The 519,741-nt window shown below is 41.4% G+C and overlaps 1 protein-coding gene across 1 annotated transcript; it reads right to left on the bottom strand.

Annotated features, from left to right (window-relative positions):
* Positions 1-36,421: 36,421 nt before the first annotated feature.
* negr1 (neuronal growth regulator 1) lies at positions 36,422-439,750 on the bottom strand. The gene is made up of 7 exons (XM_055641889.1): positions 437,729-439,750; positions 211,399-211,631; positions 167,302-167,427; positions 147,955-148,089; positions 81,949-82,069; positions 70,635-70,786; positions 36,422-41,017 (listed from the first exon to the last, which is right to left on the bottom strand). The coding sequence occupies exons 1-7, from the start codon at positions 437,902-437,904 to the stop codon at positions 40,914-40,916; spliced, it is 1,047 nt and encodes a 348-aa protein (XP_055497864.1). The 5' UTR covers positions 437,905-439,750; the 3' UTR covers positions 36,422-40,913.
* Between the last annotated feature and the right edge of the window lie 79,991 nt (positions 439,751-519,741).

Below are 519,741 nucleotides of genomic sequence, written 5' to 3'. Positions count from 1 at the left end.
ACAATTCCCACATATCAGATGTGGACATCCAATAACAATTGCTCCCAGTGCACCCTTGCCTAATGTGAGCTCTTGCCTCATTACATTGTTGTTATAATAATAACAACTTAATAACAGCTTATGTGGGGAGTTTTTATTTTCAGTTGTGTCAAGACGTTTATAATGGCCAAAACACAAAATTATAAAAAAAATCAGGTTGGAAACAAGTTGGGGTTTTGGTATAATTCCTCTTGTGGGTAATAACGCTGCTGATATTGATGTTTGCACATTAGAAATGGCCATTTCAGCACAGAAAGTTGACAAGGTCTGTTAAGCATAACTGCGTTCATAACTTGATGCTAGAGGAGCTCCAATTGGAAATCTTTCTTTCTCTCTGGTGAATAATCTTCCGATGATAAGCCAGGATTATAAGATGATAAGCCACATATTTCATTGGACGGGTTGTCATTTGTAGGGTTTGCTCAAAATCTATCTTTGCTGGCTTTATAGCTTGATTTTTAGTTGAAAGGTGTGTTTTTGAATCAAACCACCTCTAGATTCTAGTCTCTTTATATTCTCTACATTTTGTAGCTTGCAGCAAATATTTATCCTTTCACACAGGAGATTTACTTTATGAGTGGCAGTAGCCCTTGACAAATGGTTTATACATGGTAAAGCAGATTGCAACTCCCTGGTTAAACAACAGCTTTCCTAGCATGTTTGCGAATGTAGGATTAATTACTTGAAAATGTTCAGCTTTATTCCTTCAAGGTTTTGCTTGACATATTATTGCAGAGAATGTGTAAAGCTTGAGATTGACCATTTATCCTACATTGCTTCATATCAGATACATTTTCCCAATTAAAACATATTAAAAGTAACTCGCATCACTTCCCTATTGGACGACCCCTACCACCACGACCCATCTCATCTACACTCAGTTCGTGGCCTACATTGACTTTAGTACTTCCCAAAACACCATTCCTTTTACCTTAACAGTGAGTTTTAATACATTATTAAATGTATTAAAGGGCAGTATGAAGGGCATCACCTCTGAACCAGATCCGATTGTCTTCATCATTGGAACCTTTCACAATAAACTGCAATCAGGAACCCTAATTCGTCTATCCCCAATCAGCCCCCGTCTATCTAAATGCATACATATCCTATCCCTTGGAATCCTCTCCAGTAACATGCCCAATACAGATGTTAGACTCACTGGTCTACAGTTCTTATGCTTTTCATTACATCCCTTGCTAAATAGAGCTACAACGCCAGTTTTCTGGCACCTCACCCGCACCTAACAATGATTCATATATCTCAGCCAGGGTTCCTGCAATTTCTTCTCTAGCTACCCACAGTATCTAATATATCTGATCAGGCCCTGGAGATTTATCCACCTTCATACACCTTAGGGGATCTAGCACCTCCTCGACCGTAATATGGACTGTCCTCAAGACATGTCCATTAACTGTCCCAAGTTCACCAGCCTTCATCACTTTCTCCACAGTAAGAAGCCGAGAAGAAATAGTCATGGAGCACTGTTGCTCAATACGGACAAACACTTTGGTTTCTGAGGGGCCTTATGCCTAATCTAATTATCCTCTTTCTCTTAATGTACATAAAATCTCTTTAGATTTTCCTTAATATTGTTTGCCAGAACTATCTCCTGCCCCCTTTTTGCCTTTCTGATTTCCTTCTTAACTATGCTCCTCATTTCCAGGAACTCCTCCAGGGATACACTTGATCCTAGCTGGCTATACCTGGTCCAACAGCCCTCCAACATGCTTTGGGCCATGTCTAATCATTGTGCTGTGCTGAGTTAGATAAACTAATTTGGGTTAACATTGATTCTTTACATTTTTCCACAGTATCTCAAGTTCAAATTCAAGTTCAAGTTAGTTTATTGTCATGTGTCCCTGTATAGGACAATGAAATTCCTGCTTTGCTTCAGCACACAGAAAATAGTAGGCATTTACTACAAAACAGATCAGTGTGTCCATATACAATATAAATATATACACACATGAATAAATAAATCTTTGGACTAAAACACAAATAAATAGGGATATCAGGCAGGCACAAGATTGTATGAGATTCTGGTGTTCATAACATTGAATTAGCATTAACTTTCTGTCCTCATTTAAAGAATGGCCACTGGGAAGTTAGAGAGGGTCAGAAGGAAATTAGAGATAAAAAAATTAATCTCAGGCAAAAACGATGGTTACAAGTTACCCAGGGGCTGATACCATTGTGCTAATCTCACAAGGATACAGGTTTCAGAAGATTAATAAGAAAGTGGCTGGAATTACAGCAACAAATTGAACAGATTTTTTTTCTTTAATTCTGAATGAAATGAATGCACCTGGAAATTCCTACTATGAGAATTATATACTCAGTAAGTATGTGTCAAATCCAGGCCTGTGGTTGCCATCTGATGTTGAAGTGGGGAACGCATTCAATTCTTCGGTGGAGAGAGAGGTCATGGCATTTTTCTAAATTTTGGAGTATCTAACATTCCCACAATAGCCATGTGCCCACTAGGCCACTAGGGGCGCCGCATTGATGGCAGCCGCTGCTCTACAGTCTCTGTTTATCTGTCTTTTTTTTAATTTTTAGTCAGTTTTAAAAGTTTGTTTTGGAGATTTCTTTAGCTTTTCTATGTGGGGCAGGGGGGTAGGTTAAGGGGGAAACCGTTTCCCAGTCACTTCCTGGCGAGGACACGACTATTCTCCGAGTCGCGTCCTCGCCCCCCCTCCTCGCGGCCTACCACCTGGATTGGAGCGCCTTTCCTGCCGGGGACCCGGACCAGAGGTTCAGCAGTGGCGGCGCAGTGCTGGATACATCACAGAGCGGATGATCGCTTATCTGGATCGCCGTTGAAGCTCCGGAGTGTTGGGCCTGTTGCTTCAACATTGGAGCTGTGGTTCGTAGAGCTTCCAGCGCGGGCGGCGCTGATTTCAACATCGCGGAGTCCTGGGGCTCTTTGCTGAGGGCCGCCAGCATTGAATCTCCACCCAGCGGAGCCTGCGGACTTCGGGAGCGGCGGACTCCAGCAGGAGGTGGCTGATTCGGATGTCCAAGCCGCTGAGGATGTCCTCCAGTCCCGATGTCGTACTTCCATCACCCCGGCGAGCGGGCCCTGAACATCCGGCCGCCCGTAGCGGCGACAATGGGGGGTTCTGTAGCGCCCCGGCCACGGGAGGACAAGAGAGGAGGATGACCGAATTTTGGAACCTTCCCTCACAGTGGGAAACTTTGATCCCGCTGTGTGGGGATGTCTGTGTTAAAGACTATCGTGTTCCGTGCTCTTTATTATTCGTATGGCTGTATGGCGACCACACATTTCACTGTACGAATTGGTACATGACACAAATAAATGTATCTTGTATCTTGTACCTTGACCTTAATAAAATCTTTTGGACATTGATATACAAGGTAATGTATTATTCTTTGGGAAAGGAGAGAAATATAGTTTTATTTTATCAAAAATTATCATGGAACTGATGAATTGCAAAAGTTCCATTTGGGACATTCCTATTGTTGTGAGTTTTGCACTCGCAGGATCCAACAGCGAAGAAATAGAATGTGTTAGAGTTACCATGAGCAATTACCGGATTGTCCTTTATCTGAACTTGTAAGCTAAAGGATATGTTTTCAATTTGTAGTGGTCAGAATCAAGATTATAACATTAAAATCATGTGCACCTCATTGATTAGATAATACTGTGGTAATTTACTTTCCTTAGTGTAGCACTGATTTATAATGTATTTTTGGTTTAATTACTATTCTATGCTCTGTGTTAGTATGGCTCTAGAGGTTCTTGTAATAAAGAATTTCCAAGACATAATTAATGCTGTGACTACTGGGATGCATGTTTGACTGGTTTTGAGTAAAATGCTTTACTGATGGTTGAGTGGATAAATACAAGAAGTAAATGCAAGAAGTAGTGAGTCAAGTAGTAAGTTCAGATTAAGTCTGAAGAAGGGTTTCGACCCAAAATGTCACCTATCTCTTTTCTCTAGAGATAATGCCTGACCCACAGATTTACTCTTGTTGGCATTTTGTGTCCACCTTTAGTTTCAGATTTTCTCTTTTGAGTTTGTGCTAAGCCAGCAAGTGCAAATGAGTGTGAAACATTCCCGTTGTATTCTGGTTCAGAGGAGGAAAGAAAATCTGCTGATGTCTACCTGACTGCCAGGCAAAGACCAAGTGGGAAAGTACTTCAGTGGATATTGAGCGAGGAGAAGAATGGACTAGATGATGTATTTGACATTCTGCTCTCATGGAATTGGTGGCATTACGTTCATTCATTTGTGCTGATGGATTTTCTTTTTTGTACACAATTGATCTTATTTTAGCCAACACAAGACAGAAGAAAATAGAGGCAGGAGTAGGCCATCTGGTCCTCCCAGCTGCCCCACTATAAATACAATTATGGCTGATCTATTCTGGCCTCTATCCTACTCCTGTGCCAGAGACGTCTCCGAACCCTGACGTACCCGCTACATTCATTCTACGTGCTTACCACGAGTTTGATTTTTTTTTAAATTCGAGAGAGCACTTGAATGAACTCGTACAGTGGAACTGGGCCATTACTTTCATTGACTGATGAACAAGGATCCCCAGATCGCTTTGTACTTCCCCTTTTCCCAACCTGACATCATTTAGATAATAATTTTCCTTCCTGTTTTTGCTACCAAGGTGGATAACCTCACATTTATCCACATTAAACTGCATCTGCCTTGCATCTGCCCACTTACCCAACCGGTCCAAATCACCCTGCAGTCTCATAACATCCTCCTCATAGTTCACACTGCTACTCAGCTTTGTGTCATCTGCAAATTTGCTAATGTTACTTTGAATCCCTTCATCTAAATCATGAATATATATTGTGAATAGCTGCGGTCCCAGCACCGAACCTTGTGGTACCCCATTAGTCACTGCCTGCCATTCTGAAAGGGGCCCGTTAATCCTTACTCTTTGTTTCCTGTCTGCCAACTAATTTTCTATCCATGTCAGCACTCTACCCCAAATACCATGTGCCCTAATCTCCCCTATGTGGGACCTTATCAAATGCTTTCTGAAAGTCCAGGTACACTACATCCACTGGCTCTCCCTTGTCCATTTTCCAAGTTACATCCTCAAAAAATTCTAGAAGATTAGTCATTAGCTACTCTCCAATCCTCAGGAACTGATCCTGAATCTATAGAACATTGGAAAATGATTACCAATGGGTCCATGATTTATAGAGCCACTTCCTTAAGTATCCTGGGATCCAGAATATCAGACTCTGGGGATTTATCAGCCTTCAGTCCCATCAGTCTACCCAACACCATTTCCTGCCTAATGTAGATTTCCTTCAGTTAGAAACATAGAAAATAGGTGCAGGAGTAGGCTATTCGGCCCTTCGAGCCTGCACCGCCATTCAATATGATCATGGCTGATCATCCAACTCTGTATCCTGTTCATGCCTTCTCTCCATACCCCCTGATCCCTTTAGCCACAAGGGCAACATCTAACTCCCTCTTAAATATAGCCAATGAACTGGCCTCAACTACCTTCTGCGGCAGAGAATTCCAGAGATTCACTGTGCGAAAAAAGTTTTCCTCATCTCGGTCCTAAAAGATTTCCCCCTTATTCTTAAACTATAACCCCTTGTTCTGGAATTCCCCAACATCGGGAACAATCTTCCTGCATCTAGGCTGTCCAACCCCTTAAGAATTTTGTATGTTTCTATAAGATCCCCCCTCAATCTTCTAAATTCTAGCGAGTACAAACCGAGTCTATCCAGTCTTTCTTCATATGAAAGTCCTGACATCCCAGGAATCAGTCTGGTGAACCTTCTCTGTACTCCCTCTATGGCAAGAATGTCTTTCCTCAGATTAGGAGACCAAAACTGTACGCAATACTCCAGGTGTGGTCTCACCAAGACCCTGTTACAACTGCAGTAGAACCTCCCTGCTACTATACTCAAATCCTTTTGCTATGAATGCTAACATACCATTCGCCTTCTTCACTGCCTGCTGCACCTGCATGCCTACTTTTAATGACTGGTGTACCATGACACCCAGGTCTCGTTGCATCTCCCCCTTTCCTAATCGGCCACCATTCAGATAATAATCTACTTTCCTGTTTTTGCCACCAAAGTGGATAACCTCACATTTATCCACATTATACTGCATCTGCCATGCATTTGCCCACTCACCCAGCCTATCCAAGTCACCTTGCAGCCTCCTAGCATCCTCCTCACAGCTAACACTGCCCCCCAGCTTCGTGTCATCCGCAAACTTGGAGATGTTGCATTCAATTCCCTCGTCCAAATCATTTATATATATCATAAATAGCTGGGGTCCCAGAACTGAGCCTTGCGGTACCCCACTAGTCACTGCCTGCCATTGTGAAAAGGACCCGTTTACTCCTACTCTTTGCTTCCTGTTTGCCAGCCAGTTCTCTATCCACATCAATACTGAACCCCCAATACCATGTGCTTTAAGTTTGTATACTAATTTCTTATGTGGGACCTTGTCGAATGCCTTCTGAAAGTCCAGATACAACACATCCACTGGTTCTCCCTTATCCACTCTACTAGTTACATCCTCGAAAAATTCTATAAGATTCGTCAGACATGATTTACCTTTCATAAATCCATGCTGACTTTGTCCAATGATTTCACCACTTTCCAAATGTGCTGCTATCCCATCTTTAACAACTGATTCTAGCAGTTTCCCCACTACCGATGTTAGACTAACTGGTCTGTAATTCCCTGTTTTCTCTCTCCCTCCCTTTTTAAAAAGTGGGGTTACATTAGCTACCCTCCAATCCTCAGGAACTACTCCAGAATCTAAAGAGTTTTGAAAAATTATCACTAATGCATCCACTATTTCTGGGGCTACTCCTTAAGTACTCTGGGATGCAGCCTATCTGGCCCTGGGGATTTATCGGCCTTTAATCCATTCAATTTACCTAACACCACTTCCCGGCTAACCTGGATTTCACTCAGTTCCCCCATCTCATTTGACCCCCGGTCCCCTGCTATTTCTGGCAGATTATTTATGTCTTCCTTAGTGAAGACAGAACCAAAGTAGTTATTCCATTGGTCTGCCATGTCCTTGTTCCCCATGATCAATTCACCCGTTTCTGACTGCAAGGGACCTACATTTGTTTTAACTAATCTTTTTCTCTTCACATATCTATAAAAGCTTTTGCAGTCAGTTTTGATGTTCCCTGCCAGTTTTCTTTCATAATCTATTTTCCCTTTCCTAATTAAGCCCTTTGTCCTCCTCTGCTGGTCTCTGAATTTCTCCCAGTCCTCTGGTAAGCTGCTTTTTCTGACTAATTTGTACGCTTCATCTTTTGTTTTGATACTATCCCTGATTTCCCTTGTTATCCACGGATGCACTACCTTCCCTGATTTATTTTTTTGCCAAACTGGGATGAACAATTGTTGTAGTTCACCCATGCAGTCTTTAAATGCCTTCCATTGCATATCCACCGTCAACCCATTAAGAATCAATCGCCAGTCTATCTTGGCCAATTCACGTCTCATACCATCAAAGTTACCTTTACCAAAGCTACCAAGGGGCAAAGTTAAGTTCAGGATCCTTGTTTCTGAATTAACGATGTCACTCTCCATCCTAATGAAGAACTCAACCATGTTATGGTCACTCTTGCCCAAGGGGCCTCGCACAACAAGACTGCTAACTAACCCTTCCTCATTACTCAATACCCAGTCTAAAATAGCCTGCTCTCTCGTTGGTTCCTCTACATGTTGGTTTAGAAAACTATCCCGCATACATTCCAAGAAATCCTCTTCCTCAGCACCCTTGCCAATTTGATTCACCCAATCTATATGTAGATTGAAGTCACCCATTATAACTGTTTTACCTTTGTTGCACACATTTCTAATTTCCTGTTTGATGCCATCCCCAACTCCACTATTATTGTTAGGTGGCCTGTACACAACTCCCACTAGCGTTTTCTGTCCCTTAGTGTTTCGCAGCTCTACCCATATTGATTCCACATCCTCAAACCTAATGTCCTTCCTTTCCATTGCGTTAATCTGCTCTCTAACAAGCAACGCTACCCCACCTCCTTTCCCTTTCTGTCTATCCCTCCTGAATATTGAATATCCCTGGATGTTCAGCTCCCAGCCTTGGTCACCCTGGAGCCATGTCTCCGTGATCCCAACTATATCATAGTCATTAATAGCTATCTGCATATTCAACTCATCCACCTTATTACGAATGCTCCTTGCATTGGGACACAAAGCCTTCAGGCTTGTTTTTACAACACTTTTACCCCTTATACTATTATGCTGAAAAGTGGCCCTTTTTGATTTTTGCCCTGGATTTGCCGGCCTGCCACTTTTACTTTTCACCTTGCTACCTATTGCTTCCACCCTCATTTCACACCCCTCTGTCTCTACGCTCACACATTTAAGAAACCCTTTCCCTTTAACTCCATCCTCCACTATCCCATTCGACACCCCACCCCCCTTATTCAGTTTAAAACCACCCGTGTAGCAGTGGCAAACCTGCCTGCCAGAATGCTGTTCCCACACCTGTTAAGATGCAATCCGTCCCTTTTGTACAGTTCCCCCTTACCCCAAAACAGATCCCAGTGATCTAAGAATCTAAATCCCTGCCCCGTGCACCAGTTCCTCAGCCACACGTTCAGGTCCCGTATCTTCCTGTTCCTGCTCTAGCCAGCACGAGGAACTGGAAGCAAACCAGAGATAACAACCCTGGAGGTCCTGCTTTTCAGCATTTTTCCGAGCTCTCTAAAGTCATGCTGCAGAATATTCATCCCCTTCTTTCCGGCATCGTTTGTGCCGACATGCACTACCACTTCCGGATGTTCACCTTCGCCCTTGAGGATTTTCTGCACTCTGTCTGTGACATCCTGGATCCTGGCACCAGGAAGGCAGCACACCATCATCGCATCCCGTCTGTTGTCGCAGAAACCCCTGTCCGTACCTCTCACAATGGAGTCTCCCACTACAATGGCGTTGCCTGCCTTAGGCCTTTTTGGTTTTGGCTCAACAGCCCTATTCGCATCGCAAGCCAGTCCGCCGCTCAGTGTAAACATGTCTTCTGTCCCGACAGCTTCTAAGTGGGTGAACCAGTTCACAAGAGGTACAACACCCGGGGACGTTGGCATTCCATCACTCCAGATCCTCTGGCTAGTACATCAGGAAGATTGTTTGTTTCCTCCTTAGTGAAGACGGATCCAAAGTACCTGTTCAACTCATCTGCCATTTCCTCATTCCCCATAATAAATTCACCCTTTTCAGTCTTCAAGGGTCCAACTTTGGTCTTAACAATTTTTTTCCTCTTCACATACCTAATGATATTTTTACTATCCTCCTTTATATTCTTGGCTAGCTTACCTTCGTACCTCATCTTTTCTTCCTGTGTTGCCTTTTTAGTTATGTTCTGTTGCTCTTTAAATGTTACCCAATCGTCTGGCTTCCCGCTCATCTTTGCTATGTTGTACTTCTTCTCTGGTAGAAGGGAAGGAAAGTTTGTGTGAAGAAAGGGGAAGGATCAGACCAGAAACTAAAGATCCAGAAGTTCTTGCTGACTTACCGAGTCACACCTCAAGAAACCCAGTCACCCAGTGAACTGATGTTCAGATGAAAGATCCGCACTAAACATGACAGTCTGTGACCTGATCTAAGTAAATCTGTCCGAAGAAAGCAAGCTTCAATGAAACAGGCAGCAGTTCGAGGAAGCAAGGAACGAGTCTTTGAGGTGAATGATCATGTCATGGTCAAGAACTTCACATCAGGTTCTACTTGGCTTTACGGAATGATAGCAGAAGTCATCAGTGAAATCATGTACAACGTGAAGTTGAGTGAGGGAAGAGTTGTGCGTCGTCATGTAGATCAAATGAGAGCATACTTGCCAGAAGGTGACGAGCACACCGACTTCCAGCAAAGATAAGTGGTTCAACCAAGCGGGGAGCCACTGATAGTTCTGCCTACTCCAACCGCAGGTATACATTCTGAAGGAACTTCAGAGAGTGACGAGCCTTTCGTCCACAGTGATAACACAACATCACAACCTGAGCCTGATATCTCAGATAACATGCAAAACCCAACACTGACAGAGAGACGCATGTCTATTAGGACTAAAAGAACACCTAAAAGATTTGAGGATTTTGTTCTTTATGTGAAAACACATATAGTTCTTTATAAATAAAAACACATAAAGCAATGTGTCATTTATTTGGTTTGCCACACTATGTTTAAGGAAGATCGGTGTAATGTAAAAAAATCATGTGCCACGTTTACTTTATGCATGATTTTTACTGTTATGATGATCTAATTGTAAGATGACTTTCATAATACGACTTGGAGAATGGTGTATTATTCAATTATATTTTGTGTAAAAGATCATATACAGTGAAGATGAAATGCTGTTACCGGCCTCCAAGTTAAAGGGGAGGAGTGTTGTGTATGAGAATATGATTAGCATATTTGAATGTCTTGCGCAATTGTACACATGCGCAGGAAGACTCAAGATGGCAATTACAATACAACAAGCATGTTAATTACTAGTGTGTTCCGAGTTTTATTTTAAGTCTGTTTCCAGCACCAATACATAACAATTACCTTTCCGACATGACAATTTTAACTCTTGATTCAACTTGCACCCTATATCCTGGCTACTGTTTGGGGGCCTGCAGATATGACCCATTAGGGTCTTTTTACCCTTATAATTCCTCAGTTCTATCCATACTGACTCCACATCTCCTGTTTCAATGTCACCCTGTTTCAATGTGCGGTTCCCGGAGGTTGCAGGTGGTTGCCGGAGGTTGCAGGTAGTGAAAGCAGGTAGGGAGACTGACAAAATCCTCCGGGAACCTCCAGGAACCGCATGGAAACCTTGGGTGGGGCGCAAAGTCTCCAGAGGTTTCCGTTCAGGTTTCCTAAGTGGGACAGGGGCATAATTGAACTGGAGAGTCTCAACTATCAGACGAAATGGCAGATTTTACTGATGGTACCGGATCAAAACGACCCTGCAACTTACGCACAATGTTATCGACAATCTTGTGTTATCGACAATTCAGTGATTTTGATTGGCATTAATACATTTAAATCTGTCTCAATGGTTTTCTTTTGCATGTCATTTGCCTAATTTTCCGCATGATTAATTTCTCCAATTGGCTCCTGTATATGTGCGCTAGAAATCAATTCCATAAGAGTTATGGAGGCATCAGTTAAATGCAGAATACAGGTGTTTATTCAGGACTCCTCTGCATCATAAGAAGGTTTGTCTGTAATATTGCCGGCATTATGCACATTGCCACAATGTGTCACGATTCCGCAATTTAACCCCAGCGACGATGGTTGCAACCTATTAGCATAGCCACAGTTAATGTCAAGCTGGAAAATGATGTTGTTTTTAAAGGTCATAACATTTATTCAGCCACTGGTATTTTGTAATTATAGTACCAATCATTGTTGTTTTTCCTTCCTTAATGTACTGGTTCACTTGTGGAAACAGATGTACCAGTAGCTGTAAAACCTCATCAAAGTGACCATTCTTCATATATATATATATGTCTCAATTGTATGAATCAGGAAGTTATTCTCCAATATTATGGAAGTTATTTTCCCATATTATGGCCTCCCATATTATGGACCTGATTCAGCCCTGAACCAATATCCATAACATATAAAATGGGATTTCCCATCCCCTATTCCCGAGCAATAGAGTCATCTTTAGAACCATAACGCCCACCTCAGAAACTATCTCGAGGCCTTTGACACTGATATGGTAAGTGGACATTTGAAAACTGCAGAACTTTGCAGGTCAAAGACTTCCAGAATTTCAAATCAACTGATTTTTTGATGTTACTACATAATTTGACATTATTTCATAACAATGACAAAAGAATTTTAATGTACATGATTGGTACAATACAGCAGAACCAAAGTTATCACAGATTTCAATTACATTAGAAATTGTTGTAGACAGGAACATAATTGGCAATTTTTGTGAACAAAAATCCCGCTGAAGTTTTTTCTTTAACATAAAATATACAAAATCTTTTCACCAACATAATGTACAGAGTACAGCTTTCAAAGAGTACATTTCACAAAGAATGCACGGCACCAGTCATCTTAGAGCTTTAACCATACAAAAATATTCAATAGGAGCATGAAAAAAATGAATCTCACACAGTGCAATAGTGCTGCAACCTTATATGCATGAGGCCACAAGAATTCTACACTATGACATGCTTCTAATGTTGTGCACAATCAAATGTACCACTCTGTTGTAAGTTTCTACAGCACGCTCAGCTCATTCGCGTTTATGACTGGATTCACACTGGTGTCCCATTTTATTCAATGACAAAAGGCATATCACTCTGCACACATTCTATAAACTGCAATCTCAAAAACATTTAACTGCAAGTCTAAAATTCACTATACAACAAGAATTGCTGCAGTAACATTGCAAAACAGTGCAACCCTACACTTGTCAAAATTGATTCAAACTGTACATTAATAGGGCATTTTACATTTATCAACATCACTTTACATTAAAGCAATAATGAACTTCAAATAAATGTATTAATGGGATCTAAGGCAGAGCAGAATATAAGCTATTTGTGTTGGCATACTGGTATTCATAAGACAGCTGAATCCCATTTGCAGTCCACTCCTTCTTTACCTTTTATTTATAACAGATCTGCTGTTTTATTTGCCTTTGGGCCTATGTTTACAGCTTGCCCTGATATGGGGTGTTGATCACCCTTGCATGAATGCTGCTCCCTCTTGTTTTTATATACACCGGCAAAAGAAGATAAACAACCACTTTTAGGCAGCAGTGTTATCTCAGATTTCATACATCAAGCATCCCATTGAAATAGACCTATTATATAAAAACATTTTTAATCCTGCTTTTTTCCCCGTGAGGAAGTCTGTCTGCCGCTTGGCAACCACCCACTGAGGCATGACTTAAATCAGAATCCCACTGTGCAAGGAATTACAAGTACAGATGTGTGTATCCCTTCACTTCCTGGTGAGTGGTGAGCAAGAGAATGGTTGGAATTGAGGCTCTCCCCTAGTTAGCAACACTGCACTGGAGTTACTCTGTTTGCTCAACTCAAACTTACACTTGACACTTAAAGTGAACTTGATTCCCATAAAACACCATTGGAGTAAAACAACATTAAAAAGTAATAAACTGCACAACACCCCCCAAATTAATCTTTCCTATCATGACATCCAGAATTATGTATTGTGAAATGTTATTAATATGAAGATCAGTCCCCAATATAGTCATTGAACATCTTGCTATTCAAACATTACACTTCTTTGTCACTGAAATTTCCACAGATAAAATTAAGAGGGCTAAATAAGAATCAAATAGTACTGATCAAGTTTCAATATATCACAGTTTGACTAGTGTTTTCAGGTGATGTTTTGTTGGCCCTACTGCCTTGATAGTGAAACTGTGGTGAAACGAAAACTTGTACAACCATATTTGTTTTTCATATGAAATGGCTTGAATTTGTCACCAACAATTGCTTCCATCAACATCACAACTAGTCTAGCATCAGTTTATTTCATCCTGGTGTTTTACAGCTTGAAATTTTCTTTCCAAGTTTGAAGGAACAAAAAGCAATAATTCAATTGTACAGTATTTTTCATAGTTCTAATGGCACTATTTCTCATTCCCACTATTATGGCCTTTTGAAAGTTGGCAACAAAATGAATTCCAATCACTATTTCATTTCTACAACATCCTATGCCTTGATAGTGTGGTTGTCTTGGTTTTCATTGATTTAATAATAACGAATTAATAATCTAGTTCCGCAAATCAATCAAACAAGAAACTATTCATTTACAACAATACTAAACAGCATAAGAAGTAATGCATTAATCTGGTACACTGCAGATGTGTACCCATCAACACCTTTTTACAGACTACTGCTTGAATGAAATGCTCTATTTTATCTTGACTTACCGTTGTTGTGCTGCAATGTACTTCCATGCACCAGTAAGTTAAAACTTTGCAATGTGATCTTATTCATCGCAAGATCATAATTTTCTTTTGCTATCATTCTATTGCCTGATTTCCCAAGTGCACTGCAGTTATAATCTCATTTTGAGATGTAAAGCCCAAGTCTCACTCCATGTGATAGAGGCATAGAGTGATTTTCTTTCAGAATTATACAATGTGGTGATTGGTGATATATGCTACATACTTAGGGGAACCATTAAATAATAATTTATAGTTCTACATATTTGCACCTTTCCAGGATCCTACTTGAGGCCTGTTTCATCCCCATCTGTCATGCAAGCTGACTCTTTGTGTGAGTTTCCAGTTTAAATAGGATTCTTCACACATCGGTATAATAGACAGACTATTATTCATGGTTTCATGTTCACATGCATCTACTTTACAGCAGTGTCTGTAGATAGAAATTAAGACTGGAAACACTGGCTACTTTTACGGTATTTATCTACGGACAATGGACACAATTGTTTATCCTTATGTTTGCCTTGGATAAGACCAAATAATGTAGTGCAGACTCAAAGGTAGTGTACCTATTTCCACATCAAATGGCATATTTATCGTGCAAAATGACTGGGGAACTAATTTTTACTGAATACTTGAAAAATATGTCAGTCAATTAAACCATAAAACACCTTGAGATTTGATACCAGGCTTAGTCCCAATATGTTTTACATTTTAATGGATATATGTACATATTTAATAAATGTTGCTATGAAATAGAATAAATTATAATGATAGCATCTTTTAAAGAAGCGACAGATTATCCTCCATGCTTGCATTCATTAATAATGCTGTCTTCAGCCATTCCTTCATCATTGGTGAAATGCTTTGCATATATATAGTTATATTATCAGTGTAACGTGGTTTCAATTGTGCTCTCTTACACACTCCATTTATCAGATTGGCAGGTCTAAATACTGAAATTGTACTGTACTTTTCTTCATTCTAAAGATTTACAAAAACATCTTCTATATTATCTACTGTATAACATTTTTTTTCAGCTGCATACCCACATCCTGTACATCTTCCTATCTGACTCATGTAATACATGCTAGGTACAATGATCATTCCACAAGCAGTAATTCTGAAGTAGGAAATGCTAATATATTTGAGCAATAGATCTAAATCGTGATTACATCAGCATATGAGCTTTGTAGTTAGTTATCATTTTAGCCATAATTTATCTTGCAAGCAATTGCTGATGTGATATAGTCAGAGGAGAGGGTGGTAATGGGGATATGGGAGACTTTTTTTTTTGGTGGGGGGGGGGGGGGGGGGGAGGTGGAGTTGGATATTCATTGCAAAGTCTTTATTGTTCCTGAGTTAGTTGCTGTCGGTTTGTGTTAATTCACCATTTGCAAAGGGAGGAAGATGTGCATATATTTCCAAGTGTAATCTAATTTCAACTTTCTTGGCTAGAATCATGACCAACAATAGAAGATGTGGGGCTGTTGATGGGCAATCATCTCTCAAACCTTAGACATCACTTCGAGAGTACCTCGTTCTTGCCCTGGGAAGAATCACCATTCACATAATTGGAAAAACTATATAAAACTTATAACTAATCAAGTAGATTAAAGGTGTTGACTGTGTCTGTGTTGACTGATTCATCCCCTGATTTCCCAAAGCATTCCCATCAAAAACAAATCAGGAGGGTGATAGAACACTCCCTCTCATTTGAAAGAAATTCCAATGTGCAAAAAAAACTTGATTTCAACCAGGTCAAAGCAGCATAAGTGATTGACATGCTCCAACTAACAATCATGTGGGTGAACCTTTACCTTAAAGAGTGCAGAAGGTCAATGAGGCAACTTACCAGCATCTTATCAGTGGCAAGTAACATTATATGTTGGTCAAGTCATTGATACATCACATAAATTAATTAAAAGGAAGTTTTTTGTTGCAGCTCTGGGAATTTAGAGTGCAGAAACTGTAATTATTCACATGAATTAAATTAAGTTCAATCTACAGACTCAAAAAATAGTAGCTTAGCAGCACAGTGAGCAGACACTGAGGATCATTTTCTGGCAGAAATAAAAAGCTGGAGTAACTCAGTGGGTCAGGCAGCATCTCTGGAGAAAAGGAATAGGTGATGTTTTTGGTCGAGAACCTTCTTCAGACTGGTTATGTGTAGGTGGGCACAACTGGCGGTGATTGCCTGCATCTAATGCATGCATGAGTATAAATTGCCATTGCGCTCACCTCCAACTAATCAGTTCCATTACAGTCAATGGATGAGAATTTTCAGACTCTTGTACACCAGTCAGCCATTGCTCATGTACATGCGTAATAGGATTTAAAGATGTCAGATATACTGTATAATAAGATAAATATTTAAAAAATATACACGAATACCACAAATGCAAAGCAAATAGTGTATAAAATATTCATGGAATAGAAAATGTAAAATGTATTGGTAGCACTTACGTAGTGTATTTGCACAGACATCTTGTGTAGGATGCAGTTTAATCTGGCGTTTAGTTCATGTGTTCTTCTGTTCCCTCTCCTCAGTCTAATCTTCTTTCCCATTAGCCAATCCTCTGTACATGTCCCTTCTTCCATCCCTGCCTAATACTCTCTAAAGCTCTATACAAAAGATAGCTAGAACTGGGAAAACAGTAGCCTGGAAAACAAACTCCCATCGGGCTTCTAAACACACGCATTATCTAGTGTTCATACTGTCTGTAGGAACACGAGGAAAGTTGGGGAGCAGGAAAGGTGCAACTTTCCATAAATTCACCCTGAAATCCCCACGCCTGCAGTAATTTGCATAAATTACATGAATCCCGGGTCTAATTTGGTGAGTTTTCAGATATGAATATCATACAATGTAAATACTTGACCCTATGTTTAGCGCTGTCTGCTGGGACCTGTAAATAAACAATTATCACCAAGCAGCTTTCAAAGCAAAACACCGATGGAGGCAGTACTTCTTTCTTTGCACTCAATTAGCAGAATGCAGTGGATAATTATCTTGCACTGAAAATCGTTCAAAGTCTCATGAGCTCAATTCTAATTTTTTTTAAATGGGTGGGCGGAAAGGAGATTTGGAAGCATACACTGCTCACACCGTGGACATAATAAATTACTTTTATTCCATGGCTTGATCTAAATACTGGAACAGTTGGGGATTTAGTGATTGAGGAGGGAGTGGTTCACAGGGGAGGAGAAAGGAGAAAAAGACTACATATATCAGAGGCCTCCCACATTTTTTTTTGTTGGCTTCCGGGATGGCCCTGCCCCAGGAAAGGACTGGCATAATCTGCTCCAAGGAAGGCCTCAGTTTTGCATGAGTTACCTAGATGTACACTGGCTGCATAATGAAGGCAAAAGCTAAACGCATCGACGGGTAAGTAAAATTATTGTCTGCATTGGTGGTATACGTGTATGGACCAAGTACATGTCTCATTGGTTCATAGTGCATACATAAAGAAGGATGCCAGGTGTTCCGAATAGCTCTCCATCCTTGTGAATAATTCAGCGCAGCAGGTTCTAATTCATGCCACTGAGCTGCTAGTCGTATTTGGTGAGTAATTAGCATGATCTTTAATCAATTGTCGCTGTACTTAGAATAAAATCAAACTAGTTTCAAAGTCTAGGAGTACCAAGCACACATGTATTCAATCTTAAGAAACATTTGAAAATTCCAACATAACACCATGTTGGATGTAGGAAAAATAATCTACAGTGTCACAACCATGCTGGAGGGGGAAAACTACCAGATTGTTTATGCAACACGGCCACTGACTAAACTACAATTGCTTATTTCATTTTCTTCATCGGGGAGAAGCCACACAGTCACAATATACTTTGGTGCTGGAATCCCAAAGGATTAATGCTAACATTCTGTCAAAACTATTAAGTTCAGTTTACCATTGAACAGACACTATGGATTGCTTTTTGCAGACTCTTGGTGCGCAGTTATTTGGACAAAGTATGTCGGAAAGCTGAATGAAACAAATCTATGAAACATAGATCTGGCAGAATTAAAATATAGAGGTGGAATGAGTAACCCTGACATGAATCAAAAACTTATTCATCATCTTATACATACAGTCTAACAACTTTGAGTCCAACTTTCATATTGCTAACACTCCTTACATTAATTTCTAAATTTGAATATTGTGACATGACCAGCTAGAATAATTTTCCTTCACAAATAAAAGAATACCTCGATAAATAAATAATGTATACTGTATAATGGAGAAGATTGCAGTGGGTAGCTATGGGTAGACGATTGGGATGAAGGTTGGTATCTCCAAATATCAGAATGATTCTAACTGAAGGCAGGAGGAAATTCTAGAGTTTAGCAAAGCTCAAAAGCCTAAATAAAGTGGAAACATCACAGGGAGTTTTGTCTTTTCATAAATAGATGGCACTGAGAAGGTTACCCAAACTAATGCAATTTCAGATGAATAATATTCTGACTCTGACCCTGTACATGGCAGTGTGATCCCTGTAATTTCAGAGCAACTGCAAGTAACTAATAGTGAGCAAACAGTCATGAGTGAAGTGCGGATTTTCAAGTTTTCAATATTCCTGCCACATCAGCGGCTCGGAAATTGGCAGTTCTCAATATGATCAATAACTTCATGTTAGACTGAACATCGGGATACCCAAACCAGGTGGTGCAGGCCAGAAATGGGAGTGGAGACTGCGTGCCTCTGAAGAATGGTTGGACTTTGTAAGGATGGAGATGGAAATCTGGAAGATCCTGGTCCTGACGACACATCAGCAAATCTCCAAAGAAAGAGGCTTGATCTTGATCGTTGAGACATAAGGTTCATCTGTAAAGATTTAAGGCCTGTCTTCAATGGATGAATTCCTGACAAGAATTCATACGAGGACAGGCCCTTTAACTTGTATTTTTAACAGGCCTTCATCCAGACAATATGGCCTCCTTTTCCAATTGAGGGTCACATTCTTTTTCCATTTTCACACCAGTGATGGTAAAAATATCTTACATGCTATACAATATGGCTGCTGCATATTCCTCAGCATTCATGTACAGATGTGACCCTCTTACAAAGACCTGTGAATCAAATTTCACATTGCACATAGAAATTCTTATTTTCCACCTCAAACCAACCAATCACCTGTGCATATAAAGCATGACTAGCATAAAGCTATACAATTGATTTTTTAGGCAGAGAAAGGTGCAGCAAAAAAGAGGGATATACTGATTGTTGGATTCAGAAGTGACAACAGAATTGTGTCTTGGACAGCAAGCTTTTTTTTCATAATCACTGCTGGTAAGCAAGAAAAGTGTTCATACAGTCTCCGCAGTGGAGGAAATGATCTTCATTTTAATCCTCCAGCTAAATGTTAATCCAGGTGCAATGTGTTTGATATGGAATTAAATGCTTTAATCTCAGGAAACTATCAGCACTAAGCACTCTCTAAGCAGTTAGATATAGAGAAAGATTCCCATTGTGCCCTCTCATTAATCTGTCTGAGATTAAAGTCCAGAACAGCACTCTTCACGGCCCTCCTATGATTTCTCTGAGGGTTGGTTTTGCCAATAGCCTCAAGCCTAGGAACTTGTATGAGACTGTTCTAAGACACAGGGGCCTAGCAGGCAAAGGAGACTTTCATCCCATCAGTTGAATTTTAATCTGGACACTAGAAATGATATATCAGCCTTTTTCTATTTGGCAAGTAGCACAAATATAAACACAGACCAAAAATACCTGCAAAATACAAACTAGTGAAGCAAACATGCCCCTGCATAAATAAAAAAAATAAATGGCATTAAAGACTTTAACATGATTACCAACGATAAAGCAAAACACTTGACAAATTTGCAATTGAGAAGATTTATTGGTCCTATACATGCCATAGCTGTAAATCAGCCAGGTGTTACAGCTTTCTCCTACCTCATCAGGTTCTGTCTGATGAATGGATTCCTTCAAATGCTGATTAATCTGCTGTGCCTTTTTGGCAGAGTTTTTGGCTTTATTAGCAATCTTCGGCTTTTCATAACACTGTCACTGTACTGTGCCATGAAAAGTCGATGATTCACATCATACAACTATAAATTTCAAATGTGTTATTATCTGCAGAGAATAAAACTCAGCATGCTCACTTTGGACAGGTAATGTGGAGCACCATTATTCAGTTCAGCAACTGATGCCAAATGGTTCCAGTAGAAGAACTAGATCTCATCAAAGAACACGTTTATTTATTATTTCTAGAAGTTGATGTATTAATGTAATTACTAATCTGAAGAATATGATCAGATAAGCAGTGATTTTTTTTTTAGCAGTCATTAATGAGAGTTAATTCTGGATTTTTAATAATTGGAGGAAAAAGACAAAAAACAGATCTTGAAGAATCAGTGAAGCCGTCTTAAATTAGTATTTTTATAAAAATTGTCAATGGTTTTATCAGTTTCATATTATATCGCTGCTGTTATGGGAGCAGTTGTTGGGGTAGCTACTTGTGTTGCCAGGGCAGCTACACTGAATGATGTAGAAAGGAACTGCAGATGCTGGTTTAAACTGAAGATAGACAGAAAATGCTGGAGTAACTCAGCGGGACAGGCAGCAGCTCTGTAGAGAAGGAATGGGTGACTTTTCGAGTCAAGACTCTTCTTCAGAATGCTGTTGGTTGCAATAACCTGTGCAGCCAACAGCAATGAGGCATTGTATGGTAGATAGGCTCACTGCCTCAATCCATATCATGGCATAAACATTGCCATAATGGAAAGCTTGATTTCCTTCACGACATACAATTATTGTGCAAGATTTTAATTTGCATATTTTTAGGATTAATCAAACTGGCAAGGTAACCATGGAAAATAAATTTGGGGATTGTTTCCTAGAGCTACACCTTACAGAACAGGCCATTTAAAATGTTGTCAAGTGAAATGTTCCAGTTTGAGGGCGAATACCTTGTGTCCAAAACGTGTGTCCTCAACATTAAAAAGGGCAAACACAAAAGTATCAAGAAAAGTAATGCAGAATAACTGGGAAAGGCAAGTTCAGTGGATGAGCAGTGGCAGGAATTTCAGAATGCTCAGCAATGATTAGAAAAAGGGACTCAATGCGAAAGATGAACCATATGAAGTTAATAAAGATGGTCAAGAAAAATCTTAAATAAAAAATCAAGACAGACTGTTATTAAATAGAAAGAGAACATAAATGAGTGGAGTACAGAGGGTCTAGGTGCATTTCTCACACACCAGGTGGTCACACTGGCTTCAATAACCTTGACTACTTTACAATATTTATTTCATGGAACTGCCTGAGGTGCAAATACAAAGAAACCCTTAGTGAGGCAGACAGACAACAAAGAATAAAAGGCAGAGACAGTAGATAGAAGCGATCTGGAAGATGAAGTACTGCAGTGCTGTGGGGAAAGAGAGGGGAAAGGGCGGCTAACTGGACAGCTCTTTCAAAGAGCCGGCAGAGGCAGGATGGGCAAATGTGCTCTTTCTGCACTTTAGGATCCTTTAATTTTTGGCATTATAACTGGCATGTACAATTCCAATATCTGAGCACTTGTTTTACCTTACAAATTGAGATGCAAGCTTAAGGATGCCTGTAGGACATGCTGGGAGCATACACAGCCATTTTTCTCCCAAGGAGATGGTAAAAGCCCTAAAGAGCTGGAAAGCAAGTAGAAAAATAAGAAATAATAAAAATTGATTGCAGAAAGAGAAATAGCATTACTTGCAGGCATAGCAAGGGAATATCGTTGCAACAAAAGTTGGCTTTATGTCAAGGATAAAAGTAAGGCCTATACGGCCGGGCAAAAGATGACTGGTATCATTATTTTGCAAAGTAATTTAGTAAGGAAGCTCGACTGTGGAGCTGCTATTTATCTCGTGGAATCTGGGATTTATTTTTGTCAGTTCTTTTAACAAGTATTAAGATATTTGTCTGAAAGTTATGGATAGCTAAATGTGGTGTTGAATACAACCATCATAAAACTATCCTTATTATCAATCTGGTATCAAGAAAAACAATGTTGTTAATAAATTTTAATTAATTAGGATTCTTCGCCCTCAATAAATTCTCTCACTAAAATTTCTATTCAGTGATTTATTACTGAGTAATCTTACCGAGTGCTAACAAGATACCAAGTTTCACACATGGGCTCTGCAACACAGATTTATAGAAGACGCTGGTAGTCATTTATCATTTGACAGGGGCATTTCATAATATCGAGAGCCAAATGCTGGATACATTTCAAATCCAGTCCATCAATCTTATGCTAGTCAAGGGCAGCACAGTGGCGCAGCTGGTAGAGCTGCTGCCTAAAGGGGCTGTCCCACTGCGGCAACCTAATTGGCGAGTTTAGAAGAGTTTAGGAGAGTTTTTTTAAATGTCATGTTGAAGACCTCCTTCGACTATGTAGAAGACTGCAGTTGGACAGCCCCTTAACAGTGACAGAGACCCAGGTTCAATCCTGATCTCAAGTGCTGCCTGTATGAAGTTTGCATGTTCTCCCTGAGACTGCGTGGGTTTCCTCTGGGTGCTCCAGTTTCCTCCAACTTCCCAAAGATATGTGGGTTTGTAGATAAATTGGCCTCTGTAAATTGGCTCTGTAAATTGTCCCCTTGTGTGTAGGGAGTGAATAAGAATGTAGGATAACATAGAACAGGTGTGAATGGGTGATCGATGGTCAGCGTGGACTCAATGGGCCAAAGGTCCAAAGGTCATGTTTCCATGTGGTATCTCTAAGCTAATGTAAGAGTGGAGCATTTTGCATGTCCTCTTTCATTTAAATGGGCTGCTGAGCTTCATTAAAAGGGAAACAAAGTGTGTTTATTTAATTCTATTTTATTTTGATTAATATTAATATTTTAAGTAATGATAGTTAATTGCATTTTTAAATACATTTTGTTTTTCAGTATTTACTTTTAGATTTTAAAATTACATTCTTTCAACTGTTTCTAAATGCCTCTAATCATCGGAGATATTTGAAAATAATAAAATGGCCTTCAGGAAGCGCAAGGTCTGAGAAGTCAACAGGAGCAGTCTGTGGGTGGGGTCTCAGTCTGCACTGCAGGAAGCCTTGCTGCCATTCAGACAAGGATTGCAGCAGGGAGCTTCAGTGTCATTGGGAGCCTCAGTTACAAAGGGTTAGTGCAACCATGGGGGCTGGTGTGGATTGGGTCCAGAGCAATATACACTATCTAGAACAGTGATGCCTCTAGTAATAAAACCTGTACAATTAAGGTTTTAAGATCATAACTTCAATCGAAGTAAATTTCTCATCCGTAGTAGTTTATTATTGTCTGCACTTTAATCCTCAGAGGGGAGCCATTAGCCATTTAAAGTTCACATTGTGCCCTTCACCAACACACACTCTCTCTCTCTCCCTCTCTCTCTGACATTTAATATTTTAAATTAATATGCAGGCCAAAGCATAATCACATTTCATAACCAACTACAATTGGCAAATGTTGTTTCGTGAGCAGTGTTAACATAGGAATCATTTTGCTTCCTAATGTCAGCTGAAAATTACATGGCTTTTGTTTATATGTTGGCCTATTCAAAATTAAACAATTTGGAGTATATTTTTAAGGAGTTATTTCTTTCAAATATTTTGAGATTCTCTATCCCATTCTTGTGAATGAGCAGATAGACAATGTTAGTTTTCTATCTGATTTAGTTGATCTGGTATGAGATTTCCCAGGGTGTTACAAGTTAGGGTGGCACAACGGTAGAGTTGCTGCCTTGCAGCGCTGGAGACCCAGGTTCGAACCCAACTACGGGCACAGTCTGTATGGAGTTTGTATGTTCTCCCCATGATTGCGTGGGTTTTCTCCTAGATCTTTGGTTTCCTTCCACACTCCAAAGACGTACAGGTTTGTAGGTTAATTAGCTTGGTATAGGTGTCATTTGTCCTTAGTGCATGTAGGATAGTGTTAATGTGCGAGGATCGCTGGTCGGAGCAGTCTCGGTTGGCTGAAGAGCCTGTTTCCGCGCCGTATCTCCAAACTAAACTTAACTAAAGTTACTGGGAGGGTGAAGCCAATGACGAGGAACGAGTAGCAAGGCCAGTAGGAACGAGAGGGAACTGGGGTCTGGTCTAGTGCGCTCTCGTGGATGGCTGCAGGAGGCACCCCCAGGAAATAAAGGTGGACGGTCGAGGAGTGGGACATGGCATCCAAGGAAGGAGATGCTTGGAGGCCCGCAACAGACTGGAACTTGACTAGAACAGGCACCACTCATAAGAACTAGAGCATGGACTTTGAAAATTGTGCCAAAACATGACACCTCTTGCATGCAGGCTCAGTAGACTATTTCTGTAGCGTTGCTAATCTGTAAGGGGGGTATGACAATACTCTACTGGATTGCTTGTAAGATAAATGTAATCGTGTTAGCACTTCACACGTGTGACAATAAAAGCACCATTGAACCATATTAAATGCCTCCAAAAATGATGTTTTGTAACGTAGTTTTAAGAATAATACAATCTTGACAAGTGACTTTTGAAGAAATTTAAACACATTTGAAATTATTCTATTCTTTGCAGCTTAATTTGATATTGATAACATGTAATTTTTATATTTGTCCAAATAACCTGCCATCGATTACATCTGCTTGCAAAAGTTCTGAGGATTCGAATTGACCTTTGGTACCTAGAATTTATCACTCTTGGATGAGTTTTAACAACAGGTGCAGATATGCCTGAGCACAGGAACATTAGAAGTGAGTCCTTTGAGTCTGCTTTACAATTCAGTAAAATCCTGGCTGACCTGATGTTAGCTTCATATCCACTTTTATTCACTATTTTCTTTGCAATAATAGGCAATGTTCCATTTCTCTTCCTAATTATTTAATAGTCCTCCCTGCTAACTTCCTATCTTTCATGTAGGAGGACACACACGATTCCTTTATACTGCACCATTTTGTAGACTGTCACCATGTAAATAGTATTCCGCTTTTCTATTTTTCAAAATCTCACATGTCCTCACATTGCACACCAACTTTGTCAAATATTTGTGCACCTGTGTAACCTTTATGATATTATGATTTCAGCATTAACCAATTAACACTAGATTTATTTATGTTTCCATATAACTGCCCTGCATTAAATCATATATATGTTGCATGACTGGAATTACATGTAATTCAGATAGTATTGTAGTGGTAGTTTTTTTTGTACCGAACAGTCGTGAATTGGTTAGTGCTTTTTTTTTACTATAACCCAGCAGTTTTTAAGATTACCTTACTGGTACTAGCTCAAAAAATCATCAAATTCCATCTTACAACTTGGCATAGTGGCATTTGAATCCCCAATAAATGCAGCATTTCAAAAATAAACTCCAAAGAATTCAAAACCCTGGTCTTCCTGATCAGTATAGACCAGCAGTATAGATCGCTCTACTGAGACATAGAGACATAGACATAGAAAATAGGTGCAGGAGTAGGCCATTCGGCCCTTCGAGCCTGCACCGCCATTCAATATGATCATGGCTGATCATCCAACTCAGTATCCTGTACCTGTACCAACTGATCAGGACAAATTATTGGTGTGCTTCTGTTAAACTCTTCCAACTGTTACCTCCTGCAGGAAAACATTCCTAAGTTCACCAATATTGAAATATCTTTCCCACATAATGTTGTCTCTGACACTTGGTGAAATTGTTCTTTATTGTTTTTCAATTAACAATTGAAGAAATCGAACGAGAAGTAAGCTATTTCTCCCCGCGTATCTAATCCTCTATCTTGGTGCTATTTTTCTTCACTAACCCCATATACCCTGATTCCCTCAATATCTAAAAGACTTGGATATATTCAATAACTCTCTTGGATCAAGAATACCAAAGATTCATAATGGACCTGGTGAAGAAATGTGCATATTTAAATATCACCAGCAACTTGTCCTGGTCTAGCTATATCAAAACAATGGCCAAGAAAGTACACCAGTGCCTTAGAAGGCTGTGGAAGTTTGGCATGTCCCCAACGACTTTCACCAACTTCTACAGATGCACTGCAGAAATAATTTTATCGGGATACATCACAGCATAGTTTTGTAACATCTCCATGCAAGATCGCAAGAAATTGCAGAAAATTGAGGAAGCAGCTGAGACTATCACACAAACAAACCTCCCTTCCATTGACTCCATCTACGCTTCATGCTGCCTGGGCAAGGCTATCTGCATAATCAAAGATGTGATTCACCCCAGTCACCCCCTCTTCTCCCCACTCTCCAAGCAAGAGGTACAGAAGTTTGAAAATGCACACCTCCAGATTCATGGTAGACAAAAATGCTGGAGAAACTCAACGGGTGAGGCAGCATCTATGGAGCGAAGGAAATGGGCGATGTTTCGGGTCGAGACCCTTCAGATTCGTGGACAGTTTCTTCCCAGCTGTTATAAGGCAATTGAGCCATCGTATCAACAACTAGAGAATGGTCCTGAGCTATTATTAGCTCGATGGACACCCCAGACTATTTTTAATCGCTTTACTGTACTGATTGCACTAAACGTCATTCCCGTTATCATGTAACTGTACACAGTGGGCGGCTCAATTGTAATCATGTATAGTCTTTCCGCTGTCTGGTTAACACGCAAAAAAGCTTTTCATTGTACCTCTGCACACAGAACAATAAACTAAACCAGACCAAAAAAAGTGGCTTCTGTACAATCATAAATTCAATTCAAAATGTTTATATATTCTTTACAAAGTAACTGCAAGCTCATACTGCATCTTTCCCTTTGATCTAACTAATGTACTTGAGTTTGACAATTATATTTATGAACAGTAATATCTGATCTGACTGGATAGCATGCAAAACAAAGCTTTTCACTGTTCCTCGGTACACATCACTAATAGAACTAAATCTAAACCTAATCCTATGTTCCTGTGATGCTGTTGCAAGCAAAATTTTTCATTGTACCTGTACCTCACTGTACTTGTGCAAATGACAATTAAACATGAACTTTTATTGTGGAGATGAACAAGATCGCTATGTAATAAATTAAATGTTCACTCTTCTGGCAGACATAATTAACTTTGTGCATTGTATTTTATCAATCAGAATTAAAATTTCTGCAGATTCTGTTGGAAATTACATATCAGTTTTCCAGAAAGAAACCGATAAATTGCAAAAGGAGACATAAATCATAATTTATATAAATTACTAATCTTACACTATTTTCAGGTGGGATAATGCCTTAAAGTGATTGTATAGAACACTCAAAGTGTAAGTGTCTGAATTGTTGTTGCTTACTTTCAATATTGTCAACTGTAAAGTAGAAGTTCACCTAAACCTATTTATTTAAAGTATACTAATGAGTTTATCCTACAAATTAGTTTCAGTCGAACCATGGACAAACAGCCATTGTTTTTCCAACAATTACTGTTGTTGGGAAAATAATGAGATTTGATTTACTGCTACGTATGACTATCTCTGGTCTGTTACCCACAACCCAAACCAACTGAGACTGAAGAGACTGCCGTTGCTGGAATCTGGAACAGTTGGAGGAATTCTGCAGATCCAGCAGCATCTATGGAGAGAAAGGAAAGTGGTGCTGATGCAGGACCTCAACCCAAAACATCGACAACTTCCTTCTCCACACATATGCTCAACCTGGTGAATCCCTGCAGCAGCTTTTTTTTTTTGCCGCCATACCAACTTATTGTGACAAAGTATTGCGATAGTATGCACCAATCTTCTGAATCCATGTAGAGCAACTTTTGATAGCCAAAGAGGAACTTCTGTTAAATGTTATTCTGGTTACATGTCTCAGGATTGTTCAGGAATGTTCAGATAGCCACCAAATCAGATTCTATACTTTGTCACCAAGATATTATAGCAACATTTAGTGGAAGTGCATTGTCATTCAAAGTGTCTGATTACTTAATACACAGAAGACATTCCAGTTGAAATCCAATTTGGAACATTATTCTATTTCTCTTAAAGTTTTTATCATGTTAAAGTTTAATTTTCTCCCACACCACACTCAAATAAATAATGGTTAAAGAATGTTGAGACAAACAATGATATGAAATTATATTTGCATATATTTACTCAATGAAGAACGAGAATTAATTCTGAATTATACAACCTGATTAAGTTCAAATTCATAAGTGATGGGAGCAGAATTAGGCCATTCGGCACATCAAGTCTACTCCGTCACTCAATCATGGTTAATTGATCTCTCCCTCTTAATCTCATTCTCCTGCCTTCTCCCCATAACCCCTGACACCCAAAATAATCAAGAATTTATCTATCTCTGCCTTAATAAAAATATCCAAGGTAGACACAAAATGCTGGAGTAACTCTGCGGGTGAGGCAGCATCTATGGAAAGGAGGAATGGGCGACGTTTTGGGTCGAGACCCTTCTTCAGACTGATGTCAGGGGAGGGGGCGGAACAAAGATTGAATGTAGGTGGAGACAGTAGGGCTAGTGGGAGAACTGGAAAGGGGAAGGAGAGAGAAAAAGGAAGGACTATCTGAAGTTAGCGAAGTCAATGTTCATACCGCTGGGGTGTAAACTACCCAAGCAAAATATGAGGTGCTGTTCCTCCAATTTGTGCTGGGCCTCACTCTAACAATGGAGGAGGCTCAGGACAGAAAGGACAGATTGGGAATGGGAGAGAGAGTTGAAGTGCTGGGCCACCGGGAAATCAGATAGGTTAAGACGGACTGAGCGGAGGTGTTTAGCGAAACGATCGCCGAGCCTGCGCTTGGTCTCGCCGATGTAGAGAAGTTGACACCTGGAACAGCGGATATCGAAGATGAGGTTGGAGGAGGTGCAAGTGAACCTCTGCCTCACTTGAAAAGACTGTTTAGGTCCTTGGATAGAATCGAGTGGAGAGGTAAAAGGACAGGTGTTGCATTTCCTGCAGTTGCAGGGGAAAGTACCTGTGGAAGGGGTGGTTTGGCTGGGAAGAGACAAGTTGACCAGGGAGTTATGGAGGGAATGGTCTCTGCGGAAAGCAGGAAGGGGTGGAAATGGGAAAATTGGAGGTGGCGAACATTTTGGAGAATTATATGCTGTATACGATGTCTGATGGGGTGGAAGGTGAAGACAAGGGGGATGCTGTCCTTATTACGAATGTGGGGAGGGGCAGTAAGAGTAGAGCTACAGGAGATCGTGACCCTAGTGAGAGCCTCATCTATAATGGAAGAGGGGAACCCCCGTTTCCTAAAGAATGAGGATATCTCCGTGCCCTGTTATGGAACACCTCATCCTGGTCGCAGATGCGGCGTAGATGGAGGAATTGGAAGTAGGGGATAGAGTCTTTATAGGAAGCTTGGTGGGTAGAAGTGTACTCAAGATAGCTATGAGAGTCAATACGTTTGTAGTAGATGTCGCTAAATAGTCTGTCTCCTGTGATGGAGACGATGAGATCTAGAAACGGTAGGGACATGTCGGAGATGGTCCAAGTTAATTTGAGTGCAGGATGGAAATTAGTGGTGAAGTTGATGAAGTCAGTGAGTTCTGCATGGGTGCAGGAGGAGCACCAATGCAGCGGAGGTAGAGTTTGGGGATAGGGCCAGTGTACGCCTGGAACAGGAATTGTAAATATCCATTGGACTCCACAGCCCTCTAAGGAAAGATAAATAGGACTGATCGCACTTGCTGCGCCTCAAAATGAGAAGTGCATCTTTCACTATTTGCTTGGATCGCTTAGTGTTTTACTGGGATGATCTTTGAATTTCTAACATCTTGATTACTCCATTAGGATTAACAAGCCTCTCTGGAAAGAGACAGGATGACATAGAGGTGGTCAATTTCATCTTCGGTGACTGAAGTCTCTGACTACGCACAGTTCCCCCAACATTATCATGGATTTGTGGATGACACAAAGCTGGGTGACTGTGTGGGCTGCGAGGAGGATGTTATGAGGCTGCAGGATAATTTGGATAGGTTGGGTTAGTGGCAGATGCATGATAGATGCAGTATAATGTGGATAAATGTGAGGTTATCCACTTCGGTGGCAAGAACAAGATTATTATCTGAATGGTGTCAGATTAGGAAAAGGGGTGGTGCAACGAGACTTGGGTGTCCTTGTACATCAGTCACTAAAAGTAAGCATACAGATACAGCAGGCAGTGAAGAAAGCAAATAGCATTTTGACCTTCATAACGAGAGGATTTGAGTATTAGAGCAAGGAAGTCCTACTGCAGTTGTACAGTTGAGACTGCACCTGGAGTATTGTGTGCAGATTTGGTCTCCTAATTTGAGGAAGGACATTCTTGCTATTGAGGGAGTGCAGCATAGGTTCACCAGGTTAATTCCCGGGATGGCGGGACTGTCATATGATGAAAGAATGAATCAACTGGGCTTATATTCACTGGAATTTGGAAGGATGAGAGGATATCTTATAGAAACATGTAAAATTATTAAAGGATTGGATAGGCAAGATGCAGGGAAAATGTTCCTGATGTTGGGGGAGTTCAGAACCAGGGGTCACAGTTTAAGAATAAAAGGTAAGCCATTTAAGACTAAGATGAGGAAAATCTTTTTCACCCAAAGAGTTGTGAATCTGTGGAATTCTCTGCCACAGAAGGCAGTGGAGGCCAATTCACTGGATGTTTTCAAGAAAGAGTTAGATTTAGCTCACGGAATCAAGGGATATGAGGAGAAAGCAGGAACAGGGTACTGATTTTGGATGATCAGCCATGATCATATTGAGTGTCGGTGCTGGCTCAATGGGCCGAATGGTCTATTCCTGCACCTATTTTCTATGTTTCTATTAATGGGAAACATGCTGGAAAACGCAGCAGTTCAGGCAGTATCTGTGCAAGGAGAACAGAGCTAATGTTTCAGATTGACGACTCCTCTTCTCTGTTTTTTCACAGATGATAATCTGACCTGCTGTGCTTTTCCAACATTTCATGATTTTATTTCAGATTTCAAGTATCTACAGTTCTTTAATTTCCATTTGACATTCACTTCTTGAATAGTATTTATGGAGAGATAAATAGAGATTTTTCTTAATCCTTTTCCATGACCCCTCGATTACTTAGTTTGCACTTAGTTTGTCTGCTTTTTCTCCAGGTCATTGATAAAAATCCAAATCATCAAATTTCAGCAATTCAATAATATGGAGCAAGGTAGTGGGGCTGTGAAAGTGTTAGCTTCAGGCCCTCATAGAAACAAGGGAATTATAGAAAAAATTAAATCAATTTCCAAACTGCTGGAGAGAGGCTTCATATTCTTAATATTCTTATTGGCATACAAGCTACATCACGCAGTCATGACATGTGTTATTACCATTTATCATGGTTATTTTCAGCCCACATGGCTACAGCAAGAAAAGAGCTGCGGAAGCAGAATGTATGCAATCACTATTAACCATAATGAGAGAATATTTGTCAGATGAGCTGAGATATTCATTGGGATAGTGCAAAGGTGCTAGGAAATTATGGTACAATGTAAACATTGCCCAATTCATTTTCGACTATTTTCTCAAATAAATGTATTCAAATAATGGCACAGACCACTGATGAACTGTCAGAGTGGTGTGTTCCCAGCAAATTCTAGCCTATGATTTAGAACTAGGTGAAGATGCACAATTTGGAACTAGATTAAGGTATATCAATGGTGTAACTTGCCTGGTGAGGTAGTTGTATTTGCTGTTAAGATCCTAATGCTTTTTGTACATTCTTGAAAGTGAGTGACCTCAGATTGCCTGGTTATTGAGATCATCATAATTGACGTTGATACAGTATTCAGGCAATATGTTCACATTCACAGTGGAATCATTGAATAGTGGCCCACAGCAGAAACCTTGAGTATTTATCCTGCTTTAATCTTAGGATTTTGGACATTACTAGCAAGCTCACTGTTTATTACTACCTTCTTGAATTGCTGCAGTTGATAAGGTTCTCACAATGTTGAAAGGTAGGTGGGGATAGGATTTTAGAGTCATACAGCAAGGAAACAACTTATCCATGCCAACCAATATGCCCCATCGATGCAAGTCCCACATGCTTTCATCTGACTATTCCTCTAAGCATTCCTTATCCAAGTACCTATCCAATGTATCTTAAATATTGTTATCATACTTGACTCAGCTACCTCCTTTGGCAGCTCCTTCCTTATACCACCACCCTCTGTGTAAATAATTTGTCCTTCAAATTCCTATTAAATCTATGTTGGTCGGCATGGGCAAGTTGGACCAAGGGGCTTGTTCCCACGCTATATTACTCAATGATTCTATGACTTAATCCTATCCTCTGATCCCTGATTTACCTACTCTGTGTAAAACACTTTGTGCATTAAATCTATCTATTCCCCTCATGATTTTATATACCTCCATAAGATTACTCTTCAGCCTTCTGCACTGCAAGGAATAAAGTCATAGCCTGCTTAGCTTCTCCCTAAAGTTCAGGCCATTGAGTCCTGGCAACATCCTTGTGAATCTTCTCTGCACTCTTTCCAGCTTAATGACATTCTTTCTACAGTAGGATAACCAAAAGCTGAACACCAATACTCCAAATGCAGCCTCACCTATGCTACAACTGTAACATATCATCCCAACCAATATATTCAATACCCTAACTGATGAAGGCCAAAAGTCTTCTTGACCACCCTATCTACCTGATTAGTAGATTAGATAGTATCAGAGAACAATGTACCTGTACTCATAAATTCCTCTGCTTTACAGCACTCCCAAAGCCCTACCATTCACCATGAAGGTCCTGCCCTGGTTCACTTCCCAAAACACAACACCTTACAATTATCTGCATTAAACTCCATTAGGCATTCCATAACCCACTTGCCCAGCTGATCAAGATCCTGCTGTATTTTTTAATAACCATCTTCACTATCTACGATACGATTTAGTGTAATCTGCAAACTTACATTTACTTTGTACATTCCCCTCTAAATCATTGATATAAATCACAAACAGCAATGGGCCCAGCATCAATCTCTGAAGCACGCCACTAGTCACATGGCATCCTGTCCATGAAAACGACTTGCCACCATCACCTTTCACTGCTTCCTTCTATGAAGCCAATACACTATCCATATAGCTAGTTCTCCTTGGATCTCACACCATCTAACCTTCCAGAACTCCTACCATGCAAAACTTTATCAAGGCCTTTCTGAAGTTCAAGTGACAATTACAAATTTTGGCCTTCCGCAATAGATAATTGATAATTGCCCTGGTAACTACTTTGTTTATTTGTTTCACCTCAAATAAAGTATTCAAACACAGGGCCAGCATGCTCTTGAAGAAACAGCATTTCAGCTCATTTAAGTGACTAGAGGGGAGCAGGCGGTAAATGTACAGGCACGTTTCAATGCAATTATTAAACTCCTCTTTAGCCTGAGCTAATGACCAGTTTCTTCCATAGAGGCCTGAACTTTTGACGTGAATGACAACCAGTGACAAATCCTCATATGTTTCTCAAGATTTACTGCAAGTACAACATAAGAGCTAAATGATTTTGCTCAGTTGTTTTGTACATTAGGACTGCAGGATATTGTCATCAGTTTCAACTTGGGGCTGTAGAAGTACATTTTTATGCAAATACACATATGAATCATGCATGTCTATGACAGACGCACATCACGTAATTACTGTTGGACTGCAATATCACCTAGAGTCAGAGACATAGAAAGATACAGTGTTAAAACAGGCCTTTTGTATTAATGGGTCTACACTGTCCATCAGCCACTCTTTTTACTCTAATCCTACATTAATCCCATTTTTTAATTCTCACCACATGCTCTTGACTCGCCCCAGATTCTACTGTTCTACTACACCCTTGGGGCAAATCGCAGTTGCAAATTAACTTTTCAACCTGCATGACAGTGAGAGTTCATGCTATTAGTTACGTCAGGCCTACAGATTGTTAGAAGAGGGAATAAAAAATTCCACAAAAGTGACTCAGAGATTCCCCTGACAACAGAGCCATGCTATTAAGGTTTAAATAACACGGCCATTTATTTTTTTCATAATGAGACGATATGGGGAAACCATAATACTTCATTTCAAGATGAACACTAATCATTAAAGTCAACACATTTTGAATTTAACAATTGTTTGACAAAACAAGAATAAGTTTGATTTAATTTGCCTTCTACTAATCAGGTAGCTGCAAGATTTGGAAGACTAGTTCTGAATCATGCTGCAGCTGTACTCAATGCAATCCAATTCATTGAATTGGCCAATCATCTCTCAGTTGATAATCTGGCAATGATTTATAATATAAGCTGGAACCAATTGCATTCACAGCTTGAATTAATCAGAAAAAGAGTTATTCAATTCCCACAAACAAATTAACAGTAGGAACAGTTCTCATGAGACATTGTCTATTCTGACATTTAGCATGATAATACCTGATCTGATTGTAAGTTCACAACCATATTCTTTTTCAACCTGAGGTAGATAGATACTTGATGAGCAAGGGTTCAAAAGATTACCATGGTTAGTTACGAATAGAGGCAAATTCAAGCAACATCGGCATGACTTGACTTGATCTCATATCCACATACCTATGCAATTCCTTATCAAATATCCACCTTGGGTTTAAAAATATTCAAAACTTCTGCTTCCATCCCCTGTCGGGAAGAATTCCAAAGATTCTATTCAGAGAAAAAACTCATAATTTCTGAAATGAGCAACATCTTATTTTTAAATAGTGACCTCTATTTCTGAATTCCGAGAAGAAGAAACATTCTCTTCATATCTGCCTTGTTGAGACCTCTGGATCTTATTTGCTTCAACCAAGTTTTCATCTCACTATTCTAAATTCCAGCTCATAATGAGACTGGCCACTGAACCCTTCCTCCTCATAAGTCAACCTGACCATTCCTGATATGAATCTAACACACGTTTTCTGAACTGCTTACAATGTATTAATATCATTCCTTGAAAAAAGGAGATTTGTACTCAAAGACTAGAGGACATAGCTTTAAGATGAGAGGGGCAAATTTTACATAACATCTACAGGGCACCTGCACACGGTGAATTAACACCTACACAGAGGGTGATGGGTGCCTAGAATACACTGCCAGGGGTGGTGTTGGATGCAGATACGATAGTACCTTTTAATAGTCTATACTGAGGCACATGAATATGCAGGGAATGGATGGATATGGATCATATTCAGGTACTTGAAATTAGTTTATCTTGCCATCGTGTTTAGCACAGACACCAAAGTGCCTGTTCTTGTGCTGTACTGTTCTAGGTTTAATGCACTAAAGAACCTCTATACTTCTCTATTCAATTATCTTCACAATAAATAAGGTCATTCTGCTAGTTTTCCAAATTATTTGAGTATCTGCTTGCTAGCCTTTTATGAATCATATAACATGACACATTCGGCAATTGTTTACCATTTTGACAATATTCTTTTTCATTTAATATTCCATTTGCCAGATGTTTGCTAACTTAAAAGATATCTATGTCCATTTGTTACCTTATCAGCTTACCTTCTTGTATTTGTGTCATTGATGATTTTAGCAACCATATCGGTTGCGTTCAATGGAACTAACACATTATAAGGCTGAGAATTATATTCTGTGCTCTGTATCTTCCCTTTGCTCTACCTTTTGTACTTTGGTTCGGCTTGATTGTATTTATGTATAATATATCTGATCTGTTTTTGATGGCATACAAAACAAGCTTTTCACTGTATTTCGGTACACATGGCAATAATAAACCTAAACCAATCTTCGGTATTTGATACTCTTACACATGCTTCAGAAAATGTTCTCTAGTATCAGGATAATTTCTAGGAAGATGATGAATTATATACCTAGATATTCTGATCCACGCCAAAAGTTATGTGAGCCACTAAGTCTTTAATGCAGCCAATGGCAGTTCAGGTGTTGGCTCCTAATCGATTCAGTTCATGCTGTTGTAAAAATGCCAGCCACTGCTCTGCGTATAGGTCAGAACGGGGCTCAGCTGTGGCTAAGATGAGGTATGCTAAGATGAGGGGAGTCTTTGGTTGCACATGAGACTAACATTGCGATATTGTTATTGGTATTGGGTTAATACTGTCATGTGTACTGAGAGACTGTGAAAAATATACATGGTAATATTAATGGGGATTATATTAGGAGACTAACAATGTTTAGAAAGTAAGAAGGTGGGAGGGGTGTAACTGTTGGTCAGCTCATTGGAGGTCAGGGTCAGTGATTTAGGTGATTGCAGGGTCTTTGAATGGAAGTTTGAAGGGGATCGATACCTGGGATTTGGGCAATGCTGAGGTTAGATGCGAGATTGATATGGTGCGGAGATTGGGGGTCAAGTTTGCAGAAAAGTTATTAACTTACCTGGCAGGTATTCCACCTTAGGGTTCTATTGGGAAAACCATGTTGTGGGAATTATGTCATTCCATGTGATGTGATGTTGAAAGTACATAGGGGCCTGCAAGTGCCTTGCTGAATTTTTGTAAAGACAGAAAATTATTATTACCCAGCTTTAGTTAGGGGGGTGAGGGGGGGGGGGGGGGGGGGGGGGGGGGGGAAGCAGCACACTGAAGTTCCTGCCCTAAAGTCTTCCTGGGCTCTTTGGATCTCCAAGGCACTGAGACTGCATGCATTGGTATGATCTTTTTCATATTCCATTATGATTGGTCTAGCGTGTGAAATTTTGCCAGCTGGAGATGGGAATGACATCTCCTTCCCGCTGTGAACATGCCAGATCAAAGGAATCGTATACATGATAGATTCTGAATAACATTGCTCAAAGAAAATATTCTATTCAGTATATACTATTCAAGTTTTTTTTCCTTATTGAAACATGAACAAATTCAAATGCCTGTTCAATGCTAAAAGTAATAGTTCTGTAATAAAGTTTATGTTAATGAGTTATAAGAAAAGCAATTTTTCCAAAGCTTGTTATAGTTCTCACCATGATGAGGATCCTCAGCTAAATCATTCAGCAATAACATTGCTGATCTGCTTCTATATTAATATCCCATTCATTTCTTGCTTCTGTAAAAGGCACTAACTTTTAGGGCTACGTAATGTTGCTGTGTGATAGTATAAGATGGTTGAGGGCAGAATTTAGTACTAGAATTACAAAAAAAGGAAAAATTAAATCAGATGCCCACAATGAATCGCCCATCTTCCACTTATCACATATTAAGATACATCCACGAGTTGCAACATCACCTGCGCCATATTCTCCTTCCCTCAGTTGCCAGTTTCTACACACACTCTCACAGCATTAACAGGCTGGAGAGAACACCAAGCCTCCTCCACTGCCACAAGCGAATTGGAAGAACAGTTCCTCATAATCCATTTGGGTAGTTTACAACCCAACGGCATGAACGTTGAATTCTCCAATTTCAAGTAAATGCCCTTATTCCCCTTCCCCTTCATGTTGTCCCCCAATTTCCCCACTGGTGCACACATATTTCTGTCACTATCCCACCAGTCTATTCCTTTCTCCTCCTCCTTTCACATCTCCCAAACTCCCTACTCCCTCATATCTCCTTTATCTCTCCTCTTTTCTCTATTTTCTCTCTCCTTTTCCCCTTCGACCCATATCCTCCCCTTGGATCCTCCTCTTCCTTCCTTATCTGCACCCTTTTCTCTCCATTTTACCCATTGCCTTTATCACTATCTCCACCCATCTATCAATCACTCCCCTGGCCTTTTTCTACCAATCACTTGCCACACTTTTCCACACTCCTCCCTCTCTTGTCCTGCTTTCTCCCTCTACACCATCAGTCTGAAGATGGGTCCCGACACATAACATCATCTGGCTGTTTACCTCTACGGATGCTGCCTGATCCACTGAGTTCCTCCAGCATTTTGTTTCTTTTGCTCATGATTCCAACACCTGCAGTCTCTTGTGTCTTTGTAAAGTCCAAATATTTACTTGTTTTCATGATACCTCAAAGGCTTCAGCATCTTCAAGGCACATGGCAGGCATGTCATAGACGATTTCCCACTATTTTGAATAAGTGCAACTCCAATAACACTCCAGCAACACCACCACCAGCAGTTACCCTCTAGGTCATACACAATGCTGTGTTTAAAACATAGCACTGTTCATTCTTGGTCTCAGGTCTAAAACTTGGATAATATAACACAAGCATATTGTGGAAGGACCTGCATCAGGACTGTGCCACTTGCAAAGCTGGATCGCCCACTATCTTCTCAAGGTGAACGAGGGAAGTCAGTAATTCATCACCTTGCCAAATGTTACATACATCCCAATAATTGACAACAGTTTTTTTTATATTTCCCTGTCATAGCTTACATGAGCCCTGTATTAATACTGCATGGATTCAACATTTCAAATCCTTGTGACAATACTGAACATATGTTTAGAGTTTTTAATAGTTGCCATGTATGGAATAATTGAAGGTTTGTTTCTCCAAACAATAAATGTATTTGATAACTATACAACTTTATCATAGAGCAATTATAAATACTTTTATCATTTGCATCATTTCAGTTATTCAATAAAATAAGTGAACATAATCTTCTTGAAAAATATCTGTCATTAAAGATAAAATTACTAAACATATGACTCAGTGTTATCACTCCTTTTGCACCTGAGGTCACCATGATTGTAAATGTTTTACAGTTATTTGGCTTTAATTCCTCCACCACAAGTTTTGTAATGAAGTTTTTCCAAATGTTCATTTAAAAGTTCTGATCATGAAGTGAAGATTTAGTTTGGGCAATGAAGAACATATTTTTCATGGTGTCTCTTGCATCAAATGATACTGTCTGGTGAACTGGGGGTCACTGTATCACAACAAATGCCAAGGGAGCCAATTTAAACACACTTTAAGTATTTGAACAAAGACAGTTCCACATTAATACATTAAAATAATAATGGGGAAATATTTATAATGGTTCCCTCATTGAGCATTGCCTTTTTAATTTGCATTCATCATAACATTTTGGAATTACAAGTAGTTTTTGTTCTTCAATAAATGAATCATTTGATATTAACTGTTTCATGCTTTTTGGAATCAATTAATAGTTGATTAAAATGTTGTCTATTTCAGTGCAGAAAACATAATTGGAAAACAGATCCTTCCAAGGACACCATTAATGTTTAAGTTATGTCATGTATGTCATATAAGATTTGGCACAGATTATTTTCTTTGAAGCCCTGAAACCTGGATTAATAGCTTTGATTTGTTCCAACAAGATGTATAATACCTGGCAAATAATCGAATGGCAGAATTCTTCTTAACATATAATGACAAACTTTGATTGTTATGGTTTTGAGCACCAGAATGAGCTAGATTTATAAAATGGCAGTAATATTTGTTAACTTTCATATATGAATGCATGCGGATTTTATGTGCTGCAATTTCATCCACCACCTATAGATGTAAGTTGCAAAGACATGATTGGTATTGAAGCCACAAATTCAGTCGGCCAGGATGAATTAATTGCATTCTAAACTGGGATTATACAGAGATAAGTCTCAAATGCAAAGCAAGAAGGCAAAATTATTTAGTTTTATGCCATTTATTCTACAGTGAGATAAAAAACAGTAAATGGAGATTGATGATTTGGTTGGGATTTTCCATCTGATAGGAATTAGTTCTGATGGAGATTTCACCTGAAATGTTAATCCTCCCTTTCAATTGCTACTTATTTCCAAAACAATGTGTTATAATTTCATATTTATAACTTTTTCAAGTTTTTATGCTACCCCACATCCCAAAGACATGCTAACTGGTAGTTAATTGGCCACTGTAAATTATGCCACCTGTCCTCAGTTGGTAAGAGAATCAGATGGCATTTAATGGGTGCATGAAAGAAAATATGTTACAGAGAAGCAAGTAGTGGAATGGGATGGCTCTAACATGCAGCGTAGATGGGCCAAATGACTTACCTTTGTTCAGTGAGAAAATATAAAATATTCTAAAATCACAATGGGACTGGATAGAACAAAATTTCTTCAAACAACTTCAACATAAAGGGAAATATTTGAAGGTGAAGTCATGAAAGATGACTGACCTATCCCCATATTTACTGCACATTCCTTACAATGTAAAGTATCATTCAGCCCATCAACTCTTATGTTAGCTCTCCAGCCATTTCAATCAGTCCTATTCACCCACATACTTTTTCTGTAATCTCTTCTCTCTTTTATACCCAACAGTCCCCCTGGCCAACTTCAAGAGATTTATAGTACCCAGTTAATCCACCTGCATGTATGTGATGTGAGAGGAAACCGGAACATCCAAAGAAAACCCATTTAGTCCTAAGGAGAATGTGCACACAAACAGTACCGAAGGTCGGGATTGAACCCAGATCACAGAGGCACTAATAAACCATCCTCATTTTTTTTCTCATTTTTTCAGTTAAAGTATTTTTGACTGTATAACATTTTAGAAGGAATATGGAATTTGTTAAAGGGAATTTCAATTAATTTCTAAAAAATGCCCATTGATTAATTGAAATGGATGCCTATCTTTTTGCCAGTAAATTTTGGTGTAAAAATTGATTTTCCTAATTTATATGTTTGGACAGGCCCATTAAAATCTTGGAACTATACATACACAAGGCCAGTTTTCATTGAATGCCCATTTGTGTTATGATATTATTATGAATACTAAATCATACTAGAGGCTATAATATCTCATGCGTGCCATATATTTCTTGCATGTAACCAGCACCTTGAAGAGGAGGGGGTGGGGGCTAATAAAAATTGTGAAGCATTACAGCTTATATGTAAGATAATACAACATATGTTCTCAAAAAGTAACTTCACAGCCTACAAAGCTTGATCGAGGACAATGAGTTCAATGTCAGAACTTGATGACAACCTGAAAATAATATAATTTAGACATTTACATGATCAGTAATTGTAGGAAAGTTTCACATCCCTGTGTTTGCACTGCTGATTGATTCTCACACTTTTCCGTGAGTGAACTGTACCAGATTGATTCCAGTTCTCAGCACTTGGAAGCGACTCTTGAACATCTTCATGCTTTCTCACTCACGTTCATTGTGGCCGGTAAATTTCCCCTCTGCTAGTATGTGCTGCTGACCAGGCAGGATAGTGCCATCACGAGGTACCACCAGGATAAAATAACTTCAGCACCACCAGTGATTCCATATTGTTCTTTGGATGGCACTGTGAAAAATAAGATAAATCATCCTTTAATCCACATTTTCTTATCAAAAACAATCTAATGAAGTAAATAGGTTAAAAGGTACTGCTTCTTCACAGCAGATATTAGACTGCCAGTCATGTCAAGCTCAATGAATGAGACTAAAGATGTAATCAAATTGTGCTCTATTTTCACAGGAATACAGATCATAAATCAGCTACAGCTTTTCATTGCAAAATATGTAGTGACTTTTATGATAAACTAGACCAATGGCAGACCCGTTGGGTCTGCTCCCCCAACGCAGCCATTCCCTACCCGTAGCCGTTCCCTACCCGCAGCCCCCACGGGAGACGTGGCCCTCGAACTGAAGCCGTTCTTGAAAGGCCGAATTAAATGGCGTCTCGAGGTTGAAATGCGGGCGCCAGCAGCCGTTATGGTCGCTGGCCAGCAGGAGGCGACAAAATGAGTGAGTGGGGGGGAGAGAAGGATTTGATTAAAAACGTGTACTTAAAGGCGACGAAATGTAATGAGGAGCGGATACTTAGAAAGAAAAGCGAAATCTCCACCAAAATGGAAAAGACCTGGGAGATTGAGCGTCTGGATTCGGCGTGGCAGTGAATCAAAGGAAGAAAGTAAAAGGAATAGAATAGAATAGAATAGTTTCTTTATTGTCATTGTAACAGGAACCATGTACAACAAAATTTAAAAATGTCAGCCAGTCAGTGCACCATTCAAACATTTCTAAAAGCTAACGATACATACAAGATAAAATATTAAAAGATAAACAACTAAAATAAATATCATGAAAATAGCACGCATAAACACCCAACCCTCCATCCTTCTGTCGATTTCACAGTGTACCACAGTCCCTGTATCGCCCCTGCGTTCCTTGGCGGCTACATTTAGTGCTTTTATAGCAGTGGGGTAAAAACTGTTTTTTAGTCTGTTCGTCCTTGTCCTTGTAGATCTGTACCGTCTGCCTGACGGCAACAGTTCAAACAGGGAGTGTCCGGGGTGGGAAATGTCCTTTATAATACTCTGGGATTTTTTGATGCAGCGGGAACTGTGTAAGTCCTCCAAAGTAAGGAGAGGGCAGCCGACAATCCTGTGGGCGTTGTCAATGGCCCTCTGGAGCGCTTTCCTCTGAGCCGCTGTGCAGCTGGTGTACCACACGCATACACAGTATGTTAGTATGCTCTCAATGGAGCACCAATAAAAGGATCCATTCCGATTGGACATCTGCGAGCATCGGCCATTCCGATTGGACATCTGCAAGCATCGGCCGTTCCGATTGGACATCTGCGAGTATTGGGCATGAATCAAAAAGCAGAAAGGCAGCCTGTCGTCAGGCACAGAGTTTTATAGATAGATAGATAGGTAGATAGATAGATAGATAGATAGATAGATAGATAGATAGATAGATAGATAGATAGATAGATAGATAGATAGAATAGATAGATATAGATATATATATATATATATATATATATATATATAGATAGATATACCAACTGGGAATAAATGAATCTTACTTTGATAAAGGCAGTTCTGTGGAGATTCCCCCAAAGCACTCCACCCTGCCCCTGCACCCACCTCACTTCACCCACCTGCACTTAGATATGAGCCACATCCAGTGAATGCTGACTGTTTTTTCAGATTCAGTAATGACATTTATACATTTAGAAGATTTGTCATTTAGAGAATCAATAATTCCAAAATAATGCTCAAGGCTGGTAGGTGATATGTAGAACTAGATGGAGAGGAACTGATGGGCAGATGGAGGGGTATTGGAGAGGCAAAAAATGGAGAAGAAATCTAGGTGGATGGGTGGATGGGTGTGTGTGTGTGTGTGTGTGTGTGTGTGTGTGTGTGTGTGTGTGTGTGTGTGTGTGTGTGTGTGTGTGTGTGTGTGTGTGTGTGTGTGTGTGTGTGTGTGTGTGTGTGTGTGTGTGTGTAGTACACAGGGTATGATTACTTGAAATTGGAAAATGCAATGTTGATATTGCCTATATATCACCTGTAGATCAAACAGTATTTTATTATATCAGCAGTACTTTGTACATCACCCATCATCCTTATTCTCTCACCCTACCCATCTGGACTGCTATACACTGGCAACGTGGTGACTCTTTGTGCCTAGGTATGCAAAACAAAGCGTCTCTGTGACTTGTCACATATGACATTAAAAGTATCTCAATCTCCAGAGATGCTGCCTGACCTGCTGAGTTACTCCAGCATTTTGCGTCTACCTTTGATTTAAATCAGCATCTGCAGTTTTTGCTTACTCAATCTCAATCTTTTTCTTCTCCCTCGGTCGTGATACATGGATCTTTTGCTCAACAAATACTGCTGACCTGTTATGTTGACCAGCATTCTGTTTCTGCAAAGTTCCCACTCACGATAATTTTAGTATGAATTCTTCTCTACATATCTTAAATCTTCTAAATGTATGAATGTCACACCTAGAATTGACCATGGTTACTGAATCTGAATCTATATTACTAAAAGTAAGATCTTGACCGCTTTTGACTCACTGCAATGTGATTTCCAAGAAAACGCCGTCACTTACGGCCGTCATTTTTGGCCACCTCGCTCAGAGCCCTTCTCCGTCGGACTGGACCAAAGGATTTTTCCCATCGATGAAAAATCAGAGAGATATTAATGTATTAAAACATTTTGCCATTCTCTCTGCTGCCCCCGCTGGCGGCAGGGAGGAGGGACTATAAAACCCGGAAGTGTCGTGGCTCACTCAGTCTCTGCCAGACGGAGGAATCGAGAGAGTCACAGCTCTCTGAGCAGCGAATAACACTGAGCACACATCTACTCCACGGTGAGATCCCGGGATGTAGTTTGCCCAATTGGGTTGGCCTTTTAAAGGGCTTACAGTAAATGTGTTTTGTTGACTTGCAAAGTGTTTTTGTCCAATTGGCTTGGCTTTTAAAGGGCTTGCTTGAGACAGTTTTCGGATGGATAAAGCGTGAATAAACATTTTATTAGATCAGGACTTTAATTTCAAAATTGGCGCTCATTCTGTGATTTTTGCTTAGTTGCAAGATGGTGCCGATTACGTAATTTCCGGTTAGCGGCATGCTGGCACTTAGTGCGTAATTTCCGGTTTGTGGCAAGAAGTGAGAGGGTGACATCAAGATGCCACTGAGTGCAGGCGCAGGTGAATAATTCAAGAGAGTTGACTGCTCTGTCTATGGTGAGTGTGTTTGTTGGATGTTATTTAAAGCACGTCTTTGCTTCAGCACCAGCAGCCTCTACAGGAGGCTTTAAACATTCATTTTACACACTGTATATTCAACACATTCTGAAGTTACTTGGCATTTTAGTATTGGGCGAGTGTGTGTGAGTGAATGAGTCTGTGTGTGTGTGTGTGTGTGTGAGTGAATGTGTGTATGTGCGTGTGCATGTGTGTGTGTGTGTGTGAATGAGTCTGCGTGTGTGTGTGAATGAGACTGTGTGTGTGAGAATGTGTGTGTGTGTGTGTGTGAGTGAGTCTGTGTGTGAGTGAGTCTGTGTGTGAGTGAGTCTGTGTGTGTGTGTGTGCGCGCGTGCGTGTGTGTGTGTGAGGTGGAGGGTGTGTGTGATCAACAAATAACAAATAGTACGAACTAGCGCAACAGAAAGCTCCACCCCCCCCCCCACTGGCCAGCAATATTGGAATTGGTGGAGAGGTGGAATATTGTGTTGGGTGACCAGCCCTCCCGTGTGATGCTGGGACCCAACGGGGTCCCACTTAATCTAGTAACTTATAAAGCCTGACTAGGCTTGATTATGAGTACAGGTGGGTGAAGTGGGGTATTTGGAGGGGTAGGGTGGTGTGTTTGAGAGAAACTCCAGAGAACTGCCGATACCAAAGCAAGATTATTTTATTCCTATTAGATCATAAATGTTATTAAATGTTATTAAATGCTTTATAATGAAAATACATAGCTATGTCTTAACCTTTATGATACTCAAGCAGAATATGAGATGTTGTTTTTCCAATTAATTTTGGCCTCTCCGAAGTAATGCAAAAGGCAGAGGACAGATAGATTGGCATAGCAGTGAAAATGAGAGTTAAAGTGACACGAGAGTTAAAGTGACAGAAGCTCAAGATGGATGTTACAGATGGAGCCCAAATGTTCTGCAAAATGGTTGCCACAGAGGGGTGTTAACTAAATGGGTGGGTGATGAGGGATTGGGAAACCACAGAGCCATAAAGGGAGCTGTTCCTGTGGAAAGCAGAAAGGGAGGAGGAGGAAGATGTGACATGGTGGGATTGTGCTGGAGATGGCAGAAATGGTGAAGGATAATATGTTGGCTGTGGAGTCGGTAGGATGAAAGGTGAGGACAAAGTTAATTATATTTAACATCTGCCAGGGAAGGGTGGGATCAGGGCAAACGTGTGGCAAATGGAGGAAATGTGTGCGATGGCTCCATCAAATATGGCTGAAGGGAAGCCCATGCTTCTGGAAGAAGAGATATTCTTTGATCTGAACAATGGATCTGACACAAAACATTACCTATTCCTTTTCTCCAGTGATGCTTCCTGACCCACTGAGTTGCCGCAGCATTTTGTGTCTATCTTCAGTAGAAAGCAGCATCTGCAGTTATGTCCTACACAGCTAAATATGCTCATCTTGAGAGCAGATGCAGTGCAGTGCAATTGAAACTTTATGGAGGCAGGGTGGGAGGAGGCAAGGCCAGGCAGCTGTGGGAAATGGTGGGTTTATAAAGACGGCAGTGGCAAATCTGTCTCCTGACATGGAGAATGTACCTTTGATCTGTCTTTGACCCAGAATATTTGACCACATCAAATGTAATATATTCACTAGCATCTTGAACGAACAGACATGAAACAGAATAAATCAGTGATCAAACTACAGCACACTTTAACAGATTCAATAGTTATTCACTCAGCCAATAGTTAATTAAATTATTCAATTTAACTTATTTTATTTTACATAAAGTTGCAACAACCTCACTTACGCGTCAGACTGAATGGTTAATTTTAAAATTACGTAAAATATATATTTTTAAGATTGCGCAATATCAACTCATTATTAAATGGAACATATGAACGTCTAAATAATTGAATAATAACTCTTCAATAAGAGTTTTCTGAGGTTGTTATTTGAGATATTTAACAAAGCTAATACACAACGTTTGCTCCAATTGATAATGGTTTGGGACAAGGAAAATGCAATTTAATATTCGAAGGGATGCAAAAAGAAGTCAGGAAAAAGATGTTCACTCAAAGGCTAAAAAGCTTGTGGAACAAATCAAAAGGGCAGCTCTGATGTGGACTATGAATAAATGGATCTCACAGACGTGTAGATAGATAGATAGATAGATAGATAGATAGATAGATAGATAGATAGATCCTTTATTGTCATTCAGACCTTTCGGTCTGAACGAAATTACGTTGCCTGCAGTCATACACAGAATCAATAATAACAAAACATACAATAAACACAAATTAAACATCCACCACAGTGAGTTCACCAAGTACATCCTCACTGTGATGGAGGCAAAGTCTTAGTCTCCGTCTCTTCCCTCCTTGTTCTCCCTCTGCGCTGAGGCGATCGATCCAGGCCGAAGATGCCGCTCTCCAGTCCAGCGGACCTACGTGGTGATGTCGCCACCGCCGTAAGCCGGAATGCCGTCTGTGCTCCGAGACGGCCCGCCACAGCATCAGCTCCGGGCAGCCGCCCCAGCTCCAGGCCCCGCAGTCTCCACTCCGGGCCGCTGCCCCAGCTCCGGGTCCCGCAGTCTCCGCTCCGGGCCGCTGCCCCAGCTCCGGGTCCCGCCCCAGCTCCGGGCAGCTGCCCCAGCTCCAGGTCCCGCTGCCCCAGCTCCAGGTCCCGCAGTCTCCGCTCCGGGCCGCCGCCCCAGCTCCGGGCCGCCGCCCCAGCTCCCCGCAGCCGCCGCAGCTCCGGGTCCCACAGTCTCAGCTCCGAGCAGCCACCCCAGCTCCGGGTCCCGCAATCTCCGCTCCAGCTCCGGGGCCCGCAGTCTCCAGCTCCGGGCCGCTGCCCCAGCTCCGGGTCCCGCAGTCTCCGCTCCGGGCCGCTGCCCCAGCTCCAGCCGCCGCCGCCCCAGCTCCGGGCCGCCGCCCCAGCTCCAGGCCGCCGCCCCAGCTCCAGGCCGCCGCCCCAGCTCCGGGTCCCGCAGTCGCCATTCCAGGTCCCGCAGTCTACGCTCAGGGCCGCCGCCCAAGCTCCGGGCAGCCGCCCCAGCTCCAGGCCGCTGCCCCAGCTCCGGGTCCCACAGTCTCAGCTCCGAGCCCTCCGAGCAATAGCATCAGCTCCAGGCCGCCGCCGAAAGCCAGAACGCCGCACCAGCAAGTCGGGCCACCGCTGCCTTAGCCCCAAAGACGGCCAGCCTCTCGTTGGTGAGTCCTGGCTGGCTCTGCCTCCGGAGCCTCAGGGTCGGTCACAGGTTGGAGGCCGCCAGCTCCGCCATTAGGCCTCAGCACAGACGGAGGCAGAGAAGGGGGATACGACACGAAAAAGTCGCATTCCCCCGAAGGCAGAGACAGAGAGTATGTTTCACCCCCTCTAACACAACCCAGCAAACTAAAACTTAACCAAAACAAGACAAAAAAACCAACAGAAAAAAGTAAAGACAGACAGACTGCAGGCGAGCCGCAGCTGTTAACAGCGCCGCCACTTCCTTGATGTATGTGGGGAAAGGAATAAAGGTTGAAAGGAATATAGGGCGAGCCTGTCATGAGAGAATCATTTGAATCCAATTATATTTCTTGGATGATAGAAAGCCATTCATCACTAGCTGTTAAATATTGATGTGTTGCTAACATCCCACTTGCCAAAAGTAACCCAGAATAGATTGAGCTCACATTACTTATCAGGGTAATTCGAAGTACCAGACCAAACATTATCACTATTCATATATAAGTGATTTGCAACAGTATAGTCTAAACCATCTGAATGTTAATGGAAGGTATAAAAACATTAATTGTTGTTCATTTTTTTGAAGTTTTAAAGTATACACACCACTCAGAATCACAGGAAAACCCACAAAACTCTGTACAGAACCAATGTATATACAAAAATGCATTAGAATTGCACCAATGCTAAGACCTGATGACTATCCCTAAACCACTTAAGGTAGGCCGACATCAACATCTTGAACTGCTGGTAAGTTTTACGTTCTTAATTTATTCTTTTGAAGAAGCTATTAACTTTCCAGAACCTTGTTTGCTAAAGCAGTGAGTACTTGTAAAGTGAAGTACATGTATCTGCTGTGCAATGTGATGCTCAAGGGCAAAAAGGCCTTGAAATTCAGATGCGTAGTAGATTTGTCTTGAAGTGAAATGCGAATACAATAAATTTTAGGTCAAATTGCTACACTTAGGAAATTCAAGCAGGCACTTCTAGGTTGTGAATTACTCATTCAAAAGTTACACATTTCTACATCACATGCATACCTAATGACTTCTTTCCACACATATTATTGGGGAACTGATTTCAGATGATTGGCCAGTCATAGGTCACTCTCAGAAGAAACAGCTTTTAAGTATGCTGCTGTCTCAGCAACAGCACAACTTAAAATGCACCTCCTCAAAAATTCCCAGGCTGGTGCCAGGGATCTAAAGTAGATGATGTTCTTTTAATTGAAGTATTTATGCACCCTCTGTTGAGCTCTTAACCCATTTTCAGACCATCATACCAACAAATCACACATGATCCCCAGCCCACCTCCCCACCCAACATTTTCATAACCACACCCTGCGCAACCCTTCACTAACCTCCTGAACAACCCCATCACCGACTGTGGATAGCTCAATTACTCCAGGTCCTGATAACCAACTGCTTTTAATTCCTCTCGGCTCTGATCCAATCACTAGTTGAGTCTCAACCTCTGGTCACCTCCCCCCCTGACCATCATCATCCCAAAAAACAGTCCCAATGATCACTCAACTGGTATTTTGCATGCTCCATGCAGTATCTGGACTGTTTTAGGGCCTTTGAGTAATGTTAGATTGCTTGGAGTCATAGAGTCATTGAGAGATACGTGCTGGAAACAGACCCCACGGCCCACCAAAACTGTGCCAACCATCAATCACCCATTTACACTAATCCCAATTGTTTTATTGTGCAGCTGAATTTTCAGTGGAAAGCCCACAACCAAAACAGTTATTGGTGCCACAGGTAGCCATGGATTGACCTGCCTGTGCAGTTGCAGATGAGTTTCTCAGACAATGTACGGAACAAGGAAATAACATTCACCCCACTGTGTTATGTTCCCTTCAAAGATGATGGCTTAAGTACAATTACAGTTTCACCAATGGAGCACGGTGACCTTAAACACTCAAATAGTTTTTGCTGTTTGTTTCCTGATAATGGATTAAAATCTGTTCTTTAACAATTTGAGACATGGATTGCATCTCAGTCAAGATGTTACTGTTGAAATAAAGCAAAAACAATCCAAGCACTTCCAAGAAGAGGTGTTGGAAAATAAACCATAGAGGCCAATTATGCTTTAAATTCTACATCAGCTACATCTGCTAATTGGGCTTTGGGATATGGATCAAACAAGGGATATTTCTGGGGTGTGTTTCTTGAAACTGCACATGACGATCTATTTAGTTTTTGAGCCAGCAAATATCGAGCTTCAGTCTCGCTCCCTCCGTAACTCCCTGGTCAATTTGTCCCTTCTCACCCGTACCACCCACACTCCGGGCACATTCCCTTGCAACCGCAGGAAATGCTACACATGTCAGTTCACCTCCCCCCTTGACTCCATTCAAGGACCCAATCAGTTGTTCCAGGTGCGGCAGAGGTTCACCTGCACCTCCTCCAACCTCATCTATTGCATCAGCTGCTCTAGATGTCAGCTGCTCTACATCAGTGAGATCAAGCGTAGGCTTGGCGATCGCTTCGCCAATCACCTCCGCTCAGTTCGCAATAACCAACCTGATCTCCCGGTGGCTCAGCACTTCAACTCCCCCTCCCATTCTGAATCCGACCTTTCTGTCCTGGGCCTCCTCCATGGCCAGAGTGAGGACCACCGTAAATTGGAGGAGCAGCACCTCATATTTCGCTTGGGAAGTTTGCACCCCAGCGGTATGAACATTGACTTATCTAATTTCAGATGTCCCTACTTTTTCCTCCCCTTCTCAGCTCTCCCTCAGCCCACTGGCTCCACTTCTTCCTTTCTTCTTCCCGCCCCCTTCCCCACCCTCACATCAGTCTGAAGAAGGGTTTTGAACCGAAACATTGCCTATTTCCTTCGCTCCATAGATGCTGCCTCACCCGCTGTTTCTCCAGCATTTTTGTCTATCTTAGAGCTTCAGTCTGTCTTGGTTTCCATATAACAATAACCATATAACCATATAACAATTACAGCACGGAAACAGGCCATCACGACCCTTCTAGTCCGTGCCGAACACATAATCTCTCCTAGTCCCATATACCTGCGCTCAGACCATAACCCTCCATTCCCTTCCCATCCATATAACTATCCAATTTATTTTTAAATGATAAAAACGAACCTGCCTCCACCAACTTCACTGGAAGCTCATTCCACACAGCTACCACTCTCTGAGTAACGAAGTTCCCCCTCATGTTACCCCTAAACTTCAGTCCCTTAATTCTCATGTCATGTCCCCTTGTTTGAATCTTCCCTACTCTCAGTGGGAAAAGCTTTTCCACGTCAACTCTGTCTATCCCTCTCATCATTTTAAAAACCTCTATCAAGTCCCCCCTTAACCTTCTGCGCTCCAAAGAATAAAGCCCTAACTTGTTCAACCTTTCTCTGTAACTTAGTTGCTGAAACCCAGGCAACATTCTAGTAAATCTCCTCTGTACTCTCTCTATTTTGTTGACATCCTTCCTATAATTAGGCGACCAAAATTGTACACCATACTCCAGAATTGGCCTCACCAATGCCTTGTACAATTTTAACATTACATCCCAACTTCTATACTCAATGCTCTGATTTATAAAGGCCAGCACACCAAAAGCTTTCTTTACCACCCTATCTACATGAGATTCCACTTTCAGGGAACTGTGCACAGTTATTCCCAGATCCCTCTGTTCACCTACATTCTTCAATTCCCTACCATTTACCATGTACGTCCTATTTTGATTTGTCCTGCCAAGATGTAGCACCTCACACTTATCAGCATTAAACTCCATCTGCCATCTTTCAGCCCACTCTTCCAACTGGCATAAATCTCTCTGTAGACTTTGAAACTCTACTTCATTACCCGCAACCCCACCTATCTTAGTATCATCTGCATACTTACTAATCCAATTTACCACACCATCATCCAGATCATTAATGTACATGACAAACAACAGTGGACCCAACACAGATCCCTGTGGCACCCCACTTGTCACTGGGCTCCAACCTGACAAACAACCATCCACCATTACTCTCTGGCATCTTCCATTCAGCCACTGTTGAATCCATCTTGCTACTCCACCATTAATACCCAACCATTGAACCTTCTTAACCAACCTTCCATGAGGAACCTTGTCAAAGGCCTTACTGAAGTCCATATACACAACATCCACTGCTTTACCCTCATCAATTTCCCGAGTAACATCTTCAAAAAATTCAAGAAGATTAGTTAAACATGACCTTCCAGGCACAAATCCATGTTGACTGTTCCTAATCAGACCCTGTTTATCCAGATGCTTATATATATTATCTCTAAGTATTCTTTCCATTAATTTGCCCACCACTGACGTCAAACTAACAGGTCTATAATTGCTAGGTTTACTCTTAGAACCCTTTTTAAACAATGGAACAACATGCGCAGTACGCCAATCCTCGGGGACTATTCCCGTTTCTAATGACATTTGAAATATTTCTGTCATAGCCCCGGCTATTTCTACACTAACTTCCCTCAATGTCCTAGGGAATATCCTGTCAGGACCTGGAGACTTATCCACTTTTATATTTTTCAAAAGTGTCAGTACTTCTTTTACTTTGAACCTCATAGTATCCATAGCTACTCTACTTGTTTCCCTTACCTCACATAATTCAATATCCTTCTCCTTGGTGAATACCGAAGAAAAGAAACTGTTCAACATCTCCCCCATCTCTTTTGGCTCTGCAGATAGTTGTCCACTCTGACTCTCTAATGGACCAATTTTATCCCTCGTTATCCTTTTGCTATTAATATAGCGGTAGAAACCCTTCGGATTTACTTTTACCTTACTTGCCAAAGCAACCTCATATCTTCTTTTAGCGTTTCAAGAACTTTTACATTAAAAAAAATGTTATTGTGCAACATACCAATACTTCAATAGGAGAGATATCCGAGGAGCTATATTAAACAGGCATAAAACTTACATCTCTGAATATTTGTCTTAGTATTTAATTGAAATACAATAATTGCGTGTTCATTTAACAATTGCTACTTGTGCATAAATGCTACTTGTAAGTACTCTTGGAGTTTTGGATAAATTGAGCTTTTTAGTTGGGTGTGCAGGTCAGTACTCTGGACTAATTTACTAGCAAGGTGCAATGTGAATGTGGGTGTTCAAATGAAGTGATCATGAAGTGGGCACAGTGGCAAGCAGGCGCATAATTTGCAGATAACAGTGAGAATTATTTAGGTGACAAAGAGGATAATTAGGAAAAGGAACACATTGTAACCAAGCTTCAGAATTTCATTGACCTGTTTGAGTATGAAAATTTCATTCTTATTCGTTTTTAAATGCAGTGGCTAATTGAACCCTAAAAATAAATATCACTTCAAAAATTTAAATGAGGAATATCAAACCAAAAACAGTAAAAGGACAAAACTCAAATATAAATTTCTCATTTTCTTTCTCAGTTTATAGAATAAAAAGTATCAAAAGTATCTGACTAAATGCATGCGGGCATACTGACCTGTGGTTAAGGGAGGAATAGGATGACTAGTAAAACTAGTAGGTTCAATTAGTTCTACAAAAAGGGGAGAGGAAGAAAAACAGAAATGACATATATCTTTCTTCAGTTTCAGGAAAGATAATGAAGCAAACAGTTACTGACAGACAGATGATAACATACACACACACACACACCAGTTTTAGGTGGCATTTTAAAAGAAGTAGGGTCCTTAAAAGGGATACAAACATGAAATAAACTGCATGCAAAACCTGCGTGTCTAGATAGCTTGAATGTGCCCTTTGAACTGTATGAAAATCTGTATAAATGTGTATAAATGTAAGGGGGAATATGTTTAATATGAAAAAACATATTTCGGAAAAACTTCATTCAGGTTATGCAACTGCTTTATGCTGGTATGCTGTATCATCATTTACACATGGTGCTGTCACAATAGTCATCTAAGCAAATTCTTCACCCCGTAAACATATCCAAAACCTTTTCGAAATCGTAAAGTCGACCATCGTAGAGTCATATAGTCTTAAGGGCCTGTCACACTTTGGTGATTTTTAGGCGACTGCTGGATGCCGAAAAACAAGGTTCTCTGGACTCGCCCTACGACAATGTCTACGACAAGCTACCACCTAGTCGACGTCAAGCTACGACAAGCTACGTCAACCGGCGACACAATTCCTCGCGACTTGGAACGTCCACCAACGACCACACCTACGACAACCTACGACAACCTTCGACCACACAGGTGACAACCTACGACAACCGAAGTCAACTTATGTCCACCTGCGGCAAGATATGACAAGCTACGACCCTGTCGGCGACAACTGAAGACAATTCTGTCGCCGGTACCTGTTGATGGTTGACGTAGGATGACGTAGGTAGACAACGATGGAATTCACCGAAGTCAGCGCCCGGCGACAACCAACGTCACCTGCCGTCAACCTGGTGACAACCTACGACAGCACCTCCTACAGGAGAAGGCAGGCAACATCAGGCCCACTGTCGCCGAAGGGTTTTGAACATTTCAAAATCAGCGGCGACAAGAAAAAAGTTATGAGCACTTGAGGAGATAACTCATGACAATACAGGCATCACCCCGCGACCATGTAGCGACTGAATAAATCGCCTAAGTGGGACAGGCCCTTTACTGTGTGAAACAGGTCCCTCAGCCCAACTTGCTCACAACTATCAACGTCCCATCTCCACTAGTCCCTCTTAGGCCCCCTTCGGTCATGGCTGACCATGGGTGTCTCCAGGGTGCTATTCCCTATATGGAGGGTGCCTGTGCGTGACTTTGTTTAATGTGAGGAGACTGGTGCACAGACAACCACCCCACGGTCCTTAACAGATCTGGGTCAGGATCCAGTGGCATAGAGTCCAAGACGACTGGAGACCCTTTTCTACTGCAGCCTTCATTAGCCTTCCCTTCCGTTGTGACTCTCCACTAAGGTCAGCCATTGCCCTCCATTGCTCCATCGTTGAGATCTTGGTTGGATTGCGCTTTGTCAGTGACCTCCCCCTTGACCTTACCGCCATGGGTAGCCATGGGTAGCCCTACCAGGGGCATAGCTCCAGACGGCATCGCTCTCAGGATCTCAGGTCCACACCTGCCTGCATTTGGCTCATATCCCTCTGAACCTGTCCTATCCATGTATCTGACTAAATATTTCTTCAAAATTGTGATAGTACCTGCCTCAACTATCACTTCTGGCTGTTTGTCTCATACACCTACCACCCCTTGTGTGAAAACGTTTCCCCTCAGGTTCTTATTAAATCCTTTCCCCCTCGCCTTCAACCACATAAACTTCAACCTAATTCTTCAACTTATCATTAAACTTGAAAGCCAGCTTAGCTTTGGATGTATATGATAATCACATTTCATATTTTCTAAGGACAACAATAATGTGACTTTGAGATCTCTGCTGGTTGCTGAAACTGAGATTCTGAGAACAAGTAATATATTTCTTACCACGTAATTGTTGGATAACATAGAGGTCTTTAGAAAACAATATACGTGATGAAGTTATAGTATCACATCCAGGATTAAAAAAAAGTTCTACAATTTACACAGCCAGATTGTACCATATCAGATGGTATTGAGTTGTCCCAAATGATGATGAAGCAGAAGATAACTTTTGAAACAGGCTCTTCATCTGAAAATTAAAAATAAAAGCACAATCTTACTCAGCCTTGATAAAAGATAGCAGGGATTTAAGCTTTTGGTAGAACTTAGGTTTAAAAATGAGGAAATCTGTCCTGAAGAAACTAATTTTGTGGTGTTGATAGTGAATATATATTGGCAAGAAATGATTTGTTGAATTCATTGGTTCTCATTTTGTTAAGACAAAGAATGTTGTTTGAAGTCTGAATTTAATGTGCATCACAGGGGCAAGACATTTTGCTACACAATTACCATGGACAACTGTACACTTTGAACTTTTTTTGTAGTTTGCTACCTCCACCGAAGGATGACTGCACTTTATTTTTTAAATGTACCAACGACACATTTACTTCAAAATGAGCCACAAATTAAGTAACGTGAATATTAATGAAGAATATTATTAAAGTCACCATTCATTGACTAAACTCACTTATAAGTACTGGTGGGTGAAGTGATGTAGTTGGAGGAGTAGGATGGTGTGTATGGGAGAAGGGCCAGAGAACTGCCTATGCCAAAGCATATTTGGAGAGTGAAGTGAGAAGATGCTTGACAGAAGAGATGGATGCCCCAAATTAGCCATGATTAAAGAATATATAAGAATATATGAAGAAGGAGAAAATATCATTGTAGTAACATACAAGAGACAAATAAACAACACAATGCAGTGGTGAGATTTTCTAAAGGTGAGAAAAAATTGTGAACGTTAGAATAGCAAAAAAATTAGATCTCTCAGAAACCGGAGTATGCAGCTTTGTGCAGCAGATCCACTTACAGCTACTGATCATCCAATTTATATTTCAATGATATCTGCCTTGGAAAATCAGTCATTGCTGGGATTTATTATGAATTATTTCCACACACACCAAGCTGGTATTATAGATGTGGGAGAACAATCACCGATCAAATTGGTAACCAAATCCTAACTTGATATGAATGTTTCCTATAATGTATCATGGGAGAAGCAAATACACAGGAACAACTCAAACTAAAAATATTGAACAAATTCCCTGCAATATTCTGTAAATGTTCAATGAAACAAAAGCATATGATATAACACCTATCCATTCACTTAGCACCAGCATACACCCCCCTCAGGAGAAAAGCTCAACCCACCACCAGGACTGTTAAAACTTGGCCTGAAGGAGCTTCCTCACAGCTACAGGACTGCTTTGAAAGGACAAACTGGGACATTTTTGGAAATCAGGACTTGGAGGAGTACAGATCCACGGTACTCTTTTACATCCAGAACTGTGTTGACAACGTCACCGTCGACAAACTCATCCGGGTGCACCCCAACCAGAAGCCGTGGATGACAAAAGAGGTCCACACTCTCCTCAAGGACCGCAACACCGCCTTCAGGTCTGGCGACAGAGCCCTGTACAGCGCTGCTAGAGCCAACCTGAAGAAAGGCATCAGGGATGCCAAAGCGGCCCACAAGAGGAAGATAGAGGACCACTTTAACAACAACGATCCACGGCGGGTGTGGCAGGGCATCCAGCACATCACCAACTACAAGCCCAGCAACAGCACGACGGCCGATGGCGACGCCTCACTGGCAGAGGAGCTGAACTGCTTCTTTGCTCGCTTCGAGGCAGAACCAGGAGAGTTCGTCACCATTCTCCCACCAGCCCCTAACAACAACAACTACACCCTCACTGTGCAGGAGCATGAAGTGAGGCGGGTGCTCAGGGCGGTGAACCCGAGGAAGGCTGCCGGCCCGGATGGCGTGACAGGAAGGGTTCTGAAGGAATGTGCAGACCAGCTCTCCGAGGTCTTCACGAAAATCTTCAACCTGTCCCTGTCCAAATCCATCATCCCACCGTGCCTGAAGTTTGCCACAATCATCCCACTACCAAAAAAGCCTGTTATCAGCGGCCTTAGCGACTACCGACCGGTCGCTCTCACACCAGTCATCATGAAGTGTTTCGAGAGGCTGGTCCAGCAGCACATCAAAGCCAACCTCCCGCCCACCTTCGATCCACACCAGTTTGCCTACAGAGCAAATAGGTCCACTGAGGATGCCATCGCCACTGCTCTTCACACTGCACTGACCCACCTCGAACACTATGTGAGGATGCTTTTCATTGACTTTAGATTCCCCTTCAATACCATCATCTCCAGCAGACTGGTCACCAAACTCATGGATTTAGCACTCTCCCAACCCATCTGCCTCTGGATCAAGGACTTTCTGTCTAACCGCCCCCAGACCGTCAGACTGGGCCATCACCTCTCCACCCCCATCACACTCAGCACCGGCTCCCCACAGGGCTGTGTATTGAGCCCCCTCCTCTACGCCCTCTACACCCACGATTGTGCCCCCGCCCACTCCACCAACACCATCGTCAAGTTTGCGGACGACACGACTGTGGTTGGACGTATCTCAGGAGGAGAAGAGACAGCCTACAGGGAGGAAGTCCAAAGACTGGCAGCGTGGTGTTCAGACAACAACCTCATCCTAAACGCCACAAAAACAAAGGAAATTATCATAGACTTCCGTAAGAACAGTGCAGCCCCCAAACTCCTATTCATCAATGGGGACTGTGTGGAAAGGGTCTCAGACTTCAGATTCCTGGGCACACAAATTATGGAGGATCTCTCCTGGACTACAAACACCACCACAGCAGTCAAGACGGCCCAGCAGCGACTCTACTTTCTGAGGATCCTCAGGAAAAACAACCTGGAGGAGAAGGTGCTGGTGTCCTTCTACCGCTGCTCCATCGAGAGTGTGCTGGCGTACTGTATAACCATATGGTATGCCAGCTGCTCTGCAGCGGACAGGAGAGCCCTTCAAAGGGTCATCAACACCGCACAAAAAATCACTGGCTGCCCACTGCCTTTCCTGAAGGACATCTTCAGCTCTCGCTGCCTAGGCAGGGCAGCCAACATCCTGAAGGACCCTTCCCACCCTGGATACAACCTGTTCCACCTGCTGCCCTCTGGCAGATGGTACAGGTCTTTCAAAACTCGCACAAACAGACTCAGAGACAGCTTCTACCCCATAGCCATACGTGAACTTGACAATGCAAAATAAGAAATAACACTCACATTCAACTGAATGGTTCTACCTCAGCTGCTATTGTTATTTATCTGTAATTTTTTTTTATATGTATATATTTTTACCTTTCTTTTCTTATATATTTAAAATTGCTCTTGTGAATCGCACCGTGGGATTGACTTTTAAATTTTGTTGTACCATGTGCAATGACAATAAAGAGATTCATTCATTCATTCACATGTGTACAGTTGGTCTAATCCACTGATACCTAATGAATTATGTTGAGTTTCTCTTCTATATTTCCTTTGTACATGTTAATTCTGTCCAAATTAAAGACACCATAAAATGGAGGATCCCTGCACTTGTCAGAATTGCTTAACCCTGGTCAGCTGAAATTTACAGGCTTTGGATGGCGCCAGCCAGTCTAGGCTCAGACTGGTATGCAGGATGGTGAGCAGCCCAGTTGTTCGTCTAGTTTCTCCTAAATTGATAAAATGTATACCAATTTTGCAAACAAACACTAAATGCATCATTTCGATTGGATCGCTGCAGGGGAATTGTAAATAGTACAAATAATGTTGCGAGATGGTCATCCTGCTAATTGATGATTGGTCGAACTGTTGAGCCTTTGAGAAACTGTTTGAATCTCAGGGCACATATTTCAATGTTTGCTTTCTTCTAGAACTTTCTTTCAAATGCATTATATTAATCACTGTATTATTGGGTTAGGGAAATGTCTATCATATACTGTGTTAATCAATATCTGTTATTGGATTGAAAAGAGACCACCCCCATATGGTTCGGACCCTCAGGGTTCGGGGACCTATAAAAGGTAGCTCCCACAAGGTCCTGTGTCGATCTACTGGCAGAATGGTTGGGACTGCGTGACCTTTTGGAGTGTCTCTGCTTGCACGAGGCAAGGAGGACTTGGACAAGCAGATACAAGGATCGAACCCGCGGCGGTTAGGTATAGTAGTGGGGAACTGTTATTGTGTTTTTCCAAAATTAAGTTTAGATGCGCAAGTGCTTGACTCAGTATTTTATTGACTGAAACTAGACTGGGGGAAGCTTAGAACAAGCTATTTACATACTTGGCCTTCTATCTTTAATAACATAAACAATCTCCTAGAAATACTAGGGGACGAGCATCTAGTGGGAGGGAGGAACTGAAGGGAATTCACATTAGTCGGGAAATGGTGTTAGGTAAACTGTTGGGACTGAAGGCTGTTAAATCCCCAGGGCCTGATGGTTTGCATCCCAGAGTACTCAAGGAGGTGGCCCTAGAAATCATGGATGAATTGGTAATTATTTTCCAATTTTCTCTCGATTCTGGACTGGGGGGCAGCCAATGCAACCCAACTTTTGAAGAAAAGAGGGAGAGAGAAAACAGTGAATTATAGACCAGTTAGCCTAATCGGTAGTGGGGACGATTTTGTGTTGATTGTTAAAGATGTTATATCAGCGCATTTGGAAAGCAGTGACAGGATTGGACAAAGTCAGCACGGAGTTATGAAGGGGAAATCATGCTTGACTAATCTTCTGGAAATTTTTGATGATGTACCAAGTAGAATGGATAAGGGAGAGCCAGTGGATGTGGTGTATCTGGACTTTCAAAAAGTCTTTGACAAGGTCCCACACAAGAGATTAGTGTGCAAAATTAGAGCACATGGTATTGGCGGTAGGGTATTGACATGGATAGAGAACTGGTTGGCAGACAGAAAGAAAAGAATAGGAATTAACGGGTCCTTTTCAGAATGTTAGTCTGTGACTAGTGGGGTGCCGCAAAGCTCGGTGCTGGGACCCCTGTTATTTACAATATACATATTAATGATTTAAACGAGGGATTTAAATGTGACATCTCCAAGTTTGCGGATGACACAAAGCTAGGTGACAATGTGGGCTGCGAGGAGGATGCCATGAGGCTGCAGGTTGACTTGGATAGGTTGGGTGAGTGGACAGATGCATGGCAGATGCAGTATAACGTGGATAAATGTGAGGTTATCCACTTTGGTGGCAAGAACAGGAAGGCAAATTATTATCTGAATGGTGTCAGATTATGAAAAAGGGAGGTGCAACGAGACCTGGGTGTGCTTATACATCAGTCACTGAAAGGAAGCATGCAGGTATAACAAATGGCATGTTGACGTTCAATGCGAGAGGATTTAGATGTAGGTCCTACTGTTGTTGTACAGGGCTCTGGTGAGACTGGAGTATTGTGTGCAATTTTGATCTCCTAATTTGAGGAAGGACATTATTGCTATTAAGGGAGTGCAGCATAGGTTCACCAGGTTAATTCCCAGGATGTCGGGACTGACATATGATGAAAGAATGGGTCGACTGGGCTTGTATTCACTGGAATTTAGGGTGAGAGGGGATCTTATAGAAACATAAAATTCTTAAAGAATTGGACAGTCTCGATGCAGGGAAAATGGTCTGATGTTGAGGGAGTCCAGAACCAAGGGCCACAGTTTAAGAATAAGAGGTAGGCCATTTAGGACTGAGATAAGGAAAAACCTTTTCACCCAGAGAGTTGTGAATCTGTGGAATTATCTGCCACAGAAGGCAGTGGAGGCCAATTCTCTGGATGTTTTAAAGAGAGCGTAAGATTTAGCTCTTAGGGCTAAAGGAATCAGGGGATATAGGGAAAAGCTGATTTTAGATGATCAGACATGATCATATTGAATGGCGGTGTTAGCTCGAAGGATCAAATAGCCTACTCCTGCACCTATTTTTCTATATTTCTATGTTCTACAATGTTATTGCTTTGTAAAATATGGGCCTTTCATGGATGATAATATAATTTATCTTCCCTCATAAGATGGTGTAACCAAAGCTGTGGGCCATTTTTCATACAGTTCTTCCATTTAGAGTAATGGCTAGTTTTCCCACTATATTAATTTAAATCATATTTACTGTTTGTGATAGGAAGAAATAATCAACTATAGATCAGTGAGCCAAACATCTGTGGTTGGCAAATTACTGGAGAGGATTCTGAGGGATAAGATATAGATGCATTTGGATGGACAGGGGCTGATTAGCGGTAGTCAGCATGGTTTTGGAATTGGCGATTATTCCTTACAAATTTGAAGAATTTTTGAAGAAGTAACCAGGAAGGTTGATGAGGGTGCATTGTCTATACAAACTTCAGCAAGGCCTTTTGAGTGATAGAGTCATGGGAAACAGACCTTTTGGCCCAACCGTCCATGCTGACCAAGATGCCCCATCTACATTAGTGCCACCTGCCCACGTTGGGCCCATATCCCTCAAAATGGTTCCTATCCATGTATCTGTCCAAATATCTGTTAAATGCTAATATAGTACTGATACATTTCATAAGGTACTACCTGGTAGGCAGTGCTGGAAGGTTAGATCGCATGGGATCCAAGGAGATTAGCTAACTAGAAACAGAATTCGCTTCATGAATGGAAGCAAATGGTGATGATAATAGGTTGTTTTTCAGACTCGGTGATCGGCAATGGTCCATTGCTGTTTGTGGTTTATACCAATGATTTGGATGAGGAAGTACAAGGCATAATCAGTAAGTTTGCAGATGACACTAAAGTAGGTGGTTTTGTCGACAGTGAAGATGCTTATCAAAAATCACAGCAGGATCTTGATCAGCAGGGCAAGTGGGCTGAGGAATGGCTAATGAAATTAAATGCAGATAATTGTAAGGTGTTGAATTTTGGGAAGTGCAACCAGGGCACGACCTTCACAGTGAATGGTAAGTGTATGTTGAGTGTTGGAGAGCAGAGAGATCTCGTTGTACAGGTACATAATTATCTGGTAGACACAAAATGCTGGTGTAACTCAGCGGGTCAGGCAGCATCTCTGGAGAGAAGGAATGGGCGACATTTCAGGGCGAGACCCTTCTTCAGACTGATGTCAGGAGAGGGGGCAGGGCAAAGATAGAATGTAGTTGGAGACAGTAGTGGGAGAACTGGGAAGGAGGAGGGGAGGGAAAGAGAAAGTAAGGCCTTTCTGAAGTTAGAGAAGTCAATGTTCATACCGCTGGGATGTAAACTACCCAAGCAAAATATGAGGTGCTGTTCATTCAATTTGTGCTGGGCCTCACTCTGACAATGGAGGAGGCCCAAGACAGAAAACTCAGATTGGGAATAGAAAGGGGAGTTGAAGTGCTGAGCCACCAGGAAATCAGGTAGGTTAAGACAGACTGAGCGGCGGTGTTTAGCGAAACAATCGCCGAGCCTGCGCTTGGTCTTGCCGATGTAGAGAAGTTGTAGAGATGTAGACACCTGGAACAGCGGATACAGTAGATGAGGTTGGAGGAGGTGCAAATGAACTTCTGTCTCACCTGGAAAGACTGTTTGGGTCCTTGGATGGAGTCGAGGGGGGATGTAAAGGGACAGGTGTGGCATCTCCTGCGGTAGCAGGGGAAGGTACCTGGGGAGGGGGTGGTTTTGGTGGGAAGGGATGAGTTGACCAGGGAGTTTCGGAGGGAATGGTCTCTGTGGAAAGCAGAAAGGGGTGGAGATGGGAAGATGTGGCTAGTAGTGGGATCACGTCGGAGGTGCCGAAAATGTTGGAGAATTATATGCTAGAGGATAAGTAAATCATCATGGGGCCTAGTTGCACAGAAGATTCCTCAGTAACAGATGCAAAGGGGTAACAGAAATCAACTTATCAATGAAGTGATCTTGTATGTTTAAAGTGATCCACTGCCATCACTTAGGGGCGGCATGGTGGCGCAGCAGTAGAGTTGCTGCCTTACAGCGCAAGGCCCAGACTTGAACCTGACTACGGGTGCTGTTTGTACGGAGATTGTACGTTCTTCCCATGACCACATGGGCTGTCCCCGGGTGCTCCGGTTTCCTCCCACTCTCCACAGCCGCACAGGTTTGTAGTTTAATTGGCTTTAGTAAAAATTGTCTCTATTATGTTGGATAGCGTTAGTGTATGGGGATCGCTGGTTGCCACTGACTTGGTGGGCCGAAAAGCCTGTTTCCATTATGTATCTCTAAACTAAACTAAACTTGTTATTATACTTCCTCACTTTCAGACCGATAGTGATTGCTTTAATAAAATATGAGACACAAAGGGAGCAGTTGCCAAAGGCCCATCAAGCCTACTCTGTTATTCAATACAATTATGACATGGAATTCTCATATCCATTGATTCCCCAAAAATCTTTAAATCTTATCTGTGTTGTACCAATGATTGAGCATTCACTTACTCGTGGTTTAGAGAATTTAAATGATTCCAAACTATCTGAATAAAAGACTTTAACCATATCTTGGTCTTGAATAGGCAACCTCTTTTTTGAGATATTGCTTCCAATTTTTGGATCTCCACTGTAAATATGCAGCCTTTGAGCATTGATTCTATCAATGTCTTCTAGAATCTTGTATTTACTGATAAGGTCACCTGTGCCATCTCTGGTATTTCAGTATTTTTCTGGTATTACTATATTTTTCACACGGCTCCTTAATTGTTTTCCCTTAAATATTGAACCAAATCTCGTACAAAAATACTATTAATTCTGCTTTCACTACCTTTTCAGGTTTTGGAAAATGTAGAAAATCATTTTCTTTCTTGCTAATCAACTCTAATATGTGTAATTACCAACTCTCTTGCCATGGGGAATTTCTGAATATCTTTTCAGACTTTATTCAAGGGCCGTTTAGAAACTGAAACATAGAAACCTAGAATAATAGGTGCAGGAGTAGGTCATTCAGCCCATCGAGCCAGCACCGCCATTCAATATGATGGCTGATCATCTAAAAATCAGTATCCCGTTCCAGCTTTTTCCCCATATCCCGTGATTCCTTGTCAGTAGGTTTGTAGGTTTGTAGTAGATGTCAGTCAATAGTCTGTTTCCTGTGATGAAGACCTAGAATCTGTGATGTAAGATCTAGTAATGGTAGGGAGATGTCAGAGATAATCCAAGTGAATTTGAGTGCAGGATGGAAGTTAATGGAGAAGTAGCACCCTCCTGTACCCATGCATAACTCACTGACTTCATCAACTTCACCACTAATTTTCATCCTGCACTCAAATTCATTTGGACCATCTCTGACATCTCCCTACCATTTCTAGATCTCACATCACAGATTCTAGGTCTTCATCACAGGAAACAGACTATTGACTGACATCTACTATAAACCTACTGACTCCCATAGCTATCTTGACTACACCTCTTCCCACCGTGCTTCCTGTAAAGACTCTATCCTCTACTCCCGATTCCTCCGTCTTCGCTGCATCTGCGCCCAGGATAAGGTGTTCCATACCAGGGCATCGGAGATGTCCTCATTCTTTAGGAAACGGGGGTTCCTCTCTTCCATTATAGATGAGGCTCTCACTAGGGTCTCCTCGATATCCCATAGCTCCGCTCTTGATCCCCCTCCCCCCATTTGGTAACAAGGACAGTCCCCCTTGTCCTCACCTTCCACCCCATCAGCCGTCGCATATAGCATATAATCCTCCAACATTTTCGCCACCTCCAACGGGATCACACTACTGGCCACACCTTCCCACCTCCAACCCTTTTTGCTTTCCACAGAGACCATTCTCTCAGAATCTCCCTGGTCAACTCCTCCAATCTTATCTACTGTAGACCAAGCGCAAGCTCGGCGATTGTTTCGCTGAACATCTCCACTCAGTCCGTCTTAACCTACCTGATATCCCAGTGGCTCTGCATTTCAACTCCCCAAATCATTTGCAATCTGATCTTTCTGTCCTAGGCCTCCTCCATTGTAAGAGTTAGGCCCACTAGTCTTACTGTCTCTAACTACATTATATCTTTGTCCCGTCTCCTCCCCTGACATCAGTCTGAAGAAGGGTCTCCACCCGAAACGTCACCCATTCATTCTCTCCAGAGATGCTGCCTGACCTGCTGAGTTACTCCAGCATTTTGTGTCTACCTTTAAACCAGCATCTGCAATTCTTTCCTATACATAGTTCTCTGATTGTGGCATCACATGTAGATAGGCTGGTACATTGGCCTTCCTCAATCAGTGTATTGAATATAGAAGTTTGTACATTTTATTATAGTGTACAAGACATTGGTGAGGCCGCAATTTGAATACTTAGTTCAGTTTTGGTAACCCTGCTATAGGAAAGATGTCATAAGCTGGAAAGAGTGCTGAGATGAATTAAAAGGATGTTGCCAGGTCTCGTAAACAAACCCAACTTATCCAGCCTTCCCTCATAAGTTAAATATTCCATTCTAGGCAAAATCCTGGTGAATCTCCTGTGTCATATCCAAGGCAACCCATCTTTCTTATAAAGTAGAGACCTGAAGTGCACACAGTACTCCGTTTCGGGCCTAATAAAACATTTATGCAGTTGCATTATGACTACCGAACCCCTACACTTTATGCCCCAGTTTGTTGAAGGTCAGCCTTTATCTACCTTGCAAAATGCTTCACCGAGTATTTATTGGAATTAAATTCCACCTGCTACTTTTCCACCCAATTTACATGGTGATCAATATTATTCTGTAATCTAAGACCAAACTCCTCTACAAACTTACTAATCATACCTCCTACACCAACAACCAAGTCATTAAAGTATTTTAGAAAAATTACACGCACCAGCATTAATCCTTATAGTACACCAATTGAATAGAAAGATACAACATGGAAACAGGTCCTCCATCCCACTGAGTTCATGCTGATCATTCATCACCTATCATTCTCGCTATCACTGGGAAAATGTGCAAACTCCCAGGGTCAGGATTGAACCCGGTCTCTGGCGCTATGAGCCTGCAAATCTACCAGCTGTGCCACTGTGCTGTCACTGGTCACAGGCTTCCACCGTAACTCTTTGTTCCTTATTACCAAGCCAACCTTGGATCCAATTTACCACCTTGTCATGATCCTATGGCTCCAACCATTTGTACCAGTCTTCCATGTGGGACATTGTCAAATACCTTACTGAACTTACTGCAGCATTAGCTCTGTCCATGTTAATAGTTTGCTATATCTTCAAAAAGCTCAATTAGTCAGAGGGGATCTCCCACCATTAAAGCCGTGCGAGCTATGTTTGATCAATCCTGCCCTGCCTTTTCAAATGTAATTTCATTCTGATACTCAGACTTTTTTCCAATATTATCCCTACCAATTTTATTAGACACAGTCATGTGTTGTAATAAACATCTGAAAATTTTCATTAAAGAGCTGGACATAACCAGGAATGGTAGACTATTAGGGAACAGAGAGACCCTGATGTACGTCCATTGATTCCTCAATTATAATATCAAATTTTAAGGGAGAAGTATATTTTAATATAGTTCTCCTATTTTGCTCTTCTAATCTTTCCATTCGACCCTTCGAGCCAGCACCGCCATTCATTGTGATCATGGCTGGTCATCCACAATCAATAACCCGTGCCTGCCTTCTCCCCATACCCCTGGATTCCGCTAGCCCCTAGAGCTCTATCTAACTCTATTTTAAATTCTTCCAGTGAATTGGCCTCTACTGCCTTCTGTAGCAGAGAATTCCACAAATTCACAACCTTCTGGGTGAAAACGGTTTTTCTCATCTCAGTTTTAAATGGCCTCCTCTTTATTGACAGTATTGATCCTGGAAGCTCAGAGGCATTCCTGCAAACTGGCATACCTCAAACCAATCAATGTCAAATTTATTTTTAATAAAGTGCATTGGGATGGCTTGCCATATTAAAGGAGGTAATGAATAGAAGATTTGATATTATGTCTAATGTTATTATGGAAGGTGTAGGCATCATCAGGCCTCTGAACTTGCTGACCTTCTTGACGTTCCCCAATGATCACTCCATCACAAAGACATGGCAAAGCAGAGATTTGTTTTTGTACAGTATCTGAAATATCAATACTCTGCTATAAGGATTTGCATTATTTTATTCCAAGTACTCTGGGGAATAATCATTTATCATTGCCCAAGTTTTCAGTTAGCAAGCAGGGCAATGTTTTAGTTGTGCTGCTAACCAAAATCCTTAACTGCATTTTTCTTTGGTAAACCAATAAGAAGGAATATACTGCATATTCAAAGGCTGCAAATAGAAATGTAATCAGATTATTTCAGAGCCATATTCCTCCTTGACAATTGCAATTCTGCTTAAATTCATAAATGGTGTGACACAGATATTACTCTAGTTTTCTTTATTCACGAGCCTTCTTTCAAATGTCTAAAATGTGATTAGATTTATCATTTTACACATGGGAAAGATTAATAATCCTTCAGGCCCTAAACTATTTATTTTTGGTTTCAAATAATCCAAATGAAAATGGATATTTGATATCAATGCATGATATTTTAATTCTACATTTTTAAATGACTCCCTAGTCAGATTTTTGGATTCTCAGCCCTCTAATAATTTTGTTGTAAACTGATAAATACTTTTAGGATTAGCTGAGACTATCTTTTGGAAATCATAGTAAAATGGCAACTAATGATGAGCAAATGCAATCCATTAAGTGCCTCAAATGCATTGCCACAAATGCATTTACCCTGGTTTTAGTGTTGATCGGAATGCACTGACAAAGATTTAAATCTGGCATCACTTAACCACTGTCATGCTTTTAGTTTAGAGGTAGAACTTGAAACAGGCCCTTCGGTCCACCAAGTCTGCGCCACCCAGCAATCAGCAACATAGCTCTACCCTACACACTAGGGACAATTTACAGAAGGCAATTAACTTACAAACCTGCACATCTATGGAATGTGGGAGGAAACCGGAGCACCCGGAGAAAAACCACGCGGTCACAGGAAGAATGGACAAACTACATACCGACAGCACCCATAGTCATGATTGAACTTAGGTCTCTGGCGCTATAAGGCAGCAACTCTACCACTGTGCTGTCCCTAGTGTCTCTGGGCACTTGTTTTATTTCCAATGTGCAGTTAGCTGCAGCCCTTCATTTGGACTTTACGAAAAAAACGATTAAAAGGCTGTTTTCTGCATTATATCACTGAAAAATTAGAAAATGCATTGCTCATCTAAAAAATGTTTGCCAAGTAGATTTTCATGAAAATACTTCCTTCAAAATAACAAATTCTCATTTGACTATTTGACCTTGTAACTTTTGCATCTACTTTTGTCTGGTAACGTTTTTGTTTATGAATCAGTAAACTTTTAGTTGATTTTCATCATAATCATACAATAAAATCAAACCATATATAGATTTGAAGTTGGCAAAATTGAAAATAAACAAAATTGTGAAAATAAATGTAGATGGATGCTCTAAATAAAACATTATCTTTTACTGAATTCCTAATTTGCAGAGTTTAATGTACTTATTGAATAGCAACGTCTAATTCAAGGGCACTGTCAAAATTAAAATGGGGAACAAAGATAGAAATGAATATAAACTGCTTCAAAAACGGCAAGCATTGTTTCAGATTTCTACAATATGTGGAAGGAAACCAAAGATTCAAGGTTAAACAATGCACCATTTTTTTGATCATTGCAATCTTTTCAACTGACGTATCAAAAGATTAGAGCCTCAAATTCTAAAGAGCTCAGGTGGAAATTTGGTTTGGTGCAAATATTTCCATTTCTCCATTTCTCCACTCCTTCTGAATAATCCTAACGTACTATTCACCAATTTTTCACACTGCTTTTTCATGGAACAAAGTCTTTGCAGGGTTACCATTTTAAGTACTATTTTATGTTACTGTTTTACTGCAGGTCCTCCCCAGCTGACAAACACCTGACATATGTACAGCCCATAGACACGAGTGTTTGGGAGCCCGCTGAGTTGGACTTGCTGACTGCTGCAGGGCTGCAGGCGACAGTTCTTGACAGGAGCTGAACCTTTGCCACATCGAACGCTGGAAGAATATATTCTCGTTAACTCATTGGTGTTCATTTAGCAAATTCTATCTGGAGACATCTGGGATTTGACTTAGAAATCTGTTCTTATGATCTGGCACAGGGTGGAAACCGCATTTCCTTTGAGTGGGTCTCCAGTTGGAGATGAGGAGGAAAGTAAATTACTTTATATTATTTTTATTTTTTAAAGTTTATTGGTTTCATAATTATTTCCAATGATTACTATGATTTTAAAATGTTGAAAAAGAGTCATATGGCATGGAAACAGGCCCTTCGGCCCATCGGATCTGCACTGACCAGCAAACACTCATTTACATAAAGTTTACGTCATTCCTATTTTATTCTCCCCACATTCTTTATCAATTCCCTCCAGATTCAGCCATTTACCCAAGCACAATTGACAGTGGCCAATTAATCTATTAACCCATACATGTTTGTGATGTGAGAAGAAACCAGAGCATCTGGGTGAAACCCACATGTCACAGAGAGAGTGTGGCAAAGTTTACATAAACACAGAGGCATTCAGTGCAAATACTGGCCCTTCAAATGACAGATTCCTTGTCGATGATCAACCGTCGACTATTTGTTCAAGGCTTATATATAAATGATAATATCTAATAAATATATAATATCATGCCAATGTTGTGCAATGTTGAAATATATTTCCTGTGATAAAAGTGCAGTCATGACTATTTTGGCTCATGCACATTATTGTAAAAAATTATTATTGTATTTTTTTGAAACAAAAAAAATATTAGATTTCAGATAGGGTGTTGAGAGGTAGGGAAAGATTCCTAGATATTCCAGCAATCTCACATGCACATTGATGCTGCAACAACCCTTTGCACTTGAACTTTGAGCCATTGTCAAAACGGGTAGGTTAAATTAACGGGAAGGTAAGTAAAGCACTTCAGCTGAAAAGCTGCTATTGGAATCAGATTTTTTAAATGTAATGGAGACCCATGAAACCAGGCAGTGTGCGTTCCAGAAGATTCTAAAGAGATGAGGCAGAAATAAGGGATGGAACTACCATACACATGGAATGCAGCAATTGTATATCAAAGGAGAATATTAAGGTTTGCTGAAAATGGGCCTCTTTATTGGATGGTGTTTGTCTTTCCCTCTTCCATCTTTCAAATTCAACACTAATTATGTTACTGAAACTTGAAACTTAATGATGCCATTTGTGGGGAAGAACATTGAAAGTCTGTAAACATAAACACATTATTCTCCCAAGCAGCCTCTGAGCCGGAATATTGGATCCAGCAAACATTTTACAGCCACCTTAAAATTACTCAAATCTACACCAAGAATGGAAATTCCTTGACAAAGCAAACAATACATATTTCCAACACCTTACTAAGTTAACAAAAAATCCACGTAAGATGATCATCATTATTCTACATCCAATACAAAATAAAATCAGGAGATAAAATTAAATTAGGGTAATGTGGCTTAACGTAAATTTTTCTTTCTAGCTTTTTTGTTTCCTTTCTGTAATTGGTAACAATGGTGGGTCAAGATTCAATTTGTGTGGAATAGGAAACTAAGGGGATTCCTTACAACCACTGGCTCAGATAGCTATTTCTCATGTATTTGGAATATTATTGGTGAATATTCAATCGCAGGAAGCATTACAACTAATAGCATGTTTATACAAGGGTAGCATAAAATATTGTTGTTAAATTAATGGAATTAGATTGCTAGGACTTGACAATATATCATAATGTATTTTCATATATTTTTATATATGAACCAAAATTGTAAGTTTTAAAATACAGCTCTCTTAATCCATTTCACCATCACAGTATTCTTTTTGAAATACAGTATAACAAATGCAGGAATCTTTTACAAGACTTACTGTGTAGAAAATGACTGGCACTACTTGTCCCTAGTTTATTGGCAGCCACGCACGTGTAATTGCCATAATGATCCTCTGTAATGTTGGTAACAGTGAGGATAGATCTGGTGTTGAAGTTCTTGATATGAATCCCTTGCCTGCCGGAGGCCAACCTAATGGATTGACAAAAATATGTAAGATGATTAGAAAACAACGATCTTCATTGGGTGAAGGAAATCACTTTCTTTCTCTCCTAAACTGTACTGTGTGATACTGAATTAAATCCTCATTTCTGTAAACAAAAGTAGTTTTAACAGCGCAAGGGATAAGCAACATACAATGAGACAGACAAATTACACAAAAGAAATGGTGCAATTACAATTAGCAGCAAAAGTGAGGCAATTGCATTTACCTTTTCTGGAAATTCCATTGAAAACCACCAGCTATCACCTGCTCACTGTTCAAATACTTTCTGTTTCTGTGCCTGTTTGCTCAAAGGTGGAATTCTGAGACGGGCTGGAGGTCAGGTCCATCTGACTTCCCCGTCTGACACTGGACTCAGCAGAGCGTCTAGCAGTGGAGCACTAATGTACAGAGGAGAGAGGCAGATGCACTATCCAGACAATCACTGTAAGGTAGTCGATGGTCATTAATTTTCTCTGATTCTTTAATCAAAGGGTTTCACTCACCAATATTTGGCTGAAATCTTTATTTTCTTTAGCTCCATCACAACAATGGGGACAAGGTTAGATGGTTAGAGGATGGAATTGAGGATAATATGAAGAGTATCAGTTTGGTTTATTATTGTTACGTGTACCGAGGTCTAATGAAATGCTTTATTGTTGCATGCTATCCAGTCAATGAAAAGACCATACATGATTACAATCAAGCAATCGACAGTGTGCAGACACAGGATAAAGGACATAACATTTAGTGCAAGATAAAGTCTGTTTTACTTTGGAGTCACGTGAGTGACTACGTGAAGAAGACGTAGCGACCGTGTTGGGAGGAGCAGAGCCCCTCCAAGTGGTGGAGTGCAAAAAGCCTGAAGGTAAGTGGTTTCACTTTCGCTTTCAGGTTGCTTTCTCCCGGGAGACTTTGTGCTGTGTGCCAGACAAGTCTAGAATGGAGAAAGGGCGAAAAGGCAAAGGGAGGCATACCGCAGGTAAAACTCAAGAGGACCGCGGGTCTGAGAGTAGTGGGCGCCCGATTAAAGAGTCAGTGGCAGTAAAGCCAGCGACTGCAGAAACGGCAACCAAAAGTACCGTTACAGCACCTTTAGGGTGCAAGGCCAAAAGAAAAACTGATCGGCCAGTAGACTCGGAAGAGTCAGACCCGGAGGTTACCCCACGTCAGGAAGACATTATGTCTACTCAGGTCGCTAACCTGGAATTTCTCATGGGGAAAATGATTTGTCAGCACCCACTCCAGGAAGAGTACAGTCCGCATTGGCCTACAGGAGAGCCAGCGCAGGGAGTGCCTGGAAAAGGCCCGGCTCAGCGTTGGCCTACACGAGAGCCAGCACCAGCAGTGTCTGAGGAAAGACAATTTATGCGTTGGCCTATAGGAGAGCCAGCGCCAGCGGCACCTAAAAAAGGGCTGCCAATGCGTGGGCCTAGGGGAGAGCCCGCAAGGGGAGCACCTGCAAAAGGGTTTACTATGCGTAGGCCTATGGGAGAGCCAGTGCTAGAAACACCTGAAGCAGGGATACCAGATCAGTCCCACTATGAGGAAGAATTTCCAGGACAGCAAGATTCGGATGACGAATCATATGAGGACCAAAGCCCAGTAACAGAGCCCAGAATACCAGGTCTGGCCCAAAGATTCTCCGTTCCCAGACTGAAAGGGGAACCTTTGGCAGAGGAAATAGCAATGACAATAAATTACTTGCTCTCCCATCAGCTGGAGGAGCTGACTATGGATGAGACTGTCAAAAAATATGAAACCCCGCAGAATTGCGCACTGCTAGCAGTCCCAGCAGTAAATAATGTAATATGGGGCTATTTGGGCACGGCAGTACACGCACAAGAAATTAAATTACAGCGGGTGTTAAGATTGCTGGGGTCAAGTATTACGGCTTTTGCCAGAGACCTGGATGAAGAACACGTGACTGCGTCACAACAGGATGTTTTAGCACTCATGTGTAAAGCGCACTTTGAAATAAACTGTATTCGTAAAAGTGCTATAAGGCCTAACATACATCCTAAATTTAAGTCTGTAAACCAACTAATATTCAATTGTCTAATCTGCTTTTTGGAGAAAATCTAGCCAAAAGGGTGAAAGACCTGAATGAAGAAGCAAAAACCGTGGGAATGATAAAACCACCAGTGTTTGGCAGATCTGTTCAAAGGCAATTTCCCTACCGAAGGGCTGTGACTGGGGCCGGTCAAGGAACAAGTCGGTCGTACCCATATACACGTTATTGGCGGACTGTTCCTGGGACACATGGAGGTTACAGTGTTCCCACTAAGAGCAGAGGACAACGTTTGTCACCAGCAAACCCTGAGGTAAGTGGGTCTGATCCTGGAAGAGATATATTAAGTGTTTCACATTTGCAAATTGGGGGAAGGTTACAATTCTTCCTAAAAGAATGGCAAAAAATAACATCTGATGCATTTATACTGTGCCGTATTATGGGGGTTCAGAATTGAATTCTACCCATATTTGGATCCTCCTACTCAACATGTTTCAAGTTGGACACTTATTTTCTCAAAAGAAGAGAATATGGACATTGAGGCGGAACTTGAAATATTGTGTAGGAAAGGGGTCATTGAAAAGTCAGTTCACCAATTTGTGTCAAGCATTTTTCCTAGAGCAAAAAAAACGATGGTGGCTGTAGAATTATTCTCGATCTGACAAGTCTTAACCCTTTTGTACAGTATAAACATTTTAAAATTGAGACATTTGCCAATGCTATACAGCTAATTTTAAGAAAAAGCTATATGGCCAGCATAGATCTGCAAGATGCATATTACTCTGTGGCTGGGCATGGTAATGATCGAAAATACTTAAAGTTGAGCTGGATGAGCCAATTATGGCAGTTTAAAGCATTGCCTCAGCCCCTTTACAAAATTGTTAAAAACCAATCTTAGCATTGCTAAGAGCTCAGGTTCATTTGGTAATGGCTTATTTGGATGATATTTTAATTGTGGGTGACACTCAGGCTACAACAGAAGCATCGGTGTCAATAGTCAAGCTCACATTTGAGAGGCTGGGGTTTGTGATACATCCAGATAAATCCAAATTGTCACCAAGCACAGTAATTGATTACTTGGGTTTCACTATTAATTCAGAACACATTATAGTGACTTTGCCCAAGGATAAAAGGCTGCAGTTAATTGAGGGTTGTATCAAGCTCATTACACAACATCAACCATCAATTAGGCAAGTGGCAAGCTTGCTTGGCAAACTAATTGCTTCATTTCCAGCTGTGCAGTTTGGTTCACTGTACTATCAGCAACTGCAGCGAGCAAAGGTACAAGTATTGAGGAGACATTTAGGGCATTTTGATAAGCCCATGCAATTACCAGTAACAGCTATTACTGAAATATAATGGTGGATCAGGAGTGTCTCAAATGCTTCCAGGGAAATTCTGGTGGAAACACCTGCTATTATTCTGCAGACTGATGTAAGTGCTCTAGGTTGGGGTGCTACTGATACTATTTCCAGCTGTGGAGGTAGATGTAATGTGGAAGAAGTACCTTTGCTCCGAGCACATGGGATCAATTACCTAGAGCTGTTAGGTACATTTTATGGGCTTAAAGCTTATTGCTCTAATGTGCAAAACTTGCATGTGCAGGTTCAGATTGACAACACTACGGCTGTAGCGTATGTTAATCACATGGGTGGAATCAAGTCAGAATCTTGTGATAGATTGGCAAATGTTATCTGGAACTGGTGTATTAGCAGAAACATTTGGCTTTCGGCAATCTACCTACCAGGTAGATTCAACATAATAGCAGACACCAGGTCACGTAAATTCAATGACAATACAGAATAGATGTTAAATCGTGACAATTGTTGCACAATTTGGGGTGCCAGAAATTGACTTGTTTGCATCTAGACTTAACCACCAATTACCTAAATATGTTTCATGGGAACCAGATCCTGGTGCAGCAGCGGTGGATGCATTCTCGCTACATTGGGGTGGAATATTTTTGTATGCATTTCCTCCATTTTGTCTCATTGGTAGGTGTCTACAAAAGATCAAGCAGGACTCCGCTTCAGGAGTGTTGGTGGTACCAGATTGGCCTACACAACCATGGTACCCACTGGTTAAAAATGATCACAAAGTCTCTTATGGTTATTCCTAAACAAGAAAACCTACTTGTGCACCCTGTAACTGGTGATTCGCATCCTTTACATGATCGTATAGGTTTGTTGATTTGCAGGTTCTAAGGAGGCCATATCTCAGAAGAGGACTATCAGATCATATTGTGGATGTTATTGTAGCAGCCTGGAGGAATAGTACCCAAAAGCAGCACATTTCTTACATAAGAAAATGGGAGGTGTTTTGCTTAAGGCAGAATATTTCATACCACACTGCAAACATCCCAGATGTGTTAGAGTTTCTGTCAACTCTCTATTTTAATTTTAAATTAAGTTATAGTGTGATCAATACTGCAAGAAGTGCCCTCTCTGCATATTTATGGAGGGAGAACAATATCTTGTAGGATCACACCCTTTGGTCTGTAGGTTTATGAAGGGAATTTTCAATTCCAAGCCTCCTAGACCCAGGTATACATAAATCTGGAATGTGAGGGATGTGCTGATGTTACTTCGTCAATTGACTCCCATTTCAGCTCTGTCTTTGGCCAAGGTTACCATGAAGGTAGTTATGCTCATGGCACTAGTTTCAGCACATAGAGTGTAGAAATTACGAATAGATAGGACGGTAATAGCAGCAGATGTCATTACATTCTATGTCTATGATTTACTCAACCAGAGCAGACCTGGAGTCATGGGGTGTAAGTTGGTTTTTTCAGCATATCCTACGGACCCAAGACTATGTGTAGTGTCACAGTTAAGATGTTACATTGAAGCCACCAGGACCTAAAGAGGTGCCGAATCAGCATTCTTTATCAGCCATAAAAAAAACACATAAGAAAGTGTCAGTGCAGACTATCTCAAGGTGGCTGAAGCAGGTGCTGGTTGATGCAGGGATTGATACTGACAAATTTAAATCTCATTCCACCAGGGCGGCATCAACATCGGCAGCCCGGGATTTGGACGTCCCAATAGACCATATCCTCGCGGCCACAGGATGGACAAGTGAACGGATGTATCACAATTATTGCCATAAGGAGATTGCAGAACCTGGGGTATTTGGTGGTGCTGTTTTGGATTCAGTGTTAAGTTCCCTCTGGGATAAAGGGGAAATGTTTTGTTACGATAAATAAACCATTAACTGATTGCATCAATTTTATGGTTATATATTATTATGATTTTCACTCATTTAGGGTCAATCAATACAGTGAGATGAACGTGACTCTGAAGTAAAATAGTAAGATTATATGAGAACATACCAGTTTGAAGTTTGATCTTTATTTTATGAGGAGTTACGATGAGGGACTACGTGCCCCCCTCATAAACGTCAGCTGGAAGTTCTGGTTTCTCACTTATCTTACTATTATGCTTCGGTAATTATTATCTGTGATTTCACACCGCTGCTTTGAGGATTGACGCGTGTGCGCCTGGACGGGGTCTTCTTCACGTAGTCCCTCATCGTAACTCCTCATAAAATAAAGATCAAACTTCAAACTGGTAAGTTCTCGTTTAATATCACTATTAAAGATTGTTCAAATGTCTCCAATGAGGTAGGACCACATTCTAGCTGGTGAGAGGATGGTTCAGTTGCCTGATAATTGCTTAATACAGATGAGAACAAATATTTGTTTCTATCTACAGTATATCTATCTGATGATGATGATGATGATAGAGCTCCAAGAGGCCTTTTGGAATTTGAGACAGCCCCATATTTGTCTGGTTCAACCTGCTTTAAAATATTTCAGCTACACTTGCACTTCCACTGTCCAGGCAACAATTTAGGAAATTTCAGTTGGGGATGTTGTCAGTGTAAGTAAGGATGTGAGGCTAGATGGCACACATAGCCAAGGAATTAGGAATAGATGAAGTTGTACCATTTTCCCTTAGAAAACGGGGCAGCACAGTAGCACAGAGGTATTGGCTATCTGTGCAGTACTTGTACATTGTCCCTGTGACTTCAGGTTTATAGGCTTCTGTAAATTGCCCCAAGTGTCTAAGATGGGTTAACATGCGACTAATGTGTGGGTGATCGATGGTTGGCATGAACTCGCTGGGCCGAAGGGCCTGTTTCTGCACTGTATTACAAAAGTAAACTAAAGCCTGTGTAGTAGCGAGTGGCCTGTGCCTATATCTTTTAGTACTGGATGGAATAAAACTAGAGTTTATGAGATCTTGCTTGACCTCTGGATATCGTGAAACACTAAAAAAAAAGTGCTGTGTAATAACTTTTGTAAACTCTGGAGTCAGTATGAAACAGAGTCTTAGAAGTAGATTGTGATATTACCCTGATCATTCATCTTTAGGTATTGATTGATGGACAAATACTGGCCTGGAAACATATGGAAATTGCACAAACATTGGTAATAGAGCTGTAGAATGGTTGAGTGAAGAGTAACCAATTTAAAGTCTCAAACAAAATGCAATACTGTGATAGTAATAAAAAGAGAAATGGTTAGTGGAGCTTAGTAGATTGGGTATGAATTTTGGATAGAGAAGAAAATAATGTTTCAGATTGATGACTTTTTGTTCAACCTAAGCTATTAACTCTGTTTCTTTTTCCACTGACGTTGCCTAACTTGCATTATAGATCCAGCTTTTTCAATTCTTACTTTAGATTTCCATCATCTGCAGTTTTTGCTTCTCAATTTGTGTAACAATATTGTCAGCCTGATCCAATAACTTCATAATGAAAGATGTGAAAGCTCTCCCACTGTGCTACATTGATATCATGCATAGATATTATGAAGAATTGCATGGCTCAACAGGAACATTTAAGACGCTGCAAATTTATTGGATGTGTAATGCATTGAAGAAATATGGTGGGGGAACTGCAATGCAAAGAAAAAAGTACAGTCAAACAGATGGGAGTATTTCTCAACAAATTTAGTCATGATGCCCCAGACGACATCATGACTCCCCCCCTCCCCTGCACCCCAACACAACTGGCACCTATTTCTCCCCTCTCCCTCGCCTTCATTCCTTCTTCTTGCTTCACAATTTGCAAATCTCCAATCCATTTGTCACACACCTTTTTTTCATCTATGGCCCTTGTTCAAACATCTGTCCATTCAAAACCCCCCATCCCTGTATTCACCTATTAAGTGCCATGCTTTGTTCTGCCCCGCCTCTCCTCTAGCTTTCTTCCCTAAGCCCCCTCCCCCTCCATCCCCACAATCTGTCTGCAGAAGGGTCCCGACCCAAAACATCACATCCATGTACTCCAGGGATGCTGCCTGACCCACCGAGTTACTCTAGCATGTTGTGTCTTTTTCATGATCCTCTCCATATTTTCAAACCAACACCAATAATTTGTTGGATCTTCAGAGTAGAAATCCAGGCACCATCTCCAGAAATAATGGATGATGATTCAAGAATCAATGACATGAGTCAAACATGAAATGCATGGTTAAGTTTAAGCAAAGGCATACAAAAAATAAATTTAGAGTCTTTCTTTGAGAGAATGTGAAGATTCATTGTTTATTATAGGGTGGAAATAATAGTGGCAGGTTGTCTGTTTTCAGTCTCTGCTGAGAATCACCCCACTGCATTGAGAGTGGTGTATCAAAATGTATCAAAAAGATGAATCCATAAGGAAACAACACTTTGTTCAAATCGCTTGTCAGTTATGAGGAAGTATTGAATATGATTTCATATTTAAATACCTCGGAATATTTTTTCTACATTATATAAATCCCCCCAAAATTCTATCAAAAAGGAAGCATATGTAGTACAGTATCTTGATATGATATACAGTCAGGTGACAAGGGGAGATTGCTGGTGCTGGGAGAAAATTGTGTATTATGGGACAATTCACAGCAAGAAAACCATGAAAGGAATTGGTCCTGGTAGGGCTGTAAACCTCTGATTCTCCAACCAAACCCAACAATTACATCTGCTGAAACCTCATTCTACCCCCCCCCCCCCCCCCCCCCCCCCCCCCCCCCCCGATTGACATGCTTCATTTGGACCCCATTTGCAATTACATTTAAATAAAACCTCCTTTTGATCCTGACCATCAATGAGCACCTCTACGGCAAAAAAATCTGGAGCAAAAAAACAAAATGCTGGACGAACTCAACGGGTCAGATAACAACTGTGGAGCCTGAAGGACAGTTAACTTTTCTGGTTGAGACTGCATTAGGACTGAGCGTGAAGGGAGATAGCAGGATAAAGAGGTGAGATGGAGGGCGGAGACGGGGGCTAGAAGCTGATAGGTGGGAGATGATGGGCACATGGAGCCAAGTGGAGTAGAGAAAGTGGTGAAGTTGGAAGATGTTGCCTGGTGGGCGATAAATATAAAGAGATAAGGAGACATGAAAGAGTCAGATTTGGTAGGTGGGAGAGAGTGGTTGGAGTTAGAGGCAGAATCTGATAGATTTGGAAGATGATATGTGAACAATCAGTCTGAAGAAGGGTCTCGACCCGAAAAGTCACTCATTCCTCCTCTCCAGAGATGCTGCCTGTCCCGCTGAGTTACTCCAGCATTTTATGTCTACTGTGGAACCAGATATGGAAGGGATGATGGGCAAATGGAACTAGTTGGGGGAAGAAAACAAAATTGGGTGTCAGAGGGCTGGAGATGGTGGTGATGGAAAAAGGGGGCAGGTGAGAAAATTTGCGAGGATTAGAAGGTGAAAGAAAGAAGCATAGAGGGTGTGGGCTACCTAATGGCTGAAGACAGACAGTTTGGCAAGGGAATGGGACGTGGAGTTGAAATTGCATGCAACTGGAAGATTAAGGAAGGCCATTGCACTCTTCTCCACTGCCAAGTTGAGGCCAAATGTACACTAGAAGAACAACAACATCTTATAGATACTTACAAAATTCTTAAGGGGTTGGACAGGCTAGATGCAGGAAGATTGTTCCTGATGTTGGGGAAGTCCAGGACAAGGGGTCACAGCTTAAGGATAGAGGGGAAATCCTTTAAGACCGAGATGAGAAAAACATTTTTCACACAGAGAGTGGTGAATCTCTGGAACTCTCTACCACAGAAGGTAGTTGAGGCCAGTTCATTGGTTATATTTAAGAGGGAGTTAGATGTGGCCCTTGTGGCTAAGGGGATCAGGGGGGTGTGGAGAGAAGGCAGGTACGGGATACTGAGTTGGAAGATCAGCCAAGATCATATTGAATGGCGGTGCAGGCTCGAAGGGCCGAATGGCCTACTCCTGCACCTATTTTCTATGTATCTATGTAACATTATATTCTGCCTGAGTTGTCCACAATCTAAAGAAAAGAACGTTGAATTTTCAAATTTCAGGTTACCTGCACCCTCTGTGTGCCTTTCTCTGTCTTATTCATCCAGATTCCCTTCCTCTTTCTCCCCCAATGCTTTGTTACCCAGTTTTGTTTCCCTCCTCTAGCAGTTTATTTCTTGGCATCATGATTAAAATTGGCATATTTAAATCAGCTCCAAATGTGAAAGCCGACTGGGCCTCTGCAAACACCATTGGGAGAGGAGTGATGTTCCATTGATGGCTGCTTCAATCTGTCCAGGTAATGAAAGTCAATCTCAAATTACTTATTGCTTCTGCCAACACAACACCTCATTGTTATCTTATCACACTTTTAATATTCCAATGATTGTCCTGAGAACTGAGATAATTGCTTTGGTTGCCTATACCTGCACATCAAAGTGATGTATGATAATGTTAGTACCTAGAGTTCTGAGACGTAGGAACGATTCACACAAGCAATTTTAGACCGTTTGTCGGTTACATTATGCAGTTTACCATTATAATACATAATTATGGAACATAAATGATTATGAATCCAACCAGTTCATGGCAGACTGAGAGTCACTGCAGATATTGTCAGAAAGCAGAGGAATTATAAACATATAATCAAAAAGGAGGAATTCACTAAAGAAAATCATGGTTAAACTAAAACATACGATAAGGCAGACTACAGAAAAAGAGAAAATCGTCAGAAGATGGAAAAATAAATGCTGAAAATACAGTTATTCTCTAAATATCATACACATTCCACTCTTTTATTTTCATCTTGAGCCATGACTGATTAATTATCTTTCTCAATGACTTTGACAAATGTTTGACTCCCTAATCTATTTCAGTATTATTTTCTGTAATGGGACAAAACATGGTCATAGATAGGAGCTAATGAGAGGTGGTCACACTTAAGCTGCAGGCAGAGAATGGATGGGCGACCATGAGGAAAGGGAGCTGGTGGAGTTCAGGAATTCCATGTGGCCATACCCCCGCAAAACAGGAATACTCTTTAGGAATCTGTTAGGGTGGGTAACTGTTCAGGGGAGAGCAGCAGCAGTCAGGTCTGTGGCACTGGGCCTGGCTCTGAGGCACAGTGGTGTTGTGTGAAGACAGGCAAAATGATAGTGAAAGGAGACTCAATAGATAGGGGGGACAGGCAGAAGACTCTGGTACCAGGGTCCAGATGTCTTGGAGTGGCTGAAGAATATTGTCACAGGGGACGTTGAGCAGCCAGAGTCAATGTGCTCATAGGCACGAATGACACAGGTAGGAAAAGGGATGAGGTCCTGCAGAGTGAATATAGGGAGTTGGGCAAAAGGTTAAAATAGAGGATCTTGAGTGTGGTAATCTCTGGATTTTTACCAGTGCCGCTTGCTAGTGAGGGTAACAATAGGAGGATATGACAGATAAATGTACGGATTCATATTTTTGGACCATTGGGATCTCTTCTGGGTTACAGGTGACCTGTACAAGAGGGAAGGGGCTGTACCTGAATTGGAGAGGCACCAATATCCTTGCAGGGAGGTTTGCTAGTACTACTCGGTAGGGTTTAGACTAGAATAGCAGGGGGGCAGGGACCAAAGCAGTCAGCAAATGGAAAGGTTGATGAGAAAGTGACAAGTAAGTCTCAAAGGAAGGGAGAGGTTCAGGAACATGGGGATAATGAAGGGCTGAAGTGTGTTTACTTTAATGCAAGGAGTTTTCAAGTCCAAGATTAAGTTCATGTATCCTTTATTGTCATTCAGACTTAACGAAATTTCATGCCTTGCAGTCATAAGATAGAATTTGTGAGTAAAGCTGATAAGTTTGCGGCCTGGATCAACGTGATCCCAGTGTGAGCTTACCTCTTGTCTCCTTTGTACCATTCAAAAGCTGCCGCAGGAACTGCAAAAGCCTCACATCGCAATAGCCCAACTTTACCAAGAACCATCCCAGGACTCTTAATTTCCTTTATTGCTGGAGGGTCTAAAGCAGACAATGAAATATGTTAGTACACCAGTTATAAAAAGCATATAAAAAGCAAAAGCAGTCTGTACAGTTAGATTGATCATTTTTGCATCTGCATCTGTACATCATTCATGCCTGGTGACATGCAGTTAACATGTAAATCAGATGTTCATGCTTTCATGTAACATTCAGATAACCTTGCATCATATTGCTTCAAATACTACATTCTGCACAGGAAAAATTAAAAGCCATGTCTTTCCACAGTACTCTTCTAATGGTCCATATCCAGATTAGCCTTTGTCCAACGGTTCTTCCGAGGACCACAGGCCTGCTGGTGTCAGATGTGGATCTGTATTCATTCATTGCAATTTCCACTTTTTTAAACCTCTAGTCCAACAGCAGCATTTTTGACTGGACTTTATGCTGCTGTTGGAGAAGAGGTTATTCTTTTTATTGTTATCATGTATTTGTACACTGTGGATGGCTTGATTGTTATCATGTATAGTGTTTCCACTGACTGGATAGCATGCAACAAAAAACTTTTCACTGTACCTCCATACACATGACAATAAACTAAACTTGTAGCCAGCAAAGGTTATACCTCTGTACATGTAGCTGACCTACAGCTCGACTTATCACTGTGCCCAATGGTAGAGTACTGTGTTTACAAATCTGTTGTCTGCTGCTGCAAGTAAGAATGTAATTGTTCCGTTTTGGTACATAGTTTAGTTTAGTTTAGTTTTATTGTTACTTGTAGCGAGGTACAGTGAAAAGATTTTTGTTGCATGCTATACATGATTACAATTGAGCTGACTGCAGTGTACATATACATGATAAAAGGAATAACGTTTAATGCAAGATAATGTCCAGTAAAGTCCAATAAAAGCTGGTCCAAGGGTCTCCAATGAGGTAGATAGTAGCTCTAGTTGTTGATAGGATGGTTCAGTTGCCTGAAAACAGTTGGGAAGAAAATGTCCCTGAATCTGGAAGTATGCGTTTTCACACTTCGGTACCTCTTGCCTGATGGGAGAGGTGAGTAGAGGGAGTGTCAGGGGTGAGACTGATCCTTGATTATCCTGGTGATTATCCTGATCCTTGATTATCCTGGTGGTCTTGCTGAGGCAGCGTGAAGTATAAATGGAATCAATGGAATGGAGGTTGGATTGTGTGATGGTCTGGGCTGCATCCACAATTCTCGTCAATTTCTTGCGGTCTTGGATGGAGCTGTTCCCAAACCATGCGGTGATGCATCCTGATAAAATGCTTCTATGGCACACCTGGTGAAGTTGGTGAGAATTGTAGGGGCATGCCGAACATCCTAAAGCTGCTAAGGAAGTAGAGGCATTGGTGTGCTTTCTTGGCCATTGCTCGATATAGCTGGTCCAGGACAAGTTGCTGGTGATATTTACTTCAAGTAACTTGTAGCTTTCAACCATCTCAACTTCGGCACTTGTCCTTAAGTCGATACTGCATTTATCTTGCTGCCATTAAGAGAAAGGTTGTTATCTTGACACCAGATCACAAGGTTCTCAATTGGCTTCCTGTTCTCCATCTCGTCATTATTTGATATCCAACCAACTACAGTGGTGTCGTCTGTGAATTTGTAAATTGAGTTGGCTTTGAATTTTGCTGCGGGGTTTTCACAGGTAACTTCTCTCAAAGCTTACATACCATTTTCTTGAAAAAGGAAAAAGGCACTTGCAATTGATTGCAGCTTACTATATCCTCATGTCTTGCGCTTCATTTGGGGTTTTTTGGGGTGCAGTGACTGTTCTCAGAAATTATGCAGCCAAATTTTTGCAGCAAGATTTCATGACAGCAACTACACGAAAGGTCAGATTATTTTGATTGTACTAGGTGAGAAGTAAATATCAGAAATGACTACTTCCTTGAACAATACCCATTTGAACACAGTAGACAGGCCTTATATAATTATTTTCTGAAATACAACCCCTTTGATGATACAGCACTCCTTCAGCATTGAACGAGTCTGAGTTTGAGTTTTGTATGACATCCTGGAGTTTAACAGGAATTTCCAGGCACTGACAAATCTTTCATATCTTCCTGAATCAGCTGACTTAAGGGCCTGTCCCACTTGGGCGTCATTTGCGCGTCATTTACACGACAGGCCGGTGGTGACTGTCGCGCGAAAATCGTCTAGCAGTACAACAGTCGCGCGGCAAATGCTCTTGAGGACCCTGCTACTTTTGGGAGCCATTTGCAATGTCGTTCGTACTTAGCCCGAACTCCATGGCAAGGGATTTCCCAGTGAAAAATGTTCAAAACTACACGCGCTTTATACCCCGGTGGTCACGTGGTGAGGCGCTCAAATGATGTGCAAATGGCATGCCGACGACATATGGGCGGCGCATGGTTATGGACGTTGACGCACGGTGACGCATAATAAATCGGCATACGCAATGTTCGTGTGTCACCGTGCGTAACCATGCGCTACACGTATGCCGTCATTACGTCAGCGTGCGCAAGGGATACATCACGCAGGTGGCGCGCGAGGATTTTGAGCATTCCAAAATCCTGGGGCGCCGCGCGTTACCTCATGTCACTGCATATGCCACCATACCCCACCACTCGCCATCCGTGCGTCACAACATCCCAACCAATTTTTAGGATGTCCCGTAGATGACGCGCATATGACGCCCAAGTGGGACAGGCCCTTTAATGATTCATCTAATAATGCAGAATTCCATCAGGTCAGATAGTTTTGAATGTCAGAAACATTCAAAAGATAATGAGCAATTTTTAAAAATATGTACTCGTTGAGAACATAAGAAAATTAAAGGGACTTAAAACTTTTGACCAAACTGAAGGACTTAAAGGGTAATCTAAAAATACCAGCAACTTGTTCCCTTGGTTCCTATTCTGCACCACTGAAATCAATGGAGAAACTGAATGTGTGTCCAATCTAACCTGGCCCAGATTGAGTAGGTAGACTGCCCATGAAAAGTAGTGATGCATTTCACAACTCCCTGCTGAGGAATCTAATGTGGGGAAATGTTCCTGATAAACAGCTAACAGCAGATTTAGGAGCTCTTGGAGAATTCCAGTTTCCTTTTAGTTACACAAATATTGGGAGTTATGAGGTATAACTGCTAATATTATCCCTGCATTTTGAAAGGTTTTGGTTTGCTTTTCAACACACATTTTATATTGTTGTTTCTGCATGCATCATTTTCTGGTAATGTGGTTCTAAGGCAATCAAACTGAAATTAGTAATTCTTTTGAAGCTGAATATGGTATTCTGTTCCATGAAGATAACCTGAATTTGCCTCTTCTGCTTTATTAATGGGTGTTAGGAAAATGACTTCAACAGGCTTTAGATCTAATCTCCAAACAAACACATATTACAGTGAAGAAAATTTCAGATAAATGAACACAGATTGTTGCAATACTTAAGACAGAAGAAGCTACGTTTAAAGAAATCCACATAAATATTGAGTGCACTCCGAGCCATATAGCTTTCTAGTTATCATTGTGGAACTACTCAGTGCATTCAAATATATTTCCCTCAGTTAATTAGGTTGTTACTCTATGCTCCTTGCAATCTGTATTTTTGTCAGATCTATGTGCTAACAAATTGCTGATTTAGAGGCAGTGCTGCTTAACTATATTTAAATGGACTATAATTTTACACATTGGCTCCCTGGGCAGTGGTTAGTTATCCGTTGCATTTCTGCTGTTTAAGACTTTTTTGCTTTTTTCTTCAAAACCATCTTAGAGTTAATGTGCAATTTTACAGCTCCCGTTGGATTAGGACAACTTGACTAACGAGGTTTGGTGGCTCGCAAAACAACATTTGATTTTTTGATTTACTTTTTAAGTGAATTTTATTGGAATATTGTAGTAAGTACAGCAGACAATGAAAAGTAATAAAAATACATAAAATTCAATTTTAGCCAAGTATTCCACATGAGATCATAGCAATTAAGTAGGCATCTGGATGAATAAAAGATTAGCCAAATTTTAAAATAAATATCAAAGAGGCACATAAGCAATAGAAGTGGCATAACTGGATGAAAAATGCATTTGTTGGGAATTCTGGAAGGACTTTGGCATTTATATTGACAAAGACTGCAACTGTTGCAGTTTCCATAGACTTTGCTCTATGAAACGCCACGTGATCTTAATTGGATGATGCAAATATACTCAATTTGTCACAGATTTGTGATGGACTGAATTTTGTCAAAGCAGACCGAATCAGAGGTAACGGATCTTTGTGTACACAGATAAATAAACCAAATTACTCTGGAAAAAAATGTCTGTGCAAAGACTTCACCAGTTCTGATTCTGATACAGTTCTTTACTACAATATTCCAATAACATTCACAAACTAATACATTCCACCTAGGCCAAGAGGGGAAGAACTGGGTCTGATATCGGGCTTTCTTTGGACAACATGGCACCTTTTAGAGTTCTAAAATTGTGTCTGCAGAATGCCATGCACACCCCTGATATGAAGGATTTACTGCACATTCACTTAAGGTGCACTGGAAGTATGCAGAGCAGGACATTATACTGATTTAAGAGAGCTGAACATCATGCTAAGTGAGATGAAGGATGAAATGGTAATGATGCTATTTAATGGGTTTATTAACTACTTACTGGTTAGTTGCTTGTTTATTTGGTCAGGCTACTTCTACAATTTAAAGGAGCCTGGCAAATTAATCACAGGAAGGGTGGGGGTATATGGAACAAGTTTCCAGAGAAAGTAGTAGAGGTGTGCACAATTGTAATGTTTGAACGACATTGTTCAGGTTAATGATCGGAAAGGTATAGAGGGATAAGGTCCATTTGGGACTAGCTCTGGAAGGCATCTTGCTCTGTATGGATAAGTTGGGCCAAAGAGACTGTTTTGTGCGGTATAATGCTGTGAGAATATTATTTTGATTAGTGCTTACTTTAGTTGACTCATTGCCAAATGTCCACAGGGAGTAACATGGCTGAATATCTTTGTTGATTTCAAGACAATATCCACAAACCAGCTGCTCTCGCATAGGGGTGGCAACAATTTAAAGAGATCCAGATAAAAGGGAAAGAAGGGGCCGTGGTGGGGAGAAAGGGGATCTTAGCAAGATTACATATATACTTTAGGAATTCCGAGAGAAGTTTAATTTAGATATACAGCATGGAAATAAGCCCTTCAGCTCATTGAATCCATACACCAATCACTCATTTACTCTCTAGATACTAGGGGAACTTTCTGGAGGCCAATTAATCTACAAACCCGCACGTCTTTGGGATGTGGGGGGAAAGCAGAGAATCCAGCGGAAACCCATGCGGTCTCAAGGAAAACTTGAAAATTCCACACAAACAACGCCCAAGGTCAGGTCTAAACCTGGGACTCTGGCACTGTGAGGCAGCTGCTCCACCAGGAGAGGTTTGTCTCCTTTAACCCAAGTAAAAAAACAATGCTTGAGGCATTGTATCTTTACTATGGATGGTGCTATTGTAATTGAACAACTTCTGCAGCTATCACCCCAACATCAAAGCGGGGAAAGGATGACATTGCCAGTAACTGTAAAGGTACTCATAGCTATGAACATGTCTACATCCTTCCAGGCTACTAGATGTGTTTGCAATACCACCCAATTTGCAGTACTCCATTGCATTAATAATGTCCCTGAGCTCTCTAGTTATATATTAATTTAGTTTACTCTCCGAACAACAATAGGTGGAGTGAGAAAAAGACAGTGGTACAGGGTACCATTGTGTGCATGCATGTTGCTCTGTGGTTGGCTCAGGCCATCTCTACCATGTTCCTGAACAAAATGTCCCTGCTCCCTCAACCTGTAGATGGTGTGCAACCAAAGGAAGCAAATCAAGCAGGCTAACACAGTTCTTTACGATGAAAGCCATTATTGTAATATACCAGCTTCTGCCATAACCCTAACCTTAAAGAAGTGCTCGGATTGGCAGTGACAATAAAGGTTTTATCTGGATCTCTTTAAATTGTTGCCAGAGATATTGGCAATATTTCATCTTATCTGGCAGTTATAATGCCTTCATTGTGGCATAATGCCTTCATTATCTGGCAGTTATAATGCCTTCATTGTGGAGCAGTCCTCTGTAGTCTGTGACAAGGTCATTCACTGACTACATGCATTTCTTTCTGGTTTGATAACCACACCAATAATACGTTCATTACAGGATAAGTAGAAACAAGGAACTGCAGATGCTGGTTTACACCAAAGGAATAACTTGGTGGGTCAGGCCGCATCTCTGGAGAGCATGTATCCAGGAATTGTGTAACATCAAATAAATCTGATGGATCTGGCTACTGGGGTGCTAAAACAATGGTCCCATTGCATGCACTGGACTCCTATACAACTATGTTGAATGGACCTCAACGTTTATGGTGATGTGTTAGATTCTGCTCAACTTTGCCATCAAGAGGGAACAATCCTTTCCAACATTCAAGTCAAGTCAAGTCAAGTTTATTCAGATGAGAAGCTGAGAGATTGGAGTCTAAGGATGATGAGAACAGGCAAATTGCCTGGGATAAATATTAAGAACCAATTTTAATGCGTTATCAAATAACCTGAACCCTACATTTCATTCCTGATAGTCATCCTGAAAGCAGGTATAAGGTTTGCAGAAGAGACAAGGAACTGCAGATGCTGGTTTACAAAAAATGACACAAAATGTTGGAATTACTCAGCAGGTCAGGCAGCATCTCTGGAGAACATGAATAGGTGACGTTTTGGATTGGGACCCTTCACTTATCTTTGTTTTCTCTGGAATACCAAAGGTTGGGGAAGACATGAAAGCAGTATATAAAATTTTGAGAGGTATAGATAGGGTAAACAGTCAAAACCTTTTTACCCCTGGATAAAAATATAAAATACTAGAAGGCATAGCTTTAACGTGAGTGTGGCACAGTTTAAAGGAGATGTGCAGGACATGGTTTTTATTACACAGAGTGTGGCGAATGCCTGGAACATGCTGCTGGGGATTGCAAAGGAGGTATAAACAATAGTAGCATTTAAGAGACTTTTAGATTGGCATGGATATGCAGGGAATGGAGGGATATGGATTATATGCTGGAAGTTAAGAGTTGGTTCGTGGCACAACCATGTGGGCCGAAGGGCCTGTTCCTGTGCTGAACTGTTCTGCGTCCTATGTTTATCATTGACGCTGCCTGGAGAACATGGTATGAGTACTAATAATGTGTGGTAGAACAGATTACTGGGTTTTTGATGCAAAGGAAGCTCCTTTGAGCATTGATACACAGAATCATTGTGACAGAAGTGCAATTGACCCGAAACAATATTTCTGCTTCTCCCTGTATTGAACTTATCTGACCTGATGAATATGCCCAATATTTTTTGTTTTCATTTTTGACCAAGCAAATGTTTTGCAATGAAAAAAATATTTAAGAAGGAACTGCAGACGCTGGAAAATCGAAGGTAGACAAAAGTGCTGGAGAAACTCAGCGAGTGCGGCAGCATCTATGGAGCGAAGGAAATAGGCAACGTTTTGGGCCAAACCCTTCTTCAGACTGATGTAAGGGTGGGGCGGGAAGAAGAAAGGATGAGGAGGAGCCAGAGAGGTGAAGGAGAGCTGAGAAGGGGAGGAGACAGTGAGGGATCCCTTTCTACTGAAAGAACGTTGTTACTTGATCAGAAATAATGATGTTAATAGATGTTGTTTCCCCAGCCTATATAAAATCCTCGAAGTAAATGGATACTCCTCCATTTTGCCAGTCTCCTAGTTAAATAAGATTGTAAATAGCTTGTTCTAAGCTTCCCCCAGTCTAGTTTCAGTCAAAAATCACTGAGTCAAGCACTTGCGCATCTAAACTTTATTTTGACAAAACACAATTACAGTTCAACTACTGTACCTAACCACCGCGGGTTCAATCCTCGTATCTGCCTGATCAAGCCCTCTTGACCTCGCTCAAACAGAGACACTCCAGAAGGTCACGCAGTCCTAAGCGCTCTCCCAGAAGATCGAACAGGACCTCGTGGCAGCGGACTTTTATAGGTCCCCGGACCTCGAGAGGCCGAACCACATGGGGGTGGTCTGTTTACAGTCCAATTACAGATATCGATTAACCCTATATATGACAGACATTTCCCTAACCCAATAATACAGTGGCTAATACATTGTATTTGAAAGAAAGCTCCAGAAGGATGCAAACAAGAAAAAAACATTGAAACATGAGCCCTGAGATTCAAACATTTTCTCCAAAGCTCAACAGTTTGACCAATCATCAATTAACAGGATGACCGTCTCGCAACATTATTTATACTATTTACAGTACTTTTGCAGCGATCCACAAAATGATGCATTTAAGGTTTGTTTGCAAAACTGCTATACATGTTATCAATTTAAGAGAAACAGGGAGAACACCTGGACCCCTCACCATCCTGCATACCAGTCTGAGCCTAGACTGGCTGGCGGCAATCAAAGCCTGCAAAGTTCAGCTGACAAGGGTTAAGCAATTCTGACAAGTGCAGGGATCCTCCATTTTATGGTGTGTTTAATTTGGCCAATATTAAGAAGATGATGTGGTCCTTCAGCACGATCCCAGTAATTGCTTGACTAACATCCATGCCCTTATGTAGACGGATGCAGTCTTGTGGCCTTGTCACCATGGTAACAGTACTTGCCCCCAAGTCAAAGGTAACAATATTCAAGCTGTTCTGAATTGAGTGTAATCAACTCTGTGATTTTAAAATTGAACTGGATTAGAGTATTAGGTGTGGAGTATTTCACTGGGTTAATGCAGCAGAGTTAATGCCCAGGACTGAGGTTAGGACACTAAATCATTTTACTTGTATGTGGGAAGAATGAAAAATAATTTTGATCCTGAAGAATATACCACCTGCCTTCTGCAGGGTGATTGTAGAAAGTTGCCATGATGAAATGTTCCTTTCACTTTCTTTAGCAGCTGCACAGCATTAAAATCCTACAGGTTGTTGCTGTTTTCACTTTGGCAGTCCATGCCAGCACGTACTCCAAGGCTAACCAAAAACCGGGTCTCAGAACTCATTCAAAAGGAGTCAACCGTTCTGTATGTTTCTGATGGGCATGGTCACACAGGTTACCACCAAAGGGCAATTTCCAGCCACAGAATTACTGGTGATAACCCTCAGGTTTGTGAGTGATACCACTGTGGTGAACCAAATCATGAACAATAATAGGAAGGGTTACAAGAAGGAGATAGATAACTTCACAACATGGTGTCAGGACAACAACTTTTCCCTCAATGTCTGCAAGAAGAAGGACCCAGTTATTGACTTCAGAAAGTGTGGTGGAGTATATGCCCCGATCAGTATCAATGGTGCCGAAATGGAAATGATGGAAAGCTTCAAGTTCTTCGGCGTAAATATTGAAGCGCCAGCTAAGAAAACACACCTTCGTTTGGAGGAAATTCAGTCAGAGGAGGAATTAGAACAACACTTGAGAACCTTGAGTCAATGGACCAGGTATACACAGAAGCCCAGTATTAGCAGCAGAATGAATGCATCATCGCTCACACTGCCCATTCAGTCAAGCATTCCCTGCGCCACATGTGGCAGTGTCTGCATTCCTAAACATTGGCCTTGTCAGTTACCTCAGAATTGATAGAACTGGAATGGGATTGAGTCATCCTTGATCCTGAGGACCTGCCTAGGTACCTAGGTAGAGGTAGAGAGAGTGTAACGTAGGCAAATGTGATTTATTCACTTTGAAAGAAAATTGAAAAACAAAATAGAAACCAATTATTAAAATTAGTTTTCAGCTTCAGAAAGAAATGACATTGTGCCATTTCTTTCATAAGGCTGGATTTGAACAGTCTGGAGGTCTGGAGGTCATGGTCATAGGACAACAGAAGGAAACAAAACGGTCAATACGGGCTAAAAAGATGAAGTACGAAGGGAAGCTGGCCACGAATTTTGGCGGCAAAAACAAGGGTGAAGATTATTATCTCAATGGGGTTAGGTTAGGTAAGGGGGAGGTGCAGCGACACCTGGGCGTCCTTGTACACCGGTCACTGAAAGTTGGCTTACAGCTACAGCAGGCAGTGAAGAAAGCTAATGGAATGTTGGCCTTCATAACAAGAGGATTTCAGTTTAGGATTAAAGAGGTTCTTCTGTAGTTGTACAGGTGCACAACCTTTTATCCGAAAGCCTTGGGACCAGACACTTGTCGGATTTTGGACATTTTCGGATTTCAGAATGGAAGGTTTTTAGCGTAGATTAGGTAGGTAGCGCGGGTGGCTTGAAAAGTCTGGAGCGACTGCCTCCTCCCGGGTGACCGGGAGACTCATTGCATAAATGTTAGTCAGTTAGTTTGGAGGGATTTTATGTGGTGGTGGTGGAGTCGGGGTGAAGGGGGAAACTTTAATTCTTAGTCCCCTACCTGGTCGGCGACTCCCAACCTCGCGGAGCTGGGGGCTCCGTCCAGCCGCGGGCGGCGCCGGTTGGAGCTCCGACCCCGGCAACTCTACCCCTGGCTGCGAGGCGCTCAAAATCCAGCGCGGCCCGCGGCCGGACGTCCCAGCTCCGAGAATGTCGGGAGTCGGCGGCATCGCAGAGCTGGGAAACCAGCGGGGAGCGGGCAATGCCTTACCGGGTCGCCGTGCGGCAAGCTCCAGAGCGCTGTGGCCGCCGACACACAACATCGCGGAGCGTCGCTGGATTTGGAGCCGCGGAGCTGGGGGCTCCGTCCGGCCGCGGGCGGCGCCGGTTGGAGCTCCAACCCCGGCAACTCTACCCCTGGCTGCGCGGCTCCAAATCCAGCGACGCTCCGCGATGTTGTGTGTCGGCGGCCACAGCGCTCCAGAGCTTGCCGCACGGCGACCCGGTAAGGCATTGCTCGCTCCCCGCTGATTTCCCAGCACTGCGACGCTGCCGACTCCCGACATTCGCGGAGCTGGGGCGTCGGCCGCGGGCCGCGCTGGATTTGGAGCGCCTCGCAGCCAGGGGTAGAGTTGCCGGGGTCGGAGCTACAACCGCACCGCCCGCAGCCCCACCGGCCACAGCGCTGTGGAGCTTACTGCACGGCGACCCGGTAAGGCATTGACCGCTCCCCGCCTCTCCGACCAGGTAGGGGACTAAGAATTAAAGTTTACCCCTTCACCCCCCTTCACATAAAAGCCCTCCAAACTAACTGACTAACATTTAAGCAATGATTTACAGATGTTTAAGCGTCTCCCGGTCTCCGGGGAGGAGGCAGCCGCTACAGTAGTACAGACCTGGGTTGACCGTGGGTCGTTTTGGGTCAAGTTTGGCGCCAAACGCGAGCTTTGGTGCGCAGACGACATCTGGAAAAAATGGCCGGTTTTCGGAGCTTTTCGGTTTCTGGAACACCGGATAAAGGTTGTGCACCTGTATAGGGTTCTGGTGAGACCACATCTGGAGTATTGTGTACAGGTTGGTCTCCTAATTTGAGGAAGGACATCCTTGTGATTGAGGCAGTGCAGCGTAGGTTCACGAGATTGATCCCTGGGAGGCGGGACTGTCATATGAGGAAAGATTGAAAAGACTAGGCTTGTACTCACTGGAGTTTAGAAGGAGGGGGAATCTTATAGAAACATATAAAATTATAAAAGGACTGGACAAGCTAGATGCAGAAAAAATGTTCCCAATGTTGGGCGAGTCCAGAACCAGGGGCCACAGTCTTAGAATAAAGGAGATGTCATTTAAGACTGAGGTGAGAAAAAACTGTTTCACCCAGAGAGTTGTGAATTTATGGAATTCCCTGCCACAAAGGGCAGTGGAGGCCAAGTCACTGGATGGATTTAAGAGAGAGTTAGATAGAGCTCTAGGGGCTAGTGTAGTAAGGGATATGGGGAGAAGGCAGGCACGGGTTATTGATAGGGACGATCAGCCATGATCACAATGAATGGCGGTGCTGGCTCGAAGGGCCAAAGGCCTCCTCCTACACCTATTTTCTATGTTTCCATGTTTATTGTATGAGGCTTTGCTAAAATTACATGCAGTTCCTTCCTACAACTTTAGGCTGTGCACGCCTTACGCAAGAAGAAGTTCCTTCCTACATATATCAATACTGCAGTTTGGTTTCCTTAACAGATTCATTTGCAGGTGATGCAATAGTGGATTACCAGAATGATTCCTGGGAAGAGGTGAGAGAAGATCTTTTGATCCGCACAAGATTCTGAGGTAGCTTGATAAGTTAAATGCTAAGAGGCTGTTTCTCGTGGCTGGAGAGTCTAGAATTAAAGGATATACTTTCTGGATAAGGGATCATACATTTAAGGCTGAGTTCAAGAAGAAAATCAGTGGAAAGCAAATTAATAATTGTGGAATTATCTACAAAAGTGGATTTCTGGAAACTGAGATAATCTGGGGATAAAGTAGAAATGTTCTGAAACTGAAGATTCACCTGATTGAATGACGGATCAGGTTTGAATGGCTATGTCAAAATTTTATTCCTCTTTCTTATATTCTTACTGAAAGCATGCTCTTTTGCAATGATCTAATTTCCTCCCACATGGATAATGGATTTTGTAATCAGAAGTTGAAAGCCACTGACGGGTTTGATTGAAATGTAGGATGGAAAATGATGTTAAATTGGTGCTATTTTCATTGAACTGGGGTGGAGGGTGGGACCTGGGAATAAAAGTACTGTAAAGGATAAACTTCTCAGGCAGATGTGAAAATCATTTAACTGTCAGTTTCTAAAGATTTTTACATCTACAATAACTGGAATAAGGGTACATGTACAATGAAGAGTCTTTCTCTTGATTCACCATTCTGCCATTTGAAATAAAATGTTCAATACGGTTTTGCAATTCAGTATTTAGTGATGGAAATTGCAATTTTTCTGCAGTTGGTTTATCATGTGTTTGTCTAAGAGCAGTTTCCTCAGTCATTTCTCATTAATGCCATAATTCAGCATGACATCACATTTAATGGAATGTAATTTAGCCGGATTAATGTGCTCACAAATTACTGTTGACAGCATGAGCAGCTAAAAGCTTAACGCGTCTGAATGACAGTCCCAATCTATTGTATTAAAGTGTGGTAATTCGTTTATTTTATTTTAAACCTCCACAAACCTGAAGACCTAACTTGCTAAGTGTCTCCTGCATTTTTGGCTTTCTGTCAGTCTGCCAATATAGATAATTTCAGCATTCAGCATCAATCAAGCAAAAACTACGTCCAAGTTGTGTTTGTTAATAGTCATTAATCAGGACTGTCATCATATTGTGCATATGTACATCCAGCCTGGATCTCTTCCAGCTGGTCTGTAGAGGAACGAGTGGGTATCTGATGCCATATCTCGATTGAAACAAACATTGTGGATTCATCAAATTTCCAGAGAGTACTACACTTGTGCTGCAGTATGTGATGTAATCAAAGAATTACACCAGGATTTTGACAATCTTTCATGATCGCACAACTTCTTCAGTTAAAATCCAATGCTGATAAACATAGGACAGTACAGCCCAGGATCAGACTCTTCACCCTACTATATCTGAACCACCATGTTGCTAACCTAAGACATCTGCCCTTACACGGTCTATATCCCGCTATACCCTGTCTGTTCATGGGTCTGTCTAAATGCCTTGTAAACATTAGTATCATTCTGTTTCCACCAGTGAGGACTGTCTAAGCCACCTAACACACTTTATGCAAATAAACTCTCTCGCAAACATCCTTTTAACTTTCCCTTTCTCATCTTAAACTATGGCCTCTGATATTTGACATTTACACGCTATCTATACCTCATAGTTTAAAATACTATCAGGTCGCCTCTCAGCCTACAAAGCTCCAGAGAATGTTTATAATTTTGGAGGGGAATTACCCAGTATCTCTCTTCTTCATTGCAGAAGGAACTGGAAAAATTGTCGAACAATCAAGAAAAAGTATCATATTACTTAGAAAATTTACAGAGGCAGGCATTGGGTTACAGAGCTGTACAGCACGGAAATATGTCCTTTGGCCCAACGTCCATGGTGATCGTTGGCATGCCGACCAAGTTGGCTTATTGGGCATGTCCCATTTGCCTGCATTTTATCCATATCCTTCTAAACCCTTCTATATGTCCATATATCTGTCCACATAGAAACACAAAGAACTCCAGCAACTGGAGTACAACACAGCAGCTCATATTCTGCATGGGTAGCATATAACCTAATGATGTAAACATTGAATTCTCCAATTTTAGGTACATAACCTGTTAATAGTGGCTAAATTAAAGACACTATAAAATGGAGGATCCCTGCACTTGTCAGAATTGCTTAACCCTTGTCAGCCAAACCTTACAGGCTTTGATTGGCACCAGCCAGTCTAGGCTCAGACTGATATTCAGGATGGTAAGGGGTCCAGGTGTTCTCCCTGTTTCTCTTAAATTGATAACAGAGGGGGTCACAGAAAAAAAATCTCCAAGATCAAAGAAAATGGAGCAATCAACTGGATCCTAGAGAGCACAGGGGGAACTGGCAGGAAAATCAAGAGCCAAGGGGACAAATCTCCTTTTCTCAGAATAACCCATTTGATCAGGCAGATACGAGGATCGAACCCACGGTGGGATAGGTACAGTAGTTGAACTGTAATTGTGCTTTTGTTAAAATAAAGACTAGTTGTTCAAGTGCTTGATTCAGTGTTTTTACTGACACTAGACTGGGGGAAAGCTTAGAAACGAACAATTTACAAACCAAAATACAAACCTTCGGCTATCCTTAATTCGCACTTTTGGTCTTTACATCTTTGGCCTTTGTCATACCATCTTCTTACCAAAAAAAAACCCCTCTCACCAGTATCCACCAATCACTTGGCAGGCTTCACCCTCCCCCCACCTCTCTTCCAGCTTCCCCATTCCACCTCCTCCTCTGCCCTTCAGCCCCACCACAATCAGTCTGAAGAAGGGTCTTGACCCAAAATGTAACCTATCTCTGTTCTCCAGAGATGCTGCTTGATCCATTGAGTTATTCCTGGACTTTATGTCTTTATCTGTCCAAATACTCATTAACCTGAACATATGTGTTCAGACAATGAAGACAACTGTGGTTTAAATAAGAAGGTACACAAAAAAGCTGGAGAAACTCAGCGGGTGCAGCAGCATCTATGGAGCGAGGGAAATAGGCAACGTTTCGGGCCGAAACCCTTCTTCAGACTTCAGTGGTTTAAATAAGACAGGGAGAGGAAAATGAAATGGTGGCAGGAAATTGCAACAGCACTGACAACAGAACTGACACATAGTAACCTAGGACATGGAGAGTGCAACTTCTAACACAAAAGAACGTTTTCTAATTCAGGGCAGATTTTTATTAATGGCAATGACATTGCACCCTCATGCTGCTTTTTATTTATAGTTTGCACATTTCAGACTGTAAAGTTTATTTATGACAGAGGTGCATTCACGAATAAATGGTCTTTCCCCCCATACACCACGTTATTTATATTGCTACCTATACATACTGTCACTGAAAAGTTACAACTTCTGGAGAAATTCTGTAAGAGAAGTCATTGGAAATCTTGTCCAGATGACCATTTCAAAAGTCTGCACCTGTCGTGATCGAGAACTGAAGTGAAGTTATTCATTTGCATCCAAAGGCACGGTGGAGCATAGCAATCCAATTTCAAAGTTCCAGCCTCAGCTTTCCCCAGATGCTGTCCTGAACTACACATGTTTTATGTTCAGACAGGCAGATTCTCAGGTCAATATCAGAATTTTAGATTCATGAGGCTTTTTCATTTTAACCAATTTGCACACCTATATCTTGGCTCAGATGGACATATTCATTATCAGTTTACTAATGTTTAACGTTGCTGGAGTTACAGCTCCTAAGCATTGAAGCATTCTATGCCTACATATAACAAGACCCAGGCAACCATATAACCATATAACAATTACAGCACGGAAACAGGCCATCTCGGCCCTACAAGTCCATGCCGAACAAATTTTTTTTCCCCTTAGTCCCACCTGCCTGCACTCGTACCATAACCCTCCATTCCCTTCTCATCCATATGCCTATCCAATTTATTTTTAAATGATACCAATGAACCTGCCTCCACCACTTCCACTGGGAGCTTATTTCACACCGCCACCACTCTCTGCGTAAAGAAGTTCCCCCTCATATTACCCCTAAACTTTTGTCCCTTAATTCTGAAGTCATGTCCTCTTGTTTGAATCTTCCCTATTCTCAAAGGGAAAAGCTTGTCCACATCAACTCTGTCTATCCCTCTCGTCATTTTAAAGACCTCGATCAGGTCCCCCCTTAACCTTCTGCGCTCCAGAGAATAAAGACCTAACTTATTCAACCTATCTCTGTAACTTAGTTGTTGAAACCCAGGCAACATTCTAGTAAATCTCCTCTGTACTCTCTCTATTTTGTTGACATCCTTCCTATAATTGGGCGACCAAAATTGTACACCATACTCCAGATTTGGTCTCACCAATGCCTTGTACAATTTTAACATTACATCCCAGCTTCTATACTCAAAGGCCGGGATGGCCTGTTTCCGTGCTGTAATTGTTATATGGTTATATACATTTAGGTAAGGGCCAATAAACAACAAGCAGTATTGGCATCAGACAAACATCAGGTTCCACCATCTCCAACCAGAAAGTTTCTATGCACCCTTGACATTCAATGACATTATCAATACCACATTTGCCCCCATTTAGTGGGATATAGTTCACTTGTGGTTTTAATTATCATATTCTCTGCAGTACCATTATTCCACTGCACCCCATTGCCAGTCACCTGGTTTATAAGAATTACAACATGGAAATTAATAAATAAGGAACTGCAGGAGTGCTAGAATAACTTGGCAGGTCAGCCAGCATCTCTGGAGAACATAGCTTGCTGGCATTTTGGGTTGGGAGTTTTCTTCATACACTTCTCCAGAGATGCTGCCTTACCCACTGAGATGCTCCAGCACTTTATTGCCATAAAGGAAATTAACACAGTTTGCCTACCTCCGTCTTGCATAATATGAATGGAAAATTATTGCCAAATTAAAGATACCAGTCTCTATCAATTATCTACAATAGACCCGGACATGATGCAAGATAAATCCCAATGGTGTGCGGTGAATTATTGTTCCAAAATATCACTCTTTGCCACCAAGAATGCTAAACTCACTGTACATCAAATGGTTTTCAGATACAGCACCCAGAATATTATTTTTCTGCAAGAAATCAATATAATGTGCATACCAACCTCTACTGCCCTTTCAGTACTTTACAATGTGATAATTGCTTGACTATTATTATAATTATAAGCTACATGCTCTGGCTCTATTATTTTATTCTACAAACAATGGATATTATCTGTTTAAGAAGGAACTGCAGATGCTGGAAAATCGAAGGTACACAACAATGCTGGAGAAACTCAGCGGGTGCAGCAGCATCTATGGAGCGAAGGAGAGAGGCAACGTTTCGGGCCGAAACCCTTCTTCAAACTCATAGGGGGTGGGGGAAGGCAGGGAGAAGAAAGGAAAAAGGGAGGAGCCCGAGGGCTGAGGTCGGAAGGGGAGGAGACAGCAAGGGTTAACAGAATTGTGAGTTATCTGTTCTTTTAGAATTTAAAAAAAAACGAAAATATTATATTTTAACTATTTATTTTACCATTTGCGTCTTATAATCAAATCCTTTCAACTTCATTAACATTCTCATTTCCTTTAAAATGAATTGAAAAATCCCTATAAAACAATCTGAAAAGTGTTCTGTCTGCAGCCATTACAGCGATTCCCAGAGGCAGAGTTCTTCATATTCTCGGTATTGACCTATCAATCCATCTCAATTCAGACCACAAAGTTAATATCCTACAAAAAGCATGGGACTTTTTCATCATGGTTAGTTATATGTCCAATATTTTAAACATTAAAGGAAATCAAAACGTTTTAAATGAAAAAATCTGAGGAAACACTTAGGAGTTAATGATAAATTATGCGTGTAATTCTCAATGAGCTTCTTAAATATCTTGGAACCTCATTACACCTGAATTTGAGATAAGTGATATTTATAGTGGCAATTTTAGTCTGTAAAGGTAATTGAACAGCTTTATAGAACGTAATAAGTGGAGCAAATAAGAACATGGAAGAACTTGTAGTAATTTATGAGGACTTGGCAAAAACACTTCCAAAACCTGCATGTTGTCACACTGGTATTAAGCTCAAACCAATTTAAGGAGTAAGATTAATAGTAGTTTGGCTTTGTAAATGAAAGTACACAGATTTCACTAAACCATTTTCCAAGGTGTAATGAATTTAAAGCCTTCCCTATGATGTACCCAAATTGTTTATTATCGAATTGAAAATTGAATATGGACCATAGAGTGCAGAAAATTCACAGTAAATCTGGTGTTTATTGATGTCTATGTTTTCCTTTAAAAGCTGATCTGATATTGTTTCTTTATTTGCTCAGCACTTTATTTATACAAAATATGATAAAGTACTTTATTGCAACTTCCGAGCTATGATTAATTAGTTGCTTCAGATTTTTTTATCATGTTAGTTTTTTTTAAAACTGCTTTGTTACTTTTAAATTAAAGTACCATTTGTTTTTGTGTGATGTAGAGAAACAGGTTTATCCTCTTTATTTAGCATTGTTTTTAATCTATGATTTTATATTAAAGTTGGGGGCTTTTAGTTCAAGCTGGTCTACAACTTCCTCACAGCTGCATGTTATTCCCACCCATCCCATTTCCGGTTAAAATCACTTAAATTGTGGAAACTGCCTTTGCATTTACAGCCTCAGGACTTAGAAATGTTTAGAGGTGAGGAACTTGCTGATGTATTGGAAACTCCGCACTGCAACTTGATGGCAGGACATTATAACTGCAATCCAGCAATGGCTCATTATAATACAAATGAATCTCTTGTTATATATTAATTAATATAAATTAAATTATCTGACTGGAGAACTGAATATTTACAAAATGCAGAAACAAGGAACTGCAAATGCTGGTTTATACCAAAGAAAGAAGTGCTGGAGTAACTCAGCGGGTCAGGCAGCATCTCTGGCGATAAAGGATGGTGGCGTTTTGGGTCAGGTAGGGTCAGAAGAAGGGTCCTGACCAAAAATCTCACCCATTCTTTTTCTCCAGAGATGCTGCCTGACCCGCTGAGTTTAAAAGGAAAATCAGAATGGGGCTTCAGAGGGTTAAAGGAAGCTTTGGAAACAGGACCAGGTGCACAAGAAGCTGAACATTCATTTTTCCTGAGAGAGCGGATTATCTGGGTTTTACTGTCATGAGAATAGCTGGGGTCCAAACACTGATTCCTGTAGCACCTCATCAGTCACTGCCTGCCATCTGGAAAGAGACCCATTTATTTATGCTCTCCATTTTCTGTCTATCAATCAAGTTTCCAGAACACGCTTATAACCTCAATATAGTGTGTATTAATGTTACACACTAATCTTTTACGTGGGTCTTAGTGCTTCCACTGTCAAAAATGTTGCACCAGCATTATGTTAAAAATAGTTTGGAATATCAAGGATATGCTTTTGTTTCCTCTGATTTATGGTAGCATAGTGGTTAAGTTACTGGGAGACAATAAATACATAAAGTGACTGAGAGATAAATTATTGGGGAGACATGAATTTAAACCCCACAATATCAACGAGGAAATCACATTTTAATAATTATCTGCAGCTATAATTAGCTGTGATGATCAAGGGAGTACTGGGTCATTGGAAAAACTACCAGGTTCACCAATGTTCATCGGAAATGAAAATTTGCTCTGCTTGCCTCATTTAGTTTATATAACCAATCTCACAGCAATTCTGTTGACTCTTAACTGTCCCTAGAATGACTGAGCAACCAATTAGTTTAGTGACAATAAGGGGGATGGGTAATAAATGATGATTTTGCTTGTGACATCCACATCCCCTGAACAAGTAAAGAGAACTATGCCCTGTGGAACAAATTTTAATGCAGATCTGCATATCATATTGCACTAATCAATAAACCGCAGACACCAGACATCTGACATAAACAGAAAATGGTGGAAAGATTCAGCAGGACCGGCCAAATCTGTTGAAAGTAATCCGTGGTTGACATTTTCGATCAAAAACTATTCATCAGATCAGTTGAAGAAGGGTCACCAGCTCGAAATATTAATTTTGTTTCTATTTCCACAGATGTTGCTTGACCTGTTGAGTATTTTCAACATTTTCTGCTTTTATCAACACTAATATATTATATTAATATTATATTTGCAAGCACTATATTAGAACCCCCAAGTAGCCCCAACTAAATTCTCTAGCTTCCTGGAATGCAAAATTGTGATTCCTGACCTTCACAGTTAACTTGGAATTCTCCTGGACACAGCATTGTGTATGTTTGTTGCATCAGTCTGGAGACTGCCGGCTCCATCAAATTCAGTCCTGTTCTGAACATGTTTGGAGATAAATCTTGTAGAGATAAATTTCTCATCAGATTACTCTTTATCACACAATATTCCATTGGACAATTCGTCTTATTATATAAATAGTTTGGGATTTCAATGTTTACTTTAAAGATTTGAAAAAAAATTAATTGACTGTTCCAGGTCAAGCTTATGAAGTACTACAATATGTTTATGGGAAGACAATGTAATTAAGAGTGGACACATTGAGAATTAGCTAGTAACTTCCACTGTTTGAAAATGAAAGGTTATGTAAATTTCAGCTGCCCGTGCTGCTATCCCATCCTCATTCCCCCAATTTCCATGACATTTGGAACAGATGGATACAATCCTCAGGTAAGATTTACTAGAATGTTGCCTGGGTTTCAGCAGCTAAGTTATAGAGAAAGGTTGAACAAGTTAGGGCTTTATTCTTTGGAGCGCAGAAGGTTAAGGGGGGACTTGATAGAGGTCTTTAAAATGATGAGAGGGATAGACAGAGTTGACGTGGATAAGCTTTTCCCACTGAGAGTAGGGAAGATTCAAACAAAGGGACATGACTTGAGAATAAAGGGACAGAAGTTTAGGGGTAACATGAGGGGGAACTTCTTTACTCAGAGAGTGGTGGCTGTGTGGAATGAGCTTCCAGTGAAGGTGGTGGAGGCAGGTTTGTTTTTATCATTTAAAAATAAATTGGATAGTTATATGGACGGGAAAGGAATGGAGGGTTACGGTCTGAGCGCAGGTATATGGGACTAGGGGAGAATACGTGTTCGGCACGGACTAGAAGGGTCGAGATGGCCTGTTTCCATGCTGTAATTGTTATATGGTTATATGGAGATGGGGTGGGGATATTATAGTTGCCAATCCAGAGATCAGGCAAATTTTGACCCGGCAGAGACATAGCAAAAATGAGAGGAAGGACATAGTTGCATAATTATAGTATTTAAAAAAAGACAAATAATATTAGCGATTCTAATATAGTAAAGATATCATAAGAAGGCAGATTGGAAAGGAAAAGGTAAAGCTTATTGAGGCAAGAAATAAATTATTGGATCTGTTCTGGGAATTTCTCACAATGATGGTGCTTCACACCTGCATCACATTGGTATTATTGTGATTGTATCATTCGGTTTTTATATAACACTCCAATTTGGAAGCTTTCCTTCTGTTTCACAAAAACACTAAGCAAACTTAATCTCACCGTATTAGCATATCCGTCTGTTCCTTTCGTGTTCGTTTTCTAGGTCTGCACAAAACTTGAGAGTCTTCAATTTACAACAGAAGTATTTAATGCTTTACTCAATGCAGGCAGAAAGACAACTCAAAAATGGCTACACATCCACACACAGACAAACAGGAGAGAACTATATACTAAACATCTCCCTTTGTCCTGTGCAGCGCCACGTGCTGCACGGGAGGGGCAACGGGTCCTCCCACCCCACACAGTCCACCAAACATCACAGTTCCTTTCTTTCCCTCAAGTATTTAACTTGTTTCCTCTTAAATGCATCCATGCTTTTTACCTCAACCACTTTATGTGCATTGTAAATTCTTACATTCTTACATCCATGCTCAACTTCCTACCCATCTATACTAATATCATGCCCGCATTTTCACCATATCCTACTAGGCTTTACGCATTTATGTGTCTGTCTAAAAACCTCATAAACATTGTAATACTACCTGATTCCACCATATCCTTTGAGTGTACATTCCAGATATCAATCGCTCCGTGTAACCCTAAGCTCTATAAATCTCCTGCATCTCATGCTAAACTACATGAGATGCATAAAATATTCTCTTATTTCTGATACCCCAACCATTGCAAAAATTCTGATTGTCAAACCTGTATGTGATCTCATAATCCTATATGCTTCTCTCAATCCGCTCTCATCTCTCATCTCCTGGTCCAACAATCCCTTTATAAATTTAGAGTATCAGGGAATTCTTACAACAAAAGGATATTGTTCACACCACATGGATCCTTTGGTTCCATGCTGGGTTTTTTATAAAGCCTTCCAGTTAGTCATATTCTCTGTCCCATTCTGATATCCATGTGAATTGTTTCCTCTTCTGTGTCTATCCAATCTAATTTTGAAAGCCCTGATCCATCATCCCCCAGGCCACAGATTCCAAAGCATAATTAATCTTTGTAAAAAAGCTTTAGTTCCAATCTCCTGTATTTTTTCTATCACTTTGTTCTTCAAACAGCTGTTATGCCAACATAGCATGATCTTGTACACCCACTTAGATTTTTCGTTTTTGGAGATACTGCACAGTAATGGGCCCTTCGGCCCATGGAGTCTGCAAAGACCAGCACTATGCTACACACAGTAGGGACAATTTACATTCATACCAAGCCAATTACCTACAAACCTGCATGTCTTTGGATTGTGAGAGGAAACCGAAGATCTTGGAGAAATCCCATGCAGTCACGGGGAAAACGTACAAACTCCGTACAAACAGCACCACTGTTAAGGATTAAACACGGGTCTCTGGCGATTACAGCATTGTAAGGCAGCAACTCCACCACTGTGCCACCGTGCCACCCATTAAAATATATAAAATATATTAAATAGTTATTGGTTAAGACCACTGATAGCCATCGATAAATTTTACTCGGAGTCACGTGAGTGACTATGTGAAGAAGGCCCGTTCAGCCGCACGTGCTTTATTACGTCAGACAGATTCTCAATAGACTGCTTACAGCTTGGGTTTGTCATACCTATTTTTGTATGCATTCACAGTGCTGGAATGGTACCAAAAAAGCGGTACTTTGCTGCTTCAGGAGATGGGAAGCGCTCACGTTATATTTAAAATGGTACAGATTCTGAGTTATTGCAGTTCAGTTAAATGGTCTTTGACAATATTGAATTATAGGATCATTAACTGTGCCAAGGGGCTTTCCATCAGACTTACTGCAGCTAACGAGGGCCAAGTTGTTGGGTTCACCTCGGATATCGAGTTAGTAAAGGATATCTGTTACACGGGTTTCCCAGGACAATTACAATGCAGTATGGGAGATTGACATTGTGTAACACTATTTGAACCAGGGGGTTCCAGCTACATTCTTAGCTTTGATCGGACCTCATTAGGTAGTTATCCTCCTGGCGCTGGTTAGCGCAACAGGTAACTCGCTACGTTATTGTGACAGGAGAGGATGATTACATCTGCAAATATATGCATAGTATTTCATGCTATAATTAATTTAAGCAGAGCAGTAGGGGTGTCGGGTCTCAAAATAGCCCAAGACATACCCAGGGATTTCTTGTTATGTGGGGACACACATATACAACAATACGTCAAGGTCACCAAGAGCCTTTGAGACTCTGAGCTAACTATGATTGTTAATTACAAAAGACGTTATAAGAACCTATCTGCTCAGATCTGGCCAGGTGTTAAAACGGAGTTGAGGTATGCAGGAGTAGATACTGATTTGGATCTCGCTCCACCAGGGCTGCTATAACAGCAGCAGCAATGGTTAATTACGTTCCGCTGGACCACATCATAATGGATCATAACGGCTGTAGTGTGGTCAAACGAACAATATTTCAAACATGTTATAATAACCCGTTGCTAGACCAGAGGTATTCTCAATTTATTTTATGTTCTGTTATAGGTTCCATCCGGATGAGAGATGTGACTATTGTTATTGCTTATTTAACAGCATCAGCATGTTTAAATCTATGTCATGACTGTATGCATTATGAATGTTATTCCTCATTTTTGTCAATAAGGCAGTTGTGGTTGTGTAGACTTGTTTCTCACGGCATGAAATCACAGAGCTTTGAAATCTTCACGTAGTCACTCACGTGACTCCGAAGTAAAATAGTAAGATTAAACGAGAACTTACCAGTTTGAAGTTTGATCTTTATTTTATGAGGAGTTACGATGAGGGAATACGTGCCCTCCGCTCCCAGCCCTCGTTAAGCTCATCTGGTAGTTCTAGTCTTCTTTCATCTTACTATCATACTTCAGTCACTATTATTATCTGTGATTTCACACCGCTGCTTTGAAGATTGACGCACGTGCGGCTGAACGGGCCTTCTTCACGTATTCACTCATCGTAACTCCTCATAAAACAAAGATCAAACTTCTCGTTTAATCTTACTATTATACGTCAGTAGCCTTTGGTACTGTATACTTTCAGTACTTTATAAGGCTATTAATACAAGGATGTAAGTCCAATTGGATGAAACACAACTGATGTAGACTCTTGTAGTATCCAACAGAGAGATCAAAGGTCTATTGTTTGTCAATTCAGTTGGTACAAACCACATATACGCAGATCATATTATCTGATTAGGAGATTAAAAATTGTGGAAATTAGAGTTTGATTCAAAATGGAACTGATCAAATAAACATTGCTGAAATCGATGAAACCCAATTAAATCAGTACAAATGTAATCATCCTTTTATCACACCTTTTTACTGCCCCTTTATCCCATCTTCCCTCTTCCCCAGCCAACATGAAGGAGGTTTAGATCTCTATTGCTGGAATTGACAAATGAATAGTTACCATAAATGGGTACCTTTGTTTGTTTATGGTGACCAGGAATATGACTTCTGAAGATAGATACAATATGCTGGAGTAACTCAGTGGGTCAGGCAGCATGTCTGGAGAGAAGGAATGGGTGACATTTCAGGTCGAGACCCTTCTTCAGACTGAGAAGTCATTTGAGACTAACCCTCTCAGTTTGAAGAAGGGTCTCGACCCAAAATGTCACGCATTCCTTCTCTCCAGAAATGCTGCCTGTCCCGCTGAGTTACTCCAGCATTTTGTGTCTTTCTTCAGTGTAAACCAACAGTTGCCGTTCCTTCATACTCAATATGACTTCTGACCTACATTACCCGCCTTACCTGCACTAGGATAGCTTCATTGAAATAGGGATTACTTCAATGTACTGCCTCTGAGGTGCTGACAAAATACTGTAGTTTAATTAGGAAAGATGACAATTTTATTATGAAAGCAATTCAGTTTTTAACTGTATGGATTATATTAACTACCCAGTGCAGCAAAATCTGCCTGCTTATTTTTCACGTGGCTTATGGACTTTGAATAATCTGTTTCTGAATGAATAGGTGAGTGTCATTACTTCATTAAATTGATATAACTACAAATAAATTATACATGTTTGAATTTCAGAACACAAGGTTTGCTCATCTGAACTTTGCACCGTAGAGTTCAAATTTGAAGTATGGCATTTGTTTCAAATGAATGCGCCTATAATAGAAAAAAAAAGTGTTTGATTTAATATTCCTGTGCATGATTAGCTAACATATCATGAATGCTTCTTTTTGTGCGAGTCACTTTCTTTCAGGACTGGAGAAAAATATCAAACATCTACTTTAGACCAAAATGGAAAGAGTGTCAATTCTGATCACCCTCAGGGCTGTGTTGATTCTGCATATAACACTAATATTGTCTAATTGCTCAAATCTACGACTAATAAAATTACATAAATCATTGAGCAGAATTTAATACATGCATTAAATTAATCATCATGTGATGGTAAATACAGTTTTTGTTAAATTTCTTATTAAATATAAACACAACAATTCTGCCATTCTTTATTTTGGGTCAAATTCAGCCATTCTTTATTTTGGGTCATCCACAGTCATTTTAAAATGAGATTAGGGATTACACCTATGGCAGGAAACAATCTTTATTTATATCTCTACCACCTTTCGTTTCAGCCTTTTATGTATTATATATAGAAGAACTAGTTAGCATATGGGCATTATAAAATTTTATGGATGTGATTTCTTGTCTGGTCATACTCTATTTAGAGACGGGCAAAAGACAACAACATCTTTCATTAGCTGGTGGATGTACCTCCAGTATTCTCTGAAGAAAAACTAGTTTGGTTATTATTCCAAAATTGTAGGTGCCAGGTTTAAATTGTTTTCAACATGCCTAGAATGCAGATGTAGCTGGAAAGGTCAACATTTTATTAACTGTTCCCTATGGCATGTCAAAAAGATGGCTTTCTGAATAACTGCAACTGGTGTGGTGAAAGTACTTCCACATTATTCTGGATAAGGAATCCCAGGATTTTGATCCAACAAAATCTCAAGTAAACAACCAGTGGACAGTATGGACAGCATTTTGGAGGTGGCAAAGTTCCAATGTCTGCTGTTTTTGTCTTTCTTTATGGATCAAAACCTAAACCTAAGATATTAGGAGGTAATATTTTTGATTAAAAAGGATTTTACGTGTTGTTGCAATACATCATGTAACTTTTATATTTTGTGGTGCCAGATGTGGAAGGAGTAAATGGGTTTGCTCTTGCTGGAACTGAGCTGCCACAAGGAGTCATCATCAGTATTTTTGTCTAACCGGAATTGCTCGAACCATTTGGGCAGGACTTCTTGTTGGCCTTACACACTTTTTATAAACACTTGATTAGTGTGGGTGTCAGGGGTTATGGGTGAGAAGGCAGTAGTATGGGGTTATAAGGGAGAGATAGATCAGCCATGACTGAATAGAAGAATAGACTTGATTGGCTGAATGGCCTAATTCTGCTCCGATCACTTATAACCTTATGACTAAAATGATAATGGATAGGCCTAAGGTGGGATAAGGCATCTCCCTCCGAGATGCAGGGAGGCGTGTTCTGTACAGGCTCCTCCTCCACATCCTGCACTTCCTCGCCCTGGTCCACCATCCGGACACCAAGTGGCGGTCAGTGTTGCCTTCCGGTCGCAAGGGGGGTCCCTCTATGCAGGGATTCTCCCCCTCTACATTGGAGACCTGGGGTGGAGGGTATTGCACCGAGGCGTTCCCTGCAACCTGTTTCTCTCATAGTTCACAGATTTGCCAGCCGCCTGCCACTTTGCGGGCTGGAAGAGTGTGTACCACGTGTACATGGAGTGTGTGAGGCTACAGCCACTGTTCCAATACCTAAAGGGGCTGCTCCTTGCCTTCTGGCTGCACTTCTCACCCACCATCCTCATCTTTGGACAACCTGTGCGTAGGGGAGAGGGTACGGCTGAAGAGGTCCTGATAAGCTTGCTCCTGGGCCTGGCCAAGCTGGCCATCCGCGAGTCATGAGGCCAGACGGAAGAGGCCTCTGCCCGAGCCGGCTGCCTGCCCCTTTTCCGGAGTTACGTCAGCGCCCGGATGGTACTAGAAAGGGACTACGCGCTGTCCATGGGTACCCTGGGGGATTTCCGGGTTCGCTGGGCACGGCAGGGGGTTGAATGTATTCTGGACAAGGATTGTAATATAGTTGTTTAGTAGTTTACTTAGTATATTTGTTTGTCTTGTACTATGGTTGTGGGTTCTGCTTTGTGTTTTTTGTGTTGTAAATACTATTTTAATATCTGAATAAATATTTTTGATTTAAAAACAAAAAAAAGGTGGCATAAGGCAGAGACCCAACACCCAATACTTCCTCTGCAGGAAGAAATTGCTGATGCTGATTTACACCGAAGATAGACACAAAATGCTGGAGTAACTGAGTGGGTTTTCCCATTGATTTTCGGTACTTCATGAGTTGGAGTGGATCGATCTTGGGAAAGAGTCTAATCGAGATTATTAGAACAGAGTCTAGCAAGCACGGGGGAGTGGTTAGCACGCCTTTGGGTTAGGGGCCCATAAGACCAGGGTGGGGTTAGGGGCCCTGCTGAGGTTGGGTTAGACGCCTTTTCCTGGGTTAGAGGCCCAAAACTTTGGTCGTATTTGGCAGACTGCAGCTGCTTTAACGAGAGCCAAACACGCTTCATCGGGCAAGGAGTGGCCCAGGGTTAGACTTGGTATCCAATTTGGTGGCGTATTAAAATACAGGTCTTGCCGAGAGCGCGAATTGAAAAGGTGCGCTCTGAAAATTGGCATTGATAACCCACAGCGCGAAACATCTAGGCACTGGATCCTCAGTACCCAGCAGAGAGGAGTATCTGTGTGTAGGTATCTGAGTCTCTCCCTGAAGTGACGGACGAAGAGCCTCGAGAAGGTACTGGGCTTGGACGGACAGAATATAGTTTGGCCGGAATACCCCAGTCCGTTCAAGAATTCAACTGGGCAATTTTAGTTGATTCGAGAGCCCGCGTAGTAGAAAATATACACTCTTAAAATTAGGAGTTCGAATTCGAGTGTATATTTGCAAAGCCAAATTTTCAAATTCTGAATTTCAAATTGAAGGTCTACCAGTAAGGTGGAATTTGATTTCCTGTATATAGAACTTCGAAGTTGGTGCATGTCCGTGATTGATTCTGTATAGTGGCTGATCAACAGTGAATAGTAACCCTATGGTCGATTGTCGACTAGTACCTGATAGCGAAGAGTACCTGAGAGATGGGAACCTGCTTACTTGACGAAAAGTAATCTAAATAGCGAAGGGTACCCCCTAATTCTGTCGAACTTAGAGAGGAGGGATAGAGGTTCCCCCCTATAGAAGTCCAGTCTTAGCAGAGGGATAGTAACATTCGGGAGGAAAAGTAAACATTTAAGGAATAATATCCCTCAGCAAAGAGTAAACTAGGAAGGGGGAAAATCTTCGGTATCAGAGGGAGAGGTTCACTGCACAGTGGAACCTTATTTTGTAATTTAATTGACCATTGTTCCGAGAATGGGGAATGTCTCTGAGAAGGACCGATCAATCATATTGGCAAGCCCGATAAGGATAATTTGCAGGGAGCTTCCAAATGTAGCGGATAGACTGGGAGGATTATTGGGGAAATTAAATGCAATTTTGAAAGACAAACTTTGGCCGTTGGGGGGACTAAAGTCTTTAGTAGGAATAAACTATATAGACATGATCGTTAAAAAATATGGGAATAGTGAGGAAGGAAACCAGTTAATTGGGATGTGGAGAATATTCTTCACTAAAAGAAAAATAATGAAATAAATTGTTTTGCTATCCACCCTAAGATTGGCGGTTTGTAAATTGGGAATAGGAGAAAACGATAGAACTGATCCTTCTCAGCACATTTCAGAGCGGGGACAGGGAGAATTAGTAAGCCAACAGCAAGAGCTAGAGCCACATTATTCCTCACAGAACTCTCATGTTCCCAATTCGGAGAGACCGTGCGCAGCCTGCGAGCGGAGCACGAGGGAGGAGTCAGCGTTATCTTCAGCTCCTCCCCCTAAATTTAAATCTGAAATAGAGACATCGGGGAGAGATCCTCTATCTCCTATGATTGCACCACAGGTGGAGGACAGTAGGGGTAATCAAAGAGCTAGAAAGAAGACTCAATCGACATGGGTGCTGAAATTAATTAGGGATTCCAATAGCGAGAGGATGAAAGAATCCTTCTTGAGGCACCAGTATAAAACAAATAGCCTTTCAGGAAGTGAGATAGGGGGAGAATATGGATGGATTGATTCGGACATGGATAATATTATTATGTCAGAACAATTCACCATGGAAGGGGATTTTGTAAGGACTCCCCGTAGACAATGTGTTTGTAGGGAGTTGCCCGCATTAGGTAAAAATGTTTCCCAAACTATAGACAGTCAGACATCAAGGCAGCCTGGTTCACCGGCAGCCCGGACATTAGAGGTTCGAATAAAAGAAATAAGAACAGACGAGGATAAGGAGGAAGAAGACCTCAAGGCCTGGATAGGCCTCCCTTTCAAAGAACCGACCTTCCCTCGGTTTGGCTGGCGAGGATATAGAGCAATCCGGCCCAATCAGTGTTATATTTGTGGGGATTGGGACAATGGAGTTGGTCGTGTCCTATGAGAGAATATTATCAGGAAGGAAGGGGGCAGAGAAGGAGGCCACGGGGTCTCAGAAACCAATGGATCCCAACAGGGTACCAAGACTCTTGGGACCCCGAAGGTAGAGGACGAGGACACTGGCAGGGAGGTCAGGGGGCAGGGACATTCCAACAATCCAACTCATTTCGGTAGCCCTGACCTGCCAGTTAACAGCAACCATCTATTAAAATTAAAGGTGTCCTCACATGGCCTGAGAAACAGCACTATACATTAAAAAGAACACCAATCCTTCCAAGTAGGAGGAGATAAATAGAATCCGACTCTCAAAGAAACCCTCACAAAAAGGAAAAAGCACGACAGGGAAACATGGTAGCTATCATGAGAAGCAATGGCAACTAAGGAATGGAAATGGCACTAGGGAGAGAAGAAACAAACTTATTATGCAGGAGGAATGGGAGTGGGGAAAGAAGATATTGTATGAATGTGTTGCAGAGTTTGTGCCTGCAGGGCAGTATATCGATGAGAGACTATCTGAGAAGTTGGGCAAAAGAATGCACAGATCCCCCTTAAGAATGGGAAGAAGACAGCAAAAGATAATGCAGCTCCCCAGAAACAGGTGGCCAGCAGGAAGAACTGATACTGTCCGACCCCTTTAAAACATTTGGGAGGGCCAGCAGGCAGAGCAATATGCTCCTCAGTATCTCCACTCCCTAGTAACTGACACTACCATCAGAAAGGAAGAAGAAAAGGATCTACCCTAGTGCCCGACTTTAATATCAACTAGCTATTGGAGAAAGAAAAGGAAGGAGAATAAGACACTTTAATCATCTTTGAAAGAAATAACACCGACGATAACGACTTCTGGGACAAACCTCATTTTAAAGGACTGACTTCAAATAAAAAACATTCCTCTGTGGTTTGGAGTAAAGTACCTGAATTGTATCTAAATTATGGGTATTAGAAATAAAATTATAAATTTTGGATTCAGTCTTGAAATTGTATGGTGGAGGGACTTTAAAAAAATTGAGATTTGGAATAGACTTGTGGAATCTGGTTTAGGAATAATTGGAGTTTGATCATTAACTGATATTGTTATTATCTCATCCTCAGACAGGAAGACAAAAATGGAAAGGATTGTTCAAAGGGCATCAAGAAGGATGAAACGGGAAGATCTGGTAACACGGAATTACTCAGGGAATATGAGAGTTGGAATAAGAATTGAGATCAAAATTGGAATTAAAATTGAAAATTAAAATGGGAATTGAAATTGAAATTGGAGTGGAATTGGAAATGGTCAAAATAGGAACTAAGAGCAGCAGGATTTCCGTTTAAGAGACCAGACCAAGGAATTATTCAGTAGTTAAGAACTAGTACCAACGAGAACCCCTAGACAGAGAACGAAGCCAATGGCGTAAACGTGAGAACCCCTAGACAGAGAACAAGCCAATATAGTAAAGAGCTAACATAGCAGAGAATTAACATAGTAACAAGTTACCATAGTGAGGAGTGCATACATAAATAAGAAGGGGTACTGGAGGAAAAACTTGGTAAACTGTAGGGAGAAACTTGAATTGTATTGAGAATAGCAGACCCGATGCATATTTGCCCGATGGATTTGAATTGTTCAACCCTTGATGGTAAAGCAACTTCTATTATCAATATGGAAATAAATTGTCCCTGGATTTGGTATTTTTGATTGGATTTAGGATAAAATTGATAGCAATGGAAATTGATTGCTTAAATTTGAACAGCTGGGAATTCTACAGGAATTGGAATGGAATTGTATTATCAGCTACAATGCTGTGGAATGAGAAGGATGAAATGGGCATTGAAATTTGAAATAGTAAATTGAAGGCGGAGACTGAATTTGGTTAAATTGGAACAGTTGTCATAGTTTGCTTTAAATTAGAGTCATGCCTGAAGGGAAATCTGGACTGAACCCAGCTGTAATTTATATGATTACCCGTCATCAGATATACATAATATAACATTGTGTGAGTAAGAAGAAGGCTGATTATTGTTGATCCTAGAATAATAAAGAGTATATTAGGGAACAGAATAGGAATAGGAAATATAATAGGTTCAAATAAGTATAGTATTGCGAATGTGTTGGAAAGCATGAGTGCATGATGGTAACTTGCTATGTCCCAAGTTTAATTTCTAGGTTTTAGGTTCGACTGTGGAATGTGATGGAAGACTGGGCAGTAACACGGATGGAGGGCATTCACACCCACATAAACTCGGGAGGTGAAGACTCCTTAGATGTCCATGTTATGCCCATGAAAATGCGGGATGCTTGACAAGATTCTGGGAAGAAACATCATTGTCTTGTGATGCTGACAGATGGAAAATGCAAAGCACACTTATGTATATCTGGTTAGCTAACTGATCCATTTTAGTTATCATAAATGATGGATTGTCATATATTATTAAAAAAAGGAAGGAATGTGAATCCTGGCTAAATTGGAGAGGCTAGAACTTCCTTTCTTTGTTCTCCTTTGGTTGGAGGCCTTGAGCCTTCCATTGACGGAACGATCTTGGCTACCGTAAGCTGCGGTCGAGCCCTCAGCATTGGGGCAATCAAACTCCCGCATCAGGGGGGGTCTCAGTTCCCCCGCGCTGGGCTATCAGACCCCAGGTCGGGACTGGCCGAACCTTCTGCGACTTTAGAGCTTCACAACATCAGTCTCTACCCGAGACTGCGAGCTCCTCGATGGTGAAATCCGCAGGCATTGGAGAGTCGATCCCAGGTAAGTGATCACAGGCATCCAATGGTAAGTCCACAGCCCCACGGTGGGGCTCAAATTCAGTCTTGAGCAAGGCCGCCAGCTCCATTATGTTGGGCCACAGAGCGACCCACAGATACGATCCGGAAAACTATTGCATCTCCGGCAAGGTAAGAGATTGAAAAAAAGTTTCCCCTGAACCCCTCTCCCACCCCCCACATAAAACAAACTAGAGAATATTAACACAAACTTTTAAAAACACATTAAAAATATCATAAAAGACAAAAAGGCAGACAGACCATTAGCGAGGCTGCCATCACAAACGGCGCCACCCGGTGGATTTATCTTGATAGATGGAGTGCCATTCAAGTGCCGTGGATGGTGTCAAGTTCCTTGAATGGTGTAGGAGCAGCACACAAGCAGGGAAATGGAAAGTATCCCTTCATCGTCTCTATGTGCTCTTTTGATAGTGGGAAGACATTGTGGATATAACAAGCGACCTCATGTCCAGGCCCGTATGAAGCTTTTCAAAAAGGGGGGTGGCATGACAGGATTACAAAAAACTTAAAGTGAAATAATGTGCGCGCTGTACACATCACGAGCGTGAAGCGTGAAGTCCCTCGATGCCAGGGTCCAGGGCCCTTAAGCGGGCCCTGGAAGCTCAGGGGTTTTAGATGCTCTCTGATCCATTCTGAGCCTTGTTTTGGAGCATTTTTGCACCAAATTTATGATCAATATTTCAGAAATTAACAGGAATCTGAGGTAGCTTTTTCACACAAAGGGTGCTGGGTGTATGTAACGAGCTGCTAGAGGAGGTAGTTAAGGCTGGGACTATCCTAATGTTTAAGAGACATTTGGACACGTACATGGATAGGACAGATTTAGATGGATATAGGCCAAACGCGTGTGAGTGGGACGAGTTTAGATGGCACATGTCGGTCGGTGTGGGCAAGTTGGGCTGAAGGGCTGCAACATTCCATGCTGCAACATTCTATGACTAAAAAGTGAAGAAGAAAAATGCATGTAGATAAGTAGAGCAGATTTGAAAGAGGAGTGAAATGTAAAGGCAGAGAGAGGTTTATGGGTGGAAAGGAACATAGGAAAGGAGGGGGGAGAGTGGGCTTGGGCAGATGGGTGAAGGGAAAATAGTCACAGAGTGCTGGGGTAACTCAGTGGGTCAGGCAGCATCTGCGGAGAATATGAATAGGCGACGTTTCACAGAGTGCTGGAGTAACTCAGCGGGTCAGGCAGCATCTGTGGAGAATATGAATAGGCGACGTTTCACAGAGTGCTGGAGTAACTCAGTGAGTCAGGCAGCATCTGTGGAGAACATGGATAGGTGACATGTCACAGAGTGCTGGAGTAACTCAGTGGGTCAGGCAGCATCTCTGGAGAAAAGGTATAGATTATAGTTCGGGTCACGACCGTTCTTCAGTAATATTCATGATGCGCCAAGCATAGACATTCCTGAATGTTACCCAAACCATCGTGAGCTACTTTGTTACGGTGCTTGCCCTCAACTATAACATCTCTGCTGCCTTGGGTGATGCAGGACAGGACACAAGGTTTGGGACACGGTGTGAAGCTGTTGCCGTCTGTCCCAGCCTGGTAAAAACCTGAATGGAGTGGATTTGGAGAGGATGTTTCCACTAGTGGGAGAGTCTAGGACCAGTGGCCACAGCCTCAGAATTAAAAGACATTCCTTTAGGAAGGAGATGAGCAGGAATTTCTTAAGTCAGAGGGTGGTGAACTGTGGAATTCATTGCCACAGACAGCTGTGGAGGTCAAGTCAATGGACATTTTTCAGGAGGAGATTGATAGATTCTTGATTGATACGAGTGTCAGAGGTAATGGGGAGAAGGCAGGAGAATGGGTTTGAGAGGGAAAGATAGTCATAGAGTGATACAGTGTGGAAACAGGCACTTCGGCCCAGCAGGTCCCATCGGCACTAGTCCCACCTGATCACGTTTGATCCATATCCCTCCGAACCTGTCCTATCCATGTACCTGTCTAACTGTTTCTTAAATGTTGTGATAGTCCCTGCCTTCTCTGGCAGCTTGTTCCATACACCTGCCACCCTTTGTGTGAAAAACATACCCCACAGATTCCTATTAAATATTTTGCCCTTCACCTTTTATGTCCTCTGCTCCTCGATTCACTTACTCTGGGCAAAAGACTCAACCATATCTATTCAAATCATGATTTTATACACCTCTCTATTAGATCATCCCTCATCCTCCTGTGCTCCATGAAATGGAGTCCCAGCCTACTCAACCTCTCCCTATAGCTCTGGCCCTATAGTCCTGGCAACATCCTCATGAATCTTCACTGTACCTTTTCCAGTTTGATGACATCTTTCCTATAACATGGTGCCCAGAACTGAACACAATACTCTGAATGCGGCCTCATCAACTTCTTATGCAACTGCAACATGACCTCCCAACTTCTATACTCAGCCTGGCCCGCTGAGTTACTCCAGCACTCTGTGAAACGTCACAGAACAGGGCAAGATTAGCAAGTTTGCTGATGATACAGAAGTGAGTGGTTTTGCAGATAGTGCAGACGGTTGTGAAAGATTCCAGCAGGATCTGGATCAATTAGCCAGGTGGGCAGAGGAATGATTGATGTTTGCATGGTTCCTTGAAGGTTGTGTCGCAGGTATATCAGGTAGTCAAAAAGTATTTTGGCACTTTGGCCCTCATCAGTCAGAGTATTGAGTATAGAAGTTGAGAGGTCATGTTGCAGTTGTATAAGACGTTGGTGAGGCCACATTTAGAATATTGTGTTCAGTTCTGGGCACCATGTTATAGGAAAGATGTCAAACTGAAAAGAGTACAGAGATCCCCATCCTGGATCAGTCCAATCAGGGTTGTGTCATCCGCAAACTTGAGAAGCTTGGCAGAGGTGTCTGTGGAGGTGCAGTCATTGGGTGTGAAGTGGTGATTGGAGTGGGGTGGGTGTAGAAGGTCCAGCCTTTGCAGACTGAGGTCAGGCTGTGAGTGGGTGTGAAGTGTTGGTTAGGGTGGGAAAGGCTCCACTCTTTTCATACTGGAGTCTTGCCTGAAGTAGGTGTGAAGTAGGTCTGAAGTGGTGAATGGGAAGGAGAGGGTGCAGGGTCCATTCTTTGCAGACTGGGTCTGGCTGTGTTTGTTGGGGAAAGGGTACCGGGGTTACGTTTCTGATTTTCAAGCCTGCAGTAAAACTCATTCAGGTCGTTCGTCAGCTGACGATTGTCCAAAGAGCGGGGGGCTTTCCTCTTATAGCTGGTGATTTCTTGCAAGCCCTTCCAAACTGAAGAAGAGTCATTAGCAGAGAACTTGCTCCTCAACTTCTCAGAGTACCTTTCCTTGGCAGCTCTGATTCCTCTTCTCCGCTCTTTATTGATTAGGCTATCTATTAACTCTTTAACGATTAGGCTATCGTCTTGACGCATATTTGCCACCAGCCCCTCACCCCGATCTCAAAATGGAAATGTTACATCTGTATATAATGTGTATTTATGTCACAAACTATGGAATTCATATTTATCAGAATTATAATTATTAAGGAAAAGAAAGGAAAAGAATGCAGTTCCAATTGTTTGATATTATTTGATATTATTTAATATTATTCGTATGGAGGAGAAAATATAATAGCTCTAAAACCTACCATAATTTTGCAATCTCACTCAAGATAATCCCCCTTTCCCTCTCCCCTCCCCCATCTCTCTCTCTCCTCTCCCCTCCCCCCTCTCTCTCTCTCCCCCTCTCCCCCTCCCCCTCTCCCCTCTCACATTCCCCCCTCTTCCTTGCGGGGGTGGGTGAAGATGAAGGTGGCACGGGCCCAGTGTGGGTGGCGGGGGCCCAGCGGGGGTCAGCGAGGGTGGCGTGGACCCAGCGGGGGTGGCATGGACCCAGCGGAGGTCAGCGAGGGTGGCGTGGGCTCAGTGGGGGTGGCGTTGACTCAGCGGGGGTGGCATAGGTCCAGCAGGGGTGGCGGTCTGCGAGGGTGGCGTGGGCCCAGCGGGGGTCAGTGGGGGTGGTGTGGGGGGAAGATGGCTTGGGCCCCGGCGGCGGGGGGGAGGTGAGGGGAGCAGGCTCCGCGGCAGTGGCGTCTGGTGTTGGGGTTACAGCCGTTGGGTTCAGATTCAGCCACTCCCGACAGAGAACTGGCCGTTTCCAGTGGGGAAAAAAAGGGGGGTGTGGTCGCACCCAACGCAACCCCCTTCGGACGGCCATGATGTCAGACGCATCCCATGCAGATAGCAAACTCCCTGTAGGCAGATTATCTAAATCCATCTGCAGACTGCTACTATCTGAATGATGTCAGAAAGTGACATTTAACATAGGCCCAGGAGAGAGTATTTCAACAAATGTACAGGGTGAGGGACAGGATGGAACATAACTTTCACCACATGGGCAGCTGAAACATGGACATGTTCTGCATGAGTTAAGTAAGTCACTCCACGAACTCTCCACCTAAATGGTGAATTACCACCGAACATTTAGCACTAATTTGTTCTTTCTCATACTCTTGGCTTCTCACAATGATTACACAGTGTTCTTACTTCAGTGTGCCACTACCCCAAGTTTATGGGTTCTGTGGCCTAAGAGGAAGTACTTTCTGAGATGGAGTAATGCTTGACTGAATGGTGTGTTAAAAATATAAATCTCATGTTTATCTTTATTAAATATTTATTCATTGGGAAATGTAATATTATTTACGATTAACCAGAATTTATAATTTATAATGTGAAAGCAGAACATTTCTTTGGTCAAAAATGCCCCGGACACATCCTATCGTATCACAAATTTAAAAACTACAGCATTGGGATTTATTACTTTTTCTTTAATACCTGTACAATGATTGCTTTATGTACTCCTATAAAAGGGAAGGCACAAAGCGCGACTGTTTGGTTTCAGATATTGTAGAATGACAGCAACCTTGAATTTCTCTGGTGTTTGAAACTGGTGATTTGCCGTAACTAATTTCTGGACTGGTTTGTATTATATGGATATGTGGGAAATGCTTATGCTACAAAACAAAGACAGTGGCGACCTATGGGACAGGCTTGGCAGTCTTTGCAAGCTATCACAGAATGCCAGCACAATTCTGTTACAGCTTTCAGGGTGAGGCTGAGACTCTTCATCTATGGTTGCTTAAAACAGAGAGAACAATTGTAATAATTGAGAGTTTCTCATTTTCCATTGAATTGTTTTAATTCTTCATTAATTCAAAGTTCACCTTTTTCAATATTAGACATTCCATGTCAAAGCCATTGCTGTTGCTGATTAGTCTTAAATAATTAATTGAACTGTTAGCCTCGGCTTCTTGCAAATGTAAATACACAAAGCCACCTCCGCTTTACATTCTGATCACAGGTCCTCCACGAGTTATGCCGGGGTTCCATTCCTGTGAACGGTTCATAACCCGAACAGTCTGTAAGTCGGAAATAAGGCAGTAAACATTGGTCCCATATGGCAGAAGGTGCCTGCAGCCCCACAGCAGATGGCAAATAACTCCTGCTGATCTGCCAAATGCTCATTGGGATGCATGGGCTCTATGAAAGTTGGGCATTCATAAGCTGGTGAGGACTTGCATAGCAAAGCATCACTGAAATAAAAATCCTGCAAGCTCTTTTCTCCTCTGCAAAAATCCTCTGGCATTTTGATTTTCTATGAAGGAAATTCTTCTGCTATGTTACTTGCTTTTAAAATCGAAGGAAAAGATCATGCATTTTATATAATAATCCAATGGGTGCATCTTTTCAGTTCAGAGAATGTGAATAAAGCTAGAACATAAAGTTGACAAAGAAAAGAGAAAATATTGCCATGTGACCTTTTTCTGTAATGAAGGAATTTTGTATATGTTAATTAAACATGTCTTAATTGGTAATTAGAATCCAAAACAACACTTTGTAATTCAGGGAAAAGTCAATCAATGTTTTTTTAAAGGCCAAGGATGTGACATGTATACTGAAACCATATCACAAATTACTGCTTTGGCTATGTGTTAAAAATATGACAGAAATGTGTATTATTTTTATCCACAATCCAATCAAATGATAAATCTCACCACAGTGATACTGTCTGGGCAAGTTCTACTAACACCTCTCTAACATACTTGGAAAGACTATAATAAAAGTGCCGCTGATTAACTGCTGGATTTTTTCTCATCAGTACCTGCCAAACTTTCTGGAGTTACTCATGAAATTGTAAAGTGTGACTGCCTCCTCTAGCAGTTTCTCACATCACATTTGTGTTGTCATATGTCTAAATTTGCAATGCGACTACAGATTCCAAAACCAGTGCTCCTGGTTTCTTTTTACTTTATTTTCCTTCCTTCTAATATTTTACAACTTTGATAACTTCAAACTTGCTTTAATCAAGCCTTATAGATTTAAAATTAGCTCAAACCTAATTTGAATGTTGTTCTGCACAATGAGATTTAATTTGTTGCCTAGTTTTCCCAAAAATGATAACAAATATTATGCTGTATGTTTGTGAAGTTCAATGGTTCATTGATTCTTTTATTATCACGTGTACCAAAGTACAGTGACATTTTCTTTGCATACAGATCACATGCAGATCAGTAGGATTATTGCCTTACGTAAGTATAATCCCCAGTTAAGTATATGACGCATAGAAACAGCCCACTGCGTCCATATGCAAGAGTCGCCTGGCTCTGGTGCCATTTTCAAAGTCCCAGCTGCAGATGGGCATAAAGGCCCATTGCAGCCATCGGCAATATTCTATCTTGTCCCGCAAACTGTCATCCCTCTCCTCGCCTGCCGCCTTCAGCCTATGTGCCCCGGGATTACCTTCCGTAGCCAACCTTAGGACGCGGAAGGTTACACTCCCGATTCGTCTTACTGGCCCTTTGTCCAGCATTAGTCGCTGTGGCTGACTTCCTCCACCCTTCTCCCCAGTTTCTGGTCTTCAGGGGTGAGCAGAAGACAAGCCACAGACAAGACTCCCATTCCAGGTGGGGAGGGATCCTAGTTCCACGGCAGGTGTGCTAGGCTTGCTGCTTGCCGGGGTATGGCAGCGGCCCGCAGTGCTCCAGGAGCTTCTACTGCGTGCAGCCTTCTGGGAGTGAATGTAATCGAAAAACAACATATTTACTCAGTGACTATGTGCTAGAACACACGCACACACACAGGATACATTTCAATAAAGGAACCCCAGTGTTGCAAATTGCCAAATTGCAGAACTGTACAAAGTATAGAGCGATAGTGTGGAAACAGGCCCTTCAGCCCAACTTGCCCACACCGGCCAACAATGTCCCAGCTACACTAGTCCCACTTGCCTGCGCTTGGCCCATATCCCTCCAAACCTGTCCTATCCATGTATCTGTCTAACTGTTCCTTAAACGATGGGATAGTCCCAGCCTGTAGATTGGTCACTTCACTTACTAACCAATGTAGTGCTTTATTATTTGAAGCTCCACCTACTACACTGTTCATATTATCACAACCCAACTTGTGCTGGCAGTCCATGCTGCCACACAGTAGAAGCAACATACTGTAGTGTGATATATGTGCTTTTCAATAAATACTGTTGTACCATGTTCATGAGTATATCTGGATCATCCAACATGGTGTCAGATGTGGTTACAAACCCACTTCATGTTTACGTTTATCAGTTTTTATCTTATTCCCTGTATTTTACCCGTTTCATCCATCCACTCGTGTTGCCATGGCCAGCTCTCTTTGAAAGCCAGACCCTCTGATCTTTGACTTAGACATCGCCGAACACTGGCAGATTTTTGAGCGTAATTTCATCCATTACATCCGTGCTGCTCATTGCAACGTTACACCAGAACACCGTGCTAGTACACTCAACGTCGCTGGATCTGAAGCTATCAAGCGTGCAGAGCGTTTCGACTACGCGTCTGCAGTCCTAGATCACAACAACCAAATCATGGTACCTGCTGAAATTATTGATGATCCTGAGGTCTTACTCACTAAATTCAGGCGACCATGTGACCTTCGTGCCAACTCCATTCTTGAACGTACTGAGTTTTTTGCTCGAAAACAACAGCAAAATTACATTAATGATCTAAAAAGTATTGCTGCATGCTGCTGGTTTGGGAATCTATGTGATGAGCTCATCTGTGACAGACTTGTGGGTGGACTGCTTAGTGATAAAGTACGCGATGAATTGCTCCACGATACTGAACTGACCCTGTCCCGAGCAGAACATGCTTGTAGGATTGCTGAACTAACAGCTTCTCACACCAGGTCAGAGGGTCCCAGACCACATTCCTCATACAGTGTCGATGCTACAGACACCTCCAATTGTAACTGGCATTCGCAGCCCCACACACTATCTCAGCAACCTTCGAGATTTATTGGTCAGTGCCCTAACTGTGGCGGCTCCCACCCTCCAGGTTGCGAACTATACTTTGCTTTTGGAAAAATATGCCATTTTTGTGAGAAAATGAATCATTTCATGAAATGCTGCCATTCACGCATGGTTCCTTCGCTCCCAAGGCAGCCTGTGCACCTTTTAAAACATGAACTACTGATCACGAGTATCAGGAGGTGGAAGCGTTCCTACCTGTTCAGTTCCAAGAGCATGAAGATAACAGTCAAAACATACACTCCCTGGTTATTTCCACTAACAAACAACTTGACCCTGAAGTTCCTTTGCAAGTCAATAATGCCATTCAGGTTGCAAAGTCGGACACTGGTGCCAAAGGCAATGTCATGTCCTTATCCGAATTTAAACGGATCCGTAGTGCAGAACGTATTATAAACACTTCGGACACTTTGCTTGCCTACTGGGGAGGAGAGTTGCTCCCACTTGGAGAAACTGAACTGAACTGCCACCTGGAGTCACAAGCTCACAAACTGAAGTTTTTCATTGTCCATGGGAAAGCTGCAACTCTACTTGGCATTAACGAGTGCCAGGATCTAGGACTGATATCTTTTGGGCCCACTGTCCATCAAATATCTCCCGCTGAGGGCTCCACCCAGCAGATACTTTCGCAATACAAGGAACTATTTGATGACAAGCTTAGGAAGCTACCCATCAAATACAACATCACCACTGATTCAAATGTCTTACCTGTGGTTCGAGCACCACACCGCATTCCACATGCTATGCGCGACAGAGTATACAATGAGCTCCAGCGGATGGTGTCCCTGTGTATCATTGCCGCTGTCACCGACCCTTCCGACTGGGTTTCCACCATGGTGGTTGCAACAAAGAAAAACAAGGAAGAAATCTGCATCTGTATCAACCCCAGATACCTTAACACAGCAATCAAACTCGCGCACTACCCGATGCACACAGTAGAGGAAGTTGCTGCCCAGCGGGGCAGTGTCTCTGTGTTTTCCATTCTGGATGCCAAAAGTTCATTCTGGAAAATCCCGTTGGATCCCGACTCGTCCAATTTCACCACGTTCGGCACCCCCTTTGGCCGCTACAAATTTATGCGGATTGCTAGTGATGTATTCCAACGCACAATGGAACAATTATTTGCGGGGTATCTGTGCGCCATCATCGTTGATGATATTCTTGTTGCTGGATGCAACACGGCTGAACATGATGCCAACTTAAAAAAAGTACTTGACCGTACTAGACCGGAGTAAAGACATCCATCTCAAGCTCAACCCTCTGAAATGCAGATTTCATCTAAAAGAGGTCCACATGTTGGACACGTATTCACCAGTGATGGCTTCCGACCGGATCCATCCAAGACCTACCGTTGGATATGCCCACAATGCCCTCACCACCATGCTCAGTGCCCCACTTGCCAGTTTCACCGTGTTCATCCCCTTAGATACGGGGATTTCGTTTAAACCATCTGTACATCCCTGTATGGGCTATTAGCGTTTCAGGTACTGTATTGTTCAGTCATCACATAGTAATATGTTTATCCTTATAGATCACTTTTAGTTAGATGTGCTTCACTTTTATTTCTACAAGGAAAGATGTAGATTGGTTACTTCAGTTACTAACCAATGTAGTGCTTTATTATTAGAAGTTCCGCCTACTACACTGTTCATATTATCGCAACCCAACTTGTGCTGGCAGTCCATGCTGCTACACAGTAGAAGCAACATGCTGTGTTGTGATATATGTGCTTTTCAATAAATACTGTTGCACCATGTCCGTGAGTATGACTGGGCCATCTGACACAGCCTCAACTACCTCTTCTGGCAGCTTGTTCCATACACCCACCACTCTGATTCCTATTAAATCTTTTCCTCTTCTCTTTGAACCTATGTTATCTGGTCCTCGATTTCCCTACTTAGGGCAAGAGACTGTGCATCAACCAGATCTATTCCTCTCATGATTTTGTACACCTTTATAAGATCATCCCTCGACCTCTTGCGCTCCATGGAATAGAGAGCCAGCCTACCCAACCTCTCCCTATAGCACACACCCTCTAGTCATGGCAACATCCTCGTAAATATTTTCTGAACTCTTTCAAGCTTGACAATATCTTTCCTATAAAATGGTGCTCAGAACTGAACACAATATTCTAAATGCGGTCTCACCAACATCTTATACAATCATTGGAGATGTAACTTGGACAATTATTATTGCCTGTAGCATTCATGGAACCCAAGTCCATCTAGTGTTATTCTGCAATATTAAACAGCTTAAAGACACCAAAACGGAACATGGCTGACAAATAGCCCTGAAGCACTGTGGATAATAGACGTTACATTTGCACAAGAATGTTGTCCTCTGATCCTGTTAGACAGTTCTTCTGAACACAAAATTAAATATTAACCACTCTCCCATGGTAAATAGGTGCCTGGAACTCCTAAATTGTTAAATTTCAACAATTTGTAAATATAAGTTTACCTCAGCTTGGTTTATCATAGAGAATACAATATGAAATGATCAGCAGCACATCATCCAATCACTCCACTCCATTAATTTAATCCTTTGCAATCCCTCATATGACCGATTACCTATTGCACCCAATGCAAGGAGCAAAGAAAATTGTGTGAACTAAACAGCACATTGTATCTTCAGGGCCATAGGACTTTTATCTACGTACCTTGAAATAGATTGCATGCCATCATGTTTCTATTTACTATTTCATGAAAGATCTCTTGCAAAAACTAATTATGGAATCAAGTCTAGACAACCGAGTCTGGATTTTCTGGCTATTGTGATATATTAGGACATGAAGGAGTTCAAAATTGTGGCTTACTGTAGATAGCGATGCAATCTCCTTATATCAGCAAGACCAAGCGTAAACTTGACGGTCGTTTTGCCGAGCACTTGTACTCAGTCCTCCAACACCTACTGGATCTCTCGGTTGTTAACCATTTTAACTCCTCTTCCTATTCCCATACTGCCCTTTCGGTCCTGGGCCTCGGCCATTGCCAGAGTGAGGCCATATGCAAACTGGAGAAACTGCACCTCCTATTCTGATTAGGTAGCTTACAACCTAATGGTATGAACATTGAATTTTCCAATTTTAGGTAACAAACCAACAAACACACCCCCCTTTTCCATCCTCTCTTCCTTGTGCCCCACCTGGATGTGCATTTGTTTCTCCCACTATCCTGTTCTCCCTCCCTTTCTCTTCCCTCACCCTCCCCCCATCGCCTTCCTCTTGCTTCACATTTCACACCTTCATTCCTTATCTCCTGGCCTCACAGCCTTTTGTCTTTTCATCTTGGGCATTCTGCCAATTAATCCCATTGATCTGTATTCTTCTATCACTTGTCTAGCCTTGTCCTGGCCCCACCTATCTTCTGGCTTTCTCCCCCACTACATTCAGTCTGAAATGTTGCCTATTCATGTTCTCCAGAGATGCTGCCTGACACACTGAGTAACTCCAGCATTTTGGTTTTTTTAAAAACCAGAATGCTATCTGGGTTAGAGGGTGTTATCTATAAGGGGAGATTGAACAAACTGGATTGCTTCCAATGAAATGTTGGAGTTTGAGGGGATGCCTAATTGTATCATATGAAATTATGAGAAACATAGATGGAGTAGACAGTCCGAACCTTTTTTCCAGGGTGGAAATATCAACGTCTGAGCAGCACAGTGGCACAATTCATAGAGCTGCTGTCTCTCACTGCCAGACACCCGGGTTTGATCCTGAGCTCAGGTACTGTCTGTGAGGAGTTTGCACGTTCTCCCTGTGACCGTGTGAGTTTGTTCCAATTGCTCCAGTTTCCTTCCACATCCCAAAGACAGTTTCCTTCCACATCCCAAAAACTGTGAAGGTGACATAATGGGCAGCTTTAAAGGTATGGAAAATGCTGATGGACTAGACAGACTTGGATGCTAAAAAAAAGAATCTGAAACTATCTGGTGATAGACATCAAGACATCAAAAAGGGAAACTCTTTATCCAGAGAGTGATAAGAATGTGGAACTTTCATATACTTTATGCCACATGTAGAGTGTGGTATAAAGGCATTTATGAGGAAGGTAAAAAAACAGGTGAGGGGGGGAAGGGTGAGAGGGATTTGTATCTTCTTACACATGTTTTCAGCAGCAATATGTATAAATCAAGCTTGAATTTTGTAAGACACTGTATGGCATTATTGAGAGGATGATTATATTGAGGGTAGATCCACTGAATTTGTATCCAAGGCAGGATTGTTGATTTTGGTCTATTGTGTGTAATAGTTGGGCATTCACAGGCAGAGAAAGCTTTGATTCACCACCTATGCAGTAATCATGTCATTCATTTCCTTTCAGATCCTATTGGAGCTGTTCTTGTTCTTCAGGTTGTCATTGGGGTATTAAATACATTCCTTGTTACGCATGGTGTTTCCAAGTTTAATATTTTTTGTCACTGTTAAATTAAAATCACTAGTAGCGGGACCAGGAAAGGCTCCTTGAAACAGTCCAGCCAGTTGGGGCAATGAGATGTATGGATGGATAGGCAATGTACTTTATGGATAGGCAGTGTACTTTACTGATGGTATGGCCAATTACTCTATGTTTAGAGAATTAGATCCTGGTGGGATTAGACAAGGTTAGCTCAGATTTATGGGAGCGAAATAGTATTTTTCAAATCTACTGGAGTTTTTAGAGGATGCAACATAGATGAGTTAAGGAAGAACCAGTTGAAGTGGTGGGCTTGAGTTTTCAGAAGTCCACATAAGAAGTCAATCTGCCACATTAACGCATATGAGATTGGTGGGGGTTGGGGAAGGGTAATATGGAAACATGAAATGAAAGTTGGCAAGGAATAACTGCAGGAATATCAGTCAGAATACTGTATAGAAGTTGGGGGGCCATTTTGCAGTTGTAAAAGACATTGGGTGAGACCACATTTAGAGTATTGTGTTCAGTTTTGGGCACCAAGTAATAGGAAATATGTTGTCAAGCTGGAAATGGTGTGGAGAAAATTTATGAGGATGTTGCCAGGACTCAAGGGCCTGAGTTATAGAGAGAAGTTGAGCAGGCTAAGACTCTATTCCTTGGAGCGCAGGTGATCTTATAGAAGTGGAGAGGAATAGAAATTGTGAGAGGAATAGATCGGGTAAATGCAAAGAGTCCCTTGCTCAGAGTTGGGGAATCGAGAACCAGAGGACAAAGGTTTAAAGTGAGGGAGGAAAGATTTAAGAGGTGTGGGCAAGTTGGGCCAATGGGCCTGTTTCTACACTGTATAATGCTATGACTAGGAAGCCAGAGATCACCATGCCTCCTCCTTCGAAGACCAGAACTAAGCTGCCAGGTTAAGCCCAAAATCGCCAGCGTCATCACACATATGCTCTGATGGTGAGTGACAGTCTGCCCTGGACATTTTTACTACTGCAAATAAAATATATCCTGCAAGGTCACCCTACTGCGATGGTCAGTGTGGTCACTGCTGAACCTTGCACCACATTGACACCACAGTCCAGTTAGAAATTCACCATAAGCAAGCATGCAGGTTTAACATGCAGGTACATAAGGTACATTTATGTTGACCTTTACTGCACAAAATTTTGAGTATGGAATGCCTTACTGCAAGAATCCTATGACTTTGTCATACTTCACCTAGAGTATGGTGTGCAGTTTTAGTCTCATTACCTAGGAGAGGATGTATGTTCCATAGAAGGAGTGAAATGAAGGTTTACCATTCCTTTGATCATAAAACTGATGTATTACATGAGATTGTCAATTAGCTCTATATACATTAGAGTTTAGAAGAATGCGGGCCAATCTTTTTGAAATGTATTCTGGCAGTGCGAGGTAGGCCGAATGCATGAGGATGTTTTTCCTGATTGTGTGTCTAGAACCAGGGTTCAGTCTCATGATCATGCATTTAGGTCTGAGATAAGGAGAATTGTTTTTCTTTGGAGGAGGTTAAACTGGAATTCTCCACCGCATAAAGCAGTATAGGTAAAGTTACTGAATATATTAGGAAAGAGCCAAGCAGATTTCCAGGCATGAGTAAAGTATGGGGAAAGAGCAGGAATATGATATTGAGACGGAGGATTAGTAATAACTAGACCAAGTGGGGCACGTTGGGTCCCGTCCCCTCAATGCGCGGTTGTGGGGGGGGGGGGGGGCAAGATGGGGGGGTCGCAGCCTGTGGCATCACACGCACACACAACTAACCCCCCCCCACACACACACATTAACCCCCCCCCCCCCCCCCCACACACACATACACACACACATTACCCCCCCCCCCCCCCCCCCCCCCCCACACACAATAACCACCCCCCTTGATATTATATTAATATTATCCATTGGCTAACCCATCCCCACCCTATCCACTGACGCATAGCCTCCAAATCTCAGGTGCAAGGGGGGGGGGGGGGGGGGGGGGGGGGGTAGAGAGAGAGGACAGAGATAGAGGGCCAGAGACAGAGAGAGAGGGTGGGGAGAGAAGGGGGGAGGGGGAGGGAACGGGGGACAGGGTGGGAGGTGGAAAGGAGGGGGGAAGGGGTGGAGAGGGGAGAGGGGGGCAGGGCTGGAGGGGGGGGAGAGGGGGGAGGAGGGGGAGAGAGAGGGGGGGAGGGGGGAGCAGGGGGAGGGGAAGGGAGCAGAGGGGGAGAGACGGGGAAAGGGGGGGGGGGGGAGGGGGGAGGAGGGGAGGAGGAGGGGGGGGGGGGAGGAGGAGAGGAGGGGGGGGAGAGGGAGGGTGGGGGAGGGGAGAGGAGGGGGAGAGAGGAGGGGGGAGGAGGAGGGGCTTGGGAGAGGAGATGGGCGGAGACGAGGGAGGATGGAGAGGAGGAGGGGGGAGCAGAGGGGCTTGGGGGAGGGGCTTGGGGAGAGTAGGAGGAGGGAGGAGAGTAGATGGAGAGAGGAGATGGGGGAGAGGAGATGGGGGGAGATTAGGAGGAGGGAGAGGAGGAGGGGGGGAGCAGGGAGCTGCAGGGAGCGGGGGAGCAGTAGCCAGCGGGGAGGAGTGGGGAGTGGCGGGGGGCAGTGGGGAGGAGCCGGTGGGGCGGCGCGGGTAGCAGCGGGGGTAGGGGGGGGGGGGGGGGGGGGGGAGGGGGGGAGGGGGGCAACCAAAGGAGCGAGTTCGGTTCGGGGGAGGGGGTGTGACATCATTCATGCAGCAGACCCATTGTGATGTCGTCAGCGAGTCCATCTAGTTTATTTTCAATGTTTTATTGGATTTGTGAACATTTTCATAAATAACTCGAGAAATAAAGCATGAATTTTACAGATAAGGCGATTTTGGACTCCAGGAGGAAAATCTCTACCGGGATATGTAAAAACGTTACCGTTAGCGCGTCGTTTTTTCGAGAAGATGTGATTATGCACAAACAAATACCCACACAAATAAATACATCCACACACAAGATCAAACCTTTAAGTATATAATAGATAATAGATTGTACTGAATGGTTTAGCAGGTAGGAAGGCCAAATATCTATTCCTGGCTTCTATTTTGCTATATTTCTATGATAGAAAAATTGACTAGACACAAGTAGAGCATGAATTGGTATGGTATTTCTGTGATGTAAATCTTTGTGTTATGCCCTGATATTCTACATAATATATCATTGATCAAGTGCATTATTTAGCATGACATTTCTAGTTCCAGCAGCACAGAAATAGCCATGCTCCACATGGTACCGTCATTAAATTTAATTTACACAGAACCACACTAAACTCAATTTAAGTAAATAATGGAACCACGTATGAAGGCTCAGTATATTATTAATGAAAGCAAATGATATGAGCTATGAGCTGAATGTAGATTTAATAATATCAATACTATCCTTAATGCATCATTTTCCATTAATACTGCCCATCTCTTGCCCAGAGTAGGGGAATCAAGAACCAGAGGACATAGGTTTAAGATGAGGGGGGAAAAATTCAATAGGAACCTGAGGGGTAATTTTTTCACACTAAGGGTGGTGCGTGTATGGAACAAGTGGCTGGAGGAGGTAGTTGAGGCAGGTACTATCGCAATCTTTAAGAGACATTTAGGCAGGCACATGGATAGGACAGATTTAGAGTGATATGGGCCAAAAGCAGGTAGGTGAGACTAGTGTAGATGGGACATGTTGGCCGGTGTGGGCAAGTGGGCTGAAGGGCCTCTTTCCACGTCGTATGACTATAACTGCCTCTGTACCGAGTATATGGAAAAATGTGGATAGGTTCATAGCTCAGTTAGAAATTGGAAGGTACGACGTTATGAGCACCGCGGAGACGTAGCTAAAAGTGGATCGCAACTGGGAGCTGAATATCCAAGGTTACACATCCTATCAAAAAGACAGACAGTTGAGGAGAGGGGGTGGGGTAGCTCTGCTGGTAAGGAATGAAATTCAGTCCTTAGCAAGCGGTGACATTGGATCAGAACATGTAGAATCCTTGTGGGTAGAAAATCAGGTTGGTACTGGATCCCAAGAGTAGGAATTTGTAGAGCGCCAACAAGATGATTTCTTAGAGCAGCTTGTAGTGGAGGGAAAATGCATTTCTGGATTTGAGATTGTGTAACAAACCAGATTTGATTGGGGAAGAACGCCTAGGCCAGAGGTGGGGAACCTTTTCATGTTGGAAGGCCGCTGTAATCTAATAAGGCTGCACAGAAGAAACTTCAATTATAAAAAGGATTATTTTGTTGAATCTTATTTTACGCTTTGGTATTTTAAATACGTTTGTTTTAAAATAAAAATAAAAATAATAAAAGATGAACTTAAGGCTGCAGGTTCCCCACCCCTGGCCTAGGAGGTAGTGACCATAATATGATAACATTCAACCTTAAGTTTGAGAGGGTGAAGATGAAATTGGAAAGATCAGTATTACTATTGAGTAATGGTGATCACAGAAGCACGATAGAGGAGCTGGATAAAGCTGATTGGAAAGGAATCCAAGCAGGAATGCGGGGGAGCAGCAATTGCAGGCGTTTCTGGATATAATTCAGAAGAAAGAGGATCTTTTCATCCCAAAGCGGAAGAAAGATTAAGGGGAGAATGAGGTGACCGTGGGTGACAAGAGAAGTCAAAGACAGCATGCAATTAAAAGAGGGCATACAGTATAATATTGCAAAGCCTAGAGGATTTGGAAGCTTTTAAAATCCAACAGAAGGTAACTAAATATGATATAAGGGAGAAAGGATGAAATATGTAGGTAAATTAACCAATAATATAAAAAAGCTTAGCAAAAGTTTCTTCAGATATATAAAGAATAAAAGTGAGGCAAGAATGGACATTGGACTGTTGGAAAATTATGCTGGAGAAGTGATAATGGGGAGTAAAGAAATGGCAGATGAATTGAATACTTTTGTTGCATCAGTCTTCACTGTGGAAGACATCAGCAACGTGTCTGAAAATCCAAACAATCATGGAGGGGGCAGATGTTAGAGGAGTGGCTATTACTAACGAGAAAGTGCTTGGGAAGCTGAAAGGTTTGAAGGTGGATGTCACCTGGACAGATGGACTACACCCCAGGGTTCTGGAAGACCTTAGAGATTGTGGAGGCATTAGTGATAATCTTTCAAGAATCAATAGAGTCAGGAATTATCCCAGAAAATTTTAAAATTCCAAATGTTACTCCACTGTTCAAGAAGGGGGCGAAGGAATAGAAGGGAAACTATAGGCCTGTGTATCACCAGGGGCAGTGTACGATTGGCAGTCTCGCCAACAATCTGTCTGTTTTTTTGTCTTTATTTTGTTATTTTTAGCGTGTTTTAAAAGTTTGCGTAAATGTTCTCTGGTTTGTTTTATGTGGGGAAACTTTTTTTTTCAGTCTCTTGCCGGAGATGCAAATGATTTTCGGGTCATCTCTCCGGTTGTTATGTGGCCTAACATCATGGAGCTGGAGGCCTCCTTGGGACTGACTTTGAGCCCCATCGCAGGAACGTGGACTTACCATCGGGGCTGATCGCTCCAACCTGCGGCCTGCGGTTTTTACCATCAAGAGTTTGCAGTCTCGGGAGAGACCGAATCAGAAAGCTCCAACGACGCAGAGGTTCGACCAGCACCGACCCGCGGTTTGATCGCCGGCGCAGGGGAGCTGACATTCCCCCGATGCAGGAGCTGATCGCCCCGATCCAGAGGGCTCGACCGCTGGCTATGGTAGTCAAGATCATCCCGTCAGCGGAAGGCTTGAGGCCCACGACCACGGGAGAACAAAGAAGGGAAGAGTTTGAACTTTTTTTTGCCTTCCATCACAGTGAGGAATGTGGAGGAGTCACTGTGGTGGATGTTTATGTTAAAATGTATTTTGTGTGTTCTGTTGCTTTTTATTTGTATGACTGACTTGGCAAATGAAATTCCTCGCATGTTGCAAAACATACTTGGCTAATAAAGTATTATTGTATTGTATTGTATTGTATTAGTCTGACTTCAGTGGCTGGTATGATTTTAGAGTCCATTATAAAGGATGAAGTTTCTGAGTACTTAAAAGCACATGATAAAATATGCTTGTCAGTATGGTTTTGTGAAGGATAGATGCATTTTATGTGGGGGTGTAGTCTAATAAGGATAGAACATATCCTTATGGTCAAAATGTGAGCATGAACAGCTAAAATGGTCAAAAATAGCCAAATCATAGGGGTACAGATAGTAATGTTGAAATGGACCTCTGGGTATTGGGAAGAGAAGTTAAGAAAATTATGCATTGATTTTGGGGCTAGAGTTTTCATGGTGACCAAAATAAAATGTTCTGTCATCTGAAGGGTGTATCACACTCCTATGTATGTTAATTGCTCACATGAATGACTAGTTCTGTTTATCAGTTTCTTCTGTTTAGTTTGGTTTATCCCGAGATCTATCCTTATATACGTGCATGAGAATTGGTGCAACAACGGGACAATCATAGACAAACATTGTTCCCCTGACCTCGAGTACATGTCTGTAAGATGCCGGCCTTTTTTTCTACCGAGAGAACTAACAGTCGTGATTGTCACGGCTGTGTATATTCCACCTGACGCCAATGTAAACAAGGCACTCTCTCTCCTGCTGAACACCATTAACGAACAGCAGCGGGATCACCCCGAAGGTGTTCACATAATTGCAGGGGACTTTAATAAGGCCAACTTGAAGACTGTACTGCCGAAATTCTACCAACATGTCAAGTGTTCTACTAGAGGGGTGAACACGCTGGATCATGTCTACACCAATATCAAGCACGCGTATAGAGCCACCCCCCTCCCCCAACTCGCCCAGTCAGACCATCTCTCCCTCCTGCTCTCTCCAGCCTACACCCCCCTCAGGCGCAGTGCCAGGCCCACCATAAGATCTGTTACAACCTGGCCTGAAAATGCACTCTCCAATCTACAGGACTGCTTTACACAGACAAACTGGGACATATTCGAACACCAGGATCTGGAAAGTCTCACAGAATCGGTGCTGGACTATATCAAGTTCTGCATCGGAAATGTGACTGTAGACAAAAACATACGGGTCTTCCCAAACCAGAAACCCTGGATGTCCAGCCAGGTCCGCACACTCCTCAGAGCCCGCGATGCTGCCTTCAGGTCAGGTGACAGAGCTCAGTACAGGGCTGCTCGAGCCGATCTGAAAAGTGGTATTAAAAAAGCCAAGGCGGACCATAAGAGGAGCATAGAGTCCCACTTGTCCAGCAATAATACACGGGAGGTATGGCGGGGCATACAAGACATTACCAACTACAGAGGCTGTGCCACAAAGTCAGAAGACCTGAGTGCGCCGCTGGCAGAAAAGCTAAATTGCTTCTTCTCCCGCTTTGAAACATCACAACAGCAGCACTCACCTGCTACAGCCCTGTTTCCACCCTCACCTAGCTCCTGTACTACCCCACTCACTGTAACGGAGCACGATGTCAGACGGGTGCTCCTGGCAGTGAACCCCAAGAAGGCTACCGGCCCAGATGGAGTACCTGGTAAGGTGCTCAAAGCGTGCGCCCACCAGCTCACTGCCATCTTCACCAGAATTTTCAACCTCTCCCTGGCCCAGGCAGTTATTCCGTCCTGCCTAAAATCCGCCACAATCGTCCCTGTGCCGAAGAAGTCTACCATCACCAGCCTTAATGACTACCGTCCTGTGGCCCTCACTCCGGTAATCACAAAGTGCTTCGAGAGGTTGGTCCTCCAGCACATCAAGGACTATCTACCACCAGACCTCGACCCCCACCAATTCGCCTATCGCCAAAACAGATCCACAGAAGACGCCATCACCGTAGCTCTCCACTCTGTGCTGAGCCATCTGGAGCAGGGGCAGAGCTACGTCCGGATGATCTTTGTGGGTTATAGCTCAGCCTTTAATACAATCATTCCGGACATTCTCATTGGTAAACTGGTCACTCTCGGCCTCCCCACTGTCACATGTGCCTGGATAAAGGATTTCCTCACCAACCGGCCCCAGACTGTGAGACTCGGCCCCCACCTCTCCTCCACTCGCAGGTTGAGTACCGGTTCCCCACAGGGCTGTGTGCTAAGCCCCCTCTTATACTGTCTCTACACCTATGACTGTAGTCCGGCCCACAACAACAACCGCATCGTCAAATTTGCTGACGACACTACTGTGGTCGGACTTATTTCGAAGGGAGACGAGGCAGCCTACAGAGAGGAAGTCCTGAAGTTGACAACCTGGTGCTCAGAAAACAATCTGGCTCTGAACACCAGGAAAACAAAAGAGCTCATTGTCGACTTCAGGAGGCACAGCACCGACTTAGCCCCCCTACACATCAACGACGAGTGTGTGGAGATGGTCAACACCTTCCGGTTTCTCGGTGTCCATATCGCTGCCGACATCTCCTGGACGAACAAACAACACGACAGCGGTCATCAAGAAGGCTCAGCAGCGGCTGCACTTCCTGAGGGTCCTCAGGAAGCACAACCTGGAATCTAACCTGCTGCTGACCTTCTACCGCTCGTCCATCGAGAGCCTGCTGACATTCTGCATTACAGCATGATATGGCAGCTGCACCATGGCCGACAGAGAGAGGCTTCAGAGGGTAACCAGGACAGCGCAGAGGATCATTGGCTGCCCTCTTCCCTCCCTGATGGACATCTACACCTCCCGCTGCCTTAGCAGGGCAAAGAAGATCATCAAAGACAGCTCCCATCCTGCGTTTGGACTGTTCGACCTGCTGCCATCTGGAAGGCGCTATAGGTGCATCAAATCCAGGACAAACAGACTCAGGAATAGTTGCTTTCTGAGAATTATATCTACCATAAATTCAAATTCACACATGCACTGACTACACCGCCCAACACGGACTTCCATCTGTATATATGTATATATGATATATGTATATATGTCCCCCCCCCCCATCTCCCTTCTGTTTTTTTTTCTGTTTCTTGTTTGTTGTGCTAAATTGTATGTATGCACTGAGTACGAGCAGCTTTCAGTTTCACTGTACATGTATAGTGACAATAAATGGCATATCTATATCTATAAAACATTCTCAGATTCTGCCATATCCACGTGCAGCTAATTAGCACCCTGAAAACAGCTCGAACGAGGAGCCTGTTCACATTGCTGAACAAAGATGTTTATCACATGGTGAGTGTAGAAATAACCTTGGCAAGGGCTTGGCAGTGAATGTTACCCCCTCCTTATAATTTAAACACTGCCACAAGAAATGTAGTTAACGAGAGGTGTCATGATATTTACCAAACTAATTAGTCCTGGAACCACAGTATGCAGCTCAGAATTCAAGGCTTGTCGTCCAACTCGTCCATGTTAACTTAGCTACCTAACCAAGTTTATTCCACTTACCTGTGCCTGGCCAATATTCCTCCACACCTTTCCTATCCATGTACCTGTCTAAATGTTTTTAAAATGTCTTAATTGTACCCTCGACCACTTCCTCTGGCGGTTCATTCCAAAACAGCCTATCCAGCTTCTCTTTGTAACTCAAACCCTCCAGGCCCGATAACACCTTGTAAATATTTGTTTCATCTTTTCCAGCTTTTTGGACATCCTTGCTGTAGCAGGACGACCAGAGTTCTATGGAATTCTGTCCAAGAGATCCTGGAGGACAATGATAGATAAGTGCAGCCTAACGGCTGTTAAACACAGGGCCCAGGCTAAAGATAAGCACAGTTTGACCCAATAATAATTTTGTTAGAAGCCAACTTATGTTTTTAGTCAACAAGAAATATTTTGTCTTCTGATTAATGAGTTATTAATTTGTGAATCTGTGTGAAGAAAATCACAGAATGTAAACAGAATGCCAAATGTGGCCTTACCAATTACCAACGTGACATCCTGATTCCTTCACTCAATTCCTTGACCAATGAGCGCACGCATGCCAAATTATTTCTTCCCCGCCTTGTCTACCGTTGTGCCACTTTTGTGGAACTGTGCAGTTGAATCTGCTAGATCTATCTACAATATTCACCATGGTCCATGGCACAAATTAAAAGCTGCCAATTACGGTTTGTGGTATCCATCTGAGTAACTCTTATGAACATGAAACAGCAGGCTAAAATGTTCATCATAACCAGCCACCATTAACTAATTGAATAGCAGGTGCAATTCATTTTAACAGCGGCATCTCGAATTAGAAAGCCGAAATAATGCTGAAAACATTATTTTCTCTCACTCCCTTGTATTTTTAGCACTTGATGGCTTTTAATTTTTTTAAATCGCCATGCTGAAAATACTCAGTAGTTCCAGCAACACCTGTGGCGAGAGAAAGAGAGGGAATCAGATCTGTTCCTGTCTCCCTGCATGCTGCTCCTTTTGACTGTGGCTGAGCTGTGTACCCCAACATAGCTTTCTGGGAACTGAAGAAATAACTTCAGAACTTGGTGGCAAGGTATATCACTGAGAAACAGTGCGAGTCAAAGGGATTTAAAAAACATGGAAGGCTAAGAAGACTGAAATTGGGGTAAAACCAGTACAAACAAGTTTTTAATGTCTAGAGGGTCACAGTGATTGTCCATGGCCTAGTTAAAAGAAAAAGGACAGATCCTGGTGAAAAATAACAGTGTCTTTATGTCATTATTTATGTTGAAATCTTGAGCTTATTGATTGGAAAACTCCACTGTTTTCTTCACCAAATTCACAAATCAATAAATCATTAATCAAAAGAAAAAATATATTTGGTTAATTAAAAATATGTAGGCTTCTAACAAAGTGATTATTGGGTGAGACTGTGCACAGCTTAGCCTGGGCCCTGTGTCTGACTCCAATTAGGCTGCACTTACCTATTGTGTCCTGCAGGATATCTTGACCAGGATATCTCCGCACCATTGATCTTCCTCAGAGCAGAGTAGCTTGTAAAAAGCAGTCAGACTTCTACCAGCAAAAACTGAACCCTCCAAGGCCACAGGCCCTAATCTAGGACAGCTCTGATGGCCTTTAGAAGCACGCTGCAGTTGAAAGTGTGTTTCACTGAACCTTAGATAGACGCAAAAAGCTGGAATAACTTAACGGTACAGGCAGCATCTCTGGAGAGAAAGAATGGGTGACATTTCGGGTCGAGATCCTTCTTCAGACTTTAAATGCTTCAGATAATCAGAGGCAATTAAAAACGGTTCAAAGTGACTTAAATTTTAATAGCTATAGAATAACTATATTTAATAGAATAGTTTCAAAAATGATAACAAATAAAAAATATATTTTTACCTAAAATACATTAGATACAGCAAACTAATAAGATAAATATTAGGGGAAATGAGAAAAAATTAATAAAAACTATTCAAAAGCTATCAACGATGTGTAGGAAGGAACTGCAGATGCTAGTTTATATCATAGATAGATACAAAGTGCTGCAGTAACTCAAGGGGTCAGGCAACATCTCTGGAGAAAAAGGATGGGTGATGTTTTGGGTCGGAACTGAAGAAGGGTTCTGACCCGAAACGTCACACATCCTTTTTCTCCAGAGATGCTGCCTGACCCTCTGAGTTACTCCAGCACTTTGTGTCTATCTTCTATTCAAAAGCTATTCAGATAATCAAGGTTTCTGCTCGTTGGCAATGGTGATGGCATAAGAAGTAGAAGGCAGATGCCCATAGACCTCAGTAGGAGTCCAGTGGAGGGGCAGCGTTTTGTTACAGTTCCAGCAAAGTGATCATTCCCATCCCACTTTTATGTTCTAGTCATATATCCTCACAAAGTGCTGGAGTAACTCAGCGGGTCAGGCAGCATATCTAGAGAACATGGATAGATGCCGTTTTGGGCCAGGACCCATCAGACTGATTGTGGGAGGCTTTGATAGGCAGATGGTTGGACAAAGGCCAGAGATGGAAAGAGGGAAGGTGTGAGACAAAAGGATTGAAGAGTTGTGAATTGTGAAGCTAGAGGAAGCAATCCAGGCCTAAGTTCATTCGCCTTACCCGTGAAGCCTCTAGCTTTAAACCACCGATCCTTCCTTTCTCTCTACCGGATATTTGCCTGTCCTGCCTGCTCATCTTGTTTGTGAATACAGTATTTGCACAAAACCTCTCATCTACCTTATTTCTCCTCTGGGACTCTTCCCCCCCTAACAATCTAATTTAAACCCTCTCGCCTAGCACTAGGAAATTTCCCTCCCAGGATATTGGTTCCCCTCCAGTTCAGATGCAACCTGTCCCATTTGTATAGGTCACTTCTGCTGAAGAAGAGATTCCAATGATTGAAAAATCGGAATTCCTGCCCCTTGCACCAGCTCCCCAGCCACACATTTATCTGGCCTGATTTTCTATTCCTGCTCTCACTGGCACATGGCATTGGGAGCAATCCGAAGATTACAATCTTTGCTATCTAGCCTTTTAACCTCTCTCCTAACTTCCTGTATTCACTCCGCAGGACTTCAACCTTTGTTCTCCCTATGTTGTTGGTACTGATGTGCACAACAGCCTCTACCCGCCCACCATCCCCTTGATAATGTTCCACAGCCACTCTGAGACATCTGGAACCCTGGCACCAGGGAGACAACACACCATCCTGGAGTCCTATTTATGGCCACAGAATCTCCTGACCCTGTCCTGAAGAAATGTAAATGTTTGGCCAAAGCTAAGTTATTGAGAAATTATCTCGTGCCCTTAAATGCTGTATTACTACATATTAAAATTGTAATTTTCTTGTTCTTTAGCATGGGTGAAATGGCACTATTAAAAAGCAATAATCCCTGCATCATCCTCCGCTGGCAGCCAACTCTTGCCAATTTATATCAAAGACCAAAGGATTTAGATTCCAGTACCAATAAAATAACAAAAAGGAGTGGCATAAAACTCGGCTGACAAGCTCAGTTAGTTACAGACAATACAAGGATATTGAAAATGAAGAGAAAAGTTTGTGTAAAAAAATTATTAACCCAAATTAGTTTAACTTATCTCATGAATTTACTTCAAAAACTGTGGACAGAATACAGTTTGAGGTGAAGCATGTACATTACGGCAAAATCATCATGTTTGTTTGCATGTCGAATGCCTCCTTAACTACCTATCCAATTGTATTCTATTTTCATGGAGCTATGGACTTGCATCACTGAGGTCCCTTCCATTTACTCTATATGTCCTGTTCGTATTTGATGCCTCACAATGCACTTATTCACACTTGTCTGGATTGGACAACAGACCTTCATGGTCAGAACAAGATCCCTACACTTGCAACAACTGCGACAAGAAAATGGCGTCAAACTGTCGACACTGTATACTGTATTAGTGTATTACTCCTATTTGAACTATACTACATCTGAGAGGCTTACCTAATATGCATCTAAGTGCTTATGTATAGTGATACTTGTACTAAACTGTATACAAAAATAAATATAATGACAAATAAAGTACCATACCATACCATAAATTGGTCAGGATCTAATGGCAAACAGCACTGCGTTGCCTGATTAGTGTCCACAGCTCAGCTGTTTAATGTACTGTATATGAAACAAAAAAACTATTTTTGATCCGGTAGCAATTTCTCTGTTCATTTGTACTTCAACCTGTCTAGTGCACTGCATTTAATATTCCCAATTCAGTCTACTCTACTTTGGAGAAACCAAATGCAAATTGGGTCGATTGTGCATATATTTGGTTGCCTGCCATTTCTGGTTGCCTACCATTTTAATTCACCATCCCACTACCTCCCCGACCTTCCGGTCCATGACCTCCATCAGTGTTACCAGAGATGCAAGCTTGAGAAGTAACAGCTCATCTTCCTAATGGGCACATCGCAGTCTCCAGGATATTGAATTCTCCAACTTTAGGTAGCTCACTTTCTTTTTGCCTGCATCAAAATTGGCTGCTACTGTATGTCATTATTTTAGTTCAGTTTTCATTATTTGATTTGTCTGACCTGCAGGCCCATCCCACAGCATGGCTACCAACTATACTATTCAGATAAAAAAGCATATTTTACTTGCTATTATTTCATTAACATAACATCTCACCCCTTGTTCTCCCTAATAATTAGCCACCTTTTCAGCTACTTTCCCGCTAACGTCCTCGCCCCACCTATTTTTCCCAGTTTTTACAGAGTCTAGAAAATGAAATATTAAAACAGTTTCTATTTCAGATGCTGCTCAACTGGCTGAGTGTTTGCAGCATTCGTTGTCTTTTTTCATTTTCATTTATGACAGTAAATCCTCTATTCAGTGTAAATTCTTGGCTGCGCAGGTAAGATTAGATTGAAGCTGAAAATAACTGACATGTAGCATTATACAGAAAGGATTTACAGTATCAGGGATATGGGAAACTAACTTGGCTGTCCATTGATAGCACTGATAATATTTGCTTTTGATAACATGTACCCTTTGATTTTTCATGATATTTCTATTTCAGATTGGCCTGAAGGCAGATGTGGAGATGATCAAGGAAGGAAAATGTAGTTTGTCAGTCCTTGCTTTCTTAATGCCTTAAAATTAGCTTCTAGTATAGCCTGAAGCATTTATAGATGTAACATTCTAGATGCATAAATCATGCTTTCCCTGGAAAATATATTTGAAAGCTTTAAATGCAAGTGGAATCTCACATCCTATACAAAAATGGTTATCTTAATACATAATTATAAATACATTGTGTAACATTCTCTCAACATGAGTTGTAACATTTAACTTAAATACATGCTAAAAATACTTGTTAATTATGCAGTTGTAATTATCTATCATTTTCAGTATATGAGCTAAATATCATAAACCTAATTATGTTATTTTCTACTTTTATTCCTTCTGAAGGTTTTTCATTCTGTACCTCTGCTCTCATTCTGTCTCACATGTTTACTTCTTGCAGACGGAATATTTTCTCCTTCCTGTCATCTGTGTTGAAGTCAGAGTGATCGGATGTGACTTTCCCTCTCTAGATTGCTTCCAATGCTCTGTGGGCACATTTTGTATACTGCATTGATCCGGCTTCACTAATCCCCAGATTGTCAGAACTTCTGAATTGCCTTTGTAGTACAGTATGCAGGGCAAGCAGCTCAATCTGAGCATGATTTAGACAATCCAGTAACTCTGTCAACAACGTGCCCTGTAAGCATCAGACTTTTTCCCAAGGTTTGTCTAGTCTCATCCACTGCAACAGTATCATCTGACTTACTCTAAATTAATTCACCAGCGCAACCAATGCTTTTCACTTAATCTGCGGATCTTTGGAATGGCACAGTTGTCACCCTGATCTTCCAATGAACTCATTGTCTCATTCTGTTTAAAATGATCAGAGGCTCCCCCTCCAAAATACAAATATTTCCATGGCTCTGAAAATGCAAAATCACCCTTTAAACGATACCCTAAACTTAGACAGTTCAAAATGGGTTATCTTTCACTCTTTTGACTCTATTTCTATGACTTGGTTTGTACTTTGCAAGGTAAATATATATTTTTACCTATAGTGCCCTTCGCAGATATGTCAGCAATTATCAATTCCTAACCAAGCAACTCATTACCATTATAATATAATATTGACTTCTTGCCTTGCAGTGGGGGAAACATTTCTTTCATCTAGGCCAGTGCATTTGCAAGCATGAATCTTGGGTATTGTCATTGTTCAATGCTGCAATTCATTTGAGCACATTATCCGTAACTTAGTGTGAACTCGATTCATTTCATGTCTATAATTGCTGGTGCACTCTTTTGCCCATAACCATAATAAACAACTATCCCTACCAGCAACCCGATCATTTATCTCACCCACAATTTGGGAAGCCATTTATAAATGGACGACCAATGCCATTTACACTGTTTGTGTTTGAACTACTTCCAATACACATCTTCATCTGTAACAGTCTGACAGGTGCCACTATTGATATGCAAACTTATTAAATGGCATTGAATGCAGTATTGCTGTCTTCCAGGTGTTAAAAAAGTCTGTTCCTCAGATTTACCTCTACATAATCTGACACCACATGTGATTGGTACCTAATGTACCTCGTTTTATGCAAAACTACTTTACATTTTAAAATATCATCTCCATATTGGCAGCTACTCTGCTAGTCATTATGTCTAGTCAGTCAAATGGTTTGGTTGAATATTTTCATTTGCCAGCCTTCATGCCAAATGATCCTGCAACACCATGTAAAGAGGGCTGGAAATTGCACCTCTTTGCAGGTATTTTTGGTATTATTTTGATTGCTCCAAACATTTATTTTGGTCCTTTTTGGACAGGCCAAGATTGTAGTATTCAAAAATCTCAGAGGACTGGGTTAACCTTCCTTGAGGATTCCCACAATGTCCGTATGTGACCCTTCAATATAATCATGGATGAACTTTCCCTTCAAGCCACTGTCCTGCACTAATATATTATTTAAGTACCTTAATATCTAAAAATCTACAAATTGTTTGTAAAGACACTCTGTGGCCGAAGCTTCGACAGCCATCTTGGTAGAGAAGTTCATGGATTCACTCCTTTCTGGGTGAAGCGAATGGTCTAATTAGGGACCACAGCATGGCTTTGTCTGCGGTAAGTCATGTCCAGGTGGAAGGGTGTTATTTGGTTCGAGATCTGCAACATCTGCATGCCTGCCTCTTTGATTTGAGCCTGTGCTGCCTGAGTTTAGGTCCAGCCAGAGGAAATATCAACATCCACTCTGCTGGGTCTTACAAGAAGTTTGTACATTTCAATAAGGTCACCTTCATTTTACTAAATTTAAACAAGACTCAACTTGCTTAATCTATATAAGGAAGCCTTCATCCCCGGAAGTAGTTTTGTGAATTACAATTATAATATTCCCTACTTGAGAGACCCAGATCCATACTTAATATTCCTTATGTGTTTTCCTCCAGAGACCTATATAATCAGAAAAAATCTCTATTCTTGCATTCACTTACTTTTGCACTAAAGGTCAATGTACCATTTGCTTGCTGCATCTGCATGTTTACCTTCAGCGATTTGTGTGGAAGGATAACCAGGCTCATCTCAATATCAACAATTTTTAATGTTTAATGTTTCACCATTCAAAAAGTACTGGACCTTTCTACTTTTTTGACCAAAATTGTATGACATCATCTTTTTCCATGTTATATTCTATCTGTCGTAGACTTGCTTATTCGCTTAACCCCTCGATATCCCTCTGGTGCCTCAGTGCAAGCTCCTCATTAGCTAGAATTGTGTTATTGTCAGAATTGTAAGAACCATATACAGGTATACAATTTATTTTATTGAAGGTAGTCAATGCTCATCTAGCAATAGAGGTTTTTACAACTGTAACAAAGGCATTCCACATATTGCATCCAGTTCTGAAAGGTACTTGCAAATATAAACCAAGGTTAGAGAGCTGAGTGGTAATTGGCACCAAGCAAATGGAGTTCAGAGATGAAGGGAATTGGCAGAAAATGATAAAATGGAGAAGAAAAGGAAGGTGAAAGTGAGGGGCACATGCTTCAACGCTCCACGAACAATTGGCCATTGTGTCAAGGAGAAGACGTTTCTTATGGAAACAGAGAAAACATAGAAACATGGAAAATATGAGCAGGAGTATGCCTTTAATATTTTCAGCCAGTTCCCTAATCCATAATGGTCATGGCTAACCATACAAATTCAGCACCTTGTTTCAGATTTCTTCTAATATTCCTTGTGCCCCTCTAATAGTATTGACCTATTTTAAAATATATTTAATGACTTAGCTTCAACTACTTTCAGTGGTAGAGAGTTGCATAAGCTAACCATTCTCTGGAAGACGAGATTTGTCCTTATCTCAGTCTTAAATGATTTCCCTTTTATCCTAATGCCCCTGTCCCACTTAGGAAACCTGAACGGAAACCTCTGGAGACTTTGCGCCCCACCCAAGGTTTCCATGCGGTTCCCGGAGGTTTTTGTCAGTCTCCCTACCTGCTTCCACTAACTGCAACCTCCGGCAACCACCTGCAACCTCCGGGAACCGCACGGAAACCTTGGATGGGGCGCAAAGTCTCCAGAGGTTTCTGTTCAGGTTTCCTAGGTGGAACAGGGGCATTAGACTGTGACCTCAGTCCTAGACTCCCGAACCTCAGCTGCATCTAAACTGTCCAGTCCTGTTAGAATTGTGTAGGTTTCTATGATATCCTTCTTCTAAACTCTCATGAATATAAGCTTAATTGACCCAATCTTGCTGCATATTCATCTCAGGAATCAACCTGGTGAATTTTCACCAAACTGCGGTCGGTGGTCAATGAGAACGTGGAGGACCACCGCGAGGGGCAAGGGGAAGGACATTGGAGGACCCGGCATGGGGGGACTGCCATGAGGGAGGTGGGGGGGGGGGGGCGGCAATGGGCAATAGGAGAGAGGAGGGACAAATGACAATGGGGACCCAATGTGGGGGAACCGCTGCAAAGGGGGCAAAAGGAAAAGCTGGCATGCTTTGTAACTTTGTCAGTGCCGTAGATGGCTGCTTTTTGTATACATTGTGTATGAAAGCAAAGAATCTCACTGTGCCTAGTCACATGTGACAATAAAGTATTCCTATTCCTATTACTAAACTTTCCTTCCTCAGAAAAGGAGAGCAAATTTCCATCCAAGATGGAGTCTCACTAGTCACTGGAGTTACATTAAATCTTCTCCTATTCATTTAAACTTATCCTAAGTCTAAAGAATGTTGAACAATGCGCACCAATGCCTCCACTCCCTCAAGGGTTACTTTCTTAAGTATTCTCTAGAAAATGAGAGAAAGAGACAAGGAGGAAGGGAAGATTGATGGAGAGGATTGGTAAGGTATGGGGTTAATACAATAGTGAGATGATGTTGAACAACATGTTTGAAAATAAATGGAAACAGGACAAAAAATGGTAAGGGAGAAAAGATGGAGTTGACAAGAGAAACAAAAAGGAAAGGTAGAACAACTGTTGGATGAATACTGGAGAGTTTGGTAGTGAAATGTAAGGAAGGAGACTAGAGGTGTTATGGCTGCAGACAGAGGTGGACAAGCTGAGGGGCAAAAGGAAGAAAAGATTGAGTATAGAGAAAATGTTGAGAGAGGAATAAGGGGCAGAGGACCTGCTGTGGGAAAGGAAGGATATGGGAGAAGAAAGGAAAATAATTGACTACATCGAGAAGAGGAGTAACACCAGAAGGGAGGAGGGTAAGTTGGTGAAGGAGGGAGAAGTGGAGGAGTGGAGATGGAGAGGGCTATAAAAATAAACAATGGAGGAACAAAGTTAATAAAAAGAAATTGTTTTCAGTGGAAGACAGGCATGAGGGACTAATTATCTAACTCCTTGGTCTACAAATAGGTATCGGTGGCAGATGGGATAAAAAGGAAATATTCCAAATGGTTTAAGGGGCACTGATTTCCATGTTCACAAGCTAAACCATTCATGCATGAAAATAAAGTCCGTTTTTAAAATCCTCAGAACAGCTGGTTTTGTTCTCTAGGGCTGGAGACCAATCCTACCGTCTAAAATGATTAAAATCACAAGTCTTAAATGTGCAAGAATATTGCACCAGAGCTGTAACTGTGATGTAACATTTTCACAGTTGAAGCAAGGTTTTCATTTAATTAATATACCCTTAGCTTTTACACCTAAGCATCAAAAAGTTTCAAAGATATTTATCCTATGGACAGTATTGGTGCACTGGTAAAACCATGGACTTTTCTAGCAACTGCTGAAAGCCTCACCCATGCCTTTAAATACTTCCACACATGATTATTCCCTGGCATTTTTGATCTCCGACCTAATGTTCACCCTCTGCAACCTTAAGGTTATCCAAATCTTCACCACTCTCCAAGTCATCTTTATGTCACTCTCTTACATTTTAGGGAGACAAGGGAGTGCTATTGTTGGCATTTAAGGTGTCAACTAACAGTGACTACTTTTGGCATTTGATGGCGTCAACTAATGCATGGAAATTTGCACCATAGCAATTAACCAGCCTTCACATATAGCATTGTTAACATTGTAGATTGTGTCAAGGAGCTTCAAAGGACTATTTATTAAAATAAAACTGATGCCAAGCTATTTAAGGAGATAGTAGGACAAATTACTTTGGTTGAAAAGGGAAGTTTTGAGGAATATCTTGAAGGAAAGATATAGAAGCAGAGATTAAGAGACACATTTTTAAATTATGCATACAAAATTCATCTTTAATTGACTTGAATTGTTTCTGTTGAACACTGCAACACGGTTGCCATTGTCAATGCTCTCAAAATTGCACTGATGCAAAAACAATGGGTTTAATATAATTGTGCCTTCAGCTAATTCAAAGTTGAAAGGATTAAAACATGAAAGCAAAGGAAATATTTTTTTTCAAATTGCTACAAATCAGAATTAAATACAGAGATTCATTTCTGAACAATACATGGAAAATCCATAGCAGGCGAGTCTACATCTTAAAGAAATTAATGATCTGGATGCACCAGTTCCAGATTCCACTTTCAGATGAATGAGTTTCTATTTTTCAAGTGTCAATGTAAATGTTGATCATCTGCAAGCTTCCACTATATTCTGTTTTCAGTAAAAAAAACTCACATACAAAGTTTGACTTCCAAAGCAAAATGTATATTTTAAAAGCAACTTACAATTGACTGTAATGCGAACTGTTCGTGTATCTGCAATTGACACATCATTGTTTGCGAGACATTCATAGAAGCCAGCTTGGTTCCGAGTAATGCCATAAATCTCAAGGTATTCACCTTCACTGATAAAGTCTTTTGCTGAAATATAAAAACAATGTTAAAAGATTAAAATGCATTTGGCAATATAGTTCATAACATGTTAAATGCTTTGTGTGATGTATTTTGATAGTATCATTAGCATTTGCTCATGTCATGCATGTTATTGACCAAAGCCAGACTAGTGACCTTTTAAAAGGAAAAATACGTACTTTAATGTCACAGACAAGCTTGATATAAACATGATTCTGTGACTGTTCCTTGTACATATCTTTGAAACCTTGCACACAATGACTGGATCTCAACTATTTCTGCAATAGAGTTCAGTGACCCATCAACAACCTGGATTTATTCCACCTTTAGAAATGTTTACATCATTAAACTGAGATCAATGAAATGCACAGATAGCAAAACAGATTTTATTTTCCCTGGAATGCTATCATTATCTGGTTTTCTATAAACATATGGGATAATAGAAATATTTAAAAAAAGGGAGGGAGAGAGAAAACGGGGAATTACAGACCAGTTAGTCTAACATCGGTAGTGGGGAAAATGCTAGTCAGTTATTAAAGATGGGATAGCAGCACATTTGGAAAGTGGTGAAATCATTGGACAAAGTCAGCATGGATTCACGAAAGGTAAATCATGTCTGACGAATCTTATAGAATTTTTCGAGGATGTAACTAGTAGAGTGGATAGGGGAGAACCAGTGGATGTGTTATGTCTGGACTTCCAGAAGGCTTTCGACAAGGTCACACATAAGAGATTAGTATACAAACTTAAAGCACATGGTATTGGGGGTTCAGTATTGATGTGGATAGAGAACTGGCTGGCAGACAGGAAGCAAAGAGTAGGAGTAAACAGGTTCTTTTCAGAATGGCAGGCAGTGACTAGTGGGGTACCGCAAGGCTCAGTGCCGGGATCGCAGCTATTTACAATATATATTAATGATCTGGACAAGGGAATTGAATGCAACATCTCCAAGTTTGCGGATGAAACGAAGCTGGGGGGCAGTGTTTGCTGTGAAGAGGATGCTAGGAGGCTGCAAGGTGACTTGGATAGGTTTGATGAGTGGGCAAATGTATGGCAGATGCAGTATAATGTGGATAAATGTGAAGTTATCCACTTTGGTGGCATAAACAGGAAAGTAGACTTTTATCTAAATGGTGGCCGATTAGGAAATGGGGAGATGCAACGAGACCTGGGTGTCATGGTACACCAGTCATTGAAGGTAGGCATGCAGGTGCAGCAGGCAGTGAAGAAAGCGAATGGTATGTTAGCATTCATTGCAAAAGGATTTGAGTATAGGAGCAGGAAGGTTCTACTGCAGTTGCACAGGGTCTCGGTGAGACCAAACCTGGAATATTGCGTACAGTTTTGGTCTCCAAATCTGATGAAGGACATTATTGCCATAGAGGGAGTGCAGAGAAGGTTCACCAGACTGATTCCTGGGACGTCAGGACTTTCATATGAAGAAAGACTGGATAGACTCGGCTTGTACTCGCTAGAATTTAGAAGATTGAGGGGGGATCTTATAGAAACTTACAAAATTCTTAAGGGGTTGGACAAGCTAGATGCAGGAAGATTGTTCCCGATGTTGGGGAAGCCCAGAACAAGGGGTCACAGTTTAAGGATAAGGGGGAAGTCTTTTAGGACCGAGATGACAAAAACATTTTTCACACAGGGAATGGTGAATCTATGGAATTCTCTGCCACAGAGGTTAGTTGAGACCAGTTCATTGGATATATTTAAGAGGGAGTTAGATGTGACCCTTGTGGCTAAAGGGATCAGGGGGTATGGAGAGAAGGCAGGTACAAGATACTGAGTTGGATGATCAGCCATGATCATATTGAATGGCCGTGCAGGCTCGAAGGGCCGAATGGCCTACTCCTGCACCTATTTTCTATGTTTCTATGTTTCTATATTTAAAAAAATTCTTAAACCCCTGAATTAGTGTACAACATATAGCAAAGGGACTATTTTCTGGTTACTTTTTAAAATGCTTGAAATAAAACTGTAATTTAAAAAAAAGTTCCAAGCCAATCAATAATTTCTGCAAACTTATTTATCTGCTATGGGTACAAGAAAACCAATTAATCTGATGGCGATGGTTCCAGCCCTTAATTAAGTGATGGACACTGATATTCTTACATTGATGTCATGGCTACAAAAATAGAATGCACAGTTAAACTGTTTTCCTTTTCCATTATAGATCAGAACTTTAGGGCGCACACATTAATATTCTTTGACCAAGGGTCTCAACCTCAATGCCAGAAAATATTTATTTTTAGTCTTCAGTTTCTAGATTAAACCTGCAAAATATATGCTGGATGCACAGCGAGTCTTTTGCAGGAAAGTAAACAGGTAAATGATAAGGATGCTTCCATTAAGCAAATTTTGCCTGGAGGTTCGGTGCTGTTCAATCATGCCATACGATAACCATATTGAAAGATTAACATAAATGCTTAAAAATTAGTTAAAGCAGCAGATGGGGAAAGCCGCACAGAAACTCGGCCTCAGTGAAAATCAAAACACTGCAGATATAACCAATCTGAAATAAATATAGAGCATATACAGAACTCTGGGCAGCACAGCACTAGAGTTGTTGCCTTACAGAACTTGCAGCACCAGAGACCTGGGTTCGATCCCGACTACCGGGCTGCCTGTATGGAGTTTGTACGTTCTTCCCGTGACCGCGTGGGTTTTCTCAGAGATCTTCGGTTTCCTCCCACACTCCAAAGATGTACAGGTATGTAAGTTAATTGGCTTGGTGTATGTGTAAATTGTCCCTAGTGTGTGCAGGATTGTGTTAATGTGCAGGGATCACTGGTCGGTGCAGACTTGGTTGGATGAGGGGCCTCTTTCCGCACTGTATCTCTAAACTAAACTGAACTAAAATATGTGTAAATATAGAACTCAGCAAATCAGGAAGCAACAGCAGGAAGAGTTAACGGTTCAGATCAAAGATGCATTGGCAAGAAGAGAATATATGTTAGGATACCTGACTGACTGGTTGGGTGCTTCCAGCAATTTTATTTGAGAAACTCAGCATCAGCATCAATTGGAAGTAGTGAGTCCATTCTGTTTGTTGCTCCCCTACCTGGCTTGTCAGCACTTACCAGGAGCGGATACGCTAACCTCAACATGGTACGCAAAGTCTACATGACCTTTAACTGTAAAGGATGAGTCCCACCACAGAAATAGACTGGATTCACATCCCAAACCCACAAGCTGTCAGAAAAACCAAAGGGTGACACAGAGGTGCAACAGGTAGAGCTGATGCTTCACAGCGCCAGAGACCCTGGTTTGATCCTGACCTCGGGTGCTGTTTGTGTGAAGTTTGCATTTTCTCCCTGTGACTGTATGGATTTCCTCTGGGTGCTTTGGTTTCCTTCCACACCCCAAAGCTGTGTTTGTAAGTTAATTGGCCTCTGTAAAATTGACCCCAGTGTGTAGGGAGTGAATAAGAAAATAACATAGATTTAGGGTGAACGGGTCAGCAATGGCCAATATGGAATTGTTGGGCCCAAGGATTAGTTTCCATGCCGTATCTCTAAAAAAATGCAATTTTCTGAATGTCTTTGACATTTACTAAAATTCAAACGGTTTTGCAAAACAATGGTGCTACAATGATTAGAAAAATAGAAAGACACTTGAAATCAGTATAATATATTCAGGTTCACTGAATTAATTCATTAATGTGATTTGTTTTTTGACCCTCTAAACAGTTTCTCTCCATATTAATGATTAATCACCAATGTAATACCAACCATGAACAAATTAGTAGAAGATGCACTGGGAATCCATGAGAAATCCAATATGGGAGCAGTCAGAACAACAATAAGAAAGACTGAGCAAAGTTCAAGATTTCCATTTTCCACACAGAACTGCTGGCATTTCTCAATAACTTGGCTAATTGTACATTTCCCTCCAGCTGATTGTGCTGGGTCACTGTAATCTGATTGCTGATTAGATGCAAACTGGGGCTTCATTGTGTTAGCCCTAATTTTAATTCCTTCCTCCTCTTTGGCGGCTAGTTCTTCTGGAACAAATATGACTTGCTTTACTCCACTCCTTCGGGTTCTACAGATACCTTTGTGGAACCTGCACACACCAACCAACATGTCTCATCTACACTAGTCCCACCTACCTGCATTTGGCCCACATCCCTCTAAACCTATCCTATTCATGTCCCTGTCTAAATGTTTCTTAAACATTGCAATAGTACCTGCACTTGAGAAATGTTGGGCCACAGATTCGCAGGAGTCAGTGGGATGTTGCCATTTGTGCGGCACTTGGTAAACTCTTGCCTTTACGAAGTTTGGAATAAAGTATTAGGCCTCAGGTATTCAGACAATCTAGCCTGTCCAAAGAAGCAACTGTGACAGTTTTAACAATGGGGATTTTGGCTGGGAGAGACCATTTTTTATATCCCTTTTTGCCTGACCTGGCATGCTGACATAAAACCGATGCATCTTCAAATGATTTGGGAAACAGTGCATTAATCATTTCATTTTCAAAGGTGTTATTATTGAGTATCTCAATATCAATTTGATACGCTGTGCACTTCTGGGAAGGTTTGCTCTCAATACCCACCCCACATCCATAAATCTGCAGCTCAAAAAACATATGAAAAAAAAAAAAGAATTTCTCCCACCAACTCTCATTAGAGATTCTATTCTTTGCTAATGTTTGATTTGGTCCTAATATTACATCTGGAAGAAAAACTCCTGCCTTTACTACTCTTAATTCTCAAACTAACAACCATTACAGATTTTGGTGCAACAGGCATTTTCCATGGTTCACTTAAAGACTCATCATTTAGGCAATTTCTCTCATTGTGCTTAACACTGGAACTCAGCCAGATCTCTTGTGTTTTGCAGCAGGTTTTATTCAATGGGAATAATTAACATGACATGGGTTTGAAGTCAATTTTAAGTAGTTTTGTATGTTAATTGTTTTAAACAAGATAAAGCTTTATGTGATGGTAAACATTCCTTCATTTGCACTCTCTGAGCAAGTTAGAACCACGCATACATTAAGGTGAAAGTATTTTCTAATGTGAATCTAGTGACAAACAGAATAGGTACTCAACAAAAGTAACCAGGGTAGAAAATTATTTTGTGCCAAGTGAAAGAAAAAAATATAAGCAACATATATTAAAAGTTGCAGAGGGCAAATTCAAAATAAACATTCACTTAGTTATCATGGATATGATGTCTCAATATTTAAGCATGTTGAGGCATCCTTTATAAATGAAACAATTACGTGGTTCAGGCTAATAATCTGGGACACGATGTACTGACAAGTGGAGTAATGAGTACCCCTATTGAGCAGTCCAGCTGCCATAAACGTGTGCATTTGTCTGTTCTCTCTCCCTCAATCTAAACTACTAACTCTCCCACCTTGAGCATCTGCCCTACCTCACTCATTCCAAACTCCAGTCTGAATCTCCATTTTCTCTCTCTCACTCTAATATCCACCGATTCCCTATGAGTTTCCCATTCATATTCAGTTTCCTGTCCTCCTGTCCCTTTGAACTGGCTTGCCTCTTTCCTACCTCCTGTCTCCATATCTTCTGACCCCCTTTCTTCGCCCATTTGATCACTTGTCTACAACCCTGCACATTCCTTATCCTCTCCAATCTGATACCTTGCTTTCCAACAACTGACATCTCGTATCCACGCTCCAATCTACCAGAAAACAGGAAACAGATAGCAAGTAGTTCGCATCATAGAGAAAGCATCTCAGGACTATCTTCCATATGCCATTTATTGCACATGTACTTCTTTGGTGCAGCTCACTGGATGATGTTTGCGCTCCAACTAGAAGGATATTTCCTGTTGACAGCTACTCAATTCTCAGAGATAAATTCCATGATTTGAAACATTGTAAACAATCCTCATTTAGGGAATGGTGACAAAAAAGACACTATTAATGACCACAAAATGAATGACAAATCATAAACATTTTTCTCTAACTGAATAATAACTACATATAATAGCTCAACAGAGCAAATTACACTCTCAGCTCAAGAACATCACAAGAAATTTATCAATAACTTATAAGCAGTAAATAGACTATTTCATGTAAATAAGTATTTATAAGTACACCAATAAAACCGTGTGAACTATTGTTCCCACCTTAAATTGTGTAATAGCTAACAGTTATTTGTTCATGCAAACAAATCTTTTATTATATTGCTCAGTTATGGTAATTGTATAAGAACAGTCCTGTGATAAATTTGCATCTTATTTCTTCCGTGATACTTTTAAGAGTCAAGAGTGTTTAAACGTCATATGTACCAATAACAGATAACATATAATAAACAAATCAATAAATTAATAACCCCATTCATTTTTGTGAATATTATCCAGAGATAAGTAGATATATGTGGAGGGGAGTGGCAGATCAGCAAGAGGAAGGACAGGGATGAAAGTTGTTGACAAGGAGGAGGAGTATCTGAGGAATTGCTGGAAAGACTTGAAATGAAGAAGGGAAAAGAAACAGTGGTGGTAGAATGGCCAACTGTACTCCAGAAGCTAGGGAACTGACAAACTGCTTGACGGTGAGTTTTAATAACGGAATAATTTTTCCTCGTATTAAGAAACAAAAATCAAATAGAAACATATGTAAATTGGAATGGCAATCGCATTTCATCAAACTTTAGAAGTTGACAGAGAAAACAGATGCCTGCTGGAACTGGGCATCGTGCCATGGCATCACTGTTCCTGGGAGCCCAGCAGTGAATGGAGGGTTGGAATCTGGAAAGTGTTGAGGCTTGTCGACAATTGGAATATGTTAAGAGTGAGAAAGAGGAGAGTTTCACCGTTGTTGCAGGATGGGAAGAGTGATGTGGAGAGACAGCAAGCTGATGGGGAGCCCAGGAGACTATTATGGCAACAGCAAAGGTAGAGAGAAAGAGCAGGGAGACCGACAATATACTGGAAGGCAGTGATGGAAACTGGCAGCAAATGGTAGGGGCTGCGAGGTTGGGGGCTATAAATCATGGGTTCAAGGGTTGGGCTGGAATTATTGGGATTGGCCTTTGTATAGTGCAGAGGTAGATGGGGAGATTCCAATGATATAGGAAAGTATAGCAGGCCTCCCAGTTTTGCAATGCAGCGTAAAGACCATGTTAACAGCCAAGAAAAACATAGGCCACGTTCCTCTGCAATACTCAATAGGAACGTGGCACATGGAGTGATGTCACCCTGTGTATGCCAGACACAGAAGTTGCTTCAGTGGCACTAAGGTAAATGACGGCCAGAAGTGCATGATCAAATTTACCAAGTGACACAAAATAACGAGAAATTGGTCCTTATTGTATTTTACTGTGGAAAGACATATTCAATTCCATAACTATGAAAACACACTATATTGTGACCTTGAATTTTTATATAATAACTATTAACAAGGTCCGTTATTTGTGATGCAATAAACCTGGTATGAAGCTCCAATGTGTGGTGTTTGACTTTACTCCAGCAAAATAAACTGCAACTACTGGAAATTGCTAATTTTCAAAACATAAACAAAGGGACAACAACATCCTGTTGATTAAATTTATCCCATTGTCAATCTATCAAACCAATTAAAATTCACTCAAAATACTACGTACAATCAAAATAGTGTAATTTAATTATATGTTGTTTGATAGTTGCAATGGAAAAGATTGCACTACAAGATGGTTCTTAAATTGTTAAAACCTGAATTTCTGCCTAAACAATTGTATTACTTAACATGACTCAAAGTTCCAACGTGAAATGCATCTGCCCATTCCCTCTGCCCTGATCCGCAATGATCTCTGTCGATTCCCTCAGACCCGACCTGAAGCATAATCTGTCCATTCCCTACTCAGATGCTGCCAAACTCACAGAGTTCCTCCAGCACTTTGAATTTTGCTGTTACATATCAACATGTTGATCCATTTAAATGCGATAAGAGATCTAATAAATACATTTGGCATACTGGACTGAATAAAGTATTTTATACAATGTCTTATGTTCATAAGGTCATGTTATTGGAGCAGAATTAGGCAGTTCAGCCCATTGAATCTACTCTGCCATTCAATCATGGTTGATTTATCTTTCCTTCTCAACCCCATTCTCTTGTCAACCCCATTCTCTTGTCCCCATAACACCCTATGACACCCTTACAAATCAAGAAACTGTCAATCTCCGCTTTAAAAATACCCAATGACTTGGCCTCCACAGCTGTCTTTGGCAATGAATTCCACAGTCACCATACTCTGACTAAAATTCCTCATCAGCTCCTTTGATTCCTTTGATTATGAGAGTACCCTGTGAGCCTAGACTCTCCCTTTTGTGGAATCACCCTCTCCACATCCACTCTATCCAGGCCTACCACTATTCAGTAAGTATCAATGAGGTACCCACTCATCCTTCTAAATTCCAGTGAGTACAGGTCCAATGCCATCAAACTCTCATTATACAATAACCCAATCATCCCAGGATCATTCTTGTAAACCTCGTCTCCAAAGCCAGCACATTCTTTCTCAGATATGGTGCCCCAAAACTACTTACAATACCCCAAACGCGGTCTAACCATCTCCACATTACATCCCCGTTTTTACAATTCTAGTCATCTCGAAATAAATGCTAGCATTGCATTTCCCTTCCTTACAACCAACTCAACTTGCAAATTAACCTTTTGGGAATCCTGCACCAACACTCCCAAGTCCCCACATCTGATTCTTAAATCCTCTCCCAAATTGGAAAATAGTCTATGCCTTTATCCTACTCCCAATGTGCATGACTACACACTTTGTTCCACTGGCACTTTTCACACTCTCCCAGCCACTTGGTCTTCATACCACTAACAGCCCTTTCTACCCTATTGAAATTTGGAATCTATTTTTTCCTACAGCAGAGTTAACACAAAGCTCACTTCAACATGTTCTTACTTTTAAAGCACTTAAGGAGACAATGACTTGATGAGTTAATTTCCATAACATATTGGGCATATTTGGGAATTAATGTTGATACTTATTAATCATTTACCATTATAATATATTCTACAAAATAAAGTATTCCTGTCTGTGTGTTATACCAATGTTGTATTAATTATACAATGGTGATATTCAGTAAAATGAATACACCACTTCTTACCAATGAAGATGAAAGGCAAAATATTTTTCTTTGTTTAACATATCACAGCACTGTCTGCCAAAGAAGGCGAAGGATTACGAAAAGGCCACTGCTGGAGAATTAGTTTAGAGAGATATAGGTCTAATGCAGGTAACTGGGACTCATTTCGATGGGGCATCTAGGTTGGCATGGACAGGTTGAGCCGAAGGGCCTCTTTGCATGACAATGACCCAAAACATTGCAGCGTTGGTCATGCAAAAAATCATAGAAATGTGCATCTGTACATTTGTGAGAAAGATACAGGGAATGAAAGAACTGTATTAAGAGACATATCTGCATTTATTCACTGAGGTAACATATAAAATTATGGTTTTGGGGAGAGGTGCTGCAGTGAAATATTATTTCCATTGTATGTGAATCAGTAACAAGGGATAATAAATTTAGAATTAGAACACCAAGGAGAAAATCAAAGTAACTTTACTCACATAATGGCTTCTAAGATTACTAGATTAGCATTTAAAAAGGATAAAATATTGAAGTACTGAGGAAAAATGAGTTTAAGTGAAACAGTGCAAAGGTAATGTGCAGGGCTAGTAGTGATACAGACACATTGGACTGAATAGCCATTTGAGACAACAGTGTTGTAATTATATATTTAGAAATCATGATTAAAGTATTACACTGCATTCATCTAACATTATTTCTCAAGCATTATTTTGTTTTACTTTAACTTGGGTACATTATTTAGGTTTTTAATTCTTTAAGCTTAAGATCCAGTCAAAGGCAACTCTGAACAGCATTAAAACTCAGGAAATAATTTGCAGATTTTTTTCCTTCGAAATATAAGCCCATTTATCATGAAAACATTGACCTTTGCTTGGCCGGGTTCCTATGATCTCCCACATCAGAAGCCAATCTTTGCGTGGGAGCCCAGGCAGTAAGTATAACAGGCATTTTAATCATGAAGAGCACCAAAGCTGAACCTGATGTTGTTTTTGCCAATCTTCACAGCTGTCTAGTTTCTAGCAATCAAAACTGCTTCTTCCTCTCACTGCCTTAAGGAACAAATTGCTTGCTGCGCTCCAAATACCAAGGCACAGACATAAATGTATATCTGACCCCGTTTCAAAGGGCAAATTAAGTCTGCACATTTGTACAGATCACACATATATGCTCATCTCTAGCATACATAATGATGGATGGAGGAGAAGATAATTTCACTTGGCACCATCTTTTTATGCTCCTGCCAATCCTGTTCTAACTGTGGTTAGTTACAGTGCCCTCCATAATGTTTGGGATAAAGACCCATAATTTATGTATTTGCCTCTGTACTCCATGATTTGAGATTTGTAATAGAAAAAAAAAATCACATGTGGTTAAAGTGCACATTGTCAGATTTTATTAAAGGGTATTTTTTATACATTTTGGTTCACCATGTAGAAATCACTATTGTGTTTATACATAGTCCCCCCATTTCAGGGCACCATAATGTTTGGGACACATGGCTTCACGGGTGTTTGTAGTTGCACCAGTGTGTTTAAATGCCTCCTTAATGCAGGTATAAGAGAGTTCTCAGCAGCTAGTCTTTCCTCCATTCTTTCCATCACCTTTGGAAACTTTTATTGCTGTTTATCAACATGAGGTCCACAGTTGTGCCAATGACAGTCAAATAAGTCATTATGAGACTGAGAAACAAGAATACAACTGTTAGAGACATCAGCCAAACCTTAGGCTTACCAAAATCAACTGTTTGGGACATCATTAAGAAGAAAGAGAACACTGGTGACAGAAGAATTCCCTCTATAAAAAAGAAAAATCCCCAAACACCTGTCCGACAGATCAGAAACACTCTTCAGGGGTTAGGTGTGGATTTATCAAGGACCACTATCTGCAGAAGACTTAATGTACAGAAATACAGAGGCTGCACTGCAAGATGCAAACCACTGGTTTGCTGCAAACATAGGATGGCCAGGTTACAGTTTGCCAAGAAGTACTTAAAAGAGTTCTGGAAAAAGGTCTTGTGGACAGATGATTTGAAGATTAACATATCAGAGTGATGGCAAGAGCAAAGTATGGAGGAGAGAAAGAACTGGCCAAGATCTAAAGCATACCATCTCATCTGTGAAACACGGTGGTGGGGGTGTAATGGCCTTGGCATGTATGGCTGCTGAAGGTACTGGTTCACTTATCTTCATTGATGATACGACTGCTGATGGTAGTAGCATAATGAATTCTGAAGTGTATAGACACATCCTATCTGCTCAAGTTCAAACAAATGCCTCAAAACTCATTGGTGGCGGTTCATTCTACAGCAAGACAATGATCCCAAACATACTGCTAAAGCAACAAAGGAGTTTTTCAAAACAAAAAAATGGTAAATTCTTGAGCGGCCAAGTCAATCACCCGATCTGAACCCAATTGAGCATGCCTTTTATATGCTGAAGAGAAAACTGAAGGGGACTAGTCCCCAAAACAAGCATAAGCTAAAGATGGCTCTATACAGTACTGGCAGAGCATCAATAGAGAAGACACCCAGCACCTGGTGATGTCCATGAATCGCAAACTTCAAGCAGTCATTGCATGCAAAAGATATGCAACAAAATACTAAACATGACTACTTTCATTTACATGACATTGCTGTGTCCCAAACATTATGGTGCCCTGAAATGGGGGAAACTATGTATAAACACTGCTGTGATTTCTACATGGTGAAACCAAAATGTATAAAAATGGCAATGTGCACTTTAACCACGTGGTATTTTCTATTACAAATATCAAATTGTGGAGTACAGAGGCAAATAAATAAATGATGGAACTTTGTCCCAAACATTATGGAGGGCACTGTAATTCTGCAATCATTAGGATGAAGGATACAGGAATTGGAAGCTCAGCTCTGAGTCCTGGATTTGGTTAGATCAGAGTGATACATTCTAAAACTCCATTTATCTACTATTGTTCCACTTCCCTTGATACTCTTCCTTGGAATAAGTACAATGTCTGGCAGATCTAAACAGCTCGACCATGGGAAACAGAATCTGGCTATCCATGCTCCTCATGATTTTATATACCAATAATAATAATAAAAATATATCTTTATTGTCATTGTACACAAATAACGAGATTAAGATTGTGACCTCCGTATCGATGCTATAAAATAAATAAGGTAAAAGTACAAGTAGGTCCATGTACACTGAGGTTGAAAATCACAGTACCTGTCACAGAAAATCACAGTAGCTGCGTTGAGACACGTCAGTTGTGCCAGTTGATTATGGGGGCAAAGACAGATTATGGGGGGCGCTTAGTAGACTGATTCGGTGCAGTTGTAGCTCTAGGGAAAAAGCTATTTCTCAGTCTGGAGGTGCGGGCGTAAAAGGCCTTAAAACATCTGCCAGATGGAAGAAGTTCAAACAGACGGTGGCATGGGTGTGTGGCTCCTTACAGATGCTGATGGCTTTTCTGAGGCAGCGTGCGTTCAAGATGTCCTACTGGGCTGGGAGCTGCATCCCAATGATCTTCTGTGCTCTGGGGGACGTCCGCTGAAGAGCTCCCCTATCCGCAGCTGAGCAACTAAGATACCACACAGAGATGCAGTATGTTAGGATGCTCTCTGTGGTGCAGCGGTAGAAAGTCACCAGCATCTGTTGGGACAGATCAGCTTTTTTCAGCATCCTCAAGAAAAACAGCTGTTGCTGTGCTTTCTTGACCAGTGCAGTGGTGTTAATGGGCCATGTGAGGTCCTCAGAAAAGTGTGTGCCCAGAAACCTGAAGCTGGTTTCTGGGCACACCAGCTTCAGGTTTGTCATAATGTCACCTTCAGTCTGTTTTGCTCCAGGAAAAACAGATTCACTCTGTCCAATTGCTCCTAACTCAAGTTCTTCTTGTAACTCAAGTCCTCCAATCCAGGCTATATCCTTGTAAATATTTTTTGCTCCTTCTCTAGCTAAATCACTTCTTTCTTGTAATGTTGTGACCAACTACATTACAAATGCACACACTGCTCCATGAGTGGTCTAATTAATGTTTTGTACAACTTGAACATGACATCCCGACTCTCATAATCAATGCCTTGGCTAATGACGGTAACCTTGCTCTACGCTTTCATCACCATCCTATCTACTTGTGAGCATAGATCAGACTCATCTACAATGGTATTTTCAGCTTCGTGGATCACATCTCAGAATGAATAATGTGTAGGAAGGAACTGCAGATGCTGGTTTACACCGAGGATGGACATTATAAATACTGGTGTAATTCAGCAGGTTCGGCAATTAAAGTCTCGACCTAAAATGTCACATGATTCCTTTCTCTAGAGAAGCTCCCTGATCCACTGAGTTGCTCCAGCAATTTGTGTCTGTGTTCAGAATGAATAAGCTGATCTTGGATGAGATACAGTCAACTTATGTGATTAGCACTGTTGCTACAAGAGTTAAGTTGTACCGGGTTATACTCCTTTGAAAACAGAAGACTGAGGAGAAGTTGAAAGAATTCAACAGAGTAATCTAGAAACATTAATTCATAGGGAATCCAGTACAAGAAAGTATAATTTATAATTAAATTACAAAATTAAAGTTATGCTATTCAGAAGTGAAATCATACAAAGAGTAGTGAGGGTCTGAAATGACTGTCTCTAAAATTCTGTGGATGCTTTATCAATTGAAATGTCCAACAATGATACTGGTGATCTTTTTGTTCAGCTTAGGTATCAAGGGATATGGACCAAAGGCAAGTAAATGGAGTTAAGATACACATTAAACACAACCTAAGCAGGTTCATGGAGCTGAATGACCATACCTTGTTCATAAGCTCCGACAAATTATATAGCAAATTTATCCCAGTTTTAGAGACATTTACATTTCTTAGTATTTGAAAATACTACATAAATTAATACAACTGAAATTGGGGAAAAAATCATTTTGAATGGTTTAAAAACAATTTAGTGTTTAGTCTTACCTCCCATTTAGTAATGCCTCCCATTTAATGATTGGCTTTTCAAGTTAATATTATCAGCCACAATTGTAGTGAGCGGCAGAACAGGCACATTCCCCTGCTTTTAATGCTTCTGTTTCTATGCTCTAACCTGGTCACTGTTGGCAGGTAAGTAAACAAGTAGCTTCTTTTTAAGTTTTGGCATTTACAATTACATTTTCTCGAAAGGTGATCCGAGCTTAAACCCCTGTCTCACGGTGTGTGGCCACCCACGAGTGATTCCGAGTTTAAAACAAATCAAACTCATGGTAATCACGTAGAATTAACGTAACGGGAATGTCGGAACTCATAACGCTCGTACTCGGGAAACTTGTTAACTCGTGAAAATCTTTCAACATGATGAAAGATTTCCACGAGTCAAATTTATTCTTGAAGTAAACATTTTAAACGTTTAAACTCGTTGTAAGAACGTAATAGCCCGTGAGTTTACCGTGAGTTTATCGTAGTGACTCGTGAGTCTACCGTGGGCACTCTTTAACTCAGTGGGTCAGGCAGCATCTCTGGAGAGAAGGAATGGGTGATGGGATGACATTTCCAAAATTCTGCTGTGTCTTCGTGTTACTCCAGCACTGTGTGTTCGCTTTTTGTCAACCAGCATCTGCCCTTTCTTGTGTATGACATTATTCGTATCCGTGGCAGGTGATTGTCGCTCCCTTCAGTTTCCCAGGGGGGGAGGGGGGGGGGGGGGGGGGGGGGGGGGGGGGGGGGGGGGGGGGGAGATGCTGCCAAGTGACAATCTCAATTATCCTACTAGTTACGCTCTCTTTAAGGAATAATTTCTAAATAACCCGCCAATTTCTCTTCATTCGCTGTTATATCCGAGAACTGCTCCAGATGAACTCCTGGATTTGATTTTTTTTCCTCCAGGGGGTAAAAGAAAAAAACAAATGCTCTTAAAGCACCAGGGATGGGGTAGAGGCGTACGACCAATGAACGGGGCGATATTATCCAGAATTAGTAAAATAAAACAAAAATTGGAGTACTGAATAATGGCACAGATTTGAGAAGTGCAGGAAGGAACTGCATATGCTGGTTTAAAGCAAAGATAGGATCAAAAAGCTTGGGTAGCTCAGTGGGACAGGCAGCATCTCTGGAGAAAAGGAATGGGCGAGATTTCGGGTCGAGACCCTTCTTCAGACTGACCTAGCCCATTTCTCCTTATAGAGAGCGTAAATCGTTGGATAAATGAGATTGTCACTAGGCAGCATCCCCCCCTCCATCCCGACCCCCTGGGAAACTGAAGGGAGCGACAATCTACTGCCACGGATACAAATAATGTCATGTACAAGAAAGGGCAGATGCTGGTTGACAAAAAGTGAACACACAGTGCTGGAGTAACACAAAGACGCAGCAGAATTTTGGAAACGTAATCCCGTCACCCATTCCTTCTCTCCAGAGATGCTGCCTATCCCGCTGAGCTAAAGAGTACCCACGGTAGACTCACGAGTCACTACGGTAAACTCACGGGCTGCTTACATTCTTACAACGAGTTTAAAAGTTAAAAATGTTTACTTCAAGAGTAAATTTGACTTGTGGAAATCTTTCGTGGAAAGTTTCCCGAGTACCTGCCGTTAGCGTTACGAGTTCCGACGTTCCCGCGACGTTAATTCTACGTGATTACCACGAGTTTGATTTGTTTTAAACTCAGGATCACTCGTGGGTGGACTCGCACCGTGAGACAGGGCCATTAGAGATTAAAAAAATATTGTAGAAACCATATACAATTAGTTCAAAATGTTATCTGTTTAAAGTTAACAATATTAACAATAAGCTTTTGATCACTGTGACATGTCTTTACTTCATGCAGTGTCAGTGAAAGCATAATAAACTATAACCAAAATGCTTATGTGTTAGTGAAACATTTGTGTATCTCTAGGATCCCATCATGTCAGCTGTGAGTTGAATGCACTAATCTTTGTCTTGGCAAGATACCTTCACTCTGCATTTAAAATGTTCAAAGATTTGTTCCTCTTCAAAGCTTCTCAGATATATGTAGTCAAGAGTTAGCTAGCCTGGCCCAGTAGGACGTGGCAACATGAAAATTGATAGAAACAGAACAAATCAATAACATCAGCAGCATAAATGTGCTAAAAAAATGAAAGTTACTTTCACCCCTGGATACGAGAAGGAAACGAATAAACATTGACACAAAGATTGGAATCCAACCAGGAATAAAGGTGACGAATGAGTATGAAAATTTTAGGAAAAGCCATACTGTACTATCACAGTTCTTTCCAGTATTTCATAAGGACAGAATTGCAATGAACATTCTGGTGGTCAGAATATTGAGATGTGATGCGATTAATATTTTTATCTCCTCCCTATCCCTGCAGTAATTATTCTAAATGTCTTAATACAAGTAACCCCATGTCCTTGCAGAAAATAGAGAAAACATCCCTCTTCTTTGAGGCAGGAGTTTCAAATGGCATTAAGAAATTATCCACCACTTGGACAGTAAGAACAAGAATCTCAGGCTGCTGTTCATCAACTACAACTTAGTGTTCCTCGTCTACGAAGGAACTCCAGATGCTAGTTTACACCGAAGATGGACACAAAATGGTATAGTAACATTCCCTTATATACCTTCATTATCACCTCTTCCACAGCCAACAATGGGCCATTATGGGCTCTACCCTTCCTTGGTACAGGAAGGCTGTGGAGGCAGTCAATGGATATGTTTTAGGGCAGAGATAGATAGATTCTTGATTAGTACGGGTGCCAGGGGTTATGGGGAGAAGGCAGGAGGATGGGGTTAGGAGGAAGAGATAGATCAGCCATGATTGAATGGTGGAGTAGACTTGATGAGCCAAGTGGCTAAATTCTGCTCCTATCACTTAAGAACATATGAACCTCGTCATCTGTTGCCGGCCCTGCTTTGTTCCTGCCTTTTCTTCATTCCCCTGTCTTGGCAATAAAGTGGGCAATCATCTGGCATTGCAGCTTTTCATACCATTTGTTTTGCAGATTCTGTCACAGAAGTCATAAAATGTTGATTAGTATATCGCTCATAAGAAAATGTAATGTTTACATTTTTCAGAATATGGCCATTAATGGTGGTCAACATGAATTGATCATGATGCTGGTTGCAGGTTTGTGTGTGGGGGGGGGGTTTGTTGGATTGTGAGTAACTGGTTGTTAGATCTGTGAGTAACTGCTTTGCATTCTGCAGTGTGTACTAAACACTGCAGCCTTATGCACCGGTGGTGTAGGGTGTACATACTAGTGGTGGGAGCTAGGTCCTAATCAAGTACAGGTAGTTATTTTTGTTCTGGATGGTTAAATATAGACTTCTACAATATAGTTTGACTCCTCCCATTTCCTCCAAACACAAGGCGTAGCTATGGGCACACGCATGGGCCCCAGCTACGCCTGCCTCTTTGTCGGGTACGTTGAACAATCCTTGTTCAATACGTACCAGGGCCCCATCCCCGACCTCTACCTCCGTTACATTGACGACTGCTTTGGGGCCACCTCCTGCACCCACACCCAACTGACCGACTTCATCCACTTCACCACCAACTTCCATCCAGCACTCCAATACACCTGGACTATTTCCGACACTTCCCTACCATTCCTTGACCTCACCATCTCCATCGCAGGGGACAGACTTCTGACCGACATACACTACAAACCAACTGACTCACATGGCTATCTGGATTACACGTCTTCCCACCCTGCCCCCTGTAAAGACTCCATCCCCTACTCCCAATTCCTCTGCCTACGCCGCATCTGTTCCCAGGATGAGACGTTCCACACCAGGGCATCGGAAATGTCCTCGTTCTTCAAGGAACGGGGATTCCCCTCCGCCACCATAGATGAGGCTGGCACCAGGGTTTCATCCATACCCCGCAACACTGCTCTCTGTCCCCATCTCCGCACTCGCAACAAGGGCAGTCCCCCTAGTCCTCACCTTTCACCCCACCAGCCGGCAAATACAACACATAATCCTCCACCATTTCCGCCACCTCCAACGTGACTCCACCACTCGCCACATCTTCCCATCTCCCCCTATGTCTGCCTTCCGCAAAGACTGCTCCCTCCGCAACTCCCTTGTCAATTCTTCCCTTCACTCCCGTACTACCCCCTCCCTGGGCACTTTCCGTTGCAACCGCAAGAAATGCAACACCTGTCCCTTCACCTCCCCCCTCGACTCCATTCAAGGACCCAAGCAGTCGTTCCAGGTGCGACAAAGGTTCACCTGTATCTCCTCCAACCTCATCTACCGCATCCGCTGCTCTAGATGTCAGCTGATTTACATCGGGGAGACTAAGCGGAGGTTGGGCGATCATTTCGCCGAACACCTCCGCTCAGTCCGCAATAACCTACCTGAACTCCCGGTGGCTCAGCACTTCAACTCCCCCTCCCATTCCCAATCCGACCTCTCTGTCCTGGGTCTCCTCCATTGCCAGAATGAGCAACACCGGAAATTGGAGGAACAGCACCTCATATTCCGTCTGGGTTGCTTGCGTCCGGATGGCATGAATGTTGAATTCTCCCAATTTTGCTAGCCCTTGCTGTCTCCTCCCCTTCCTTAACCCTCGAGCTGTCTTCTCCCATCCCCCTGCCCTCGGGCTCCTCCTCCTCCCTTTTTCCTTCTTCTTCTCCCCCCATCAGTCTGAAGAAGGGTTTCAACCCAAAACGTTGCCTATTTCCTTCGCTGCACCCGCTGAGTTTCTCCAGCATTTTTGTGTACCTACAATATAGTTTGAAATGGTTTCAGTAATTCAAATCTCTGATGCAGATTTAAATCTAAAATTTAACAAAATCAGAAAAGTTGATCTCAGGAACAAAACTGTTTACATACTTGTAGAGGAAGAAGTAAAGAAAGCGACTTGAACTTTATTTCGCCTTCCATCACAGTGAGGAATGTGTAGGAGTCTCTGTGGTGGATGTTCATGTTAAAATGTGTTTTTTTGAGTGATATGTTGCTTTTAATTGTATGACTGACCTGGCCAATGAAATTCCCCGTATGTTGCAAAACATACTTGGCGAATAAAGTGTGATTCTGTTTTATTTACTTCTCTGTTAGCTTAGAAATTGATTCTTTTCTAAACCAGAATCTCTAGTTATGCCTCATCACATTTAGTGTTATGTGCTCAGTCAAAAGCAGAACATAATTAAAGGATACGTGTAACTGTGGGGTGCAGCATTTTCCTCTTACCTGATGGCGAAATATGCTTCCAAGTTATGGTGGGCTCAGGTTTTCCATTTGCCATACAAAAAAGAGTGACATTGCTGAATTCATTCACAACAGAGCTCGCAGAGATGTCAAAGATTTTTGGTGGAACTAAAAAGACAAAGAGAGAGAACAGAAAGCAATTACTTGGTTATATTAATATATATTTCCTTTAAATCACTGATTCACAACATCGGACATTGAAAGTAGTTGGTGACAACAATAGTATTCTCATAAGAGTAGAAGGATGCAAGTGATAAATGTTTTGTTTTTATCAGGATTCCCGCATTGTGAATATTGAATAACCTGCCCATTCATTTACAACCTACTGGAAACAAATTCTCAAACAAGCACAACAACATTATTCATACACAGCAAATAAAACAGACCACCGTAGATACACGAAATACATCTATGAAGAGAAAAATTGAATTAATGTTTTGGATCAAGCACCTTCCATCAGAAATTGGAACAGAGCTTCATTTGAATTTTGAGGCAAGGTCTTTCACCTGAAATGTTAATTTTGATTCACTATTTACAGATGACATACTAATAGTTCCATTATATGTTTGATTTTATTTCTAGCATTAGTGACAATTTAATCTGGGTATACGAAAACAAACATTGTGTGAAATTTTAACCCTATCCACCAGATGAAACTGAGTGTCATAGAGTCATACAGTGTGGAAACACGGCCCAACTCATCCATGCCAACTAAAATGCCTCGTCTGAGCTTGTCCCATTTGCCTGCATTTATACCTTTCCTATACAGATAGCTGTCCGAGTGTATTTTAAATGTTATTTTAGTACCTGCTCAACGGCTTCCTCTGGCACCTCATTTCACATACGCACCACCATTTGAGTGCAAAGGTTGCCCCTCAGGTTCCATTTAAATCTTTCCCCTCTCACCCAACCAATGTCCTCAGGTTCTTGATTCCCCTTCTCTGGGTAAAAGCGTCTATGCATTTACCCTATCTATTCCCCTCAGGTTTTTATACACCTCTAGAAGATCACCCTTCAGCCTCCTATGCTTCAAGAAATAAGGTTCTAGCCTGCCCAACCTCGTCTACGATACCATCTATTTTAGTATCATTTGCAAAGTTACAAAGGGCTCAGGCCCTCGAGTCCTGGCAACATCCTTGTAAATCTTCCCTGCACTCTTTCCAGCTCAATTACATCATTCTGACAGTAGGGACATCAACAACTGAACCCATTGCTCCAATAGACCGACCAGTCTGAAGAACGGTCTCCACCCGAAACATCACCCATTCCTTCTCTCCAGAGATGCTGCCTGCCCCTGAGTTACTCCAGCTTTTTTGTCTATCTTTGGTTTAAACCAGCATCTGCAGTTCCTTCTTACCCATTGCTCCAATACCAGCCATACCAAAACCTTGTAGAACTGTAACATAACATTCCAACTTCTGTACTCAACACCCGGACTGATGAAGGCCAATATACTGAAAGCCTTCTTTATAACCTTATCTACCCATGACACTAGTTTCATGGAACTGTGTACCTGTACATTTAGATTCCTCTGCCCTTAAACTCCACTAGTTATCCATCAAACCACATGTCCAGCTGATCAAGGTCATACTATAATTTTTGATAATCATCTTCTCTGTCTACGATACCATCTATTTTAGTATAATTTGCAAACTTACTAATCCAAATTGTTGATATTAACCACAAACACAATAGCCCTATCACCAATCCCTGAGGCCCAACCTGAGTCACAGGCCTCCAGTCCTGAAACCAACCTTCTACCAAGACCTTCTGCTTCCTTCCATGATCAATCTGTGTGCATTTGGCTAGCTCTCCCTGGATGCCAAACAATCTAATTTTCCAGAGCACCCTACCACGCAGAACCTTATCAAAGGCCATGTTGAACTCCATATAAACAAAAAGATAGTGCTGGAGTAACTCAATGTCAGGTAGCATCTATGAAGAACATGGATAGGTGACATTGCGTGTTGGGACCATTCTTCGGACTGATTGTGGGTGGGGGGGGGGGGGGGGGGGAGCAGGAATAGAGATGGGGGTAGGACAAAGCCAAGCAAGTGATAGGTGGATATAGGTTAGGGAGAAATGATTGTGCAGGTGAGTGGACACAAAGCTGGAGATGAACAGACAACAAAAAACTGTGAGATAAGGAGAGAAGTGGTGTGAGATTGGAAACCAGACATATAGGTGGATGGGGACATGAGGAAGGGTGGGGGGGGGGGGGGGGTGGAGAGGGTGGAGGGGAGTACACATGAAAGAGAGGGGGAGGGGGGAGGTAAGGAGAAAAAAAACAGTATCCAGTATACATGACCTCAAAGGGAATGGCCATAGGGGTTTTGTGCATTTTCTGCCTTCCCTTTCCCGGTGATCACCAATCTACTTTCTGTCTATACCCTAGGCATGGCCATCTCACTGCAAGTCCTATCATTGACATCCTCAGTCTCCCAGATGATCCCAAGGTCAACCAGCTGCTGTTCCAGTTCCCCAAAACAGTCTGTGTGGACCTGCAGCTTCTGCACCACCCATTGGCGTAGTGCTCAGGGACTCAGGAACTCACCCTGTCTTCCCACATCCTGCAGGAGGAGATCGCCACTGCCCTAGCTGCCATAGCTACTGCACTAAACAAAGGAAAACACATGAAAGAAAAACACAGGCCATACCTCTCAAGCCAAACCCTGCGCACTGCCTGACTAAAGGGCCTGTCCCACTTTCCCAAGTTACTAACGAATTCTCCCGAGTTTTCCTCTTGATTCAAACTCGGAGAATGTCGATAGCGAGTCCGTATGCCAGCCGTAGGTACGCGGGGCATCAGGTAAGTCGGGACTTTTTTTTCATCATGACAAGAAAGTCCACGAGTAAAGATATAGTTGGGAGGAGGAATTTGTAGATCACAAAAATCTTGATTTTTTTTTAAGGACCTTTCAACTCGGCAGAGGACTCGGGAAAGTGGGACAGCCCCTTAACTGAGTGTTTTTCTAGCATTTTCTATTTTTATTTGTTTTCTCACTTTTCCATATCTGATAACAGATCTTCCATCTGAAACATTAAATCCCTTTAACTTTCCATTAGATGCTGTCTGACCTGATGAATGTTTCCAGCATTATCTGTTTTTATTGTTATTTACCAGAGACCACAGAAATACCTTTCTTACCACTTTCCATTAAAAGACCCAGTAGCATGCTTATGAAAATTGCGGCACTAAACAGAAAGCTAACAGACATTAATGAAAAGCTATAACAGTTAAAATCACCCACAAGTGATAAAAGTGAATAATCAGTTGAATTGGAATCCACAATTAAAACTGTGTGAAGTTGCCAAATGAGGAACAGAAAGTATAAACTTATCTTTCACCAGACATTTAACTGTTTATCAATCAATTCACTTGAATATTTTATGATCAACACATTTTTTGTTCTTTGCAGATAGTGGATAATGGATATATGCCTTTTGGCCGACTGAGTTGATGCCAACCAGCGATCAACCCGTACACTGGCACTCTCCTACACATTCGGGACAATTTACAATTTACAAGCTAATTAACCTGCAAGCCTGTTCATTGTTGAAGTGTGGGAGGAAACCAGAGCACCTGGTGAAAACCCACTCGGTCACGGGCAGAACGTGCAAACTCCATTCAGACAGCACCCATAGTCAGGACCTAACCCAGGTCTCTGTTACTGTGTAACGCTGCAAATCTACCGCTGCACCACCCTTCTTCTTAAATCCCAGTTTCATTAATATTAGGCTTCCATTCAATATAATTTACGATAAATTAATGTGACAATGGGAACATAAGAACCATGTGTTCATGCATGTGTACACACTCACACAGCTTAATGATGCAGTTACTAAATTGCAATCAGGAGAGAGAAATCCAGCTAATATTTCTCAGCAAAATTTAAAATAATAAAGACAATTGTTGCAGCCTTATTACCAAAATAGGTTAAATCATAACTTCAACTCATGCACATTCAATCTTATATTCCTCCGAGTACATGCTACACCCACTTATCAGTAAAAAATGTTCCGAATTCACTTCTCCATTGTTATTACATTTTATTTTTTAAATGTCACTGTTAAATAATCAGGAATAAAAATCGGTAGACTTCTCACACCAGGCCAGCTTGGGTTAAAGAGCATCTAATATCTGGCATCAGTTTTAATGTAATGAGTTGCAAATTAATGCTGAATGTCACCAAGCATTTTTCAATACTTGACTCATGTAATCACTGCTTATATCAGAGTATATTAATTGCTGTGGCTGTATCAATAACACACACTGAAAAACTATCCTTAAATCTCATAGACAATAGACAATAGGTGCAGGAGTAGGCCATTCGGCCCTTCGAGCCAGCACCACCGTTCAATGTGATCATGGCTGATCATCCCCAATCAGTACCCCATTCCTACCTTCTCCCCATATTTCCTGACTCCGCTATCTTTAAGAGCCCTATCTTGAAAGTATCTGGAGAACCAGCCTCCACCGCCCTCTGACACAGATAATTCCACAGAATCACAACTCTCTGTGTGAAGAAGCTTTCAGCCAATTTTTCATCCAATTTGCTTAATACTTCAATAATCTAATGCATGATACCTTGTTAAAGGTTTTGTAAAAGTCTACATGCAACATACTGACTGCAATTCTCCATCCATAGAACTTTGCTAGACTCACAAAAAACAATCTACTTTTCATAAATGTTTAGCACAGCTTCTAGTTATTTTCTCTTTATCGTATTTGGTAATTTCATATTTTATTAAATGTTTCAAAATTGCCCTTACTAAAGATATTAAACTAGCTAATTAGCTAAACCAGCTTCATTTTACATAGAAAAATGTATACTACATGGTCTACACTCCAAATCCATGAAAGAGCATCAACTTAGCTCAAGCTTCAGGCTGATGATAATAGTGGTAGGGAAAAAAAATAAAAGGTGCTCATTCAACATTACAAATTTCGCACCAATCAGAAGTATTGCAGTGTGTTTTAACGATGAATTGTGCCAGTATCCAATGGAATGCTATTTAAACAATCCATCAAATGTTACATGCTGCTGAAATCAATGGGAAGTAATATTTGCTGTCTCTGGTATGGGGTATATCACTGACATTTCAACTGATCCCAACAATTTACTTAGACGTTAGTTCAGTAAATGTGTTTCGTTGCTTTGTTAACTATGTAGTATCATGGCTTCATGAAGTCTCGTATTCAGTTGTGTCAATTTCTATTGGGTGTCAGAGGAAAGATCTTATCAGAATGCCAGAACTCAGTATGGATTCTTACGTGGATTGATTTAGATGGTCATCACTTAATGGCAGTGGAAATTTAACTCACTTTAGTAATGGCATAGGAAGAGGAAAACATTTGATTTATCAATCTGTTATTTTCTGATCACATTTGTGCTTTGCATAAACAGATTGACAAACTCTTCAATGTTTGTACTGGTTAAGTAACTCACAGTTGCTTGCAGTGTTTTTAACCCTTATTATGTAATATAGAAGAGACAAGAAAAGACCTACATAGATGGACACAATATTTGGTTTAGATTATCTGCTCCCCCTTTTCAATTACAAGATTGCAATTTCTGAACGTTTCAAAGCTATGAGCACTGCTGTGTACAGACATATACACAGCTTCGAACTTTTTAGAAACGACAATCTATCAGTGATCTTGGAAAGTAAGGTTTGACAAAATGGATGGCATAATTGAAAAATAGTTCCTGTAAATAAACTACATTTTCAGGTTTTGCAAATATGTAAAATTGATAGATTAGTAGGTATGGAATGCTTCTCATTGTGAAATGGTACATTGCTGGCCTACAGAGCAACCCCTCTACGTGACGGCTATCGCCCAGCCGACTGTTGATTGGGGGCGCCGCCTCCTCACTACAGTTCCTGCCCTTCCAACCCTGCTGAATCCTTGGTTGCCTACACAATATGCAAATAAAAAGTGACTGAAATGTTTCTGTGAAATAAAAAGTGACTGAAATTGGCTATATTTAAGAGGGAGTTAGATGTGGCCCTTGTGGCTTAAGGGATCAGGCGGTATGGAGAGAAGGCAGGTACAGGATACTGAGTTGGATGATCAGCCATGATTATATTGAATGGCGGTGCAGGCTCGAAGGGCCAAATGGCCTACTCCTGCACTTATTTTCTATGTTTCTATGTTTCTATGTTTCACATGTAAATTTAAAATATGAAAGCAAATGATTTCAAAAACATAGGAAGGCCTATTAAGCATATAATTTATTTATTCACAGGTTTTGTTGAATTAACATACGCATTCTACGTAGAAACATAGAAACAGATCTTGTGTTTCTTTACCTTGTGACTCCTGCTCAAATATATTTTGTACATTTTACCAATTTTTAATTTTGCTGTACCCATGTATATTTGGTCCAAATTTTAATATAAAAAATCAACATATCAAATGCTGCACATAACTAACATCTGCAACAATAACTAAATGATAATTCGCACATGGACCATCAGGTTATATATTTAGTAACATCAATTACATTCAGGAGCACAATTTTAAAAACAAAACTGAATGGATGCTGTCGTTCTTTAACAAAGATGAGGACAGTACACAAACCTTATATTGAATGGCCAAAAATATTCTAAATTCATTAATTTGATTCTTGGAAGGGCAGGTTTTATCACATGAGGAAAGGTTAAATAAACTGGGTTTGTGTTCTCTTAAGTTTAGAAGAATGAGAGGTGTTCTAATTGAAAATTGACCAGGTGCATATGAAGTTGAGGATTCAAATAGCTATGCACACCAGCGGCAATTTAAAAGGGCCAATTAAGCTACAAACTCACATGACTTTATGCAAGTAATTTTATTTTTTTTTCTTCTAACTATGTTGGATCTACATAACCTTGATTGTACCCCTTCCCAGAGATGTATGTTACAAGATGGGCTATCAGATAACAATTTTGTGTTACCAATTTGGCTCCTGTTCTGGATTTATCCACAAACAGGAGCATCTGCCAATGCCCCTCATCTGCCAAAATTAGTCATGCTCTTCCCTACTTGCCAGCTATGACAAAGAACACCTTGGACATCTCATGCAGACTTTCCAACTAATATCACCTGTGTCAGTTGTCTTTCCTCAATCTTGCTGTCTATTGTGAAGGTTCTGAGGACATTCAGACAGTGAATCTGAAGGAAGTCCATCATGTCTCTGCAACCACAATGAGATGTAGAAATCTAAGATTCTGTTATAGATCTTAAAAGCTGAATCTGCCAGGTCACCATTCCACTGGAGTCCATAACTTAATGTCAAAAGGGGATTTGAGATCATTCTTTAAAAAATGTTTTGTTTTACTTAATGCCTTTAATTATTTTTGTGTTTTACATGTTTTGGTTGTCATTTTTAAGATTTTAAATATTATCTTTGCTTATACTCCAGCTTTACGGCATTTTAAATTTTACTACATTTTACTACATTGCAGGTTTGTTGGTTAATTGGCTTCTGTTATTTGTACTTAGAGTGTAGGAGAGAACTAGTGAATGAGGGGAGTTTTGGATGGCGCGGACTCCGTGGGCCAAAGGGGTCTGTTTCCCTGCTGTGTCTCTAAAACAAAACTAAACCTTTATAAAAGGACAGCATAGTGGTGTAGCAGTACAGTTGCTGCCTTACTGCATCAGAGGCCTGGGTTCAATCCTGACCATGAGGGCTAACTATATGGAATTTGTATATTTTCCCTGTGACCCTATGGGTTTTCTCCAGTTGCTCCAGTTTCATCCCACACTGCAAAGACATACAGATTTGTAACATTGTGCTAGTGTACAGGGTGATTGCTGGTGGGCCAAACGGCTTGTTTCCATGCTGTATCTCTAATTTCTAAAGTAAAATCTAAATGTAAAGTCATTTTAGATCTATAATAATCACTTTTAACTGTAAAAGTCAGCAAAGCTCTGCCTGTAGCTTAGAAAACTGTCAAAGCCTATCAGATGCATTCTGGTGGTGACTGCATGCCCCATCGACATCTGGGATCCAGCCATCAATCTCTGCGAGGTAGAGGACTATCATGATCAGCATCCATATCAGCATCCATTCCAGTTAAGTACTGGCATAGGTGAAACATGGGGTGTCACTCCATTGCTATGACCCGACGCATACAGAAGCATTAATGAAGATGGACAATTTAAATCAATCCCAAAAAGAGAAGAAGCTAGTCACAAAATGCTGGGGTAACTCAGCAGTACAGACAGCATCTCTGGAGGGAAGGAATGGGTGTCATTTCGCGTCGAGACCTATCCTTTGTGGAGTCCAGGTAGGAAAGGAATCGTTTGTTGAGGGCATGGATCTGGTGTCGAATGACGTGCAGAATAGAGGAAGATTGTTTAATGAAGGTCAAAACACACGCAGACAAGGACGCAGTGAGAAATCTGAATTCTTGATCATGGAAAGAACACTAAAGAAATAAGACAATGTTAACTCTTAGCAAAATCTCAGGTTGCAGTTGAGATTATTACGTGTAGCGGTACCCGGACGCGATGCCGACAGACAAGAGGCCGAAGCAAAGAAGCCGAAGCCAAAGAACCGAAAGAGTCTGAAGACGAAATGCCTAACTAACCGAAAGGATGGGATGCCTAAACGCCAACGAACAGAAAGGCTGCGCCACCTAAAAGCAAACTTACCGAATGGCTGCTCTGTCGAAACGCCACCTACCCGAACGGCGGCGGCGCCTACAGGCCAAAGGTCCGACTGCCGCTCAACAGAAAAGTACAATAACGAACATGACGTTGCCAGGGGGGGCTGGACTTGTCAGCGATTGGTCCAGACCCCCGCGTCCATCACATCACTGTGAAGACATGAACATTGTCCCAAACCTGCGCTCCACCCGACCCGCAGCCCGCGGAGGGTGGCCGTAGGAGAGTGGGGGCTATCCCGAGAAATGCACAACTTCGGCTGCTTTCAACTTGGTGCTTGGGTTCAGATTTCCCAGTCACCTATGGCTTGTGTGGGAAAATGAACCCCACGCTCCCTTCTCCCCTTCTCTCTCCCCTGTTCTCTCTCTCCCCCTTCTCTCTCCTCCTCTCTCTCTCCTCTTCTCTCTCTCCTCCGCTCTCTCCCCTCATCACTGTGATGTGATGGACGTGGGGGTCTTTCCGTTAGTTTTCATTTAGGCGTCCCATCCTTTCGGTTAGTAGGCGTTTCGTCTTCAGACTCTTTCGGTTCATTGGCGTTTCGGCCTCGTTTCTATTCGGTTCTTTGGCTTCGGCTTCTTTGCTTCGGCGTCTTGTCTGCCGGCGCCACGTCCACACATGACGTAGCGTTGCACATCCATGATTCAAAAGCAAAGGATAAAGAACCTGAGATGAAAGAAAGAAAGATGGGAATTTGTTGTCCCAGATATTAGCAGGTTAAGAGTGGCCTGATAGAAGTGTCTAGATTTACAAATGGTTTTTTGTAAGGAAAAGGCAATTAATTGTTTCTGCTGGCCAGTGAGATAGTGACAAGAGGGCACATTTATTCTCGGTACAAAAAGAAATGAAGATTTGGAAACATTTCTTTATGAAGTTTAAGCTGTATAATTCTCTTTTGGATGCAATTGTGGAAGCAGAGTCTTGTAATTATCTATAAAAGGAAGATAACTACTTGAGAGGATATTAAAGTGATAGTGTGAGCATGAGAATGAAATTAAACTAGGCATTCAGGCTGAAAGCATCTACTAGGTTTATTCACCACAGATGGTATAAGTGATTGGCCAGAAATATTCACCAAGATATGTTCAGCTTTGAGCAGGGGCCATCAAATAAATCATGCAGTGTGAGTGAGAAGAAGGAATTGTTCATGGAATTAACCGTAAATAATAGTGCATGCAGGCCAGTTTCAAAACCTAAAGCAAGCAATACAGTCCTTGTGTAAACCGAATAATCATTTGAATTAAACACCTTGCTGAAACCTCCTCCGAAATAAAGATCCAGCCATGAAGCCTATGTAAACCAGGAATTACTCCCCTTAAATAGGTTTCTTACTGCCATTTCTTTAACTAGGTTACCACTTTATTTCCAATTTCCTTCACACATCCTGGTGAAGTGCTGATTCCCTGTCAAAATCGATGATGCAATGATTTATTCTTTGTGCTAAATAATGTCAGATTGTAAAATAATTCCACAGTTGTATAAAAACAGCAAATACTGGAAATACCCAACAGACCAGTCACACCCATGGGGAGTGCACTGATGAAATATAATTGATCTGAACTGGGAACTCTTTCACCTTTGGGACAGGAGCCAAATGACTCACTGAGTATTTCCAGCATTTCTGCTTACATTTCAGATTTAAGATTTACCATCAGGGGCGCAGAACAATTGGCAGCCCCACCAACAGTCTGTTTGTTTTTTTGTCTTTTAAATGTTTTATGTTTGTGTAAATGTTCTCTGGTTTTATTTTTATGTGGGGTGAGGGTCGGGAGAAGGGGGGGTGGGAGGGGGAAACCTTTTTTTCAGTTTCTTACCTTGCTGGATTTGTAAAATATATACATGTGTTTAACAAACATATATAACATTACTTTGTTGGCTATTTTAACAGCCTTGTTACTTCACCTCAATAGGCCTATTTATAAAAGCTTCATTTATCAATTATTTAAAAATCTAATTAAAAAATACTGCATTAAAAATATTAGGTAGACAAAAATGTTGGCGAAACTCAGTGGGTGAGGCAGCATCTATGGAGCGAAGGAAATACACAATGTTTCGGGTCGAGACCCTTCTTCTGACTGATGGGGGGGTGGGGGGAGTGGGAAGAAGAACGGAAGTGGTGGAGACAGTGGGCTGCGGGAGAGCTGGGAAGGGGAAAGAAGGAGAAAGCAGGGATTGCATGAAATTGGAGAAGTCAATGTTTATATCGCTAGGGTGTAAACTACCCAAGTGAAATATGAGGTGCTGCTCCTCCAATTTACAGTGGGCCTCTCTCTGGCATTGGAAGAGGCCCATGACAGAAAGGTCTGATTTGGAATGTGAGGGGGAGTTGAAGTGCTGAGCCACCGGGAGATCAAGTTGGTTATTGCGAACTGAGTGGAGGTGTTGGGCGAAGCAATCGCCAAATCGACACTTGGTCTCACCGATGTAGAGCAGCTAACACCTAGAGCAGCGGATGCAATAGATGAGGTTGGAGGAGGTGCAGGTGAACCTCTGCCACGCCTGGAAAGACTGCTTGGGTCCTTGGATGGAGTCAAGTGGGGAGATAAAGTGACAAGTGTAACATTTCCTGTGGTTGCAAGGAAAAGTGCCAGGAAAGGGGGTGGCTTGGGTGGGATGAATTGACCATGAAGTTACAGATATTTAAAAATATTAATACAATTATAAATAAAATCCCAAAATGATCTTTGTTAATCTACTGTAGTACAAATCATGGACATTTTAAATGAGTGGGCTTCATTGATGCCACACATTCAACTCTTGTCCCTGTGACCATTCACGAAAACAGAGGAAACGAAGGAGGAGCAGTAACCAGACTGCAGATATTGTGGCAGCCTTCTACTGATCATCATTATTTAGATGAGTGTGAGGAATGATCTTAGTGGGTATACAATATGTATGAGGCCTGGTCCTTTTTGATACAAAAGAAAAAAGAGGAACATAGAGGCAACACCAGTGTGCTAGATCTGGTTTGAGCTTCCTTTCTTAGGACTTAAAATTATTCTTAGAGCCTTGTTGATCACATGGTCAATGGTTCTATGTCCGTACAGATGTACAGTGAAATTCTCTTTTACATACAGTTAGGTAAAGTATTGCCATACCTGGCATATGTACCATAGGGTGTGATTCCATGGATTTGCAATGGATTATACTCATAATCTTTATATAGTTTTGAGTCAATAAGAGATTTCCAAACGTAGGCCGTTATCAACAGCAGGTTTGGTTGCCAAAAGTCAAGTGAAGAAGTCGTATTCTACCACCCATTGTAGCCTGAAGTACTCACTCATCTTTACATTCCAAGCCACAATATATACTGGACTTTCAGGGAGCACTGACCAGCTGGTACCCCCCTGGCCACATTTTCCACACCCACATTGGTTAGAACTGCAGTTACCTGGAGTGGGTTTTGGTTTGTTTTTTATTGTCACAGTGAAAAGCTTGTGTTTGTGTGCTGTCCGATTAAACCGGATTCTAATCAGATGAATACAATCAAGAAAAACACAAGTACAACAAATAGAGCAAAGAGGAAAATACCAGAGTACAGAATATAGTTTCTCATCATCATCATGGAATACTTCCACAGAAAAAAAGTCTAATGCCGCAATGAGGTAAGTGGGAAAATTGGGATTGGGCTTATAGAAGGATTGTTCAGAAGTCTGATAACAGAGGGGAAGAAGCTATTCCCGGGTCTCCCTGTATGCACTTTCAAGTTGTGGTATCTTCTGCCCGATGGGAGTGGGGAGAAGAAGGAATGATGGGGGTGGGAAAGGTCCTTGATTATGTTGGCTGCTTTCCCTAGGCACCATGAAGTGTAGATGGAGTCAATGGTGGGGAATCTGGTCTGTGTGATGGGCTGGGCTGCATTCACAACTCTCAGCAATTTCTTGCAGTCTTTGAGCAGAGCTGTTCCCAAACCAAGCTGTGTTGCAACCTGACTTTGTTTTCTACAGTACATCTGTGGAAGTGGGTAAAGAGTAGTTGGAGACATGGTGCATTTCCTCAGTCTCTAATTTAGCAACAGCTTTGTCTCAAAATCCAGCCATAATTTGATTAATGAGGCATCACTGCACAAACAAATTATTTCACCACTAATTCAGTCATACTCTCAGTCAGAGGAGCTGTACAAGAGTTTAAATGTTCATGAATGCCTCTCAAGTTAACATTGAAACGATAATAAACATTTATCAAGGCATTAAAAGTAAAACACTATTTACATTTTAAATGTTAAAATGCTTATAAACACTGAAATACATAAAAGACAAATAATAGGTCTTAATTAATACTTAATTCAAGTATTAAATGTATAATTCAAATGTTTACTTAAATAATGAACAATGAACTGCAGAAAGGTTTACAGAAAAAGACAAAAAGTGCTGGAGTAACTCAACAGGACAGACAACATCTCTGGAGAACATCCATGTTCCAGCACTTAAAGTCTTAAAAAGGTTTATTGACTCCTTTAAAAAAAAACATTTTTCAAGAATATATTAGGAGAAAGTTCTCTAGTCATTGCTGCCAATTACAAATCATCCCAGGAGCACCACATCTGAAAATGTCCTTATAATTCATTTGTAATTGCAAAAGTGACCACTTATTGGTTAGACTGGCTTCAAATAGCAGCATTGAAGCAACATTTAGACTTGGATGTTGGGCTTCCCTATGGGGACGTTTGTTTTCTAAAGGAGAAAGGATCGGAACATATCGAGGAGCCAAGGCTGCCATTGCCTCTGCACTTCATGTGTCGGCACATGTTGATTTATTGTTTTATTGAGGTGATAATTGGTGAAGGCAATATTTATCCTCTGAGACTGTGAAATATTTGTTCATGCAATGCTGCTTGAATTGAATCCATTCCACAGGGTTATCACTATAAGGACCAGGGAGGTATTTTTACTTTCTTCCACCTAAGCAGTCAAGGATGCCTTGCCTCCACTCCAGTTCTGTCTGTTTTGATGTGACAGGCTGAGCCAATGTTGTAATCACTGGCTTTAACACCGACTTGTCACCAATGAAGAGATGGAGTGCATGAAGTAAACTGTGATCATGGCATCAATTTCTCCTTCAATGCCAGCAAAGTGAAAGACCTGGTCATTAACTTAGAATACACATACAGCTTGAGAAAATGTGAGGAGTCTAAACAGAAGTTGTTAAGGGTGAGAACAAGTTTCACCAGGCAAAGGGGACTGTTAATTTGGGGAAACTGTTTGGGTCTCTGTTCAAGAAAGAACCGAAGGGTCCCAAGGCCTTCCTGGTGGGGAATAGAGGTGTGAAGGGACTGGATGTCCATAGTAAATATAGGAACTAAAAGTTGTTGAAGTGATGAAGAGAGCTTAAGATGTTTTGGATATTGTCTGAAGGGACTGGACAAGGGAGACATGATAGAATGACATTTCAGGTTGGGGCACTTCTGTAAGATTGGAGTAGAGGGGAGATAGCTAGTAGAAAGAAAGGAGAGAAAAGTGTAGGGTAAGAGTTGGCAAGTTATAGGTTGTAAAGTCGTAGAGCTATATGACATGGAAATAGGCCCTTTGGCCCACTTTGCCCATGCTGACCAAGTTAACATTCTGGTTAAGTTCCATTTGCCTTCATTTCAATAATTCAATGTTGCTTTAATATCACATGTGCAAAGGGCAGTAAAATGATTTTCTTAGTCTAGTAGAGTATTGCCATACCTATTAGCAATTGTACAGAAATAGTCTACCGAGCCCACTTGCTAGAGGGGCCACATTTTGGCACCATTTTCCAAGTCCAGTCCATGCTCCAGTTTTTATGAGCAGTGCCCGGTTCAGGCAAGCCCAGGCTGCCGAGGGCCTCCAACCATCCCCTTCTTTGGTCGACCAGCAGACCTCCCCTCGCCCATCCACCTTTGTGCCTTGGGGGTGCCTCCCTTAGCTAACCTTGAAGGCGTAGTAGGCCAGACCCCGGTTCCCACTCCTCCCTTACAGGCCTCTATCCTCTCTCATCACATCCGTGTTTGTTGACATTACATCCGCTGGTGTTCGGGGGATGAGCAGTGGTGGCTCAGCGGGCTCCACTTCCAGGCTGCAATCCGCCGTGGGCTCCGAGCATGGCTGGCTTGATGGCTAGCTCCTGTAGACCATGGTCCGCTGGTCTTATGCTTGGCACCCAGTGGTCCACTGGGTGTTGCCTTCCACTGGCTCTCCAGCTTCCCCTCGATTTGGCCCATACCCCTCTCGACCCATCCTATCCATCTACCTATCAGAATGGTATCGACTTCTATAGTTTCCTTTGGTAACTCATTCCAGCTAAAACATACCCTCAGGTAGATCCAGCTAAGGAGGGGTTAATTGGCAGGTCTGGATGTCAAGTGTGGGAGAAAAGGATGGAGATAGTGAAGAAGTCTGGAGGTGATGTGGAAAAAATGAAGTTCTGCAGATGGTGAAATTTTAGTTTAGTTTAGAGAACCAACATGGAAACAGCCCCATCCATGCTGAACCACTGATCACCCGTTCACCTCGTTCTATTATCACACATTCTCATCCGCTCCTTACATAATAAAGCCAATTTTACAGAGGCCTATTAATCTTCAAACCTGCATGTCTTTGGGATGTGGGAGAAGATTAGAGCTCCTGGAGGAAACCCACGTGATCACAGGGAGAACGTGAAAACTCCACATAGGCAGTGTCTGATGTCAGGATCAAAGCCATTTTTTGATGCTGTGAGGTCGCAGCGTATCAGCTGCACCACTGTGCCATCCCTGACAAAAAAATTGAGAAGGAAGAAAAGTGTGGGCAGAAAGATAGAACCAAAGGGGAGATGAGAACAGGTGTGTGTGGGTGTGTGCATGTGTGTGTGTGTTGGTGGGGGGAGAAATAGGTGACCTAGTGGACGGATGGGTGGTTGATCAGAATAAGGAGGAGGAGGAGGAGGAGGAGGAGGAGGAAGGAACTGGGAGACGGGAGGTGGGGATAGTGGCAACAAAGATATGGATCAGAGGACTTGGGTAGATCAGGAGACAGAAAGCATGAAGGAGGGAAATGGGTCTTCCTGAAATAGGAGAAATCAATTTTAATGTCATTGGGCTGTAGGCTACCCAAGTGCAATATGAGGTGCTTTTCTTCCAATTTGCAAGGGACTCACTTGCAAGGTTCTCGGAGGATTTTGTCAGTCTCCCCACCTGCTTCCACTACCTGCAACCTCCGGAAACCACCTGCAACCTCCGGGAACCGCACGGAAACCTTAGGTGGGGCGCAAAGTCTCCAGAGGTTTCCGTTCAGGTTTCCTAAGTGGCACAGGGGCTTTAGATGCATGTAAGCCTCTGTTTTACCTGCAAGAACTGTTACAGTCCATGAATAGAGGTATGAGAGGAGGTGTTGAAAAATTTCAGCTAAGAATTTTTAAAAACGTCAAAAAATATTTTACCTAACATTAATCAATTATTTTGAATTATCGAATTTGTCACCTACGGCCGGGGCACTGAAACTCTGACCTGGCTGGAGCCAGCAGATCCCTTCCGATAGCTGACATCCGTGGCTGAATTTGCGGGGTGGTATTTCGCCCACCCCAAGGCAGTGACTTCTGTTAATCTGGTAAAACAGATAATACGGCAAGGCTCTGGAACCAAGGGTGCCGGAAAATCAATGGTGAACCTGTACTATAAATATAGATATGTGCTTTAGTTTTCAGTTAGCAAACATTTCCAAAAGTGCTTCTATCTCATGTAGTCATGCATTGCATTCCTCGCCTTATTAGAACAGTGCTCCATTCCACTTTCAGGAACGACATCATTGATGTGAAAATGTCATGCTTCTCATCCTGTGAAAAATATCTGATACTTCTTTGGTATTCAGTGTGAAAGATCAGAGGCGGTTTTGATTGCAAAGCCTTTTTTCTTTGGCTCCTTTTTTTTAAACTGCAACAGGCTCATAGTTATCAATTTGGAATTTTGCCCACATCTGCACTCATTCCCAGATCAAGTACATAATATTTTAAAGATAAATTCACTTTACTTAGAAACATTGCATCTTTCCCAAATGTTCTTCTACAGGTGCACAACCTTTTATCCGAAAGCCTTGGGACCAGACACTTTTCGTAATTCAGAATTTTTCGGCTTTCGGAATGGAAGATTTTTAGCGTAGATTTTAACGGCTGGCTCAGTGGTAGAGTGCTCGGCTCATATCCGCAAGGTCGCGAGTTTGCGCCTCGATCCCGGCAGTTACTCGATCGCGAGTTTGAGTCTTCAATGTAGTTTTTTCTTGCAGAATAGGAGAGAATAGGGAGGGTTAGGCTGGGATCATTCTCTGCGAGATAATCTTAGTGCGGGAGACAAGTGTAGGAGAAGTGTACTGACTGTGTGGGCAGAACTTTGGAAGTGATTGCCCACCATTCTCAAAAGCCGCTGTGTCTCCCTGTCCCTCCAACTCCAGAGGAATCCGCTCCCCGATGCGCCGCTACGGCGACAAGTGGCAGTTCGCCCACAGCCCGAGCTGCGCCCCCTCATCCGCAACCCGGGTTCCTCTGGAGTTGGAGTGGGGCTGGGCTAGAGTTGTTGCTGGCTGTGAGTCTCTGGGATATCCGTGCTTGCAGTGGGCCTGGGGGTCGATGTCCCGATGAGGGGGCGCAGCTCGGGCTGTGGGCGAACTGCCACTTATCGCTGTAGCGGCCCATCGGGGAGCGGCTTCTGGTGGTCCTGACGTCTCTCAGCTCCTGTCCAGGGGGATGGCCGGAGACGTCAGGCCCAACAGGAACCCGCTCCCCGATTCGCCGCTACAGCGACAAGTGGCACTTCGCCCACAGCCCGAGCTGCGCCCCCTCATCCGCAACCCGGGTTCCTCTGGAGTTGGAGCGGGGCTGGGCTAAAGTTGCTGCTGGCTGTGAGTCTCTGGGATCTCCGTGCTTGCAGTCGGTGTCCCGTTGGTCCTGACGTCTCCGGTCACCTCCTGGAATGGAGCTGAGACTGGGAACTGTACCGCCCTTGCCCCCTCCCTCTGCAACTGCAAACAACCCCACAGTTCCCAGTCTCAGCTCCTGTACAGGGGGTGGCCGGAGACGTCACAGCCCGAGCTGCGCCCCCTCATCCGCAACCTCAAGACCAAGACGCACCTTGCACACCATCAGCTTCGGTCCCTACGGGGAGCGTGTTCCTCTGGAATTGGAACGGGGCTGGGCTGCTGCTGGCTGTGGGTCTCTGGGATCTCCGTGCTTGCAGTGGGCCTGGGGGCCGGTGTCCCGTTGGTCCTGACGTCTCCGGTGACTGGCACTAGCTCCGACGTGAAGACAGTGCAAAACCCCCGCGCCGGTGCAATGGGCGGGGAGCTGGAGAGGGGAGGGAAGGGGTCACACACATGGCCTGGAAGCAGAGGGGTGTAGGTGGGGTGAAACTTAAGGGAGCGACAATTTGCTGCTGCCTGCCCGCTGAGTTAAAAAGTTCTCATGCAAGACTCACGATACACTGTGTATCGTGAGTCTACCGTGGGAACTTTTTAACTCAGCGGGCAGGCAGCAGCAGATTGTCAATTATTAACCCTCCCGTGCAATATACCCTCACCTTCTCTTTTATGAATGGGGATTTAGTTCCCCTTTCTTCGAGGACCGACCGGAGGTTCCGCTGTCACCTCTGCGGGCCGCCCTCGGTGAACGTTTTCAAGACCTTTCTTCAAGGACCGAAAAAATGTCGCTATTCGGAGGTTTTCGTTATTTGGAACTTCGGATAAAAGGTTGTGCACCTGTATCTGATATCTAGTAATATGAATTTCATAAAGGGAATCTTTCTTACATATTCAAGTAAATTGCATCTGTCTGTTCATAAAGGAGGATCCTAATCTGAAATACATTTTGGCCATTTCACTCCAGAGTTGCTGCCTGACCCACGAAGTTTCTCCAGCTGTTTGTTTTTGCTCAAGATTCCAGCATCTGCAGTCTCTTGGGTCTATTATCTATCTATCTTTTGCTTTGCTAACATTCCTTTTGTGTTGAACAATATGAATATGTGTTCTACAATCTTTATTACATCTACAGCTAAACCCTTGCCAATTTTCCTGCAGGACACATTATCCAAACTTAAGGTCTCTAGTTGAAGAGGACACACAGTTAACCTCATTCCCACTTTTTTAATTGTTGCCATGGAAACATAACATAGGCAAATCATTCACAATATCATCTATCTTCTATACCAGGGGAACCTTATCATGTTCGAATGCCGCATTTAGTTAGCTGAAATCTAATAAGGCCGCATCCAAGAAACTTCAATTATATACACTTCAAAATGTACATTGTTTTGTTAAAATAGCCCTCAAGACTTACTAATGTTTTAATTGTGGCTGTCAGTCGGGGGAGGATTATTTAGTTTAATCTTCTTTTACTCTTTGGTATTTTAAATACGTTCATTTTAAGATTAAAATAAAAATAATAAAAGACGAACAAAAACATATTAATAAAAATAAAAGGATTTGTTCTACAAAATTTGGATTCATTCAAAAGGCTGCACTGAATGGCATAGAAGGCCGTAGGTTCCCAACCCCTATTCTATACTATTACTAAAACTCTCATCTTGTCCGCTTCCGGTTTGCGTTTTTTTTAAATTTGCGCAAAAACGGTACCTATATCGCTAGGATTTTTTCGCCACCTTACTCACCGTTCTCCTTTGCTCCAAGTTTTGTTCCGATCGGTGGAATATTACTAAAGTTATGAAGGTTTAAAAAATCGTGAGATCAGCAGATTGGTCTTGTCGCCTGTCAGTCACTGTGAAGGTAACACCCCCTCCGGCACCCGCTGTTAATCACCGGGCGGCGCGAGGAGATTAAATCCCCGGAGGAGGGCTGAGTCCACAAGCCGTGATGCTCAAGGCAGCTGATTGAGTCCGCGAGCCATGCTTAGTGATTCTGTGAGCCGTGCGGAGAACGACCAGCGAAGTGGCCAGTGAAGCGACCAGCGCCCACTGTGTGTTCCCATCGCACCCACAACCCCTTTCCCTCTGGTCCCCCTCGCTGGCTCCTTCCCCCTTCCCCCGTAATACCGCACTCTCCATGATGGCTCTTCCCCCATCTTTTCTCCGACCTCTCTCCCCCCCCCCCCCCCCCATCCCCACATCCCTCCCCCCCCCCACACACCCTTCCCTTTACACACCCATCACAACCCACACACACACACCCGCCCACAACCCCTCCGCCCACAACCCCTCCCTCCCACACCCCCCCCCCCCCTCAACCCCACCACCCACATCCCTCCTCCTCCCCCCATCGCAAATCCCTCCAGCCTACATACACACTTCCTCTCCTACCCCACAATCCCCACCACACACCCCCCGTGGTGATTGGGACCCAACGGGTTTCACTTCGTCTAGTACTTCAATAAAACTAAAGCTGCCTGATGGAGGTGGAGTTCATGGTCTCACATAAGCTCACCTTCAAGATACTTGAGACAATCACATTTTTAAATGTTCTATATTTCAATTTTTTTTTTTTTGATGCTTGATCAGTACATTCCAAAATGTTACAATGTGGAAGATGAAACCAAACATATTAAAGGAACAAGATTCCTCAGACCATGATTTGTAAGATTCTATGATGACAACATAAAATCTGGAATTGAAATTGGTTGCAAATTCGGGAAAAGCATTGTTTTCCCAATGTTTTCATGGGATTATATAGGCTAATGTGGTCAAGACCATAATGGTGCACGATGAGTTGTTACTTTTGTATTTTATCTTTCCAAGTAGGCGGAAAGTAACCAGCTTAGTTTCCAGAAGAAATTTCTGGAAAAAAGGTCACTGCCCTGAAATGTAAATGTAATTTGCTCTCTTCTGTCTAACCTGCTCAATATTTGCCGCAGTATCTGTTTTTATTTCAGCTGAGTTTTAATCCTGTCCATAAATTCTTCTTTCCCTCCCACTTTCCTAAATTAAAGGGATAGTGTTATAGGCTCATTTTGTTGACAATAGAGAATAGGTAAGAAAAACAAGAACATGAAGGCAAACATTAATTTCAGGATTAATAAGGATAAATGCATGTTCATTCAAAAGAAGCGTGTTATTAATTAATGCTATCTTCCTATGACAACTTTTAAAGGGTAAATCCATTTTTAATGTTTGTATGTTGCAAGGTTTTGTGTACCTCATAATGGAAATAGATGGTCCAATATCTGTGAATGGAGAGATAATTATTAATTGTCTCTGCAGGCAATTATTTTAAAGGTCACTGGGGCATAGATTGTTGATATTAGTTACCAATTTTTAAATGCTATGCCAGCACTCTTTGTAATTGTTTTCCAAAATGACTTAAACTCCATGTGGAGTCAATTTTGCTTATGTTGCATAATGTGGAATATGCTTCTGCTGATAATTTTAACAAAATGAGGAAAGCTCATTTAAACTTTTTTTGGCAACTGTGCATTTATCAGGGAATGGCACACTACAAAAGCTTTCCCTATTGCTGGTATTTATGTTAATACGCATCAATAGTATTACTGTTAATCCTGGCCAGATTGGAGAGGCTAGGACTTTAAAATGGGGTAAAAGCGTCAGGGCTGGTGGGAGATTTGGTCAATTTGGAATTGCTCTCTGCAAAACTGGGACAAGCTGCGGAGTGGTGCCACTTTGTCTAGAGCCTAGATACAAGCTGCAGGAAAAGAATAAGAACATCTGCAGACCCTGTCAATCATGTGCAAACCAGACATAAATCTTGTAAATAATGTTGCAGAGTTCTACTTTGCCGAGTGTTGATTGGATGAGGTATTGAGCCTTGTTGGGGTTTCTTGCAGATCAGGGTAAATGTTGCTATGATTCCTTGAGAGGCCCTGTTTGAATACAATGTATTGAGCTGCTGTATTATTGGTTTAGGGAAATGTCTGTTATGTATGGGGTTAATCGATATCTGTAATTGGATCATAAAGAGACCACCCCCATGTGGTTCGGCCCCTCAAGGTCCCGGAATCTATAAAAGTCTGCTGCCACGAGGTCCCGCATCGATCTTCTGGGAGAGCGCTTAGGACTGTGTGACCTTCTGTAGTGTCTCTGTTTGAGCGAGGCCTAGAGGGCTTGAACAGACAGATACGACTGCGGTGGTTAGGTAATTGTGTTTTGTTAAATTAAAGATTAGTTGAGCAAGTGCTTGATTCAGTGGTTTTTGACTGCACCTAAACTGGGGGGAAGCTTAGAACGAGCAATTTACATTACATTATCAGATTACTCATCATTTTACAAATCAAAAGGGACCTACACAATAGATCCTAACTCTTCAATAGACTAGAATGATAGAAAGTTTCAGTACTTATTAGGAATAACCTGGCTCCCAGTTTTGCTATTCTGCCAAAGAGGCTTACTTTACATGAGGCATAACATTTGTAAACAGACATATTCAAATTAACTTGAATAGGCTATTGGTTATTAAAACTGCCCAGAGCTAGTTGCTTGTGGCATACCTGTACAAGCTTAAAGTTCTTAAAAGTGCCATAACTTCCTCTTAACATAAACAGTTTCAATGGTAGCAGATGTATGGGGATATATAGTTAACCTTACTATACTGAGATTGACATAGGGGCAGGAGTTAAGAGTACAGTAAAAGCTCAAATGAAAGAAGCTAATTGACAATTGGATTACAGGAACCCCAATTGGTCAATAATAGTATGTGGCACCAGTATTTATTGTCCAAACCTAATGGACTGAGCTGGAAAGCTTGTTATTTCAGAGCAATTGCAAACTGCATGAATGTGGGGAGATGTGTAAGTTAGATGCGGCAAACTTCCTTCCCTCAAGTATTATATAACCATGTAACAGTTACAGCATGGAAACAGGCCATCTCAGCCCTTCAAGTCCGTGCCGAACACTTATTTTCCCCTAGTCCCATCTATCTGCACTCAGACCATAACCCTCCATTCCTTTCCCATCCATATACCTATCCAATTTATTTTTAAATGATAAAATCGAACCTGCCTCCACCACTTCCACTGGAAGCTCATTCCACACAGCTACAACTCTCTGAGTAAAGAAGTTCCTTCTCATGTTACCCCTAAACTTCTGTCCCTTAATTCTCAAGTTAAATCTGTGAACTATATGGGTGCTTACAACAATCCAGTTGCCATGAATCCCATTTCCGAGGCCAGCTTTTTATTTCAAATGTATTTAATTGCTTGAATTTAAATTCCCTTGTTGCTATCCTGGGTTTAAAAAATCTCAGATAAAATGTCCTTGATATTGGAAAATAGTTCAGTAATCACTTGTAATCACTTTCCTACCATATACAGTATGGAAAGAAAAAAATATTCCATAATACAAACATATGTTAAGCCAGTTCCAAATATATTTTGGAAACTGGGAATTATTCCTAGCAGAAGAAAAAAGAACATTCAACACACTGTAATATCACTCCACTGCTTGTGTTAACACCTTTGATGAAATATTGAACAAATGATTTATTACACAAACTTCTTAATTTTTTGTTATTGCCAGAAATAATCTCTGAGTTGTCAAATATATGGCCATGGAACCTATCCTTTAATTCTTTCTTATTTTCTCCATCTCAATGTGCAGATTTTACTATCAATTCTCCTTTCATTCCAATCATGACAAGCAGGACTCGAACAGGAATTTCAAAGATGGATTTTTGTTTTCCTCCCCTTCATTAATGCAACACCAACATCAGTATCCTGTATCAAATTACTTAATAATTGCAATACAATCTTTAAACTTAAAATGATCACAAAAAGAACTTAAAATATTGTAAAAAAAATCAAATTTTATATTATATTATACAATAACCATATAATATAACAATTACAACACGGAAACAGGCCATCTCGACCCTTCTAGTCCATGCCGAACACATAATCTCCCCTAGTCCCATATACCTGCGCTCAGACCATAACCCTCCATTCCCTTCCCATCCATATAACTATCCAATTTATTTTTAAATGATAAAAACGAACCTGCCTCCACCACCTTCACTGGAAGCTCATTCCACACAGCTACCACTCTCTGAGTAAAGAAGTTCTCCCTCATGTTACCCCTAAACTTCAGTCCCTTAATTCTCATGTCATGCCCCCTTGTTTGAATCTTCCCTACTCTCAGTGGGAAAAGCTTTTCCACGTCAACTCTGTCTATCCCTCTCATCATTTTAAAAACCTCTATCGTCCCCCCTTAACCTTCTGCGCTCCAAAGAATAAAGCCCTAACTTGTTCAACCTTTCTCTGTAACTTAGTTGCTGAAACCCAGGCAACATTCTAGTAAATCTCCTCTGTACTCTCTCTATTTTGTTGACATCCTTCCTATAATTAGGCGACCAAAATTGTACACCATACTCCAGAATTGGCCTCACCAATGCCTTGTACAATTTTAACATTACATCCCAACTTCTATACTCAATGCTCTGATTTATAAAGGCCAGCACACCAAAAGCTTTCTTTACCACCCTATCTACATGAGATTCCACTTTCAGGGAACTGTGCACAATTATTCCCAGATCCCTCTGTTCACCTACATTCTTCAATTCCCTACCAATTACCATGTACGTCCTATTTTGATTTGTCCTGCCAAGATGTAGCACCTCACACTTATCAGCATTAAACTCCATCTGCCATCTTTCAGCCCACTCTTCCAACTGGCATAAATCTCTCTGTAGACTTTGAAACTCTACTTCATTACCCGCAACCCCACCTATCTTAGTATCATCTGCATACTTACTAATCCAATTTACCACACCATCATCCAGATCATTGATGTACATGACAAACAACAGTGGACCCAACACAGATCCCTGTGGCACCCCACTCGTCACTGGCCTCCAACCTGACAAACAACCATCCACCATTACTCTCTGGCATCTCCCATTCAGCCACTGTTGAATCCATCTTGCTACTCCACCATTAATACCCAACCATTGAACCTTCTTAACCAACCTTCCATGAGGAACCTTGTCAAAGGCCTTACTGAAGTCCATATACACAACATCCACTGCGTTACCCTCATCAATTTCCCGAGTAACATCTTCAAAAAATTCAAGAAGATTAGTTAAACATGACCTTCCAGGCACAAATCCATGTTGACTGTTCCTAATCAGACCCTGTTTATCCAGATGCTTATATATATTATCTCTAAGTATTCTATCCATTAAATTGCCCACCACTGACGTCAAACTAACAGGTCTATAATTGCTAGGTTTACTCTTAGACCCCTTTTTAAACAATGGAACAACATGCGCAGTACGCCAATCCTCCGGCACTATTCCCGTTTCTAATGACATTTGAAATATTTCTGCCATAGCCCCTGCTATTTCTACACTAACTTCCCTCAATGTCCTAGGGAATATCCTGTCCGGACCTGGAGACTTATCCACTTTTATATTTCTCAAAAGTGTCAGTACTTCCTCTTCTTTGATCCTCATAGTTTCCATAGCTACTCTACTTGTTTCCCTTACCTCACATAATTCAATATCCTTCTCCTTGGTGAATACCGAAGAAAAGAAACTGTTCAATATCTCCCCCATCTCTTTTGGCTCTGCAGATAGTTGTCCACTCTGACTCTCTAATGGACCAATTTTATCCCTCGTTATCCTTTTGCTATTAATATAGCGGTAGAAACCCTTCGGATTTACTTTTACCTTACTTGCCAAAGCAACCTCATATCTTCTTTTAGCTTTTCTAATTTCTTTCTTAAGATTCTTTTTACATTCTTTATACTCCTCAAGCACCTCATTTACTCCATGCTGCCTATAATTATTGTAGATCTCCCTCTTTTTCCGAACCAAGTGTCCAATTTCCCTTGAAAACCATGGCTCTTTACAATTTTTACGATTTCCTTTCAACCGAACAGGGACATAAAGTTTCTGTACTCTTAAAATTTCACCTTTAAATGTCCTCCATTTCTCTTCCACATCTTTCCCATAAAACAAACTGTCCCAATTTACTCCTTTTAAATCCTTTCGCATCTCCAGGTTTGTCTTGCCAGGTTTGTGTTTTTGTTGAAGGGAGAAAGTTGTTGGAAGTAGTTAGGGAGATATTGTACACGGCAGAATGCCACGGGTGTGGAGAGGAGGCTTCCTAGTAGATTTCAGAGATGAAAGACCAATTTTGTGGAGAGGCTGGAGAAAAGGGACGGATTGCATCTTAACAGGAGGGGGACCAGCATTCTGGCAGGCAGGTTTGCCACTACTACACAGGTGGTTTTAAACTGAATAAGGGGGGTGGGTGTCAAATGGGATAGTCGAGGATGGAGTTAAAGGGAAAGAGAGTAAAGGGATGGTAAATGACCCCAGAATTAACGCGAAAGGAAGCTCACAAAGGGATAGGAGAGTATGGCCAAGTGTAATAGGAATCAATGTGAAAGGTGAGATGCGTAAGGAATTAAAAGTATTGTATATGAATGCGCAAAGTATAGGAAGTAAAGTAGATGAGCTTGAGGCTCAGTTAGAGGTTGGTAGATATTGTGGGGATTACTGAGACGTGGCTGCAGGAGGATCGGGCCTGGGAACTTAATATTATTTAGAAAGGACAGGCAGGTGGGCAGAAGAGGTGGGTAGCTCTGCTGGTGAGGGGTGGAATTCAGTCCCTTGCAAGGGAAGACATAGGGTCTGACGAGATAGAGTCACTGTGGATTGGTTTGAGGAGTTGTAAAGACAAGAAGACACTAATCGGTGTTATTTACAGACCCCCAAATAGTAGCCTGGATGTAGGGTGCAAGTTACAGCAGGAGTTAAAACTGGCATGTAACAAAGGTAATGCCACTGTGGTGATGGGGGATTTCAATATGCAGGTAGACTGGGAAAATCAGGTTGGTTCAAGACCCCAAGAAAGAGAGTTTGTAGAGTGCCTCCGAGATGGATTCTTAGAGCAGCTTGTAATGGAGCCGACCAGAGAAAAGGCAATTCTGGATTTAGTGTTGTCCAATTAACCAGATATGATAAGAGAACTCGAGGTAAAGGAACTGCTTGGAGGTAGTGATCATAATATGATTAGTTTTAATCTGCAATTTGAGAAGGAGAACGTTAAATCGGTAGTGGCAGTGATGCAGTTGACAAAGGGGATTATGAAGACATGAGAGGGGAGCTAGCCAAAGTAGACTGGAAAGGGATCCTAGCAGGAATGATGGTGGAAAAGCAATGGCAGGATTCCGGGAGACGCAGGATCATTTCATTCCAAAAAGGATGAAAGAATCTAAGGGGAGTAGGAGGCAACCGTGGCTGACAAGAGAAGTTAGGGATAGAATAAAACTAAAAGAAAAGATGTATAACACAGCAAAGAGTAGCTGGAAGCCAGAGGATTGGGAAAATTTCATAGGACAACAGAAGGAAACAAAACGGGCAATACGGGCTGAAAATATGAAGTACGAGGGGAAGCTGGCCAGGAATATAAAGAAGGACAGTAAAAGCTTCAAGTTCAAGTTCAAGTGAGTTTATTGTCATGTCTCCCTGTATAGGACAATGACATTCTTGTTTTGCTTCAGCACACAGAACATAGTAGGCATTTACTACAAACCAGATAAGTGTGTCCATATACCATAATATAAATATATACACACATGAATAAATAAACTGATAAAGTGCAAATAACAGAAAATGGGTTATTAATTTTAGATATGTTAAGGGAAAAAGAGTAGCAAAGTCAAATGTGGGTCCCTTGAAGGCAGACACGGGTGAAATTATTATGGGCAACAAGGAAATGGCAGAAGAGTTGAATAGGTACTTCGGATCTGTCTTCACTAAGGAAGACACAAACAATCTCCCAGATGTACTGTAGAACAGCGGATCTAAGAGCGAAGAGGTACTGAAATAAATTTTCATTAGGCAAGAAATAGTATTGGGTAGGCTAATGGGACTGAAGGATGATAAATCCCCTCGGCCTGGAGGTCTGCATCCCAGGGTCCACAGGCAGGTGGCTCTAGAAATAGTGGACGCATTGGTGATCATTTTCCAATGTTCAATAGATTCAGGATCAGTTTCCTGTGGATTGGAGGATAGCTAATGGTATCCCACTTTTCAAGAAAGGAGCGAGAGAGAAAATGGGGAATTACAGACCAGTTTGCCTGACTTCGGTGGTGGGAAAGATGCTGGAGTCAATTATTAAAGAGGTAATAATGGGGCATTTGGATAGCAGTAAAAGGATTAGTCCAAGTCAACATGGATTTATGAAAGGAAAATCATGTTTGACTAATCTTCTGGAATTTTTTGAAGATGTGACAAGTAAAATGGATGCCAGTGGATGTAGTGTATCTAGACTTTCAGAAAGCATTTGATAAGGTCCCGCATGGGAGACTGGTGACTAAAATTAGAGCACATGGTATTGGGGGTAGTGTGTTGACATGGATAGAAAATTGGTTGGCAGACCAGAAGCAAAGAGTAGGAGTGAATGGGTCCTTTTCAGAATGGCAGGCAGTGGCCAGTGGAGCGCTGCAAGGCTCGGTGTTGGGGCCGCAACTGTTTACCATATATATTAATTAATTGGAAGAGGGAATTAGGAGTGGAGGATGTTAGGAGGTGGCAGGGTGACCTGGACAGGTTGAGTTAGTGGGCAGATGCGTGGCAGATGCAGTTCCCATGCCGCTGTGAGGACTTTCCCGACGCCGGAGCACCACCACCCGGCGAGAACAGCCAGGAACATCGGGCCTCCGTAGAGGCAACTGTGGAGGCCTCAATAGGCCCGACTATGGGTGAACTGCGGTTGGGGGCTGGACTTTGTGCCTTCCCTCATGGTGGGAGCCATTGTGGGGGGATGTTCTTTGTGTATAAGACTCTCATTGGTGTTATGTCTGTATTCTTTTGTGTACTGCAAAATGGCAAAAAGCATTTCACTTGATTACACCTCAGTGTATGTGAATGTGACTAATAAAAACCTTTGAATACTTTGTATAATATAGATTAATGTGAGGTTATCCACTTTGGTGGCAAAAAACAAGGGGGCAGATTATTATCTCAATGGGGTTGGGTTAGGTAAGGGGGAGGTGCAGCGAGACCTGGGTGTCCTTGTACACCGGTCACTGAAAGTTGGCGTGCAGGTACAGCAGTCAGTGAAGAAAGCTAATGGAATGTTGGCCTTCTTAACAAGAGGATTTCAGTATAGGAGTAAAGAGGTTCTTCTACAGTTGTATAGGGCTCTGGTGAGACCACATCTGGAGTATTGTGTACAGTTTTGGTCTCCTAATTTGAGGAAGGACATCCTTGTGATTGAGGCAGGGCAGCGTAGGTCCACGAGATTGATCCCTGGGATGGCGGGACTGTCATATGAGGAAAGATTGAAAAGACTAGGCTTGTATTCACTGGAGTTTAGAAGGATGAGGGGGGTTCTTATAGAAATATATAAAATTATAAAAGGACTGGACAAGCTAGATGCAGGAAAAATGTTCCCAATGTTGGGCGAGTCCAGAACCAGGGGCCACTGTCTTAGAATAAAGGGGAGGTCATTTAAGACTGAGGTGAGAAAAAACGTTTTCACCCAGAGAGTTGTGAATTTATGGAATTCCCTGCCAAAGAGGGCAGTGGAGGCCAAGTACTGGATGGATTTAAGAGAGAGTTCGATAAAGCTCTAGGGGCTAGTGGAGTCAAGGGATATGGGGATAAAGCAGGCACGGGTTATTGATTGGGGATGATCAGCAATGATCACAATTAATGGCGGTGCTGGCTCGAAGGGCCAAATGGCCTCCTCCTGTACATATTTTCTATGTTTTTTGTTTCTATGTTTCTAATCTGGGCTTGCAGAGGGTGAAAGAAGTCCTGAAAAATATATTCAAAATCAGATTGTTCTTTGAAACAGCAAATCAGAAAAAGAGCTGGAGACAAAATGAGGAGAACCTTCCTGAACCTAGAGTCATTTTCAGATTTGAAATCTACTTTTTGAGAGGATGATATGTTGAATAATTCATCCCTGTTTGGAGGTGATAAAGGTAATATACGGTGATGTATTCTTCGTACTCTTTCGGTTTATTGGCATTTCCGCCTCGTTTACATTTGGTTCTTTGCTTTGATTTCTTTGTTTCGGCTTCAGCGCCACGTCCGCACATGGTTATTCTACTATGTCTTCTGTCCACTGTCCAGACTCTCAGTTTTTGTTTTGCATATTAACCTGATATTTAAGGGTCATTGGGAAATTGGTTACACAATAGGTGCTAGATTTAAACATGCAACCAAGATTTTTCATCCTTTACTAATAAGTAATGAAAACTTGTATCGTTCTGGAGGGGAAGTGGGATCATTGAAGGGGAAGGTTGATTCCAGATCTTCTAAGTGTATCAATATTTGCAGTTCAACACAAATGTCTCCTCCGTTATAATTTTCTCACCATAACATCCAATCATCTTCACAATTATTCAATCAGGTCACTCTGTCCATTTTGTACTGGATTTACAAACACCTGCTTCTACATCAGTCTTCGCACGGTTCTGTTCCCTTCATAATGTTCCAACAGGCACACACAAGAACAAACATCAACTACTGCTGTAAGATTATCAACTCAGTGAAGTCATCCTCTCATCTGCCCAAAACAGCAAGAAGCTGTCCATGACCAAATACTGTCGTCCAGCACATTCCAGGATCCAAGATTGCACATGGAATAATGCACTGGGAACTGTGCAGCGGCCACAAAGATACTGTGGGGGGGGGGGAGTCACAGTTTATGGCTCCATCACAATTACATACTGAGGCTTTGGCATCTGTGTAGAAAAACCCTCAGGCTGTTTTTTCAAGGAATGCACATGAAAGGAAATGTGACATCACACTGAGGTACTCTGCATCCTGTAAGTAAAATGGATGACATGGCTCATGCTGAGAATCTGGATAAACAAATGTGGCATATTTGCATTTTAACAATCATTAATTATATTTTGGGGGAAAAAGGGCTGGTGTCTTAGTCTCCAGAAATGATTTGTTAATCTCTCATAAAACTCTTGTTAAAACTGTATTTCCTCATTTTCAAAAGTGTGTAAATATTTAAATGGTATAAAGGTTAAAATGAGACCGACTTTAGGCTCAATTCGCAGTGGGCAAGCCTAAACTCTGCCTTGATATGTGTCTATATTTAAATTCATCACTTAATAATTAATTTTGCAAGAGGCAAAGCCTGCATCCATTTTGTGGTGCAGGACTTCCAATGATTGGGTATAACTGTGGAAATAGCAAAATCACAGTTTCTTACCTTATTCTAAATTCAATTCATTTTGATTGCTTGGGAGCACATCTACTAACTTTTTTACAGACTGAACATAAGGCAGTAGCGATGGTTAAAACAATAAAAGGTCAGAATAATTAGTAGTCCCTTAATATTCCAAGATCCAAGAATAAAAGACCACAATAATTTATGTCACAACTAACCAACAGATGCACACATTCTCATCAGTATTCTTGATTAATTTTGCTAGATTCTGGGAACTTGATATTTGTATTGGCCCAAGCAAAAGTGTAACCTCACTACGAGGACATCATTTGGCAACCAGTTGTATTTTTGATGCAGATGTTGGATTGCAACATATTAATTTCAACATACTAATAAGTAAAACAAACCATATTGCTGCATAGTAACAGTCTGAAGAAGTAACTCAATCCAAAATGTCACCCTGTCTAAATTCATTTCAATACACCAGTTTGAAATTTTATTTAGGTAGCATCATAAGTCATCTTTCTGGCAATTACATAACAACATTTTACAATTTGTTTTCATGTATTTTGTAATGCAAACTTTTAAAATAATACTGTGCATGCATAAGACATTGAGTCCGTGCCAACTGACAGAACAATCCTATTACCACACTAATTTTCAATGTAACCTATTCCTCCACATTCCCATACTTGAATTTTGGATTCCCAATGTCAGCAGTGAGCATGCGATTATATATAAATATACTGATTCAGTCCTCATAAACTATGGTTGTGCTTGGATGAAACATGGCTTGAAGAATTATAATACCTCTGAAGTCCAAGTGATCTTACGAAAATGCTTTTGAGTGTAGCATTCATGAAAATAGGTCACAATTTCAAATTATCTGTGGCTCAGTTAGGAACACTCGGTCAGAAGATTATGGGTTCAAGGTGCATCGCAGAAACTTAAGCAAAAATATAGTCTGACATTCTATGCTGCACTGCCCGAGTGCCGTGAATGTGATGAGATGATAAAAGCAGGCTAGGACTGCTCTCTCAAGTAAAACAAAAAGTCCTGGGGCACTATGTTGAGAAGTTAGTTATTGCCTTTATTCCTCAAACACTCCAGAGAAACAGATCAGCTGCTCAATATATCAGCTGGTGGTATGAACAAATTGTTTGCCATGTTTCCCACATCATAACTGACCAAATTTCAAATGTAAATTTCAAATTTTAACTATAAAATGGGTTGAGAAATCATGAAAGGGAACTGAAGGATTATACTGTACCTTAAGTTCTTTCAAAATGTTATTGAAACCACTGTCACTTATTTTGAGAACCACGGTTGGTAGCCTTTTTCTAATGACCAACACTGCCCACCTAACACTACAAATTGTGAACAATGTTATTATCATTTAAAGAAAACATTGTTAATTGATTTATCATTCAGAAAATTGATTTTATTTTGCATAATAAATAAATTAATACATTGTTTTTTTTTGTGCTGCCTATTGATCGAAGCAGCAGCAGTGCACTTCATCAATAAAGCATGCTGCTTGAGCTTTTCCTGTTGTGGCAGATCCCAGGAGCATCAACAGGGAAGAGGGCATCCAAGTATGGCTCAGCCTTAAGCAGACAGTGTAGTTTGCCTTTACATGTCCGAGTCAGTGGATTGTGCAATGTAATTTCAATTGGAGAGAAATCTTAGATAGTGTAGATTGGTTATTGTGAATCAATCAGAGTAATGTACTACCACTAACTCCACCCTATTGAACACTTCATATTAACACTCACTTCCTATATTACGTAGTCGCACTAGTGGTAGAGTGGAACTAACATGTATTGTATTGTGCCATTATGACTGATGATTAAAGTTGACTTAAACACCAGACAGTGTCTGTACACTTATTTACATGGTGTCAGAAAGCTGGAAACTACCCACTGCATCCGTTTATCGGGTTTTATTTGTGTTTTACTGATTTGATCTTTTGCTCCAATGGCTCACTTGTGCCGAAAGCCAGCCCAACTAGTCTTTGATACAGACATAGGTGAGCGATGGAGGATCTTCGAGATCGACTACGAGCACTACATCAATATTGCCCATCGCAACGACCCAGATGAGGTCAAGGCATCTCTCTTGTTCAACCTGGCTGGACCAGAGGCTATGATTTGTGCGCAGACCTTCTAGTTTGCAGTGCCTGTACTCGACGTGAATGGCCAAATGCTGGTCCCAGCTGAGATGGCGTGCAACCCAAATGTGCTGCTATGAAAATTCCATGAGCTATGTGATATACCATCAAACCTCATTCTAGAAAGAACTACGTTTTTTGCACAACACCAGCTTCCAGATGAGCCTGTGGAATGTTTCATTTGTGATTTAAAGTATATGGCCCTGTGATGTCACTTTGGTGAGATAACCAATGAGTTAATATGAGATCAGTTCGTTAGCAGCATGTCTGATCGGAAGTTAAAAACAGAGCTACTACGAAATGCAGACCTCACTCTTGAACAGGCTGTGCACGCCTGCCGCATGTCAGAGGTCGTGGCCTCGCTGAGTGATCAGCTTGACACTCAGCCTGTTACTCAGAAACTTAATGTCAATCTGACCAGTTTCAGTAATCGCACCACGTTAACCGCTTCTAAAAGATCCATGAACGAGCCACCACAGAGGTGTGCAAACTGCAATTATTTCCATAATAAAGGTCGACAATTCTGTCCAGCAAACGGAAAACCTTGCAATTACTGCAAGAAACTTAACCACTTCGCTGCCTGCTGCCATTCTCGTGGGAACCGTAATGCGAAGTCAGAGTCTAATCTCCACCTGCTTCAACAAGACCCAACATTCTTTGACTCCCTTGAACAGTTTGAAGCCGCCCACGACACAGAGATAATTAGCTCGCAAGACAAATCTACCGTCCACACTCTCCTAAGCACATCTGGTAAGCTTCCGGACCCTTCTGTTACTGTTCACATTAATAACGTCTCTACAAGCTAAATTGGACACGGGGGCAAGCGTGAATATAATGTCCCTGAGAGTCTACAACAAGATAAGGAATAATGAGACCTTGGCTAAGGATTCTTCCACCTTGCACACCTACGGGGGATGGGTTCTGCACCTTCGGAAAAGCTGATTTCAAGTGTGTAGTGGACACTATCGCTAAAAATCTGATGTTTTAATGTTATGAAATCAAACTCTGAGGCTTTGTTAGGCATCCATGCATGCCAAGACCAGGGACTGGTTTTCTTTGGACGTGCTGTTCACAAGCTGTGCCTATCTGACAAACCAACACAAATCTATCAGGATTTGTTTGATGACAAACTGGGCAAACTGCCAACAACCTACAAGATCACTATTGACTGCAATTTGTGCCCCTCACCGCGTACCCCCTGCTATGCGTGACAGAATTCAAGCCGAACTTAGACATGGGGTCCATGGGGGTATTGGCTGAAATAAGTGAACCCACAGACTCGGTCTCTACCATGGTTGTTACAAAAAAGAACAAAGACGAGCTCTGTGTGTGCATTAACCCAAGGGACCTAAACACAGCTATTAAGAGACCACACTACCCGATGAGGAGCGTCGATGATGTTGCAGCCCAAATCAGTCGCGCAACAATGTTCTCAGTACTAGACGCCAAAAGCTCGTTTTGGCAGATTCCTCTGGACGACGCATCCTCAAAACTGACCACATTTGCCACACCATTCGGCAGATTCAGGTTCCTCAGGATGCCATTTGGAATTAACTCAGCCAGCGAAGTTTTCCAGAGAGCTATGAAACAGCTTGTTCATAGGTTACCCATGTGCCATCATCGTTGATGACATTCCAGTGTATGGTCGCGACCTAGCGGAGCAGGACTCAAGCTTAAAAATGATTCTAGACCAGGCACGCGAGATCAACCTAAAGTTTAACCCAAAGAAGTGCAAGTTCCGTGCCTCAGAGGTTACCTATGTCGGACATGTGTTCACCAGCGAAGGGTTAAAACCAGACCCCAAAAATACTGCAGCCATCAACGAACTGTCTGCTCCCACTGACGTGAACAGCCTTCAGCGTTTTCTGGGTATGTCAACTATCTGGGGAAGTTCATACCCAACCTCAGCGAACTAGTCTCGCCACTAAGACAACTCACTCACAAGGACACTGCCTGGGCCTGGTACCAGCAACACCAGCAGGTGTTTGACTCTTTAATACTGCAGCTGGCTAGCGCCCCCACCCTGACGTATTTTGACCTCTTGCGGCCGGTCACCATCACCTGCGACGCCTCGCGATATGGTCTAGGCGCAGCCTGCCTGCAAACAACAACCGACGGTACCGTTCTACCCGTATCTTACGCCTCTCGGACCATGACAGAAACTGAGCAGCGATATGCTCAGTTCGAAAAAGAGCTGCTAGCGGTCGTTTTTACATGTTCCAAGTTCAGAGACTTCATCTTCGAAAATGTTTCACAATTGAAACCGACCACCAACCCCTGGTCACCACCCTAAATAAGCGTATTCACGCAACTCCTGCACGATTGCAGCGCATGATGATGCAGCTCCAGCGCTTTGATTTCCAGATTGCCTACAAAAAGGGCAAGGATATGCTCATCGTCGACACTCTCTCTCGAGTGCCATGGGCATCCTGTGAACAACACCCCTTTCAGTGTGACGAGCTTGCTGTGCTTAAAGTCAATTTCATCCCAACGGAACGCTGCTCCGCCTTGCGGAGCACACATCTGCTGACAGAACGCTGCAGCTGCTCTCCTCCATTATCAAACGGGGCTGGCCTACGAAACGATCCAGCACACCACTAGAGGTACAGCCATTCTTCCTAGTTCGCGATGAACTGGTGATACAAGATGGGATCGTCGTCAAGAGCCTGCAAGAGGAATACAACAAAGACGTCCACAACAGCCACAACAGTACTGAGGCTACGCCCGCCCGTGCCCAAAGACTGTTTTGGCCAGGAATGGTCAAATACATACATGACAAAACAGCATCCTGCTCCACTTGCAACAGCTTGGCGCCCCACCAACAGAAACAGCCTCTCCTGCAACAACCTGCTCCAGCACTACCCTGGACTTACCTCGCTGCGAACATTTTTGAATGGCACGGCAAGCACTACCTAGTTCTAGTCATTCCAATTGGTTTGAACTTAATCTGCTGTCTACCATTACTTCTGAGGTGATACAAAAGCTTCAAAGACATTTTTCTGTATTTGGCGTACCGGTCAAACTGCAAACTGACAACGGAAGACAATTCACCAATCAAGCATTTAAGTACCTTGCGAGACAATGGAACTTTCAACATGTCACCAGCAGCCCCAAATACCCTCAATCCAACGGCCTCGCTGAGCGCGCTGTCTGAAGCGCAAAGCAGCTGATGGAACATTCACATCTTGCCAAATCCAATGCCTACCTAGATCTGTTAAACCCTAGAAACATCTCTAGGGATGGCGTCCTGGGCTCTCCCGCCCAGCGCCTGATGTCTTGCACGACGTGGCCCCAACTCCTCGTTGCGCAGCAACAGCTGAAACCACAGGTGCTCAAACCAGCTACGGTCCAGAAGCGCATTCAGGAAAAACATGATGTCCAGAAGCGCTCCTATGACAAGTCAAGCAAACTACTCAAACCATTGCTGCAAGGTCAAGTAGTTCGCCTACAGACGGCAGTTGGTCATACCCGACTGGGTTTTATAGAGGGATCAGCTAAGGAACCTCGTTCCTACATTGTCAACATCGACGATGCTCTGTACGGGCGCAGCTGTCAACATCTTCTGCCCGTGAACGAACCGCGACTTGCTCCTCCAGGTCCTCATGCCCCGCCGTTGATCTTCAAGGCCCCTGCTGCTGCTGTCCATCCCCGACCCCCTGACCCCAGCATGCACTCCCTGCGACATTTGGTTCCCTCACACCCCAGTACCGCTGGACCTGCATGCTCGCCACCCCGTTCATCTCCAGGTTCCCAGGCTGCGCTCTCATTCTCGGCTTCTCCACCACCCAGCCCTACTAACTATTCCAGAACGGAGGGGGAGGGGTTTGACCGCCGGACAGATACGGCGAGTATGTTCAACCGCATGTATTCTAACAACTGATTACCAACTCTTTCCTCTACGGGGAAGGATGTAGATTGGTTATTGCATGTGAACCAATCAGAGTAATGTACTACCACTAACTCCACCCTATTGAACACTTCATATTAACACGCACTTCCTATATTACGTAGTCGCACTAGTGGTAGAGTGGAACTAACATGTATTGTACTGTGCCATTATGACTGATGATTAAAGCTGACTTAAACACCAGACAGCGTCTGTACACTTGTTTACAGATAGCACAAAGCTGACACCATATGGTCCAAGAAGGGACAATATCTAGCCCATGTTTTGTACCACAGTGTAAATTACAGAGGAGTAAATGGAGAAGCCAATGTTTCCAGTAGATGCTTGTATCCTAGTTGGTAGAGGCTATGAATTTGTGCGTATAATGCTTTAACATGTAATTGGGTTGGTCCAACATAGATGCATTTGAGTATGACTTTCTTCAACATTTTAAAGTGTTAGATGCAGGAAATATGTTCCCGATGTCCCAAGTCCAGAACCAGGGGTCACAGTTTAAGAATATGTAATAGGCCATTTAGGACTGAGATGAGGAAAAAACTATTTCACCGAGAGAGTGAATCTGTGGAATTCTCTGCCACCGAAGGCAGTGGAGGCCAGTTCACTGGATGTTTTCAAGAGGTCTAACGGATCAAGGGATATAGGGAGAATGCAGGAACGGGGGTCGATGAGGGGGCGGGAGGCCTGGGTGCTACTATGTAGAAGCTACTGGGATGGAAATAAGACAAGCCCAAAGGGAATGCACAAGGGTCACTGTAGACTCATACTATTATACAGCACAAAAACAAACACTTTGGCCCACCACCATGTCAGCCACCAATTACCAAACTACAGTCATCTAATTTACCAGTACTCAGTCCAAAGCCTTCGACCACCAAACACTAATGACATGGTGTTTGAAGTGTTCATCTTAACTTTTTAATATTCCGATACAATAGAACTTTATTTATCCCAGGAGGGATACAAATTGATCTACCAACACAAAAAACACAAGATAGAACACAAGAAACATGAAACAGGAAATGTAAGTGATGAGCGGAACGGATTGGGGATGTGCAAAGATATGGGGGGGGGGGGGTGAACTTGGCCAAAAGCTATGAACTGTGGCCCATCAGAAAGGATACCAGGCATGGCCATGGTGAGTTGGTTAGCTGCTGGTGCATTATAAATTCCAATAATTCCATGATTGATTTAATGATCACTCTCAGCTAGTGGGCAGGTACACCAATGATTACAAAAGTGAATGAAATGTTGGTGTATATCTCTGGAGGTCTGAAGCGCAAGAGTCATGAATGAATTGCTGCATTAAGATAAGGCAAAAACATGGTTAAATGCTAACTGAATTCCTGGGTTTATTTCTGGGCACTACACCTGGGATGGCCGCTAAATATTACCCTTGCTAGCAGCACCCATTCCATGAAAAATGAATTTTAAAACATTGTCCGAACAAATCCCAACTTAAAGACTAACAGTCTTTCAAAAAGAGGAATACTTTATTTTTATCCATGCGGTCTAGCAAATAAAACAAATGTTTCTGCACTTATTGGCAATCACACATTTTATTCTTGATGCTCAAGATATTGATACAGATAAAGTATATTCAATTCAAACAGTAACATCATAAGTATTAGTAGGAGATGGATTGCACATTTGTCATTATATTGAAATGCCTTCTCACCCAATAAAATGCTATCATCCATTAAATATTTTATTTTTTTCAATATTTTCTCAAATTGCTGAACATATTTTCCTTCCATCATATTCTGATGTATTCATAGATAGTCTATAAATTTCCAAACTGCCAAAAATGCAAAGTATATGCTATAAACTATGTAAGTGTGTGGTGATATTTTTTGTTTAGTAGAATTCAAATGTCAATAAGAGAGACTGGCATCCCATTGAAAATCGCCGCCATCCAATGTTTAAATAACATATTCGTGTAGATTCCTCATGTTTGACAAACTTCCAACTAAAGTCAGTCTGGTAATTAATACATAATTTAGTGTTGGGTATATCTGAGCACTTAGATAGAGAGCTAGATCGGGTAGATGCACATTCTCTTGCCCAGAGTAAGCAAATGGAGGACTAGACGACATATGTTTCAGGTGAAGGGGAAATGTTGGGACATGTTGACAGGTGTGGACAAGTTAGGCTGACGGACCTGTTTCCACACACTATCAATCTTTGATTATAGAGGAAGGCCAATTGTTTTCTATGCAAATTAATACTGAGATTTGCTTGCTATCCGACATAGGAAAATCTTGGAATAGAAGAGCAGAATAGAAGGTGCAGAAAAATATGGTAACATTGGAATATCAATCAATAATCCCTGCTTGAATTGTTCTGAATGAATGTAGGTAGGAGGGCACTTCTGAGCAAGAAAAGGAAGTGAGAAGAATAGGTGCATTTGATTGCATTCTTTAAAAGAAACTCCAGGATGAAATTGACATCAAACTATCAGCACAAGAATACACAAAAGGAAAATCAAGTCCTCAAAAGCACATATGTAGCATCACATCCAAGAACAATTTTGGATTTTTCATGATTATATAAGCAACAGGAGGTTGATTTCTTGTCTGAAACTCAGTGGTAATGATAGGTATCTAACTATTATTCCTCCTCGTGTGTAGGAAAGAACTGCAGATGCTGGTATAAACTGTAGATGGACACAAAATGCTGGAGTAACTCAGCGGGACAAGCACCATCTCTGGAGAAAAGGAATCGTGACATTTCGGGTCGAAGAACGGCCTCGACCCAAAACGTCACCCATTCCTTCTCTCCAGCTAAGCTGTCTCGCTGTTACTCCAGCACTTTGTGTCTATTATTCCTCCTCAGTAGATTATCACTCAGATTCATTGCATTGTCTCTTACTCCAATTATTACCTTTTAAGAGCTCTAAAGTGTCGAACCACTTTTTTAAAATCATGATTCCTTTTCTTCTAAAATCTGTATGCTTTTAAACTCAAGCTTGGGGTCATGAAAATTGTCCTTGATTTTGATGATTTTCTTTTCAATTCTTTACAACTTGTAATGGCTTCAAAGAATCACAGAATTGTTACAACTCAGGAGGACATTTAGAGCCTCAAAGCCAGGCTAGTTTATTTAACTGCAACAGGTAGTCAGTCCTACCCCCTGATTCTGCCCCTGTACCACTGCAATGTTGTTTCATTCAAACAGCAAGCAAATTTATATCAAACTTACTTCACCTTCATGTAGCAGGCTATTTGTGTAAAAATATTTGTATTCCTGGCCCCTCTGCTTCTTAATCCAGCCATACTAAATCTATAATGTAGGAAAGAATTGCAGATGCTGGCATAAACTGTAAACACAAAATGCTGGAGTAACTCAGCGGGACAGGCCGCTTCTCTAGAGAGAAAGAATGGGCAAAGTTTCAGGTTGAGACCCTTCTTCAGATTGACCATTTGTCAGTAACTGAAAACTGATTATTTTCAATCAGTACGTTAAGAAGAGTTGTGACTTTGAACATTTTAATGAAATTATCTTTCAACTTTCCCTGCCCTAAGAAGTACGATCTCAATGTCTTCTTTGTATTTATATGACTGAAGGCTATATTCCCTAAAATATTCTGGGAAATCTTTATGCAATTTCTCTGACATACAGTGTAACATACAGTGCTTATAGAAAACTTCAGGAAGATGCAGAGGTGGGTACAATTACAAATTATAAAATTATTTGAAAACTTACATGGATAGAATAGGTTTAAAGAGATACTGGGCAAATGCAGACAAATGGGACTAGCTCAGATGGACATCTTGGACTGCATGAATGAGTTGGGCTGAATGGCCTGCTTCCACGATGAATAATTGAGGCTCTTCTTATAGCTTTAATGCCAATTCTGACATCAGAAAAGGTACTGAAATTTGGAATTCCATGCTTTAAAATAATAATTATTGTGGTTTGTTCTCCCTTAAAAAGCCTGATGCCTTCACAGATGGCAGCTGCTTTTCAAGATAGTCAGCTGCCATTGATTCACATGCTGACTCAAGGATGTGTTTTGAGAGGTCTGCCGGCTATGATGTACCAAAAAAAAATCCAGAGGGTGAATTTTTAAAGATAAAAGCAATGTTCTGAGGGCTCATTTTTATTCAAACATTGAAACAGAAAATAATGGAAATACTTGGCAAGCTGACAGTAACTAAGAGACAGAGGCATTGCTTCAGTTAACAAGAAATTCCATCTTTTCTGTTTATACTTCAGATTTTCAGCACCTGCAGCCTTTGAATTTTAGATTAACTCAAATTGATGACTGCAAATTTTGATTAATTGCAGTTTACTAATTTCTCTGCAACACACAGGCAACCTCCATGTTACAGAAATTCACAATACAAACAATTTTCTAGGAACGCAACCACTTCGTTCCCTGAAAAACTGGTGTTGCCCATACTCCTTGTTTGATTGTAAGTTATTTAATGAGGTCACATATTGTGATATCCGATTAAATTATTGTCATTGAGTAATTAAAACGTGCCCATAGGTTTATTGTGTTATTCCATGCACAAAGTGCAATGGGGAAATAAAACCCATCCCAGGAAACTGTAACACTAAGTATCAATGTCCCTGAGAACGTGTTTTAACATGAAATGAGTGAAATACTTTTTAACAGTTGCATAGTACCTTTGATGCAAACATCTATGAAAGAACAAGAACAAATAGTCTATTTTCTAAGCAAATGATCCTACTTGTAAATCCTAAGATCCCATGTTAATTCTGAGTCACAAATTCAGTCATTACAGAATATCAAATACATGATGGCAACAATTCAATCCCATACACTTGCTCTTTCCATATAGCCCTGATTATTTACCCATTATTCTCTAGAAAAGAAGTATGTTAGATAATATCTGTGTGAATGAATTGACTGTATTTGAAATACAGAAGGAGCAGGATTGATAGCTAATGACGATTCTCATACAATGAATATTTCCTGCATTAAAGCAAAAAAAATAGGATTAGTTCACACTGTGCCTAAAAGGTCACTGCTGTGCAAATGCAATAATAACTAAAAGAAAGATAAGGCAAACTGTTGCATAGTGGATTCATATGAAAGGTAACATCGATATCGGGTATCTAATTAGACACTTGCGCATCCACGCTTTTATAGAAACATAGGAAATAGGTGCAGGAGTAGGCCTTCGAGCCTGCACCGCCATTCAATATGACCATGGCTGATCATCCAACTCAGTATCCTGTACCTGCCTTCTCTCCATACCCCCTGATCCCTTTAGCCACAAGGGCAACATCTAACTCCCTCTTAAATATAGCCAATGAACTAGCCTCAACTACCTTCTGTGGCAGAGAATTCCACAGATTCACCACTGTGTGAAAAATAGTTTTCTCATCTCGGTTCTAAAAGACTTTCCCCTTATCCTTAAACTGTGACCCCTTGTTCTGGACTTCCCCAACATCGGGAACAATCTTCCTGCATCTAGCCTGTCCAACCCCTTAAGAATTTTGTAAGTTTCTATAAGATCCCCCCTCAATCTTCTAAATTATAGCGAGTACAAGCCAAGTTTATCCAGTCTTCCTTCATATGAAAGTCCTGCCATCCCAGGAATCAGTCTGGTGAATCTTCTCTCTACTCCCTCTATGGCAAGAATGTCTTTCCTCAGGTTAGGAGACCAAAACTGTACACAGTACGCCAGGTGTGGTCTCACCAAGGCCCTGTACAACTGCAGTAGAACCTCTCTGCTCCTATACTCAAATCCTTTTGCTATGAATGCCAACATACCATTTGCTTTCTTCACTGCTTGCTTCACCTGCATGCCTACTTTCAATGACTGGTGTACCATGACACCCAGGTCTCGTTGCATCTCCCCTTTTCCTAATCGGCCACCATTCAGATAATAGTCTACTTTCCTGTTTTTGCCACCAAAGTGGATAAGCTCACATTTATACACATTATACTGCATCTGCCATGCATTTGCCCACTCACCCAGCCTATCCAAGTCACCTTGCAGCCTCCTAGCATCCTCCTCACAGCTAACACTGCCCCCCAGCTTCGTGTCATCCGTAAACTTGGAGATGTTGCATTCAATTCCCTCATCCAAATCATTAATATATATTGTAAATAGCTGGGGTCCCAGCACTGAGCCTTGCGGTACCCCATCAGTCACTGCCTGCCATTCTGAAAAGGACCCGTTTACTCCTACTCTTTGCTTCCTGTCTGCCAGCCAGTTCTCTATCCACATCAATACTGAACCCCCAATACCATGTGCTTTAAGTTTGCATACTAATCTCTTATGTGGGACCTTGTCGAAAGCCTTCTGAAAGTCCAGATATAACACATCCACTGGTTCTCCCTTATCCACTCTACTAGTTACATCCTCGAAAAATTCTATAAGATTCGTCAGACATCATTTACCTTTCATAAATCCATGCTGATTTTGTCCAATGATTTCACCACTTTCCAAATGTACTGCTATCCCATCATTAATAACTGATTCTAGCATTTTCCCCACTACCGATGTTAGACTAACTGGTCTGTAATTCTCCTTTTTCTCTCTCCCTCCCTTTTTAAAAAGTGGGGTTACATTAGCTACCCTCCAATCCTTAAGAACTACTCCAGAATCTAAAGTGTTTTGAAAAATTATCACTAATGCATCCAGTATTTCTGAGTTATGCTGCTTTTGAGTTTAAACTTCAATCAAACCATATTTAAGTTGAGGTTCCTGTGCAGAATTGATCTAATTTGCAGTGCACATGCAGGTTTGCCTAAATAACAAATGTAACTACGTCAAAGTGCTATATAAATGTAAATTATTCTTTGTCCCACTGTATGCAATTTCTGATGTAATCCTTGAGCACCTTAATTGTTAGTTCAATGGAGCTCTTTAGGTTAATCCATTAAATTAACTGCTCATCTTGAATTCTATCCATACAGATGTGGTTCAGTTTTTAACTGTGCTGAATTATCTAATCTTACTGGAAGCAGTAAGCAATCAGAATGTTAATGCTGGCCGCAGTGCTAGGAAAGGAAAAGATTCCCCTGGGTCTGATCTTCTGAGCATTACCACATGACCATTGGTACAGATTTGAGTGAGGATGAAATAACCCTCAGTTATCTTTTATAGCATTTAAATTAAAGAAGGAAGACAATGTTCTTCCACTGGCACCAAAAGCCAATGGATTTTTATCTCAGAAATCAGCTTTAGAAAAGGGAAGAATATTGAGTAAATAAAGCATGTCCATAGGCAATTAACATTGCATATTTCTGAACTACCAAATGCTTAATATAATCCTTGGTCTTTCTGTGATTTTTGATGGATTCATGCTTTGTTGCATCCCTCACAATGTTTCCATGTTTCTTACCTTGCACTATCAAATGCATTTGCAAAGTCTTGGGATTATATTGGGTCTGGACTGAACAGGTGAATTGGCCATCATCAGTGACTTCAACCTTCTGAATCTGAAGACTATATTCTCGTTTAGTGCTTGACACGATTGAAACCCGCGGGTCCACGGACCATTTGTCGTTCCCCGCAAAGATGATGCTGGACCGGTTCAACCATGCTCCCTTCGAAGTACCATCTTCAAGATAGCATCTATAAATATTGAAAGAAATCAACATGTTTAATTTTCCATGAGTACAAATGAATTCATTTTGTTTTCCTTTTTAACAAATCTCACGCCTAATCTCAAGAGTCGGCTCACATTTGAGAGCTAGAACTACATTGTCAGCTCATCATCTCCAGGAACAATGTGGTAAGTTGCAGTGTAATGCTTCCTCCACTTCAACAGAATAACGTATTAATCATAATACAAGGTTTAACTGCTGTGACAAAGGCTGGCTATTGTCAGTTATCAGTATACTTTGGACAGTTTGGTCCGTTTGAGATAAGAAAACTCAATTTTCCATCAAAGCTTTTTAGCTTTAGTTTACTTTAGAGATACAGCACGGAAACAAACCCTTTGGCCCACCGAGTCCCTGCCGTCCAGCGATCACCCCATACACTACCACTATCCTACACACTAGGGACAACTTATAGGTTTTACCGACGCCAATTAACGTACAAACCTGCTTGTCTTTGAAGTGTGGAAGGAAACCAGAGCACCAGGAGAAAACCCACGTGGTCACAGGGTGAACGTATAAACTGCATACAGAGAGCACCCGTAGTCAAGAACAAACCCGGGTATCTGGTGCTGTAAGGTAGCAACTCTACTGCTGCCCCACTGTGCCACCCTAAATACTCTGCAGTTCTTTATCTTATTTGTATGATTTTGGGTTTAATTTCAATTTTGGGACTAATGCAAATAAATCCATTGTGAATAAGCTGATATTGATAAAATCACCAATTGTGTGAAAACAAGCTTTTCCCATTTAGTGGCAGCAATTTAGTCAATTCAATTAGATAGGAAGTAAAAACGAATTGATAATAACAACAATACGTCTCATGGCATTGAGTTTATCTGCCTGATATACTGAGCATGCTCTGCCAACACAATCTGCCATTCCTTCAGAGAAATGGGATGAAAACTAGGAAACCCTCATGATTTACGAGGACCTTTAGGGTATCATTTGCAATGTTACTTTCCACCACGATTAACATTTTTAGCCTATGACAGAACAAAGTGTATTTGAGCTTGTTTCCATATCATTAAAACAGGGAAATAATAGAGAAAACAAATTAAATTTCTGCAGTCTGAATGTTCTGTATAAAAAAGCTAATGTTTTGCTAAGATTGTGATTTTGAATTTTAAGAACAAATGCAATAGATGATAAAATGCCACGCAGAATTAGGAATGATTGTTCATGAGCTCCTGAAACCATGGAAAATTCTTACGTGGGAAGGCGGTCAGATAAGAATAGACAATCCAGAAAATATAGTTAATTAGTTTTGTGTAATTTATTTTTAGTGTACAAAGGAAACTGGACAAGATGTTTCCTTAAAATGCAGTTTAATTGGATAAGGTGTAGGATGGAAGAATGTGGAATAAATTGACCTAATGGAATACTCTCTTGTAACAGGATCCAGTCACCCAATTTCACAAAAGTTAATTATAACAGACAGATAATCAGAGTTCACAAATACACAATTTCCGCAGGAATGCATCCTGTGAATGTTGTTTCAAGCAGAGGACACTGGGACTGTGAATCAGCCCATATACACTTTCTTGTGTTTATCTTTGAAAAAAAGAAATAATCGTCCAAACATAAATGATGTTTAAATATATCCTAAAGCATTATATAATTTTTTTCTGTTCAATTTTGGATGAGAAAGAATGCTGGCTGGGATTCCAGTAACATTTATCACTCTTTTGAGTTCTTATGTGGTAATACTTTATTCCTCTACGCAAGGAGGGGAGATCTCAGTCTGAGATTTAAAGCAATGCAGCTCTTCATCAGCGTGACACAAAGTGCTAGTTTGTATTCTCCGCCATTCCTGTTTCTATAGGCTCCTGCTGAAGTCCTACTGGAACCTGCTGAGTGATGGTGCCATGAAATGCAACTGCATAATACTTAATTTCTCCAGCATTATTCAACTGAAAAAATTATTATTTTTCTGGTAGGAAACATGATTTATATCAAAGTTTTCCCCAACTCTGCCCTACTCAAGAGATTGATCAGTCTGGATATCTTCCATCTCCCACCTCCCCATCTAATGCATCAAATATTTCTCCCTCCTCACCTCCAAACCAAGGCGTTAGTTGGTCGTGATTCTTCCTAACACCGTTCGCTAACGTAGAGTATTGATTGGATTGAACTTTCCGATTTTCAGACCCAAGGCACCAATCTGTTCAATTCTCCAACATCCCCCTCCCTTACCAACCTAGTTTACCTGTCATTGATCAATTAAGATGACCCACTAACACCCCCCCTAAACAAAGTATAGGTCACGTTTACCCTACCCCGCCCATCCCAACCCTAATTATATAAAACCCTGAATAGGTCAAAGATAACCAGTTCTCACGATGAATCCCCTCCCTTGGTGCCTAGGAACATTTTCGTTAAATTATGGCAGAGGATAGACCTGTATTAAAATGATAATGTGCCTGCCTCAGTCTAGTCAATGCAATGGCACCTATCAATGAAAATATATTTTTGGCCCTTAACCTTCCAGGTTATTAACCGAAGTGGTCCGTTGGCAGTGGTATGTGGACAGAAATTCAGTCCTGACTCCATGATAATGTTGGACCATGTCACAGCTGATCCAAGTGGGTGGAGTCAGGACTGAAACAGGTATATCAACTAGAATAGGAGCTTGGAGGTTAGAACTGGCAGGAATTTCTGTCCTATTCCACTGCAACTCATTAAAAGGGTGATTGGTCCAAGCCTAACATAATTTTGGTGAGGATTGGTATGGACACCTCACATTCCTTCCAAGGTCAGTTAGTTTCTCACCTCAACCCTCATTGCTGGAAATTTCAAAGATCTCTGAAATCACCGCAGTTACCTTGGAAACTGAAGTTGAATCTGAGGATTTTCTTAGAACACAGTACAGTCTTTGGCCCCCTATATTTGTGCCGAACATGATACCAAGATGAACAAACCTCATCTGCCTGCACATGATCCATATCCTTCAATTCAGCCCCTGGATTTTCAGTGCTTGGATATTCAAATCATTTTGGAGCTTGAACATGCCCACATTTCTGATTCACAGCACATTAAACAGAAGCTTTCACTTTTGAAACCGTATAAAACAGGTCACATTAGGGAGGTTGCAAAAATGTTGGTTAATAGAGATGATAAATATATTTCTCATGGCATGAGAACCCCAAAGAACCAAGCCACCGGGGCAGGGCTTGTTAGAACATTTTACTTATAGATTTTGTTTAGCAGATGTGTAAGTAAGTCCACAGTTGGCATTGCCATCATGTGTGTGTTCAGACAATCATCCATCAGTTTGATGACTTACAAAGAGCTTTGTTGCTAAACTGATAATTTACTGAAACAGTGTTTCTGATGGCCAGCCTCACATGCCTGGAGTTACTCTTAGAAAGTCAGGTGCGCATTGTATTAGCCTTTAACTGCAATGTTCAATAAACACTGCTCATGCTCAAACTGTTAATAAATGTCACTGGCAAACTCATTTAGGGGCAAAGTTCAAAAATAAACTGATATTCTTTGACACATTGAATCTGATTTTTTTAGAAATCTTGATGGCAAAACTGGCAGTAATCGATATCATTGCAGTGCAAAATTAGCATCCACCTCTGATTTTACACATCCTTGGTTAAGTACAAAAAATGTGGAAATGGCTGTCAGTAATATACTGCTTCATCACACAATGCATTGCTCTAGTCATCACAGCCAGCTTTCATCCTGAGCACTGAAATTAAGAACATTTTGATATTTTATCCACTTTTCTCATTGAAAACATTGTTGCCAAGGTTAACATTGCAAATTAAGATACAACTAAGTTTTTAATGGTGTGCTAAGCAATCATTATTACCAATACTTTCTGACTGGAAATCATTTTTTTCTGGGCAGTTGAACTCACTCAGGATAATTCTTTCAAAATTCTGATTAAGTTAGATTGCTATTGTTTCCCAATCTTTATTTTGTTCTATATAAAATTTCTAAAAACAAACTTAAAAGTAGAGCGCTCCTATTTTTTAACTGAGAACTCTAAAATTACAGGCCGTTTTTTTCCTTCACATCAGTGCCAAGTGTTGTCACCTCACCAATGATGCCAACAAATGATGGCTGCCACAATTCAGACATTGGAAGAAATGATCACAGTCAAGTTAGTAAAACATTTCCCTGGGGCATTATTTGTGCTCCTCAAGATCCAACCACAAAGAAATCCTATAGTAATTTTATCTTTGAGAAATGTTATGAGTATAATGCACCAAAAGAATAAATAAATTTACTCACATACATTAAAATTGATGAAATGTTCTAAGTAAACACTGTCATTTGTAGAATAATTTTTCAATGGCTAAATGAAGGAGCTTAACCCTGCAAATTTCATGCTCTTTTTAAATAAATTCTGGAGGTCAATGTAATTTTATGTGTGTGCCATGTGTCATAATGCAGCCGTGAATTATACACACACATACTTTGACATATTCAATTACTGAATGCAATTTATTTCTGATTTTCGAGGAGAACTGCAGTCCATCAAAGAGAGGCACGGATTATATATAGAGCAGCTACAAGTGCTATAAATAATGCACTATTGATAACCACAAAAATGTCAGATCATTAACATCTTGCAGTTAACTAAAAAAAATTCCACTACAGGATGTTCTGTTTTTTTAAAATCCTGTGAACAAATTTGTACTGCCAGCCACAGTCAGCGTAGAGAGGAAGATGGAAGGAAAAACGCCGAATGGAGCAGTCACTGGCTGTAGCTGAAGAGAAAATATGCTGTCTGGGCTGCCATGAGGCTAACCATAACACACACACTCAGGTCTGATCACCCTGCGGTGGGCCTGCCTCGACTGAGGGTGTCTTGTGATAAAAGGCCGAAACACCCAGTGACGTTGAGGTACACAACTGAAGATGTGTCTGATTGGTAGCGAAATCACCGAGTGGTCATCCCCAAGAATACCAAATGTCAATTGTAGTGAAAAACCTTAGGGATTGTAACATCCAGTCCTACTAATCAATCAATTCAAAAGTATATCACAGACATACATGGACTGTAAAGAAAAAAGCCACAGGTCTGTGTTTATGGCCCTGGTTAATAACTGTAGATGTACCTGTGTAGGAATTTTTATTTCTATTTAAATTGTAAGATTTAAATTGTAATTCTCAAATAAAAGACGTTCAGATTGTGATAAAATATATACCCCACTAGATTAAACTACCTTTCCCTCTCTTTCAAATATTTACTGCTATGCGATGCACTTCATTTAGATTATTTTAGTTTTCTTGCATTAACAAGATCCAGGGGAATTGTCCAGACCATTCTTCTGCCCACTTATCATCACTGTGGATTGCTTTTGAATCCAAAACTTTATTGATCTTGTTCTGAACCCAGATCCCTTAATTAAGGCAGAATAAGGTGCATTTCAGCATCAATCTTATCTACAAAATGTATAGGATTCAATGTTTTCTATTCTGCTTCTTAGCTCAAGGGAAACCATTCTATTCCATTTTCTATGACAATCTTCGCACTCAGGACCCTACACTGCATCACTACAAAAACATGGATATCCTTCCTTTGATGCAGAGAACAAAACGTCACATAGTACTCCAGATATGGTTTCACCAAAACACTGTCAATAAAATGCTCCCAAATTAATGTGCCCTAATTTGGTGTAACATTTGATTTGACATTGCACCAAATTTCTTTGAAAATACATACTGAATGTACTAAATTGATTGGCACTCACTAATGTAACATGAATGTGATTAGTTGGAGTTGGGGAAGTTGTTTTAGAGAGAGAAGTAGATGCAAGGGAAGCCTAAGCTTTGCTTTTGTTGTTTTAAGAAGCTCACCTTTTCCAGATTGTCCTGAACCTATTAACAATATAAATCTTTTTTGGTTCTTCCTTTTTTCTGGTTCATTCTGCAATGTACCAAACTTGGAAAGGACATCACGAAGTGCTGGAGGAACTCAGCAATTCAGCCAGCTACTGGGGAGGGAATAAACAGGTGATGTTTCTGATCTGAAGATCCTGACCCAAAACATTGCCTGCCTATTCCCTCCCCAGATGCTGCCTGACCTACTGAGTCACTCCAGCACTTGAGTGTTTTGCTCAAAATTCTCTTTGCTGCAGTTTCTTGCTGGAAAGAAAACCATTTCCCTTCTCAGGCTGGAGTTAAAATAGCAGCCAAGCCCAAAGTAATTATCAAGACCCATCAGCTGCATGCACTGAAGGGCCTGTCCCACGAGCATGCGACTGCATGCGCCAAGCACGACCTAATGTGGTCGCTTGAGCCGTACAGCCTTGCGGGGCCGGTCCCACTTCAATTGCCAGAGCCGTATGGAGTTTTGTGCAGAGCTGGTGCCGACATCGAAAAACTGACACTGTTCAATAATTCCACGCGACAACGGCCTGCCGGCCCGCAGCCGCATCGAGGCCGTACGCAGCGTCATGACGGCGTACGCCTAGCGCGAACTTCCCGCGGACTTTCCTCGAACTTCACGTCAACTCGTACAGGATCACTCGACCTCCGTGCGGCCCCCGCTTCCGGTTTGGTCGCGCTTGCCGCATGCAGTCGCATGCTCATGGGACAGGCCCTTTAAGGACCTGCCAGTTTAGGGTGTGTCTGCTTGTCTCCTCCTTAAGGGGCTGTCCCACTGTGGAGACCTAATTGGCAAGTTTAGAAGAATTTAGGAGAGTTTGAAAAAATGTCATGTTGAAGACCTCCTTCGACTATGTAGAAGACCTCCTTAAACCTCTTTCGACTATGTTGAAGACTAGCTTCGACTTGCTTCGACTAGCTTCGGGATAATTGGACACCAAATAGTGAAGAGTGAAGACGAACTCCTTCGATCGCCTTTGACCTCCCTTCGACCTCCATTCGACTATGCTGAAGACTATCTACATTCAATTACTTTTGACTGCCCTCGGTTACCTACGAATAACATGCCGACCTACTACGACCTACTTCGACTAAACCTACGAGTAAAAAACGTATCCATTGACAACATGGCGACCTTTTTTTACTTGTGGGCATTTTTCAACATGTTGAAAAATACGCCACGACCTAGCTGAGGCCTCGAGTATGTGGGGACTGCTCTCGAGCATGTAGGAGAGCTACAAAGATCTCCTAGGACCTCGTGTCGACCGTGCTGTGAGTATGAGTCGAGGGCAAACTCGCCTCATGGCCCCACACAGCAGTAAATTGGTACGGTAAGTTAGTCCCAGGTGAGATAGGAGTTTACAGTCCTAATGACCACTGGGAAGAAACTCCTTCTCATCCTCTCTGTTTTCACAGCATGGCAAGGGAGGTGTTTGCCTGGGCGTAGCAGCTGGAACAGTCTGTTGCTGGGGTGGAAGGGGTCCCCCATAATATTACTGGCTCTGGATCTGCACCTCCTGATGTATAGTTCCTGCAGGGGGGCGAGTGTAGTTCCCATAGTGCGTTCGGCCGAACGCACTACTCTCTGCAGAGCCTTCTTGTCCTGGGCAGAGCAGTTCCAAAACCAGATTGTGATGTTTCCGGACAAGACGCTTTCCACAGCTGCTGAGTACAAGCACTGGAGAACATTCTGAATTTCATCAATTGCCTGAGGTGGTAAAGGCGCTGCCTTGCCTTACTCACCAGTGCAGCAGCGTGTGATGTCCATGTCAGATCCTCTGAGATGTGGACTCCCAGGTATTTAAAGCAGCTCACCCTATCCACAGTATCCCCATTTATCTTCAGTGGTGTGTAGGTCCTCGGATGTTGTGCCCTCCTATAGTCCACGATCAGCTCCTTAGTTTTTTTGATATTCAAGAGGAGGCTGTTGTCCTGACACCAGAGTGCCAGATCAGCCACCTCTTCCCGGTAGGCCTTCTCATTATTTTCAGTGATCAGGCCCACCACCACAGTGTCATCAGCAAACTTGATTATAGAGTTGGAGCTGAACCTAACCACACAGTCATGTGTACAGTAGGGGGCTGAGGATGCAACCCTGGGGGATAAAGAAGAGCAGGGATCACTGCTACCAGTAGACCATGCATTTTGCGCCAGATCTGAAACCATGATCTTGTAAACTCCTTTTCTGCAATTGCCAAAAAGCTGAGAGTGAACATGGTATATGAAGTAAGAGTAAGGTAAACAATAGTTCAATATTGCATGTATCTGAGATAATTTGCCATCAATTGTGAATTTGCTGATTTTGATCGAGAGTTGGTAAGGCAGATAACTGAATTTGATGAAGTAAAAGCAAAAGATATTGTGGGTGTAGAATCAGTGAAAAAAATAAACACCAGGGCAGGGCTGAGTACTTGAAACCACCAACAGATAAAATTGCTGGCATTAAATGAGATGAACAGACCCAAAACAATACTATTATTCTGATGGCAGCTACATTTACAAGCAAATTGTTCTGCCGAAGGAAAACATCTGTGAAAACCTTAACCACTTTTTTATTGTTTGCTCTATAAACCCAGTGCAGTAACTGTTGAATTCAATGGAAAGATGAACAACAACCCTTAAGATCTGAAGTTTTCTAGCACACTCATTTGACCATCAAGCCATGATTGGAATTGAACATATGATTCAAGATACGAGTTGATACAAGTGCAGCACTGTTATCAATATGATGAGAAACAAACTGTTAATAACCATCACAGTTGGTCACCTCTACCTCAGTGTTAATGCTGAGATATTCCCTTGCAATAAGTCATAGTCATAGGTTTATACAATACAGAAACAGGCCATTTGACCCAGCTTGCCTATGCGGAACAAATTGCCCTGTCCACACTAATCCCACCTGCATGCGTTTGGCCCATATCCCTTAAAACCTTTCCTGTCAATGTACCTATCCAAATGCCTATAAATGTTGTAGTTTCTGCCACATCTACTTCCTCTGGCAACTCATTCCATATACCCACCACCCTCAGAGTGGAAATAGCTGCTCCTCAGATTCTTATTAAATCGTTTCCCTCCCACCTTAAACTGATGTCCTCTGTTTCTTGATTCCTCTGCTCTGGATAAACAACTGTGCATCTACCCTATCTATTCCCCTCATGATTTTATACGTCATTATAAAATCATCCCTCATCCTCCTCGGCTCCAAGGAATACAGTTCTAGCCTGTCCAACCTCTCCCTATAGATCAGGCTGTAGCGGCACCGAACGTGGTGAATAAACATTTGCTTTATTCTGACATAATCGGTTCAAAATACATACACGTTTGGTCCTCTAACATATTGTCATTGCTGCTGCAGCTGAGCGAGGGTGTTGTCTCGAGCTCAGCTACCTGACAACTGGGTTGATCTCAAGGTGAGATATGCTTATGTAGCAGGACACTCCCCTTAACCCCATGACGCCACATGATAGTCCTCGTAGCCACTGACGAGGGTTCAACCGCAAGTGGTCTGACTATCAGCTGATGCCACAAGGCAGTCAAGTCCTAGCAACATCCTCGTAAATCTTCTCTGCACTCTATACTGCTTAACAACATATTTTCCATAAAAGGATGATCAAAACTGAACATAATAATCCAACGTAGACAAAAATGCTGGAGAAACTCAGCGGGTGAGGCAGCATCTATGGAGCAAAGGAAATGGGCAACATTTCAGGGTTGAGACCCTTGTTCAGACAATAATCCAACTGTGGCTTCACCTGCGTATTGTACTGCTTGAACCTAAAATCACAACTTCCATACTTAATACTCTGAATGATGAAGGCCAATGTGCTGAAAGCCTTCTTGACCACCTTATCCACCTGTGATGCCAGTTTCAAGAAATTATGAAATTTTACTTTGCTCTACAACACTCCCCGGAGTCCTGCCATTTACCGTGAAGGTCCTGCTCTTGTTATACTTCCCAAAATGCAACACCACACATTTATCTGCAATAAACTCCATTAACCATTCCTCTGCCCACTTGCCCAAATGAACAGGAACTTGCTATAACCAGTGATAACCATCTTTACCATCTATACCGTTCACTTCAGTGTAAACATTCTAATCATGATAGACATAAAATACTGAAGTAACTCAGTGTGACAGGCAGCATCTCTGGAGAGAAAATAGCTGGGAGGCAGGTAGTATAGAGAAAACTGGGACTCTGCTGAAGGATTTGGATAGGTTGGGGAGAGGGGGCAGAGAAGTGGCAGATTAATATAGTATAGCAAAGTGTGGAGTCGTGCATTGTGGTAGTAGGAATAAAGGCGTAGATTATTTTCTAAATGGGGAGACGATCCAAAAATCGGATGTGCAAAGGGAAATGGGAGTGCAGGATTCCCAAAAAGTTAATCGGTAAAAGTTAATCGCAAATTGAATCGGTAGTAAAGAAAGCAAATGCAATGCTACCATTCATTTCGAGAGGGATTGTATACAAAAACAGGGATTATTGCTGAGGCTATATAAAGCGTTGGTTAGGTCGCATTTAGAATATTGTGAGTAATTTTGGGCACGATATCTGAGGAAGAATGTGATTGCTCAGGAGTGGGTCCGTAGGCGGGTTCCAAGAAATGATCCAAGGAATGAGTAGGTATATGATGAGCATTTGATGGCACTGGGCCTGTACTTGCTGGATTTTAGAAGAATGAGGGGGGACCACATTGAAATGTACAGAATAGTGAAAGGCTTGGATAGAGTGGATGTGGAGAGGATGTTTCCACTAGTGGGAAAACCTAGGACTAGAGGTCATAGCCTCAGAATTAAAGGATGTTCTTTTAGGAATGAGATGAAGAGGAATTTCTTTAGTCAGAGGGTGGTGAATCTGTGGAATTCTTTGTCACAGAAGGCTGTGAATGCCATGTCAGTGGATATATTTAAGGCAGAGATAGATTCTTGCTTAGTACAGTTGTCAGAGGTTATGGGGAGAAGGCAGGAGAATATGGTTAGGAGGGAGAGATAGATCAACCATGATTAAATGGCAAAGTAGACTTGATGGACCGACCAAATGACCCTATACTGCTCCTATCACTTATGATCTTATGATTTTACTGTAGCCAACCAACTTACCAACTCACACATCTTAGGGATGTGGGGGAAACTGGAGGACCTGGGGGAAACCCATGCAGTCACAGGAAGAATGTGGCCAGCACACGGGGACAGCACCCGGGTCTCTGGCACTGTGAGGCAGCAGCTCTACCAGCTGCACCACTGTTCCACAAATTTGGAAGCCATTACATGTTGCTCAAAGCTTAAATGGAAATATTTTTTAATATATCATTTGAAAAATGTTTCCATGCCAGAAAGATGCATTAAGCTGAAAGCATGCAGTGGGCCAGCTAATGTTTTTTTAAATCTAAGATAGGTCCAAAGTACTGTGCATAAGATAACAGGCCCTGCATCTTTCACAACCATAAAGAGTTTTCATTATTTCAAGACGAGCAAGATGGGTAAGTTACTGATTGTGCATGTGGGGAATGGTGGGCAGATGCTCGTGTTGGGGAGCTGGTTAGTGGGTAGAACCATCCGGATTTCCTTTAGGACTTCATGTATGTTGATAGAGAATGACTCTGGGCAACACGGAGTATCCAGGATAGGGAGTGTTTGGGCAAAAATGGAGGAAACATCAGAAGACTGCACAACAAAAGGAACAAAAATTGATGTTTGTAAATGGAGCTACAAAATTATAGTTATGTTATCATTCCTGAATGTTATGTTTGTCTCACAGGATATGCAAAATAATTCAAATGTAAAATTCACCTGCACAAGTGGAAATGCAGGCTTACTTTATAAGGCTTTGAAGACACACCACTTTTAGGATCTAGGGAACATAATTCAAAAATCAACATTTTAAAATAGCTGTTTCTTTGCATGTAATATGATGCTTAGCTAAACCTAAGGGACATGGTAATGCCCTAAATGCTACCATGGCAAATTCTTATGCAAGGCTTACATTAATTATAAATGAAATCAGTGAATAAATGTCACAGAAAACTTAAAAAACACACATTTATATGACAGAAACAAAACAAAAACCCTTCAAAAATAACCAAGCACAATGAGACCTTGGAGGTAATACTGACAAGAACAGAAACTATTTGTGCATTATATCTTACAAACTGTTATTTTATCTTCAGCTACATGTTGACAGTAGACCCTTAAAAATCCTAATTAAATGAGAAACAGCTTATAAACATCAAAACAGCCACGATGAAACAGAACATACTTTACATTTATCTCTTGCATTATTGCAAATTATATTTGCAGCCAAATATCTCATCAATATGATACCATTCATCCCTTTTCATGTACTTTACCTATAATTTTTTTTTTAATGGTTATCTTGGTTATTAAATGTCATGGCCTATTCTACATTGATAGACATGTCTGTAATAGATTCTGTATTCTAAAATTTACCACATGAAAAAAATTCGATCAACCTTCCATTTAGAATAAACTGAACAGTTGTATCAGTTACCAATTGAAATAACCGTTCACAGTTTATCTCCTAAAATCTTTCCTTAATTGTTTGATTCTATTGCATTGATATTGCTATTTATTCTATTCAAGAGAGAGTTAGATTTAGCTCTTAGGGCCGAAGGAATCAGGGAATTTGGGTAAAAGCAGGAACGGGGTACTGATTTTCGATGATCAGCCATGATCATATTGAACGGCGAATGGCCTACTCCTGCACTATTTTTCTATGTTTCTATGCTTAACCTATAATCACACATAATCACACTGGCTTTTCATGCCCTCATAAGATTTCCCTCAACTCTATATCATTGCAATTTATGTTGTGTTTTTGGAGCTTCAGGATATTTTATGTAATGGGATGTCCAAACTGCAGCTGTGGTCCAATCAATACCTTGTATAGATTCATCATCATAGCTTTGTTTTTATATTTAATGCCCATAATCCCTTTATTTATAAAGACACAGATTTTTAAAATCCCTGTTTTTAAATTTCTGTGCCTTTAAATTCCTAGTTGTCGTCTCCTTTGCATTGGGAGACTTATCACTAATTAGCAGCACACCTCCACTGATCTCACAACTATGGCTATGCTTCGAGTCGTCACCTGTTACTATTACCCACTGTCCCACTCCAGCTCTGGAATTTGTCCTCTGTCTCATATGCAGCTCCATTGAAGCTCAAAATAAGCTGAAGGAACAGCCACCCAGCTTCTGATGAAGCGCATTACAGCTTAATACTGAATTCAACATCTTCAGACAAGGAATATGTACAATAGTTATTTTTTCCAATCTCCAACATCTACAATATTTCCCTTCTGCAATGTCATGCAATTATTGTGCTCTTCCTATTTACATTTCTCTAAACTGATCTTTTTCCTCTTGATTTATCCCAACATCAGCTTCTTTCACCTCACACTATCATGCTTTTTGTCATTTAATCATCCTAACCACTGACCCAATTACAAATTATTCTCTCCTCCACTTCACTCTTCTTTGCAATGTAGAACCTCTTTAATTATAATGTTTCTCAGTTATGATGAACGGTTATCAAACTATAAGAGAGTGGTGAATCTCTGGAATTTGAGGCCAGTTCATTGGCTTTATTTAAGAGGGAGTTAGATGTGGCTCCTTGTGGCTAAGGCGATCACGTGGTATGGAGAGAAGGCAGGTACAGGATGCTGAGTTGGATGATCAGCCATGATCATATTGAATGGCGGTGCAGGCTCGAAGGGCCGAATGGCCTACTCCTGTACCTATTTTCTATCTTTCTATGTCTCTATAACATGATTTCTGTTTCTCTTTCATGATACACCATTAAATTCTATTTTTCTATTTCAAATTTCCAGCATCTGCAATGTTTATTGTTTTGGGACCCTTGCATCTTTCTATTCCTCCACTGCAATTGTTCTTTTACTATTTCACTGTAACTTTCCAAAATGAATTTTTGACATGATAAAGTTTGAACTCCATTTTCATTTAAACTGTCCAACTAGCCAAGATCATTATTTGTAGGCATAGCACTCAAAGATTGGTCAAACCATTTTGGCATTAATACATCCACAACCAGTGAAGCTGGGAGGTGCACTGGTGATATATAGCAATGTCAGTGAAGCTGGGAGGTGCACTGGTGATATATAGCAATGGGTTTCATGAATGACTCAGGACTGCGGAAGGAGCCACACATATTCTTGAAGATGTTAGAAGAGCCCCAGGTTGAGCCCAACCCAATCTACATGGTACTGGGAACTCAACCCAATTTGTCTCGGTGCCACACCACACTATTTTTGTAGATTAATTGTGTATTACGCCTTGATTTAAGTGGGAGTAATTTCTATTGTCCTGTGCACTTATTCAAGGTACCTTGTGCTAATTCATGTAACGCATAAAATCAAAGGATATGGGGAAAATGCAGGAACAGAGTACTAATTTAGATGATCAGCCATGATCATATTGAATAGTAGTGCTGGCCCGAAGGGCCGAATGGCCTACTCCTGCACCTATTTTTCAATATATTTATGTTACTATTAAAGGCACAAAAAACCACAATGAAAAGTGAGTCACAAGTGGCTGACAAAGAGGATGTTTTAAATCAAAGGATGGAGCTTATAAAATTCCAGAAATAGGAATTTTGCCAATATCCCTGTGACAAAAATGCTGGAGAAACTAAGTGGGTGCGGCAGCATCTATGGAGCGAAGGAAATAGGCAACGTTTCGGGCCAAAACCCTTCTTCAGACTGATGCAGAGTGGGGGGGGGGGGAAGAAGAAAGGAAGAGGAGGAGCCAGAGGGCTGAGGGAGAGCTGAGAAGGGGAGGTGGCAGCAAGGGCAACCGGAAATTGGAGAAGTCAATGTTCAGGCCACTGGGATGCAGACTGCCCAAGCGGAATATGAGGAGCTGCTCTTCCAGTTTCCGGTGATGCTCACTCTGGCAATGGAGGAGGCCCAGGACAGAAAGGTCGGATTCCTGAGATAACATATGGACTCATTTAAAGCAATGGAGGAATTGTAAATTCCCAATTCCAACCAGTAGATGTAGATTTCCAAAAGATTCATGGATTTTGGAGAAGACTGAACCAGCGAGCAGCGGCACGAATAAATAAACGACTGACGGTGGCACCCGCGGTTTCGCCCCGATGGTGGAAATTTTCTTGTAATTTATACTATGTTAACAATTTAAAAATAACATTAATATTAACTTGTTAACATAGAAAACGTCATTGTAATCACGGTACAGCTAGAGAAAATAGCACGACCTTTTAGCAAAACGGCAAAAAGAGGCTGATTTAGGCACTCGATCGTGAAAAGGGCATTATTTTGGTGAAATCATTTAAAAAAAGGCACGAAAAGGCACTAATGGCATTAATGGCAAAATCCTGGCATTTTTCACAACGCTTGAAAACATCCAGTGCCAACCTTGACTTCTATCTTTAAAGGTGGTGGAGCAGTTGAAACCTCCAATTAACTGCCTGGTATGTCATTTTCTGGGCAATTGTTTGGATGTTTTGTTGGGAGAATGAGCAATGATATTCTTTTGTATGACAAAAAACTGTTGAGACTTCCATTTGATGCAAATGATCATTGCCAGGTCCAAATATAGCACAATACTAAGTTGCCTCTTAGCATTCCAAAACCAAGTGGTGACAGTCTTGATGGATTTGTGCATGAACTGCCTCTCTGAATTTCCTCAGGGGACAGAAATTCAGGTTGTTGATGAGGAGAAACCTCTGTATTAAGAGGGTTTTGAGTCACTGCCCAGAGGACTGTGAATGCAGTAGAGTTGCTGCATTACAGCGCCAGAGACCCAGGGTTGATCCTGAATACGGGTGCTGTCTGTACGGAGTTTGTACATTCTCACTGTGACCATATGGGTTTTCTCCGGGAGCTCCGGTTTCCTCGTACACTCCAAAGACGTACGGGTTTGTCGGCTAATTGAATTGTAAAATTGGTAAAATTTTGAATTGTCCCTAATGTGTGTAGGATAGTGCTAGTGTACCGGGGTCCGCTGGTCGGTGTGGACTCGGTGAGCCGAGAGATGTGTTTCCACGTTGTATCTCTAAACTCTAAGGTCTTGAAGCAGAAGAGAAACCATGATTGTTGTTGGTGAAGGAATAGGCCTGAGGAACCACTTGGCCCACTCACGCTTCTATTTATTTTATTTTTAAGAGGCAATCTTCAGAGAAAAATGAATAATGAACAGTGGTACTCCTTTGACATGTTTACATGCAGTTACTGTAGCTGCCTGATAGAAGAGCTCTAAAATTCCTTGCAGCCTTGTTATTGAGACCGAGCATGTAATCTAACTGGTAATCAGTCCTTTATCAATGTATCTATTGCTTCGCTCTTCAACTTCTTTATGATGCACTACAAATGGCCAAAAACGCCATATGCACGGTAAACTGGATAAAGGTAGCAGATAATCTTTGTAAAAATGTTTTTACTGAATCAGAACTTTTATTTAATTGAATATAAATATCCCTGTTCCCACCTCAGTAACATAACCATAATGCTCTGGTATCATAGTATCATTACCACCACTGCAAATCCACATCTAATATCTACTGTAAGAAGGTATTAGCTCAGATCTCCAAAAGGTTTAATAATAATAATAATAATAATAAATTTATTTATATAGCACATTTATAGTCAATTTTCATTGACCCCAAAGTGCTTTACAAAATTAAAAAATCAGTTCCATACAAAGCATAAAGATGGGTTAACAAAATAATAAAATGCATAAACAGGACACAACATGTAACATAAACATCCACCACAGCATTCATCACTGTGGTGGAAGGCACAAAAAATTTTGGCCGTCCTCCTCCATTTCTCTCCCCCCCCCCCCCCCCCGTGGACAAGGCCAGAGTCCAGAGTCCAGTCCAGGATCGGTCTTTCCTCACCGGAGACCGCGGCTTCAAGATTGTGTAGGCCGCAGGCCGGCGGTTGAGATTTAAAGTCCCCGCCGCAGCCAGAAGCACCGTAGATAGAATTTCTTGGATAGAATTTAAGTAGTATCATAAAAAGAGGAGAGGGATGTTGAGAGGCCAAGAACTTAGAATGTTGCTATTGCCGTTGAAAACATGTCCACCAAGAATGAAGCATTAAAAAGATATACATGGCTAGATTTGAAACAGTGATATCAGATGTTTGTAGGGATGGAAAATGATACAGAGAAAGAGAGCAGCAAAGTTGTGGAAGAATTTCAAAACAAGCATTAACTTTAAATCTGAAGCACTTATGGTCCAGAAGCAGTATAGGTCAGTGTGCATTTTGTACTGCATGAATACTACCTGGTATAAATTAGGAATTGACAGCAGAGTTTGGATCGGTTTGTTTATGCAAGCTTGAAGTTGGGATGCCAGTCAGAAGACCAAAAGCTTTCAAGTAACAAAGGCAGGGCTAAGGATTTGAGTAGATCAACTCTATTGTGATCTAGTGCCAGCATGCTTTATCACAGTTGCTGATGAATGGAATGGAAACCAGATGGACTAATAGAATACATAATCATTGTCCAGTACAATATTTGAAATCCAAGAAAGCAGGAATAAACAGACCTTTTTTGTTGCAAGCACTGACGAGTGGGGTGCCACAGCATCAATGGTTGGGCCACATCTATTCACCATACAGAGCAATAATTTGATTGAGGAAAAAAAAGTAAGTTTCCAGCTTTGCAAACAACACAAAGCTGGGAAGAGGATTGTGGGTAGAGAATTGTGAGATGAATGCAAAGAGGCTCTAATGCAATTTAGAAAGGTTGTGTTATCTTGCTAGTGCACGTGAGTTACTGTTTAATGTGAACAAATATAAAGTTATATATTTTGGTTTTAATTATTATCAGTATGGTAGTAAATTGTGAAAAGAGAAGGTCCAATGAGATCTAGGCGTTCTTGTACATCCGTTACTCAGAGAGGTGTTCAGGTGTTGCAAATATTAGGAAGGCAAATGGGATGTTGGTCATCAGTGCAAGAGGATATAAGTACAGGAGCCAGAATAACACATTGTAACTGGGATAGCAGGACCAGCTGCTGAGGAGATATTGCATCGATTTGGCCAACTGGCTCTGAAGTGTAGAAATGTGGGAGGAAATCTCATAGAAACCTGTAAGATTGGAAGAGAATAAGAAAGACTGGATTCCCAATGGCTGGAGAGTTGAGAGTCAGGGGTCACAACCATAAGATGGGGGGCATTTCTACACCAGCAGGTGGTAAATGTGTGGAATTGTTCATGAAACAAGGCAGCAAAGACCAAGATATGTACTGAAGAAGGAGCAGTACATATTTCTTACTGCCAAAGAAATCCAGGGCTATGGAGAGGGAGCAGGAACAGGGTATTAAAATAGACAGTCAGCATCTGTAGAGGATCATGCTGTATGTTATTCTTGCTCCTGTACTTGAAGGCTAAATGGCTTATCCCGATCCTATCTTCTATGTTTCCAAACCCTGCCATTTATAGAGATCAAGACATCAAATCTATTAAAGGAGGGGCAAAATATAATTTTTAATGCCAAAGGGGGAGAAAGGCAGGGTAGTGAAATGGATGATTAGCCATGATCATGCTGAATAATGGGGCAGTCGTGATGGGCCAAATGGCCTATTCCTGATCCTATCTTCCATGTTTCTAAACCCATTCATTTACTCTTCAAGTGTCTACCTTGGCTGTAAAACAAAGAATCTAGTGCTGTTTGCACTATTATTCAGAAAAGCTATTTAAATACCGAGTCAGGACATAAGTTTTCTGTTGAAAGTGGAATCAATTAGATGAATGTAAAGAAAATTATGAAAGTATACTAGTGTCAATGCCTAAGATGACAAAAAAGCAAACTCTCTCTTTACTATTATTTATGGACCACATTAAACTAAACATAATAGATTCATCTCAATTTATAGTCAGCAAGATTTCAGTGGAATGTGCATTTCATTAATACTTTCAGAGAATTAAATTAACTGTGCATGGATTCATTTGCTTTGTACTCTCATGCTATAAAATTGCTCAATACAAAGTGGGCCAATTAAATATTTGCAGCTTCATTTGTGGTGATTTTTATTCTTTGAACCCTGCACCAAACCTTTTTAAATTGCAGCTGGATGAAATGTGCACTTATCTCTGCTTAACAGGGCAATTATTGCAGTAATTAAAGTAGACATGGTAATATCAAATGCACTACAGTATGGATGCATTCCTAATCAGGATATTACAATGCATATTAGATCAATGCTGTCTCTTGTTAGTAATCTCTTATTTTGCCATTCTTTTATGCATACTTTTCTCTACAGCATTTGGGAACCAATATGATTTCACTTAGCATGCTTTGTAGAAATTCCTTTCTCTCTTTATTGTGCATTTCATTCTTGTCAAATATGTAATTATTTCAACAGAATCTTCACAATTTGAATTTCACTTTTGTAGCACCAAAGTATACTTCACTCTCCTCGCTAAATAGGGTTACTTGACCTAGTGCTTTGTAATTAAAACCTGAAATAATACAGTTTTATCCTTGTAATGTACTCTGTTATCATATTTCAGATGGAGTAATTGCTGGAGTATGACATTTTGCCTCAGATCCATTGAATGCATGAAATGGAGAATAAATGGGCTGGTTTTCTGCTCTTCATTACTCCCTGAAAGAATGAACGTGTTGGATAAAACATCACATGTGATATCTTCCGGTTGAATAACTTGCCGAAACTCTCTGGGTTAAACTGACTTGGATGAGGAGTTAAAGGGCTTGTGATGTTTTAAACCATGCCTTCAGGAAAGAACAAAAGAAAATAACACCGGTGGAAGTGAGAACTGAAAAAACCTCAGTCAACTCAGGTGTGTATTTCTCCGTTTTCACACAGAAAGTGGTGAATCTCTGGAATTCTCTCCCGCAGAAGGTAGTTGAGGCCAGTTCATTGGCTATATTTAAGAGGGAGTTAGATGTGGCCCTTGTGGCTAAAGGGATCAGGGGGTATGGAGAGAAGGCAGGTACAGGATACTGAGTTGGATGATCAGCTATGATCATATTTAATGGCGGTGGAGGCTCGAAGGGCCGAATGGCCTACTCCTGCACCTATTTTCTATGTTTCTATGTTTCCTTAGCTTCCCGAGATATTTATTTCTTCCAGTTGAATCAGTCCGATGCATGACAGCTTTAATACATTTCCCACTTCCACGCAGACAGGTTCTTGATGCAAACTGTGAGCTGTCTACTCTACAGACATACTGACGATTCTCGGTTCTATTCTGGATTTTGAAATCTTTCAAAGGATGTTTTTTAATGGGATCTCAGTAGGAAGCACGTTATTCTCTGCCCGTGAATTAAATTTTATACCTTCACTTCACTTATCATCTGCAGCAATGAATGAAAATATGAACGGCACTTGAAAGCAACTCGGGTCCATAGGAAACTGATAGATGAAGATTTATGTACTGATGAGATAAACCCGTCTGATTGAAAATTCTTTTTCAAGAATAAGATGCTTGCATAGTGGTTCCATTAGCATGTTTCTGAGCTATTGCGAATAGAGGTGGGATGAATTCATGTCTATGAATTATTAGCTATCTTCAAAAGATGATGTGCTACAATGAGCAAACTGGACCACCTTTTGCAAGCAAAGCTCCAGCCTTCAATTACCACCCACAGTCCTGCCACAACTGCAGTTATCTTGCGTGAACGTGGATGCCATCCACCTGCTGGAGTCCTGTAACATGGTTTTGTTAGGAGCTAGGTTCTGGGTGAGGAAGTCCAATCCTGAACCAGAGAGTGGAGGGATGTAAAAGAGGAGGGGGCATTGCACTATTACTCAAGATGACTATTGTTGCAATAATGAGTGAAACATGTCTTTGAAGGCTCCTCAAATGAAGGCTACGAATAAAGCTTACATTAAAACAAAGGACAATCATTTTGCTGGAATTACACGCCAGGTCTCCCAATAGTCAGAAATACACCGAGGCACAGATACATAGGCAAATCACAGAGAGATGTAATGATTTCAACTCCCCAATGTTTTAATCGGCGTCACCCAAGTTTGAAAAGATTAAATGAGGTGCAATTTTTAATTGCATCCTGGGGAGCATTTTGTGCCCTTGCTTAGAGAGTTTAACTAAGAATGTATCAATGCACTCAAGCAAGGGGGTGAAGTCTCAGTGTTTGAGTATTTTGGGAATAGTGAATATTATTCTGTTAGTTTGAAAGAAGTTAAGGGAAGGGAGAAGAGTAGTCAAACATTGTGTGTGAATCATGGGAAGTATGATTTTATTAAGGTCAGACAGGACCTGGCAAACATACATTTGGGGGTAGTTACTTGCAAGTAAATCTACTTTTGGGAAGTGGGAGTCTATTAAAAGTGAAAAAGTGATCCTTTAGGATTAACATGCAATATGAAGAGTAAGGATGGCATGTCCAGGAATCCTGGGTGTCACAGGATTTGGACATGAACAAAAGGTACGTACTGAGCACTGATAAAGGGGGGACCCTTCAGGAACATGAGAGTGTGGGGGATTGCAAAATCATTAGAAGGGTAAAAGTGGCCATGAAATATCAATGGTAGCAAGATTAAGGAAAATTGTGACATTTATTAGTAGGTTAAAAGCAAAATGGAGAGAGTGTGGCTTATTGTCGAGGAGCCATCTTGGGGAACGGCTGCTAACCAGCAGCCGTCCGTTTAATTCTTTTTTTTTTCAGTTTTTAGTTAGTTTTGTTCGTCGTTTTTTCGGAGAAATTGACTTCTTATTGTGGGGGGAAGGAGGTAACCTTACTTCTAGGTCCCTACCTGGTCGGTGAGGCAGCTTTTTCTCTGGGCTGCCCGTCGACCCGTCCTCGTGGCCTACCAGTGGGCTTGGAGCGCCGTTTCCCGGTGGGGACCGCCCAGCACCTCGGCTTCGGTGGCGGCACAGCACTGGAGCGCCATCGCGGAGCGGGCGATGCCTTGCCTGGGTCGCCGCACTGGAGCTCCGGTGAGCTGGACCGCCGAGAGAAACACCTCCGGGCGGCGGGTCTGCAGAGCGGAGCGGAGCGGGCGGCGCCGACATTAACATCGGGAGCCTGGGATTTCCAACTCGGTGCGTCCTTGTTGGCTTTGGAAGCCGACAATCCCCTGCTAGGAAGCGGCCGTTCCAGGTGGCCCAGCCGCTGTGAGGACTCTCCTGACGCCGGGGCAAGACCACCTGGCTAGAACGGCCAGGATCATCTGTGGGGGGATGATTTTTCTGTGTGTAAGGTACTTTCTTAGTCTGTGTCCAAGATGGCTGTCGGAAGAGAGAGTGGACGCTGGCGCGCTTTAGCTGCCGCTGCTCTCTCTTCACATTGTGTTTTTTTTGATTTTTTGATTTTGTGTCTTTGGAGCGATTTCTATCTTTAATTTGTGTATTGATGATGTCCTTATTATTTATTTTTCTCCGATATGTTTTTTTTCTCTTCTGTTTAATATTTGTAAGGTGACCTTGAGATTTGAAAGGCGCCCGAAAATAAAATGTATTATTATTATTATTATTATTATTATTATTATTATTATTATTATTATTATTATGATTATCAGAGAACAATGGTCATTTGCATGTAAATCCAAATTATGTGGGAAGGTCTTAAATTAATATGATTCAGCTGTATTTACCATGGAGAAGACATTGCAATTTGAGATTTCAGTGAGGGAAGAGCCATGGGGGTGAGGGGGGTATCATGGGGGAGGGGAGAGGGGCAGGAGCCAGTGAGGTGAACCAGATGGGAAGGGGATGCGGGGCGTTGCAAGGCGGTGCATTTTGGACTCACAGCGACCGCTCTCCTCCACTGGGATCGGACTCCCCGCTTTCCGTTTGGCGGCATCTCCGACATTGTGCCGGGCCGGGTCACTTCTCATTCCTCCGAAAATTGTGTCCGGTTGGAGACCTCCGCCGGCCATCCACTGCATCCCTCAGCTCCAGTAAAGACATGATGGTGTAGGAAGGGGCGGACTGTCCCGGGGAATGACAGGAGAAGTGACCAATCCGCGTGGCGCTGACTGGCAGGAGAGGAGATCAATTTGCGCACCAGCGGTTTTTACAATTCACTAACTTTTACAACATACCACCGATCGGAACGAAACTTGGTGCACACAGCACAGGAGAATGGTGAGTGAGCTGACGAAAAATGTAGCACTATCGCAAACCGTTTTTGCGCAAATAGAAAAACCGCGCAAATCAGAAAGCCAGAATTATTGTTAGATAGATAGATAGATAGATAGATAGATAGATAGATAGATAGATAGATAGATAGATAGATAGATAGATAGATAGATAGATAGATAGATAGATAGATAGAAGAAGGGTTTCGGCCCGAAACGTTGCCTATTTCCTTCGCTCCATAGATGCTGCTGCACCCGCTGAGTTTCTCCAGCTTTTTTGTGTACCTTAGATATAGATAGATAGATAGATAGATAGATAGATAGATAGATAGATAGATAGATAGATAGATAGATAGATAGATAGATAGATAGATAAATATAGGTGTTATTCAATTTCATTCTATAATAATTTACTTGCATTCTCAATTGTTGTGATACATTTTCTCAATCATTTTTATTTCTTTGAAGTAAATAGAAGCCTGCCGTCTGTAAAAAAAAAAAATTGTTACAATTATGAAAGCTAGTTTCTTCTAATGATGTACATGTTAACCAGTCTTATCAGTTAGGTGTTCTCCTATTTTGGATATTGAATCATTGGAAGTTTGAGGAAGCAATAATAATCAATTAGCTCTGGAGAGACTTGTCACTCTCGTTACTGCACATCCTGTTAACATTAGTTTCATGCAGTGCATAATGAATGATAAACTGTCTTCAATAAATTGTGCCTAATAAGCCTGTAGAACGTGAGAGCTACCTAATTATTGGTTGCTCTGATCATTTTCTCTCTCCTTAAAACACTATCATTTAGACTGTTATATTGTACTGTATCTATTCACATTGGCCAAGATCTGGCCTGAACCTTTAAAAGTGTAGATTGTTAATATATTATTTCTCGATAGTTCATCCAGATCATCCGCTTCTTCCATGATGGCATGACAGGAACAGTTCTGGTCAACGGCAAAACTTCTGCACCTTTCGACATCTCCAATGGAGTGGAGCAATGTTGCGTTCTGGCCCCTGTACTCTTCAACCTCTTCTTCGGCTGCGTCCTGAGTCACGCACTCCAGGACCTCTACCGTGATGTGTACCTGAAGTACTGTCAGGACAGATCTCTCTTTGACTTTCGACAACTGAACACCAAAACCACGACGCATGAGTGGCTCATTCTTGAAGCCCTTTTTGTGGATGACTGAGCCCCCGTGGCTCTCGAGGAGTCTGACCTCCAGTTCATTGTGACCAAATTTGTGGAAGCAGCACAGGCTTTTGGTCTCACAATCAGCCTCAGCAAAACGGAAGTCATCCACCATCCGGCTCCGGACTCTGCAGCACCGCCCCAAGTGTGCACATTGACAACACACAGCTGAAAGCAGTAGCCTCCTTCAAATACTTGGGAAGTGCAATATTATCTGATGGCTCCCTGGACAAAGAAATCTCAACGAGATTCAGCAAAGCCAGCCAAGCACTTGGATGACTGTGTACACGAGTGTTGAACCACCATAACATCAAGCTGTCAACTAAACTCAAAGTGTACAAAGCATTTGTGCTTTCCAGCCTGCTCTAAGGCTGTGAAACGTGGACCTTGTAATTTAGGTATGTTACAATACTTACCTTCAGCAGCGCTGCAATTCTGCCACTGGCTGTGTGCGCAATTTTGGCGCGTTTGAGGGGGGGGGGAGGGGGGGGGGGGGGGGGTTAAAACGCGGTTTTCTCCGACCTGGTCCTGGTTTATATTTTGTTGGAGTGCAAGCTTTTGCGGAAGAATCGTTCTGATGGCCGTTCTGTGTGTTTTTTTTTTTTAATTCGCCTGACAAGTTAATCGCTGGAGTGATTTTAAAATCAGCTTCTGAAGCCGTCAACGCCAACAACGGGGACGGATTATATGTAGGGGACAGGTAAAAGAAAGTAGTTTATTTTTATGTATAAAAGTGTTTCTTAAGATGCATTTAATTCACATTTTAAGTTGTGAAATGGTGATTTTTTTCCTCGTACGAACCGGCAGGGTTTTTGCTGCCGATATGGGGGACTAAAATACCGCAACGTTCCAATTGATCGCATTCCAGAAAAACCCACTCGCAAGCTATTAATTTACAGGTATTAAACATTAAATTCCTTTCATTTGGCCTATAAACCCATGACAATCAGATTTAAAAATTATGTTATATTGTGAATTCTTGTGTGAATGCTATTTGGACACTTAGGCTATTTAAAAATGTTAATCTATTCTTAAGAAATGGATAGATGTTTAGATCTAGTAATTGAATTTTATAATGAGCTACAATTAGGTAACTAACTAATTATATGCTTTAATTTCAAGTAATCTAAGTAAGATTGTTTCATATTTGTTTCAGAATGCTTCAATCTATAATAACTGAAAATTTCTTTCAGTTCTCTTAATTTTTAAGAAAGATGGGTTTTTGACTAATCTCGATCACAGCTTTTGTGTTAAGTCAATGAAAAAGCAATAGGGAACAAGATGCTGATTTCCGAGTATGAAAATGGGCATAACTTTTTTAATACTGAAGATATGAAAGTGAATTAGGTGTCATATTAAACTTCTTTTTATGTTTTATCTGATGGGATAAATTACAGACTTGATTTTTTTAATCTCAAAATTTTGTAACATTGCTACTTGTATCGCAATCACATCCGCCAACTTGGGAAATTCCATAAGTGCACGTTATGGTACATCATGGGCATTCGCTGGCAGGACAAAGTGCCCAACCTAGACGTATTGGACAGATCCAGCTTCACAAGCATCGAGACAATGATCATCAAAGCACAGCTCCGATGGACTGGGCATGCCATCAGAATGGATGAAACCCGCATGCCTCGATAGGTCTTCTACAGCGTGCTCTCTCAGGGACAAAGGAACCGTGGGCATCCCAGGAAGCCCCACACTGGGTCCTCCATTGTTCTTCCCCCCTCCCCACGGCGGTGAGGCTTCACCGCTGCTGAGGCTTCACTGATGCCGAGGCTTTGCTGGCACCGAGGCTTACCTCCACCGCCAAGGCTCCATTGGGTTTTTCACAGCCTCCTGGAAGGCCTGTGGGGGCGTTGGGCCTACCGGGCGGATTCTGGTCTGCGGCGCAGCTGTTCGGCGGGTGAAGTCAAGGGGGAGATAAAGCACCAAGTGTAGCATTTCCTGCAGTCAAGGACCATCTCCACTATTGTGGTCTTGCGCCCCATCAACTAGAACACGCTGGCACGCAGCGGTGCGAACAGCAGCCAGCAGCTTTGAGGAGCACCGCCTAGAGCGAGTTACCAAAGCCAGGGAGAGGAGGAAGCCTGCCGCACAGAACCCGCCCGCAATTACCTTCATCTGCCCCCACTGACCTCGAGTGTGCGGTCCATGAATTAGACTCGTGAGCCATGTCAGAACTCACCAGGAGACTGCACAACCTGCCATCAAAGGTACCGAAGGGCCACCACCATTTCTCGATAGCCCCTTTTGTAAGGAACCATGGGGGCAACAAGATGAGGTCTGGAGCTGAGCCTGGAGCCTAGTAAACCCAAACTGGGGCTTGGTGAGTAGTTAATTGGAAAATAAGCACGGCTTGATAGCATTGTGGGCAACATCTTCCATCACTGATGGCACACAGAACACTGATTGATTGAATATTAATTAGCTGGTTTGAAATGTTCCTTTCTGTATTCAAGATATATCTGGGTAATTTCTACATTGTCAGATAGATGCCAGTGTTTAAACTAGATGCAACTAGATTGTGAGCTTGTCTTCGGTACAACAGCTGGGTGTTGTTTGGTCTCGTGGTCTTCACAGCATCCATTGCTCTGTTGTTTCCTAATATGATATCAAATGAATTGAATTGGTTAAAGAATGCCTTTAATAACCTTAGAAAATTGAGATAGATCATCCACTTAACACTTCTGAATGTATCTGTCCATAAGTGTTTCATCCTTCTCTTTAACACTCACACGTCGAACCTCATGGTCATTAAGGATGGGAGTGTTCTTCTTCTTCCTCTCGTCATCCCTTTAATGGCCCACCACCATTCGCAACTAGATACGGCAGAGTTTTGACTTGATGTGTTGACTGTAGAATCGCTTTGCTATCTTTTGCATGTTGAGTATTTTTTTTTGTTTACCATGCACATAGTCCTAGTATGTTGTATCTTCTCCAGGCTGGAACCTCATATTTAGGGCATCCCTGGTAATGCTCCAGCATGGCTTTCTGCACTTCTCATTGAACCAGGGTTGATCCCTCAGCTTGAATGGTTAAAGTGACACATCATGGTGTTGCACATTGATGGGCCTCTACTGCTGGTGAACCACTGTGACTTGTGGATGCCCAGCTTTGGCCTGCCATAATTTATCTGTGACTATGCCAATTTAACATTACTGCAATAGCACACATTATGGAAAATATCCTTGATGTGAAGTAATAACTTTGTTTCTGTGAGGACTGCGTGCTCGCCATGTACTCTGATGTTGTCATGGGGAGATCTTCTGGAACAAGTTGATTGGTAGGGATGAGGTCAAGTTAATTTATCCTTCATGTTGCTGCTGTAGACCTATTTTAACAACTATGTTCTCCAGAACTTGGACAGATTGATTAGTGATTGGGTCGGTTTTGGTGCTAGACATGTTTACATGTTACATTCTGTGATATTGTTGTTTTCAGTGCTGTTCAATACGTATGAACACTGATTCATCAGTAAAGGGGGGATGCAGTTGGTAAAAAAGAAGATGTTTCCTTGCACCCATCACAACAAAATGAATGAAGAAAAAGTTCAGAAATATGCAATTTGCACCCTCAGACTGGAGAGTAGCAGATATGTCCCTGGTTCATTATAGAAGCTTCATGTCAGATATTAGAAATCTATCACAATTCATAATTCAAGGTAAATTAGTGAACATTTAGAAATGCACCGATGAAATAGTTAAAGAAAAATCACGTTTGACAAAAGCAATTCTTTTTTTGTAGAATTCATGGATTGGACAGATAATGGAGCTCAGTCAAAGTAATGCATATAAATTTTCAGGGAGCATTCAAACAGTATCTCAGAGAATTGTTATAAAGCTGCAGGCATGTGATATAAGAGAAGTACAGAAGCAATGATGGAATGTTAGTTCACAGAAAATAAGCACTCAAGGAATATGGATATTATTGGATTAGAGAATAACTGACGGAACAAAAATATTGTTTGATAGTTTGCACTTGGGGATAGGAAGCTCAATGTATGGATGGTGTAATGGATTGGATGACTGATGAAGAATTTATGAAATGGAGATTGGCTCTCAAGGAATTAGAAAATTAGATGCAATTTATTGTGTACATTTTCTACATCGAGACTAGGAGCTATGAAAGAACAAAGGTACTTAGATATCCATGCACATATCCTTAAACTTGGTTACATCTATATAATTTAAAGTCTCATCTTGACCACTTCTTGTCTACGCTGTATATTGATTTAAAAAAAAACCGCTACCATATGATTTTTGGCTATCTTACTCACAGTCCTCCTCCGCTGAAGCAGCCCCGAGGATTTTTCAGATCGATGAAAAATAAAAAAGTTATGAATGTTTAAAAAATCTTGTGATCAGCTGATTGGTCCTCTCGCCTGTCAATCACCATGATGAAGCTAATGCCCATTCCGGGGATGGGGCAGGACTATAAAACCCTGGATGCCTGGACGTGAGTAGCCACTCTGGAAGATCACGAGGGAGAGGCCACAACTGTGATTCTGCTGTGAGTCTACTGAACTGTGAGTCTACCCTTTATGTACTTTATGTACTTTATGTGGTTTATGTGGTTTATGTGGTTATGTGCTTTATGTGGTTATGTTGCTTGCAATAAATTATTTGTTTGCCAGCAATGTGCTTGCAATGAATGATGATTTGTTAACCCTTAGTGTGCTTGCAATAAATGCTTTGTTAGCCAGCAATGTGGTTGCAATGAATGATGATTTGTTAACCCTTAATGTGCTTGCAATAAATGATTTGTTAGCCAGTAATGTGCTTGCAATGAATGATGATTTCTTAACCCTTAATGTGCTTGCAATAAATGATTTGTTAGCCCTTAATGAAATGAAATGAGCTGTTTGGCCTGCCCTGTCCTTATAATTGAAATGGAAATGGAAATGAAATGTTGTTTGGCCTGCCCTGTGCTTTTGCTTTTGCTTTGCTTGACCTCACCTGAAATGAAAGCAAATGGATTGTATTGTTGGTTGGTCCCGCCTGCCCTGTGCTTTTGCTTTTGTTTTGCCTTTGCTTTGCTTGAGCTCACCTGAAATGAAAGCAAATGGATTGTATTGTTGGCTGGCCCCGCCTGCCCTGTGCTTTTGCTTTTGCTTTTGCTTTTGCTTTGCCTTTGTTTTGGTTGACCTCACCTGAAATGAAAGCAAATGAATTGTATTGTTGACTGGCCCCGCCGGCCCTGTGTTGGACTTGACTTGAAATGGATTGTTGGCCCTGCACTCACTGTGCTTGACTTGACTTGACCCACAACACCCATGGTAGCGCTCCAGACCCCCCACCCACCCCACTTGTCACCAATATTGGAATTGGTGGAGAAGTGGAATATTGCCCTCCCGTGTGAACCTGGGACCCAACAGGTCCCACTTAGTCTAGTAAAGTAATAAACATTGTGAATGAAAATAGCTTTGTTGGTAAGGAGTTAAAATAAAATAAAAAAATGGGTAAGCACTGTGTCATTTGGGCACTAATACTGAGGTTCTGTCTAATAAGGATTGGGCCTCAGGTAAGCAATGTTGACTTGAAAGAGATGAGTGCATATAGACTGACATAATACCTAATGGATTTGCAGAGGAACTATTTCTTCTGTCAGAACTGAGAATAAGTGTTTTCAATTTTAAAATTACACTCAACAATTATCTGAATCAACTCAATTTATGAACACAAAGATAAATACATTTTGTTGGGTAAGGATTGCCCAACGCATCACCGGTTCCTCGCTCCCCTCCATTGAGTCTGTCCAAAGCAAGCGTTGTCTGCGGAGGGCGCTCAGCATCGCCAAGGACTGCTCTCACCCCAACCATGGACTGTTTACCCTTCTACCATCCGGGAGGCGCTACAGGTCTCTCCGTTGCCGAACCAGCAGGTCGAGGAACAGTTTCTTCCTGGCGGCTGTCACTCTACTCAACAACGTACCTCGGTGACTGCCAATCGCCACCACCCCCGGACACTTATTATTATTTATTCAAATCATTTGCTATGTCGCTCTTCCAGGGAGATGCTAAATGCATTTTGTTGTCTCTGTACTGTACACTGACAATGACAATTAAAATTGAATCTGAATCTGAATCTGAAACATTACATAGGTTTAATATTGAACCAGCTATATTCACATGGAGGAGCTGAGAAGACTGCCTGTGGGGAAGAATGCCTCATTTGTGTGTTTCAATGCCCACCATTGAGAAATCTAGGATACCAATTGTTTAGTTTGATTCGGTAAAGTTCCCCTGATGAAAGGAGCAGAGTTAACTCTTCAGATCAATGCAAGATTCACAGATCCTGTCTGACATGTTGAGTATTTCCATTTCCTTTTGGTTTTCTATTATTGCACACGACAGCTATCATATCTAAATGGCTGTTCTTTAGCTCCTCTACCTCTTTATATTATGGTGTATTCCTTACTTAGCCATAAACAAATGTTCAATAAAAGGTAAAATTGAACCAATATTTAATCAATATTTTCAATAAAAGGTAATATTGAAAGAGAGCGAAGGTATGTGCCTAAGAGAGAGGACTAAAAATTCAATTACGTAGTTGTTTCCTGCATTTTGCACTTGAAAATCAATCGATTTGAATCTTGACATTCTGAAAATGTGACTATGCATTGGAGGTGTGGTGGGGTGGGGGGGGGGAGATTGCTGTGATCACATACACTGCTGGCACCCTTTAATTTCTGCGCTCTTTTCGCTCTTCCTCCTCATCCACCAAATCAGTGTACGCATGCACGCATACCTTGCATCTCAGGCATCCCTCCCACTAGTTTCTGGACCACTCCTCCCAACTCTCTCCATCAATGGTTTCAGTTTCTCAACCCCATTACCAAGGGCAAAAATATAGTGTGTCCTTTATTATATAGTGTGCTCTTTACTATATTTTAGTAAATATACTACATAAATAAATCAAAATAGAATTCAATCTCGATTAAATTTTCCAATGATATAAATAAAAGCTGACAAACCTAAGAAATGCCATTTGATCTTGAGAAATGTCAGAATTGAATATCACGGATTGATATTTGCTTGAATTAATTAAATGTGTGTTTATTACACCTAATTATGGTTCTGGGACATATGGTTCAAACTAAGTATATTTTAAATATGATATTAAACAGAGTGATTTTCAAGGACTGTGGTATAAATTAACCATTAACTACCACCTGTCTCAGTTTTCCTATATTTGCTTGGGATACCTCTGCAATGTAATTGGCTTGATGCAGCAGAAGGAATTTCTGATAAACGGGAATCTTCAAACTGAACTCACAGAGTAAAAAGGGATATTTTCTTCCAGCATTCTGTGCTTTGGACCATGGTGTTAAGTAGTTTCCTATTGATAACATACAGACTAAGCTGACAAGTGGCAAGTAGCATTGGTATTACACAAGTGCTAGGCAATGATCAGCCTGAACAGGAGATGTCTACCATCGAGATCTAATGGCAGTATCATCAAAATCCCACCATCAATATCATGGGGTTATCATTGCCAGAATCACAAGGGGTCAAATACACATTGTGGCCATTGGAGTAGGTCAGAAACTCAGTATTATGGAGCAATTGGCCAATGGTCAGATCGACCTTCCTGAGAGTGAGTCCGCAGAACTAGCATGAATGAAGTCCCTGGCCGTATACTCAGGACATCCGTGGAGCAGCTGGCAGGAGTATTCAAGGTCATTTAAATTTCTCCAAACTTCATTCTGAGGTTCCCGCCTGCTTTAAGATGACAACTATTATCCCTGTGGCAAAGAAAAGCAAGGTAGCACAATGACAACCATCCAGTGGCTTTGGCAATCACCATCATGAAGTGCTTCGAGATGCATACTAACCCCATGGGTAATATTGTAGATAGTTATCTACAAAGACGGTTATCATAGGTTACAGCAGGGTCTTGATCAGTTGGGTAAGTGGCAGAGGAATTGGTCATGGAGTTTAATGCAGATAAATGTGAGGTGTCGCATTTTGGGACGTCTAACCAGGGCAGGACCTTCACAGTAAATGGCAGGGCTCTGAGGAGTGTTGTAGAGCAGAGGGATCGAGGAGTGCAGGTACATATATCCTTGAAAGTGGCGTCATTGTTAGATAAGGTGATTCGGCAAAAGTAAGTTAATAATGCCTTATTTTGATGAAATTCAGCGCGCAAACGCGATAATTCCCGATATTTTGGACCTGTAAATCTCCATGGCAAATGTCTGCTAAGCACTTCCGCTGTTTTTCCACCTTCAGTTCCTTCTTGTAATTACCTTACTTTCTATCTTTTTTTTTGCCTGAAAATTTAGGTCGCTGTGCTTCACGGTCACCCCGATTAGCACAGAAAATTTCAGCTCAAATATCGGCCGTTTTCGTTGTTTTTAATGGGTGGGAAAGTGCGTGTTTTCCCATTCACTAACATGTACTGATGTATAACATGTACTCCAGTTGAGATTTTCGGTCACGTGGGTGCGGATCTACGCTCCAGTGACCTTTCATGAAATCACCCTATAGGTAAATCCGGCCCTGCTGGTATGATTTGTCTGAATACAGACAAAGTTTTTCACTGTACCGCAGTATGTGCAACAATAATAAACCTACACGGCTAACAGTTTTCTTTTCATCAGGATTATAAGAAATATATCAGGATTGTGATGGGATACCCAGTATATTTGCACAGATTAGTGCAGCTCCCGCCAATACCGATGAAGCCCATCACCAAAGTAGTCTGCTTGTTACGGCGGCAGGCGCGGGCACACCGCGACGCCCTGTGTCTCCCTTTCAAGGGAGATGCTAAAAATGCATTTCGTTGTCTCTGTACTGTACACTGACAATGACAATAAATTGAATCATTTCATTTCATTTCATTTCATTGCCACCATATCCAGCACATTAAACATGCAGTCCCACCACCACATGTCCACAGTATGTACCACAATAAACTGCACTGCAATTACCTAAACTACTCTAACACCTCCCAAGCCTGTCACCTCTTGCACCAAACGAACAAGTTAATGGGAATATCATGACCTGCATATGCATCTCTAGCTCACATAACATCTTGAACTATAATTATCTGTTTCTTCGTTATCATTGTGTCAGTATCCTGAAACTCCCTCCCCAACATCAATGTGGGTGTGTTTTCGCAAAGGTAATTGGAAAATGAATAAATAAAACTACTCACTTAACCTGTGATAAAATTGCATCCTAATCCTTCAGTGATTCAACAATTTCTGGTGCCAGTCAAATATGAGCATTGAGCTGAAATGCCTCTTACTCTCTCATAATCCAAAATGCAGAGGTGTTTAAGTGTGCTTAAATGATATCTATCTGCTGATATCAGTAGGGTACACCTTGTTGTACAAGTATCCACTAATTAGATATATTAGATTAGAATTACCTCTGTGGCACTCTCACTGGGAATAATTTACTTTGTCAACTGCACATTGGTCAAGTGGACAGCTGCTTCGTGAAAATAGCTCACAGCATTTTTGGTTTGTTGAATAATGATACAAAACCAAGGCTGTTGTGCAAAACTTTATTAAGCATTAGTTAAATCACAACAGCAGAACTGTGTTCAATTCTGGACAATAGATTTTGCAGAGGAAATTTACCTGAATGTTGCTGAGGAGGAGAGATTTCAGTGAAATGAACAGTGGAAAAGTGAAGTTGTGCTCCTTGGGCAAGAGAAGAGGATATAGGATAATGGTATTTAAAATGGTGTTTGATGAAATAACAAAAAAATGAGAGTAGGGCAGTGGATGTTGTCTACATGGACTTTAGTGAAACATTTGACAAAATCCCTCATGGTAGGCTGGTCCAGAAGATTAAGTCACATGGGTTCCATGATGAGTTTGTAAAATTGACACAAAATTGGCCTAGTAACAAAATTGGCTTGGCTTGGTCATAAACGACAAAGAATAGTATTGGAGGGGTGTTTTCTGACTGGATGGTACATAGCCAGTATTTTGATGCTTGTAGTAATGTTCTAGATGAGAGTGCAGGTGGCCCTCTATCAATGCATTTGTGAATGTGGACAGCAAAGAAGGTGGTTAAAGAACTCCGAAGGATACCGATCCGTTGGAGGTTTGGGCAGAGCTATGGAATATGGAAAAATATGTGAGGTATTGAATTGTGGGAGGCTTTTTACATTATTCAATAATTGGCAGAACCCTTTGAAGCATTGACATACAGAGGGTTTTGCGGTGCAAGACCATAATTTTCTGAAATGTGACCACACCATTGGATACAGTGGTAAAGAAGGCATACGGCATGCTTGCCTTCATTGCTCATGGCGTTGAGTGTGAAAGTTGGGAAGTTGTGTTGCAGCTATATAAGAATTTGGAGAGGCCAAGCTAGGGAGTATAACGTGCAGTTCTAATCACCACACTATTGGAAGGATGTGGAAGCCTTGGAAAAAGTGCAGAAGAGATTCACCAGGATGTTGCCTGGATCGGAAGGATTAACAATGAGGAGAGATTGGACAAATGTGGACTGTTCTCTCTGGAGCATTGGAGGCTGGGAGGTAACCAGATAAAAGTTTATAAAATTGTGCAAAGCACAGACGGGGTAATAGTCAGAGTCATTTTACCTGCGTTAAAATGTCAAATACTATGTGCACAGGTTTAAAATGAGAGGGGAATGGTTGAAAGAGATTTGCGAGGCAAATATTTTACACATGAGGAGTGGTGATGGCAACATTCAAGAGGCATTTAGGCAGGCACATGAACTGGCAAGGAATAGAGAGATACAGACTATGTGCAGTCAGATGGGATTAGTTAGTTTGTCATCATGGTCGGCACATACATCGTGGGCTGAAGGGCTTATTCGTGTGCTGTGCAGTTCTATATGTTTGTGACTTTCAAATTGAAATGATCAGAAATTGAAGATCAATGTTAGAGCAACATATTAGTCCAAATAGTGCAAATGCTGCACCAGGTCCATTTCTAGTATGCATCTTTTCATCGGAGCTGGAACCCTAGTATTATTCCAAAATGAGGATTGAGGTTACATTTCTAGGTAGAACGATTGCCACCTTTGAGTTTCTTTTTCGAAAGGTTCCACATCAATAACGAGACAATACCAACTGTCCTGGAGAAGCCTGTCAAAAGCCTCGGACGATGGTACACTGCATACCTCAAGGATGTAGAGCAGGTGGAATAACTCAGGCAGGATACAATCAGTGGCCTTAAGAAAATCAACAACACTGCTCTCCCAGGGAAGCTGAAGCTTTGGTGCCTTCAATTCGGTCTACTGCCCCGACTCATGAGGCCAATTACCATCTATGTGGTTACCTTATCCCATGTCAACCAGCTGGGGAGACTGGTGAACTCACAAGTGAGGAAGTGGCTTGAGCTACCGAGATGCCTCAGCAGCATAGGGCTCTATGGGAATGGAGCCCTCTCACTGCCAGTCTCAAGCCTGGTGGAGGAATACAAATGTGCCAAAGTGAGGCTGGACATGACACTAACAGAATCCCGGGACCTAATAGTAAGAGGTGTCGCTCCAACCCTAGCAACAGGGAAGAAATGGACTCCAGCAACAGTGGTACTGGACGCAAAATCAGCCCTCCGACACCGGGACATAGTGGGCCATGTCCAACAAGGCCGAGGGGGCTTTGGCCTGGGAGCAATGAAACCTACCTGGCAAAAGGCTACTCCAGCTGAATGTTGGCACCTGGTGGTGGTGGAGGAGATGCGCCACCAGGAAGAAGCAGCCAGGTGTGCCAAAGCCATATCCTAAGCCAAACAAGGTCGCTCAATGAGGTGGGATGGCGTTGAGAAGAGGAAGATCACATTGAGTGAGCTGTGGAACATGGAGTCAAATATGTTGAGCTTCATTATCAGCCACATATGACGTCCTTCCCTCTCCCACAAACCTAAATCTTTGGCTGGGAGAGGATCCAGCCTGGCCACTGTGTGCAGTTCCAGCAAACCTCAAGCACATCCTGGTCGGTTGTAAGACCAGCCTAACACAAGGCAGATACAACAGGCGACACAACCAGGTGCTGAGGTGTTTGGCAGTTGAACTTGAGTGCAAGTGAGTTACAACCAACGCCATGCCTATCAATGCCCAGACAACATTCCCGCAAATACCATCCTTCATCCGGGGAGGAGAGCAACAGAGGACTAACCCCTCGCCTCTGAACTCATGCAGTTATCCAGCCCAACATATATTTCAGGCAGATTTCAGGGTGAATGCCATCAATTATCCATTAATTATGTTTCGATATTAATCCCATTTTATTATTCCCCTATTCGCACAATTACTCAGATTCTAACAGTCACGCACGAGGGAGAATTTACAGTGGCCAATTAACCAACCGATCTGCATGTGTTTGAGGTGTGAAGAAAATGGAGTACTCAGAGCAAACGGAGTACTCAATCACGAGAACGTGCAAAGTTCACACAGACACATGCTTAGATTGTGTACAGATCTCCAGTGCTGTGAGTCAGCTGCTCTATCAGCTGTGCCACTGTACAGAGTGTAAGTACATGACCAACCCATAATGAGTAATAAATCCATCTTGTGTTTGTTATTCTCACCTGTAGAGATTTGTAATTTCATTGGTGATACCTTCTTTTTTTGTCTTCACTCTTCCCTGTCCTTTGTCCAACTCCTTGTCCACCACATACTGGGGTTGAGTTGGGATTGGAGATGTGTTGGATTAGAATTGAGATTGCTGGTAGAATTTAAGTTCACCATGCCCTTCTAATGTTACCAACAACTGCTGAGCAAAGATGTTAGTCTGTTAAGATGCCTGATTTTTAAGAAATCCACATCTATTTCCAAACATTGAGCTAAAAAATCCTTAATCTATAATAATCAATCCACAATTGCCTCCGAAAACCAAGTCACACTAATTGCTTAAAGCATTCTGTAGCCAAATCCATACTCGACCCAATGGCCAAGTAAATCTGGGCAATCACTGGTGAGGACTATTGAAACATAATATGACACCCATTAAAACTTGGTAGGTCTTCCATGCCCTTGGACACTTGGGGTGTATTGCCTGTTTCTGAGTTTGTGCGCATAACTTCCTCTCGCCCACTCAATTCGAGAAAATACATGACTACAGTCTCTGTGTGTTGCTCTCACTGCCTGTTGAATGTAACCAAGGCCAATCAATTGTTGCCTTGGTGAGTGCTCAAGAAGGCAAGAATTATGAGATCCTACTGCAAACTAGATGTCACATGCCAGGCATATATATTTGGAATGTTGGACGTACAGTAATTCACTGTGGGCAATGCACCATACATAGTTCCTGTGCAGGAGCGCTTAAGGGCCTGTCCCACTTTGCGATTTTTTTTTCGGCGACTGCGAAGCGTCAGTAGCTGACGCCCGTAAAACCGTCAAGTTGCACGCCATACACGCTGTCGTATGCGGTCATGCAGGTGATGCCCGGTTAGGGACCACAGATGAGCTGTAAAATATTCTTCCTTCAATGCATGGATATTAAACAATAATATATTAAAATTAATACAATAAAATCAATTGTGCAAATGTAAAGTTTGAGTCTTATCAGTTTTATTTATAGATGTATTGGTCCGCTTCCAGATCCAATCACTGTCTTTATAACTTTTCACAGGGATGGATTCAGTCAGTGTAGACGGAACTTCCCTCTCCCTTCCACCCCCCTCTTCCCCCTTCCCGCCCCATCCCTCCTTCTCCACCCCCTACCTTTCTCCGCTCTCCTCTCCCCCCCTTCTTCCCTTCTCCCTCTTCCTCCCTTCTCCCTTCACCCCATTCCACTTTTCTCCCCCTTCTCCACTCCCCTCACATCCTCTTCTCCCCCTCTCTCTCCCTTCTCCCATGCTCCAACCCCCCCCCCCCCCTTCCCTGACGCCCCCCATTTGTGGACCCAGCCTGCGACCAGTGATCCCTGCACACTATCCCACACACGATAGGGACAATTTATACAAACCTGTGCGCCTTTGGAGTGCGGGAGGAAACCCTAACCCTAGCCCGAACCACAGCCCTAGCCATAACCGTAACCCTAACCCTAACTCTAGGGTACACAAAAATGCTAACCCTGCAGCAGCACTCTAGAAACCCTTCTTCAGACTGAAGAAGGGTTTCAGCCCGAAACATTGCCTATTTCCTTCGCTCCATAGATGCTGCTGCACCCGCTGAATTTCTCCAGCATTTTTGTGTACCTTCGATTTTCCAGCATCTGCAGTTCCTTCTTAAACACCCTAACTCTAGGTTGATTGGCTTGGTATAAGTATAAATGGTCCCTAGCCCGTGTGGGATAGTGTGCGGGGGATCGGTGGTTGGTGCGAACTCGGTGGGCCGAAGGGCACTGTATCTCTGAACTAAATGTGACACATGGGCCCCAGGGGTTGGACTCGAACCCCCAATGTTCTGCCTGCTCCTCATGGGAACTAAACTGGTTGGTGGGGGAGGTGGTTCGAGAATGGGAGAAGGGAGGGAGAGGGGGAGAAGGAGATGTGACGAGAAGGGAAGGGGGGAGAGGTTAAGGGGGGGAGTGGAAAAGGAGGGATGGGGTGGGAGGGAGTGTAGGGGAGAGGGGAGTTTGGTCTATATTCACTGAATCCATCCCTGTGAAAAGTTATAGAGACGGTGATTGGATCTGGAAGCTGACCAATACGTCTATAAATAAAACTGAACGACTCCAACATCTTTTCATTTGCACAATTGATGTTATTGTATTAATTTTAATATATTAATGTTTAAAACCATGAAGGAAGAATATTTTACAGCCCATCTGTGGTCCCTAAGTCCAACCATAACCTTAACCGGGCGTCACCCACAAGACAGCATACATCAGCATGTGACAGGGCACAAGACATGATGAGACACCCAAATGTCGCCCCTGGATTTTGAACATTCCAAAATCTTGGGGGACAAGGAGACACCATGCGTCACCACGCATCACTGAACATCACTATATGCGTCACCATGTGTCACGCCCCGACCACGACGTGACAACCTCTTTCCAGGCTCTTGCCGAAAATGTTGCCCAAGTGGGACAGGCCCTTTACTCATAATCAGCAGCCATTGATATGGTAATGGTGGACTGGTTGCACTGGTGTGCTCATGGACAGAAAGGAGTCATTCACAAGGTGCAGCTAACACAACAAATTATTGATCAGCCTGCAATGCACCATTTTTCGAGATTTGAAAAAGCAAATGCTGCGAGACTTGTTTGCGAAGTTAACATAAGTTTTAGTCACAGATATCTTGGCAATTTGTTATTGACAAAATTGGTAACAGTGCTTGCTTCTCATGTACTTGGCACAGTCAACCCTTTCTAGAATGACTGTGAGTAGCAATTAGCCAGCAGCATTCATATTCATTGTCACTTTGCACTGGTGAATATTCCCTCATTATATCAGCTCCCTAACATTGCTATAGCAACAGCAGACAAAATTTAAAACGTATATTTCTACACTTTCTATCTTGAAAATTATTGTCCATTTACTTATCTATTCATTTCCAAAAGGTGTAAACATTTTGGGATTCTCCTAATGTGTTGTTTCTTTGAAACATATAAATGCTGGTGCCACTTTTCTTCACAGCATCCATCCTGCATTCATTTATTCCTAACCAATGTTGGAGAAAGCATCTGAGTTATGGAAGAAAATTGTTGAACAGATAGTTGTCAGGGAAGCCATCTAGATTATAGTGCCTATCTTCTTTCACTTAATGCTGTTTTCCCTTTGAAGATAACAAAGGATGTCTGATGCTACAACTCATAACCAGCAGTAAATCTTGAAACAGGCTGGCGGAGATGAATAATGGGTGCAAACGTGCATACTAACATTCACTGTATTGTCATAAATAAAGTTAGTAGCACATTATATTGAATAAAGCCAGTGTTATACATATCCACAATTGTTTCTGGCATATTTGAATACATTTTCATATTTTACAATAACTTAATATTGTAAAGTGTTCCAAGATGATTTTTAGAAGCAAAAAAAAGTCTTGAATATATAGAAAATTGTGGTGAGTACAATGCTCAATCAGGTTGGGCTGACACAGCGACACAGCTAGGAGCAATGTTCTCTCACAACTCCAGTATCCTGGGCGGATTCTGGCATGTCCTGTGTCAAATGCTCCATGACCGTGTGGGTTTTCTCTGGTTTCCACCCATATCCTGAAGATGCGCAGTTTGTTAAGTTAATTGGCCACTGGCAATTGCCCCTCGTATGAGAGTGACTGGTAGAACCTAGGAGAGGTGATACGAATGTGAGTTGAATTGTTTTTTCATTAGCGTAGATGTAAGCATGATGTTCAGCAAGGACTTGAAGGGAAATGGATGGAATGGAAAAGTAATGTGAAGGGCACCTAAAAACTCAGGTTCATCTTGAATGAAGGTAATCTGCAAAGTAGTCACCCAAGGTAGACAAAAATGCTGGAGAAACGCAGCGGGTGAGGCAGCATCTATGGAGCGAAGGAAATAGGCAACGTTTTGGGCCGAAGGGTTTCGGCCGGAAACGTTGCCTATTTCCTTCACTCCATAGATGCTGTCTCACCCGCTGAGTTTCTCCAGCATCTTAGTCTACCTTCAATTTTCCAGCATCTGTAGTTCCTTCTTAAACAAGTAGTCACCCAATCTGTGTTTGGTTTCTGCAATATGGAGGAGGCCACTTCATGAATATTGAATGCAATACACTCAACTGGAAGAAGTGTTTGGATCACTATACGACACAAGAATTAAGGTCAAGAAAGCGATCCTGTGATTTCTGCATTTGCATGGGTATAGTCTTTTCAGACTGGAGTCTTGGTTTAAGTATGTGTGAAGTGGTGAATGGGAGGTGTGGGTGTAGAGGGTCCAGTCTTTGCAGACTGAGGTCTGGTTGTGTTTGTTGGGGAGGGGGATCCAGGGTTACGTTTCTGCTTGTCAATCCTCTTTCAGGTCGTTGGTCAGCTGACGATTGTCCAAAGGGTGGGGGGGGGGGGGGGGGGGGGGGGGGGGGGGGGGCTTTCCTCTGGTAGCTAGTGATTTCTTGCAAGCCCTTCCAAACTGAAGAAGAGTCACTAGCTGAGAACTTGCTCATCAACTTCTCAGAGTACCTTTCCTTGGCAGCTCAGATTCCTTTTCTCAGCTTGTACTTGGCCTGCCTGTAGATGTCTGCATCCCCGCTGCTGTAGGCTTCCTCTTTAGACTGTCGGAGCTGTCTGATTTCTGCTGTAAACCAGGGCCTGTCATTGTTGAACCAGGTCCGGGTCTTAGTGGGAATGCAACTGTCCTCATAAAGGCTGACATGTGATGATACAGTGTCTATACTCAATGAGGCTTGCGGTTGCTTCCCTGAACACATTCCAATCCGTGCAGTCAAAGCAGGATTCTAGGTTCTCAATGCCCCCGCTTGTCCACCTTTTCATTGTTCTGACCACGGGCTTAGCAGATTTTAGTTTCTGCCTATAGGTCGGAATAAGGTGAACTAGACAATGATCAGAGAAACCCAGACCCACCTGGGGAACAGAGCGATATGCGTTCTTGATTGACGTGTAACAGTGGTCAAGTGATCTCTCCCTGCTGGTGGGGCAGGTAACCTGAACCTGTATTTTGGAAGGTCACAGCTGAGGTTGGCTTTGTTAAAGTCCCCCAAAACAATGACCATGGAGTCTGGGAAGTCACTCTCTACCCTTATTACCTGGTCAGAAGGGTTCTAGGTTGGGAGAGCAGAAGTTTGACATTGCCGTGATTTCGCTGCACCAGTCCTGGTTGGTATAGAAGCATATTCCACCGCCTCTTGATTACCCCACTGCCTCTACTTCGCGGTCCGCTCTGTGAAGTTGGAAGCCAGCCAGTTGCAGCGCGCTGTCCGGTGTCGCCTCACACAGCCAGGTCTCGGTGAAGCACAGGTCAGCGGCTCGAGAGAAGTCCTTGTTTGTCCGGCGCAGGAGTTGCAGTTTGTCCTCTTTGTAATTGAGAGAACATACGTTTGCTAGGAATATGCTCAGGAGTGGTGTGCATGATCCTCGTTGCCGGAGTCGGGTGAGTGCTCCAGAGCGCTTCCCACGGGTCCTCCTCCGTCTCAAGACCTTGAACGCAGCCACAGCCCCGCCGACGAGTATGTCCAAATAATCCAGCGAGTGAGAAGAATCCGGAATGATGTTTGGAGGTACTGTATGTCCGATGTTTATGAGTACCTCTCCCGTGAAAGTAATTGTAGAGTTTTCACTGATGACACAAACAAAACAGCAAGGAGCAGTACACCGTGGCAGCCATCGTCGGTGCCAGCAGCAGCTGCAATATGAATTATTGAAAGAAGATTTCTATAGAAATACTGCATTTCTGTGTGATATCATGTCAAAGCAAAATGACTTGAATGTTTCTTTGCAAGGTAAAACTAAGTCTATATGATATGTGACAAAAAATCCAAGCATTTCGAAAAAAGCTATCTTTTTTCAAAATTCTTCTTCTTCAAAATGAAATTTCGGATGAACATTTTCCATTAGTGAAGGTCATTGATGAGCAGGAGGATTCATGCGAATCATTTGAAGAAAATGCAGCTGTTATAGACATTAATTAAAGAATACAATGAAAGGTTCACTGACTTTGAGAATCATGACATCACACTTAAATTAGCAATCTCACCGAGTTGATGTCTCCAAGGCTCCTAAAGAACTACAGATGGAATTGATTGAGCTCTCAGAAGATGACATTTTAAAGTCCTTATTTGACGCTAAGAAAGATCCGATTGAAATATGGAAAAATGCAATAGAATACCCACGACTTCGGTAATATGCACGAAAAATGCTTTCTTGCTTTTCAACCACTTATTGCTGCAAATCTACATTTTCCTACCTAACCCAAATCAAGAGGCTCTTAAGGTCAAAAATGACGGATGCCCATCTAGAAGATCAGCTGAAACTGCGTACCTCCATGTTGCAAACAAATATTCAAATGCTTTCCCACAAAAAGCAGTCACAACAAAGTCATTAAAAGGTTATTTAACTTTAGAATTAACAAAATGTTTTCATTTTCTTGGTTAGTACAGAATAGTTAGAATTTTACAAAATAATGTACATTTTGAAGTATATCTAATTGAAGTTTCTTGGATGCGGCCTTATTAGATTACAGCTAACTTAATGCGGCATTCCAACATGAAAAGGTTCCCAACCCCGGTATAAATGGTGGCAAGGGGTGTGGTTGATGGATATGAAAGAGTGGACTATTGATTTGCAACAGGAACGGTTCCTTCAAAATGAAGTAGAAGGAATGAGATGCCTTGTGATGGAAATTACAATGGATGATTTGTTGAATGTAAAGGTTGGTGGCTTGGAGGGTGACGAAGGAACTCTATCTTTGTTCTGCCTGGGGAGAACAGAGGTGTAGGAAATAGATGAGCTATGGCCAGGGATCTGTTGATTGTGGCATGAGGAAGCAGGAAATCATTGTCACAGGAAGCTGTGTGGCAGGAAGTACAGGTGAGATAGCTGTGTGAATCTATGGGCTTGAAAATAATGTCTGTCACTAATCTATCCCCTGAGGCAAAGACAGAGAGAGAGTTCCAGAAAAAAGGGGAAGAATCAGAGATGAATCATGTGGGTGGAAATTGGCAGCAAAGGTAGTGGAATTTTTGTATTCTGTAAGATTACAGAAGAGTGCATCAATTCAGTTGCTATTATACTGGAAAACATTGAGGATGCAAGCATGGGGTACCCTGGAACAAGGACTGCACCAACTATTGGAGGCTTAAATCGGGCTCACACATGTTCTCTTATGTACATCTTTAATTTGGAAAAAATGAGTGGATTGAAAAGATTCTTCAATATAAGGAGTGTAGTCTGTTAAATGGGTATGTTACTTGCTGAGTACTGTTTAGTTTAGTTTAGAAATACAGTGTGACTATCTTTAAACTAAACAAGCTCTTCGGTCCACCGAGTCCATGCCGACCAGCAATCACCCATACACGAATTCCATTCTGCACACTAGGGACAATTTACAGAAGCCAATTAACCTACAAACATGCATATCTTTGGAGTGTGGCATGAAACCGGAGCACCTGGAGAAAACCAACGCAGTCACAGGAAGAATGTACAAAATACGTACAGACAGCATCTGTAGTTGGGGTCGAACCCGCATCTCTATCGTTGTAAGATGCAACTCTACAGCTGCGCCACTGTGCACACTGGTGGAACATCTATTCAATGGGAAGGGCTGTGTCTGTTCATTGGAAAGGGTTAGGACCTCATACCATCTTTGTGTGAGATGGAACTGCAGACAGATTGTATCTCCATGATAAAGTTGAGCCCGTTGTTCTAAAAACTATCAAAGAGAAGAAGCCGTAAAAGTTACTACAGGTGTAAGTGGAAAGGCACTAAACAAAGGGGAGAAATTTAGAATCAAGAATAGGAAGAAAAAAGTTCTGTCAGGCAAGAGCAGGCCATTACAGCGTGTCTGACTTTATAGTCCTATCTCTGCATCCGGTAAAGAGTTAGAAGCAGGTCATGTGTGGTTGGGATTTATAAGGCTGGCAGGTGTAGTGGAAAGATCTCATGTGGCAATAAGGCCAGAGCTTTATTTACCTGGTTAGTTACCATGTAGGCCTGGAACACTTTCATGCAGGTGAGAAAGCTGAGGTAGAAATCCAACACACCACACATGGCAATACTGATATACATCTAAACGTCGTTTCTCTATCACATGTAAAATAAGCAACAGAACAGGAGTAGCTTTGTTTGAGCATTGTCCAGTATTTAGAAGGCATCTTGATACAGCAATGCAAAACCATGACGTACAAGTGGGGAAATGCCAAGATGAGAAGAAAAACTGTAGCTTGAAAATAAATTGTAATCTGTAATTATAACCATATAACAATTACAGCACGGAAGCAGGCCATCTCGACCCTTCTAGTCTGTGCCGAACACGTATTCTCCCCTAGTCCGATACACCTGCGTCACTGACTATATTATCACTGACTATATAAAAGTTTACTGTTCCATTGCTCCTGAAATTTTGTTAAGCACCTTCCAAGATACCAGACTAAACTCCACAATGTCAATCTCCAAGACTAAAAAAAATTGAACAGCCACTGCAAGGTTGAACTTGAACAGCAACATATAAATAAAACAGCCCTAAATATGGATCATCAACAAAGCTTACTGCTTCTAGGTGCCTGAATAGGTTCCATTTCTTTTGTTATATTGGATTTCAGATTGTTATTAGTATCTTGGGATCACACACCATAATTCAGAATATTTTCTGAAACGCAATGGGCTTGCAAGAGATACATGAAAATAAATAGGTAGAATCAAACATGAACTTAATCATCTTCATTTTCACTTATATTTAGCATCAGCTCTTTTATATGCAGAAAAATATCTAAAAACTTAAAACACCAATGGGTAAACTCGCAGTAATGTTGCCACTTTTCTTGTGGAATCTGGATTAAATGTTGCTTCTGCACACCTTTTGCTATATGTACACTCATTGCACTCCTGATAGAAAAACATTTCTTCCTTAAAAAATGAAAACTCAAGACATGAAGAAAGGATAAGCGATAAGAAAGGAAAAGCAGAGAATAGGGGAATGGAGGAAAGATGATGAAGAAAGGACAGCCAGAGGTCAAGAAGAAGGGGAAGAGTGAGAAGCATGAAAGAAAATTGCATAGATATGGATGTTCTGTAATTTTATAGCATTTAATGTTCCACAATAAAATACACTTTATTGATACCTTTATTGAAAATGTAAATAGGCCCAACTTCATTGTTTAATGGTTGTGAGTGCCAGTACCTTACTGTGAAACAATCCTTCTCATTTCAGTTCAGCTCTACAAAATGTAGCTTATTTTAACCCTTGGACTTTCTTGGCAGTATTATTGTACAATCAGGCCTTTATTGGTGAGCGAAGCCCTGCTCGGGTATTATTCAAATATCTCACTTCCATACAGGCCACTGCTTGGGAGGCTGGTAATGAGGATTCTAGGCAAATGGGTTTCCTCCCTGGGCAAAGTCCATTTCTATTCCTAACTGCTCCCAACTTTCCAACCTTCACTACTTCAAGCAGTCCTGACCTGTCAAGGGGCTGCCGAGCCAAGGTCACACAAATCTAGGAAGCTATCTACACACAGGCATCAAAATTGACACTTCGGTGGGGGCGCTGCAAGCCGGCGCCCAGTCAGCAGCGTGTCCTTTTTTTTCTATTTTTTTTGTATGTTTTAATGTATGTTTTTAATGTTCCTCTCTGCGTTTTGTGTGGGGGGTGGTGTGGGGAGGGTGAGGGAGAAACCTCACGGAGAGGCGACTTTTTTCAGGTCGCCTCCCCTGTGGCCTAACATTGAGGATCGGCGCAGCCTTTCCCGGAGACGTGCCCAGGGCTTCAGCGGTGGGCGCAGCGTGGACTCTCAGCATGGAGCGGGCGAGTCCTCGCTGGGGCTAGCTGGAGGGGAGCGCTCTGTTTCACTGGCCCGCGGCAGCCTGAAGCCGCGGTCTGCAGCTGGCGCGGCGTCCGCAGCCTGGGATCTCATGTTGGGGACCCGGGGAGTAGAAGCTTCCACCGCCAGCCCGTGGCCAACTTCTACAGCGGGCGCGGTGGCGACTTACCATCAGGAGCGGGGTCCCTCGCCAGGGATCCCTGGAGGGGAGCTTCGACCGCCGGCCCTGCAGTCTGCGGTCCTTCTGGCTGCGGCGCAAACTTTAAATCTTCGACCGCCGGCCTGCGGCCTACACCAGCCTGAAGCCGCGGTCTCCGGTGGGGAAGAGCCGATTCTGGACTTACCTTGACTTTTACCTTGTCCTTTTACCATCTGGGCACCAGCAGCGATGGCTGCGGAGGGTTGAGGTCCCGACCACGGGAGAAAATGGAGGAGGACTGGCCAATTTTTGTGCCTTCCACCACAGTGATGAATGCTGTGGTGGATGTTTGTGTTAAATTTTTATTGTGTTTGTGTGTTCTTTATCATTGTACCGCTGCTGACAAATTCATTTCACTTGTGATAAATGTGACAAATAAACCGTATTGTATTGTTCTAACACGCATGAAGAATAGTTTTCACGTTATCTATGAAGCGAAGGAAAGTTTAGTAATATGAAGTAAAGACCACAAGATTTTCCTTCGCTCCATAGATGCTGCTGCACCCGCTGAGTTTCTCCAGCACTTTTGTCTACCTTCGATTTTCCAGCATCTGCAGTTCCATCTTAAGCAACTCTGTATATACAATTATCAAGTAGAGGATAGCAGGAATGGGAATGAAAGATAGATCACAGATGTGTGTGCTTACCACAAATGTTTTCTTATGGTGCTGGTAGTTTTGTAATCCCATCTGCCTTTCCCATGCCACATGGTTAATTGCTAATACATCATGTTGTAAAAAAATAGCTAACATTCTCCCAAACTGTGACCTTCATGGGTTTTTTAGCTTTTAGATATACAGTGTTTTAACAGGACCTTCGGAACACCGATTCCACGCCGACCATTGATCACATCACACGTACACTAGTTCTATGTTCTTCCACTTTTGCATCCAACACACTAGGGGCAATTTACAGGAGCCAATTAACCTACAAACCTGCAAGTCTTTGGAATGTGGTAGGAAACTGGAGCACCTGTAGAAAACCCACGTGATCACAGGGAGAACGTGCAAACTACACACTAACAGCACCGATAGTTAGGATCAAACTTGGGTCACTGGTGCTGCATCACTGTGCTGCCCCAGACCTCACAGTCTTTCACTTTCTGATCTTGAGAAAGACTCCCTAACCTAGCTCTGAAATATTTGCACGACAGTAGCATGGAGAATATCAGCCGGGGGACAATGGTTTGTGCAGATTGGATGCAGCCACTCCACTGTTGAAATGGTATCATTTGAGTCCGTTTTACATTCAAAATGTAGTTTGACACATGATAAATTCTGTTGAATATTTGGAATGTTGAAAGAATATCATTTAAAAAAAATGTGAAATGCATTCATACATTTTTAAGGCAATGTATATAAAAGTAGTTATTAACCAGATAACAATCCCAACATGTTTACAACATTTAGACAGCACTGTTGTGTGGCTCATAGAGCTGCTGTCTCACAGCTTCAGCGACACAGCTTCAACCCTGATCGTTAATGCTGTTTGTATTGTGATTATATATTCTCCCAGTGAATTTATGGGTTTCTTCCAGGTACTTCTGTCTCCTCCTACAATCCCATCATATGCAGGTTGGTAGGTTAATTGGCCATTGTAAATTGCCTCTAGTTTTCAGGTGAGTGGTAGTGGTAGAGGGAGTTGAAGAGTGGAGAATGGGAATAGCGTAGGATTAGTGTAATTGGATGCTTGATAGTTCACACAGATTCACTGATCTGAAGGGCATGTTACCGTGCCTTATGACTCTATGAATATGTCTCTATAATGCAACATGCCTGCATATATACCAGTACCATTGCCAAATGAGATAAAGAGATCTACAGTACACTTACAATATCATTGGAATAAATAATTAATTTCATGTTATTGTAAGTGTATCATTAAACCACTGATTTTTTTCAAAATCTTCAAAGCAGGGATACTAAATAACATGAAAGCAACTTGCTGGGTACATTTTTCAGGCCTAAGGCAATGTGATCAAATACTTCAGAAGCACACTTTTCTAGTAAAGTAGCATCTGAAATTCCTGCCGAGTCGCATTTAAATACCACAGGCATACACCATATGCTTGTGCGGGTGCACCATTGTTTGGTGTATTACAACCAACTAAATTCAGGTCCTCAGTGGTTTCACAGACACTGTTATTATCAGATGAGTAGGCCGAGGGGAAGAGCTGCATTTGATTGCCTAGATTCAATAGCTGGGGGAAAAAAAAACACATGGATGGTTCATTTGGTAATAACAACTTAAACTGCTCTGATTTGTTATGTTAGCATAATTATATAGCCAATAATGACACGGCATTTTTTTAACAGAGTCGCTAATAATGGGAGAAAACAGTTTGCAATCATTGAACCATTCAGCATGTAAGCTGGCCCTTTGGCCCAACTCGTTCATGTCAAACATGATGCCCCATTTAAGATAATCCCATTTAACAGCATCTGGCCCACATCCCTCTAAACCTTTTCTATCCATGCACCTGTCCAAATGTCTTTTAAATGTTGTTATAGTACCCGCCTCAACTATCTCCTTTGGCAGCTCGCTCCAAAAATCCACCACCCTCTGAGTGGAAAAAGTTGCACCTCGGGTTCCTATTAAATCTTTGCCTTCTTACCTTAAAGCTATAACCTCTGGTTCTTGATGCCCCTACCATGGGTAAACGACTCTGTGCATTCACCTTAACTATTCCCCTCATGCTTTTAAACACCTCTATAAGATCACCCCTTAGCCTCCTGTGTTCCAAGGAATAAAATCCTGCCCAATCATTCTCTATAGCTCAGGCCTTCGTGTCGAGGCAACATCATAAATCTTCTCTGCACTCTTTCCAGCTTAAAGTGCAGAGACAATTTAAGCTTTCCAGCTTATAGACATCATTCCTGTACAGTGTGACTAAAACTGAACACAACACTCCAAATTAGCCTTAATATTATTTCCATATTACAATTTGACATAAACAGCTGTATCTTATATGACTTAGGGCTATATGAAACCTATATGAGGAAATAACCCACATGGTAGTTCAGGAAACAGGATTAGTCTGTCTCTGATCTGCACATGAGACTAATACAGGAAATCAGTGTGCAGCGTCATATGATTCTTCTGTGCTCAGCATAGCAAAGAGATGCCACCAGAAAAGACACACAATATATTAATAGCCAGCGTTATTAAGGCATACTTTGTGAGCTGGAGGTACTGCATCTCATAGTCCACTTGGGTAGTTTACAACCTAATGGTATGAACATTGAATTCTCCAATTTTAGGTACCTTCCCTGACCACACTGCAACCATCATCCCCATCTCCCCCACCCCTCCAATTATTGCACCATTGTTTCATTCAGGAGCAGCAGTCCTCTGCATCTGGAAATGTATTGCTCAGGTTGTTTTATGTCCCTTTATGAGGCAGAAACGCGACAATGTCAGCTTTAGTGTGGTATTATGTTTGTAAACCCAACAGCACTGTTTATGAAACACACAATTGAGGATCTATATTGGTTTCGATGACTTTGACAAATTACTTTTGGGTGTCCCATTATTTTTTTTAGCACCATTAAGAAGTCGTAAATCAATTTCTATCCCCCAAAGCATCAATCATACAGAAACAGACATTTGAGAAAATACAAGTTTGAAGGAAAAAAAGGTTGGTTGTTGGAAGTGTGATCCTATCCATTTTAACTATTCGTATTTAGTTTAGTTTAGAGATGTTTAGTTTAGTTTGTGAAGGATGCAGGTAGGAAAGTGGAAACATCTATCAGAAGTTGAGTGATGAAGGAAGATTGAGAGCTGAACGGATACAAGATTAAATAGACACCAGATTTAACAATATGTGTACAAAAAGTTTTAAGGATGTGGAATCTAGTTTATTGATCCGCTAATTGCAATTGGGTCCTCAACTTTCTCATAGGTAGACCTCAATGAGCATGACAAAATGTGCAGGAAGGAACTGCAGGTGGTGGTTTACATCAAAGATAGACATAAAATGCTGGAGTAACTCAGCAGGACAGGCAGCATCTCTGGAGAGAAGAAATGGGTGATGTTTCAGGTCATGACCCTTCTTCAGACTAGAGTTAAGGGAAAGGGAAACGAGTGGTATAGATGGTGATGTCGATAGATATAGAAGAAATGAATGAAAGATATGCAAAAAGTAACAAAGATAAAGGAATCGGGCCATTATTAGCTATTTGCTAGGTCTTGACCCGAAACGTCACCTATTTCTTCTCTCCAGAGATGCTGCCTGTTCTGCTGAGTTACTCCAACATTTTGCGTCTATTCTCAATGAGCATGATTTGGCAATAACTCTTCCTTCTTAATGACCATTAGAACAGGAGTTCCTCTGGTCTACTCTCTTTATACCCAACTCCTCCATCTCTTTTACCTCCCCCTTGAACATGTCTGAAACATCAAAACGCCAGAACATTAAGCTGACAGTCATGTCACTCCCGCAACCAATTTTTTGTTATGGTCACAATATCATAGTCCCACGCATCAATCCAGTTCCAAATTCATCTGCTTTCATCTGAGTCCCTGCCTCAACTACTTCCTCTGGCAGCTCATTATATATACCAACCACACTTACTGTGAAAAGTTTCCCCTCAGATTGTTAATAAATCATTCCCACTTCACCTTAAACCTATGTCCTCTGGTTTCCCTACTCTGGGCAAAAGATTATGTGCATCTACCCAATCTATTCCTCTCATGATTTTATACATATCTATAAGATCATCCCTCATACTCCTGCACTCCAAGGAATAGTGTACCAGCCTGCCCAACCTCTCCCTATTGCTCAGACCCATAAATCTTCTCTGTACTATCTATCTATCTATCTATCTCTCTATCTCTCTATCTATCTCTGATCTTGTTATCTTCCGGTTTGCGTAGTTTTTCTATTTGCGCAAAATCGGTTCGGGATAGCGCTACAATTTTTTACCAGCTCACTCGATGTTCTCCTGTGCTGCGAGTGCAACAGTTTCATTTCGATTGGTAGCCAAAATGTAAAAGTTAGCGAGGTTTAAAAATCTTAAAAACCGCGTGTGTGCAGATCGATCTCCTGCCAGTCAGCGCCGCGCAGATTAGTCTCTTCTCCTGTCACTCCGCTGGATGGTCCACCCCTTCCTGCACAATTATTTCTTTACTGGAGCTGAGGGACGTTCTAGACGGCCGGCATAGGTCTCCAACCAGTCACAATTTTCGGAGGGACCAGAAGCGGCGCAGCCCAGCCCGGGCCAGCAGTCGGAGATGTCGCCGATGTCACCAAACGGAAAGCTGTGACTGATCCCGGCAGAGAACGACCAGCACCCGCTGTGAGTTCCCATCGTACCGCCAGCTCCAGCCCATTCCCCTCTGGTCCCCCTCCCCGTGATACCCCCTTCTTCTCCATGCCACTTCCCCGTCTTTTCTCTGAGCTCTCTCCCCCCCTGCCCACACATCCCTCTGCCCCCACAAACCCCCTCCACCCACACACACCCATCACCCCACAACCCCCCCCGGCCGCACCCCTCCCCCCACAACCTCCCCTGCCCACACAAACACACCCCCCCCTCCCACACCTCCCCTCGCCCACACTCCCCTCCCCCCACAACCCCCTCCCCACCCCCACACCACTCCCCTCCCACAACACCCCCCCTCCCCTCACAACCCCCACCCCCCCCCACCCCCATACCCCTCTCACCCACACCCTCCCCCCCCCACAACCTTAAATTTCTTAACCTTTTTTGGCACCAGTGCGCGCATAGGCAAACAAAATACTGTATGTGGCATGTACCTTTGTTAGGTTCCTAAACATGAGCTCAACAAATTGATATGTTATTTGTTGCCCTTTCATGACCTCCGGCAAAGCCCCAAACGACCCCCATATCGGGTCGTTGGTCTTAACCTCTACCTTCCCATCACTCCTTCCAATTACTGACCTACTACTCTGGTTTCCATCCCTCCTGCCACTCGTTTAAACTCTCACAAGAAACACTGTCAAACCTCTGTGCAAGTATACTGGTCCCACTATAGTTCACATGCAACACACCCCTTTTGTTAAGGTCACTACCCCTCCTCCCCAGATGAAATCTCAATGGTCTAAAAATCTGAATCCGTCTCCCCTGCACCAAATCCTGAGTCACACATTCATCTGTCCTATCTTCCTATTTCTACTCTCACTATCACCCTCATTGCTCCACTTACTTTGATTTTGCACCAATATGCACCCTTTTGCGCTATTCCAAAGGGTATCGACATAACCTAGTTTCGATGTTTCCACCCCATTTGAGAGCAGTTTAGTATCCAGATTTCCTGCACATTCAGTGCATTGATCCCTTCAGACATAATTTGTACAATAAATACAGAATGCTGTACCAGTTGATTAAGAAGTATTTATCAGCTGAAGAATTATGTATTATCCTACCTTAAATTCAGAAGCATAACAACAGCGGGATCAATTTTCAGATATTTTTCTGGAATTAGTATGGCAATGGTGATTTAAAAGTGGGCATAGAAACAGTACTACAAATGCTCCATTGTCAGTTTCATGTTCTAATATCAGTTCCACAGGCAACCAGGCTAAAAAGGCCCTATTCTAATATTGCATAAAATATTGCCATTGATCAATATGCCCTCTGAAATCATGATCACCAAATGTGAGCTATTAACAGACCTCAATTAATTGGAAAAATAAATAATAGCATTGGAATGAGACAACGTACATCGTTTTCAACAGCCAATTGCAATTTTCTGCACTACAAATCTCCCCTCAGAATTCCAGAAAGTTGCACAGATTTTAATTGGCTGCTATTATTCGTTATGGCAAATGTTTCTAAAAACTGTTCAGGGAATAAAAATACTGAATGTATTTTAACTTCCTGGTCTTGATAAAATGCTACTGAGATTACTTTTACTTGATTAGAACATCAATCCACTGAATTGGATGCCAGGAAGGTTCATTAAATTGGTGGAGAAAATGGTGTCAAAAAACTCCAATATCTTTGTAGAATCCAATGAATCATTCCTGCTCTTTCTGATCCCAGAAGAATTTAAGGGATAACATTTATAAGCTTCTCTTCACAGAGCACGAGCTTAACCTGGTAACTCTCAGGACTAATTAAATGAGCCTAATTTACTGGGATAATATCCATGAGTTGCTGATATCTGTGGCATAGTGTGCAACAATTGCAACTCTTTGAGCTAAGTAAGTGACGGAGCATCTAACTATAAAATGATGGGAAATCTTAAAAAAAACACAGGAACTTAACATTTACTTTCCCATCTGTCTCACAAAATTGCTTGTATCTGTATCACATTTATCATTTACCTCATTGCTGAAAGTCAGGATCGGTACTTCACAATATCAGAATACTTTTTAATGACTAGATTTATGCGGCTGCATTGCCATTCAGCTTTTCCCTGGTGAACAAAACAAAATTGTGGAGGTCTGGTTGTTGGCAGCAGATTGCTTTTAAATGTTCTTCTATTCAGATCTGTTATTTCTCTCTCTCACTCACTGCAGTCTTTTTTCTTTCTTTATTTCCGTTTGCTTTTAACTTGATTCTCACTTACCTTATTTTCGCCAGTATTCCATCATGTATCTTTCTCTACATATAAATCTCAGTGTTTATGGAGATGGTCTGTTGACACCATTGTTCACCATTGTCCCAGATTCCCTGTTGTTGCAATATGACCTGCCAACTTCTATACTCAATAGTCTAACTAATGAAGGCCAATATGACAAAAGTTTTTTTGACCATCCTATCTACTTGTGAAGCCACCTTCAAGGTTACTATGTACCTACACCTCTATGTGAAGGAAATGTCTGAATGTCTGAAGAAGGGTCTCGACCTGAAATGTCACCCATTCCTTCTCTCCAGAGATGCTGCTTGTCACGCTGTTACTCCAGCATTTTGAATCTATCTGCACCCCTAGATCCCTCTGCTCTACAATACTCCTCAGCAACCCCCACTTGCAGCAACTTGATGGACAAAATTACTGGGAGCTGAAAGAATTGGGAAAAAAATCCAATTTGCTCTGCCCCCTATGTGGTTTTTCATTCCAGAAGATTTCATGCCAGTGGTGCAGTTGGATGCCAGTTATGCAATCAGGACTTGGCACAAATTATACTTAAAAAGAATAACTGCTGAGGAAAACTGGTTAGTACAGATTCTCAGCAGCTTCAAGCAACTCTAGTGTGCAAGCAACTTGGGGATTTTAAATTCCCAGCCAATCTCCCTTAATAGTATTCTGTTTCATGATTTTGCCATATTTCTACAATTTACATTAATTTGTATTCCCATTAAGCTTTCCTTTTTCATTCACAGTTTACTGGAATCCCTTTAATGCTTACACCTTGTTCTATGGTCTAATTTGATTCTTTCTAACCTTGCCTGTCTTAATTAGGCGATTGTTCACTAAATATATATAAATGTAGGAAGGCATAACGCCTCTGGTACTCCTACTTTCACTGTTACAAAATTTAACAGACTGTGATTAAAGCTGGTGCCTGTACATAACTAAGATTCATATGGTTTCATTAAGATCACCAATGTTTTTCAATACCAATGAATATACACCCAGCCTGTTTTTTTTCATATAATCATCCCTTCATACTAGGAGCTAACCAAGTGAATCTTCTCTAAAATGCCTCACAAGCATTATATAATGAAATCAAGTCTGTAGCCAGAAAAAGCAGCCTACCAGAGGACTGGGAGAAATTCAGTCCAGCAGAGGAGGACAAAGGGCTTAATTAGGAAAGGGAAAATAGATTATGAAAGAAAACTGGCAGGGAACATGAAAACTGACTGCAAAAGTTTTTATAGACATGTGAAGAGAAAAAGATTAGTTAAAACAAATGTAGGTCCCTTGCAGTCAGAAACAGGTGAATTGATCATGGGGAACAAGGACATGGCAGACCAATTGAATAACTACTTTGGTTCTGTCTTCACTAAGGAAGACATAAATAATCTGCTGGAAATAGCAGGGGACCGGGGGTCAAATGAGATGGAGGAACTGAGTGAAATCCAGGTTAGACGGTAAGTGGTGTTAAGTAAATTGAATGGCCAATTGAAAGGCCAATAAATTCCCAGAGCCAGATAGGCTGCATCCCAGAGTACTTAAGGAAGTAGCCCCAGAAATAGTAGACTCTGTAGATTCTGGGGTAGTTCCTGAGGATTGGAGGGTAGCTAATGTAACCCTACTTTTTAAAAAGGGAGGGAGAGAAAACGGGGAATTACAGACCAGTTAGTCTAACATCGGTAGTGGGGAAACTGCCAGTCAATTATTAAAGATGGGATAGCAGCACTTTTGCAAAGTGGTGAAATCATTGGACAAAGTCAGCATGGATTCACAAAAGGTAAATCATGTCTGACGAATCTTATAGAATTTTTCGAGGATGTAACTAGTAGGGTGGATAAGGGAGAACCAGTGGATGTGTTATATCTGGACTTTCAGAAGGCTTTCGACAAGGTCCCACATAAGAGATTAGTATACAAACTTAAAGCACACGTTATTGGGGGTTCAGTATTGATGTGGATAGAGAACTAGCTGGCAGACAGGAAGCAAAGAGTAGGAGTAAACGGGTCCTTTTCAGAATGGCAGGCAGTGACTAGTGGGGTACCGCAAGGCTCAGTGCTGGGACCCCAGCTATTTACAATATATATTAATGAGTTGGACGAGGGAATTGAATGCAACATCTCCAAGTTTGCGGATGACACGAAGCTGGGGGGCAGTGTTAGCTGTGAGGAGGATGCTAGGAGGCTGCAAGGTGACTTGGATAGGCTGGGCGAGGGGGCAAATGCATGGCAGATGCAGTATAATGTGGATAAATGTGAGGTCATCCACTTTGGTGGCAAAAACAGGAAAGTAGACTATTATCTGAATAGTGGCCGATTAGGAAAAGGCGGGATGCAACGAGACCTCGGTGTCATGGTACACCAGTCATTGAAAGTAGGCATGCAGGTGCAGCAGGCAATGAAGAACGCGAATGGTATGTTAGCATTCATAGCAAAAGGACTTGAGTATAGGAGCAGGGAGGTTCTACTGCAGTTATACAGGGTCTTGGTGAGACCACACCTGGAGTATTGCGTACAGTTTTGGTCTCCTAATCTGAGGAAATACATTCTTGCCATAGAGGGAGTACAGAGAAGGTTCACCAGACTGATTCCTGGGATGTCAGGGCTTTCATATGAAGAAAGACTGGATAGACTTGGCTTGTACTCGCTAGTATTTAGAAGATTGAGGGGGGATCTTATAGAAACTTACAAAATTCTTAAGGGGTTGGACAGGCTAGATGCAGGAAGATTATTCCTGATGTTGGGGAAGTCTAGAACAAGGGGTCACAGTTTAAGGATAAGGGGGAAATCTTTTAGGACTGAGATGAGAAACACATTTTTCACACAGAGAGTAGTGAATCTCTGAAATTCTCTGCCACAGAAGGTAGTTGAGGCCAGTTCATTGGCTATATTTAAGAGGGAGTTAGATGTGGCCCTTGTGGCTAAATGTTTCAGGGGGTATGGAGAGAAGGCAGGTACAGGATACTGAGTTGGATAATCAGCCATGATCATATTGAATGGCGGTGCAGGCTCGAAGGGCCAAATGGCCTACTCCTGCACCTATTTTCTATTTTACTATGTTACACCTCACTTTAAATGTAGTCTCACAAACCACCTTATAGTTAGAGCAAGATTTTTGTTCTTTGGTACTCCATCCTGTTTGCAGTAGACGTCACCATAACATTTGCTTTCCTAATTACATTGCACCTTTTTTGTATACATAGATAATGACACCCCTCACACTCTCTCCTTCTCCATTGAAACAATATGGACCTTTCCATTCTTCTTACCAAAGTAGATAGCTTCTTAATTCCACGCATTTTATTTCATGTCATACTTTTTTAATCTATTTATAACTCTTACACTACCCTTTTGACTTCCTCATAATTAACTTCCCCATCTACCATTGTATAATTAACAAGCTTAGATTTTATCTTGTCTGAGACACCCCATGTAATATAACCTAAAATGAAAAGTCACTCCCTGCTGTGACTTTTATAAAAAGCTGATATAATGAATATACTCATTCTTTCCTCCCCTTTTCTTTTTTTTAATGGGTCCTCTATTCATGGTAGAATAGTTAGCTGAACTATTCTAGACTATTCCCATCAAATTTTTTTTTTTTGTCCCATGCTATTCATATTTCCGTCTTCATTCCGCTTTGACTACACAGAATAGTTCTCCTAAGAATTAGTTGCAACACCCTAACAAACATGGTTCTAAACACAAATCATACAGCACAGCTATTTCAGCCTGCCATCTGCAGCACGCAAAAGCAATTAAAAGATTATGCTGCAAAAGATGATCCCAACCTTTTATTTTTGTCATTTTCCATTTTCATAATTTATCAAAAATGAACATTTTAGTTATGTGCTTCAGTGAACTCCCTCATAATTTATGTCAGCGTGTGAAATGTGTGAAATGTGTCACTGCGCAAAATGTCACTGTGTGAAATAGTTTTCTTCAGCAAAATATATTCAGGTTGCTCTATTCTTTGTACATTTTGTGAAAATATGTTATTTTTTACCACATTAAAAATAGATGTTTAATGATGAAGGATCATTGATCTGAAATGGTAAATGATTCCCTCTCTTGACTTGCAGAGGATTTCTAGCATTTTCTGTTCTTATTTCAGATATTTAGCACTGGCAGGTTTTTGGTTTTGTGTTTCAACTTAATTCCATTTTCTGTTTCAACCATTTTGTTACAATGCAATTTGTCATTATATATTTAATTATACATTAGTAGCTGTAATTCTATGTAATCAACATTTGTTACAGGATTATTTCAGGAAAGAAAGGTTGTGGGTAGTTATTTCCAGTTTTATATGTTGAGTATCTCCTACAAGTATCTACAGACATCCCCAACTTACATAAGCGTTGCTTATCGTAAACTCTACCCAAGTCAGATTTTACGCGTCGGAATCGCTTTAAAACTAGATGGAAACATAGAACTGCAGATGCTGGTTAATACAGTCTGAAGAAGGGTCCCAACACAAAATGTCATCTATTCATGTTCTCCAGAGATGCAGTTAAATTACTCCAGCACTTTGTGTCATTTCACCTTAAAACTAGATGATGATGACACTGGGCCACACCAACGAGCCCTTCTTCGCCAGCTGCTGGACAGTCCAGTTCATGTGGCTGTTCTTGTGTCTCATGTTGTAGATCCTGGCCCAAAGCATTCTCTGCAGGCAGCCGCCACTGACAGGGTGCGCCCGGTCACTGTGATGTTCCCTCCCCTCTCACCAGCTACCACTTCTTCATGTTAACCGTTGCTTTGGTAACTCTGCCGCTCCCCCCTCCACTGTCGCTTTATGAAAGTTGTCGGCATCTCCGGGGGAGAAGGAGAAGAAGGATGAGGCAGCAGTGAGGGGGGGCGTGGCGTATAGTACAACGCGACTGGAGAAGGAGTTGGAGGTGGCGATGGAGGTAGGAGCAGCGGAGTGGACAAAGCGACGGACGACAGGAAGAAGTGGCAGGTGGTGAGAGGGGAAGGAGCCCCACAGTGACCGGGCGTGTCCTGCCGGTGGTGGTGGCCTGGAGCTACATCGTGAGCTGCAACAACAGATATGTCAATCGGACGTTGTGGCAGCTGATGAAGAAGGGCTTGTGAACAATGGTGCACCTTGTGGAAGATGAAGGGGTCGAGAGCCTTCTTCAGACTGAAGGAGTTTGACTGAAGGAGCCTGAAGAAGGGTCTCGACCTGAAACATCACCCATTCCTTCCCTCCAGAAATGTTGCCTGTCCTGCTGAATTACATTTCAAACATTTGAAAAAGCAAAACATCTAATCTCAGGAGAAATACACCTGCATTTTTTGTTAATCTTTGTAAGATATTTTAACCAATGCATAGCCATTTAAAAAATGGAATGGAAATCCAAGGGCTAGACCTTGATCTGGACCAAAAGGATACTGCCTTTAGGCCTGTGAAAGTAAGCTTACTAAGGATGGTGGGTATTGACCAGCAAAATATATTCTTAATTTTCATCTGAAATGAGAATTAGACTCTTTGCATCTTCTTCAGTTCCCTACTGGAATATTAATTTATCCTAATGGAAAGGCAGATCATCTACTAAATCCTTGTCACAAAATGGCTTCCTTACTCATGTAGGCTGCTGCAGGCAAAGTAATTCAGCACAACCCTGGATTTCCATCTCCCATATTGTAATAATACCGTACAACAAAATTGCAATGGAGCTGTAATGTGTGGTTGCTAAACCTCAAAGCTCACCCAGGAGATTACTGAAAGTGAACCGTAATATCCATTCATTGCCATGAGCAACCCAGAAGAAGAAGGATTATAAAAACAGTATTTTTCTTTGATTACTTTACCAAACCAATAATTTGACAAACAGTACAGAATTAACCAATCATGCACTAAAGGCTCTAATTTCTCAGGTTATTTTGCAAGGTCCAACACAGGGAAAATTAGGTAATTAATTTTATGAGTGTGAATGGTTAGAATCAAGATGTCAGGGATGAGACTTACAATCAAAAAGCAGTCCTGATTAATCCTTTACAAGAAACCTGCTTCAGATCTTAAGATTCTGGCTGAACACCGCAAGCAAAGTTGCCTGAAATTGTTGACACTTGACATATTAAATAGTGTCTGTGTGGCAAGCTAGGTCACTCTAACCTTAAGCATCAAGCTGGAGAGGTCAGATTATATTGATGAGGCTGAGTCATTCCAATTCACTGTTGACTAATTTACTGAAACATTAAATAAAGGGTCTTTACCAAGTTGTTTCCACTGCACAATTTCTCTCTCTCAGCAATACAAATCCATGACATGACACCAGTAAACATGGTTCAATTTTCATGTTAGGAGCCAAAATCTAGCAAAAGCTGATAGTGATACCAAATTCACCACTGCCTCTAATGTTCCACGATTGCCTTTAGCTGTATGAAGTTTGACACTTCTTGATGGATATTTGAAGCTCAAGATTTCAAACCTAGTGTAAAGTTCATTGTCCATCTTGCACCGCGCCCTTCCACCCCACATTCCCCCATCCCTGCATGCTTGAGAGACATGGATTAACAAAAGCAGACATTTATAAGCAATGGAAGTCGCGCAGTGGTGCAGCAGCAGTTGGTGCCTTACAGTGCCAGAGACCCATATTCGATCCTGACTACGGATGATGTCCGTATGGAGTTTATACATTCTCCATGTGACCACGTGGGTTTCCTCTAGGTGCTCTAGTTTCCTCCCACACTCCAATGATTTTCTCATTATGTTTTGCACTAATGTTTGTTTTTTTGCACAGAATTCCTATATAGTTCGTGTATAATTTATGTTTTAGTGTTTTGCCTGAGCCTGTGATGTTGCTGCAAGCCGGATTTTCATTGTACCTGTACTTCACCGTATTTGTGTATACATTGAATTCAACGAAGGTTTTCCCATCATTCTGCTTTTTTCAGCCAGATGACGACAGAAGCATAGAAACATAGAAAATAGATGCAGGAGTAGGCCATTCGGCCCTTCGAGCCTGCACCGCCATTCAATATGATCATGGCTGATCATCCAACTCAGTATCCCATACCTGCCTTCTCTCCATATCCCCTGATCCCTTTAGACACAAGGGCCACATCTAACTCCCTCTTAAATATAGTCAATGAACTGGCCTCAACTACCTTCTGTGGCAGAGAATTCTACAGATTCACCACTCTCTGTGTAAAAAAATGATTTTCTCATCTCGGTCCTAAAAGACTTCCCTCTTATCCTTAAACTGTGACCCCATTGTTCTGGACTTCCCCAACATCGGGAACAATCTTCCTGCATCTAGCCTGTCCAACCCCTTAAGAATTTTGTAAGTTTCCATAAGATCCCCCCTCAATCTTCTAAATTCTAGCATGTACAAGCCAAATCTATCCAGTCTTTCTTCATATGAAAGTCCTGCCATCCCAGGAATCAGTTTGGTGAACCTTCTCTGTACTCCCTCTAGGGCAAGAATGTATTTTGATGTTTCCTTTGAGATGTTATGTGATATTTTTCTCTTCCCACAATGAACTCTTGTGCCACTGTCATGTGGCCAAGTACTTTGCTACTGATTATTCATTTGCTCTGACTATAAATAGTATGTGGAAAGCAGCAGAATGTGTGATTCAATTTGCCCGTGCAGGATCTCAAATAGTAAACGAGAAAATGAAGTTTGCAAAATACTTGAAATTTCAGCTGTTTCTGCTACACTGTCTGAAATATTAAAATTTCATTTTAGTTTTAAAATTTCTCCCTGGTGTTGCCCATCCTGATCTTTTGTAGCTCCTACATTCTACTGAAATGGCTGTGTTATTCCAATTCCAATTGTATTTCATCCATCACTGACGCCCATGCTCAGTTGCACAGATCCGAATCTCTGAGATTCATTTCTTAAACCTATCAATTCCTCTTTTCTCCTCTAAAATGCCTTTTAGACTTATTTTTCTGATCAAACATTTTGTTGTCCTTCCTAATATTTTCACATGTAGTTTGGTGTTATGTTTTATTTTGATACGTCTCCTGCACAATAGCTTAAGGCCTGTGCAGTAACCTCTGGTTTGGAATCTCTGAATCAGAGATAATGCTTGCATGCATTATCTTAAGACTGCCTGGATTTTGAAGCCAAACTGTACCACAAACTAATTTGCTAATCGTAGCTCCAAATCGTTAAGTATCTGGAGCTGTCAATCAAATAGAATATGAAATTACAAAAGTTTGGAAAGATGAGATACATGGAATGGCTGATTACCATATCTAAAACTGTTGACTTCAGTCTTTAGTTTAGAAGGTTGTTATAAGCCTTGTCAGAAAATTAGTATTGCTGTTGGTTAATGAAGTGCTACTTGTCATATTTATTGGAACAATATAACGGTATTAATTGACCCATTATTCTCTACCTTGGTAATTCTTCCGCAGCCTTTTGGGAGAAAGAATTACCACTTTTGTGAACAATTCCTTTCTGACAATTCTCATAAATAGCCTAGCTCAAAAGTTAAAGATTCCATGCCCCCTGTTTCTCATTCTTAACCCTTCTACTATCTTCAAAACATAAGAGGAAATATTTCCTTTGTTGCTACGTAGCCAAATCCTTTAAAAATGCTAAACAGCCATTCCAATCAACCTCAATCTATTAATTTTAAGGCATGCTCATGGTGCAGAGGACCATGCCCCTTCTTCATTTCTTTTCTAATTATGTCTGCATCTTTGTTTTTTGCAGTCTTTTTATAATTTTTATTGCACTGCAAAATTTATGTGTAATTTATATATAATTAATGTTTTCATAAGCAGTAGAATTAGGCCATTCAGCCCATCGAGTCTACTCCGCTATTCAATAATGGCTGATCTCTGCCACCTAATCCCATTTTCCTGCCTTCTCCCCATAACCCTTGATACCTGTTCTAATCAAGAACCTGTCTATCTCTGCCTTAAAAGTATTCACTGACTTGCCCTCCACAGCCCTCTGTGGCAATGAGTTCCATAGATGAACTGCCCTCTGACTAAAGAAGTTCCCCACATCCTTTTTAAACGAGCGCCCTTTAATTCTGAGGCTATGACTGGTCCTAAATTCTCCCACCAGTGGAAACATCCTGTTAACATCCACTCTATCTATGGCTTTCATTATTCTGTAAGTTTCAATTTGGTCCCCCCCCCCCCCCCCCCCCCCCCCCCCCCCCCCCCCTTGTAAACCTCCTCTGGACCCTCTCCAGAGCCAGCACATCTTTCTTCTGATATTAATTGTATCTCTACTTCACCATATGTGTGCATATTATAAGATATGTGACTTGACTTGACTTGTCCTGTGTGTTGGGGACAAAAGGATTGGGCTCAGGTGAAACGCCTTGAAATCTTGGAATATAAGCCTGTCAGTGCTAATAAATGAAGGATCATTCTCCAAGTGATAAGTGAGTGACTGCCTGGCATCAATATCCCCCGACAAATGCCGTTAGCAAAAAAAGGAAGGATTTTTTTTGACAGATTCATAACTATGAATTCTTCAGAATAGATTATTTGATCTTGTTAACGAGTTGTTATGACTCAGGTCAGTGACGACAATGCATTTTAATTCTTCACAGCAATACAAAGGATGTCACACCAATTTTAACACTGTAGTAACTAGCTTAGTTCTAGTTGTAAATATCATGTCTTTCCCACTCTAGTGCTCTTCCATATGTCACTAGACCATAACATTTGAATATTGTACTATAGTAAACAAATATTTGCCAGCTGATTATGCAGAATGTTTGAAGGTGGACTTAGATTTATGTTACCTAATAGTAAATATTATGTGTAGGAAGGAACTGCAGATGCTGGTTTACACTAAATGCTGGTGTAACTTAGTGGGACAGGCAGCATCTCTGGAGAGAAGGAGTAGATGACATTTGAGGTTGAGGCCCATCTTCATATTATGTGCTTACAAAAATGATTCCATTCAACAAGTAAATTATCCCATGAAATAAGTAGGTAAAGCTTTATCTGACCACCTTTTTATGCTGTTTACATTGTAGCAGAATGCTTTGGAGACTTCATACATTAAAGTTTTGAATTATGACTTTTCCTAGGTTAGAAAATCAATATTGAGATTTTAAACAATTTAGGGTTATTTGATGAAATTAGGAAACCAGGCATCAAAATGAGCTGTGCTGAAAGATGCCTATTTGACAGTTGGTTTTAGCACAGCTTTAATAAGATCATAAGTGATAGGAGTAGAATTAGTCCATTCGGCCCATCGTCTAGTTCGCCATTTAATCATGGCTGACCCATCTCTTCCTCCTAACCCCATTCTCCTGCCTTCTCCCCATAACCTCTGACACCTGTACTAATCAAGAATCTAAAGAGTAGGATGATGTTGCACTTGAAGTCCAAAGCTGCTCACCCAGTTCTCCTATTCATCTCCCTGTAGTTGCTGGCATTATTCTGCCTGCAGCTATTCTCTCCCTACTTTTCCTTGAAGACCCAGGTAAGCAATTAGCAAAATGCTTAGAAACGTTCTGGTGGCGAAAGAATCCTATCAGCACATGGAGCTATTTAAAAAAAAAATTTAATTAGAAGTACAATAATGTGATACCTTGTAGATACCTAATATATATTGACATGTTACATTTTATGTACAACTTCTTATTTTTTTATTTTTTTATTAGCAGTAAAAGGAAGAAAAGAAAGAGAATAGTAGAAAAATAGAGAAGTGCGTGATATCGAACAGTGAGGTGAAGGAAGGAAGAAAAGAGAGAAAATAGAGAGAAAAAGAGGAGATAGAAAACAGGGGACTGAAGGAGAAATAACTATTTATTATTCTTGACCACCCTTCACCCGATCCTGAAACAGTTAATTTATACGGTTATGTTGCACCATATGCTTGTAAGAAGTCGATAAATGGAGACCAAATCATTAAGAATTGGTCTGCTTTGTCTATTAGGAGGAGTCGCATTTCTTCAAGATGTGAGGTTTCCGACGTTTGAAATCCACATTTTCAACGTTGGTATGGATGTATTTTTCCAAAATTTAAGTATGTTTTTTTGCCGCTATTAAACCATAATTAAGGAAAGATTTTTGAAACGTATTCAGTTTATTCCCATCTTCCATTGATCCGAATATAATCATTTCAATGTTAGGGTCAATTTTTATCTTAAATAATTTTGTAATTATTTTGCTCCAAAATGTATGAAGTTTTATGCAAGAGACAAAAGAGTGTGTTATAGTGGCGTTTTGAGATAGGCATTTGTCACAAATAGGGTAAGTATTTGGATAGAATTTATTCAATCTAGTTTTCGAGTAATATAATCTATGTAGAATTTTAAATTGAATTGTTATCTTACATTAATCAAACATTTATGTATATATATCAAATGTTTTTCCCATAATTCTTTCGGGATTTTTATCAGTAGTTCTCGTTCCCAATCTTCTCTAAGTGCCTCTGTCGATGGTAATTCTTGTACGAGCAACCCACAATTCCATTCTCCAGCTATTTTACCAGAGCCTTATTTGTTTTTCTTCAAGTAGTTTTAGTTTAGTTTACAGTTACAGCGCTTAAACAGGATCTTCGGCCCACCAAGTGTGCGCTGACCAACGATTCCTTTACACTAGCACCATCTTACACACCAGGGACGATTTACCTTTTTACTGAAGTCAAATTAACCCACAAACCTGTACGTCTTTGGAGTGTGGGTGGAAACTGGAGCACTTGGGGAAAACCCACACGATCATAGGGAGAACGTACAAACTCCATACAGACAGCACCCATAGTCAGGATCGAACCTGGGTCTCTGACTCTGAAAGGCAGTAACTCTACTCCTGTGCCACCGTGCTGTCCCAAGTCACATTGAATTTGTCTCAGATAGGGCAGCACGGTCGCGCAGTGATAGATCTACTGCCTTACAGTGCCAGAGACCTGGGTTCGATCCTGACTATGGGTGCTTGTCTGTATGGAGTTTGTATGTTCTCCTCCGCATGGGTTTCATCCGAGATCTTCGGTTTCCTTCCACACTCTAAAGGCGTACAGGTTTGTAGGTTCATCAGCTTGGTGTAAATGTAAAATTGTCCCTAGTGTGTGTAGGGTAGTGTTAATGTGCGGGGATCGCTGGTCGGTGCGGACTCGGTGGGCTGAAGGGCCAATTATTCCGCACTGTATCTCTAAACCGAACTACACTCAGGCAGTAAATTTGTAATCATTACTATTTGCTTATTAGAAGATTATTCTTCATTTCACCTTTGATTTTTTGCCAAATTTTAAATGCATCTCTTCCTTTCTGACTCTTCCACCAATGAAACAGTTTCTCCTTACTCATTTGGTCCAGGACCTTAATGATTTTTAACAGTTCTATCAAATCACCTCTACACCTAATCTGCCTCAAGGAGAACAGCCAGTTCACCAGTCTTTTCACATATTCCATCACTTTCATTGCATGATTAAAAGGATTAAAAGGCATGTAGATTGTAACAGTGGGAGACTTACAAATTTCCTTCGGGCTTATTGGTGCTGTCAGTCCAAATGTTGGCACATCATTTAGTTTATTTCCCATTAATGCTGAACTGACATCAAACCAAAATAATGTTTGCAGGAAAGGTTACATGTATTTCAAACAGGAAAATATAACAGTTCTACAAATTGCAGTACATTATACGCCCATGTTATATGTCAGAATTTTAATCCTAGATAGTCCGGCACAAAAGATTTCACATTCACATAGAGACAAGTAATTGATATACTTGTCCACATATCTGTGAAAGATAATGGAAGATTTAATGAGTAAGACTGCAGATTACTGCACATGAGAATGTTGTGCTCGATCCTCATCATGAGCACCAGTTTTAATTGCCCTGTTCCTGACAGCACTGACTGTACTTTCCGTAGGATCATAAGATCATAAGTGATCTTTTGGCCCATCAAGTCTATTCAATCATGGCTGATCTATCTCTCCCTCCTAACCCCATTCTCCTGCCTTCCCCCCCATAACATCTGACACCCGTACTAATCAAGAATCTATCTATCTCTTCCTTAAATATATCTACTGACTTTGCCTCCACAGCCTTCTATGGCAAAGAATTCCACAAAGAATTCCACAGATTCACCCAGGAAAGTTGGCCTTAGCCAGCAACAGCCATGCAAAACTTTTAATTTTTTAAAGGGGTGGTGGTTTAAAGCAGGAAATGTTGCTTGAAGCCATTCCTGATGAGCTGGATTTGCAGATAGATGATCAAACAAGGAGCAAGACCCTTTTACTCTGAAGCAGCTTATGGAATAGATGGAAAGAGAAATGTGCTCTATCCACTGCTGAGCACAAACTCCTTGAAGCATAGCATTAATCACCAGTGGCAGAAAGCCAAAGTGAAAGCCAATACCAGAGATCAAGACAGGAGGACCTCAATAAAATGGAGGAGGAAGTCTAATGATTCCATTTAAGTATATAAGTTACACGTTTGTTTATGTCCTGCAAATTGGACTATGAGTTCCAACAGCAATGCATATCAATCAATGCATATCACCCTAACAAGGTGCTCCTATCAGAACTCCTGTGTATCTTTCATTTCGCCCACACCATTACGGTAAGACTGACATCCAAATCACAGATTCCATACACTTTCATCTCTCCGACATTGTATGGAAACTCACCGACACATTTTTCCATCTCAAACATCATCAACAAGTGAAGCAATCCGGCACGGTGTCAAGCACGGTTCTACCACTTTACTCCCCCTGATGACAGAAGCCATAGCAACAAGCCACATTGAGACCAGAGGATGACATGGCCAAAAAGGCACAACAGAGGATGTACTTCCTGCGGCAGCTGAGGAAGCACAATCTGCCACAGGCAATGATGGTCCAATTCTACCCGGCCATCGTAGAGTCTGTCCTCACCTTCTCCATCATGGTCTGGTTGGCTCAGCCACCAAGCATGACACCTGGAGGTTGCAGCGAATTGTCCAATCAGCTGAGAAGATTATTGGCTGAAACCTTCCCTCCATTGATGAACTGTACACTGCAAGGGCCAGGAAGCGAGCGGGCAAGATCATCTCTGACCCCTCTCACCCTGGCCACAAACTCTTTGAATCACTTCCCTCTGGAAGGTGACTCTGGATTGTCAAAGCTGCCACAGTCAGACATAAAAACAGTTTTTATCCACTAGTAGTTGCTCTACTCAACAGCCAAAAATCTGTAGCCTCCCTTTGATCTGGTATTTTGTTGGTTCACATGCTTGATCAATGGTATTTTATCATTAATGTCTTATTATTATTAATGTTTAGTGTTTTCTGAGTCATTTGTAACTGTCACTGTATGTCATGTTGTTACTTGTGGGCGGAGCACCAAGGCAAATTCCTTGTATGTGAATACTTGGCCGATAAACTTACTTACTTACTTATCCTCCCTCTATCACCCAGTCTCTCCTCAATACACAATCTCTTCTGGTTCACAAGAAGCAGTTTCGGGCATGCAGCTCATACTAAACTAATTCTAGTCTCTTCGTCCAACAAAGCAAGTGGCTATAGAAAACAAACACTTTGTGAAAGCCGAAGAGTGATTTGTTGATTTTACTTTAGTTATCGGTTATTTGATTATTTTCTCCTGAGACACAGCACTTGACTTATGGGCCTGTCCCACTTAGGTGATTTTTCAGCAGACTGCCGGCGACTGTCAAGTTGCCGGCAGTCGCCTGAAAAACCAGCAACTGGAACGGCTACTGTCAGAGTGGAACACAAACACATCGCTTCCTTCACCAGCCCGTTATGCAGGCAAGGCGAGGACAGGGCTGTCTAAAATATTCACACGGTGCAAAGCCAAGGTAACACCGTGATGAACAGGAAGGTTGGGTTGTAATTAAGACGGCTAAAGCACAGTGTACGGTAAGTCCTTATAAGAAGGGGTAGGGGGTGGAGAGGGGGGAGAAGTAGTGGAGACAATTTTTTAAAAGCCAGGGATATGGCTATGAAGCTTCGCGGACATTTAACATTACCGGTCGGTTATCCTTGGTTCTGAAAACTACTGTTTACCTTTTTTCCCAATGAGCCAATGAAATTCACCGGTCAGCACTGGCTGCAAGCTCCGAGAACCTTTGACCTCCTGGCAACCCATTAGGACCTCCTACGGCACGAGAATTCTCGCTACTCTCCATGGCGGGTTCATTCTAGCCGCCGCTAATTTTTCTACATGTTGACAAATTCACCGCGACCATACTGAGGCCGCGACTAGTTCCCAGAATGCGAGAACTCCTCACGACCACGAAGGCGACTCCCCGGCAACCATCCGCGAACATGTGGCGACCTTGTGGCAACTGCATAGTCTCCTGCAGTCGCCTAAAAAGTTGCTTAAGTGGGACAGGCCCATTAGGGTGAAAAACAGCTACTTTCAGGATATCTAGCATTAACCAGCAGGTTGAGTTTTGAACTGATGAAGATCTCTAGATAAGGTGGATGAAATTAACTACTCTGCTCAAAAATGGGAATTCGGAAATTGTGATAAAGCCTTGTGCACATACTACTCACTGCTTTCTTTAAAGGTTTAAGACAGAAAGATGTCTGTGGCAAAGAAATTCAGATCCTGCACCTTGACTTCAAGTATGTTCTCTGCATTTCACAGATCAATGAGACCATCATGACGTCCAATATCCCATACCATCATGAAGTCCAATATCCCATTCCCACCCACTTCTGCTTTCTGTTTGAGAGACTGTTCCCTTTGTAGACTATTATCTATTATCTAAATGGTGGCCGATTGGGAAAAGGGGGAGATGCAGCGAGACCTGGGTGTCATGGTACACCAGTCATTGAATGTAGGCATGCAGGTGCAGCAGCAGGCAGTAAATAAAGCGAATGGTATGTTAGCTTACATTGCAAAAGGATTTGAGTATAGGAGCAGGGAGGTTCTACTGCAGTTGTACAGGGTCTTAGTGAGACCACACCTGGAGTATTGCGTACAGTTTTGGTCTCCAAATCTGAGGAAGGACATTATTGCCATAGAGGGAGTGCAGAGACGGTTCACCAGACTGATTCCTGGGATGTCAGGACTGTCTTATGAAGAAAGACTGGATAGACTTGGTTTATACTCTCTAGAATTTAGGAGAGTGAGAGGAGATCTTATAGAAACTTACAAAATTCTTAAGGGGTTGGACAGGCTAGATGCAGGAAGATTGTTCCCGATGTTGGGGAAGTCCAGGACAAGGGGTCACAGCTTAAGGATAAGGGGGGAATCCTTTAAAATCGAGATGAGAAGAACTTTTTTCACACAGAGAATGGTGAATCTCTGGAACTCTCTGCCACAGAGGGTAGTTGAGGCCAGTTCATTGGCTATATTTAAGAGGGAGTTAGATGTGGCCCTTGTGGCTAAGGGGATCAGGGGGTATGGAGAGAAGGCAGGTACGGGATACTGAGTTGGATGATCAGCCATGATCATATTGAATGGCGGTGCAGGCTCGAAGGGCCGAATGGCCTACTCCTGCACCTATTTTCTATGTTTCTATGTAACTCCCTGGTTAATTCAACCCTTCCTATCCAAACCACCTCCTCCCCAGGTACCTTCCCCTGCAACTGCAAGAGATGCACACTTGTCCCTATACCTCTTCCCTCGACTCTGTTCAGGGACCCTGACAGTCCTTTCAGGTGAGGCAGAAGTTCACTTGCACCTCTTCCAACTTCATCATCTATATCCGTTGTTCCAGGTGTGTGGACTCCTATACATTAGCGAGACCAAGCGCAGACTCAGCGATCATTTCACTGAACACCTCAGCCTACGTGATCTCCCAAACACTTTAACCCCCCCTTCCCATTCCGATACTGACCTCTCTGTGCTGGACCTCCATTGTCAGATTGAGGCCAAACGTAAATTGGAGGAACAGCAGCTCATATATTGCCTGGGCAGCTTACAACCCAGCATGTATACTGATTTCTCTAACTTCGTGACCCTTACATCCCCTCTCGCTCCGTCCCTCCCCCACCTTAGTCATCGTATTAGTTTTACTGTTGTTCTATTGGGTTCCACTGTCTGTATTAACTCGTTATCACCGATCTCACAGCCAACAATGAACCATTGTGGGCACCACATTTCCTTGATTACTGTTGCTTTTTGCCGATCTCCCATTTATTTGTCCTAATCTCTTATTTATATCTCTTATTCTATGTCTATATCTATTATTCCCCTTTCCCCTGACTCTCAGTCAGAAGAAGTCTCAACCCAAAATGTCACCTATTCCTTTTCACCAGAGATGCTGCCTGACTCACTGAGTTACTCCAATTTTCTTTAACTAATTAGTCGTCTCATTTTGCTAATTGTGCAAACCTGGTCAATAGAAGCTGGCAACATATTTGATTGCACAGCAATCGCAGATACACCCCAATTGATTGATTTTGGATACATCCTGACAATACAACAAGTACAATTTAAAAACATTTGTCCCTTTATAATAACTGTCTGCTTTAGTTTATGTACTATATTTACCATGTTAAAATGTATAAGAGACAGATTTCAGGAAATATGAAATAAAAGCAGAAAGAGGAATATATTAACATCCAAGAGAGTCCCGTCTGAAATACTGTATCTATATGCCTCCACAGATATTGCCTGAGCTGCTGAGTTCCTCCAGCAATGTTTTTTCTCACAATTCCAGCATCTGCACTCTTCTGTCTCCATTTCAGTACAATTTTGTTCAGATGTTTGACCAAATGTAAGCATTCACTCATCCTTGATTTTAAATTGTACATCCTTTTCCCATTCAGGAGTAGTATGCCAAATAGATCGGGCCTTTGGTGGTTGAGAAGTTGCACTGCATGTAGCTAGAAATGCAATAAGAATTCTAGCAGAATCCTATAACTGTTTATCAGTGACTAAAAACGATCTTATTTTTGTGCAGTCTGGTACATTCACAACACTTTCTATGGACTATCAGTAGAAGAAGAATGAGAGGCTAATGTGGACTTTAAAAAATGACCACCACACACACTGGAAATCTGATCTAAAAATAAAATATTCTGGACGTGTCCACCATGTTGATAAATTTCTAAAGTCTAAGGAGTGAATTGTTCTTGACTAAATGGAAAACACAATTGATCTGAGTAATGTGGCTGCCAATTTGCTATCACTTCTTTTGATCTCATGCCCTTGAAAATATCACTTCAATGTTTTGGACAGAAACATCGCAACAGACAATGCTCTGATTGTGGATTGAAGCTTATACTGTTCCAATGTAGCAATACTCTGCACTTCCAAGATACTTAGTTTAATTTGTAAATTATTAAGGTAATTCAGACTAGTCTCGATAGGGATCGCTGCCCCAGTGAGGCAGCCAAACTCAACCGTTTGAGTTGGCCAAACTGTGTTTGGTGGCACAGCAGTGTAGTGTTGGAGTTCCTGCCTTACAGCTTCAGAGACCAGTGTTTGATCCTGACTATGGGTGCTGTCTGCATGGAGTTTGTACGTTCTCCTTATGACTGCGTGGGCTTTCTCCGGGTGCTCCAGTTTCCTCCCACTCTCCAAAAATGTACAAGCTTCTAGGTTGATTGGCTTTGGTAAAATTATAAATTGCCCCTAGTATGTAGGATAGTGCTGGTGTACTGTGTGATCGCTGGTCGGTGCAATCTTCAAGGGCCTGTTTCCGTGCTGTATCTCCAAAGTAGAGTAAAGTAAAATCATTGTGGGTCAGGAGCACAGAGGTTTGTCCGGTTCTAATGGCTACAGTTCATTTGCATCCTTCTGCCGATTTCCTGACTGAGTTATTAAGCAATTACGACAACAAGTAGCTAACTTTGAGATATGGGTAATAAAGTAAGTCATAATTGATGGACAGCATGGGGCAAATTGAATCGTTGTTGGTGTTTCCAAAAGGGATTAGATTAAGAAGAGAGAAGCCTAGGAATGTACATCACAGCAGATTCACAAACAAATGTGAAGGTTACGTCATAAGATGCACTGTCTTTTACACCAAGATTTCAAGTTTATGACATTAGTGTATTGAACCCTTTAACAGTTGTTACTCAGAGTGAACTGAGTGCTTTCCCTTTTTCCATAAGTGTTGTTCATCTTTGTCTAACATCCTTCCTGAGTAACTAACCAACCCCTTTCCTTCTTCCCTGCCCCCCTTTCTTTACCCCCCTCCATTCTCTGTGCTCACCTGGACTCGCACCCATTGCTTCCCTTCCACCCACATTACCTCCTCTGGCCTCACAATTCGCAACCCTTATCATTACGTCTCAGGCCTTTGTTTTTCATTGATGTTTTTGGTCTATAACGGAATAAGATTTCTATTTGGGATCTGATTTAAATAGGTAAAGAAAGCCTTCCCCTGCTTGAAGCAGTTGAGCAGATTTCCCATTTTAATTGCTTGCCAATGTCCAATTTTAAAATTCCTTCTTAAGTGCTCGAATTCTACAATGGTCGGAAGAACAGAGAGAAAGCCTTTGGTTGATGACTTTGCCTTATAAGGTTTGGTGGCACTATTACTGTGTTGGAATTATAGAATAAAGAAGCAGGAAGCTTATTCTGAGTACAGGCCTTGTGCTGGTTTTGGAATCAGTCATTGTAACAAGAATTTTATCACATTCATTTGGATTTTTATGGAAAGCAGTCAGGGAAACAGATTGCTTCTTCAAGCCATCATCCTTATTCATCTGGTGCTCTTTATCTTTTCTGCACGGACACACAAACGGCTGCCCCTGTAATCCAGTCTGCAGCACCTGTCCACGATTACTAAATATGCGGACTGCAGAATAATCACTGCCATTGACTTTAACATTCAAACTGTCCAGGAATAGAATTTAACCTTTTTTTTTAAACAATATTAATGCATTTGTTTCAGAATTTTTAATCCCTAGTTGATCCCTCTCTTCATTCTGAGATTGTTTAGGATATCTGTGAATTGAACCCTTTAACAGTTGTTACTCAGTGTGAGCTTAATATTTTCCCTTTTTTCCAGAGGTGTTGTTCTTTTTATCTAATAAATTTTCTGTGGAACTAATCAAACCACCTCCCTTCTTCCTTTTTTCTTTACCGCCCTCTCTTCTCTGATTCCACGAACTCGCATCTATTTCTGCCCTACCCCTTGCCTTCCACCTACATTCCTACCTCTGGGTTCACAATTTTTAACTCTTTAATCCTTATCTTTTCATCTCTAGCCCTCCCCCCTTCACCTCCAGTCAAATGTAGTAATTTCACAAGATCAAAAAGTCAATGAGGTTCTGGAAAATACAAAGAGGAGGACAATGATACACAAGGAGATGGAGACGATATTGCCATAAATGATACGGTTGAAGATATACGAACACAGAAAGTAGAACTTAGAAAAGTAAAGGATCAGGTCTTTCGGCCCACAATGTCAGCTCAAGACTTGATGCCAAACTAAACAAATTTAATTTGAACGCACATCCAATATCACTTCCTTCCCTGCATATCCTATCCAAATGCCACTTAAACACCACTATCCTATCTGTTTCCACCCTACCCCTATCAGCGTGTTCCAGGCACCCAACACCCTCTGTGTAAAAAAAAAAACCTGCTCCACTCATCTCCTTTAAATTTTGCCTCTTTGAAGTTAAAGCAATGCCATCTAGTCTTTGACTTTTTCACCCTGTGGAAGAGATTCTGACCTGTCTACCCTACCTATGACTCTCCTAAATTTATATATTACTATTAGATCTTCCCTCAACCACCAATGCTCCAGAGGAAACTGAATACCAGGGTGACATGGTGGCACAGATGTAGAGTTGCTGCCTCACAGCACCACAGACCCAGGTTTGATCCTGACTACGGGTGCTGTCTGTACGGAGTTTGTACAATTCCCCCCAAGGCCACATGGGTTTTCTATGGATGCTCCAGCTTCCTTCCACACTCCAAAGACGTACAAGTTTGTAGGTTAATTGGTAAATTGCCCCTTGTCTGTAGGATAGTGCTAGTGCACGGGAATCACTGTTCGGTGCGGGCTCGGTGGGCTAAATATCTCGTTTCTGGCTGTATCTCTAAACTAAACTAAACTAAAAACAATTTTTTCAAGTTTTCCCATCCACTCCTTACAGCTAATAATCTCTAATCCAGGCAGCATGTCTAGATGAGACCCTCCCGTGGGTCTCCTTGATATCCTGCAGCTCCCCTCTTGCTCCCCCTCCCCCCCAGTCGCAACAGGGACAGAATCCCCCTGGTCCTCATCTTTCACCCCATCAGCCGTTGCATACAGCACATAATCCTCCAACATTTTCGCCAACTCCAACGAGGTCCAACCGCTAGCCACATCTTCCCATCTCCACTCGTTTCCACTTTCCGCAGAAACCCGTTCCCTCCGCAAATCCCTAGTTAACTCGTTCCTTCCCACCCAAACCACCCCCTCCCCAAGTACTATCCTCCCTCGACTCCGTCCAAAGCTCCTGATCATCTTTTCAGGTTAGGCTGAGGTTCACTTGCACCTCCTGCAACCTCATCTATTGTATCCGCTGTTCCAGGTGTTGACTCCTATATGTTGGCGAGACCAAACGCAGGCTCAGCAATCATTCCGCTGAACACCTCCGCTTAGTCTGCCTAAACCTACCTGATCTCCCGATTGCTAAACACTTTAATTCCCCTCCAATTCGCATACTGACCTTTCTGTCCTGGGCCTCCTCCATTGCCAGAGTGAGGCCCAGCGCAAATTGGAGGAACATCACCTCATAATTTGTTTGGGCAATTTACATCACTGCAGGATTAGAGATACAGCATGGAAATAGGCCCTTCGGCCCACAGACTCAGCACCAACCAGCGATCCCCGCACATTAACACTATCCTACACACACACTAGGGACAATTTACACTTATACAACTTACAAACCTGCACATCTTTGGAGTGTGGAAGGAGACCAAAGATCTCGTAGAAAACCCACGCGGTCACGTGGAGAACACACAAATTCCGTGCAGACAGCATCCGTAGTCGGAATCGAACCCGGGTCTCGGGCGCTGCAAGTGATGTAAGGCAGCAACTCTACTCCTGCGCCACAGTGCTGCCCTCAAAGAATAGCTACATGCAGCCTTTTGCATGAAAAGAATGACCCTCTCATCTTAAATCCTTGACGTCTAGTTTTAGACATCCCTGTCCTGAGGAAATGGCAACGCCTATTTCATTTCTTTTTTTTAATCATATTGTATTCTCCATTGTTCTATTAGATCCACGTTGGTTAGGCATTGAAAACAAAAGCTTTCCTGTGAATATTTCTCAGACATTCATTGGACCATAATCCTGAGACACGAGGAAGACTTTAGTGGGAATAAGATGTTTTACTGCCAGATTTCTTCCTTTGTATGTTTTAAAAATAAATTGTTTTTAAAGAATATGCATCACAAAAATCAGGATCCAACCAAGGATGGATGCAATCTCTACATAGCCATGCCATTCATTGGCAGCTGGGCTTCATATGTCTCCCATCTGACATCATATGGCGGCCTGTCACTTTACAAAGATGTAACAGATTTAAATTAGAATGAAAAATAATTCATTGGATTGGGAGCAATTTGTCCCAAATGTGTTTTTTCATATGGTACTATTCAATTCTCATATGAATGGAATTCAAGATCATCCTTAACACTGTCTCTATTAATTTGTAGCACGTGATTTCTTGACGTGACCGAAAATTCATAAAGTGGAAATGTTTGACCCTGTACAAAATCCAGAGTCATTCATTTCAGAGAAGGACATGAACAAACACTGATTTTAACTAATATACAAGTAAACATTATACATCTATATTATAGACAGATAGGGATGTGAAGTTTGATATTCTGAAAAAAGTATTTTTCCTCTCCTAGCTGTTGGCAGCAGTAACAACTGACCTTAACCAGGGACCAATATCACTCAACCTGTCAGTGTAAAATTTACATTCGACACACTGCCAGCTCCTTGTATACAGACTCTGAATTTTAATGGGACTCAGGTAAAGTGATAACATGATCGTATTACAATCTAACTAAAGCACTGCATGTGGGTAGTTGAATTACAAATCAGGTCCTGATAAAACTATCAGAACAAAATGCTGTGCTTCTGACTGAGAATGAAAGATGGGCTTAAACCATGCCATAAACAAAATCCAGGGTCCGGTTCAGATGAATACAGTTGATCACACATGCAAGTTGGTCAATTATAGTCAGAGTAAGGATAAGGCATAACTTGAGTGAGTCAGGAGAGGGAGAACTAAATAATTAACATAAATATATATTTTTAAATGTTCCACAAATAATATTGCAAACATTTTATATGTGTAGGGTTACGATAAGCATGGACAATTACTCAGATCGGATATAGACCTTGATTTGATCAGTCAGGCAATTCTATGATTTTTTTTTCAGGCCCCTATTAGTTACTTACATACATTCTGACAATTCTTCCACAGCAGTTTGAGGTTAGACTGCTGATTGGATTCAGATTGTTTTGCTTCCGATTGCTCAATGTGTTTTTATTCTCTTTTCCACAAGAGATATCTTTGCTTTGCTCCAGCTGAGCACATGGATTGGTGATGGATAAACTAGCATCTGACACCTCATATTTCACAGACAGGCCTTCCTGATAATCTGGGCAGGCAAAGTGTTGTAGCTGGTGGTGCTGCTGCCTCACAGCTCCAGCGACCCAGATCTGACGCTGGCCTCTGGTGCTGTTTGCCTGGAGCGATTACATTCTTACTGTGGGTTTCTCCTGGGTGTTCTGGGTTATTCCCACAGCCTAAAGATGTGTCTGTTAGTTGGTTAATTGGTCACTGCAAATTACCGATGAGGTAGGAGAATCAGAGGGGGAGTTGAATATAAAAATAAATTACAGGGAAATAATTGCCGGAATGGGATTGTACTGAGAAAGACATGGACTTGATGGGCTGAATGCCCTCATTCTATATCATCAGAAAATATGAAAAATAAGAGAAATAACTAAAGATCAATGAGGGAATGGACAAGGGTGAGCTTGACGACCTTATAATTTAAAAAAAATGGCAAAGAAGCAAACTTGAGGAACTCAGCAGGTCGGGTAGTGTTTGTTAAGGGAAGAAACAGATGATGTTTCAGTTTGGGACCATTCTTTGGACTGAGAGTAGTAATGGGGAGTAAGTTGGAAATGAGAGATAGGGGTAGGGCTAAGACTGAAAAGAGGTCAGTGGTTACAGGTGAAGAGGAGTGATTGTCAGATGGATGGAGTAATTGACAAAGGCTAGAGGTGAAAATAAGCCTTAGATATAGAGAGGAGAGGAGGAGTGAAATGTGAAGCTAGATGTAAGGATTAGCATTGCAAAATTAGGTGTGGGATTAGGGTGGAGAAGATTACGGCTAAAAGGGAAACATGGGATTTGGGAATGGGAGATGAGCATATGAAGAAGGGGAAAGAAAAAGGGTAACTAGATTGTCGGGCAAGGGTGGGGGAGTGAATGGGGGGGTTGGGTGCAGAGGACAGAGGGGTGGGAGGGATGGGTTTGGGACTCTCTTGTCATTTCTCAATGACAGCTCTCTATTTAGCATCGGAGGATTTTTTTTTATTTGCAGGTCAGACTATGATAAGGACACCTCCTATTGAACATCTTGGAATTCCCCATCAAATGCATTCAAGTGCCTCTGGTGCACCAAGTACCTCTCCAAAGTATATTCATCACTTCAACATGGAAGCATACTGACTCATCTGCTGAGGTAGGGCAGTGATTAATGATCAGCAGAAGGTATTCCTGCAATTGTTAGACCTGAAACCACAAACCTTATGATGATAAATAGATGGCTTGCATCAAAGGAAGACATGAGCCTTTTTAAACGCTGAAGAAATTGATAATTTTGATCCCTGCAGGCTATCTAATTTGGACTGTGAACAGAGGACAAGCAGATACAAGGATAAAATTAATGAGCTGAGATGGAGATTCCTTCTTCTCTGCATAGGAATGAATATGCAGGGCTGGACTCTGCTGAAACAATGAATTGTGATTTATATGTTGGATAAATAACTGGTTCAGAATAGTGCTATATCCTGTAAGGATCAGAGATCGTAGATAAATTATTATTTGGTTGATTTATTTAACGTGTGGAACATGATGGTCATTGAGTATTTGGGCTATAGAAATGTCATGCCATAGAACAGTACCAGATAGAAATGAAATGCAACTTCTACTGGCTCAGTTTCAAAGCTGAATAGAGAAGTTCCACCTGTTAATCTGACTGATATATCTCCACAACCAGTACCTAACAACAGACGATCTGCTAATTATAACATTTGTACAACCTTTATATGCATATACTTACAATCTGTTGCAATACAAAAAACACTTCAGAATGATTTTATTGATCCAAGTGCAACATGAAGAGAACTAATTTCACAAAGGTGGTCTCGCATTACAATTACATTTCAATTATTTTTTAAGGGGATGGGAGGACATTTGCCAACCTTTTCAATCCTTCGGTTAATTGTGATGAACCAAATGGCTTTTATACATTTCTTTTCTTTATGTATTGATATCACGAGAAAATAAGTGTGACTATTCTGTGAACCTTTCTAGAATGAAAGTTTGGGTTTAGTATATCATGATGATCGACAGAGATGTGGTGCCAGTTTCTATACCACACAACTCTATGACAGGGTCAGGAAGGTGCAATCTGCCCTCATAACAAACATCTTTCCATTGTGGTACCAACCATATTAATTTCAAAGTTTTATTGCAATATTCACTGAGACATGGTAGAAAGATGGGCAATATTCACAACTCAGTAACCCATCATGAAGCATTTTCAGGGGAAACAGAGGGAAATGTAAAATAGGAGATGGCATTGGACTGTGAATCAAGGAACGTACAGTAGGTGGCATGATCTATAAATTTGTGGATGATATGAAGATTGGTGGAGTTGTTGGCAGTGAGGAAGGTAAATTTACACTATAGAGTGATGTTGCTATGTTAGTGACTCCTGTGAGATAATGCATTATGGGAGTACATATGAGGCTATGGATGAAGAGAGAATGTAGAAGCTAGGTCTGGTTTCTCGACAGATAAAGAATCCTTATTTAACATCCTGTATGAAAGCTCACACCTTCAATAATGCAATATATTAGAGATTAGTGTATCATTTTATGTTGAGGTTTAAATGTATAATCTTTGAATTCAGACAATGCAGGCAAACTGCAAAAGGGTAGAACAAACTACTAGACATCTGGGGTAGATGAATAAAGAAGGTTAAATATCATCAAAGTAAAAGAGAGACTGCACAGCTTTCCTAATCACTGCTGCAAGAAGAGATCAGGCAGGTAATCATTTTATTGCAATCCAGAACAGATGGACAAGCTTTATTGCAATTTATTAAAAGTCAACAACATTTATAAAATGTTATCTCCAATTTTCAAGGGAAGCCAGTGGGATCCTAAATTTAAATCAGACGATAGCACAATGATCACAGTTACTGATAGGTCTTTCGTTTCTTTAGAATGAGCATTAGTGCCTGTGTTTTCTTTTGTTTAAAATTAAATGAAAAGTAGAATAATTTAGTAATGGATCAAATCCTTTTGGGCCAGGGGATTTCACAGTGATCCCTTGCAGAAATTAGTTTGCAAACTTCCATTCACAAATATCGGGTGCTGCTGTTTGCCAGGGGCTTGGTACAGATACCATGACTTTAGTGAATGAAAAGACTAACATTAAGACCAGTATTAACTTATGAAACTTAAGGACTGAGGAATAAAAATAGTCATGTCATAAGTAATAGGAGCAGAATGAAGCTGCTTGGCCCATCAGGTCTACTCTGCCATTCAATCGTGGCTTGATCTATCTCTTCCCCCTCACCCCATTCTCCTGCCTTCTCCCCATAACCCCTGACACCCTTACTAATCAAACATCTCTATCCCTGCCTGAAACAATCCATTGACTTGACCTCCACAGCCTTCTGTGGCAAAGAATTCCACAAAATCACCCCCCTCTGACTAAAGAAATTCCTCTTCATCTCCTTCCTAAAGGAACGTCTTCTAATTCTGAGCCTATGACCTCTAGTCCTAGACTCTCCCACTAGTGGAAACATCCTCTCCACATCCACTCTATCGAAGCCTTTCACTATTCAGTGAAGGAGAGGCAGTGAAGGAAAAATAAAAATAAAAAGATTGAAGTACAAAGAAAAATATAGCAAAGATTATTTTTAAATTGCATTTTAAATATCTTACATCAATTTACCAACTAGAGGTATGAGATTTCATGTAATTTTCTGGGTTGAAGAACTATTACATCAATAACTATCACACAGTTAAAGAGATTTATGAAAAATATATATGTATTTTAAATATTATCAGATAATAGTGAGGTTAATAGGGCATAGTTCTAATTTAACAAGGTTTTTAAATTGGCATGTGATCAAGGATAAGATTCTGGTTGTGTTAAAGACAGATTGCTGATCATTGAAGGGCAGTTGTGAAAGTTTGCAGTCCATGCTGTGGTTCTTAATCTCTTGAATTTGTTACCTGATGTAGGCATTAATATCGGCTTTCATTATTTTTGTGAGAACTCTCTACTGAGCACAAGAGTAGGACTGCTTGCAAATGTAGAATGCAAAATTTGAATAAAATCAAACACATTAATTTAGAATGGCACTTACTGATCTATAAAGAACAAGAAAATCCTGGCTTTGTAATATCCTATTCTTTACGAGTTCATGAAGCTTCAGTTACCGTAAGAAAAGAACTGCAGTGACCAATTTTAGTACCCTGGTCTAAAAAAGAATAAAAATATCTCGGCTTCCTGTTGACCTTAGGTGTAGACTCAGTGTTGCTCATCTACAATGCTCCTACCTGCTGGATTGCTGACTGATTAAAGATCTCACTGCATATATTGGGAACTTTATTGCCTTTTCAAGATGACAACATAACCAGCATCGATTTGAAAGGGACAAATGAGTGCTTTATGAGTGGCACAAAGCATTCTTCTGTACACACAGAAGGCATATATGAAAATTGAGCTATTGGGAATTCCATTTGTTGCTTTATAGGCATGTCCCACTTATGCAACTTTTTCGGCGACTACCGGCACCCATCGTAGGTCGTTGCAGGTCACCGAAAATATTCAACGTGTTGAAAACCCAGCGGCGACCAGAACAAGATACGACTCTTTGGGCGACTACTCACGACCATTCACCCCGCAACAGGGTTCACGACAGGGTTCACCCGGCGACATGTCCTCAGTCGCCCAAAGAGTCGTAGCGCCTGAAAAAAACGGCATCTGGAACGATGCCTGTCAGAGTGGGAACACACACACAAACACATCGATTCCTTCACCAGCCCGTTATGCAGGCAGGGGACAGGGCAAGCAGGGTGAGTGCTGTCTAAAAAATTCACACGGTGCAAAGCCAGGGTCATACAGACACACACTGAGATGAACAGGAAGGTTGGCGCTGTAATTAAGACGGCTAGCACAGTGTACGGTAAGTCCTTCAAAAGAGGGGGATAGAGGGGGGAGAAGGGGGAAGAAGGAGTGGAGACAACCTTTTAATAAGCCAGAGAAACATGGCTGTGAAGCTCGGCAGACATTTAACATTATCGGTCGGTTATCCTTGGTTCTGAAAGCTACTGCTTACTTTTTTTTCCCACTGAGCCAATGAAATTCACCGGTCAGCACTGGGTACAACCTACGAGAACCTTTGACATCCTGGCAACCCACGAAGACCTCCCGACAACCCACCTACGGCACAGGAATTCTCGCTACTCTCCATGGCGGCTTCATTCTAGTCGCCGCTAATTTTTCAACATGTTGAAAAATTTGCAGCTACCACCATGAGGCCGCGACTACTTCTCAGAGTGCGGGAACTCCTCGCGAGCATGAAGGCGACTTCTCGGCAACTACCCACGAACATGTGGCGACCATGTGGCGAATGCATAGTCTCCTGAAGTCGCCTAAAAATTTGCCTAAGTGGGACAGGGCCATTACTCCTGTGAATACCACAACTATAATGTAAGTGACTAGCATCTGGTACTCTCTATTTATAAACCCATATTCTTTTCCTTCATTGTTACAACCACCATAAGTAATGTTCACCAGCATTAATGTATTTTGGCATCACACTGCTTGCAGCCTATTGTGCATGAGACCACCATCATATCTGTCTCAGCTCTGCTGGATCATTGTGTTAAAGTGAAAATGACTTTCACCATCCGGAATTTCCCATAAACATTATATTTTGGTGTTAGGAAAAATATCACAGCATGTCAAGCAGCATCAGGTGCAGGGGCTCGACCCAAAATTACAACTTTTGGCTTCATAAATGCTGCTTGATCAGCTGAATTTTCCAGCATTCATTTTTTTTGTTCCAGATTCCAGCCTCCACAGACTCTTTTGACTTCATATCATAGGTTGGATCACTATCTGCAGAACTGGAAACAATGTACAGAAGTATAGAAAATAAGTCAGAAATTATGCTGTGCAATATCATCCTATGAATGTTTCCTGCCTCTATTAATTCATTTTTACTAATATAGGTTCAAATTCCAGTGTTTGTTTTAAGAGAACAGTATTTATCATAGTAATGACATTTTCTAAAATAATCTGTTCCATTTCAGATTCAAGATATTCTGTTGCTTATTAGCATTGGAAATATTAAATAGTACACACAGGTTTCATTAAAATGTCAAGTGGTCTGCATATCTAACACATCACAAATAGGCACCACTATTCAGGAAGTAATGAAATTATTCTTATTTAATAACTTCAAAATGAGTACATTTGAAGTGATCCTTTATCGTAAGCCATTCGTTATTTATTGGACAGTTTTCATAATGTCTGTACTGAAAAATGTAAAATAACCTTATGAATTTGCACGTCATTTGATTAAAGTGGCTTGTCACACCTTATTAGTCATGAATTTTGTTTACTGTGGCTTGAAGCAACTGGTATTAGCACAATATATCTGAGGAGATATTATATGATAACCTGAGTAACACAAATTATATCTTACATATCCATCAGCTACAAGGGAAGTACCTGAGGTCACTCTATTTATCACAATAAACTATTCATAAAGTTAGATGACATCATCGATGATTCCAGTTCCAATTCTACAATGTTTTGCATATATAGTTTTTGAAATTACCCGTTTTGAAAAACATAGCTAGTAATAAAATAATTCAGGATTATACGAACTTAATTTTATTTAAGTTGAAGTGAAAATGCAACTAGGAGCCGTAGGGAATTGATAGCATATTTATTTAACAAGCTGAGATGTGTGTTGTGTCTGATGGCATTAATTATTGGAATTATCTACACTTGATCAGATCTTGAGTCATTGTAAACACGATACAATAAAATTCAAATCCTAAGTTTGTAATGATAGCTGGCATGAAACAGAAAAAAATATTGTGACTTTTTGTAACCTATACTACACTTGATACTAAAAAAAAAACTTACCATTGATTCTTTCACTTGCATTATGCAAACCAATTTAGAAATCTCAACATGCAGGTTGAAATACTGCAATAACTTGTAACCTTACAGTAAAACTTATGTTTAAATAAAACCTATGTAAATATTTGATACAATTGCATGTTGTAGCTACATTCCTGGTAAAGGTGAAAGAGAAAATTTGGATCAGCCTGGGAAATTCTTCCTGCACAATTCATGCCTAATGCAGGTAAGATAATTTAGATGTTCAAATTACAAAATAAAAATTGAGAACAATTCTTAAAGATCAGAGTAACTGCTTCTCCACTGTATTTTGGTGCCTGGTGCAATCCATTCCAAAATCTCTTGAAATTAGAAAACATAAGAAATAGGAGCCAGCGTATACCTTATGGCACTTAATGGCTGCTCTATGTTTAATAAGATTACGACTAATTTAACCATTGGCTTTAATTGCACTTTTTTACATGTTCCCCTCTGAATTTCCAAAAATTCTATTTTCTCAGTCTTGAATATATTTAATAACTAGACCTACAGCATTTTCTAGAGTATTGAATTACAAAGATTCATACCCCTCAGAGAGAAATACATTTTTCCCCAGTTAGACAAAAGTGCTGGAGAAATAGGCAACGTTTTGGGCCGAAACCCTTCTTCAGTCTGAAGAAAGGGTTTTGGCCCGAAACGTTGCCTATTTCCTTCGCTCCATAGATGCTGCTGCACCTGCTGAGTTTCTCCAACACTTTTGTCTACCTTCGATTTTCCAGCATCTGCAGTTCCTTCTGATACAATTTTCCCCACTCAGTCTCAAATGGGAGACCATTTATCCTGAGACTCTTAGTTTACAATTGCACAGTTATGAACAGGGGATTGAGAGGAAAAGAGGAAATACTGTAACAGCCACTTGCTATAATAGTCTTTTTACTCAAACAGAAAAAAAGCAAAAAGGCTTCTTTTTTCTTGTTACTATACAGTATGTACAAAAACTTGAATTCATTAATCTTTGCAATGCAGGAAGGCTTATTTTCAAAAAATTGGCTTTGAAACATAATTGAATTAATATTTGTTTTTATTCTGCACCAGGTATAAGGTTATCCTTTGTGGCAGAAATTCAGCATTATGGTATTGGTTGCCCCACTCTCGTCTCATACTGGAATGATACTGGAATAAAAAGAACAATGGCATTGCTGCTTGGTTGAAAAACTATTTATTTGCTTGTGTCAGCAAGATGATTCGTAATTATATTTAATCTATTATATCTTTATTTTCACACATTGATTATGGTGCACCATGAAAATCTATTTGAAAACCTTTTCTGACACTAATCAGAATGGTCAGCAATGGGGTAGTCCTGTTGCAACCAAGAGACCAGATACACTGTGGAGATACCAAGTGGTCGACAATAATAGATTCACCAGCACCGCCATTCAATATGATCATGGCTGATCATTCCCAATCAGTACCCCGTTCCTGCCTTCTCCCCATATCCCCTGACTCTGCTATTTTTAAGAGCCCTATCTAGCTCTCTCTTGAATGCATCCAGAGAACCTGGCTCCACCACCCTCTGAGGCAGAGTATTCCACACTCACCACTCTCTGTGAGAAAAAGTGTTTTCTCGTCTCCGTTCTAAATGGCTTACTCCATAAGGGGGAAGTCTTTTAGGACCGAGATGAGAAGATCATTTTTTTACACAGAGAGTGGTGAATATCTGGAATTCTCTGCCACAGAAGGTAGTTGAGGCCAGTTCATTGGCTATATTTAAGAGGTGGCCTTTGTGGCTAAAGGGATCAGAGGGAATGGAGAGAAGGCAGGTACAGGATAATGAGGGATGATCAGCCATGATCATATTGAATGGCAGTGCAGGCTCGAAGGGCCGAATGGCCTACTCCTGCACCTATTTTCTATGTTTCTATTCTTAAACTGTGGCCCCTGGTTCTGGACTCCCCCAACATCGGGAACATGTTCCCTGGCTCTAGCGTGTCCAAACCCTTAACAATCTTATATGTTTCAATGAGATCCCCTCTCATTGAGACTCTAGTGAATCTCTGGAACTCTCTGCCACAGAGGGTAGTCGAGGCCAGTTCATTGGCTATATTTAAGAGGGAGTTAGATGTGGCCCTTGTGGCTAAGGGGATCAAAGGGTATGGAGAGAAGGTAGGTACGGGATACTGAGTTGGATGATCAGCCATGATCATATTGAATGGCGGTGCAGGCTCGAAGGGCCGAATGGCCTACTCCTGCACCTAATTTCTATGTTTCTATGTTTCTATGTAGAGTGTACAAGCCCAGCTGCTCCATTCTCTCAGCAGATGACAGTCCGGCCATCCCGGGAATTAACCTTGTAAACCTAAACTGCGCTCAACAGCAACAATGTCCTTCATCAAATTAGGGGACCAAAACTGCACACAATACTCCAGGTATGGAGCCAGTCAAGTTATGTACTTATTTACGGGAAGTTAGAAAAGAAATAGGATAGATACATGTTATGATGTGTACTGTGCACAAGTGTACTGTGGAGAGCATACGGACTGGTTCAAACCTCGATCGGTTACATTACGGAGCCTGAGAACCATTATCTCCAGGTCTGAGAACAGCCTCCTCCCATTAACCAACACATTCTTGAACCACCTTCAACAACACTAACCACAATCCTACTTAACCATCTCAAGCCAACTGGACTGAAAAGCTGCAGTAATTAGAATGTCATTGTTCCAGGTCATATCCTGTGAAAATGGTCAATAAACACTTGAATGTTGATTCTCATTCTTAATTTTGACTCTTAATTCGTATTCTATGCCCTCTGGCATCAGATTTCCCTGCCCTGTGAAAAGGTCTATGCACATCCACCTTATCTATGCACCTGATTTCATATACTTCTGCAAAGTCATCTTCAGCCTCCTACAATCCAGGATGAAAAGCAACAGCCTGTCCAGACTGTACTTAAAATTCAATCAGAACTGCACACAATATAACAAGTATGAACCACCAATGATTTGGGAGGGAGAGATGCCATCCATGCCTGTGCCAAGTGGGAATATCTGTGGCAGAAAGATCCCAGCATTCATAATCGCAGGGCAGGCTTCTGTCAAGGGGAAATTGACAGTTGCAATCATAAAGCTGGTCTCAGTCAATAATTGGAGAGCAGGAAAATGGTCCTACTAGGCAGGTATCAGACGTAGTCAAATATTGCAGAGCTGGTTTCAGCTTGGGGATAGTATGCAGAGGTGGATAGACACCAATGATGGAGGATGAGAATCGGGAGGGCACAAGGACCTTCCTTGTGGATCTGTGACAAAAAGCACACATTTCTACTTGCGTACAATGAGTGCAGGTGTCTTCTGCAGTCAGTTATTCATGCCTCCAGTATCATTCCAGTTAATGATTCCAAAGTAAAGCAACTTAAAATCAGTGAATTGACATATCCACTTAAGAACAATCCTGACAATAAAAAACAGTATCACATCATTTGACTGGCTCCATCCAATCTACCACTTGGTATCTCCACAGTGTATCTGGTCTCTCGGTTGCCACAGGACTCCCTCATTGCTGGACCATTCCGGTTAGTGTCAAAATAGGTTTTCAAATAGATTTTGAATTAAGACATGAGGTTATTAATTCATTCTTTGCCTTTTTTTTAAGATGCCTGCTTCATTACAATACAATATAATAATACTTTATTAGCCAAGTATGTTTTGCATCATACGAGGAATTTCATTTGCCAAGTCAGTCATACAAATAAAAAGCAACAGAACACACAAAATACATTTTAACATAAACGCCCACCACAGAAACTCCACATTCCTCACTCTGATGGAAGGCGAAAAAAAGTTCAATCTCTTCCTTCCTTTGTCCTCCAGTGGTCGGGGGCCTCGTGCCTCCCGTTGATGGGATGATCTTACTCCCATGGCTGGCGACGGGCCTCCTCGTCGGGGTGATCAGCTTCTGCATCGGGGGGTGGAATCTCAGCTCCCCCGTGCCGGGCAATCTGATCCCGGGTCAGGACTGCTCGAACGTCGTGTGGCTTCTGGAGCTTCCCAACTCGGTCTCTCCCGCGACTGTGAGCCCTTGATGGGAAAGTCCACAGGCCGCGGTTGGAGCGTCGTTGCCAGGCAAGTAATCGGCCCCGATGGTAAGTCTACGCCCTGCGGTGGGGCCCAAAGTCAGTTCCGATAAAAGAATAAAATAATTGTATTATGCTGGAATCTTTCATGTCTGGAGAACATCCCAATATTCTTCACTACCAAATTGTTGCGAAGGATTATAAACTCAAAATCAGGACTGAGAAAAGATAACATTGATTATTTAAAATGGTAGTGAATCCTTGGAATTTTCTATCTGTGTTTGTTGGAATGCCAATCAAGTCAAAGATCAATGGATTTTTGCAAATTAAATCAATGGATGGAGTTCAGGAAACTGATGCTGAGGTAAAAGATCAGCTATCTTATTGGAAAGTGTAGGTCGGTGGGGGCGCTGCGAGTTGCCTGCCCTGCCAGCAGCGTGTTCGTTATTTCGACTTTTTTTTGTTTCTGTGTATCTAAATGTTAGTTTCAGTGTCTCTCTTTGTGTGCCTGTGTGTGGGGGGTGGTGGGGGGAGGGGGGGAAGGGGGGAAGGGGGGAACCGCTTTCAGTCGCCTCCCCGATGGAGGGGCGACTTTTTCCATGTCACCTCCCTCGCGGCCTAACAGCATGGATTGGAGCAGCCTTTCCTGGAGTCACGCCCGGAGTTTCAGCAACGGGCGCTGCGTGGACATTTCCATCACGGAGCGGACGAACCCTTGCTGGGGTCGCCAGAGTGGAGTGTTTCAATCGCTGGCCTAGTGACTTTGGCATCATGGGGCTGTGGTCTGCGGAGCTTCTAGCCGCAGGCATGGCATGGACTTAGTCTAGTATATATATATATATATATATATATATAAGGCGGTTAGCCCTGTTTTAGATAATTCATCAACATAATTGCACAGTTTGTAAATTCCATCCATATGCATCAGGTTCCTTTTTAATGTACTATATAATAAACAGCTTCTCTGTTGCTCATTTGTAAATACCACACATTGATCACAAGCAATAATATTTTAGTGCTATTTTCAATGGTCATTTATAATGAACACCATGGCATTATTTGTTGTGGTTAGCTGTGAGTAAATAACATTTAAGCTCACCATGTTGGCAGCTTCCCACTGAATTTTCACAGGTACTTGGACAGTAATTTATGGCTCTTACTTAGATTACTGGCATAGTGTTTGAATATGTGCACTCGTATATGGACATGAGTATTCTATATCTACTTCTGTGAATTCCCAAAATGGAAGGAAATAAGCAACAGCAGAACAGCTCAGAAATAAACTTCCGTCACATTCTGTTGGAGTAGTGCCACCACGCTGTTGTATCTTCAACAAAAAAATCAAGACCATAATATTTAAGCAAGTGTTAGAAGCAGATTGAATTAATAGATCTGTGAAATGTTCTCAGCCAAAATATTCCAGGCACTAACAATGTGTTTCTACAGTTGGCAAGAACTTAGAGCACAAAACTGTCCATAATTTGATGCTAATTAGGACTACGGTGGCAGCCTCACTTGGAGATGATCGAAGGATGGTTGGAAAAGGAAATCTAAATGATGCATTCCAGTAAAGCTTTTGCATTTGTGTTTGATGCATGCTGTTTGCACAGTTTAAGGAACTCAATTCTCGCACCTATTTACCGTAATTACTTTGGATCTGCTGCATAATCATGCCTAGAGTAGGTGCCATTGTATACAATCAATCTATCATTTTAATATTTTAAATATCCTATCTGCGAACAAATCATGGAGACTGAATTTTAATCTGTTGTTATAACAACCAAATATTAGTAATGCAACCACTATTGTAAAATGATCTGTAAAAGATGCAGGTTGTGAGCTGAAAAGGCAAGAAGGAGCCTTATTCTAAAGTGTAACATTGTATTATCTGTATAAATTGAGGAAGAAAGTTAAAAAAACAAATGTGGCTTCCAAATTAATTTAGTATTGGGAAGGGGAAAGAGATACTACTTTGTGGCCCTAGCATTAGTTTCTATTAGATATGGGTAGGTGCCAGAAGACTAGTGGGTAGCTAATGTCATGGGTAGACACTAAATGCTGGAGTAACCCAGCGGGTCAGGCAGCATCTCTGGAGGGAAGAAATGGGTGACGTTTCGGGTCGAGACCCTTCTTCAGACTGAAGGAGGAATGGGTGAAGTTTCGGTCTCGACCCGAAATGTCATCCATTCCTTCTCTCCAGGGATGGTTATATGGTTATATGCTGCCTGACCTGCTGAGTTACTCCAGCATTTTGTGTCTATCTTCGATTTAAACCAGCATCTGCAGTTCTTCCCTACACAATTAATGTCATGCCTCTATTTAAGAAGGGATGCCAGGAAAAGCCTGGGAACTATAGACCAGTGAGCCCAACATCTGTAGTGGGCAAGTTACTGGACGGTATTTGGAGGGATAAGATATATACGTATTTGTACAGACAGGGGCTGACTAGAAATAGTCAACATGATTTTGTACGCAATACGTGTCTCATGAATGTGATTGAGTTTTTTGACGAAGGACTGAAAAAGATTGATGAGGCCCAAGCCATAGACGATGTCTATATTGACTTCAGCAAGGCATTTGATAACATTTTGCATGGTAGGCTGCATGGGATCCTGAGAGAGCTAGCCAACTGGATAGAGAATTGGCTTCATGAAAGAAAGCACAGGGTGATGCTGGAAGGCTATTTTTCAGACTGGAAGCCTGTGATTAGTGTTGTGCCCCAGGGATTGGTGCTGGGCCCATTGCAGTTTATGGTTTATATCAATGATTTGGATGAGAATGTAGAAAGCATGATTAATAAGTTTGCAGATGACACTAAACTGGATAATATCATAGATAGCAAAGGTGGTTATCAAAAATTATATCAGGATCGAGGTGTTGCAGTTTGGGAAGTCAAATCAGGACAGGACCTTCACAGTAAATTGCAGGGCTCTGGGGAGTGTTTCAGAGCAGAGGGATACAGGTGCCTGAAAGTGGCATTGCAGTAATAATAATAATAATAATAATAATAATAAACTTTATTACAGACTCAAGGTCCAGACAAGGGGCAACATTACATTAAAAAATGCATTGCATATTAAATATCATAAAATACAAATAAAATCTTAGTATATCACATAAAAACATCATAATTTATATATATTTTTAAACACAATACATAAGTTAAAAATCCAGATTAAAAGAATGATCAATGTCCTACAACGAGACAACGATAACCTAACAGTTAGATTGGGTCAAGAAAAACTTCGGGAAATTGGCCTTCATCAGTAAGGTTATTTTGTATAGAAGTTGGGATGTTATGTTCCAGTTGTACAAGATATTGATGAGGAGTACTTATTAGATAAAAATAATTTATTTTTATCTAAATAAGTGACTGGGAGTGAATTCACGTAAAAAATGTCAGTGTAAAAATGATATTGGAATTCAAACACGCCAGATACAAGATTATTTTCTGAAAGTTCTTAAAACTTGCAGTGAAGTATGTTTTGCATTTTTTTATGTGAGTCTTTTGATATAACTGTTGGTAAAGTAAATCAGCAGATTATTATTTCAGAAGAAGCAGACGATTTCAGCCATTGCGCACATTTATCTGATGTAAATCAGGAACTGAACTACAATTGTTCTGAGGAACAATTGATAATTCAGGCAGCCTATCCTGGCTTCACCTCAGCTTCTGTAAGTTATAGTGATTGACAACAGCAATGTTGGGAAATCACATACTTCTGGGTAAATTATGTCAACTGGTCAAATATAAACATGGTCTGTGCAAAAAATTGTGAAATTGGCCAAAATTATGTTGGAAACAACGCTGATATATCTTACATCCAGAAACATGCAGTACCCATGCTGGAGGTACATGTAGAGCTATTAACCATAGCATGCTTTGCTGCACTTAACACTGAACTGGTGGAAGTATTGTCTGAATTGAAGCTTTCTTTCTTTAGCCTGAAATATCTTCTGTACCTTTCCTCTAGATCCTGCATTTCAATTAAATATAATACACCAGAGGACTTCACAAATCAGCAGATGTGTTCCCTTGTTGTATGTAACATAGATTTTTATAAAAGTTCTCATATTTATGGGGATTCAGTTTGTGAGAAACTATATATCATTTTGTTTAAGTACGGACAGAAATTGGGAAGATTTTCAGTTTTGAAATGGTGGGGATGGTGTTGAGTGGTTCAGGTCATCTGATGGTCTTGATGAGAAAGTCAAGTGCTTGAACACAAAATAAAATTAAAATATTATAATGGTGTCCAACTTGCAATTTTCATTAAAAAAGGACATCTCAATGGAATAAATTCAACAACATTATGCCTTGGTACCAAGTCTTAGAGTCATAGAGTGATAAAGCTTAGAGTCATAGAGTGATACCTTCGGCTCAACTTGCCCACACCGGCCAACATGTCCCAGCTACACTGATCCTATCTGCCCACATTTAGTCCATATGCCTCCAAACCTGTCATATCCATGTACAGTTTAACATTCTTAACCATTGGGATAGACCCTACCTCAACTACACCCACCAACCCTTTGCATGAAAAAGTTACCCTTCAGATTCCTATTAAATTGTTTCCCCGTCACCTTAAACCTATGCCCACTGGTCCTCAATTCACCTATTCTGGGCAAGAGACTACCCAATCTATTCCTCTCATGATTTTATACACTTTTATAAGATCACCCTTCCTCTTCCTGCGCTCCAAGCAATAGAGTCCCAGCCTACTCAATGTCTCCATATAGCTCAGACCCTCTAGTCCTGGCAACATCCTTGTAAATCTTCTGTGTACCCTTTCCAGCTTGAAAATATCTTTCCTATAACATAGTGCCCAGAACTGAACAAAGTACTCTAAATGCAGCCTCTTGTTTGACAGAAATACAGGTTAGAGATTTGTGACAACATTCTAGAATTAATACTTTAACCTCCAATCCCTTTTAACAAGTTTTAGTGCTAGGAATGCAATCTCTGTGAATTTATGCTATAATTTGAATTTAGAAATGCTGCTAACATCCTCCTAACACTTTCTAGTAAAAGCCTAGTTCCACTTATTCAATCAACATATGTCAATGGCCAAGTTAATATATCATTAGTCGCCTAGCAAATAATTACTTTATCTTCCAAATGACTGAGATAATGTTACAGGAGATTTGCTGGTACACACGTATATCATGTGTGTAACAGAGAGTGAGAGAGAGAGTGAGGTTCACCACTGAGCTTATCCAAGTTCAAATACAAGCTGATGCCAAGATTTACACTCAATCCTGGAACGGAAACTCAATAATCTGTTGTCAGAACTAGGCCACCATCTGTACACAAAACCATCAGATCCTCTCTTACCATTTACATCTCTAAAACAAATATACTGACTGCGGAAGCTAACTATACTATAGGAAAACAAGGTCTTTATTTTACATAGTGAAGAAAAACAATCGCTGTGGAGTATCTTCCCTTCCTCCAAATAATCGTTAATTGAGAATAAGGCATTAAAAACACTGGAGCAGAATTTCTGCAGGGTTTCTTCCCACCAATTTTGCAGTAGCCACAGATAAATTAAATATTCACCCACTTGCCTGGTGAAATTCCTGTGAAAAATTTCCTTCACCGTAAGTTCACAGAATAATTTGATCACGCAACAACATTTGCCAATTCAAATGTCTAAGAGTGAATATGTAACTGTAGAATAGGCTCACACTTGCCTGTGTTAAAGATTTTCCAAAAAATATTAACTATTTGTTTCCTACTTCAATGATCAAAATTAAAATGCAGCATTGAACATAGTTAAAAATCCTATGAGCACCATAATATTGCTTGGCATAGGTCCTGATAATACATGCTGTAGGATTAAGTGTAAGACTGGAACTCTGGTGTGTGTGTGTGTGTGTGTGTGTGTGTGTGTGTGTGTGTGTGTGTGTGTGTGTGTGTGTGTGTGTGTGTGTGTGTGTGTGTGTGTGTGTGTGTGTGTGTGTGTGTGTGTGTGTGTGTGTGTGTGTGTGTGTGTGTGTGTGTGTGTGTGTGTGTGTGTGTGTGTGTGCGCGCGCGCGCGTGGTTTTACTCATGTTTGGATCTATGGATCATTGAATCATTGTATCCTAGTTCAAATTCGTTAATCAAACCTTTCCTCTTAAGGAAAAAAAGTCAGACGAATGCCAACTTGAGTTAGAGCTCCAGGAAGCTCAACCATGAATAGCAGACCTAGTTGGCAGCACAATTTACTATAAAGCTACTCGAGGCATAGCTCTGTGGAAGAAATCTTACCCCACCGCATGGTAAGAGCACCCTACATGAAGTTTTATGAAACTTCTTTGGATATAAGATTAAACCATAGTGTCATAGTGAACATAAGAAATCCTGTGGCATTATTAAGAAGATCAGAGAAATTAACCACAAGGCTCTGGCTATTGTTTATTTCTTGAATACCATGACAATAGAAATCTGATGCTGTTCAATAGATTAATGGGGTCAAGGAAAGAGTGTTCACATTGCAGTCCTGTTTCCACCAATCTTTCCCCCACCATGCATAAGAAGCACAAGAAGCAACAAGACAGACCCCATTGTATGCAGATGCCGAGAAGTGCGTTCAGCTCTGGCTGAACACCTTCTAATTGTGTGTGGACTCGATATGAAACATAATAGATTAATACTGTTCCTTTCTGTGTTATTCTTCTCTTGCATTTCCTCCATCAATGTTACAAACACTTTGAATGTTCTAGAATCTTGTGTAATTGTAAATCCTTCTGACTTTGAATGTAATGTCATCAGTGAAAGGCAGATCTTCTTATAGAATGCAATGGGGCCTGGGCCTGGACCTGCAGCCCTAATTCCATTTTAAATGGCTGGACAAGTGATTAGGCTGGTGAGAGTATGGAGTGAAAGCACAGGTACACCTGAATGGCATTCCAGAACACTTTCTCAATAAAAATGTATTATGCTTGATCACAAGTTATAGCCAGAGTGAATTTTTCTTAAAAGGCCTGCAAAAAATTAAATAAATAAACAATTAACCATTAAAATAGTAAGATTAAACGAGAAATTACCAGTTTGAAGTTTGATCTGTATTTTATGAGGAGTTACGACGAGGGATTACGTGAAGAAGCCCGCTCAGGGCGCAGGTGCGGCATGCTTCCAAGCAGCGGTGTGGAATCACAGACAGACACGTATTTGATGTAACATAGTAAAGAACAAAGAGACATCAGCTTATCGGTTTGATCCATGTAATGAGGGTGGGAGCGGAGGGCACGTAATCCCTCATCGTAACTCCTCATAAAATACAGATCAAACTTCAAACTGGTAAGTTCTCGTTTAATCTTACTATTTTACTTCGGAGTCACGTGAGTGACTTCGTGAAGATTTCAAAGCTCTGTGATTTCAAACCGTGTAACAGTTTTATACACTCACTACCGAAAGCTCTTGAGGAAGGAAGTGTTATTGTAATCAACCAATGAATCTGTTTTGAAAACAAAACGGTATTTATTAACAATAACAAAAGAAAAATAGCTCCCCCGGGCTTTAAATTAAACATTTGCAGTTTCTAAAATGCTGACTGCAAATATATCAGGTTCCACCAACGGCTTATTATAAAATGTTCGGAATGTGGCTTCCCGTGGCCATCCTGCTTTCTTGAGGATTAAGTCCACAGGCACATCCATTCTGGCCGCCGATGATGTGGATGCTGCCCTGGTGGAATGAGATTTAAATAGATTAATGTTAATTCCAGCAGCTTCCAAAACCTGTTTCAACCACCTTGAAATGGTTTGACTTGTTACCCTGCCATGTGGTTTCCTGTGGCTGACCCATAAGGCTCTCTCACTTCCTCTGATGTTATGGGTTGTGTCTATGTAAATATTTATGTGGGTCACCACACACAATCGTGGCTCTAGTGGGTATGCCCGGAATGCCACTAGCGTGTTGGATGTTCCTGGCCTGGACTGTTTTATCAGACCTTGAATAGTGAATGTGATCTGATCCGATGTAGTGTCCATGTTGTCCAGTCGAAGTTTATGTAAGGACTGGACCCTCTGTGCAGATACTAGCGCCATGAGCATGAGTGTTTTTAAAGTCAACTGCTCTAAGCTGAGAGATCTTGCTGGTGGTCTGTCCCGAAGGTATGTTAGTACAATACTGACATCCCAGATTTTTGTATATCTAGGGGTGGGGGGCTTGCTGTTAAATATGCCCCTCATCAGTTTTACCACCAGCGGATGGGCTCCCATGGCCTGATGTCCCGCAGGTTTGAGGTAATTTGAAAGAGCACTACGTGCCGTGTTGATGGCACTGTAGCTCAAATCTTCACGATGATGTAAATCTGCCAGGAATTCCAGAACATCCGCTACTGTGGCTGTTTTATAAGCAATCCCGGTTTTCTGGCAGTACGTTTCCCATTTTCTGATGCAGGTTAGGTACTGCCTCTTCGTGGATATCCGTAGGGATGCTGACATGGTGGCGATGGTTTGTTCCGATAGCCCCAGATCCAGGTAAGGTCGGTTTAAAATCTGCAACCCAGGAGATTCATATCTTTGTGGCATGGGTGGCTGATGCCTGATACTGGGTGAGTCAGTAACCCTGGATGACTGGGGAATACCATAGGTGTTTCCACCACCATGTCCTGGAGAATTGGGAACCATGGCTGTGTAGGCCAGTCGGGCACCACCAAAACTCCAGACGCTGAATCCGTCTGGATTTTTCGAAGCACCCGACTAATGAGGCAGAAGGGGGGAAAAGCATAAAACACAAACTTTCCCCAATCTAACGTAAAAGCGTCTACCGCTGCTGCCTCCGGATCTGGTTCCCACGCGACATAGACTGGTAGTTGGTGATTCAGTCTTGATGCAAATAAATCTATATCTGGCTTCCCATATTGCTTTACAATTTTAGCAAATATTTTAGGATTTAACATCCATTCGATGTTATCATTGAATTTCCGTGACCTGGTGTCCGCCACTATGTTTAGCTTACCTGGTAAATAGGTAGCTGAAAGCCAAATATGTCTTTCGACACACCATTGCCAAATCATATTAACCAATTTGTCGCATGATAAAGATTTGATGCCGCCCATATGGTTAATATAAGCCACCACCGTTGTATTATCTATTTCTAATCTAACATGCAAGTGACGCATATCAGACGCATATGCTTTCAAACCATAAAAGGCGCCCAACATTTCCAAAGTGTTAATGCCCAGTGTAGATAGTAATGAGGATTCTGAGTTAGTCCATCTACCACCTGTGCTGGATATGGAGTTAGTTGCTCCCCAGCCTTGAGCACTAGCATCGGTTTGGAGTACTAACGTAGGATTAGTGATAACTATAGGACTATAACCGTGCCAAATATATTGAATCCACCACTGTAGCTCTGCCATTGCTTCAGGGGGTATAGTCATGATCCGATCATAATGACCTCTGTGCCATTTTAATGCTATTATCTTTGCTCTTTGCAAATTTTGATAGTGCAAAGGTCCAAATTGGATAGCTGGAAATGCTGCTACCATTTTGCCAATTACTGCTGCCACTTGTCGAATAGTTGGCTTTCTCTTTATTTTTAAGTTTTCACATGATTGTGTTAATGCAATCATTTTTTCCCTTGGCATGGTAATCGTCATTTGGACTGAGTTAATTGTGAACCCCAAGTAGTCCATAATTGTGGATGGATTTAACTTGGATTTATCTGGATGTAAGACAAAGCCTAGAGTTTCTAGGAGCTGTTTTGTAGCTGATACTGCTGCTACAGCCAATTCCATAGTTTTCCCAACTATGAGGATGTCGTCCAAATATGCCATGACTATATGTTTTTGTTTCCTTAACATTGCCATGGCTGGCTTCAATATTTTAGTGAATAGTCTTGGAGCTGAAGTAAGCCCATTAGGCAGTGCTTTATACTGCCAAAGCTCCCCCATCCAGATAAATTTAAGATATCTGCTATAATCTTTATGTATCGGTACTAGATAGTAAGCATCTTTGAGATCGATGCTGGCCATATAGTATCCTTTGAAAATCAATTGTCTAGCAGTCGCAAATGTTTCCATTTTGAAATGTATATACTTAACAAACACATTCAAGGATGTTAAGTCAATGATGATGCGACATCCACCATCCTTTTTACATTTAGTAAATATGTTGGAAACAAATTCCAAGGGTTCATGAATAGTTTTTCCTATGACCCCTTTGTTTATAAGCCTTACCAGTTCAGCTTGTCCCTCCAGTTGTTGTTTGTTGGAGAGTACAAATGTCCTCTTAGGCATGTGTTGAACTGGCGGTATATTCGAAATAAACTCTATTTTATAACCTTGAATACTATTAAGTATATATTTATCATCTGTGATCCTCCCCCATGCTTTTTTAAATAAGTGTAACCTTCCCCCTGTTAGTAATTCACCCTTATTCACAATATGCGGGTAGGAACCAGATCCACCTACCTCCATGGTTATTGGCGGGGTTGAGGTTTTCTCTTTTTGGATGTTTTCTGTCGACGAGCTGGCGATGTTGGGGGGAGGCGCATTTTCCAGGGGGTCCGCTGCAGGCCCTGACCTAAAAAAGGTTTCTGGGGATAGTGCGGCCCCAAGCTTTGACCAGTCGCATATGGATGATGCCGACTGGTGGATGCAGTGGTGTGCTGCCGCCTTGGTGTTATGAAGAGCTTCGGTATAGGTGCTGGCGGTGTTGCCCTCATGAGGCTAAAGGTTTTTGAAGCCTCCTCCATTTCTTTCAGTTGTTTATTTAAGTCTTTTCCAAAAAGAAATGAGTCGGTCTCTACAGTGGGAGCTTTGCACAATCCTGCAAATTTAGGATTCAGTGCCGGCCTAATGTTATCTCTCCTGAGATTGTTCACCTCGTATTGCGTGGTGCACATGAGCGCCAAGACATCCTGTTGATGAGCTGTCATTTCTGTGGTCTCGACTCCCCGTGCGTATGCTGTTATCGCCGCCGTCAGGAGGCGCAGTACGCGCTGGAGTTTGACCTCCTGTGTGCGAATAGGTCCACCCACGTTACCCCATATCTGAGGGTTGAGGCTCTTGACCTTCAGGGCTTCACAGTTGTCCGGGGCGATGTGCTCGTCCAGCACTTGGGCGAGCACCTTTTCCTGCAATGGCTTGTTAGATAGATGATTTATACTTGCAGCCATTCTAGGCTGCAGTGGTGCTCCAACCCGTGGGGTAGCAACGAATCGGGTTACTACCCCTAGCAGCTCTTCCTGCACACCCTGCTCTTTGTCGGTACCTTCCGCCTGCCCCATATTCAGACCAGCCTGCTCCTGGTCACCGATGCTGACCTCCCAGTCCTGGTCCGAGGTCGCAAAGGGGGGTGCCGGACTCAGCACCATGGAGGGGGCGCCTGTCCTGTCTGACCGAGAGCGCTGCTGCTCCCGGTAGACCATCCCCTCCAGCAGCTGCATGATGCAGCTTAAGCGGCTGTCTCTCCCCTGCTTGGGGGTGGACACGTCCTCCTCCGACGAATCGGAATCGACCGGCCGGTTAGTTTTACGGGTGGCTTTCCCAGCCCGCCGTGTAGGCTCTGGCGTGACTGGGCCCGGCTCGGTCTGAGGAATCTCAAACCGCTGTTCCAGCGGTAGTGCCGCTGGCTGCTGCCCCGCTGGAATAGACTCCTCTGGCGGAGTTAAAGCTCGGGCAGCTCTGGTCGCGAGTTTCTTACGTTGGGACATGTTTTCCTGAAACAAAACCAACTCCTACTCGCTCCGTTCCCAACGCACCCTTCACTTACCTGAACGTGCGCTTTTAAAGTGCAGCTGGAGAGCCTGACTCCAGCTGCCGCCGCTGTTGCACTTGCTGGCGTAATGCCGCACCTGCGCCCTGAGCGGGCTTCTTCACGAAGTCACTCACGTGACTCCGAAGTAAAATTAAATAGATAATCATACCTATAAATATTTTGCCACAGGCACGTGCCGTGAGTAATTACTCAGGGTAGGCATCCCCAACCCCCTCCTTCTCAATGCTCCTGCCCTCCCCGCAACTTTACCCCTGGCCAGACTCCCCACAAGCTGTGAAAGGAACTCTCCCCCATGTCCTTTTACCGCAACTTCCCACTTTACAGCCGCATCCCATCAGCTGCTAGCAATGAGGGATAGACTTGGCTATCCCTCAGTGCAGCAACATAGTTTACATTTTTGTGCCTTATTTTTGGGTAAAAAATAGCGTCCATTGCCGGGAAATACGGTATTTAAAAACATAGAGCACCAAGAAATGTACTTACCACATTATTGGTACACAAACTCCATTCTTCTCTCTTTGTTTCCTAAGATACTCTTAAGATAATGACAATCCATGTTTGAAAAACCCGCCAAGAAACTTGCGCTGTGCATGTGCAGTAGGCTGCTACACTGCAGTACACATGTGCAGTACTGCAAAGGCAGAATTTCAGGTGTTTTCAGCTACCCTTGTCGTTAAGGCTTGAAGCAATGCTGACGGCACGTGGGCTGCACAGACGTTCGCGTGTTGCAGGGTGCTGCCGATGAAAGGCATGGAGAATTATGCCTACCTAAGATCTCTTATGTAGGCATAATTCTCCCATGCCTTTACAATTACTATTTATATTTAATAATTACCATTTTATAATTTTAGTCAGGGTGGGCAGTGCCTACCTTGCCTATCCTGACGGCACATGCCTGCTCTGCCAGTATGTTCATTATAATAATCAAGATATGAAACCATCGTGACAAAGGATGGTAATTGTGACAAAGGATGTTGGAACTAAAACATTAACAGATGTTGCCTGCCCTACAGTGAACTTCCAGCATTTCTTGTTTTTGTTTCAAATGTGTTGCATCTGCATTCTTTTGATTTTCAAGCAAGAATGCAAGCTTAGCAAACTGATATCTTCTGACAGCTTCAATCTAAGGCCAGGAGGATACTTCCTGAGTTCTGGAAATGTATCAACGAAGAATGGTAAAATCGATGGCTAAAGCTTATTCATAATTTAAGATGGATGAAGAACTGAGACTGCGCATTGAATGATAGCCATGATTGTCAGGTATTCCATGAGGGTTGGACTGATGGTGCTAACAAGTGATAGTGCCAACCATAATTGGCAAATTTGTCGCATAATGGTTGGCAAGTGGTTATTAAGGAATGGAACAAAATTCAGACATTGCCTTCTTTCAATTTGCAAACTGACCTTCATAACAATTAAAACAAATTGAAGATGAAATCTCATCAAGAATGCTAGACAAAACAAAATAACGAAACATACCAATAAAGAGATTTGGCTTCCATGTCGCCTTCTTTAAAGATAATTCAGAATGAATACACAAACAAAAACAGACAAAACCAGCCCAACATCTGGTTAGTTTTAAGGGCTTGGACAACGAACTTGCCCTCGGGAATATTTTTTAGACAATCCATCAGATATTTCCAAATATTGTGAGTGTTGTTATGCAATTTTAGGAATCCTGCTAGGTTCAACTGCATGTCCATTCATCTGCAGAAGAGATTTTGTCAGCTCCAATGTGATCAGCTGCTGTTGGATTGTGAGTCTGTCAGTGGAGACCAATAAAGACAGGGACTCTGGCATTTGAGTCAGGTATCAACTTAGTAATAAAGGCAGTGGGTGAACTACTTGTCTTTTCAGCTGAATAAATTACTTTTATATAATTTTATGAATCATCAGTTGGATCCTATGAAATGCCATTGATCTGCATTTGTTATAACTGATTGTTTCCAGATGAGAAATCCTTTAAATGTATACCTCAAACTCAAGAACTGAATCATACCAATCTATTTTTGAAATATGTTGCTGGAATATTTGATTTTAAACACTTGTAGATCTCATACAGGACTCAATATCTTCAACCTGCAACTCTGCAATGAATTTAAACTCAAAATTAAACAATATTAAAATAATTCCAATGCTGTTCATGTCAGATTTCTAAGATCTAAAGAAATATTTTCAATCTAACATGTATTACCATAATCATTTTTACTGGAATGATTGAGAATAGGGGTGAAATTAGATTTTAAATGTCATTTGATTTTCTGTAATTCTCCAGGGCTATTTCAAATAATTAATTTCTGTATGAGTTGATGAAAAAAAAAATCACACCTTCATTTTGCTTGATGTTTATTAACTATGCTCATGAACAATAGAAAAAGATACTGTCAAAGTGTGAAAATGTTGAGACTGAAAATGTATTTAATGCTTGACGGAAAATTATTTTATCAATGTAGTAGTGGAGTAAAAATGTTTGATATTAACAGACAGACAGTAATATAGTAAATTAGCAGATAAAATGTAATATGGTTCGCGGTGGAAAATATAAATAAAATAGAAGACTGACTGTAAACTCATACACCCATAAAAGCAATGGGTGGATTGTGATGGACGAGGCAACCTGTGAATGTTGAGCTGACTGTCTGTAATTGCCATCGCAGATTGCTCATGCCCCCATTTACCAGGGCCAGACACAGAGGATCTACACATAGCTTTCTGATCTGCAGCAACTTGCAATCCAGCGACATGATTTGGCAGGTGACTGAGTCTCAGATGGGAATATGCAGAAAGCCCTTGATGTGATTTGACAGCTGACAAACCTAGAACAGATCTTTAAAATGTATGTGATATTCAGAGACTTGTGGAAACCTACAATTTTGGCAAGGTCGTTAGTGACAAACAGCAATGGGCCTTGCACTGAACCCTGAGGCACACCACTAGTCACAGGCCTCCAGTCCGAAAAGCAACCTTCCATATTGCCCTCTGTTTCCTTCCACTAAGCCAATTTTCAATCCATTCAGCCATCTCTCCTTGGATCCCATGAGATCTAACCTTCCAGAGCAATCTACCATCTGGAACATTGTCAAATGCTTTGCTGAAATCCATACATAGCTCATATACCAACATTTTTGGTCACATCAATAAACTCAATCAGATTTGTGAGACGCAACCTCCCACATCCAAAACCATGCTGACTATCCCTAATCAGCCCTTGTCCATCTCAGTGTATGTATTTCCTATCACGGAATGGTACTATTCGGCACCGCTGTTTCACGCCTCCGTTTCGGCACCTCCGTTTTGGAGGGTTAGCGTTAGGGATAGGGTTAGGGTTAGCATTCAGGATTGCTTTCCGTGAGGGATGGCTGATGGGGGTTTTTAACATTTTAGAAAGTTCATCAAAATTTACTGACCTGCATTTCATTTAATATGTTTTCTATTCACACTACAGCATGCTCTTGAAGGAAAGGAAATAAGTTGAAAACTTAAAGCAGATCGTTTCCTTTGCAGCGCCGAAAAGTACCCGACCCAACCCTAACCCTAACCCTCCAAAACGGAGGCGCCGAAATGGAGGTGCCGAAACGGCGGCGCCGAAAAGTACCCGACCCTGTTCCTTAGTTCTCAAAACTCCTCCAGGGATATACTTGATCCCAGTTGCCTATACCTGTCCCATGCTTACTTCTTACTCTTGACCAAAGCCTCAATTTCCCTCATCATCCAGGTTTCCTTACATTTGCCTGCCTTGGCCTTCATTCTAACAAGGACATGCAGGCCCTGAAAGGATAATTATAGAGGGATATGGGCCAAATGCAGGCAGGTAGGACAAGTGTCGATGTTTAGTCGGGTGGGCAAGTTGGGCCAAAGCACCTGTTGCCACATTGTATGACTTTAAATGTTACCCGGATTCTCATTATCTTAATCCTTTGGCCCTCTATCTTTGTTCTAAACATTCATAAAAATTCCTACAAATTTAATCCCTGAAAGGCTCCTCCAATTAATTTCAAATTATTTATACTTCCCCCACTTTTCATTGCAGCGTTCCAATTCATTACCACTCACAGTGTAAGATGTAAAGATATTACATAGAAACAAAGAAACATAGAAAATTGTTGCAGGAGGAGGCCATTCGGCCCTTTGAGCCAGCACCGCCATTCATTGTGATCATGGCTGATTGTCCCCTATCAATAACCCGTGACTGACTTCTCCCCATATCCCTTGACTCCACTAGCCCCTAGAGCTCTATCTAACTCTCGCTTAAATCTATCCAGTGACTTGGCCTCCACTACCCTCAGTGGCAGGGAATTCCATAAAATCACAACTCTCTGGGTGAAAACATTTTTTCTCACCTCAGCCTTAAATGACCTCCCCTTTATTCTAAGACTGTGGCCCCTGGTTCTGGACTCGCCCAACATTGGGAATTTTTTTCCTGCATTTAACTTGTCCAGTCCTTATATAATTTTATATGTTTCTATAAGATAACCCCTCATCCTTCTAAACTCCAGTGAATACAAGCCTAGTCTTTTCAATCTTTCCTCATATGACAGTCCCGCCATCCCAGGGATCAATTTCATGAACGTGCGCTGCACTGCCTCAATCACAAGGATGTCCTTCCTCATATTAGGAGACCAAAACTTTACACAATACTCCAGATGTGGTCTCACCAGAGCCCTATACAACTGCAAAGAATCTCTTTACTCCTATACTGAAATCCTTTTGTTATGAAGGCCAACATTCCATTAGCTTTCTTCACTGCCTGCTGTACCTGTAAGCCAACTTTCAGTGACCGGTGTACGCCCAGGTCTTGTTGCACCTCCCCCTTACCGAACCTAACCCCATTGAGATAATAATCTGCCCTCTTGTTTTTGCCGCCAAAGTGGATAACCTCACATTTATCTATATTATACTGCATCTGCCACGCATCTGCCCACTCACTCAACCTGTCCCGGTCACCCTGCAACCCCCTAACATCCTCTTCACTGTTCACACTGCCATCCAGCTTTGTGTCATCCGCAAACTTGCTAGTGTTGCTCCTAATTCACTCTTCCAAAATCATTAATATATATGGCATGCCTGCCATTCTGAAAAGGACCCGTTCACTCCTACTCTTTGCTTCCTGTCTGCCAACCAATTTTCTATCCATGTCAACACCCCAATACCATGTGCTCTAATTTTAGTCACCAGTCTCCCGTGCGGCACCTTATCAAAAGCTTTCTGAAAGTCTAGATACACTACATCCACTGGCACCCCTTCATCCATTTTACTTGTCACAACCTCAAAAAATTCCAGAAGATTAGTCAAGCATGATTTCCCTTTCATAAATCCATGTTGACTTGGACTAATCCTTTTACTGCTATCCAAATGCTCTATTATTACCTCTTTAATAATTGACTCCAGCATCTTTCCCACCATCGAAGTCAGGCTAACCGGTCTGTAATTCCACGTTTACTCTCTCACTCCTTTCTTGAAAAGTGGGATAACATTAGCTATCCTCCAATCCACAGGAACTGATCCTGAATCTATTGAACATTGGACAATGATCACCAATGTGTCCACTATTTCTAGAGCCACCTCCCTGAGGCTCCTGGGATGCAGACCATCAGGTCCAGGGGATTTATCATCCCTCAGTCCCATTAGCCTACCCAATACTATTTCTCGCCTAATAAAAATTTAGTTCAGTTCCTCTACCCCCTTAGATCCTTTGTCCTCCAGTACATCTGGGAGATTGTTTGTGTCTTCCTTAGTGAAGACAGATCCGCAGTACCTGTTCAACTCTTCTGCCACTTCCTTGTTCCCCATAATAATAATTTCACCCACATTTGACTTTGCTACTCTTTTCCCCTTAACATATCTAAAGAAGCTTTTACTGTCCTTCTTTATATTCCTGGCCAGCTTCCCTTCGTACTTCATCTTTTGAGCCCGTATTGCCTGTTTTGTTTCCTTCTGTTGTCCTATGAAAGTTTCCCAATCCTCTCGCTTCCGGCTACTCTTTTCTGTGTTGTACATCTTTTCTTTTAGTTTTTTCACTTACTCTGTACTTGCTCCCCTTGATCTCAAACTTTTCTAGGCATCAGTTACATTTTTTTCCCCCTGATTATTGTTTCTGAGACATTACACTCTACTGATTATAAACTGACCATCCTATGGGTATTAGGACTACCCTTACAATTCCACTTGAACATGAACAACTTCCCAATCATCTGCCATCTCCCCGGTAACTTTTGGGAAGCTCTTTCATTTACTCTGTCCCCCATATCCTCAGTTGTTTGGGATGCATGCCATCTGATCCTTTCTAAGTATGGCCATAAATGGTTGACCTGAGGAAAAATACATAGATTTTTTCTATCTGACTACACAGGTTTTAACACTTTTCTCCGAAAAGAAACTTGCCATTGATCCTCCACATACTACATCAGTCATACTTGACTCACTACACCTTTGTGATAACCCTTCCTAGACTCAAAGTGACTGTGGAGAAGGTAAGATATTTGAATGGTCATATTCCTCACATGGCGAACTACTTTTCAACATGTAATGACATTACAGTAACATCCCTTCCACAGGATTATCTATTGAAGGGCAGATCTTTGAAGATATCTGTAAATCTACAGCTTCTACTTAAAGACTGTATTTATGAAGATCTTTAGCTTTACTCCAATATCAGATGAACCATGTTTATTGCTGTTAAAGTGATTGTTAACCTAAATATTAAGGCATCAAAATCTTTCAAGGTGCAGCAAAGGGACAGATGTAACTTCAGCAATTAACTAAAATTACCTACGACTACCTCGACTACCCATAACTACATGGCGACCCCACTACAACTGCACCTACGACTACAGGATTATCGATTTGCTCCATGGCGACCAATTTTTGCTCACAGAAAACTTTTCAACATGTTGAAAAATTTGCGGCGACCATACTGAGGCCGTGACTAGTTCCCAGAATGCGGGAACTCCTCGCTACCATGAAGGAGACTCACCAGGGACCACCAGCGAACATGTGGCGCAGAGTCTCCTGCACTCACCTAAAAAGTCGCATAAGTGGAACAGGCCCTTAAAGGTAAGAGGATATAGGATTGAAGAACATGCTTTTTTCGAATGAGTGAAAGGTGGTTAATATAATCTTGTGGCATCTCTTGACATTGCAAGAGCAAATCAATATGATTTAGAATTATAGTTTATTTACCCAGGAACTGACTCAGGAACGTAGGCTTTGCAAAGGATTTTGTCTTCACTAGTCTATCCATTTCAAATATTGATCGGTCTTTGTGTGATGGAAAAATTCTTGACAGTCAATTGTACATTTGCAGTGCCTTGTTTGAACTTGCATCGTTTGGCACTTGTTTGTTTTGAAATAACTTCAGACCATTTGAAATGTTGATTATGTTTCTTTAAAATATCTGTCATTTTTCTTCTTCTGAGGAACAGTGGTACAACGTTTGGAGTATTTCCTTTCAGCTCTGATACCAATGTGTTTTAAATTACTGTAACATGGGTTAAGATAGACCGAAGCAGAAGGTAGGAGATTATGGAGACAGTGAGCAGAGAGACCACCCATGTTTCTGAAAATGAGGGGCTGAATTTTAATATCTGAGCTGTCTGCTTGAACAAGCTTAGAATTTGGTTTTGGGTGTATAGCAAGTGCTGACATGATGCATCAAATTATCTCTTTCTGTCAACTGATTCTGGCAATTGAAGTCTAGATTATGAGTCCATACCTTTGTTTTATATACGTGGACCTGTGAGGCTGCAGAATTCAATGTTAGTCCTAAAGATAGAAACTATACCAACAGTAAAGTTGAAGATGGCAGGTAAAACTAAAGAACTTTGTTTGTGGGCAAGGTAAAGACGGTCATTTTCCAGTTCTCTGTATTTTAATACACAATTTCTAATAACTTCTATCATCTTAAGTTATTTGTTACTGATATAGATTACATTTTAAAGGGTACTATTCTTCTATCAGGACATGCACAACATTGACAACATTCTCACCCTTATATTGTTAATTTGGCTGTCCCTTAACCGTTCACCAAGCGAATGGAAACCATCTTTGTAATTCACCAAATCATTGCAGGTAATGATACAAATTTTATCCTTTATCATTTGTTTGTTTTGGGAATTGAAGTTCCACAGCAGCTAGAAATCTTAAGAAATATTCCTTAATTGCTTTTAAATAATTTCACAATGTTCAGAAAGTATAAATTGCGTACTTCTATGTTCTTCATCTGAATGTGACATATGCACTTTTACATATTTTATCTCAGAACCTCATCAGATCTAGTTGTTTTTGCTCAATCATTTGTCTGCACACAATAGTGTTTCATTTATAATAAAACCGGCAAGATATAACCATATAACCATATAACAATTACAGCATGGAAACAGGCCATCTCGGCCCTTCTAGTCCGTGCCGAACACGTATTCTCCCCTAGTCCCATCTACCTGCACTCAGACCATAACCCTCCATTCCTTTCCCATCCATATAACTATCCAATTTATTTTTAAATGATAAAATTGAACCTGCCTCCACCACCTTCACTGGAAGCTCATTCCACACAGCTACCACTCTCTGAGTAAAGAAGTTCCCCCTCATGTTACCCCTAAACCTCTGTCCCTTAATTCTCAAGTCATGTCCTCTTGTTTGAATCTTCCCTACTCTCAGTGGGAAAAGCTTATCCACGTCAACTCTGTCTATCCCTCTCATCATTTTAAAGACCTCTATCAACTCCCCCCTTAACCTTCTGCGCTCCAAAGAATAAAGACCTAACTTGTTCAACCTTTCTCTGTAACTTAGTTGCTGAAACCCAGGCAACATTCTAGTAATTCTCCTCTGTACTCTCTCTATTTTGTTGACATCCTTCCTATAATTAGGCGACCAAAATTGTACACTATACTCCAGAATTGACCTCACCAATGCCTTGTACAATTTTAACATTACATCCCAACTTCTATACTCAATGCTCTGATTTATAAAGGCCAGCACACCAAAAGCTTTCTTTACCACCCTATCTACATGAGATTCCACCTTCAGGGAACTGTGCACAGTTATTCCTAGATCCTTCTTTTCAACTGCATTCCTCAATTCCCTACCATTTACCATATACGTCCTATTTTGATTTGTTCTGCCAAGATGTAGCACCTCACACTTATCAGCATTAAATTCCATCTGCCATCTTTCAGCCCACTCTTCCAACTGGCCTAAATCTCTCTGTAGACTTTGAAAATCTACTTCATTATCCACAACACCACCTATCTTAGTATCATCTGCATACTTACTAATCCAATTTACCACACCATCATCCAGATCATTGATGTACATGACAAACAACAGTGGACCCAACACAGATCGCTGTGGCACCCCACGTGTCACTGGCCTCCAACCTGACAAACAGCCATCCACCATTACTCTCTGGCATCTCCCATTCAGCCACTGTTGAATCCATCTTGCTACTTCACCATTAATACCCAACAATTGAACCTTCTTAACCAACCTTCCATGAGGAACCTTGTCAAAGACATTACTGAAGTCCATATATACAACATCCACTGCTTTACCCTCATCAATTTTCCGAGTAACCTCTTCAAAAAATTCAAGAAGATTAGTCAAACATGACCTTCCAGGCACAAATCCATGTTGACTATTCCTAATCAGACCCTGTTTATCCAGATGCTTATATATATTATCTCTAAGTATCCTTTTCATTAATTTGCCCACCACTGACGTCAAACTAACAGGTCTATAATTGCTAGGTTTACTCTTAGAACCCTTTTTAAACAATGGAACAACATGCACAGTATGCCAATCCTCCGGCACTATTCCCGTTTCTAATGACATTTGAAATATTTCTCATAGCCCCTGCTATTTCTACACTAACTTCCCTCAATGTCCTAGGGAATATCCTGTCCGGACCTGGAGACTTATCCACTTTTATATTTTTCAAAAGTGTCAGTACTTCCTCTTCTTTGAATCTCATAGTTTCCATAGCTACTCTATTTGTTTCCCTTACCTCACATAATTCAATATCCTTCTCCTTGGTGAATACCAAAAAAAAGAAATTGTTCAATATCTCCCCCATCTCTTTTGGCTCTGCAGATAGCTGTCCACTCTGACTCTCTAATGTACCAATTTTATCCCTCATTATCCTTTTGCTATTAATATAGCTGTAGAAACCCTTTGGAAATGATTGAAATGTTCAATTGCTCAATGGACATTTGAGGTGAAAAAAATAATGAATAGACCGTATGTATGTTGGAAATGGAAATTAAGCAATATTAGCACTGACTGCATTTCTGTGTGGCTATGAAACTGTAAGTTTGTAATCAAATGTTTATTATGATTAATAAATACTTGAATAAATAATTGAACATAAATTAGGCACTTCCATGCCTGCCCTACTACTCAGAAGCATCGTGGATCATCTTTTATCTCATAGACACAAAATGCTGGAGTAACTCAGCAGGACAGGCAGTATCTGCATCCAGTTACTCCAGTACTTTGTGTGAATCTTCGGTTTAAATCAGCATCTACAGTTCTTTTCTCCACATCTTTTACCTCGTGGTCATTTTCCTGTACAAACTACATGTCCCTGTTTCTCTTAATATCTGAAAATATTTTTATCTTTGTCATGAACCTCGGAGTATCCCAAGTATAACCCGCCCTAAGCAGGGATACCAAATATTCACACAATATTCTGGATCGCTCCAGACCTCTATAGAATTGGAATTAGCCATTTGTACTCGAATCCTCTTGCAATTAAAGCCATTATACTATTTGTCTTCATAATTACTTGCCGCAAAGGCATGTTAACTTTTAATGATTTTTCTACAATTGGTTCAGGAGATATATAATTATTTGCTCAGAGGTATTGGATGCTCTATAGACGCTTCTAATTTACATTACAGGGCAAAATCTCATACATCAATTATGACAAATGTAAATAAATACCATTCATTTGCCATTGATAGTAAAATCCACTCCACAATGTCAATGGAATGACCCTCTATCATAATCTATGATTTAATTTATTTTTGTTTTATTTTGTTTAGTTATTCCATGTAATTCCCACTTCCTCCTAAACAGTAATTAAAAAAGGGAAATCAATTTAAGCATATTCACTCTTTCCGCTCTGATCCTTAACAGAAAGCAAGCAGGATTTTCTTCTTTACAATAATATACAAATGGTCTGCTAAACTTTTAACGATGAAAACCAAAATCAAAATGTGGCAAGAAGCATGATGAATGGTTTACTAAAATAATCACTATCTCTTTGCTTGGGACCCTGGGTTTAATTAATTGTCCCTGTGTGTTTGTAATTATAGTTTGATAAAATGTGGAAGTAATTGAACCAAGCTTGATACCAGTGATGAATGATCTTTGATTTCAGGGGTTGATTTCAATTTGTTTTGATAATATTGAAAATATTTATACTAAGACAGCATGAATTTATTTACAATTCTTTCAAATAATTCTGTAAACAAGGAAATACGAGGAACTGCAGATGCTGGTTTACAAAAGAAGGCACAAAGTGCAGGAGTAATTTGACGGGTCTGGCAGCATCTTTGGAGAACATGGATAGGTGACGTTTTGGGTCAAGGCCCTGGCTCTGACTTCTGTACACAAAGTGAATTAAGTAAAATTACACTCAACCCTACTGTCCAGTGAATTACTTTGAAGAAAGGGATTTCCATCTACTTTGAAGAAAGGGATTAAAGAGCATATTTCAAAAATCATTGATAAACCATTTTAAGTAATTTCTCTCCATCTTATTAATACTATGCACAAGCAATATCCCTCTATAGATCCCAAGAGGAATAGTGCCTATTAATGATCATTCTCTGCATGATTGTAGATCTGACTGTGTCACTTTATGTCCTGTCTGACAATTCTAAAGTTAGAAATTAATTTAATGTTGTGCATGTCTTACAGTCTTATATTGATTAGTAATGGAATCAAAGGGTACGGGATCCCAAAGGGTACGGGGCAAAGGCTAGAGAATGAGAAGAAAAAATAGATCAGCCATGATTTTAATGGCGGAGTAGACTGAATGGGCCAAATGGCCTAATCCTGCTCCTCTGTCTTATGGTCTTATGATGCATCAATTAGAGCGGCACAGTGGCATATCGGTAGAGTTGCTGCCTTACAGCGACAAAGACGCAGCTCAGATGACATCCTGACTATGGGTGCTGTCTGCACCGAGTTGGTATGTTCTCCCAGTGATCATGTGGGTTTTCTCCAGGTGCTCTGGATTCCTCCAACCCTCCAAAGACATGCAGGTTTGTAGATTAATTGGCATCAGTAAACTTGTAAATTGTCACTAGTGTGTAGACAATAGACAATAGGTGCAGGAGTAGGCCATTTGGCTCCTCGAGCCAGCACCACCATTCAATGTGATAATTGCTGACCATCCACAATCAGTACCCCATTCCTGCCTTCTCCCCATATCGCTTGACTCCGCTATCTTTAAGAGCTCTGTCTAGTTCTCTCTTGAAAGCATCCAGAGAATCGGCCTCCACCGACCTCTGAGGCAGAGAATTCCACACCTACAACTCTCTGTGTGAAAACGTTTTTCCTCATCTCCGTTCTAAATGGCTTACCCTTATTCTTAAACTATGGCCCCTGGTTCTGGACTCCCCCAACATCGGGAACATGTTTACTGCCTCTAGCGTGTCCAAATCCTCAATAATCTTATATGTTTCAATAAGATCCCCTCTCATCCTTCTAAATTCCAGAGTATACAAGCCCAGCTGCTCCATTCTATCAACATATGACAGTCCCGCCATCCCGGGAATTAACCTCTATAGCAAGAACGTCCTTCCTCAAATTGGGAGACCAAAACTGCACACAATACTCCAGGTGTGGTCTCACTTGGGCCCTGTACAACCGTCGAAGGCCCTCATTGCTCCTGTACTCAACTCTTCTTGTGCCATTTGCTTTTTTCACTGCCTGCCGTAGCTGCAGGCTTACTTTCATTGACTGATGAACAAGGACACCCAGATCCCGTTGTACTTCCCCTTTTCCCAACTTGACTCCATTTAGATAATAATCTGCCTTCCTGTTTTTGCCACCAAAGTGGATAACCTCACATTTATCCACATAGGATAGCGCTAGTGTACGTTGGTTGCTGGTCAGCGTGGATTCAGTGGGTTGAAGGGCCTATTTTTGCGCTGTATCTCAAAAGTCTAATTGGTGCTGCTTTCTAACACACAAGATAGCCTCTGGTGGTGTCCATGCATAGTTTACATGTTTTGTCCATGAATGTGTGGGCTTCTACTGGAGCTCTGGCTCAGTACATTATAGCACAATGGTTGTGCCGAACATGAAACCTAGTTAAACTGATCTCATCTGCCTGTACATGATCCATATCCCTCTATTCACTGCACTTCCATGTGCCTATGTGAAAGCCTTTTCAGCAACACTATCCTATCTGCCTCCAGCACCACCCCTGGCAATGCGTACTAGGCCCCCATCACTCTTTGTGTAAATAAACTTGCTCCGTACATTAAATGTTCCCCCTCACATCCTTTAGCTATGCCCTCTAGTGTTGGACATATAATGAAAATTATTGCTTAAGAAAAATCCTAAAATCACTTGTTTTATCATTGCCTATATATCTAAATTCTCCAATCACTGAAAACATTTCTGGAAATTAGTGAGATTAGATTTTGCCAGTTCAATTAGCTGTGAGTGCCTCTATGGGTGCATCATGAGGGTGAGATTGGATTACATGGTCAGTTTTGTCCTTATCGGATTTTGTAGTGCCTGATATGGCAGAGTTGTTTGTGAGAACATTTCAGAGGGTTGTGAGAGTCAATCCCATTGCTGTAGTTTTGAAGTCATGCATAGGACAGACTGCATATAGATAACAAATATCCTTCCATAAATAGTATTAGAACAGGGTAGGGCTTTACAAGACTGGCACTTTAATTAATGTTTCTAATGGCTACTTTATTTTCTCTAGAATAAGTGAACTTAAGTTTCCCTGTTGAGATGGTGCGATTCGAACATATACTGATGTCTGGTGGTCATTGGACCAGCAAAATGGAATCACTTGTCCAATAACATTACTGCTACACTTTGGAAATAAAATGTGATTTCAGCCATTGGACCGATTGATAGCAAGGATAAGTGCCCAAAATATTTTCATAGTCCTATAATTCTGCAAACAAGTTGGAGTTAAGTGCCATGTACAGGAAGTCCTTACTTCATTTCACTTAGCAGTTAAGTGTCTTTTGCACAAAATGCTGTAGCTATGAGATGTTAAACAGAGAGACATTCTCCAAGTGTTCCTGCAGGTCTGACTGACAATTTGAATAATTGGATGCTCATCATCAACTTTGACCTACTGGCCCACAGAGCTCATCTAGTGTTTGAGACTTTCCTTTTGCCCTCACGGCCTGCTTCTACCGAACTGGAAGGATAAGGCCATGAAAGCAGTAGGTCAAAGTTAGGAAGTATAGATGAGATCTGAGAAAGTTGGAATCTGGAATGCACTGCTTGAAAGTCTCTGGGTTTTCCACTCCCTGTCACAAGCTCTGAACCAGCTCTAACTAAACTCACAGGTGATATTAACTATGATGGTAAACTTGACATATCACTTTTTGACATATCTAGAAGCATTCCCCTCAAATATTTCTCCTCCTTGGTCCAGTTAAAGGAGCTAATCTCACTTCTTTGTCTTGAGTCAATGCCTCAATGCTAATTTTTAACTTTGAACAACAGTGAAGTTGGCTTAAAATATTCACCATATTAAGGGTGCTATGACTATAGTGAACACAATTTGTAGACTGATGTCTGCATCTACTTATGATGCTTGAAGTTTAACAATCCTAAAGTCTGCAGACCGCCAATGTGAGGGGAGGTTTGAGGAGTGACTGTTTCAGAAAAGAGAGGATTTTGAAATGACATTTATATTATTCAAGATTTGTTTTTGGGAGAATTGATGAAGTTAATTTGCAAAATATAGTTACCATGTCAGAGTTTATATATTTAAAGTTACTTATTTGGTTTATTTTGATTTTGCTGAGATTCCATTTTTAGCTAATTCATCAATAGGATGGGCTGCAACAAGAACTGCCAGAAATGAGCAAATGAAAACAAACCTTATTATCATCAATCAGATGATAATTTACATCGTGTAATATGAGTAGAATTAACCCTCAAGTGATCAGATTGGTCCATTACAAAACCTTGTAATAGGCTGTTGCTTTCCAAGCAAATTGACTTAATGAATTTTGTTCAATCCCTGTGAAATTGATTTTATTCAGAAGTTTTCATTCTGATGTATGAACTTACTGTGCTTTACAGGTAGAAAATTTGGTAAAACTTTTTTCAAGAATGGCTGCTCTGATGAAACTGAGTTAAATTTCAAATTTAGTCACAGCCATTACATTATAATAATATTCTTAATGCTAATCTAATTTAATTAAATGCACTAAAATCTTGTTATTAATCCCTGGGTCTGGCATTCCATAGCCCATCTATTGATCATGTACTGCACTCTGATAATCATATCTTATTGCAGAACCCTTCTTACAACCTGGCAGCAAAGAAAATACTGCAACTGAGTACTTCAACATTAATGCATGTAACTATAAAACATAACTTATGAGTTTACAAAGGTTCTTTGTATTTTGATTCAATTAGCCCATTTCATGGGATATGTATGTCACTTTGCAATGCAGTTAGCATAAAATGAAATTTAAATTTACACATACAAAATACAAAATGCAATTTGCCCATCAGAATATCCAATTCCAATTGCGTGAAATGGTGTGAAGTACCTCTAAAGCAAAGAATGAGACTGAAATTTCAAAATTTCCTCTATTTTCATTCATGGGCAGATGGAACTCGTTTAGAAGCACACTTGGTCGGCATGGATGAGTTGGGCCTGTTTCCATCTTGTATGACTCAGAGTAACACAGCAATGTGGTGTTACACTTACCCACACAAACCAAAGTAAGACTCTGACATCACTTAATTTTTTTATCCCAGTTGGTATATTAGTAGGATCTACCATTAGACTCTTTGTTACTATTGTTAATCTATCTCCAATAACATTGCAGAGAAAGGTCCTTCCCAGATTACGAATGACTGATTTATAGACCTGTATTTATATATATTATATTATATATAGACTTCCATAAATATTTGGTTAATTCAAACAAGAACCAGTATTCAAACCAAAACCTGTTTACATGTAAATTCACCACAGACACCAATGTCTCTTAAGAACACAGGCTGCCAGATTCACCTAAAGAGTTTACTGAACAGATTTGCCTTGGAAACTGACAAGACAATTGATACTTGATACTTGTGCAACAATACTCTATTAAACAATGTAACTAATACTCTAAGGCCATTAAGATCAGACATTGAGTGTGGGATATCCTGATTCTGTACTATTGGAACTAGGTAGGGAAAGGTAATAAGTAAATGATTATGTTCATTGCCTCTCACTTATACCCACATGATGAGATCAGCGAAGGCATTAAGTGGCCATCAACCATTCCCTGGATGAACACATTGCTAAAGACATACATGTAAACTTAATACACAGTTCAGGTCATGGCTTTTGCAGTCAGAACCCCTTGAACCAAACACCAGTATCGTAAACCCTTGTTATAACGGACCATATTGGGGGGAATGGTATCAATTATTGCCGATTGTCTGCTACAACTGATTGCAATATATGGCAATCTGTGTGTAGAGACCCAACAATAACATTTAGACTAAGCAAGCACTGACAGAGGTGCCTTTTTTCAGCTGAAACATAAAACCACCAACGCCTTACCTGCCCTAAGCTACAAAGCTCCAAGTTCTTGATAGAGCAATACAGGTGGTGGTGTTGGTTTTACCAGGTGTGGCCAAGGAAGCCACCATGGGTGGCATTGGAAGACATGCCTGGCGGTGAAGTTAAGTGGATTTGTCCACTATAAGTGAAATGTGTTACAAAGAAGTCTGTAAAAACGAGTGTTTACTGTGTTTGAATATTCAAAGGGATTCTGTTGGAATATGCTCCCTCTGTGAATTTGTAAGTCTGCAAAGTTATCTGTTCATACTCAAATGTTAAAGTTAAGTAAGTAATAACAATCATTGAAACTGTACCTAATCACTTCTTTTTATCTTTGTTTTTGAAAAGTATATAACCTCACTGCCCCAAAATCAGGAAAGCGAAAGACTAGGAGAGTGAAATAGATTCTCCAGAAGACCTGAAGACTTGTTCTGAATAAAAACCTTTTTCATCTACCAGCTTCAGTCTCAATAGCCTTACTCCCAGTCACAAAACCATTCATCGTGTTACTGTAGAGGTGTTGTTACCGTATTGAGTGATTTTTTTTGCATTTTCTGACAAAATCAATGTTTGGACATCTTTAAAAACGGAACCTGTTCTTAACCCAAGGTATTTGGGAGATAGCATACTTTGGCTTGATTTGTATCGCCCCAAGCAACTAATCATCTGCTGAATAAGACGAAGAGTGCTGGAGTAACTCAGTGGGTCAGGCGGCATTCTCAGGACCTTTCTTCAGACTAATCATTTGTTGCATTTGCTATTTTGTTTCATATACAAAGAACATTCAATCAATGTGGTGGGGACTGTCAGAAGCAAAGAAGCTCCTTGTATATTATTTCATAGTATAATTAATATCATGGTCTCTCATCATCCAAAAGTGAGGATGGATTACATGGCAGAATCAAATGAACACGGAGCATTGGCTTTAATCAAGTACATACAGAACTTGTTACTCAGATCAGTGATAATCATGATGCTTTGCGGCATAATTATATAATTTACTCACCTGGTTAGTCTCATAGTTCACTGCATCAAATGATTGCCACTGAATATGGAAATAACCCTTAAATGAAATAAATCACTTTAGTTTGTTTACACTAGACTGATTTTTAAAGAGCTAATTTAGTTAGTTCGTGGACAGTTAGATGTTTCTGAAATAAGTTTTGTTATAACTATCAGACCTACAGCATATGTCTTTAACATGTGCGTTTGGGGATAATAGACAAAGCAATCAACCTTGTTAAAAGGGGGAATTATTTTATATATTACATGGTCGCAGTGAAGAACAACAAAATAAAAATTAAAAATAAAACAAAAATTCTAAACTATATAGACCAATGGAAACTGTTTAAGAAACTTTAGGGTATTCAGCTGAATTGCCTTTGCATTGGTATTCTGTGTATTTGTATAGGATATACAGTATATATTTTGGTACATGTGTGACTAGCTAAAGTAAAATCATTAAAACAGTTAAACTGAAGATAATAATAACAAGTTATGTTTTGGTGGGCCAATACCATTGTTGGTTACTAGATATTGGGGGAGGAGGGGGGGGAGATGAGAGGGGGGGGGGGAGAGGGGGGAGAGGGGGGGGAGGAGAGGAGAGGGGGGGGAAGAGGGGGGGAGAGGAGAGGAGGGGGGAGAGGGGGGGGGGAGAGGAGGGGGGGGGGGGGGAGAGGGGAAAGTGTGGTAAGGGGAGGGAGAGGGGGATGGAGAGAGAGAGAGGGGAGGAGAGAGAGAGAGAGAGAGAGAGAGAGAGAGAGAGAGAGGGATAGGGAGAGAGAGAGAGGTGGGGAGAGAGAGAAACCCAAACCCCCCAAACAAAAATGCACTGCCTGCAAATGGTTATTTCAAACTAACCATATTTTATTTTCAAACCGCATTAAGGGTACTTACTCACAGGTGTGAAGAAATGTGTTCAGTGTCATTCAGAGCTCAGAGTGCCCTCCATGTTGCAGAGTGATTGAGGCACACCACTTGCAGAGACTGATTGAGGCACACCGCTTCCTGGTTTTATAGTCCCTCCCCCTCCCTCCAGCAGGGGCAGCAGAAAGAATGGGGAATTGTGTAAAAACATTAATATATCTGTCATTTTTCATTGACGGGAAAAATCCTCTGCCACATGCGGCGGGGGTGGGGGGGGGCTCTGAGCAAGGTGGCCAAAAATGATGGCCGTAGGTGGCGGCGTTCTCTCAGAAATCGCAGCACAGATGGCCAAAACCGGTCAAGAACAGACTTTTAGTAATATAGATTTGGACATATGTATGGATAGAAAGGGTTTAGAGGACTAAGGGCCAAATAAGACTTGCCCGGCATACCAACTCGGTCAACATGGACAAGGTGATCAGAAGGGCCTGTTCTATACTATATGGCTCTGTCTGTGGCCAACACAGCCCAATACTGCAACTCATGATGGGACAAATAAGCAAAAATACTAATCCATTACATCTTGGTCGGTCCAAGTTAAATTTGTGTTGACTTCTGAGCACCACTTCTCCAACAGGGCCTGTAACAAAAGCTAAATATTGTAAGAACTGAAAATCTGAAATAAAATCAGAAAGAGCTAGAAAGACTCAACAGGAGGGGTAGCATCTGCAAATAATGATTGGATCATAAGTTCCTAAGTAATAAGAGCAGAATTAGGCCATTTGGCCCAACAAGTCTATTCCCGCATTCAATTGTGGCCGATCTATCTTTCCCTCCTAGCCCCATTCTCCTGCCTTCTCCCCATAATTATGGACACCTATATTAATCAAAGTTGGATCGAAGTTTCAGGTTGATGATCATCCATTGGAACTGGGAAACATGTGAGATAAATAGGTGCCATGTTGCAAAAAAGACGAGGATAAGACAAAATGAAAGTTCTGTGATTGTGGGGGAAGTAAGGAAAGGTTAAAGGTCACAAAGGATGATATGGTAGGGTGAAAAGTGACAGAACAGATGATCAGTGCATTGTCCAATTTACCACCCCCGTCACTAAGCGTGTTTCTCTATTTGTCTTATTATCACATTTCTTTGCCTTGAATTATCATCTCTATATAACTAAAAGTCCTTGTTTGTGCCCACGATGTGCCCACGATGTGTCTCTGTGTCAATCTGGTTTTCCTATCTTCTTCCAAACGCTAGGTCACAGCCTTCCTATTTTCACACATCCTACTCACATTTTTCCCATAGTGGAAATAAACATCTTCCCGTCGCATTTCCACCTATATTTCCGAAGTTACAGCGTTTTTTAAAAATACCCAAAACTAAGTTTAAAAACGGAAAATCTTTCATACCTCTTCCAAAGTGACGTCATAATGCCCTGCAGGGATGGTGGGGGGCAGGCACCAGCTTCGAGTGACGTCAGGTGGAAGGCTGCATTTAAATAAGGGGGGTTTCACGGAAGGTCATAAGGTCAAAGGCCGTGACACACGGAGTCGCTCAAGCCTTCTGCAGTACCACACACGCAATACGTACGTTCTTACCTGGTGAAACCTGCCCACATCACTGTTGATCACAGGCAGAGAGAAGATACAAATGTTTTTTGTGACTGACTTGCAAAAGAGCAGCATGCCAGTGGATTGAGGGCAAGCCCACAACCGCCCGGGCTGGAGGGAGACTAAGCGCTATGAACCCGGGCACCAAGGAACACTCAGACACCGTAGCAGCCTCAGCTCCGGGCAGCGGACACACGGGGACGGGCCAAAACCCAGCAATATCCTCGTCAGCTGCAGCAGAGTTGAAGACAGTCTGGTCCCTCTGCCCACCCAGCGTTACTGACCACACTGCACCAGCACCGGACCCTGACCTCCACACCGGGGTGATTCATCCCCTCGACTCAGACCCCCACAATGGGGTGATTCACCGCCCCCCCATCCCGACCACCACATGGGATGATTCATTCCCCGATCCCAACCCCCACACGGGGTGAATCACCACCCCGACCCCCACATGGGGTGATTCACCCCCCCCTACCCCTGGCTACCGAACCCTGCATTATTTCATTGTGCCGAGGATCGGAGGGGGGGGTAGAGGAGAGGGGGGGGGGGGGAGGGGAGGAGGGGGGGGGAGGAGAGGGGGGAGGAGAGGAGGGAGGGAGAGGAGAGGGGGGGAAAGAGCGAGAAAGTGGTGAAATATTGAGTTGCATTGGGCGAACAGGTTGCATTGGGCGAACAGGTGAGTGATGGAATATTGCGTTGGGGGAGCAGACTTGGTCTAGCACTTGGTCTACTTCCATCTAGAATTTTGTTTTTCTGTCTTTTGTTCTCACACTTCTCTGTTTTATATTCTCCTCTCATTCATTTTGTTTCACTCTCCATGGAAACAGGCTCCTCAGCCCAACTTGTCCACACTGACCAACATTGCCCCATCTACACTAGTCCCACCTGCCCGCGATTGGCCCATATTGCACTAAACCTATTCTATATTCAGTACAGGGAGATGGACTCAAATTTAGAATTTTGAATCTTGAATGGGCTCAAGAATATCTTTGCAAATTTCCTGTTTTGGAAGTAGGAATCTTGGAAGACGGTATGCTGCTGTTAACTAATATATACAGTGTTTTATATAGTTTTAGCTGTGACCATTACAAAAGATACAAACAGATGTTCAACTAGTTATTCTGCTCTTATTCTGTTGGCAGTCAATCGTGAATGTTCAAAGTGGTTTACATTTTTTGAATGACACCCTCAATCTGAAAACAGACTATAAATAAACCCTTTTTGTACAATGAGGTTCACTGCATAAAATTACAAAAAAACTAAATTGAAGCTGACTGCCAATGTGTTATTTCAGATGACATGTATTCAATAATGTAGTTCTCCATTTTACATCATTCAGCATGCACAATCAATCGTCCTGCTACCAATTTGGGACATAAAAGTTCTGTTAATTCTTCTTGAATTGCAGATAACATTACTCTATGAAGTTACCAAAGGAGATTGCCCAGTGATTGTGCCAGGATATTGCAAAGCGTATTACTGTGATTATTTTTGATCTTCACAGATATGATAGGCTGAAAGCGTGACCCATAATGAGATAGTAGCAACCATTATTAAGCCAACAACTAGCGTGTGATACACTTGATGACACAGGAACCTGCAGAGGCTGTATTCTTGAGCAAAAAACAAAGTATGAGAGAAACCACTGAAGAAAGGCCCCGACACAAAATGCCGTCTGTCTATTCCCTCCACAGATGCTGCCTGGCTTGGTGAGGTCCACCAATACTTGCATGTGATACCCATGCCTGAAACAGACATTATTATACTTCACATATATCGCTGTGGCTCTTGAAGGCACTCTCTTACTTTTGTATTTTCTTTTAGTAGCTGGCACTGTCTTAGGTCAGAAAAAACTGGCAAAGATATCATCAACTCTTGTATAGATGAATAGTAATAGCATCCCACTGAGCTAGGAAATGAAGTAGAAGTTCTGAATGACAATGGTGTTTTAAGCCATGTCAATGAAGAAAGCTGGCAGACTGCTATTACAGTCACATCAGATGACGTTTATAACTTTGATTCCCTCTGTTTTTAAGCTCAGTGCCAGCTACTCCAGGAAAGTACAAAGGTACAGTGAGTGCCTTCAAGAGCCACAGCTATGCATACAAAGTATATTAGCCCAGTTTCATTAGTGTTTCCAATGGACATGTGCATGAATTCCTCCAATCTGCCTGAAGGAATTTAAATATATATCCAAGGAAAAAAAGTGTAGTGTAATGGAAAGTAATAATACTTTACGATGTCAGCTGAAGCACACTATGTAGTTCTTTCAATTCTGAGCCAGATGGTTGAGAATTCAAGTCTCTCTTCACAGAGGGAGCACAAAATCTGGATAGATATTCTCCACTTGCCCGGAGTGAAGCACCAACACTTGAGTTGATATCACCCACTTGTCCAGAACAATGTCAACTCATGAAAATTGACATCATACGAGCGAAAGCAGCCTAGTTGGACGACACCCTAAATATTCATTCTCCCCATCGTGGCTGCATTATGTCTCATCTATAAAATGTACTGCAGTTATTTACCTCGGCTTTCCTGACGTTTCTCTCAAAACTGAGTTCTTGAGTTTAGTTTATGGTCAGGCCTGGAACGTCAGAGTTTGAGAGGAGACTTGATAGACCTATAAAAATGATGAGAGGCATAGATAGGGTTGACCAGGGGTGGGGAACCTTTTCATGTTGGAATGCCGCATTAAGTTAGCTGTAATCTAATAAGGCCGCATCCAAGAAACTTTAATTAGATATACTTCAAAATGTACATTATTTTGTAAAAATCTAACTACTATGCACTAATTTAAAGAAAATGAAAATGTTGTTAATTCTAAAGTTAACTAACCGTTTAATTACTTTGTTGTGGGAAAGCATTTGAATATTTGGTTGCAACATGGAGGTACGCAGTTTCAGCTGATCTTCTAGATGGGTATCCGTCATTTGTGACCTTAAGGGCGTCTTGATTTGGGTTAGGTAGGAGAATGTAGATTCGCAGCAATAAGTGGTTGAAAAGCAAGAAAGCATTTTTCGTGCATGTTGCTGAAGCCGTGGGTATTCTATTGCATTTTTCCATAATTCAATCGGATCTTTCTTAGCGTCAAATAAGGACTTTAAAATGTCATCTACCAAGACATTCCTAGATACATGGAACCTTTTCCTGGAACTTGTTAACTCTTTTAACTCTCTTAACTTGTTTCCAGACTCGGAAGAGGACTGAGTGCCCTCTATCACTGCTCTGTCTTATTGCAGCTGCTATCCCCTCAACCCCTCCCCCCACTCCCTCCCCACACTTTTTTTTTTCCATTTTGTTTATCTTATCGTATTTGTGTGGATGTGTACATATGTGAGTGTTGTTTGTCCCCGGGTGGCGAGGGTGGGTAAGGGTAAGGGTAAGGGTTTTGAGGGTCGTTTACATACTGTTGTACAATTATGGCCTGACTATCACTGTCTGTTATCATTGTATGTATGCAAATTGCTGTTAAATTCAAAATTCAAATAAAAAGATTTTTAAATTAAAAATGTCATCTTCTGAGAGCTCAATCAATCCATCTGTAGTTCTTTAGGATAGGAGCCTTGGAGACATCAACTTGGTGATGTTAAAATGCTAATTTGAGTGTGATGTCATGATTCTCAAAGTGAACCTTTCATTGTATTATTTAATTAGTAAGTCTATAACTTGCATTTTCTTCAAATAATTTGCATGAATCCTCCTGCTCATCAATGACCTTCGCTAATTAAGGGAAAATGTTCATCCGAAATTTTATTTTGAAGAAGAAGAGTTTTGAAAAAAAGATAGCTTTTTTCGAAATGCTTGGATTTTTTGCCACATATCATATATAGACTTAGTATTACCTTGCAAAGAAACATTCGTTATTTTGCTTTTTCTTGATATCACACAGAAATGTAATATTTCTATAGAAATCTTCTTTCAACAATTCACATTGGTGATTCTGTTCATGAAATGTAACTATCTGATCAAATTCAACTTCAAATGGAATGCCACATGCACCGCTATCAAACGTTGATAATATTGAAGATTGGATGGCCAGCGGATTCTCCCCGACATTTTCCCTCTCGTCAACCAGCCTCAGGCAGTGGTGGCACCAGTCAGGCAGGGAGGTTAACGTACATTCTAGAGTCGCATTACAACTAAATCATGAACATAATAGGTGTTAAAATAGCCCTCAGGACCTACTAATGTTTTAAATGTGGCCGTCAGTCGGGGAGGATTATTTAGTTGAATCTTCTTTTACTCTTTGGTATTTTAAATATGTTCATTTTAAGATTAAAATAAAAATAATAAAAGACGAACAAAAACATATTAATAAAAATAAAAGGATTTGTTCAACAAAATTTGGATTCATTCAAAAGGTTGCACTTAATGGCCTAGAAGACTGCAGGTTCCCCACCCCTGGTCGACTGTCAGAACATAGTTCCCAGCGTAGAACTGCCCAACAGAAGTTGACATAGCTATAAGGTGGAAAGAGGGTAAAAGTTTAATGGAGATGTGTGAGGCAAGTTTTTTTACACAGGGGGGTTGGCGGGGGACCTGGTACGCGGTGGTGGAGGCAGATACGAAAGTGGAATTTAAGAGGCATTTAGTTAGGCATATTTAACTGAAGGCAATAGAGGGAAAGGGATCATGTACAGGCAGATGGGATCAGTTTAACTAGGCTTCTTGTTCGGCACAAACATTGTGGGCCTATGGGCCCATTCCTGTGTGTACTGTTCTATGTTCTATCTCTCGACTTAGATGAAGGAAATGATAATGTGGTAGCTAAACCTTCCGATGAATCAAAACCGGGTGAGAAAACAAGTGTGAAGAGGATGCAGAGAGCCTACAAAGAGATTTAGAAAACTTAAGTTAGTTGGGAAATGTTTGGCTGATTGAAACGTAAGGTTATACACTCTGGTATTGAAAATATTAATCGAATAGAGGAAGACTATCGCCCTGCCTCCAAGTTTTGCAGTCTGTATCACTCATCCATGTGCAGTCTTGCCACAGCTTGTTTCTTTTTCTCTCTCAGAGTGTAGAACAAGCCTAGTGTCTTCTGCTGGGTTTGTTATCCTGCTCTGCATTTCACAACTCCCACGTACCTTTGTCAAGTTTCACTGTCCATGTTGTCACTCTCTAATTGATCCCAATCACTCATTAACCAGATTTATACTTGTTTAGTTTCCCCCCCCGGTCACCCCCCCCCCCCCCCCCCCCCCCCCCCCCCCCCCCCCCTTCTTACCCTTTTCGAAACATACCCCCCTCCTCCACTCGTCCTGCAGATTTATAAACTTCTTCTTATCTCCATTTCAGTTACGATGAAGGGTTTTAGATCTGAAACATTGACTCCGTTGCCCTTCTCACAGATACGGTCTGATCTGCTGAGTATTTCCTAGGTTAAGAGGTGATTTGATATATTAGAAAAGGAACTGTTTCAATTTGCACTAGGATCTGTAACTATAGGCCATATATACAAGGACATTTGTATGCAAACCGAAGAAGGCATGAAAGAAATAACAATTATTTTGCAAATTTTTGTTGATCTGGAATGAATTACATAAAATAGTCATGGAAGAAAATTGAAAAGGGAAATTATCAAATACCTGCAATGCAAGATAATCACTTTGGGAAAGAGCAGGATCGTGGCACTGAGGGGATTGTTTTTTCAAGACGCTGGATAGATCAAAGAGTTGAGTAATTCTGTGATTATGCTGCCTTCTTCATCAGTTTAGTATCTATTTACTTTGTGATGCCTCTATGGGTGCTTTGCAATATTTGGCTACAATAAAAGGCCACATTATTGCAAGTTGTTGTGATAATCTCCCGCAAAAGGAAATGTCCTTCCAAAATTACTGACAGATTAGAATTAATCTTTCAAATACCTGGAATGATTTTATGTACATGCTTCATCATTCTATGCTGTGCATTGCAATAAACAGTCTGTCATATATTTAAATCTTCCAAAATAGCTCAGTGGAACAATTTCCCAATTACTAGTTCCATGAACTGCCCGACTTAATTTACGAGATGCGAAGAACATTTTATGATATTAACAAAAACATTCTGAACGGTGATGGATAAATAATCACAAAAACATTTTAAATAACATTGAGAACCATTATATCAAAGGTCAAATGCAATGTTAACATGCATCTTTCACCTTTGTTAATGACAGATTAATTTACAAATGCTACAGGCTGTTACAAAGTCCTGGTGCACAAACTTAATTGTCCAATTGCAAAATATAGCCCTTAAGGAAGCAAGTGTAGAAATATCCATTAATCAAAATGGGGTATAGCAGCAAGGCATGGAGATGAAACATGCTTCTAAATCAGTGCAGCTTTCAGCCTTTGTTTTGATGATGATCAGCGCTGTGTCTAATGTGGGTGTTTTAGTCCCCGTCTTTGAAGTGTTATTTGATGTTCAGGCTGAAATTTGCAGCTGCAAATGCCATAATTATTCCAAACAGAATCAGGTAGTTTGTGCTTGTTCCTTTTCATTTCAATTCTTAAAATTATGTAACACAGAATTTAAAGTGAAGATAGACACAAAATGTTGGAGTAACTCAGCAGGACAGGCAGCATCTCTGGAGAGACGGAATGGGAGATGTTTTGGGTCGAGACCCTTCTTCAGACTGATTTCTACACAGAATTTAAAGTGATTATTTGAATGAGAGGTAGAAGTAAGCTCTAGAGATGAGTTGGCTGCCAAGGAATATTTTGGCTGAACCAGACCAAATGCCTGCATGAAAACTGAAGTCATTGGGAATCTTGGAGGTAAACCACCATTGTATCTCATCTCCCAAACAGATGGACCTGGAGGGTGGAAATCTCATCCAGGAACATTACTGCAGGAGTTCCAGAAGGAAGGAAGAAGTGGAGATGTTTGTGGATGACCGAACATTTCCATGGGGAACTTATTTTATAATTAAACAGTCTGTATCTGCACACAAAAGATTAAACAAGATTCAGGCATGAGAAACTAGCTGTTGTAAAATTGATGGCATGGAAATATCAGCGAATGATCATCTCCAGCAGACAAATATCGTTAATTTCTTAACATTAAATTGCATGAATATAGTTGAAAACCTTACCTCCAACATGCTGGACAAAGAACATTAGCCCTAAACTTAAGCAGACCAATGTAAATGTTGGGGCTCTCAGAATGAGTCAGAGACTACATATCTTGGGGTGATTGACTCACCTCATGATTCCTCAAATAAATGTTACAAGCCAGAAGCATTGTAGAGAATCTTCTTGTTCTTCTTGCGTATTGGCGTGCACAGCCTAAACTTGTAGGACAACTTGTTCTTTGATCTTATTTGATTGTGCACGCCAGGTTGATTGCATTCGTCGAAACAGGGCAGACCACGTGAAGGTTGCAATCTCCCACCCCAGAAAATCTTCCATTTGCTTGATGAGTAAACCTTCAAATACAGTGAAGGTTTATTTTTCTGTTCATTGAACGGAAGTGGGCATCGCAGGTTGAGCCAGCATTTAATTGTTTATCCCCAATTGCCCTGGAGAGGGTGGTGGCGAGCTGCCTTCTTGAACCACTACGGTTTTCTTGAGATGTGGATATACACACCCTCAATGCTATTAGGCAGGGTGTTGCAGGATTTTGTCCCAGTGACGGTGAAGGAACAATCTTACATTTTCAAGTCAGAATGACTTGTGGCTTCAAGGGTATTGTCCAGGTGGTGGTTACCATGTTTTTCCCATCATTCCAGCTGTCCAGAACAAAGCAGCCTGTTTAAAAAGATACCATCTCCCTTTATCCTGTCATCTTTATTCCCTCTACCTCAAATTAACTCTCTGCACAAAAGATTATGAAGCACCTGATTAAGGCTTCTTCAACCAACACCTCTCAAACTCCCAACCTCCATCACTCATGATGGCAATGCCAACAGACATGTAGACATATCACCACCTGCATGATTCCTAATTTGTAAATTATTTGCTGCTCCTTCATCATTGCTAAATCAAAATAGAGCCATTTATTTCTGAAGAGCACAACACTGGTTCCTTTACCACAAGCAGCAAACTCTCAGACAATTGGGGCCGGTTAATAAATGCTGGCATGTTAGTGACACCTCTATTCCAATAAGTGAAAAGAGACAAAACCTGTTGGTGGTAATTCAAAGAAGGATGCTAAATACAGCTAATATAATGTCCTAACTAATAATATGTCACCCTACACCAATTAAGTATTTGTCTTGGTCGCTATTCGTCATGTTTCTTGTTTGCACACAATCTGTCGTTTTCTCCTCCCTTTTTTGTACTCCTGCTGAAATGTAAGGAGATGCGAGGAGTGATGTGAGGGGGGGCAACCTGATTTGGATCACATGCAGCTCTCAAATAAGGGGAAAGGATTACAAGATAAGAGGATAGTCATTGGAGCTGCATAGAATTTTATTTTCACAGAGGGTGGTGAATCTCTGGAATTCCCTGCTTCAGAGGATTGTGGAGGCTAAATTATTCAAAATATGATAAGATGATAAGTGTTTTGAAGGTTCTGGAATTGAGGACTCTAAGGAAATTGGCACAGAAGATGAGTTGACATCAGCGTAGATCAGCTTACATCATATTGAATAGTGAGGCAGGATTGTGGCCCACTAGGTGGCTTATTCTTGCACCTATGTTCTTATTTGCTAGTCCCACTACATGAACGTAACATCCAGAATGATATCACTTTTCATCAGCTTGTTAATAGTAACTCATGGAGTCATACAGATATTTCGGCCCAATTTGCCCATGGAGACCAAGATGCCCCATCTACACTCGTCCCACCAGATCCGCAAAAGGCCCATATTCCTTTAAATCTTTCCTATCCATTTATATGTCCAAATATATTTTACATTTTGTTGTAGTACCAGCCTCAGCCACCTCCTCTGACACCTCGTTCTGTATGCCTACCACACTCTGTGCAAATAAATTGCCCCTTAGGTTCCTATTAAATCTTTGCTCTCTCATCTGAAACCTATGTCCTCTGGCTCGTGACTCCCCAACTCTGGGTAAAACCCCCTTTGCATTCACCATATCTATTCGCCACATGATCTTATGCATCTATAAGATCACCCCTCAGACTCTTGCACTCTAAGGAATAAAGTCCTAGCCTGCCCAGACTCTCCCCACAGCACAGACCCTCAAGTCCTGGCAACAGCCTCGTAAATCATTTCTGCACTTTTTCCAGATTAACAGCATTGTTCCTACAGCAGGGTGACCAAAACTGAACACATTACTCCAAAAACGACCTCACAAATATCTTGTACCACAATAACATAATGTTCCAACTTCTATACTCAGTACCCTGACTGATGAAATTGGATGTACCGAAAACCTTCTTAAGCACCCTGTCTACCTTTGATGCCACTTTGACAGAACTATATACCTTCATTCCTGAATCCCTCCACTCTACAACACTCCTCAGCCATTCACTGTGATGGTCCTGCCTGTGTTGACTTCCCAAAATATAACACCTCACACTTATTTCCATTAAACACCATTAACTACCCCTGAGCACACTTGCCCACCTGATCAAGATCCTAGAGTAATTTTTGATAACCATCTTCGTTATAGAATCATAGAAACATAGAAATTAGGTGCAGGAGTAGGCCATTCGGCCCTTCGAGCCTGCACCGCCATTCAATATGATCATGGCTGATCATCCAACTCAGTATCCCGTACCTGCCTTCTCTCCATACCCCCTGATCCCCTTAGCCACAAGGGCCACATCTAACTCCCTCTTAAATATAGCCAATGAACTGGCCTCAACTACCCTCTGTGGCAGAGAGTTCCAGAGATTCACCACTCTCTGTGTGAAAAAGGTTCTTCTCATCTCGGTTTTAAAGGATTCCCCCCTTGTCCTTAAGCTGTGACCCCTTGTCCTGGACTTCCCTAACATCGGGAACAATCTTCCTGCATCTAGCCTGTCCAACCCCTTAAGAATTTTGTAAGTTTCTATAAGATCCCCTCTCAATCTTCTAAATTCGAGAGAGTATAAACCAAGTCTATCCAGTCTTTCTTCGTAAGACAGTCCTGACATCCCAGGAATCATGCTGGTGAACCGTCTCTGCACTCCTTCTATGGCAATAATGTCCTTCCTCAGGTTTGGAGACCAAAGCTGTACGCAATACTCCAGGTGTGGTCTCACCAAGACCCTGTACAACTGCAGTAGAACCTCCCTGCTCCTATACTCAAATCCTTTTGCAATGAAAGCTAACATACCATTCGCTTTCTTTACTGCCTGCTGCACCTGCATGCCTACCTTCAATGACTGGTGTACCATGACACCCAGGTCTCGCTGCATCTCCCCCTTTCCCAATCGGCCACCATTTAGATAATAGTCTGCTTTCCCACTGCCCACTCACCCAGCCTATCCAAGTCACCTTGCAGTCTCCTAGCATCCTCCTCACAGCTAACACTGCTCCCCCAGCTTAGTGTCATCCGCAAACTTGGAGCTATTGCCTTCACTTCCCTCATGCAGATCATTCATATATATTTTAAATGACTCGTGTCCCCACACTGAGCCTTGCGGTACCCCCCACTAGTCAGTGCCTGCCATTGTGAAAAGGACCCGTTTACTCCTACTCTTTGCTTCCTGTTTGCCAGCCAGTTCTCTATCCACATCAATACTGAACCCCCAATGCCTTGTGCTTTAAGTTTGTATACTAATCTCTTATGTGGGACCTTGTCGAAAGCCTTCTGGAAGTCCAGATACACCACATCCACTGGTTCTCCCCTATCCACGCTACTAGTTACATCCTCGAAAAATTCTATAAGATTCGTCAGACATGATTTACCTTTCGTAAATCCATGCTGACTTTGTCCAATGATTTCACCACTTTCCAAATGTGCTGCTATCCCATCTTTAATAACTGACTCTAGCAGTTTTCCCCACTACCGATGTTAGACTAACTGGTCTGTAATTCCCCATTTTCTCTCTCCCTCCCTTCTTAAAAAGTGGGGTTACGTTTGCTACCTGCCAATCTTCAGGAACTACTCCAGAATCTAAAGAGCTTTGAAAGATTATTACTAATGCATCCACTATTTCTGGAGCTACTTCCTTAAGTACTCTGGGATGCAGCCTATCTGGCCCTGGGGATTTATCGGCCTTTAATCCATTCAATTTATCCAACACCACTTCCCGGCTAACCTGGATTTCACTCAATTCCTCCAACTCCTTTGACCCGCGGTCCCCTGCTATTTCCGGCAAATTATTTATGTCTTCCTTAGTGAAGACGGAACCAAAGTAGTTATTTAATTGGTCCGCCATATCCTTGTTCCCCATGATCAACTCACCTGTTGCTGACTGCAAGGGACCTACATTTGTTTTAACTAATCTCTTTCTTTTCACATATCTATAAAAACTTTTGCAGTCAGTTTTTATGTTCCCTGCCAGTTTTCTTTCATAATCTATTTTTCCTTTCCTAATTAAGCCCTTTGTCCTCCTCTGCTTGTCTTTGAATTTCTCCCAGTCCTCCGGTATGCTGCTTTTTCTGGCTAATTTGTACGCATCATCCTTCGCTTTGATACTATCCCTGATTTCCCTTGTTATCCATGGATGTACTACCTTCCCTGATTTATTCTTTTGCCAAACTGGGATGAACAATTTTTGTAGTTCATCCATGCAGTCTTTAAATGTCTTCCATTGCATATCCACCGTCAACCCTTTTAGAATTAATTGCCAGTCAATCTTGGCCAATTCACGTCTCATATCCTCAAAGTTACCTTTCTTTAAGTTCAGAACCATTGTTTCTGAATTAACAATGTCACTCTCCATCCTAATGAAGAACTCAACCATATTATGGTCACTCTAGCCCAAGGGGGCACGTACAACAAGATTGCTAACTAACCCTTCCTCATTACTCAATACCCAGTCTAAAATAGCCTGCTCTCTCGTTGGTTCCTCTACATGTTGATTTAGATAACTATCCCGCATACATTCCAAGAAATCCTCTTCCTCAGCACCCCTGCCAATTTGATTCACCCAATCTATATGTAGATTGAAGTCACCCATTATAACCGTTTTGCCTTTGTCGCACGCATTTCTAATTTCCTGTTTGATACCATCTCCAACTTCACTACTACTGTTAGGTGGCCTGTACACAACACCCACCAGCGTTTTCTGCCCCTTAGTGTTTTGCAGCTCTACCCATACCGATTCCACATCCTCCAAACTAATGTCCTTCCTTTCCATTGCATTAATCCCCTCTCTAATCAGTAACGCTACCCCACCTCCTTTTCCTTTCTGTCTATCCCTCCTGAATATTGAATATCCCTGGATGTTCAGCTCCCAGCCTTGTTCACCCTGGAACCATGTCTCCGTGATCCCAACTATATCATAGTCATTAATAGCTATCTGCACATTCAACTCATCCACCTTATTACGAATGCTCCTTGCATTGAGACACAAAGCCTTCAGGCTTGTTTTTACAACACTCTTACCCCTTATACAATTATGTTGAAAAGTGGCCCTTTTTGATTTTTGCCCTGGTTTTGTCTGCCTGCCACTTTTACTTTTCACCTTGCTACCTATTTCTTCTACCCTCATTTTACACCCCTCGGTCTCTACGCTCACACATTTAAGAAACCCTTTCCCTTTAACTCCATCCTCCACTATCCCATTCGACACCCCACCCCCCTTATTCAGTTTAAAGCCACCCGTGTAGCAGTGGCAAACCTGCCTGCCAGAATGCTGGTCCCACAGGTAGATTATTATCTATAATACCACCCACTTTTGTGTCATCTGCAAGCTTACTATTCTTATTCTATATTCAACTCCTGAAGTATTTTGCTTCCCCTTAATCTCTGCTTTTCTTAAGCCACAGAATGTGCCACTTTTGCAAGTTTCCCTCCGTTAGCCAGTAAGTTGGCCTGTAATTATGCTGTGAAGGCAGCCTGTTTTGAGCTTATACATATTTACTTAATTCTTAAAAGAATACAATGCAATATTTACAATGATTCTAATTAGAGACCAGGAAATTAACTATAATATCAGGAGACAACTTTATGATTTTCCCATGTCCACATTATCCTCTCTAATTTTAAACTCTTTGACCAAATGCACTGTGTCGAATGCTTGTACCAGCTGATCTCATAAATGCAAATAGAATGAGTACCTCTGATGGATTTTACTTCTTCTAGACTGCTATATGCTGCTTAATATTACCTATATATGAGTAGACATGAAATAAAACCAATATAATCACAGCAATAATTGTAGCCACTATATTGCTGGCTTGAAAAATGGTAGATGGATAAACTGAGATACAGGAAAAGAGTTATTACAAATGTGTTTAACATTAAATAATCACTTTTAGATGTGTCAATGGAATGATAGATATCTAGGAAATGGATTCCATCTAAACATATATTTAACATATTAAGATATCTGAATTAATAAAATTAAGATGAGGATATTTTCATTTTCAGAAGAGCAGCTCGATATGCTTGGGTGATTATTTCAATTTCCCTATTTTGTATAATTAAGAGCTCAATGGTGTCATAAAGAATGCAAGAACCAAGAAGGTGGTCCACCATCAAGACCATTCAAAGATCATATAACATAAAATACTTGAATTAGAGCTGAATCTCAATAGGGAAGGTGCTGTTCCTCCAGTTTGTGCATGGCCTCACTCTGACAATGGGCAAGACCCAGGACAGAAATGCTAGTAGAGTAATGGGAATTTAAAAAGTTATTAACCAGGGGATCCAGCAGGCCTTGGTGAATCGAGTGCAAGTGTTTGGCAAAACCATCGACTAGTCTATGCTTGGTCTCACCAATGTAAAGTAGGCTACATCGGATGCACTGAATGTAGTAGATGAGGTTAGAGAAGGTACACATGAACCTTTGTTTCGCCTGGATGGACTGCTATAGTCCCTGGATAGATATGGGAGAGGAGATATAGGGACAGGTGTTACATTTCCTGCAGTTGCCAGGGGAAATAGTTGGGGAGGGGATTTGTTTCGATGGTTATGGATGATTGAACCAATAAGTTGTGGAGGGAGCGGTGTCTGCAGAAAGTGGATAAAAGTTGGGATTGGAAGATGTGGCTGGTGGTGGAATCACACTGATGGTGGCAGCAGTCAGAGAATGATGTGCAGGATGTGGAGGCTGGTGGGTGAAAGGTAAGGACCAGGCAAACTCTATCTGTCTCATCTGCATCTGCTCCCAAGGCGATGCTTGCCATTCTAGGACATTCAGGATTCCTCTTTCTTTACTAAATGTGGTTTTTTCCCTTCTATAAAAGATTTCTCCCTCACCCGTGTCTTTTCTGTGTTCTGAAGTTCTGCTCTCGCTCCCCCTTCTCCCAGACAGAACAAGATTTTTTTTCCTCTCTTCCCTATGCCCCACCAGGATGTGCACCCACTTCTATATTTCCCCTCCCATATGCCCTCATCAGTATCCAGTATCGCTACATTTGTCCCACCTCTTTCCCCTTTCCGCTATAATCACTGAAGGAGGGTCCCTATCCATGTTCTCCAGAGATGCAACCTGACCCACCTAGTTACTCCAGCATTTGTGTCACTTTATATTAAACAATTGTAAAGTAAGCAAACTGCATGAAAAAATAATTATACATGGTTGTTGAATGGAAGTTGCCAGAAGGAACAAATTTCAATTTCTCGCACTGAAAATTTACATTCATTAAAAAATATTAAATATTTAAAAATCACACTTTGCATTGGTCTATATGTAGCATATTTGATCATTTTTCATAGTTTAGATTATTTTGCTTCAACTCACGATAACAAAAATTCTGATATTTGTAGACCCATTGGAACAAATATCAAAAACATTACTTGTTCACTAATCATGCCAATTTTAACCTAAAAAATGATCATGGCAATTATGCTTGGCTCTGTTGTAACTTGTTTTTATTTTTCTGCATCATGTGAGATCAGAGATTCACAGCACAACACACGTCAATTACCATTTTAGTAATAGCGAAAGATTATGCCTCTCATTAATTTAGTTTAGTTTAGAGATACAGCGCGGTAAAAAGTCCTTCGGCCCACCGAGTCCACGACGACCAGTGATCCCCGCACATTAACACTATCCTACAAACTCTTGGGACAATTTCCAATTATACCAAGCTAATTAACCTACAAACCTGTATGTTTGTGGAAAGAAACCGAGATCTCGGAGAAAACCCACACAGATCACGGGGAGAATGTACAAACACCGTACAGACAGCACTCGTACTCAGCATCAAACCCGGGTTCTCTGGCGCTGTAAAACAGAAACTCTAACGCTGCGTCACTGATGTCCAGCCTATTGTGATTTGTTTCCAGATATACACCATGTTAATATTGGTAAGAAGAATGGTATCTGCAGCATTTAAGCACAGCATAATCATCTATAATGGGAAGATTGTCGTGTCAATGGTTATGCAGTACTAGTTTCAATGCTTTAAGACTTGGCCTTGATAAGGTAGCTTCCATCTGTCACATGACATATAGGATGGAGAAAATCTATATACTTTTAAAACTATGTGTGTGTGTATGTCATTTTTTTGCCCTTTGTCATTTTTTTGTCCTTTGATTCGTTACTCCGCCAAAAGCACACGCAAAAACGCCGAGAATTTTACCATTTCGCTTGCGATTTCACTTTTACATTCGCTCATCCACTCCTCATCAAATTTCATCATTTTTCTGTACACATTGTTAATAAAATCCTTCCCCCCCCAAACTCACTAATTTTTTCGCCTCCCGCTGGCCAGCGACCATAACGGCTGCTGCCGCCCAGCTCTCCTCCAAAAACGCTGACATTTTTCCCATATCGCTTGCGACCGACATTTTTCCCATTTCGCTAGCGATTTCACTTCCTCCACTTCCCCCCCGGCCCGGCTCTGTCATGCTGGCCGAAGCCAAAGATCGCCTGCTCCCCCCGCTGCTTTTCACCGTCCTCGCTGGCTAGCACTCTCTGAAAATCCCGCGCATCAACGGCCTGTCGGCCCGCACGCGCATTGAGGGCGTACGCAGAGTCTCGACAGGCGTACGCAGCATCTCAACGTTATACGCAGCGTCTTGACCGCGTACGCCTAGAGCGTGCATTGCGCCACGCCATTTATGGGGAAGCGTGAGATATGATTTGTTTAAGAAGGAACTGCAGATGCTGGAAAATCGAAGGTAGACAAAAGTGCTGGAGAAACTCAGCGGGTGCAGCAGCATCTATGGAGCGAGGGAAATAGGCAACGTTTCGGGCCAAAACCCTTCTTCAGACTGATGGAGGGAGGGGGGGGGAGAAGAATGGAAAGAGGAGGAGGAGGAGCCCGAGGGCTGAGGGAGAGCTAGGAAGGGGAGGAGACAGCAAGGGCTAACGGAATTGGGAGAATTTAATGTTTATACCACCAGGATGCAGACTGCCCACGCGGAATATGAGGTGCTGTTCCTCCAATTTCCGGTGGTGCTCACTCTGGCCATGGAGACTCCATAGATGCTGCTGCACCCGCTGAGTTTCTCCAGCACTTTTGTCTACCATGGGATATGATTTATTGTGTTCTATCTTCTTGTCTTCAGGACAAGTTGCTCCTCAGACAAGCAGTCTTTACTGACTCCTTCAGTTGAGTGTAATTCAGAAAAAAAGGAGAAAGCGGACAGCAGACAACTTGTCAGGAGTAGAAGGAGTGGTAGGGAGGAAGTCATCAACATGATGACTTCCACAAAAAATGTACTGGAAAATATTTTCCGATGTGCTTCGAAGTAAGGAACAATGCTTGAAGTGACTGTCAACCAATACATTCTGAAACTATTAAAACACTGAAAAAACAAGCAGAAATAAAATCTTCATATGTTTCACTCCACTCAGGGGTCTTGTAACTGATTTATCCCCGTGCAGATTGTACATAGGGATAAGTAATGTTTATAAGACATAGCAGCAGAATTAAACCATTTGTTTCATCAAGTCTTCTCAATCACGGCTGATCCATCTTTCCCTTCCAACCTAATTCTCCTGCCTACTCCCCGTAAACTTTAAACTTTGACCCTCTTACTAGCCACGAACCTGTCAATCTCAGCTTTAGAAATACCAATGACTTGGGTTCAACAGCCATCTGTGGCAATGAATTCCACAGATTCACTACCTTCCTACTAAAGAAATTCCTCCTCATCTCCTCTCTAAAGAGGCTGTGGCCTCTGGTCCTAGACTCTCCCACTGGTGGAAACATCCTCTCCACATCCACTCTATCCAGGCTTTTCCCTATTCAGTAAGTTTCAATGTGGTCCCCCATCGTTCTTCTAAACTCCAGCAAGTGGCGCCAGCAATGGCTGCCTCGCCAATAGTCTGTCTGTCCCTTCCTTCTTCGTTGTTTTAATAGTATGTGTTAAATGTATGTTTTTAGTGTTCTTTAGCTTGTTATATGACCACACCAAAAGCAATGAAATATTATTGTAACTGTTCTGAACCTGAACTCTTCAAATAGTATAACATTTCTAACATTGGAGTGCATTTCAAGATTCACTGAAAAATATCTATTGGGATGTTAAGGACTTCATTTCCAGCAAATTTAGTCCAATCATTCATTGGCTGTAAACAAATGATTAAAAAAAAGGGTATATTTTTTAAGATTAAAAAAATTGACTACCAATCCCACAAATGTTACCGCCCCTTTTTGATACAAATGGATTGGATAGATATGAGCGAATTAAATAAAATGAGTTAATCCAGATAAGGAAAAGAAGATTGCAGTTCACCCAACAAACGCTTAGCCATTTGGACTTCAAAACAAATAAAACAATTTCACAATCATACGGGAGCATTGAAAGGATTGCTGTCTGAAATGCACAACATGCTCCCATTTCTACATTATATTCATGTCAGTCCTAATTAGTAGTACCTATTCAAGATGCTGAATAAATAAGCTCTGAGAATACTAATGGGAACACTGTTCATCTCTGTAGTATTGAAGATACATTATCGGCTATTGAATTAGTATAAACTTGCTGCCTGCAGCTTAATGACAATCTAAATGCCATTAGTCATTTGGAAACAAATCATCATAATGCTTGATAAGGGACAAAAATCAGAGAGAAAGATGCTTAACAAACAAGTTAATCATTACATTTATTTTCACAACTCTAAAATGGCGGAGTCCGATTGAAAAGCAGCTCAACCTAGAAGAAAGGAATTTTCCTTACATTTTTGAATGGTTTTGCACCTGCCAGGAAATTAAATGCAGGAGACACAAGAGACTGCAAACTAGAATCTTGAATAAAAAACAAACTGCTGGAAGAACTCAGTGGGTAATGCAACATTTGTGGAGGGAATGGACAAATTACGTTTTGGGTCAGGACCCTACCAGATTAATGGAGTAGAGGAAAGAAAGGCGATAGAGAGGTATCACAGAGGGGGAGGAGGCCTGGATAGAGTGTATGTGAACAGGATGTTCCACTACTGGAAGAGTCTAGGACCAGATGTCATAGCCTCAGAATAAAAGGACGTTCCTTTAAGAAGGAGATGAGCAGCCCTCCAAGCGGGTTACCAAGCTCCCAGATCTGGGTCTCTGCACATTCCTCTGCAAGTGGATCCTCGACTTCCTCATCAACAAACCCCAGTCTGTCGTATTGGTGGAAATGTGTCATCCTCGATAACAATCAGCGCAGGAGCACCTCAAGGCTGCGTGCTCAGCCCCTGCTGTACTCACTCTATACTCATGACTTTGTAGCTGGACATAGTGCAAACTCCATCATCAAGTTCGCCGACAACACCATTGTTGTGGGACGAATCACTGATGGTGACGAGTCAGAGTATAGAAGTGAGATCGACCGATTGACCAAATGGTGCCAGCACAATAACCTGGCTCTCAACACCAGCAAAACCAAGGAACTGATTGTGGACTTTGGAAGGGGTAGGATAGGGATAATGGTGGAAAGGGTCAAGAACTTCAAATTCCTGGGTGTGCATATTTCCGAAGATCTTTCCTGGTCCCAGCACACTGATGCAATTATAAAGAAAGCACATCAGGGCCTCTACTTCCTGAGAAGATTACAGAGAGTCGGTATGTCAAAGAGGACTCTCTTGAACTTCTACAGGTGCACAGTAGAGAGCATGCTGACTGGTTGCATCGTGGCTTGGTTCGGCAACTTGAGTGTCCAGGAGCGGAAAAGAATGCAGAAAGTTGTGACCTCTGCCCAGTCCATCATCGGCTCTGACCTCCCCACCATTGAAGGAATCTATCGCAGTCGCTGCTTCAAAAAGGCAGCCAACATCATTAAGGACTCACACTATCCTGGCCACACACTCATCTCTCTGCTACCATCAAGTAGAAGGTACAGGAGTCTGAAATCTGGTACATCCAGGTTCAGGAACAGCTTCTTCCCCACAGCCATCAGACTATTAAACTCGCCATCAAACAAACTCTGAACTATAACGGCCTATTGCACTTTATATTTTTATTTATGTGTATATATATATATATATATATGGTCTATGCTTTATAGACATACTGAACTCTTCTGTATTTATGTTTACTCGGTTGAGCTGCAGCAAGCAAGAATTTCATTGTCCTATCTGGGACACCTGACAACTCTCTTAACTTGACTTGACGACTTGAATTTCTTTATTCAGAAGGAGGTGAATCTGTGGAATTCATTGCCACAGAAAGGTGTGGAGGCCATCAATGGATATATTTAAGTCAAAGATAGATAGATTCTTGATTAGTACTGGTGTCAGGGGTTATGGGGAGAAGGCAGGAGAATGGGGTTGGGAGGGAGAGATAGATCAGTCATGCTTGAATGGCAGAGTAGACATGATGAGCCGAATGGCCTAATTCAGCTCCTATCACATATGAACATGAGGAATAAATTTAAAATTTCTGGAAGTTTTCTGCCGTCAAGCTGTACCTGTGGCAAGAGAAACATGAATGAACGTCCAGGTTTATGATATTTCATTATCACCTCTGTGGAAAAGTCTTCATAATGAAAAGTTAACGTAGTTTACTTTTCAGCTTTGCAGACTGATATGCTGAGTAGTTCCAACATTTTTTATTTTGTTTCAGCATTTGCACCATTTAATCTTTTTCTGGAGTTTAATGTGAAATTCTTCTAAATCACTATGAATTTTTGACATCCAACAACAGTAGTTATTCTATAGTGCTTCACAATAATAATATACTTAAATCCCTAGCATTTCAAACCTTTTATTAGTCCATTCCTTTAATTGTGGTCAAATTTGGCCTTTTTAACATTGAAAATGTCTAAATATTTTGCAAACATGGGCAGGGGTCAATTGTAATGCCATTATTGATATGGTTTCTGGCTTTATAAATATTCATTAATGGTTACAGATTTTTTACAGATCATATCATCTTGCATATCATCTATCCAAATGTTAACTGTATCTATAATTAAAGTCAAATTCACTTGTTAAGTCCACATAAATTGTTTTCAAAAATGTAATAATATCCTGTTGCCCCTCAATTTAAATTTAATTGCTCTGAAATTGGCTTGTTTATGAGATTAAGTTCAAATGCAAAATTGGCTATGGCCAATCAATGGTGGAACTCTTGCCTGAGTCAAAATGTCATGTCATCAGCACACACTCCAGAGATTTGAACATACAATCCAAGCTAAAACATCAATCCTATTCTAAGGGAGAGTTGCATTATTAGAGATGCTGCCTGCTGAATGAAATGTTAATCCAATATATTATCAAGTAGGTCCTTGGATCCCATTGGATTATTTCAAGGGCAACAGTAGTCTCTTGTTGTCTAAAATAATATTTATCTATCCACTCACGGAATTGAAACATTGAATTATTTGGTTATATATGTCATTGCGGTTTGTAAGACTTTGCTATGTGCAAATTGGCTGCCACGTTCCTACATTACAAATGATGACTATTTTGCAAAAATATTTAATTATGTATAAATTGTATTGTGACTTCCCAATGTCTCAAAAGGACATGAATAATTTGCAGTTCATTCCACGTGCAATTCTGTGTTTATTATGTGTTGAAGATCCTATCCTACATTAATAATCCTGTGCAGAATTATGCAAAGGGTTCACAATGAGTGCATATCTTTTAAAAATAAGTATCATAACATTTATATTATGACTTCCATCATTATACACAGAATCTAATGCAGAATTGTCAGCTTTGATGAATGAATCTTGCTGGTAGCATCTACACAAAAAAGATGACGGATGTAAGGATCCAGACTGAAATGATGGGATTAGAAATTCAAAGTAGTCCAGAAAACATTTGAAGAGTTATTTGCCAAATCAATTTAGAAATAGTGAAAGACACTTACTGATCAAGGGGAGAAAATGCATATCAGAGACAATCTGGAGATTCAGGGGTAGATTGGTGCACACACAGGTCGCTTACTCAATTTAATGACCTTCACACCAAAAGTTCCAGTTTGTTTATTTGAAACAGATTCAGCAGAGGGTGGCATGGTGGCGCAATGGTAGAGTTACTGCATTACAGCGCCAGAGACCCGGGTTCGATCCTAACTATGGGTGCTGTCTGTACGGAGTTTGTACGTTCTCCCCATGACCTGCATGTGTTTTCTCCGGGTGCTCCTGTTTCCTCCCTCTCCAAAGATGTACAGGTTTGTAGGTTAATTGGCTTTGGTAAAATTGTAAATTGTCCCTAGTGCGTAGGGTAGAACTAGTTTATCGGGTGATCGCTGGTCGGCACGGACTCCGCACTGTATCTCTAAACTAAAACTAAAACTAAAAACTATAAATTCTAGGAATAAATACTATTTTTTCATATAGATGTTTAGAACGATTGCTTTAAATAGCTGTATTTGTATTTTCTTTTCTGTATTTTGGGGGATTTTCTAGCAATTTTGGGTGAGCAGTTTTTTCTTATTTCCAGCTGTGATTAACACAAGTTTCTTGTGTCAATCTGTTAGTTCAATTACAACAACCAAAATGGGAAATGTTGCTTTTCCTCAGGGCAATCTTAAGACTTAGATAAGACAGGACAGCACTAGAGGGGACAAGCTGGGTGTGATTAGCTCATATACTATGTTTTGACAATCCTTTTAGTTTCATGCAATCCACTCAATACTACACATACCATTGAGCCTTGTAGTGCAATGCTGTTGTTCATTAGATCTTAGAATGCAAAAGATAACCTTTGTGACACCTATGCCCCACAAGATCAATGCGGCTTTGAGGCTTTTGAAGGGTTGGGAGTAATTAAAGGAATGCTAAATTGATGAGGGAATCTGGGATATAAGCCAGGTAGAAGATCACAACAAACATCAGAATGGAAAGCCAATGAGAGTATAGTGAGGAGGTTAGGGAGATGGAAGTCAAATAAAAAACAGAGGATGCTAACGAGAGATTCAAGGGGCCATGAAGGACACTGGCAAGAAGTAAAAGTTATTGGTGGGGTGAAGTAGGGAAGAGGAATTGCTTTGAGGTAATCACTCTGGGCATGAAGATAAAACAGGAATAAATATCAACGCCTTTTCACCAATGTATTCTAACTGCAACCACGTTAGCTGTCCTGTGTAGAATCTGAGCAGAAAATTAATATATCTCAAGAAAATGGCGAGGAGAGGAAAGAAGAGTAGAAGACAGGAAGGATTAAACGACAAAGGAAAAGATGATTGTATAAGCAAAAGGGGATAAAACCAGGATATGATGATACACGATATGGAGATAATGAAAATGCATGTAAAAATCTGAGAATTATTACCAGCACTTGGATTCTGAAATAAAATCAGAAGAGTCCTCACTAAATTCTAAGTTTGAGTTAGGGAGGCCGAAATGAAAGGAGAAATGTGGTTTTTCAAGTGTAGATAGATTTCATTGGGAAAATGTATGAGGCTGAAGTCAGAATGATAGTGAATTAAAATTGAAGACTAAATGATTAAGACTGAATGGTGGAATGCCACAAGGTGCTCTTTCAATCTGCATGTCATCTCTCTAACATAACAGAAAACACATTGTGAGCAGTATTTCAGGATGCACATTGCAATGAAAAAATTACTAATTGCTGTTTCATCTTGAAATAGTTTTTGGAGTCTCTGAGAATTGCAGAGAGGTAACAGGACTGGTATTGCATACTAGTTGCATACCGTTAAGTTAGATATCGGAATGGGAGGTGGACAATCGGAAGTGGCAGACCTTAGATTAGATCTGTTGAATGTGGGATCGCTAAGCTCTGTCCCTTGCATGCTGTTTATGTAATGGGTAGAACATGGGCTATGCTGGCCATAAGTTTACTCAATGTGGTTGAGTATAATTCTGCTGCTGCTGATGGCCTGCCGCACCTCATGTATGCCCAGTCCTGAATTGTTAGATCTGTTCACAGTCTGCCTCATTTGGCATGGGTGAAACTCATGAAACTGAATTTTCATGTGATTGGCAAAGTATCTGCTGGTAGGTTAAGAAAGGGATATCCCTCAAATTGGCAAAGTATCAGCAATAGATAAACTGATAAATAGATAAGATCAAGCATGTTCACCCTCTTGGTGGTTCCCTCACCACTAGCTGCAGACCAAATCTAGCAGTATGTCCCTAGCACTTGGATAACTCAGTCAGAAGTATTGCTACTGAGCCACTTAATGTTAATGTTCAAATCTCTCACCCAGAGTACATTCTATGTATACTTTTGTCACTCTTTGTGATTTCTCCAAGTGATTGAGTAGTATTGATAGCAGAAGGTTTCTTTGCCCTACTTTAACCTGATGCCATGAGATTTCATGGGATCTGGAGTTGATGTTGAATACTGCCAGGACAATTCCCTCCTGACTGCATACCTCTGTGTCACTGCTTCTGATCGACTGGTCTGACAGGACACACCCAGGGATGGAAACAGATGAAATCTGGGACAATGACTCCAATGTATGATTCTATGAGCATGACTATATCAGGCTATTGCTAGGCTAGTCTGTGAAGCAGCTCTCCCCATGTTGGCACAAGTTGTCAGATGTTGGTAAGGAGGATTATACAGGGACAGAAAGGTAGATTTTGCTGTTGTTGCTTACGTGTGATCTGTTTCTTTGAGGGTTTCTAGCGGTTTATTACAACTGAATAGCTAACTTGGCCATTTAAGAGGGCAGTTAAAAGTCAACCACATTTCTATGGATCTGGACACGTGCAGGCTAGATGGGTTTGAAGAAGGGTTTCGACCTAAAATGTTGTCTATTTCCTTCGCTCCATAGGTGCTGCCTCATAGACGCTGAGTTTCTCCGGCATTTTTGTCTACCTGCAGGCAAGATCATATAGGATGTCATATTTCCTCTCTTAAAGGACATTTGTGAGCCAGATAAGTATTTACAACAATTAACTATGATTTTCATGGTCATCATTAGAAGACGAATGCCACCCACTAGGCTCTTACATTCAAAGTTCAAATTTGAATTTATCACTATCTTATGTCAGGGAATTTGAACATGGATCCCAAAGATTATTAATTGTGATTATACTACTGCACCATTATCTCCCCAATTATTGGTGATGTAATCATCAGTTTTTCATTCAATATTTATTTTTTACTGAAACAAATTGATATCTATACTTTGGAATGTAATATTTTATCCTTTCATATTGTCAAACCCATGGTGGGATTTCAACTCTCAATTTCTGCATTGTTAGTCCAGTGACAACCATGATACCTGTTTTAATTGACAGCTTATACAAGCTCTGCTATTAAAAGGTTTCTTTTTTTTTGCTATATTGTAATACCACTGTGCAATCTCTGCATTTTAATGATATATCTGAAGGACATATTTTTAAATTGATTGATTTATTCCATTTGAAGAATGGACTGATTGTGACTTCTGTTGCTAGAGATTTATTTTGAATATTTTTTTAAAGCCTTTCGCTCAATATTAAATCTGCAGGGTGTTTTTTCCTTTCTCACTACCAGATGTGGAATACAGGCAAAGCACATGGGACAACTCCTTTCTCTGTGCCTCCAGCTGGCATCTGTCATTGTCAGGAATGTGATGCTGAAGGATTGTTGTTTCTGGTTACTTGGGTGAATGTGACTGTGTCCTGATTAGAATCCAAGGGAAAAGAGGTTGTGGTATGATGTTTGTTTACACATTTTCGCTGTTTGATTTTTATTTGGATAAGGATGAGAATCATTGATTGACAATCATGTATTTGAATGTCTGTTATTTTCAGTGTCTTTCCTTTGGGGTGAATAGTTCTCTCAATGGCATAAGAAAATCATCAAATCCACTTAGAGCAATCATGCTGATGCAGTTCTATTTTTAACATAAGAGATCATTCTTTCCTCTTTTTATTAATATTGTTTTGTTTAACATTCATGAATTCTATCTCATGGAGAATGTGATTATTGCTTTCCTTTTGTGGAAGCACCTGGTGTTTAATTCAGGCTTTATCAAAATTATTGCGATTTTGTAAATTAATAATGTCTTTCACCCCAACACCAAAATTGAACAATGCTAATACCACTTCATTAAATGTTACAAATATTAATTGTAATATTAAATATTACAAATGGAGTTTATCAATACCACAGTAAATAAGCAAGTCACTATGTCCTGCTTTCTGCTCAGTTAATTTATTTTTCCTTCTCTCTTCTCAAATCTATACATAAAATACCAACTTGCATTTGTGAAACAAATTTAGTTCATTCCATCTTCTTGGTCTGAAACTGCATGTGACCTTTATCGTAGAAGATGATTTCAAGCACATCTCCTGTCACCAAACGACCAAACCTTCTACCAGTGATACATTTTCACCTGTTTTCAATTGTTGCCCTGCATGTTAGTTATGAAGAGGTAATGCAATGTATTCACAAATCAAATATGGGCTGTATTGTCCCTTTGTTACTGAAACCACCAAGATCTTTTTTAATATTTTGATTATTTGTTTAATTTAATTCCTACATCATAGACTGACTGTTGTCTACTTTATTTCACTTGTCATTCAAGAGAGATGTGAAAGCAGTTTTCCCCCTTTGGATTTTTTTTGCAGGATCATCCTTGGATTCTGATCCCTTAGTAGTTGTTAAGAAGCACATAGACACATTTCAAGTCTTGCTGGCTTGTGGAAAAGGGCAAATTCCAATTTTATCATATCATTTTTCTGCTTTTCCAATAAGATGGAGACCTCTGTTTCTCAAAAGAAAACTGATATTTTGCGGCTTACAAGTGTTTACCAAACTTGTCAAATGCCAGAGGGAATGCTTGTCCCTGGTGTAAAAAGGGAATTGCAGTACATTCCTTTCAGGCACGTGCCGTGAGTAATTACTCCGGGTAGGCAGTCAGTCGGCTTTTAAAAACTCTTAAACCGCGCATGTGCAGATTGTTCTCCTCTCCATAAGCTGTCAGTCGACTTTCATAAATTCTTCAAAAGCCATATCGCTTAATAAAGTACCGTATTTCCCACCTGCATCGAAGCCGCACCCCCATTTTGAGTTGCTAAATTTTGAAAGCAGGCTGGCGGGACATAGAATTTCTCACGCTCAAAAAAAATAAAATAAAAATAAAGAAAGTAACAATTCAATTTGCCCAAGCCTTCCAAATCTCCTTAATACTGAATTATTAAATGGGTGGGGGGTGGAGGGTGATGGCAGGTCGAGAGATGGTGGGAAAAACGGGAGCACACCGGGACAAGTTGAATCAGTTGTGATCTTATTGAATGACAATAATAGTCCAATTGGAGGGAGAGTTCCTTTCACAGCGTGTGGGGAGTCTGGCCAGGGGTAAAGTTGTGGGGAGGGCAGGAGTGTTGAGAATGAGGGTATCGGGGATCATGCCAGTAACCCAATCACTCACCGCTGCTGCAGCGCTCCGGGCGCGGACCCACCGCATTGTGGCCAGGGAGGGAAGTAGCTCGGGTGACTGCGAGTGGCCGCCGGGAACTCAGTGCCTTTCTGCCGGCCCGCTCACCTCTGACAGTGCTCTCCGTCTGAACAGTGAGGGGACCAGCTCAAGAGCAAAGATCATAGAGCTGAGCGGGTCTGCGGGCGATGGATAACAGAATAGCGGGCGGTGGAGCTTACTCTTGTGTCAGCGCGAACAAGGGACCAATTGAGGATACTCGCGCTGACACAGGAGTAAGCTCACACTGATTACATATTGATGACATACTTCCTCAAGAGATTTGACTATCTAATAAACATAAAATAGACTCCTACAGTTCTCCTATTTTTTGGAATTAATTCAGAAGCATAGAAAATGAGATTTCCTGGAAAATAAGAACCTGTTATATATTGTATGAAGAAATAAATAGCTATATTGTTGGCCATGTATACATTATAACACATTGTAGTTGCACCACATCACACACTTAAGCACTATATTCTGCATCAGTTAAACACATTTGTATTGTAGAAACTATGAACTGCAGATGCTGGTTTACAAAAAAAGGGCACAGAGTGCTGGAGTAACTCAACAGGTCAGGCATGTTCTCTAGAGAACATGGATAGGTGATATTTCGGGTCGGGACCCTTCTTCAGACTGTTTTATTAATTCAGCACATGGTTTAGATGGAATAATAAATGTTAATAGGCCACAAGGGTTTGTCTGAAAACCTAATTAGTGTGAATATGCACTCTTGGAATGGAGCATAACTGCATTGTAGGGTCAAATGCAGCTCTAAAGTTGCAAAACCAAAGAGTTGCCAGAGTGAGTGAGGAGAATCCTCATTTTTTCTATTCTTTTGTCTCTCTAATGGTTAATTATATGCAACCAATATCATAGGTGGCAATAAAATGTACCCAATTTCCATCCCTGGTGCCATGGTAATATCCATGATATCTGAAACAGCAACATAATGAGACATATTATACCGAGGTTCCACAGCATATATATGAAAAGTTTTTGTTTGGTAAATGTGAAGTAGGTAAAATTCTAGCTGAATTAAAAGCTCATTTTTTATTGAACACTAGAAAATTGCCGCAATTTCAACTTTCAATCCAGCTTCTGACCAGTTGTTATCTTTGCAGACTAGTGCCTTCATTTGAATGATTAAATATCAAATATGTCATAACTCTTCAAGATAGAGAAGCATTAAGACCATCCTCCTAAGACAGGCTAGGGGTTCGTAACAAAACAATTGCTACAAGGAAAAAGCTTCAAGGCCAGAATATGCACTTGTGCCTTGTTTACATGTTTCATCAATAAATGATCAATGCAAGGCTGGATATAAAGTAATGATTAATTTAGAAGAATGCCATTCTCTTTCCATTATAACAAGTGCATAAAGGAATCCTGAGAGCAACAATGGAGAACTCAGATGTTTAATTATCTATGGATCAGTACTTTCTGACAGAGAGTGGAGGAGACAATACTGACAAGCCAGGAGCAAGAATTGTGACTGAATACACTCTTAATCTCTACCATAAGATTATAAATATAAATTGTCACGCTACTGGGTTGGTGGCTCACGAACAGAGTTCGTGGTCAGGATTGAAGACCTTGGCTTTGGTATTCTCAATATTTGATGGAAGGAAATTTCTGTTCACCCAATAATGGATGTCCAAAAAAACAATAAGACAAACTAGAGACAATGGAGGTGCTAATAATGTGATGGTGGTTAGAGTCAGTCGTCCTCTGTATGCATTTGGAAGCTAATGTTGTGCTTATGGGTGATGTTACCAGACAAGCAGTTGCTGTGAAGTAGCGGAGGATGCAGAATAGATTCTTGGGATAAAAACAGAAGTCAATATCCAGGAGAAGAAAGAGAAGCCACCATTGGAGATTTCTTGGATACCATTAGAAACAAATATGAATGTAATCAGGCAAAAGCAGTCAAAATTAGTTGAATCATAAAGGAATGGTTGTGAAGGAAAACACTACCCACAATACCGGAGTTTGGAGTGTGAGTGAACAGCATGAAGAGAGTATAGCATGATAAGTTACATAGAACATTAATAGTGGTAAAAGCCTGAAGTTGTCAGGTGAAAATAGACGAGCCAGCAATTATTTGACTGGCATTGACACTATGGGTTTAATGACTACCTCGACATAAATTTGCTTTGATCATAATTCTATAGCAGGGGCATAAATGTGGCTGGACAGATACAAATTTAGAATTTAAGATAGCCATTAATTTGGGCGATGACAACAGATTCAAGGATTTCAAGAAAGTAGATCATCTGTGAAGCTGCTAAGTTTAAATTTTTTACAGAAAAATGACCGAGATTGTGAAAAATCTTTAAGAAAATAGCAGTAGCACTGAAATATTATGAAATAAAAATGTCACTTAAGTTACATTGAAGGTCCAAGTCCTATTCAGTTATTTTCAAAGTTTCTCTTTATTTTTGGAGCTACTTTTTTTGAGGTTGATATCAATTTTTTGATGTATGAGCTTCTCTGAATGTTGTACATTGGGATTACTGCATTTGACAAATAAAAGATTTACAATGCCAAGGAACAAGCCAAAATATACTTTTTTGTGATCATGGCCTGATGCCGACAGAACATATATACAATACAACTTTCACTAGATTATCTGCATTATACTATTATTCTACTATTTTGATATTTTCTGCAGGTGTGTAGAATGAACAACATAAAAGCTGCAGTGTAATTCTGCATCTAAGCATGCCCTCTGAGAAGCCAAATAATTTAAAACATATTTGTGCCCAGCAACATTCCAAATGTGTAGGGATGAATTGCAGATGCTGGTTTAAACCGAAGATAGACACAAAAAGGTGGCGTAATTCAACGGGTTAGACTCCATCTCTAGTTTTTTGTGTCTATCATTACAAATGTTCTTTCCAATTGGTTGGGCCATTCTGAAAAAATATCTACATCAATGCCAAGGAGTACATACAAATACTTAGGCAGCAAGATTGGGTGGCAAGTGGCATAACAGTTGAGCTGCTGCCTTACAGCACCAGACACCTGGGTTCAATCCTGACGATGGGTGCTGTCTGTGTGGAGGTTATATGTTCTCCCCTTGACCGCAGGCTTTTCTCTATGTGCTCCGGTTTCCTCCTAATCACCAAAGACGTACAGGTTTGTTGGTTAATTGGCTTTGGTAAAATTGTCAATTATCCCTAGTGTGTAGGATTGTGTGGACCGAAGGGCCTGTTTCCGTGCTGAATCTCTAAAGTAAAGACTCATGCCAGTTAGTAAACACCTTATATCCTGTCAGGAGTGCATCAACAGCTTTATAGTGCATCTGAAGGACAAATTCATTGCTATCTGTGCTGAGTTTTTTGAGGAAAGTGTTACTCTGTGGACTCAAAATAGATTAAGAATGATCAAGTCCAAATGGAGACAGGGTTTCTCTAGTCATTCCAGCTGGAGTAAAACTCAGATCCTTGGATGAAAAACCAATCCAGCATGCCAAATTGCAATTAGTCATAATGGAAACAAATATATGGTTGTGTATCACAAAGCTTTAAATTGTCTGGGACAAACATTCACAAATGTGACTTACATCACCATAAAAAATTATTGCAATTGATTTTCATCTCAATTTAATTGCAGCACAAAACATTCTGCAGCAAAGGTGAGACTTGTCCTTTGTCTGAACAATTTTCTCAGTTTCTAATTCTCCAGATTTAATCTCACATTAATTAAATCTAGTGAACATGTTCAAAGAATGAAGGTTGTAGTAAACCATTGAAAAACCAGGATATTTAAATTCAGAATGTTTTGCTTGCCTGATATCTTTTGAATCCCTGGTCCATTTAAGTATAATTTAAGTATTAAGGGAAATAACGGGGTTATATTGAACATTTCACACCAATCCATAATGGTTTCAGAGCCATACTGCTGTAAACAGAGCACATTTCAGAGCAACATAAGATCACCAGAAGGAAGTAAACTGCTCTCATATCATTTCAATCGTATGCTACTCCAAGATAATCACATAAGAATGCCACATGTGACTTTTAATTAGTTGCAGGAAGTATATCAGACATGGAAAGTGTTCAAACTTGGTCTCTAATTTGTTTTATGTTGTCAAAATTCTAACTGCAGTTTCAGCATTCTGCTAAATTGTAATGGCCTTTGATGACACTTAGAGACAAAGGCTTGCACGCATGTTAATAACTGCTTTCCCTGGCTCTAATTCTGTATTTTGTGCCATCAAAACTGTAATTCAGTGCTGCTGGACCTACTGCTTTGTGCAGATAGCATCCTCAAAGTAGGATCAAATGCATAACAATACTTTTTTTTCTACCATATTTACCACAATAGACTTCTAATTCTAGCTTGGAAGAAATTAGGCCAGAGGAGGGAGTAGGATTTGATGCCACGATAATTTAACTTTCAGTCAAGAAATAACTGTAGCAGTGACCTTTTCTTTTTGGATAGATCAAAATCAATTTCCAGATATACACAAGTCATAACAGGACCAAATCTCTGTAAACTAAAACCTTGATAATCCACAGATGTATTGATTAACTTGATCATAAGAAGCTACCTTTGGGAATGCATGCATTTAATTACTGGTTGACTAACATTGATCGAAATTGGCTAAAATGATACTCAGCAAGCTATGAGTGACCATGGTAGTTATAAAGCATCTTTTTAAAAAAAAAACAGACAAGCTGAGCAAAGCCGTAGGGAAAGCTATTTTCTTTCCTTAACATGTCAGGCAACATCTCTGGAGTGAAACAGGTGACCATTTGGGTCAGGGCCCTTCTTCAGACTTAACCCTGCAATTCCATTTATATTTTCTGTGGAATTTCAGTGGAATAAGAACTTAACAAGGTACAAATAAATTTATAGCTACCACTATTAATACAATATTTTCATGAAAGTTGACGATGTCCAAATGAGGTTAAGGTTCATGGCCTTATAGGGGATAAATGGGCATGGGAGGGACAATTATAAATGGAGAAGTTTTGTGCCAATAACTGTCCATTTAATTTGTACAGACAAAAAGCAGTATTAGGGTAACTTACATCTACAGTGAGATTTTAGAGATAATTGCATGGGAGTTGAAATAAGAGTTAAGGGTTAAAAACCATGCGAGGTCAAAGCACAAAGGCTGCAGCAATTCATATTTTATTATCTTACACCATTCATCAAATAATACTAAATGATAATTATTTTATAGTTTCTTGTAATGATCTGTATTATGTAATTTACAATGTTTTACATTTTATAAATAAGCATTTATCAGTTTCCATAAACCTTTAGAGTTCTAGGTTGTGCTACTTGAGTCATGGCTAGTTTTACCCCACATAGAGTCATAGAGTGATATAGCATGGAAACAGGCCCTTTGGCCCAACGCCCACATCGGCCAACATGTCCAAGTTACACTAGTCCCACCTGCCCGCATTTGGTCTATATCCCTCCAAATCTATCCTATCCATGTACTTGTCTAACTGTTTCTTAATATAGTCCCTGCCTCAACTACCTTCCCTGGCAGCTTGTTCCATACATTTGTATGAAAAAGTTACTCAGAACCCTATTAAATCTTTTTCCCTTCACCTTAAACCAATGTCCTCTGGCCCTTGATTCAACGACTCTGGGCACGAGACTCGATCTATTCCTCTCATGATTTTATACACCTCTATAAGACCAACCCTCACCCTCCTGCGCTCCAAGGAATAGAGTCCTAGCCTACTCAACCTCTCACTATAGCTCAGACCATCTAGTCCTGGCAACATCCTCGAAAATCTTCTCTGTACCCTTTCCAGCTTGGTTCAGGGCTGAAAAGAGATAATCGGTATCAGAGAAGACCACTTAAAGGAATCGCAGTGATTTCCATTACATCAGTGTAAAGTTCGGTTCCTTAAAATAATCTTTGCTGTTGTTACTGTACCTGGATATAATTCAATTTTCAGTGAATTTCAACATTAGTGTAAGGTTATCACACTTTTGAAGAATAGGGTGATAACTAACTGTTCGTAGCTGACAGCAGTTGCAAGTTAGATCTCAATGTGTAACAAAATAAGAACTCTTCTCAAGATGTCATCTTCAGCAGGTTGGCGTGTTAAACCAGGAAGGTTTTATTAACTATGGCTTTTAATTATCTGACTGCATCCTTCAGATGTATTTTATTAATAACCTCTCCTTTCACCTTGTACTATAGCTTTCTTCTATTAATATTTCTTCCATTATACATCTTGAAAAGAGATTCTCCAAGATTTATAAATAAAAGACTGGATGAATATGACAATTAAAATTGGCATGTAGCACTCGCTGTGCTGCTGTAGTAATATCACATAAGATAACAATAACCCAGGAGTAATCCTGAGTGCTGACATAGCAACCTCAACCAGGACAGTAATAAGAGTGCTATAATTAATGTTAGAACTAGAAAGGGGAAGAAAGATGTCATTAATTAAATACATCTTTTCCTATCCATCAATTCCTTTGAGATCCTCCGAGTAAGAATAACATACGAATACTCAACATCTTGCCGTAGTCTTTTCCGGGATATTAAATGGTTCTGTACAAACCACAGACTATTGCCCAATTAATAATCTAACTCCAAACAAAACAGGATGGTGAAAAATCGCTTGGATACTGTCCACATATGATGTGTTTATCAGATTTCCATTCACTGTCAATTGTACATGCACCCTTAATATAGAAACTAAAGGAGTAATTCAACGTAAAAAGGTCAGCATGATAAAACAATCTCTCAATACAACAAAACCTTGATGATCAGGTATTTTGGAGACTTTTGTGCTCACCAAACTATCCTTTATCAGCTCAGATTGACCCGTGACCAGGCAGATAAATGAAATGTACAGTTCCGTTGTGTTCTTTTTCAGACTGCTATAGAGACTGCAGTGGTCTGAAATCCCCAATTTCTCATCTTTGCAGGGCAGACCTTCAAGCCACTGTTGCAAACCAAATATTACAACATTCATCTTTATGAAAGGCAGTCCCTGCTTATGAATGCATGGCAGGCAGCTGGTCTTTTCCTTTAATAAAACAAATTAAATCTGGGTCAGTTTTCCAGTGGCTCTGATGGTGTATTTTTGTTATTTCTACCCCTTTATCTTTGGAATTTGCAAATGATCCAGCTTTGAATGAACAACCACATCCAGTGGCATCTTCAAGCAGGCAACCCCTCAAACACAACTGGTCAATAACATCTGTGCAAAGGACTGTGTGTCAAGCCCCAGGTAATGACATTTCCTCTCCCTGCCAGGAGCAGTACAGTTCAGGCATGTTCTATCCTTTCACAAGGAGCAGCAAGCCAGGGAACATCTACTCTGGGAGAGAGGGCAATGCTATGAAATCAAGGGTAAAGGAACTTATCTGCACAAATAAACTGTTTACGCAGATACCACTCCCTCTGTAACTCCTTGGTCAATTCGTCCCTTCCCACCCAAACCACCCCCTCTCCTGGCACTTTCCCTTGCAACCGCTGGAAATGTAACACTTGTCGCTTTACCTTCCCCCTTGACTCCATCCAAGGACCCAAGTAGTCTTTCCAGGTGTGGCAGAGGTTCACCTGCACCTCCTCCAACCTCATCTACTGCATCTGCTGATCTAGAATTCAGCTGCTCTACATCGGTGAGACCAAGCTTAGGCCTGGCGATCGCTTCGCCCAACACCTCCGCTCGGTCCGCAATAACCAACCTGATCTCTCGGTGGCTCAGCACCTCAACTCCCCCTCCCATTCCGAATCCGACCTTCCTGTCCTGGGCCTCCTCCGTGGCCAGAGGCCTACTGTATATTGGAGGAGCAACATCTCATATTTTGCTTGGGTAGTTTACACCCACGATGTTTGAATTCATTTATTCCTTTAACCAATTTATTCTGTGATATTAGTTGAACTGGTTTACAATTACAGCTTCCCAGGGACTGTTTTCCATTGTGCTAGATACAGCTAGACTCCTTTCAATAAGCCTGTCCAATTTTGAGTCTGGGCTCTTCAGCTGAATTCCAGAAACTATTCAATAAAGTGCTTACGTGCTTGACAAAATCCAACTACCAGCCTTCTTACAACTGTGAATTTTTATATTACTAGTCAAGTGAAAAATATCGGGGTAATTTCATCGTATCCAATCTTTTGGACAGATTCTATATTAACTTGTCCACTGGACCTGATGTCCTATTGTACTATAATTCAACTCGTTGCGGCCATTATTCCCACTTTTTTTCTCAGCAAGTGAAAGATCTGTGATAAAAATATGATTTAAAATTTCCAACATGATAGTTTTACAAGCAGCAGTGACCCGCTGGATGAATTCAGTGTTCATTCCAAGTAGGTGCACTGCATACTGTTCCAAAAATGAAACCAACCCATTTCACCAATTGGACTGCCAAATTATTTTCCTTCAGGTCAGAAATTTCTTTCTGTATTTAGCACAAAATCTTCAGAAAAATTAATAAAGTACAAAAGTCTAATTTATCTCAGATATATTTGAATCTTTCTCTAAAATATAATATTTTCTCATAAAAGAATGAGGGGAAGGAAGAACACACCGACATACATTATAGTTTTTGTTGCAAGACTTCAGGAACCACATTATGTTGAGAAAGAAAATGAAATGGAGAGATAAATAAAGGTGAGGAGCTTTCTGTACTTGAACTACCAATTAGTGAATGTCAAAGAAACCGATGGAGACATATAGACATGAAAATATACCTTATGACACAGTGTCGAGTCTACACTGACCATCAACCACCCATTCTAATCTAATCCTGTATTAATTCTATGTTTCTTCCCTTCCCATATTCTCTTCAGCTTCCTCCACATTTTACCAAATACCTACACACTAAGGAAAATTACAAGACTAATTAAGCTACAACATTACACATCAGTGCAATGGTAACTGATGGTGTATTGCAATGTTTCATATGTTACACTTAGTCACAGATCTCACAAAACATAACAAAAAAGTAAGGTAGCACAAGTTGGGGAAGATAACTAAATGGTGGAATAAAATACGGCACATTTGTATTCAGTGATGCTAAATGTGCATTTATTGTTTTCGGATCGAGGCAAAGATCTCACATTGATGCCGAGGATGGGATTAGCAATTGTGCATCTTAACGTTTCAGGCAGACATGGCATTTAGTGGTGTTGAAGCATCTGGAATTAGAGATTGAATCCATTCAACTAGAGTGGGGAAGCGAGTGTAATAAGTGTGCGTTGAGAGGCATGGTCAGAGGATTTGATGCCTCTGTGGACAGCCTGAGAATGTTTGTGGATGGTGCAACGCTGGTGTAGCTCACACGATGCAGAGAATTGCTATTGTACTGTCTTGGAACTTCAGTTGAAGAGACATTAAAGATGCTTCCAGAGATAGTGGACTCTAACGATATAATAGGTTGCTGTTCAGAGTCAATGCAGCACCCAAGATTTACCAATATGAAATTCTCAATGTACTGAACTGAACTGAACTTTATTTATAGAGCACTTTAAAAACAACCATTGTTGCAACAAAGTGCTGCACATGACTAATCATAAACATAAAACAAAACAATAAAAACATTAAAAGAGTAAAAACAATAAAAAACAATAGAAACACTAAAACAGGAGCAAAGTCTCATGCAGGGTCGAAAGCCAAGGAATAAAAAAGGGTTTTAAGACTATTTTTGAAAATGGACAGTGAAGGGGCATGTCTAATGTGCAAAGGTAGAGTGTTTCAATGTAATTCAAGGAATTCCAGGAACTGCAAACATCTCAGATTACATTATCATTCATGGTACCACTCATGAGGAACATGATGAGAGACTCAGGCAGGCACCAACTTGGTTCAAGGCTGTTGGATTGACAGTGAAGGCAGCCAAATGTTTGCTGGTGTCTCAGAATTGGTCCTTATGGGCTGCCGCAAGTTGTCCAGTGATGGCATCAATCCAGCTGAGGGCAAGATTGAAACTGTGGCAGAAGTTCGAGACCCAAGAAATGCAAGTGAAGTGAGGAGTTTCCTAAGTTTGGAGAATTTTTGTGCAAAATGTATTCCAAACCTGGCTACTATAGGAGAACTGCTGAGAAGGTAGCCAAGGAAGAACAAAGAGTGCTTGGTCCAGAACAAACAGCTGTGTTACAGAAATTGTAACAGTTTTGATGAGTGCCCATACTTTGGGATAATATGATCCAAAAGCCCAACCCATGTTGGGGGAGATTACAGAATGGCAGAATAAAACGTATAAATATAGAAACATAGAAGATAGGTGCATGAGTAGGCTATTTGGCTCTTTGAGCCAGCACCGTCATTCAATATGATCATGGCTAATCATCCAAAATCAGTACCACTTTCCAGCTTTTCCCCATATTCCTTGATTCCTTTAGCCCAAACAGCTACATCTAACTCTCTCTTGAAAACATCCAATGAATTACCAGCATGTTTGTATTCAGTGGTGTTAAATGTACATTTATTGTTATTGGATTGAGGCAAAGATCTGACACAGAGCACTCAGAAGAAACCCACAGTCATAAGGAGAACATGCAAACTCCATTCAGACAGCACCCAAGATCAGTGCCAGGACTATGGTACTGTGGAGCAGTGGCATTACTCGTGGAACAATTGTTACAGAGTATAAATGGTCTTTTTAAAATTAAAGTTCTCTCAGCCATTGGTAGTATGCCAGCTATTGTGAAAGCATTTGGAGAGAGTTATTTAATTAAAGTATTCATAATCACCCATTCTACCTAGTAGATTCCTTGCATTCTTTCTTGTATCTGCACTCTACACTATATTCTGCAAGGCTTGATTGTATTCAAATTTGACTTATCTTCCTGGATTGAACACAAAACAATGTTTTCCACCCTATCTCGAAACACATGATAATAATAACCTAATACTAAATGCAAAAATGAGTTTTCTTTCCGCAATACCACACTACAACTTTGCCATTTATGTGCCTTCCAGCTGATCACTCCGTTACCAAGCATATATGGCAAACAGGTTAGACTGTCCAGAATCTGTTTGTTCTTCTGTAGTGTTATTAGTGTAATAAGATAAAAATCTTCACCAGTCCAAGAACTTACTTAAGGATCCATTTCACGTGCTCTGGTCTCACAAATAGTACTTTGGAGAGTGACCTGAATACTCATAGAATGAAGAACATCAACGCTGGCACCAGTAAATGCTTTGACCAGGAAAAACAATGCAAAGATACCAGCAAAGTACTCCTGATTTCCAGTAATTCCTCATAATAATTCTGGAAACTCAGCATCTCTGGAGAAAATTTAATTAAATCAAATGATAGTGAAACCATTATTAAAGTAAATATGATGCTCCCTTTTGCTATACCATTGTCTCTTTAACTGAAGACTTGGCATGAGCTTCCAATCCCAACATCAACTACAATGGAATACTGATATGAACACATACAGGTGAACATCTGAAACAACATGCCCCAGCTATTTTTCACCCCTATATGATACAAAAAAATTATTAGCTGTGCACACCATGAGCTTAAATTTCTTCTCCAGTCTAATAGTGTGCACTGCATCATGCCATTAAATTGATCATCGTGTGATGCACTTTCTAAGCTATCATTCTTAATATCACAATTCAAGTACCATATTGTAAAGACGAGCGAGTATATATATATTAGCAGTTCAGTTATTGAAGTTACAATCAATTAAACATGAGTGGTTGAATTCATTCCGTTAAAAATGGTTGAATTCACTCAGTGCCAGTGAGGAACAACAAAATTGAGATAAATTGTTCAACTTGTTAACATCATCAATTCTTTCTGACAAAATCAATAAATTCACTCCAACAAATTAGTTTGAACTGTTTCTTGTTTTGAGCTTTGAACTGCATTTTGAGCTGCATATAAATATAGATATTGAAATACACGTTGATAACATTAAGGAGCAATTGCTTCCTTATTTGAGCATGCATTTACTTGTCTGAAATTACGTTAGCTAAATTATTAAACGGCATACTTGTGATTCCAAATACAAAGCACACATTTATTCACATCAAGAGGACAAGTTTATTAAAAAGAAATACATTGTTTGTTCATAATTCCAGCCTACTAGCATGAAGCTTTCCAATTATACTAGAGTCTAAGAGATCGAAACTCCTCTGACCACTCTTTATAGTTTATCTTTTCAGGTGAACATTCTGTTCTCTCCATATCACATGTATTTTTATGTTATCGTCCTATTGAACAAGAAAGTCGTGTGATGTTTGGAACATTTAATTTGCAGGAACAGCTTAAAGTCGCAACATGCAAGTTGTTTTTAGTGCGTTGTCTCGCAAATTTTCCATTACGTTTTGTGAGGACATTACACTGCAGTCGTAAAACAACATGACCACAAAGCAGGTAGTATAAGCAATGGGATCAAGCTTCTCATGAATTACGCCACAGATTTCCTGTCAAAAATGAACTGATGAAAAAAGGAAGGTGCAGCAGGTCAGTCTATATCATAGAATTCTTGTTTTTTGTGGCAACCACTTGAATGGCTGCACCCAGTCCCAAAAATTCTCGAGAAGAACAGTTTTCTGAGTTATGCATAGTAGCTGTTAGATTATCAGGATATATAAGGTTTTGTACACAAACCATGGGTCCTGATGGCTGAAAGTTGCCATTATGCGCAAATATTTGGCCCCCATACATGGCCAAACTGATCATTTTTTACCCTTTTATATTTCCTGTGAATAATAGTTTCTAACACTGTAGCCTCATATCTATCTGTACTTACTTCTGATGACAAGAGAATAGGTTGGCAAGTTCAGTGAATTTCAAAAAAGAATGAAGGCACAGGAACTGTGATAGACACAAAATGCTGGAGTAACTCATCGGGACAGGCAGCATCTCTGGAGAGAAGGAATAGATGATGTTACACTGTAAAGGGCCTGTCCCACGAGCATGCGACCTGCAATATGATCATGGCTGATCATCCAACTCAGTATCCCATACCTGCCTTCTCTCCATACCCTCTGATCCCTTTAGCCACAAGGGCCACATCTAACTCTCTCTTAAATATAGCCAATGAACTGGCCTCAACTACCCTCTGTGGCAGAGAGTTCCAGAGATTCACCATTCTGTGTGAAAAAAGTTTTTTTCATCTCAGTTTTAAAGGATTTCCCCCTTATCCTTAAGCTGTGACCCCTTGTCCCTGACTTCCCCAACATCGGGAACGATCTTGCTGCATCTAGCCTGTCCAACCCCTTAAGAATTTTGTAAGTTTCTATAAGATCCCCTCTCAATCTCCTAAATTCTAGAGAGTATAAACCAAGTCTATCCAGTCTTTCTTCATAAGACAATCCTGACATCCCAGGAATCAGTCTGCACTCCCTCTATGGCAATAATGTCCTTCCTCAGATTTGGAGACCAAAACTGTACGCAATACTCCAGGTGTGGACTCACCAAGACCCTGTACAACTGCAGTAGAACCTCCCTGCTCCTATACTCAAATCCTTTTGCTATGAATGCTAACATACCTTTCTTCACTGCCTGCTGCACCTGCATGCCTACTTTCAATGACTGGTGTACCATGACACCCAGGTCTCGCTGCATCTCCCCTTTTCCTAATCGGCCACCATTTAGATAATAGTCTGCTATCCTGTTTTTGCCACCAAAATGGATAACCTAACATTTATCCACATTATACTGCATCTGCCAAACATTTGCTCACTCACCCAGCCTATCAAAGTCACCTTGCAGTCTCCTAGCATCCTCCTCACAGCTAACACTGCCCCCCAGCTTAGTGTCATCCGCAAACTTGGAGATATTGCCTTCAATTCCCTCATCCAATCATTAATATATATTGTAAATAGCTGAGGTCCCAGCACTGAGCCTTGCGGTACCCCACTAGTCACTGCCCGCCATTGTGAAAAGGACCCATTTACTCCTACTCTTTGCTTCCTGTTTGCCAGCCAGTTCTCTATCCACATCAATACTGAACCCCCAATGCCGTGTGCTTTAAGTTTGTATACTAATCTCTTATGTGGGACCTTGTCGAAAGCCTTCTGGAAGTCCAGATACACCACATCCACTGGTTCTCCCCTATTCACGTTACTAGTTACAACCTCGAAAAATTCTATAAGATTCGTCAGACATGATTTACCTTTTGTAAATCCATGCTGACTTTGTCCAATGATTTCACCACTTTCCAAATGTGCTGCTATCCCATCTTTAATAACTGACTCTAGCAGTTTCCCCACTACCGATGTTAGACTAACTGGTCTGTAATTCCCCGTTTTCTCTCTCCCTCCCTTCTTAAAAAGTGGGGTTATGTTTGCTACCCGCCAATCCTCAGGAACAACTCCAGAATCTAAAGAGTTTAGAAAGATTATTACTAATGCATCCACTATTTCTGGAGCTACTTCCTTAAGTACTCTGGGATGCAGCCTATCTGGCCCTGGGGATTTATCAGCCTTTAATCCATTCAATTTACCCAACACCACTTCCCGACTAACCTGGATTTCACTCAATTCCTCCAACTTCTTTGACCCGCGGTCCCCTGCTATTTCCGGCAGATTATTTATGTCTTCCTTAGTGAAGACGGAACCAAAGCAGTTATTCAATTGGTCCGCCATATCCTTGTTCCCCATGATCAACTCACCTGTTTCTGACTGCAAGGGACCTACATTTGTTTTAACTAATCTCTTTCTTTTCACATATCTGTAAATATTTTTGCAGTCAGTTTTTATGTTCCCTGCCAGTTTTCTTTCATAATCTATTTTTTCCTTTCCTAATTAAGCCCTTTGTCCTCCTCTGCTGGTCTCTGAATTTCTCCCAGTCCTTTGGTATGCTGCTTTTTCTGGCTAATTAGTACGCATCATCCTTCGCTTTGATACTGTCCCTGATTTCCCTTGTTATCCACGGATGCACTACCTTCCCTGATTTATTCTTTTGCCAAACTGGGATGAACAATTTTTGTAGTTCATCCATGCAGTCTTTAAATGTCTTCCATTGTATATCCACCGTCAACCCTTTTAGAATTAATTGCCAGTTAATCTTGGCCAATTCACGTCTCATACCCTCAAAGTTACCTTTCTTTAAGTTCAGAACCATTGTTTCTGAATTAACAATGTCACTCTCCACCCTAATGAAGAACTCAACCATATTATGGTCACTTTTGCCCAAGGGGGCACGTACAACAAGACTGCTAACTAACCGTTCCTCATTACTCAATACCCAGTCTAAAATAGCCTGCTCTCTCGTTGGTTCCTCTACATGTTGGATTTAGATAACTATCCCGCATACATTCCAAGAAATCGTCTTCCTCAGCACCCCTGCCAATTTGATTCATCCAATCTATATGTAGATTGAAGTCACCCATTATAACTGTTTTGCGTTTGTCGCACGCATTTCTAATTTCCTGTTTGATACCATCTTCAACTTCACTACTATTGTTAGGTGGCCTGTACACAACACCCACCAGCGTTTTCTGCCCCTTAGTGTTTCGCAGCTCCACCCATACCTGATTCCACATCCTCCAAACTAATGTCCTTCCTTTCCATTGCGTTAATCTCCTCTCTAACCAGCAACGCTACCCCACCTCCTTTTCCTTTCTCTCTATCCCTCCTGAATATTGAATATCCCTGGATGTTCAGCTCCCAGCCTTGGTCACCCTGGAACCATGTCTCCGTGATCCCAACTATATCATAATCATTAATGGCTATCTGCACGTTCAACTCATCCACCTTATTACGAATACTCCTTGCATTGAGACACAAAGCCTTCAGGCTTGTTTTTACAACGCTCTTACCCCTTATACAATTATGTTGAAAAGTGGCCCTTTTTGATTTTTGCCCTGGTTTTGTCTGCCTGCTACTTTTACTTTTCACCTTGCTACCTATTGCTTCTACCCTCATTTTACACCCCCCTGCCTCTCTGCTCTTGTACCCATCCCCCTGCCACATTAGTTTAAATCCTCCTCGACAGCACTAGCAAACACTCCCCCAAGGACATTGGTTCCATTCCAACCCAGGTGCAGACCGTCCTGTTTGTACTGGTCCCACCTCCCCCAGAACTGGTTCCAATGCCCTAAAAATTTGAATCCCTCCCCCTTGCACCATTTTCCAAGCCACGTATTTATCTGCAATATCCTCCTATTTCTACTCTGACTGGCCCGTGGTACTGGTAGTAATCCAGAGATTATTACCTTTGAGGTCCTACTTTTAAGTTTATCTCCTAGCTCCCTAAATTCATCTTGTAGGACCTCATCCTTTTTTTTTAACCTATATCGTTGGTGCCAATATGCACCACGACAACTGGCTATTCACCCTCCCCCTCCAGAATGTTCTGCAGCCGTTCAGTGACATCCCTGACCCTTGCACCAGGGAGGCAAAATACCATCCTGGAGTCTCGTTTGCGGCCGCAGAAATGCCTATCTATTCCCCTGACAATTGAATCCCCTATTACTATTGCCCTTCCACTCTTTACCCCCCCCTCATGTGCCGCAGAGCCACCCATGGTGCCATGAACTTGGCTGCTGCTGCATTCCCCTGATGAGCCATCTCCCTCAACAGTATCCAAAATGGTATGCCTGTTTAGGAGGGAGATGATCGCAGGGGACTCCTGCACTACCTGCCTACTGCTTTGCTGGCTATTGGCCACCCGTTCCCTTTATGTCCTCTTTCCTTTTACCTGCGGTGTGACCAACTCGCTGTACGTGCTACCCACGATTTTCTCAGCATCGTGGATGCTCCAGTATGAATCCAGTCGCAGTTCCAATCGTTGCTTTGCCGAGAGTCATCAGTGTTGAATCTCTGCCCAGCTCGGCCTGTGAACTTCGGGGTCTACTGCAGGAAGCGGCCGATTCGGAAACTCCAAACCACTGAGTGGGTTCTTCCATTCTGATGCCGGAGCTCCGATCATCCTGGCGAGAGGGCCTGAACATCAGGCCACCCGTAGCGGCGTCTGCGGAGGGCTGAAAGACCCCGACCACGGGTGAACAAAGAGGAAGCTGACTGAACAATTGCCTTCCTCACAGTGGGAAACGTTGATTCTGCTGTGTGGGGATGTTCATGTTAAATTCTATCATGTATTGTGTATTTTATTCGTATGGCTGTATGGTAACTCAAAATTTCACTGTACCAATTGGTGCACTTGACAATAAATGTAACTTGAGCTTGTACTTAAATCAGTGGGAAGGGAAACGAGCCAACATTTCAGGTTGGAAGACCCTTTATTAGACCTGAAGGGCCAATCCCAAGTGAAGCCCTAAAGACTCAAAATGTTCAATTCATTTCTCTTCCACAGAACTGCTAAATATTTTCAGTGCTTCTGCTTCTATAACCTTGTAAACATTCTGTTACCTTCAGAAATACATATGACATTACGCATGTAAAGAGGCATATTATTGCCTCTGAATTACCTCTGGCCATGAAGAGAAACAAATCTTCCTCTACATCATGGTAGAACAACATTGCTTACTGGCAGATCCATCACACGTCACTTAATTTTCCCATTAAAGCATGGAGGGAAGGGGGTGATGAAGTCTGAAGATTAATGCATTTCGTTGTCTCTGTACTGTACACTGACAATGACAATTAAAATTGAATCTGAATCTGAAGTCATAGTCAGACAGCATGAAAGTAGGCCCTTCACCAAACTCGTTCATGTCAACCAACATTCCCCATCTAAACTGGTCCCATTTGCCCACATTTAGCCCATATGTCTCTAAACCTTTCCTTTCCATGTGGTATCCAAATGTCTTTTAAATGTTATTGTACTGTATTAGCCTCAATAAAATTGTCTGAGCTCATTCCATATATCCACCACCTACTGTGTGAAAAAATTGCCCCAGATTCCTATTAAATAATTTCACTCTTACCTTAACGACCGAGGACGTACGCGCCACTGAGGATAAATGGGACTACTGCGGATAGGGCGAGCAGCTTTAAATACATGGGAGTCCACATCACAGAGGATCTGACATGGCCAACACACACTGCTGCACTGGTAAGAAAGGCCTTTACCACTTCAGGCAGCTGAGAAAATTCAGAGTCTCTCTGAGGATCCTTCAATCCTTCTACTCTGGTGCTGTAGAAAGTATCCTGACTGGAAACATCGCAATCTGGTTTGGGAACAGCTCTGCCCAGGACAGGAAGGCTCTGCAGAGAGTAGTGCATTCAGCTGAATGCACTATGGGAACTTCACTCCACCCCCTGCAGGATCTATAGACCAGGAGGTGCAGATCCAGAGCCAGCAAGATCATGAAGGACCCCTACCACCCCAGCAATGGATTGTTTCAGCTGCTATGGTCAGGCAAGCACCTCCACTGTCTCCCTACAAAAACAGAGAGGATAAGGCGGAGTTTCTTCCCACAGGCCATCAGGTCTGTAAACTCAGATCTCACTGGGGCGCAATTACTTTTGCGTCTTTTAAAAAAAATGTAAATACTGGTTCTGTTCTGTTCTGTTGTTCTGTGTTTTGCACAATTCCGCAGGCATTGCCACTTTCATTTCACTGTACATTTTGTATTTGTATGTGACAAATAAACTTGATGACAAATGCGTGCCCCCTAGTTCTTAATTCTCTCATCCTGGGAAAAGACTCTGTGGATTCATCCTATCTATTCTCATGATTTTATATATCCCTACTAGATCATCCCTCCAAGGATTAAATTCCTATCCTGCACAATCTCTCCCTGTAGCTCAGACCCTCTTCTGTGCACTCTTTCCAGCATAATGTCATATTTCCTGTGGCAGAGTGACCGAAACAGAACAATACCCCAAGTGTGGCATTAATAGCACCTTGTACAACTGTAACATAACACCCCAACTTCTATAATCAATTCCCTGACTGATGAAGGCCAGCATACAGAAAGCCTTCTTCATCACCCTATCTATCTGTGATAACACTTTCAGGGAACTATGCACTTGTACACGTAGATCTGCTCTACAATACACCCCAGGAACCTTCTGTTCACTGTGGAGGTCCTGACTTGGTTTAACTTCTCAAAGTGCAACACCTCACACTTATTAAATTCCATGAACCATTCCTTGGCCCATTTGCCCAGCTGATCAAGATCCCACTTCAATTCTTAATAACCATCTTCACTGTGTTTGAAAGCACCTGCCTTAATGTCATCAGCAAACATATTGATCGTGCCTTGTACATTTTCATCCAAATCATTAATATGGATAACAAAAAAAAATGGGTCTAGCACTGATCCCTGAGGCACATCACTCGTCTCAGCCCTTCATTCCAAGGAGCAACCATCCACCACACCTTCCGTTTCCAATCATGAAGCAAATCCTGTAACCATTTCCCTGGATGCTATGCAGTCTAATCTTCCAAAGCAGCCAACCGTGTAGAACCTTTTAAAGTCCATGTAGACCATGTCTAGGAATTGCCCTCATCAACCTTCTTAGCTACTTCTTCAAAAAACTCAATCAACTTTGGGGGACATGATCCTCAAAGCACAAATCTATGCTGACTATCGCTAATCAACTCCAGTCTTTCTAAATTATTATATACCTTATTATTCAGAATCCTCTCCAGTAACTTTTCTACAGATGTTAGTTAGGCTTACTGGTCTACAGTTCTCTTTTTTTTCTTTTTCAGCCCTTCTTAAATAGGGGCACATATTTGCCACCAGTCTTCCAGTGCCTCTTACTTTACTCTTACCTGCATTGCTCTTCACTTTCTATCCTATTCTTTATATATTCTGGAATATTCATTTGGAACTATTTAGTTGTTTTTTTAAACCAGTTTGAATTTAATTACATTTTTGCATCACAAAAGCAAATTGAATTTTTTTTTTAGATGCTCCATTGTCATTTTCATTCACGTTAGGACAGGTTTACATTTAAATGTTTTAATGCTCTATTAACTCACATAATGTAAAGTATACAAAATGCACATAAAGAGCTAAAATGTTTCACTGCTCATGCACACAATGTATTTCTGCACAAAACAAAAGCCATTATTGCTTCCAGAGAAATTACAACGAACTGAAATAAATTGCAGTAGTTTTTGTGCAAAGAGACCAAGCAGTGCAGCCAAGTAACTGAGTACTTGATAAAACATAGCAAATTACATGTCAGTTACATCACCCCATATGACACAGTATTTACACCAAAGAAGCAAATTGTTCACGCTCAATGTTCCGGCATCTTCAGTCTCTTGCGAACTTATTCAAGCCAACAAGTCAATCAATGTTTATGATCCACAGGAGACTCGTCCTCCTGTGTTGCTTCACCATGTTGCTATCTGTCTTTTCCTGGTATACATTTCAGTTAGTACATAAATATGTGGTCGCAAGTTTTATACTATCATTGCTCCAAATAAAGATTTGTTTCCCCAAGTACTTTATGTTCATTAGTAACCACCCTACTAGGATTATGAAAATATTCTGTTCCTCAGAATCCATTTTTCATGTCAGAAATGAACAAAATCCGTGTATGGGAGAGGATTACAGGCACAGCTGTGGCGGGAGAGTGAGCAGGCACTGGAGCAGTGGCTGCCCGCTGGCCTCACTTTCTCAGTGAGTTGGCTCAGCTTGACCCAGCCCTCAACTGTTGCAGCTCACTCAACAGGTGCTCGTAACCTGGAGAGGGCCCATTTTTTAAAATCATTTTTAGCTCTGCAATAAATGGAAACGTGTTTTTCAACACTCAAATTCCTTTACAATGTAAACATTCTCACAGTAAGTCCTAGCCTTATCGCTTTCAGCCTCTCCTGATTGTTTATAATCCCTGTCCTGATATCATCCATATAATTCATTTTGCCATCTTCTCCGCTACCTCTTAGTCCTTGAAATAAGAAAACTAAAGCCATGCACATTGTTTAACATTATGTCACAGTCTGACACAGTCTAACATTAATTATTGTAATATTTTAAATGTCTCCTCTCTCCTGCTGAACTTGATCAGTTTGTTGGCATATTTTGTTGCCTGGTTAGCATGCGTCACACCTTTAATGATTTGTTCTGATAAATGGTATTCAGTTTGAAGCATTCCATAGATGCTTCCTGACCTGCAGAGTATTTCCAGTGTTTTCCGTTTCTATTTTACATGTAGAACCCATCGTAGCCAGAAAAAGCAGCCTACCCGAGGACTGGGAAAAATTCAGAGACCAGCAGAGGAGGACAAAGGGCTTAATTAGGAAAGGGAAAATAGATTATGGCAGGGAACTGGCAGGGAACATAAAAACTGACTGCAAAAGCTTTTATAGATATGTGAAGAGAAAAAGATTAGTTAAAACAAATGTAGGTCCCTTGCAGTCAGAAAAGGGTGAATTGATCATGTGGAACAAGGACATGGCAGACCAATTGAATAACTACTTTGGTTCTGTCTTCACTAAGGAAGACATAAATAATCTGCCAGAAATAGCAGGGGACCGGGGGTCAAATTAGATGGAGGAACTGAGTGAAATCCAGGTTACCCGGGAAGTGGTGTTAGGTAAATTGAATGGATTAAAGGCCGATAAATCCCCAGGGCCAGATAGGCTGCATCCCAGAGTACTTAAGGAAGTAGCCCCAGAAATAGTGGATGCATTAGTGATAATTTTTCAAAACTCTTCAGATGCTGGAATAGTTACTGAGGATTGGAGGGTAGCTAATGTAACCCCACTTTTTAAAAAGGGAGGGAGAGAGAAAACGGGGAATTACAGACCAGTTAGTCTAACGTCGGTAGTGGGGAAACTGCTAGAATCAGTTATTAAAGATGGGATAGCAGCACATTTGGAAAGTGGTGAAATCATTGGACAAAGTCAGCATGGATTTATGAAAGGTAAATCATGTCTGACGAATCTTATAGAATTTTTCGAGGATGTATCTAGTAGAGTGGATAAGGGAGAACCAGTGGATGTGTTATATCTGGACTTTCAGTAGGCATTCGACAAGGTCCCACATAAGAGATTAGTATACAAACTTAAAGCACACGGTATTGGGGGTTCAGTATTGATGTGGATAGAGAACTGGTTGGCAGACAGGAAGCAAAGAGTAGCAGTGAACGGGTCCTTTGCACAATGGCAGGCAGTGACTAGTGGGGTACCGCAAGGCTCAGTTCTGGGACCCCAGCTATTTACGATATATATTAATGATTTGGACGAGGGAATTGAATGCAACATCTCCAAGTTTGCGGATGACACGAAGCTGGGGGACAGTGTTAGCTGTGAGGAGGATGCTAGGAGGCTGCAAGGTGACTTGGATAGGCTGGGTGAGTGGGCAAATGCATGGCAGATGCAGTATAATGTGGATAAATGTGAGGTTATCCACTGGTGGCAAAAACAGGAAAGTAGATTATTATCTGAATGGTGGCCGATTAGGAAAGGGGGAGATGCAACGAGACCTGGGTGTCATGGTACACCAGTCATTAAAAGTAGGCATGCAGGTGCAGCAGGCAGTGAAGAAGGCGAATGGTATGTTAGCATTCATAGCAAAAGGATTTGAGTATAGGAGCAGGGAGGTTCTACTGCAATTGTACAGGGTCTTGGTGAGACCACACCTGGAGTATTGCGTACAGTTTTGGTCTCCTAATCTGAGGAAAGACATTCTTGCCATAGAGGGAGTACAGAGAAGGTTCACCAGACTGATTCCTGGGATGTCAGGACTTTCATATGAAGAAAGACTGGATAGACTCAGTTTGTACTCGCTAGAATTTAGAAGATTGAGGGGGTATCTTATAGAAACTTACAAAATTCTTAAGGGGTTGGACAGGCTAGATGCAGGAAGATTGTTCCCGATGTTGGGGAAGTCCAGAACAAGGGGTCATAGTTTAAGGATAAGGGGGAAATCTTTTAGGACCGAGATGAGGAAAACTTTTTTCACACAGAGAGTGGTGAATCTCTGGAATTCTCTGCCGCAGAAGGTAGTTGAGGCCAGTTCATTGGCAATATTTAAGAGGGAGTTAGATGTGGCCCTTGTGGCTAAAGGGATCAGGGGGTATGGAGAGAAGGCAGGAACAGGATACTGAGTTGGATGATCAGCCATGATCATATTGAATGGCGGTGCAGGCTCGAAGGGCCGAATGGCCTACTCCTGCACCTATTTTCTATGTTTCTATGTTCCTGTCAAGACTTTGTCATTCCTCCTGTCAAAGTACATAATCTCAAACTACATTAAAATTGATTTGAATATTTGTTTACTCATTCTCACGTTGTGGCCATTGCTGGCAAGGTCAACATTAATTTCCCATCCCTAACTACTGTAGCGAAGGCTGTTGTAAGCTGCTTTCCTTAATAGTTGAACAGATACTTTAGTAATGGGTAGAATGGTACAAGATAGATCAAGAAGACTTTACTTATGTACAGGAAGGAACTGCATATGCTGGTTTCCACCAAAGATAGACTCAAATTGCTGGAGTAACTCAGTTGGACAGACAGCATATCTGGAAAGAAGGAATAGGTGAGAATTGCTAGGGTGCCTGCAGTGGTTGGCCATGACAATCTGCTACGGAGACCAACGCAGACATGCTTGTTGACCATCTGGGGTGAAGAAGTTGTAACATCACTGTGTTGGAAAAAAGGTAAAATAAGTGTAGATGTAAAGGTAAAATAGTACAGGAAAAAGAAGATACATTTCCAAGAGATAAGGATGTATGACTGAGAGTTCACATTGCCCGTGTTAAATTAGTCAGGTGACAGCTACCCTGGCCTTTCTGGGTCATACAAATCAATACTGACCTAGTTGTTATTCAGCTATGAAATTGTATCTCTTACAGGAGAGGAGTGAAAGCTCAGGGTGATGCTGATAACAGCAGACAACATACTGTGAATGAAGCATAGCATTTTGCTCAGGTGAATGAAAAGGTTATAATGCATGTCCTGAGAGCATGTCCAGAGAGGCTTTCTTCATGTTGATGCCTATTGCCTTCCTCTTCTGCTGCACAATGAGCAGAATGTATCTTCATGACAGCCAGATCAGAAAAGATGCAGCTGTTGATGTCAAATATGAAACTCCCTCAAATCACAGCCCCAGAGGTTTCCATGGGAGTTCAGCCAGCAGAATCTCACCTCAAGCTTCATCAAGCCAACTGATGGCCCAGTGACTGTGATTATATTTACACCGTCCAGCACAAGAGAAGCCCGAGCTGGGATGAATAGCCACGCGGACCAAACAGCCCCACCTTCCCTTTGCTTGGCTTGTCCAGCACAACAGCTGAAAATTCAGTCAGCCTTGTGAAATAAATTTAATGTACATTCTCTGAATATCTGGCATAGATTAAAAGGATTTTCTCATGGAATGATAGAATGATCATGAAGAGTTCCAGGTTGATATGAGAAGCTCAGAGCAGCATAAGTTAAGTCTTTCAGTCCACAAACCTTTAGGAAACCTACATGCCTGACAATTTCATGAGCCCAAGGTGTCTACTACTTTGTTCAAGGAGAGATATTTTTTCCTTTCAAGTAGATGGTACCTGTGAGCTGCAAAATGATATGTAGTATATATCTCTGACCATTGTCTAGAATGTTCCAGGGCTGTGACGGTGGAGCAACGGTAGAGTTGCTGACTCATAGTGAATGCAGCGCTAGAGATCCGGGTTTGATCCCGACTACGGGTTCTGTCTGTATGGAGTTTGTACGTTCTCCCCGTGACCTGCGTGGGTTTTCACCGAGATCTTCGGTTTCCTCCACACTCCAAAGACGTACAGGTTTGCAGGTTAATTAGCTTGGTAAATGTAAAAATTGTCCCAAGTATCTTCATCTTTCATATTCTCGATGACTCTGGATGGGAATCTGCTTCTGACCAAAGATTTAACTTATCCCTGCTAAAAACATGTACCATGTGCCCATAGGTATCATCACAGTTCCCTCTATGGCACAGGGACCAGAGGCTTTATTTCACAATAGTCTGCACACAAGACAGTGCGAATCATATTTTGCACTCAATTGTGTTCTTCAAATCAATTGCAAGGTGCTAAAACTATGCAATCAAGTGTCTGTGTCATTGAGCTTTCTAATTCTGAGCTTGTCAGTTTCAATAATCTGCAAAAAACATAAGAATAAAGGATATGGTGCAAGACATATGGAAGTTATGATTTACTTTTAAATATTTGCAGGTTCTTGCTGTACTTCAGGGAAGGAGACATCAAATGAAGGCTACTGATGTTTTATTGGGGCAAGAGCATTCCACTGTACCTCGATATGCGTGACAATAAACTGAACTGAACTGAAGAGGGAAGACTCCAGCAAATTTTGGTAGCTGGCTGAGCTTCTTGCCTGCAAACAGATAGGGAGCAAAGTAAAACATGTCCAAGAGCATAGGCTGTTTAATAGAAAAGTACAATCATTGAAGAAGACTGTTCTCCTTCCATTCTCTGTATTATTTGCTGCTTGGAAAACTACCCGAGACCACACATACTAATTAACAAGCTATATCAAATTCCATAGGTAAACAATACAATTAAATGTACTTCATTTAAACTCATTTTAATATGCTCCAGCACATTTCATTCACAAACTTTTCTTCGTTTTTAAAATTTTATTTAAAATAATATCCCAGTCCCTAATCTCTGTTTAATATTATTCTTGTTTCTAGAGACATTATGGTCTCTCCGAAATCTGTCTTTGGCACCTATTACAAAGTGGCCTGCAAATATAATAGTGGGAGCCACACAATTTTGTTTACCTCACAAAAAACAGATTATCTGACGAAGGAAGTCTAAGGCAACATAAAAGCAAAATAGAAGGCATATAGTATGGCAAAGATTAGCGGGATTCCATCTGGATGATGGAATTGATGGCTTCGGATGATACGAAGATACGAAGAGGCGCAGGTAGAGTGCGAGGAACAACATGATGCCATTGAAGAGGGGACATGATCCCAAGGATGATTGGGTTAATTTTTGAGGAATGTTTGATGTCTCTGGGCATATACTTGCTAGAGTTTAGAAGGATGAGGGGCCATCTCATTGATCCCTACTGAATAATGAAAAGCATAGATAGAGTGGATGTGGAGAGGATGTTTTTTGTAGTGGGAGCTTCTAGGACCAGAGGGCAGAGCCTCAGAATAAAAGGATGTTCCTTTAGAATAGAGATGGGGGGATTTCTTTCACCAGGAGGTGGTGAGTCTGTGGAATTTATTGCCACAGATGGCTGTGGAGACCGGACCATTGGGTATTTTTAGAGTGGAGATTGATAGATTCTTGATTAGTAAGGGCATCAAATATTATGGGAAAACTCAGGCGAATAGAATTGAGAGGAAAAAATAGAATATTCCCACGATTGAATGCAGACTCGATGGGCCGAATAGCCTAATTCTGCTCCTGTGTCTTACGACCTAAACAACAAATCATGTGATTGCTTTCATCCTGATCATTATGTTCAGACAAAATGTTTTCTCACATTGTACACATTGTCACTCTATGAACCCACTCGATGCCTCACTACTCAAATGCGAACTCATTGCCACAATTGTAGAATGGTTTTAGGTCCACATCTGCACATTGGTCATATTCTGCCTATCCTGTTCTTAGCAATTTATCATTGGAGTTTTTTTTTTTAACCTTGTCTGTGATTTCAGTTAGTCTTTATCAATGATATTTAATGTGTAGTTTCCCATCCTCAATTCTGCCATCAGAGTTCTCACACGGTAGTCACAACAGTATCCGAAACGGTGCCATGTTCAAAATTTCTGCATTCAATTATTTAGTGTTACTGCAGGAGAGAATTATCGGGTTTTGCCAGTGTAAGCGTCACATACTCAACAGCCTTGATTGTTCATCTACCAGTCCTGTCCACATACATGCGTAAATGTCAAAAAAAGCCTAATCAAAAATTGTATCAAAATTGCAAAAAAGGAAAAAGTTATTTTAAATGAAACCAGATATTCACCATCTGAATCTGCTTCTGGTTCTTTGTTCTAAATTAATTGCTTTACACTATTTTGGGTCAAAGTAAGCTTCAGGTTTCCGCATTACATTTTATGAAACAGCATCCATCAACTTGGTTAACACATACAGATTTGTCTGTCAGAAGTTCAATCTCTGTCAGTATTGCTTTATAACATTCACATATCACATTGTTCTATGCATTCATGGCATTATCCTCAGCCTCAACATCCATAATATTGTTTCCTATGTAGAATATGTTAATTTTTTCCCCTTTATTCATGCTTGAGGGCAAGGGTATAGCACACAACGCCTGGATTTATTGCCCAACGTAAATAGCTGGTGGTTTGCCACCTTCGTGGAACATTGTTATCCCTCTGATGGAGATACTCCGACACTGCTGGAATATCAGGATTTAAATCCTGCCATAAAATAGGAACAATGATGTTTCCAAGTGAGGATGGTGGCTGACTAAGATGGCTAAGGCTTTAAGCTAAGGTGGTAGTGTTCCCATTCACCTACTGCCCCTTGTCCTTCTTCATGCATTAAGTGGTCACAGAACATAGAAAACAAGGGTCTCGACCCAAAATGTCACCCATTCCTTCTCTCCAGAGATGCTACCTGTCCCGCTGAGTTACCCCAGCTTTTTGTGTCTATTTATAGAAAAGTACAACATAGGAACAAACCCTTCAGTCCAAAATGTCTGTGCCAAATACCAAACCAGACAAACTCTTAACTTCTTGCACATAACCTATACCCCTTAATTCCCTGTATATCCACGTGCCTTCCCAAAAGTTTCTTAAATGTCACTGTCTCATTTGCATCCACCACCATCCCTGGTAGCATGTTCCAGACATCAATCTTTCCCTTTTTAAATGACTTGGCCTGCATATCTCTTTTAAACTTAGCTCCTCTGACGTCTACTACAAATCTACCAACTCCCACAGTTAACTGAACTACATTTCCTGTCAAACAAGCTATTCCCTACTTTTGATTCCCCCCTTTCCGCTGCATCTGCTCCCAAAATGAGGCTTAATATTCTATCTCAGATGTCCTCTTTATTTAGTAATCTGCATATCAACCCCTCGCTCCCTCGAGTTCACCTATTACCGGCCAAGCTGTCCTCCCCCTCGTCTCTTCTAGCTTTCTCTACCCACCCCCATGGATGCTTCCTGACCGCTGAAATACGCCAGCACTTTGTGCCTGCTTCTTTTGTAAACCGACATCGGCAGTTTCTTGTATCTACCAAACAAATCACCTCCTCAGTGTACCTAGTATGGGTAAAATCTAATTTCAGGGTAATAATTCCCTTAAAGTGCCAATAATATTCCATTGAATCAATTAGGTTTTATTGAGTTTACTCATGTGAAATATATGTTATGATTTTTTTTTTACTAGTGGGTATATTATAGAAAATAAATTAAAACTGCAATGTACAAAATGATGAGAATCTCAGTCAATCTGATCCTGAGAATAATTTTCACCAAAAGTGTGCCTGAACAGAGTGTATTTTATTGAAACTATGAAAAATGATGATGATGTGAATGGAAGAAACACCATTTCTTAGGCTTAAAAAAATGTTTGGATAAAATTCATTTTGCAGAGTTTCAAAACATGGAATGCTTTGCCACGGGGGTGTGATTGAGATAGTTTGTCAAAGTAAATAGCAAGTAGATATTTCAGGCACAGCAAGCAAGGAGCTCAGTTGAGGGCATCTCTTGACTATTGCAAACCTTTATACCATCTACAAGTTACAAGGAAGTGGGAATTATTGGCATGGGTAGCATTTAGCAGCCATTCCTAATTACCTTAAAAGCGGCTGGTATTGCAATATTTATTAAGAAGTCAATTACTACAATTAGGTGGGAGGATTTCCTGGAAGGTACTTCAAATGAGACCATACGAGTAGAGCTTTGGAATAAAAAGAATGATCACTTTGCTGGGGATGTAGTGTAGACCTCTAACAAATCAGTGGGAGAGAAAGATCTGAAAGGAGATCAAGGAGAACTCGAAAAATTATATGAAAAGTATCAGTGAATTTCAGATTTCCCTGATAACTGGGCCCACATTTGTGTGAGAAGCCAAGAGGGGGAGCAATTATTGCAGTGCATTCAGAAGAGTTTTGTTCCAGTATATAGATTATCCCACAAGAGAGGGAGCAATACTGGGCATAATAATTGGGAATATAGCCTGTCAAACCATGGGAGTGTCAGTGGGAGAGTATTTCAGAGGCACCCACTGTAATTCTGTAAATTTTAAGGTAATTGAGAAGGATAAAGATGGAGCAGAAATCAAAGTCCCCTGATGGAGGGATAGCAAATTGCAATATGATAAGACAGACCTTGTCAAAAGTGGCCAGAGCAGCTACTTGAAATTAAGTCTGCATACCACCAATGGTAGTCAATAACAGATGAAAGTGACAAGTGTTTTGGTGCAAAATGTTAAGTCATACAAGACATTAGGGAGTTACTTAAAAAAAAGCAATGAGGAAGGTGAAGAGGGGGGCATGAGGGGATATTGGCAGGCAAAGTAAGGAAAATCACAATGTTATATTCAGGGCCAAAGAGTAACCAAAGGAAATGTAAGGCAATGTGGCATTATTTGCCTGGAGCTAAGAATGTAGGTAAAGACTTAAATGAATACTTATCTACAGTATATTCAATTGGGAGAATTCATAGTTTGAGAGCTTTATAGTTGGAGAATTTGTGGTACATGGGGCGAGTGGAGGAGGAAAGATGCAATTCCAGAATAAATTTCCAAGAAAAATTTTATTAGATGGCTTTGCGAGTATAAAAGTGGATAATTGGAGAGGGAGAAGGATAAATCGGAGGTGTCAGTGTTACAGTTGAATAAAGGACTATGGAGTTGTGAGGGAGGAGCTGGCCAAAGTTGACTGGAAAGATACCCTAGCAGGGATGACAGTGGAACAAAAGTGGCAGGTATTGCTGGGAATAATACAGAAGGTGCAGGATCAGTTCATTCCAAAGAGGAAGAAAGATTCCAAGGGGAGTAAGGGGCAACCGTGACTGACAAGGGACGTCAGGGACAGAGTAAAAATCAAAGAGAAGATGTACAACATAGCAAAGATGAGTTGGAAGCAAGAAGATTGGGTAATGTTTAAAGAGTAACAGAAGAGAACTAAAAGGCAATATGGGGAGAAAAGATGATGTACGAAGGTAAGCTAGCCAAGAATATAAAGGAGGATATAGAGGCAATAAATGGATTCTTTATTCAGGCATTGTAGGTTAGAAATACATGCACGTTTAGCACTCTAACACAGTTGTCATTGTTGTTGCTGAGAGGCTGTTGCCTCGTGGGATTGATTGACTCCCATGAAGTGAGAGGAAGCGGAAGAGCAAGAGAGCTAGAGAGGGAAGATCAGTTCTTATGTACTAGGGCACACCCATATCCTGTGACTCTTTCCCATGACTGCCGAGGATTCTCATAGCAAGAATGGCTGAACCACTAGGTGCCTCCACAGGGATAGTAAAAGCTTCTTCAGGTATGTGAAGAGGAAAAAAATAGTTAAGACCAAAGTTGGACCCTTGACGACTGTAAAAGGTAAATTCATTATGCAGAACGAAATGGCAGATGAGTTGAGCAGGTACTTTGGATCAGTCTTCACTAAGGAGGACACAAACAATCTTCCTGATGATGGAGGAACTGAAGCAAATCCACATTAGGCAGGAAATGATGTTGGGTAGACTGATGGGATTGAAGGCTGATAAATCCCCAGGGACTGATGGTCTGCATCCCAGGGTACTTAAGGAAATGGCTCTAGAAATTGTGGATGCATTGGTGATAATTGTCCAATGGTCTATAGATTCAGGATCAGTTCCTGTGGATTGGAGGGTAGCTAATGATATCCCACATTTTAAGAAAGGCGAGAGGGAGAAAACAAGGAATTATACACCAGTTAGCCCAACATCGGTGGTGGGGAAGATGCTGGAGTCGATTATAAAAGATGAGATAGCAGAACATATGGATAGCAGTAACAGGATCGGTTCAAGTCCGCATGGATTTACAAAGGGGAATTCATGCTTGACTAATCTTCTGGAATTTTTTGAGGATGTAACTAGGAAAATGGACGTGAGAGCCAGTGGATGTAGTGTACCTGGACTTTCAGAAAGCATTTGATAAGGTCCCACATAGGAGATTAGTGGGCAAAATTAGGGCACATGGTATTGGGGGCAGAGTGCTGACGTGGATAGAAAATTGGTTGGCAGATTGGAAACAAAGAGTAGGGATTAACGGGTCCTTTTCAGAATGGCAGGCAGTGACTAGTGGGGTGTCGCAAGGCTCAGTGCTGGGACCGCAGCTATTTACAATATACATCAATGATTTAGATGAAAGGATTCAAAGTAACTTGCAAATTTGCAGATGGCACAAAGCTGGGTGGCATTGTGAACTGTGAGGAGGATGATATGAGAACGTAGGGTGACTTGGACAGGTGGTTGAATGTGCAGATGCATGGCAGATGCAATTTAATGTGGATAAATGTGAGGTTATCCATTTTAGTAGCAAAAGCTTGAAGGCAGATTACTATCTAAATGGTGTCAAGTGGGAAAAGGGGAAGTACAATGGGATCTGGGAGTACTTGTTCATCCTTCAATGAAAGTAAACATGCAGGTACAGCAGGCAGTGAAGAAAGTGAATGGCATGTTGGCCTTTATAACACGAGGAGTTGAGTATAGGAGCAAATAGGTCCTTCTGCAATTATATAGGGCCCTCGTGAGACCACACCTGGAGTATTGTGCGCAGTTTTGGTCCCATAATTTGAGGAAGGACATTCTTGCTATTGATGTAGTGCAGCATAGGTTTAGAAGGTTAATTCCCGGATGGCGGGTCTATCATATGCTGAGAGAATGGGCGGCTGGGCTTGTATACTCTGGAGTTTAGAAGGATGAGAGAGGATCTTATTGAAACATATCAGATTATTAAGGGTTTGGACACGCTAGAGGCAAGAAACATGTTCCCGATGTTGTGGGAGTCCAGAACCAGGAGCTACAGTTTAAGATTAAGGGGTAAGCCATTTAGAACGGAGACGAGGAAACACTTTTTCTCACAGAGAGTTTTGAGCCTGTGGAATTCTCTGCCTCAGAGGGCGGTGGAGGCAGGTTCTCTGGATAGTTTCAAAGAGAGCTAGATAGGGCTCTTAAAGATAGCGGAGGAAGGAGATATGGGGAGAAGGCAGGAACGGGATATTGATTGGGGATGATCAGCCATGATCACATTAAATGGCGGTGCTGGCTCAAAGGGCCGATTGGCCTACTCCTGTACCTATTGTCCATTGTCTAAATCATTATTCCAAGCTAGGAAAGAAATTGCTGGGGATCTACATAAATTATTTTTGGACTGCTCTAGAAATGATCAAATTTGGAATGGAAGGTCCAAGTATTATCTTTCCATACACTAAAGACCAATGCCTCTTGGGTAATTACTGATGAATTTGGAAAAACAGAGAAGAGACGATTCACCCAGAGTTCTCTTTCCAACTTATTACTTAGGAAGTTGAGTTAAGCATGTTTTTATAGTTGAGAAGACAGGATCTTGTTCAGTTTTACTATACTCATAATTTTCAATTGATCTCATATAGGGGTTAATTCAATTGGCACTATATTGCCCACGAATATATTTGATCAAATGCAGAGAAATGATAGGGAAATGAGGGTAAAAACTGTTCACCTCTGATCAATTGTTTCACTTCCTCCAAATTGTTGGTAATGCCAAAAGAATACTGTGATCTTGTTGTGTTAAGTGTGGCCAAATCTCTATGGCTAATTATGAAAACCTATTGATTTTTATCAAAATTTGTTCCTATAAATATGCTGCAAGCAGCATATACAATTACTCCAGCTGAAAGCAATTTTAATGAAGAAAAAAGGGTTTACTGTAACCAACCTGAAATCACAGAGATAGTGGAATAATGAGGATTTTTTTCTGACCCTTATGTCATGCATTTAGCTTTGACAGCTCTGTAATTACAGCACCTTTAAGCTACACTTTAAATATCATCTCACAGAATGTGTAACGAATAGAATGCAGAACATTAAGCCATATATAATTTACACCCTAGTAATATGCTTAATATCTACTGTACCAGTCTTGAAATTTCCAATTAACAGCCTAATCCCATTTGTTCAAAGTTTTAGTTCATGGATATTTACAAGGCAGTTTTCATTTCTAAATTTGCAACACTCGAATCATAGGGAGATTATGGAAACAGTATGATTAAATTGTACACCTTTAGAAAAAAATAAGCATCTAAAATATTGCTACATTTCAATTACCATCAATTATCTATGAGCAAAGGCAATCCACACTGAATGAGTGGGCAAATTATTTTTCATATTTCACGATCAATCGGGTGAATGCACTTTCAACTCGGATGTCAATGTGGATTCTGCTAATTCTGCAGCAATTTCTGCTGAAAATTTCTTGTCACATTTTGCAATCTCTCTGCCAGGCACAGCACATAAGCTGTAATTGCAAAAACCAGTTCCCCGATTCAGTAAGCCAATACACCACCTAATATGGACCTCAGTAGCACAGATCATTATTGTCCTAAGTCTGAAACTTAGCAGTCACCAGTCAACACATATCAACCAGAATGGCAGTAGAAGAATTACAACTAAACACAGCGACCCTAGCCAAAACTGTGATCGTTGCATTAAAAAAAATTGCCTAATGCTCTGTCCAGTGACATTGCTTAAAATGCATGTGTGGTCACTGGGTACTGAGGAAATCCATTTCAGTTGTGATTATATTTGAGTACTGGACATCAAGGCTCACAGAACTAAACATCGCCCATTAACTTTCTGAAAAAAATGCTTGGAATTATCACACTTGGAACAATATTGAGTCGGGAGGAGTAAAAGGCAAAATAATAGATTGCCTCTTTCAGCTTAATTTCTAAGAGGCCAAAATAGGTTTTAAAATCTCGTTGCAGGTATTTAGGCTGTTCCCACGATCAAGGCTTCCCTGCTGTCCTTTGATTTAGGCTAGTGGCTGTCTGGTGACTGGTAAGCTGTACATTTGTCAGTCCAGGAGTGCCTTATTGCCAAAGGTTCTATCCTTTTTGCATCTAACACAATCTATGAGAGATGAGTGTCCAAGACCAGATTGGGCAGAAACAAGTAGCCCCGGGTGGTCTTGGTCATAACCTATTACCAGCCTCTTTCATCACAGTGCTTTAGTATGAAAGCACGAGAAAGACTGCCAATCTTCATGGATTACTTGGAATGTTACCATTGCCTCCTCTAAATCAAGTCTTTGCTGCATTCCAGAATCTAATCATTGTACTACTGACAGCTGTGCCTTCAACAGGCAATTCACAGCCTCTGCTGCTCCTTGAAAGTTCACTATCTTTGTGAAATAGATTTTAAACACATTTTTTAATTTCAATCCTATTATCTCATGTGGTTTATTTCAAATTTAGTTGATGCTTTTTTGAATCGTCTTGTTATATATTTGCATGTTAATAGGACCAGATAAATAAAGACTCAAAGTGCTGGAGTAACTCAGTGGGTTATGGAGCATCTTTGGAGGGCATGGAAAGGGAATGTTTTGGACGCTCCTTCGGACTGATTGCAGTAGTGGGGAGAAAACTGAAAGAGAGGCGAGGTGGATTAAATCCAGACAAGTGGTAGGTGGATACAAATGAGGTAGAATTGATTGGCTGACGGATGGACAAAGGCACGAGATAAAAGGACAAAAGCCTGTGAGAAGAGGTGCAAAATGTACATATATAGTAATGGGAAAGGGAGATTGAGAAACGGGTGCAAGATAGTGGGAGAAATGGGTGTGTATCCAGATGGGGACATTGGGAAGAGAGGAGGGCGAGGGACGGAATGGGAATGGAAAAGGGAGTTAAAATGTTTTGCCGGCAGCAGTTCCAGCAGCTAGTCTATGCTTGGTCTCGCTGGCGTAAAGAAGGTCACATACAGAATGCAGGTGATGAGGTTGGAGGTACTTGGGAACCTCTGTCTCACCTGGAAGGGTTGCTGGGGTCTCTGGATGGATGAGAACGAGAAGGTGTAGGGACAGATTTTACATCTGCTGCAGTTGCGGGGGAAAAGTACCTGGGTACATTTGGTGGGGAAGGGATGAGTGAACCAAGGAATTGCAGAGAGGAAGATCTCTGTGGGGATGGAAGATGTGACTGGTGGTGTGATTGCGTTGAAGTTAGCATAAATATTGGAGAATGAAGTGTTGAATGCAGAGACTGTTTGGTGAAAGGTATGGAACATGTCAACTCTATCCTTGTTCCATCCAGGGAGAGGGGGACCAAGAGCAAAACACATAGGAGTGAGGGATCCATCTACAACAGCAGGGGGGGAAAATAATATTTACTAAAGAAAGAGGACATCTTAGATGTCTGAGAGTGGAAAGCCTCACCTTAAGTACAGGTGCGATGGAGACAGAAACATTGAGAATAGGGGATGGCGTTCTTGCAAGAGGCAGGGTGAGAAAATGTGTAGTCCGGATAACTGTGGGAGTCGGTTGATTTATCATAGACGTCAGTCAATAGTCTGTCCCATGTGATGGAGATAGAGAGATCAAGAGTGGGAGGTGTCAGCGTTAGTCCAGGTGAATATGCGGGCGGAAGTTAGTGGAAAAGTTAATAAAATTAACAAGTTTTAAACAGGTGCAGGAGGCAGCCCAGATGTAGTCATTGATGTTGTGGTGAAAGAGTTGGAGGATGGTGCCACTGTACGTTTGGAACAAGGATAAATATTCTGGTTCTGAGCTGCTTCAAGAAAAGGAAAATAATCCTTAAATACTAAGCTCTAATTTTAGTGGAGTGGAAAAGTATCCAATCGTTTTCTGAGCTTCAGAGAACTAAACTCAAAGAACTTGAATAAATGAGCAACAATTGTTTGAGCAAAATTGGCGTTGGGAGATTTAAATAGATAGAGGGAGAGGAGGGAGGTAGGAAGAGAAGAGGGGGTATGGAGGGAGGGAGTGACTGAGGGTAGGGGAAAGGAGAGGGAGGGTGAGGTGAGAGAGGGAGTGGGGAGGGGAGGAGAAGAGAGGAAAGAAGAGGGAGGGTGAAGAGGGGGTGGGAGTGCTGGGGGATAAGGGGAAATGAGCCGCACCTGCGCAGTTGGCACTGATATATATTCAGTGAGTGGTTGAATATTCCATTGGGGGAATGGGTTGCGTTGGGGAATAGGTAAGTGGTGGAATATTGCGTTGGGGTAATGGGGCCCAATGGGTCCCACTTGGTCTAGTTTAAAGATAAAGCAAGAATGCTGTGAAGGTTTTTCACTTCTAATTACAATTCATCATCTACTGTGCATTTAAAGCATTTTGTGATTTTATTTCAAACAATCAGCACTTTTTCTTTCTATGTTATTTTCACAGTGTGAAATTATTCCCATTGATTGACCATGACTAATCATGACTCTTTTTATACTGCACCACAAAGATAATGTTTGATTTTTATTATGTGATATTTTTCTGTATAAGCTCCCCCCACACAAATGCAGTAGGTCACACCTGCCTGCAGTGACATTTTAGCTATGCACCATTAAGCATATCTATTCTGCAATTAGATTTTCAATTCCTTCAATAACAGTTCTCCTGTGCGCACCCATTGGTGCAGAAGTATATTTTCCTGTGTATGTGTCTCAGACACGTTTCAAAGACAAGTCATTCTTCACTTGAAAGTCCAGCCGTCATTTAATTTAATGCTTCATATGGATGATGGGCTGTACTGTCCTTCGTAGTGGCAGTCTTTCTAGTTTTAATTCTGAAGAAGGGTCTTGACCCGAAATGTCACCCATTCCTTCTATCCAGAGATGCTGCCTGTCCTGCCGAGTTACTCCAGCTTTTTGTGTCTATCTTCTCTTTCTAGTTTTTTTTTTTTTTTTTTTTTTTTTTTTTTTTTTTTTTTTTTTCATTTTATGTACAACTTCTTTTTTTTTTGTTACATTGAAAAAAAGATGAGAATAAGAAAAAGAAGTTAGATAGTAAAGGATAGAAAAATGTGAAATATATAGTGTGTGAAGAAAGAAAACGAGTAAATGAAGAAAGTTGAGAGAGAAAATAGTGAAAAGAAAAGGAGATCATTATTTATAGTCTTGACCAACCCTCGTCCAGTCCTGAAACAGTTATTTTTTACAATTGTGTTGCACCATATGATTCCAAAAAAACGACGAATGGAGACCAACTCGTTATGAATTGGTCTGATTTATCTATTAGGAGGAATCGCATTTCCTCAAGATGAGCGGTGTCCAACATACTTGCAATCCACATTTTAAGCGTTGGTATTGATGTACCCTTCCAAAATTTAAGTATTAATTTTTTTGCTATTATTAAACCATAATTAAGGAATAGATTTTGAGATGCGTTCAATTTATTCCCATCTTCCATTACACCAAATATAATCATTTCAGTATTAGGTTCCATTCTTGTCTTGAATAATTTTGTAAGTATTTCAAAAATATCATTCCAAAATCTATAAAGTTTTAAGCAGGAAACTAAGGAGTGTGTTATAGTTGCCTTTTGGGCTAGACATTTATCACAAGTGGCAGATATATTTGGATAAAATTTGTTCAATCTTGTTTTTGAATAGTATAATCTATGTACAATTTTAAATTGTATTAGATTATGTCTTACATTAATTGAACATTTGTGAATATATATCAGGTATTTTTCCCATTTAACCTTCGTAATTTTTATCATTAATTCCCGTTCCCACTCTTCTCTAAGTACCTCTGTCGATGGTAGGTCTATATTTAGAATACTATTATATAAATAGGATATTAATTTTTGTGAGTCAGCTTCAATATTCATTGCTTCTTCCAATAAGTCAGGAGTTACTTTTTGATATCCTTGTATATATTTTTTCACAAAGTCGCAAATCTGAAGATATTTAAAATATTGGTTGTTTTTCAATTTAAATTTTAATTGTAGTTGTTGGAATGATAGTAGGTTTCCTATTTCGTACATATCCCTGATCCTTCTAATTCCGAGACTTTCCCATTGGTTATATGTCTTATCAATAAGAGATGGTTTAAATAAAGGGTTATTCGCAATTGGCATTAACAGTGATAGATTTCTTAATTTTAAAGAATTTTATTTGTTTCCAAATTCATATTGTACCATATATAATTGGGTTCTTCTTATATATTGTGTTATTCAGTTTTTTGGGGGAAAAGAGGATCGTTCCTATATTACAAGGATGACAATCCTCCTTCTCCATTTTTATCCATTCTGTCTGTTGTGTAGAACTATCCAACCAATAAATCATATTCTTAATATGCACTGCCCAGTAATAATACATAAAATTCGGAAGTGAAAGTCCCCCGACCTCTTTTGGTTTACATAAGTGTTTTTTTGTGATTCTATGTGATTTATAGTCCCAAATATAATTTGTAATGTTAGAGTCTAATTTTTTTTTTAAATATTTTGGTATATATAGTTTGGTATATATACTCTTTCTAGTTTTAAGACGACTTGCTCAAATTGTGCCTTTGCCAGTTCTGAGATAACCAATAGGATTAATGTAGTACTTTCAGACTATTCCAGAAATAGCACAGGAGATGGCTGAGTGAACTGGTGGGTGGGTAGTTTGTGGGGTGGGGCATTCCTACTGCCATTTATGCTGGGCTTTGGGATGAGCTTAAGGTCTTCAATGCCATCCTAAATGATTCTTCTTTATGCTAAGTGATCATGAGCCAGGGACTGCCAGGAGTCAGAGGGTATGTTGCACTTTATCCAAGAGTTCTTAACAACATCCTCAAAACTATTCCTCCACGGACCTGATAACCTCTTCCCTTGACACAATGCCAAAGAGTGTGTTTCGGAAGTCTGGTGTCAGATATACAAATGGTATAGTCTGCTCTATGGAATCATCTGTGCATAAATGAAAAGGCTGTAATAATTCATCCCATTCACTTTTCCCATATTGGTTCCCTTTTTAAAAATGATCACGCAAATTCTAATTTGGCATAGTTTATCTTGCAGGATACATATGTATCTGTATTCAGATTTTTTTGCAATGTGTATATGTCAAACAGATTTCTATTCTCTAATAAGAGAGTGACAAACATCACAACAGGAAAGCAGGAAGTACTGGAGGCACAATAACCAATTGGATTGAGCTAACAATTCATCACTTCTATCATTATTTAATCAATTGTGAAATATTGAATCAATCCTCCACAATATATTACTAAGTGAGTGGTTACAGAACTGACATAAGTGTACTTGTTCCTTATTCTTGCACGAATGAAAATAAGCAAGTGTCACAATATCAATAAGGACCAGTTTTGCCCTGCTGTATAAATACAACAGATGAACTAATACTTTTAACAAATAACTGATATCTGAAATTGCTGTCAATACCCTTAATAAATAAGACTTATCCATTTAAAGCAAATGCACACTCTTGTAGCGGCTTGGACGAGGTCAGGAAAAGGCAGGTTCAGAAGTAGTTTTATTCAGCAGCGATAACACGCACACCAGTGAGCAGGACCTGGGAAACCCCATGGCAGACCCACGTACCTGTCCCTCAGGAGCCGAGAGGGGTCACCCAAGGAGTGGCCTAATCCCCAGGGACTGCCACAGGATCCCCCCCAAGAACCCGAAGCACGAAACGGACAGGAGGTCGCACACAGCGGCCAGCCCGGGTGCGCGCCTTGCCCGGTACAGGAATGGGCAACTGACCAACAGGTGCAGAGGATGGAGTAGCCACTGGAGGAGGTACCCTAGGCAGAGGGCACCCTTGCTTACGGGGCCACGCTACCAGCACATCAATGTCAATATGCGCCGGCTTCAGCCGCGCAACCCAAACAGTCTCATGCCGACCCCCCCATGTCCAGGACGAATGTAGATGAGCTATGCTCTAGGACTCAGAAGGGACCCTCGTACAGCCACTGGAGGGGTGTCCGATGAGCATTCCTACGAAGGAAGACGAAGGCAGTTCTCCGGAGTGGAGGAAACATGCGGACGGAAGGACCCATGACGAGACGTGGGCACCGGCGCCAACTTGCCCACTGTCTGCCGAAGATGTTGCAGAGCGTCCGAAGGCTGCTCCACCTGGCCCCGTGCCGGTGGGATGAACTCCCCGGGCACCATCAATGGGGACCCACACACCAACTCGGCAAAGGAGGAGGCCAAGTCCTCCTGGAGGGTCGACGGCTGTCAGTCGCCCAGACCGTCCATTCGGAGAATCCAAGCTGCCCGCTCAGATTTGCTAAGGCCAAACCTCCTGATAAGGAGGTCCTTAAGGCCACTATACTTGTTAGCTACCGGGGGATTGCTGAGGTAAGGCTTAACCCGCCTTGCAATCGCCTGGTCAAGCGAGCTGACCACGTAAAAGTATTTTGTTTCGTCAACAGTTACCCCTCACAGACCAAACTTTGCCTCTGCCTGCTGGAACCAGATATCAGGCTCTTCGGTCCAAAGAGTAGGGAGTTTAACAGCAACGGCGTTGTTATCCATCACGATGTGTGATGAACGTCGGAGTGACCAGTTGTAGCGGCCTGGACGAGGTCGGGAAAAGGCCAGACGTCAGGCAGGTTCAGAAGTCATTTTATTCAGCAGCGAGAACACACACACCAGTGAGCAGGACCTGGGAAACTCAGTGGCAGACCCACATACCTGCCCCTCAAGAGCCGAGGGGGGTGACCCAAGGAGTGGCCTAACCCCCAGGGACTGCCACACGCTGACAGTTACCCTAGCAAGAATGGACTGCATTGCAGTGGGTCATTTCAAACAATTATGTTCAACTGAGAGTAATTCTGGGAATTCCACAAAACAACACCAGAAATATGAAATCAATAGTAGTTTGTCAAAGCAGTTTATTGTTGCTTTCCTGTTCATTTTCAAAATTTATATTTTTGTTTCTTCTTTCTCTCTTTAACGTTGTGATTCGCGGGACTTTGTTTCCAGGTGCTTTCTCAAATATAAGGTATAAACATTTACATCAAACTTCAACTAATTTCATCTTGCATTTGGAAATTTGGGTATTCCCACACACAGTCAATACTTAACATTGAGCAATAAGAAAACACGTTGAATGATCTCTATTTTGGTCCACAGCTGCACCTGCAATGCTATCATCAGGCGAGAAATAATAGATAATTCAATACTGAGTGAATGTGGGTTACTTTTCATGTGCATGACTCTAAACCACATATGGCAATGTAGTAATTATTAATGCTCAATGCCTGATTGAATAATAATCATAGAAATGTCCTTCTGACCTACCATGGCCCTGCTGCCAGAGATGCATATCCAAGTTAATCCCAAGTGCCTGCCAATACTCATATTCCTTAAAACCTTTCCTTTCTATTTATCTGTCAAAACACCTTTTGGTAGCTCGTTCCAGATATTCACCACCCAGTGTGTGGAAAAACTTATCCCTTAGATTTCCATTTAATTTCCCCCCTTCACTTTAAACTTTACTGAACATAGAACAGGAACTGACCTCTTCAGCTCTTAATATCCATGCTGAACATGATGGCAAGTTAAAACTAATCTCCTCCACATGATCCATTTCCCTCCATTTCCTACATGCCATGCATCTATCTCAAAGCCTTTTAAATGCTAGTCACATCTGCTTCCACTGCCATCGCTGGCAGCACATTCCAGGCACCCACCACACTCTGTATAAAAAAAAATTGCCCTGCATATCTTTGGAGCATGCCCTTTCATCTTTGACATTTCCACCCTGGGAAGAAGGTTTTGACCTTTAACGCCTCCATATATCTCATTAATATATATTCTTCTTCTATTAGGTCTCCCTCAACCTCCGATGTTTCAGAAAAAACAATCCAGATTTGTCCAACCTCTCAAGGATTCATGGGAGGAAGCAGAGGGTGATGGTGGAATGTTATTTTTCTGACTGGAGGCCTGTGCCTCAAGGGTCATTGCTGGGCCCATTGCTGTCCGTGGTTTATATCACTGATTTGGATGAGAATGTACAGGGCATGATTAGTAAGTTTGCAGATGACACTAAAGAGGGTGATATTATAGATAGCAAAGATGATTATCAAAAATACAACAGGATGTTGATATGTTTGGCATGTGGCTGGGGATAGTTAATGGAGTTTAATACAGAAAAGTACGTTGCTGCATTTTGGGAAGTCAATCCAGGGCAAGACTTTCACAGTGAATAGCTGGGCTCTGAGAAGTTTTGTAGAACAGGAGAGTCTAGGAGTATAAATACCTCCGCTGCATCCAGATTTCCCAACGTAGCCTCCTGTGCATTGGCGAGACCAAGAGTAGACTCAGCAATCATTCGACAAAAACATATGCTCAGTCTACCAAGGCCTACTGGATCGCCTGTCACCTGACCATTTTAACTCCTCCAATTGTTTCCCTACCACTGATGTGAGGCTCACCACCCTGTTATCCCCTTGACTATCTCTACCCTCCTTCTAAAAGGAACTAATTGTCTGGGATCTTGCCTCTGACTAGAGAAGAAACAGCACATCGCCCAGATCCCTGCAATCTCCTCTCATGGGTAATTATTCACAATAATGCTCTTCATCCATACCCATCAACTTCATTACAGTCACCCCTCAGCCTCCAACATTTTAGTGAACATTTCAGAGATGATGGGGCAGCAGCAGAGTTGCTGCCTCACAGCATCAGAGACCCAGATTCAATCCTAACTAGAGATGCTGTCCATAGAGATACTGACTGTTTGTACGTTCTCTCTGTGACCATGCGTTTTTTTCCGGGTTCTCTGGTTTCCTCCCACATTCCAAAGATGTGTAGGTTTGTAGCTTAATTGGCTTTGGTAAAATTGTAAATTGTCCCTAGTGTGCTGGATAGTGCTGATGTATGGGACGATTATTGGTCGGCGTGAACTCAGTGGGCCAAAGGGCCTGTTTCCATGTTGTATCGCTAAAATCTAAAGTCTGAAGAGAATAAACCCAGCTTTCGCTTCATAACTGATTTATCTTTATAACTGCTCCTTACAACTGGTCTTTATAACGGCTCTCCCCTCTAAGCAACTTCCTGGTGAATCTTTTCTCCACGCTCTTTACTGCTACCACATCCTTCCTGGTAATTCGATAACTAGAATTGTGCCTAATATTTGTTCTGATCTAACCAATGCTTTTTTTTTTTTAATACAACTGCAACAGGATGTTCTGCACTGACCTGCTTGTGAGTAATATAACATATATTTATACAGCACATGAAAGCCTCTTACGAGCCTACCTATTTCTCCTTTAACCAAACAAGGATACAGTATGAAATTCCAAGAAAAATCTAAAAATTCAGTCATTCAAAATAGAAAAAACAGCTATGTGCACATTTTTGCAGACAGGTTTTATCAATTTTCTGAAAAGTATTAGATTTATAAATTGGAAATTCTTATTACGTAAATTTCCACCACAAATCAGCAAGCTGATAGTCTCAGACACGCATGAACATTTTGTCACTGAGGCCAACTCCCAGAGGACAGAAAGTCTTGGTTCCAAGATATCAATTTGTTCTGCTTTTTCTGTTTCCACTTACTAATAATTGCCTCCAGGGTCTTCTCAATTATTTAGTACTACTAAACAGAATCAAAGGTACACCATTAATATGATTCATTTTGAAAGGAATTGATACCAAAAATTGAGCTATTTTAAACTTGGCACAATTAATGAAACGTTGAAAGCTTTCCACACAAAACCAATTCAAGTTAAAAAAAAATCCATCGTATGATAATTAAGGTAAAATTATAAATGTTATTGGAAGGAAAATGTAGTTTTAGATATAAAAGTGTTCTTCTATGTATTACTCTATGACTCCATAAGTGTTACATGTATTTAAATTATGATAGTTTCTGACAGAAATGGACCAAATGACACAATCTTTAAAGTAACTGCCTTTCACAACAATGTAAACTCTTGAACCATAAATTACACTGTGCATATGTCCATGCTACCTCCAAGTAACTCATTCAAGTAGCCCCTATCAATGAGCGTACACTGGATAGTGAATGTTTTTTTTGGCCAGAACTTATAGCACAGGGATGTAGAAGCAATTAAAATATAAGAAATTCAAGAAATCTAAAGGCCATCCAGCCACCAAGATCACCGATTTCACTTAAACAATAATGTAGAAACATAGAAAATAGGAGCAGGAATAGGCCATTCAGCCCTTCGAGCCTGCACTGCCATTCAATGTGATCATGGCTGATCATCCAACTCAGTATCCTGTACCTGCCTTCTCTCCATAACCCCCGATCCCTTTAGCCACAAGGGCCACATCTAACTCCCTCTTAAATATAGCCAATGAACTGGCTTCAACTACCTTCTGTGGCAGAGAATTCCACAGATTCACCACTCTCTGTGTGAAAATTGTTTTTCTCATCTCGGTCCTAAAAGACTTCCCCCTTATCCTTAAACTGTGACCCCGTGTTCTGGGCTTCCCCAACATCGGGAACAATCTTCCTGCATCTAGCCTGTCCAACCCCTTAAGAATTTTGTAAGTTTCCATAAGATCCCCCCCCTCAATCTTCTAAATTCTAGCGAGTACAAGCCGAGTCTATCCAGTCTTTCTTCACATGAAAGTCCTGCCATCCCAGGAATCAGTCTGGTGAACCTTCTCTGTACTCCCTCTATGGCAAGAATGTATTTCCTCAGATTAGGAGACCAAAACTGTACACAATACTCCAGGTGTGGTCTCACTGTACAACTGCAGTAGAACCTCCCTGCTCCTATACTCAAATCCTTTTGCTATGAATGCTAACATACCATTCACTTTCTTCACTGCCTGCTGCACCTGCATGCTTACTTTCAATGACTGGTGTACCATGACACCCAGGTCTCGTTGCATCTCCCCTTTTCCTAATCGGCCACCATTCAGATAATAGAGTACTTTCCTGTTCTTGCCACCAAAGTGGATAACCTCACATTTATCCACATTATACTGCATCTGCCATGCATTTGCCCACTCACCCAACCTACCCAAGTCACCTTGCAGCCTCCTAGCATCCACCTCACAGCTAACACTGCCCCCCCAGCTTTGTGTCATCCACAAACTTGGAGATGTTGCATTCAATTCCCTCGTCCAAATCATTAATATATATTGTAAATAGCTGGGGTCCCAGCACTAAGCCTTGCGGTACCCCACTAGTCACTGCCTGCCATTCTGAAAAGGACCCTTTTACTCCTACTCGTTGCTTCCTGTCTGCCAGCCAGTTCTCTATCCACATCAACACTGAACACCCATTCCGTTTGCATAATCTCTTATGTGGGATCTTGTCAAAAGCCTTCTGAAAGTCCAGATATAACACATTCACTGGTTTTCATTATCCACTCTACTAGTTACATCCTCGAAAAATTCTATAAGATTCATCAGAAATGATTTATCTTTCATAAATCCATGCGGACTTTGTCCAATGATTTCACCACTTTCCAAATGTGCTGCTATCCCATCTTTATTAACTGACTCTAGCATTTGCTCCACTACCGATGTTAGACTAACTGGTCTGTAATTCCCCGTTTTCTCTCTCCCTCCCTTTTTTAAAAGTGGGGTTACATCAGCTACCTGTGCACTTACATGTGCAATGCTACTTGGAACAAATCTACAGCTTGCTTTTCCTACTCTGGTAGAATTTAACCAGCCATTATCCCTTTGAGTAATGGGGGTGATCGTCAGCTATTAACTGCCTTTATTTTGCCTGAGGAGTTGAATAATTAGCAACTGAAAACTGAACCTGGAGGGGAAATACTTTAAAGAAAAAATACACAAATTATATTCAAGGTCTGTGTGACATTTCAAAGATGTTCTTTATGTGAGCAAGCAATGTGAAACAGGTGGCAGGTAATATAAATATATGAAGTGGGATTCTGTGCTAGTTGTAGATTCCTAATTGCAATTTTAAGTAAAATTAACAGGAATCTGTTCATGTCTGACGTCTCTTCAAATTGACTCAAGGACTGAGTGTCCAAAATTGTAGTTCTCAGAACTAGTTCCAGAGACTATTGATTTTCTTTGATAGTGTCTCTGTGATTGCACATGATTCGTGAGAACTTGTCATTCTCCAATCCCCTACAATGGGTGAATAATTTTCAAGTGTCAGCTTGGTAGCAGCATTCAAATTAAATCAAGATCTTTTTTTCCGGTTCATTACTTTGGCATTCTACCAGTCCATAAGTTGAATTTCTTACCCCATATCCTGTCAATTGCAATAACTGTTAACGTCTACATCTGTGTACACAGTCATAACAATTTTCAGCCCAGGGGAAGGCCTGCTTTGCCAATTACATTCATGCTGGCCAGAAATAAATTATCTCTGTGGGCCGAGGAGCTTTTCTGTGCAGTTTCATGACCCAACTCACGGAACTATTAGAAATGTTCACATATTGTGTAAAAATATTATATAAATCATCCCTGAAACTCATCAAGAACAAAACTTGCACATTTTAATTAAATTAGAGAAAAAACGGAAAATGTTTGGGTATTTTTAGTCCAATCAAAGCACGTTTAACATTGTGATGGACGGCAGTTGGCCAATCACGCACTTTGTTCCAAGCTAGCTAGGCAGGGAGCACACATCATGGCTGAGAGTGCTTCTACGGATGCCTGTTTTACTGGAGATTCCGATGAAGGTTCTTTCTAGTTCTGTGGAATACATGTCGTGGAAACTTGCAGCAGGGTAATTGAATTTAGTGAGAAAAGCATTAAGAAGTCTGAAGAATGTGCAGCTAAGTGGATAAAAGTGGAAGAAAGTCTTGAAAGCAAAGTCGCTGCTGAGGTTCTGTAACACAATGAGGGCAGCCAAGTCGTGAAACCAGTGAAACAACTGGAACTGAAAGGTAAGATCTAAAGTCCGAATTTATGAAAATTAATCTGTATAGACTTTAATTAATTTAATTGCACCCTTTTATAATGTGAAAAAAATAGATTTGGAGGCTGTACATTTACTCAATCATTCATTCATTCATTCATTCATTCATTCATTCACTCAATCATGAAGTTGAGGGCCTAAACTATGTGTATCCATAACAAGGTAAATTGAACATTTTCACGAATGCCAGCTTGTTGTTGTCTAATAAGTCTTTAACATCTAATCTCGGAGCTGCCTGCGATCACTTACAGAGTAAAAGTGCTTCGAACGCGGGGCCTATGTACTTAACATAGTGAAGCCGCGATCTCAATTAAGAAGCGGCCGATTCGCGAACACGGAGTCGAGGAGTGTGTTTGGATCCGCGGGGGGGGGGGGGGGGGGGGGGGGGGGAGCTGTACATAGTGCCATCCATAGCGGCCGTTTCCAGGCCCCGACCACGGGAGAAAAATGGAGGAATATTCATTGCACTTTATAGGCTTCCTGGGCAGAAATGGCTGATGTTTATGTAGAAATGAATTGGTGTATGTGAACTTGAACTAATTTATCTATGGTAGTAACAGTGTTATTCTCATTAACATTAAGAAGAGGTTGAAATTTTATGAATTGAGGTCCATGTAGACTTAATGACTATGGTGTGGTTTTTTTTTTGTAGCCTCTGCCTGACCCTCCACTTAAACTTGAACTAACTTGTCAATGGACATCAAAACTTATAAAAAGACTTGGAATCTGATGAAGAATATTCAGATGAAAATCAGATGTAATGTAAACAAATATATTGGGGAAATAAATGATTATATAAAGTTTTTTTTAATGTCGATCGTTTCACTGGTTATTTTGTCAAATTATTTAAACAATGAGTGAATTACTTATGATAATGGCATGCTGGTGAATGCTGGTGCAACAGTCCACCCACCCATCCACACCTACATACACATATCCACACACACAACCATCCGTATGCACACTTCCATGCTTTTGCACACACACACACACACACACACAGAGTAACACTTTTAGGGTTATTTTAGGTTAAAAGCAATAGCTCTCAATTGCAAAGGCACCATCTCTAACATAAATATAGGCTAATTGTAGCTTTAAATGAATACTCATTGAGTAAACATCAGAGCATTTGATTCTTGGTCAGGATGTGACATTTAAATCAGAAAACAGGTCCCTTACAGATCTGCTACCCAGCCTGGCACTGCCCCAGTCCCACTATGGCCGTTACCCCCACTCTCCCCACTATGGCAGTCAGTGGGGTTCAGTAAATGGGGGAACCCAGAGGATCCGTCCTAACCCTTCAATTAGGCAGGTTCATGAGCCCTTAAAACCTGGGACCTCTGCTGCAGTCTCATTACATTTCCTATTAAAGCGACTGGAAGATGCCTTGCAGGACTGTCCCCCAGCCTGGAACTGCCCCAGTCTCACTATAGCCGTGACCCCCACTCTGCACACTGGCAGTCAGACCTTCTACCGCTCGTCCATCGAGAGCCTGATGACATACTGCATTACAGCATGGTACGGCAGCTGCACCATGGCAGACAGGGCGAGGCTTCAGAGGGTAACTAGGACAGCACAGAAGATCATTGGTTGCCCTATCCCCTACCTGATGGATATTTACACCTCCCGCTGCCTTAGCAGGGCAAAGAATATCATCAAGGACAGCTCCCATCCTGCGTTTGGTCTGTTCGACCTGCTGCCCTCTGGAAGGTGCTATAGGTGCATCAAATCTAGGATAAATAGACTCAGGAATAGTTGTTTTCCGAAAGTCATAACTACTCTTAATTCACACATGCACTGACTTCACAGCCCAACACCCGGACTTCCATCTATTATATCCACATACTGAAATTTGGAACTGTAATGTGTATTGTAACTGTAATTTTAACATTTTCTAAAAACATTTTTAATATTTAATATAAGCTTTAAACATCTGCCTAAGAATACTACCTATTCATCCTTCACCATTTTGCCTTTATAGATATGTATATAGCGCCGCAGAATTGTGCACCTATCCCCCCCCTCTCCCTTTTGTTTTTGTTTTCTGTTTCTTGTTTCTTGTACTAAATTATATGTATGCACCGAGTACGAGCTGCTTTTAATCTCATTGTACATGTATAGTGACAATAAATGGCATATCTCTATATTTCTATCTCAGTGGGGTTCAGTAAAGGGAGGAACCCACAAGAACTGCCCTCACCCATTAATTAGGCTGTTTCAGGAGCAGGATCTCTGCGACAGTGTCATTAAAAAAACCTCATATATATTCATAGACATATGGAAAATTTCATGTAGTTCCGTGATGTGGGTCACGAAAATCGATTTCTAGACACATTTTTGATGCTCGGCCCTCAGCCTGCTCAGCTCTGCCCTTAGTCACCTCCTAATTTAAACCCTACATCAGCTCCCATTCTCAAAACAGCATCAATTAAATTCTCATTCCAGTACTCATATCTCCAATTTCAATCACCTTTTGCATATAAGGATTTCCAAGAATTAGGCTTACCCAACTCAGGCCTTTCACACCGAGCCTCATCCTTTTGCTCCACTTCATCAGTTTGGCCTTAATCTCTGGAAATCTGTTCAAAAACTACTCTCCATATCTCTCTAATAGGATCCCTCATGAAATTTCTGACTGAGCTTTTAGCCTCCCCTGGTGATGTAGAATAACACTGGAGCCACTGCTGGCTTTCACCATCATAATCCATTAAACTGACAAACACCATCAGGATTTTTGGCACAAAAATTGGAATTTGATGACGTTAGTTTAGATTCCACAACATATTATTAAAATATCTTATTATATGTGTTCTCCGGCTAAACTTAACAGAAGGGAAGACCAAAAAACTTCAGGTAGGTATTTGTTAATTAATGAAGACTTTCAGATGGTTTTCTCAGATTAATTCTTTGACAGTTCCATGTAATTCTGGGTCATCTGATATTTTCCCTTGCTTGTGGATGGAGTTAATTGACTACTCTGTGTGCTGTCCCTTTTATGCAGCTAGGTAATTTGATCACCTATGTCCATACTTATTTTTGAAACAAGAGGACATGACTTCAGAATTAAGGGACAGAAGTTTAGGGGTAACATGAGGGGGAACTTCTTTACTCAGAGAGTGGTAGCGGTGTGGAATGAGCTTCCAGTGGAAGTGGTGGAGGCAGGTTCGTTGGTATCATTTAAAAATAAATTGGATAAGCATATGGATGAGAAGGGAATGGAGGGTTATGGTATGAGTGCAGGCAGGTGGGACTAAGGAAAAAAAAGTTGTTCGGCACGGACTTGTAGGGCCAAGATGGCCTGTTTCCGTGCTGTAATTGTTATATGGTTAACTTGCTCTGCCTTGCATCGCTTTAAAGCCTGTTACCTGTTTTGATGCTCGTTCAATAACCTGAAGTGATGATCACTGCAGATTTTATCCGATATACTAAGTATTATCAGAATTTACTCTATCTATATAACAAAACTCTCATCTTGTTTGTGTGTGTGTGTGTGTGTGTGTGTGTGTGTGTGTGTGTGTGTGTGTGTGTGTGTGTGTGTGTGTGTGTGTGTGTGTGTGTGTGTGTGTGTGTGTGTGTGTGTGTGTGTGTCATCTGGGCACAATCTGCTTGATTCTCATTTCCGTACAAATGCTAGGCCACAGCCTTCCCATTTTCACACATTCTACTCACATTTTCCCCCTCGAGGCGATAAATGTCTTCCTGTCGCATTCCCACCTATATTTCCCACCTAATCCTTTAAAGTTTTAAAAACAGCCCGAAAACTCACCCATTTTGGATTAAACACTCGAGTAACGTCACAAGGGACTCGCAAGGCAGGGCGGGACACTTCGGGATGGAGGAGCACTCCAGCGCTCGTGTGGCGGTTGCCGGCACCCAACATCTGGTGGCAAGGAAGGAGCCGCGGGCCCTGGCTGGAGCCGAGCCTGGTGCTCGAGCTGGAGTGAGAGCCGAGCCCGGGGCTTGGGTTGGGGCCGTGACTGGGGCCGATAAAGAAGCCACCGCTGGAACCAAGGACAAGCCTGGGTCCAGGGTCAGGGATGGTGATGTCTGAACCAGCACTGGAGCCCAGGCAGTGGCCGAGCTGATGGCAGGAGGCTGCCGTTGGAACCAAGGAAAGGCCTGGGCCTGCACAGGAACCTATGTGGCGGCCGAGCGGGAGGCTGCTGCTGGAACCAAGGACGAGCCTGGTTCTACAGCCAGGGCCGAGTAGAGTACGAACCAGGCCCTGGTGCTGCTCTACGACCTGGGTAGGTCCTGGGGCAGGGAATGGGAGGGAGGAGGAGGAGAATGAGGGTGAGGGAGGAGGAGGAGAATGAGGGTGAGGGAGGAGGAGGAGGAGGATGAGGAGTGAGGGAGGAGGAGGAGAATGAGGGTGAGGGAGGAGAATGAGGGTGAGGAGGGGGAGGGGGGAGGGGGAGGAGGAGGATGGAGATGAGGTAGGGTCTCTACCCCCTCCCTCTCTGACCCTCACCCTCTCTACCACCATCCACCTCCCTCTACCCTCCCTCTCTACTCCCATCTACCCCCTCCCTCTCTCTCTACCCATTCTCCTCCCTTTCTATCTCTCCCCTCCCTCTCAAGGGAGTGGTGAGTATTCGGACCTATGGGTGAGTGGTGGAATATTGCGCTCATTGGATCCCGTCCCGTACCCCCCCCCCCCTCCCCCCCCCCCCCCCCCCCCCCCCGCTTTGAGGGACGGGATCGAATCGGTCCCACTTGGTGTGTGTATGTATGTGTGTATATATGTGTGTATATCTATATCTATATATATATATATATATATCTTCCCGTCACATTTCAACCTATATTGGGGGAGTGGAGAAGAAAAATCCTGGGGAATTGAGGAGGAAGCGTGTGGAGATTGAGGGAGAGGAGGGGGTAGGGGGAGTTGTTCAAATGCCTACACTTCCTCTCCTAAACCCCTCTCTCTCTACACCCCTCCCTCTCTCCCCTCCGTCTCCCCCACTCTACTCCCCTCCCCCGACTACCTCCCCCTCTCTAACCCCCTACCTCTCAGCTCCTCTCTCTCTCTCTACCCCCCTCCCCCTCCCTCTCTACCCCCCTCACCTCCCTCTCCCTCTCTACACACTCCCTCTACCTCTCTAGCCGTGCCTGCGTAGTTGGGGGCTCTGTGTTAGTGGATAGGGCGTGGGATGGGGAAAAGGAGCGAATACAATGGAAAATCAGTTTGAAGTGAACCATAGTCCAGGTTCCAGAATGTGAATGGAAATGAGCAGATGGGGAACTGATCTCTTATACTAGAAACCTTGCAGCACCATCCACCTTTGAAGCTGAAGATTCCAAGTGGCCCATGCTCACTTTGTTCCAAAGCCACTAATTTACTACAACATTTCAACACTGGATATTTTCAAAATTGGAATTGTCAAATTTACTCCACAGGTCAATGTTCCTGATTAGTAAACTGTGCTTGAATGTGCAGGGAAACAGAGAGCAGTCTTCAAATCCTCCCCCCACCCCCTCTGCAGCCGCACGTTGAAGGGACGGCACCCCCATTTTGGAGATTAAAAATCCACTGACGTCACAATCCACTCAGGAGGAGGGAGCAAACGAGTTGCAGCATGGTCAAGGAATGATGCAAAGGCGAATCCAGAGGCATGTGTAACAGAAGGGAACACGATACGCAACAAGAAATAACTGAACGCGTCGAGGATCAATAAGAAAGAACGTAAAACAGAGGGGAGCAAGAGACGCGACAAGAAACAACTGAACTGAATAAATCTCATTTTTGAGGTATAATTTGTTATATTTTAAGTTATTCATATTTTAGGCCTTAATAATATATACAGGTGGTATAGGGGAGAGGTTGCATTTACGGGGGTTACTGTGTGGGGAGGGGTTAATGTGTGTGTGGGGGAGGGAGGTTAGTGTGCGTGGGTGGGAGGGGGTTAGTGTGTGTGTGTGTGTGTGTGTGTGTGTGTGTGTGTGTGTGTGTGTGTGTGTGTGTGTGTGTGTGTGTGTGTGTGTGTGTGTGTGTGTGTGTGGGGTTAATATGTGTGTGTGACGCCGCAGGCCAACCCACTCTCCCACCCCCCCTCCAACTGCGCTTTGAGGGGACGGGACAACGGGTCCCACTTGGTCTAGTTTACATTTAAAGTCTTCTACCTGCAGTAATTTACTTTTCACAATTCACAGTTACAAGAAGTGAATGCACAAGCCCATCGCGGCAGCAGATCTGATTTCCAATTAGTTAAAGGGATTCAAGGTAACAATTCAGAATTTTCACTGGTTAGTGGGAAAATCTAGAAAGCATTTTTCATTTTTATTTGTTAATAAGATTTAATCATTGCTGATTTGACCAGCTCATAATAACAATCATCTGACTGAAATGGTGTGGAAGGTGATTTCAGTGGGTAGTTAATAGGCTACAGTATTATTGTAGGTCTGAAATCACATATAGGCAAAATTCTGTTCATGAGCCAGATAGATTTCAATGGTTTAATTGACTGACACCACATTTTTGTTCCAAGAATTCAAATTTGCCAGATGTCTCTGTGGAATTTAAACTCATGACTCTCTGGATTATACATCCGAATATCTGGATTGTTGGTCCAGTAGCAAACTAACAGTAGTAATTGGAGAAATATTTACTTTTGGAAAAATATATGGTTATCTCAATCACATTTTTGAGAATTCGGCTATTCCCATCATAAAATGGGAGAAAATATTGGGTATAAATTTGCACTATACCTGTACGTCTGTTCCACTGCGTTTTTGTGAAATGAAAGGGCACAAACCAGGTGACCAAGTTACATACGACTGTAAATATGACAACAATTCATTTTAGACCTTAATCTTAATAAACTAACCCAATACCTTTTTTAATTTACAATAATTGCTGTCAGACAGAAGGTAACAATGTTTTCCGTATAGTTGCCAACTGTGGCTCAGTTGGTGGAATCAGAGTGTGAAACGTGTTAATAATCTCCTTTTTCAGAAACAATGATTCACTCTTACATTCACTGCAGTAGAGAGATTTCTGCATTATTGCAGGTGATCTTTTGCCCAAGATTTTATCCCATCTGCTCTCTCAATTTCCCCGTACGAACTGGCAGTATTTTTGCTGCTGATACGGGTTTAAATCCATCACAACCACAACATTCCAATTAATCGCGTTCCAGAAAAACCCACTCGCAAGTTGATTTAAGTGGCCATTAATTTACAGGTATTAAATATTAAATTTCTTCCATTTGGCCTATAAACCCATGAAATGAGATTTAAAAATTATGTTATGTTGTGAATTCTTGTGTGAATGTTATTTGGACACTTAGTCTATTTAAAAATGTTAATCTATTCTTAAGAAATGGATAGATGTTTAGATCTAGTAATTGAATTTTGTAATTAGCTACAATTAGGTAACTAACTCATTATATGCTTTAATTTCAAGTCATCTAGGTAAGATTGTTTCATATTTGTTTCAGAATGCTTCAATCTAAAATAATTGAACATTTCTTTCAGTTCTCTTAATTTTTAAGAAAGTTATGGGCTTTTGACTGTTCTCGATCACAGCTTTTGTGTTGACTTAACAAGCAATGGAAAAGCAATAAGGAACAAGATGCTAATTTCCGAGTATGAAAATGGCCATAACTTTTTTAATACTGAAGATATGAAGTGAATTAGGTGTCATATTAAACTTATTTTTATGCTTTGTCTGATGGGATAATTCTTTGAAAAATAGACGATTTTTAAAATCTCAAAATTTTGTAATATTGCTAGATACACAACAATGAAATCCCCTTGTGATCCATGTGACTCTGTGTGGTCCACAAATGCCTACTTTAAATATGTCTGCAAGTGAACTCAGTTCACATTATGAGAGATACAGTGTGGTTCAATTTGTAAGCTGCTTTATGCCACAGTGGAGAAACTGTAGAGGAACAGAATACGATAAGAGTCGCTTGGAAATTCAGTTCACGGATTGATAAGAAAATAAATACCAAAAGATGTCCACTTTAATAGATTCCTTACCCAACTCAAAAATAACCGTCTCTCTCTGCATCATTCTGTTGACTAGGACAAAAACCTCTGCCCTGCAGTCTCTTACAGTCTCTATTTCCTTGGAGTCCATGTCAAAATGTTATTAAACCCTTTCTCAGTACGACAAAGAGATCAAAAAATGCCCGATGCCAAGGTGTAAAGTGAAATTCACCACAACCAGAAATTGTTAATCAATAACACATTCTTTGGATATCAGAAAAGTTATCATTTCACATTGCGGCCATCTTAGGAACAAACCTTTAAGCAAGCTTTTGCTAAAATAAATATCTGGACTCAACCCTGGATTAGGTCCATTTTGTGGAAAAACTATTGAAGAATCATAAATCAAAGTGGAGGAGAATACTACTTTCATCATACCAACCTGAATATTTTCCTTCTTCCAACTATTTCTTTTTGTATCACTTCTGAAAGAAAATGTCTGGAAGTTCACTTATATCTGGACTTTCAAAATCGTTTTGACAGCACATCACATCTGCCTATCCCCCATCCATCGTCTATACTACCCTCATCTCTACCCAATATCTTAAAGCACAAACAACACAGATTCATGAAGCTTGGACAACTGTTTAACCATTTTAGTCAGACTCAGCTACTTAAAGACCTATTAGATATTGCTCCAATCTGCCAAAATGTTTTACTAACTAGAGGATTAAGCCAGAATGCAGAGGTAACCCTAGGCTATTGTCTCCTGTACAATTTTCCAAACTGCTTGCATGCACTTCCAAGGGAACAGTTTAGTTTAGTTTAGTTAAGTTTATTGTCACGAGTACTGAGGTACAGTGCAGAAAGACAATACACAAGATATCTTGTGGAGGTATAGGAGATATTGGTAATTGGGAGACTTAATTTTCATTATGAATCAAGGCCGATTGATGTCCCAATATGTCGAGTTGAAGTAGGTTTATATTTTTTATAGTTATGTAGCAATAGTGATCAAAATTAATAAAGACACTTGCACAACTCAGAATAAGCGACTGTATGCTCTACCAAGAAATAAAGAATGCAAACCAAACCAAAGAAAAAGCTCTGGGCTCTGCTCCATCACTTTGTTCCATTTTCAGTATGGACACATATTTATACAAAAGGAACAAAGCCACGATTAATATCATAAATGTGAAACACTGTGAAGATAAAACAACATAATATTTATGATATATATTTTTCATTTGCTATAGATATTCGTGCTTTTTCTTTAGGGCGTGTTCAAACTGCAGTATTTGGAGCAACAATGCTTGCAGGCAACAGTTAATTGTTTGGTAACAACCTCAAAGACAGCATCTTGAACTCTAGCTGAAGGGAATGAATCATTGAAAGGAAAATACACTTTGACCAACTGAACAGAAAGTCTCTGACAACTCAGGATGGATGTACTGCAGTGACAGTAATGTGGATTGGTTGAGACTGGCAGCGCCAGCAATAGATCAGGAGTAGCAGTGAACAATAAAGGAAACACAAGGGAACGCAGATATGAAGGGATATGAACCCTGTAGCAATAAATCAGAGGAAAGTCCGCAACCCCTTCTCACAAAAACTAATTTACTTTGCATTGATGGTGACCTGCGACAAAATAATGAAACTTCACACCAGTAAATAATATTTTCCACCAAATGACAACCACCAATGTAGAAGATGCTACAATCCTTCAACATTTTAGTGATGATCACAGGTTTTCACCCAATTTTAAATATATAAATAAATTTCAATTATTGATGTCTTTCACCTTTGAACTCGAGTGTAACAAACTGACTTTTCGCTAAATCTACTCAATTTTTTGGGGATTCATTTCAAATTCTCACGGAGAAGCTTACTTGCATGGCCATCGGAGTTGCTTTAAAAAAAATCTAATGAACAACCCCAGAATATCCTCCCAAGGTCTTCAGATTTTCCCAAGCTTTTTGTAGTTGGCCATTTGTATTCAGTCTTGTCAGTTTTTCTCATTTCCTTTATCAGTCAAATTTCCCTTCAAGGAAAACAATCTCAGTTATATCAGATAGTGTTCAGGATGTTCCTTAACTCAAGTTAATAGCCTTATTGATATCACGGCCAATGCACAATTTTCTTTCATTATTGTTCCCAATTTAATGTACAAGTTAGAGTATGTGACAACACTTCTAGATAATTGAAACATTTATTTTACCATAAACATTCAGGTTAAGAGGATTAATAGGTTATAAATCAGAGTTGCGTAGAATGTAACAAGCTATGCCAATAATTAGACAGAAAGTATATTTAAGAAATAAATATTTACAACAGCTTGAGGGGTTATGGATGAATGCACTCACTATGTGTCCATAATGGAAGAAAATGTCAGGTTCCAGGTGCTGAGTCAACCGATATTTTTCAAAGTGTTACAATTTAGTACTTGAAGTCTGCGGAATTCTCTGCCTCAGAGGGCGGTGGAGGCAGGTTCTCTGGATGCTTTCAAGAGATCTAGATAGGGCTCTTAAAAATAGCGGAGTCAGGGGATATGTGGAGAAGGCAAGAATGGGGTATTGATTGGGGATGATCAGCCATGATCACATTGAATGGCGGTGCTGGCTCGAAGGGCCGAATGGCCTACTCCTGCACCTATTGTCTATTGAAGTCTGGTTAAGAGATAAAAGATAACCCGTGGCATTAGCACCAGATCACAGTCCAGTGACTTCTGCTGGAATGCATTAGTTTGGACATTTATTGAAAACAGAGTTGAGCTCAACTAATGTGCAACTCATAATTAGATAGTCCACTGTTGATAAATATCCGACATATGAAAAAGTCCATGGTTGATGTATTAGAGCGATAGCATTTATGGGAAGTTACCAAAGCAATAATAAATACCTTCAGGAAGTGAGAAGAGAAAGAGTAGAAAATTGGAAAATAATGAAGATCATCCATGTTTTTGTCATGTATGACTCCAAAATAAAAATTCAACTACCTTGATAACATTAACTCTTGGATTAAGTGTTATACCTCAGGCATTAGTTACTCTCTTGTTTCTCATCAAGTATCAATTCCCGACTCTGCACAGTCAGAAACTGTTATTAGGCACTTAACGTTTATGTCCCACAGTAAATATGTTTTCATCTGACAAGCCTGCTCCAACAAGGGTCACTTTAAAGTTGCCAGTTAAACTGGGCATGGGTTTCCCCAAATCATGAACAATGGCATTAAATGGTGTACTCCAACAAACAACCATCAGAGATTATAAAAATGTGTACAAACTGTAGAATAATCCCGTGGCCCTAACTCTGATTATGAATTCACTACTTGAAATGTAGTCATCAAGAAGTAACTCATGTAGCATAGTCTGCATCTTTCCCATTTTACATTATTTAAATCCCACCGGAAAGGCAATATATGCCTATCCCTAATTGATGAATCTAGTCTAATTAAATGTGATGATCTTATCCATCAATATTTCTTTTATTTTTTACAAATGGACAATGTGCAGGAGGAGGCCATTCGGCCCTTCGAGCCAGCACCGCCATTCAATGTGATCATGGCTGATCATCCCCAATCAGTACCCCGTTCCTTCCTTCTCCTCATATCCCCTGATTCCGCTATATTCAAGAGCCCTATCTAGCTCTCTCTTGAAAGTATCCAGAGAACCGGCCTCCACTGCCCGCTGAGGCAGAGAATTCCACAGACTCACAAGTCTCTGTGAGAAAATGCATCAGAGAATGTTATTATAGTTGTATAAAATGGATTTGAGCTTTAGCGTAACCATCAATGCAGGTACACTTCAAGGTTGTGTACTTAGCCACCTGATCTACTCTCTTCACACATATAACTGCGTGACCAAGCACAGCTCCAATGCCATCTATACATTTGCTAAATTGTTGTTGACCAAATCATGGGTGGTGATGAATCAATGTACAGGATAGAGGTAGAACGTTTGGTCGAGTAGTGCCGCTACAACCACATTTCGCGCAACATCAACAAAACCAAGGAAGTAATCCACAACTTCCATATCGAAAGCGCCTACAGAGGAGCTGCCTAAAGAAGTTGGCATTTATCATTATGGGTCCCACCATCCAGGCCAAATCCTCTTCTCATTGCTATTGATGGGCATAAAGAACAAAACCCTGAAGTCCCACACCACCAGGTTCAGGAACTGCTATTTTCTTGCAACTATCAGGTTCCTAAACTGACCTGCACAACTCTAACCCTACCTCAACAATAGAACTCTGCACTTCAAGCACTACCATGGACTTGTTTTTAATTGTGTCTTTTTGCACTAATGTCTTGGTTTTTGCAGATTATTTCTTTTCATCATCTAAAATAAATTCATGAGGGTTTCTAACCACTCCATGGAAGCTAGCAATCTTGAATTAAATTTTTCTTAGAAATTTGGAAATAAAATCCTGGTTCAAACGTGCCAACATAAATAAAAGTGAAAATTCAATTGGTTCACAAAAATGATGGAGGAAAGAACCCTGCTTTGAATTCTCAGCTTTTAGTAGGCATGGACAATATGCAATGTCTTGCAATTGTTTGACTAGTAAAGAGACAAACCTCACCACAGGGATACAGTCATAACCCTATAATACATGGTACTATTCGTATCTGGAAACAGTTGAAGTTCAGTCTCAAATTGAGACACGTCTCTCCTTCTTCCTATTACAAACAACCTCTCTTTCAAACCCTCTACTTTAGATGGTGTTTTCATCCAATGGAAGAACAAAGGAATCAACACTGTGGGAGACCTATATTGGAACGGGACTTTTTCCTTCTTCCAAGAGTTGCGGGAGAAATACGATTTGAATATTATTTTTTTTTTTCAGATATCTTCAGGTTAGGGACTATGTGAAAACATACATGCAAGACTACAACACTGCAAGTCCAGATAAACTCGATGAATGTTTGAATAGACATGCAGATACAGAGATGTTGATATCCTACATTTACAATGTTCTTCAAAACATCAACACCCTATCATCTGAGGTTTACAAGCGTACATGGGTGGATGAGATGGGTCAACAAATCTCAAATGATATGGGACGAAAGCTAACAATGTATCCATACTTGCTCCATAAATGCCAGACATTGCCTGATATAGTTCAATGTGCTGCACAGGTTATACTACTCAAAAAACAAACTGAACACGACCAACATTTTCCCCAGTGTTTCCTCTCTCTGCAACAAGTGTCAGTTCCAAGAAGCCACTTTAACCCACAGTTTTGTACTTTGTACAAAAATAGAAAGTTTTTGGACTGAAGTATTCAGCGTCCTCTCCAATATACTGAAAATCCCATTAGAACCAGACTCAAAACTGATAAAACTGGGAATATCAGAGGCATGCAGTAATTTGACTGTTTTCCAGTGACGCTTTGTCGCCTATGGTCAGCATACTTAAATTCTGGAAAATGCTGAAGTCCCTCCAGTGAAGATGTGAATTACAGAAATGACAGACACATTACATCTAGCGAGAATTAGGTTTATCTTGAATGATAAACTGAAGCAATTTTTAAAAATATGGTCACCGTTTATTGATTTTCTTGAACAATACAATATTTGAACACAAATTTGAAATTACTCCGAGGGCTGGGTTTGCGGGCGTACCGGTAGGTCAACGGGTATATCTCCCCTTTTTATTATTTTTTCTCTCTCTTCTCCTTTCTCTCTCTTTTAAATTTAATGTCCTTTTTGGAAAGTGTTAAAATTGAAGCTGTTCACTGAACTGTAAAATTATCAAGTTCTTTGCACAAATGCTTCCAATAAAAACATTGAAGCCTAGAACTCGGCAAACCACTTCAAGCACGACCACGGACGTTTTTAATCGTGTATTTTTGCACTAATGTCTTGGTTTTTGCAGATTATTTCTTTTCACCATCGCACATACATTCATGAGGGTTTCAAACCACTCCGTGGAAGCTTGAAATTGTTTTTTCTTAGAAATTTGGTTCAAATGTGCGAGCATATATAAAAGTTAAGATTCAAATGGTTCACAAAAATGATGGAGGAAAGAACCCTGCTTTGAATTCCCAGCTTTTACTGGGCATGGACAATATGCAATGTCTTGCAATGCCTACATTGTTTGACTAGTGAAATGCCAAACATCACCACAGGGATATAGTCAATGGTGCATTATTTCCATTTATCCATTTTCATACCTCTGGATTTACAAACAAAATAATACAATGTTGTTTTAGAAAAAAAAGTTGAAGTTGCAGGGTGTTTAATTGCTAAAATAATCTTGAACTTTAAACAAAATTGGTAACTAATAATATTGTTGAATAGTTCAACTCCTGTAGAATCACCAAATTCCATCTCCAACAAAATCAACCTCATGATCTGGTGTCAAACCAACAATCTTTCTCTCATGTCTGAGTCTGAAAAAGTGTCTCGGCCTGAAAATTCACCCATTTCTTCTCTCCAGAGATGCTGCCTGTCCCACTGAGTTACTCCAGCAGTTGTGTCAGCCTTTCTCTCAATGTGTAGGTAGGAACTGCAGATGAGAGTAGGGAAGATTCAAATAAGAGGACATGACTTGAGAATTAAGGGACAGAAGTTTAGGGGTAACATGAGGGGGGAACTTCTTTACTCAGAGAGTGGCAGCTGTGTGGAATGAGCTTCCAGTGGAAGTGGTGGAGGCAAGTTTGATTTTATCATTTAAAAATAAATTGGATAGGTATATGGACGGGAAAGGAATGGTCTGAGTGCAGGTAGATGGAACTAGGGGAAAATAAGTGTTCGGCACGGACTTGAAGGGCCGAGATGGCCTGTTTCGGTGCGGTAATTGTTATATGGTTATATAGATGCTGGTTTAAACTGAAGATGGACACAAAATGCTGGAGTGACTCAACGGGACCGGCAGCATCTCCAGAGAGAAGGAATGGATGTTGTTTCAGGTCAAGACCCTTATCTCGACCCAAAACATCACCCATTACTTCTCCCCAGAGATGATGCCTGTCCAGCATTTTGTGTCAGCCTTTCTCTCAATGTCAGCAAGACAAAGGAGATAAGGATCAACTTCGGTAAGCAAAGCGTTATAGATTTGCACTAAAGTAGAGATGGTTTAAAGCTTCAAGTTCCTAGGAATAAATATCATCAGCAATTTGTCATGGGCAACCCATTTCAAAGCATTTGCCAAGAAGGCACATCAATGTCTCTACTTCCTTAGAAGGCTTAGGAAGTTTGGTATGTCCCCAACAACTCTCAACAACCTCTACAGATAGAGTCATAGAGTGATACAATGTGGAAACAGGCCGTTCATCCCAACTTACCCACACCAGCCAACATGTCTCAGCTACACTAGTCCCACCTGCTAGTATTTAATCCATATCCCTCCAAACCTGTCCTATCTGTGTACCTGGCTAACTGCTTCTTAAATGTTGCGATAGTCCCTGCCTCAACTGCCTCCTTTGGCAGCTTGTTCCATACATCCGCCACCCATTGTGTGAAAAAGTTACCTGTCAGATTCCTAGTAAATGATCAGCCATGATCATATTGAATGGCGGTGCAGGCTCGAAGGGCTGAATGGCCTACTCCTGCACCTATTTTCTATGTAAATATTTTCCCCTTCACCTTAAACCTATGTCCTCTGGTCCTCGATTCACCTAATCTGGGCAAGTGCATCTACGCGATCTATTCCTGTCATGATTTTATACTTTAACCAGACTTTACTGGACTTTATCTTGCACTAAACGTTTTCCCCTTTATCATGTATCTGTACACTGTGGATGGCATGATTATAATCATGTATAGTCTTTCTGCTGACTGGTTAGCATGCAACAAAAGCCCTTCACTGTATCTCGGTACACATGACTATAAACTATACGGAGCAAAACAGATTTCCTTGACTCTTTTGCCTAACTACATGAGTTACTTCAACAGTTCTGGACTATGGCGTGTTTATGTTGTGTACTGCCACCTGATTGTGTGTTACTGGAGGTTGGTGATCTTATTCCACGTCTGGCCATAGAAAACTAGAAATCGGATCCATTAGCAGCTGTTTTCTTGCGCAAATAATGCACAATAACTCGGGTTAAACATCATGAGCAACCATGTCCTAGAGAAGTCGCGCCGATCTTCACAATTCATCTTTGCACCGTTAATAGTTTCCCCAGCATCCGTCACAGATTGGAGTCTGGCATATTTGGAGCTTTTCGATGCAAACTACAGCTTTATTAAAAAGTCACAAAAAGCAACAGTGGTAAGACTGGGAATGATGAGATGACCAACGATAGGTCATTAAAAACTTTCCATTCTGACATCGATGCTATACGCATAACAGTTGGCAGCATCAGTTTGCGGAAGTGTAAATCCTGATCACAGTTTGTGGTCTCCTGGTCGCAGAGCTGCAAGCTGGAGCCGCTGTGTCACAGTGGAGAGAGGCCAGTGCCGGCGATGATTGGGGATGCCACGCTCCCCGCTCTTCCCATCAACACCATCATCTTGTAGGAACTGTTCTAGCTAAGGGAAGAGTTCCCATAAGGTTATCCGTGAGCAGCCTGGCATCAGACAGCTTGTCATAAAGCTCCCATCGAGAATCGCGCAGCTCCCGCTTTGTGCATGATTGTATGTGTGAATCACCCAGTGTGTATTCAATGCATTTTTAATCAATTTCCTTTTGTTTTCGGGGAGCTGATTGGACTATGCAGCATGTGTAATTCATCAAAACGGATCATCCCAGTTAGGAACTCCCTCGGTATTCTGCTGGATTCTCCCATCTGCATTTCCGGCAGTGTTTAAACTTTGTTTAGGGAGGAACTGCAGATGCTGGCTTATACCGAAGATAGACACAACTTGCTGGACAGGTAGCATCTCTGGAGAGAAGGCATGGGTCAATCTCCTGAATGAGTATTCTTACTTTGTATTGAATTCTGTATTTACTTTGTGTACTAGTCATGTCTCTAATATTTATTTCATTCCCCTTACAAAAATTTAGCAGGTAGAGGAAAAACACGCAAGGTGTCCTTGAGACTCTTGAAGGGCACCCATAAATAAAATTTATTATTATTATTATTATTATTACTTCATTGAAAACACCGATTGGGTGATTAACCAAGGCTCCATTAGAAGCCTGTTAGAGAGATGGAGTAGCAATGCGGTGCTGGGTTAACATAAGTGATAGGAGTTGAGTTAGGCCATTCATCCTATGAAGTCTACTCCGCCATTCAATCGTGGCTGATCTATCTCTCCCTCCAAACCTCATTCTTCTGCCTTCTCCCCATAACTTCTGACACCCATATTAATCAAGAATAATACAGATTATTAATATTGTTACGATTAATAATACTATATCATTATACTACTAATACTATCTGAATTAAATAATTTGAATTGAATAATTATTAAACTATATGAATGAATGTCATGTCTTGAGAAAGGCTCCAACAGAATGCACATTTTTCTTTCTGACATTCCTGGACTACAGTTCTATAATCGCAGGAGGGGTTGCCATGCATAGAAGAATATAATTATATTTCAAACTTTCAATTGCATTTTCCTATATCTACAGTGCATTCAGAAAGTATTCAGACCCCTTCACTTTTTCCATATTTTGTTACATTACAGCCTTATTTTAAAATGGCTTAAATTCTTTTTTTTTATCATCAATCTACACACAATACCCCAGAATAAAGAAGATAAACAGCTGTTTAGAATTTTTTGAAAGTACTTAAAAATAAATAACTGAAATATCACATTTACATAAGTATTCAGACCCCTTGCAATGACACTCAAAATTGAGCTCAGGTTCATCCTGTTTCCATTGATTATCCTTGAGATGTCTCTACAACTTGATTGGAGTCCATGTGTGGTAAATTAAATTGATTGGACATGATTTGGAAAGCCACACACCTGTCTATGTAAAAGGTCCCACAGTTGACGGTGCATGTCAGAGCAAAAACTAAGCCATGAAGACGGAAGCCATGTAGACCTCCGAGACAGGATTGTTGAGGCACAAATCTGGGGAAGGGTATAAAACAATTTTTGCAGCATTGCAGGTCCTGAAGAGCACAGTGGCCTCCGTCATTCTTAAATGGAAGAACTTTGGAACCACCAGGACTTTTCGTAGAGCTGGCTGCCCGGCCAAACTGAGCAATTGGGGGAGAAGGGCCTTGGTTAGAGAGGTGACCAAGTACCCGATGGTCACTCTGACAGAGCTCCAGAGTTCCTCTGTAGAGATGGGAGAACCTTCCAGAAGGAAAACTATATCTGCAGCAATCAGGCTTTTATGGTAGAGTGGCCAGACGGAAGCCGCTCCTCAGTAAAAGGCACATGACAGCCTGCTTGGAGTTTGCCAAAAGGGTTGTTTTCTTTGGTGCTCTGGTCTGATGAAACCAAAATTGAACTCTTTGGCCTGAATGCCAAGCATCATGTCTGGGGGAAATCTGGCACCGCTCATCACATGGCCAATACCATACCTACGGTGAAGCATGGTGGTGGCAGCATCATGCTGTGGGGATGTTTATCAGTGGCAGGAACTGGGAAAGTAATCAGGATCGAGGGAAAGATGAACGAAGCAAGATACAGAGATATCCTTGATGAAAACCTGCTCCAGAGCGTTCTGGACCCCAGTCTGGGGCAGAGGTTCACCTTCCAACAACCCTAGGCATACAACCAAAACAATGTAGGAGTGGCTTTGTGACAAGTCTGTGAATGTCTCTGAGTGGCCCAGCCAGAGCCCGGACTTGAACCCGATCGAACATCTCTGGAGCGACCTGAAAATAGCTATGCATCGATGCTCCCCATCCAACCTGACAGAGCTTGAGAGGATCTGCAGAGAAGAATGGGAGAAGATACCCAAATACAGGTGTGCCAAGCTTGTGGTGTCATATCCAAGAAGACTTGAGGCTGTAATCACTGCCAAAGCTGCCACAACAAAGTACTGAGTAAAGAGTCTGAATACTTATGTAAATGTGATATTTCAGTTATTTCTTTTGAATTATGGGCCTTTCAGCCACAGGCACACACGCAGCTTCCTTAACCAGCCTGTTATACAGGCGGGGGACAGGGCAAGCGGGGGGAAGCGCTGTCTAAAAAATTCACATGGTGCAAAGCCAAGGTAAAACAGAGACACACCGCGATGAACAGGAAGGTTAGTGCTGTAAAAAGACAGCTAACACACAGTGTATGATAGCTCCTTTAAAAGAGGGGGGAGGAGTGGAGACAACTTTCAAGAAGCCAGAGATACAGAGTTGTGAGGCTCCGTGGACATTTAACATACCGGTCGGTTATCCTTGGTTCTGAAAACTACTGCTTACCTTTTTTGTCCCCCTATGAGATTCACCAGTCAGCACCGGCTACAACCAATTCCATTATTGGTGGCCAATGGGTGGGGTGGGGTGGGCGCTAGTATGGGTGTTGTGGGCTGAAGGGACTTGTTTCCAGAGGGCTAGTATGGATATTGTGGACCAAGTGGATTCTTGAGCTGCCGGCTCCGTCACTGAAGCCTGTTGTGCTGGCAGGTCACTCTCACAAGGCTGGTGGGCTGGCAGTTGACGCACGGCTGGCTATTCCTTGAAATTCCATTTCAAGCAGGGTGCAAGAACACCAAATTCAAGTACAGTTTCCTACCACTTCAAGCAGGGTGCAAGGCCACCAAATTCAAGTGCAGTTTCATACCATTTCAAACAGGGTGCAAGGCCACTAAAGACAGCCGGTTGTGACCTCTCCCTCCTCCATCTTGCAGAGACTGAGCCACGCCCACACTTCTGGGTTTATAGTCCCTCCCCCTCCCATCAGAAGGGGCGTGGCCTTCATGGCATGATTGACAAGAGAGAGAGTATCAACATTTTTTAAAACACTTAGAACTCTTTTATTTTTAATCAATGGAAAAAATCCTCGGTACCTGATGAACGGAGAAGGACTCTGAGTAAGATGGCCAAAAATCACAGCGGTATGTGGTAGCATTTTTTCTAAAATCAATATAAAGTGCAAACAGGAAGTGGTCAAGATTAGACTTTTAATTATCTAGAATACAAGGCTTTAATTAGGCAAGGCAATTTTAATTAGGCAAGGCAACTTTAATTAGAAGGCAACACGACACAGCTTTAGCATTTCCAAACCGAAGGCAACACAGCTTTAGCATTTACAAACTATATTTTCAAACCACATTAAGGGCACTGACAGGTCAGTAAAGCCACTCACAGTTTAGTAGACATGTGTTCAGTGTTATTCACACAAGAGACGTGACCCTCTCGCTCCCCCATCTTGCAGAGACTGACTGAGGCACTCAACACTTCCGGGTTTTATAGTCCCTCCGGAAGGGACTTGAGGAGAGAGAATCTCAACATTTTTTAAACACTAATAACTTTTATTTTTCATCGATGGGAAAAATCCTCTTGACCTGTGCAGAGGAGGGGGGACTCTGAGTAAGATGGCCAAAAATCACAGCTGTTTTTTCTAGAATCAATATACAGAACAACAGGAAGTGGTCAAGATGGAGTTAGATGTGGCCCTTGTGGCTAAGGGGATCAGGGGGTATGGAGAGAAGGCAGGTACGGGATACTGAGTTGAATGATCAGCCATGATCATATTGAATGGCGGTGCAGGCTCGAAGGGCCGAATGGCCGACTCCTGCACCTAATTTCTATGTTTCTAAGATCGAGCCAGCACTGCCATTCAACATGATCATGGCCGTTCATCTAAAATCAGTGCCTCTTTCCTGTTTTTTCCTCATATCCCTTGATTTTGCTAGGCCCAAGAGCTAAATGTAACTCTCTCTTGAAAACATCCTGTGAATTGTCCTCTACTGCCTTCTGTGGCAGAAAATTCCACAGATTCACAACACATCTCAGTCCTAACTGGCCTAGCCCTTATTCTTAAACTGCGACCCCTGGTTCTGAACTCCCCCAACATCGGGAACATTTTTCTGCAGTTACAGTAAGTGAAAATCTAGCAGGCAAGCAGGATGCTTTCTCCAAACACCCCCATTTGAAGGCCACTATCTTCCACCATTTCTACCCAGTGCTTGGTACCTACTTCCAGCAGCCACTGGTTGTCCTCCAGGATGCACCGAGCCGCAGCCTGGTCCATGCCGGTCAACAGGGCGAATTTTGAACAGCGACTCTCAAGGCAGCGGTGCAACGCTTCCGAAGCATCTGACGGCCCGGAACTCTTGCACAGAAGCTGCTCCATGGCCGGAGCTGCAGCGAGCGACTCGCCAGCCCCGCAAACACTCACTAACCCCGGTTCCTCATCTGCATCTGCCCCCGCCACTGCTTCTGCTTCCATCCCTCCCTCTGCCCCGGCTCTCCAACACCCGTGGCCCATGCAGTTGATATTAGTTTTGAAATTCTGTGATCAGCATGAGAGCGTGAGAATTGGGCAAAATGCGAGTCTCACCCTCAATGTATGAGAGTTGGCAGCTCCGTCATAAGGTAAGAGGATTTTTTTTCACACTTACAATTGTCATTGTTAGAAAAGCATTCTATAAAGATAATGCGGATGCAGCTTTATTGGCATCATACTTGGTTCTCAATTAACAACTGACTATGTGTATGGACAGGGTCGTCAAGCCTGATTGGAGTGTTACGATGTCTGAACAAGATATTGAGTATTGAGATATTGAATATAGCAGTTAGGATGTTATGTTGCAGTTAGACAATATGTTAATGAAGCCGCATGGTGTTTAGTTTTGATTACCGAGCTATTTCAAGAGTGTTGTTAAGCTGGAAAGAGTGCAGTGCAGATTTACAAGGATGTTGCCAGGACAAGGGCTTGAGCAATAGGGAGAGGCTGCGGGGTGATCTTGTATAGATGTATAAAATCATGGGAATAGACTGGGTAAATTCATAAAGTCTTTTACCGAGAAAGTGTGATGTGTATATGGAACAAGCTGCCAGAGGAGGTAGAAGAGGTTGGTACTATAACACATTTTAAATACATTTGGACATATACCTGGATAGGAAAGGTTTAGAGGAATATGGTCCAAATGTGGAAAGGTTGGGATAATGTATATGGGGCATCTTGGTCGCCATTGGCAAATTGGGCCTAAGGGCCTGTTTCGATGCTGTATGATTTGTGTGAATTGCGAGACAAACTGAGCTGTGCTTCCATTTTGTCTTTCTACATGGGCAGTATTTACTTCAGGAGGAATCAAACTTTACTCCAGTGAATGTACCCATCAGAGCTAGGTTAAGCATGCCTGGTGCCAGTGGTGCATATAGTCAGAAACAAGTCTGCTAAACACAAGGAAAGCTTGTGAACTCAAGGCCTCAGCAAGATACCCCAATCTTCCTTGAAGATACAGAAGCCTGTTTTTCTGAATGCAGGATCATAGTAGTTAACCCTCTAAACAAATGTACGTGACTAACCTTGCTTTTATACCATCAAAAATGATATTAAAAAACTGTATGCTTTAAATATGCAGAACAGTTTCTAGCTTGACTGGTCTCCTTGTCTGACAACTTATCGCAAATAAAACCAGTAGCTATAGTTTGATAGTCACTTGCGGCTTGTGTAGATTATTCCGATAGACTCTATGACTTCATATGCTTTAAACATAAAAGAAACACGGGTCAAGCAGCAACAGTGGAGGCAAAATGAGCAAGTCAGTATTTCATGTTGAGACCTTGCAAAATGAAAGATTGGTAGTATATTAGCAGTCTGTGTATGTGCCTTAGATTTTTGTTTTAATCTACCTTGTTCATTTTTTATAATCTAAGGCCAGATAAGAAATATCATTTAATTAGCAGAATAACCTGAGATTCCTCTGTAAATTAAACATTTGCTCATTATTTCATCTTAATATTCTTTTGTTTCAGGGAATAATAATTCAGCGACTATGCCATAAAATGCATCACTCAGATTGGCCTAGATATAAACAAAAGGTTTGCTTTGAAAATAAAATATATAGATTGTTGTTTTCAACACTGAAAATCAAATAACCCAAATGCTCTTAGAAGTGTTGATTTAATGTGAGATTCTTGAGCTCCCTCAAGTAATTATTTCAGTTAATAAGTTCTGAGTACCTTCTATTGTCTTACTGTTTGACATTAAAATACTGCCACCTGTACAAATAATCAAGGAATGTGAATGCACAGTTTAATTTTCTCCTTGATTTTTATGGCAGAAGATCTTAAAGTATTAACCCAATAATTTGTAAGTATTCTAAATACAATTGGTTTCGGCCCAAAACGTTCTCTAATTCCTTCCCTCCATAGATGCTGCCTCACACGCTGAGTTTCTTCAGCACTTTTGTCTACCTTCCATTTTCCAGCATTTGCAGTTCCTTCTTAAACCACTTCTAATCAGAATTGATTGGTTAAAATACAAATATAAATATCATATTGATTGGTTGAAGGATAAAGGCTCTGAGCAATTTAATAATAGTTTTGAATGATAGCAAGTAAACAATTACTGATTTTTTTTTGGGGGGGAGGGGGGCAGATTAAAATACAGAGATTAGGAACTCATCTGTTGTTGTCATTCTATCTTGCTCTACCAATTCCACTATCCTTTCAACCCTTGTTTTTAACATAACTGGGTCAGCAAAGTGAAATAAGTTAATCAGGGTTTATTGTTGACACTATCTAGTTACTATGTTGTAAAGTGACGTGCATTTTTGGTAAGGAAGAAGGGTCATCTGACTGAATCACCGACTGCATGAACTTATCAGAGTAACATATGCTAGGCTAGCGCGCAGCCACTGGACCATGAGCATGAAATAGCATCTGCAGGACAGGATGGTGAAAAATACAAAGATAAACTAAAATAATCAAAATCACAGTTCTATATATCACTTGAAATAACAATTTTCTTTTGGCAAAAAAACAGTACTGTGTCAACATGATTAAAGTTTCATAGTTCGAAAACATATCCTCCACTGCCTTTATTGGTTCAGAATTAACATTGATTTACAGTTAATTAAAAATATAATCTCAATGTTTATATTAAGACAGCAAATTAACAAAAAAGTTAATAAACATCTAAATTCCTTGGCCTGAAATTAGTTAAAATGTGACTTGCATTGAAATCATAAAATACTGTTTTCTTCCGATCCATCTTCCAGAATGACAAAACAATGATGATTAGTATAGCTGCTTTTACTTTTGCCATTATTGTTTGTCAAAATATTACTTGTTTGATAATAAGTATTCTTATAAGAAAATATTGAAAATCTATTTTTCCTAAGCAATCAGGAACTTGCAATGCTCACCAGTCCACACCTCAATGAAGAGTTGAAGCCAAAATATCATTCCTTCTCTCCAGATGCTGCCTGACCAGCTGGGTTACTCCAGCATTTTGTGTCTATCAGAATCAAATTGCATTAAACTATATTATTTAAAAAAATAGTACTCACCATGCACCTATTCTTTCATATTGTTTTGGCATAAGTCCATTTAACCTATTGAGTCCATGGCAGCTTTTTATAAACCAATCAAGTTGTTCAATTGATCCATTCTTTCCCCATTGCCCTACAAAATATTTCCCTCAAATGACCATCCAATCCTCTTTCTAGATTCCAGAATGATTCTGCTTGCACTACCATTACAGGCAAAGAGTTCCAAATCATAATAATTCTCTGCATAAAACAGTTATTTCTGAAATCCATCGCACCAAGCTCACCTCACCACACCCCCACCACCACACCACCACCACCCTCCCCCCTCCCCCCCCAACCTCCTTCCCCCAGTCAATCTGTGTATTTTGGTCTAACTGTCCATTATAATCTTGTATACATGCTTTTCACCTCTTCCTCAGCCAACAATGGACCAATGTGTGTGCTAGCACAGATTTGTTCTGTACCTTTTCATACCTCTAGTTTCCCTCTCCCCTGACTCTCAGTCTGAAGAAGGGTCACAACCCAAAATTTCACCTATTCCTTTTCTCCAGAGACGCTGCCTGACCCAATGAGTTACTCCAGCATTGTGTGTCTATCTGTCATATCTGCTGTCAACCATTCAAAATTTGAGCTGGATAGCTCAGAACCATATATAAAATAGAAAGTCAATTCATTCCTGTAATTTTTGTTGTATTCAGAATTACATCTTTAATAATCGACTCCAGCATCTTCCCCACTACCGATGTCAGGCTAACTGGTCTACGGTCTACAATTCTCTGTTTTCTCTCTCCCTTCTTGCTTAAAAAGTGGGGTTATATTAGCTACCTGAATTTCTTGGAGATTTCACTGTTCACTGTCCTCCACAAAGCAGCAATAATAATAATAATAAATTTTATTTGTGGGCACCTTTCAAAAGTCTCAAGGACACCTTACAGAATTTAACAAAAATTTCTCCTACAAACATATAATCAGAGTAAAATAAATAATAAAGACATCACCAGTACACAAATTAAAGACAATTGTTACCACTGTGGGGGAAGACACAATGTCCAGTCCCCATCCCCAGTTCTCCCAAAGTCAGGCCTATTGAGGCCTCCGCTATTGCCTCTATGGAGGCCCGGTGTTCCTGGCTGTTCTTGCCGGGTGCTGTTGCCCCGGCGTCGGGTGAGTTCTCTCAGCGGCTGGGCCACCTGGAACGGCCGCTTCCTTACCGGAGACCGCGGCTTCCGAAGCCGACAAGGCCGCGCTGGTTTGGAGCTCCCAGGCTCCCGATGTTGAAGTCGGCGCTGCCCGCTGCGCTCCACAGCCCGGAGGTGTTAAACTCGGCGGTCCCAGCTCACCAGAGCTCCAGTGCGTTGATCCAGCGCGTCGATCCAGCGCGGCAACCCAGGCAAGGCATCGCGTGCTCCGCTCCGCGATAGCGCTCCAGCGCTGTGCCGCCACCGAAACCGAGGTGCTGGGCGGTCCCCGCCAGGAAATGGCGCTCCACGCCCGCTGGTAGGCCGCAAGGACGGGTCAACGGGGCAGCCCGGAGAAAAAGCTGCCTCATCGACCAGGTAGGGACCTAGAAATATAGTTTCCCCCTTCCCCCCACATTGAAAAGTCTATTTCTCCTACAAACAAAACGCAGGACTCACCAGAACTACAAAAAAAAGTGAATTAAACGGACGGCTGCTGGTTAGCAGCCGTTCCCCAAGATGGCTCCTCCTCCTCCTGTACATCCAACCTTGAGCTCAGTATTTTCCCTGATCAAGTGGAAAGCAAACATATCCTGCCTGAGTCAATGAGAGCCAGTCTCTAAGAAACAAACATTCACATAGTCAATGCAAGGCATCTTAACATGTTTAGTCTCTGTTGCTGGACTACAAAAAACATAAAGATGGCAGAATGATCTGTTTTTACAAATCAAATTGTTACTCTATGTATCAGGTGTGGGTCAGTTTGCCAAAGGGATTTGATAGATATACCGACAGCTGATACTCAGCTTGTTCTCGATGTATAGCTGTCCTGCAAAAGTCTGCAATTTACTGTAAGTAGCTGGCGGTTCTGTTCAGATACACAGGCCACAATAAGCATATTTTAAGCCTTCTCAAAAACTCCTCAAATTTGCATCATTGGGATTGTGCATCCAGTAAGCAGGAGGGGAATCATGGTTCGTCCCACCTTTCCTTCTGGTCAGCAAACTGTGAAAGATCACCAAACTCAGGCTACCAGTGAAATGGACGTTTCATGCTGCCTCACTTAAATACTACTGTTTTAATACAAGAATCCTTCTTCTTAGCATGATTGAATTCCTAGATCAACTTTTGATCCAAAAGTTATTTCAACACAATTATCCCCAATTTATAATTTTATAACTTCACCCACCTCCTCCCCAACTTCTGACATTTATTACTAAAGCTCTCATCAATGCCTTTGTTAGATCCAACTTATCTAATATTATTCAGGCTTGTGTCCCACCATGTGCTCATCCCATTTAATTTCAGTAAATTTAATTCTACCAGACCACAGATTTCTGGCCTCAACAATATATACGAGTTCCTGGTATTCCAATCCTGGAGTTTAAAGGATTTCTCTCCAATCCGGTGAAGTGTAAATTTCTCTAATTCCTGGTTTGCTCCCTCTTTGCCCTTGCAACTTTGCAGCAATACCACAGAATCCATCCCCATACATCACCTATCTACAAACACAATCACTGCATCTTAATAGTATTAAAACTGTATTGTATATCATCCTAGCACAAAATGTGAAGACTTTTCTTAATGTAATAACTTTTCAGGAATGGGCCATCACTGTCAAGGTAGAGTTTCTCATCGATAACGATGAGAACGCCTACCTGGAGGAGGTGACTGACCTGGCACTCGGGTGTCAGAACAACAGCCTCCTCTTGAATGTCACTAAAGCGAAGGAGCCGATTGTGGACTTTAGAAGGGCACAACAACTGAGGACGTAAATGCCACTGGGGATAAATGGGACTATTGTGGATAGGGTGAGCAGCTTCAAATACCTGGGAGTCCAAATCAAAGAGGATCTGGCATGGACAACACACACTGCTGCACTAGTGAGAAAGGCAACGCAGCGCCTTTAACACCTCAGGTAGCTGAAGAAATTCAGAGTCTCTCTGAGGGTCCTTCTATTCTGGTGCAGTAGAAAGTATCCTGACCGGAAACATCTCAATCTGGTTTGGCAGAAGCTCTGCCCAGGACAGGAAGGCTCTGCAGGGAGTAGTGCGTTCCGCCGAACGCACCACGGGAACTACACTCCACCCCCTGCAGGACCTATACACCAGGACGTGCAGATTCAGAGCCAGCAAGATTATGAAGGACCCCTACCACCCCAGCAACAGACTGTTCCAGCTGCTACGGTCAGGCAAGAGCCTCCGCTGTCATGCAGCGAAAACGGAGAAGATGAGATGGAGTTTCTTCCCACAGGCCATCAGGACTGTAAACTCTCATCTCACCGGGGGGTAATCACTGTTGTGTCTTTTAAAAAAAATGTAAATACTAGTTCTGTTCTGTTGTTTTGCACAATCTCGCAGGCATTGCCTCTTTCATTTCACTGTACATCTTGTATGTGTATGTGACAAATAAACTTGACTTGACTGCTAATTTCTAATTACATTTGAGAAGATAATTAGCAATCGGCAAAAAACAAAAAGTGAATCATCTTCTTAAACAGTTACAATTCTTCTGATCAATGTATTCTTAGTGCCGCTGATAGGGAGCACAGGATTTATACCTAGCAATAACGAAGGTCCAGCGATATATTTCTAAATGCAGAGGGTATGCACCTTGGAAAGAGAGCAATGGGCCTGTTCCACTTAGGCAATTTTATAGGCAACTACAGGCGACTAGTTTGTCGCCACATGTTCGCCGCTGGTCGCCAGCAGTAGTCTCACCAGTCGCTTAAAAACGTCGTCGCGTCTTTATAGTCGCCGCTAAATTTTCAACATGTTGAAAATGTTTTGCCGACAGTGGGTTTGACACCAATGAGCAACAGCACCTACTTCTCCTGATGTAGTTGCTGTCGTAGGTTGTCACCAGGATGACGTAGGTTGTCACCGTTTTTTCAGGTTTTTTAGAGAACATGGATAAGTAATGTTTCGGGTCAGGAAGAAAGGCCCGGACCCAAAATATCACCTGTCCATGGTCTCCACAGATGCTGCTTGACCCGCTGAATTACTCCAACATTTTGTGTCCTTTTGTGCAGACCAGCATCCACAGTTCTTTGCTCCAACAGCGTGAAATGGCACTGTGTGACACAGGATCATGTGAATGTCTGATTAGTGTGGACATGGAGCATAACTGAGATAACTTTACAGTCCTGAGAACATCCCATTAGCCCCAAACAGGGAGGAAATCCAGAGACAGTCTGGTAAATTGTACAAGCTTGAATTCTGATAATTGCAGACCAGGTGACTAAGGAAGCCAGCAGGAGTTTAAAGGAATTAAAAGAAACAAGTATATATAAGGAAAGGAAGAGATTTATGGATATAAAATTAGCCATCAAACCCAAGCAACTTCGAGGAGGTATGCAAAGTAATGAATTAAAAAGTACCTCACAGGATCACTGGCAGCAATAACTCTGCAGACTAACAATTGAAGAATAATCAGTAGCTTGGTGAAAAAAAATGTTATATAAAACCCTGGCTAGGTTGTTGGAAATTGTTAAACTAACCACAGAGCTGTGTAATAATGGAGTTTAAGAATCTTGTTCAAAATTATGTAGTGAACCTTTGGGTAGTTTGCACAAATCGTAATTAATAAAAAAGTGTAATTACTAGGCAAAACTATTGTCTTGTGCATTTTATCATGTGGTGTTTTTAATTGGCATCAAGTGAAACCTACAGGTAGTGTTGTTACTGTGCACCTGTTATCTTGTCCTTTGTGCTAAACTTTAGAGGTTTGAGAGAAGCTATCAGAGTAGCTTAGGTGAGTATAAAGATCAATATCTTCCATTTTGTGGTTCGTGAAAGAGCACTGTCCAATTTTTTCAGTAGTCGTCACACTGAAACTGTTGTTATCAACTTTAACATGGTGTTGTGTATTGATGTGTTATCCAATTTTGCAGCAGTGGGCTTTGGCCAGCAGATGCAATCTCAGAAGCCAACTCATAAATTGACATGCTACAATGCAAGCAACTCTCTATTAACTACAGATGAATGGATACTGCTTTATTAGAAAGAGGTAGGCATGTGCTCCCAGAGGCTTTGGGTATCATGGTCAGGCTGCTCAATAAATTAATTTGCAGGAAACATATTATTTCCGAGAAAAAACATATAGACCTTCTGGGACTGCAGCCTAGTACTTCTGATAATGAATAGGCAAGGAGGTGCCAATAAGAACAAGGGTGCCTTCTCTGAATACCCACACTTTGAGGAAGTAGGCAAAATGCAAAAATTGCCAACCACTCCAGAGAGTCATGGAGAAAGTAGATGCAACCACCTTTCCTTCATTAAGGTGTTTGATTGAACTTCATTAAGGTGTTTGACTGAGCTATGGCAGAGAGCCTGCAGTGATCCGGCGGTGTGGAATCTGAAAGTGACAATGACCTTGACCTCCAAGCATTCCTGGCAATTATGAGGTCACGTTTAAGGTTACAAATCTCCATGAGAACAAACAAATTGTAGTTTGAGTGTTGCCCCCTTTAAATAGTGCCATTGCAGGAGAAATGTAGTTACAACAAGCTGGTTGCTTTTTGGATACATAAGTTAATGCTATACTGCTGTGCATAATTTGGAGATATTCTATATTGCTGTAAAGTGCTAAAGCAAAAGAAATGTAATTAGAACAATATCCCAACAGGCTCTAAAACATGCAGAGATGGTGCAAAATGAGTCTACTTTAAATTAAGCCAATTTTCAATGGCACACTCCATTCTTTTTCGAAGACCAAAATTGTAAGTCCCTTTCTCTAATTCCAGCCACCGCCTTTTATAATGCCATTGTTGCCCACACTCCAACTGACTATCTCCTTCTCTCTGGATCTCTGTGCACATATCTGAACATTCAATGCCCTCTCAGCTTTTAAAGCCATCTTTTTTTTTTACCAAGTTTTGATTTATCCTCCTTGATATCTGCTTTATTGTTTCGGCATTCATTTTTGATGATGCACCTGAGAACTAGTCTTTAAATGATAAGTACAACATAAAAGCAACTGGGGGGTGGGGAATTGATGGAAATGTGAGGAGAGTAAAATGGGATTAGCTTTGGATTAGTATAAATTAGTGAATAATTATTGGTAAAGGCTCAATGGGCCAAAGGGCTTGTTACCAGGATGTACGATTGCCGTAATTTACGGCTATAAATATTCATTTTGTTCCCAAAACGAGTAAACACAAGTTTTGAAAAACTGCTCAACATAAATTGTATATTCATTAGCAAAGCAAATGCAACCTCAAATTAATGATCTTTAAGATTCATTTTCTTCAAATTATTGTTACTGTGTAGTTAGTGGGCTCCAGCAATAAATATGATATTATTGTATAAAGACAGCCATAGTAACATTATTATCTCACAACTGTATGTAGCTAAGAAAAACATAATAATAACACATTCAAAACGAGTCAAGAGATGAAAACAAGACAGAAATGTTATAATGACAGAGACAGACACATTTCAAGTAAAATCAAGAAATAAGCTAATAGCAATGAATATTCAGTGATTTCTTGTGACCTGTGTACTCCAAAGTGAGTGAAATCTCTCCTGTGTTCCATCGGTTAGGCAGAATTACTTTGCTACCTCATTTGAGGTGAGGTAGTCTGGTAATGGAAATATATCAATGGTGCCGCTCTGATTGGCCAAAAGGAGGTGCACTACTCCAGCACGGACTGGTTCCACCAATTACTCTTCCCCCAGGATTACATGCTTGTGTGTTCAATCTAGCTCCCAAACAAAAAGTTGATAACTCTGAACATTAGGAAATTCAAATTATTGAGATCTTCACTCAGTGTTCAGAATTCACATTTCTGCTGTTGATGATAATGCAGTGTACACAACCAATAGTTTACATTGGTCTCACAATTTGATCATGAAATAAATAATTATTTGATAGTTTTATCATTCTAAAAATTGTCAAATGCTCTTACACATATTCTACAATGTTAGACAGCGAGACCTTAGCATAATGTCAGTAGATCTAACGAGTTTAGAGATACAGATAATTACATTTCATGCAATTTCATGCATTTCATAAAAATGCTCCCACTCTAAGTTAATTCATGTTACGAACATATGGTTTAATTCCACTGCATGCAGAACTATGCCACAAGAAGTTCCAATTTATATTCAGAATTGTATATTCAGAAGAAAATGAAATATGTTCTTATTTCATCCACGGAGACGAAATGATGGACAGTGTATGCGTCAGAATAATGACACTTAATAACATAACATCTGTTCTCATTTATTTTAGGCTGTAGATAGGCTGGCAAATAAAAGGTGTGGCATTTTGAAGTCTGGTAAATTCAAATACGACTCCTACAGGTTAACTGTTAATGTTATTCACTGTTGCAGCATCACTGCCATTTAAACAGTGCATGGACCCCGTTGACGGTATAATTCATTCCGAAGATTCTTTTATTGACGCTATCATTCATTCAAAACAAGAGAACTCATGGATGCCATGGGCGCGAATAAATTGCAATGGATTCAATTGTTCCCAGTGAGAAACAGAGCACCAGGGGTGAAACGTAGGGCTGAGGTGTGAAATCGCTGCACAATGCAGTGCACTGCTTGGCACAGATCGTTCGCAGTGTATGTTAACACACAGTATTTCTGCAGCCACCTCTCCTCCCTACCGCCCCCAACTATATCCACTGGGAACTATTAAAAACACACTATTGTACAACAGAGAATACGCCAGATTGGTCAACCATGAACAACTTAAAGCATCGTTCATCACCACGTTCACGACACAGGTGCTAATTATTGTGTTTCAGGGGACAAATAAGGGGCAAAAGTATGTAAACAATAATGCACCCCCCTCCCTTCCCCATTCCCCAGGATGTCTGTCACAAGTTGCTGTTGTACCCCTACCTGAGGATGGCCGTGTCCCCCTGTCGCACCACGACGTTGTCCTCAGCTGGCCAGGAGAAATCCACGCTCTGAGCTGCTGCCGGGAGGCATGTGGGCAACAAACAGCAGAGGCTCAGCAGCAGAGCCGCCAGCCACTGGCCGGGGGCGCACGGGGAAGCATCCTGCAGGCTGTCCATTGCTTCGGTTTCTCCAGCCCCCCTTTTCTCATACAAAATCTCTCCAAACCCCTTGCTCTGTTTTATTTTTTGTTTATTTCGGTCTTCCCTCCCCTCTTTCTCTGCCAAGCGAAGAGAGTTTCGCGCTGGTGCTGCCTGGGTTTAAAGTACGAGCTCTTTATTCTCCAGCGGCTTCCACATCATCTACGGACGAACTGCTGTAAAATGCGTGTGTGTGTGTATGTGGAGAGAGAGAGAGGGAGGGAGATGGCAGCCAGCCCCAGGCTCTGATCCTGTTGCCATGGCCGTTGCCCAGGCAACATGTCCGACTGACTGGGAGCACCGAGCATTAAAGGTATTGCTGTATTTCACCCATCAGCATCGGCATGACAACTAATAAACGCTAAAGCAACGTTAAAATAAACAAAAATGCACTAATCGATGCACAAAAAAAAAGCTTGCTTATCAACGTCACCATAAATTCCGATTCCTTTGTGAAAACATTAAAAATTATTTTGCAAAGAAATGTTTATGAATTCTGTAAAAATTCTAACTTTTATTCTTTTGGACGAATCTTGCTCAGTGGGAAAAGGTTCTACCCTTAGTATATTAACGGGATTATATAATACAACTTGCGAAGGTACCAAAACCTCTGCAGTAGCTTATGTAGGTGGGGACTCTTGCTCCAGGAAAAATACCAACTAAAATTCTCTGAAGTAAAAAAAAACTGTGCAAATGACATGTCAAAAGGAAAGATGTTTTAAAAAAATGAAGAAACAACTCACCCTACCTCAGGATGGATGTAGTTACACGGGGAGTGCTAAAGAGACTCACATAGATATCGTTTGTATGAAATGTTTCAGTGATGAGGAGAGACAGGATAGACCAGGTTTGTATTGCTTAGAGCAGAGGAGGCTGAGGGGGCACTGGTAGAGATGTACAAAATTATGAGAAGCATAGATGGTATATATTTTTTTCTAATGGTAGACATGTGATAGATCATAATGGTAGATCAGCCATGATCATATTGAATGGCGGTGCAGGCTCGAAGGGCCGAATGACCTACTCCTGCACCTATTTTCTATGTTTCTATGTTTCTATGTCCAAGGCCAGAGGGCATAGGTTGAAGGAGAGAAGATGTTTAAACATGGGCCTGAGGAAAATATTTTTCACCCACAGTGTTTTTAGTTTGTTTGATGATCCAGATGGAAGCTTGACGTTCTGCAACCGCCCAGGGCTGGCCTGGATCCAGCGCCACTCCAGGAGACCGATTGTGCAGACCAGACTGGACTTTGAAAATGGTGCTGAAACCTGGTGACTATTGTATGCATCTCAGTGGACATTTCTCTACACTTTATATTAATTGGGGTTTGTGGTTAGGAATGGTGATACTTTACTAAAAAAAAAAAGAATGTCACTGTACGTCTGTACATGTAATAATAAAGAACTATTGACCATTGATTTGACTAGAACACATGAGAAATTGACAGAGGCAGATTACTGTTTAGTAGGCTATTTACCAAGCACTAGGAAAGGGATCAGACAGGTATTTGATTATCAGCATAAACATGTTAGGCCAAAGAACTTATCATAAGCTGAGTGACTCCATTCATTCATTCCTTATCGTTAAAAACATTAGCGACGCAGTGGTGCTGGTTTCCAACGGGAACGGTGACGGACACACCACACATCTCTGTCCTCCAGTTCCTGCGGACTTCCACCACTGGAAGTATAGGATTTTTTTGATGTGTGTGCTTCATCATCATTCCATACACTGCTATGTACAGCAGTGATTGCAACTTCTACTGAAGTGTGGATGGCCGTTGGCTTGCTAGAAGTTAATCCGCCCTTTGACAGGTCTGTTTTTTTGTCCCGCTGGGGGTACACAGCCCCCTCCTCACCTGGCAAACCAGGTGGGGGAGACGGTTTAGCCGCCGACAATCCGACCATGGAGCAGGTAGCACGTGATTACATGGTACCTGTGGCAGGGGGAACTCCTTTATATAAGTACTTATATACTTATTATATACTTATTATATACTTATTATATGTAGCTCTTGATATTGTTTGGTTGACAGATCATCATAAGCATGCAGGTACAGCAAGCAGTGAATAAAGCGAATGGCATGTTGGCCTTTATAACAAGAGGAATCGAATATAGGAGCAAAAAGGTCCTTCTGCAGTTGTACAGAGCCCGTGAGACCACACCTGGAGTATTGTGTGCAGTTTTGGTCCCCAAATTTGAGGAAGGGCATTCTTGCTATTGAGGGAGTGCAGCGTAGGTTTACAAGGTTAATTCCCGGGAAGGCGGGACTGTTATATGCTGAGAGAATGGAGCAGCTGGGCTTGTACACTCTGGAGTTTAGAAGGATGAGAGGGTATCTCATTGAAACATATAAGATTGTTAAGGGTTTGGACACGCTAGAGGCAGGAAACATGTTCCCGATGTTGGGGGAGTCCAGAACCAGGGGCCTCTCGCATCATGTTGTCAGGACTTTCATGATGGACTAGAGATTGCCTTGAGTACCCAACTCCACTAGCTTTGCATCCAGGCAGCTAGACAATTACAGGGAGAATGATGGTCTATTTTGACACCGTCTAACTGCATGATCCTGACCCCAATGAAAGAGAAACAGATGGGTTTGCATTGCATTTGAGAAATCTTGTGACTTTAAAATAGTGCTTTCTTGGGTGATGGTGATAAACTGCAGACCAACAGCGCTGATGCTTTCCTCTACTACTCATGCAGTAATACACAGAAATTATTTCCAAAGTGGATATGATGAAGAAGCAGTTTGTAAACCACATTTAAGAATTTGCACCTCATTGATATAGGATGTCTCTGGTTTTGAAATGTCCGAGGGTCTAAATGTACTTACTCCATAAAGAGTTTAGATAATAAGATTGATTAGTAGGACTGGGTGTTATAATCCCTAAGATTTCACTACAATTGACATTCTTGGTTGGCGAGACAGCTATGGATTAGGAAGAAAACAAATGACTGGAAATCAAATTTCATGGGAGTGGTTTTCTACTGATATGTACAGTATTTAAGGAGCAGTTTGGTGCCCACTAGCTTAGACTGCCATTACCAAGACAGTATAGGGTTACATATTTCTCACTTTGAAAATTTGTTCAGTGTGGTCACAACACTTTGACAGTTACTTACCCAGGTCCTACGGTATGGAAGTCTTGGAAATATAAAACTAATGCCTCGATGTTGCATTTCTAGATGGTGAGAAGGTTAATTACAGTATCTCTCAGGTCCTCGCCATGACCTTTCAAGTATGGACTCTCCGAATGTTGTGTTCATGATACTGATTTTACAGTCTTTGCTGCAATAGCTCAAAGCGTTATTATACTACAAAAGATTGGTGCTCTACACAATGTGTCATTAAATCAACAATCTCCCTACGCTCAGATCGAGCTTATACACTTGGGAGTCACCTTTGTATGGATTTACGCTGATATATTCCATCATCAGGAATTTGGCTTTAAAGTTCAGCATGGAAATTGCCAAATACCCAAATCCTGTTATAATAACTCCATACAGTGTCCATAAGGGAAATAGGGGCAGTAATATTTCACACAAACAAGAGACTGCAGATACTGGGATCTCGAGGAGAGAGAAAAACAAAGTGATGGAGGAACTCAGCGGGTCAGGCAACATCTGTATAAGGACACAAAGAGACAAGATTTCAGGTAAGGACCTTCTTCAAACTGATGGAGGATCTGAAGAAGGGTCCCGACCAAACGTCGTCGGTCCGCTTACCTCCACAGATGCTGCCTGGCCTGTTGAATTCCTCCTGGACTTGTTTATTGCTAAATATTTCATGGAGTAGTTAACCTATCGCCTTCTAACGTTGGAAAGTAGCGGATGCGCTCTCGGCGTTGCAACGAACGACACCACCATGATTTTATTTCACATTGAAACTTGTTTGCTGAGGTCTACATAAAGGCCAACACTAAAGGTTATTTACCTTTTGCACGATTAGCAGGTAAGCGTGGATACGGAATTAATTTGTATACAACAAATACAGCCATATTTGCATATATAGGGTCACTAATAACGAAGGTAGACAAAAGTGCTGGATAAATTCAGCGGGTGCAGCAGCATCTATGGAGCGAAGGAAATAGGCAACGTTTCGGCTCGAAACCCTTCTTCAGTCTACCTTCGATGTTCCAGCATCTGCAGTTCCTTCTTAAACTCAAGCGCACTGACATAAAGCAGAGGTCGTCAGACTAATATGAGAGAGGGTCGGGGTCGGAGAGATGTGCAAGTCATATTTTCTATTGAGGACCCTCTTCACCCCCCACCAGGTCCGGACCTCTGTCCCCACTTCGATGGGTCCCATCAAGAGACATCGGCACTCACAGATCCCGTTCCCCGCCCCCGCACCGCTTTCTCTGGAGACTGCGTGGAAGCGGAGGCGGAATCCACCTGCCACAAGCTACCGACCTGGCAGCTGCGATCGGATCTAAGCCTCGCTGCCATGGTCAGTAGAAGAACCAGCAGGAGAGAGCGGAACTGAGGGTATCATGAGAAGGGAGGGGGAGAGAGAGGGGGGAGAGATGAGACGAGAGACAGAATAAGAGCGAAGCTAACAAAATCATTCTCCCCTCATTCCTATCTCTATCCTCAAATCTTTACACTCTCTCTCTCTGAACCCTCACTTCTCTCGTGGTACACTCTCCTTGTTCTCCCATCGCTCTCCTGCACACCCTTCCCCTCGCCCTGCTCTCCTCTCATATCGACCCCATGCTGAAACCCTATCGGCAGAGCCTGACCCATCTGCCCGGACCGCTTTTCCTTTTGAGAATCAAAACTTCCACATATCCTGTGAATTTGAAATAAAAACAGAACATTCTGAAAATACACAGACAATTTATGTCTGGATATACCTTAGAACGTAGAACAGTACAGCACAAAAACAGGCCCATCGGCTCACAATGTCTGTACTGAACATGATGCCAAGACCATCTCTAATCATATCTGTGCATAATCCATATCCATCCATTTTTTGAATATCTATATGCCTATCCAAAAGCCCCTTAAAAACCACTGTCATCTCTGTCTCTGTTCTTTAAATGTTGCCCCAGTCACCTTAAAGGTATATCCTCTACCATTTATTTTTTCCATCCTGGGAAAAAGGTTCTGACTGTCTATACTATCTATGCCTCTCATAATTATACTTCTACCAGGTCTCCCTGCAACCTCCGACCTTCCAGAGAAAACAATCCAAGTCTGTCCAACTTCTCCATGTAGCTAATACCCCCTAATCCGGGCAATATATTGGTAAACCTCCGCTGAACCCTTTCCAAAACCTCCACATTCTTCCTGAAATGGGGTGATCAGAACAGGACTCGATAATCCAAATGCGGCCTAACCAAAGTCCAATAAAGCTGTATCATGATATCCTGACTCAGTGTGTCCACCTCTGAAGGCAAGCATACCATATGCCTTGTTTAACATTCTATTTACTTGTGTTGCCACTTTCAGGGAGCTATGGACTTGGACCCCAAGATCCCTCTGCACATCAATGCTGTTAAGGGTCATGCCATTAATTGGATATTTTCCCCTTACATATGACTTCCCAAAGTGCCACACTTCACACTTGCTAGGATTAAACTACATCTGCCATTTCGCCCCCCCAATTCCATTGCTGATTTATATCCTGCTATATACCTTGACAGCCCTCTTCACAGTCCACGACCCCAGCAATCTTGGTATAATCTGCAAACGTACTAACCTACCCGTCTATGTTTATGTCCTTGTAATATATGTATAATCACAAACAGTCGAGTCCCAGCATAGATCCATGTAGAACTCCACTGGTCATAGATCACCAGCCTGAATATTGTCCTTCCACCACAGCCCTCTGTCTTCTGTCAGTAAGTCAGTTACGAATCCATACAACCAAGTAACTATTAACCCCATGCATCTTATTTTTCTGTATCATTCTACCATGGGGGACTTCATCAAATACCTTACTAAAATCTGTGTAGGCATCATCCACCGCCCTACCCTCATTGATCATTTTCATCACTTCCTCAAAAATATCAAATGGGTTAGTAAGACATGACCTGTCTTGTACAAAGCCATGCTGACTTGTCCCTAATTAACGCATTCTCCTCCAAATAGCAGTAAATCCTATCCGAAACTATCCTCTCCAATAACTTCCCTACAACTGACGTAATGGTATAATTCACTAGATTCTCTCAACATCTCTTCTTAAATAAAGGAACAACATTAGCTACTCTCCAGTCCTCCGAGACCTTGCCTGTAGTAAGCGAAGATGCAAAATCTTCATCAAGGCTCCCACAAAGTCCTTGCCTCACTCAGAAATCTGGTCTGAATCCCATCAGGACTTGGGGGATTTATCCATTTTAATGCACTTGAAGAATCCTAACACATCCTACTTCTTAATCTCAAATAGCCCTTGCGTATTAGTGTTCTTAATAGTTATCTCGCTGTCCTCCTTGTCCTTATCCTTGTTGACAACAGATGCAAAGTATTTGTCTGGCATCGTTCCTACATCCCAAGACTCCCAAACGCACATTCCCTTCTTGATCCTTGAGTGATCCTACATTATCTCTGATTATCCTTTTTTTTAAATATAGTTATAAGAAGCTTTCAGATTTTCTTTAAGCCAACTTGTCAAAGCCTTTGTGTGGCCCCCTCAGGCCCTTCTAATTGCCTGCTTGAATTCTTTCCTTCTATCTTTATATTCTTCAAAACCTCTGTCTGATTCCATCCTTTTAAATCTTTCGTACGCTCCCTTTTTCTCTCTGACCAAATTTACAACCTGTCTGTTCATCCAAGATTCCCTTACTTGCCATCCTTATCCCTCCTCCTCACTGGAATATGCCGGTTCTGAACGTTTTTTAAATTATTAAATTACTTTTAATTATTTCTAATCTTTAAATGAATCCCACATGTCAGATGCAGACTTTACTAATAACAATTGGGCTAGTGTACCCTCCTGCCCAATAAAGCTGTAGTGTAATCTCACTATCATCCCTTCTCCATGGTGAATATAGATGCAAAGTGCTTATTTGATACCTCGCCTACATCCCATGACTCCAAGCATAAATTTCTATCTTTATGCCTCACACTGATTTCACTATCATCCATGTCCTTCTCCAAGGTGAATATTGAAGCAAAGTATTTGTTGGGTACCTCACCGATATCCTGTGACTTCTGTCATAAATCCCCACAGTCATAGTCAAAGATAAAGACAGCATGGAAACAGGCCCTTTGGCCCAACTCGCCCACGCCGACTAACACAACATCCACACATCCCACCTGCTTGCATTTGGCCCATATGCCTCTCAACCTGTCCCTCTGGAAAACCTGGGGATTTTCTTTAATCAAAATTTGTCAAATGTGTTAAGGAAACCATTCTCAGGCAATATATAAAAGGGCCTACAAGGGACGGGGCAAAGTTTGATCTACTCTTGGGAAATTAGGAAAGGCAAGTAACTAAAGTGTCAGTGGGAGAGTCTTTTTGTACCAGCGACCAAAATACTATTAGCTTTAAAATAATTATGGATTAGGGCAGGGTTTGCCTACAAGTTAAAATTTTGAATTGGGGCAAGGACAACTTTGAAGGTATTGGGAACTTGCTAAAGTTGATTGGAGTAGGTTGTTTGTAGGCAGATAGATGAATGGAATGTGGGATGCTTTTAAAAGTGTGGGGGAGATAGTTCAGGGCATACGTGTTTCAGTTAGAGTGAAGAGCAAGGCAGATGGGAATAAGGATGCCTGGATAATGGGAGAAATTGAAGCTCTGGTCGGGAAAAAAAAAGCATGGACAGGTATAGGCAGCTGGGATCAAGCATATCCGTGGTGGAGTTCCAGACACTGAGGAGTATACTTAAGAATGAAATCAGGAGGACAAAAAGGGAGCAGGAGGACAAAAAGGGAGCAGGAAATAGCTCTGGCAGATAATATTATGGAGAATCCAGAGACTGTATAAGTAGATTAATGGAAAGAGGGAAACTAGAGAGAGAATAGAACCCCTCACAAACCAAAGTGGTCATCTCTGTGTGGAGCCGCAGGAGATGAGCCGGGTACCCAGTGGGTATTTCAGGATTGCACAGCTTCTTGACACCTCATTGTTAAGGTGTTACCTAATCCCTAGCCTGTAGTCACTGAAGCAACCTGGAATAACTTCCAGTTTTACTCATGTGTCCTTTAAGAATTGAAGCCTTGGTGTCAGCTAGTGCAGGATAAATTACGTAGGTGTGCAGTAATCATTTACTAGAAAATGGTGCAGCACAATAATAGGCAAAAGATTGTGATATGTGCTGAAAATATATGGGATAAACAAGTTAACTGCACCATGCCACTATTGGAAAATTAATTAAGAGTGGAAATATTCCCAGCTTTATAATTTTGCTCAGAGAACAAATTGCACAAAGCAAAATCCTATCTTTGACATACAAGCATGCAGATTTAATCTTTGCACCGAGCAATACCTTGTTATTTCTGCCACTTATCACAGCTCTACAGTGTTTTTACTATTATAACCTTTAAAGATGAAAACGCAATTCCAAGTTACTCTGCCCACAGGTGTTAAATGGACGCAGTAGACATTTTGGTGCATACACACATACCTGTGATTTGTAACTCAAATTATGTATTGCATGCCAGGGTTTCTCCAGGGATTATCACGTTTTCATTAATCTTTGAAAATAAGAGTCCATAACGTAAAAAGGATAACATTTGGTAACATTTCTTATGGATTGATGCCCAGTGAAAGGTAGACAGATGGAAGAGATCCTGAAAGGCCAAGTACCCTGTATATTTGCATTAAGTGTATATTTCTAGGGTCAGGAGGTGCAGGAGTATTCATCTATGTGCCTCAGGATTAATATGTGTGCTTGCTTGTGGTCCACTGTTACTGTTGGATCATCTTCCCCTCTCCCTTTCTCTGTCTGGCTTTATTGCCCAGTCAGTTTCAGGTGGTGTGGGGCTACTGAGCCCAATCCTTAAATCGATTTAAATGTTTTTAAAACTGTAGATTTGGAAATCTGATTGAAACAGAAAATATTGCTTACATTGAGCTCGTAAGCGAGCTTGGAAATAGAATCCAAGTTAATGATTTAGGTTGAAGACCTTTTTTCACCGACTGCATACTCTACTGTGGCATTCAATATTTAAAATCAAATAGGTATCATCTAACGCAAACCAACACAATTCTATTCTAATGAGTAATTTGTAAAATGTGGTACAATTCAGACTGAACAAGACCAGAAGGTGCAGGAAAGAACTACATATTCTGGTTTAAATCTAAGGTAGACACAAAATGCTTGAGTAACTAAGGCAGCATCTCCGGAGAGAAGGAATGGGTGATGTTTCGGGTCAAGACCCTTCTTCAGACTGAGGAGATGGTGTTGTATTTGATCCCTTGACTATGATAATTGTGTAGCAATAGGCCTGGTGCTTAAAGCAATGCTGCTGAAATGAAGATGGTCAAGAATTTCATGTTTCTAGATATAAATAGACGAAGTGGGACCTGTTGGGTCCCAATCACACGGGCCTGGTCCCCCCAACGCAACCCATTCCCCCAACGCAACATTCCACCACTGGGGAAGGAGGGTAATGGGGGGGGGGGGAAGAGGGGGGGGGGGAAGGGGGGTGTGGGTGGGAAGGGGGGTGTGGGGGAAGGGGGTGGGTGGAGGAAGGGGAGGTGGGGGGGGGGGGGTGGGTGAAGGGGGACATGGGGAAGTGTTTTTAGTCTCCTCCTTCAGGGGGATGCGACCTTTTCTTGTCGTATCCCCCGTCTCCATTTCCGTCTGCACTGAGGCCTAATCGCAGAGCTGGTGGCCTCCAGCTGGGACTGATCTCGAGGCTCCGGAGGCAGAGCCAGGACTTTCCAACACGAGGCTGGCCGACCTTGGGGCTGTGGTGGTGTTGCGGCAGCGGCCATCCGACTTCGGAGCCCCGGAGGCTCCGCCGCGAGCCCAGTGGAATCGGCCGCGGCCCAGTGAGCTCGCAGGTCCCAGGTTGGTGACCGGTTCTCCGGAGCTCCCGCAATGACAGCTTCGTCCGCTGGACTGGAGGGTGGCAGCTTCGGCAGCTTCGACCACCCGGGCCACGGAGTATGAACCAGCCCGTTCGCGGAGCTGGGATGCGGCCGCTGGACTTACCATCACCCGGCGGGGTCCCAACATCGGAAGCCTGGATCGCCTCAACGCAGAGGGAGAACAAGGACGAGACAAGGACTTTATGACTTTTGCCTTCCATCACAGTGAGGGGGTGCCTGGTAGACTCACTGTGGTGGATGTTAAACTGTGTTAAGTGTGTGTTTTGTTATTTTATTCTATGTTATGACTGCAAGGTATACAATTTCGTTCAGACTGAAATGTCTGAATGACAATAAAGGATACTTTACTTTACTTTACTAATTTCTATAGACGCAACATAGAAAGCAGCCTATCTGAATACATTACAGCTTGGTATGGCAACTGCTCTGCCAAAGACTATAAAAAATTGCCGAGAATTATGAATGCAGCCCAAACCAATCTCCCACTTCGACTTCATCTGTACTTCATGTTGGGTTGGAAAAGTAGCCAACATAATCAAGAACCACTCACACACCAGTCATTTGCTCTTCGCCTCTTTCCTATCAGGCAGAAGATACAAAAGCCTGAAATCACATAACACAGGATTCAAAAACAGCTTATTCCCTGCTGTTATTAGACAAATATGTTCAGCATGTATCCCTAATCTCTCAAACTACATTGTTGCAGCCTATGCACTATTTTTCCTTGTACACGCTTTCTCTCTAGAGAAAAACTCTGTATAATTGTAGCACTATTTTTTTCTCCTTTGTATTACCTTATTTTACTCCTGTATTGTTTGATTTATCGGGATAGCCCCCAAAACTGTTTTCACATATCTTGATACACATGACCGTAATATACTAATACCAATGTGGATAACTCGCTGAAATTGGCCATTGCTAGCCATCTCAGGATTTCTGTCTCTGATAGTTGTGTACTGATCCCTTCGTGGGAAGTACGTGGGCATCAACATCATGTACGGATATGATCAGCTGTGGCGCTTTCTATGATAAAGTACCATGCCAACACTCACTGACTAGGTTTACCTATGAAGGATTACCACTTAGGTAAGGCACCAGGGGGCTGACAGCACCTGTGAAGTTATACGCCAATGAAAATTAACAATTTCAAGAGAGGAAGAGAAAAAATGACAAAAATAAATCAACAGTCATGAGTATATATTTACAGCTTCTCTTGGGAAGGACATTTTTTTTGGATCGCACCCAATCCATTAAGTCTCCTAAACAAAACCTGCATGCATTTCCCCCACAGAAGTAAATCAAGTGAAACTGCAAGCACATATCTAACCCAATATACTGTATTGTCTTTCCTTGGATATCTGTCTTACTCTGTATGATATTTTCATGGTAGAAATATTAGCAAAATTGTGCTTATTTAATATATACTCCTGGAGTCAATTCTTAAGAAATACCATTAAAATAATCTATCAGGACAGGGTCCAGAATCTATAGCTTAATACACTGCCTTGTAGATAGCTCTGTATTTAACATGCCATTATAAATTAAATTGTCACCTTAAGTAGATTCTTCACTGATTCTTTGCCCGTAGTTTTCCATTCATAAGACAACCTAATGGTCTAAAATGAAAGCAAAGGATTGCTTGGATTGTGATGCAAAGGATCATTGTTTTTTTCTATATTTAAATTTTTTGTATTGCTGCCCATGCTGAATATTTGGCCTTTTGGTCACTGAACTATTCTTTATTTTTACTCTTCCCGAACATTGTCTTTTCCGTTACATTTTCATGGCAACTCAGTTTGTAAATTATCCCAATTAGCTTTAAGAAATGACGTTAACCAGTGTCCATTATTTTGAATATATTCATGATTTTTTTTGCATCAGATTGCTTTGGAATAGAAGAAAATTTGTTGCTGAAAGGCTCAGAACTCTTGATATATTTTTTTCACTTAATTCTTATCTTCAGTCTGAAGTGGAAATTGACTTGCTGGTGGAAAGTTTTAGTGTTTTATTTATTTACACTGAAAATATGAGAGTCCAAGGATATATATCTCAAAACGTCTAGAAGAAAATCAAATCTACAAGAATGTACATCAAAATGAAATGGGAGAATTTAAATTCATCATGGGGTATGCAGTCTGGTGATGGAATTCTGCTGCCTAATGGAACATTGAATAATTTCAACGGGTGACTTCCAGGCAATGGAATTGTCCCTGATTCAGATGGGAAATATTGTGATGGTCATGTCTTTAAACACCAGCAGCAACCTCCAGCAATAATCAATCTCAAACTTTACTACTGACTGCAGAGATTGGTTGTAAACGCTGCAGAATAAAGAAATACTCTTGCAGATATGGGAATAACCTTGCGGTTAAATGTGGACAGGTGGGTCCGGTCTGGAGTGAAGAATTGTACAGAATAATTTCTTGCTAACTGTCTTAATATACTGCAACATAAGAACTCTCAACACACTTCGGAATAAGAGCCATTTTACACTTTATTTTCCTAAATTATTTGAGTATTGTGCAATCAGTGTGTTATTTACCCCAATTGGTTTTGCATTATGAAAATATATTCACCAAAAGTATGGTACTTAATATAGAACATGAATGAATTAATAAGTTTATTGGCCAAGTATTCACATACAAGGAATTTGCCTTGGTACTCCGCCCACAAGTGACAACGTGACATACAGTGACAGTTAAGAATGATACATAAAACATTAAATATTATTAATAAAACATTATTGACTGTTGAACATACATGGCACATAGAACATTACAGCACAGTAACAGATCTTCGGTCCAAAATGTTTGCGCCAAACATGATGCCAAATTAAACTGATCTCATCTGCCTGTATATAATCCATATCCTTCTATTCTTTGCATTTCCACATGTCTATCTAAAAGCCTCTTAAATACTGTATCTGCCTCCATTACCACTCCTTGCAATGCATTCCAGCCTCCCACCACCGTGCAAACGAATTGCAGCAGACATCTCCATTAACCTTTCTTCAAGTCACAGCAAGAGTATGATGTGCACTGGCCATGATTGCCCTGGAGAGGGTGCAAAGGAGATTGCTCAGGACAAAGCTCTCTAATTGCTTCCTTCAATGCATTGACGAGATAAACTTGATTAGAAATTATTCCTAAAGGTAGTCTGATTTTACCCTAACAGAGATATCCCCACAACCGCATCCTCCATGTTGTTCAATGAGTTTCTTTTGTTTACCTCCCAGTCGTGACAGAGGGTCCATCCTGAAATGTTAACTCCTTTTGGCTTCCCATTGATGTAGCCTGACCAGCATTTTCTGTATTTATTTTATTAAGCCTCGGGATGTTGCCTGGGATGGAAATGTTCAAATGTGAGAAAAGACTGGATAGGCTGTATCTGTTTTCCTGGGAACAGAGGAGGCTGTGGGGATGATCTGATGGAAATTATGAAAGCCATAAATATGAGAGATAGTAAGAATTTTTACCCCATGACCGATGTGTCTCAGACCAGAGGCCATAGTTTTAAGGTGAGGAGTAATAAGACCGGATGGTAGCTGGAATCTGAAATGTAATGTTGAGTGTTAGATGCTAGTATTTTCAATACATGCAAGTATTAAAATGAGCATTTGAAATGCCATGGCATAAAATGCTATAGACCAAATACTGATAAATGGGATTAGCATAGATGATAATGATTGTCAGCAATGGATATCGTGGTCCAAAGGTCTTATTTCTGTGCTGTATGCTTACATGACGTTGATATTATTAGCATGCTGCTGCTTGAAATTCTCCAAAATGTAGGTTCGGAACAGGCTACTATCTGTATAAATTGCCCTCCTGGTGGATAACATGGAATTAATTCTCACTACCATCTCTAGAGTTAGTGCTACAGATGAAAACATCTGTGGGAATAACAAAAACTTTTGTGCATCCATCCAGCAGGCAGTGAGGAAAGCGAATGGCATGTTGGCCTTCATAACAAGAGACGTTGAGTATAGGAGCAAAGAGGTCCTTCTGCAGTTGTACAAGGCCTATTGAGACCACACCTGGAGTATTGTGTGCAGATGAGGAAACACTTTTTCACACAGAGAGTTGTAAGTGTAGAATTCTCTGCCTCAGAGGGCGGTGGAGGCCAGTTCTCTGGAAACTTTCAAGCGAGAGCTAGATAGGGCTCTTAAAGATAGCGGAGTCAGGTGATATGGGGAGAAGGCAGGAACGGGGTACTGATCCAGGATGATCAGCCATGATCACATTGAATGATGGTGCTGGCTCGAAGGGCCGAATGGCCTACTCCTGCACCTATTATCTATTGTCTATTGTTTATCTTCATTTCCTGTTTACTCAACTTTGGAAAGTGCCTTCTGATTCTTTCCAACCTCTTCACTTCAATCAATCTATTAATTAGAATGTTATCAATGTAAATTTTGAGATCTGATCCTGATACCCTCTAGTGCTATACCAACTAAAGGATCCATGATCTGCTCTACGTCGCTCAGTGTACTTAAAATTATCCCTGCTGCCCTCCTCTGTACCAATTCCCCTCTCTGTAAATGTGTTTCTTGAAGTGAGGAAATGCATGGCACACAAATCTTCAATGGGAACGTCCTTATATAACCCCATTATTTCCAATTTCCTGAACATATTATGCATTAAAGCACAGGTATTCTAATGGAGCCTGACAAACTAACTTTGCTTCTAATTCCACAGATGCTGCCCAACCTCTGTGTTTTTACAGAATTTTTTTTTTAAGGCTACAAACCATTTACAAATGGGGTTCACCACTTAAGCATGACATTTTCAGGAATACTCATTGAAGTATTTTATGAATTTATTTGTGTTTATCTTCATCTGATATCCCAGGGCATATTTGCAATCTTATCTACTTTGAAAGAGGTTTGTGTGAGTTTAATTTCCTAAAAATATATAGTTATAATCTATTCTCAGCTTCCAAGGATGTACCGAGTTACTGAGAATCATTTTTACATTTATTGACCAGATAATTTATAAAATTACACATGGTCCAGGAATAAAAGAGGAGTTCATTACAATTCTCTACAAAAAAAATTAGAGAAGTATAGGATTCATTGGAGAAGACACACTGAATCTAGCTTGAGTAGAACATGGGTCCAAGGGTCTACTGTAGGATCCCACAGTGCAATATGGGTATTAGCTGTGCTTCTACAAAACTTGAGTACGTTGACACAACTGCTCTGTATAACAGCTGTGTAGAAACTGGCCATAAGGGTTGAATTTGAGATTTATATACATGATTTGTTAACTGGAGTAAGAGCAGGCAGCAACTGTGGCTTGGAAGGAATACAATTGAAATCTGATAGCATCTGGTGACATAATTGCTTAGCATCATGCTCCTGATCTGAGACCTAATACACTTCATGCTAAGAACTTAAATTGAGTGGCAAGCGAGATAGCTTGTTCGGATTTCTTGAGATTCAGGGATGGTTCCATTAGATTAAAGATGGCAAATGTAACTCCTTTATTCAAAAAGGGAGGGAGATACAAAGCTGTCAATTAGCTTAATAACTGAAATAGAAAAAAATGTTAGAAGTGAGAAGTGTTATTACAGGGCACTTGGAGCAATTCAAGGTATTCAGGCAAAGTCAATTTTGTATTGTGAAAGGCTTCTCCGTGGATTGTCATCTTGTCGTGGGGGAGAAGTTTGTGTGGTCCTAAGATCCTGAGAGCGATGCCATCTGGATGCCATCTGGAACATGTCAAGGACCATGTGATGGCTGTCTGTGCATCAGACTCCCCATGTTAAACAAAGTCATGCACAGGCGTCCTCCAGAGGACAGTCATACTCATTTCGAGTGACCGCCGATGTTGATTGTGAAAGGACGATAATTATTTTGCCATTTTATTGTTCTTATTGGATTTCTTTGAAGAGTTAACATGTGCGTGGATACATGGGGAAACTGGTGCATGTGATACATTTAAATTTCCAGAAGACATTTGAGAAGGTGCCACTGCAAAGATTATTATGGAAAGAAAAGTTTGTGGTGCAGGATGTAACGTATTCACATGAATATAAGATTAGCTGGCTAGTAGGAGACAGACAATTGGCATAAATTAGTTTATTTCTGGTTGGCAAGATGTAACTGTACCACAGGGATCAATGCAACAGCTTCAACTCTGTACAATTTATATTAATGAGTTGGATGAAGGCACCGAAGATATGATTACTAAATTGACAGGAAAGCTAGTTATGAAGATGATATAAGGAGGCTACTAAGGAATATAGATAGGGTAAGTGAGTGGAAAAGTCTCATAAATAGAGAGTAATGTAGGAAAATGTGAAATTGTCCATTCTGGCAGGAAAGATAAAAAACATTTCATGTAACTGGTAAAAGACTGTAGAGTTTGGAGATACTGAGGAATCTGGATATCCTGGTGTATGATTCACAAAAGGCAATTCATTGAGAAAGTCAACCAGAATGTTTTTGTTTATAGCAGTGAGAAATTGAATTCAAAAGTATTGGGTGGGACCACATTCGGAGTACTGTGTCTAAGAATGGTCTCTTTACTAAACAAAGTGTGTTAAAGCTTTGTAAGCATTTCAGAGTGAGATTGCAGGATAAATACCTGTACTTGCCGGGTCATCTAATCGGGAAAGATTGGACCGTGTAGGCTTTGAATTGTTGGACTTTAGAAGAATGAGAAAGGACTTGATGGCAACACAAGATCCTGAAGGATCTTGTCAGAGTGAATGAAGTTTAGCTTAGTTTATTATTGTCAAATATATCGAGGTACAGTGAAAAGCTATTGTTTGCGTGCTATCCAGTCAGTAGAAAGACTATACATGATTACAATCAAGCCGTCCTCAGAAACAGGACAAAGGGAATAATGTTTAGTGCAAAATAACGTACTGTAAAGTCTGAGTAAAGATAGTCCAAGGGTCTCCAATGAGGTAGATGGTAGGTTAAGACCGCTCTCTAGTTGGCGAAAGCATGGTTCAGTTGCCTGATATCTGTATGGAAGAAACTGCCCCTGAAACTGGAGGTGTGCATTTTCAAATTTCTGTACCTCTTGCCTGGTGAAAGAAGGGAGAAGATGGAGCGTCGAGGGTAAGACTCGTCTTTAATTATGCTGATGGCCTTGCCGAGGCAGCAAGAAGTGTAGATGGAAGGGAAATAAATTTGCGTAATGGTCTGGACTACATCCCTCTCTGCAATTTCTTGCAGTCTTGGATGGAGCTGTTCCTGATAAAATGGTTTCTACGGCGCATCTGTAGATGTTGGGAAGAGTTATTGGGGATATACCAAACTGTTCAATGTTCTATTTTCTCACAGAGTATCTCTGCAAATTCCAGTCTGGGACTGGAATAGTTATTACATCCACAGAAAATATTGCCTCCTGTGATGCTCAAGGCTACACACTTATCCTAGCACAGCTCCAATACCATTAGTAAATTAACTGATGCCTACCTCAGCAACAGAACACTATGGACCAGCTTTTGCACTACCATGGACTTCAATTGTGTTTTACACTAATGTCTTGTTTTTACTGTCTCGCAGAATTTATGTGAAATTTATGTTTTGTTGTGTAGTCTGAGTTTATGTGCCTGTGATGTAGCTGTAATCCGTCACTTCCTTTGAAGACTTAGGAAGTTTGGCACGTCCCCTATAACTCTCACCAACTAGAACGCATTTCATCACAGAGAATGGTGAATCTCTGGAATTCTCTGCTACAGAAGGTAGTTGAGGCCAGTTCATTGGCTATATTTAAGAGGGAGTTAGATGTGGTCCTTGTGGCTAAAGGGATCAGGGGGTATGGAGAAAAGGCAGGTACAGGATACTGAGTTGGATGATCATCCATGATCATATTGAATGGCGGTGCAGGCTCGAAGGGCCGAATGGCCTACTCCTGCACCTATATTCTATGTTTCTATGTTTCTATCAGGATGCATCACAGCTTGGTTTGGGAACAGCTCCATCCAGGGCCGCAAGAAATTGGAGCGAATTGTAGATGCAGCCTAGGCCACCACACAAACCAACCTCCCTTCCATTGACCCCATTGACACCTCACGCTGCCTCGGCAAGGCCAGCAGCATAATCAAGGATGAGTCACACCCTGGCCACGCCCTCTTCTCTCCTCTCTCATCAGGTAAAAGGTATACAAGTGTAAAAACGCACACTACCAGATTCAGGGACAGTTTCTTCCCAGCTGTCATCAAGCAAATGAATCATCCTACCACAACCAGAGAGCAGTGCTGAACTACTATCTAACTCTTAGATAACCACCGGACTATCCTTGATCATGGCTTTACCTTGCACTAAACATTATTCCCTGATCATATATCTATACACTGTAAATGGATCGATTGTAATCATGTATTGTCTTTCTGCTGACTGGTTAGCGCATTACAAAAGCTTTTCACTTTGCCTCGGTGACATTAAACTAAACTAAAAGAACTAAAGTAAGCAATATATTCTTACAGCTGTACTTCACTGTACTTGTGCATATGACAATAAATTTGACGACTTATCGTCTATCGGGCCAAGCAATCCCTCTACTACCTTGACTTTAGGTGGATCTGATTTCAGACGCACTAGTGATCAAGTGACCAAATAAAGACTTCCTTTAGATTAGATTTAGATTAGATTAGATTCAATTTTATTGGCACATTTTATTTTCAGTGCAACAAAATGGTTTAGCCTGCAGTCATAACATAGAATAAATAACAAAACAAACATTCAACACAGTTTAACATCCACCACAGTGAGTCCACCAGGCACCTTCTCACTGTGATGGAAGGCAAAAAGTCCCCAAGTCATTGTCCCTTCCCTTGTTGCTCTCCCATGCGCTGAGGCAATCCAGGCCGATTTTGTGACCCTGCCGGGTGATGGTAAGCAAGCGGGGTCATAACATTGGAGGTCTGGATTGAGCTTTCATCTGCTTGTTCCATTTCACTTGCTGATCCTATCGGAACTCTCAACTTTCAGTGATAATTTGCCTCTTCCACCATTTCTCCTTTTTCAAAGACATATTTTCTTTCAACTCATTAAGACATTCAAGTGCTGCATCTTTTCATTGTTGAAATTCTTCAGGTGCTGTATTGATTCCCAATGGCATCATTCACCAATGTTACCTCCAAATAGTGTGTTGAAGCAGAAGTCTGAAGAAGGATCCCAACCTGAAAGATCATCCATCCATGTCCTCCAGACATGCTGCTGATCCACTGAGTTACTCCACTATATTGTATTTTAATTTTGTAAACTGGCATCTGCAATTTCTTGTATTCCTCTTAAATATGAACTTTCCTCATCAAGCTCTACATGGTGGAACCCATTCTTTCCATCTACCTGCTTTATTCAGTTCAAGCAACCCATTTGCTTCCATGTCTTTAAATATTGGCTCCTCTTCAGAGCTTCATTAAGATATTATGGCCCTAGATGCATTTTCATTTTGCTAAGTAAGTTAAGCTAGAGGAGACATCAATGTAACCCAGTTCAAGGGTGAAGGGAGTTTAGTGAATGCAACCTGTGATTCAAATTGCAGCAATTGGCCCTGCAACTCCGGTTTGATTCCCCACAGGAGCCATGGAGGCCGTCGACCCACAGGGATGATGCAAGTATATCTATTTGGGCTAGTATCTATGTCTTGGTCTTTCTATCTTGGCATTAGGAGCCATTGAAACATGCATGCGAAAATGTTCTCCTGGAGGCCAACTCTCATTGGGAACTAACTGGTATTTGACTCTCAGATTTCCTCTTTCTGTGGCATTCACCTACATATTCACCTGCAAGTCATGGAAATGATTGCATTGATCATACTATCAGGGTATACTGTCATCAGTACCATCCAGGGCATATTTCCACCACATATGAGGATTACATTTTAAGGTCTATTATAATGAAATCTTTATCATCCCTCTGTTGTTTCTTTAAGTTTGTCACCCGTCCATAGCATCTCACAGAAGGCTAGTCCCTAACCAGTCTGAAGAAAGATCTCGACCTGAAACGTCACTCATTCCTTCACTTCAGAAATGCTGCCTGCCCAGCTGAGTTACTCCAGTTTTTTGTGTCTATCTTAGACTATACTATTGTCTTATAAACTGCCCCGACTCATGAGGTTTAAGTTACATTAGTTTTCTTCACCATGATATTGCACTTTACACTGTTTTTCTTTTAATCTTTTTTAAGAATGTGAACATGGTCGGCGAGGGCAACAACTAGTGTCTGTGTCTAATTGACCTGAGAAGCTGCCTTCTTGATCCACTGCTGTCCTTCTTATGAACTTACTCTGACAATACTGGTGGGAAGGCATTTCCAAGAATTAAACCTGGTTCAATGAAGGACCATCAATGTAATCCCAAATGTAAGTCTTGAACTTGGAGGGGAATCTGTAGGTGGTGGTGTTCCCATTCATCTTCTGCCTTTGGTTTTAGTTGTTTGCAATTTGTAAGGTTTTGTCAGAGTAACCTAGGCAAGTCATTTGTATGTTTGCAGATATCACACGCTGCATCCATCCTATGCAGGTGATGTAGCAAATTAAATTTAGGATTGTAGATGAGGTACCAATTAAGCAGGCTACTTTTTATTCAATAGAGAGTTATTGGAGCTGCATTCATCCAGGTAAGTGGAGAACCTCATCTACTGCATCCTGTATTCCCAATGTGGCTTCCTGTACATTGGTGAAAACAAGTGTAGACTCAGCAATCGTTTTGCATAACACATATCCTTGGATCTGCCAAGGCCTATTTCATCTCATACTCCCATTCTCACCTTTCTGTCCTGGGCCTCCTCCATTGCCAAAGGTGAGGCCACACTCAAACTAGACACACAGAACCTCATATTCCACTTGGGTAACTTACACCCTATGGTATGAAAGCTAAATTCTCCAATTTTAGGTAACCTCTAGCAGCTTTCCCCCCAATCAGTTTTAAATCCAAGACAAGTTTTTTTCTACTTGTCTACTCCAAAGTAATATTTAAATTATTCCTTTGTTCCACATTGAAATTTTGGTATAACACATTTTATCTGTGTAATACAAATAGTGTTCCTTATTTCATCAACCATATTATATCCAATTCATGTTAAGGAAGCATGTTATAGCCAAGCTACCTGGGTGGCTGGGCCTATAGCAGAACATGCCCTTTGTGACAGAAGCCACAGAAACCTTCCAGAACAACAACCAGGCACTCGAAGTTCTTATTTACCCCAACATTAACAACATAGAATGAGGCCATTTGGTCCATTGAGTCAATGCTGGCTCTCAGAACAATCCCATCAAACCCACTCACTTGCTTAGTTTTCTGTGATTTATTCTTTCATATCTGCCCATTAAATACTTCCCTCAGTCCTCAAAGAGCTCCGACACTAGGGGTAATTTAAAGTAGCTAAATAATTTAACAACCATCATCATCTTGGGAAAGTGACTAAAACTGGAGCTTCCAAGTCAGGATATGCAAACACTCCACAGTCAGCACCAGAGGTTAGAAATGAACATGGTTCATGGAGGTGGCAGGAATGTTTCTGTATAGATTTTACAGGCTGAATTAATGTTTTATGGTTCTATGTTTCCTGTAAGGTATAGTTCAACAATATTTAATCAGTGTTTACATTTGAAACAATTTTGCTAATTAAAATGTGGATACAAGGAATTGCAGATTCTGGTTTACAAAAAATGACACTACGTACTGGAGTAACTCAGTGGATCAGGCCATCTGAGGGGTGGGGATAAATAGATGCGAGTTCCTAACCGCGTACCCCACCTTCCACTCCCTTGTTCCCCACCTGGACTTGCACCTATTTCTCCCGTCCCCCTCCCCCGCCACCTATATGCCTTCCTCTAGCTTCACAATTCTCAACACTTCAAGCCTTTTGTCTCATATCTTCTGTCTTTTCATCTCTGGCTTTTGCCCACCATCTGCTTATTAAAAACCTCCCTTACCTCTATTGACCTATTACCTACCAGGCTTTGTCCTGTTCTCCTCTCTTCCTGGTTTCTTCCCCTTCCCCCCACCACAATAAGTCTGAAGAAAGGTACCTAGCTGAACGTCACCTATCCGTGCCTGATCTGCTCAGTTAATCCAACCCTGTCTTCTTTTGCTAATTAAAATACGAGCACATGTTTTTAATTAAATATCCACAGAGAACAAGAAGAATAGTTGGATTAGTATGATGGTAATGGTTAAAATTCCCAGTAATTGTCAGCCAGGGTTCCAAGCATCTCCGATATATGTTTTCTTAATTTTTTAATGAATGGCAGCTGATGAATTAAACCGATTAGGAATCTAAATATGGAAGGCAAGAAAATGTCAAGGGTAAGTAATCATGGAAATAAATCAGTGCAAAATAATTAACTTTTCATAATAGAAAAGGAAGACAATATCAGCTTCCTTTAAAAAGAAGTAAATATTGAACCGTAAACATGCCTCAAAATCAAAGAAGTCAAGATCATAGTATTGGTATTGTTCTTATACATTTCAAACCATTTATGCACCTCCTCTAATCTCATCTACTGCAACTGGTGTCCTTGCTATGGGCCCCTGTACATTGGCAACACCAAGTGTAGACTTGGTGAACACTTTGCCAAAAAACTTGTACTCAGTCTGCCAAGGCCTACCAGATATATTGGTTGCTAACAATTTTAACTCCCCTTCCTAGTCTAACCTTCCTGCCCTGGGCATCCTCCATTGTCAGAGTGAGGCCATATGCAAACTGGAAGAACAACACCACACATTCCGCTTGGATAGCTTACAACCCAATGTTATGAACATTGAATTTGTCAATTTTAAGTAATTAACCCACAATATTCTCATTCCCCCTCCTCTTTCTCCTCTAAGGAACTCCCCACTTTATTTATACTCCCCTCTTCCTCCTTCCCACCCTCCCTAAGACCTGGCTGAACTCAAACATGTTCCGCCCCTCCCCCTCCACGTACCGTTTACAATGGATACATTATTCACAGCCTTTCAATCCGTGAGTTTACCAATTTGCAACTCTTTTCCTCTTGGACTCATTCCTGCATCTCTGGCCTTTGCCCAACAATCTGCCCGTCAAATAACCCCCTCGCCTATGTTCACCTATTACCGGCTTGCTCTGTCCTGCCCCTGCCCTCTTGCAGCTTTCTTTCCTGCCCCGCTACAATCAGTTTGAAGAATGGTTCCAACCCAAAGCCTCCCCTATCCATGTGGTCCATGGATGCTGTCTGATTTACTCCAGCATTTTGTACCTATCTGTGGTATAGGAGCAAAGAGGTCCTTCTGCAGTTGTACAGTCCTAGTGAGACCACACCTGGAGTATTGTGTGCAGTTTTGGTCTCCTAATTTGAAGAAGGACATTCTTGCTATTGAGGGAGTGCAGCGTAGATTTACAAGATGAATTCCCGTGATGGCGGGACTGTCATATGCTGAGAGAATGGAGCAGCTGGGCTTGTACACTCTGGAGTTTAGAAGGATGAGAGGGTATCTCATTGAAACATATAAGATTGTTAAGGGTTTGGATACGCTAGAGGCAGGAAACATGTTCCCGATGTTGGGGGAGTCCAGAACCAGGGGCCACAGTATAAGAATAAGGAGTAATACATTTGGAACGGATACGAGGAAGCACGTTTTCTGACAGAGAGTGGTAAATCTGTGGAATTCTCTGCCTCAGGGGGCGGTGGAGACGGGTTCTATGGATGCTTTCAAGAGGGAGCTAGATAGGGCTCTTAAAAATACCGGAGTCAGTGGGATATGCGGAGAAGGCAGGAATGGGGTACTGATTGGGGATGATTAGCCATGATCACATTGATTGGTGGTGCTGGCTCGAAGGGCCGAATGGCCTACTCCTGCACATATTGTCTATTGTCTATTGTCTATTGTCTATTGTCTTTTTCCTTATTATTACAATCTGAATTTCAAATAGGTGGCAGAGGTCAAAAATTAGTTTGGACAATTCAGGAATAAGTTTCAGTGAAATTATAGCCCAAGGAAAACTCTGAATCATGTATCAGCAATCAATGTTTAATGCGATTTTTGCATTTAAATTGCCACATAGGATGGTAATAAGTATAAAATGTAAAAGACAAAGGTCTATGCTGAATATTGTCTAGCATCCTGATGGTCAATTAGTACAAAGTAGATGAAATGTTGGATAATCATAGCAATCAATCATTCACAATTAATCTACAATAGATTTATACATTATTTTAAAAAATCGGTGGTGAAGATCTATGGACAAGTCACCTGTTCCTGTCAAAAATGGATAGAGTAAATTGAGAATAGTTGTTTTTGTGTAAGTGCACATATTACATGTGGGAGTCATTTAAAGGCCAGTTGATCAGAGTTTTGAATGGGTATGTTTCAGTAAGGAAGAAGAATAAAGGAACCTTGGATGACAAAGGGGGTTTTGGTCAAAAAGATAATGGAAGCCTATGTAAGGTTTTAATGAATACTAGACCAAGTGCAGACCCGTTGGGTCTGCTCCCCCAATGGTGTGATTCCCCCAACCCAATATTCCACCATGCACCCGTCTCCTCCAATGGAACTGAAGCCGTTGCCAAATGTAAGTTTCCAGCACTCCCCTGCCTCCCTCAATTGCACCTCCCCTGCCTGCTGCAGCAGTGAAAAGTTCAGTGTTCCTGTCTTGCAACTTTGTTTCGAAGTGTGTTGGAAGCTGATAGGAAGGAGCAGCCGTCAACGAATCAAAAGGCAGGAAGGGATCCGTACTGCAGGCGGACGGATGGATTTGAGTTTTATATATTAATAGATAAAGCAATCAGGAAAGAACACAAGCAGGCAATCATGAGGATGAAAAGAGGCCATGAAATGTCATTGGCAAGAAGGATTAAAGAAAATCCCCAGCCTTTTAATACCTGCATTAAAAATAAGAATCTAACCAGGGAAAAGGTAGGATCACTCAAGTATAAAGGAAGGAATGTATGCTTGGATCTGACCATGTAGCTGGGGTACTATAAAGTATGTTGCATTTGTATTCACCAAGGCCAAGGACATGGAGGACAGTGAGGTCATAGTGCAGATGACTGATATGCCAAAGCTGTTTGAGATCGAGAAAGAGCTGGTGTTGGGGTTCATGAAGAACATTTGAGTGCATAAATCTCCAGGGCCAGTTGTAATCTATCCCAGGTTATTTAGGTGAGAAAGGAGATAGCAGGAGCCTTGTTAATCTCTAGCTACAGGTGTGGACACAAAGAACTGGAAAAAGTTATAGGCCAGTGAACCTCATGTCAGTGGGAGGGATGATCTTGGACAGGATTCTTCAGGATACTGTCATTTGGCAGAGGAGGGGCTAATCAGAGACAGTCAGCATGGTTTTATCCCTGAGTAAGAAGGAACTGCAGATGCTGGTTTAAACCAAAGCTAGACACAAGAAGCTGGAGAGAAGGAATGGGAAACATTTCGGTCAAGACCCTCCTTCTAGACGGTGGAGAGGTAAAGAACAATTAATGAAATATATGCAAAAAAGTAACAATAATAAAGGAAACAGGCCATTGTTAGCTGTTTGTTGGGTGAAAATGAGACACTAGTGCGACTTTGGTGTGGGAGCGATAGAGAGAGTGGGAATGCAGGGGCTACCTGAAGTGAGAGAAATCAATATTCATACCACTGGGCTGTAATCTGCCCAAGCAAAATATGAGATTTTGTTTGTCCAATTTACATTTAGCTCACTCTGCCAATGGAAGAAACTGAGGACAGAAAGATCTGTGTAGGAATGGAAGGAGATTTAAAATTTCCAGAAACCTGGAGATCAGGTAGGTTCAGGCGGCCTGAGCAAAGGTGTTCCGCGAAACAACCGCCCAGTCTGCGTTTGGTCTTGCCGATGCATAAAGGGCTGGTCCCACTTGGCCGCCATTTACGCGACAGGCCGGTAGTGACTGACGTGCAACGCGTCAGGGTCTTGGGCCTGTCTCACTTTGGCCGTCAGTTATGCAACGCGCGCGAAGATTTAGTGCAGGACAAAGTCCACACTCCTCCACGCTACTCCACACCACTCCATGCGCCGGTCCCGCGCTACCCACGCGCTACCACGCACTACCCATGCGCTTCCCATGCGCTACCCATACGCTATCCACACACTAGCAGGTCGCGAAAATGGCATGCGGATGACGGCCAAGTGGGACAGGCCCTTAAGAGTCCACATCTTGAACAAGTACATGTACATGAGGTTGGAGGAGGTGCAGGTGAACCTTTGCCTGACCTGAAAGGACTGATGGGATCCCTGGACAGAGTCAAGGAAGGAGGTATCGGGACAGGTGTTACATCTTCTGCGGTTGCAGGGGAAGGTACCTGGGAAGGGGGTGGTTTGGGTGGGAAGGGATAAGTTAACCAGGGAGTTGCGTAAGGAACGGTATCTGCGGAAGGCGGAAAGGGGTGGAGATGGGAAAATGTGGCTGGTGATGGGATCCCGTTGGAGGTGGCGGAAATTTCGGAGGATTATGTGTTGTATGCGACAGCAGGAATGGAAGGTAAGGACTAGGGGAACTCTGTCTCTGTTGAGACTAGGGTGAGGGGGAGCAAGGGCAGAGCTGCGGGGTACCGAGGAGACAGGAGTGAGGGCCTCATCTATGATGGGAGAGGGGAACCCCAGTGTACGCCTGGAACAGGGATTGTTCCACGTACCCTACAAAGAGGCAGGCATAGCTGGCGGATCATGTCCTACGAACTTGATTGAGCTATTTGAGGAGGTGACGAATAGGATTAATGAAGGTAATGCAATGGATTTTGTCTACATTTCAGAAACCCACGTGATCACCTTGAGAGGAGCCGTAGGTGATGGGCAAAGTCCTCAATGAGTATTTCTCCTCTGTATTTACTAAGGAGAAAGACACGAGGACTGGGGAATTTGGGACAGTTAATGGAAATGTCTTTAGGACAGACCATATTACGTTCGAAGAGGTGCTGAACGTCCTAATGCGTATGAAGGTAAACAAATCTCCCGGGCGTGGTCAGATATAGTAAGCTAGCAAAGAAATTGCAGGTGTCCTTGTTGAGATATATGAATCATCATTAGGTTAGGTGCAAAAAGACTGGAGGGTGGCTAATGTTGTGTCTTTATAAAAGAAGGGCTGTAAGGAAATGTCTGGGAACTATCGACCAGTGAGCCTAATATCTGTGGAAGGCAAATTACTGGAGAGTATTCTGAGCTATAAGATTTGGAGAGACGGATATGCATTTGGAGAGACGGGTTGATTAGGGATATTCAGCATGGTTTTGAGCCTGGGTGATCATATCTCATTGAATCTGAGAGTTTTTTGATGAAGTAACCAAAAATGTTAATGAAGGCAGGGCCATAGGCATTGTCTATGTGTATTTCAGCAAAACATTTGATAAGGTTCCACATGGTAGGTGCTATGGAAGGTTAGATCGCATGGGATCCAGGGAGAGCTAGCCAACTCATTCTGCCAATGGAGCCACATGCAAACTCGAGGAACAGAATCTTATATTCTGCGTGCGTAGCTTACAACCCGACAGTATGAACATTGAATTCTCCAATTCAGGGTAAGCTCTCATTACCCCCCCTCCCGCTTTCTCCAAAACAACCCCCTATTTCACCCCTCCACTCAGCCTGGACCATACAGCCTGGAACCAGGCCCTTCAGCCCAACTTGCGTACACCAACATTCATGTCCAATCTATACCACTCCCACCTGCCTGCATTTGTCCTATTTTCCTCTAAACCTTCCTATCCTTGTACCTGTCTAAATGTTTCTTAAACATTGCGATAGTGTGCCTTGTCACCTGCCACACTTTGTCCTACCTCTCCCCTTAAGTGTTGCCATTGAGAGATATCTATATAAATTGACTTTGAATGAATCAATACCATCTCGTTCCTAACTGTTGGTGGATTGACCATTTATTGTCTGAAATATCATTTCCACAAACTGAAGTGAATCTGAACCTTCAACATGCCACACATTTTCAAAGTTTTGGCCACGCTTTTGTTTAATTATTTGAAACAAGGCAAGATAACCCATCTATATTCTTTATATTACCGAGTACATTTAGGATTGTCACAACTGCAATTTTTTAGGTTGGATTAGTTTGGTTATTGTCATGTGTAGAGACATACAATGAAATGCTTGTTCTGCATGTTATCTGTCAAATCATACTATACATGCGTATAATAGATCCTCCTCTAAGCAGTCACCAATTGGTAAGAGTCACCAATTATGTAGTTGAGATTTACGGTTAATATGTAGGACATCCTCAAAACATCTATATCTTAAGAATTTGGTTTACTTCATGCTAAAACAGTCAAACATATAATGCTCATTTATGGTACTGACATTACATTATCTATATTTAAGCCTACATATTACCTTTCTAACCAGTACATACCCAATTTACATTCTGAATCCTTGCGACTTAATCTCTTTACATAAAGCTTAATGTTATTTAGCCGGAGTTACACGATGCAGTCTAAATGCCAGCTAATTTAGCTATCTCATAAAACATAAATGTGAATTGGTCTCAAACTAATTTTCTATGTACACACACCTAAAAAGTATTCACCAGATTTGCTCTGATTAATTTATACTGTTTAGTATTACTGCATTTTTCATAAGGCAGCTCGAAAAGGTTTCACAACAAAAGGAGTGGTGAGTCCACCTGTATCAAGTAAAATACATTGTTTAAAACATTGGTGAGGCCTCATTTGGAGTATTGTGTTCAGTTTTGTTTCAGTACAGGAAGGATATCATTAAGCTGGAAAGAGTGCAGAAAGATTTTGCAATGATGTTGCCAGGAGTTGAGGGGCTGAGCTATAGGTGAGAGGTTGGGCAGGCTAGGGCTTTACTCGTTGGAGCACAGGAGGCTGAGGGGTGATCTTAGAGAGGTTTATAAGATCATGACGGAAATAGATAGGGGGAATGCACAGAGTCTTTTACCCAGAGTGGGAGAATCAAGAATGAGAGGACAAAGGTTTTAGGTAAGATGGGAAAGATTTAATAGGGACCTGAGAGGCAACATTTTCACATAGAGGATGGAGGGTACATGGTATGAGCTGCCAGATGTAGTTGAGGCAGGTTCTATGACAACATTAAAAAACATCTGGACTAGTATATGGATAGGAAAGATTTAGAGGGAAATTGGTCCAATGCAAGCAGGTGGGACTAGTGTAGATGGAGCAAAGTGGTTGGCGTGGACAAATTTTGTGCCAAGTTGGCAATACCAATTGAAATAAAAAGGCAAATTGGTAAAAGTATAAAATACCCAACATAAATGCTAAATACTGAAAAGAGCAAGATCTACACCGGCTATTTTTTTTTTCTTCTTTCCTTAACGTACAACTCAAGTCAAAGCTCCGCATCTAGTTGGGAATGGTTGGTACAATTTACTGACCAACAGGAGAAGGCAGCTCCATTGGCATTTTCATTCACATTGAACATAGTGAGCATGCGAGTGCAATTGACTCAATAAAATATTCTGATACCTCCATCACTCCAGTATCTGCCGAACAATGTGGAAGATTACTGTTCACAATTACTGGCCATAATCACTCAGGCTAATTACCATCCTATTTACTTACACCAAATCATTATTAAAGCTATTGAAACAATCATTGACTGTGCCAACAAGTGGTGCTTACAAAGGCTCAATTTGGATTTTACCAGGACTACATAGCAAATTCAATTTTTGTGTAAACACAAGGGCTTAGTTCTTGCATTCATAACAAAGGCTGTTAGTTGACAATTCTTCATGAAACTGACAACACCATTTGGGATTTTGTTGCATACATGGTTTAATTTGAAAATTACAAAGTTGCTCTTGGTGAATCAGCATTCCTCCAGTGAATAGACTTTTTCTTGCAAGTTTGATCATTTAAACTGAAATTAAACATGTATTGACAAACTATTTCTGCTGTAACATACCTTGACAATTTGATACTGTTGCATGTGAGCCAAGTGATACTGGATTTTTACTGGGCTACTGTATGAGCTGCAGTTGTCATGCATAAAGTTGGGTTTTTTAACTAAGCCGTCAAGTTTGAAAAAGCTGATCTTATGTATGACAACTGCAACTCCCATACATAAATATTTAAATCTGTTAGATTTTACCAAAACATATTTAACAATATTTTTCTATTTCCTTATTTATGTTCCAATTTTTGCGTACAACATAAAAATAAACTATTTCAGTCCATTGAATCTATGCCAACTCACAGAACAAGCCACTTTCCATTAATTTTCTATGGAACTTATTCTTCCCACATTCCTATTAACCAACACCCAAGGATTCTCCCATTTAACTAACCCCCAAACCAAAGACTCAGAAGGAAACAACAGCACACAGACCAAACCAACATGCTACTTGCTACATTGTGAACTAAGCATACAAAAGCTGCTATTGTAAATGTAAATACTGGATAATTCCTTCATACTTTGCACAGGTGGTTGACACGGGCTAAAAAAATATGGAACAACTGACCTGGATTTTCCACTTTGGCACAAATCTGGCACATATTTTTGTGATGCTACATTTCTGTCACTCCCCAACAACAGAGGCCACACTGGCTGACTTACTGTAGTCAAGATACAGTTCACATATTTTAGGTAGTAGTCTGATGGTATGATGTGGTAGTTTGCAAGTGTAGTGACAAGTGGAGTATAAAAATTGGGCTGGCAGGCTTCTTTTCGTGACTGATAATGTTGAAAATAAATATATTGGCGATGATTACATTATTTGGCTCTACTTTCCCCCCCTCTAGCACAAACACACTGATGCATCCTGTACACCATTTTTGCTAATAATGCATGAGACAGTCCTGGAAATTTGAGATCCTGCTAGTTCCAGGACTGTGAGTTATTAATTTTTTTTTTAATTCTTCCACCTCGTAAAGAAAATAATTAAGTTCAAATGCAGGCTCAGAAAAATAATTGAAATTTTTCAAAAACACTGAAAATAAAATTGGATCTCGACACGGAATTGATCATTCTAGGTACGTCATAAGCCTGCTCTGAGCTATCATTATTTCATTAATTATGGCCTGATAACGGCAAAAAAACGAATACTCAAATTTTGGAAAGGTTCATCAGTCCCCACTCTTAAGATGTGGATTATAAACATGTCCAAGATGCTACTTCTTGAAAATATTAGACTTGTCTTGGCAGAAAAAACAGATCATTTTTCGAAGACATGGACACCATTAATTGATTTATGACAAGGGTAGTATGGTACAACACAATTTTGGATTTAAATCTAATTAAGGGTTGGGTGAGGTGGGTGGGGAGGGATGTGAGGCAGGTATATCACCACTTTTTTCTTTCTTTCTCTTTTTGTCCTTTTATTATTATTTTTTTTCTATTCCTCTCTTCTTTCTTTCATTTATTCACTCTTTGGCTACACCACTTTGGTAGTCTAGGGGTTCTATCTTTGCACATCTCACTTTTACTCGTTCTTGCTCTTTCTCCTTTCTTTTCTTCCAACTATAGTTAAAATGTTAATAATGAAGCTGTACAATAACTGTATAATTTTATATGCCGTTGGTTCTAATTTTGTACATTTGCTTCTAATAATTTAAAAAAAAAAATTTTAATTAAAAAAAAATTAAAGTGGGATATGTAAAAGTGATCTAAATTGTTATGAAACAGCAAGAACAAAGTTGCATTTAAAAGGTAAAATTGCTGCAGTTTAACCATTGTGCAATTTATATAACTACACCCCATCTCCGATTGGCAATATTTTTACAAATAAAATTATTTGTGCTTTTTAATGTTATTTCATAGATTGGTCCATATATTTTCTTACTCACTGTCCTCTAAATAAGATGATATATTATCATTTGATAGCTGATAGAGAATAGGAAATATGGTATTTGGGTAATTGAAGGTTGCAGATGTTGTCTGATTCATAACTGCACTTCTTGCGAGTTGTGGATCCATAGGAGTTGTGGTAGCCACATCATTTCAGCAACTTTAGAACAGTACAGCATAGGAACAGGCCCTTTGTCCCACAATATCTGTGCCAAACATGATGACAAGATAAACTAAACTCATCTGCCTGTCAAGATCCATATCCCTCCACTCCCTACATGTCCAAGTACCTATCTATAAGTCTCTTAAAGGTCACTATCGGAATTTCTTCCACCACTACACCTGGCAGCATGTTCCAGGCACACACCACCCTCTGTCTAAAAATACATACCTTCTTTAAATGTTGCTCCTCTCACCTTAAAGCTCTGCCCTCTAGTCTTTCATATTTCCATCCTGGGAAAACAGTTCTGACTACCCTTTCTATGCCTATCATAATTTCATATACTTCTATAAGATCTCTCATCAACCTCTTGATTTCTTTCCTTTTGGATATTCTTCAAAGGCCCTAACTTATTTTATCTTCTTAAATATCACATATGCTTCCTTTTTCTTTTTGGACAAAGATTTCTTTCTACAACCTCTTTGGTCATCCAAGATTTCAGATTGCGATAACTTATGTACAACCTATGAGTTTGCAAGAATATAGTGGGAAAATGAATTCAACCACTGAATGTAACTTATTAATGTTGATTAGGTATCCTCCATTTATTTCAAATCTTTTCAATGATTTAAAATATTTTTAAATTTCAATCTAAAGACACAATAAATAATTCTTGAAAATGAAATGATGACAAAATACATTTAAATTTGATTTGAGAAGATAGACAGCACTGTTGCTCGTTTAAGCTGATTACTTCCCTTGGAAGGCAATTATCCCATGATTCCTTATCAGTATATTGGACGCACCATTGCCAACATTACCTCACCTGTTTATTGGAAATGAGTCGTGACAAAGTATCATACTGTCCCAAATGTATTCCCTGAATTTCAGGTGAAATAGACCTTATAAAATGAAAGCCACAATCATCAGTGTTTCTGATTGCCTCAACCTACCAAATGATGAGCAAATAATAGCTCATGCTTATGTGAAAGCAGTATGCTATTATTGCTGGATAACTGGCAATTTCTGTTTGTCCACTGTGCGTGGGCATAAATGGCTGCTGCCTGATTATACACAGAACATCAAAGTTCAGTTCTTTCATCAGATTGCGGGTTATTTATTATCAGAGAAATTGTGGATGTATTTATCATTCCTTTTCTTTCTTAACTTTTGTCAGCAAATTATATCTTCTGGTAAATCACGGTTCTAGAGATGCTAGCAAGTGACCATTCTATATGCAAAAAAACAAAATGCTATAGGGACAAGCATTCTGTATGCGTGAACCCAGAGAATTAGGTCATAATATGCACAAGGCTATTTATATTTCTCTATTTATTTGAGGGATTTGGGATTTCATAATGTGACCAGCTTTTATTGCCAATCCATATTTACCCTAGGACTGGTGTCCTTTTCAGGGAGGAGTTAAGAATGAACTATATTGGAACATGTCCAGAGTCACAAGAGTTGAACCGTGTAATCATAGCAGGATTTCACCTCCGAAGATCATTGGCAAACCAAATAAGTTTTCACAGCGCTTATGGAGAATGGAGAAACCTTCAGTAACATTTTAGGGGATATCAGGTAAATAGAGAACATAGTGTCTGGTTGAGGTGTTCTAATCCATTCCTTTGAGAGCATATTAGAGCTTTAAACACAATTTTAATTGGAGATTGTGATAGAATTAGCCAAAATAAAAGTGTGAGACAGCAAAAGGAGGCAGCGTTATTATCTTATTGGGGGCTTGGTTGCTAACATTGTAAACTTTTGTGAATGAGATGAGGCAAGGGAGAGAAAAACTGTGGTGTATTCATGGGACAAATCTGCAGAATGCGTTTAGGTCCATGAGCATTGATGTCGTTGGTGTAATCATGTCATTCTTTTGTTTTCAAACTACAGATTTTGCTGAAAATAGATCTTTGGCCTGACAAAAGCAGGCGATATAGCATAATAATACACTCCCTGAGCAAAGCAAAGATAATGCTTCAAAACAGCATTGTGTAAATCAAACCGACTCTTCACCGTGGTTACGGACTTCACTATTTCTGAATATTAAAACATCTCTACTGCCATTTTTACCATAGTACGTACTTTCTCAAAAACTATTTTCTTCTTTTAAGCATGGTAATATCAGTAGATATATTTCATTTGAGAGAAACATAGTTGAAATGTGATTATTCAAGTTGAAGCAGGATTCCCTGGAGTGACACTTGTTCCTTTGCTACAGCTCCTTTGATGTCACCTCCAGCACTGGCACTGTTCCTCCGGGTGAATTAGTGTAAGTGAGGATGTGCTGCTGGGTGATTCACAGATCTGGAGAACTGATGATCTCCCACTTTCCCAAGGAATTGCTTCTCTCTCAGCAGCTCTGAGATTGATCTCGGAGAATAAGCGATAGCTGATAAAAGGGACTCGACAGTTACTACATTTTCAATTGACAGTCATCAGAGCAATGTTTAGTCATTCCATTAGGATTGCAGGCAGCATCCCAATGCAGTGTGGCCCAGCCCACATTACAACAGCTCAGAGTACTGCCTTGGTGGCAATAATTCATCACTGTGCATACTTGTTTTCATTCACTTCACGACAGAATGCAAGAGGGATCTCAAAATGTGATAACTGTCATTAGACCACCCATCTGTAAATCAGTTACATCCTAACTAACAGCTGCAGCAAAGCTGGCAGGATGCCTCCCCAATCATATTCCCTGTATCTCAGACGGCTATCAGTGGCCTTTCTCTGAGCTCCATGGTCGCTTAAATTCTCTAACGTATTGATGAGCTAAATACAGCAGTGATAAATAAAGTTGCACATGCTGCAAACATTGGCTATGTAGTTGGTGATGAGGATGGAAATTTTACACTGCAGGAAGATATAGGTAATCTGGTCAGCAGGGCAGAAAAATGACAAGTGGAATTTAATTCAGAGAGGTATAAGGTAATGCAATTGGGAAACTACTAATAAGACATGGGAAATTGCAATAAATGTGAGTGGTGTAGAAGAAAAAATGAACCTTGCAACCTACATCCGCAAATTCCTAAAGGTAGTAGGGCAGAACAAAAAGATGGTAAGGAAGACATATAGGAGACATGGTAATATTAGAAAATGAATCTTGTATTAGAACAGAATCGGCAAATGATGGAAATCTAAAATTAAAGACAGGAAATGCTGGAGACACGCCACAGGTAAGGGAATAACTGTGGGGAAAAAAAGAGTTAATGTTTCAGGTCCGAGATCCTTCAACCTTTTTTGTCTCTTTCCTAATTATGCCTTAACTGCTGAGTGTTTCAAAGAATTTATGTTTTTATTGCAAAGATGTTTTCAGGACAGGACAATTGGAGGCTTGAGAAAAGGATGGATAAGCTAGGGTTGGTCTCTTTGGATAGAGAGATGAAAGAAGACTTAACTGAAATGAATGAAAATTTGAAGAGACTGTATATAATTCATAGGATATAATTGGAATATAGAATATAATTCAAAAATCAGGGGCATAGATGGTTGTCATTGGTTGAAGGAGAGAAGTTTTTTTTAAACCTGTGAATCTATGGGTCTGAATACGCTATTTAAAAGGGGTCGGAGGCAGAAACCCTCATTATTTTTAATACTTCCTTGTATGTGTACTTGAAGAGTCATGTCCTGCAGAGCCATGAATCTCATGCTGAATGATTAGACCTGTAGCTCTTTATTGGCTGGCACAACCATAATGACACAGGCACCTCCTTTGTAATCCATTTTCTGTAAGTCTATCATGGAACAGAGGCAAACAACTATTTCTTACAGTTCTAACCCTCAAGTAGTATGAAGGCAAAATAACATTTGGTAAAACATTCTTGGGAAACAGCATGGAAGAAAAAAATAGGATGGTTCACTTGCAGTCTGTAGATGGCAAAGCCACATGGCCTAATGCTCTTTTCATTCGCACTCTGATTTATCTGCCTTGGCCTCTCGCACTGTGCCAATAAGGCCAAATGTAAGCTTGAATAAAAGTATTTCATCATTTGTTTCAGCCCTCTGCACTGAATTCAAATATGTCAGTTTGTATCAGATTGAATCAAATATTTCTGTTTGTAGCAGAACTGGTCATTTTTGCAGTTGGTTATTCAGCTGTAATGTCAAACTTTCTCCACTAACAGCCTGTTCTGCTGGGCTTTTCTGGCAGCTCTGATCTACATGTTATTTGTACATTTGTTTGTTTTCTGTCATCTACCTGCCTCATTATCCCATCAAACAGATGACATCAACAACAGCAATCACCTCCCCTGCCTTCTCTGAAACTTAAAATTAAATTGCTATCTTTCTTTCTCAATTCTCATCAATGCCTTTTGACCCAAAATTTAGGTTAAATGTTGCTTTATGGGCTGGATTTAATGTGTGCCATTACCAGTCTTGTAAAGCACTTCATGATGGTGGATGTCAAGGCCATTGGATGGTAGTCTAGTGGTGGTATTTGATGGGGCTGGTAGGAAGATCACTTTGGGGAAAGTACAGGCCTTCTATTGTTTTTGCTGACCTCCTGCATGCTTCTGACAATTAAATTCTCCCTACAATCCTGGATGTTCCTTCTCCATTTTGAGTGGTCATAATGCAGGGATTTGGCCCATCCAATTGATGAACATCTTTGAAGTGTCTGTTCCATCTTCTTGGCAACTTCTTGTCTTGACAGAGCTCACAGTAGACTGCTTGTTTTGGACGTTTGGCTTTCGAACCAAGTACAATGTGGTCTGCTTGTCTGAGCCAAGTCTTAGTAATTAAAGCTTTGATGCTGCATATATTGGCCTGGAAGACGATCTTTGCATCTACATGCAGATACAAGCAGCATACAGGATCCATGCACTGGTTTGAATGACACTAGGGTTTTACAAGTATAACATGCTCATCCAACTTGATAAAGTTGAAAAGAAAGGGATTGGGAGTATAATGCTCAATCCTCAAAAACGATCAGCTTTAGTGAGGATTGAAGTAATTCACATCTTTGTATCTATTTTCATCATAGCAAATCTGGGAGTAAGTGACCAAAAATACTTTAGAAACTTGTAGATTTCCACCGGCCCCAGGTCACAAAGTAAATATTTGTCTAATTATCCAATTGCTAATTATTTTTTGCCAAAGAGAGCTGCAAGTCATTGATTTCAGACATTTCACTGCTTGTCACCCTCTTTTTTAATGAGCCATTATCACATTCCAACAGGAGGCAAGTAAATATGCTATTCCCGCTAACCTATAAACAACTAAGGGCAAAAATTCTCCCCAAAGCAGATTCATTTGATGGATTGAAATTTAAGTGTTTTGATGAAACAAAGGCATTTTTAACCAGATAACTGTATATTTTCAATACCTTCCAGTTATTTTTGAAAGCCATCTCAGTGTACATTTTCAGGTACTCTTTGGTAACCACTAAATTTTGACCTTATCCAGAGTTTACTCTCTTTACAATTTTGACAGAACATAGGAGAATGTCATGGCAACAACGAAGGATGAAGCAAAAAATATTAAGATGATACCCTTTCTGAAATGCAGGACTGTACCATCTTGTCATCCCACCTAGTCCAAACAATTCATATCACATTCAGCTCCATTTAAAACGATATCACACGATTTCAAGCTGATTTCAAGTGGTATTAAGTGTTCATCAAATAACACAGCCAATTCAAAATGAAATATTAGACTTAAGGGTCTGTCCCACTAATGCGACTTTTCAGCAACTGTCTCTGACCCTCAAGCTCGAGGGCACTCGCTTGAAAACCTCGAGCTGGATCGACCGGCAGCGATGAAACCGCGAGCTGGATCGACCGTGCTCGCACGCGCTCGCACGCGCACACACACACACACGCACGCATACACACACGCACGCACACACACACACACACACACGCACGTATGTACAACACACACACACACACACTGCAAAGGCAGGCAGCAGTCAGGGAAAGCGGGGGAGCGCTGTCTGAAATTCATACCAGTGATGAACAGGAAGGTAAAAGACGGCCGCCACAGTGTAAGGTAAGTCCTTTAGAGAGCGCGGAGGGGGGAGCGGTGAGAGAGGGGGAGAGAAGGGGAGAGGATTAGGGGAGAGAAGGGGGGTGAAGAGGGTGAGAAGGAGAGAAGAGGAGGAGTAGGGGGGAGAAGGAGTGGAGACACTTTTAAGAAATCAGACAACGTTTAATAAAGTTTAGCGGGTATTTAACATTACCGGTCGGTTTTCCTTCGTCCTGAAAACTACAATGAGCCAATTAAAATGCCCGGTCAGCAAAAGAGATTGCCTACGGCTACCTCGAACCATGCTGACCAATTTTTACTGAGGCCGCAAGTATGCGGGAACTTCCCTCGAGCATGAAGGAGAGTTCTAGTGACCTCCTAGGACCTTTTAGGACCACGTATCAATCATGCTGCGAGTTTGAGTCGAGAGCAAACTCCTTTAAACTCGCAAATTAGGTTGCCGTAGTGGGACAGGCCCTTTAGGAAACATTAAATGCTCATTCCCCTCCTAGCTTCAGACCACCCGGTTGGAACTTTATCCCCTTTAATTGATTGAGTCAACCAGAGACTTGATATTATTTACCTTACAGTATTAAGCAAGAATAAATACCCTAAGAATATGGCAGTGGACCCATAGAGTCATACAGCATGATAATAGGTCATTCCTCCAACTTGTCCATGCCAACTTCTACACTGGTCCCACATGACCATATCTATCCCATATCCTACTAAACCTTTCCTATCCATATACCAGTTCAAATGTCTTTAAAATGTTGTCACAGTACCTGCCTCAACTACCTCATCTGACAGCTCATTGGCCGCCGACTAGGAATGCAGGGGCGATGTACACCGCGACAGGTGCGCTGGGTGTCATGGTACACCAGTCATTTATTTTTGGAAGTAGGCCTGCAGGTGCAGCACGGCAGTGAAGGAAAAGCGAATGGTATGTTAGGTTTCATAGCTGAAAAGGCCATGTACCCTCCACCCTCCATGTGAAAAGGTTGCCCCTCAGGTTCCTATTAAATCTATCCCATCTCACCTTAAGTCTATGTCCTCGGATTCTTGATCCCCCTGAGTAAAAGACTGTGCATTCACCCTATGATCGTACATATTCCCCTCATGATCTTATACACCTATAAGGTCACCTGTCAGCCTCCTGTGCTCCAAGGAATAAAGTCCTAGCCTGTCCTTCCTGTCTCTATAGCTCAGGCCCTCAAGTGCTGGTAATATCCTTGTAAATCTTCTCTGTACTCTCTGCATTTGTCCTAAAGTCACAAGTTAAGTCACTTGTACTTCCCAATTTTCTAAGAGTAGATCAAGCTTTGCCCTCTCCCTTATAGGGCCAAAATACTATAGACAATAGACAATGTGTGCAGGAGTAGGCTATTCGGCCCTTCGAGACAGCACCGCCATTCAATGTGATCATGGCTGATCATCCCCAATCAGAACCCCGTTCTTGCCTTCTCCCCATATCCCCTGACTCCGCTACCTTTAAGAGCCCTTTCAAGCTCTCTCTTGAAAGTATCCAGAGAAATGTCCTCCACCGCCCTCTTAGGCAGAGAATTCCACAGACTCATATCTCTCTGTGTGAAAAAGTGTTTCCTCATCTCCGTTCTAAATGGCTTATCCCTCATTCTTAAACTGTGGCCCCTGGTTCTGGATTCCCCCAACATCGGGAACATGTTTCCCTTAATAATCTTATATGTTTCACTAAGGTCTCCTCTCATCCTTCTAAACTTCAGAGTATACAAGCTCAGCCGCTCCATTTTCTCAGCATATGACAGTCCCACCATCCCGGGAATTAACCTTGTAAACCTAGGCTGCACTCCCTCAATAGCAAGAATGTAATTCCGCAAATTAGGGGACAAAACCACACAATACTCCAGGTGTGGTCTCACTAGGGCTCTGTACAACTGCAGAAGGACCTCTTTGCTCCTATTGTTTTGATCTCTTGTTATGAAGGCCAACTCCTCTTGTTATGAAGGCCAACATGCCATTCGCCTTCTACACTGCCTACTGTACCTGCATGCTTACTTTCATTGATTGATGAACAAGGACCCCCAGATCCCATTGTACTTCCCCTTTTCCCAACTTGACACCATTTAGATAATAATCTGCCTTCCTGTTTTTGCTACCAAAGTGGATAACCACATATTTATCACATTAAACTGCATCTGCCATGCATCTGCCCACTCACCCAACCTGTCCAAGTCACCCTGCCTTCTCATAGCATCCTCCTCACAGTTCATCCTCCTCACAGGCCCTCTACATATTGCCTGCTGAAACTTTCCTAAACACATTTGACAAATTCTACCCTATCTAAACACTTGGCAATATGATAGGCCCAGTGTGAAAAAGTTGATATCACCAAATATGACAATCTTAATAGCCTTGCAGCTGCCTGCAATTTCCTGACATATTTGTTCTTTTAATTCCCATTGACTATTTGAGGGCCTTTCGTACACTCCCAACAAGATGATCACCTACTTTTTATTTTCTTAGCTCCATATATATATATATAGTGGCTTTACTGGATGAATCATCAACAATGTCATCTCGCACTACTGCAGTGACATTCTTCTTAATCAATAAAGCAACATCCCCTCCTCTTTTACCCCCATCTCTCTCACCAGCCCTATCCCTGTTTTAGCCAGGTTTCTGTAGCGCAACATTGTCGCAGTTGCACATTCGTATCCATGCTCTGAGTTAATCCGTCTTATCCGTCAGACCTCTCCAATTAAAATAAATGCAATTCAATCCAATTGTAATTTCTCTCTCCCTGCAGTGTTCTTTTTCTATTCTGTCCACTACATTTTTGTTCATCACCTTCTCTACTGACCTCTAGCCTCTCTCCGGCCACTGTTCTGCGTTGGACCCTGCCTACTTTCCAATCTGGTTTACACCCACCTGTGTAGCACTAACCAACCTGCCTGGATATTGGCTTCCCTCCAGTTATGTTGAAATACATCCCTCTTGTACAGGTCACCTCTGCCCCAGAAGAGCGCCCAATGGTCCAAAAATCTGAATCCCTGCCCCTTGCACCAACTCCTCATGCATGCATTCATCTGCCCTATCTTCCTGTTCCTATCCTCATGTGGCACGAGTGTAATCCAGAGATCACTACCCTCGAGTTCCTGCTATTTAACCTTTTGCCTAACTCCTTATATTCATTTTGCAAGGCCTCATTCCTTTCCCTACCTATGTCATTTCTTCCAATGTGCACAATGGCTTCCAGCTGCTCACCCACCCCTTTGAGAATGTCATGCCAATGCTCCAAGACATCCTGGACCCTGGCACCTGGGAGGCAACACACCATCCTGAAATTTTGATTGCTGCCACATAATCTCTTGTCTGTCCCCCTAACTATTGAGTCTCCTACCACTATGGCTCTGTCTGACAAAACCTTCCCTGCTGTGTCTCAGAACCAGGCTTATTGTTACAGACCTGACTGTTGCTACTGCTCACCACAGATCTGGTGGTGGTGGTGTGTGATCTTGACCTCAGGTGCTGTCTGTGTGGAGTTTGCACATTCTCCCTGTGACCACATGGATTTCTTCCAGGTCCCAAGGATGTAAAGTTTTTGCAGGTAATTGGCCTCTATAAAGAAATCGGCGCTGGAATGTGTGGGGAGTGGATGAGGAATTGGAATAACATAGAACTGGGAGATTGATGGTCAGCATAGACTCGATGGGATGAAGGGCCTATTTCCATGACATATCTCTAAAAAAATCTAAAAACAATACAACATAGAAAATAAGTAGTTATATTTGCAAAGGGCCTATCAAATTTCTCAACAGAATTCCAAAGCAGTTCCTTGTGATGAATCTTCCAAGTTGCACAGCTGTTTTGTGGACAAGCATATAGCTAATTGGATTAAAGCAAGAGCCATGCACACATTTGAGATGAAGGTATGTCACTCAATTCATTGGTGATTTGTCCATCTGGAAGAATCTTATGCTTCCCAATTTACTCTGTGCAATTGCTTTTGAAATAATTCCAAAGCATTTCGGTCTTCTGCTATATTTAGAGTTCCAATTGATGTTGCAGTGAATCATACAATGCATAAAGAGGCCATTCAGTCTCTCATCAGTTTCCTGGCTCCCTTTAAAAGAGCAATCCACTTATCTAGATTTTTATTTCCATTTTATGCATTTATTGAATTCTCTTTTGAAAGCCACTAAAGCCAATTTTCTCTGCACTGTCACAGAGTGCATTCAAAACTCTGCTTATTTTGTAAGAAAGCATATTGCCTTGTGATAATTTGCCAGGGTCTGCCTCCTAGTCTGTCATCATTGAAACTGGATTTTGCATTTGCTTTAATGAAATGTTTATGATTTTAAACACTTCCATCATCTCTTCTCTTACCATTTACAGCTTCATGGAAAGCAGACCACCTTCTCCCATCTATTCACACAATAATTATCTCCCTGAGGAACCATTCTGATAAATCTCTTCTGTATTCTCCCTAAAGCCTTCTCACACCTATTAAAAGTTAATCAACATCTGATGGAAGAATTTCCTGATGTCACCATATCATAATGTTATTACTTGGACCAGTATCTCCTTATTCCATTCACACACTGAAAAGCTGTATTGCAACTGATCTTTTCAATGCTATTTCTTTATGGATCTACAAGATCACTCCTATGAGCTGAAACGCACATTGGTGTGAAATTTGGAAAGATAGTGCCCACTGCATCTGAGTAAAAATGCCTGTTCGGTACCAATGCAGTATGTTGAAAATAACTTTTTTAAATGAATGCAGATGACTACAGGTGTCTGAGGTTATGGGGAGAAGGCAGGAGAATGGGGTTAGGAGGGAGAGATAGATCAGCCATGAGTGAATGGTAGAGTAGACTTGATGGCCTGAATGGCCTAATTCCTTATGACCTTATGAGATGTTGGAGATCTAAAATTAAAAAAACAGAACATGTTAGAAGGATTCAGCAGATCGGGCAGCATCTGTGGAGAGTGTAACATGGAGAGTGTTGATGACTTTCATCTTAACTTGGAAAAGTTAAAAAAACAGCATGATACACGTGAGCTGTGGAAAGAACATATGGACTGTCTCTGATAGGGTGGAGACCAAGAAAAACGAAATGACATTTGTGGTATTGATGGCAGAGATTCAGATGGATAGATGGATAGATAGATGGATAGATAGATGGATAGATGGATAGATAGATGGGATAGATGGATAGGTGGATGGATAGATAGATGGATGGATGGATGGATAGATGGATGGATAGATAGATGGATAGATAGATGGATAGATGGATGGATAGATACTTTATTGTCACATGTACCGTGAAAGTACAGTGAAATTCTTTGTTTTTGCATACCCAAAACAGTCGTCAAAAGGTGGCGATAAGTGCCAAAGTACCCTTAAATACCCCCCACCCCCCACCTCGACATCAGGTTGAAGAAGGGTCTCAACCCGAAATGTCGCCAATTCCTTCTCTCCATAGATGCTGCCTCACCTGCTGAGTTTCTCCAGCATTTTCTGTCTACCCTTATATATTGTTGGTCCTTTCTTTAGGTTGTCCCTTTGTTCTCGGCAGCCCCACCACGCTGGGTCCCCTTTGTTCACCCCAGCCCCAGGGACTACGACCTCTATGTTCCACGTCCCTCCTCATTCTTGGTGCGCAGCGTGGTCAGTGCAGTGGCATGGGCTGAATTCGGAGTCCGCAGTGTGCGGGCCAACCAGTCCTACCAGTAGGTCCTCCGTCAACGGTCCATGGCAACTGCCCTCCTTTAGCTTTCACATTCAATGACTTTGCCATTGCTGAGTCCCCTGTCATCAATATCCTGGTGATCAGCATTGACCAGGAGTAACTGGCCAAACCACATTAACAGTGTAGCCCTAAAAGCAGATCAGAGGCCGGGTACATTGCATTTTCTGGTGTCCCAAATGTTTTCTATCATCTGTAAGGCAAAAGTCAGGAGTGGAACGGTCCATTCTCTATTTACCTGCACAAATGCAGCTTGAACAGCACTCAAGAAAAAATACCTCGTTTAGGACAAAGAAACCAAAATGATTGATGTACCATCCACCTCCCTTTATATTCAACCCTATCGGTAAACTATTTTCTCATGCCACAGAATGAAGTCATTTGGCCCATCGAGCCCATACCAGTTCTCAGAAAAATCCCATTCCTCCCCTTATTTCCCTGCAACCAATTTACATGCAATGACATATTGGTGTGCTTTTGCCATTGCTGGGTCTAAATCCCAGAGTCCCTTCCCCATCAGTGTAGCTTCAGCAGAAGTACAGCAGTGATTCAAGAAGGTAGATCATTTTTACCTTTCCAAAGGCAATTAAGGTAGCCAATAAATGCTGGCCTTGCCAGCAATGCCCATATACCTGCCCACCTCTCCAGAATTATTACGTTAAAAAAGTCTGCAGATGGGTGGAGGCCATAGATTATTTTTTCCAGGGAAAAAGGCTCATAAATATCAGGAGAGCAGGCTTATTTTGCTTTGGAGAAATTGAGCATCACTTCCTTTCACCTTCAAGAGTCAAGTATTGTAAACAACATTCGATATGGGCCATTAATCAGCTCTCCTGAGGGAGACACCTAAAATACTGTGATGAGATGAGAAAACCTTTATAGGCCTCACTGCCTTTATGCTTCGTTAAGTACAGTACATAGCTATTCTACTGATTTCCCCTCTGCCTCAGAGGAACTGACAAGCAAATAAGATGTTGTCAATCCTCTTAGTATGCAGCTAAATTGGGTAATAAAAGAAAAACATGAAATTAGGGCTCAACGATATATCTATGGGAGAAATAAAAAAGATAAAAGATTTACAGAGAGCATATAGAATATTGTTTATTCCTTAGATTAATAGGTAATAAAAATTATGAGATATGATATTTGAGAAATGGTGCATAAAATGAAGAGGGCTATGTCCACCTGCATAGAATATTTACTGGAGCAGCGAATAAGAAGAACAGTGTGTTCATGGAGATATGTTCAGCAAAAAGAATAAGCTAAACTGCTGTCTCATTGACTCTCCCTGTTGGATTAGCAAACCCCTTATATCTCTCTGGCTGACTCTGATATGAAATTCGTATGTTATATTTATTAGTATGTTCACCCTAGAAGCTACAGTTGAGGCCAAGGAAGACGTTACTTTTACCTTCAACAATTCCGAGTCTGAGTGCCAATGGCAGAAAAGTCAAGAATCCAATTTAAAAACATACTTCCCTGGAAAGGTTTGGATTGCAAGAAATGAGGAGAGAACGTTTGCTTCCAAAGAGAGAGCCTTCCTCCCATATAAATGTTTCAATATAATTTTACCCTAACCAGTGTTTCATCAAAGAGAAAAATAGTAGAAAGCATTTCAACACCCCCACCTAAGCATTGGCACCGACTAGGTTTCATCAATGTCTGTGACTGTGAAGTACCACAAGGATATCCACGCCATTCATACCATGATGTGCTGATGATTGTCGGATGCACCATAATCATGTTGGTCTAATCATGGGTCTCTAAACAGTGCCATCAACAGAAGAGTCGTTAAAGGAAAATCAAGGTCCAAGGACTCAGCAAGGACTGCCATGTCAGTGCCCAACGAACTATCTGACTGCCCCGATCCAACAAAGTTATTATTATTCTCCATGAAGAGACTCTTGGCTTGCCTACCAGAGAGCACCAGAAGAAGTCTGATGAGAACAACCAGGAGATACAGAAGCTATTTAACTTTAAATGTAAAGCACACTTGGTTTAGAAACACCATTATGGCTTTGAAACATTAAATATTAGATATATAGTAAACAAAACAATTATAGTCAAAAGAGCAGATGGTGCAAGAAATTCCACAATAGCCACAAGGTAAACTGATTCCTCACTGCTGCAAAGTCCATCTAGGATCCAAACCTTCAAAGATCCATCATGCTGAGAGCCATGAAAGCTTATCCAGGGCAATAAAAAAAAATCAATTCTTTATTACAAACACTGCAAAAATTCTAACTGGGTACATTTGGCAATAAGAGGTCCTCTGTAATAGATAACATCCTTGCTGAAACATCACCAAACAGCAGAGAACATACCTCTGGAATGAATTGATCTTCATCTTTGTAACATGAAGGATTTGAGTATAGGAGCAGGGAGGTTCTACTGCAGTTGTACAGGGTCTTGGTGAGACCACACCTGGAGTATTGCGTGCAGTTTTGGTCTCCAAATCTGAGGAAGGACATTATTGCTATAGAGGGAGTGCAGAGAAGGTTCACCAGACTGATTCCTGGGATGTCAGGACTGTCTTATGAAGAAAGACTGGATAGACGGTTTATACTCTCTAGAATTTAGGAGATTGAGAGGGGATCTTATAGAAACTTACAAAATTCTTAAGGGGTTGGACAGGCTAGATGCAGGAAGATTGTTCCCGATGTTGGGGAAGTCCAGGACAAGGGGTCACAACTTAAGGATAAGGGGGAAATCCTTTAAAACCGAGATGAGGAGAACTTTTTTCACACAGAGAGTGGTGAATCTCTGGAACTCTCTGCCACAGAGGGTAGTTGAGGCCAGTTCATTGGCTATATTTAAGAGGGAGTTAGATGTGGCCCTTGTGGCCAAGGGGATCAGAGGGTATGGAGAGAAGGCATGTACGGGATACTGAGTTGGATGATCAGCCATGATCATATTGAATGGCGGTGCAGGCTCGAAGGGCCGAATGGCCTACTCCTGCACCTAATTTCTATGTTTCTATGTTTCTATGAACCCACGAGGGATCTCAGAACAGAGAAAAGTACAACACAGGAACAGACCCTTCACCCCACATTGTCCATGCTGAACATGATGCCAAGTTAAACTAACCTCCTCTGTCTATACATAATCTATATCACTCCATTCGTTGCATATCTATGTGCCTGTCCAAAAGCATCTGAAATGCCACTATGGTATCTGCCTCCACCACCATCCCCGAAAGCATATGAGGAATCCACTACTCTCCGAGTAAAGAAATTGCTCTGCTCATCTCCTTTAAACTTTTCCTTATGCCCGCTAATCATTGACATTTCCACTTTGGGAAAAAGGTTATGACTGTCTACCCTATCTATTCCTCTCATAATTTTAGAGATCTATCAGGTCTCTTCTCGGCCTCCGACGCTCAAGAGAAAACAATCCAACTTTTTTGTTCAATCTTTGCATGGATCTAATACCTTCAAATCTAAGCAGCATTCTGATAAACCTCTTCTGCAGTATCCCCAAATCTTGTACATCCTTCCTGTAATCGTGCAGTCATCAGTGTACACAATACTCCAAATGCCCCAATCAATAAAGGGAAGCGTACCACAAGCCTTCTTTACAACTCTAACTATTTGTATTGCCACCTTCGGGGAGCTCTGGACTGGGACACTAAGATTGCTTTGTAGAAACATAGAAACATAAAAACATAGAAAATAGGTGCAGGAGGAGGCAATTCTGCCCTTCGAGCCAGCATCGCCATTCATTGTGATCATGGCTGATTGTCCCCAATCAATAACCCGTGCCTGCCTTCTCCCCATATCCCTTGATTCCACTAGCCCCTAGAGCTCTATCTAACTACATCAATGCTATTAAGCATCTTGCCTTAAAGTATATACTTTCTCCTTATATTCAACTTTCTGTATAATAGCTCACACTTGCTCAGATTAAACTTCATCTGCCATTTCTCTGTCCATTTTTGCAGCAGTTCTCTATCCCTCTGTATACTTTGGCAGACCTCATCACTGTATGTTATCCCACCAATTTTGGTACCAATTACAAACTTACTAATGGACCCATCTACATTTACATCTAAGTTGTTACTGTATATATATCACAAACAACAGAAGTCCCTGTATAGATCTCTGAGGAACTTCACTGGTCACAGAGCTCCAGCCAGAATAACACTCTTCCTCCACAAAACTCCTTCTATGAGTAAGCCAGTTCTGAATCCATATGCCCGAGTCATCGTGGATCCCATGGGTAGAGAAGATACAAGATCTTTGTCAAAACTCCTGCAAACTCCTCTCTTGCATCTCTTAGTAACCTGAGATAGATACCATCAGGCTTTAGTGATTTATGCACATTAATCTCTTTCAATTTCTCTCTAGTATATTGGTATTCTTCACCCTGATCTCACTGTCTTTGATGCTGTTCGCCTTGGTAATTACATATGCAAAGTAGTTGTTTAGTTCCCGGCCTACATCCTCTAACTTCAAGCATACATACCCCCTGTATCCTTGAGCAGTCCTCCCTTCTCCTAGTTACCCTCTTGTTGTTAATGTACTGTACATATAAAAAAAACTTGTGAATTTCTTTAATCTGACTCTCCAGATGTCATTTCATGGCCTCATTTGGCCCTAATTGTCTGTTTGTGTTCGTTCATATTTGTTTTATATTCCTCAAAGGCCTAATAAGATATTTCTAAACTTTACACATGCTTTATTTTACTTTTTGACCAAATTTACAAACTCTTTGTTCATCCAAGGTTCTCTCACCTTGCCATCCTTTTCCTTTCTCCTTACTGGAACATGCCAGATCTGAACTCTGATAAGCTAGTCGTCAAACAATTCCAACATACCATATCCAGATTTATTCATTAACAATTGCTCCCAATTTACTCTCTCTAGCCCCTGTTTAATAATACAATAACGTTTTGGGAAGTTATGCCTGTGTCCCACTTAGGAAACCTGAACGGCAACCTCTGGAGACTTTGCGCCCCACCCAAGGTTTCCGTGCGGTTCCCGGAGGTTTTTGCCAGTGTCCCTACCTGCTTCCACTACCTGCAACCTCCAGCAACCACCTGCAACCTCCGGGAACCGCACGGAAACCTTGGGTGGGGCGCAAAGTCTCCAGAGGTTTCTGTTCAAGTTTCCTAAGTGGGACAGGGGCATTACAGTCACCCACTGACAATCCTGTGGCTTTTGCATATTTCATAATCTGTTTACATGCTGCATCTGTAACTCTATCTCCCGGTGGCCTATTGTATAATCCCTTTGGAAACTTTCTTCTTTATTGAACTGATGCATATGAACAGATGAGCTTTACTCTAAACATCCGAAAGGCAAAGGCCACCAAAAAAAATGCCCGCCTCCGACAATTATGTTTCTTGGAGCGACTCTGGAAAATATGGATCAACTCTCAGTGGACAACTAAAGAAAAGAAAAACAAAGACCAACATTTCTTTCTCCATTGCCCACTTATAAAAGGGCAATTATCTTCCAATTTCAGTTGCTCATTATTATTTCTTTTCAGTGCACCCTTCTGACTCACTGGCTGGTTCCTCTTTAGTGGATACAACCGTTCAATAATTTAGACAAGTAATATTTGATGTGTTGTTGTGAAAGTTAAAATCAAATTATTTAACCCAAGATAATCTGAAGATTTTGACCCCAAATTTATACGCTGTGTTTCTGGCACTTAAACTTGGGTTAACCTTGCTAATTAATGCTAATTTACAATGACAGCATCATAACCTCGGCTAACTTTAGCCAGGGCCCCCAAATTTGCATGTTGACATTTGCTTTAGGATCTGCTGATCAATGATCTGGCAATGGTATTGGTTTCTATTTTGTGTTGTGAAAGAGAGCGAGAATATACTAAAGTATACTTTCTCTTTCTTTTACCTAAAGAAAAATAAGCCAATAATATTGCTCCCATTGCTTTGTGAATTGATTTACATGAGAATAAGCATTTACCCTGAGATTTTCATAGACTATGGGCATGAATGACTCACCAGATACACACTGAACCATTGGGGAACCTCAAAAAAATGTTCATATCAAGGCTTATTTTTTTCCATTTTATGTTCCAAAAAATAATGACAAGGAGCTTTGCTGAGAAAATATGTTGAAAGCAAAAGGTTTACAACAATAAATGCCTTTAAATATTTTCACTTTCTCCAAATGAACATAACTGCTCCAGATTTTACTTGTATATATCTATATTGTGCACATTTTCAAAAATACAAATTATTTATTTATAGCCTACATGATCCAATAAAAAATAATATCAATATTCTCGTCACGCCTGATCAATTGTAATTGTTGACAAGTGAATATGCTTAAAACAGCACAATGCAGATTTTTTCATAGTTTCTGCAAGTCAGTTGCAGGATCTCTTGTTTTCCTCGAGGAAATACCTGCTTTAAAAAGCACATCAGCACGCATCCACAGAGACCTTTAACTTGTCAGGATTGATTTTGTGAAATTAGCACAATGCTTGGTTTGGAAAGGAGAAACAACCAATTCAATAGAGTCTGTATCTTTGCAGATTAGGGGTGCATTCAACTGTTATATGTAATAACCAGATGCTACAGCCTTTCATGTGATTAAAATACTGCATTATCTCAGTCTCAATTCACCACTGTAGGACAGCACATCAGGGTTAGAGAAGAAGGATTTGATCTCATTAACATGCCATCAGCATTTGGCATATATTGTGGCTTTGATTGGATTTATGGTGGATTTAGCATGTGCAGCACATGCAGCATCCAGTTTAGCTTATTATGAACATTATCTTTGAGAAATCCGAATGATAACTTATAATTACATCTATCACTGAAGAATATTTATCATTAGCTCCGAGAAATGTCTCTGTAGCTTCCTCTCATAACTGGGTGAGTAAAGGCTGAACTGGGTGTGATAGTGAGGGATACAGACAATTCAATTTGATATCTGGGTGCTGTTTAATTAGATGATGTCAGTAAAATGGGCATCTGACTTACTAGAATGTGTCAGACAGTGTCTGTGGAAGGGAATGGACAGATAATGTTTCAGGCCGGGACACATCTTCAGTCTGAAAAAGAGTTCCGACCCGAGACTCGCCAGTCCATTTCCATTCATAATTGCTCCCTGACCCGCTAAGTTCCTAGAGCACTTTGATTTTTGCTCAAGATTCCAGCATCTGCAGTCTCTTGTATCTCAATGTCTGTCCGAGATCCAAGTGCTGTTTAACTCATCAAGCTGTGGCAGTGAAATTGTTGATGTTATTTCCCTGGCATGGATGTCCTCATATGTTACTCTTCTCCTTCTGTCAGATCTGGTTACATCGCTTGTGCTGCCAATGTGCCCTTTCTCATAATAATTCTGTTTATCACACTTTAAAGTAGATTTTCATCATTGCCTGGGTGACAATTCGGGGAATAGATCAGCAGTAATTTATAGAGCTGGCTAACTTTGAATTCGCTGAAACAATAAGAATGAAAAAGTGGTTCTGACTCCAAAGGTTGTGAAATCAGCACCAGCAGATGAGCACTTTGATGATGATTGTGAACATCTACTCTCTGGGCTTTCTGCAGATTGGATTTAGATTCAGGAAGCAATGGCCAAACAGACAAGGGGCAGATGACAAGGTTGGATTTAAACCCCCCCCCCCCCCCCCCCCACCCCAGTAAGAATTAGCTAGATGATCAGATAGTTCATAACATTTCCCTATTATCTTGTTATCTTATATTATCTTGATAACTTTCCTTGATTCATAATTTACCTCCAGAGCAGAAATGACAATTTGCAACAACAGCCAGCAATGGATAGGATTTGTTCAAAGTTGAACAGCAATGCCCTTGCCTCATAGCCAATCCCCCTGCTTAGCACCCAAGGCCCCACCTCTTCCCCTCCCCTTGCCGTAGATGTGGTTGAAGGTGGGCCCATGTAACAAATGCTTACACATAAACAACTGAAATCATTAAGTGGAGAATGATGCAGCATAACATTTAATCTTACCTTCACAAATAAAGATATCCCACCTGGATGGGACGTGACCCAACAGTGCCATTTGTTGAAAGGTGAATAAAAGTGGAACAACATGGCTGCAAAATAACTACATCCAGAGTCTCTGCATGTACAGTATTTAACTAACACGAAATATTCAGTCAGCAAATTGAAAGAATACAATTATATTTTATAATGTACAATATCATATAGCAATGTTACAAAATTTTGAGATTTTAAAAATCAAGTCTGCAATTTATCCCATCAGATAAAGCATAACAATAAGTTTAATTTGACACCAAATTCACTTTCATATCTCAAGTATTAAAAAAGTTATGGCCATTTTCATACTTGGAAATTAGCATCTTGTTCCCTATTGATTTTCAATGGACATTACAAAAAAGCTGTGATCTTGGATAGTCAAAAGCCCATTTCTTAAGGAAAGATTAACATTTTTAAATAGCCTAAGTGTCCAAAGATTATTCACAAATAATTCACAATATAACATGATTTTTATATCTAATTTACATTAATTTATAGGCCAAATGGAAGGAATTTAGTGTCCAATTGCTGTAAATAAATGCCCATTTAAATCGGCTTTCTAGTGGGTTCATGTGAACGCGCTGGTTTAGAACGTTGACATCGCGCTGGATTAGTGCCCTCAAATGCCGAGAAAAATACTGCGGGATATAAAAAGCCCAAAATGAACTACTCGCTATAGATAACTTTATATACAGGGTTACATATATGCCCCATTTAATGTAAAAATAAGGTACATACCTTTAATTGTTTGCTTTATAAAACCCTGGGGCTGCGAGAGGTTGCGGAATGAGACAGTAATTTTAAAACTATTATAACTATATTATCGAGGCCTATAAAACTAATAATACCTTTTGCGACCGGGTCTTGCAGCGATTTTTCGTTAATGATTTACTAGGCTGAACATCTGCGATTAGTACAGCCTAGTAAAAATCGCGTTTTAAACCCGCCCCCTCCAAACAGCGCCAAAATCGCGGACATGGCTGTGGGCAGATTCCCAATGACGATTCGGGTAGGTTTTGTAACATACCTATATCATAAAGTTTAAAAGAGAAGCATTTGTTCCGATAAGTAGGTCAATATCAGAATCTATTTTAGATATTTTGACATCTTCAAGTAAGGCCATTGTCTCAAGTCCTCATGTCTGGGTATATTTTGATGACCAATAGGCATGGTCTCATGTGTAAACACTTCAGATATTGGTATAAAATTATCTTCATCCAGACTAGATATTTCCATACTTGTAATGTAATGATTAACGGAATCCTTCTCTTCATTCATGGTATGCAATCGAATCTTAATCTCCTCTCCTGTGATGTCCAGCCTTCTCATCAAGCCTTCTATGTAGAAGGTAGCCGAACTTCCGTGATCTAAAAACACACATTTTTATTCCTTACTTATTCCTGACCTGTACTGGTAAGATAGAGAAGATACAGGCTTTTACCCCGGCCCCAATATGAGCAGTTACTTGAGGTGAGGTGACAGCATCACTAGTAGCTGGCTTCTCCTTCTGTTCTATTTGCTCCAGTTTCCATTATTCAGCCTGCTTTATCTCTCCACTTTTCCCTCAGTCAGCTGGGCAGTTTTAGAATGATGGTTCTAGTATTACTAACAAGATTCATCTCCCCCATGTGGTTGAGATTTTTCATCGGGCTACACAAATCTCTAAGAAAATTTGCAAAATGAATGCCTCCACATCTTCTGGCTTGATATCTTTCCAAGCGTAGGCCTTCTCCATGTATACATTAGGAATCCTCTGTTCAAAGTAACATTAGCAAATTTGCACAAAGCTGGGTGGCAGTGTAAACTGTGAGGAGGATGCTATGAGAATGCAGGGTGACTTGGACAGGTTGGGGGAGTGGGCAGATGAAGTTTAATGTGGATAAATGTGAGGTTATCCATTTTGGTATAAAAACAGGAAGGCAGATTACTATCTAAGTGGCGTCAAGTTGGGAAAAGGGGAAGTACAATGGGATCTGGGGGTCCTTGTTCATCAGTCTATGAAAGTAAGCATGCAGGTACAGCAGGCAGTGAAGAAACGAATAGCATGTTGGCCTTTATAACAAGAGGAGTCAAATATAGGAGTAAAGAGGTCCTTCTGCAGTTGTACAGAGCCCTAGTGAGACCACACCTGGAGTATTGTGTGCAGTTTTGGTACCCTAATTTGAGGAAGGACATTCTTGCTATGGAGGGAGTGCAGCGTAGGTTTACAAGGTTAATTCACGGGATGGCGTGACTGTCATATGCTGAGAGAATGGTGCGGCTGGGCTTGTACACTCTGGTTTAGAAGGATGAGAGGGGATCTTATTGAAACATATAAGATTGTTAAGGGTTTGGACACGCTAGAGGCAGGAAACATGTTTCCGATGTCGGGGGAGTCCAGAACCAGGGGCCACAGTTTAAGAATAAGGGGTAAGCCATTTAGAATGGAGATGAGGAAACATTTTTTCTCACAGAGAGTTGTGAGTCTGTGGAAAGCAGAAAGAGGGAGGAAGGGAAGTTGTGACAGTGGGATCTCGTTGCACCCAGAAGAAGTTAAGGAGGATGATATACTAAATGCGAAGTCTGAAGGGGTAAAAGGTGAGGAGGAAGAGAATCTCTGCTCTTCTAGGGAGAGCGAGATGTTCTAGTTCTTTCTCTCTCTCTCTCTCTCTCTCTCTCTTTCTCTCTCTCTCTCTCTCTCTCTCTCTCTCTCTCTCTCTCTCTCTCTCTCTCTTTCTCTCTTTCTCTCTTTCTCTCTCTCTCTTTCTCTCTCTCTCTCTCTCTCTCTCTCTCTCTCTCTTTCTCTCTTTCTCTCTTTCTCTCTTCTCTCTCTCTCACTCTCTCTCTCTCTCTCTCTCTCTCTCTCTCTCTCTCTCTCTCTCTTTCTCTCTCTCTTTCTCTCTCTCTCTCTCTCTCTCTCTCTCTCTCTCTCTCTCTCTCGCTCTCTCTCTCTCTCTCTCTCTCTCTCTCTCTCTCTCTCTCTCTCTCTCTCTTTCTCTCTTTCTCTCTCTCTCTCTCTCTCTCTCTCTCTCTCTCTTTCTCTCTCTTTCTCTTTCTTTCTCTCTCTCTCTCTCTCTCTCTCTCTCTCTCTCTCTCTCTCTCTCTCTCTCTCTCTCTCTCTCTCTCTCTCTCTCTCTCTCTCTCTCTCTCTCTCTCTCTCTCTCTCTCTCTCTCTCTCTCTCTCTCTCTCTCTCTCTCTCTCTCTCTCTCTCTCTCTCTCTCTCTCTTCCAGTAGATCTTCTGCTCTTCCTGTCTGCCATTAACGGGTGTTAGAGCGGCACACGAGGCAGGAGGCACCACCACACTGCACAAAAATGAATGTCAGTACTTAACTACTAACAAATAAAGCGGTTATGCGTTTATAAGGAATCAAATCCTCAGCCAAGACTTACTAACCCAAAGTCGACAAAATATTGAAAAAAGTAACTTGCCGTGCGAGTTAACTTCATGATAGATGAAAACTAAGAATGAGAGAACTGTAGGCTTTTCAGCAATGCTTGGACTCCGTGTTGTGAGGGGACAATGACTGACCTTATATAATAATGCAAGCATCAGAATCCAAGCAAGAACTATAGTAGCAGGATTGGCTTCCAGTAATATTCAATTGAAGTTGTAGAAGAATGAATGAATGGATGCATGAATGAATGAATAAGTTTATTGGCCAAGTATGTACACATACATACAAGGAATTTGCCTTGGGGCTCCGCTTGCAAGTAACAACACGACATACCATTAAGAATAAAACATAAAACATTAAGAATAAAACATAGTAGTTTAAAGATGTGAATGAAATAAAATACCAGAGCAAAAGGAGGCTACATACTTTTTGTCTGGCATTAACCCTGCTTATGCTAGTTCGGCCAGTAGTTTACACGATGCTGTATTGCTTCATTCTGTGACTAACCCATTTCCACACTTTCTATCTATGTGAGAAAATGATGAAAAGGCACAAGTATTACCTCCTTTACACAAAGTTTGATTAGGCCTCTCTAGAAGAAGGATTATTATTTCCATGAGACACATGATGATATTTGGACATGTCCATGGATAGGAAGGGTTTAGAGGGATATGAGCCAAATGCTTAGATGCCTAGGGGGACAAGCTTTGATGAAGCAACTTGGTCGGCATAGGCAAGTTTGGCTGAAGGGTCTGTTTCCATGCTGTAAGACTCTATGACTATGAAGTTATCAGGAGCATCATAGGACTTCATGGGCTCTTTTTTAACACATTTCCAATGCCTTGTTTGCACAGAATACTCTATAGCATGATTCAGACTAAATGACAAAGAGTTGGAAGAGAGTGAGGATAGGAGCAGAAGAATGCAATCCAATGGAAATAAGTGTTTATATTAACATCCTCAAACCCACAACCAACCTCCCCCCCCATCCAACACCCCTCCCACAACTTGCCTGAAAAACAACTGAATTTGTCAATCTCATTTTCCTACTATTCCCTTGATTCTACATTAAATTAAACACTGTCACTTCATTCAGGCTGTCAGTCGCTGAATTTCATACAACTTAGGCTGAAAGTCAATAAACTAAGGAAACCAGTAATTAATGCTATAGATGTCGGTACGATACGATACAACACGATACAATAGAACATTTATCCCAGGAGGGAAATTGATCTGCCAACAAACATAAAACACAAGATAAATCTGCTTCTTATCGAGTCCACACACAAGATTAGAAGTTGTTCAGCCAGAGCTGAACGCACTTCTCGGCATCTGCATACAATGGTGTCTGTCTTGTGCTTCTTGTGCGTGGTGGTGGAAAGATTGGTGAAAACAGGGCTGAGATGTGAACGCTCTTTCCTTAAGCCCACAAGATAAATAAAACGTGAAATTAAAGTGACGAGTGGAAAGGATTGGGGCTGTACAAAAATTGGGGAGATGGGTGTGGGGGAGGGGAGTCAGTCTACCCCATGACAGGAGGGGAAGGAGTTGTACAGTTTGATAGCCACAGGGGAAAAGGATCTCCTGTGGCGTCCTGTGCTGCATCTCGGTGGAACCAGTCTGTTGCTGAAGGTACTCCTCATGTCATAGCAGAGATTCATCTTAAATTTCTGAGAGCTTATTTTCAAAGTACCAACCCTCGGACGGCTTTACGGCACCATAGTTGGTATTGATTGAGATGGCTGCTGAGTGAGAAGGTATGCTGACATTCTGCAAAAAGGCAATACATGTTGCCTTCGGTGCATTTCTGTCACTTTCTCCTCCTGGTACTGAGATATCACACATTCACTCCTCTGCAGAACATGTGATGTATTGCATCATTCCAGACTCTTTACATTTTAGAAGAATGAAAGATCACCCACTCTGCTCATCTCTCCTACACCTGGGTCTCACTAATTGCAATCTACTGGAGAGCCTTTGATGAAACATGAAGTTTTTTGATAATAAAATTCGTGGAAAAATACACCGTGAGTGCAATGTAAAGTGCTTGCAAAAGGATTTAATTAAGTTTAGTGAATGGGCAACAATGAGAATAATATGTGGAAAAGCAAGGTTAAAGCAGCAAAATCCCATTAACAAGCTTACATGACCAATACAAACCCATTTTTGTCATGAGAAGAAACATGGAGCGGTTTAAAAAAAAGCAATGAATAATTATCACGGTTGAGCAAAATACAAAGTGCTGGAGGAACTCAATGGGTCAGGCAGCATCTGTGGAGGGTGGAGGGAATGGAAAGGTGATGTTTCAGGTTGGAACCCTTCTTCTGCTTCTGAAGAAGAATCCTGACATGAAATGTTACCTGCCCGTCCCCTCCACAAATACTGCTTGACGCACTGAACTAATCCAGCACTATGGGCTATGCTCAAGATTCCCGCGTCTGCAATATTTTGTGTCTCCAAACAATAAATGTTGATGTTCAGGGAAACTTTGGTAGCCTGTTATATGCTTCACAGAAAATCAGTACGTACATTCTTAAAACAATCAGTAAGACAAATGTCATGCCAGCCTTTATAGTAAAGAGTTAAGTATAAGCCAGCAGGACAGCGCGAGATACACCTGGGGTATTGTTCTGGCCTCTTTGTCTTACAAAGGATATGTTGTCTTGGAGGCTGTGCAACAAATGGTCGCTAAATTGTTTCCAGAGACGAGAAGCCAGTGAAGAAAAACAGAGCAGAATGATCTTTTGTTTAGACGAACAAACAATGATCACATTGAACTGTAAAGGGCCTGTCCCACTTGCCGATGTTTTCGGAGACTGCCAGTGTCATATCAGTGTCGCCAAAACATTTTGAACATTTCAAAATCTAGCGGCGACAAAATAAATGTTGCGACACTTGAAAAAACACCGCGCCTCAATATATCATCATGCCGTGTCACGCCACATTATGCCGCAAATTTTTCGGTGACCTGATACGTCAGTCAATGATGCTGGCAATCGCTGAAAAAATCGCCAAGTGGGACAGGCCCATAACTTTCTGAAAGACTTACGTTGGTGGATGCTGTCAAGACATTTTCAATTACTGCATTGCCTTCGCATGATAAGTGATTTGTTACTCGGGAATGAAGTAATGAGGCTTACTTCAATTAAAGGATTGTAAATCTGTGCAAGTTAAATGCCAAAGAATGTTTGCAGAATCATGCAGAGTCCTGCTCCTATTACATAGGACAGTACAGCACAGGAGCAGGCCTTTCAGCTCACAGCATCTGTGCTAAACACGATGCCAGGATAACTAATCTCATCTGCTTGCATATGATCCATATACACCCATTCTCTGCATGCCTATGTACCTTTCTAAAAACTTCTTAACGTTCACTATTTATTTTCTTATGTTCTTGGTGGATTTAAGATCCACTGCAGGATTTCCACATTTGTTCTAAATACTTTCCCATTGTGAAATAGGGCCTTGTTATTGAAAGTGCTGTTCTTCTGATGTAATGTTACACTAAGACACTTTCGCAACTGTTATCTGAATTGAGGAGCGAAGAGACTTTCCACCTTCTTGACAATTATTTTGTCCTCAACCAACACACAAAATTCGGGTTAAATTGGTCAAATTTGTTAATGGAGTGTTGATGATTGCAAAACAAAATACATTAAGCCTCTATGAAGCACTTAGAAACTAATTAAATGTTATCACTAATGCTTGTGGATGCACTGATCAATGGTTCATTGGGTTGATTCTGGAGAAGGAATTGATAAATGAAGAATAGGTTAGGCTTATACAACTGCTTAAGCAAGTTTGAGGAGCCAATCGGCCTACTCCTGCTTCTGTTTCTTATGTTGATGATTATATCACATTACTGCAAATAACTGTATGTTCTTTCTTTTGGCATGGGCAAGGACCTACATTGTTAAACATACTTAGTGGAAAATAAATGTTGCTTTATTTGAAAAATCATACTGTTTTGCGAAAAGAAAAAAAACATGGGGCAACATCTGTTTGTAAAGTTTTGCCGTTACTGTACAATGCAGGAGTTGCAACATTTTCTTTCGATCTGCAGAGTTGGAGAAATAGTTCCAAGTAACACAAAAGCTGCTGAAATATTTTCGCCTGGAGATAACACTAAGTGAAGCTTTAAATTCCAGTAATTAGCATTGGGCAATAAATAACAGTCCGCTGCCATTTTTAGGAAGCAAAAAAATGGTCTGCATGAAAATCTCCAGTGGGCACATCTATTGCCTGTTTCGCACATTTGGACTCTTTTAATGAGATCGCTCGGTATACTTCAAATAAACAATTGCCTGTAAATAGAGAAATGATTCAATAGGAAGGGCAGTAATACAATTATACAAATATAATCATATCAGTGGAATTTTTCCTCTACATGTGGGCTGAAGCAAGCAATAATGTTATTCATGCATCACTGCTGAAAATATTGCAATTTAAAATTACTGACTAATTTTTAAGGAACTGTGCAATTTTGGCGAGATAAAGAAGGGCAAATTCAACATGAATGGAATTTTAGGATTACAATTTGCAACCACTAATATTTATGCCCAGAAACTTGATGCTCACAACCATTTTCACTTTGTCACTATTGATGCTGTTTGGACATGTACTCCATCATGCTTCAACAGTTAGCTCCAGTGACTGAGGATGAATTTCAAACCACATGTGTTTTCCAGATATATTATCTTTGGAGCAATCTAAAGTGTCCATAGGGCATTAAGATGATCTAATTCTCAGTTTTAATGGTTAGCCTGAACTATGCTATTGATAAATCAGGAGTGTTAAGTACAGTTGTAGTACTTCTATTATTGGTTACTTTTTTTTTGTCTCAGAACTCTCTACGAGAATTATTTGCATTTACATAGCATATCGAATATAACAAGATACTGAACAAGGTGCTATCGGGACAAAACCAAATAGTAATCAAAGTTGGAGACATTTGGGCCAGTGATTAATTGGTTGATTAAAGAGTAAGTTGTTAAGCAATATCTTAAAGAAGGTATTGATATTGGTATTGGCTTATTAATGTCACGTGTATCAAGATAGAATGCAAAATGTTGTTTGCATGGTATTGAGTCAAATCATACCATGCATGAGTACAATCAAGCTATATACAAGTTCAAATGAATTTCAAGTTCAAGTGAATTTATTGTCATGTGTCCCTGTATAGAACAATGAAATTCTTGCTTTGCTTCAGCACACAGAACATAGTAGGCATTTACTACAAAACAGGTAAGTGTGTCCATATACCATAATATAAATATATACACACATGAATAAATAAACTGATAAAGTGCAAATAACAGAAAATGGGTTATTAATAATCAGAGTTTTTCCGAGCCAGGTTTAATATCCTGATGGCTGTGGGGAAGTAGCTATTCCTGAACCTGGTTGTTGCAGTCTTCAGGCTCCTGTACCTTCTGCCTGAAGGTAGCAGGGAGATGAGTGTGTGGCCAGGATGGTGTGGTGTCTTTGATGATACTGCCAGCCTTTTTGAGGCGGCGACTGCGATAAATCCCCTCGATGGAAGGAAGGTCAGAGCTGATGATGGACTGGGCAGTGTTTACAACTTTTTGTAGTCTTTTCCTCTCCAGGGCGCTCAAATTGCCGAACCAAGCCACGATGCAACCGGTCAGCATGCTCTCTACTGTGCACCTGTAGAAGTTAGAGAGAGTCTTCCTTGACAAACCAACTCTCCGTAATCTTCTCAGGAAGTAGAGGCATTGATGAGCTTTCTTGATAATTGCATTAGTGTTCTCGGACCAGGAAAGATCTTCAGAGATGTGCACGCCCAGGAATTTGAAGCTATTGAGCCTTTCAACCATCGACCCGTTGATATAAATGGGGCTGTGGGTCCCCCTCCTACCCCTTCCAAAGTCCACAATCAGTTCCTTGGTTTTGCTGGTGTTGAGGGCCAGGTTATTGCACTGGCACCATATGGACAGTTGCTCGATCTCTCTTCTGTACTCTGACTGATCCCCATCAGTGATACGTCCCACAACAGTGGTGTCGTCAGCGGACTGGCTACACAGTCATGAGTATAGAGTGAGTACAGCAGGGGGCTGAGCACGCAGCCTTGAGGTGCTCCCGTGCTGATTGTTATCGAGGCTGACACATTTCCACCATTACGAACAGACTGTGGTCTGTGAATGAGGAAGTCGAGGATCTACAAGGAAGTCTACAAGTACAACATGTAGTGCAAAGAGAAAAATACATGAGTGCAGAACATAATGTTGCAGTGTCAGAGCATTATAGTTGCAGAGAAAGTGCAGAACAACAAAAGTGCAAGATTAGTATTGATGTCGGTTAGGAGAGTGGGACTACCCTGACTAACGGGAGGAATATTCAGAAGTCTGATAACAGTGGGTAAGGAACTATTCCAAAAAGTGATGATATGTGCTATCAAACGTTTGTATCTTCTGCCTGACAAGAGAGGCAAGAACAGAGAACGACCAGGGTGTAAATGGTTCTTAATTATATCGGCTACTTTTCTGAGGCAACTTGAAGCCTTCAACCAAATCTAGTGGTATCATCTGCAAACGAGTATCTGGAGTTGGAGCAGAATTTGGCTGAACAGTTGTGAGTGTATAAAGAGTATAGTAAAAAGGCTGGGAACGTATCCTTGCAGGGCACTAGTGTTGAGAATTATAATGGTGGACAATGGAGAGTCAAAGAGGTTTGGAGAGGTTTGGCCAAAACTTAAATGAGGCAGACGCTGAAAATCTTAACCAAAATAAAAACAGCTTGAATATTCTTCAGGTCAGACAACATCTTTGAAAAGAGTAAATGAGTAAATGTTTCCAGTTGCTGACCAGAACTCAGGCCCTGGAAGCAGCCACTGTTTTCACTTGCACATTAGATGTCACCTTCCCAGTGAGCCCAAAAACCTGCACAGATTTCCAACTTGTTTATTAGAATTTTCTGCAATGTTATGAGTATGGCACAGTCTGAGTTATGTGACATGTCTTCTGGCACTCAACATTTTCTGTCTGTCCTGTACTTGTAAATGCCAGTGAAAAAAGATACTTAGGCTGACTGTACTGTCTAATAATGGAGTGTGGATCACAACTTTTTATTTTACAATCTGGTTTCAAAGTCTGACTTAGATCATGAACATCATGGTGTTTAAAATTAGAACAATATAAAAAACTACACTGTGGCTATGGCCATCAAATGTAGCAAAAAGACAAAGATGGCTACATGGAATCAGGAGTGGAGGACAATCTGTGAATATTTTGAGATTAAGTTAACTTTCAGATAGTTTACAATCTTTGCTTCAGTAGGTTTAGCAAACAATATTGCCCGATATCTATAAGGCGGAAGAAAATTTAAATATATTGTACCAAATATTATGTTTATGAATTATCAAAGGTACAATAGTACTTTAATGGTCACATGTACCAAGGTACAGTAAAATTCATGTTTGTATACAGTTCAGTGCACATGATGCATATCACTATACATAAGCACTTAGATACATCTTAGATAAGCATCTCAGATATAGTACTCGTTTATAGCAGTGGTACACTGAGACAGAACACAGAATTGCCAGTTTTGCCATGGTCAGGTCACGAACCCTGTTTGTAAGTGCACGGTTCTTGACCTGACCATAAGGCCCGTTGTCCTAGCAGTGTTGCAGAGTCGGTCTGGCTAAGTGTAGCCATACTGCTGCACCGCTACAGGCCGCGTCTGGGTCCAAGCACTCAGCCTATTGGATCGGTCCAGCCGAGCCCCATACTGTTGTAAGGCCTCCAGCGGCTCGCTCCACCATTGATACAATGAATATCCTCCCACCGCCAGTCTGCTAACTGACCTTCCGTCTGAATCCTTCCATTCTGGGTGGTGAGCCGGGCCTTCAGGATGGGCTCCTGGTCCGCGGCATGAGTCCTCTGGTCTTCGATCCGCAGTAGCCAAGCCCAAGGTCTTCCGGACTAGTTCTTCATCTGTGCAGGTGAGCTGAGCCTTCCGGACGTGTCCTCCATCTTTGGTCCATGACAGACAGCGCCTCCAGTCTGCAGCGGATGAACCAGGCCTACTCGCAGGTCTGGCCATGGCTTGCCCGGAATACCCGGGATATCAATGAACATGAGCAAGCATCATTCCATGTGTGTGGTTCTTACACCATACAGACTCAATGTTATCAAATTCCTGATAGTAAATGATGAGTCCTTCAAAGCTTCCCTGCTATGTGACCTAGGACTTCCATACTCTGCTAGATCTGTCATCTCCTACAGGGACAACCAAGAGTCGGCAGTTAGAAAATGATTTGCTTTCAACTTGACAGTTCTTGAGCACTTTAATTAAATTAAGTCGATTTCAAAAAAGATGTTGTGCTACATCTGCTGTGATAACAGCTGTGCATTGTGTACAGACTAAGATGATCAAATACTGCACTTGAAATAACAGTGCTCAGTCCCAGTGTGGGGTAATGCAACCTAGCTGCCGTGGTACTGATTTAGCAACCTAAGGTCATGAGTTCACATTCCACTCCCGCACATCGTGCAACTTAATATATTAAATCTGGTAAGTTGAGGCTGACACCAATTATGTGACAATGAAAGCTAATGGATAGCTATAAAACACAACTGGTTCAATAATGTCCTCAGGGGTTCCTGTGATCTGTCATTCACATCAACAAAGCAAATAATGAAATGTGAAAGCACGATGATTCAGATATCAGCACAACGTGATGAATCTGCTGCCTCCCTGACATCTCGCACAATGCACGCTATGCCTCGAGTGAGTGAGGTCTGGGAGGTTTCTGCAATGACACGGTAATAAATACATTGAGGACAAGGTAAAATTTGAAGTGTTTGAGAATGAGATTAAATTTATAAATCTGCTTTATATAGGGAAAAATTACACGTCTGGAGATAGTGGGAGCATGAAATTGAAGAGAAACAGATTCTGTTAACTTGAATTGGAGTGCTAACATTTATTTGTTCAAGCACAAGGTTAAAAATTATACCTCCTTTCTATAACTTCCCGGTAGCCTCTTCTAAATTCAATGTTCCTGAGTACCACCTTAGTTCTGAGGATGAAGATGGTTGTTTTCTCAACATTAACCACAATGCAGTATCCCAACTGTTCAATCCTTACCCGTGGGTGATTTGGAGACAGAGATACCATCACAAGGTTCCTTAATCCTTCTTTATGGGAGTTGAGATACTCTTGTCATTTTAAAATTGCATCATGATGATGATTCAAAACCGTGGCCAATGCATAACAAATCCTTGCTCTGTTCTCACTCAAAGAGCAAAAGGGGCAGCAAATTTCAGGCTGAATTAGAAAATCATGATATGGACAAGCAAACACCAGCCACACATTTGAAAGAATATATTGAATGTTAGTTATCACTCTCACATAATTACGCCAACTTGTGTCCATATTATACCATCTTGCTTGAATAATGAGATAGATGTAAAAAACATGTTTCTTACAGAATTCTGTAAAACTTCCAGATTGTGCATGGATGATTGATATTTGTCCATGAATAACTTGTAATAAAATGAAAATCCAAAAGTAATATAGAAAAAGTATGTGGAGTCGCGGAAGCTGCTGTGTGGAGTCGGGTGAAGCCGGTGAGTGGAGTTGGGCAAGCAGCTGAGTGGAGCTGGGAGGTGCTGTGTGGTGCCGCGGCTAGTGGCTGCTAAGTGTGGCATCCCTCCCCCACACACCCACCCCCCCCACCACACCACCCAACCCCTCCCTCCTCCCCCCCGCCCCCTCCCCCTCACACAACCCCTCCCCACTACATCCCCATCCCCCACCCCCCTCCCCTCCACAACCCCGCTCCCCCCATGCCTTCCCTCCCTCACACACCCCCTCCCCCACCCCCCCCCTTACCACCCCACCCCTCCACCACACACCACACCCCACACGCAACCGCCCGACACCACACCCCCCCCCCAACACCAACCCCTCCCCCCCACACACCCCCTGCCCACCCTCCCACAACCACAATCCCCCTCCCCTTCACCATCCCCTCCCCACACCCCTCCCCCCACCCCCTCCCCTCCACAAGTCCCCTCCCCCACCCCCTCCCCCCCCCCACATCCCCCCTCCCCCACACCCCCTCCCTTACACACACAAGTTGGCAAGTTATTCACCGTTCTCCTGTGCTGCGAGTGCAACAAGGTTTTGTTCCGATCGGTGGTATATTGTAAAAATTATCAAGGTTTTAAAATCTTAAAAACAGCACGTGCGCAGATTCCTTCAGTCAGTACACGCAGATTGGTCTCTTCTCCTGTCAGTCAATGCCACGGCTGGGATGGCGACGCCCCTTCCTACCCCACTGGCTGTGGCCTGTCCGGCCTCACTCACAAACTCTCCTCTCCCTGCACTCACAGTATTTTTGTCTAGTCATCTCCCCAGTCTCCGACAGCGAGCAGTGAAAAAAAGGTTTTGTTTCGGATCGGTGGTAGGTCCTGTCTCTCTAAAAATCACTCAAGGTTTAAAAATCTTAAAAACCGCACGTGGGAATGGTGGTCCTTCAGTCGTTCACGCAGATTGGTCCATCCCCTCCGCCGCCACCGTACGGTAACTCCACGGCATGGACTTGGCGGAGCCCTTCTCCTGCTCATCCACTGGCTGTGTGCCTGTCTGGCTTCACTCACCAACTCCTCCCCCCTGCCTCACAGTACCACCCCCCCCCCCCCGCTCCCCCCAGCAACGGGAGGCAGGCAGGGAGGCAGGGGGGGGGCGAGTGGCTGCAGTGGAGGTGCGGGCTCTCAGGATGAGGACTGGCTGCAGGATGGTTGAGCAGTTTGCGGGATTTTGAGCAACTCACCCACACATGATGCAATCTGGTCCAATCGTCACCGTCAACGGGATCTAAACCACAGCGAACAATGACCTTCTCGGAGGAAGGAACTGCAGATACTGCATTTAATGGATGGAGGGAGGGAGTGAACACCAACTGGGGGGGGAAAGGAGGGAGGGAGAGGTGAGGGTGGGATTGGGGGAGGGGTGGAAGTGTGGGGAAAGATCCTGGGGAGGTGAGGAGGGAGAGGAGGGATTGAGGGAATGGAAGGGGTAGGGTGGGAGTGGGGGAGGTGAGGAGAGTGGGGGGAGGAGGGGGAATAGAGGGAGGGGGGGGAGGTAGGGAGTGGGGAATAGAGGGAGGGAGGGCAGTGTGGGTCAGGGGGGATCGTGGGGGGGGATAGAGGGAGGTGAGGAGTGGTGGATATAGAGGGATAGGAGGGGGGTAAGGAGGGGAGAGGAGTTATGGAGGGAGTGACTGAGGGTAGGGGAAAGAAGAGGGAGGGCATGGTGAAGGAGGGCAAGGTGAGGGAGGGATTTAGGGAGAGGAGTAGGAGAGGGGAAAGATGACAGAGGGTGTAGAGGAGGGGAGGGAGTGCTGGAGGATGAGGGGAAATTAACCACGTCTGCACAGTTGCCATGTTCCAGCTCCAACTAAAAACTTCCATGCATATCCTAATTAGGGATAGTCAGCAGAGATTAGTTTGTGGGGAATGAGGTCTCACGTATTAGTGGGAGCTTTTTGAAGAGATAACCAAGAGGATTAATGAGCAGGGCAGCGAACATTGCAAATATGGACTTCAGCAAGGCCTTTGACAATATCTTGCATGGTTGGCTATTCTGGAAGGTTAGATTGCAAGGGATCTAGGGAGAGCTAGTTATTTGGAAACATATCTGGCTTCATGGCAGGAAGAAGAGGGTGATAGTGGAAGGTTGTTAATTGGACCGGGGGGCCTGTCATTACAGGTATGCTGCAGGGGTCGCTTCTCGCAACTATGATGTTCATCATTTACTTTATTTGATTTGGATGAGAATATACAAAGCAAGATTGGTAAATTGCAGATGACACTAAAATATGAGGTTTCGAACACAATGAAGAAGGTTGTCAAAAATTACAGATGGCCCTTGATCAGTGTGGTTAGTCATCTGAGGAATAGTAAATAACGTTCAATGCAAATAGGCATGAGGTGTTGTATTATGTTTTGTTTATTATTATCACGTGTGCTGAGGTACAGTGGAAAGTTTTTTTGTTTTGACTATCCAGTCAGCAAATAGACTATACAGCAAATAGACTATACAAGACTTCTATCAAGCTCTTTGCAGTGTATGGATACAGGATAAAGGGAATAACGTTTAGTGCCAGATAATGTCCAGTAAAGTCCGATTAAAGATAGACTGAGGGTCTCCCATGAGGTAGATGTACGGTAAGGATTGTACTCTAGGTAGTATGTGTAGGAAGGGACTGCAGATGTTGGTCTAAACCGAAGATAGACACAAAAAAGCTTGAGTAACTCAGCGGGTCAGACAGCATCTCTGTTTACAGGGTATTCCAAGATCCTTTAATGGGAATGTGATTCATATCACAGGTGACAATTTATGCAGATATTCTTGCATATCAGGTTGTATGTGGCATTATACAGGTATAGTGTTGATGCAATTGAGATGGTATGAAGAGTAGGTGACACGTAAATATTCAAAACTGCATTAGCTGCAAAGATTATATCATCATTATTAATATATTTTGAGATACAGAACAGCGCCATCTGGTGTCTGTACCAGCAAGCAAAATTAGAGTTGAAGTGATCAGATGTTTCTCCGTAATAGATTCTTGCATTAAAATAATGTGGATTGAGACACAAGATCTTACACATAATAGTATTTAGAAATTTACATGCTGCAGAGTCAAAATCTGTGATCACTTGGGGCTTGTTTTTATGTACTCATTCTAGGGTATTGGTTTTTATATTCATAGTAGGACCAATGATTGAAATTGTTAAACGATGTTGGTGAGGGTTTTAACACTGGGATAAGTGAATTAGCACAAGCTAAACAACTGGATGCAAGAGATTATATTGAACAGTCACTGGCTCAGTGTGAGCTAGTCTCTTGTCTATTATTTATTGATCGCATTTTCTTTCAATATGAGTAATCTATTTGTCAGGCCTATGATGCAGTAAGTTTTTGAAATTGAAAAGAGTAGGAGAGAAAATGAAATAAATCAATAGCTACTGGTGAGATGAAGTGAGGCTTGGGTTTTAAAGCCTATAGGTTGTCCAAAGAAGGAATGGTAAGTAAAATAAGGGATTCCACAGGCTTGAGGATATGGAGAAGCAAATTATTAGATAAGCAAATGATTCAGTCAGTGCAGAGGTTTGTGAAAAATTGTATATTTATGCCTGAGGAAGAATGGTCAGAATAACCAAGACCAGAGTAGAATGTTGACTGACTACAGATAGAAACAAAGTTGGAATGGAAAGAGGCACAAGATTACAGGTGAAGAAAGAATCATTTTTACAGACAACTTCTTCTTGCAACAGTATATATGATGACAATAGATAAAATGATGATAGATTTTCAATCTGCTTGAGCATTGCAGACTTTTTCAGAACTTGATTAATATTTATACAGATGTTCCTTTGAACAGATCAACATCAGGAAAGAAAACCGAGCTGGCGAAAGGGAAGATAGCCTAGCAGTTGTGATGTAAAAAACCTTTGTTGGGCAAAGCATTTGATATTTAATATGTTCTTGATCATGCCAAAGATTTTTCAGCAAAAGGTAAAAGTGATCTTTTGGTATAATAATGACGAGGTCCAACAACTATATATGTGAATTTAAATTGAAACAACCTTTGATTGAAATATGATGGCTATCAAGATAAAATAGAATTCTAATGAAGATCTATCATACATTTCACAAAATACTTTTATTATTTCTCTTTGTGGAATAGAATACATGTCTGAAGGGGATTGACATTTTGCTGACAATAAGCCTTTTCAGAACCCAAGAGCCAGCCAGAAGTCAGTACCCAGTTACAGTGGAGCTCACTGTTCTTGAAATAAAAATAGGAAGAGCTGGGCATACGCCGCAGGTCAGGCAGCATTCCCCGGAGAGAAGTACCAAGTCAATACTTTAGGTCAATGACCCTACGTCAGAATTGGAGAAGTGAGAAGTGACCCTTTCTCTCCAGAGATGCTGCCTGACCTGCTGTGTTACCTCTACATTTTGCATCCATCTTAAGCTGGAAAACAAGCATGTTTAAAGTTGCATTAAAGAGGAGGGGAATATGGGGAATGTCTACGGAAAGGGGAAATCAATATTTTGGAGAAGTCTAGTCAATAGATGAAAAAGATGAAAGAGGGCAATTAGAGTTAAACTGAAACTGGAACTGGAACACATCGGAACTGTGAGATGTAGAACACACTGGCTCTATTGCTGAAATCTGAAACAAAAGAAAATGCTGGAAATACTCAGTAGATTAGGCAGCAACAATGGGGAAATAAATTTTGAGTTGCTGCTACTGGTGGCTCTAGAAGCTTTGTGTTAACTGGACAAATTCAGTCTCCATCTGATCACCAACATTCTATTTGCTCCTATTTCTTTCCTCTTTTCTGTAATTATAGCACACATATTTTTTTCAGTTAGGTTCAGGTTCATTATTGCCACATGTACTGAGATGCATTGAAAAACATTGTTAGCATGTTATCCAATCAAATCAGGTAATAATACACATGAATAAGGTGAGCATGCTGATTTAAGAGTCTAGAGTCAAGAGTGTTTTATTGTCATGTGTCCCAAAACAGAACAATAAAATTCCTGCTACAGCAGCACAACAGATATGTAAACACAGTACACTGTGTAGTAGTGTAAAGACTAAATTAATGCTCCTGAGTCCATGTATTTCAGAGCTTATTTGGAGGTTATATAATTACCTGATGGTTGTAGGGATGAAGCTGATCCTGAACCTGGATGTTATAGTTTTCAGGATCCTATACCTTCTATCCAATGGCAGGAGAGTGTGGCCAGGATCCTGTGGGTCTCTGTGCGATGCTGACTGCCTTTTTGAGGTAGCGACTTGTAGATCCCTTTGATGGTGGGGAGGTCAATACCCATGATGGAATGGGCAGTGTTCACCGTTTCTTACAATCATCTTCATTCCTGGGTGTTCCGTTTGCCGAACCAGGCCATGATGCAAGCAGTCAATATGCACTTGTAGAAATTGAAGAGCATATTCAGTGACACACCAAATCTCTTCAATCTTCTCAGGAAGTAGAAGCGTTGATGGGCTTTCTTTGTGGTTGCATCAATGTGCTGGGTCCAGAAGAGGTCTTCAGAGATATGCACGCCCAGGAATCTCCACCACCGTCCAGTCAATGAAGATAGTTTTGTGGATCTTTGACCTTCCTCTTCCAAAGTCAACAATCAGTCCCTTGGTTTTACTGACATTAAGAGCAAGGCTATTGTTTTGACTGAACCCGTCTGAAGAAAGGTCTCGACCCGAAATGTCACCCATCTTTCCCTCCAGAGATGTTTGCCATGTCCCACTGAGTTATTTAAGCATTTAGTGTCTTTCTTCGATGTAAACCAACATCTGTAGTTCCCTCCTACACATTTGTTCTGACCCCATTTGATCAGTCAATGGATCTCCCTCCAATAATCTGACTAAACCTCACCTGTAATTTGTCCAACAATGATGGTGTTTTATCACAATGCTTCCATTGGCAGGTGAACGTCTCTGCAATCTCTGGGGTTAGAATTTGGTTCTGGCAGTCCAGAGAGCAATCAGGACATTTATCCTTGCAGCTCTAAACCAAAGTATTTCAGCTTGGCATGATAGCCATGTAAGTTGACATGTACCACCAGCTAATTGGGCCCTTCTACTGCCATGAAATCACAATCTCGCCAAAAGCTTGCACGGGCCAGAGAAGGAGCGGAAAACAGGTATTGGTGAAGAATGATTCCAGTGAATTGAAATCAGAAAATGGCCCCAGGAAAGAGCAGCAAATACTTGGACCTGGTGCTGCCATGTACATGGGCAGTGGCACCTTTGTTGGGAAGACAATGGAGGAATTCTGATCACATTTCTGAACACTTAACATCCTAATGAATGTGAGAGTTTTGGAAAATTGGATGTTGCAAGTGGTTGCCGGAGGTTGCAGGTAGTGGAAGCAGGTAGGGAGACTGACAAAAACCTCCGGGAACCGCACGGAAACCTTGTGTGGGGCGCAAAGTCTCCAGAGGTTTCCGTTCAGGTTTCCTAAGTGGGACAGGGGCATTACCTCATGTTGGTGAATTCAATGTTCATACCATTAGGTTGTAAGTAAGCCAAACGGAATATGAGGTGTTTTTTCTCTAGTTTGTTTGTAGCATTGCTCTGGCAATGGAGGAGGCCCAGGGCAGACAAATCAGCATGGGAATGTGAGAGGATTTAAATTATTAGCAACCGAGGGATACTGTAGGCCTTGGCAGGCTGAGCGCAAGTGTTCAGCGAAACAGTCGCTGAATTTAAGCTTGATCTTGCTGATGTAAAAGTGGTCAAATCGAGAACACCGAATGCAGTAGATGAGGATAGAGGTGCGCGTGAATATCTGTTTCACCTGGAAACACTGCTGGAGTCCCTGCATGGATGCGAGGGAGGAGGTATAGGGACAGGTGTTACATCTCCTGCAGTTGCAGGCGAAAGTACCTGGGGTGGGATTGGTTTGGGACGGAAGGGATGAGTGAGCCAAGGAGTTGTGGAGGGAGGGGTCACTGTGGATGGCAGAAAGGGCTGGTGATGGGAGGGGTCACTGTGGATGGCAGAAAGGGCTGGTGATGGGAAGATGAAACTGGTGGTGGGATCACATGTGCGGAAATGCTGAAGAATTATACCTGTCCCGAGTAAAGTGAGGTGAATGAAACACCAGCTTGCAATATCAATGGAATGGTTTAATGTAGTGAATTCAATGGAATGGTTAGGTCTACAGCTCATTTTAAGCCCATGAACAATAATTAATTCCAATTTTGATGACTTTAAAAATGCGGCTTATTGTTGGATTAGTGTCAATTGATGAGTGGCGTGGTCTCAATGGGACAGAGGGTCTCTTTTTGTGGTGTATCTCTATGATTTAAAATTGAGTCACTGCTGCCTACCATGGAGCTAATGACAATTTCATCATGTGAGGACAAAGGTTCAAAAAATAGATTCAGTTTCCCTTCTCAGTACTTTGATTACAGATAGCTGCATTTTATAAGCTTGGCTGAGGCAAGTGGTTCTTGAATATCATCTCTCAGAGGGTCCTTTCTATTGTCAAGTTAATGGTAGAATCCCATGTGGACTGCTCTCTATTTCAGCCTTGCTGAGTTGAGCACTCTGATCTCATACTAGCATGAAATGACACCCTTTGGGAGTAGCTTTCATACCATAATGGCACAGATACGGGAAGGATATGGATCAGTATATCTATTGTGCATTTCTAATTGCATTGCAGTCGTGACAAAAAAAAGTCCTGAGGGAAAATGCTCTCAGAGTGTGGACTGAAAGACAAGTAAAGCAAACTGCAGCACTTAAAAAAAAACCAATATGAATCACTGCCACATTTGAAGTAACAGGAATGCAGAATAATCATACCTGGAGAAAAAAACAAGCTGCTGGAACTCAACATGTTAGGCAGCATCTGTAGAGGCGGCACCTGTGTTCCTGTAACTGTTGTTTTTTGTTCCCGATGATGGCGTCTGTAGTCACTTGTAATCTTCATGATTCTTTTGTACTCTAGTTTGTGGACAGGTGCTAGGGTGGAGTTTTAGTGGGCAGCCACATTGGCAACTGCATTGTGGTTGGCACGCTGCTGTCACATTTTAAGGCAACATCTCCTGCAGTCAGTGAATAGAGTTATTGCTCGGCCAATAGAGTCAGCAATAGGTCAGCAACTTAGTATCCTGGAGGCAGTGATAAGAAAAGTGTGGGAAAAACAAGGGAATTGTCTGAAATAGTTAAGCAGCAGAACAGTAGCATAAGAGGGGAATAAATAGCATAAATCCATAAATGGGATTTCATCTGAAGGTTTGTAGCATCCTCATGAGTACACAGTAGGGAGCTCTGAAGTTGAGTTGAGTTGATTGCTAGGTCATTTGTTTCTTTAACCAGTCTATTTAATTAAAATTCAAGCTGTCAACAGATAAATAACCAACAGAGACTAGAGATGACAAGGCAGGCTGCTGTTTGGTCCGCTCCATTAATTCGTCAGTGCAATTGTGAACAGTTGGGGCCCACACACAATCCCTGTGGCTCAACACTAGTTACACCTGCCAGGCTGATGAGGATCCGCTCAGAAAACTCTTTATGGTCTGTCTGTTAACATTTCTCTCTTGATGCTGGTATATTATCTCTAATTTCATGTGTGCTAACCTTATGCGTCAACTTTCAGTCTGGTTCCTTATAGAAAATCTTATGAAAATCCAAATACATGTATTCCTCATCTACTCTACTAAGAATGCCAACAAATATGTCAAATATTATTTTCCCTTCATAAACCCAAGTTGAATCTGCTCAGTCATGATATTAGTTTCTGACATTCTTAAGCCTCCTCTATTATACATTCCAGCACTGTCCAGTTACTGTTGTTAGGCTAACTATCCAGTAGTACATTATTTCCTTAACAGTTTTCATTAACACTAATTCCTCTTCCTTATTTGAAATGGGCACTTAGTTTTTGAGTATTTCTAGAGATTTTGGGGTTTTCTTCAGTGAAGGCAGGCCAAAACATTTACTATGTTTTTTAGATTATTCTCCAGATTACATTCATAATTTAGTTTATTTTATCAATTGCTTGGTCATTCATTGCTGAATGCTAAAATTCTCCCAGTTGTCAGAGTTGCTAGCGTTGCTTTTATCAGCAACATTGTAAGCATCCCTTTGTTCAAAGACTCTTTAATTTTTCCTAATACGTATTATTGGTCCACTGTTGTATGCCTGAAAGAAATATATAGTCATTACAAATCATGAGCTGTTTCATTAATGGCCACCTATCTCAGAGCTCGCCTCAGCCGGACTGGACCAATTTTAGTCCAATTGGCTTGGCTTTTAAAGGGCTTGCATGCAACAGTTTTCGGATGGATAAAGCGTGAATAAACCTTTTATTAGATCAGGACTGTGTTTAATTTCAAAATTGGCGCTCATTCTGCGATTTTTGATTAGTTGCAAGATGGCGCCAATGACATAATTTCCGGTTAGCGGCATGCTGGCGCTGAGTGCGTAATTTCCGGTTCGTGGCAAGAAGCAAGATGGTGATGTCAAGATGGCACAGAATGCAGGCACCATTGAATAATTCAAGAGAACTGACTGCTCTGTCTATGGTGAGCGTGTTTGTTGCATGTTATTTAAAGCATGTTTTTGCTTCAGCAGCAGCAGCCCCTGCAGGAGGCTTTAAACATTTGTTTTATACATTCAGGAATTCTGGTATTGAGAGTCTACAGATTAATATTATATATATATATATATATATATATACATACATATATATATATATTTACTATTTACAACATGAACCTGCAAGTCAGATAAAAAATGCTACATGCTAGATCGGTCTTCTGCTGGTAGCTACCTATCCCCAAGAGGATGGCAAATGATGTTCCAGCGAGCTGGCAACTACTAGCCAAGCTGAAAGAATTACGCATGTGTTGAGGGTAACCTCAAACTACCACACTCTACTGAGCAGTCTGATAAGCTTGATCACAGATGTTGAGGCAGTGTTTCCCTGGCCAATATGTTGCATATGGGCAGCAAGTTTCAAGTTGGTCTACCCTGAACCAGGGTAGCCAAACTGTTCCTACTTGGAACTTACAGAAGTTGCTATGCAAGGCACCCTGCCAATGTCTCTGCCACAACCTGCTCTTCTCTAGAGACAGTGAAAGTTACTAGGCAAACTATGCTGCCAGTAAATCCAAACCTGGGTCGACAGAGTTCGGAGTTTTTATGGAGGTTAGTAAAGAGATCTTACTTGCCAGCGTCTCTGAGCCCAGGTCGACCTCCTTGTTGGAGCTTCAATGAAGTGAGGTTCCATTCAGACCATGTCTGACCACATCTTCAGCCCCACGCTTGCCAAACAGCTCCTTTCCGGAGCTCAAAAGCGATATTTCTGTGCAATACAATACAATACAATACAATACAATACCGTTTATTTGTCATTTGAACCTCACATGAAGTTCAAACAAAATTTGGTTTCTGCGGCCATACAAGAAAAGAACCAAGACACACACCAACACAATTTACACAAACATCCATCACAGTGAATCTCCTCCTCACTGTGATGGAAGGCAAAGTCTTGTCTCTCCCCTGCTCTCCATTCCTCTCCCGAAGTCAAAGTCAAAGCCTCCAGCGAGCGCTAGCAAGTCAGACCACGACAAGACATGCCTGCCAGCATTTCTGAGCCCAACGGGTCAGACTGCTCCTTTGGAGCCTTGCTGGAGCTCACTTTGCAGGCCGCCCCATGCCATTACTCCAAGCCTGATTCGACAGACTGCTCCTTTGGCCCCTTCTGCTCCTTCGAAGCCTCACTGAACAGGTCGTGCCTGCCATTACTTCAAGGCTGATTTGACAGGCTGCCCCTGCGGCCTTCTGCCTTTTTTGGAGCCTTGCTGGAGCTGACTGTGCCAGTTTCTCCCAGCCTGGATCAACAGGCTGCTCCTTTGGCTAGCTGCTCCTTCGGAGCCTCAGCGGGGCTCCCTGGACAGGTCACGCCCTCAAGTACTGCAAGCCTTGTTCAACAGGCTGCTTTTGCGGGGCCAACTAGTGACTCCCGACTGCTCCTTTCCGGAGCTTCAACGGAGGTAGCTGTACGGGTCGCACCCTTCAGCTTCTCTGCAAACCGCTACGTGCTCCCTTCTGCAGCCTCCACAGAGGTGGCTCAACGGGTCGCGCCCGTCAGCTTCTCCGTGGTCAACCGCATGCTCTCTTCCGGAGCCTACTACAGCAGTAGCTGCACGGGTCGCACCTGTCAGCTTCTCCAATTCCAGCCGCCTGCTCCAATCCGGAGCCTCACCGGCGGTAGCTGCACGGGTCGCGCCCGTCTGCTCTCCAATTCTGGCCGCCTGCTCCCATCCAGATCCTCACCAGTGGTACCTGTAGGGGCCGTGCCCATCAGTTTCACCAAGTCTGGCCACCTGCTCCCGTTCGGAGCCTCCAACAGCGGTAGCTGCATGGGCCGCGCCCATCAGCTTCTCCAGGCCCGCTGCACCTATTTTCGGAATAGTGGCCCGTTCCTGAAACAAAATTGTCTTACCTGTCGGAGCAGTTTCGTACTGCTCCGAATCCCGTGCTATGTGTCGACGTATGACGCGCATGCGGGCTGGCGGGTTCTTCACGTAGTCTCATCACGAGAATTCGATATAAAATGAAATGACCCATGTCTAAGAGGGGGGAGCAATAGCAGCAGCAACATAGAGTGAGAGAGAGAGAGAGAGAGAGAGTCGAGTGGGATATAAGGGATGTATAAATTTATGTTTCGGGTTGAGACCGTTCTTCAGTATGTGTTGTATTTATGAACAAAGTATAACATTTTTGGGTGTATCAAAGTTTTAAGAGTTTTGCATGATTTCCTTGAGGTGTGTATAACTGTGTTTTACTCTTGAGTGAGAATTTTATTGTTTTAAAGTGTGTGAATATCTGAGATTCAGCATATCGCATGAGGTGTGGAAATTTGTGAGTGAATGTCACAGAAAGAGGGTGTAGAGTGAGTGAACTTCAAGACTGTTACTTGTTTGTGGAACTGGTTCTGGGTGAATGTTAAATTAATCCTATAATTCAGTTGGAATACGATGCCATTGATGAGCTTGCTCATTTACGTGATAAATCTTTGTAAAGCTCCACCTCTGCCATTCACTGAAAGAGTCCAAGCATTGTTGGCAGATCGGCAGTGATGATCACGAGTTTGGTTGAGTTTTGATTTGAGATACAGTGCGGAAACAGGCCTTTCGGCCCACCGGGTCCGCGCCGACCAGCACGTTAACATTATCCAACACACACTACGGACAATTTTCACATTTACGATGCCAATAAACCTACAAATCTGTACGTATTTGGCGTGTGGGAGGAAACTGAAGATCTCGGAGAAAACCCATGCAGGTCATGGGGAGAACGTACAAACTCCGTACAGACAGCACCTGTAGACGGGATAGAACCCGGGTCTCTGGCGCTGCAAGCGCTGCAAGTGCTGTAAGGCAGTAACTCTACCATAAGGCAGCTGAGCCACCGTGCCTCCCACCATTTCTTGAGTTATCTTGAGGATGTGACAAGAAATAGTCGTCACGACTTGTTGCAATGCATGTGTGGCCACAATGTTTGGCAAATGTTCTGGAATTTATTTCAAAACGTGCAGAGCAATGTGTGCCTCAATCTCCGAACTTAACACAAAGCCCACAGAGCAGGACCTGTATTTTGGAGAACCAGGGTCTCTGGCGCTGCAAGCGCTGCAAGTGCTGTAAGGCAGTAACTCTACCATAAGGCAGCTGAGCCACCGTGGACCTCCCACCATTTCTTGAGTTATCTTGAGGATGTGACAAGAAATAATCGTCACGACTTGTTGCAATGCATGTGTGGCCACAATGTTTGGCAAATGTTCTGGAATTTATTTCAAAACGTGCAGAGCAATTGTAATCAATCTCCGAATTAGGATGGTGTGCACTTTTGGAGGTATTTGTTCAGGGGATGGAATATGCAAATTATTGTTGTCTTTGTCCTTTTAACCAAAGATCACAGAGCGGAGCAAGAGGTTCACTCCGCGAAAAAGCCATAGTAGCTGATGGGTAATCTTCAGCGCCATTTCCGCAACCGGCTTCTGTCATAGCGTCAAGCTAATTCAGAGTAAAGAGGAACAAGAAATATAGATGGTACTAAGGACAAATGAATGGAAGATATGCCTATATCTCCCGTTTCCCTTTCCCTTGACTGTCAGTCTGAAGAAGGGTCTTGACCCGAAATGTCACCTATGCCGCTCTATGATCTTTGCTTTTGTCCGTCTGTCCGTGCGTTCACTCGCTCTTGGTGCCGGCGCTTCTCCCCTCAGACTCTGCCAAACAAACACACACACACACACAGCATGTCTGGCAGATCGGTGCGGGCCGAGACCAGGAACAGGACGAAGGATGACATCAAATGGGTCATGGCAGCTATCGAAAAAGTCGACCCGAAATATCACCTATTCCTTTTCTCCAGAGATGCTGCCTGATCCGCTGATTTACTCCAGCCTTTTGTGTCTGTCTTCAGTTTAAACCAGCATCTGCAGTTTCTCCCTGTACAAGGTTTGTGCCATTTCAAGGTATTAGCATGTGTCCAGTCAGATTTGCTTCCAGTCAGATTAACATTCACGCAAGTTTACACACACACCCTTACTTCAGCAAATAGTGACCAAGACAGTGCTGACAGTGATGGGGGAAATTGATGTGGGATGTGCATTTAAAAATTAAAAAAAACGTTTAAAACATTTCAAAACACACAAACTGTTCCCCCGCAACACTCATTACACTGCGAGAGGTATAACTGGTCGGGTCGGGTTTACTGAAATGGCCATTGGATTTCTATATTTGTAAAAAAAACGACCTCCTTGAAACTTATCTGTCTCACCTTAAAGTTATGCCCTCTAGTCCTAAACATTTCTACCCTTGGAAAATGATTCTGACTGTCTACCCTATCTATGCCTCTTATAATTGGACCACACTTAGTGAGATGCTCATCATACTGTAACTTACCACTCATTATCCCAAATCCAAACACTGTTAATGGTTGGCTGAAAGGATGGTGGAGATACGGGGAAGGGAGCAGGATGGGTAGGAGAGCAGAGGTAGGTGGGATTGGGGAGAAAGAGAAAGAGAAGAGAGACAACAGGGAAAGGATGAGAGAAGAACACAGATATAGTTAAACGCCCAATGTTGCCCTAACACAGATCTGACGGCATAATTTTGACAAATTTATTTAAAATCTCAGGCACAATCTTTTTCATTCTCTATTCTCCCATTACCAACTTACACCACAGTTGGCTTGGAACAGTTTCCCCACATTCTCAAGGCTAATTAGAGAACATTACAAGTACTTCCGCCAGGAATGAAAGAGTTCTCCTATGTTATGGAGGAGGAAGATGCTGCAGCTCTTTAACATTTTCCCCTTCATTAACACCAGACCTGACTCTACGTTAGATATTCTTAAGTAATATTGAAATAGAAATTATCTCCAATGCAGGGGTCCAAAGTATATGGTGTTTGGTAGAAACACCACCCAACATTTAATTCCATGGAAGTAAATGCATCTGAATATTAATTACAGAGTGGTGTTTAAACGGGGACATATGCCGTACAGCACATCCAAGTTGCATTTCCATTGCTCAGTCTTTCAAATCCTACATACACATTTATTGGGCAGGTGTTCAAAATTAATCACTTGAACAAGAGAAAATTGTTTATGTTTATGTAAGTGTGTGCGTGTACGTGGGTGTATAAGTTGAAGGCATTTTAAGTTTGCTCTATACCCTCACGAGATTTGAGCTGAAACACAGAATAGCTCAATTCTGATTTTGCATGTGTAAAACAGATGATAGCAAGCTGGCAGCCTGCCTTAAATCTCCTGATTGAAATGAGGTAAAAAAAATCAGGAGAGATGTTGAGTGGGCTGCAAACTATCTTCTGTTGTCACAGAAAGTAAAGTAAAGATCGTCATAAGACACCAATAATGAAGGTTTACAGTTTTCCTCACACTCTATTATGTTCCATATCTGTTAATGTGAATTCTGGTAAATATCATTACTATGGTGATGTTCCTGCTTCTTCACGTGTAAGCAATATCTTAACTAATTATACCAGCTGCTTATTAATTTGAACATATTTTGATTGAAATGTTATTTATGAGAATATTTATCAGCTGTGCATAACAGAACAAAGAGAAAATGACAAATCTAGATTATAATTCGAAAGCTATTGATTTCATTACAAGAATGGTGTAACAAAACAAAATGGAAAGTACAATTATGGATAACTATTCACTTAAAAGAAGCTGTGTTCTCAAAATGTCCTTGTGATTAGCCTGAAAATAGAATGACAGGTCCCTTTTCTACTTCAGAAAGTGATGCTGCTTAGTTGACGTTTACTTCGCATTCAGTTGGCCCAGGTGGGTCAAAGGGCCAATTGTGCATTGTGACTATATGTTTGAAATGCTAGTCTATCAAAAAGGCATCAAAGGGATGAGTTTAAAGTCATTTTTCAACAGCAAGAAGTTGCAAGATCAGTTCATCATGCTTCACGCTCTCTTCAGCCCAGCTTTGCCCTGCTGTTGGGAGGCCACATCTAACATTCTTGTGGTGGACAACTCAACAAATGGTATCCAAATATTGTCAAAAACTACATTATGGAAAGAAAGTTTTATTATCCCTGATAAGCTGCACTAAGATAAAATTAAGTTGAAGTATCCAATCCCATCTTGCATGACTGCATAGAATGAAATTCTGTCACGAATGTACCTCCAGACATAGAGGAAAGGTCAAGCAATGAATAGCAAGAAATAATTTTAGAAAAAAAATTATCAGTTTTGAAAAGATAAAATTGAAAGCAAGGAAATCATTGGGTATTCATTCCATGTGCTCGGGGCTCCTGAATAAACTCAATTTTATCTGAGGCACTGGCAACAATCCTCATTAGAAAGGCAAATTGTTCTTTAGGGGAGAGGGTAACTGAGAGAGTGGATTGTTTAAGATGAGAGAAAAATTAAACCAGGTATAAAGAAAGTAATTACTCTAACTGGTTTTGGGCAAGCTCTTTGAATCCTTAAATTGAGATAAAATTTCGGAGCATTTAAGAATGTATTAATTGCTTAGGATAACCAGCAGAGGCTAGTTAAAGGCAAATTACTTTTTAATTATCCTATGAGAGTTATTCAGAAGAATTGACTGATTAGATACATAAAATAAAATGGTTTGTTGTTGTACATATAAATGTGGAGAAGTTATTTGATTAGATGTTCCATTACATACAATATTCTGTAAACATAATGAACTGTTGAACTTGCAGATGAAGATGTTCTCATGAACTTGCTGTTTCAAGTATACTTGAGAATACTTAGAAACACATTCTCAAATGTTGCTGATGAGATAAAACATGGTACAGTAGAGGAGCAGGTCCTTCAGCCTAGAACATCTATGCCATACATGATACTAAGTTAAACTCATCTTATTCTGCCTGTGATACGTCCTCCATTTCCTGCATAATTGCGTGCATATCCAAAAGCTTCTTCAGTGCCCCAATCATACCTGTTTCCACCACCATCCCTGGCAGCGAATTCCAAGCTCACCACCACTCTGTTAAAAAACTTGCCCCACACAGCTTGTTTAAACTTTACTCTTCTCAACTTAAAGCTATGCTCTCTAGTATTTGACATGTCTGGTCAGGCTGAAAGATTCTGATCTCTAACCTCTCTTCATTTCATGAACTTCTATCAAGTCTCCACTCAGCCTCCAATGCCCCAGAGAAAACAATCCAAGTTTGTCCAGCCTCTTAATATCCTCAAATCAAGGCAGCCTTCAGCAAAATCTTTTCTGTGTCCTCACAAATGCAACCAAATGGTGACTATAACTAATAGACATAGAAACATAGAAAATAGGTGCGGGAGGTGGCCATTCGGCCCTTCGAGCCAGCACCGCCATTCATTATGATCATGGCTGATCGTCCCCAATCAATAACCGGTGCCTGCCTTCTCCCCATATCCCTTGATTCCACTAGCCCCCAGAGCTCTATCGAACTCTCTCTTAAATCCATCCAGTGATTTGGCCTCCACTGCCCTCTGTGGCAGGGAACTTTTTTCTCACCGCAGTCCTAAATGGCCTCCCCTTTATTCTAAGACTGTGGTCCCAGGTTCTGGACTCGCCCAACATTGGGAACATTTTTCCTGCATCTAGCCTGTTCAGTCCTTTTATAATTTTATATGTTTCTATAAGATCCCCCCTCATACTTCTAAACTGCAGTGAATACAAGCCTAGTGTTTTCAATCATTCCTCATGTGACAGTCCCGCCATCCCAGGGATCAATCTCATGAACCTACGCTGCACTGCCTCAATCACAAAGACCTTCCTCAAATTAGGAGACCAA

This window comes from Leucoraja erinacea, chromosome 10 (genome assembly GCF_028641065.1).
Source record: "Leucoraja erinacea ecotype New England chromosome 10, Leri_hhj_1, whole genome shotgun sequence".
Taxonomy (NCBI): Eukaryota; Metazoa; Chordata; class Chondrichthyes; order Rajiformes; family Rajidae; genus Leucoraja; species Leucoraja erinaceus.
This window is presented reverse-complemented; position numbering and strand designations above follow the sequence as displayed.

What these genes read in the sequence shown, in the direction of transcription:
- negr1 (XM_055641889.1), bottom strand. Translation starts at nt 437,904, where the DNA reads ATGGACAGCCTGCAGGATGCTTCCCCGTGCGCCCCCGGCCAGTGGCTG. An exon ending in GAAGCATATTTCGCCATCAG is followed by an intron (nt 148,090 to 167,301) that starts GTAAGAGGAAAA and finishes TTTATATTTCAG; the next exon opens with CAAAAGACTTTATCAGTGAA. An exon ending in TGCCAGTCATTTTCTACACA is followed by an intron (nt 41,018 to 70,634) that starts GTAAGTCTTGTA and finishes TATTTTTCACAG; the next exon opens with TGCCATCCAAAGAACAATAT.